The following is a 559,395-nucleotide window of genomic DNA, read 5'->3' as shown; positions in this document are numbered from 1 at the left end:
CGCGAAAATAGTCCGAATGAGTGCGAGTACATGGAAATGGTGCAGCGTCCAAATAAGTTGCTGCGTCGCAGCGACAACAAGGAGGTCCTGTCGGCCGTCAAAGTTTTGATGGAGAAGCTGAGCGATCACAGCACCGTGTCGATTCAGCAGCGCATCGAGGATTTGAGCCGGTTTGTTGGAGATCAGTTTGATGTCTGCAGGAAGGAAATCATTCCCATTCTGATCGAGTGCATCGACAAACGTCCGATGCAGAGCGCCACCTATGCAACCTTTATTGGCCTAATCAATGTGCGGCATTACGAGTTTGGTGGCGAGTGCCTCAATGGCTTGCACAGGCAGTTGCTCAAATCGCTGCAGACAGCCCAATGGAGTCGGGCACTCAGCCTGCTGCTGCTGCTGGCCGATCTGGTCAATGCGAATGTGCTAACAGCCGGCTCCATGCTGCAGCTACTCGGCACACTGGCCTCTGTCTGCGAGGAGGAGGAGTCACCACAGCAACGACGTGACTTTTATGGCTATATGGTGCTCAGAACGTTGCCGCTGATTGGACGCGAGCTCTACGAGAAGAAGGAGACGGAATTGCAGGCACTGCTCAATCGTCTCCTGCTCTCTGTGAAGAAGCAGCGCAGTGCCACAGTCGGAGTGCGGCTGCTGCTCATTTGGCGCAACAACAAAATGCCGCAGCACGAGTATCTGCAACTGTTGTGGCAACAGATCCTGCAACTGCAGCGCGACAATTGGACAGAACAGCACCTGCAGCGTCCCTATCTCACCTTTGATGAAACTCTCTGCACAGCCCTGCAACATCGTCTGCCCGATTTGGAGTTGCCTCCCGATGAGCGTGCATTGAACCTCCCTTACCCCCGTCCCTGGCTCATCTTTCGCCTCTTCAAGGTGAGCGATTGTCTGCCAAGCGAACAAATGCCGGGTGAGCTGGACATTGGTCGCCATATAATTGAGTTGCACATTTTGGAGATACTGGAACTCTGGCACTTGAATGTCAAGAATTGTGCCGATCAGCTGCTTGAATTTTGCTTGGCAAAGCCAACTGTTGCCATGGAGCATTTGATTGTCGAGGTGCTGGTCGGTGAAATGCTACGGCTTCCCTGTTCCCTCTATCTGACCATCAACTATGGCAGCATCATCATCGAGCTATGCAGACTGCGACCGAATAAGTTCCCTCGTATTGTCGCCCATGCCTCGTATATTCTCTTCAAGCACTTGGAGTTTATGAGCGTGTCCAGCATTGATTGTTTCGTCAATTGGTTCTCGCATCATCTGAGCAACTTTCGCTTTGAATGGATCTGGCAGGATTGGGAAAGCTGCACAAGATTGCCCGATATGCATCCCAGCGCAATGTTTATCCGTGAACTGCTCAAGAAGTGTTTGCGGTGCGTTAATGTTGTCATATATTATATTCAGTGATCCACATACCTGTTCCACAGTCTCAGCTATTACCAGCGCATTCTGCAGATGATGCCGAAATCCTTTCAGGCACTTATGCCTGTAATCCCAAATTCCAACTACAAATACCTGAATGAGCTGTTGCCTGGCTCCATGTTGGCCAAAGCACTGCTTGAGGTCATACGGGCAAAGTGTACGCCCGAGCAACTTGGCGGTCTGATGGAGGCCACCACGGAGCTGGACGACGAGCTGAAGGTCAATGTGCTGATGCAGACGTTTCTTCATCTGGGCTGCAAAACCTTTACACACATTAACTCCATGTTCTCCAAGTTTAATTCCGTTCTCAAAGTGAGTTGGCTTGAGGGAGAGAGCGCATATATTCTCACTCCTCACTCGTCCATCCACAGATGTTGGCCAGCAGCGATGCCAACCAGTTGTCCATGTTGCGTGCCCTCTTCGAGGTGTGGGCCAACAACGAGCAGTACAAAGTCGTTTTGGCCGATAAACTGATGAAAATGCAAGTTGTGAGCACCAAAGTCATTGTCAACTGGATCTTTGATGCCGCACTCAAGCAGGAGTTGGCCAAAATGTACATGTGGGAGCTGCTCAATCTGACCGTAAGATTCACCAAAACTCATCTGCGCACCTGCAAAGAGGATCGCGAGGCGAGCATGCAAAATCTACTCGTGCATATCGTTGTGAGCTGTGTGCGGGTCCTTTCCGAGCATCAGGCAACGGTGCAGGATGTGGACACGGATTACTGGTACAATTGGGTTCAGGGTCGCTTCCAGGCACTGCTATTCAAATACATTGATGATGTGCGCGCCATTAGCAGCAAACTACGTCAAATTGCATCGGAACTGGAACATTGCAAAAGATTGTTAAACATGATTGAAGATTATTTGGCCTATATACAATAGGAGCGAGTTAACTAATTATGCAATTTATGTGCCAAAATATTAAATACAATTTAAACTATTTTCATTTGGGTAAAATAAGCAAAGCAATCTCGAAATTATGATCCATAATAAATATAAACATGTCAATTGAGCTGCAAACGGAACAAATCGTTTAGCATTTCCTTTAAAAAAAACTTCATCAATTCTGAACTTGTGATAATATTTAGTACAAATTACCTCTGACATATATCTAAAAAGAATATTTAATTTAGATTTTGTATTTCTCAAGGAATATATATAAAAATTTCATCCTGGTATTTTGATCAGCTTGATATGAAAACAATGCAATTACATCAATCTTTATCTTTATTATATTATCAGTTATTTCATTCTATTTCATATGTGTTGCATACTCTTTTGTACACTCTCCACCGCCACCCCCTTCATTTGCCGACAAGCTCGCCCGCCCACAAGCCATTCATATGGGACCGCTTGGGTTTGACATAAATGCCATGTTGTACAGTATGTCTATTTGCTGTTCAACTGACGCCGATGGGTTGCACAAACATGTCGAGTTAGAGGTCCCCCCTTAACACTCCTTGTCCCCCTAGAACCATTTACGCCCGTACTTTCTATGTATGCCGTGTCCATATGTGACTGTGTTTGTGTGCGTTATTTCGCGCTTGTGGTGCTAAATTGGGTGATAACTCCTTTTTAATGGTTGAGCTTTTGTTGTTGTTGTTTTTGCTGCTGCTGTTGCTGTTGCTGCTGCTGCTGTTGCTGTTGCTGTTGGTATTCTAAGTTTTATTTTTATTTGCGCCGCTAAAACTCAATTTTCGAATCAAACAACCACGAGGATTTCTCGTCCACAATGTCGTCCCTGGCATTTGCCAGCCTGTCGCTTTCTCTCTGTTTGCTCTGACGCTGATGATGCCCTCAACAATGTTGTATGCTGTTCTGTTCTGTGTTGTTTCGTTGTTTTCTTTGCTATTGTTGTTGTTGTTATTGTTGTTGTTGGTATTGCCATTGGTTTTATTGTTGTTGATGGGTGCCGTTGCCGTTGCCATTGCCGTTGCCGTTGCCATTGGTCGTCGCCGTTGTCACAAATGCAAATAATGGCACAATTGTGCTTTTGCAGTTCTTAACTGCTTTTATTATTTAATTCCTCAATATAAGTGCGCTGTATGAGTGCATATGTGCCACTTACTAAACACACAAACACACAAAATATGTCCATGTAATTGTTGTAATCAGTCGCATATGGATATGTACAATATATGTGAGTGGGTGAGTTGATTGGACTTTAAATTGAAATGGACTTATTTAATATTTTAACACATTTCATTTCTCAAAGGTTTCTTATCCATTTAATAATAATAACAAAGAAATTAAACTATTGTTTGGATAACCTTTGACTATTACAATCACCAGCCAAGCAATAAACATTTTAAAAAATAAATTGAGTTTTTCCAAATTCTGGCAAATTCATACTTTATCTTTGGAGACTATGCTGTCAAGCGCAGCTAAAAGCTTTGATATATGTTTATCAATAACTGAGGATAGTTCTAAAAAATAACAATTTGAGTTTTTCGCAATTTAATTTGTCTCGAAATATTATACAAACTTCATAATTTATTTGAATTGAAATTCGCTCAAGACATTTGTTATTTTTGTAGTCTACAATTGCGGTTTAATTAATTTTTATAAAATGACAACTAAAAACTTTAAGAAATGAAATTAAATACTACAAAATAATAAATCACGCAAAAGCTATAAATATTGGAAATGTGCTTAAAAGCTATTTCCTCAGCTAGTAGAAGTGAAAAGAAAATCTTGTCGGTTGCTGGGAAAACGCTTTCACTTATTTATGACAATGTATCCCTCAGTTGCATAGTTGGCGTATCCTTCACAGGTGTCATTAATTTCAAGACGCTTGTCTTGAGCTTGACTTTGACTCGGGCACTCACCACATAAATTCCAGGATATGTGCAATTAGATGGCAATTAGTTGTTTAAACGCCTACAACGCACACGGGAGGCGTGTAAATATTTGTATGTGTAATAAGCAATTATCATGAATCACACACACACACAACACACACACACACCAGCTTCTCTCTGCTCTGCCTCTCTGCATTGTGCAGTCAGCCAAGTGTTGCCGTGCTGTTGAAAATCAGACAGCCTACTAATTAGGCATATAAAAATTGGTAACTGCTCAGTCAGAGAGAGAGAGAGAGAGAGAGAACAGAATACTCGCAATAGTTGGCTCTAAAGGCAAAGGATATTATTCGAGAAGGAAGGATGTGTATCTGTGTGTGTTTGTGCGAGTACTTGTATAAATAATTGTGCATGTGTTGCAGGCACGTTAATTGTTAAACAAACCCGCGTTTATCACTCAGAGCAACAACAACAATAGCAACCCGTAGCACCAATAGAACAGTCTGGGCCAATATTGTCCTTGTCGTTTGCTCGTTAGACGGATGAAAGCAACGCAAGCTGCGTTTCCATATCCCATATCCCATATCCCATATTCCATTTTCTATATCCATATCCATATCCAACATTCACAGTCAGATTCACATTCATATCATTGGCGGCAGCGCCAAATGCTTTGACATCCGCCTACGCACATAGATACAGATACAAATAGTGGGAGTGTGGCAAACAGAAGGAGGCATCAAGTGCACTGCACAAAATTAGTTATACAAGTTTGAATTAAAAATCGTAATAAAATCGAGTGAAATGTGTTTTCCATTACAACTTTAAATCTTGGATTTCAATGTCCATTCAAAATAAATTCCAGCAGAGACAAGAATTTTACAGGATATGTTTGGTAAAATTGATAGATTATAAAACATTGGCAAACGAAATAATCAAGTCTTGCATTCTCAACTTTCTAAACGGGAAAACTTCAACTTTTGATTTGAATTCCAATTTAATTTCCAGAGTCATTTTTCAACGTGTGAGAAACTGTGTGAGAATTGTTATGTTTTTCGTATTTAACCTCAGACATGGGCCTCGTTTGTATAAATTCCAGCAACATCAGCAGCAGCAGCAGCAGCTACAGCAGCCACAACCAACTGCTGCTGCTGCTGAGTGTTGTTGCCGTTGCTGCTGCAATTGTACTGTGAAATTATTAACAAGGACAACAATAGCGACAACGACAACGCCGACGTCGAAGCCAACGTCAACGTCGACGTCGACATCGACGCATCGTTCATCGCGCTCACATATGGCGGAAATGACACTTTTACATTTAGCATCGCGAGGCGGCAAAGATAGAGAGTGGGACAGGGAGAGAGAGAGAGAGAGGTGTGAGTGAGAGGCATAGAACGCGACACGTACGCAACACAGACGCAATAAACTTCATTTCTGACAGGCCGCAATGCCAACAGGCGGACGCGAACAAAAACAGGAACACAAAACAGAAGCGGCTGCAGGTGCGGAAAGGGATTGGTGATGGCGCTATACGGGGTTAGCTGGGAGCAGGAGCATGGACGGCAACAGGAACAGAAGCACACAGCGTGGCACGAATACGCACAGGCGCCTGTGCCAACATGTCAACGCTGTGGTGATGTTGATGCAACCGGGATGGGCACCAGGATTGGCTGCTGATGATGATGATGGCCCAATCCAGTTTTCTCTCCACCCGGCCCTTTCACAGATGGCCACAGCTAATGAATAAACTGGACTTGAAATATGACCCGGCAGGATGCGTTGCAGTCCTGGTCAGTTTTTAGACTGCTCGCGTTATTTCTTTGGCTCTGCTCAATGAACCAACCACAGAGGTTAGTTCAGTTGGAATGACTGCTCCGACTAGGTCTACATAAATCATGCACTCAATCAAAAGCTCGGCCAATGGCAAACGATGAAAGCGAATGTCCTTACAATCAACACTTACGTATCTTAAGCACTTTATATCCATAGTTAATTGTGCGAAATTTGCTTAAAATAAAATCAGAGAATGTATTAAATTTTTCAATAGTTTCATTAGGTTATTTAATCATTAAAGTATTTATTTTATTTAATAAAGAAATAGGCTTGCAATATAAACAATCCAATAGATCTTAAGTATTTTATGTCTAGGTGAAAATATCAATAATTGCACCGCGACCTGTTAGATCTATTGTGCTCCCTTCTGAGCCTATAGCTCTTCCATCAGCCCAACAGGATCGTTATTGGGTTGAGGTCTTCTATGTCTCTAAAATTCAAGACATGCATCCCTAGGAAGGTACATTTTCTTCTAGCTAGTACGACACATTCTGCTAGGATGTGTATCGAGGATTCCTCCTCTCTTTCACAGAACCTGCAGAGATCGATACTGTATATACCTAGTTAGGTGACTTCTTAGTCTTAGTTCTTTCCCATGGTTGTAACCTGCTTAAATCGTTTAAGATTATAACCACCTAGGAGACATCTGGCTTGCCGGAGTCCTGCTGCCTCCGACCAGCTCTGCTGCAGCATCTGTTTCTCTTCATTTCTGAGTACCAGTCGTATAGTGTGTCTTCCTATGCCACAATACGGTTCTGGTCCTATTAGGGGCCTTTCCGGCCCTATTCTCGCCTGATTATCAACCGCTGAATAGTAGAATACTAAGCTTGTTGAGCACACCTCAAGTTAATGCCTTACTTTTCATTCCTTACAGATAAGAGCAATGAATACCGAGTCGGCTGATCTGGAGGACACGCATTTGTGCATCAAGTGCAATGCGACAATTGTGGGTCTGAACAAGTATATTGAGCACCGTAAACGGAGTTGCCTCAGCACTGGCGGCAATGAGCACCTGTCGAAGCAGGTGGTGACTCCGGCAACGACGTCGGCTGCCACCGAACAAGTATCGCACTCAGACATGCGTCGCAGCAACTTGGACCACACCTATGATGGCTTCCACTTTACAGAGCCGGAGGCACCCAGCAGTTATCTGCGCAAAACGGCCTCCAGTCATGGCGGAAAGACATCCAAGTCCCTAACGGATTCCTATGATCCGACGTACGAGCTGGGTGCCGATCTGTTCTTCTCATCGCTGCAGCTACAAAGTGTCTCAACTGGCGGCAAGACAGGCGCACGGCCGGAGCGTGGCGCTAAGGAGGAGCAGAGCTGGCATACATCCAGCAACTGCTCCGATCCGCTACTGAAATTGGTCCGGGAACACGAAGTAACCCACTTTAAGTCACTCAAATTTGTGCACTCGCCAGAGGCAAGCGAGGAGGAAGACGACGACGAGGACTTCGAAGGCGATGATGATGAACATGAGCATGAGCATGAACAGGAACATGATCCCGATCCTGATCCTGAGCCTGATGAGGATTACGATGGGCGTCGCCATTCGCCGCCGACGGTGCCAGCCACACATACTGGTGGCAAATGGAAGCCAGAGCACCGTCCGCAAATGCAACACACTCACCTCGAACGCATCTCGCCCAGCTGGGATGAGCCGCCCGAGGAACAACACGATCATCCGCCGGCGGAGCACACGCACGGCAAATGGGTACCGGGCAGCAAGCAGCTGGAGTATCGCGAGAACATCGATCTGACCAAGTTGCAGCAGCCAGGCGCCAGCTACTGGTGCAACATCTGCTGTCGCCGCCTCAAGACGCGCCTCAACTACGAGCAGCATCTGCGCAGCGCCTACCATCAGCGACGCGCCGATGCCGAGCGTCAGCTGGAGCAGGCCAATCTCCCAAGCGCCAATCTAACACTCACCAACAAAGACTTCTCACAGATGCCGCCGACGGAGCAGCTGCCGCGGCGTCGCCGTCGCCGTGCCCACTTTCTGCGCTGCGATCTGTGCCGGCACAGCATGGCTCGTCATCTGATGGGCAAGCATCTCATCTCGCACTATCACTATCGCCGGCTGCAGCAGCAGCAACCGAACCAACTGCGCCGACAGAGCGCCCTGCATGACATCCTGGAGCACATGGGCAGCATTGTGAGACAGGCGCCATTCCAGTGTCTGCCCTGTCGCTTCTATGCCAACACTGAGCAATCTTTTCAGGTAGATACAGACTCATCTAAGAAACATATTCAGGGATATCCTTCAAAAAATCGAATATATAACATAGGGTCAACCTTTAACTGGCCATATCTTTTCAGGTAGATGCAAGCTTCCAAATTATGAGCATATTATTTATTTTAAGAAAACTGAATTTCTAAAAAATAAGAGTTCAAAAATCTATCAAAATTATAAACGATTCAATTTAAATCGATTTGAAAATGATAATTTCATCCACTTGCAGCTCCATTGGCGCTCCTCGACGCACGTGACGCTGACGGAGCGACTTGGTGGCAGCTTCTGGTGCAGCTACTGCCAGTTCGAGTGTGCCAGCAATGAGGAGATGTGGCAACATTTGCTGGGCGCCACGCACAAGGAGGTGCTCTTTGCGATCAATCGTTCGGTGCCCGTTTGCATTGCCCAGCGTCGTCCACTGAGCTGTTCCAGCTGCAGCGCCAGTTTCCTGTACAATGCGCAGCTGCGTCGTCACCTCGCCTCGGAGCATGTGGAATTGGTGGCAGCGGGCAGCGCTGCCGATGACTATCAGTGTCGCTTTCGCTGTGGCATTTGTGGCGTTGCGCAGAGATCTCGAGTGGCGCTGCAGCGGCACGAGAAGCACCAGCATCGATTGGCCAAATACTATTGTGCCGTTTGTCGGCTGGAGTTCGAGACGCCGCTGGAGGCGCGACGCCATCGCAGCCTGATGCAGCACAAGCGGCGAGCTTGCCGCCAACTGAGCCGCAAATGCAGCAGCAGCATCAGCAGTAATCAGCCGGATCGCGAGATTCAACACATGCTACACGAGGTGCTGGAGGAGCAGCAGCCAGCAGCAGCAGGTGAACAGCCATCAACCTTTAGTTCCAAGAGGCGACGCCTGACCAGCCAGTGTGTCAGCTGTCCGCTCAGCTTTGAGACGCCTCAGGCACTCGTCCAGCATCGTCGCGAATTGCATCCGGTGGACAATCATGCCTGTCTCAGCTGTGGGAGTAGCTTTCAATCCGCCCAGGCTCTGGGCAGACACACACGCTGCTGCCAACCCACAGCGTCCACCTCGACAGCTGTTGCTGCTCCTGCTTCAGCTCCAGCTCCAGCTGCAGCTGCAACAACTGAATCAAAGTCCTGGAACTGTGCGCAGTGCAGTTTCACAGCTCAATATGAATCGGATTTGCTCTACCATCGCTTCTTTCACACCCACGGCTCGGCAATTGGCAAGAATGAGCTGCTCCAGTGTCCGCTGTGCCCCAAACAGTTTCGCAAGCACTCACTGCGTCCCCATCTGCGCAATCATACGGACGAAAGGATCTTCGAGTGTGTCGAGTGCTCGGCCAAGTTTGCCCGCAGACACAACCTCAAGAATCACATCGCAACAGTGCATGTCCAAAAGGAGAAGCCATCGCCAGCCGCTGATAAGTCAACAGTCCAACAATCGAAAGTGGTTGCAAAGCAGAAATATCAATGTGGAACCTGTGGCAAAATACTGGCTAAAAAGTAAGCACTTCAATTCGAAATATTTTTATCTCAAATCTAGGATTATTTCCCGCTCTCCTTTTTGATATTACATTTACCAAACTCCTCCACTTTGTCTATATACTTCAACTACAAGCCGTAATCCATCATTTTGGATTATAAAGATATCAAAACACACACACATTTAATGGTCGCCGTTTTCAAATGCGCTAATTAAAAATACCAAAAACAATAAACTGAAATACGCCCAAGGACAAAAATGGCTCACATGCAAATGACCATATAAATAGTTCGGTTTCGGGAGTGGGGCAGTGTGGTGCAGAGTGGGGCAACAGGAAATGCAATACAAAAAGCGTGCAGGCGCGAATTTTGCATTAATTAAAAATTCCAAGCGAAAACGCGATTGCTGCGAGTGGAAAATAAGTAACCAAAAATAACTCATTAAGTGCTGGACATTCCGGCTAAATTACGCAAAAAGATAAACACACACACACAGCAACATATGCATACTTGTGGCACACATGTCCTGCGACTGCAACGCTTGCCACCCGCCACAAAGTATGCAATGCACTCGCAAATCAAGCCTGCGGCTTTCCACCAAAAAGTGCAATCGTCCTGCCCAAAAAACCAAAAAATAGAAACATATACAAAATCAACAAAAGAATTACAGAGCATTGCACACAGTATTTGGTATGGAATGTTGGGGACAGCACTTTCAGTACATATAATTTTTGTAGCTCTCCAGCCACCAAAACCATTATTAGAATAGTCTTTGCCGTAACAATTTATTGTGGTTCTCAGCATTTTCGATATGCCAACGGCATTTTGTTGCTTGTTGTTTGTTGTTAAAGCAATTCGGATATCTTAAATGCAATTCTTGGATTATGCAACAGTATTTACTTGAAATAATATAATATTTTATGGCAGAAGCATGCAAATATTAATCTTAATATAATTAAATAAATTAATAATGCTTCCCGTTTAGATTACATTGAGCGTTTAGCGGTTTAGTTAAGTTAATCAATATGTATTTGGCTGGTCAACTGTTTTTTCAAATAAAACCCAGAGAAAAGTTGCATTTTAATTAAATAAATTACAAGAAAATTATTATTCCTTTTTGCTATTCCTTGTTCGAAGTCGAGAAAATAAAACAAAGCTAATGCATTTTTTTAAATAATAATGTTCCTTTTTGCAAGGAGAAAGTGCCAGCTTTTGTATCCCTTCGTCTTTCGAATCGTACTTATTTTCGTCTGACTCAGAGGATTACTGCGGCCAATGCCATTAGCCGCGGACGAATCCAAATCTGGGCATCCAATTACGTCTCAGCCATAACTAATCATAACTTGTTCAGTTTCCGCAGTGAGGACAACACTCGCATCCACACACATATATATATATATACAGATTCCATATCCATATCCTATAGTTGATGCTTGCTGCGAAGTTGCAACTAATTCCTTAAGCAAACATTAAGTTGAATTGCAGTCGAGTCAAAGTCGTTGTCTGAATCTGAGTCTAGGGGATAACTGGATGCATAAAGTAAGCGCATGGCAACAAGAGGCAGGGACAGAGACAGGAACAGGGACAGAGACGTAGGCAAGAACGGTTGGCAGAGAGTTTTCCACTTTTCAAGTGATTATTTGAAAAATTTATTAAAATGCTCATTTGAAGTTATTGTCGTGCGCGCTTGATGTAGATACTTTGCTTTTACGACTAACGAGACCGAGTGGCCGGCAAGTCGGCAAGGAGTCGGCTCGCAGATCAACTCACACAGACAGTCTCCAAGGGGGGGGACGTGGAGTGGGTTGAGGGAGTTAAAAGAGTAGAAGGCAGCTAAAAGTTTCAGCACGCCCCTAGTCCAGGAAAGGACGCGACGTCGTCAGTCATGTCAACAGTGGAGCGCAGCGCAGCTCACTTCCGGAATTCCAGACTTGAACTAACTCAACTTTTACGGCTGCTGGCTGCTGACTGCTTGCTGCTTGCTGCTTCTGGTTAGTTCCCCGTAGCCGGGTCCTGTGCGAATACTTTGCCAGGCATCAGCATCAGTCTAAAGTTTGTGTCGTCGTCGTCGCCATCGCCAACGTTGGGCAATTCACTTTTATTGAAATGGCGTGCAATGTTCTTCTCTTCTGTTCTGTTTGGCTGGATACGGAATCCGATTCTTTTGGCTTTGGCTTCGTTTCACCATTGCCAATTCGTTGTTGCTTCGGTTTTTTTCTTGGTTTTTTTCTTGTTTTTTTTTGCTCTCTTTTATGTCTGCGCTTTTGGTTTATTTTATTTCGTATTTTAAATCATTCCAAAGCTTGCATCATTCGTTGTCCGGGAGTTGATTCTGTTGATGGCACAAAGTGCAGTGCAATTCATTTTAATGGTTGCTACATAGCTCCACACCCTCCTCTCCAGCTGCTGCTGCTGCTGTCCAGTTCAGCTATTCGTTCCATCACTTGAGAGTCAATTTCACAAAAACTTGATTTCCCATTTCCAATGCCAGCGAACGATTTAAGGGATTGCCATTGCTACTCAGCTGCGCTCGCCCAGCACATTCATTCATTTTTATGAATCTACGAAATTGAGTCGGACATTGTTCGGTTTTGCGGTCGGTTGCCAGAACAGAACAGGATAGGACAGGACAGGACAGGGTAGACCAAAACAGGCTAGAACAGAACCGACTTGAACTGAAGTGAATGGAACGTGTTGTGGCTTTTAGCTCGTCTCATTTGAAGTTCGCTGCATTCCCAATCGCGCAGCTGTTGATGGTCATCTTGGTAAGCAGCACTTCTTACTTATTGTTGCCTGTGTGTGGCTTGGGCTCATAAGCATCACTGTCAGAATGCATAACTCTGCCAAATATCCTATTGAAAACTGCCGTTTCAGGAGTTGAGCTTAGACTGAAGTCTAGTAGAGCGCCACAGGATGACTGGATGCATGTATAATATATATTGATTTATTTCCAGCTTGTGATCACTTGATAAATCATATAACTAATTTACACAATCTGAAATATATATTTATATATGATTTAATAATCTAATTCAACTGCCGCGAGAAAAATATCAGCTCAGACAGACTATCGTTTCTGGGGGATTTATGTTACACAGCCAACCGATCAAATTGAATTCATTAACTATTAAATTATCTATAAGAAACACCAAAGAATAATCAATTCCACTAAGCAGACTAAATATGAGACTTCCAAAGACAGTGAAGATAAACTTGAGTATATAAAAAGAATAGATTTGAATGCTTTTCAGCTACAGGCATTTTCATAAGATTTGTGCTGCATATATATATATATATGTATTCTTTTCAAATCTAATACTTTAAATGTGCTCAAGAGTAAACAAGATTAAAATAGATTGCGTAGATGTTGAGCGCGGAACTAATCCGAATGCTCGAGCACATTTGCACATTAAAAACTTGAAACTGGCTGCGGCATTAATAAGAATGCAATGCGGAGAATGGGTTGGCAACCTCATTAGAACCAAGAGTGCCAAAAGAGTGGGCGTGGATCATGCTATGAGGGCAAGGGTGACATTTAACGGTAATTTCCGGCGACGATTCTTGTGTAGCATCAAGTTTTTGCAGATAAGCAGCAAGAGGCAAATGAAGAAAGGTGTTGGGCACTTCCCTAATTACACATGGCATAAATGTGCAGTCATCCCCATCCCCCCCCCCCCCCACACACCTCCTTGAGAGCAACTAATTTCACATGCAGCACAGGACGAACCATCAAAATCCAGCTAATGTCGCACAAGCGAACAACAACTTGGAACTGAAAAGACGACGGCACAAGACTTACGTACCAATTACATGAAAGTTGTGTTGGACAAGGAGCTGGGTGGGATTGGGGGATTGGGGGCTATATGGCCATTGGGTTGGGCTGGGTAAAACTTGAGCACATCCTTGTGACTGACACCGGAAGCAGTCGCTGCACTGGTGACTAACACCCGCGGCACAAAACTTGAACCCAGAGACAGCGACTGAGACAGAGACTGAGACAGAGACAGAGACGACAACGAAGACAAGCTAGTGAGCTGGAGAGGCTGTCATAAGTATTTATGCGAGTTTTGGGAACAACAATGCCAGCCAACATTGACTATGACAACGGGGGTGGCTGCTGCAGCTGCATGAGTTTCGACTCCAAACATCCATTCCAAAGTACACATGCGATTGTCTAAGACATGCACACACATCTAGAAAGATAGAGACACACACAGAGAGAGACAGAGAGAGTGGGAGTGAGATAGAGAGAGAAAGGGAAAGAGAAAGAGTCACGCTGCAGATGACAATGAGCAGCAGGATACATTTGCACCTGCCTCAACATCCACATCCACATGCACCGGGCACCCACCATCCGCCACCCGCAAGTTGTGTTTGCTTAGCGTCTTGGGCTTCCGCCAGTTGTCCTTTGCTGACATCACCCACCCAATACAACCACTTACACACCTCGCCGCCTCCACCCGCATCCTAATGGATGGCGTGCAAAAGTTGACACAACACCGCCAGCCAAAGCCAAACAGCTTCTTTGCCGCGTGCAGCTGCTGCCCCGACCTGATGCCAGCCAGAGACTTTCAATTCGACTTTGAAGACAGCAGCAACACCTTCAGGCAGCCAGGCAAACAGGCAACAAGCAAACCACCCCAACCAATGCAGAACAAAAGGGCAAAGTTTTCGTCGCCAGGCGTGAAACGTTTCGTCAACTAATCGCAACGAAAGAAGCTGCATCGGAAGCACCCATCCGCATCCGCATCCACATCCACATCCACCTGCACACCTGCACCGGCATTCGCATCAGCCGTCGTATTAAAAGGCGGCGCCTCAATTTGAGGCGTGTTTCGATTTTAAATATGCTATTTCAGCACTCGTTCAAGTTTTCTTTCTTTTCCAAATTATAAGCTCATATTTAGCAAGAAGAATTGCATTTAAGAAAGGGTTCAAACTATCCACACAGCCTTAACTTGATCGGAATTGTGCAGTATCTTTTTATAGGCCAAACCCCATTAAAAATGCTTATAAAGGGTATCATAAACTTGTGCAAATGTGTGTAACAAGCACATGCTGCAAATTAGCTGAGCCCACAATTTAATTCAATTTACGCTAATGTCCTTGGATGAAAATATGTATATGATGCGGCAGCAACAGCAGCAGCAGAGACAAACAAATTTTGTGGCACAGACGAAGCGATTTAAAGCTTTAGCTGAAGAAGAACTTAGCACTGAATGGCAAAAGTGTTGGCAACTGGCAGTGGATGGAGGCGAGAGTAGAGAAAGAGAGCTGCTGCAAAATGCAGTTGAGGAAATAAAAGTTAATGTTATAACTGAAAATACAAGCAGCAACGAAACGGAGCGAAAGATAATTTTGTTTGCTGTTGTTGTCGTTGCATCTAATTCGTTTTGCTTTCTTTCAGCATTATGTTGTTGCTGGCGGCGCCATTATCCAACTGAATGGCAACAACCAACAGCAGCAGCAGCAGCAGCAGCAACAGCAACAGCAGCAGCAGCAACAACAACAATTTACGGCAAACTCCTGCAGGTGAAATGGCATCCTTTTGTCAAGTCTCAACCGGCAGCAGTGCCTTGAGCTCCACACCCCCAACCCCAACCCCCGTCATCGCCCGTCATCCTGTTTGTCGTTGTCATCGTCGTTGCTATTCAAACTCCATACAAAGTGACATTTCACATATCAACGCCGTCGTCGACGTCGACGTTGCTGTTGCTGTTGCTGTTGTTGCTTTTGGCTTTGCTGTTGCTGTTGCTGTTGCTGCTATTGCCGCCCACGCGACGGCATCATTAGAAATGCATGACAATGTCGCCAAACACCAGCAGGCCACACCCCCAAAACACCAGCACCAGCACCAACATCAACCAACCAACCCACCCACCACACAACCATTGAGCTCACTATTCCCGTAGAGTGTAGAAACCCGTATCTGGTACTGCTATTGCCTGGGCATTGTTGTTGCCGTTAGGAGGAATTTAGATTAAAGATTGAAACTTTGTTAATGTCGCGCATTATTAAGAAGAATCTTTTTCAACCAACAACGCCGCATAAATTCCAAATGAGCAAACTGAAATGAGCACCTTCAATATTTATGCGAATTAATGTTGTTCCATTAGCAAACAAAACTACGGAAATTCAAGCGAGTAATCCACGCATCCGTTACTCAATGATAATAACAATTTCGATCTAATTTCGGTCTAAATCTAATTTTCTATATTGCATTTTAATCCAGAGCAGACGCATCAATTAGTCTACCAGTCTTCTATTTTAATTTAGTAATTTAGACATTTTGAGACAGAATTTCGTAAGCTCCATTATAATTATTATATTCCGCTGATCTGCAAAAGAAGAGCCATAAGTAAAACTGCAGCTTAAGTGTCGTTTTTAAAGCAATCAAAATAAGGAGTTTAAATTTCAGCACTTTTTTTTTAAGACATAAGCAGAAAGTGAACTGTAGGTTAGATGCCCAGTTTAATGTTTATTCTGCTGCTTTTAACTAATGCAAAATACAAGCCGCAAATGCTGGACTCATTTAAAGTCAAAGGCATTGTCCGAAACGACGACGATGCTCAGCTGTTTCGATTAATTAGCATCCGTAATTGATGGGCACAAAAGTTTTGGCTACGAGTTTGCATTTGGTTTGTGGGCCGACAACGACAACGACAACTCCAACGACTACAACAAAGTGTTGTCCCTTCTCTGAGTGGACGTGGCCTAGGTCGGTCCAGGTTTGTCCCCCCCTCTCTCTCTGCTGTCCCCGCATCCGCATTGAACGTGCCGACCATCTGACCGTCTGTGACTGAGACGTGACTTTGGTGCGAATTACTTTTGCTTTGATTTAATGTAATTAAAAAATTTCTAATAAAATGCAAAACACACACAAAAAAAAATGAAGAAAGATCGAAAAAATTGAATAGATTTTCGCCAATTTTCAATTGAAAACTAAATGCTTTAATCTTTTCTGTTCTGTTTTTTTGACAGATACTCACTGAAACTACACGAAATGAGCCACGCTGAGGTGGAGCGTCAGCATCGTTGCCACATCGAGGATTGCCAGTATGCTGGTCTCACGCCGGAGGCACTCAAAATCCATCTAATCTCACATGCGAATGGAAGTCACAAATGTGAACACGACAACTGTCAATATGTGGGCAAAAGTGAGCTGCACTTGAAGAGGTGAGCTTTATCAAAACTATTACTTCAAAAAGTCATGTTAATTTTGCTTTGAAGACAGCCTCCAAAGAACATAAATAAACCAAACTAACTTTATGCGAGGTCGAGGCTAACTTGGCATGTCATGTTGGGGCGCTATTACTAATCTGAAAAATGCTAATCAGGATTTACCGATGAAGACAAATACAATTACAATGCGCTGTGCTGCAAATAAACGAGCGACATTTTCTACACGAATTTCAATTTCTTGCAAAAATAAAAATAAAACACAAAAAAAAAACAAGAAAATGGAAATGGAAATGGTCATAAAAAGGAGCAACAAGAGCAAAAATGTCATCCATAATTGCAGACTTTGAACTGCAATTGCATAAATTGATGAGAACAACAGCAACAGCAACAGCAGCAACAATAACAACTGCAGCAGCAAGGAACTGTTGACTGGGCAGTGACAATCGCTGGCAACGTTGCCCCAATGCCACAGCCGAAGCAGAGGCAGAGGCAGTGGCAGGAGCAGCCGATGCAGCGGGGCAAAAAGAGTCGCTCGAGTCGTACCACAAAATCGTGACTTATCGATCGCCTTTGATATGCGCATTGAATTCTTGTAATATTTGCAATGCTCTTTCTCTGCAGCAGCAGCAGCAGCAACTCCTCCTACTCACCTCATCCTGCTGCTGCTGCTGCTGCTGCTCCTCCTCCTCCGTCGCCTTCTCCTCGTGCGCCTCCTGCGACAGCGTCGATCTGCATCCAAATCGTCTGGCTTTGGGGCCAATTGCCGGCAATGGCAACTGTTGCCACCGTTGCCAGCCACTGCCTGCCACTGTGCAGCTGTCCGCCCCACTGCATTCTACAATACACACAGATACAGTGTTATATAAATGGACTTTCGCATTGGACATTGGAGCCTTGCAACGCATCGTTCGACGATCGTCTTTGATGCGTCTTTTGTTGCTTATTGTTGTTGCTGCCGTTGCACAAAATTTGAATATTTACTAGTGAATAGTTTGCAGTGCAATTCTATTCAATCTTTATTGTATTGCGGCTACTTATGCATACACATATAAATTGTATAGTGTATATATATATATATATATATATATATCTATAGACGAAAGCGCCTCCAATTTCCCAATCGCAAATTTCGAGTTTTTCCTTTGAAACTTTATTAACAAAAAATGCCATCATCAACATTTTTTTTTTGATCATGTGACAAATTTTGTTTCAATATTAAAAACATTCTCAGAGTGTTTATTTGCATGTGTAAATATGTCACAGCTGAGCGCTCATTAAAATTGGTTTGGGCAGCAGTAGAGAAACATCCCATAACACACACACACACATACAAGCAGAGGCACACACACACACACACACACACACACAGCTGCATTTTTGTGATGGGCTTAACTGGCAGTCGAGATCTTCAATTAGCTATCAAAACAAAAAAAAAAAAAGAGAAAAAAGCGCGGTCTGTCCAGGAATTCAAAGGCTGGCCAAAACGCGTCCAGTTTCGGCCTCATTTCGGGTAGTTCGACGCGTTGTTGTCGGCCGCTCAAAGCGACGCCTTGTGGCATGATGCGGTGCAGCTTGGCATTGGTGGGGCAGGGTGGTTGCTTAACTCCTACAACTTGCAGGCAGGCACGATGCTGCAACTGCAACTGCAACTACAACAGCAAACAGCCACGTTACTTGCCGCTAATTAAGCCTACCGACTGCGCATGAGCCGTCTGCTCCTTTCTGCTCCGTCTCCCTCACCGTCGAGCTCCCTCTTCCCCTCTGCGTCTCTCTCTCTCTCTCTCTCTGTGCTCGCTGGCTCTCTTCTGTGGTGCTGCGCCTGAGATTTCACACAGATTCCAATTCGGCGACGACCATGCAGAACATTGGCAATTAATTGTGAGCCCTCCGTTTGGACAGTAGCTGATAAGTGGAGTGGACAACACACACACACACACACAACAGAAGCAACAAATGAGCGTTGGATGGTGACGGGGGCGGGCCGGGCCGGGGCGAGGAAGCGAGGCTGCAACTCGGCTGCAGTCTGATCCGGCATTGGAGGCCGTAATTGAAGGCGCGTAACTGTGTGCACCCTACAGTCGTGTATATGCATCAATCTGGCTGAGCATGTTCATTCAACGATCATCGAGTCATCATGTTTCATCAACTATATTTTGTTTAAAATACAATTTGGCTATTTTTACTTAATAACAGTTTAAAGCCATAGTTTAGCATAAATCTACAAATTTAACTTTTGAATAAGTTTTTTTCAATCATTTCGACTAACTCTTTGATCAAGCCAATTATTTACATAAATTTCATTCAATCGTTTATAATTTGGTGACCTCTATTTATGATATAAATATGTATTTCGATAAATAATTTTTATATTATATACAACATGCTTGAACCGATTTAACCGATTATATCCGAATGCGCTGCGCCACTGTTTACAGAACTGATCTCCATCTGAGTGGATGGACGGGTGCTGCTCGGGTAGTGGTTGGTGGTGGCTACTGTGGCCACTATTTTGTGTACACCGGTACAGATCGGTGGCGTCCTTCCAGGCCGGGCCAAAGTCGTTGCCAATTGCTACTGCCAACTTGGTCGTATTTTTGTATTTTGATTTCGAGTGTGCGATTCGAATACAAAATTAGCAATTAGCTCCTGGCTGCGTTGCCTGTCGCATAGCCGCCACTGGAATTTACTGTCTAATCAATTTTGAGATTTTAAATACGGCTCTGCAGTGCGAATACTTAACAGTATTCCACAGTATCCACTTACTCGTTGTCTCTCCCGTCTCAAATTGTCTTCCACCTCTTTTTTTCATTGGCAGGCACCTCAAGTCGCATGTGCCCGAAAAGGAGCTGATCGAGGATGGCAAATGGTTGCCGTGCGATCAGTGCGAGTTCAGGGCCCGAATCAGGGGACATCTGAGGCGGCATATGCGTAGCCACACTGGCGAGAAACCCCATCAGTGTCCGCACTGTGACTTCCAGTGCAGCAGCATGGATAATCTGCGCAAGCACATCGTCAAAACGGGCAAGCATCCGGGCAAGTTCATCTACGAGTGTTCGTCCTGCGACACCTTCAAGAGCAACAGTTTCAAGGATCACCGACTACACTTGGCCACGCATAAAAATAAATTGCCCTAACGCAATTGATGAAGCTTTCTTGCTGAATCTTGAAATATAACTTCCAAAATTTATACTTGATTTTTTTGCGTGTACTACTATTTTTGACGCATTTTATATGATTTTTTATTTGCACAAGAGATGTGAAGAACTTTAAATATATTTAACTGATGAAAAAAAATATATAAATATAAAAAACAAAAAATATTGCTATTGTTTTTTATTAAAAAAAATGAAAATTAGTTCTTTTATTGTTTGGTGACTGTTTTTATAATTCAAACATATCTTTCAGCGGCGAAACTAGAATTTAAAAATATCTTTTGTAGGCCTAAGGTTAACTGATCGGCGAAAGATATATTTATATATTTATACACAAATCTAAAGCATCCTCTGAGAAAGATTGGCTGAAGCCAGAAAGTAATTTAACTTTAATTTGAATTTCTATGTTAATTTATACTAATTATCAACTTGAGCCTGTGAAAGACATGTTTAAATTAAAGTTAAATTTAATTGTAGTTTCCACCAATTTTAGATGATGCATCATAGATGATGCGGAAATATAACGTGACAAATAAAAGTCAATATTCCTGCAACACTTATACTTTTAGGCTCAACACTAAAAATCAACTGAGCAACTAGTCCTAGAAAATTAAGATTTTTAAAGCATACTTTTTGGGTGGTCAAAAGGCTAACCCAATTGCTGTTCAGAATAATAGCTCTAAATGCATTATAATCACAAGAATGAACTCCATCAAGCTGCATTAGTAAATAAATGTGTGTTCTTTTTAGAATCTAAGTGGTACCGCCGAGATAATGTAAAAAAAAATCAAGAAAAATATTTTTAAAAAAGGATTGATATGCATCGGCCGGGAATCGAACCCGGGCCGCCCGCGTGGCAGGCGAGCATTCTACCACTGAACCACCGATGCTTGTTGCGATCATTTGTTCAATTATCAAATAAGAGCATTGGCATAAGTAACAATATTTTAAATAGTAAAATAACTGTTTTGCATCGGCCGGGAATCGAACCCGGGCCGCCCGCGTGGCAGGCGAGCATTCTACCACTGAACCACCGATGCTTTGTTAGAGCTGCCAGCGAATTCTGCCAGTTTTAAGCCACTTAAATTTTTTTTTTTTTTATTTTATTGGGGATCAGTTTTGACACAGACTGGAGGAGAGTCGACAAACTAAATGTTTGAGAGAACGTCGGCGGCAGCCGAAGACGAAAGCCGAAGCCAGAAAGCATTAATAAACAAACAAATAAAATTCGAGTAAATTTATGTTATCTTAGCTGTAATTTGGGGATTAAATCTCCGAAAATAAGTAGGTAATTTGACTATTAATCATTAAGTTAATTACTTTAGAGATCCTGATAGCCACTAGCAGATCAATAAACCATAAAAGAACATTAATTTTTTCGTTTATTTCGCCATTTGTAATGAGTGAATCAATGCTTCATTATGACTAAATGACCTGATTTGCTGTTGCTGATGTCGTGGTGAATATTGTGATTAATGCTGCTGCTGCTGCTGCTGCTACTGCTCCTTCCGCTGCTTCTTCTGCTATCCAACAGTGTACATCTGCCTATAAATATATATATATTTAAATACCATAACACAGTGCGCCGGCGACTGGCAGCACTTCATTTATAGCTAAAGGTGGTGAAAATCAAATTTGCAGCACTGTCAAATTGGAACTCCTCCTCGATTGATAATAAGCGGGCCGAATTTCAGCCAAGCGTTGAATAGCGTCCATGTGACCGGAGAGGTTTACGAGGGGGGCGGGGCGGGGCGGAAGCTTATAAGGCACCGGAAATGGAGGTGCCAAATCCAAAGGTTTGCTTGATGCTATGCCAGTAGTATCGATGCCAGTTTGTTCTCATCGCATCGTATTCGGAGGCGGGAATGCCGGTCTGCTTCAGCGTCATCATCGTGCTGGATGACTGCAAATAAAATATATTTATTATTCAAAATGTTATCTATTTTGTTTTAAGAGAAAATAAATATATGTACATATGGCAAAGCACACAATGAAATAGTTTACCAACTACATTTTATTATGTATTATTTTTAATAATCTGACACCTGAAGTAAAATAGAATAAAAAAACATTCTTCTATAGCCGAGTCAGACAAAGTGATCAAATTGGGTTGCTGCGCCCAATAAAGAGAAGAATCGATCAAAATGGATAGTGCATATCGATAAATCGATATATCGTTCACAACTTCAAAGTAAAGTAAAGTATATATATATTTATATATATATTATTTAACGAAGCCTGCGTTGCTCTGCAATGGATCACGATGAAGTCTATGAATGCTGATGAATGCAGTAAAATAAACATGACTTTGTCTGTGAGTTGGACAGCGTCGCCTAATTCTAATTGTAATTCAATTCAATTCGACTTACAGTTTCCTCCAGTTCGATGGTGACATTCGAATAGTGACCAGATGACCAGTTTTTCAGACGCCAACTCTGCTGGATTCGCTTCTCCGGCACCAACTCCTCAAACTTGCCCAGCACATTGCCGCCATACAGCACAAATCTGAAAGGGATTACATATTACATAAATATATCTATATATATATATAGCATTGATAAGGATATGCTTACTCGCCGCCACGAACTGCGTCCGCTTTGGCTGGGGCACGTGTAAATGCGGTGAGCATGTCGGCCTTTGTCAGGGCATTGTAGAGATCATTGGCATTGCAATGGAACTCCTCGGTCATGGAGAGGGTGCGCACATCCAGCTTGCAGCCAACGCCAGCACCAACGCCTGCCGAGCTACTATTTGTATTTGTATTCGCTGTTGATTTTGTTGCTGCTGTTTTAATTGTTGCCTGTGCCTTTTGGGCGGCATTCTTGGCATTGTTGGCGTCCTTGGCATCGGCGGCCGCATCGCTGCCCTTCTTTGGTAGTATCAAGTTCTTGGAGTATTCCTCCTTCAGCTCCTTGATATAGACGCCCAGCTGTTTGCGCACACGTTCCCTGCCCACATTGTACATGAATTGTTTGAGTGTCTCCGACTCGTCGTTCGATTCGTCAATGGTCACCGTCAGTTCGACATCCTCGAGACTGTTCTCCTCGGACAGATTGGGTATGGTCAGCTTTCCCTTGTGGCTCAGCGCACTGTTCTTCAGCATACGCCCCGTCCACTTCAGCACCAGCTCCCATTCATAAAAGAAGATCAGTTTGCCTTTGCGATTGTTGACGGTCGCCTCGCCGTTGCACTTCTCCAGCGACTCCACAACGCACTCCATGTCGTTTTGTTCTGAAACGGAAATTGAGTTTACATTTGGTTTTTACGTAAATATTAAATATATTTATAATAAAAAGAATGATTCACTTTTACGTTTAGTCCAAGACTCGCCTGCACATTAATAGACAGACGGACAGACAAGCTATATATATATATATATATATCTGATATCTGATATCTGATATATATAAATATGTTTATATGTATATATGTATGAAATTGTTTATAGATGACATTCTAAAATTTCTGCTGCATAGGCGTCTACAAAATTAAGGTTAGAATTTTGGCAAATATAACAAATAGCAACCGATGGCTAGGCGCACCTATTTTAAAGTCCTGGAAGAGCTGCTGGAGTCGCTCCTTGGACCAGGGCGTCGCATTCTTTTCGGTCCAGTGCCAGTTGTTCACATTGGTCGCATCTGGTCGCTCCTCAACAATCCAGCGTGGATCGCCTTCTCCCCACTTGGCCATGACTCGCTAGTTGCTCCTCGTGCTCTTATTGGCTCAGATTTGCATTCACTCGTTGCGGCTGGCGCTGGCTTCTTTTATGTTTGTTGGCAGTTGATAGTTTTTACTTGAGCTATTCGAATATTCGGAATTTTCTAGAAATCCGATGGTTGTTCAGCGCTTTTACAGTCAGCCTCGGCTAGTGATGGGCGATAGTTGGCCAAGTATTTTGTCACGTGACTTCGTTCGAGTGATGATGGGTCGCAGTTACAGCCGTGGAGTGAATTCGCCGCGCTGGTGGAGCAATTCTGTTAACTTTAGTTACACTTTACTTCCATGCTGAATGTTACAACAAGAAAAAACTACTTTATGAAACGAACTGCAAACGACATGCATAGCCATAGCCTACTGAACTTCAATTAATAGTTTAAATCTTATACAACAAATTCAATTATATATGCCAGACAAAATAAAAATAGCAATAGTTGCAAAGTGTGGCAACGCCAATTGCGTTACATATCGCGTGTACCATCTCCATGCATCAGTGTTCGCTCATCCCTAGTGGGAAAGAAAAAGTCGAAAGAATTTCTTGTGTTGATTTGTTTATGATAAATTGAATAGTGTTTAATAAATGAAAACGCCAGCAATTTGGCAAAACTTACAAATTATGTTAAACTAGTGGAAAGTGTGTGTGCGTGTGTGATAACCGTGCCCGCCACAATGATAAGCGCAATGGACAATTTCGACAACAGATCGTACGGTGCGATTTCCAAGGGGCGCAGTGAATTCTCGATGCCAGGTAAACATACACACACACACTAAACACTCACACACATACACATACATACAGAGAGGACGCATTGGGAAATGAGTAAACAAGAAAACAAAGACGGCTGAGAAAAAGATTAGTTTAAGCTGCAATTGAAGTGAAATTGTTTGAATGCCAAATGCAAATGCAAATTAAGTGTTTTTGTAGTAGTTGCGCGGAGGAGGAGGAAAAGTGTTGAAGCAACAAGCGACTCTGCTTGTGGGCGATTGTGTGCGCCTGTGTGTGTGTGCGTGTCTATTAAACTGGCCTTCAATTGAATTAATCGCCTAATGCGGCATTAAACTAATAATCCTAATAAAACAGACGGCCCGTTGAGAAACCGAAAAAAAAAAACAACAACAATTGTAACAAGAGCTCAATTTTATTATTTGTATTGATTTGGCACCATCTTTTCTCCCTCTCCCTCTCTCTCTCGCTCTAGTGCGCATAGTGCAGCGTTGTGTTTTTGTGTATGTGTGAGTGTTTGCTTGTGGGTGTGTTTACGTGCGCGTATGTGTGAGTGAGTGCGTATGTGTGACTGTGTGTGAGTGGAATGTCGCTGTTCCAATTAACCAAATCAACGGCAGCAACAACAACAGCAAAGGCATCCGCTTAAGAATTATGTTTTATTCTTGCAGAATTGACGCCTGAGCAACAGAAACTGCTCATCGAGCTGCGCAGAAAGAAGCAGGAGCTTTTACTCGAGATCCAGGTAAGTCCCAAGCAGTGCTGCCAAAAATAAAAACAGTTTTTGTTAAAAACAAAAAACAAAACAGTTAATATATGGAAACATATAATTCGACGATAAAATAATTTTTATAAATGTTTATGTACATTAATAATAATAACTAATATTCTATGCAGATCTCTATGTATGTTTCTTTAATGCTGTATTTTTGTACTAAAAGCAATTTAACTCATTTTTGAAAATTTAAAAAAAAAATCGCGCTTTTTGTAATCAGAAACTCACATTTGACTTTAAAAACGTTGAAATGGCTGACCCGCTGTAAGCACGAAAACAATAACAACAGCAAGAACAATAGCAACTCATTTTGAACATTTTTATCTCTTCATCATCATCATCGACGTCTCCCTCTTTTTTGCCTTCACCTTTGGCCACTGCAAATGTCAAAACACCCAACTAGGGCAGCGCAGCAACACCTGCGTCGCCGTTGCTGTCGCCGTTGCTTCCTCTTTTTGACTCACGTTCTCGCTCCCATTTCCATTTGTGTTCGCTATGGCTAATTAGTTTGTTCACATTTTGCCACGTCTAATTTGCTAGCGATCGTTGCTTTTGTTTTGTCAAATTTATTTGATTTTTATTTTTAATGACCACCCATCTTCGTCGAGGCTTCACTTCTTTCTGCTGTCGCTGCTAACGTTTTCATTGACATTCTCGGTGAGCGCAACAATAAACAACATTTCTATGCATCCATAAAAAAAATATACCGTTGGTTTGAAGTGTGGCCAGCTTTTGAACTTGTTGCTGACATTATTAGATGATTGCTGTTGTTGTATTAACTAAAACAACGCGGGAACAACTGTATTCGGCGGCATCCAAACAGCAACTGTAAACAAAACTGCGCTTCAGGAGCGCATTCACGGATCGTTTGAAAAAATAATTGTCGATAAATTATACTCTAGTTTAATAGTTACTAAAGCTTAAAACGTAAACTGGGTAAGATTTGTGCTCAACAAATTCGTTATATTCTCAACTCTATGACAAAAATTTACTTCCTGGCTGGGCCCAAAAGTTTGATTTACCTGCGTGCCTCTCCTGTTCATTGGGATGCAAAATTTCGTCCATCACGCACAATTCGCTCACGTCGTCTCTTAGTCATCGATGACGTTTCGCGCGGCAGACACACGAACCGAGACAGACCGGACCGACAGACAGACAGACCAACCGACAGACAGATAACGAAAGAAAGAAGAGGATCGGCTGTCGATTAATTAAACGCAGTGCGTTCAAATCAGAGTCGATAAACTGTTATACTGTAATAAATATAAGAAACCGTTTGTTTTCCTTGTGCGCTTTAAACAATATTTTCATAACGAATACGTGAGTTAATTAACGGTGGTGTTGTTGTTGTTGCTGTTATTATTATTGTTGTCACCGTTGTGCTATGTACAAGTTTCTATTTCGCAAAATCGTAAACAAAACCAAGAACAAGGTGAGTGGACGTCAAACTGACTCATCCAATAATCTCTAGTTTCTTATCAAAATAATGAATGCATGAATGAATTGCTATATTTATATATACTAAATAAATATTTGTGAGTTGAACACGTAGTAATTGTTGAGCAGGTTAAGAAATATCTACACAAGTCTTATCAATGTGGTAGCAACATTTATTTGCTCAATTAAAAAAAAAAATATCGAACAATGCCTTGAAAGAATGTGAATTAAATGTATTAATACAAGGCAGAAGTGTTTAAATAACATTTATTATCTTTAAGTGTGGAATTTACTTTTTGTTTGTTTTTAAACTAATTATACATGATGAATGTATTTTATAGCAAACCAAGTGTGCTAACATTGAGTTAAGTTTTTTAATTAAAGATCATTCCCATACTGAAAATATACTATATGCAAAAAAAAGAGGATCTCAAAAGAACGAAGAAGAAGTTTACAAGTTGACATTTTCAGCCATCAGGTAGTAAACGATAAATATATTTTTTGTTGTTGCTGATCTTTATACCAGGCTTAGGATCATAATTCATTTTTCGCGCATTTTTCCAGCCAACTGCTCGAAAATTTCCATCGCTTGCTTATTACGCGTAATTTTGGTGGACTTTGTTTAGGTTGTTTTAGGTTCCTGGGTATTTATTCATTGCACTACCTGACGATGGCAATCGACACCTCGACGAACAACGAGCCTCGCTCCGCTGATCCTGTTTCTGTTTCTGTTGTTCCTTTGGCTTCCTTCTCTGTTTCGCTACCTGTGTTGGTTGCCATTTACCGCAATGCATAAATATTCATCATACTTGAATGTATATAATATATATATATATACATATGTATTTGATATATGGGGTGTATATCCCTCTTTGACTGGCGGCTCGTTGGTTTTTATTTCAATTTTTCGGCAATTAGTCGAGTTCATATTTCGGGTTAAGTTTGGGTTAAATTTTTGGCTTGTGGTCTGTTGTCTGCCTTACCCTTTTTTTCACGAATTTCTTGTCTCGTGCTCGGCTCTTTTGTTTACTTTCGAGAAGGGAGGATGGGGTAAATATATCTGCTACTTTATTTAATAACCTTAGACTTATAATTATAACACCTAATTATAGCAAGCCCAACGCAATGTTTCTTCTTTTCTATTATAAAACTATAAAAACTCATTTCTAGAATTGAAATTTAAAAATCTCTAAGCTATACTCTACATTAATAGTCTATCACGAATTAAAATGAGATCGTAGTTAATATATCTAGACTGCAGAGTATCATTATTCGTAAAAATACATTATACATTGGCAAGATTTAAAGGGGAAAAGATAAGCTTGCTGTTGGCTGTTGGATTTAAATACGCAGCCTAAAAGTATGCCCCAAAAGCCTTGAAACAAAAGAATACAAAATAAATTTTATTATTAGTTTGGCGCTAAACTGCACTTCTAAAATGTACACAAACCTTTTTATTATTTTACGGTTTTTCTGATGATTAATTGTGTAAACACATTGTTTGTTCATTTCCGTTAAACTCATCCAGAAAATCGCAACTTGCCGGTCTTCCTCATAATAATTCAATATTTGCCTTTGAATTGGCGCAGATGCTTCTCATGAATCACACTCAGAATTATCGCTTATCGCAAGCCACGCGAATATACATTCATATAAAATTATGTGTTTCTTGTTTTTGTATGTAGGGTATATAAACATATACACATATAAATATGTGTGTGCTCAGACAGCTCCTTAATCATTTAAAATTAATGTTAAATTGCGCCGACATTTGGGGGAGAGAGAGAGAGAGAAGAGATCGACATATTTCTTCCCGCTCTCTTATTGGCAGCTGATAAGCTCTCTCTTTTCCAGCTGCTCGACATTTCTTATCTGCAGCAACTTTGCTTTGTGATGGACTGTCAGAGTGAGCATTGATAAACCGTTTTGGCAAACTAAATGTTATGCAAAACTGACAATTTTCTGTAGATTTTTTTTCAATTTCTATATTTTTACCTTTTACGGTCGTCGTTTGTATTTGTGTTTTTGTGCAATGTTGTCATCACTTAATCCGGATCTTGCCAATGTCAAAGAAACAGCTCTCTCTCACTCTCTCTGCTCACTTCTCTGTTTAGCTCTCTTTGCTCTGTTACTCTTAAGTTGCTGTTGCTCTTTAGTAATTTCTTATGCACTTTGCTAAGTATTGTTTGTTCTGCATAATTAAGTTGCTGTTTTATATATACTCTGGCGTGTATTTTAAATTATTATTTATGTGAGCAGCGCCAGCAACAATAGCCAATATAAGTTTCAGCAACAATGAGTTGGAGGGCTAAACTTATTGAAAGCGCACTTAAAGTGCAAATTTGTTCTTTGATTTATGGCGTCTGCTTTGAGGTTATAAACGACAACAAAAACAACAATGACCATGACGACGAGTGCCAACAATGACCCTTTCGGTCTCTCTCTCTCCTGTCCGTTTGCCGTTTGTTGCTTACTGTTCTTCTTCTTCTGGGCAGCAGCATACACAATGGCAAACTAATCGAAGTGTGGCCAACGACAAGTAACGCAAATGTGGCCAGCAGAGTGCAGTTTATGATGTCTGCATGCAAATGGAATCGCTTATGTATGCATGTGTGTGTGCGAGTGTGAGTGTACGTGTTTCATTTCCACACATTCCGACAAAAGGGATTTTCCTGTTAGGATTTAAAATTGCTTGACGGAATTGAAGACTTGCCGAACTACAAATTTAAACTATAGCTTAAATTAAAGCAAATGCATTATGTTTTTCAATAAATTTAAAGGACATTATTTGTAAAACAAAGAAAATATCTTAAATAACTCTCTTAATGAATAGAAAAATTATGATGTATTGATTTATTTGTGCATACACTCTTTACGTTTCATTATTTAATATTATGTTATTTCTTAAAGTTGTAAAATATGTTTAAATATACTTCACTTATTTATCAATTCCTTAGTTTAAAGACCTTTACTCATCAGTCAAATGCTGATTTCTCTTAAATGTCAAAGACACTTGTTGTGAGCGTCACAACAGCTGACTGCAGAGACTTCATGCTCTCTTAGGCCATGTTTTTAAACGAAAAGAGCGTTATATTGACTGCTCACTCAAGAATAACAGCGTGTTAACAGCACACGAACAGTGCATTTTGAGTCAGACAGCGTGTAAACAGCGCTTTAACAGCAAATGAGCAATGGCATCAACTTAAGATGTTAATGCCTGTGCACTCGGAACACTTGTTGTTGTTGCCTTTGCCATTAACAGTCGAGAATCCAAACAAAATGTCAACGTAACGGACGAAACTCGTCGGCGTCGTGCGGCACTCAAAACAGAAAAAAACAAAAAATTTATTTTCGTGCGCGTTCGAAAGAGTCCCGCATTTTGTCGGAGTGCCAAATCAAAAAAACAAAAAGAAAATACAAAAACCAACAGTTCGGCGCGCGTTACTATTTATTTATAGTTTTTCTAAAACAACAACAAAAGTGTCAGCCAATTTAAAGAGAATTAGTGCAAAAAAAGAAAAAGAAAAAGTGAAACTAATTTGTATAAATATTTATAAATATATTAAATTGGCTTGACTAAAAATTGCCACAATAAATAAACTGATAAGTATCCAGCTTATCAACCAAAAATAAAATAAAAGTGTGCAGATAATACACAAAAATTTGAAGCTAAAGAGAAGTGAGAAAATTGTGCATAAGAGTAAAATTAAGTATAAAAGCGATTTAAAAAAATAATTATTCTATAAATGAACGAGCAGCTGTCCTAATCTGAATCTTCCATGTAAATATCCCCGAAACCAAATATAATAAAATATATATTTTCTTGCCAGCAATTTACAAGTACAAAAACGCGTCACTTTCAACTCTGTTAATAAATTCCATTATTTATATAAAAATTACACGATACCGAAGGCTGAAGTTCTCCCCTAGGTAGTTGGAAATGTTTATATATAATTGTGTATATATATATGTGCATTCTTGTGTTTACCTTTGTTATTAATCATAGAGCTGATTAACAAATGTGACGTCAGATTCATATTTCCGCTTTATTGACTCTTTGTTGTAGTTGTTGTTGCTATTTCTGTGGGATTTATCAATTATTGTCAGTTAGAATATGGGTTTTATACAAATTCGCATTGACGACAGCCGGTTTTTTTTTGTTGTTGTTTTATTTATATACTTTTACGTTATTTGTTTAAGTTTGCTATATGAGTAATAAACATTTATAAGCACGCTTTGCGATTTGTGCAAGGAATTTTATCTTGATCAAGCGATTCTTTTGTTGTCCACATAAATAATTAACATTAATTCTTCAAGCACGAGACTTTGCAATATATAATAAACTGAATGGAATAGAAGGGAATAGCAACGATGTCAAAGTTTTTTACTGAAAAACTTTTATTACTGCTGAACTTTAAAAGAGCTCTTTAGATAATATTTTATCTGACTCATGCTTCTGGCTTAAGCAAACAGCTACCCATATATAAAAATGTATTCAACCTTATCACTTACACCTCAAACAAAACAAAAACCAAACAAATGAATAAAACAATCAATTCTCCTTCTTATAACTATAAATAAACGAGACAGAGTTGATAGAATAATAGTAATGCAGCAGTGAATCGAATTTGATGTAAATTCACAAAACTGTTTGACAAACTGAAATGAAAAATCAAATGAAATGAAAAACAAAAAAGGGACACACGAAATCATTATGGAAAAGGTCAGGATACGGCCCAGCGAGCATACAGACGAAGGTTAGCTGGGAGAAGACCGCATGACGACCCCCAATATAAGTTACGGCCATGCTGGTGCTGGTGCTGCTGCTACTAACCCGTTAGCAGGCACCACTTTTCCCAGCAATTTTGCCAACCATTTTCCCAATAGGCCAAAAGTTTGCCAAAAAATAAATTCAAAACAAATTTACTGCGCCAAAAAGGAAAAGACAAGCGCAAATGACGCTGTGTGTCGCAGTTGTAAGTTGTACAAGTGCTTACCAGAGCTATCTATATGCTATATATAGATATATATATATATATTTGAACAATTGTACACACGAGTAGTTTAACTGACGCGCACACGATAAAAGCGGGTGGCGAACTTTATCGTTGGCTTTTAGTCCAGATCATTCCGATTTACCGAAACGTTGGAGAAACTTGGCATTTTCAAAGAGAGGAATAGAAAATATATGATATATATATTGAATGAGTAAATAAAACAGATAAAAAATGGATATGTAATACTAGAATTGTTTGTTATTGATTGATCAAAAATTGAAATACTTAAAACTTGTCAAGTTTTTTGAGCAAATTTGTTGGCTTTTCTGCAATTTGGAATGTGTATTGCCATGTTTTGTCTGTCGCTAAAGGAACTGGCCACAACAATTGCCACGAGTGGCGACCTCTAGCGTTGGCATTTGTTATCAAGTGTTGCCGCTTTGCCGCGACTCACAATAAACACCGCCACAGGCAATTGTAAAACTGGCTGTGGATGCGGCTTCTGTTCCGCCGCTCACCCAGCCCCTTAGCAATCCACCTGCTGCGCTTCTTGCTGCTTTGGCTATTTTTTGTGCATATTTTAAAAGTGCGCCTGCCAATGAAACATGCCAAAAACACCGAAAACTACAAACAGTTCGTAGGGCTTGTTGCAACGGGGCAAAGGGGAGCAGGGGCCAGAGTTTCTTGAACGTTGAGTGTTGCCAGCGATATTTTTTATTTTATTTCTTTGATTTTTTTTTTTGCTGCCAAGAATGCAAATGGCGCGCGCTGCCTGCCAACATTCGTTGTCGACATTCCCCAGTTGTTGTGGGCCACTTTTGAGTTTCGCGAAAAAAAAACATGAATTTTGTAGTAGAAGAAATCAATAGCTGCCACTTGGCTGACACTGGAATTATGCGTTTACTTCTTGTGTCTGGTCTGGCCAATTGTGGATTGCGATGGCAACGTCGTAATTTCAATTGCATTCAAACTCTCCTCTTGTGGCTGAAATGGTTTGCTATAAAATTGATGTTGTCTCTGAAGTCGACAAAACATAAAATTCAATGTAATGCATAGACTTTTATGTCCCCAGTGTGATTACTCCTTGTATTTTGCAAGGATACTAAAGATAACACTTGAAATCTACTTGCAAGTGTTGAAAAATGCCAAACTTGATTTATTTTGCCAAAGTTACTGTTGGCAACAGTTCTACGAAATATTCAACTGGCTAATGGAACAGCATTGCCAACTTTGAGAAATACATAAATATTCAACAGTTCCGCTTTGTATATCATCAACGAATGGAACACATGCGCTGTGTCTACTAAACACTGCTGTAAACCGTTATTCGCACAACAAACTGTAATGATGATTAGTCAATATATCCATAAGAGAATTCAACAGTGACGAGACTTTTCTGCATGGCCAGAGGGGCGTGTCAAAGGGCGACATAATGCAAAGCAAATGCAATAAGTAAAAATGAGTGAGAGATGCGATGCAGAAGGAGAAGATGGAGAAGAAGAAGCCCAGCATAGTTTGCGGTTTATCAAGCGAAGTATATTAACCTCTGGGCGATGCCGTTGACAGCAGAAGCCACTAAAACAACATCAAAGTGCGATCCATCTCTCTCTCTCTCTCTCTTCCTCTGTTGAGTTGAATGAATGCAGCCCAGCGAGCTGGAGAAGCTGCTCATTTGGGTTAGGTGTGGTGAGGGGTGGGTCCAGCAGTGACCACACATAAATACATACATACATTGTGTCACCCAAAGGAGTAAGAGGGTTTGACCCGGCAGCAGCAGCAGCCGCAGAAGCAGCGGATGCGTTCATTAAATTTACAGTTGCCGTGCAAGAATTTTGATGCAATTGGTCAGCTCAGCTGCATTGGTGCTGGGGTCGCCATTTAAAAACTATAGATGAAGTACAGTGGTCACTCGATTACTGCAATGTGCAAGAATATAATTCGAATTTTTAACATATTTTTATACATTTATAGGAATTAATATTGTAGAAAAAAATATTGAAAGAGAAAAAAAAAATAGTGCCATAATTAGTTATTCAGTGATCGTTTGAAATAATCAAATATATTCAGTAATTCATGTACATATATGTTTCATATAATATCTGACAGATATGCATATACATATTTCAATGTACATCTAGCTGAGTCTAACGGTTACTATCTGTATCTATATGCCACTGAATTGCGCCTCTGTTCAAGTAATGCGGAAATTAATGCATTAAGTGCAGTTTGAGCGCTGGCAACGCTTTTTGGGCGCGCCCAGCAACATTTACAATATGAACAGCAGCAGCAGCAAGAACTTTGCATTAATTGTCAACAAACATGCGCAACGCGTGCCCCGTGCCGCAACATTTGTTGGCATGTCGGTTTGTCAGTTTGTCGGGTCGTTGCATGCGCTAAAAATAAATTGCATTTGGCCATTACAATTTTGCACGAATATTGGTTGCCCCGGTGCAAAATGCATTTGCAAATGCAGCACTCACAAAACTAAGCGATCCGAGCCCATGTTTGCCACGTATTTTCATACCCCGGCGCGTGTGGTCAACTATATTTAAAGTTTGTTGCAAGGGGGAGGGGCGATTATAATCGGTTGCAGGTGCGAAAACTAGAGTCGAGCCTTCGTCAGGTAACCGCAGACATGACATTCACTGTTAGCTCTCATTAAAAAATGGGGTGCTTGTCTATAAAAATCGTTAATTATAACATGCTTCACTTGCAACCTTTCCACATAATTCTCATTCACAATTGTTGTCTCTTTTTTTATTATTAAACATTGCTTTAATGGAAACATTTCTTGTCTATAAAGTATTTATGTTTTTCTTAAAGCTGTCTTTGATATGATTTATTAATACATTTTTATTATAGTTCTCAGCGAGTTTCAATTCTCATTTGATTTTTCTTATATGTTTGTCTGTCAAGCATAAATCTGCTAGTTAATTATTTTATTATAATCATTTACGGAATACGATAAACTCTGCAACCCAATTTTTTATAATTTACAGACTCTATGAGCAGATGTTGGCATTAGCAAAATGTATACAGTTTTTGCACGAATAAGCAGCTTTTTGTCAGCATTTAATGAAATTCTATATTTTGCTCAACTCAATCTGTGTTTTGCCGGGAGCGCAACAAAACTAACACGAGCCGCGTGCAACTTAATTGTTTATTGTTGCTGTGTCTCCCTCTCCCTCTATTTCTCTCTCTTACTGCCTCTTGCAACTTGTTGGTCGTTGTGTAATGTGAGATTAGATTTCGAATTTCGGACACGAACGAACAAATGGCAACTTCTTTAGGCCAAAGTCAACAACAGGCTTTTGGGCTGTAATGCAATGCTGAACTTGACCAGCAGTTATTGTTGCTGTTTCTCATGTTAAAGTTGTTTTTGCTTTTGTGCTTATTAATAGTCTGCGAAAACTGACAGCAAAACAACAAACAATTTGCAGACAGCTGAGAGCAACAGGCGTGAAAACGCAAGCTAAGTTTTGTATAGAGACGAGAATTGAGTGAATCGTCTAATGTGGAAATCGGAGCATCTGCCCAGATCCCATTGTCGACCCACTTCCAGACCCATTTGAGATGCTGCGCACTTTTAGCATCCGTTGAATCGCAATTTGATTCATTTTATAGATTATAAATTTTGTGCACGTGCCTCATTTGAACTAATTAAAAAGTGGAAAATAAAACGCTTAAATCACATAATTAATATACCTTTTTTGCGCTGATTAATTGAATGATTTCATACTAATATAGCCACATGTGGGTATTTCTCTATTAGCATTCATTTGAAATGCAAATCTCGAGCGTATCAACATTTAATCGACTTTTATATACCCTGGCTTGTAACAGTCAGTTGCTAATAATTAACATTTATATATATTTTTAATATGAACCAGGGTACTTCCAAGTCGAATGTATTATTATTACAGAGCACAAGTCTAACAAGATTATAAAACATTTCAACCGAATTTATGACATAAGTTGTTATGGCTTAAAATTATATTTCTGATTAAGTCCAGGGTCATTTATTTACAAAAGTAAATAGCACAACAGCAAGACTAACGACTAACAAACAAAACACTGCCCGGCAGTCTATTAAAATTGCAAAGCTCTTCATGCTAAAAACATTTAAAGATAACTCACAAAACAAAGTGCCGTAAAGTGTTTTTAGAATTGTTGATGTTCTTGTTGGTTGTTGTTATTGTTGCTTGAAGTCTCCTTTTTTTATAAATCTATAAAACAGCAGCGAGTCATCACCATTAGATGCGGGCATAATTAATTTAATAGTGCCCGGACACGGTACATAGGTAAAAGTAAATAAGGCAGCCTTCTTACTCCCTAAAAGGCGCCGTGGAATATACATGTGGAAAGACACACACATGTGTGTGAGTGTGTGTGTGTGTGTGCGCGCAATTATATCTACTTGTATATGACCCTAATGTGCTTTGACTTTAGCTAGACAATGAATAGCATTTCTCGTGCTACTCACAGCAATATTTTCCAATTTCCAAGGGCAAGGCAACTGCCAGTCTGAAGCTAATTGCATTTGTCTTATATGGGAGGAGGTGTTCGAGTGGGGGTTGGGGTGCTATAAAACAGCCCTTGGCGGCAGCAATGCCTGCAACTCAATAGTAATAACCCATGTGGCACTTATTCAATAAATGGGGGTGCGCTACTCAAAATAAAATGCAACTGACAAACATAAAAAAATATGTATTATTAAGTTGTTATAATGCAATGAAAGTGCTGCAAGCACTACAACGAATTCTGAACACTCTGAATGCAGGCTACATTAACACAAAAGCTTTAAAATATTTATAATAATAATAAAAAAGCAAGAATATACCACACTTAAAGTTCTAAAAATAAATAATATATGATAATAATATGCGAATTATTTTAATTTTTTATAATTAGTAACACATTTTTGTTTAACACGTGGTTGAAAGTATGTTCTTAACGACAGCGCTTTAAATCTAAGCAGTTGTCATTAATCTCATCTCATCTAAAATCCACCGTCTGCATTCTGCACCTATATCCTGATTTAGTCAACGTACCCTCGAATTCGTTCAGTTCAGGTCATAAAGCCAATAGTTATAGAATGCATTGAGCACTAAGGTGGCAGCCAGCAATCGAAGGACCACCAAATGGCGTCTAACTCTGGTTTTATGAGTCTAACCGGGCATTTCCTTTCGGGTCTTTGTTGGCTGTGTTCTGTTTGTATCGCCTTGCCAGCTGCTGCCATGCGGCAAATGCTAATTATAACACAAAAAAAAAAAAAACAGGCGATAGCAAAATGCTATTTTATTACATTTTCAACTTCCACTCGCGTGCCAGGCAACAAACACCACACATGAAGAGAAAAACCCTTAACCCGCCCAGCCAGAAAGTAAACAAGGCAATGGACAAACCTTTGAACTGCTTCCCTCGGTTGCTCCCTATTTGTAAATTTGCATACAGATGGCGACCAGTTTAAAGGGTTCGAATTTCAAATGCGCATATTACAAAATGCACACTAAAACTAAACTACATATTACAGCGAACACTAACAATTGAAAGTGCTCCGATTGAGCGTGATTGACTAGAAGGTGTAGTAGATACATCATTTAAATGGCAGTTTTAACTTTCGACTTGGGAACATATCTTTTCACGGTAGTCAGTCAACACAATTGTTATTTTCATTGGATTTTTTTTATATTCATTATGGTTTACATACATTTCCAACAACTGGATTATGCCCTTTTTGTCATTTTATGACTGCTGGGTATATAGAAATATGGCATTATTGGTAAAAGAGGCTTTGGGCGACCTTAACCCTCAGGCAAGTCAACAAACATCATCATCATAGTAGTGAAATGGAACTGCCGGCGACCTTTCTGTCTGCCTTTGACGTTGACGTTGATGTTGATTTTGATATTTTCTAGCAAAACTTATATATATTTCTCTCTTTCTACTGCTCTTGGATTTGGACTAGTCGTTGTTGTTGCTTTCTTTGTTATGGCTGTGGTCTTTTGTCGAAGATCAATGACTTGACTGTGTGACTTGGACTTGGGTCTCAGACTTCGAGTTCGAATTCGCCTCGTCCTCGTCTAGGCTCTGGCTAGCTAACTGACTGTCTGTCTACAATTATAGAAGCAGCGGGCAGCCCTTCATTGTGCACAATTAAAATATATTTTAACAATTCGGTTCAGTTGTTGTCATTTGCTGTGTTTTTCTCTTCTATTTTTGTTTTTATTATGTTTACTTTGCTGCTGGCGCTGTTGACTTTGTTTGCCTTGCCATTATATTAATTTATTACAATTGTTTTTATTTGATCTGAAAACACACACACACACACAGTATGGGTTAAGTGTTGCTGTTGTTTTTGTGACCGCTGGCAAATTGTTATTGTTATCAGCTTGTTTAATTCATTAGTGTTAAAGTTTGTTCAATACATTTACAGATTTGCACAAATTGAATAAAGCAATAGAGAATAGCAAAAGCGCACAATAAAATATATATTTAGTTATGGGAAGCACCCATGTCTAAAGTTTTTTGTTAAACATATCAGAAAGATGGAATACAAGTGTGGGGTTTTTTTAATATAAAATATAGTCCAACACTTGTGGCATAGATTTGGGAAATTCGGATGAAAAAATAACCCCATCATACAAATTAAATACGATATTATTAAATATATGAAGTCACTCTCTTGAGTATAATTAAAAATGTAAAAGCTGTGTATGCAATCAATTAGCTTTCAACATTCCTGTTTTAATCTTTGTTTACCCATCGACGAGACTACTGTTCGAAGCAGACTTAAACTATTTGAGAATTGTAGAAAAATGCTTTTAGTTGCTGACTTGTGACTTGTGTTTGTTTGTTTGCTGTTGTTAACATGCCTCTTTTAGTATGGACACTTCGATCACAACAAGCGCTCTCTGTTCATAATTCCAATGCCCCATCTTCTTATCTACCTTTTAAACCGTGTCAACATCCGCTGCTGTCCCTGGCCCTGTAAAAAGAGAATCCACTTGGTAGCTCTTGTCACACATCAAATGCATGTCTCTGTGTATGTGTATGTGTATTTGTTGTTGTTGCATGTCTGCTCCAGTTTATGACACTTAACAAGCTCTAATATGTGTATCTTTTTTTTTATGCACTCACTTATCTAGTGCTTTGTTGCGATTTTCTTTATCTACTGCTGATTTATGCCGCACATATACTTTGGACACTGCTGCCAGGCTGTTTCTAGGCACGACTACCGTATCCAGACCCGTTCCCATTCACATTCCCGTCGCCGCTTGTGTGCAAAAATATCAACAATGATGACTCACACCAAAAAAAAAGAAAAATACTTGCATAGAAATGAATGCCTTGCATTTCAGTCGTGGCAGTCGAGGGCCTATCGAAACCCATTTCATCTAAGCTGCAATGCGACGGGGAGAATCACAATGGGCACCACTCAATGCAGTTGCAGGATGACTAATGTGTGGGGCAGGCTAGGGAATGCTGTTAATGCAACAAGTTGCAACTTTGTTGTCGTTGTTTTTGTTGTTGTTGTTGATCTAACTGCTGCTAGTCTTTGTTTGATTTGCTCATTTGGTGGCAGTTGAGCAAAGAGTTTTTGCACCATAATGTTAATTATGCTGAATGTATCTTATAGATCCTTGTCACACGTAATTAGCTTGCCACTCGTCCTCCTCTTCCGTTTGCTTTTGCGTTGTTATTTAATTCAAGTTTTTTTTCTTTTTGGTTTGTACTTTGAGTACTTTGTAATTGCATTGACCTCGTGCAGCCTGTACTCGATTATTCAAATGTACGCAATTTGCATGGGCAAAATACTCGAGTTGTGTTTTTTATCATACATTTAAGTGTCGCCTTTTTTTTGCATTTGCAAATTCGGGCCAATATATTAAAATTGAAATTGTTGTGTATGTCGCGCCTTTTTTTCTTAGCCATGTTTCTTGAGGCCTACTGACTCATAGACTTTGACGTATCGTTGACTCACTCTCCAAACTCACTAAATGTGAATATTTGTGTAATCGCCAGAGGAGCGTTAACTTTCACAATGGCATTTTTATACCCTGAGGGTAAGGATAAAATGGATATAATGAAGGTAGTAAATCCATACCTGTTCGTTCATTCATTCATCTGTACAACCAAAGGAGCGCAGAGACTGTAAGAGCTAAAGACCTCCAAGACATCCACATCTGTGCTTACATTTCAGTGTGCTTTTTAAATGGAAATTTGGCAATGCAAATACAGAAATATATTTAACAGTTGGCGTCAGAGTATCTCGAAGTTGTGCTCACTCGACTATGTCATTCTTAGTTGTTCATTGTTGCCTGGCAGGCTTTTAGCGCCGCTTCTTTCTGTGTCAAGTGGCTGCTTTGCAGCTCTGAAGAAACTGCAGGATTTCCTCACTCGCCGGAGCTTTCATCATGGGCAAAAGTGCTGTGAATGGTTTTCCCATTAGGCAAACGGTCAGAAATGCTAACATTTCAGCAATATATTGAAACATAAATCAGATACTTGGATTTGACATATAAAAACACAATATATCAAAATAAATATTTACCTAGGGTATTTATAGTTATTTCAATATATTACTGCTTAATCTGAGCTGATAGTCAAACTTTATATTTTAAATTGATAAATTCTTATTTGTATTTCAAATACCTGAGTTAATAGCATGCGAGAAACTCCATTAGAATCAACCATATATCAATATCAAAATCGTGTTAAATCTCAAACTTAACTTAAACACAGGAATGCGTTGAATGAACACAACTGTCGCTTTGATTAATAAACGGATGGGGTAGCAACAATTTGGGGCAGCTATTCAAAATAACACGGACACACTTACATTTCAATACATACAACAGGCACAATATGCATTGGGGACTAAGCAAGATATACTCAAAATGGGAAGGGGGTTTTTCCCCCAAGCAGGCAGCTTCAAACATGTATCCATGGAAGCATAAAAAAAGGCAGGAAAAAAGGAGCGAATAGCTGTTTTAAATTATATTTGATGTTTCCAAAAAGTGCAACGCGTGCCGGTTGTTGTTGTTTTTATTGGTTATTTATGTGGTTGCTGCCTCATACGTGGCAATAATCCAGTGACGCTAAAGATACACATAGAGCCGCAGGCAGATACGGATACAGATACAGATACCTTTTACACTGGTGCGATTTAGTCATGTAAAAGTCATAAATTAAACTGAGCACCAAATTTTATGGCCTGTCCAAATGTGTGGGTGCTGAACTGGGCTATATTCGCTGGCTTGATTATTTGCTTTTGCGTTGATGTTGTCGTCAACCCAACCCAACCAACCAACCCCTCCCTTTGTCCACCACCCCCAACCACAAGGTATCTTTTGTGCAAAAAATAAGGTAATTAGGTGAAACCGTTTTAAATGCACGTGGGAAACAATTGCCATTCCAGCTGCGTGCTAAACAATTTGTGTGCCACTTTTTAATAGACACACTCATGTGTACACATGTATTTATTTATTGTGCATTTAATTTCCCACATGCTGCGGTTTTTCTATGTGCAATAAATGATGTATACGATGCACCCATCTAAAACATTTCCATATCTTATTCAGATAGTCACCGTTTCAGCTATTTTAATGATCAAAAGCTACTCAAGTACGCAATGTGTGATGGCAACTTGTTGTTATTTATCGTGTTTGACTCACTCTCTACTTTATAGTAGTACGTATAGATAACATTACAAATTATCATTCCAATCAGTTTGTGACCACAATTTGTACTCACATTCAATACAAATGAAAGCCACATACACCTATATTATGTGCGCTGCCTTTGGGTAAATTAATGGGGCACATTCAGCTTGGTTAGTAAGTTGAATTTTGAAACAACACTTTTAGTCAAATTTTATTGTGTAAAAAATTTATATGAGCTATATGTGAGCTAATAGCGATGGAAATAAAAAAAATGTAGGACAATTTAGTACCTAAACAAAGTGTATCTCATTGAGTAAATTAATAAATGATTTGAGCTTGCTTAATTCAATTTTGAAACAACATTTTTAAACAATGCGTATTTCATAGTCGTTCATTTTTAGTTATTTGAGCATTAAGTAAATGTTTTCACAAAATATTACGAGTGAGCTTTTTGTATTTATATGATTCGCATGCCGCCGGGCACATTACGCATTTTGTTTACTTTCTTGGTCTGCTGAATTTCACCGCCTTCAGCTCTTTCCACACTTTTTTACTTTCAATAATAAAAAAAAAAAACGCTTGCACAAAATAAAAGCGTATATTTTGCAAATGCTTGGAAAATCAAAAGAAAATATGATTTATGTTCATTAATTAACTTAAAGTGAAAATATCCACTTGTCATGTTCTTGAAAATCAAATAACAATGTGTTTTTGTTTTGGTATTTCTTTAGCATTCGAAACTTGTCGTCTGCGGTTATTATTATTCTTAATTAAGGCAGTCGGCATTTTCTGAGTCTGCTACGACATTGGAATGTGTCTCTCTAAAGAGAAAACGATTCGCATGAGTCATTTTTCTATCTCTATCGCAAAAATGGCATTTGCATAATTGAGACTGGCCAGAGAACAATTCAATGACCTTGAGTAATTTGGCAACAGCATTGAAAATCACAAATAAAAGATAGACAAATAGATAAAAACATCACATAAATATTATTTGTGGGTGAAACAAATTGCAACTAATTGCAGCAATTCAAATTGAAGTTGACAGATTTTCATTTAGAAATAAGCTGCAGTCTATAATTTTTCCCATTTTTTTCTTCGTTGTTTTTTTTTTACCAAGAAATTGTATTTTATCTATCTAGCCTAATTGAACTCCCACATATAATGAATAAATAGTCTGCGAACTGGCAATCAATATTTTTATCAATATGATAAGCTATTTATAGATACATTGCATAAATCAGTTGATATTTTTACCTATATTGAATGGGAATTCAGCAGACAACTGGCAGCCAAATGTTATCTATGGACGACCAACCATTTGGAAAATACCCTAACAACCAGAGAATGTTTTCAAAAACAAAAATATGGAAATACGCAGAAAATGGGAAAATGTCGTTCATATCGTTTGACAGAAAATAATCATTGACACAGAAAATGAGTTTTGTAAATCCGAAACATATGTCGCAACCAAAAATAAAGACTCACCCATTCACACGTAGTGACATCAGATGCAACTGCAACAGCGCAGTCTGTCAGTTGCACAAAGAACGGGAAAAACTAGAGACTAGAGACTAGAACTGAAGGCGCTGGCATAAACAAAACTTATAGATACAAAAAGTATCTGCGGCGCAATTTGAAACAACTTAAAAATGCATTGCAGTTATTAACACGCCAACAGAGTTGAAACTGACTGTTGACAGCTATTTTCAAGGACTCTCTACAAAACGTATCCACAATTCACTTTCCACTCACAGATACAAATACACAGACACACACTTCCACATCCACACATTCACATATGTTGAGTTTTTAAAATAGGAAGAAGTCATTGGGCTGCTTGCGCGGTTCGGGATATTTGGGTTCAGTTCGCTCGCCAAAGCAGCCATAAAATTCTCAAATTTATAAACATAAGAAAAGTAAGCAAAAGATGCGCGTGTCTGACGGCCCAGCCAAAAACACATTTAGGAAATAACACACACATACATAAACACACACACACAACATACAACCACACACACATTTTACACAGACAACCATTCAGACAACAGAGCGCCAAATAAAAGAACACAGCCAAAAAAGAAAACGAAATGAAAACCAAAAAGAAAAAAGGAAAAAAAAGACAGAAAATAACTCAACTGAAAGAAAAAGTGGCGAATAGAGACAAAAACCCAGTGCGGATATCTTTTGCGCGTTCAAATCACGTCCCAGACCAGACACGAACCGTTGTCTGTCCACTTGGCAAAGAGTCGGGCGGGCCAAGACGGCATTCACAGATCCCAGACTCCGGAGACATTCGAATGTACTCATGTGCACAGCACTCGCATGGCACTATCCTGTCTGTCCTCGCAGCCTTTGCCCCGTTTCCTTTGTCATTTGACCCTCGCTCTGAACTGCAAAATGGAAAGTGTTCTAAGCGATGTACACACACAAAGGGGGTCGTTTGTCAGTTGTTGTGACTAGAATTGTGCAGAAAACTTAAAGAATTAGCATTCAGTTTTGCTTTGTTCCCTCAAAGAATGTGGTTATAAATTGAAAATATATATTTTGGGGCAATTAATTATCAAATGTTTAAGAAATATTCAACGATTTTAGATTTGTTTAACTTTAAATATGGTTGCAGTTTCATTATTTGCATATTCAATTAATTGTTGTAAGCTGAAGGTTTGCAAATTAAAATACATTAATATTTTGCCTTGTAGGTATATATTATAAATTGGCGTTTTAATTAATGTATAATATACATTGCCATGTTATTGACAAACTTGCCAAAAGATATATACAGCTGGGTTCAGGGTATATCGTAGAAGAGCTGACTTGCTTTCATTATTTGTACTTGTTTGAATTTCAATCGAAGAGCTGGTATTTAATGAACCACCCTCGTATCAAATTTTATGCCTCTATGCCACAAGCTGCGTTTGGCCTTATGCTCTCTAAAATATTTACCAGATTTGGGGCATTTATCTTATGAATTGGAATATTGTTGTATATCAACGACTTCTAAATGTCGCAGCTGCGGTTTCTGCTGCGTCTCTCATGGGAAGCCTTTACTTGGGCTGATAAGGCTGGAACTCACCAGTGTATGTCTCATAAGTATTTGTGAATCGAACAAAAAACATCCGCTTGCGTATTGCAATGCGCCTCAGCTCTTATCATATAATATTACATATTATATATTTAAGTTATATCGTAGCGCTTGAGCCTCGACTTTGAGCTATTCAATTCGAGTTATGCATGGAAAGGAAACTACGCTCTCAAAATGTTAATTTCTGTTGCCGATTCTTGGAAACAACAATCAAATCTCCAGTTTTTGTCTTCACGCTGTTCAACAGAATCTCATTTCGATTTTGTATTGAAACAGGTACCACAAGTTTACGGCTTAAAGATCAGCATTTCAACGCCATTTGGATATGTTGTTGAATATTTATTATTAGCACCCTTTTTGAGTAACTGCGCTAACCTGTTTGATCTGCTCATTTGTAAGCAAATAATAACTCCCAATTATAATGAGAATATTCAGTTCATATCTGACGTCAGGCCATACAAACTTGTTCAATGGGGTCAAGGATTTTTTTTTATTTTTATTAATTCATTATTTTTTTACCACTTCCAAAGAATAAACTTGCTTAAGTTGTGAATTTGATGTTTTCAATTAATTTTACATATTTTTTCGTCTTTTTGGAGAGCGGAGAAAGAGTTAACATTAGTTATTTGGGAAAGTTTTTAAAAGTTAACGAAATGTGTCAGGCCTTTTAAGATTTTAGTGATAAGTGTGACTGAAATCAAGCAACACATAACAACTTGGGGTGTATACATCGACAATATACCCTATTACTTTTCTTTACCGCACTTTTCAGTTATGTGATGTAATTCAACGAATTTATTCAGATCGCAATCAATTTCTCGTAGCAGCTTTCATATGCAGCGTCAATCAATCAATGCATCAATTTAGAAAATTGAATTTCAAATGCCTTCGTGATTTGCAACCTTGACCCAGAAACAAATAGCAACAACAAATTTTGTGCAAATAAATAGAACAACTGCTTAACTAATGCCATGCTCTGACCATGAATAAATGATCAGTCGTCCAAATGTGATTTTGACCTCTTTTCTTACGCTTGGTTTTCCTGAAAGCAGTTTAATTTAAAGTATGACCGTCGGTTAAATATAAAAAATTAGCGTCAAACTCAATTGGGCCAAACAATTTGGCTCAATTGATGGCGGATACTTAGATATGGAAAGCCCCAATCAATAAACGGCCATCAAAATTTCTAACTATGCACATACATATGTATTTATGTGTATTTTATAGGCAGGTGAGCTTTGAGGGCTGGAGGGTGGGGGTCAATGTTTGTTGTAGGAGTCAGTGCACCTGTTGCTGCCTCAATAACGCAGGCAAGCGCCATTAAACTGACGCATAGCACCCATGTGTTGCTATCCCACTCAGATACCTTCGATTCTGAGAGCGCTCGTTTTGTTGGTGAGTGTGTGTTTGTTTAATTGTTGTTTAGTATGCAAAACGCGTGCGACTGCCATCATTTTTGTAGTATGCAATAGAAATTCCAAAAGAAATAAATACACATTACGCTGAAGTCACTCTTTGTTCTTAGTCACAAAAAATGTGCTTTCTGTATTTACAGAATGCGAGTGCTTGTATCTATAACTCTATCTGTATTTGTGTAATTACATTTGATCGTACTAAGCCATTTGTGTATGCGATGCGGCCTCTTAAATGAGCTGTGGGAAATGCGCGCCAAAATCATTTTATTCACATTAAAATTGGTCAGCACGTTTCCCAAAGAGGTAGACAGGTAGCCAGGTATAGGTAAAATGTAGTTCTATGCCCGCATTTAGCTATTAGCTGGCAGGGGCTCTCTGTTTCACTCGGCTTTTGTCTTTCACAAATAGTTCTTGAGCCCACAACAAAAGGCATTTAATTAAAAACACATTTACATAGACATTCTTTCGGCGATTTTTTTCTGGCTTTTGTCTGTCTTTTTTTTTTGGCTATTGTTTGTTGTCGCCTGTTGTTGAATTGGGCCAACGAACTTGTGTTTTAATGGTTCAGTGAGTTGAGAAAAATTGCCATTCAGTCAAAGCACATGTGCCTGTCCATAATTAACGCAATTTTGCAAATTTTATATTTTATGTATAATTTATAAAAATGATATTTTCATAGAGAAATCAAGTAATATCAAACTTTTGTATAAATTGCCTAAATTGAAGATTAAACACAACAATAAATGTATAATGAATATAATGGTTTTGAGTTATACTTATATGATCATGGTCATGGTTTTCTTTTTTCTATTATATGACTTTACGTTCGTTAAAAGCTTTTACTTAATTTGGCCATAAAATTCTCTTTAAAGATGTAAAAACACAAAACGTGTTGTTTTTACTTTTTTTTTGGCTAATGATCAAAACTTGTCTGAATTTATTTACTTTTGCTAATCATAAAGAACTCACACACAAAAAAAGCAAAAATCACCGAAGGAGAAATCAATGATTCCAAATAAAACAAAAAAAAAAGCCGTTAACAAAGAGTGACGTTGCAGCATAAACTGGCCACATGTTGTAGATATATACATACATATACTAGCTGCTAGATATTTTATGGAAATTTTCGCTTCGATTTTCGTCTAGTTGCGTCATTTTTCTATATCAAAATAGATGCAAATTTGGCGTTGCTTTTGTTTTTGTTGTCTACCCATTTACATTCTGAGCTGGAACAAAAAAAAAAAAATGAAAGAATAACCGAAAAAAGTGCTCGCAACTGACAGCATACAAATTTCTGGCAGTTTTTGGATGTTTTCTCATCGCATAAATGGCATGCGGTCAGTCGCTCTGAAATTAGCTGACTGTCTGCCCATCCAGCAAGTTGGATAAATAAATAAATAATAATAAGCCAAGTCTTATGCAGTCATCAGCCTAATGAGCAATATCCATAATCATAGACATATAAACAGACATACACAATAAATGCGAACACAAGGTTTGATGTGGTTGGACCTCCCTTGAGGCAACAGCTGGACCCATGTATATACTATTTATGTGATGCAACCGCCTTATACCCCCAAGCACAAACCATTTGTTTATGTTAAAAAAAAAATATAATAGATATCTAGACGAAAAACTGCGAATGAGACTCAAGACTTAAGGTTTATCTTTGATATGTTAGCATGTGGTAGCTAATTTCTATAAAAATCATTTGAAAATGAATAACAATGTATGTAGCTAAATACTTTTCATTGGTGCAACTCAAGTAAGCCTTTCATAAGTACATTTCAAATACTAACTGGTTGACCCTTTTCAAGAGATATTTAGTAGTAGAAAGATCCATAAATAAGGCGCTTACAATTTATAAAAGTGATAAAAGCCCTTCTTACCTCCATTAAAGTGTTCGCATATTTTCACGCATTCAATCAATACGCTCCTCAAGCCAAAAGAAAATGCGCTACGGAAGAAAAAGGCATTTTTCACACTTTCCCGAGCAAATGCGACTTCTAGACATGCCAACAACAACGAGCAATGACCGACCCGGCGCCTCGACTGTATAGATACATACTTACAGATACACACACACACACAGAGATACTTTCAGATACATTTAGTGGCGCAGACAAAAGAGTCGCACAAAAGGAAAAACCATCGCAAATGTGCCGCGCAAAGCTTGCCTTTAATTGCATTCTGCTGACGAAAGTGAAAGTCAGTAGAAGCAAATGGCAACAGATCCAAATACGACGAACACAAATCCGAATGTGATTCCAAGCTCCAAGCTCAGTAGCAAGTCAGCGCAGTATATCTGAATTACGAGCAACTGGGAACTGTGCGTTTATTTATACCCTGTAACTATTGAATAAGTTTGTATATTTGATGGCTTTTCAACTCTGCATTTAGATAATTTTAAATTAGGATATTTCGACCAGAAGAGCACAACACTCACAGTTTTGAAATATATAATATAAATTTGCTGTTCAACTATGCTTTTAAATAATTGATACATAATTTATTAAGCCTTATGATATGTAGCAGTCGAGCACACTCGACCACAGCATTCTTGCTTGCTCGTTCCTTTTAGTGCTTTTCGGCTGGCATTGTTTATGTGTCTGTTTGTCTAATTGGATTTCCAGTGGAACGACGACGGCAGCCGAAAAAAGGGTTTTGAGAGGCGTGTGTTAACACAAAGGCGTTGCCCAAGTCATTCGGTTGCATTGGTAACACTTGGCTGTATCTGTGCATTTGCTGTAGTTTTCAGTTTTCAGCTTACAATGGACAGATTAAAATGTCAAGATAAATTGCAAGAGCGCATGCCACGCCTTTTTCTCCAATTGTTGCTATTTGTTGTTGTTGTTATTATTGTTGGGGCGCCTCCCAGCTGCCAGCTACCGTCTGACAACTTAAATTTCTTTATTTATTTTACTTACTTTGCCTTTTTGGCTATTCATCATGTTGTGGCACAAAAGTTGAACGCAGACCGGCAAAATTTAACATGCCATACTAGTTTGGCATAGCCAAAGCGCATTTCCTGCCCACAAAGGTACACATACACACACACATATATATACATACACACACACACGCACCCATGCAGAAGAACACTTGAAGTCTCGTGTTGGAATTCAGAATTGAAATTTTATTTTTCACAGGTAGCAATCGCAGCTTTGTTGTGTTTTGGCCACTTGAGGCTGTCGGGTGGGTCTTTATCTGTTACTCGTATCCATGAGAGGCTTCCATCTCACAATATCTCTTACCACATACATAAATATATATGTATATAAATTTATCTTTGCGTCTTTGTTGTTGTCTGTGTTTGTTCAGCTCATTTGTTTGATTGATAGTTTGTTTACAAATTTCATTTGACTCTTGTTAATTCCTTTGCGGCATATTCACCTGAGCAACGCGTTCTGTTTCTCATTCTTTTTCATCATCTTCTGTTCAATGCTTGCTTATGTATATATATCTATATATATATATATAGAAAGAAGAGTAATTTTGAAAGACTGAGAATGAGGAGTAGAGAAATACTAAGATTGAGATTCATTTGATTGTTGTTGCTTTTGCAATCGACTCACGTTCACGCCAAAAGGATGCAAAAGGTTGAAGGCTGTCTAGGTTCTCTATACTGCCAAGTTAATCGTAATTTAAAGTAGGTACATATATATCCATATATATATGTGGCTAATGCTGTGTGTGGGCGTGGCAGGTAAATGGTTGTTCATGTTGTCGACGTGTTGATTCCCTGTGGAATATCGTCGACTACTTAGTCACAGTCTTGAATGGGACTCTTGGGACTGCTAAACCTTTGACATTGAAGAAAATAATACACAGTTTTCATTCATTGCCATCAAGAGGCTTATGTGGGCATAATAAATTTGCCTAATATAAATAACCGTTTTATATAGTAATATTAAGCCTCAAAATATAAAAAGAAAAACGTTCTAGTAGATATATAATGTTTGCAATCTATAAATTAGCAAGGCATGATTTAAAGGAAAGGGTTTTCAAGAACGAATGAAATTGTAAATTGAATAATATAAAGTTGCATTTCAGTTTTTTCCGTTTCATTAGAATTTATATTACACGATTGTGGCAAATGCGAATGTTTCATATTCTTTATGAAAGTATGCTTAAGTAAATATTTACATATAATTTCTTCCATCTTTGATTTCTATTTGATTCCCTGTGGCAATAATCACAGGGTAAACATTGCTCTTTCTCTCTCTCTCTCTTAATGAAATCATTTATTTCAATCAAAAACTGAGTTAAAGTCATAATTTGCATATAAGTATTTGTAGGAACATGTGCAAACAGATGTACTCGCCCAATACATGTGTCATAAATTATGATAAGCTTTGTGAAAATGTCTTGCCCAAAAAAAAGGAAGGAAAATGGTTGCATGTGTATGGCTCAGTGCGTTTTGTTGGCTAACCGACTTAAACCGAGACATCATCCATTATTTGCCATGGAGATTGTTGGTGGCACATGGCTAACATGCCCCCAATTAGAGTTGCTGTCCAAAAACAATTCGCAAGCTTTATCGTACAGACTTCCTTCCGCTAAATGTAACGAAACGAAACGAAACACAAATGGAGACAGACATAGTGAGAGAGATGGAGAGGGAAAGAGGAAGAATTAAACAGAGAGAGAGAGAGAGAGAACAGGCATTAGACAGAAACGCTATAAATCAGGAAATAGGAGGGCACAATGAACACTGAATTTGTTCGTTTCAATTTGTTCCTGTTTCAACGTCTGAAAACTGCAAAGTGTTTGCTTTTATAAATCAGACTCACACACACACACATGCATATACCCATGTGAAAAATTGTCGTTATCCTTATCGTCGTGCTGTCGCTGGGATTAACAAACGCCAGCACCTACTTAACCTGTGTGCCATTAGCGTAATTTGTTTTGTGTCTACGCTGCCTTTGACTGCCGCCATGGGAAACCCGTAAAATGTTGTGTGTGTGTGTGTGCGTATGTGTGTGTGTGTGAACAGCGATGACAACAAATTCAATTCCTGAGGTTGTGTCCTGCTTGACACTTCCTGTTCATGCAAACTTTTTAGGCTTCATAATAATTAGCTAATGAATTTATGGTATACATATGTACATATATATATATATATATACAATTTCTCAACACGTCGTCGCGCCCTTTGTACTTGTAAATTGCGGCAGGTTCAGCCAATGAAAATGCCTCCAAAAAACCAACCAAAAAAAAAACTCTTCAAATTTTCAGTGTTGCTGCCATGAAGAAGCCAAAAAACAATTAAAAACAAGAATCTAAAGTTAAAATCGTAACCCGTTTCGGGTTGCACCAGCACATTAAGAGGCCATAAAAAGAAAAGACTGAACGCCAACGGAAGTGAACAATTGACGGTCAGAGATGACGACGATGTCGACAACGAAGCGTCCCAGCTTCAGCAACTGGTTTAGCTCGCTGCGCCGCCAACCGAAACCCAAGAAGAACAGCGGTGGCAGCTTTGGCAGCAAGCAGCAATTGCAGCGCAGTTGCTTCGATCTAAGCAGCAATGTCATCGTCGGAGCCACAACGCCGACGCAGGACAGCAGCCGCAGCAGCAGCACCTTCTTCATCACAGCGCAGAAGGCGGATCAGTGTCATCTGCTGGACAGCAGCGAGGGCAGCAGCAGCACCATTAGCAGCACCGTCTGTGCGGGCTGTGCCTGCAATCTGGGCAGCATAATTGCTGTCAGCAGCAACAATAAGAGGGATACTGTGACGCCCAAGGTGCAAGTGAAGACGCCCAGTGTGCCCAGTGTGCCACACACACCAAGTTCGCCCCGCTCACCGTCGCTGTCACCATTCTCCAGTGTGGCCACCTATAATGTGACCGCATTACGAGCCGATAGTCCGCCGCCAGCGAGTCCCACGCTCAGTACGGAGACCGTTAGCTGTAGCGATGTGAGTCACAAAGTGGACGTATTGCGTCTGCCCTGCGATGAGCCAAACACCCAGCTCTTCAGCCGGCGAACGCAGCAAACACACACAACAACAACAACAACGACACGCACATTGATTGTGTCGCGACCCGTCGAGCTGCTGTTGAATGAAAATGGCGAAATCATCTCAAAGCGTTTGCCACAAGTGCCACGCAAACCGCGTTCCAATTCGTTTGGCTGCATGCTGGACGTCATCGAGGATGGCATCGATAATGTTGCCCTGCAGCTGGAGTCGGAATGTAGGGATATCAATTCGAGTTTCAGTTCACCGTTGACACCTGATGCGGGTGAGTTGCGCTTCATTGATGACAGCTCCAATTCGCAGAGTGAATCTGAGCGCAACTCCATCAGTCAGGCGACAACCAACAATAACAGCGGCAACATTGCCGACAATAACAACAGCAGCAAACAGCTGAACAACAACAGCAACAACAACTCCAATAACAACAACAACAAACAACATGCGAATCTCTGCGACAGTTGTCGCATGAAATGGCGAAATCGCAACAATGCCGAGCTAAGCAAAGAGCCACCAAAGGTATGCAATCGGATATATACATGTGTATCTCAAAGATAGATAGATAGTTGTACACAGTTGATAGTTTTCATTCAGATAATAACATTGAACTCACTGAATTTATTTACCTCCCTTTCTTGGTCAATTTTTAGAGCACAATACACATAAATATAGCTAATCAATGATTCAATTTACTTTTCATATTAACTATGCTTTGCAAACAATTTAAATACACCAACTCCACGATATCAACAACGCGTGATGTAATAAATTGTGTATTTTATGCTTATGGTTAATTGCCATACAAAGTTTAAATAGTTTCTTTTGAAAAGTGTGTTATGTTCGATTTTCGCATTGATTTCATGATTGCCTTTGTTCGATATTTGTTTTTGAAATGGATTTGCATTGCATTGAAACTGGTTTCTTGATTGAATGGCACAGACCATTGGACTTCCTTGTCTCGTACGTGTTCTCACACCTTTGGTATTTGCTTACCTGTTGCCTTTATTGCGTCGTTTTGTGGCGGGTTCATTAGAAAGCTTCACGTTCATTAGCTTTGCCTCTGCCGCTGCTGCCCTGGTCGCTATCAATAACCCTTGTCCACCTGCTACTCTTTCATTAGCGATGCCGTCTCGGAACCAGTTCCCCTCTGGCTCTGCTCTCTCTCTCACTCAGTCGCTCTCGCTTTTCATGAACAGCTTTGGGTAGTTTCCTATGAAATCTGAAATATTTTCTCAAGCCCTTTTTATATTGATATGGATCCCTGTTGATCGTTGATCGTCGATCGTTATTGAAAATTCGTAAATCTACATAATTTATTTTTTAGCCCAGACTGTCTGCCCACTAATTGAAAGGTTTGTTCAATATTTTATGTGGTTTTAATGCCCAACGGAAGCAGTGTAGAATATGCTTAATTATGTTTAGGGCCTGTGAGAAAAGTCGAAGCTATAAAACTGTCAAATATGAATTGTACATGGGATGCAGCATAAAATGTGGGCATAAAACTATTATTGCTCTTTTTGACATTTCAACTATGTTGTAGCTTAATTTTACACAACTATCGATGACTTCACTTGATTTATTGAACTTCAAAAATTGCTGCCCATTCAATATGTGATTGACTTTGAAATATTTTTGGTATGATTTGGCGTCACGCTTTTAGGATTAAAATTCCGAAATGTCACCGCAGCTTGATGAGTGCAACGACCCAAAAGATATCACGCGTCAAACTGAATATAAGCACTAACCTTCCATAAGGTCTGCGAGATCCCCCCCATTTCTTAGAAACCATTGGTTTTAATATTGTTTACACATTTATTAGTTTCATTCGTTGAGACTTCTACACTTTTTTAATCCTATCACTGGAAATCAAAAAGAAGTAAATAAATAATAAATAACAATAACTTACTTAACATTGTATTGTATTTATCCGCTTTGGTTGATGAATTTTCTCTATCGAAACAATTTAAAAATTGAATCATTTCACGTATAATATACAAAATGTTTCTTAAATATTTAAGCTTCTTTTTTTCAATATTTTTATTTGTTGTACTTTACGAACGAATGTTTATTCTGTTCAATTTCTTAAAACTTTTATTGCCGTTAAGAAAAATAAATTTGTTTGTCTGAAACGGTTTTTTTGTTACACCCAGATAATTGTAAGTTGCCTATAGGCAGTCAGACAGGGCCTATAAAGAACAAAAGGCTTTGCTTGAATGTAAAAAGTAAAAACCCTATTCGCCGCTACTCCCATAAAGTTAAAACGATCTAAAATTATAGAATTCTCGGGGGTCAATATGCTGTAAAGTTCCAATGGAATGAGATCATCGTACAACTTTAAAAGTTGACAACGAATCTGAACGATCTTGGGAATGAAGCTGCTCTTGTTGTCAATTGTATTTCTCATCGCATTTAATTGGCATTCCGCTGCCGATTTGCATATATATATATATATATAGAAAATATATTCTATGTTTGGCTGAGCAAATGAGTCAGAAGGTCATGTAGGCGCAGTGCAGGGGGAATGTGTGTATTGTGTATGTATTCATGTTTGGGGGCAATTGATATGTTCCGGTCTCGTGGCTCTCTCGCCAGTCAAGCGTCAACAGGCTGACAAATAACTAGACTCTTGAGTGCAGCGACTGTATCTCAAAATGTGCTACAGATACGCAGATACATGAATATAGATATACAGATACAGATACATTTACAGGCAGTGAGCGGCCTCGTTGTCGTTGTTGTCACTTCAATTGTATGTTTGACAAATTTGTCACGCCTCTTTGAATGCATATTACACGATGACTTTACTTTGACAATAGTCGAACGAATGCTCAGTTGTCTTCTTGGTCTTCTTTCACAGAGCTCACAGTTTTGACCCCAAGAATGGACCCATGCCGTGTCAGGTACTCGTTCTCTCTCTCACTATGCATATAATTCAATTAAATCAAATGCGCTATGAATTAAATTTATACTTTGTTGTGGTTGTATCTGTATTTTTAGCACTTGAACAGATCACAAAATTATTTCAAGTGAAACGAAATTCGTTCGTCCATTTGGCGCCAGTCACCAGTCACTGGAAGCATGCAAATGATTCTCGCATGAATGTGAATGTGAATGCGAAAGTGAATACGAGTGCGAATTTGTGAATTTGTGAATGCAGCTTAACAGCCAATCTTGCTGAGTTTTGCGCATATCGTAAACAGTTTTACTTTGTATTTTTAGCAACAATTGTCGCCGCTACATTTCCGCAAATTATACGAGCATTTACAGGATGCATTTCGACAATTTCTCATATCTATTTATACTCAACTCATAATATGGCTGCAGTTCCGCCAGCTGTGCATAAAAGTCTAAATTCTCGATTTAATTTAATTTAATGAATTGGTTTTCGATTTTAGCAAATCAAAGATGAGCTGAAGGATGTCGTTGCGGGAATGGAGGCGCTCGATGTGCCTGAAGACAGGCAAACCAACAAGGATAAACAGATGTCCATCGGACGCAAGAAGTTCAACATGGATCCCAAAAAAGGTTAGTGCGTTGCAATATTGTTAGCAATAAGTAGTTATAAACTCAGCATATATAAAACAAAGGAGGGGAACAAACCAACAAACCAGCAATCATCCATAAACATAATAATGGGATTTTAAAATTGTAATTAAAAATGTGTTTATCAGCTGAATTTTAAGTGACTATATGCATAACGGTTATTCTTGTTGTACATACATACATATATCTATATGTAGTTGTTCCACTAATACTTCTTGATAATAAACATCCAAAATTTAAAGTGATTCCAATGGTCTTATTAACGTCAATTTGGATATCGCAAAAGCTATTTACAAAAATTTGAATTCTCTGAAAAACCACTCATTATAAATCGCTAAATCGTTCCAAAAGAGAAATTTATATTTATTGAACGACTGACTCATAACGGTTAAGAATCGCATGCGTAAATAGAAATTGTGGAATTCAGTGAAGAATGAATGACACAATAGAATATCGTTAAATCATTTCAAATATATTCAGCAATTCAATAGGAATTACACTATTTACAATATTTAAACACAACAGCAAATGCGTTTGTAAAGCAAAGTAATTCGTTGGACTCTATCAGAGATGAATTTGTGGCATGTAATATGTGGATGAAGCAAATGAAATTTCAATGACGACGTCAACGAACGAATTGAAATGATTTTATAATTGAGCAGCGACTGCTGATGGGCGAAAAGTGACAAGAGATCAGAGACACGAGACAAAAAGTGACGCTTCATTATAACTTTGAAGCGTGTCGGCGCCAAAGAGCTAAATTGCCATGCAAATTTACAGTGTCATAATTGGGAGATGGGCTGACGATGGGCAATGAAGGAGTGGAGGAGGAGCACGTACGCCCAATGATGATAATTCCGAAGTTAATTTAATAACGTAATGAGCCCGAAATGAGATGCAGCAAATGCCACGCGAAGCCAACTGCCAAGTGCAGAGGAAGGTGAAGCAGCAGCCAAGTCTTAATGCGCTGACAAATTTGACAGTTCGTTGACATTTGTAGTGGCTGCAGTGCAGCAGCAGGGATCCAGAATCAAGTGGAACGTTTAATTTAATGGAAATGTCAATGTCGCAATCTGCTTGAGATGTGTGAAGGGTAGCCCCTGACGGACAGCCGGCCAAGGTCAAATATGCGGGCGGCATGGATACGGGACAGTTGAAAAGTACATATGCACATACAATATTATACAAACATGTGCCATGAGCACTTTTACTAGAAGGCTGTTTTTATGCCCCAAACTCATTAAAAATAAACTCATTTAAAAGGGTAACATAAAATTGTATACATTTTGTTGAGCAGCAAGTATTTCCGAGCCCCCAACAATATTTCTATATTTCTATTCTTCATCATCGAGTGGATCTAGCCATATCTATCAGTCTGTCAGCAGACTTTTAAGTAATATTTTATTTAATGAGGCAAATCTCAAGGTATTTATCGTACTGAAACTATTAATCCAAGATAATATTGACTTTTAGCTATGTTAAAAATAAGGCGATAAAAATATAAATAAACTTTTACTTTCGCCTAACTTTCTAGATGTAATCCCTAGTGACCTATATATATATATACACCCGCACCACCCGCACACATGTACAACATACTTAGATATGTGGGCTTAAGAACTTTGCTCTAGCATTCGACCTTATTCCCTGGGTCTCTACATTTAAGAGCCAATCAAATATTTTCATCGACCATCATCTCGGCCATAAATTAACGTTGACAATTTAAAATTGGGACACGCATCACATTTGGCTGTCAGGAAACAGAGACAACGACAACAACAACTACAAGAACAACACGAACAACTACAACAATAGGTCGCATCCTGCATAAAATGCCACAATAAAAATGCTAATCCACGTTGAAGTATTTGTCGCGGGGAGTCAGCGACCGACTGCCGATAACAAAAAGAGGGAGCCGAGTCCAATTCAAAAGAAAAGAAGAAAAAAAAAATGAGGCGACGACGCGACGCTTATTAAAAACTTGCTCACGAGTCCCTAGTGGGTGGCTGGGTGGGTGGGTGATTGGGTGGTGCTGGTTGCTTTCGATGTATGAGCGGATGGTTTACAGGTTTATCGGCCGATTATCAACAACAGAGCACACATACTCACACGCACACACACACACACACACACACAAACACCACACTTAAATTAATGGCTCACAAATGTGCTATCCATAACGCACAGAAACGATGTAGGTATTCCCTATTAGAGGGAGGGATTGGGGACTGGGCAGTGGAGTGGGCAACTGCCAACTTGCTGATGCTAATCGCGTGTGACGCGCAAAAAAAAAAAAACAAAACAAAAAGGAAACTTTGTCGAACTCGGGGCGATTCCTCCAGGCCAGGACTCCTTTGTCATTATCGTTGCCATTTCGCATTAATATTGTCATCGTTGTTGTTATTGTGGTTATTGTTGCTATTGCTTTTGTTATTCTTCTTGTTGTTGTTGTTGTTGTTTATATGGATTCCCATTGACAGCAACAACAACAACTACAAAACTACAAAAGCGTCAATCTGAAAAGCCAATCTGTCTGCGCTTGAAGCAAAAGAAATGCGATGAAATAAATGCTCAACTTGTTGGGCACTGCGAGGGTTGCCCCAAATCTTGTGTTTCTGATTTACTTTGATTTCCCAAAATTGAAATCAAAACAAATTTGCAACACTTTAAAGTATTATTTTAAATAAAAATCTAAACTAATATCAAACTATTCCAGCAGATATCTATATTTTTGTAATGTCCCATTGCAACCCATCATTATAAAGCACTTAGTAAGCCACATGCCACACAGCATGTATTCGTTTTTGTGGCTCCATCTACAGTTGGATCGGGCGCAACTCACGCGATTCCCAAATTTGTTGTCTGTCGTATTTTTAGCGCAATTTTTTTTTGTCTGCTCTTAATGCGTTTTACTAAAATTCCTGGAGCTCTCTGTTGGTTTTTCTATTTTGTGTGTGTTTCTTTTTAATGTTTTTACTTGCTTTCCGGCTTTTATCGCAAATTGTTGAGCAGCTCGAGCTCTCGGCGTTTTGATTGGCAAATAATGACATCGATGTGTCTCGTCATTGTGGGCGCTCCTCTTTCTTATACTACGCCCCACCCGCACTTATTATTATTGAGATTGCTGTGGCTTATGTTGCGGGTCGTCGCCGATATATGCAAGACTTATATAAGCACATTTATATATCTAATATATATATATACATATAGGGGCAGATTACATGTTGGGCTTGTTTAGCTTGCATTCGAATCGAATCGGTTTGAATTTGCGACGACATTCTTATCAGCTCTAAGTGCAGTTGTTGCATAAACAACAACAGTGATTTTGTTTACCAGTCATACTTACAGACATATACTAATAATCGCTGGATTATTTTTACATATATATATTCTTGTTTCTTGCAGGCATTGAGTATCTCGTGGAGAATCGACTGTTACGTCACGATCCGCAGGATGTGGCGCATTTCCTCTACAAGGGCGAGGGCCTGAACAAAACGGCAATAGGTGAGTGAGCAGCACATAAATTGTCCGTCGGAGAGTGCGACGCGCCCGCATGCTGGAAATTCAATTAAAACTCATAATGCATAACATAAATTTTCATACTCATTTCTGTTCTGCGTCTTTCCAGGCGATTACCTCGGCGAGAAAAACGATTTCAACGAGGATGTGCTGAAGGCATTTGTGGCCCTGCACGATTTCACCAATCTAATACTGGTGCAAGCACTGAGGTTGGCTTTAAAACTTTAATCCTTCACATTAGATAATGTATTTAATAATTTAAACGTTTATTTACTCGTCTAGGCAATTCCTGTGGTCATTTCGGTTACCCGGCGAGGCCCAAAAGATCGATCGCATGATGGAGACATTTGCGCAACGCTATTGCCAATTAAATCCGGATATCTTCACCAATACGGATACCTGCTATGTGCTCAGCTTTGCCATTATCATGCTCAATACATCACTGCACAATCCATCGGTGAGTTATTTGGAAAACTATCTCTTGAGTAAGCGCTGCAGGGAAATTAAGGGGACAACTTGTCTTAATTAGTGCTCATTAAATGCACTTAAATATCAATTAAATACTTAGTGAAAGTGGAACAAATTATGAATTGTAATAGTGCAATTACCGTTTTTCAACAACCAATGTATAAAATGTTACCAAAAATGCAATTTATTTTCACTAAAAATAGATATTTAATAATTTTCAAGGCGAACAAAAAAGTTTAGCTTCAGTTTTTCAACTGACACTTCCAATCCATTTAAATTGAAATGTATCCATTAACTCACTTTTCCCTTCTTTTTTTAAAATCGTTTTTAAAGAATACAAAATGAGCCAATAAATGTTTGGTCTGTTTTTTTGTGTTTTTTATTGGCACCAAATTACATTTCACTGCCACGGTTTGCGAACGGAAGTGTTTGGTAACGACAGGAAGCTGTTGGCGATGGTTTGCTTCTGAAAAAAAGTGAATAGAACTCGCGAAATGCGCGACGCGTTGCCCAAAAAAAAAAAAGAATACAACCAACAACGACTAGCGCGGAATTGTATACACTGTCAACAAATTCCAACGTAGTTCCGCATTTTCTTTCCCTTTTCCGCCCCAAGTCAAACTGTGAGTTGGTGGCAATTACAAAAATTGGTGGGCATAGGGCTATAAATAGGTCAAGTCTCACACACAAGTTGCATGCGTGTGTGCTTTCAGTTCCAATTAATTGGCCTGTTGCCATCTTCAAGATTCTTTATTAATTCTTTAATAAATTGTATAGTTTGTGCAAGAATTTAAATGGTTTTCGGTTTCGTATCGTAACTTATAGGTCAAGGACAAACCCACCGTTGAGCAATTCATTTCGATGAATCGTGGCATCAACAACGGCGGTGATTTGCCACGCGGTCTGCTCGAATCGCTCTACGAGTCCATACGCACAGAACCCTTCAAAATACCCCAAGACGATGGCAACGATCTGATGCACACCTTCTTCAATCCCGACAAGGAGGGCTGGCTGTGGAAGCAGGGCGGCAGGTAAACTTCACTCAACTTGCCACATTTTCGAAACACGTAACAATTGCATATGTTCTTTAATACAGATACAAATCGTGGAAGCGACGCTGGTTCATATTGAACGATAATTGCCTGTACTATTTCGAGTATACCACGGATAAGGAACCGCGTGGCATAATACCGCTGGAGAATATATCGGTGCGCGAGATACCGGATCGCAGTAAGCCGCATTGTTTCGAACTATTTGCCAGCGGCGGCGCCGATATCATCAAGGCATGCAAGACTGACTCCGAGGGCAAGGTGAGTGCACAGAAATCGATCTTGAAACTCCGAAATTGACTTCAACTCCTCAATTTTCAGGTGGTGGAGGGTAAACATACGGTATATCGCATGTCTGCCGCAACAGAGGAGGATCAACAGGAGTGGATAAAGCGCCTGACGCAATCCATCAGCCACAATCCGTTCTACGATATTCTGGTACAAAGAAAAAAGAAGGCGCTCAGCAAGAGTTAATATTAAATCGGTGCTGGCCGAGACACGCCTACATTTTGGGGTGTGTGTTACTCCTGTATTGGATCTCAGTGGAACATTGCGGCGCGCAAGCGTGTGTCCTTGCTTATGTATGTGTGGGTGTCTGAGTGTGTGTGCGTAGCTGTATTAACAATAATCTCGCTGTATGTGTGTGTGTGTGTATGCTGTATGCTGTATGCTTGTGTATATTTATGTGTATGTACATGTGTGCTATCAAACTCCAAATGTTGTACTAAGCCCAACGTTTTGTATATAAGTATCAATAGTGTAATATGTTTAATTTAATTTTGTAGTCTGCGTGCAGCCCTCTCCTTTTGCCTTTTTGTTAATTAGTCGAGACTCAAAAGCAGCACATCACACACCCACACACTCACACAACCCACCCACACACACACATACACACTCACACACGAACTTTGTCTCTATTGTTGTGATATAATTTATTTACATTAAGCTGAAAACAAATTAAAAATACAAAACAAAAAAAAATCGAAACAAAAATGGCATCAAAAATATTATTATGTAAATTCTAAAGAAATACAATTTTCAATTAGTGCAAATTATGTTATTATAAGTCTATGCATATGTCTTCAACCTAGCATTAGCATTTGAGAGTTGCCCTCAAATCCCCTCTTCCCCGCCCGCCCTCTATATAGTTTACTATTATGGCCAGTATCCTTAGTGCTATGAAACATATCCCAGACGCCTAATTTTGCTTGGCAATTATTATACAAAAAATTACACAAAAAATTACACAAATGCCTTTCGAAAACTTTATTTCAAAACATCGAAAATTGAAGACTCTTAACAAAGTAAAAAACAAAACAACAAAAAATCAAATTATGGTGTAAGAGACTATGAAAATTAACATGGACAATACAATCATGCATTTCACCTATGGAAATGTTTCCAGCTAATAAGTTATATTGATAGAGTTTAAGCTCAGCTCCAATGTTTCATTAGATAGTGCTGAAGTCAACCAAATATCTGACAACGACTGAGTAGAGTTTCGTTCATTGAGGATACATTCATATTTCGAAATGGTTTTGTATTGTATTGTGTTTTGTTAATTTGATCAGTTAGAAACGAACCAACCGCAAAGTGTTCCTGCCAAAATGAGAAGAGTAATCGTATAATTGTAAAATTGAAAAAAAAGAGAAAAAAACAAATAAATGTTAATTAAATAATCAATTTGATTGTAAATTCCTTAAGCCAAAAAATTATATATGCTTGCAGCACCTTGTAATTTTATCGTTCATAAAACTTCATTGTATATCTGTGATATACATATATATGAAGTCTGGCCTATTTTGTTTCAACACCATCTGAGCCATCAAAATCGATTTTTTCTCCATCATTTAGTATACTTATGGATGTTTGTTAAGGCGCAGTTGTAATAGCTCAAAGAATAATGAAAGGAAAAACCAATCTAAATAAGAGTCCCAAATCTTTTTGCAATATTATTAATAAACTACACTATTATCAACTACTATATCATACTTATTTACACGAAAAAAAAACCAAAACCTTCATAAATCTACGCACCACTCATATTGTATTTGTTTAGACTTACACGCATTAAATCAATAAGCAGGCGATTGAAAGCTCTAAACTATATAAAAATATATTTAACTATAAACAAATATGTGCGTTTTAGCATTATGAGAAAAATACATATACGAGTGTGTACATATACATATATTCAAATTTTGTACATACATAATTAGTGCGAATATAAACACGTTAACTTATCTAAGTATGCCAGTAGGAGTTATATGTAACTTGTAGCTTAAACAAAAATTTTGTATTGATTTAGCTATAAACCGAAAAGATCATATATATATACTATAATAATATATGTATTCATAAAACAAACAACAAATTGCAGTTATTAACGTTTTGATTATGATATTTCTTATTTCTTTCTCAAAAATGATATATAGAAATAACACTCAATTCGGCGCAATTCTTCAAATTACTTTGGCTTCGCAAATATAAAAACTTGCAAATGTCATTAAGGCACAATCTAATGGAAAACCAGATTATTTTATTTGCATCCATTTCTAATGCTCTCAATTTTGAGCATTTTGTCTTTGCAATTGGAATAATTGTTCAATTAAATAAAATTTGTGTGTTAACCGTTTCTCTTTGAAATATCGATTAATCGATAAGAGGTGGCAGCGTTTACATTTCGTAAAACTTTGCATATACATAAGTTAACATAAAACGTGAGAAATCTTGTACAAATATCGATACATCGTATAGTTGAAGCCGAAAATGATAAATCCGACATCGATAAATCGAGTCTTCGATGTTTTTTTTACAACTAATTCGTTTGCTCAGTTCAGGTTAGTGTCATTCAGAAAGTCAGAAATATAACTCAAAGAATGTCGGAAGAAGCAAAGAAAATCGATCTCTCTGGCGATGGCGGTGTTCTCAAGGAAATACTGAAAGAGGGAAGCGGCGTCGAAACGCCAATCAATGGCTGCAAAGTGTCGCTTCACTATACCGGCAGACTTGTTGACGGCACCGAGTTCGATTCCAGCGTGGGTCGCAATGAACCATTTGAATTTTTGTTGGGCAAAGGTAAACGAGCTGCAAGCATATTAATCCCTAAACAATTGATTACTGATTGAAATATGCGATTTTCGAAGGACGCGTCATCAAGGCATTTGACATGGGTGTCGCCACCATGAAGCTAGGCGAGCGTTGTTTCCTAACATGTGCTCCAAATTACGCTTACGGCGCTGCTGGCAGCCCGCCAAGTATACCGCCAGATTCCACGCTCATATTTGAGGTATTATCGGGGATAATAAGTGTACCGTCCTAGGGGACTAAACACGTTTTATTATTACAGCTAGAAATGCTGGGCTGGAAGAGCGAGGATCTCAGTCCAAATCAGGATGGAAGCATTGAGCGGATAATTCTGGAACAGAGCGATAAGAAGCGAACACCCAGCGACGGCGCCTTCGTTAAAGGTTTGTCACCATTATCAATGTTTTGTGGTTTAAACACAAATCAAAAAGCAACTTTTTTTTGTCAAATAATTTCAGCTCACATTTCGGGAAGTTTCGATGGGCGTGTATTTGACGAACGCGATGTTGAGTTCGACTATGGCGAGGGTAGTGCCATTGGTATTGTCGAAGGCCTTGAACTGGCCATGGAAAAAATGAATATTGGCGAAACATCCAAGTACGTGATTAACACTCCCCTTCTTCCTACGTTTTAAGGAACAATTTCTATAAATGATTTTATTAGCATAAAATAGAAAAATGCCCAGCGTAGTAAATGTTAATGGATCGACCAAAATGCATAGCTAAAACGCATATATTTACATCTTATTCACAGAATCAAAATCCATGCGAAATACGCGTTCGGTGCCAAAGGGAACGAGGCATTTAAGATACCATCGAACTCTACGATTGAGTATACTGTGAAATTGATTGACTGCGGCAAGGGACTGGAAGAGTGGAAGTTGAGTGACAGCGAACGAGTTGCCGAAGCGAAAGTCTACAAGGAGAAGGGCACCAACTACTTCAAAAAGGAGAACTTTGAATTGGCCATCAAAATGTACAACAAGTGCAAGAATCTGTTGCCGAGCATTAAGGACAACACCAGCGACGAAGTAAAGTCACTCAAAATTGCCACACATAGCAACATCGCCCTGTGCCATCAGAAATCCAACGATCACTTTGAGGCCAAGCAGGAGGTAACCTAAGCCGCATCTTAATATATTTAATGTAGTATTTATTGTCAATTTAATTTTGCAGTGTAATGCTGTTCTTGAATTGGATGCTAACAATGTCAAGGCCTTATATCGACGCGGACAATGCAACCTGATTATCAATGAGTTGGAGGACGCTTTGGAAGACTTTCAGAAAGTGAGTAATCGCCTAGAAAATTATCAAATATAAGAACAGCAATAATTGAATTCACAATTGCAGGTCATACAATTGGAGCCGGGTAATAAGGCTGCTGCCAATCATGTTGTTATTTGTAAGCAAAAGATTAAGCTAAACAAGGATAAGGAGAAGAAGTTGTATGCGAATATGTTTGCCAAGTTGGCAGCTGGCGATAAAGAGGTAGACACTAATCAAATCCCATATTACATGCATATAAATCACTCTTATTTTTTGTAATTTGCACAGACGGAACCACCACGTGAAACGGACGTGCTGGATCAGTGCGGTGAGTGGTCCGAGGAAGATGCGAAACGCGAAGCTGATTTGACGTTAGAGCGCGACAATATTATCATGATTTAAATAATGTACACAATGCATGCGGCTCATTGAGCTATTCTTTCTAATACATTACCAACATTATTATTAATTACTTACAATTTCGAAATGCTTAAGTTTCCAAATCAATGAAATGAATCGTAATGAACGCACATACAAAAATATATATTTACTATAGTGAACAACCCTTAGGTGTTTAATAAATACACTTACAAATATCATTGACAAAACGAAAGGGTCACAATTTCTATTCAGTTCGAATTAAATTCTCACGCGGCAAAATTTTGAAGTTTGGATTGGGTTCCTTGTCACGCAGCCAGAGCGGAGAAGTTGGCACTTGGGACTTGATATATTCGGAGGCTTTGAAGCAATGGCCCGAACAAAACTTCTTCCGTTCGGTTATATCATACACCTTATTCTTAATGCCACAAATTTGATACTTTTTGGTCGGCACGCTGTAAAGCATTAATTAGATTAACATATAAATCAACCTTGTAAAATATTATATTTTTACTTTTCCACAGCAACATCACAAGGTGGATAACCGCATAGCTTGTTAATGTGTCGTTCCTCAACAATATCTGCGTAATTTTCTGGACCAATTTGAGCGAGCTTAAGGAAAAAAAAACATATCATTTATTTATGCAGTTGTATTAATCAGATTTATAATTTACCATGTCAAGAAAATCCTTTTCGTCTATGTGTGGTTCCATAAGTGCGACAACAATCTGATGAGCTCGTGCGAATGCTGCGCGCTTTTTAAGCACAGCCGCTATTAGTTGTTCTCTATGATCAAAGAGTACTTGCTGTTTATAATGTACCTTAATTCTATTAAAATAAAGCTTACCGCAGTTCATTATTTTTCGTTTTCGTAGTCATAATTTGTTTATTTCATATGTTGATGCTTGGATCGATACCGATAACATTTTAGGTAAATTTTTATGGTCACCTTAAACTCAAGTAGCGTATCTAACCCAACTATTATCGATAACAGCTTGTTGACAGACTTTGGCAATCCTAATCACATAAACAAAACATTAGGCAGAATTCTAATATAAGTAGAAATAAATACCATTTTGCATTTTAAAATGGTATGTGAAAAATGTGAGTCGAAGCTGTCAAAGGTCTCAGCGCCAAATCCTTGGAGGACAAGCACCGCAGCTGCCGGTGGACGTAAAATCAACGAGAACAAAGCATTATCATCAGCTAAACAACGGTACAATCCCATTGGCAACAGTTTCGCACCATGTCGGTAAGTATACATAATTAATATAACAAATTAATGAATGTGCGGAGCTAATGCATTGACTATTCCCGTACAGCATTTGCAGGCAGAAGGTGCATCAGGTGGGAGCCCACTATTGCCAGGCATGCTCATACAAGAAGGCCATTTGTGCAATGTGCGGCAAAAAGATACTAAACACAAAGAATTACAAGCAGAGCTCTACATAAGGACGAATTCAGTTAGACAATTGTGTTTTATGTAAATAAAGTTAAGCTTCAAAAAATGTCAAAATGTCTAGGTTTAGTATATAGAAGAAATACCACATATGTTAAATTAAATTAAGAAAATGAAAGGTTTTTTTATTGGTTTACATGTTGCATACTTTTAGGATGAAACGAATTTTCAGCATCAAATCATTCCAAATAAGCCGTATAAAAATGCGTAAATTGCTAAAGCTTACTTTTCGGATGCTCAAGAGATTAGCCCAATTACTTTTCAGAAAAATAGTTCCAACTCGGCCAAATCCTTAGATATTTTAAGGACACGATGTGTTAGAATGGCAATGACTTCCTCAATCGAACTGCATTCAAGGTTAACGAGTTAATTTAAGAACCAAAGACTATCAAGGACACGACTAAGATATGACCTGGTTTATATACAGAAACACATTGTTTGTCTTGGTTATTATAAAGACCTTCGCCCTTTGTGGATGTAAAAAATTTTGTCGATAAATATTAGGATAGACATTAAGATGGTACTTGATAATAAGCATTTACAAATAGTTCAACGCTTAAACTAAGTTAAATTATTTAAACATTACATTAGAATCGATGTCAGCTGCTGTCTGCTGTTGGTGATGCTTTTTCCCGTCGCCGCTTGGCACTCTGCACTGAGCTGGAGTAGCTGAGAGCATCCTTATCAAACTCCAAGGGCATGATGCCCAGGTCGCCGCTGTAGCGATTCTTCGCAACTTGCAGATACTTCTTGCCACGCACCGCTGTCAGCCGTTTATCCTGTATGATGAGCACGTTGTCCGCCTCTTGGGTGGCCTTGGCTGTGCCAAATACTGAACTCGTCGTCAACTCATCCTCCTGTCGTTCCTTGCGCGGATGCATAACCAGTGTGACGTGCACATTATGCTTGCTGGCAAAGGCTCGAAACGCCGCTATAATCGAGTCCTGTTCCCAAAACTTATCGCCACGATAGGATGAAACGCCCATCATAAACTGTAAATTGTCAATAATCACGTGGGATATATCGTGGACGTACTGAGCGTGCTCAATGGCCTCCAGCACCGGCTTGAGTGGCTGCTGCCCATGAAAGGTCATAAAGTACAGTGGTAATCGCTCAAACTCGCTGGCCCAATGCTCAAATTCATGCAGTTTATCATCCAGGGGATAGCCAACAAATTGACGCAATAGGGTCGCCGCCAGTCGCGTGTTGCGTATCTCAAAGGAGCCCCACAGTGTGTTAACCCCTTGCATGGCCAGATCCAGCGAGTATTCGCTAGTGAACGTCGTCTTACCGCTGCCCGTTGGACCCGTCAATATGGTCAGCTCACCTTTGCGATGACCCTTGAGCAGCTTGTTGAGCACCGGAAAACGTTTCCATTTGACGCCATTCACCTTCTCGATGTTCTGCAGCTCACTGAGTATATCGTTGCGCAGGGCATTGAATGTGGTTATCGCCTTGTGGCGCACCGGCGTCGCCTTGGCCAATATGTGGCGCATGTTGAGGCGACGTCGGAGTGCCACATGCGGTGCCGGCTCCGTTTCCGTGGGTCGTATCAGCAGGCAGCGCTTCTCATCCATTTTCTGAGCGAATGCGCGTGCCGCATCCCAACTGTGGGTGGCATCATAGTGCAGCCAGAAGACCAGCTCCTTGAAACGCTCCAGCCCAGGCAGACACTCCTGCGGCAACACTTGCAACGCATACGGCAAGCAGACGATGCAATCTGAAATGAACACAGGTTAAACAGATTAAGAATACCTCATCTTGATTACGTACGGGTTTCAATGTTCTGCGTGGCCAGCACTATGAAATCGAGCAGATTGCTCACAAGCACAGCTTTGCTCTTGTTGGCGGCGCCGTGAATGAGCAGGCCAGAACTTACACTGCCCTGGAATGTGAGCTCGCTGCGATCACTGAGGTTCAGCACCTTCTCGCCGACCACCGTTTGTGTCGCATTGCGCAGCGCAAAGTGCAACAGATGCTGTTCGGACTCATACTGGGCACCAATGGCGTTCAGTTGCGCTTCCTTTAAGCCCTTCAGTCCGAGCGCTTCGCAAGCCTCCGTTGTGACGCTCACGAGATTGGGGTAACGTGATTTGTAGAGTGATTTATTCATTGGTGCTCGCTGATATCCAGCGGCCGGCGGTGTCTGATAGGCTGCCAGAGCCTGCGAGAGAGTTGCCTTCACATCGCAACTAGGGCAAATAAAGGCACCTAAAAATGATGAAATTAAAATTAATATATCGCTTCACTTTGTGAAATGCGACTCTTTTCTTTCGACACTCACCAGTTCTTTTGTTTATGTAAGCAATTGGTAAATGCGATGAACGCGTTGCTGTTGTTGTTGTTGCTGCAGCCGGCAAACGTTCGCACAGCCGGCATTCAAGTTGCAGGCACGTGTGTCCATCCTTGTTGTATACGTTTTGTTGTCGCAATTGTTTCTTAAAATCTATAAACTCTTTGGTATCAAGTGCGTATTCCTCGTTCGCAACACTTGTTGCATATTGTTGTGCAGAAAGGCGGCATCTGTTTTTATTTAAGCGCAACAGCAGCGGTTTAATTAAACTAGCGAGTCTCATGGCACAGGGTGACTCCTGCACACTCTGTTGCTATACAGGGTGTATCCACAATTGACGCGCGCAAACGAATGCCTTTTGAAATACTTCGCAATTAAATGACATACGAGCAGCTGCGCTACAAATTTGTTGGGCACTACTGACCCGAACACCGAAGTGTATATTATACATAAAACAAACTTCTTTATTTATGCAACCGTTTGCATATCGATTCATCTTATAAGTATCCCAAAAGCCAGGCAACGCAAAAATACAGAGAATAATACACAAATATTTCTTTGATCAACTTTTTATTGGAGCACACAACTCCATAACCATACAATATAAATATAGTCAATAAATCAAGGAGTTATATCAGCCCGAGCATAAAATACGTCTTTCTGCAAACAAAATATGGAAAATGCATTAGTATTGTAACATAAAATTACATATGCATAAATAAATTATATATAATGTGCTTGAATCAGACACCTAAGGCCATCTTTAAGCGAATTAACGCTTTCTGGTGGAAACCGCAAAAGGTAAGTTAAGTAATCATCATATAAGCACTATATTTTTTATATTTAGCCGCCATGTTGCAGTCGCAACTGTGAGCACGTGGTGACACCGACACAGTTTTTCCCAATGGAAGTTTATAAACTTCTTACCTTAAAGTGGCGAAGAAAACGCCATAACCTCATTTTTCCATCGAGTCTGCAAAAGAAAAGTGCACATCAGTAAAATGGATGAAACTGTTTTAGTAATATTCCCTTCTTTTTTTTTTAATTTTATCAGTTTATTAAATACAAATCTACATGAGTTATCTCAGAACAGGTCTGTGTTTAATATCATCATATGCGTGTTAAAATATAAACTGATCGTTTGCTTACCATATGAGCAACTGTTTTGCCATATCTTCGAAAACGACGCTATGTTCTAGTCTCAGCACCATGTTTTTTCAAGACATCACGCCTAAAAATTGAGTAAAAAAATTTGTTAGCACAAATAAAACTAAATACATCTCTGTAAAAAGAGTTTGGGTCAGTTTACATCGAGTTCCACATGGGTTTTACTCAGTACAGGTCTGTGTATAAATTCATCACATGTGCTTTCAACAATATTGATCAATAATAATTACCTTCTTTATTTGACAAATTCTATGCGTTCCCACATCAAAAGAATCAGTGCTTTCAACCCTGAAACATTAAAAATATCGAGTTCAATAAATGATCTTAACTAAACAGATATGCACATTGTAAAACATATAAGCCATCAGATTGCCGGTTCATCTTTAAAGGAACAAATATTGTTCGAGATTGCATTGAAAGATACAGTACAAAACCGAGAAAATGTTTCTTCAGTCTCGTCATCAGTATCATCATTTGTGGTATTAGATATTTAATAATTGCTTAGCTTTAATAAAGAATATAGCACAAAACTCACCATCTTTCACAAAATTTCGGCAGCAAATGAAGCATGGAAGCACGTGGCATAACCATGAAAACTTTTCGATTTAACTTTCAATATTACCAGAGTTTCTTTTGCCCACTATCGATGAATGCAGAGTGGCATTTAATCGAAAGACATTGCAGCTCTGCAAGAACAGCTGAGAGTTAATACAACAAAAATTATCCACACGTGCAATCGTATCGCATTTCGCTGTCCAATTGTTTACATTGTATTTAAATAACTATAATAATGGTAAATTTGTTTGAGCACCCTTTCAAATGACAGCGAATAAACATATTTATCATTTACTTAACCGTAGGGCAAGCAAAAGAAGACCAAAAAGATACAGAAACAGAAAAATGCACAACTGAAGCGTTTGCTAAAACCCACCGATTCCCGGATTAAAGATAAGATGCGCCTTAAACGCAAACAGGCCCACGATCCCCATGCAATTAAAGTGCACGAAGCTACACAGCAGAGCTCGGCGCTATTCTTCCAGTACAACACGCAGCTGGGTCCACCCTATCACATCGTCCTCGACACGAACTTCATTAATTTCAGCATTAAGAACAAGCTGGACATAATGCAGTGCATGATGGACTGCCTCTACGCCAAATGCATACCGTATATATCAGATTGTGTTCGTGCCGAACTGGAGAAACTGGGCAACAAGTATAAGTTGGCCCTACGCATCATATCTGATCCCCGATTCGAGCGCTTGCCCTGCCTGCACAAGGGCACCTACGCCGACGACTGCCTGGTCGAGAGAGTGCGCCAGCACAAATGTTACATTGTGGCCACGAATGACAAGGATCTGAAGAACCGCATACGCAAAATACCGGGAGTGCCCATCATGTATGTGGCTGCACACAAGTACGCCATTGAGCGTATGCCCGAGGCGTACGGTGTCAAATCGTAATCAAAACTGTTCAGATTTAAGATTATTCACGATGTTCAAATTGTTTTAAAAAATATACGTTAAGGCTGATAACTAAGGGATGTTGAATTATCCTTGCATCCAGTATCGTCAAAACTTCTACAGAATCAATGAGATCATAGAAATCAGCTTGAATAATTGTGTTTAAAAATAAAAACAATTTAGATATTTTTAAGATGAAGATGTTTTGTTTTTATTCAAAAAATCTGGTTCGCGATGATCTTAAGCATCGGCATGCAGACGGGCCGTTGGCTTAGACAAAAAGTCAGAGTAGGCCTGGTAGGGCGTGGAGCCCAGAGGCATCTCCTTCCACAAGTCTGGCGTCAGGTAGGCGTATGTCTTTGCAATGGCAGCATAGGTTGCCTTGGCGAAGTTACCCAGAGTACCAGTGGAGCCACGGGCGGAGGTGTAGCAATCCTCAATGCCAGCCATGGTCAACAACTTCTTGGGAACGGGCGCAGACACAATGCCGGTACCGCGGGGCGCTGGGATCAGACGCACCGAGACGGAGCCGCACTTGCCGGTAACCTTGCAGGGCACGGTATGGGGCTTGCCGATCTTGTTGCCCCAGTAGCCACGACGAACGGGCACAACAGACAGCTTGGCTAGAATGATGGCGCCACGGATGGCAGTTGCCACTTCCTTGCTGCACTTGACGCCCAGGCCAATGTGACCGTTGTTGTCGCCAATGGCAACAAAGGCCTTGAAACGGGTGCGCTGACCGGCACGCGTCTGCTTCTGGACGGGCATGATCTTGAGGACCTCGTCACGCAGCGATGAGCCCAAGAAGAAATCAATGATCTCAAACTCTTTGATGGGCAGCGAATACAGGTAGATCTCCTCCAGAGACTTGATCTTGCCCTCGCGCACCAAGCGACCCAGCTTGGTGACTGGCACCCACTCCTTGGAGTCCTCCTTGCCACCACGACCGCGTGCGCCACGTCCACGACCGCGACCACGTCCACCACGACCACCGCGAGAGCCAAATCCACCACGGAATCCACCACGGGCTGGAGCTGCGTCCGCCATTCTGTAATTGAAATAAATTCAATTTTATTAGCATTTTTTGTAGGTTATGTACGATGATCGATTTACGCATCCCATTTAAAGTGCTTGAATCAGACACCTAAGGCCATCTTTAAGCGAATTAACGCTTTCTGGTGGAAACCGCAAAAGGTAAGTAAATTAATCATCATTTAAGCACTTTAATTAGTTTTCATCGCTCCGAATGCAAGTAAAGCGACGCCATTTTGTAACACGTGGTAAAATGCACACTCAAATTTCATTTTAAAAAGTATTTCTATTTTTTTCATGCCAAAAACAATCAATAGGGATACAATTTATGTTGTTCCCCAAATAATTTATTTTAAAATTACATTTTAAATACCTACATATTGATTTTAATTATAAAAACAGACTTACTTGTAGGATTTTTAACTGTATGGGGTGAAGACAAAAACGAAATGAACGAAAAATTCTAATCGTTGCTGCAGCGAACCTATTGTTGGGGTGCAAAAGTAAAAATCGATATATCGATAAGAAATATATAGACAAACTATCGATGCTTTTCTCGCTTGTCTTCGATGCAGTATAGAAGTTGATCAGCCATCTCGTTACTTTTAAATCTTTTCATTTGTAACGCATTTTTAAACTTATTTATTTTATGCTTCTATACTTCAATGTACCTTTTTACAAAAGAGAAGTGCAATTACAATATTATTTTTTGACTAGCGTAGTTTTTATTACACGTAAATAATATGGGTTCACAATAGTATAATTTGAGCCTTATATAATCAGAATCATCAATTCTACCAGATGGGGAAAGGAGGAGGCGGGTTAATTGAGCTGCTCCCCCGGGTGCGGTTGTGTTTCTCACATGGGTCTAGGATAAGTGTTGAGCTGGTAAATGTGTACAGTTAAGCCTGGGTTAGTCATCTATCTATAGTTCCAAAATAAATATTGCTTATGGACTATGGTACTGCGTGAGTACGATAAATAGTTGCGTTTTACATGAGGACTGGGCCTAAATGCAATTCGACCACAATAATAATGTTTGGTTAACTTATTGCAACAAATTGCGCTGGTGCCCGCAAAGCCCGAATCAATCAATTGCTCCTCCCGCCTAATTGTTGGTGTGGGTGTAGTAAAGCACCGTATTTCCAGGCAGTTGCCAGTGGGATGCCTTCAGTTCGATCAGCTGTAGCAGGGTGCGGCGAATAGCTGCCGCAGCATCGCCAGCATTGAGAAACGCATCGCGCACCAAGGACATGAGCAGCTCCAATTGCTGTGGCAGCTGTTGCTCCATGTCCTGTCCAATGCAGGTCAAAACGTAAAACAGGCACTCAATCTTCATATGCAAGAATTAAATAAATAAATGGAATACAAAAATAGTTTAATTAAGCTTACCTCGGATAGTGAACGCACAGGTGGACGCACACAATCCTCGCAGCATTTGGATAGCAAACTGAGCAGCACCAATGGTGGGGGTGTGCCCTCGCTGTGGGGGCGCAGCTGCAGCTGGCGGCGTTTCAGCTGGCAAAACATTTCCGTTAGAAATGCCATGAAAGCCGTGAACCTCACCCTCGATGGCGACTTCATGCCCTGAATGGCAAACAGCAACTGTTGGACAGGAAAGTTGAAGTTTAATCGATTCGTCTTGAAATTCAAATCACCGAGATTGGAAGCATACCTTTTCACGTTCTTGATACCACTGGCGGCATGTGTTGAGCAGCGCCTCCAAAAACGTCTCCTTTTGCTCCTTGGCAATGATGTTGAGGCAGAGACGTGAAATGGGCAAAGCAAAACGTCGACTCTCAACGGCACGCTTGATGAACTGAGACGTTAGCTCCATAAGACAGCGGGAATTCAGTTTATTTGGATCCTCCAGTGCCGTTTCGATCAGTGACTGTATTTCTGGCGAAAACTGGCCAATGTCGGCCACCTCGTTTCCCAGGCCCAGGCCCAAGCTGGCCAAGCCGCGTGTCAGCGCATCAGCCGACGACAGTGACTTGGATCGTTGCAATGCGGTTCCATTTAGGGTTCCATACGGATCAATGCCATTCAATTGATATTGCTGTTGTGCGTTGCTGTAGTTGTTGCCTCCAAACTGGTTGTGTTGCACTGTCTTCTGACCACGAGGATCTGGCGCAAACTTGACCCGGTTAGTCGACTGCAAGAAGAGGAAATAAATATATAAATATTTGTATAGCTATAAATAAAATTCGAAAGTACAGAACACTTACATGTAATATGTTGCCGCTGGAGGGTGAGTTCATAAGCGGAATCTGTCCGCCCATTGGGCTGATTGGATGTGTTACCAATATGGATCTATGATGCACACCCTTCAGGTTATTCAAGGAGGTTGGCATATTGCCCAGAGATAGGCCCGCCTGGCGTCTGTTGAGGATCGCAGCATTGGAGGCAGCTGTTGCATATTGCTGTTGCTGCTGCTGCTGAAGAAGAGTTGGCCCGCCAGCCATGGGGAATATGAGAGACGAACTGGAAGAATGTTGTAGATTGTGGTTTAGCTCTGCAAGAAGATCGCAAGAGGGGTAAAGTTTCGAATTAAAAATGGAATTGCCGTTACCGATTACTGTTAAGTGCCTCAGACGGTGGCGTCGCACGTGAGTTGCTCGTCATTGTGAACTCCTGGGCATTTATGTTCAGTTTGTTCGAGACACCCCCACCACAGACACCACCACCACCACCACCAACATCACCAACACCATCAGCACCATCGCCGCCAAGGGCTAAATCGCAGCCGCGTACATCTGACAACGTTCAATTGTTGTTATCATCGATCAAAAGACAATTATAGTTACACACAGGTAGAGAATATATAACAAATATATTTAAACATTTAACAATGATTTAGTTTTGGAGGGTTTTGGAATTTTGGTTGGGCGAAAAAGTTTGTGGATTGTGGATACAATAACATATATCGAGTACGATTATGAGATAGACATATATGAAAAGAAGAAGAAAGAAAACATTGACAAAATAAATACTTGGATATAGTTTATGCATTTAAATTTTGTGTAGAATTGCGGAGCTTGTGTTAAAGCAGTTGCCTCAAAAGCACATTGATAATATGAGAATATTATTATCTAGTTTAATAATATGGTTGTGGAGTTCTCTCACTGGCTGCTTAAATAGCCTGCCATAATTGATTACTTCGCTATCTTATTCTTATCAAAATTTTAATAAAACATTTGGGTGCACTACTTTCCTTAATAATATGATGATTTATAATATTTTCAGCCAGAATTATTTACTATAGTGGAAAACTATAAGATGAGCATTTAAGTCACATTTATAATCACATCGGTCTCAAACTCGTTTTGGGTAAAAATTCTCTAAATAGTTTTATTTATTAGTTTTTTTTTCTACAGATAGATATATACATAGAAAGATAGATCGATAGATAGAATAAAAAAGAGATTGAAGATGGTTTTTAAGTTCAAATGTAGACAAATTTTGTAAAGCACAAAGCTCAAAGCAAAGCTTTTAGGCAAAATTGACAATTAAATAATGTATAATATATATAGATATAATCGATACTTACTTGGTGGTCTATATATATCCATAGCGGGCTTGCCACGCATTTGTCCAGTTTGATTTCCAGGCACATTGAACGCTAGACTGCGCCTTTTGTTTATGTTCTGTAAGCAGGAATGAATTTATGGTTTATTAAAGTAAATGTAATATCTGTAATTAAATATGAGACTCACCTGTTGATTGGAGGTGCGCACAAAACTGCGTTCTCTGGATATAACGCCTGGTATAATGGGTTGATAATCGGGCGATTTGCGCACCTTTCGAGCATCGTTTTGTTGGTTATTATGATTAAATGTGGCTGGTGAGATTTCCACTTTCTCTGCCATTGTTGCTTGTGAGTGATTTTTCTTCTTCTTATCGGTTAAACTAATTAAAAACCCTAATCTTTGGTTTTTTTTTGTTTTGTTTTGAAAAACTTGGATTATTCGCGTGCCCGTCTGCTTAGGGATCGGAATACGTGGAATAAACGCCTCTATATATGTTTTTTCAATATTTGAGTAAAGTTGTACATATCACAATTCTTGTTTTTTTGTTTTGTTTTGTTTGCTTGTTTTTTTTTAATACAATCATCTAGGTTTAATTTCCTTTCGTTGTCTTATGCGTAAGACAAATGGTATTTTTTCCTTTTATAAGTATAAGCGTGGTCTGAAATAAAAAGAGAAATAAATATTTAATACGATTAACAATTAAATAATCGTAAATGAAAATAAAAATAAAGAAAGAAACTAACTGACTGTGTGACTAAGCAAAAAAGCATTAAGACTGCTCGATCTTTAAGTGGCTACAAAAAGAGAAAAGAAAAAACTATTTGCGCTCTTCAACGATCGATTATACACACACACACAGAGACATACTTGATTATGTGGATGTATGTATGTATATATGAACTTATGTACTTCATAGGTACATCCACAGTCAGTCAACCGGCTTTGCGGCTGCGCGTAGGAGTGCATCTGGTTTCAAGACCACGATTGGGGAGCGCACTTCAACTGAATGACATCAGCTTCGAGCAATTTTTACTAATTTTTCAGCGCTTAAAGTACCCATTGAAATGTTTGTGTGTGTGCGTGGTTTTAATATATTTTTAAACATATTTTCAACTCAACGCAATGGGCATATTCAAAAACCAAAACAAATCTGTACCAAAATGAAATAAGAGTTGCATTTCTAATTATACTAATGACTTTCCGCAAATACAAAACCAAGCATTGTGAGAAATATTTGTATTTATAAGAGATTATCATCGAATCATCATCGTATTCGTGATGACTGATGCTGATTGTTGTGACTAAGGGAATAAGAATTGTTAATCAATCAACTTTTTTCTGATGGCTACTGCTATAAGATATACATTGAGTTTCTTAAAATACATATTAAACATAATTTTGCTCTACAGAACTATATGGCAATTAAAGGATTATTTTAGCTTACCTTTTAATGCAAAATAAATTTTGATCCAACAATTTGTTGGGTTTCGTTGCTGCTCAGCTTTTGTTTATCTGCTTCTCTCACACTCTTTGCCTTCTAATTCTGATGCTCTTTCAAGTTCTTCAGATTAAGAATCGTCGTAGTTTCGCGCCTTTGTCGTCGTCGTAGTCTTCGTCGTCGTCGTTTTGTTGTTGTTATTCGTATATATATGTATATTCATTAACTTTAATAGATACGCTCTTCGTGTGTCGTTTAATTATGCTCGGCACATACGCTAACAATAATTCCAAAAAGAAACACAACTGTAATTATAATTCTCTGTGAGGCAATCGAATGCCACCATATAGAAACAAACTATGAGTAAGTGAATTCTTTGCTTAGTTTTTGGATCGTCGCACTCTCAGCACACATAAATATCGACACACACACACATACATACATAAGCACACAGGGTGATACAGACACTCACACATTTAGTTGATCAGATACAGCGGCGCAAAAACAATTGATGATTGTCTTGTTATTCTTTACAGTTGCTGCTGCTGCTGTTGCGGCTGCTGCTTCTGTTTTATTTTTGTTTTTTTTTTTTTGAGCAGCTGTTTACGAGAGTTGAGTGAGTCAATGAGCGGGTGACCGGCTGCGTCGACTGTTGCTGCTGCCGCTGTCAGTTGTTAAGCATACGCACCGTTGACGCTCGCGTTGACGTCGCCGCTCCTTCTGCCTGCTATTTTGTTTTTCGTTCTATTTTTGGTTTGTTGCTTTGCGCTCGCTTTATTTGCTCGTCGTTGCTTCTTCTTTTTCCTCTTTTTGGTTTGTTCGCGTAAGTTTCGTGTTTTTTTGTTATTATTTTCGTTGTGTAGATCGCTCGTTTTAGTCTCTTAGCTCTTACTCACACACACACACACATGCACACACACACACACAAGGCATGCCATGTATAAGTAGCATAGATATTAATTTATTTCTGTTTTTGTTCTTGCACGCGCTTTTTCTGCGTTATAGATACACACACACACAAACACACACATACATACATACATATATATTTTTATGGCATACAATTAATATTTCTATTCATTTGCAAACTGCTAGCATGTGCCGCATAACATGAGAATATATATATGCATATATATATATATATATATAATATTCATATGCATGCATATGATATATGTATCTATACTTGGTAGTATCTATGTGTATATGTATGTATGCAACTGACGGAGGTGCGGCTATATATTCTTCCGTTTCCGCTTGACAGCTACGAAGAGATGACGTCGTTTTATTATTTTCTGCTATTGGTTAACAAAATATTGCTATTGATATATACATATATATATATATATACATATAATATATGTATATTGGTATTATCTGATCGTATAGTGTGTGACTAAGTATTTGTATTGGTCCAATATGATTTCCGTTTAGCGAGCGCTCTATTTATAAATATATAATTCGGTTTTTGTCTGAACGCCCAAAAAACTTATGTATGTATGTATTCAATATGAATCACATAATAGCGCAAACGAGTCGCGTTTGAGCAAAATTCAATTTACAAATTTCGCTGCACATTTTTCATACAAACATATACTGTATTTATTTTACAAATTTCAAATATATTATATATTAATATGTATATTACTTTTCATTCACATAGAACTTTCGATTTTTACTGCATTTATTATTTATTATTGGCGTTTCGTTGCGCTTGATTTGTTCGTTATATTGATATTGCAAATTGTTCAAATTTATATATATGTATATATATATATATGTAAATTAGCACACACATATGTCGATATGTAAGTAAGTATGTGTAGATGTGGTAGTATAGGTAATGTGAGTATCGTTTTGTCTGCTACACTTGACGCAGTTTTCTTTCAGTGGTACAAGAATCAGCGTTTTAACTTAAAAATTAAATCATCGGCGCGAGCGATCAGTTAAAGACTAAAACTTGATGAATCGCCGCCACACCGAAAAGCTCTTGAAAATCATTTTGCGAGAGAGCCGCTCTGCAACTAATCCCACGTATATTATTGATAAAGAGAATGCGACTGCGAATCACAGAGAGAGAATAATGAGAAAGTGCTGTTCGCTCAGTTGAGGGTTGTCGAGTGCGTTTCTGATTCGTTTAACTCGATGATTCAAATGAATGTCAGTTGTACATGCTTTTTGTACAATTGTTGAATTGTTCCTATTGTCCGAATCACTTAAAACTGTTCGGTGACTCTCAATGGTAACTTGTCGTTGATACTCTTCAGAGATCTTTAAATTAGTAGTTAAATCAAGATTTATACAATGGTTTCAAAATGTTATGCTTTTATTGATGTTTTTTTTTTTTACCTATGTATCTCCTGCCATTGGGTCATTATATCCAATTCGTTTTAGATAACATTTGAAAGAATTTCGTTTGAAAAACGCAATTCGCATAGCCAAAAACAGCTTCAATGTGAATATATTATAATTTATAATTTAAATACAATATTTATTCTTATAAGTAGACGAAAATGATATGAGCAAAATGCTCTCTAATAATTTAAGTATACAAATTAATATATAAGTAAACGATACGCTGTAAATAATAAACAGTGTTGTTTGGAAAATGGAAAGTGAATTGCTTTAGTGCATTTGCTTAAATATCCTATTTTGTAGGCGTGCCTAAGGAGTTATTCAATGAGTTGTTTAGCTGCTCCTCCTCATCATGATCGAGGCCCAATGCCATGGTTAACAATTTGACTACACAGCGCTGCTCATGCACCTCTCCCTTCTCAATGGACGTGATATTCTCTTCTAGTTTTAGCTTCTCTTCGGCAGCCATCAGAATGCCCTCCTCAATGGTGCTCTCCGATATTAAACGATAAATACTCACTGGACGACTCTGACCCATGCGATGGCAGCGATCCTCGGCTTGCTTGTCATTGTATGGATTGAAGTCAATGTCGTGAATGATGCAGGTATCCGCTGCGGTTAAATTTATGCCCACACCGCCGGCTTTTGTTGACAACAGAAATACGAAGATGTTATCATCGACATTGAAGTCTGTGATCAGATCCTGACGCTCCTTAACAGCGGTGCCGCCGTCCAAACGACAAAAGCCATGTTTTCGTATCTTCAAATACTCCTCCACAACGTCCAGCATCATGGTGAACTGACTGAAGAGCAGCACACGATGGCCATCGGCCTTCAGTTTGGGCAGCAGATCATCCATAAACTGAAACTTGCCAGAATCACATATTAAATTGTTCGGTATTTTCACATCATATAGTTCCTGTACAGAAGAAATGCAATCATTAATCTGAAATCTATATTAATATGCATATAGTTTTATGTAACTTACGTATTTGTTGCATAGTTGATAGACCTGAAAATCGGACATAATCGCCAACTCCTCGAATATGTATTGCTCATTGGTTTTCTTATACGAGCTAACACGAGCCAGTCGCTTGGCGAAGCCCCGCAATTGTTCATCTGAGAAATAATGCCGCATTAGCAGCGGATGGTTGGCCATGCGACGCATTTCCATCATGATTGCAACACCGGCACGCTCGCTGCTGCCACAGATCTCGCCCTTGTTATTGGAATAATATTCAACCAGATCGTTGTAGTATTGCTTCTGTGACGCACTCATCGCAACTTTTTCCTTGAGAAAGATCATTAATTAAACATTGTTAATATATGGGGATGGCATTGTAAGCCTATATATATATTTTTTTTTTTTTGACTGCATACCACATAGCTAGTCTTCTTGGGCAAATTGTTAAGTACATCCTTCTTAAGACGCCGCAGCACAAATGGTTTCATGATGCGTTTGGCGCGATGAATTTGATTTTCTTGGAACTGAGAAAACTCTTCTTGATCGCCGTCAGTTTTACTCTTCTGCAAGGATCAGAAGAGGCATTATAATTGAGACAGAAGTGCTTTACTCACTTTACACACACCTTGGCAAACAATGTTTTGATGTCCTCAATGCTCTTGGCAAAGAATTTGGGCATCACAAAGCAGAGCAGCGAGATCAACTCGAGCAGATTGTTCTGTAGCGGTGTGCCTGTCAGTAGAATACGCATCTCGGCATTAATTGTGATCAGATTGATATAACGTTGAGTCGTCATGTTCTTCAGCATGTGAGCCTCATCGAATATGACGTAGTGCAGCTTGCAAACGCGGAACATCTTTCGCTCCTCGGGCGTCGATCCAACTATATGGTAGCTGGCAAATCAAAGATTAGGCCACTATTAAAGCAAGTCTTAACTTAATATTCCTTACGTGGTGAGCAGAACATCGAATCCGGTAAAGCCATCCTTGGCGAAGCGTACACGCATTCTTCGCCGCTCATCCTGTGAACCGTGATACTTTTCCACTACGAGACTGGGACACCATTTTTCCATTTCAGCCTCCCAGTTGTCCAGCGTTGATGATGGCACCACAATTAAGTGCGCCCCCTTGCTCAGGCCGTTCTCCTTGAGGTAAGCCAGAAATGCTATAACCTGTATGGTCTTACCCAGACCCATCTCATCAGCCAGGATGCCATTCATTTCCTGCTTGTGCATCACCGTCAGCCAATTCAGGCCAATTATTTGATAGTCGGCCAAATGCAAACTGTAACAGATGCAATAGAGGAGATTATGAAGATTACAAATATATAATGAGTGAGGGATGATATACGCACTTGGTGCCTAGAATCTGTGGCTGATCCACAATGCCGGCACCGTTGGCGATCGCTGTTTCCAGGCGCTGTACCATGCCGTTGCATTTGCTTAGGATGTTGGCAACGGTATTCTGTTTGTTGATTAGATCCTGGGCGTAGTTAAGCAGATCAGCCGATAATCGATTGGCCTCTAGTTTCTGACGCAGGTCGGACCAATCTTTGAATGGCCGTATCTCGATAAGTAACGCTGCCTTCTTCTCGGAGAGCGTCTTCACCGATTGGAGTTCAACGATGCTGCCGCTGTTCATGAACTGGAACACTTTCTTGCGCTGTCCAGTCATTTTGGTGGACATTTCGGTGTCGCTGTCGTCACTGTCGTACACTTGATCCTTGGATTGCTTCACATCGTCATCATCCGAGTTATCACAGTCCGAGTAGTTGCCACTCGACTTGCTGTGTGATTTGGCTACCCCACTGCCATTTGAGCTGTGCTTTAACTTGGGTTTCTCGTAGGGATGCTGACCTTTTGGCTTGCAGTGGTCCTTTAGATAACGTATTGCCGCTGCCACGTCCCAATTTGATCGCGCCAGCGAATCTTGAATAGCCTGCAATTAAAAGCATTTAAAATGATTATCAAAATTTTAATGTGTATTTTTCTCAGATTTCATTGAAATGCGAATTAAAATTAACAAATTTAAAATAGTTTCCATTTTAAATTTAAGCCAAGGACTTGTGCATTTATTTTTGTGGGCGAAACCCTTTTCAGCTACGTCACTGTGCCAACAGCTGTTCACAATGCCGGGCCGATGCGCCATGTTCCAAACACATGTACGCAACGAAAAAAAAAAAATTTATGTGTACATATGATCGAAGCAATCGTTCCACTTACCATCGTATCGTATAGGGGCATTATTTTAGCGGCTGCCATATAGCGTTCTTCTTTCTCCTTGACAGTCAACAGCAATTTGGGCTTCTTCGGCGTCTGACAGTCTGCACTGTCGCTGTCACTGTCCGCCATCACCTGGATGCGCTTCTTTCCGGGCACGCGCTCTGTAATTTAACATTTTTTTTTTTTTTTTTTTTAACATTTAACATTTGGCTTTATGCAGCTCACTCCACGAAAACAATCAATGCCTACCAGTTCTTCCTGGGCTAGAAACTGAGGCAGCTGCGTTTCTATTTATGCGAAATTGTCGCAAATCATTTAAACTGGACTTGGAGACAGATGGCGCTGGGCTTTCTGACATGTCTGCTGCCGTCAGTGTTGTAATCAGTTAGTGGGGCTTTTATTTAGAATATAATTATTTGCAATTCGATTACAATTAAACATGTACTGGATTGTAAAAATTTTCCAACAACTTTTGCATTCACACAAATAATCACTAGTCGCAGCAGCAAACAAAAGTATCGATATCGATACCCATAAAACAGTGGTGTCATTTAGATTTCTACCGAACAGATTTGGCCATTTATGAATTGTGTTAGGCGGCAATCTCATGCTTGGAAACCTATGCTATTTTATGTAACTTTTATTTAGTTAAAATTATTCATAACATATCGCTTAAGTGCATCAAATTTTTGTTATTAACCTGATATCTTTTGATATTGATATTGCATTGACTTGTATAAAATTACCTAAAGAAAATTATATTTTTGGTTTGTGTTTTCCCTTTTATGCCCAAATTCTTTTAGCCGATAATTGGCAGCACTGATGAACACGAAATGCGAAACATGTTTAAGCTACGGTAGCCCTGTGGGCCAATCGAAATTTTCGCGACGCTATACGTGTGCAGCCCTCGTCGAATTTTTTCCATTCGTGCGAGAGGTTAATTGAAATATTTACAATTGTTTAAACGAAGACGAAAATTTGTGTTTAGAAAACGAAGAGAATTTAGCAATCATGGCTGGCGGTAACACGCCGCGTGTTATACAGGTGACCAATATTGCGCCGCAGGCCACCAAGGATCAAATGCAAACGCTGTTCGGCAACATTGGCAAAATCGAGGAGATACGACTGTACCCCACCATCCGAGATGTCTCCTGTCCGGTGCAATCACGCATCTGCTATGTGAAGTACACGGAGACAACCAGTGTGCCGATTGCCCAGCATTTGACCAACACGGTATTCATTGACCGCGCACTTATCGTCATTCCGGTGCTGGCCATACCCGAGGAGTATCGAGCGCTGGAGATGCTCAAGAATGGCACTATTGTGCCCGGTCTGCAGAAGCCGGACTCCAAGCTGCCGCCGGAGGTGATCAATCGCATTGAGGGACAATTGCCGCAGCAGGTAATCAAGACGTACGATCCCAAACTGCTTGAATTCAATCTGCCCGAATATCCTGCGTTGCCCTCGTTCTACGATGGACGCAAAATTGAGGAAATTCGTCGCACCATCATCGTCTGCGATGTGCGCAACGAGTGGCGACTGGACGATCTGATGGAGTGCTTCCAGCGCGCTGGCGAGGTAAAATACGCTCGCTGGGCGGAGAAGGATAACAAAACCTATTGCATGATTGAGTTCTGTGAGCAGACGAGCGTCATCCATGCCCTGCGTCTACAGGGTCAGGAGTTTAAGGGTGGGCATCTGAGTGTCTATCATTCGACGTACTCCATAACGAAACCGGAGGCGAAATCCAATGAGGCTGCCCAAGCCGAAATTGAGGAGGCCATGACAATTGTGAAGGAGGCGCAGAGCATGATCTCCGCCGCCATAGATCCTGTCATCGGCATGTTGGCCAAGGACAAGCGACGACGTTCGCGTTCACATTCACGTTCGCGCGAGCGTCGCACCAGCAGCCGATCCCGTTCGCATCGCTCGACCTCGCGGCGGCGACGACGCTCCGGCACCCGGGAGCGACGCAGTGTGTCCAGGTCGCGACGCTCGCGCTCCCGTGGCAAGCACTCGTCGCGGTCGCGCAGCAAGCGCTCGCGTTCCCGCCATCGACGCAGTGGTTCACGCTCGCGCCGATCTCGTTCACGCGGCGGCAAGCATTCCCGCTCATCGAGATCGGGTGGCAAACGCTCCCGATCTCGACATCGTCGCAGCACCTCACGCAGCGCACGTCGCTCACGCTCGCATGGTGGTGGAGGAGGAGGGGGAGGAGCAGGTGCATCTGGCATCGAAAGAGGAGGAGGCGGAGGCGGCAGCAGTGGCAATGGCAATGGGAAACGCTCCCGATCCCGTGAGCGGAGTAGCAAGAAATCGCATCGCGCACGCTCGCCACGCTCGCGCAGCAAACGAAGCTCCCCCTCGCCCCCGGCTGTGCCCAGCAAGTCGAGATCGAGTCGCAGCAAAGATGTTGCCACCAGCTCCATAAAGTCATCGTCGACGTCCAGACGACGATCCCGCACTCCGGATGCACGCAAACTGAAATCCATTGTTGAAGATGCCGACGCGAAAAGCTCTCGCAAATCGGTCAGCGTTGAGAAGTCGGATAACATGGATATATCCAACTCACCATAATGATGAACGATCCGATCGATTGTAGCATATGAGCAGAGTTCCCCCTGATTTTGATAAGAAATACACACAAAGAAAAAAAACTTTACTTTTACTTTTGCTATTTATAAATTTGGATTGCAGCCAATTTGTGTACTGCATCCGCCTTTAAGATTTGTATCAATTAATCAGCTATGTTTTTGTTTCAAGTCTTAAGTTCAACTCAAAATCTTCAACATTTACAACTACATGTTTAATTAAGCACAATTATTGAATATACAACTCTAGACTAATTTAATGGGTTTGAATTTAGATACACAATTCACAAGTTATCGGTTGATCAGACTTTAATTAAGTATTCAATAATAAGATATCTAAAATTGCAATCAAAACCACGTGAATTAAAAGGCATACATATAATAAAATCACCGTAAAGGTAAAAAAAATGTTTAGAGCTGTAAGAAATGAGTACAATTATCGATTAAGATATTTCGCTCAGTGCATTTAACAGCTGGAAGCTTTGTGTTGCTTGTGGTTTTCCGCTGCTAAAAAGCTTCGCAGCGAGGTGGAGGCGGAGCTTTTATGCGCTACTCAAAATGTCTGCCGGCAGCAGTTGAGTTAACGTTCAGTTTATCGCGAACAGTTGTGCAGGGTGGAAGACGCCTGCGATCGCCAGATATAGCTGAATAAATTTTAACTATTTTTTATATATTGTTTTCACCGTACACTCGATTCCCAAATTGTGCAAAATGTCTGCAGCTACAAAAGGTAGTAAAAAGTTGTTCTTGCGTCAACAATTTGTTGCATGTGATGTTAACAACCTGATATAAAATTGTACTTTGGACTCGCTGCTGTCCTATCTGCACCCTTCCACCTCCGCTACATAACCAAAGTCATGGGAGGGGGGTTTCTCTGTACTTTGGACTTGTTGATTGAATTTTAATATTTGCGTTATGATTTGTATATTATTTTTATCTAATTAAGGTATATATATTGTTGCCGCTAAGCGAACGGCCTTTGGAACTTTCGGTGGCGCTCTTAAAAATATAAGTCAAACCCAGCTGCAGACGAGCGCGGCGAAGGCGGCATTGGATGCAGCTGGTCTCAAGGGCGATCAGGTGGACACCGTTACCATTGGCAATGTGATTGCGGTAAGCCGGGGGCAGCTGTGGAGATCTGAGATCTGAGTACAAAATTATCCAATTAACAATTGAGTTACAATTTTTGGTTGTTTGGCATTGGAATTAACTTCAATTACTTATTTGCTGTGGCATTGTTGCAGTCGTCCTCGGTGGATGGCATCTATGTGCCACGACATGTGGGTCTCAATTGTGGTGTGCCGATTGAGAAGCCAGCGCTAGGTGTTAATCGCTTGTGCGGCTCAGGCTTCCAATCGATTGTGAATGGTGCTCAGGACATTTTGGTTGGTGGTGCCAAAGTGGCGCTCACTGGCGGCGTGGAGAACATGTCACAGACGCCGTACATTGCACGCAACATGCGCTTCGGCACAACACTCGGTGCCAACTACAATCTGGAGGATTCGCTGTGGGCCGGTTTAACCGATTCGCACTGCAAGCTGCCCATGGCACTGACTGCAGAGAATCTGGCCGATCAGTACAAGATTTCCAGAGAGCGGGTTGATGAGTTCGCGTTGCGCTCGCAAAAGAACTGGGAGAAGGGACAGCAGGAGGGCGCTTTCAATGCCGAAATCACGCCCATCAAACTGAAGGTCAAGGGCAAGGAGGTGGACTTCGTTGTCGATGAGCATCCACGTCCCAAGACCACCATCGAGGGGCTGGCCAAGTTGCCGTCGCTCTTCAAAAAAAACGGCGTTGTCACCGCCGGCACAGCTTCCGGCATTTGTGATGGAGCTGCTGCCGTTATTGTTGCCTCTGAGGATGCACTCAAGGAGTACAATCTCAAGCCGCTCGCACGCCTTGTTGCCTTCTCTTCGGTGGGCGTCAAGCCCGAGATCATGGGCATTGGTCCAGTGCCGGCCATACAAAATGTTCTTCGCTTGTCGGGACTGAAACTGGAGGATATCGATCTGATTGAGGTGAGTCCGCAACTACACAATCCATGTCCACATATATAACTTGCTGACGGATGGAATTATTTACAGATTAACGAAGCCTTTGCCGCTCAGACGTTGGCTTGTGCCGATGCCTTGAAACTGGACCATTCCAAGCTGAATATGAACGGTGGTGCCATTGCCTTGGGTCATCCGCTGGGCGCCAGTGGTTCCCGCATCACGGCTCATCTCGTGCACGAGTTGCAGTAAGTAGAAACTCCTTGGAGTTGGTTACATTTTTCAACTTCCTCCTCCACTCTTTGCAGGCGCAAGAAACTCAAGTACGGCATCGGATCTGCATGCATTGGCGGCGGTCAGGGAATCGCCCTGCTGCTCGAGTCTGTTTAAATCGTCAAACTCCTGCATTTACTATTAGATTAAGCAAAGTACGTACTGATAATGACTGCTTTTTATCTGTTACAAATTGAAACAATTTTATAATTAAAATTTGAAGTTTTATATGCTTTCTACAAGAAAGACAACATTTTGTATTTGTTACGAAAAGTGTTTAAAAATGTATTTAATTCAAGACAACGAGTGGATGAATGGAATCTTTGTTTCTTGCTCGCAGTTTTCTCAAGGTGGCACCTAAAATTACGAGTATGAATCTACTACAATGGGTAATGTGTATGAAGAGTTGTTGTTCAGTTCGTTTGGGCGCTGGTGGAGAATAGCGCGAGGACACCGCTCGCCACACCAATTGAGAAGATGTAGTTCACAAATGGCGTCGCGTTCTTCAGCAGAAAGAAACTGATGAAGATGATGATGGCCAAATAGATGGCATTGTTGTAGAAAATCGAATATGTGGTTGCCTCATAGTCAGCCACCTCGTTCTTCTTCCACAGGATGCGTTCGTCCTTCTCCTTGCGTGTGATCTTCTTGTCATCGCCCATCTGGCGATTAACTTCCCGAGTGACGGCCTCCTCGCGGCGCACAGCGATCTTGTGCTTCAGCTGGAACTTGATGTTCTTGTAGGCGGTGGCCATTAAATAGGTGCTAGCCGCAGTCACCAGCACAAACAGAATCGAACTGGGCCACAGGTCCATGTTGTGAATGCGCCAGAAGAGCCCTATATAAAGTAACAAAAAAAATCAACAACGTGTCAAAAAAAACCCTGCCACTTTTGACCGACTTACATATTGGCAGCGCGGAGACGATGAAAGCGTTGCCGTAAAATATTGTCGCCGATTTTGTGCTGACGTTGCGACTGAAGTCCTGCAGGAGCAGCTCCTCCTCCTTGGTGAAACCAGATGATTGCACTTTCTGTTGCTTGCCTGAGCCCATTTTTTCGTATGTGTTTCTTTTTGTGTTATATGTTTTATGCGAAACGCGCAAGGGAAAGTTACAGCAACGCAAGCGAGGCGAACGAAGAATAACCGCAAAGCGCACACGAAGGCAATCGAATCGGCTAAGTGACAGCTGCGCCGTTGTGACGTGTTAGCTAACTGTCAAAATACATGGATGCTATACGATGTGAACATGACCCATTTACACTTTGTTCAATTTGTGGAACTGGCTCATGCACTAATCTGATTTATTTGTATTTTTTTATACAATTTAAATGATTATGTTGTTAAAATATAAGCAATAATTAAGCTTTGTGAGATAATAAAATATGTTGGCATAGAGATATTAAAGAACCTACAAATATAGTTTACTGAACTAGTTCATAATCAAATTAAGTTCTGTAAGATTAAACTGCTTGATAGTTTGAGTTTGTTTGTCAAACATTACATCTGGCCAATTTACACTACAATTTAAACTGCACAAATAATTAAAATGAAGCAGATCCGTTCATGCTGATCTGGCACAATCGATAGAAATAATCGAACGAACAAAGTAAATAGGAGTGCAACAGGTTCAGCAACAGCTGTTATAATTAAAAGTTTAAATATCGAGGTGATTTGTCTAAAGATTTATTTTTATTTACAAACAAATATGAAAAAACTTTTATTAATAAATTGCTGTTAATATAAAAAACGCTTTTTTTTAAATCTTATTGTTAAATGCAATAATCTTATTTAATATTCTTAGTAAAACGCCGCGTCCAAAGGTCATTTTGAGAGATGTTTACATGTTTTGAAAATTTTCTTTTCTCAAAACAGAATGATGCGTACAAAGTTATTAAGCTTGGTGCCGCGTGCCACAGTTGCTTGCAGGCACATGTCCAGTGCCACAAAGCTAACAACTGTGGAAGTCAATGATAAAACTGGCATTGCAACACTTACCATGAATAGGCCGCCTGTAAATGGACTCAATTTGGAATTGCTGCGCGACCTTCAGCAATCAATTGAGGAAATAGAAGGCAACAAAAGTTGCGGATTGATACTGACATCGGTAAGCTATTACCAATAATACAATGTATAATAATAATATCTATAATCTGTAATCATATCAAATGTCTAGTCAAATCCAACAATATTCTCCGCGGGTTTGGACATCCTCGAAATGTATAAGCCGGACAAGGAACGGATTCGTGCATTTTGGACTCAATTGCAGGATGTTTGGTTGGCACTTTATGGCAGCAGTGTGCCAACAGCAGCTGCCATTAATGTAAATACACGGGAAACCCCTAAAAAGAATATATCTTTAGAAATATGTGAACTTTCCACAGGGCCATTCCCCTGCCGGCGGCTGTTTGTTGGCTGCCAGCTGTGAATATCGCGTCATGCTGCCAAAATTCACAATTGGCTTGAACGAAACTCAACTTGGAATTGTGGCACCCCAATGGTTTATGTCCACTTACCTCAGTATCCTGCCGCGCCGAGAGGCTGAACGTTCCCTAAACCAGGGACGAATGTTCACCACAGAGGAAGCACTGCGTGTCGGCTTGGTCGATGAGATTGCCAGCAGCAAGGAGGAGGCCTTGGCCAAGTGTGCTGATTTTATTGCTACATTCGCCAAAGTCAATCCGTTGGCGCGCTCCTTGACCAAGCAACAGTTTAGATCGGCTGACTTGCAACAGTTGGAAAATGAACGTGTCCAAGATTTGGAGAAGTTTTTGTTCTTTATTAACCAGCCAGCTGTTCAGAAGGGTCTGGGCATCTATCTGGAAAGTCTGAAAAAGAAGTCCAAGAACTGAAATGGATATCTTATGCATTTGTAGATTCTTTTACTCACAGTTTTTATACACACATGTATATAAGAAAAAGTTAATAAATAATTCTGCATGCTTGCATTGGGTTTATGTCTTTGCTTTTGTGCTTTTTTTATTTTCACTTGTAGTTTATCGAAACAAGGGAATGGAACAAGCTTAGCTGTTTCTTGTTATCTGATCAACACAAGGTACGCAGCAGATATGAAAATACATTCGACAGTGACGTCACGCGCTTTGAATATCTAGTAATTTTGTGACGAAAGGTTAAAACTATTCGAAATGAAAACTAGTAATGACCTTTTCTGTTCGTATCATGTGATCAGCAGTGCACAAAATGCTGCGTAGCCAAACAAAACTTATGGATTTGGGCAGACGCCTCTGCCGATCCATTGGCAATAATAATGGATCCAATCTAACCATGGTTGAAGTGGATGATAAGACGGGCATTGCGACGCTAACATTGAACAAACCGCCGGTAAACTCCTGTAATTTGGAATTACTGCTGGACTTAAACGAGTCCATTAAACAGATTGAGCGCAATGGAAGTCGAGGTCTTATTCTTACATCCGTAAGTTATTTATAAACTGGATGCATTCGTTGGTTATACTCCTCCATCTATTTAAAAGTCCAACGATAAAGTGTTCTCCTCTGGCTTGGATCTCAATGAATTGCACCAGCCGAATCAAGATCGCCTGATTGCATTTTGGAGAGCATTGCAGGATATGTGGTTGTCTCTATTTCTAAGCCGTGTGCCGACAGCAGCGGCTATTAATGTAAGTACATTTTTCCATGATCTATGCTGAGTTTGTGACTGATTTGGTGTTTTTACTCCCAGGGTCATGCGATTGCTGTTGGTTGTGTGCTGGCTACAGCTTGTGAATATCGTGTGATGTTGCCCGGCTTCAGTATTGGCATCCATGCCACCAAATTTGGGTATGTGGTGCCACCGTTTATACTGATATCCTACCTGAGCGTATTGCCGCGGTACATCGCTGAGCGGGCCCTGCTACAGGGAAAGCTCTTCAGCATCGACGAAGCCTTGCACGTGAATCTCATCGATGAGGTGGCCGATGGCAAGTCGGATGCCATCATTAAATGTGCTAAGTTCATTGGTAGCTTTGCGAAAACGCAACCAGACGCCAGAGCACTGACCAAGCGTCAAACGCGAGCACAAGATGTGCAGCTTTTGATCAAAGATCCAGAGGGGCAATTGCGGGAAAGCTTAGAATACATAAATACTCCATTCTTTCAGCAGGGCTTGGAAGTTTATCTGGCCAAGCTCAAGAGCAAGAGCAAGGAGTGATATGGGAGAAAACAGAGGAATATACTGTGTTAACTGTTGCATTTAGAGGGGTTTGGGTATGTTAACTAGATAATAAAAACAAATGGTTTTGTTTTATTTACTTTAAAATTTAGACGTTTGAATATATAAACAAGCAATAAACAATTAATGAAATTCAATTCTCTATACTGGGTTCGCTCTTGTTTATAATTATTTAGTTTATTTGCTTCACGACTATGATTTTACTGCTGTTCCCCTGCTAGCAGCTCTGCGTGAATTTCCTCTGGAAGATTGGCCATGGCCTCAGTCATCATTTCCATAAACGAGTTAATTTCCAATATTTTGGCACGATGGCGTTCAACTTCCTCCCTGCAAGAATAATTGGGATCAAAAGAAGTGTATGATTGATGGATAGTACAGGTGTCACACACTTGGTTAGCTTGGCGATTAAGGTCTCAATGGATTCTTTGCTCCTGGTGGCCATACGATCTTCCCGATCCTCAATGCGTGAGGTGTGCGTGGCTTTCATATCAGCGACTATCCTCAACACGGCCTGTCGATCATCGATGCACATGCGCAGCGCCTGAGGCACTGAATCCAGATCTTGCAGCGCCAACTTATGCGATATGAAACGCGACACAGTTTCGATCATATTATCCGAGAAGTGCTCACAAACGTCGCGCAATTGGAGAAAGTAAACTTGTGCCTGCTCCACAAAGGTGGACATTGAACGCGTAATTTTGCGCTCAAAGTTCAGGGTGGACTCCTGTGGAAATGTTCTCCGATTTTCCGTTTAGTGCATAAGTAAAATGAGTGTATTTACCTCGACTGCTTCGTGCAGATGCAGTTCCTGTGCCATCAAATTGTGCCACATCTCGCTGAGCGTCTCCTCGAAATGCGCATTGAGATCGTCCATTACTTCGCATAGTTGCAAATGCTCCGGTGCATCTTCCTTACCAGCTTCCAGCTGACGCAAAATGGTGCCCGCTTCCTCAAAGGCCTTATCCCTGTACTGCAAGAACTCTTCGATATGTTTCTGGCCGAGCGACTGCAGCTCCTGTTGGCCCTCCTGCAGGCTGCTCATAAAATCCTTAACTTCTGCATCGCGTTCAGAGAAACGCTCCAGTCCCAGCTTGTAAATCTTCTGCGTTAGCTCGTGCACATCATTGCCGTACTCCTCGGCGAGCTCTTGTGCCGGTGCACCCAATAGCATGAGTACTCTGCCATTCTCATCCCCCCGCCACATGCTCTCGTACAGCTGGTCGCCATCCAGGTGCTCCACGAAGCTGGACGACAAACGCTCCGCCTCGGCCAACTCTCGTGCCTCCGTCTCCAAACCATGTATTTCCTTTTCCTGTTTTCCCTCGATTTCGCGCAGTTCTCGACTGTTGGTGATCAAAATATTGTATTTTATATATATTTAAATTAACTCTAAATTTAAATTGAAGCATCCAACTATGTAGTTATTATTTCTATTTATTATTATATTATTTATTTCTGATATCTTACCTAAATCTCTTTTGAGCCGCTTCACGCATCTCAGCCTTGATGAAAACATATTTATAGTAATTCAATTGTGGCAAAATAGCGGTTACATATTGGGTTAATGGAAAGTCGGGCAGCTTAGCAATGGGATTACCTTCCAGATTAAGAACTTTTAAGCTGTTCACAAAGCGCAAGCGATCAATCTGTGAAATATATTTATAGCTATACTCTTAGTTAAAGAGCGATTCGGAAAGTTAGATTAAACTTACGCCATCAAGAACATCAATCAAATTGTTACCAATGCTCAGAATTACCAATTTTTCCAGTGTTTCTAAGTTTTCGATTTTCGTTATGCGATTACTAAATAAAGATAACACCTCCAGATTGACCAGTGTGTCCAGATTTTCTATTTTTGTTATATAGTTAAAGCTCAGATTGAGTTCCTTGAGAGCAGTTAGCATGCCAATATGTTCAATCACTTCGATTTTGTTGCAGTTGAGACAGAGTTTGGTCAGATTAGGCAGAACCCAGAGGTGATCGATGCGTAGAATATCTTTAGGAGATCCCCAACATGGGTTCGATTAGTATGCATTATGTGGAAAACTTTAAACTATTTTCACATTTTTCAAATTTAGTTCTTTTACTGACTTTTGAATTCCAGTCGTAACATTTTAATTCGCTCCAGTACAACCGATTCCAGCTGATGCAAGCGACTCGTCTCGCCACGTTCTCCCTCTGCCAGATAGGAGGTTCTAATCATGTCCAGATTTATGATGCCCGGCTCCGGGAAATAAACGTCTTCGAGAAACGCTTTATTCGTCTCGCCATTTTCCGGTGTGTTAGTCTCTTCATCCATTCCGCCCGAAGGATATAGAACATATGCGCCGGCTAAAAGTCTCCCGTTTGAGTTGGCCAATTGTTGTCGTGGCAACGCTAACAAATTTGGTAAAAACGAAAACAGTAGTGAGTACACCATGCTTAGTTACCAGTCCCAAGTCATCTACCGGAGTCTCTCACAAGTCGTGGTCTGCCTCGGCTCGGCTCCTTAGTTGCCGAAAATAATAATAATAATAATAATAATAAAATAAACTACGTTCAACCCTGGCGCGTGTTCAATAGAACAGGTGCACTCGGGTTGGGACTGCGTGAGTGGCTCTCTCGCGGCTGGTGTTTGTTGACAACGGACTTGGGGGAGTGGTGCGTGGACTAGTTAGGGTTGCGGTTGTTGTGGATATCGGCGCTAGCTGTTGGTAGTTGTTAACGTGCACTTATCAAATAAACTTCTCGCTCGCAATAGATATTCTCGATAAAATTTCGTTTCGTTTTCGCCAATTAAATATATATTATTTTTATCCAATTTTCTTAATTCGATTCATGCAAAAAATTGCCCTGACCACAGTCGATTCAAAGTGCGCCTTAGGTAAAAACCAAAAAAACCCTGTATTCTAATGCCCAGTTCAGTTAGTGTTAACTTAAAGTTAATCGATAAAATGAGCCCCGAAATTACTTAAAGTTCGAGTTGTCTTATTTGCGAACACATTTTATAAATTTGATCCATATGAATATATAAATACTAAAATGTGCAAGGTCGATCATAATAAATAAATGTGCGTGTTATGTGAGAAATAGAAATAAATGAAATGTTAAATGTGTTTCAAGGCTGTGGCACATTATTTGAAAGAAAGCCAAAACAAAAGCCGTGCTGACTCAAGTTTGGGTTCCGGTGCCTCCTGCTCCTGTGCCTGCTCCTGCTGCCAGCTACCCCAACTTGTAGTCTTCAGTTTCAGACACACGTCGAGTGTAATGTGGACGTGGAACTTTCTTATAACCTGACATGGTGCTATAAATAAATAATATAAATTTCAACGTTTGAGGCTTCTAATTGTCTATGAAATGTGATTTCAAATGGGGACAAACTCATTTGCATATGCACACACAAATTTGTGATGTGTATTCTTACATACAGGGTGTGCCACTGGGAGTGAACTTTGATATACCAATCTATACCAATCCAGAAATAAATAATTTGGTCAAGCAACTTAAACTCGACTTTAAACTGAGTCAATTTTATAGCAAAGTTTTGCATTTGAATCCAAGCAGAATTGCTTATTCATAGTTAGAATTTGCGGCTGTGTTTTATAGTTTTGCTTAAGTTAATAGTTATTCTATTTCTTCCCCTTCAGTTAATAAGTAAAGAACCAAATTTCATGAGGATGAAACTTACCTGTATTGCACCCTGTATGAACCGTTAATGAGGGCATCGTATTTTTTCTATCAACAACACGTTGCACTTTTAAAGGTCAAGTTAGAGTTTCTATTTAAGAAAGTAAATGTCAGAGAATCAACACTTTGTTAATTTATAAACATTTCAAGGCAATTTTCTAACAGGTTTACAAAAGCCAGCTGTTGGGCAGACTTGGTTATTGTGTGATGTTAATATTAGTCTTTGTCCATGGCCTATATGCCATGCTATCCAAGTAATCAGTAAACAATTACACTTAGCACCAAAACTATGGCATGTAGCCTTGATATTTGATGTTATTGATACCTGCAATTACAATTATAAGAATTTGGTCAAGTTCCTAAATAGTTAAAGCTGTTTGTTGTCACCGCTGTCCGTTAATCAATTTATTGATTGATTTCGAATTGGTGCATTCCGAAAACAAAGACCTCAACATGTGTCCAAACACCTGGTCAATTTAGTGGCCATCAATTAGCTGATGGTGTTTTCAACTGGGTGATTTGATTCGGTTTTTGGTATTTCCCAATGGACTCTTTTACTAAACAAGAAAACACGAATTGCTAACGGACACTTAAGGTCAAATTAAAAATTTATTGGCCAACCCTTTGAAAGACATTTTTGTCCTTTTTAGCAAGTGGTATTTATTTCTACTCTAAATTGTGTTCTTGAATGTATCAATTGTAGTTCCATATAGAAAGTATGTGAAAAGCGTTCCCATGCAGATTATACCATGAATCGTTATATTACACTGACCCAACTGGGTGATGGAACGTATGGCACCGTTGTGCTGGGCCAGCGTAAGGACACCGGTGAAAAGGTGGCCATAAAGCGCATGAAACGCAAATATTATTCCTGGGAGGAGGCAATGAATTTGCGCGAAGTGAAGGTTAACATTTGAACTTAATAATAATACAAACAAAAGGATACTTAAGGATTTGGTTTTGCAGTCGCTGAAGAAGTTATCGCATCCGAATATTGTCAAGCTGAAGGAAGTCATTAGAGAGAACGATACATTATATTTTGTATTTGAATATATGAAGGAGAATCTGTATCAAATGATTAAGGATCGGGACACGCATTTACCGGAACCGGAACTCAAGAGTATTCTCTTTCAGGTGAGCCAACCAATTTAATTGAACTCAACTTACTTAATGCAAGCCAAAATGTGTTCTAGGTTTTAACGGGCTTAGCCTTTATGCATCGCCACGGCTTCTTTCATCGTGATCTGAAGCCCGAGAATCTGTTATGCTCTGGCCCAGAGTTAATAAAAATCGCCGATTTTGGCTTGGCACGTGAAATACGCTCACGCCCTCCTTTTACGGACTATGTGTCCACGCGTTGGTATCGTGCGCCGGAGGTGCTCCTGCACTCGACCAACTATGGCAGCACCATCGATCTCTGGGCCATGGGCTGCATCATGGCCGAGCTGTACACATTCCGACCGCTCTTTCCCGGCAGCAGCGAAGTGGATCAGCTCTTCAAGATTTGCTCTGTGCTGGGCACGCCTGGCAAGGTGAGTGTGGCGTATACGTAATGTGTATATTGTATTGAATAAAAGAGGCATCTACTGTCCCAAAAGACTAACTCATTTGATGTAGTTCGTCAGTCTGGTTAAAGACTAAGCTCTAGTTCAAAAATAAACATTCAATTCAATTTGAAAATAGTTCACTTTGTAATCAATTTTGTATTTTATTTTGTAGAGTGACTGGCCGGATGGTTATCGCCTGGCATCCATGATACACTTTCGATATCCGGATTGCATAAAGGTGCCGCTGAGCAGCGTGGTCAGTCGCTGCAGCCAAAATGGTTTGGATTTGCTGGAGGATATGCTGGCCTACGATCCCGAGAAGCGACCAACGGCCCAGCAGAGTCTCAAGTATCCATATTTCCATGCGCTCAAGCGCATCTCGCCAACAGCGGCGGCCAAGGCAAATGTGAGGTTGAGCTCCAAGTATGGCATTTTGGGTACTGGGCCCACCCAAATCGTATTACCTCCCACTGTGTCAAATAATGTGCTTCCGGTGCAGGAGAAACTACACGCCGCGACTGACCTCATACATCAAAGCAACCACAACAACAACAATAACAATACCAACAACAACAACAATACCAACAACAAAATCAATGGTAAAACGATCTACAGCAAGTACCAACCAAAGTTGAGTTTCTTGTCCAACAACGACATATCTGTAGTCGGACTGCCACCCACTACAAACTCATCATTGGGCTTAGGAATGGGCGTGGTTATGCAGCAGTCGCAGCAGCAGCAGCAGGCTGGCAAAGAGTCCATCAATGATATTTATCTGAATCGTAATATTTCGCAGCTGTTCGGTCTGCCTGCAGCGACAGTGGCTCAGAAACAGCAGCAGCAGCAACCACTGCAGCAGCAGCAGCAACAACAACAACAACTACAGCAGCAGCCACAACAACATCCCAATGTCTCCTTCAGCAACACATCGACTCGCAATGGTGGCTCCATTTATGTGAATGGCAGCCACTTGAGCTACGACACGGTCAACAAGAATGCCAAGAACAATGGCAGATTAGCTGCCGGCATGGGTGGCTACTATGTGCAGACACGCCCCACAATCCTCCAGCCCGAGGCGAAGGTGTACAACATATTCTCCAAAGTGAGTGCTGTACAGGCGCCGCCAAGTATCATCGTCCGCCAACACCAGCCACAGCATCCATACGAGTCAGCCTCCTCGCTCAATGGAGCCGCCATTCGGCTATCGGCACGATCGCAGGCAGCGCCAACTGAGACTAGGATGGGTGCATTCAAGGTTGATGATCTGGACCTGATACTGGGGTAAGTTGGTTACTTAGGCAGTGGTAAGGAAAAACCCTAGTAAAAGTGGTTGAAATAGTGACAAAACAAATTCCTTTACAAGGGCTTACTCAGCTTCTCATGAAAGTTGGACAGAATTGTAATTTTCTCATAAATCTTAAACAAACCACTGTGTATCTATGTACGTCCTTGATCCTTGCGAAAACGATCTTTATACTTATAATATTTTTATTACAATCAACAAATCACTTCTAGGCAGGAGTACATACTACATACATACTTCCTTTATCTAAACTAAAACTAGAGATTGACATCTAGGATAATACTTCATTGATTGTTTTTCTCTTGCTTCCCTTTCCAAATCCGACAAAGTCTGTCTTTAGTCTGTCTTGTCAACCTTCTTCTGTCATATTAAATGTCTTTTTGTACTTGTAACTTGCAATTTGTTCTTTGCAATTTGTGCTTTTTGATCTGTATGTATTTAGTACGAAAAACTTTCATAATTCATACAGCTCGAAGCTGAAAACGTCGGCGAAACTTCAGCGCAATGCCAAATCGAATATCCTGTTAGAGGATCTGTTTGGGCATCTGTCCATGGACTCGGATAGCGATGGCAAGTACCCGCACACGGTGCCGCCCACCCAACAGGCGAAAAGTGGACAGACTTCGAATAGTTCGCACAATGGACGTGACTTCTTCCATGAGAACTTCAAGCGTCCTCCAAAGAAGAGGAGTCCTTGCAGCTTGGAAGTGAACAACGGCAGTCGCACAGATTCACTGTCGACTAATGCGTAAGTAGTGTAGATGATTTCTATGGCATGATTGAATATGTATTCAAGAGTTGAATACACTCATACACTCATACTGCATTTGGTCCTTTATCATCGATATTCATATCTGTGCTTCTTTAAGTGTCTCTTTTGTGCTGTTACTTCTATTATATATATATCTATTCATCTATCAATCTGTCTATCTATCTATCTATATACATATGTACTTTGTCTCTCTTGATTTTTCCATATTGTTTTGTCTTTTCATTTGCTTGTCATTGAACACTGAACATTTTGTGCGTGCCCCAAGTGAAAACCAAAACGACTCCTCAAATGATGAAGAATGTCGTTTTTGGCCCATAAGGTAAACATCTGCATTCGTAACAAGTTCTGAATACATTTATCCACATATGTATATATATATGTATATCCCAGCATTTACTGCACGTTGTCAATAGTTTTTAGTCGTATTATCATCATTGTAATATTTGGCACATTTCACCTTAGTAAAAAATGTAGTTAAATTGTTGTACAAAATAAATATTCGTAATTTGTTCTTCATACAAATTAAATAATATTAGTAATTCCCAAGATTTTTACTATTATTTAAAGGAAATAATGAAAAGTTGCGGCAAATATTGAATTGTCAAATCTGAAACAGCTATTTGCACTACTTGGATTTTATATAAAAACCTTACCACTGAGTTGATGATTTGACAGATTTAAATAGTTAAGCAATATTGAAAACTGAGATAAATCTTGGACATTATATTAGATATTCGATTTGACTACGAATCAACTACAAAAATGTAATTAATCAAACAAATATGCATGCTATCTAGTACCAAATATATTAATCAAATAATAATAATTAATATTATAAAATACAAGTGTATTCAAAGTGAACACAATATTCTAAATCTATAACTGAATCATTTCAGAGCACAGAAAACGCTTAAGGAGAAGGCAGCATCGTTTCCCTGGGATGAGACGAACAAAACGGAGGATGAGAAATTGACCGCTTGGATGGTCGCCGAGAATGGTAACTTTAATTTGGGTAATCAGCAAGCGTAGAACTGGAATGCACACCATTAACTAGCGTACAGTAGCGTATAACTTAGCCAGCACCCGATAACAAAAATATTAAAAAAACATTGGATATATTGATTGGGTGCACTTTACGGAATTTGGAAGAAAAAAATGTACTGGAAAGTTGCAAATTATCAAGGAATCGCATGAATTAACTAATAATAATATTATTGATATTCTTTGTAACAGGATCGCTGTTGGAAAACAAATTTTGATATGGATAAGAATGATCGGATGGGATTGAATATGCATATATACGTGTACTCGTTAATGTTGTCGTACCTGAAACTCTGAAACCTTCGCGCATTAAATATGTACATCAATTAATTGTTTTCAGTGCGCACCTTTCTATGATTTCTTCGAACTGAATGAACCTATACGAAGTAGAACTAACGCCTAAACTAAATTAGATGTGTTTCTAAAATCCATTAATTTTAACGCTGTGATACAAATAAGCTAACAATAACATAAATATGTAAACAATTATAACAATGCTAGTGGTAATTGCTATTATAAGTCGAAAATAAATAATGTATAATTGAGATGTCGAAGCATTTGTGAGTGTTAAAACTTTATTTGAGAAATAACATACTAAGACTCAATGATTTGCCTTGATAAGTTCAACTAAATTCAATTCATATTTTTCTCAATTACAAAGCATTCGATTTCATTTCCCCTTTGTGTCTGCCAATGCAAAGTTGCGATTTCAGTTTGACTCAGAGATTCAGAGACACCGGCATTGCATAATTGATATTGCACTGTCGGGTATTCGGTTTCAAATTGCAGCTTCATAAGTTGGCCAATGCGACAATAGGGCATCTTGTCTAGCTATCTATATCAATATAAAAGACGGTCTCGCGATCACTCAGTCATCAGTTCAGTAGATCTTTGCCTTGAGCAAGTTTGTGTTTTTGCAAGGCCCTCTCTCTCTCTCTCCTTCTCTGTGCAATTGAAACTCAACTGGAAGCAGAATGAATACGATGGTATATTAACTAAAATTTGTATTATATAATTAATCAGTAACCGCTTTTCCTCCACAGATCATTAGCTTGTTTTTGTGCCTGATCGTTTGTGCTGCAACCATTGAGGGCGGCATCATTGCCAGCCATCCTGATGAGCTGATTTCTAGCCCCGCTCAATATGAGTTCCAGTACTCGGTGCACGACAGCCATACGGGCGATGTGAAGGATCAGTTTGAGCATCGACGTGGTGAATATGTTATTGGTCGTTATTCACTAATCGAACCCGATGGACATCGTCGCATTGTCGATTATAGCGCCGATCCTTTGCTGGGCTTCAATGCTCAGGTTCGTCGCGAACCCATTTCGATTCTACAACATCATTAAAGAGATCAAATGGCTGTTGATGATGACTGTTAAGTTTTTTATACACTATTATTAAAATGCTGCTCAAATGGAATACGTAAATCATTGTTTTATTTGTTTTTTTGTAATTAACAGAGAAACCTTAAACCATTTTCGATTATGTATCGATTTACGCTATCAAGCAAAATAACGAAACTCTTCGAATTTAATAGTTAACAGTTCCCTTAAAAAATGCTCAAATTCATTTATAAAAATGCATTTATTGCGTTTCTTTTTACACATTTGTAATCGTTATATAGTATAATACATAGGAAACACGTATTTATAGAGCATATAAATCGTGTTTAAAGACTCTTGGTGGAGGGACTGATGCGCGTAGGTGTTTGAAAGTGGTGACCGGTGAGTAAAGATATGCTGTTTGAAGTAATGGCTAGAAAATGTTACAGTTACAGTTACAGTTACATATACAGTTGCTTAGCGTTGAGTGTTCAGTTTGAGATGGGTCGTCAATGCGATGAAATCAGTGTTTGGATTATCTCTCTCTCTCCTTCTCTCTCTCTCTCTCTCTCCTCGCTCTCGTTCTCGCTCTATCGCTTGTGCTCTTGCAGCTTTCAGCATCATCAGATCTAGTGGTACAGGCCCAATGAGAGTTTGGGAGCTGCGAGAAGTTTGGGTGCCGCATATGCCAATGGCAGTGGGGCAGCCTTGATCACCTTGTGGCCAAGGGGCTCACGGCGGACGACGGCATTGAAACCGTTATGGGCATCGGATGTGTAATCCACGATGCGCTGATAGCCATCGGCATCAATCAGCGAATACTGTCCCTGGACCTGGTCGCCCTTGCGTGTCTCCGTCTGGCTCTTAATGTCGCCGGTGTGGTCATCGCGCACGGAGTAGCTGAAATCATAATGGGCTGGTGCCTCCACCTCGATGGTCTTCAGCAGTGGCTTCACCAGATGTGCCTGTGGCGCATGGTAAATGGGACTCAGCTCAATGGCGGCAGCCGCAGCCACGCCCAGAATGAACACAGACATTAGCTGCAAATTAAAATGGGAAACACTCTAAAAAATGCACTTGTTTTTTGGCAGACAAAACTCACTGAGAACATTTTGCGTTTAGTTGTTTAGTTTAGTTTGCTGTTTGCTGTTTATGCTGAATCAATTAGATCACTGCACTTGGGGCTCCTGCGTTGAACTATGTTGCCAAATGTCGCGCACGCAACTTTTATACCCAAAAATCGACAGCCCCACCTTCAAGGCGGTGCGGTGCTTGTGAATTAATCCAAACTCGAACCGGAATGCTGCCAAAATGTAAAACAGTTACTTTGTATTTTGCCATTGCGGCCATTGATTGCCAATATATTTTGTCTTAGCACCCAAATAAAAAAGATTAAAAAAAAAAACTGTTTGCCGGTTTGTTGCTCCAGTTTTGGCAGTTTTTAGTTTTTGGTTGTGTATCAAATTCACTTTTGTCTCCACATATTTAGGCTGGTCACTCAATCAAGGGATAAGCTGAGACAAAAAATTTGTTATTAATTTACCCATATCTGCGCACTCACCTGACAAACTGATCTATGGATCAAGTGCCCAGCGAGCTATTCAATAAATCGGGTGCTTTTCAAAGTCAAGTGAAAGTGAACAGATATAAAATATATGGCGACATATGCACGCATGTAATCAAAGTTATATTAATGAATGAATGGTGATTCAAGTAAAGATCTAAATTTTCAAAATCCAAAATAAAAGTTTAAGCTTAATTAATTCACTTCACTACTCTTATTATTTTGAATATACATTTGATAAAGTGAATTAACTGGAAGTAAAACTCGACTAAGTTGCTAAATCATATATCATAAGTCTAAGTTGTTACAAAAATACATAGACTGTTATTAATGATTTACCAAATGAATCTTTTCGAATTCCAGAAGATTTTAAGAGCGTAATGATGTTAAAATAATTACTTATAAATATTTTAGGCAAATTGTACAACTAGCAATCCATGATATACAATAATTTCAATAATATTACCAAAAAATAAATAAATAAGGTGGGGCAACGCATTTGCGTCGATATCTGCGTCAAATGAAACAAATTGCACATTGACATTCAGACAGCCTTCGGCGAGCTTGCAGTTTTTTCACTTAATTAATTAATCAAGTTGCAACATCCGTTCGTGTGTGCCACACAAGACACTATAACCTCTTTAATACCAAAACCGACCAGGCGGTCTTGCTGTGGTGGGGCAGGCTGCAGCTAAGGTGGTGTACACTGCCCACATGCCACAGCCTTTCACGCACATTAAAATCAACGAGACACCGCCGAGCAGTTAAGTGAAAAGCGAGCAAAATATCAAATCGAGACACTTGCAGGTAAATTCGATATGAAGTAATAAGCGGTATGGTGCATATCTTGCGCCACATTCATTTAGAACAAGATTACGATTGCGCATGATGTGGTGCCGAGTGGTGGCGCACTCCAGATCCAAGAGCTGGTACCGCGCGCCGCACACTGCACACGCACTGCAACGCAGCTCCAGTTGCCACAGCGGCACGCCCGCTGTCGTTGGCTGTCGTTGTCGCCCCACCCAATCAACGAGAGACATGCAGACATGCAGACATACATACGCAGAGCGAGTGCAAATTTAAGTAGACTCCATAAATAATAAGTTGTGTCTACTTAGCGACATGTACCCACTTTATAGATTGCACGAAAACCCAACCACACACACACACACACACATACACATCTGTGTGTACTTTGGTTTATATTTGTTGTGGCATATGTGCCACGTAAAAGTACATAATGTTTGCACACAAGTTGCATGCAACAAGTGCCCGAAGGTCATTCAAGAGAACTATTTGTTGCCCTTAATACAAAAATATTGCAATTATAACGAATTTAAATAGGAAAACTTTCAAGACACTTTAGTTAATAAATTAAAAAGAAACAAAAAACACCGAACATAAAAATGAATTGAAAGTTGTTCCTTACACGCTAAGAAAAAAATCTCAAGCAGTTTAAACTGACAAATTATAAAATTAAGTGATATAAAAAATCATTGACATATTTTCTTTACAAACTAATAGAAAAAGTAGCTTGCTGTTTAAAAGGAACAACTTTAAATACTTTCATATCAATAGGTAATACCAGCTCAAAACAAGTGCCACAGAATAGGGTGGATGTCAAGAAATACCGTTTTTTGAAGAAGGTTCCTAGTAAACCAAAGTTCCTGGGCGCATCGGCTGTGGGCGTGGTCTGACCTTTAAAGGAGGTTACCAGCAAGCTATATTCCAAGTTTGACAAGTCTATCCTTGAAATTGTGGGAAATATGCGTTTCTATCGATTTACACTTCCATAAATATCGCTTTATCGATTAAGGAGGTAGGTGTGGGCGTTGGAGCAGTTTACATTTCAAATAGGTACAACAAAAAGTGAACTTAAGTATTCAGTATGATCATTGATCGTTTGTATATTATCAAGGAGTCAACACATGATTCAAAATAAGAAGCCAATCAGAATAAATAAATAAATACATGAACAATGCGTTTACCAGACTAAATAAGTACACGTACACATACCTAGGCATAGCTATTAAACCTAAAAACAACTAATAACAATCGATGGCAATAATCACATTAGTAATCCAAGTCCCTGACGTGGTTGCCATAACCGAAATCCTTTAGATAATTATCGATAGCCAGATCGAAGGAGGAAGACGACGACGGCGGCGGCGATTGTGGTTTAATCGAATTCGATTCGGGTGACTCGTAGGATTTGTCGGGATACGACTCGGTCTGGGTGGGATATGCCTCAGTTTGTGGCATGGGTGGCAGTGGCAGCGGCTCAGGTTCCGGCTGGGCATACGATTTGGGTAGCTCTGGCGGCGCAACTGGATACGATGTGGTGCTCTCATAGATGGGCGCCGATGTTACCACCACCTCGCTGTATGGCGTCTTTGCCTTAGCTATGGCAACACCACCACCCGATGTCGAAATCGCTGCGGAAGCTGTCTTGATTATCACCCGTTCCTTGTGCTCTGCACCCGCCACTTTGCTCATCATCTGCTTGTACTCCGGCTGCAGTCGAGCCACCAGTGGCACCTGCGGGGAGTAATAAACCGATTGCTGTGTTGGCGGCAAACTGGCTGGATAACCCTTCTTGGTGCCATAGGCGTTGCTCAACAGATGCGCCAGCTCCTCCAGCGTATAGTTGGGTGCATTAATATTGGTTGACGTTGGTGCAGATGCCTCATTGTAGGCCAGTGGATACGGTTTGTAGTTCCTGTTGGGCGCCGCATATTTTGGATAGTATTTGCGCTGATGCGAATGCGTAAACTCGACCTGGCCACCGGGTGCATAGTCCCCTGTGGAGGAGATCTGTGTTATCTGCTGCTTGGGACTGGCCACGGAGACTTTGCGACAGAACTCCTTGCAGCCCAATTTACACTCACAGTAGCACTTCTTATATATCGCGGGATTGCCGACATACGGTGTCTGTGGTGTCGTATAGATCGGTGGCAATGTGGGTGGCATTGTGCTTCTCCTGGTCGTCGTCGATGTGGTCGAGCGTGGCGTTGTGGTGGTGATCGGCAGCGATGAGTCTGTCGTTGTGGACGGTGGACGTTGTGTTGTGGTGCTAAGCTCACTACATGGCACCTGCTCCCAAATCTCCTGTTCGCATTCCGCACAGTACTGGGGAAAGTGGGCTTGGCTCAGCGCCAGGCCACCCAAAGCCAGCAGGGTGAATATGAAATTGTGTCGCACAATCATCTGCAAAAAGCAACAACAACAAAAAAATTATAATAATAATAATATTTAATTATACAAAATATGGGTCGGTTTAGTAATGCGACACAATTCCCAATTGGATTGATTTTCGTTTTGATTTTTTGTACCTTTCAGCAGTATTTGGATTTTGGATAGCGCTCAGCGTTCGTCTCTCTGCTTGGTCGCGTGCAACTTCTTCAATACAATATGCTGAATAGCTCTTAAATACTTTTTAGCGCAGCTATTTGCAAATATTACAGCGCTATGCAAAATGGGTCGCGGAAGCGTTGCCCCCATCACGTTCCAAACACTACGCGGCTCGTCGGCCGGCAAGGGGTGAAGGGGGGACGCCAACGCTGACACTCAATACAGATGAATATTCATATATATATATATTGGCTATGCTTGAGCCGCTCTATATACAATATATACACCATCATTATGACAATCACACAAGCGCATTTCTTCTGCGCTTCCGTAAAAGAATTTCATACATTTCTCAGATAGCCACACGCTTTTGATTTGTTTGGAGCTTCAGCATCAGCTTCAGCTCCGAGTTCCAGTTCCATTTTCATATTAATTTCTCATATTTTCCATATGCATTTTCATATCTATGCAGCTCCGCACGCATTGACCATTTTTTTGTGTCTGAAGTTTGACCGCTGACTGCTTGGTGGATTTATAAATTTTGTCTGCCGTCTGGGTTTGGGTTTGGGGCTGACCAAGTGTCTGGAGCGCCGTGGCTCATTCATATTTCTGTTGTTTACGTTTTTGTTTTGTCTTGAATTTTAAGCAACTTTTGCTTATCAATCTGTCGATTAAGTTATCAATTGGGAAATCATTTTGTTGGTCTCGACACGTACTCTGGCGATACCAGACAAATTTCAAATGAGTGATTGACAGCTATAAGAAAAGACACGAAAAATATCTCAACAATATCTTTAGTCTAAATCGTGTATGTGAATTTTGAGTATGTTTATTATTGGTAATCACAGTAGTACTAATCTATTTTATAAAGATAAATAACTTTTGTTTTACAACTATTGAATGTGGAATATTTTAATTTTTACTTTTTTCTTGCAAAATAATTTTTGTTTTATTCTTATAAGCGAGAATGAATGCAGAATTTCCGGTCTTTGACTACTTACGACGCTTGTAATATGACAACAATTTTACCCATGAAACATATGTCAACTTCTACAAAACTGGTTAAAAATCTAACCTTTTTTAAATTTATTATTATTATATTTGTTGATACCTTTCGCAGTGCTTTATATATTGATGATAAATTTAATTTAATTATCGTTTTAAATTTCATATTCAATAATTTAAGTATTTCCCTTTCCCTCGTGCTCTAAATTTAATTTTTAATTGTGTGACTATATTTCCCAGATCAAGGATTGTTTGCCAGATTCAGGCAGGATTAACTGATTTTTAAATGTTTATCTAATTTTATTTCAAATAAATTTTTATTTCAATATACAAATGTTAACAAAGTTGTAGCTTGGTATTATATTGGTTCATCATTTCGATATAATAAATTATTACTTTCATTTATAAGTAAATAATGTTAGTAAAATCAAAAGAGAACAACAAAATAAACTTAAATTAAAAAAATCGTTATAAGAAATGGAAACTTTATATTCGAAGAATAAAGCTGCATAAAATGATGTGATGTGAGGATAAAACAAAGCTAATTGATTTTTAATAAAACAATAATCGCCACATAAACAAATTTCAGTCTAACTTAAATTAGCGTTGAGTTTTTGAAATGGTTTTGCCCCGCGATAGACATATACCCTCGGACGGCGGGTTCCTTCGTCCAGTGGTACGGCATCCACTTCATCCTGATCCTCGGCTTTGTTTAATGTTTCGTCAAAACTGCGCTTTCGCAGCTTTTCATAGTTTTCTGTTATCGGCATGGTTGGCTCAACGCTGTCGTTAGATGTGGGCATGGCCAGGTCAATGACTTCGGTGCCGTGGGGGGAGCTGGTTAAGCGTTGGAGCGTCTCGCGATAATGGGGCTGATCCTCGGTTATTATCTCTGGCTGGGCCTCTGGATTCAGTATCTGATAATTGGGTGTGCCCATCTCAAATGTGGTCACATCGCCCTGCTGCACTTTATTCTTCAGATCATTTGGATTCAAGCCATATTGCTGCTGCAGTGGCGCCATCCAATCTTCATCTTTGCCTCCAGCCGAGTCTGTGGCTGCAACAGATGCCAGCGCCATTAGCATGACCAATAGTCTAACTGTTAGAGCTTGTCGTGTAGGCACTGCGTCGCTCATTTTACTACTGATCTGGTCAAGTCAGCGGCATCAATCGTTAAATTTTGACTGAGGCCAATAGAAATTCATCTCTTCCAGCTTGCACGTGCGCCGCCCGGCAGAGATGGAGATGCGAGAGGGCTGATTCGGGCCGTGGCTGCTACGTGAGATTATCAACATCTTGTGTCTCGTCGCCATGTCTCGTCAGCAGATATCATTAGTTAATCGCAGTATCATTTTGCGGTCTTATCTAATGATGCCAGAACACATTTACAGACTGAGTAATGACTTGTATATATCTATATACACATATAGTAATTATGATACATTTGTTTTTTGGTTGATGATGATGATGAAGACTTTTTGAATGAATTTTTATGACTTACCTACTTCTTACTCATACTAATATCTATTTGAATTTCACTGAAAAGCAATTTATAATTTGCATCTAAAAAGATGCGCCAACAATAATATTTGATTATTGGTTGCATAAAAATAGTGTACAATATAAAATAGTTAATTAATAAAAATGACTTTAACTAATATAATATAAATTCCAAACAGCTTGCGACACAAAAATAATCAAATCTTTTGTGCTCTTCTACAGAACAGATTCAATAATATTTATTTGAGTATGTATGTATATACGATGCATCTTTATAATGTGTAATGATTGATGTACAATGTATGTATGTATGTATATAACTTAAATATGTCTGATGAATGCATTTGAATGCACTTGTGATTGGTTGGCATGTTTGAGATATCAGCAGGTTTCCTTGAAGGCTCTTGCATTTCATGAAGTTGAAGAAATGTAGTCGAAGTATGATCAGTTGGTTCTCTCAATCACTCTAGTATTTGTACTGAGCTGTCGGCCCCGACACCGATACATAGTTGCCATGAGCCGGCGCCGGTCCCTTGAGACTGGGCCTGGCATAGTGCACCAGGGGAGCCAGCGGCAACACTGGTGCCGCAAGCTTGGTGGCAATTAGCTTCTTGGGCTCAGGCTGTGGAATCTTGATATCTGTCGGCGTGCGATTAACAATCGCATTGAAGCCATTGTGGGCATCCGATGTATAATCCACGGTGCGCAGATAGCCATCCGAATCGATGATAGTATACTGGCCGACGACTTTGTCATCCTTGCGCTGTTCCTTCTGGCTCTTGATGTCGCCCGTGTGCTCATCGTTGACAGACCAATGAAATTCGTAGGCCACGGGTCCATAATCCGGTTCCGCTTCAATTGCCCAGACGGTGCCAATCATGGCCAGGCCAATGCACAACAAATAGCTGATCTAGTTGAACAGTCAGAAGAAGGACTTCTTTTTCTTGCATTCAGTATTTAAAGCTTAACTTACTTTTCCCATTATTTAAACAATTTGTGTTAGCTCGAGAATTGTGTATGCACACGACGCTGATCGGAATCGTTGTAATTAATCGAGGTAGTCCTCAGCGTTTTTATACTTATCCAAGCATGACAACTCCAACGTCTCAATCGAAACACTCAGGCTTGGTCTGAGTCTCAATCTCGGTCTCGGTCTCAATCTCATTCTCAGTCTGAGTCTCAGTGGATGTGGCAACGTGATAAAGTGTTTCAAAAAGCCCCCAAAATCGAGTAACAAGTAATTTGGAGCGCTTAAGTGAGCAATGCAATAAAAAATAACAAGAAACACATTTTCACAAGTGCTGACTTACACAAAAATTTAAATTTTGGTTTGCCTCAAGTCATATTACGGGGAATAAAAAAAAAAACTATGGTATGCACAATGTTTAATATATATTTTTTTTTTTTAGAAAGAAATCTATATAATTTAAATTATTTTATTTTAGCTTATCCTCATTTTTATCATATTTGCATATTTATGCAATTAGTCAAAAAATTGTCATTTATTAATTTATCTGCTATTAAACCATTTTGTATTTTCAAAAATTTATGCAATTACTGAAAATAATTGCGAAAAAATCTAAAAGACCAACCAAGTTGTGTCCATTCATTATTGTCGTGTGACATCGGCTTACTTAGATCCTCCACAGATGTGGCAAATTGATTTGGCCATAACTTGTTTGATGTCATTAACAAATATTTTAATTAATTTCAATTACTCGGCGTTTGCCTTATTTGATGGCTTTAAATTCAGGTTACGGTATCACGTTTTTCAATACTCTGCAGCTTTGTTGCGGATTTCTTGTTTGAAATGCCAATTGTGGCATGTGCACTTGTAAGGCGTGACTTGCTTAAAACTGGGTTAAATATACTTACTATCACTAAATGCTAAATTAGACTGATTTTTGCATACCTGTATGGCATTTGCAATGTTTTTAGGCAAAAGTGAAGTGTTTTCATGACAACTGAAACGTCCATGAAATTAATTGTAGTCTTCTTTTTTTATAAGCTTACTTAAAGGATTTACAACTGTCTGATATGACTAGTGACTGTTGATCGCTACCAAGATATACATGTTTAATTTGTAAATAAGATAATCATTATTGAATTCTGTCCTGGATCTTGCACTGCTTACTTTTCATATTTATCCAAAGCAGTTCAAAGGTGCGAATCTCCGCTAAAAAGCTGTTTATTAACTTTACTGCTAGGTAGTTTTACGCTACCTACCTTCTCTGGCTTATGCTAAGAAGCTCCTAGAAAGCAGTTTCTTCTATGCGCTGTGCCAAGCCGTTCTTTTCAAGTATGACTAAACTCTATCTACGGGTGAAACTTTTACCAGTGTATGGGTTCTTGTATAAGTCCAGAATCCTAGAAAAGTTCGATAGAATTGTTCTTTTGACCATATCTTTCAAAGATTTATGAACAGATGTTACCCTAAATAGCAACATGCAAGGATTTATTTTCCTGTTAAGTAAAAAAATTAAAGGAACTACAATCTTTAAATACATGAATTTAAAATCGTAAAATAATATGTAAAGTTATCAAAATAAACAGTCATTTTTTAAAAAATATATAAATGTATAATCAATAAATTGCCACAGCAATACATATTAATCCCATTATCTATGAAGATGTTGAGGTGTCTGTAAAGCCAAACATGCTAAAGAACTAAAATAGGATTTCATTAGAATTTAATAAGTATCCAGTTTTGTCTGACTCAAATTTTAATCTTTCCCCTCTTCGTCTTCCTCGTCCTCTTCCACTGGCTTCTGCAATTTGTCATGAATTTGCCGTTGGTAGCGCGAACGCAAAAGCTCTCGTCTCAGGCGATGGCTCTCCGCCTCCACAGTTTCAATGAGCTGCAATCAATACCGTTTATGTTATCGTTATCGCTATGATTATTGATACTAGTTAGATATCCCGCTTACGCTATTTGTCATGGCGGCTCGCTCCAGCGAAGCGGCATCGTCGTCATCTATCTTAAGGCAAGACATACCGCTGGATTCACAACGATCCGCCTGCGTGCGAAGAGCATCTTCTTCGGCGTATTTGGGCGGTGGATCATCGACATCGTTGGCAATTGGTGACTGCACTGCCGGCGTTGCCAGTTGTGCTTTAAGGGCTGCCACCTCGTCGCGCAAACTTTTATTCTGCATCTCAAGCAAATCTACCTGCATTCAATTTGGATGGTTATAAATTCAGATTACTGGCTTAGCATAGGATATTTACGCTTTCTAGCTCAAAGTCCATTTCATCGATAATATCATAGGACTGATCCAGAGCCTTTTGCATCTTCGCCAGCTTCGCTTGCAGTTCTCCCACTTCGTTTTCACTATTTATATTTTGCTGTGACCTGCGTTTCTCCAGTTGCATTTGTTGCTCTTTACAATAAGGAAACATATTGGAGGACATTGGGATATATTCAGGCAACGCTCCTCAACTCACCCGAATTCCGTTGATCAATTGCAGATTTCATCACCAGACCAGTCAGCGTTTTTTGCCGCTTGAACATATCCTCGAGCGCTTTGCAGCGTTTCACCTTCTCCAAATATGCATCGTGCAGTTTGTTGTATTTCTTTTTGTGCAGCTGCAGCGTATCCACGATACGATCGCGTTCCTCCTCCAGCTGGAACGTTTTGACCTTTGCCTCCACATGCAACGAGGCATTTGATTGGTAATCAGTTGAGGCACGATTTAGTCTGTGGCGCAGCAGCATAACCTCTTCCTCCAATCGTACATTCTGCGCCTTAACTATGAACACAATATCACGGCAATTAAAATTGCATATTCTCTTTCTCTCTAATCAAATGCTTACGCACCAGTTGACATTTCTGCGTAAAGCATTTGCATTGCAGATGAGGAAGGTCGTTCCATTTTGCAAGCAAATTGTTGACTGTTTCTATTAGTCAGAAGAGCATTGTCTGCAGAAAATTTGTGCTTAGTGGCACGACTCTTATCTCCCAGGTTGGAAATAGATAAGTTATCAAATTGCCATATTGTTGCCATATTGTCGAAAACAATTAAAAAGTGTTCTTTGGTAATTATACCTTATTTCAATTTGTCTAAAAACGCAGTTCAACATAAATATATTATATTTAAAGTAAATTTTCTTATGGAATTTAATCAAACTTTATTTTTGAAGTACCAAATGCTGTTCATCAAATCAAACGTGTTTTTATTTATCAGCCTAAAAGTATGACTTGCTCGCTCATTATTGAGGAGTACATTTGTTTCCTCTGAAAGTATGCAATGTCTTCATTGACATCCAGATAAATGATTTCCCTTGAAAATTTCAGTAAAATTGATTATTTAAAATTATGTTTTATTTGTTATATATTTGTATATAATTGTTTTTATATAAAATATGTCGACATTCAATTAATTTAACTAACTTCGGATCATAGGATAACTAAAAACCCCAACCCAAACGAGACTGGCACACAAAACGTTATGTATTTAACTATATGTTTGTATACATATATATTTATATACTACGAGCGACATGACCATGCCCACGCCCCTACTCTTACAGATACATGCCATTGACCAGGAAGTCGGCTTCCTGGGAATAGGGCGTTTTGCCGCCCATGCGACGTGCTCGTCGTCCCACTGTGCGCATGCGACACCCAATGAGAATGGCCAGCGCAGCGGTCACCAGCAGACCCAGGGTCAGGGACAAAACTGCGCCACCCGGTCGCTCCGAGTGGCCATCGTGATCGCGGAATTCCAGCGCCAGATTCTCGTGTATCATTTTATATTGCTCGTGCACGGGACCAACAGGCACAGGCAATGCCGGCAACTGTTGTTGCTGTTTGTTTTGCTCCAGCGCCAGTTCGATGGGGTCCTTGCTGCTCTTGGCCTTGGTTTTCTTGTGCTTGCGCTGTTTCTATCAGAGAGAGAGAGAGAGAGAGAGAGAGAGAGAGAGGAAGAGAAAGTTGGAGATTGCGTGGACTTAGATATTTGTGGAATTGAAGGAAGCTGGGCTCACTTTCTTGGGCGCCTCTGTGGACTTTTCCTCCTCGTAGTCATCGTAATCCTCATCAGCTGGCTGATTCTTGCCATGCGTTGGCGCTGCATTCAGCACGGGCAGCATGGATTGCTGCGGCGCTGCCGGGGCTGGGGCAGGGGCAGGAGCAGGTGGAACTGCTGCAGCAGTTATGTAGGCGTGACTCTGTTGTTGCTGCTGTGATTGTCGCACAGCAATTGGAGCTGGCGGCGCCGCAACTTGTGGCCAGTTTATAACAGTCGACTGTTGTGGCACGCTCACAACTTGTGGCTGCTGCTGCTGCGGTGGCGTCAGATAGATGTCTGAGCGTGGCAGCGACATGCCATACAAAGTGCCACCAGCACCACCATTATTATTGTTGTTGTTATAGGTCGGCAGTTGGCGTTGTTGTGGTTGTGCTGGTGGTGGTTGAGGTGGCGCTAATTGGCCCTGAACCTGCCCCTGGCCATTTAATGCCATCGACTGTTGCTGTTGCAGTTGCAGGCCGCCTTTATGATTGAATATGTGACTGTTCAGCTGCTCATCTGTTGAGGAAGTGTGGAGATAGTCAAACGCACAGCTAATTGAATTAATTACAAGTATAAGCTCAAACCACAACAACAACGACAGCACAAAACAAACACTCCTACTAACAACACACACACACACACACACATCCAAACACACTCTCGTAAATCAATTCAGAGTGACGTGGCTCCCATTACAACAATGAGAACTGATGGGTAATTGCCATTTTCCCAGCAATTTCTCAACTGCCCCAGCCAATTGGCCACAGACTGGTCATTGGAGCTGCAGCTGAAGATGGAGCTGGAGCATTGCGTGCTCTTTGGCTGCAATTTATGTGCTGATGTCACACGATATTAAGAAAAGTTCGTTGTGTGTAGCTACAAGTTGTACTCTATACTAAGTTATTGTTGCACTTAGTTATAAATATTTATTGCAATTGTCTTCGGTCTGGTTTACTGAAATTGGTTGAGAAGGGTTTATTTATGAAGTTTTCAATCGAAATGGAAGATAATCATAGAATCAGATTAAATTAATTCAGAAGACTTGGCATAATTTAAATATTAATTTAAAACAAAATTAGTTAGAAATTCTTCCCTATTATAAAAATTAGAACTGATTATAGGCATACTTGCGGAAACCCGAAGGCCCACGGTCAGCTGTAGAGTAGTCTGGGCTATTTTTTTTTAAGCTTTTGTAGCAGAAAGTCAGGCGACTAAAATGCCATTTACACAGTGTCCCTTAAGCAACACTTAGCTTCATTTATTTTTGTTTAGTTGCGTTTAGGGACTTGCCAATTTATTGTGGCCTAGCTTTTGAATTGTTTACAAAGCATAAGCCCAGAAATACCCAAGGGCACAACTATATTCCATGCCAGGTAAATGCCTGGTGAGTTCATCGGCTCTGCAGTTTCTATTGATGTCCAAGTGCCTTTGACTAGGTTGGGATTGTTATGGCTGAGAATTGTAGAGCATGTCTGGGTATACAGAGAAAAAAGACTCTGCTGTCTCACGCGTTTAACAATCTAGAAAATCAGTTTCCATCCTTCAAAATTTGTGAATTTCACCAAGCAAATGCCTTAGAATTTATTGTAAATGACCGCTATCACCAAGCAGATAATACATGTATTGCTATTAAATATGACGTCTAACTGTATTAGTAGTTAGACACTTTTTCTAGAAATGGTATAATATGGCCACTACTCGTATATGGAGTTGTTATTCATATTTACCCGCAATCAGAATCTCGCCTTGTGGCTGTTGTTGCAGCAACTGATGTTGTTGCTGCTGCTGTTGTTTCGATTGTGTCTCGGCAATCATTTTGCGATTAGCCCAAGCGGCGGCATCCTCTCGATTGTTGACCATGGGGGGCGGTGGTGGTGGTGGCGGCGGTGGTCCCAACACAATGACATGCTGTTGCTGCTGCTGCTGGTGTTGTTGTTGCTGCTGCGGCTGCTGCTGCTGTGCTGTCAGCAATTGTTGCTGTATGGGCGGTACTGGCTGATATTGTTCCACATTGTTAGTGTTACTGTTACCGCTGGCCTTTGTGGCCGTTGAGGCAACGGTATTGCACTAAAAACAATTGGTCCGCAATTGAATAATTGAAAATTGTTGATAATTGGGGGATTTGAACTTACTTCCGGTCCCTCGTCGCTGCCATCTTCGCACTGGGGAATGCCATCGCAGGCATTGTAAACGGCAATGCATTCGCCCGAGTGGCAGCCAAACTGAAAACGTCCACAATGGGGCAAGGGGACTACATAAATAATGGGAGCGGAAAGTGTAAAATTTGCATAATCAATATATTGTATGTATATGTTGCCAGTGCGTACCGCTCTGAGCCGAAACTGAGCCACCAGTTGCTGTTGTTGCCGTTGTTGGCATGAGCAGATTTGTGGGCTTGTCGCGCTGCACATCCGGCTTGAGTTTGAGATTGCTCAACTCCCACTCCTGCTGCGATATGTTGTTGCTGGGTATGTGCGGCAACTGTGGCCGTGGTGTGCTTGCCACCATTTCCAAATTGTTGTGCGTTTGTGGCGTCAGCACTGCACTCGTATAGTTCGCATGCCGCGTGAACTTGCAATGGAAATTCTCGGGCGGACCACACTCGAAGAGATAACAATAGCCGCCCGCTTTGCGCTCAAAGATGTACACATCGCAGGCATCCGTTTCGCAGCAGAGACGCTCGCACTCCTCGAGCGTGTCCAGCTCCAGACCCTGTAGATATTTTCCGCCAATCGCCTGCGATTCACCAGTCCGAATAATTGTGTTCTTGTGCACATCGAAGTGACCTTAATTCAGAGAGAGTATATTCGAGATGTTGCTGTATGCGATTGTGGTAGATTTTCCTACCTATGCACGATTCCAGATCCATGCGCTTGGCCAGCCGATGGGTTGGTCTCTCTTCAGCTAGCTCGGGCTGACCGTCAGCTGTCATGATCAGAGGCAGCGGCAGTAGCAGCAGCGGCAGCAATCGCAACAGCCGCAACATTTTAACTCTTAAGTTGCAGCTGGCTTGTAATCTGATTTCTTTGCCTACTGACTTGGCTAATTACTTGGACACGTCTCAGTGAATTGTACAGTTGGGGTGGAGGGGCTTGTGCGTTGACGCTTTTCGAAGGCTTGGCGTGTTTACAAAATTTACACGCTCATTGATTTTTTCTGCCCACCTGCGCAGCATGCGTATTTTCTTTCTGTTTCTGTAACTTTCGCAAAATTCACTTGCCGAATCACCAAAAAGGTTGATTTTTATAAAAGAATACTTGGTTTTATTTGTTTAATAATATGCAGGAATTCTGTTCAGCTTGCTTGTCCGAATCTATCCAAAGGAAAATGCATACAAATTTTTTTTGTATAACTTTGTAAATGCAGCAACCCTTAAAAAGAAAGCTCTCTCGAGCTTTTTACATCAGCTGTAACTGCCAAGCTTGAAAAATATTTAAATGTAATTGGAGTTTAGCTAGAGCTATAAAATATTTTAGCATATTCAATTTTGGTTTATTTTGTATTGAAATATGTTTAATATTATAACATGATTTGTTATTTTGCACAGCAAAGTAAAAGCTCCGAAAGCTTTCTCTCTGTCTCTCTCTCTCTCTGCTCATGCTTCCAGGGAACATATGTTAACCTCACGGTTTAGTTTCAACCCTAACCTTGCAGACCTTGCACATGGCAATGTAGCACAAAAACAACAACAACAACAGCAATACCAATAATAGCAAGTGTAGCGCTTCCCTGTCCTTCGTGCCCTTTGAATTGTTCCTATTCCCGTACCATCTTGAAACAGATTTTAACTGCAAGCATGAAGACGTCATGTTACAATAAAAATCAATAAAAGCTTTCCTATCTTTCTATTCGTATGTTCTTTTTTACAGGCTTTAATAATTTAGCTGTGCTAGCAGGGTGGTTGCGGGTGTGTGTGTGTGTGTGTGTGTGTGTGTGTGTGTGTGTGTCTGGGGACGTGTAGATTAGGAGCAAAACAGTCAGGTAAATTGTTGGTAAATATTGGCTGTGTGTACAAAATATATAAACCTCGGGTATACACACATTTGCGCTATCATTTCAATTGTTTGCAATTTGTTAGCTTACAGATTTGTATATGTATATGGTATTATTAAATTAAAATTAACTTTTTTTAAATGAACAAGAGAACAATTATGGCAAATGAGCAAATCAGTCAAAGCAATAAACAGGGAAAATGAACAAAACAATTAAAAATGAAATTTAATAGATGAAATTTGAAATTAGAAGAACACTTATCTATCTATTATTAGAATGCGGTCACTTCCATAGTAAACATAAATTGCTTGAAGGCATCTAATGAGTAGAAATAAATCTCTTCAGAAGTTATCTGATGAGTAGAAATAAATCTCTTCAGATAGCTTCAAGCAATTGATGTTTACAATCGTATATTTATGATATTTCGCCGAATTTGTATTGATTTTAAATGTGAGTTACCTTCTTCTCATGTGTATTTTGAATGTATTAGAATGGGCAGTTAGTAATCCATAATAAAAATAATAAAATTAATAATATTGCTGATACGCATTTTAACTCAACATGTTGCCAAGTTTCCTTTATCCCTGGTCTTTATCTAACCCAACTCCGGCACATACATACATCTGAATGTCTGTATGTACACACATACACCCATAATTTCTTAACATATAAGTGCGTATTTAGGGTTTGGGCACAGTAGAAGCCAAAAATGTCTAAAAATAGCATCAGACCAGACGCCCAAATTGCACACAGCAACAGCAGAACAGCTGTAACAGCAGCTCCAAAAGTGTGCTGTTAGCTTAACAGAGCGCGCTCTCTCTCTCCCTCTGGTAACAAAATGGCGGCGCATGCGTCGTTTTGGAGTTACAACTTTAAAATTTGAAGTTGACTCAACTTGAAAATGTTAATGAAAAAATGAAGCGATAAATGCAAAAAGGGTCGCCAACAGTCCACACTAACGCACACTTCTATATATATATATGAGTGAAATGTGCACACACACACACAACATACAGACTCACAGTGTTTATTAAAACACCCGGGCACATTGCACAAAAGCAAAGCGGAGTCAGGCAACAACAACAACAAAAGTAAAAATCCGTAGCACAACAAAAAATAAATAAACATTTGGGGGCCATAAAGTGGGCGAAATGTGAGCTTGAGAGTAGTCCCACAATAGCAGCAAAAAACATTGCATATTTCAGGGCAGGGAGCACTCCTGCTGCTAGTCAAGTGTGCAGCGTGTTAGACCCCGCTAACTTTGTGCCTGTGTGTGTGTGTGTGTGCGTGTGAGTGAGAGTGCACTCACAGTGCAAACTGCCAACAACAACAACAATAAGAAGAACAAAAACAACAGCAACGCGAACTTCTGCAAATGAGCGCCTCAAATTGCATGTTCAGTTTGGCGTTGCAAGCGATTTTAATGCTTTTAATTCACAGGATGGTCGAGGGTAGACTTGGAGTGGAGAGAGGTGCTTGGCTTGGCACAGCTTTTTGTTGCCATGTTATTTAAGTTAATCGCAGCAGCAACAACCACATTTTGTTGTACTTCAGCTTTTGTTGCTGCTGCATACTTTTGAGCTTGTTTAAAGCATTTTATCGATTTTAGTCGCTTTCAATTTTCGTGCCAGCAAATTGCATTAAGTTCAATGGCTGTGTGCCTGGGCCAAAAGGAAGGCAACTATTTCAAGTATCTGAGGGATACAAATTATTTATGCTTTTTTCTTTTTTATTGTCTGCTTTGCCTTATTCTGCGAATAGTTTATGACTGCCATGTTTGGTGGGTGGTGTTATTGTTGTTGTTGTGCTGTTCATGTTGTTTTGTTGTTTAAAGCCTAGCAGTGGAGCTAGCAAGAAAATTCCCAAATCGAAATTGTTTTTGTTTCAAAGTCATTTGGCACGACGCCGACGACGACGACGACGATAAGGACAACGCCATGGGTTCTGCTAGGGTTCAATAACACCGTCAAAAGAGTTCAAATTTTTGAATGCCCAATGCTCGTAAAGCATGAAAAGCACATCTGCACGTGCAGTGCGCGAAAACTCGTAAATTTCGTGCATTTAACTTAATGGAAATTTAGCAACCAACGAACCCACACAAACACACTGATCACCAGTGTCTGGGGTTGAATGTGGCAGCAGCTTAGAATCGACATCATCCTCCACCTGTCGAACGCATCTAATTTGTCTACAAAGCAGTGCAGGTGAACCAAAACTGGTTTTCGGACTTCACTGGTCTTCTACATTCTCTAACTAACTTTTTCGGTCGACTCGTTTATGCAAAACTTTAATAATGATGCGCACTCTGAATGAATGTTGTCTGTGGCGACATGGAAAAATCAGTAAAATAAATTGCCGCCAAGATGCTCGACTTGTTTGTGGCTATCACAGGGGCGGAGCTAAGCTAATTAAGAACGGGGGAACAAATCTACATAAATGTTAAACGAATATTTATTTATTTTGAGAATCCTCGCCACGACACTGCTTAACTTTAAGCTGTCTCATAAATAAATGTAGGCTTATTTGCGCTCCCGCTTGTTATAATTTTAATCAATCAGCCATAAAAATGTATATTAAGCCCACAACAATGGAAACTGAAAAAATGCCTCTTTAGGATTAGCTACATTTTTATGTTATGCGGTGTTTACTTTAATAGAGCTTTTGTATATAATATATAACAGATTTAACAAGCTAAACTATAAATAAGAATTAGGTAAAAAATGTAATATTTGTACTGAGTTTACAACGTTCACCTAGCAACAAAAAAACAAATATTATTAGAATAATTAATAATTATTCTATTAATCTAGAGACCAAACCAAACTCAAACACTTAAACTGTTTGAACTTGAGCTCTTGCAGTTATAGCTAAATTGAAAGTACTTAATATTAATTTTTATTTTACAAATTTATGACTTAGCCATTAGTCTGGGCAGAATGTTTTATTAAAAATAATTAGGACTTAATAATTATTCAATTCGAAAATAACTGGTTAGAAAATGAATAAAACACCCACTCTGTGACAGCTCAGCTGACACATTCGCTGCCCAATGAACTCTGCAAATATCGCATACTAAATCGGAGATAATTATGCGTAAACGCCCGTCCCCTCAGGCGCGAAACTGATGAACTGACGAACTGACCATTAATTATGCCAGAATATTCGTAAACCAAACAAGGCACAAGGAGAAAAAAAAAATATCAAAAGCTCAGACAACGTCGCGACTGTTTTACTAATTTTTTTTGACGGGATGGGAGTATTGAGGTGCTGGGCAAACACTCACAAACACACACACACAAGCAGACAAACACAGACACCATGGGGGAGCAGACGGTGTTGGTAGGTGGGTGGGCCAAATGGAATTAATGGCAGCGCCAACCGACGAAAGCATAAGGGCGACTTTTCCATTGTGTTGCAGCATTGGCGAAGTCGCGTCAAGGAACCTTCAAGTGCCCAAAACAACGGCCAGACGACATTAAGATGAGTGGGAGACGGGACTAGGGTGTTGGGAATCGTGAGTCAAGTAAGGAGGGCAGTTATATGCCACAATGGCTTAACCGCACAACAAAAGCGCAACAAGACCTCCAAACATAGCTACAACAAAATATGTTAAGCATATGAGAAATTATTTAGTTGATAAACTAAGAGATGACCTAAGAATAAATTCGAAAAAACAATAGAATAACAATAATTTATATTTCATTTTTCAAATGTGAGCAAAGCTTGAGATGGTTAAATTATTTGAATCCAGAATTTCAGAAAAATAAAATAAATGTAAGTGTATAATATGTTCGATTTGTTATGGATTTTTGTCCAAAGCATATACACATAAAATTATATATAATAATATAATAAAAAATAATGTAAATGCTTTCATTTTAATTGTTATTCTTTTACAGATTTTAAATATTCTGCAATATGCCTCATGGAGCAAGCAATCAAAGGTACATTAGAAAATATTGACTTTGGGTTAAGAACAACAACAGATGCTGTCGTTGCCTGCGATGAACTCTTGAACTTGGGCAGCAACACAAAAGTTCAATGCTTCTTGAGCACAAGCACTCAAACAAAAAATAGACGAATACGGCTCGAGAGCAAGGGCTCAGGACATGTCTGAACTGGGCTAGAAGGGTCAATGCTTTTGGGTGTGTATGTGTTTTGTTAAGTGTGTGTGCATTAAATATTTAAATTCATCAAAATTGCTCATACGCTGTGTGGGCTGTGCAAGAAAATGCCTTCTTTATCTTTATATGTAATGCTCATGCCTCGGTATAAAAAGTGAAAATGACGAAAAGACCTCGTACATTATTTAAATGCAGAGCTGAAAATACCAGTGCATAAATATTTAATTAGTTTGCGAGCCGAAGAATGAATGGCAACAACAATGGGTAAACGTTCGTCTCAAGTTAGACATAATTATCTAGAGCCAGTGCCTGAAGACAATGCCACAATGCCTAATGGCAAAGACACACAACTAACACACAAAATGAAACAAAACATAGCTCAAGTATAAAAGCATGCATATACTATAAGCGTAAGTAGATGCTAAGCATAAAAAGAAAATGGTCGAAAGAGCAAAACGGCAGCTCATTAAAACTTAATGCTAAAAAGACAAGGCACAGAGAGAGTGTGAGAGAGAGAGAGTGAGTGAGAGAGAGAGAGAGACAACAAACTGAGGAGCTGCCAGTGCTTCAATATTTCTTTATTGATTGTCTTAAATGCTTCCGCTGACAGATTTGACTGACAACTGTTACATTTGTGAAAACTCAGCCAATTCCAAACAACTATCTATCAGTTAAAGCCGATATTGACTCGTGTCCATAAACCTGCCAGCGACACTAGCCACCTCTGTTAATTAACAGCTGCTGCTCCCACTCTCTCGCTTCCTCTCTGCTGTCTCTGCTTAACCCATTCCAGTTGGTGCTGCTGCAGACTTCCCGCTGTGTCTATCACGCTGAATCCATCCATTTGGCTCTCAGCTCCAACTGTAATTTTGACCCGTTTGGTTTGCAAGTGCCTTTGTTGTTTTTGTTGCACGTCGGCGGCACCTTTTGTTGCTGGCATTCTAAGCGTGGCCATGGCCATTGCCAATGCTCAGCAGCGTGACATTTAACGCCATGGGATGCCCGCACATTGAGTTATCGACGGTGCGGTAGGGAGAAGGGGCAGTTGGGGTACGACTGGCCTAATTCCAATAGTATAAGTTACTAAGTGTGTAAGAAAGTATACGAAGAGTGAACCAAATTGTATTTTTATTTGGCTTATAGCAATCCAAAGATGGTTGCACGAAGAGTTAGGGTTTTGCTTATAAATAATTAATTATAAAAAAAAATACGGGAAAAAATGAAAGAACGGGAAAAATTCAGTAATAAAATATTTTTAAACTTAAGTGAAAGTAGATTTTTTTATTTTGCTATATTTCTTTTTTCAGTATTATTATTATTATTATTAGAGTATATTTTTATTGATTGTAAGCGGATATACATACTTAATTAATTGTTATTTTAGAGATTTTAGATTTATTTATTTGCTTGAAGAGCTTTACAAAGCTATTCATAGTATCATATAACAAAATGACGATTTAAACACGAGAAATTATAGAAGCTTAAAAATAAATCTTATTCATTCAACTAATTGTATTTTATTGATATTATACACTTTGAATACGTTTCCTAATTAAATTATTAAACCTTTTCAATGGACCATATTAAAGTTAACATCGCGATTTATAAATATGTATTTACATATATACTCTTTACAAAAGTCTTATATTGATATGATAATGAAATATGTGATGACTGTCAAGTCTTTAAATATACCGGTTGGAATACAGATTTAATGTTGCTCACTTTTGATGCATAACTAACAAATTAAATGGAGATCTCACAGTGAGAGTTCTGCGTTCCAGCGCTCTGTAATCATTGCTAATAACAACAGCAACAACAACTAAGTCAGCTCATCGAAGCTCAACAACATATTGTGCGACCATCCGCTGAGCTCTTGTCATTAATCGCTCCATGGAAAACCCACAAATCAACAGTCTATCAACACACAGCCCACAAAAAGACAGCGGACTTCTGGCTATGTGCACAGTATGTTAACATAATGTTCGCGCCTCTCTTTTGCTGTTAGCATTGTGTGCTGACACCGGCATGTTAACATTTTATGTGTATCTCTCAGCTGCAGTTGGCTCCGGGTTCGGTTTAGCTTTCAGTTCAGTTTTAGTCTTTTCATGGTGCTCAACGGTTGCGCGTTTAACTCGCATTGATTCAACGCTTAACTTTGCCGCCTAACAAAGTAATAAACAAAAACAGTTAAACAAACACTTTGTCTCGTGTCTCGTGTACGATATATCTGTGCACCCAGTGTCTAATAGCGTGTGAGTGAGTGTGTGTGTGTGTGTGCATTTTGTTTTTCTGCTTCTCCACACCACGGTGCGCCCTCATTGTGCTCTCGTGCAAATGAAAATTTCATTGAGCAGAAAGTAGCCGCAGAAAAGTGGAAAATCTTTAAACAGTTAAACCAAACGAAATAATAATTAAAAATCGCTTCAAGTGAAATTACCAAAAAAATACATAATAAATAACAACAATTAAATTTTGCAGATTCTCTGGAAAACAGCCAAATAGCAAAGTAATTTTAAATGAATTTACCATAAATATATTTTAAATGACTTATTATGCATATCACAGTATAATTTTATAAGTATTTATTGTTTAAACTAATTTGAATGTGACTTGTGGTTGGAATTAATTAAATTTGGCAGATTCTTTGGAAAACATCCAAATAGTAACTTTATTTAAAGAAAACCATTATTATAAATACTTTTTGTAAAGAATTATATATCCACGAAATGTATCATAGTATTATACTATTATTGTATGGGTATTTTTTTGCTTAAATTAAATACGACTTGCGGCTGGTGGAGTTTGTCTGCACTCTCTTCTTGCCAAGAACCGGAAAATATTCCAATACGCTAAAATAGAAGTTGTTGGCCAGTCAGTTGAGTCGGCCGCTGCTTCATCAGCCGGTCAAGCGTTCCGGCCAGACCAGACCAGACCAGCCTGGCTAGAAGCGTGCTCGCCCAGCGCAGCATATCGCAGCACCTGCCCAGACATTGCGGCACAGAAGCTGCCACAAGCTGCCACTCTCCTCTGTGCTACGGGGTGTGTGTGTGTGTGTGTGGTTGTGTGCGTGTCGAGCTGTGGAATTTTATGCAGTGGCTGCCTCGTTTATTTCGCCAGCTCCTACTTATTTACAACTTCGTATATATGAAACCTCTTTTTTATTGGCAGGGAGGGTGGTCGTCGACTCTCCCTCTCCACTGTCCCTCTCCACTATCCCCTCCGTCGCTGTCCCGCCCCTGCCTCTTGGCTATGCAGCGAAACGTAACGAAAAACGCAACTGCGCTTCACGCTTCAGGCTCAGTCGCAGCCACAGTCGCCGTTGCCGTTGCCGTCGCCGTCGCAGTCGCAGTTTCAGTTCTAGTCTCAGTTGGGGTTGGGGGCAAACTTGATTTCCAGAGCAGCATTAGATAAGCTGCAAATCAAACAGAACTCTAAAAGCGATGCCAGACAATGTTAGTCTTCGTCTACAATAAAATCGAGTAGAAAGTCCATGTAGAACTTTCAAATTAGGTTTATCAGTGAAATTTCGCATACTGTGAGTTTATTTCATGGAAAAGATACTGTTGTTGATCGTAGTTGATCATGAAAATATTTAGAGCTGCACACATTTATTATGTTATCGCGTAGATTAACAGAAGCCCAAAAAAGAAGAAGAAATACTTAGAATAAAACAGTGTTAATACCTATTTAATTATTTGTTCCTTTTAAAGTATTTTTCTGTAATTATTAGTGACATTTGGGAGGAAGAAAATCACTCGTGTGTGTCAAATATCTACAAGAAATTTGGTTAAAAATTAATTGCAGGTTTTACTTTTTTTATTTTAATTATGGTTGCAGCCATCATCAATTATTGCAAAACGACAATGACAATAGAATAACTGCTAAGAATTATTATGTTATATCGAAAATGAGTAAATATTGAGAATAAAACAGACTTCAAATGAATTTAATTTAATGTTCTTTTGAAAGTATCTAGGAAAGAAAACAAAGTTCAAATTTCTGACAGAAAGTTGGAGCAAACTAAATTTTTTTTAGATGCAACTTTTGCATAGCAGTAAATCTCAAGTTTTTTTTTCCAAGAGTTAATTAAAACCTAATCGTAAAAGTATCCTTTGAGAAATTAAAAGTTTGATTAGTACAATTTCAAATGACACATATAGAAAAGTTACAGTTACATAGAATAAGTAAATCAAAAAAAAAAAGGAGACAACTTTCTAACAAAAGAAGCTCAACAACGAGAACTCTAGAATAAATCGTTTTCATAGACTTCATCAATCGCAGACTCACTTTTTTTTTGCATCTACTGTTTTTGTTTTGTTGGCGGCCTATTCGCATTTTATTGATGTTATTTCTCTGTGCGCTTCTGTGCTGATTTTAAAGTATGTCGTTGGCGAGTTTTATGTGGTGTCTGGCTGCATTTGGTAACCTGGTTTTATTGCTGCCATAACATTTGCCACTGCCTGTTGTGTCTAATCACTCGTTGCAGAGCAAGCGAAAATCATAGAAGAGGCACAGGGGGGAAGAAGTGCAGAAGTGGAGGAGCACAGACAAGATATGGTGCAGAAGATACATTAAGTATTAGACACACGAGTTTGATTCTGACATGTTTACATATTTTTTTTTTATTTCTTGCTTTTCGCGCCTTGTGTCTGCTTAATCGATAGTTTACAGGGTGATTTGCTGTGTGCTAAATGTAAAAGATACACATATATCATTAGCCTATTACATACGTGTATCAATACATTTTCAAGGCAATGTCGGGTTGACCTCATCGCTAATAATAATAGCTCGAAGACTTTGGTCGCCCTCTATTGTTTAATAGTTTGTTAAATGTTTAAAAAAATTGATTGAAAGATACGCATCCACGTATTTACTTTTATTGTATATATATATATTTTTGCAGTTTTCAGATTGAAAGATAATCGCCATTGTCTAGCAGTTTTTAGAACAACAACAACAACAATAACCACAACAATCGACCTTCGATTTTAAAGACATGACCCCCCTCCAGAATAGATACGAGCCGAACATTAATAATGACGCTTGGCCATAAATTAATTTGAAATTAAACAACATTTGAGGAGCAGCGTTTGCAAACATCCTCAGGCCACAAAAAAGCACACAAATAAACAAACTACCAAAAAAAAATAAAGCCAACAAATCTGAGAAAACTTTGAAACGTAACGTCTGAAAATGTGAGCATGCTTCGTGAAAGATTTCATCAAATAGATTAATAAGCGACGGCGACGTGTTTGGCATATTGTAAGGCCCAAATGCTGAAGCGGCCATATCTCTCTAAGCGGAAATGTAAGACACGGCGGCAACTCGTTAAGATTGAAACACAAACACATACACTAAACCTCAAACGCGAGCAAATGTGAAATTGTAGCAAGAGCGAAGAATAGAATGGCTATTTTGAGCTCAGCGAAGTTTGAATACCCTTGCAGACCGAAGTTAAGCTGCTGGCTATATTTAATTGTTAACCATTCTATATAGTATGCCGATGCTAATGATTTTAGCTTTAATAAAACTCGAAATTAACTGAAAACTCTGATTTTTCATACGGGCAACACGATGTTGTGCCTGCAGCAAAAATATGTCCATATTCCAAGCTTTTCACGATTAAAATTTGAGGGCATATCTAATAATGCTCATCAAGAATATACATTATACAACTTTATATGCTTGGACACATCTCATTCAAAGCATGATAAATCTGACGACAAAATGATGAGATTTCTGCTAGGGTAAAAGAAAAACGAGAAGACAAATAATAACAAAGAAATCTTACAGACGATCATAATGTATAATAAAGTTCAGACAGTTTCGCTTATAATTAGAATTGTTGCAAGACATACAAATGAGAAGCAAGCCAAAGCTAAATTTGTGGTCAGTTCCAATTCATTGTGGGAGAAACGGTCATTGAAAACGCATTATGGACACAATTTATACGATTAATAAATTTTTTAAAATTTATTTCCTCGAAATGATTAATCAGATTTGTACGCCAAAGCTTTTTATACCAATAGAATTTTTCTTATTATTCTTTTGCATAAGGCGGATTTGAATATTGACTTTTTGGTTTTTTTATTTGATCAACATTTAGATGTTAAAAATAAAAATAAATATTTTTAAAGCCAAATTTCACCTATTACTTAACGCACTATAATTTGTTCATTGTATGTAAAGTAAACTAATCACAAACTTGTTCTCACGTTAGTTAAAAGTAGTTTTGAAGTTGTGAACTTGCTAATTGTCAGAATGAACATAAAATATATACGTTTACCAGCACAAATAGAAAATAATGACCTCAATCTAGCTAAATCAGACCCAGGAAATTTACGAGTCGATTTTATTTTAGAAATATCTAAAACTAAAAGATGTTTTTTTGCAAAAAAAAAACACGCAAAATATGTGTTGCTGCTGGCAAAATGTCAAATAGCGATACATATTTAAGTTGGTGACGTATCGAAACGGATCTTTAGGTAATTAAAATTAGCAAAATTGACATATTGTTGGGCGGATAGATGTAAATACAAATGAGTGATTAACCTTGGCAATGTTTGTTCTGTACATATGGTCTTCAGACATATATATATATATATAGTAAGCGCTATGGAATTGAGTATTTTAGCTGAATGCAGTCGCAAACTACTGGAATTGTTAACAGATGTTTTAATATCAGCCAGCTGCAGTCAATCACGGCATATAATAGATATGCGAAAATAAATGGAGAAACCAACGCTTATCAACAATCAAAATCCAACTAAAAGCAAAACAAGACAATATTCAACTATTCAGATATAAAGCAACAGAGTTGCAAGAGCACGTTCCATTGAACTCTAACCTAGTGCCAGACACTGGCAGACGGGGCGTATGTGTATTGTATAATTGTGCCGCAATAAAACAGTTGTTTTATATATAGACTTACTATTGATAAAGTATTGCACTGCGTCAATATTCGCAGCTCATTGCATCTTGTGCGCTAATCGTTGTGTTGAATACACTCACATGCATACACACGAGTACCCATATACACTCAGTGTTTGGCGTCTTTATGGCCTCCATCATTGCCAGGCGACCAAACAACAGCGATTGCTGCGATTGTATATAACTTATAACAACTATATAAGCTCCAATGCGCATATGTACATATATATATATGTATATATAAGTGTGTGTTCACATATTCACATACTAACTTGCCGCATTCATAAATAAATAAATAGCTAAAGCAGCGACCCCGCCGAGCGGCGCTCTTTGCGTGCATTCTGCGTGATTCTCGTGCTTTGCTGCCTGGCCGCAACTTATGATGAACAACTACCCAACTACCACCCAACCATTCCCCACCCACAGCAAAACCACTCTTTCGCCTCTGCTTTCCAATGGTGAGACCCGCACAATTTCTATTGCATTATTTATCACAAACATTGATATTTATAGATATCGCTCACATTGTGTACACATCACTTTTCATGCCCTCGCATAGGGTATTATAATTGGTCAGTATTTCTAACTTGAACGTGGCAACTTTTCAAGTCAACTTATTTGAAGTCTTGTTTTCAATAGTTTGAAGTATATTTTTTACTTAAAATATCTGCAAAGCTTTTATGCTCTACTTTGGGGTACTTAGATTGTAGATTCAAGCTGATTTAGTTAGATTATTTTATTACTTATATTACTTACATTAAAGTGCAATCGTAGTTGAAGTCTTCACAGCCAGTTTTAAGAGAATATCTAAATAGATTTATTTTCTTGAGTTCTCATAATATAAGCACATTTCATTCCAGGGTATTTGTCATGCGACTCCGGCAAATTAATATTTTTCATGTGTTCCTTTTGATTGCCTTTCGGTTCGCATTCAAAACATTCATCTGCTTGCAACACGATGTGCTCCTATCGCATTTGTTTTTGATCGGTCGGCCCCCTCAGCCCACCCAACCAGACATCGCTCCCTGAACTGCACCATTATTCATTGTACGGCTTTGACTTTGAATTGCGTTTCGATTCGAAGTTATGTTTACATTATCGATTGGCATCAAGCTCAAGAACTTTGACTTTGATAAAATACTGCTGCTGTTGCTGCTGCTGCTGCTGCTGCACAGTTCCTGATAAGTCATGTAAATAGTGATCAAAATCGGTGTTCTCCATCGTTTGTGTTGCGGCTCTTAAATAAGCATTGATATATTTCCCAGAACAGTTATCTGGTATCCAACCTTTGATGAGGGGAAAATCGAAAGCATGACCAATTTTTTTATATTTTCTTTTTGTTTTTGGTGCACTTTTCGAAAATGAGAAGTGTATGATTAAATTGAAAACTGATTTTATATTAGAAAATGTTGCTTACATTTACACTTTTGTTATTTCGTTTACTAAATAACGTATTTCCTGCTTCTTTTCTATGTCGAAATTGTACTCATAACTCAAGTTGACTGTCTCGCAATATGTCGGCCAATTCGTGACAAAATCACCATCTATTTATAAAAACAATCTGACCAATTGTGCTCCTCTCTCACATAATAATAATATCCCGTGCCCGAGAACTCTCATACACCTCTTCGAATGTTTGTTTTGCTGACGTAATCTCGCACGACACAAAAACATTTCGCAAACAGCAAATTAAGCAACAAATACGTAAAATTGCCTGGAAAAACAGTTTTTTTTTTATATTTATTTTTCCGATGTCAAGTAGGCCGACAAAATGAACTAAGTTGCTAAATAAGTTAGCTGGAAAAAGTGGAAAAACTTTTGGGTAAAAAAAAAAAAAATATAAAAAAAAATTATATACACATTGTGTAATTTTGGCATGACAATTAATTTTGGCCATTTGAATATGACTCCATTAGTTCTCGCCATAAGCATGTATGTGGCCAGGGTCAACAAACCTAACTCGCAAGCACTTCACTTGATGGACTGACTAACGGACTGACTGACTGACTGAGTGCCTAACCGGCTGACTGCTTGGTTATTGGCCTGGCTACTTGACACCACACAGATCGTGTATCTCGTAGGTGTTTTCACTTGTAATTATTTATCCATAAGCTTCGCTTTGGCGTTTTTAAGGCCCGCAGCGTAACCTCGATTTAGTTTTTTTTCTTCTCTCTTTTGTTTTTTGTTGTTTAATGCGCGAAAAAATTGATTAAAGCCATGTTGGGGGGAGCCAAAGAACTCTGCGAAGCGAATAAGCAATAAGGCAAAATAACATTTTGAATAAGACAAATATGAAGTCGGTTTACAAAAGTTCCCGAAACCCAAACACAACTGACTCACAATCGTAACGATTGCGAAACGCGAAACGAACTTGTGGAAAGAACTTGAACTTATTGTTTTTCTATATGGGTATAATATACTTACTTATATATATATATGTATATATATATATAAATTGAATGCTTTGCTGATTGTGAAATTATTTTTCCTGCAGTATTTAGACATGTTTTCTTGTTGCTTCAATTTAATTGATTGCGCTGAAGTTTTCTTATTAATTTTGTTAGTGGGCTTAATGAAAACAAAATGCCGGAAATGCGGGTTTGAGTATGTTTAAACTGCCACCAATTGTTAAACAGCCACGAAACATAAAAGTTATACACAGAAAATTAATTGTCAAAGCAAACAGTTAAGTTGTCAAGAGCAGTTTGCTTTCTGATGTTTTCTCAAAGTATTATTAACGTTTACATATTGAGTCATTTTGTTGAAAACCACTGGAATACTTTTGTAAAAATTAAATTAAAACAATACCCATAAATTTGTTAAGCTGTGTTTATTGTAAGTTAGAGACAAAACTGATCACTAAGATTGAGATGTGTTTATTGTATGTGAGAGACAAAACTTATCACTAAGATCCTGTAAACTGTATCTAATGTGAACAAATGGCATTTCTATTAGCGCCTGATTTTGATTAATTGACTCAGTTGTCAGCCAGCACTTTATTGTTGTCTCCTTTCCTTTTTTTTTTGTCTTATTTATTGATTTTTTCTTAGACTGCTGATTAATTTAAAAGTATTGAAGTTAATTTAGAACGAATAAAAGAATCTATACAAACGCGCAGGAATTGGAATTCGCGCCCAAAAATTAGCAAGCCATTTAAATTTAATAGATAAGTTAGAGAACGCGATGTTGCGGTGCAGAGTAGGGCACCGGCGTCAATCAATCATGATTGAGGTGTGAAACAGTCATCGAAAATCAATTGCCATTGAAATATGCTTAATTTGCCAAACAAAACTTTTTGCGTTGTTCGATATTTATTGTATCTGTGTTGGTATTTGTATTATTATTGAGATTTATGAGTATTTATGGAAATTTTCATCGTTTGGTTTTTTGTAGTCTGCGATTGTGGCAACTTCGGGTTATCAGCTGTTGATGCAATGCGCCACCTGCTGTAATTCAAATATAATATTCATAATTTATTGTAATGGCTATCTGATAAGCTGACGCATAAAAAAAAAAAATATCACCAGTAAGCAGTATTAATAGACCTAAGGTCTAACTAAGCCTATTCTATAATTGTTTGTGTGTATTCCTAGGGTGTTCAGGTGTTCCCACTGAAAACTCGCTTCGACTATGGCTGTTGTTTATTTAGTTTTTTGTTTTTTTTTTTTTTTTTGATCTCTCATGCCGCCGCCAATCCATAAACATTTGCATACACAAAGCCCGATATTTGTTTGCTTTTATTTGTAGATATCCCGCCTTACTGGATCTCGATTTTAGCATAACAGCGTCACATTTCACTTTTCTACAACAACAGCAACAACAATAACAACAGCAAGAAGAACCCCATATGGAAACTCGTATGAATGAATTCCAAAATTCAAAATCAGACATCGAGCATCTCGTTCACAGTGCTGTCTGACCACTGTCTCTTTCTCTTTTTCCCCCTCTCTCACTCTCTTTCTCTTTCTCTCTCTGTTTCAAAATATCCGTCGCCATGTGAGTTGTAACTGGTTTTCAATATGGGTTAATTCCACGCTCGATTTGGCCTTTTTGACTTAATGAACTCATTTTCAATGCCTTATCATATTTATTTCTCTACACCTCTACACGATATACATTTTTATGGCTCGTTCTTTCTATTCCTCTCTCATTCTCATTCTCTCTTTCTCTTTCTCTTTTCCCACTTCTCTTTCCATTTGCATTTCTTTTGTAAATTTGTATTTAGTTTATGCAAATCTATGCTCAGTTTTTTCCTCCACCTTGATAGTAAAAGTTTTCACACAAGTTTTCGGTTTTAAGGTTTGGTTTCATCTTATGGATTCCATTTCAATCAAAATAAACGCCACAAACCGCAGTCTGCAGTCATTAGCCCAATTTGGAACATTGCGCAGCAGTATAAAAGTATTATTCACATAAAGCCCATAAAACCACACAAATGCTTTAATGATGCGAAAACTTACGTCGCATTAGAACACAAAAAAAAAACCAAAAAATTATTTTGGCAGCCATTCAAAAACACTTGGAGAATATCACACGAGAGCAGCAGGCGTGGAGAATTTAGTCGAAACGCAACCAATCCAAAGATGAATTCCAAACAAAAAATTCTTAAACTAAATTCTGATTCTATTTTTAAGGTTGACAAATGTTAACTGTACTATTTGTAAATCAAAATAGTGTGTTTAGTAGATTATTTTAATGAATAATATGAATGCTTAAAATGTCTGATGATAGTTGCGAGGGGAATGTAATAAAATTTAATAATTTCATATGTACATAACTTATATCAATTATCAAAGGATCGATTACATAATAAAGCATTATTAGTAATTATATTCCATACCGGATATATTAAAGTCAATCATTATTATTTATTTCGCTCTCTTAATTAACTCTACTTTCCAAGACCAACACCATAAATGCATTAAGCTATTAATAATTAATTAATCGTCTGAGGTAATTTTCTACAAATTAGCATAACATTTTTGCTGAAAGCCTTGCCCATAAATCTAAAAACTAGGCGCCTGACCAAAAAAATAAAAATATTTGTATCAAATCTGGTCAACTCGTCGTCGTAAAAGGTCTTAACGGCAATTGCGCCACTTTTTGAGTTTGTGGCACGTTATTTGCATGTTGCCATAAATGGGCAGCGGGGGGCACAATACAGAAAAACACACGCACAAACTTATATACAATCAATGTGCCATAAAAGACCCTAAAACGCACTTCAGGGCGCCCCCTGGCGTTCAGATTTGGTGATACTTAAAAATCAATTAGATGGAAGCTGTCGTTACCGATTTGTTCATTTTTTTATTGATTTATTTTAATTTTTTTTTGAGCCACGCAGTGGAGGTTTTTGTCGGTTATTCCGCAGTACTCTTTATTTTCCACTTTTTGTTCTCGTAAACATGGATGGCTCATCAAATTTGCGTTTCGCTAATTGGCTCGTGTTTCATCTCTTTTGACAAAGTACAACCAAATTTGATTAGCCACAATTGATTCGAAATTAAATATTTTGTATACCCTTTTGATAAACTTTAATAATATGTTCCGCTGTCTGGATTCAATATATATGAATTAATGTTATGATTTAGGGAGTGCAGCTGATAATCATTTTATGGGCTTGACAACAATGGAAAAGCAAAGTTTGTTGCCAGCTGTTCAGTTTTTTCTTTTTCGAGTATGATAAAATGATTAGTAAACCTTGATATAGATATGTTCAATAAATATGGAAAACGAAAAAAAAAACGAATCAGAACACGTACAAAGCAGTATAATTATAAATGTAAAAAGTATAAGTATTTTTGCAACAATTTTAGTTTATTTTATATATATATATTTAAATATATCTTGCATTTTATTATTTGTCCAAAACCCCTTCAATAAACCTTTGCTGAAACATCACCCTCACTTCACGCTCTTGCTCAGATATTTATAAACTTTTTTAAAAGCTGACATTTTGACATGTTAAAAATATAAAATGCTCGCAGTTTGTGCAATGTTTATATATATAACTTATTAACGGCCTTGTTAGCATTTTCAACAGCCGCCAAACACAAAAAAAGGAACAGAAAAAAGAACGAAAAAAAGGGAAGCATATGGATGTCTCTATTCACCCATATTTCGTGGCCCAAAAAAATGGCAAAAAAAAAAACAAAAAACACACGCCAAAAATGTCAATGGCAACAGGGACAACCCGAACCTGGCACCAATACCCCAATTGTGGCTGCTGCCATTTGAGCCCACGCACAACTCGGTTAGGAGAATTCCATTTTCCAATATGGAGTTGAAATCGAATTGCCAAGAGTCAAATATTGAAATAGTTTCGCTTGTTGGCCAAACTGCATTTTTTGGGCCATGTGGCAAGCGAAATATTTTCAACACACACAAAAAACAACAAAATTCCCGCATCTAAAAAAAAATAAATTGTATTCCGACCATTAACTAAAAATAACAATGGTTGTTCAGTTTTGCTGAGTTATGCGTTCACTTCTCAGCTATTGCTATCTTTTTCACACCATTCAATTGGGCTCATTATGTGTGTGTGGCAGTGTGCGTGTGTGTGTCAGTGTGTTAGCTTGTGTGTGAGTTTCTGGCGAAATCTGATACCAGATTTACTTAAGAGTCATAAGCAATTATGAAACTGACGTTTAACTTGTCACTCGCATGTCGAGTCGTCAACAAAAATATAGAGAAGGATAGAGAGAGAGAGAGAGAGAGAGAGAGAGAGACTGAGACTGAGAGGGGGAAAGAGAGGCAACATGTCCCCAAGAACGGATCGCATAGTAAGTAATACGAGACAGTTGAAGCAAAATAGCTTGGACAAGGTTTTTTTTTTATTTGTATGGTGGGTTTTTCGTTTGCTTTTTCTTTTCGTGTATGCTTAATACCGGAAATTGCCTTACATCGGCCCTAATTGTGTAGATCCGTTGGCCTAGTAGTTAGGATGGTGCTAACCATTATGATGGCCCGTTGACATGATATGATAGCATTTATTCAGTTCTCAGGCGTTGCACTGATTACTGCGCGGTGTTCATGCCTCATAGATCAAATCGTCGCTTAACTTTAGCCCCATCTGGGGCAGCTGGGAAACTTACTTTGCATAGGAAAGTTATCTAAAGAATTTTCGCTTTTCCCAAAGATAAGAACGACAACAAGTTGAAAGGCATTTGAACGTTGGCTACATTTTTTTCTTTTCTTTTTTGTTATGATTACAAGTGGGTAGATTATAGTATGTGAGTGCTGCCTTTATTATTATTGCTTGCCACATCAAACATCAACAATAGCTTTGCATAAGTATGATGTTGAAATGCCCGCAACAACATCAACAACAAAAAAATAACAACAAAATTTAAACATGCAACACGTTGCATGCACACAGCAATTGCTGGGTAGCTACGAAAAATTGTAACAACATTGTAACTGTCGACAGACGCCGCAGTTTTCCCATCCGCCCACCACTATTCCCCGTATCCATCACACTGACTGCTGACTGTGCAGCGTTGCGGAAACTTCCGGGATGGGTCACCACACTGCATATTTTCACATGTATGCCTCCAGTCCACTTGCCATTTTGACAACATATCTGATTTGATTCAATTTTACCCGTGCTTACGTTCTTCTGCTTGTTGGCTAATACGTTGTGAAAGGAAATGTGACTAGCCTCAAATTAGAGAATCCGCCTTCTCCTCTCCCTCCCCCTTCCTTGAGAGCCCCAACGAACATACTAACAAACTCGGCCAATTTGGACTGGAAATTGCTTTTGAAATGCACCACGAATCAATTAACTTGATTTGACCAATTTCTATGTCCGCAACGCGTCTCAATTACAAATTAAAATTGGCATTTACCACAAGCATAAACAAATAAGATTTAAAACAACCGAGTGTTCTTGTCTAGGAGATTTTTTGAACTCATTTCTTTATATCAGATTGATATAAGGTTGATCTCGTCAGCACATTATTAATATTAATGTATGTTTAACGCAGGCAAGTTGTCAATAACGCACCAAAATCTTTGTATATAAAAATACTAAATTACCTGAAAATACTTTATTATAGTACTGAAAAACTGTAAATACTGCAAATAAAAAAATCACAAAACAACAGATTTTACCCGTTAACATTTCCCATCCAAATACTTGTCTGGCTTTTGTTTATTTTCACAGCTGAAGAATAATATTTGTAAAATACTTTTCTCACTCAGAACCTGAATTTCTGAATTGTTGAAGGCACATATATTATATTTTCCCAGAATTAGTTTAACTTAAAATTATAAGGAACTGGCAAATTTACTTGGCTGTCCGATTACTAATTTGACTTTAAACAGCGATTACTAATTTGACTTTAAACAGCGATTACTAATTTTGCTTTGCCAAGAAATAATGATTAAATATAAGAGGCATATTGATATATTATTGTTTAGTTAATCCATTCGTTTAGTACAGACTCCTGATTAAGTGTAATTATCAAAAATGTAACATATTGAGTTTTGTATACTTATTTTCAAATAAAAAGTTAAAAAGTTCGGACAGCTAGAAGCTTATAAGTTTTATGACTGCTTTCATTAATCTTCCTCACTAACAAATTATGTTGTTTTTCATATTTCCCAACCACAACTTGTAACTATGAGCACATATGTTTCTATATAAATATCTCTCGAAAGTTTTTCTGATAATCTGTCAAGTTAGACATTGAAGTGCGTGCGTGTGTGAGTGTGAGTGTGTGTGACGTGTGTGTTTGTGTGTGAATGGTAAATGTCCCGCATGTCACACAAAAAAAGTCAAATGTCATGCTGACCCCAAAGTCGAATCAGAGAAGCATTCATATTACATGCATTACACATTAATTTAATTAACTGTGAAACGTGGGCAGAGCTGCAGATAAGTGGAATGTGAGCATTTATTCGCATGCCAAATCTTGGCCATAGATAAAAGCAACAGAACAGCTGCAGCCACAACCCACAGCATGAATCACAGTCAGAGTTTATGGGCTTTGCGGCAGAGCCAGGCCAAAGCAGAGGAGTTGCTTCTCCTCCACTCTCCCTCACTTTCCCCCACACTCCCTCACTATCTACAACTCTCTTTTTCGGTATGGGGAGCTGTTGGTCTGACTCATAGGTGCGGGAATTTGAAAATGCCTTTAGGCCAAAACGCCCAATAATAACTGGAATTCGATTTGGGGCCGGGGGTATGGGTATCGAGTGGGCCTCTCGTATGACGCATCAACTACAATTACATAATATAACATTTAATTCAATTACAAAGTGAACAGGCTTCAATTGATTAATATATATATATATACACATATATATAAACATGTGTGCGTGTATGGATTTATTTCAACGACCAATTTCTGTCTGCTCTCAATTACAGCAACGCCAATTAATTGTGCTCACTGTTGCAGGTTCAATAAACGCTGCAGTGTTCACTCATACTAATAAACCGCCAATCACCAACAACAACAATAATAACAACTGCAAGATGCAGTGCGGCCTGGAACAAATGAACGATTGCGAACGCTCGCCAAATCGAACAAATCTGCGCGTCAACTTCAATGAGAAGGGCAAGGAGGTTAAAGAGCGAAGGGAGAAGTTCCTCACAGCCAAATATGGTTCACATCAGATGAGCCTGATCAGGAAGCGACTGGCCGTCGAAATGTGGCTATACGATGAGCTGCAGAAGCTCTTTGATCCACCGGTAAGTGACTAATTTATATTCTTTTATTTTTTGTGTGCTCTACAATTTGTTTTTTTATCTTGTGCAGAGCGAGGCCATCGATGTGGACATTGATGAGATTTTGGATATGGACACAGACGATATAAGAAGATCTCATCTTAGTGTGAGTTTTTCTTCTTTTTTTTCTTACTAAATAATAACTCTGAATAATAATATTTTTTCTCTTTATTCAGAGATTACTGTCAGTTTGCAAACGCCCGCCCTCGGACATATCAAAATTCATCAGTGATCTTTTGGATCGAGCAAAAACGCTGTAAATCGCTGGCTCTTTAACAAAAAAAAAAAAAAAAACAGGAAACAAAATAAAATAAAACAATAAAAGTTAAAAAAAAAAACATCATCAAACATACAAAATACATACATATTTACTAACTAAAATATGCAAGCGAAATACAATTAATATATAAGTTTAGCTGCTTTAAGATCCACACAAGAACAAAGAATAAAAGTTATACACTTGAATTATAGTTTTGAAGAATTCCTCTTTTTTTATTAGGTTTTAATTTGTATCTGCATTGCTAATTTCAAAGTTTAGTCTTAATTTAAACCCACACCGATAAAATGCATCGTTAGCCATAAGAAAATTTAAATCATAAATTCATCAATTTTGTGATGATATTTCATAAATAAATAAATATACATTATGTGTATAATTAATGGCCTGAAACTAAAATGAAATTGTTTAGTAATTATGCAAGCTGAGTTTTCCGAGAGCGTTTGTAGTTGAAACTAAAAAAAAAAAAACGGAAAACATAAATAATAATGATTAAATAGAAGAAACTCTGGTTGTTTGCTAATAATTTGTTTTGCATATGTGTGCTTAATTGTATTTATTTTAAACAAATCATTATACATTTACTATCATAATATATAAATCTATGTTCTCATCGTGTGCTTAAATATTGTAGCGACCTAAAAATGATTTGAATAAAATTGTGTACAAGATATTTAAAGGAAATGTTTGTGTAATATAAATTGATCACGAAAACGAAGAAGAAAGCTCAGGTTCACTGCCAAAACGTGGAGTAGGAATTATGCGAATGAAACTGATAATAACTAAAATAAACAGTAAAAAAAAGTATCTAAATGGAAAATACAAAATATTGTTCAAGAAAGTTACAAAATATGTATGCCTGGCAATAAAACCAATACATTTAAATAAAAGAACATCGCACACTTGAATAGTTTTAGTTTTCTGGCTTTATTTGTCTGATTATACCAAAGGAACTTTTGTTTTAGATGTTCCAGTGAGCCGAAAGTTGCAATATTACAGTAGATTCATAATTATTAAAAGCACAAAGAATTTCATGATTCATATTACAAATAAAAAACAGATGTGTGAAGAAAGTGTGCAAAATAAATGAAAACTTTAACATACATTATCATGAAGCGAACATTTAACAAATCCTAAACAAATTATTTGTAAATACCTTGAAGTTCTCCGAGTTCTTCACTCCACGATATTCTATATAGTAGATTGTAGTACTTTTCTAGCAATTGAAGTCTAACAAACAAGTATTTTAAATGTGCTCAATAAGACAAAAGCAAAACACATACATACATACCTTTTATATACCGTTTTAGCACATTAATAACTGAACTTAAGTCTCTCTTGAAAGGAACGGATAATGCACTCTTCTACGATACTCTATTGTATAATCTGAATTATGCCTACACTTAATATAAGAAATTAAAACATAAAAACACATAAATCATTTTAGGTGCTCATTTAGCCAAACACGCATAATTAATTGAACAATATATAGCTCCAAATTTAAACATTATACATTATACTTATTCATGCACTTAACTCTCATTTAATACAAAAAATTTAAGCAACCAAAAATAAAAAAGAAAATATAAAACAAAATACACACAAACACAATGGCATATTACAAAACTGTAAAGTATGCTGAAGGTATTTATAAATGGCAAAAAGTTTACAATAAAATTAAATTGCTTTAGACAAACAAAAGTGTAGTCGTTTTATTTGCAGCTGCCTCAAAAATACAAACATGATGAAAAGGCGCTTTGCGTATAACTTCTTATCGATAGTTATCGTTATTACATTTAAAATCGTAAGATGTGGTCGATATATCGATACGTTCCACGTACCATCTCGATTTGTTTATGTTTGTTTTGTATGTTTTAATCGCCGCATGCGAGCAATGAGCTTTAGAAAATATTACTCCTGGAAATATCCGGACGTACCCGAGGATGTAGCGTGAGTGGTTGTCAAATATCATAATCATAATCAACTCTCAAAAGGCATAACTTGATAGGCCACTGCTGTTGGAGCTGAAGAATTCGCTGGTTGTTGTTGGCGTTGTGGGTCGCTCGAAATGTTCGCTGGCCAACAAGATGAGCGTCTTTGGCATGCAGCCCGAGGAAACGCATGAGCCGGCGAATGGGCAAATTATGTGCTACTACAAGCCGGGTACAAGTACACTGCTGTTGCACTTTGAGAGTACCCACGATGAGGTGGTGCTGGGCCAGAAGCTGCTGGAGCAAACGTCGATTGACTTCGACCACTTCTATGGGAATATGCGTAGTCAGTTTGTGCGCATGATGCTGCTGGCGTTGCACACCTGTCACATTGTTGTCTATGTGGAGACGGGCCAGACATTTGATCCAGCACTGGTGACCATTTGCCAGCTGTTGAAGTATGTCCGCGAGCAGCATCTGCTAGAATTTCTGCCTCAATTGTTGCGCGAAACATCCGCCGGAAATTTACTTGGGGATCGAGCGCGTCTCTGCACGCCGCGTATTCTGTTTATTTTTGAGAACTATCCAGCGGATGTGGAGAAGACACGCGAATTCATCTCTACCCATGAGTTCCAAACGGAGGACAAGATTTACGAACTATTCCGCCAATATAATATAGTCATGCAGAGTGCCAGTAATTCGCTGCTGGCGCTGCCCAACAATAAACAATTTGTTTTCTACAATGCAAACGAGATTCTACGTCCCGATCGACTACTGCTTGCCATTGATGCGCTAAACGCGACCATGTACAAGCAAGATGTCAAGGAGGAGGAGGAGGATTTGGAAATCATTGCACTGGCGCCATTCGAGGGCTTTGTCAAGCCCTTTGGCGATGCGTACACTGTGCGTAAATCCGATGAACAGCTCTATAGGGAGAGTCATACCGTTTGGCATTTTCTGCAGCGGCATGTGCAGGACGCACTGGAAGGCTGCTTCGACGAGGGCTCCTTTAAGCAGCTGTCGCAGTCACCACCGTTTCAACTGTTGAACTTTAAGACCTGGCACATGTGCATGGTCAGCATACACAAATTGCTCGTGGGCAATGTTGAGGATGTCAACTATGTTTCAACGAATGCACATTATGTAAGTTATCCTTACTAAATCAAAGCTAGCATAATTGATGTCCATTTATTATCCACAGCAAGCCTATCTGCGAGACTTTACAGAGAGTCTTAACTATGAGAAAAGGTTTGTAATTAAATCACTGTTTAAGCACCACTTTTAATGGATTTTCTGTGACAGATTCTGGTACCATCTGAGTGAACTGGGCTTGAAGAAGGGCATCTCGGCGTATAAGCATTCAGCTGCAGTCACTTACGGGAGCGCAGCCCACAAGCAAATGCTAGCGAATGCCACACTAGTCTTCGAAGAGGAGGGACGTGGTCCATATGCGGAACTGGCGCTGGCCAAGCTCAACGATGTGTGCCTCAGGTATTGGCACGATGGCCGGCAGCAGTGCGAGTTTCCCAGCCTGCGTGGGAATCCCTGCATCCTGCCGAGGGATGTGTCACATGATAAGCATAGCAGCGGCGTCGTGCACATCTCCAGCTGCAATTGTGGTCGCACACTGGGGAGGCGTGAGGATCCATACACGCTGCGACAGGCCAATTATGATTACTACGAACACATGGCAGTCATGTGCAATCTGTGCGTGAAAGTCAAAAGATTTCAGTTTCCCGTTTTTACGCCATCCATCAGCGATTATCGCGCGGCGGCCTTTGAGGCAGCATTTCCACTGCTGCTGCAGGCGCACAAGAATCGTGCTGAGCCTCAAGTGGAGGAGGACAGCGATCAGGAAGCGAATGCAGCTGAGGAACCCTATTCCCAGCCAGCGACCGAAGCGGAACCGGAACCCGAGAAGGAACCGCAAGCATCGGCCAATGAGTGGTCACAACCCATGTCGGCCACCTATGGCTCCGATTTGAACATGTCCATTGCGGGTTTTGGTGTCTCCCTCAAAGAGGGCGGTGCGGAGGCGGAGGTCGAAGAAGCGGAGGTCTGTGACAAGGGTAGTCAGGACAACAGCACCAGCAGCGACACCTCCACTGAGAGTGAAATCGAACTCCAGCCAAAGGAGCGCAGCGCTCAGAAAGCAAACCAAATTGTGGCTCGAGAGAGTTTGTCCAAGGGAATAAGGAGTGTGACACATCAACCGGAGCTGATATCCACAACGGAATATCTGCCGGGACTGGTGCACATGTGCAGCGGCTTGGAATTGTTGCCGCTCTTCCCCAGCTGGTCGCTCGCGTGCGTCGGTCCCAGTTCCATTTACAGTCACAACACCGGTTTGCAGGAGCACTTTCAGAGCGGCTTTCTATCCGGCGCCAACTATCTACTGCCCTGGGATGTGCAAGTGCGTCTCGTCCAGCCGCACTACAAGCACCAGCAGCAACAGCTTATGGGCAAGAAGAATCAACGCTATCGCAAGCAGGGCGATCGGCTGGCCCTCAAGATCTTCATTGGGTTCGAATACGAGTGCTCGCGTGGTCATCGTTTCATGATGCGCAGCCCGGAGCGAGTACTCCGTGGCGGTGCGGATATTGAGCGCGACACCAGCACCAAGGTGATCAACAACAACATGCCCCTCTATTTTCCATGTCCTTGTCGGGCACAGAACACGTTTCTGGCGCAACTGATGCGCATTCATGTCGTTACGCCCAAGGCGCCAGTTAACATCATTCTCGATCCCAAGGTGCTTGTGGGCAAATACACTTTCACCTTGGGCTGCTCCATTTTGCCGATGCTGTCGCAGAGCGCCTACTGGATCCTGCGCCTCCCCTATGTCTATCAGGGCGACAATGAGATCATTGCCCCACCCGAGAAGATCGAACCCACTAATAGGTTGGCCGGCGGCTGTATCCTTGCTGGCTTGTTTGGCATTGCCGAGACGGAGTCCATGGAGCTCAAGGAGCCGCGCATCACCTCGATGACTTTTACACGACTACAGAGTCATGCATACAAATAATAATAAAAAAATCAATAAGATTGATTTCTTTTTGTGTTGAAAATTCCAGAGGACGTCTTGCGGAATTCTATGTGAATAATAAAACTACATTTATCAAGATTTACTTCCCTATAAAGTAGGGTTCCGATCCAATCGACATATTCAAATTGTGGACAAAAATAAACTATATTTTTTAGGTTCAGCACGATGAACGCTTAACTCTCTAAAGATAAGTTTCCATTAAATTATAAACAGTTTTTCTTTTTAAGGTAACGATTAATGTAATCTCTTCAGGATCCTTACAGCAAGGAACAGGAATTAATATAGGGCAAATATGAGCCCACAATTAATTGTGGGCGTCATTTGGTAAATGAGCAGCATACAGTGAGTAGCTTAATACTAAAGTAAAATACTATTTGAAGTGGTGCACATTCGAATGGGGAAAGTCTGACTCAGAACTCTAAGCGGGATTACCTAATGTGATACTAAAGAGAGATGATATGCCAGACGTGAAAGTTGAAATAGGGCAAAGCCGAAAAATATTCAAGTCTATAGAACATTTAAGCAATAGAGATCTGAGCGCTACTTGACATTAAGTGGTGGGTGTGTTTACCCTTGCAGATGGTATCACTTTTAAATAACATCGGACCTTTACAAAGTTCCCATAGGAACAATCGGTCAATTTTTGTTCATGTACCATTAAATTTAGCTGTGATCTGCAAGCGTATGTAATCTTCGGAGTGCCAAAGATAGCTGTTCGTGTTTCCTTGTTAATGAATAAGTATAAATCATAAGCGGTAATACGAACTATGGCCAAAAAACAATTCTTAAACTTTTAGATTAAGTTTGTAAATGTTTTGCACAAAATGTTCACATCAATTCCACCAAATAAAATGTGGGAGATTAATACAAATTTGAAATGCTTATGCAGAACATAATAATAACTCTGATATACACATAGAAATGTATATTATGAGGTGAGGTGGATTAGATGTCTTCGGTGTAGACCTCCTCCTCGGCAGCATAATCGTCGTTCTCAATAAAATCGGCACACACCTCCTCCTCGCAGCCCACTTCCATGTCGGCAAAATCACCGGGCATATCGTAATACATATCTGCATCCGTAACCAGCTGCTGTCCCACATCATCGTCATCGTCATTATCAACAACATCATCATCTTCATCAACAACATCGTCTTCATCAATGTCGTCGTCAACATTCTCATCATCGATCTCTTCGTCTTCGTCCTCATCTTCATCGTCGTTATTGCCATCATTTTCCAATTGCTGCACGTCAATCTGCTCGATAGGCTCCACATCATCATCCCCCTCCTCATCTTCGTCTAGCTCATCGTCGTCCAGTTCCTCTTCATCCTCGCCGGCAGAGTCCATGGCTGGCAGTTGCTGTTGCTGCTGATTCATTTGCTGCAGCATCGATTGCACCCGCTGCATATACGCCTGTTGCTGTGCCTGCCGCTCCACCGCACTGCATTTGCCCGCCGCCGACGCAATGGGAACTGCTGGCATTGTTGCCTGCTTTATGTTGTCCAGCAGCGCTGTGTGCTCCCGCGTCACATGCAACGCCAAAGCAGTGGCATCCGCATGCAGCGCACCGCACACAATGCACACGAGCGTCTCCTTCTGAGCGGCGATGATGACGGGTGTAGTAAAAGGAGGACACGGAGCAGGACGAGCAGGAGGAGGAGGAGGAGGAGCGGCTTGTCGCAGCACTGGTGGTGGTGTCGCATCCATGGCATGCGCCTGAATATGCTTATTGAGATAGGCCTGCTGGCTGTAGGCCTTGCCGCAGATGTGGCACGGGAATGGCTTCTCGCCCGCATGGATCTTCATGTGGACACTCAAACTGGACGCTTGGGTGAAGCACTTGTCGCACAGCTTGCACTGAAAGGGCTTCTCGCCCGTATGGATGCGCATATGGATGTTGAGGCTGCCGGATTGTGTGAACGAACGATCGCAGAGGGAACAGGTGAATGGTTTCTCGCCCATATGACACTTCATGTGCTGCACCAGCTCCGAGCTGGCGCGGAACGCCTGCCGACAAATGGCGCACTGATACACCAGTTCCTGGGTATGCATGCGCATGTGCTCGTCGAGCAGCGCCTCCGCCTTGAACTCCCGCTCGCACTCCGGACACACAAAACTCTCGACGGGCGCCGCATGCGATTTCTGGTGCAGCAGCAGCGAACTGTAATTAATGAAACCCTTATCGCACTGAAGACACTGGTGTGGCTTGCGCACCGCATGGGATCGCATGTGCACCATCAGGCTGCTGGACTGGGTGAAGGCCTTGGGGCAGAGTTCACATTTGTACGGCTTCTCGCCGCTGTGGATGCGTATGTGCGTATTGAGACTGCCGATGTGCGTGAAGGTCTTCTGGCAGATTGAGCACTGGAACGGCTTGTTGGAGATGTGCGAACGTACATGCTTGGACAGATCGCCGGCATTGGGAAAGGAGGCTTCACAGTGCGTGCACTGAAAACACTTCTGGCCATTTGCGCCCAACTGGGCGACAGCTGCTGCCGCCGCACCATGACTATCCGTCACCACATTCGCCTTGCTCCGACGACCACGTCGTCGTTTAATCGTCGACGGCTCCAGGTGAAGTGTGGGCAGCAGAAGTGGAGTGGTGACCGCTGCTGCTGTTGGCCGCAATGCGGATCGTTGTGCGGATGGGGGTGCTGCTGCTGCTGTCACTGGCGTTATGCTCAACGTTGGCCTCAGCAGTATAATCGATGTGGATTCATGCGGATCGGCAGTTGGCAACTGATACTCATTTGGCAGCAAAGTGCGCATGGGCTGAGTTGATGTCACCTCCACGTAGGCGCCATTCTCCAGACTCAGCTGGGTGTTTGAGTTGCTGTTGTGCCCGTTTGTGGTGGTGTTCGTGGTGCTGCTGCTGCTGGAGCTACTGCTGCTGCTGTTGCTGCTGCTGCTGCTGTCACTGTCATCGTTATCGCTATCCGCATCGGTGCCCTCCTCCGCCGCTTCATCGTCCGTATTGGAGTCGCTCTCCTCATCGCTGCGCGATGCCATTGCATCGGCAGCCACTTCCAGCTCACACACCGGCTCAAATATCCAGCTGTAATCGGTGCTATCATCCTCAGCAAATTGTTGCTCCTCGTGCTGCTGCTGCTGTTGTTGTTGTTCCTGCGGTGTCGTCTCATTGGGATGCTTGCTGTTCATGTGCTGGTAAAGCGCCAGGGGATGCACAAAGTATTCCGCACAGCACATGCAATGAAATGTTAAATCCGGCGGCTCCGCCTTCAATGGCATCGGCGTCGGCGCCGGCGTCAGCAGTGGCTGGCAAAGGATCGGAGTTATTGTCAGCGGCAGATGATGATACGCATTCTTCAGCTGTACGGCCATCTTTTCGTTGTTCTTGTCACTTATTTATTGTTTGTTGGATTTAAGGCTGTAAGTATGAAATTGAAATTAAAATGAGGCTTAAGGTAAAATATATGAATGTTGTTTGTGAGATGAAATTTCGTTACAATAATTCATAAAGGTGCTAAAGGGAATCTTCCGACTATTATCGATAGATATATCCTTCTTTTACTGTAAGTCGGCAAGGCATTCCAAATTAAAGTTTTCTCTATTCTTATATATAATATAATTATACCGATTCGAAATCCTAGCTTAGTCCGAAGTTCGAATTTTGTATACCGTTAACTTTTTAACCGGCTTCACAAAAAACAGTTCCATTACATGTACAAAATATCTTTAAAAGGTCACAATTTCAATGGGAGTCGTATCTACTAATTAGATTAGATGGAATTGCAACTGCCTAACGAAATCCTTTGTGGGGAGCTATTTTCATAGAAGAGAACATGGGAATGTAGAATATTACGATATATGTATATAGAAAATATAGACAGGCACACACACATATATTGAAAACACTAAAATAAAATATTCATAAGGAAGATTGAAATAAATTCTGCACGATTTTCACCTGCTCTTCACACGATTTCTGGCAGGTAATTGATTTTAAGTAAAAAATGTATTTTTGTTAGATACATAAAAACATACATGTATACTTAGGTATACATATGTAAATACGTATATACATAAATACATACATATATCATATTATACTTATATGTGTGTATATGTATGTGTTCATGTGCATACATAAATAATATGTGTGTATGTATGTTAAGTATGTGGGTAAAAATCAATTTCCGGTTCTTACCTTTTGTTGTATTGTTACTGGTTGTTGCTTGTTGAAATATTTATTAAATTGTGTAGTTTTGTGTATTAACAATTGTAGCTGGCTGGCATTTAAATACTCTTTGTTTGTCATATAAACTATTTATGTGATTATTTAACACTTGAACGGCTGCACTACAGTAAAAAATCAGGTTTACAGTTGTAAGACATTTATTTACAAATTGTTTCACAGTCTGTGTATTTAACAATTAGGCCTGTAATTTGCCATCGTTTTTTTTATAATTATTTTTATTTGTATTTTCGATTAATCATACAGCTGGGCATTGCCAGTGTGTTATTTTAGAACATCACATTACGGTGGAAAAAAAGTCCTTTTAATTGTTACAACAAAATAATAAAAGCGACGCTTACTTTTATTTAGAGGTGCAGACACGTTCAAGCCTAGCTGAAATACAACATTTGCATGACAGTTGGAATGATTCTTAAGGCACGTATGCTGGTCGTGTGTACAAAGTAAATTTATTCACTCATAAACATTTGAATTGTTCACTGTTAAATTATAAATAAATCACAGTTAATATGTATATTTTCTATTTAATATAATAAATGTGTCATTTATTTAAAAAATGCTATTGTTTTTGCTTGGACATATGTGCGTACTGTGTCTAGTGCTGCAAAACGAAACGAAAACAGTGTTCGATAAGCTGGTGAGGAAGACTCCCGGCATTTTTGTTGCGTGCTGAGAGCAGTCTTCGAATTTTTAAGCATAACAAATTAAGACAAAATAAATAGCTTAAGCACAATGGAGAGTCCGTTCCAACGCAGACGCGTCAGCCTGCTGCGTCCTCCGCTAAGCAGCACCCAAAACGAGCAAGCACACAATCTATCGATAACGCTGCTGCCCGAGGAACAGGAGATGCTGAGAAACACCAGCGCCGGAGCTTTGGGACTCCTGAGTCGACTCCAGAATCGCACAGCGCACAACGCCAACGAAATAAGCCGCCTGAGCGGCACAGATGGCGGCACATTTGCTGTAGCTGTGGATGACGTCAACGATGATGCGGATTATGGGCGAGGTAAAGCGGACGTTTTGTTTGCGCACTTCTACGAGATTCACCACACGCATACAAATGCCAACGATACCTTGGATGTGGTACAGCAGCTGGTGCAGGCCTGCCAGCAGATTGTCGACCAGCTGCAGATAGAAATTGAGCGCGGTGTTGGCGGCAATCAGGGCGCCAAGCAGCGCGAAGCGAGCGTCAGCTGGCTCAAGCAGGAGATCAACACGTGGCGTCTGCTCTATGGACTGTATCATGATCGCCTGCTGCTGCAGGCCGATGCGCATGCGGAGGATGAGCTGATGATGCAAGATGGCCCCATGTTGGGCGCCAGCGAAAAGGAGGTGAGTCAACATTTCAAGTTTGTACTTTGTAGTAATTAAAATTTTACTTTTATTCTGCGTTCGTCAGGTGATCCAGCAGCTATTCTCGATCAATGCCCAGCTGCGCGAGTATCAGTTGGTGATCGATTGGCTGGAGAAGTGTCATGAACAGAGCGAGCAGTCGAATGCGCTGCAAAGTCACGATCGCATGATGGCCTGGGAGAATACGCTCTTCCAGCTTGAGAATCTGCAGGGCGCCGCCTTTGGTCGGGGCCACGAGATATGCCGGCAACTGGATCCGGATGCGCCGGTCCGCGAACGCCAGCCGCTGCATGCCCTCGACATGGAGGACAATGGCCGCTTGAGTCGCGCTATTTTCGCTGCCATACGCAGCGGGCACATCGATGAGGCGCTGAAGCTTTGCAAGCATTATGGGCAGACGTGGCGAGCGGCCATATTGGAGGGTTGGCGGCTGCACGAGGATCCCAATTGTGCGCGACATGTGGGTGGCCAGGCGAACGAGAAGCTGCCCATTGAGGGTAATCCGCGTCGTGACATTTGGAAACGATGCGCCTGGCTGTTGGCCAATTCCACCAAATACGATGAATATACGCGAGCTACGGCCGGCGTTTTCTGTGGCCATTTGGATGCCTTGAAATCGCTGCTGCACAACAGTTGGCAGGATCTGCTCTGGGCGTATCTCAAGGTGCAGATCGATATACGGGTGGAGAGTGAGATAAGGGGCTGTTGTCTGAAACGGTATCAGCCCATGCCCGATGAGTACTGGAATGGCAAGATGACGCTTGAGCAGATCTTCGATGAGCTGAACGTCGCCAAGGATTTGGCGGTGCGTGACTATGCGCAGAGTCAACTCGGAGTCATTCAGCAGCATCTCATCCTTGACACGGCCGGTGAACTGTTGAAACACATGTGCCGCTGGCTCGACGCGGTGCCGAAGGAGTCGCAGTTGCCGCCGCATCAGCTGCGCTTCATGGCGCACATTGTGCTGTTTATGCGGCGGATTGGACGACTGGAGCCGCAGCCGCAGCAGCAGCAGGCGGATCGCATCATTGCCGCCTATGTGGATGCCCTAATCCAACGTGGCGATCCACAGCCCATTGCCTACTATTCCGCCGGTTTGCCCAAGAAACTGCAAGTTCAGCTCTATGCCAAGTTTCTCACCCACATTCATGAGAAGCGTCCCCGGGAGTTGGCACTGGAGGCGGCCATCCAGGCGGGTCTTGATGTGGAGCAAATAACGCTGCACACCGTGGAGAGCATATGCGTAGATGGCACACCGGTCAGCGCCATGGGTGAACCGCATACAGGTGAAATATCTGCGGGAGACAAGCGCAAGATTCAATCGCTGGAATATCTAATCCATTTGGTGGAGCAGCGCGGTGAGCTGCTGTGGCAGGCGAATGCCATGATGCGCCAGTATCTGGCCAGCAACAAGATAGAGTGTGTGCGTCGAGTGTTTTCCATGGTGCCAGACGATGTGACCGCCCAACTGATCAAGATTTACGGTGCACCCGACAATTTTCCGCCTCGAGAGGAGTGCAGTCTGCGGGAATATCTCTGCTTTCGGATATATTTGGCTGGCATCGATAGCTTCAATGACTGGACACAGTTGCAGCAGACACGGCCACAGCCACCGGAGCCGGGCGCACAGAAATCGACTATCAGTCACCACACGCAGGACAACTTCACGGAGCGCATGAATGCCCAGCACAAGGAGAAGGCCTATCTCAGCGATCTGTCTCGCTGGAAACAGAAGCTCAAGGAGCAGTCGAAGAGTAAGATATATGATATATGTATTTATATATAAATATAGGCATAGAATCTTAAGGATATCTTATAAAATTCTCCCTATTTCTTTTTTTTAAATATCCTTTAGTTACAACGGAGGCGCTGTTTAACGTGCTGCTGTTTCCGGAGAAGGGTTGGCTCAACGATCCCTTCATTGCCAAGGAACCGGAGAATGCATCGCTGCTGCACTGGGAGCATCGTCTGGTGCAGATGGAGAAACTGCGCTCCATTTGCCTGCCCGAGATTGTCCTCCTGCTGCACGAAGTGATGATGAAGTCCAACGATTTTGCCGGCTGTGTTCGGTTGGCCGATGAAATCGCCGACGAGGGTCGCCAGCTGTATAAGGTGTACACCAAGCACAAGTTGGCCGATGTGCTGTCCAAGATTGCAGACTCCTCGCTGCAGCTGCTCAACATTAAACTGGATCCCTGGGGTTATCCCATCACTGCCTAAGTCGGATTTTCCGCTCAACATATTTTTTTAAAAGTGATTTTGGAGCGCAAATTGCGATTTATTAGAATTATTTGATGTAATTTTTAAAACATTTATTAAGGACTTTTTCACTTAAAGAGCTAGACAAACGCAAGGGTGGGACAGGGACTGTATCTGGTCAGAGATGGGAAATGGGGATCTTATATCGAAGTGGTGCTGGCATCATTGGCAACCGGCTCCTCGCAGCCATTGCTATGCTTCAGCAGATACGAGGCCAGAAATTGTATGGGATCTGTGGGACGTTCCCGTGCAAGCGCTTGCAAGCCGTGCAGCAAAACGGGCGCCACCGTCTGATCTAGATATTGGCGTGTGGGCAGCGCACTAGGGTCGGATCGCGTGGCTTGCGATGGATTTGGCTTCTTTGCCGGCGGCGGCTGCTGTGTGCTGCTTGCTGCTATTGTGGATACAGTGGCTGCTCCTGTTGCTACTCCTGCATTGGAGCTGCTGGAATTATTGCTAGCTGTTGATGTCGCCTGTGCTGATGATGATGATACTGCTCCAGCGGCGGATGCTGCCGAGGTTCCCGCCGAAGTTGCCGTTGCCTGTGCAGTGTTGCTGTTGGCAGCGGCAACGGTGCCGGTGGCTTCCTTGGCAGCCTCTGCGGCTGGAGTTGGTGTTGCCGGCGAATCGGCTTTGGTCTCCATTGCTGCAAACTTTAATTGATCAGTGAGAAGTTCTTACTGGCGTCGCAGGAGGTGAATATTTGACTTGGCCATATGTTGAACCAATTATGTAAATTGAAATGGTCACACTGTATTCTGTGCGCCAGAATATGGGGTGCCGATAACAACTTCCAAGTAATTTATCGAAGTGTCATATATATTCAATTACCTCAATTAATTGTTACTAAATATTCAGTGGCAATACATGGCAGATCAATGTAATCATCATCAAACAGACGCAAACATCCAAGATTTATGATTAATGCGTTGAAGCATCGATACTATAACGATGCACAAGTCGATGGATCGATATTTATTTATCAGCTTGGTTCCTATATGTTTACGATAGTTTTGTACGGACAGCTGTAAAATCATTTAATTGTTGTCAACAAACGGATTAAACAATGAGCGCTCGAAGTTTACGCGAGCGTCCACAACGAAAAGAAACAACTGACGACAACAGTGCCACCGAAGCCGAAAAGAAGCGAAAAGGCAAAAAGAAAGGTTGCTATTACACAAAGAATAGCGCCTACGATCTGTATGGAAACATTAGATACAGCGATTTGGACGTCTGCGATTGCATGAACGATGAGTGCAGTGGATGCTGGTACGAGTGTCGCATTTGTGGCTCTACCCGATGTGGTCCACAGTGTCGCGTTAATCGAAAGTTCTTCTATGAGACCATTGTGTATGATGGTAAGGATCTGACCATATCCAATAAACATCTGCCTGGGAAAATGTAATGCATTTAATTATGTGTAAGCGAATAGTGTTTTTAAAAGTGTAAGCAATTGTCTTTTGTAATTGTAATAAAAGTAAATGATTCAACAAACCAAATTTTAGTCGCAGTTTGCTTAACACCATAAATATCGATACCAACTAATCGGATTGTAAAGCTGTTACTCTGTTCAAACAAAAGCAAGCTTTGGCTTTAATTTACAGAGTAGATCTGCATATTGATAGCCGTCAGCCAGTCATTGTTACTCAGTTTAATCGATAATACGCACATATCTCTAGCAGCAAGTCGCCTTTTCGGCTGTTCAAAGGAATTGATTGAAAGTGAAACTTGACTAAGTTAAATATGACGGAATTGCTTCTCGATCCAGATATACGCGTTTGGGTATTTCTGCCCATTGTGCTTATCACATTTCTTGTGGGCATCGTGCGCCACTACGTCTCCATTTTGATAACCACACAGAAGAAGGCAGAGATGACCCAAATCATTGACAGGTGAGTGAGTTATTCGTGTGAAACATGTATTCAAAAATATTTAAACTGTGCGCAGCCAAGCCATGATTCGTGCCCGTTTGTTGCGCGAGAATGGCAAATATCTGATTGGCCAGTCCTTCTACATGCGCAAGAACTTCTTCAACAACGAAGAGACGGGCTATTTCAAGACACAGAAACGTGCTCCAGTCGCACAAAACTCATCCGCCATGCTGACGGACATGGTTAAGGGTAATTTCATTAACGTTTTGCCCATGGTCGTTATTGGTGGCTGGATCAATTGGATGTTCTCTGGTTTCGTTACCACCAAAGTTCCATTTCCACTCACCCTGCGCTTCAAGCCGATGCTGCAGCGCGGCGTGGAACTGGCCTCGTTGGACGCCGCCTGGGTATCGTCGGCATCATGGTATTTCCTCAATGTCTTTGGCTTGCGCTCCATTTACACCCTGGTGCTGGGCGAGAACAATCATGCGGATCAGACGCAAGCCCAGGCGGATGCAATGACGGGCGCCGCGATGACAATGCCCCAGGATCCCAAGGCGGCATTCAAGGCCGAATGGGAGGCCTTGGAGATCACTGACCATCAGAATACGTTGCAGCACATCGATGCGGACATGATGAACATAGCCAGCGAAGCGAACGCATGATACCTTAGTTCTTAATCTTCAGGCACATATTTATTAAATGAACTTTTATTTTATATAAATAATGTACTTAAATTTATATAAATAACAATTGTAATTTAAATTTAATCAATCGTTTTGACCAATTTTATGTGACTTTTAAGATACCATTTTGAAAACAGTTTATTCAGAGGCTATTAAGTGTATTTTCCTTAAGATTACATTTGAAATGATTACCCCTTAAGTCAATAGCTAATAGTTTTAAATTTAATAAGCTACACATTACAATGATTATGACTAACTAATTTAGTTGTTACTTGGCCACGTCTCCTGCTCCAGTTGCATGCACACATTAAACAGAAACTCAAACATAAAACATAAAAATATATATTTTTAATAGTACGCTTCGGTTTGTGTCGCTGGCTCCTCAGAGGTGACTGGCGGTGGTTCGGTTTCAACGGTTTCGGGCATCGATTGTTTCTCATCCAGTGGTGGTGGTGGCACTTCCATTTCCGTTTCCAGCTCTTGGATCTGGATAACCTCTTCGGTTTTCACAGTGACTTCGGCACGGCCCGTATTCAATGGCGATGGTGGACGCGCCGTGGGCGGAACTTTAAATTGTTTCTCCTTCTTTATATCCTTCGGCTTGCCCAGTAGCTTATAGTCATTGGGCAGTTCGGCTTCCGTGTACAGTTTATCGGTGAAATAGATGCGACGAATGCGCACATTTGCATGCACCTGCACCGAGACAGTCTCCAAATAATTAGAGCCATAGGCGCGTCGTGTAAAATCAGCCAAATTAAATTGTATCTGATTCCAGCCAGGTGACATGCCCATAGGCATCGCCGTGCAGAAAGGTTTCACGGATGTCTTCCTCTGGAAATTGGACACGCGAAAGCGACGCATAAAACGTTGATCGTCCTGAATCTGCGACCAGTTAACCAATCCTAAAGTTAAGACACCTCTTAAAATTCACAACAGCAAAACTCACCTTGACTTCAAAGCAAAAATATTTGTGCATATTCTTGATGAGAAGCACTAGGAAGGGCAGCTTGATGCCCAGCTCGGCCTTGCAATCGCTGGGGCAGTGTATGAATGTGGTTGACACATTGGAGCCCATAATTTCTAGTACCAGTGACTTGATGTCTTCATCATAAATACGTTTTATGTAACCATTCTTAGTCTGTGCATGAGCAGAATTCTGAATAGCTGTGCTCAAAATATTCCATTTTACTTACGTATGTGGACCATTTGTCCAGCGGGGAGCTGCCCACGCTATAAAGTATGGTTAGGAATCCCTTCTGATATGAAGCACGATACATGTTAGAAAAATCTTTTGTGTATTTTATATCGGTTTATATTTATACAATACAATATCTGATACTAAATTGTCGCCGTAGAACTGAACTGAATAACGTGATTTCAAACGCACAGCATGCTATATAAAAGTCAATACTTGCAAATTTGAATGATTCGGTATCAGATCAAAAGTTAAAACATTTATGATATTCAGTTTATACACGACTTGTTTTAAATTATATACCAATTGTTTCGCATTAACAACTAAGTGTGAACAAAATTCAAGGATTTTATATTATAATTTCTAATTTAGAAGTCTAATTGTAGAACGGGTTGTAGGTAATCCAGTGAGCGCGTTCCTGTTCCTTGTCCGTTTTGTGGGTAGTAAACAAGGATTTGTACACATCACTTGCCTTGGGATCTTTGGCCACGCTGAAATCTGTTTTGAGTCGCTTCATCTCTGGATCTTGCATGGCGTTTACAGCGCCTAAACGTTTTGGATTCGCTACCATTTTCAATTTGTGGCCATTGGTGGCACCGCTGCTGGTCGAGGGCTTTTCCTCCTTGCTGAGCGTGGTTGCCACTTCATTGGTCGGCTCTGATTTAACCGAGACTTCCGTTTTCTTTGCATCCTTCTTGTCCTTTTTGGCAGACTTGCGCTTTGCAGCACGCATTTCACACTTAACCTTCATCAGCTCCAAGTCATCGTCGTTGCCATTCAGCACAATGACATCCTCCACGCTGTACGGCTGCAGGCAGAGTGGACAAGTGCTGGCCTGGTTGCCTTTGATTTGTTTTAGGGCGCGCTCCGAGAGTACGCAGCCGCAGCTCCAGAGTGCGACAAAGCGAAACTTGCCCGACATCTCCAGGCCAATCAATTTGCATATGTAGGGCGCATGGCGAGTGTCCAGCAGACCCTCTGTTTTGTCCTCTTCTGTGAATGCAGGATTTGGCGTGAGCTGCAATGTTTTAATGTCCTTCAAACTGCGCACGTGCGCTGCAGAATCAGGCATTTTCTCCTTCTCGAGCAAACGCTCGATCACGCTCTGCTTGGAGTATAGACGTCCCATCGTACACATCGCAATCGGCTCTTGCAAACGCTGCTGGGTCAGCGCACAGTGGAGCCAACGAAATTCACGTTCAGCATCTTTGTCTTTCTGCAAGTGAAGCCAGTGTAGGAATAAGACTTCAACTATTAACATTTGCGAATTAATTACCTGCTCTGGCTTTTGCTTGACGCGCACAAGCTCATCACGCCTGGGTATAGTGCCCCCATCGCATCCCATTTTGTTTCAATATTAAATTAAAAGTGATTTGATCAATATTATTGTTTTCTTAAGTTGGGTTCTTCTTCTTGCTCAGCGTATTTGCCAATGCTTTCCAACACTTTATGACTGTTCGGCAAGATAAAGATGGACTACAGTAAAATTTACTATCGATATTTCAGCGACATCGGCGAAAGCATCGATATATGAAATAATTGAAAATTATCGATGTTTCATCCAGCACTAGTGCGAGTACTCAGCCCGGCATCTGCTTCGTTTGCTGTTTGTTGCAATGAACGACTTAAATCTGCGCGTGGCGGCAATAAAGTTGTCGGCGCATCCAAAGCGTTTCACTGAGATGCGCGATTCAATTGTGAAATTGCCACTGAAATGGCAAAATGGTAAGTATACCATATGCTACCAACACTATAATTATTTTAACAACAACTCGTGTCATCGTCAACAGCACATGCTGGCTACGTGAAGCAGTTTGGGGCAGCCACAAATTCGGCCGAGCAACTGGTAATTGTGAGAGACATTTTCAATCAGACTGAATCCATCAACTTTCTGGCCGACTTGCTCTTCGCATGCCCCCTGAGGCATCCTCTGCGCAATCTACTCACCAGGTATGAAAGTCATCTCTGCTGCATTAACAAAAACAAACTCAACACAATTTCCTTTAATTTTTGCTGTTAGATTCTTTTCGGGCAATGAATCCATCAAAGGTGAACAGCAAACGCACTCAAAGGAGTTTCTAATTACGGCTCTGCGTGCTGCGCTACGTGATTTGGAATCGATTGTCATTGGTAATACGTCCAGTGACTTCCTTAACGAAGTGATCGTCACCATTTCCGGCTGCCTCCAAAATTTTCCCTATGGTCGCGATGCACTTGCTCATGAGATACACTGTTTTATACCTCTGCTGCCTAGGCTATTAGGCTTATATTGGTCGACTATTAGGTAAGTACGCTACAAGTTTTCCGATGCTGAAAATGCATAAATATATTTTTTGTTTTTTAGCGACGAGCAACTGGCGGATTTATCGCCAACGCGACGCAATGATTATTATATGTATATAAAGATTCTGTTGCGCTTCCATGTCAATTGTATGTCCGAGTACAAGCTTGAGCTGGGTGCGCAGCATTTCCAGCATTTGTGGTCCATTGATGAACTGGCTGTGGCTGTGGCCCGACACGGGGATACACCCTGGGATGTGCGCTCCATAGCTGGCTTGTCCATCGGTCACAATGCGCGCTTTTCGAAAGATTTTGCTGAATATCTGGTCAAATGTCAGCAGATGGACGAGTTTGATGAGTTGCCCATTAAGGCAGCATCGCTGTTGGTGCTCAAAAAGAGTGATTATAACATCCACGGAAAACAGGCGTTGGATATATTGAAACAAATTCTGGGTCGAGCCAACGACAATCGCAATATATCCAACTTGCTGGTGTATATGTCCAAGCATTTGCACACATATTCCAAATCGCTGGCCTCTGTACATCTTGAGGATGAGCCACTGATTCTCTACAACCAAATACTGATCGAACTGATGCGCTTCTCCATTGAGCACATCTCAAGCTGTATTGACACAATTCGCCATATGTGCGCCAATATTTTGCGGCAGGTGCTGCAGCATGCCAAGGCCATCGGAGAGAATGCGGTCATCAATGAGTTATGTGAACACTACCATCGGTCTTGCATGTCCATTCCCGCGCTCTGCCTCATGCTGCAACAGATGGTCGAGGTATATGGCACAGAAATGGTTCTCCAGAATTGCCCCAGCATACACGATAAATTGTTCTTTGAGCATCTGGGTCGGGAGGATAGTGTAAATGCCTTGTTCAAGTGTGAGTCGATGACAAATATTTATATAAGCGATGAATAACGAATGATGATAAACTTAAACTCAATAATAATTTATATTATCTATTGCAGGCATGATGACCATTGCGCACAAGGAAAATGCCTTCCAGGACTGGCACAGCGTATGGTGCATGCATCTAGTGAGTGCTGCCAACTTGTTCAGCGGTGTTTCGAAGGGCATTGAAGATGTGATAAGTGCGGCCGTTAAACTGGACAAACAGGTGCTGAGCGTGCTGCTCGAGCAGCCAAAGGTGCCGTTTAATTTCAAATTGATGGCCATGTTGGTGGCACGACGCATTGGCCAGGAGCGTGTGGTAAATGAGGCGTTGGCAAATAACTGTGAGGAAATCCGTCTGGCCGCCATGAACGAGAATGATGATTGGCGAATTCTCGCGCTCACCTTTGTGGTGGACACACCGCGTCTTAGCGAGCCGTTCACACAATTTGATATTGATCTAATCTCCGCGTTTTTAAAGCACAATGCCAACAATCCAAAAGCCCATTTTCGACAGCGTGCCTACGGCCAATTGAAAAAGATGTGCCGGCGATTGGAACTCAATCTCGCCCAGCAGATGAAAGCGCCGAATATCCTAAAAGAGGATCACATATTGAATAGATTTGTGAGCACATTGTTTGAGATGCTGTCGCTCAATTTGTTTCCCAGTGCCAATTATGGACGTATCTGGCTATCGTTGCGCCTGCTGGGCGATCTCATTGATATGATGGAACGTCTGGGTGTGTACTGGCAGCACAGAGTACATCCGCAGGTGTATGTCTACCTGGATCGTTGTCTATACGACAGCTACGAGCACAATAAGGAACGAGCTGTTCAGCTTTTGGGTAAATTGCAGAGATGCACAACCCAAAAGCCGAGGGAAATTTTGCAACGTTTGCTATCGGCTCGACCGCCGGACTCTGCGACGGGTGCGTATCAGCTGCTGGTTTATTGTCAGGCGGCGGGAGTGGAGACCCCGCTGACACTCAAGCAGCCAGCCACCGAGTTGCCCAAGAACAGTCCACGTTACTTTATGGCTTTACTTGAGTGCCTGGCACTTCTGCAAACTGGCATCAATGGTGCACTTACAGATTTAATACAGGCAGCCAAATCGAATCCATTGTATGGCCTGCTCTTTGCCAGTCGCCTATTACTGCAGCAGCTGAACCTAAAGCAACTGGCTGCGGAGCAACTATGGCGGGATTATATTAATCAGTTGCTGCAGTGCTGTCTGGATATAATTAAAATTATGTTGCCCGTGGTGGCCAGCGAATCCCCCGAAGGACATTTGCCTGTTGCGTCAACTGAAGCGGAATCGAATCAGGAAGCGAAGCCGGGTAAGGAACCGAAGCATGAGCAGGTGGTGTTGTTATGTGCGTGGCGCAGCATCAAAGAGATTTCCCTTATACTGGGCGAGTTGTCGACGCGGGCTCCGCTGGAGCCGGAGAACAAGGAGCGCTATCTGCTTAGTCGCCAGCAGCTGGCAGTCATTGGCGATCGCTTTGTGCAGATGCTGGGCGAGATCAAGCATCGCGGTGCCTTTGAGCAGGCGTATGTGGGCTTTGCAATGTACTGTCATCGTTTTTGGCATAGCGATGAGCCGGAACTGAACACACAGCCACCAATTTGGCTAGCGGACGCCATGAAAATGATCGACGGCAATGGGGATTATGTGCCGTGTGCGACACGACGCAGTGCTGGCATGCCGTACATGGTGCAGGCCCTCATCTGCACCGAACTCAAACTGGGCACCCACAAAATGTTCAGCGAGAGCATGACTCGGCTGCTCGAGGTGTGCGAACGACGTGCGCCCGGACCAGAGGCTGTCATTGCCCGCAATCATGCGTTCAACATAATGCGTGCTCTATTCCGCTGCAGCGAACTGGGCAATCTGGTGGATGAGTTTGTTGGACGGGGCATTCAGTGTGCCTTGGACAGTCTCGTTGCTGTCGATTATGCCGAATGCAATTCTGCCAGCCTAATGCTGTCCGCCTTAATGGTGCGCATCTTTGGCGTGGAGCGTGCACGCAGCGATGATGGTCGACTGCATGTGCGCAATCGGATGACGGGACGCATCTTCTTCACCTGCTATCCCAAACTATTTGATTACCTCCACGATGGACTGCAACAGGCCGCAGTACATATGGAGCAGTCAAAGGGTGGCCAAACATTGCAACTGGAGGCCATGTTACTATTGCTCAGCCGTCTCTATCCATCTGCTCTGGAGGGCGCCGAATCCAGTTTGAATGTGAGTCAATGCGTGTTTTTCTTTCTTTGCTTTCTATTGTTTAATTTACTTATATATCAATGCCATTGACAGCTCGATAAATTTGTGCCTTTCCTGGACAAAATCTGTTACGTTCACGACAAGATGTCGCGGCGGCGCGCCTGCCACGTCCTGGCCAATTTCTTAAGTCCCACCCAAGCAAAAGAACGTTTACGCAACCTTTGCATGTCCCTCTGCGCTCTGAAATATAATCTGGAGCAGGTGAGATGATTCTCATTGAATTGAGAAGACGGTTTCTATGCTGTTTTTATGATGAAACTGGCAGGTGTCGGTATTCTAGCTATAGTCAGTACACAATCAGCAAGATCGGATTACAATATCATCATAACTGGGAGGAACTTTCGGTTGAAAGATTAGTTATTTTATGTTCCTTCTCCTACTATTTTATCTCTTAAATTGTTAGCCTTAAAACCTTACTAATCATCTCCTTTCGTTGACAGAATAATTCAGCGTGGGATACAAATGCATTGCACGGTCAAATGTACCAAGTTTTGGAACTGTTTCGCATCATAGGCTGGAAGGACGCTGATTTGATTCGCAGCCTAGTTTTCCTGCTGGCCTCCATCGCTGTGAAGATATATAATATCAATGTGGATGACATATGTATATTTAGATCGATTCTTAACACGCTAGTTGCTATTACACAGGATACACAGCAGACTAAATACTTGAATACAGAGCTCTCCATAGTTCTCGTCAAGATCTATCAGCTAGATCACAAGGACATTTACAAACGTTGTGTGGATGCTGGCATATCGCCGAAATTCTATTTAGTGTTTGTGCTGCATTTGCAGCGCCTAACGCTGGAACCGGAGAACCTATTGCCGTCCATGAACAGGCTGCTGGTGCAGTCGCCGGCACAGGATGAGTTGCCCGCGGAGCTACATAAGTTTACAATCGATCTGTGGCTTTATGTGCTCATGCACCACGAAAGTGAAGCGACAAATGCGCGTAGCTTCTTTTCCAACAAAGAGTTGAAATACTTCCAGTTCGATCCAAATTTGGCGATCTATTTCGAAGCCTTGACGCCCGTTCAACGTGAAATGCTGTCGATGCAGTTAAGTCACTCGGATGTGGTGCGGAAACATGTGATGACACTGGTCAAACAGGTAGAGCGTGGCCCAAAATGGAGTCCAGAAATGCTCAGCAGCTTGTACACTCTAATGGTCTTCCTTGACAAATTGGAGCCGTCCGTCGTTGAGCTCTTGATCGACAGCGACGTTGTTGATGCAGAGCCGGGAATGTCCATTTGCATGTTGCGACAAATCCAACAGGAAAGCAAGTGGCAGGAAATTCAGCCGCTGGGTTTGCAATTACTGTGCTATGCCGGGAACATTAGTTTACCCACGCAGAGCATCTATTTGCGCTGGAAGGCGTCACATCTGGTTGATTCCCTCACCGTTCACGTGTTGCAGCTGCTGCAGTCGAACGATGCACTGATAATTGGCATTTATATACGAATTGTGCTGCAGCTGCTGGTTGACGAATCTGACATGGTGCGGAGCACTATATCCCAAATGGTATCCAAGTGCGTTGCACACATTTTAGCGGATAATGGGGGCGTTAAAGCGGTCAATCTTTTGCCCATGGCAGCTGAGGGGCTATTTTTATTGGCTGTGCTTCAGAACATGCAGATGTATAGCGAAAGTTCTGATTTCCTGATAAGCGTTTTCAAAATTATTGTGGAGCCATTCGTTGGTAACGAACTGCAGCTTGATGATGAGCCTGAGGACGACGGAGATGTCTTCGACAAACACGAGGTAAATCTCTACTGTGAGGGTTTGCGCGTTGTGTCGGAAGTTGCCAAAGCATTCAAGGCAACATTTCAAAATAATGAACAACTGATTAGCGCCGTCAATGCCCTATTTGTGTAACATATAGTTATTTTCTGACACGCTAAAATTAATTAGCTTAGCTCAATTAATTCTTAAGAAGAGACCCATAGAGGCATATGCATTTATTTCCGTGTAGCTTATCAATTGTGTTGATTTCAATTTAATAATATAAGTCATGTTTTTACTCAATAGATACACACATTACCAGATTTGTTGCTTGAAGTGTGTGCATGTATATACAGTGTCTCGCAGTTCAACTGGAACAGCGCCTAGCAAAAAAGTTAATTGCCTGCCATAAACAAATTATTCAATATTTTTCAAAAATTCCAAAGACCGATGGCAGGTACATATATTAACTACCTAAATGACTATATGACCCCCATAAACTGGGGTTTTCCCACCGGCTAGGCCGGGTTATGTAAAAAAGTACCTTAATTTGTGGTCACATATTATTTGGAACAATGTATATATATATATTTGTATTCTTCCAAGATTATTAAATAAAAATTTAGTTTGAATTTAAATTGTCAAAAATTGTTTGCTTTTATAATTTAAATACGTTTTTCGCTGGCTGCAACTCAAGCAAGAGCAGTTGACGATAGAAGTCTGATATATGGGACAGTATTAAGTTGGTATCAATACTTCTCAGCGGGTTGATAATTAATAAAACAATTAGTGTTTCTTAATTCCATTACATTTTATTATTTCTAACTAAGCTTACCAGTGATCGTAAAACTGAAATATATGACTATGTCTACTATTCCGTGAACGGACAGTTCTTAGCGTAGGGTACATCAATGCAAACGCAGCCCCGAGCTCTGAAAACAAATAAATTCAAAAAATATAGCATTTCAGTGGAACATTATTTCAAAACTTACTCGTCTGGAGCATCGTTGCCAATTTTATAGTCCCGCAGCATTGAAACAAACGTTAACGGATTCATTTTACCATTAACTGGCAAACGTTTTGGTCCTGACAAGTTGACACATCCATTTGGACAGGGTATGCCCACAAATTTGGAGAGCTTCGAGGTGGCCATGGCCAAATAACAAATGCTCAGAAAGTGCGAACAGCGATAGCGTCCTATTTAAAAAAAGATAATGGGAAAAATGAAAATATAAACGCATTTTCAAGTCTATCCTTACTAATCGGATTTCCTTTACAGTATGGCTGAATGCGACCGCCATTTACACAATAATTGAGATGGCCAGTATTATCTTCTTGGCCGAGATAGCCGGCATTTGTGTGGAGCACCTGAATGACGCTCGCATCATCCAGGGACAAACGAAATAGATTGCTCTTCTTGCGCTCGATCAAGGGACGCGCCGGATCGAGCCCAATGATGCGATACTGTTTCTTGGTCAAATGATTACTAATCATGCCACAGATATGAGCGCCCAGTGAGTGTCCAACGCAAGTGATCTTCTCCCTTGTGGCACCATAGTGCGTCAGAAAGGAATACACCTGAGCCGAACACTGAGCCGTCAAACGGGTATTGATCAACGCGTGCAGGTAGCAAGGATATCGACTCAATGGTCGCCAGTCCACAGTTATCACATTAAAGTCACGCGTCAAATATGCTAAAAAAATTATACACATATGGGAGGATTCATCTTTCTGGCATTGGATTGAGGTGGAGTTTCCTGGTGCATACTCACTAACCATCCCGCAGAAATTGTAGGTGGATGTCGATGGCAGTACCATTGAAGCCATGCACTATGAATACCGTCTCGCGCTGTTTGCTGAAACCGCCCTTGTACAGGGTCAACGGATTATGGATACTCAGTGGCAGCCCATTGCGCGGACCATTGCTGCAAGAAAGTTGAAATCGTGTTCAACTTATGTAAAACTGTGTACAATAATTGATAAGCAAAATAATGCCATTGAATTGTGTATGCATCAGTGAATCAAGCTATGCAGCAGTTGAATTTCAAATACATTTTATGCTTGTGCATATTTGATTACTAATTTTACAGCATTTATATATAATTTAAAAACTATCTAAAGCATGTGAAATCTTAAAATATTAGTGTTTAATAAAAAATATTAGCAACAAAAAAGATAATCTTAGAGTTCTGCGTACTGTTAGAAAAAAACTGTTTGGAAATGAGACATTCTTTTATAAATTTAAGATTTGATTTTGCGGTGAAAAGTATGTCAATTATCAAAAATAAAATGTAAATATTTTAATACTTTCACTATTAAAGATGTATTTGCACTCCCATTTAAATCTAGACTATACGTTTTTATTCGTTAAAAAAAATCATCTCAATGAGCTGCTAATAACAAGTTTTTTGATTTCCCCACAAGAAAGTAGAATTTCGAGTTGATTGCAAAAAAAAACTATCCGCACACAAATATTCTCTGAATGAGCAATCTTAGTTAGAGCCTTGTTCATTTTTTTTAATATAGTTTCGTTGATATTTTCTTTTATTTTGGTTAAGCCTTGTGTTCAATAAGTGCCGATTGTCCTGTAATAGATGACATCTATTACCTTGACTTTTGCTCGCGATTAAAAGTAAATAACTTCGCTGAATCTGAACCTGAAGTCTGGCTTGAACTTGATCAAGATGGGTAAGTTGACTGGTCTGACGGCTAGACAAGTTGAACGACTCGGCAAATCGGCAAACGTAAATGGTTTTATTTACAATTGCTATTTGATGTCATCTTCGACCGCTTTTATGGGCCCCGCTGAAAAGCTGCTTGCGCCACGGGACAAAATGCGTCATAGTTTTTTTTTGGTAATTGGGTCAATGTGGCTGCATTGAAAAAACAAGTTGCTCTTCTATTAATTGCATATTTTCACCACCTTCCCTTGTGGTTGCACAAGATTTAATTTTTTTTGCTGTTATTGACACACTGACCAAGTGGTATGCATCTGCCTACTTCTCACATACTTTCTTTCGGAATGGTTTGCAATTAAATAGGTTGATAAATGGATATAGGAGCAGAGCGCTCATTCACTCTTCTCCTCTTCTTATGAGGACTATCGCATAGCTTTAATTAAATGCCGTCATTTGTCCGGGATTCGAATCTGGCACACGAACTTACGGTGCATAGAGACGATGCTGAATGTAGGGACTGGGGCAGAAGTTTTTATCCCGCATAAAGCACCGCAAAACATTTAAATCCAAGGCTCCACTCTTGAGCAGATTTTTCCAATCCATTTGATTAAGCAGCAACGTTTGCGTATCTGCAAAAGTTGGTTGCGAATCGTGAGCGAAACTTTTGTCAACATTTCTAATTGGCGTTTTTTTTTGTTGTTGCTTTTTTTGTACCTTTGGGTACTAGCGTTAGCAAGCATATCGCAATTATACATTTCATTTTCACTATTGCACGAATTACTCCCAATTGCTATGAAATGTGCCAGTGGTTCACTTTTTGTTTCGTTGAATTTTCAGATTTATTTTGTACACGCAATTAATTTGTACATTGTTATTTAATTTATTTATTTTGGTTTTTATAAATTTATTTTTAATTGTTTATTTTCTCCAAAAAAATATTATATGCATTTAGGTTTTTATATTATTTTTTAAGTTGTCTTTAATTATAAGAAATGATATTACATTTTATACAAATTTATGAAATTTTGTTGATTTAAAATTTTCTTTGACTTAATTTGTGAAAATATTTATTAATTTTTCTTGAAATCGTAGCTTGAAAAAAACTTCTTGAAATTATTTTAAAGAAAATTCAGCTAATCCTTTTAAACATTTACAGATTTTGAATTTTTGAATCAAATTGAAATTTTTCATAAACGAGTTTGAATCCTTTTAGCCGTTGGAAAATCACGTCTTGTCAATTGGCCCGATGCACTTCGAATGCGTCAAGTGCAAAGAAAATGCAATCACGGCAATGTTGCCAAATAGGCGAAGAGTTTCGCTGCCACCATCGCTGCCGCTGATGATGTTGCTGCCTCAGTTGCGGCAGCCACTTGTTGCCTTGACTTTGCTTTCGGCTGACTTTGTTTGGAAACTCGTTGCAAAATAGCGCGCTCACGCAACACTGCACCGATATTGCTTAACCGTTAAGAAGTTGGGTATATAGTCAGAGTCATCTGATTTGTTTGTTTAGATTTCATAAATATAATTTAATACATTTAAAATTTGTATTTACAAAAATGTTAGAATCATTTTTTACTAAACAAAAAGTTTTTCACAATTGACAAAAAACTTAACCAATTTATTCTCCAATATATACGCACTGTAACTGTAGAGTATTGAAGTTTATCACTCTGACAAATCACTTATATTTTTTGTTTTGATTTCGATATTTTTCCATGATGTTCCACCGTTGTTGCCGCCTATCACCGCTTGTATCTTATCATTTAGAGTTGGGTAGTAATTTGTATTTCTTGGCAGTTTTTCATCTTGCTTGCGCACACTATTATGTAAATTCAAATTGCTATAGATATATTTTAATGCGAACACTCACTTTCTGGTTATTCGATTTTTTCTGCTTGACTATTATGAAAAAATCAAAACGAAAGTGTTAAACAATACGTACACGATACATTTTGAAGTTCGTTGCTTAAGTCATTTGATTCGTTAATACACGTAAATACAACAATCTATTAATTAAATCGCCTTTAATCAAAGCTATTAAATATAGTTTTACTGATAACATTTTGTATATTTTCAAAGCCATTTATTTATCAAGCCAATCTTTGAAGTCATTTCATGGTGTGCACAAAATAAATGGCTTTCCACTTTTACATTGGCCCCATTTGCTGGCTTGCCGTACTTAATGCACTTTATAAACCGAAAAACAATTTGCTTGTGACAATTTTGCCAAACCCTATTCTGAGCAACGAGGGCACAAAAAAGTGAAAGATTGGCTTATTTTAAATTGAAGTTGTAGATGACATTAGACCGTGATTTATGGGTAAAAGTAGTCAACTGCAGAAAAGGCAGCAAAAATAAAAGTGGATTAAAGTTGAAAAACTGCCTTGGATAAGTTGCATATTATCCAATGGTCGACTTGTTAGGCAAGTAAAAGACTATTGTTTTTAACCGGATAGGAGTAAGCACTAAGTGTACAAATTGACTAAGAACTGACAGCATAATAAATCTGCCTGAATCCTATGCTTTCTCGATTGCGCATACACTGTATGCTTAGAAGCACAAGATTCCTATTTTTTAAATAATTTCCTAACCAGAAAAAGGCAAAAAGCTGTTTCTATATTTAACTATTTGTAATATGTACCAATTGCTGCTTAAACCGCTTTCTACTCACCTTGTGAATAAGTGAAATCCAATATATTCCTTGGGACACGTATCCCACACCAATAGTTGGCAATTAAACGGATTGATATCGAAATTGCCATTGCGCAACAAGAACTGCAATGCCTCCCAGCTGAATTTGGCTATTAAACGAAGACATAATCATAAAAAACTAGACACATGATGATGTTATCAGTGGGAAAATCGCAGCTACAACCTTTTGAACGTTCAGCTAGTGAAAGTAAACACCAGGTCGACAACAACAATATGAAAACACTGCACATTTTTTTGAGAGTGCAAAGAATTTGCATTTTTATCACGTATTAAGCACTGCGTACGAATAGAAGCCGAGCCACTTGTAACGCGTCTGGTTAATTGAATGAGCTCTTTGCTGCTGCTGTATGCGGATAAAAGCCAAAAAACTGCCATAACTAATGCTTGGCACAAACCAACATGGCCCCCGACCCTAGTCTCCAGTCGTCTCAACCCCGGCCCGGTTGACATTGCATGCTCAGAGTGCTCAAAGCAACTCTTTATCTTTACTCAGTGTTTAGTTTTGGTTTTGTTTTTTTTTTTTTTGCTTATGCAGAGACTTTATTGCGTGTCACCGAAACCCCATTTCCAAATGGCTGCTCAGGCTACGCTGGGTTTCCCAATGCAACACAAAAAGTTAGCAAAAAAAAAAGATCATAGATACCTGCTTTGACTGTTGCCAAATTGTAAATAAATCATTTTCAGACGGAGGAGCGAGCGGACCACCTGCACCTCCTCCCTCGCTTTTCAGCCTTAGCTGCGATTAAGACACTAATCTTTAACTTTAACTAGCCACTTTCAAGCGGAAAGTTAAGCCAATGCAAATCCAATAAATTCTGACAAATATTGACGATGAATACAGATTTGCCAATTTAATGTGTTGACTTAAGGCAAATTAGACAAGTTTTGTTGTCAATTGCCTTTCGTAAAATATATATAAAATATTGAGCATGCACATAACTGAAAATGTATGCAATATTTATAAGATTTGTAATGAATATGTGAATATAATTAACATAAATGATTTTTCTTCAACATTATGAAATATCTTTGGGTGATGAAATTAGAAATCTTTTGGGATAGAAGATTAATATTTAAAATGAACGAAAATAAGGCAACGATTTTCAAAATTCATATTCATATTCATATAAAGATCTGAATTGATGAAGATATGTCAGGTAAAATTTAAACGACATTCCGGTTGTATTTATTTTTGGGATAGAACTTAAGGATAGTTGTCTGTTGATCACATTTCTCTAATAACTTGATAATTACAACTACTAATGCAACAATTATTATTATAATTGCTTACTAATTATTTAATATGAAACCAAATGATTCGATTGACAAAACTGCAACCAAATTTAAGACACACAAAATGTGTATATTTACAACTAGATACTCGACTATCTGCAAAAACTCAGCTGCAATTACTACATCTGTGCACGACAGCGAGCAACTAACAAAAGCGTGTCTCAAGACCAAGAGGCCTGAATAAAGGTTAACCCGACTACCGGCAACATAATTAGCAGCACTTTTTATTGCAATTTTTCAACTAATTGGATGAGTGCACAAGGTAAAAATATAACCTGAGGGCCCCTAATGCAGCTTGAAGATTGAAAGTAATGAGCCCCCTGTCTCTTTGCCATGGGGTTGCCCATTATACCATGAAAATAGGGTCTAAGTGAAATGGAGCTGATAAAACGCTTGAGTTTTTGATACATGCTGCGGAAATTGAAATGCAAGCGAAACTAAACATTTAGTGAGAAGAAAAGAAAATTGTCCACAATAAAAGTGCGATTTTCCGATGAATTCAAATGTTGCGGTTTCTACTCTAGATCGAAAGGAACTTTTATTTTGTCATTTGGTATGCAACGCTTAATAAACTTATTTCATTGCAAACTGGTGCCTCTTTAAAGTGATGTTGATTTTTATAATTACAATGAATATTATACACATCAATTATGTTATTTACACCTATAATAAAATGTACATAATGTGTAATTTCTCAGTTAATTAGAGTTATCATTACAGTGAGACCTCTCTATTTATAAATATGTCAGTTAAAAGTAGATTAAAAAAATCATAATTAATTTAATATTAGATTAGAGTTTTGAAGGTTACTCAGTTAGTGTACGCAAATGTTCGTCTAGTCGAGGTGTAGCTATTTTTCTGGTTTGTTTACAACTTGTTATGGTGGCAGATTGCAGCCAATCTGTTGCAGCATGACTACCTCAACATTTTCACCTGGCTTATGCATTTTGCTGTTGTTTCATTGTAATAGAAGATTGCATAAGCTTTGCTCGACACTGAGGCAAAGTTCAATGATATTAATCTTGTTTACTTGCCATCTATTTTCAAGACAATATGGTATTTTTCTTATCAAATTGGCACATTCTCTTATCCATTCACAGACAAATGTTGCAAAATTATAAATTACGATTTCGCCTATAGTTCAAAACATGCATTCTTATTTTTCCATGATTCATAAGTTTAATTAATTCAACAAATAAATTATGCAATTCCACTCGAGCTGTTTTTCCCTGTATACAGCAAAATATGCAGCAGCTAATTACGTAGTATTTTAGCAAATTAATAAACCATGACCACTTTTTAAGTATTAGCTTAATAGATGTTGTGCATCAATTTTTAGTTTAGTGTGTTTTATTTTTTGATTGCCTTGAAAAGAAAGCAAAAGTGAAGTGCAAACAGCGAACTGGTGAACAGAGCCGTTATTTTGAAAGTACTGTGTGGTTGAGCCTACATGCAACAGATGGCGCTAGCAAATCGAAATGTAAGCTAACAGCGCAGAGTAAGTTAACAGAAAGCTTTTACATCGGTAGCTGCCGCTATTTGGTTAACATTTGTTTATTTAACTAGATTAAAAATTGCTTATAATAAAGACAAATGTTTTAATAAAAAGAGCTGTACGTTATCGATTGTTTTTATTGTATACTGCTATTAAATGGTAATACTAACTTTCATATAGTTTCAAAAATTCACTTATAGCTATAAATATTTTGTAAATCTTAAGGAAATTCTTGAATTTTAGTCATCTTTAAATTGATGTCCAATCCGAAAATTGACTTTGAAAATTAATCGCCTGTTACTGAGTCATTGGAATTAGATTTAATTATTTAATTTTCTTCCATAGAACAACATTTCTTTACCACTTGAAAGACTAGAAAAAACTTCAATACAATTGATTTGAATTAAATTTCATTCGTAACAATACGCTCTGTGAAATACAAAGCAAAAATTGAAAGCAAATTGATTGGTCGACGAATCTCTTTCATTACTTATGCAATTTCCAATCAATTTTCAATTTGACGACGAGCAGTGAAAATGAACACTTCGACAAATTTCCAGGCCAAAAAGCTCAGCTACTTAGTTTGAGCAAGGACTGAACTTCTAAGACTTTTCTTCTAATCGCGTCTAATCAGAAAATGCCCATAAATTCCAGCAGCGTTGAGAATTGCGATCCGTTATTGCTGTTGTGGTCGACAGCTTTTCTTTGCGTTGTCGGCGTTGCCAACTTTACTAATTAATTGTGCACTTGAGAATTTTTGAGCGGCAGCGCGCACAAAGCAAACTTCAAACTTGCCTCGCTACGCAAAAAAAAGAACTTGGCAAAAGGGAGTGCAAAGTAAAGTCAGAGAAAATAAGAGTAGATGTGGGAGAAGGGGTGCAGCGTGTGCAATGAGAATGTGTGCATTAGGTATGGGAAACTGACAAAGTTGATGAGTAAATAAACTAACAATTTTTCCTACTTAATTAACAAAATTGTTTTAATGCGCTGCTGACGTTAACGGCGCTGCCAAGTGTGGCACCCTCAACAGTGACAGACTGACTGCCTGACAAAATGACTAAGCAAACAGCCGTAAAGTATATATAGAACAGCATCAAAATGGCGGCAGTGCAGCTCAATAATTAAACTTGTCGCCAGTAGATGGCGCAAATGTGTGGGTGAAGTGGTTGCGAGGGGCTTAGTTAAAAGTTTTATTGCACCAGAAGGAGTGGAGTGATGATTATCACATGCTCGAGAGAATGCTCGGAAATTTGCATATGACTCAATTTTCTTTGACACAGTTTCTGTGCACAAGTTGCGCAGATAGCAGTATGGAAAACTCAGATAATTGGCTACAAGCCGCTTTTCAGATTTAAAGTTGTATCTTTTAAAAAATCACATAAGCGATATGATTTTAAGAAATATAGAAAAGAAAAAATAATACTATCATATGATTAGGCAGCATATAAGTAGTTTTTACTATGATATATTTTCTACTTTCATATTGAATATTTCCTTAAATAATATGAAATCAAACATTTTACATAATGCAATTCAAATACAAATATTTTGAGCTTAAATTTAATGTAAGCTGAGAATAATTGTATTTATTATTAACTACTTTCAGCATTGCATTACATTTCATTTTGTTGTCAATGACAAATGACTGCTGATTAACATATAAAGCCGTTTTCCAGCCACCAGAAGGCAACATTCAGTTTGTCCTTTTGTGTTTGCCATTTATTTGTGAGCATTGACAACTCTGCGCCGCAATAAATTGCAACTCTGCATTGCTGCTGCTGCTGCTGCTGTTGCTGCACTCTGGGAACGTTGCGGCTTATGAATTGCATTACAAATTCGCATAAATTTCGCGCCAAAGTATGCGCAACAAATCGTTTGTGGTAAGCGCATTTATCATCAAAAAAGACGCATCCATTGCAGAAATTCAATCTAAAGGCAACCGCGAGAATTATGAGCTGAGTGTGGCAGCAACTCTTACCCCAAACTTTACTCCACCATCCTGCTAAAGGAAAAGATTTGCTGATTTTGCTCTGACGGGCTTTGGCAACGAATTGACTTTTAAATGGCTTCAGTTGCATTGATTCATTTTATTTAATGGCTATTTAAGCTGCAATATGGAAATTACTCGTGGTGGTTTGAAAATTACTATTGAATTGGCATTTGAAATGCATTTGATTTTGGTTTGAATCGCATCACAGATAAGTAGACGTATCCTAAAAATGCCTAGCAAAATTCCGAATATTAAATTATCTGACTGGTGAGATTGAGAAATTTAATTTAAAGTAGAGCAAAAACAGCTTTTGTCAGGTGTCAGCTTTTGTCAGGTGTCAAGAGTAAGTCGCTCGATTTGAGTGTCATAGCAAGCAACTGATTAACATTTTAACTTTTCCCTGACATGAGGATTAAATGTTATGGCAATTAAGATTCTTGTCAACATTTATTACTTGTAAGGTATAATGCACAGTAATATGACGGAAAAACAAAACTTTTAACAATACATAAGACCAAGATAAACAAATAGGTAATAAACCTTCTTCATATACTCGTGTTTTATTACTTAATAATACTTCAATATTAAGTTGTTGCCCAATATGTTAAGCCAATTTACCCTTATATTTTAGACTCTGCTCAGTCTATTAGCGCTTGATTTATACAAGTTAATTAACACGTTCTTTAGCCAAAAAACAATGTTGTACAACAATGAATAGCGAATGGGATGCTTCTGCATTGGGGAGAGTGGGTGAGATACATATGGACGAATGGTTGTACCTATGTCAACAGGCAGACAAAAAGCACAATTAAACCCTTTGAAAAGGCGCAGACAAAGCAGCAAATACAAACAATACCAAATACAGCATGGGTTGACTTGGGCGTTGAAAAGCCTGTGAAGGTCAAGCCATAGACACACAGAGCCACCCCCCCTTTGGCCAGAACTAAGGCCCTGGGCCAACAGTAGATTTATTGGATATTGTCGCATAAAGTCACATGGATTTTGCACAACATTTTATCGCCAGACGCCGAGATAAACGCCATAAACAATTGTCTGCTAGTAGCAGAAATTGCTGGCAATAAGGTCGAGGCCTGTGACGAGAAAGAGAAAGGGGTAGATGAAGATGGGTAACTGTGAGTGAGGGAGGTCCTGGCCAAACATATTTAGACTTTTCTTAAGTAAATTATTGCAAAAATCGACAGAGCCAGCGACGGAAGCTCAAATGGGCGCAAAAATGTCATTAAAACCTAGCCAGAACATTGGATCCTTGCTGGAGTGCGGGCAAGTTGTTGTTTCCGTTTCCGTCATGTTGAGGTCCTTTTGAAATGTTGACGACAGCCAACAAGAACAACAACAACGACGACGACAGCAGCCGTCGAGCGACGACATTTCTTCCCAGCCATTCCCATTAAACTCAACCCGAGATTTAAACGTTCCATCCACAACTTTTGTATTGGAGCCTGGCAGTTGCCGTCGTCTCATTTGTGATTTGTGATTGGGGAGCTGCAGCTGCAAATATTTGCTTAGCCCTTTTGCACCCAACCAACGATTACCAGCTAGCAGCAATGGGTTGGCTCAGCTATTTGTTTATTTTGTTTGGACTTTTGTCTAGGTATAGATATGGGGTGCTTAACCCTTTTAATGTCAGCGTCATGAGTAAGAATATACTGAAACTAAAAGGTGTGCTGAAAAAGAGGTAGAACAGTAATCTTTAATATTTGACTTTGAATTTCATCAATAATTATTGAACAAATATTGAAATGAAATGATTACTAAGTGAAGTTTAGCAGAAATAAGTGTAGTCAATTTCTTGAATGAAACGCTTTTATTCAAGTTTCAGCCAAAAATACGTACAATTTCTTAATCTTAACTTATTTTAGATCTTAACTTTCGTAGACATAACTTGTAAACCTATAACGCTGCAGAGTTAATTCCTTGGTGAAAGTATTAACTTTTCTTAAAGATTTCAAAGCGAACAAGTTTGAGTTTTTCAACTGACATTTTCATTAGGAAAATTCATTTAAATATTTACAGAAAAATGTTGTATTCAATTTGTTTAACTCTTTTGATGATTTTGCCGCTTGAGTCGTCAACTCCATTATTATCAGCGTCTATTGTATTAGAGATCACAAAGTCCAATTTTAATAGTACGGTACACTCGCATAAGTTGGTATTTATAAATTTCTATGCGGATTGGTGCCACTTCAGTAATCGGCTGACACCAATTTTTGAGGAGGCAGCTGTGCGACTGGCTGAGGATCTCCCGCCGGAAGCAAGTGTTCGTCTGGCACGTGTGGATTGCATGCGTGAAATGGAGTTGGCCAATCTCTGCAGCATTACCAAGTTTCCCACTCTACTTCTGTATTATCGTGGTCAACCGCTACGTCAGGAGTATCGTGGACAGCGTTCCGTTGAGGCACTGGTCGCCCATGTGCAGAAGCAGCTTCGATTGACGATTAAAACATTGGATAATGTGCAACAATTGAATATGATCGATGTGAAGAGGCGCACTGTGATTGGCTTCTTTGAGAGCCGCAAGAAGCCTGACGCAGGAATCTTTGAGCTGGTGGCGGAGCGTTATAAAAACGATTGTGATTTCTATGTGAGAGTCGGCGCAAAGCTGGACGACATGACGTACACGCATTATATGCCAACGATTGTCTTTCGTCCGGATGTGGAACGCACCCATGCCGCGGATGAGGTCTTTGCCGGCAATCCATCATCTCTGCCAGAGCTGGAGAAGTGGGTCTTCAAGAAGTGTGTGCCGCTAGTGCGGGAGGTGGATTTCGGTAATGTGGAGGAGATAATCGAACAACGACTGCCGCTGCTGGTGCTCTTTCACATGCCCAACGATGTGGACTCGGTGAAAGATTTCAAGTCGATTGTGGAGATGCAATTGGTGAGCTGTTCGGATTGTGGACGTTTCAATTTTGTTACCGTCGACGGTCTGAAGTTTCAGCATTCGGTACAGCACATTGGCAAAACAGTGCATGATCTACCATTCATCGCCATCGATTCGCTAAAGTATATGTTTCCCTATTCCAAATTTAAGGATATGTATATACCAGGTCATCTCAAGCAATTCCTTCAAAACTTCAGCAGTCATCAACTGCAGCACAAGTTGCACCTTACAAAGGATCAAGATAAGAACTTGCCGCCGTTATCCACCTTCAAGGAACTGGGACCCTCGAAGCATCGCTATACTCTGGTCGAACATGATGAGCTGTGAGCGATTGTTTCTATTGCTACTTGTACTAAATAGACTACTTTTTGTTGCTGGCAAACTTAATAAACTGGTTCTCTGTGCACTAGCTTAAAATAAAACACTAGGCAGCAAAGTGTTGGTTTAACAGTGCGTAGTAGAATTCGAAATAGAACTGTGCAAATAATAAAATAAAAAATATACCGCGCAGATAAAGCACATCAGCTTTAGTCCAAAGTGTATTCAGGGTATCTTGTGGTCAAGCTCAGTCCAGCAGTTTTTCTTTACTGTACTTTATTTTATCATCATTCTAATTTTTGCTAATACCACTTTCACATAACCATTTTAAAAATTTGTTTGCACTTTCTTTTTTTTATATTATCTTTTTTTTATATTATATCTGCCATTGTTTGCTTTTATATTTTTGCTCTCATTGTTAATTTTTTCTGATATGGTGTTCTTATTTAGCATTTTATTGTTGCGAAGTGTAATCAACGTAGAGTCGACTAGCGTAGCGTCTCATGCAATTTGTTGCGCCTTAAAAATGTTCGTTTCAGGTTTCTTGCTCGCCCGCGTTCTGGGGAACATGGTAAAAACAAATTGCCTGCAACTAAACATAATGGTTCAACAGACACCTGCTCAAGGTACACACTCAAGGAAAATCACTTGAGCGCCGCTGTGTTCTTATCGGATAGGACGCAACCAAGCCATTTTCTTGAACTGCATTCGTTGCCTCGGCATCCAGCTCTCAACATAATTTGCAGTGGTTTTGCATTTACTTTGCATCTCAAGCATGCTTGAGCCTTTCGCCTGCTGTACCCGGCAGCATTAGCCCGATTCCACTGTGAGACTATCCCAGCTATTCCAGCATCCTTAAGGCTTGTCTTGTTGCTGCCTGGCACTTCCGATTCCGGCAACAGCAACTACACTCCAACCCAATCCTGTGTTAAGTATTCGTCCCGTTTGTTGGTTTTAGTTTTATGCGTTACATTTTGCGCCCTGTTCGCAATCACTCCAGAGCTGTGGTCGTCCTTGCGGTGACTCAGACCCAAAGCTACTCCTACAGCAACCGAGCAGATGGAAAACAGTCGCAGCAGACGCAGCTGAAGATGCAGTTGGATTCTTCTTTATTTTTTGTGTGGTTTTGCTGCTTTAAGTGTTGCTTGTTTTTTAAGTTGTTTGCCATTGCACTAACATATGCGCATATATAATTTGCAATTGTTTTCGTGGCTACAGATTTGCATGCTCTAAATACACCGTAAGTAATCGTCATTTCAGCAATAATGTTTAGCTTTTATATCATGCTCACAAGTTAGATATATTTTTAGCATTTATTATTTTTTTCTAAGTCGTAATATTTATAAGCGAGATATTTCATAAACTATAATGTCATATTAAATACAAATGAAATAAACTCTTTAAAAATTGTTTAAAAAAGGAATTATGTAATTATCGGTCCGGTCGCGAGTACTTCCATGTAAGCATTCAATTTAGTGTGCACAGGGAAGTTTGCCAATAGGACTAGAATAAAACATTTAACAGCTGGGTACAGGGTATCTCTTAGTCAACATCTTTCAATTACAGCTTTTCCACTTGTTTATTTTTGCCAAGTAACATTGTCCAAATTCTATGAATTTCATTGAAATTCACGTGCACATTTCTGGCAGTGCACTTTGATATCATACATGCAAAAGTGTCGGGCGCACATACTTAAAGCCTGTGGCTGCAGCTCACCCAGCTCATCATCCCTTCGTCTGCCTTAAAGCGCACACGCTATTTGTACAACAAATTTGAGCTCATTTACACGCAAAGAACACAAACAGAGAGCAAAGAAACGGACGGAAGTAAAGTTGGAAGTTGCCAGGGCTGACTTTTGAGGCAAGTGCAAAACTATTTCGTTTGCTTCTTAATTTAATTAGCACCCAATTTGTATGTGTGCTTCTCTCCCTCTGTGTGTGTGTATGTGCAAGTCTGGGATGGAAAAACAATTTTCAGCTTTGGAGCTACTCATTTGTTCCAGCAACTTTTGTGCTGCTTTTTAATTAAACGCATTAAATTATTTGCATTGCCGCAAGTTGGTTAATGCTTGGATAATACTCTGCACCTATTACATTCACATTAAGGAGCACACAATTCAGGGGAAGAATAACATTATTATTATTTTGCTTATTTTTTTTAACCAAATAGAATATAAAATTAAACATAATTCGGAGTGTTACGAAAGCGATTCGAATGGAAGATACAATATTAGTTATTCTGTATTAAAGCCAAAAACTCTTTGTATTTACTTTGCCATCGCTAAGTTCTTATCTAAATAAATGTAGATAGTGTGGTTTAGGATGTCATTTACCTATCTACCAATTATCTTTTAATATTATTATTTTGTATTTAAAGAGAAAGTCAACAATCTAATTAAATTACACACTATGAAGATAAGATATTTGTTAGTCGAACAAACTTGTCGAGAGCAGTCTTGCTGGTTTATTAATATGCTGCAGAGAAATGTTTCTATTTTTATTAATTAAGCGCACTTCATTAATTGCTGTGTCGCCTCTGTGTGTGTATGTGCGAGGGGAGCGAACTCGGTGGCCTAGAAATCCCTCCCGGCGAGTAGATTTATCAAGACTTGAGCGTGCATTTAGCATTTAGATTGAAATCGGGAGCCAAGCTGCATGATTGATAGTCCTGCCTCATCCTGCCTCGTCCTGCCTGTCGCCATATTGTTCACCAAGCAACCCCCTTGGAGCACTTTGGGGCCGCTCTGGGTGGGATTGCTGTGACTGTTGACACAGGTGTTGCTTTATTTTAATTGTAATTGGTCAACGCTGGCAATTATTCTGAATGAATTTTGCATTACGTTGACAAATGAAAGAAGCGTGCCAAAATGCACACCCAGAGGAAATCGAGACAAAGCCATCAGACCATTTTCATTTTTTTTGCAGGCATGACTTTCAACAACAATTGCTATCGTTTATATATATATGTACATATGTGCAGCGTTAAAACTTTGACAAGACTCTTCTTCTATCACAAAATTTTTGAAAGGCAGCTCTGATACATATTTTAAAAATTCTTACCTATTCTACCTAATCTTTGGTGCTCACAGACCCTTTGCCGTTGACTCTGTTTTAAATGAAGACCGAGTTATTAATATTTTTGTTGGCCTTTGGCAACGTTCGTTGAAAATTCGATAAACGCCATAAATTGCCAAACATGACTTATGATATCTCTGCATTGTCTGCCTCTTTTTTCTCAATGTCAACACCATTTTTTATGGCAAAATCGGAAAAACGTTTGAGGCGTAACTTGTACAGCAGCTAAAGCGTACAAAATGAAATAATAGAATAGGCAAACACAACAAGCATGGGCAGAATTGGACTAAAAAATACCCTGCTGAAAAGGCATTAATAAATATGTAGGTATTTAAGTTCTTTACAGATACTAAAATTTAAGTTTTTTTGTGATCTAATCTCGCCGACAGCGTAAAATGAGCGAAAAACTTTGCTCACATAAAGAAAGAATAAACAATAAACTTTGTAAGACAACTGAAGTGATTAAAACCACTTTAACTTAACTTCAAACATGGAAGAGATATGTCTTTAAACTATTGTTTTTCACCTACAAGTTTTGATAAATTTATTGACCAACCAAGTAACCCTTCTACGATTCATCTACAACTCAGCAGAACTCAGTAGTTTCAATTTAAAAAATATATTTTTAACATATATATTATTTTATGTAATTTGTAATGTTTATCAATTAAATAACGTCTCGGTCAGGGTAATTATTTTTGCTCTTTTTGAATGCAAGCATTTTTTTAAGCGATCGAACTCTGAAAAGTCAGGAACAAAGGCAATTAAAAGGGAGAAAGAAATAATTGTGTTATTATACCAAACAACGTTCATTGACTTTTGTGGAACTATTGGCAAAGTTGGCACAGTTCTCAAATGCAGTAGACCACAATAAGGCATTACAAGTATAGTCCTTGACTGGCAGCCAGGAAATACAATGCCATACACACTGCAGAGCAGAACATACCATTAAAATTATTGAAATGCCAATTAAAGTACTGAAAAGCAGCTACAACCATAGCAATGGTACCATGGTGGCTATGGATAATGGCTCAATCTATTGGGCTGCAATCGTACTTAATCTGGTCAGTGTACCAGCAGTAAGGATAACATCAATCATAAAACTTTCGAGTGTGTGCAGCAGCAATAAAACTAATGGGATTACATTTTTAAAAAGTACGAGATATTTGAAATGAATTTCATTTAGCAGAAGCTGCTCATTCAATGCTCGATAAATTTAATTATATATTTGAAAGCGAGTTCAATGAATGGGCAAATGTTGCAGATTTTGAGAACAAAATCATGTGCTGCCTTAAATTATATTCGTTGACACTTCAGTAATAGTCATGGATTCTAGCATGAGCTAGAGTATACTATTCTTACTTGTTTTACTTTAAATTAAATATATTTTTAACTGCACTAGAAACTACAAACCCGTTAAACTATAAGCGTAGCGTGTTCTGAGCTCATATATTTGCCGCATGTCGATGTCATTTCTTTGGCTCTGCCTAGATTTGTATACTCGTTCTAGCACAAAAAACCCATCATAAACATGCACTACAAGTACTAACGAACCTAACATGGCCTGCTGTTGAATGATAACAGTCCGCCTCAATGAAAAACATAGTAGAATGCGAGAAAGAGTGTGGAATATAAGGGGGGAATAAGAGAAAGCAGTGGCAATTAATCTTCACAATGCCATACATGCGAAATGGAGTTCATAAATTTCAAGTGACGCTACACAAGGCAGAAATGGCGAAGAGCGAGTTTCACTCCAGCATCGCTTGTAGTCCTTCAAGTGTGGACCAACAAAGTTTAACTTAGACTCGAGTTCTGATATGTAAGGCAAACCATAATTTGCCTTACACACCCATAGGTAAACAGATGCCACAGCGATATTTACCATATGAGATAGTCTGGGATTTTCCAGCCACTCTGTGTGTGGAGCACAATTCCAATTAGCCAAGTGTTATTTGAGTTAGTGAAGTAGTAAATTAGCGTAATTTTGCTTATGAAGCACCCTTTAAAATTTTTTGAATAGCTAACTGTTATCAGAATAATAAAGAGTCACTATTAAAGATAATAATGTATTTTTATATGTCAGTAATGTTGTTTGACATAAAAAATAGCAATCATTATGTTGTACTAAATTCACATCCTAAAAATTGTAAACTTGAAAGTAACCCTTGCCATTGTGTTTTGAAATTTCTTATAAATTGATAAATGAGGACTTATACGCATACAAGAGTACAACAAATATGCTCGCAAGCTTAATGCCTTGATATATGCATATATTAGGAGTTTGGGGAGGTTGCGCACAGTGCGTATGAGTAATAATGCGAAAGTAAATTTATGGTAAATGGCACTGAGAGCAATGACTAAGCCATGGAAATGGCCGAGTATCGCTTGTTTGCGCTTATGTCTGTATAAAAATGCATATAAATTTCACATTTGTGCAATTTATTATGGGCACAACGGCGACGCTGTCAAGGACCTTATCCTTTCTGGCTGAAAATTAGCTCGTTTGTCTTGGTCTTATGCGGCCAACAAAGAATGTGGCTCTGTTCAGCTCAAAGCTTGCCGGCTTTAAAATGCTAACGAGAAGCAGATCAGAAATAACTAACATTATGTGGCCACAATCCCTTTTGAATAAATCAACAGGCGTTTTATATCTGATCCCCTAACTCCCACTTACCGCCCCCTTTGGCAACCACAAACAAAATATTTTGCCCACATTTGCTGTCTGCGCCGCTTTTCAATGGCCTGTTGAATTTATTGGGGTCAGCCCGACGATGGTGTCTGTTTCGGAGGTGTTAAAGTCGGGTCCAGAATATGGGTTGGGTTGGGATACAAAATTTCACCTAATGTTGTGCTCGGTTCAAAATCACTACTGATAATTGGCCTGGGCCAAAACGGCAGCTGAGGTTAGCGCATGAATTGAATTTAAATAGTTGATTAGTTGGTCGAATGGGAGCATTGGAGGGTCTCACAAATGTGGTGAAAATAGGAAAATATAATTGCAAATTTGATAGAAATTTCAGCATACAGAAGCCATGCATATTTGAACATGTAATAACCACATATTATTTATAAAATCAATAAGTATATTCACAAGTAATATTGTGATAAGAGTTATAAATATTGTTGTATAAAATACAAGAATATTTTTAAAGATATAATAACTATATAATTTTAATAAAACAATTATATATATTCTCTACAACATAAACACAAATATTAGTGTGAAATTAAATTTGATCCGACTTTAATTTTAATTGCATGCACTCAAGCTTAGCGAAAACATTTTAATAAAAATAATTACACACTTGAAACTTAACTTACCGATTGTTAAAAATGTTGGGCACATTGCGCTGTGCCTAGCCTCCTAGAAGAATATGCGTCTGCAGTGCAAACAACTGGAAGTTGCTACGAGAAACTTAATTTCAGGCAACTCGTCCGGCTACTCGGATTTCTTGGGCTGTCGTCCAAAAAGGCATAAAAATGTTGACGACGTCTACGAGTTTTTAGCTTTAGCTACTGCCACATCCGACCCACTCGCTCTCTCAACCACCTTCCGTTTGGGCCAAAAACTGTTGGTGTACATAGTTTTTAGCACATTTTTAGCATTTCATAGTTTACGACTTCTTAACTCGATTTGCCGTAGGATAAAGTTTACCGTTTTTTTCTACTTATTTGATTTTATTTTTTATTTTTTTGTATATTTTTACAGGATGGAACTTGTTAATTTTCCGCTGCAAATCTGTCAACTCTGTTAACTGAACAGAAAAATTCAATAACAAGTGGCAAACTTTGCGCAAAAAACTTTTCCATATGAATTTGCATACTTTTAGGCGCAGTGCCTATTCTAATTAAAAGTCTAGACTCTGCTCGAACTTGTGTCTGTGTGCGGTGTCTCACATATGGAAGCTCATTGTCGATTGTCAATTCAGATGATCTGCCCCCATTAACCGCAATTTCCAATTAATCAACTGGCGGCCATTACCCACAACAACATAATTTCCCTGAGGGACAACAACAATGCCAATGCACCTGGGCCTGGTAAATGTTATAAAGTTAATTGGCATCTGTTTTACTGTTCCTCCTGGCAATGACTGGCTCAGGATACATATATATGTATATATAAATATATCCATGCGTGGGGAACAGAAGCCTCATGAATCGAAGGGTCAACAATGTTTATTGTGTTTGAGATTTTTTAGATACTAAAAGTGTGCTTGGACTGTGTATCTGAATGAGATTTTTTATTGTCTGTTGGGGAAAGATTGCATTAAAGCTGCTCTTAAAAATGATATAACAATAAGAGGCTTTATTTTTTTTGTTGCTTATTTTGAGTACAATCCGCTAATATCTCTTTAATTATAATAATAATGTTTAGCCATGAAGCGAAGAACCAATTAAATTCTTGCAACTTAAATTTAATATTGAAAATATGTAATATTGTCCGTTTGATATGATTAATATGAAAGAAATCGATTCAGTTTTCAGTTATGAAACTTGAAAGCCATAAAATTGAATTCAAACTTTAAAGTAGGGGAGTTTTTGAATATTTTTTGTGTTTGCAAGAGTTTCCATCAGCCTCAGGGGTTGCTATGCTAAACATGCTCTTGGTTGCAATTCTGTTGATTTAACCTCTTAGTGTACTCACTCACATTCATTCGCACACTCATATCCATCGAAAGGTATTTGGCATAAAAGGCAGCAAAAGGTCCATTGGAATGGCCCTTCACGAGCTGCAAAATGATATTGAAATTTGTTAATGAAGTTAGCAAAGCTTGAGTAAGGTACCCGGCAGCAATGTCCAGCATTGATCAATGGACAGCATGAAAAACGAACAGCAGCATGCATCAAGCAATCGAGATACAGATACGGATACTGTGAGAGATTCTGCATTCGCACCAAAGTGGCAGCAACTTGAAAAATGCAACAAGAGCAGTGGCAGCAACAGTAGCAACAGCAACAACGGCACAGCCACCAAACACAAACTCAATTTTTGTACGGTAATTAAAATTTAATCATTGGACATTAGTATTCACACACACACAAGCAAACACTCACAGACAAACACACACACTCATTCAGATACCCATTCAGGTTGCAATGAATTATGAGTTTTTGTGGGTTGAGACGAAAGGGGTCATCGATATCGTTGCGAAGCTTAGTCAAATGAAAGGGCCCTTGACCGTGCCCCTAAGAGGGGAGGGTGGTAAATGAGCTCACAGGCTTTCATCTCGTTTTGCGCACTTTTGCTGAATATTTTGGGCACGGACTATACTGCCAGACAACAAGCAGTTATCTACGTGGCATGTAGACTCGTTTATTCCACTAAACATAAATGTTTGACATTTGTATTTGGGGTTTGGCCTCGCACTCTGCTTGGTTAAGCGCTTGTGGTTTTGTATATTGCGTTTCGTTTTCAACGGATTTGCGGTAATGACATGCAATTAATTGGGGTTTTTGATATCTAAAGCTGCAGAAATATAAGCGTTTAGTGATAACATATTAATTTTGTTGGTTATTTTTGCTGAAAAGAAATTCTTGGATAAATTATAATATTTAACTACTATAGGTATTGGTAAATACTATTTAGTAAACATTGGGCACATCAACTGAATGTTTAATTTACTTGGAAATAGTTAATAAATTTCCAAATACTTAACTCAATTATCTCAAGTTCAAAATTAGATGTTGTACATATAGAGTACAACATTTAAGTAATATATATATAGAGAGCTGCTATTTCAGATTGCTTCTGTTTGCGTTTAAAACTCGTTGCTCTAGTCAAAAGCAAATTCACATATGCAATGATGATTATTTCTACAAGTATCTTTACGTCTATTGCAATGAGTACTTGTAAATGTTATGTTAGCTTCGAGCAGCATTTCTATTAGCTTTTGCTGCCATGTTTTGCACAACATTAACTTCCCTTATTTATTAAACACGTGCCTCACAGCTCTTGGACACAGCTGGCCAAATTGCATACATATCCTACATTTATTAGCTCGTACTTGTTCGAATTTTGTGTCTCTGTATTACATATGCTACATAAAAGCAGAAACTCTACGTGTGCATATAAAATGGAGGGCGGGTCCTGGAGCCGATTTCTCGTGCTGGACACGACTGACTGATCCGGCTGACTCTCTGGCTGACCGGTTTGTTTGTGGCCACTATAAATCAACCGGAATTAAGTCATCAATAATGAAAGGACATAAGGCAGGCAATAGAGTGAAAGCTGGAACCCAATTGAGCTGAACCAAAAATACCAACAAAAAATAAAAAAAAGGCTGATGGGTTCAATATTCAATTCAACAATAAAGTAATAGTTTGCATATGCCATATGTATGTATTTAACAAGATACAAGCTAGAAAATAAATTATTTTTTATTCAGTTTGCTTATAAAACTTTGGTAATAGTTATAGCGGAATTAGAATTAAGTCGAAAGCAAAACTGTAATTAATATTTATTAGACGAATATGTTTTAATTTCAGAATCCACCTTTAAATTGTAAATTTTAACGATTTCTCTAAATTAGTTTCCCAATAAAACTAACAACCCACTATTTGCTAGCACAAACATTTGATTATTACTAGTATAATAACAATTTCTCTGAACTTAAATTAAATAAACAACCAAATAGGTTTTTTTTTTTTTGTGATTGGTTTCTAGTTATGAAACCCGGATTGGCAACAATAGGCAGTAATCAAAACCGGCTGTAATTAATTGTACAACTCGCTGGCGAAATATGCAAATAGGTATTTCTAGAAATGTGAGTACTTGAGTTAATTGTAAACCTGCGCTTAATATGAGCTCACATCAATTAAAGCAGCGAATAAAATATTTCATAACTGTTTTGTGGAAAAAAAATTGAAAGAATGTTATAGGGTAGAAAGAAAAGCTCATGGTGTGACAAGCCTAAATGCCACAAAATGAATTGCATATTCATTTGCAAGCTCATCACGTTTCACAAATCAAACTATCTATTATTTGCTTAAAACTCATCTCACATATCATCTGATAATGCCGAAATTCTCACCACAAATGTAATTAAAAAATGCTATACCACTCAGTTACTTATTATTATTCTTTGGGCCTTGCGTGTGGAACTTTATGGGTTTTTAATTAGAACGCCAACTGAGGAATATAATAGAATAATTTCAGCTGTAATTTCTGATTGAAGCAATCTGTGCCGTCAGCAATGATGATGACTCATCATTGTATGCATGCATTGTCACGACTTTGATCAAGATAAATTCGCCACATTCTTTTTTTGTACTGTTTTAATTATTGTTTTTATACACCTAAGGACAAAAAATTGTGCCTATTATGTAACAGTCAGTCAACATTTCAAGTATATAAATAATTTTTTTCGCATCAACATTAAACTCAACGTCTCATATATAATTTATTAAGTATTAGATTCATACATTCGAAGCTCAACTATAGGGCATCTCCTAGTCGCTTCTAGCATGTAGTTTTATTCTATATTCCGCTGAAAGACAAATTCATAAATATTTTAATTAAAATCGAGTGATTGTCGACAACATTGTTCTAAGTAAAAAGTTTTTTCCAAAGTTGCAACTTCGCTGTCATTAACAGCAATGCGGAAACTGGTCGACAACGTCATCAGAAACGCATAACATTCAAAAAAGCATCGAAATGAAAGCTGCTGTGGAAAACAGCAAAAAAAGTTTTTGGCGCAAGTTCAGCGAAAGTTTTGCAGCAAGACGAAATTTAACTAATTCCATTATGTACACAAGGAGCTGAAGAAGAAGTACAGGAATAAGGAAACAATGAAAAAAAGAAGAATTTCAAAAATGTTAAACAAAAATGTGAAAACTTTGCCCTTATTTCGGATCTAGTGAATGCTAAAAACTTAGCTTTTAAGTCTTTAACTTTGCATTAAAATTTCCGCTTATGTTTATTTAAAAGGCGCACATAATTCGATAGGACACCTCATGACCAGCACTGAGGCCATCGCTAATGCCCATTAGCACCAGAGTCAACATTTGAGGCGGCTGTTTACCATCGGCTCAAGTGATGAATGTCAAATGGCGACCTAATCGATGGTGAGAGAGTTGAGTGCTTTGTTGATGGCCTGTCTACTAAAATATGTATCATAAGGGAGGTCTTAAGTTTTATGCCAATATTAGCAGAACTTTAGTAAAATTGTAAGCTTTAGCTTGTTTAGACAGATAATTGTCATGTATATTAAATTTCAGAATACCTTCGCGAATGTTTAATATACAGAATGTTGTCCCTTATCGGAAAATGTAAAGGCAACGGTGTGTAAAAATAGTCAAGAATTTGAGAAATGTTGGGCATGCTGAAATGGGACTATAAGACTACTCTCATTAAAATGATGTTCACTGACTCTTCAAGTTTCAAAAGTGTATTCTCGTCATTATTTAATTTGCATTTATATACCATTATAAAAATAAACATATATCTTAATTATGATAATGCAAATCGGACTTGTTTTTATAATATGACATCATAGCATTAAATTTTTAATTGTCGCTATTAAAAATTCTCGTATACAGTATTAAATTTATGCCTCTGCATTAAAATTATAAAATGTGCAAATAACAACCAACCAACTACTCGTGCAATGTTTATTTTGATATTTATTGCAGACTATTCATTTCACTTAGGACAGCTGAAGAAGACAAGTGAACAAGCGCTACCGCATAACAAACCCTCAAATTCTAGCTCAACTTAGTATTATTTCCACAAAAATCCTATTTACAACAAAATGAAATCATTAAGCGGCGTTTACTGTCAACAAATGGCACGCAAACATTTCAAAAGCAATCACATCAAACCATAGGAAATAATAAAAAATCATATAGGCGAAAAACCACCCAAGAAAAAAAAGAAATACAAACCCCCAACAAGTTGTCGACTTGCCGTGCAATTGAGTTGAAAGACAAACAAAGCGAGAGCTTTGCATGCCTACCTTTGGATATTGAGGTGGGGGATTGGGTGGTTGTGGTTTTTGTCTGTTGTGAGTTTGTGTGTGGTAGGGGCTGTGTAGGGTGGCCAGAATAAACGCTGCCATTCATTCTGTCATTCAGTCAGTTCGTCAATTACATTGATTCCGTGCATTTGGTGCGCGGTTTGTTTGCATTTTTGCCAGTCAAGTACTCCATGTTATACACCATAGACTATACGTGAATGAAAAGCGCTTGATAAGGCAGGGTCAGGTGTAAAAGGGATATATAGGCATATAGTGGAATAAAAAATGATCGATTGAAGGATTTTTGTAGTGATAAAATATATTTTAACAATTAAATAATTGGTACTTTTTAAAGTTCCTAAAATAAACTGTTGACAGCAAAGACTATTGAGTCAATTAATTGGTAAGCAATTTGTTTTAATTGTTACTCTTTTACCATTACCCTTTTGTACGGCTATAAATAAAACTAAAATCGGAATGCAACCCATGTGTCATATTAATATTTTTATGTGTCTAGGGTAGGCTTGCCGTCGATCACACTCGCGTTTCCTATTTACTTGTTATTATTGTCACCCAGCTGCGGAAACGGAAACGTCGTCATCGCCATTGTCAGCAGTGACAACTTCGACAGACAACAGCTTGGAACATTTTGATTTCTCTGTCTGTCTCTTATTTAATAATACAAAGTGTATCTCTTTCTCATTTCTTTTCTTTTCACTTGATACTCCCACTCGTACTCGTCTACCTTTTTTTTTGTGTTATTATTTTCGACTGTTTCCGCCGCCTCGGCAACAATAACAACAACAAATGCCACTGATTGACTTTGCCTGTGCACAATTTCCATTATTATTTTTTATTTCGTCTGGTTTGTTGTGGTGAGTTGCTTATTTTTGTTGTTTATTCTATTCTGTTGACTTTGACGTAATGTTTTTTGCTATCAGGCGCTTAACATCGAAATTATTGTTGTTGGCACTCGTTTCACCTTTGCAGAGGTATTGACATTACGCTTGGGCTTCCAATAAATACCAAACAAAAACCGCACAGATTTGGCGAATTTTATTTTCCACATGTTTGATGAGGCGTAAAAAATGTCATTAGAGTGCACAGAGATCAGATATAGATAAAAAATGTTACATGATGTCATGTCCCAGCTTATAATAATCTAAATACTTACTGAGAATTTAAAGGCTTTGAATTATTGTTAAGCTCTAAAGCAAAAATTGGCATTGGATTTTTAAGATATTTTAATTATTTTCATTTATAAGCTGAATGGTAGAACTGTGTTCAAAATGCAATTGAATAAAGCTTAACGTGAAGCTTAAATGAAATTATCCCAAAGTCCACAAAATGCGTTTCAAAATTAATCCCTGGCCATTGGGCCTATCAGGTGGTGAGTAATACTGTTGTGATTATATAATATTCAAACCGGTTGCAGTGTTCTGAAACCCGACTAGGGAATACTCAGTAACCACCTCCGAAATGTTCGGCCACGTTTTCTCTTTTTTGCACATCGTTAATTGGTTTATTATCGAAAAAATAAGATATTCTTGTGCTGCATTCCGAATTTGCCCGCTGGCTTTTTTATTGCAGTCATTTTATCCTTTTTGAATGGATACACGTTATACAAAATAAGAGGAAAAATACCGTCTGCTGCAATGTGGAGAATTATGAATTCCAACACAAACACGAAGCACTCAGAGGCAGTCGCCAATTGCAATTGCATATTTACTTATCGCCAGGGAGATAACAATTGACTGTCAGAAAAAAATCCCAGTGAACTTTATTAAAATTATGAAAAACAAAAAAAAGAAGAGAAAATAAAAAAAATGAATGTGAAAGAAGCCAAAAGCAATCGCCAAATTAAATGGGAAACAGAAAAGTGTGTGGCTGGGTGTAGGTAAAAATGGTGGAAAGCCAACAGCCTGACTGTGGCAACAAAGGACACGCATTGGCCGCCACACAAAAAAGGGTCCTTGCTGTGGCATATGCTGGCCAAATCAGCAGGAGCAGGAGTATGTGGCTCATGTGCAGCCAACAGGATGCAAAAGTGCAGTCGATTAACGGAAGCCCCGAGAGCGACTCCTTTCTCTGTATCTGTGACTGACTCCAAATTGCAATGATGTGGGCATGTATGTAAGTGGGCGTGGCGTGTCTGCTGGCATATGCATTTTTATTAAATTTAATAAAGCTGCAATTAAACAATTTACGTTTGTTGCATTTGTCGCGCCAAACGAAATCTGAAATTAATTTCATTGTGGTTTCGGCCCAACGAGACGTGCATAAATAAAAACTGTTCAGTCTTTGTAGCAAAATGTTCTCGATGGCTAGATACTGTTTTTCATGAAATTTTCATTTCTATTCTATTTAATTCTGATACGCAGTTTTTTTTAACACTTATTGGTATATCAATTGCGTGAATACAAGTACAGTACATGACAGATTAACAGACAAGCGTATACTGCTAATTAAACTATGTTTCATTGAGAGCAGAGTATGTAAATTGCGAATTTATGAAGTGCGGTTCAGAGAAGTGTAGATGAACAGAGTTAGCAGTGCAGCAGTTTAAATGCCAACGCTTTAAAGCGAAGTCAAAAGCGGAATATCAAATTAAACAATTACACTGTGCGGTGGGTATTTTGATTTAGACTAAATCTTGGTAAAATAGCACAGTGTTTTGGGGAAAAGTGCAAGCTTAAAGTATTAATATAGAAGAAACATTGTTGAAAATATAGAAAATATGATTTGTCAGCTTAAACTCGGTAATAATTTTATTTTATTTTATTTATTGAATGAGGCCTAATAACAATCCATAGATTTTAAAAATGGATTTATTAAATATAAATTTTAAATGTAATTTTAAGTCAAAATTACAAATCAAATTATGTAAAATTAGGTGGCACAAATTATAATAACAATTCAAAATGAAAAATGTTCACAAATTGTGTAAATTTGTTGCATTTATACACTTACTGTCTGGAGTTATGTTGATGTTGATTTCGTGAACTTTGTTAGACTGTGTGTGCGGCAGCAAAGCGAAAAGATTATCAACTGGTGGGCAATTAGGCTGCGCATATGACAATAGTGTTTGCTAGTGTAAAAACAAAGCCCAGTAGTCGGCTTGGTGAAATGTGTGAATTTGGCAGGTCGACGCGCTGCATCATCGGGGCCATGGTCATTGTCATTAGCCTGACCGGTGCCCAGTCGGAGCAGCGTTACAAATGGACGACGGTAAGCTGATGGATGATGGGTTGGGGATCAAGTGGAGATTGGGCTGAGCCTTGTCTGCTTGCAGATGGATTGGCTACAACATCTCAACTACAGCCACGAGGTGCACAATGTAACCAGCGCTGATGGCTATCAACTGCAGTTGCAGCGACTGCCCCGGGTTGGGGCACGTCCCGTGCTGCTAGTGCATGGTCTGCTGGGCTCCTCATTGGGCTGGCTATGCCTGGGGCCTAGCAAAAGTTTAGGTAAGCATTAGAACCCATTGTCTTAATGTGTGCACTGTCCAAAATTCGAGTTATGATTCAATTTCACGTTATATTAGTTGAAGACAAAGTTAGTTTTTTCAATAAAATGTTATATTTCCAATTCCATTTAACGATAGTTTCAATATTGATTGATTGTTTTTTATATTCTTTAATTAATTTTTGTCCATATCATAGTACACGATTTTACTTACTGTGTTTTGATAAAGGCTTCTAGCTCCATTTGCGCAACTACGATGTGTGGCTTGCAAATTTGCGCGGCTCGTCTCCCTATGGCAGACATCACCTCGAGCTGACTGATGTCATGCCGGAGTTTTGGCGCTATAGTTTTCACGAGCATGGCGCATACGATTTGGCCGCCATAATTGACCACATTGTGGAGCTGACGAAACTGCGAGGCGCAGCACGTGGATGACGAAGAGCGCGGTGCAGAGGCAGATGCTGGGGCTGCTGCTGGGGCAGATGCAGGGACCGATGCTGAGGCCGATGCTGGGGCAGATGCTGAGGCCGATGCTGGGGTAGATGGTGGGGCCGATGCTGGAGCAGATGCTGGGGCAGATGGTGGGGCAGACGGTGAGGCAGATGGTGGGGCCGATGCTGGAGCAGATGCCGGGGCAGATGGTGGGGCCGATGCTGGAGCAGATGCCGGGGCAGATGCTGGGACCGATGCAGGGGCAGATGCTGGGGCCGATAATGGGGCAGCTGCTGGGACCGATGCTGGGGCAGATGGTGGGGCCGATGCTGGAGCAGATGCTGGGTCAGATGCCGGGGAAGATGCTGGGGCAGATGCGGCGGCACAGTTGCAGCAAGCGCATCAACTTCTGCTAATTGGACATTCGCAGGTGAGTAGAAAGGAAATCCTTGGAATGGGTCACTGTCACAAACAATGTTGCCACAAACTGATGTTGATTCATACCTTACTTTAGGCGTTTAATGCGTTTCTCGTACTCTGCGCACTGCATCCACGTTTCAATCAGCACATTCAGCTCATGCAAGCGTTGGCGCCACTGGCCCGGCTACACCGACAGGTGAGCTTCGATGCCAAACTGGTGCGAGCCATAATGAAGTTTGTCAAGGTAATTTCAATTTTCGATTAGAGGTTAATTGCTGGCTATGTGTAGTTAATTTGAGCACGGGCAAATACACTAAACTTTAGCAAAAATCAAATATACAAATATTTATACATATTACAAAGTTATTCGATATTAAGTAATTATTATAAAGTTGCACAAGGTAGAAATGTTAATAGTTATGCATACAAATCTGTTCTGCACACTCTATTCATTAAAAGGAAAGAAATGAATCTATACTCCGATTTTCCCTTACTTGCAGTCTTACAAGTAATTCCGTCATTTCTCAAATGTGCAGCGAAGATTGTTAAATTGTCGCCTTCTCACAATCAAATTACATTATTAAACTTAAAGACAAACAATTTAATTCGGATTTAACTTTTCCAACTTATTTTATTGCTTGGGTTTAGTGTAGTAGTTAGCTTTCACGAAGGGCATTTTCGTCACTTCGGCCTCGTAGAATTTGTCGCGCACTTTTAGCTCCAGTTGGGTGCCGGGCGCCTTCAGCTGCTCGGCGACGTAGCCCATGGCTATGTTGCGTCCAGTGGTGGGACTGGGGCAACCACTTGTCAGCTGACCCACCTGCTTGCCACCACTGTAGATGGTAACGCCGGCACGTGCAGGTGGCGGCTTGGCGCCCAGCATCTGTAGTCCAATGCGGCGACGCTGAACGCCCTCCTTCAATTGCTGGAGAATCAGCTGAGCACCTGGGAAGTCGCCGGTGCTGCGGCGACGCTTGGCCACCAGCCATGCAAGTGCTGCCTCCACGGGCGTTGTCTTTGCATCAATGTCGCTGCCATAAAGACACAACCCAGCCTCCAGACGAAGTGAGTCTCTCGCGCCGAGGCCAGCCAGCTTCAGTTGCCCAGCAGCGAGAAGTGCCTCAGTCAAAGACTCCACCTTTGTGGAGGGCACGGAGATTTCAAAGCCATCTTCGCCCGTATAACCGCAGCGCGTAATGCGCACATTTTTAATGCCGGCCAGCTCGAAGATGCCGGAACGCATGAAATAGAGTTGATCTAATGATTTTGGCTGTGACAGCAGTTTGGCCAATTCCTGGGCCACCTGTGGCCCTTGCACCGCAATCAAGGATTGATCGACGGGGCTTAAGAATTCAATAGAGACATCCTTGCCTTGCGATTTGAAGAAGGACTGCAGATTAAATATGATTGTTATTTATAAAATCAACATTCAACAAATTGGGATATAATTTGTAGGAGAATTTCATTGCTTTGTTTGGGAAGATCGCTTAAATGTTGTGGAAGTTATGGATGTGGAAAGTTGGATTTCCCTGAATATACTGAGTTGCAAGCTTACACAGAAAATGAGAGACGGACTCGATTTACTGCCACAATTGTTGCCAACTCTACAATAAGAGGAGGAGCACAATGAAATTTCCCTTGACTCTACTAATTTACTCACCACAGCGGAACTCATGATGTCAGCATCCTGTTGTTTCATGGCTGCATTGGAGACCACATAGAGCTCCTTGTCGCTGACTTTGTTCACAATCAGATCATCCAAAATGCCGCCTTGCTCATTGGTGAAAACTGTCAGGCTGCCGGCACCGGGCAGCATGCCGAGAATGTCAGCTGTGGATATGGATTCGAGACAGGCAGCCGCATCGCTTCCACGCACATAAGTTTGCAGCATGTGCGACACATCGAATATGGAACCCACTCGACGTGTGTAATTGTGGGAGGCAATGATGCTCTGATCCGCATACTGCACGGGCAGCGCATATCCGCCAAAGTTCACAATTTTGCCGCTCTTACGCACATGGAAGTCATAGAGTGCTGTCCGCTCACCTTCTCCGCCCGAGCTGGAGGAGGAGGCGTGCCGTAATCTCTGCCAGCCAAATGACAGTGTACGATTATGCGATTGCAGGCGGCTGCTTAGCTTGAACATCATTGCTAGACTAAAGAGCAACTAGCAAATGGACCATTTCCGACTACCAGCTGATGATAAGCCTCGTGACATCGCCTGACATCATGAGGGAGAGCCTCTGAGCAGACCTGGTGACAATGTATAGAAGAGCAGCTCTAATCACGACGAGGTTCAAAAATAGCTGATAACCCCCCACAGAGCGCACTTCGAATGTGATTAGCGTTGATCGAGAGCTGAATCAGATGGGCCCAGCCCAGAGAGCATTCTGAATAGCATTTTTGAGCGAACGAATTAAATAATGAATTTGTTTTTGTAAAAGCGCAAAGTAATTAAATAAGAGAAAGTATTAACGAATACAATCACTCTATTTAAATTACACTCAAAGATTTTATGGGGGCTTTAGAAATTTTATATAAATAAATTCTATGATTATAAAAGTTCGCAAAACATATTCACAGATCTTTAGAAATGTTTACCTGAAAATCGACCTTAAAGATAATCTGCTTATTTTAGTACAATTATTAATAATTATATTTAATTCGAATATCTTCGTATACTTTTCAAAATTAATTTCTAACAGAAACGCCACAAGGCCAAACACTTTGAAATGTTTCCACCTGGCGAGCTGCGTAAAATGTGTAACAAAAAGCGCGAAAGCTGTGAATATTATACCAAACATTTAGCAGGCAGTGCTCAAAGCAATAAAAAGGTAAATTTGTATTAAATACAAATCCAATTAACAACTAATAAGCTATTCGTTCTAGTTACTTGAGATCTTCAACTATGATTATCTTCTGCAGGGAGGCTCCACGCGGGAGCTGCGCCATCTGCAACAGATTTGGAAATCGGGTGATTTCATCTCGTACGACTATGGACCCATTGAGAATATGCAGATATATCACAGCGTGGAGGCCATCAACTATAATCTCAGTGGGATCAGTGTGCCCATCATACTGTATTTTGGGCAAACGGATGCAATTGCCACGCCCGAGGGCGTCCATGCTATCTATGCCAAAATGTTGAACTCCGTGCGCAGTGTGCGACGAATTTCATCAGCTAAATTTAATCATTTTGATTTTCTCATATCTGGCGAGGTCAAAACTCTTGTTAACGATAAACTGATCGAGCTAATGGAAAAGTTTCTCGACGGCAAATTACCCTACATAATTGAATAAGTCTTTGAGTGGTGGTGCTAAGTAATTGTCTGTCATAAAAGGCGCCACTTGAAGCTCATTAAAAGCGCGAGCCAAACGAAATGTGTTTTATTTTGTCACGGCAACCGGCCAAATAGCCAAATGGCAATTATGTAATCGGTTGGCCGTTGTCCAAGACATAAAAAATCAAAGAGAAAAAAAAAAAAAACGAAACACTAAAAAAATACAACAAAACAAAATGTGACAAATTGCCATTTGGGTTGAACACTTTTACTTTCTTTTGATTGCCCACTCAAGAGGCAAACGACAAAAATGCTATTTGTTTCTTTTTCGTGTGGTTTTGTTGTCTTTGCTTTTGGTTGTCGCCTAAGTATGTGACCCACAATAGATGACACGGCAGCGCTAACAACAACTGTGGTAACGATAGCTTAGCCAAAAAGGTTATTAAGCCATTTCGCTTGAAAGTTGGCCAAAAGCATGAGTAAACAAAAATTCAAATGGAAATATGATTGTTTGTCGCTGCTCGCTCTAACAATTTAACAAAATTCGATTGACTTCACCGTACTTTTAGAAGTACTTCTTCAAATGACTGTGTATCTTTTAATTTTAAATATTGTTGGGCATGATTTGGTAAATATGACACAAAATAATCTATTTGTATAGGTGTTGTACTGAATAAAGTATTCTCATACATTTATATACCTTCTTTTTGCAATAGTGATCAGCACATTCATGGTTATAAGCACTGAATATTTCTTCTTAAGAAAAACGGATTGATTTTGGTTCCCGAATAAATTTTGTGAGGAAAATTTTGAATGCTCTCTGATTCTGTGGACGATAAATAGATATGTAAATAAAATTATCAGATGTGGATTTTGAATACTAAATATTTAAATATGTTTTGACATATATTTCTTGGAATTTGTTGTATGCAAAAATTAAAATTCATTGATTTTGTGAAGTGAAGTTGATACAACTAAAGTTTTATACATATTTTACATATTTTTTATTATTTCGAAAGGAAAACTTGACACAATTTTTGTGCTGGTACTAACGGCAAGAAAATTACCAAATAACAAAGCTAATCAGTGCAATTTGACCTACATAAGATCTAGCACAGCTTCAATTGAAAAACACACACCTGTTCTTCAATTTCACATGTAATTCTTTATTGATAGCAATGCCCTACGCATCCAAATTTGTCTCTCTTTTTACCTTGTTTTAATCAGCCTTTCTCTCTCTGTCAATTTTATTACCTGTCCCAAAATATAGCAAGCGAAAAAAAGATAAGTTCGAGTGTGTGACTAAAAGATACCCTCTACTACTTTTATTTTAATACATTTACCAATTGATGGCCAGCTATGTATAAAGGAAAATGCATTAAAATATGTAAATATAAATAGATATATATATATTTTTATATTATGTGTGATTATATACTAAAAATTGAAAGTATTTTAACTATATTCTTATCATAAGCTGTTCAGTAAAAATGTTTAAAATGTCTTTTGTTATCGTAACACACTTTTTAGGTGTATAATTGAGTATAATTGAGCTGATACCTTAAGTTGAACAAAAGCATACTCTTTATATGAGTTATTTTGAAACATTTGAAAATTGAAAGCTAAGTTTTACAATATTAAATATATCCTTATCTAGCGCGACAACCTTATTAGGTACAGAGTATAGTCGAGGCGGATACAAGAAGTAACTCCACGCGAAACATAAACAAAAACACGTCACTACGCATATTGTTAAAATGATTGTTGTTGCTGTCGCTGTTGCTGATCGAAAGTTTTCGGCATTCTTTGTAAGCGCGGAAGTTCGAAATGCGTCGCCGGGTTTTGGTTTCAGTTTCAGTTGAGGCCGCGACGTGCAGCGTTCGAGTTGACCAACAAGTGAAGAGTCCAACAAACACAACAATAATATCAAATAAACGAAAATAAAACCGAATTTCACTTTGCATTGCATCGATTTAATTAAAGCGCAACTTGCAATTAAATAATAATGCAATGTCGTTTGCTATTAGCATTGGTTTTGTGTCTGCTCATCAGCAGGACGCAGGCACAGCTCATTGGCGGCGAGGATGATGAGGAGGAGGAGGAAGAGGAGGAGGAGGAGGAGGAGGAGAGCATCGAAGATGAGACGCTCGAGGAAAAGCTGCAACGCAAAAACATCAAGCAGGACTCCAACCTATCAGTGGTACGGAGATAAATGATCCAAATGGCAATCCATGAGTTTCCATCATCAACTGCAACCATTTATAAATTTCATCAACAGGATAAATTAATTGCCAAATATGGCTACCAAGCGGAAGTGCATCATGTGACCACAGACGATGGCTACATTCTAACAATGCATCGCATTCGTAAAAAGGGCGCCCAACCCTTTCTGCTCCAGCACGGACTCGTTGATAGCTCAGCGGGCTTCGTTGTCATGGGCCCGAATGTGAGTCTGGGTGAGTGTCTGTGTGATTAATGTGTAGCCAAGTCGGTCAAGTGATTACCATGGCATAATTTCATCTTCTCTTTGTGCAGCCTATTTGCTGGCTGACCACAACTATGACGTCTGGCTTGGTAATGCTCGGGGCAATCGCTACTCGAGAAATCACACATCGCTTGATCCGGATGAATCCAAGTTCTGGGATTTCAGTTGGCACGAAATTGGCATGTATGATCTGCCAGCTATGATCGATCATGTGCTCAAGACCACCGGCTACAAGAAACTCCACTATGGTGGTCATTCCCAAGGCTGTACGGCGTTCTTTGTGATGTGCTCAATGCGACCGGCTTACAACGAGAAGCTCATCTCCATGCAGGCCATGGCACCAGCTGTCTATGCCAAGGAAACCGAAGATCATCCCTATATACGTGCCATCAGTTTGTACTTTAATGTGAGTAAGAGAAACCTTTAAAACTGTTCAAAACTGTTAAAAATATGTTTATTGGTGAGAAGCATAATCTAAACTTAGAATAATTGAAGTTTAATTTAAATGGGAAAAACTATTGTCAGTTGTGAGAGGTTGTTATAGTAATTTAAAATGATTGTCTTGATAATTTAATAACCAACTTTTCTCTCCCATAATTAAAAATTCATTTTTTTTTTTTTTAATTCTAGACTCTGGTTGGAAGTTCGATAACTGAAATGTTTAACGGGGAATTTCGTTTTCTGTGCCGCATGACCGAAGAGACTGAGCGACTCTGCATTGAGGCTGTCTTTGGCATTGTGGGTCGCAATTGGAATGAGTTCAACAGGGTATGCCCAATTTAAAACTCATCCAAATTTTGTAAGAAAAAACTGAAAATGATTTCATTTGTAGAAAATGTTTCCCGTTGTTTTGGGCCACTATCCCGCCGGCGTTGCGGCCAAGCAGGTCAAGCACTTTATCCAGATAATCAAGAGTGGCAGATTTGCACCCTATAGCTATAGTTCGAACAAGAATATGTTGCTATACAGGGAGCATGTGCCGCCACGATATAATCTGAGTCTGGTGACTGTGCCGACCTTTGTTTATTACTCGACCAACGATCTGCTGTGTCATCCACATGATGTGGAGTCCATGTGCGATGACTTGGGCAATGTGATTGGCAAGTATCTGGTGCCGCTCAAAGATTTCAATCACATGGACTTCCTTTGGGCTGTCGATGTGCGAAAGCTGCTCTACAATCGCATGCTCCAAGTGCTGGGCAAGCAGCCACAGGCAAAGGATGCCGATGGCGAGGGCAAAGGAGGTCTACGGATACGAGGTCGAGTGATAGGACGCATGTAGTATATATTGTCTAGCTTAATAGTTAATATTTATTTATTTGTCTGCCTTTTATTTATTTTTTGCTTTAAAAATGGAATAGATATTTGCATAAAGCTGTGCGATTTTAAATATGTAGCAGCCGTGTTTTTCTTCGACCGGAAACGGAAGTCGAGACGTTGTTTCTATTTTGAGGCTAACAATGACTTGGCCCAGAAACTGTAGCAGATTTTCTTAAACACCACCAGCAGCAGCAGCAGCAACTGGCAACAACAACTACATGCATTTCTAAGCAGATTTCTTTGAGGAAAATTTCTATTTTCTTATGCACTTGCTATTTTCTCAGCAGCTGCTGCTTTTGCTGTTGCTATTGTGGTTGTTATTGTTGTGTCTGCTGGCATTGTGGTTGTTGTTTTGTGACTGACTTCCTTGAGCTGCTTATGCTTTCAGGCTACCAGGTCCTGACATTTGCATTTCAGTTTACCCGGCCAACCAACTAAGTGAAAAGCTGTGTACATGGCGTGTGATAACTGTGTTTTCATGAGCACTAAAAATACTACACCCGAAATGAACCAAGCATTAAGTTCAGAATGGAAAAAAGTTTTTTTTCCATTAGAATAAACTCAATGCACAAGACTAGTATAATAAACAATATATACAAAACGTAGTGATGGCATTTTTGTTGTTTTATAAATATATATATATATATATATATATTTATTTATATATTTATATATATATATATATATATATATTTATATTATGAAGTTGGCTAAGAAGCCGGGTGCCGGGTAAATGGAAAATGCATTGTCGTCTAATCATAAATGACAACATTCGTACTTGAGCTAAAAACGCATTTAAAATCAAACTGAAAGCTGATTTAGTCGACAAGATTAAAAGTGTTAAGATTGTTGAAATACTATATAAAACACATATGTTACCTCGAATTTCAGTATTAATTTTAATCGCTTTTTAATCTGTTCTAATAGAGTGGAATACGTTATGGGGTCACTTAGTTTCATAATCATCAAGTATTTTTAAGTACTAAGTACTGCTAAATTAAAATTCTAGTCTCGTAACGTGAAGACAAATACAATCAGCGCTGCTATTTCCGATCTAAATGATGTCGAATCGTTGATTTGTATAAACACGTTATGTGAGAAAAAAAAAAAACAAAGCAAAAGTAATCAACGAATCTTGAATGCTCTGAGCGTACCAGAATTTCAATTGAATACATAAGTGTGTTGATTTTTTTTTTGGGAATTTCACTTCTTTATTTCCATTTCTTTTTTGAAGTAAATGATGAAATCAGAACCAAGAAATACTTAGATATATATTTATATTTTTTATATATATTAATGTTCTGAAAGTTCTGGTTCTGGTTTGATTTATAATCCATAAAAATAGCGACGAACAAAATATTTATATGTATTTACTTTTCTATTCCTAAGATGTATAATTATTAGTTTTGTTGCTTTGTATTGTTATAATTGAACATATATTTCGAGTACTTCCCAAATAATAACTCGATTGCTAAATTTTTTTAATGACTCCATTTGTTATTAGGAAAACCCATTAATATATGTTCTCTCAAAGTTGGGATCTGGTTTGCATTTTATTTGTATTGTTTGTATTTATTTGTATTCAAATTTGTTGGTTAGAGTATAATTAGCCAGAATTGTAGACAATGTATAATATTTAAATGATGATAAATGCCTTATTGCTTATTGCCCGATCTGGCCATTATTGTAGTTCTCTTCTCTCTTCTTTCCATGGGTTAATTATCAAAGTATTGCTCCGACTGACCCGGCATCGATCCCGGTTTTCAGAACGTGACTAGAGTTTTGTATTTGCTTATTAGTTGTAGCCCCGGTTCCCAGTTTGTCTTGATTGTATTTTGTTTTCTAGTTACATTTTTTTTTATTCATTTTGTTTGGTTTTGTTTTTTGTTTTTAGTTTAAAGTTCTTTTAATTTTTATTTTTTTTTTTGCAATTTATTGTAATTTGTATTTTTTCGCATCGCACTTCGGCATCTTATAAAAGCTGAGCGATCTCTAGCCAGCACACTCAGTTGGTTCCAGTCAAAAGATCCGATGAGATTGTTAATTGTGCTAAGTATTTGCGTTGCGTTAGCCTCCGCTGGCTATGGTGGTGGCAGTGGTGCCGGTTCCTCGGCCGCGGCATCCGCTTCGGCCAGCTCAAGCGCCGATGCAGGCGGTAAATTGGGCGGCGGTGGATTGGGCGGCGGTGGATTGGGCGGCGGCCTAGGATTGGGACTAGGCGGCATCGGCATTGGCGGTGGCGGCGGCAAGCATGGAGGCCTAGGCCTGGGCCTGGGTCTAGGAGGTGGTGCCGGTGGCGGTGGCGGCAGCGCTAGCAGTTCAGCTGGTTCTTCGGCGACCGGAGGCGGCGGTAGCTACGGTGGAGGTGGCCCTGGATTTGGAGGCGGTGGCCATGGAGGCGGCGGCCTTGGAGGCGGTGGTCTTGGAGGCGGTGGCCATGGAGGTGGTGGCCATGGAGGTGGTGGCCATGGAGGCGGTGGTTTTGCTGGAGGATCAGCTGGCGGTGGCCATGGAGGCGGTGGCCTTGGAGGCGGTGGCCTTGGAGGCGGTGGTTTTGCTGGAGGATCAGCTGGCGGTGGTCTTGGAGGCGGTGGTCATGGAGGTGGTGGCCATGGAGGCGGTGGTTTTGCTGGAGGATCAGCTGGCGGTGGCCATGGAGGCGGTGGCCATGGAGGTGGTGGATCACTTGGAGGTGGTTACGCTGGAGGATCAGCTGGCGGCGGCCATGGAGCCGGTGGTTTTGCTGGAGGATCAGCTGGAGGTGGCCATGGAGCCGGTGGTTTTGCTGGGGGATCAGCTGGCGGTGGTCATGGAGGCGGTGGCCTTGGAGGCGGTGGCCATGGAGGCGGTGGTTTTGCTGGAGGATCAGCTGGCGGTGGCCATGGAGGCGGTGGCCATGGAGGTGGTGGATCACTTGGAGGTGGTTACGCTGGAGGATCAGCTGGCGGCGGCCATGGAGCCGGTGGTTTTGCTGGAGGATCAGCTGGAGGTGGCCATGGAGCCGGTGGTTTTGCTGGAGGATCAGCTGGAGGTGGTCATGGAGGTGGTGGCGGCGGCCATGGAGGTGGTGGCTTCGGCGGAGGACCAATTGGTGGTGGCCATGCTGGCATTGGACTCGGCGGTGGTCATTTAGGCGGTGGGGGCGGCGGACATGGACTTGGTGGCGGTATTGGAGGAGGCAGTGCAGACGCCTCAGCGAGCTCAAGTGCAACTGCAGGACATGGCGGAGGTAACATTGGTGGCGGCCACGGTGGTGGTTTCGGAATTGGAGGCCCTGGAGGCGGTATCGGGCTCGGCGGCAAGCATGGAGGCGGTGGCTACGGTGGTGGTAGGAAACATGGCGGAGGCATTGGCATTGGAGGTCATGGCGGTGGTGGTGGCTATGGCAAAGGTGGTGCCAGCTCCTCAGCTTCCGCGTCAGCCTCTTCCTCTGCAGGCAGCTATGGCCGTTAATTTTAAGTCGTAAGCTTCCCAATTTGTACCAACTAAACAGCGAAAGAGTATTTCCCAGGCGATATTGATCTATCCAATAAATTTTTTTACTAAACAAACATTCATTAGCGTTTATATATAATTAGTTGGGTTAAGCGCATTCGATGACAGGGGTCATTTAATTTATGAAACGCCTTATTGGATATGTAAAAATCGTAAGTACTTATGGTAATATAAAGTCGTGTAAGTGTATTTATTAAATTGAGAGAGGCAACGGCGCCTTTATAGATGTACACGTTATATTTATAGATCAGATCATGGTTGCTTTTTTATTAAATGCAGATAATATGGGGTATATGTATCTATTTTTGTATTAGGGGTTAGCACATTTAATTGCAGTGCTAAATCGCAGAATTAAAAGTGATGATTCTCCAACAATTAATTTTACATTTCGTTGAGTCTAAGCAACAATTTTGACTGCATTCTTCTTCTTTTTTTTTTAATTTGACTTAAGTCATTTACCAGCGCGTGTCTAATTTTTCTATTAGCTAATTATATTAATAAATAATAATAATAATTTATATTCTATTGTCCCGTGTAGTCCGTGTGGAAAGCTTCCTCATTAAGCTAAAGTATTCTTTTGTGTAAGTGGCTGTAGATTTAAAAAACAATAAAATAAATGAATAAAAAAATAATTTTTAAATAAAATCATTCAAAACTTTGTATTGAGAAATACACTTATATTATGGCTTACGAATACTTTGAAAATAAATAATAGTTAGTTACACACGACAAATGATGAAATTCAGTAGATTTCAATGAGTTTAATTGATTTTCAGCGTTGCTGCTTCTTTAATGCAACAACAAATTCGCATGCAAAGAATTTATTATTATTTTGAGCTGCCTAAAAGTATGCGTTTATTTTTAGAATGTGTGCAAGCAATATCAGAATTTTAATTAAAATTAAATAATTCAAAATTTATCGCATATCGCATATGTCATTTGAGGCTGCTTTGTTCATTAGCCGAGCGCCGCATAATTGAAAAGTTTGCGCCGTTGCCAACTAGCCGGGCAATTCAGAGAGAGTCAGAAAAAGCCAATAACAATATACGCAAATGAAATATACATTTACGTATGTATGTAAGCGAGGAATCAAAAGCACCGATTTCTAATTCCTGTTGTTGAGTTTACATAATTAACACGGTATTTAGTTGGCATTTGGGTACATGGGCCTCTCATATGGCATGGTGGTTGCCTTGGCTGGTAATGTGATAATATTACTAGTATAAATTATTTGAATTTGGCTGTAAATATTTTCCATTAAATACAATATATTAGCAGTGACCGCAGTTTCAATTTAAATTAATTCGATTTGTTTACTGCATCTAAAACAAAGTGTGTTACTAACATTTAATACTTGAACAGTTTGCCCTTCATAATAATTAATTTAGCTACGCACTTTATGTTTAAGAACTTTATTAATAGTTCTGACATATTGTCCAACACTGAAGTTTAAGTTACATAATCATTATTAAACTAATGACTAAATCACATATTAATTATGAGTATAATGCCTTTAAGATAACCAATGCTCAAGCATATTTAAACAACAGTTTGCATAAATTGCTTGTGTTTAATTTGAATTATTAATTGTAGCCTCAGTTCCCTCTTTATTTTGATTGTATTTTGTTTTCTAGTTATGTTTTATATTCATTCTGATTTCTGGTTTGGTTTAGGGGACTTTTTATTTTTGTTAGAGCCATCTTATAAAAGCCGAAAAATCTCTAGTTAGCACACTCATTTACTTCTAGTCTAAAGATCCGATGAGATTAATAATTGTGCTAAGTGTTTGCGTTGCGGCAGCCTCCGCTGGCTTTTTTGGTAGTAATGACGCGGTTACCATAGGCGGTGGAAACGGTGGCTTCGGCGGTATAGGATTGGGACTGGGCGGCAACGGCAAGCATGGAGACAGTGGTGGAAGCCTAGGCCTGGGACTGGGAGGTGGTGATGGTAGCGCTAGCATCTCAGTTGGCTCATCACCACACTTAGGGGGCGGTAATTACGTTGCCGGTGTCCCAGGATTTGGCACTGGGCAATTGTCAATTAATGGTGGATCAGTTGGCGGTAGCCATGGAGTCAATGGCCATAGCATTGGCCATGGATCAGCTAGCCATGGATCAGCTGGCGCTGGAGTTGCTTCACTATCATCTGGTGGTAGCCATGGAACAGTTGGAATTTTGGAAAAGACGGTGAAGGATTCAATTGCTACAGGATCAGCTGGCGGTGTCCATTTAAGCACCGGCCATGGAAGTGGTAGTGGATCAGCTGGCGTTGGTGGTGCTTCAGTATCATCTGGTGGCAGTCATGGAGTCAGTGGCCATACCACTGGCCATGGATCAGCTAGCCATGGATCAGCTGGCGCTGGAGTTGCTTCAGTATCATCTGGTGGCAGTTATGGAGCCAGTGGCCATACCACTGGCCATGGATCAGCTAGCCATGGATCAGCTGGCGTTGGTGGTGCTTCAATATCATCTGGTGGCAGTCATGGAGCCAGTGGCCATACTACTGGCCATGGATCAGCTAGCCATGGATCAGCTGGCGCTGGAGTTGCTTCAGTATCATCTGGTGGCAGCCATGGAGCGGTTGGAAGTTTAGAAAAGACGGTGAAAGATTCAATTGGTACAGGATCAGCTGGCGGTGTCCATTTAAGCACCGGCCATGGAGGTGGCAGTGGATCGGCTGGCGTTGGTGGTGCTTCATTATCTTCTGGTGGCAGTCATGGAGTCAGTGGCCATACCACTGGCCATGGATCAGCTAGCCATGGGTCAGCTGGCGCTGGAGTTGCTTCAGTATCATCTGGTGGCAGTCATGGAGCCAGTGGCCATACCACTGGCCATGGATCAGCTAGCCATGGATCAGCTGGCGCTGGAGTTGCTTCAGTATCATCTGGTGGCAGTCATGGAGCCAGTGGCCATACTACTGGCCATGGATCAGCTAGCCATGGATCAGCTGGCGCTGGAGTTGCTTCAGTATCATCTGGTGGCAGTAATGGAGCCAGTGGCCATACCACTGGCCATGGATCAGCTGGCGCTGGAGTTGCTTCAATATCATCTGGTGGCAGTTATGGAGCCAGTGGCCATACCACTGGCCATGGATCAGCTAGCCATGGATCAGCTGGCGCTGGAGTTGCTTCAGTATCATCTGGTGGCAGTCATGGAGCCAGTGGCCATACCACTGGCCATGGATCAGCTAGCCATGGATCAGCTGGCGCTGGAGTTGCTTCAGTATCATCTGGTGGCAGTCATGGAGCCAGTGGCCATACCACTGGCCATGGATCAGCTAGCCATGGATCAGCTGGCGCTGGAGTTGCTTCAGTATCATCTGGTGGCAGTCATGGAGCCAGTGGCCATACTACTGGCCATGGATCAGCTAGCCATGGATCAGCTGGCGCTGGAGTTGCTTCAGTATCATCTGGTGGCAGTAATGGAGCCAGTGGCCATACCACTGGCCATGGATCAGCTAGCCATGGATCAGCTGGCGCTGGAGTTGCTTCAGTATCATCTGGTGGCAGTTATGGAGCCAGTGGCCATACCACTGGCCATGGATCAGCTAGCCATGGATCAGCTGGCGTTGGTGGTGCTTCAGTATCATCTGGTGGCAGTCATGGAGCCAGTGGCCATACCACTGGCCATGGATCAGCTAGCCATGGATCAGCTGGCGCTGGAGTTGCTTCAGTATCATCTGGTGGCAGTAATGGAGCCAGTGGCCATACCACTGGCCATGGATCAGCTAGCCATGGATCAGCTGGCGCTGGAGTTGCTTCAGTATCATCTGGTGGCAGCCATGGAGCGGTTGGAAGTTTAGAAAAGACGGTGAAAGATTCAATTGGTACAGGATCAGCTGGCGGTGTCCATTTAAGCACCGGCCATGGAGGTGGCAGTGGATCGGCTGGCGTTGGTGGTGCTTCATTATCTTCTGGTGGCAGTCATGGAGTCAGTGGCCATACCACTGGCCATGGATCAGCTAGCCATGGGTCAGCTGGCGCTGGAGTTGCTTCAGTATCATCTGGTGGCAGTCATGGAGCCAGTGGCCATACCACTGGCCATGGATCAGCTAGCCATGGATCAGCTGGCGCTGGAGTTGCTTCAGTATCATCTGGTGGCAGTCATGGAGCCAGTGGCCATACTACTGGCCATGGATCAGCTAGCCATGGATCAGCTGGCGCTGGAGTTGCTTCAGTATCATCTGGTGGCAGTCATGGAGCCAGTGGCCATACCACTGGCCATGGATCAGCTAGCCATGGATCAGCTGGCGTTGGTGGTGCTTCAGTATCATCTGGTGGCAGTCATGGAGCCAGTGGCCATACTACTGGCCATGGATCAGCTAGCCATGGGTCAGCTGGCGCTGGAGTTGCTTCAGTATCATCTGGTGGCAGTCATGGAGCCAGTGGCCATACTACTGGCCATGGATCAGCTAGCCATGGATCAGCTGGCGTTGGTGGTGCTTCAGTATCATCTGGTGGCAGTCATGGAGTCAGTGGCCATACCACTGGCCATGGATCAGCTAGCCATGGATCAATTGGCGCTGGAATTGCTTCAGTATCATCAGGTGGCAGTCATGGAGTCAGTGACCATACTACTGGCCATGGATCAGCTAGCCATGGGTCAGCTGGCGCTGGAGTTGCTTCAGTATCATCTGGTGGCAGTCATGGAGTCAGTGGCCATAGCACTGGCCAAGGATCAACTGGCTCTGGAGCTGCTTCACTATTATCTGGTGGCAGTCATAGAGTTAGTGGCCATAGCACTGGCCATGGATCAACTGGCTCCGGAGCTGCTTCACTATTATCTGGTGGCAGTCATGGAGTCAGTGGCCATAGCACTGGCCATGGATCAACTGGCTCTGGTGTTGCTTCAGTATCATCTGGCGGTAGCCATGGAGCGGTTGGAATTTTGGAAAAGACGGTGAAAGATTCAATTGCTACAGGATCAGCTGGCGGTGTCCATTTAAACACTGGCCACGGAGGTGGTAGTGGATCAGCTGGCGCTGGAGTAGCTTCAGTATCAGCTGGCGGGAACCATGGAGGTGGTGCTGGAAGTCTGGGCGTGGGTCTAGGAGGCGGTAGTGCTAGCATCACAACTGGTTCTTCGCCTCATGGAGGCGGCGCTAGCTACAATTCCAATGGCCACGTCCCTGGATTTGGTACTGGTCAATTGTCAACTGCTGGAGGATCAGCTAGCGGTGGCTATGGAGTCAGCGGACCTGGAATTGGTTTAGGTATTGGAGGTACTGGATTTGGAGGTCTTGCAGGCGGCCATAGTGGCGGTCAATCAATTGGTATTAATACTGGCCTCGGTGGCGGTGGATTCGGATTTGGATAAAAAACACTCGAAATACAGAATATTTAAGATTTAAGTTAAGCGTTTGTATATCAGGTGAAGTTTATAAATTGTAGTGCAAATTAATAGCTTATGGAAGACTTTATTTCAACAATTTATAATTCTGTTTTTATAATGAAAATATTCCAATTTATTGGAAATTACCGTGCTGGAGAGTCGCACGCGTTGTTTAAAGAACTCAAGACATTGATAACATTGTTGGATATATGAACTATAAAAATGGCGCAAAGCAAAACGACTCGATTGCCGTCTGTGGCATTTAGAAAACATTTATCATTAGGAGGCAAAGTTGCCACGCTGGGGCAATTTTACTATTGCAAATTGTTGCACACAATGCGGCGGCAGCTTCCAGCAACAAATTGAAATCTTAAGCAAACTTTGAGCAGCCTCAAAGTGCAGTTTTATTGCTCCAGAACGCATCCCATTCAGCTGGAGCGACAGAGAGGCAGAGAGACAGAGAGAGAGAGAGAGAGAGAGAGATAGAGAGGGCAAGAGACAAAGAGACGGCTTGGAGCAGTTGGTGGCCGAACAACGTCTGTTGCAAACAGCCATTGGCAATAAACTCAGACCAATTTGCACAAGGACATTGAACCCCTGTGGTGCACTTTGGAGCATAAAGCGAAAGAGCACGCGCTGATTGAGGGGTCGGGAGTCAGAGGAACAACGACAGCATCAGCCATGAGCTCACCCAGGGCTTGGGCAACAACTGCGGCTCCTGCTGTTCCTGTTCCTCTTGCAGTTCCTGTTGCTGTTCCTGGCGGCTTGCCACACTGTCGACTGCTGCTGTCGCTTTGTGTTTTCGCTTGTTTCTGTTGTACTGTGATGGCAACAGTTGCTGTTGCCACTGTTGGACATTGCATCGTTGTCGAATTGACAATATTGCTATTCTCTGTTTGCCGCAATTTATGTTAGGCAATAAAATAAATGTAAATACGGACATTTGCAAAATCGGTTTTTTTTTCGGGAAAGTTTTTTTTTCCTTATTTAGTTTTTACTGTTTTGCAACTTTACTGATATATCCTGTCCAAAGTAGGTAAGAGCATGGGATAAGCTTACATAAATGTATGAGTTTGGTCTTAACGAACTTTCGGATTTAGTACATATTTAAGCTGTAATATCGTAGTCATTTAAGATCATTTGAGATTGAAGCTTTGCTTCTAGCATTAAATTAGTAAGAAATAAAAAGCGTCCAATGAGAATAAATTGAAAGATATAAATATAAATAATAATTACTCTGCATACTCTACTATTGATAGAGAAATACATTCATAATATGGATGTCGAATACTTTGAAAATAATATACATTGAATACAATATAATATATTGAGCTGCCTCAAAGTATGCACTTAATTTTAGAATGTGCGCAAGCAATATCAGAATTTTAATTAAAATTAAATAATTCAAAATTTATCGCATATCGCATATGTCATTTGAGGCTGCTTTGTTCATTAGCCGAGCGCCGCATAATTGAAAAGTTTGCGCCGTTGCCAACTAGCCGGGCAATTCAGAGAGAGTCAGAAAAAGCCAATAACAATATACGCAAATGAAATATACATTTACGTATGTATGTAAGCGAGGAATCAAAAGCACCGATTTCTAATTCCTGTTGTTGAGTTTACATAATTAACACGGTATTTAGTTGGCATTTGGGTACATGGGCCTCTCATATGGCATGGTGGTTGCCTTGGCTGTTAATGTGATAATATTACTAGTATAAATTATTTGAATTTGGCTGTAAATATTTTCCATTAAATACAATATATTAGCAGTGACCGCAGTTTCAATTTAAATTAATTCGATTTGTTTACTGCATCTATAACAAAGTGTGTCATTAATATTTAATTCGCTTCAAAATCATTTATATCTACGCACTTTATTTTAATGAACGAAGTTTAATTCTCATCTTTAATCTCATGAATCATGAGTATAAGCAATGCGTAGATACTTTAATAAATACATGAAATATTAATTTCGAAAATTAATCTCTATTTTTTTTAATAATATTTTCCCAATGTCTTCTAGATATTCATTTGATTCTATTTAAAATGACTGAACGATACTCGAGCTTATTTTAACAACGTAATTTTTGAGCCGATAATATAATTAATCATATGTGGAACTAATAAGTCAATAAAGGTAAAACGCAAAAAAATAAAAATAATTAGCGCACACTCATATAAAAAAAAAACAACAAAAAATATTTAAAAACATCATCAATTTAAGAGATACAAAAATAATGATTGGCAAACCGGTTTGTTGTATGAAACAGTTGTGCGATACTCCAACATGTGGGCTCCAGTTTTGCATAAATAAATAATGATACATTTGAAAGTAGAGAAATTAGGCAGAGTTTTGATTACATTTTGTTTGATATCTGTTTGAATAAACATTTAAATTGAGTGCATTTATCATACAGCATGTTAAGTAAAGCTTTGGAAAGGTCGACTTTATATGCTTTCCTCCGGACTTCCCCGAGACTTTAGTGCTAATTATACGTATAAATGTATATGTATGTATATTGATTTACCTAACATTTGACAAAAAAATCACAAACTTATACTATTTAAACTATTTTCGTCATATGGAAAACCCCTGCGCTTAGCTGAGTAATGACAACGTTGTAACTGGTTTAGCCAGCTGATTCTATACTAGAATCTTCTGTTGCTCGCACAGGTTGCTATTTGTTAATTAACAATTGAATATTAAATACTTTTCAAGCATGTGTTCTTTTTTTTTTAGCCCCATTATATTTACGTGTTCACAGTTCTGTAGAGAATATTAAAATGATGGTAGGCATCACGGATACCCTGTTTAATATGAGTGTAAATTCTGTATTGATGTTATGAAATAATAGAACGGATATTGATTGAAGTATGTATTCTAATGTAGCTTCGGAAGACTAATTGCTTTTGTTAATTTTTATGACATTTACAAACTGTGCAACGTATCTCAAAGTGTTTCCCCTCTACTAATAGTTGATAATCAAATCAGCGTATAAATCATAGGCTTCATATAATACGCTTTACAAAATTCACTTAAATTTTTTATTATGCATTATTACTGTATATTAACACCTTTTATTGTTGATTGGTGTAATACAAATGCTGTAATAAAAATCATTGAGAATGATAATGAAAACAATTATATTTGCATACTACAGAAAGCAATACTATATAAGGTTGATTAATATTACAACCGTTAATCGACCATGAATGAATCTAGTTTACTCACAACAGAGTAGAAACAAGTTATTAGATGTTGACTGGAAGATATGATATGAAAGAAATTATTGAAGGTAGAATATTAGGCTAGAGAAGAATTAATATTAAAATGATTAAAATAACAGAAGCTTCTACATTGTGCTAAATAATATACAAACTATTTATGGAAGCCGTAATTAAAAAATATATATATTATTTAATTATAAAATAAAATGTTAGCTTTGTAGTGCGTCATAACGCAGTGCGTCATAACACATAGTTTGCAAACATGTTCAACAATAATCGTACACATTGTTAGACTACAAACGTAGTGAACTGACTCCACTTTATCAAAACTATGTTTGCGTTTTGATTTGTCTTCTTTTTTTGCTTTGTAACGACGCCATAGAAACCGCTTTGGCAGTAAAAGGCGAATAAACTCTTCAAGATGAACTTGTCAGTTGACTAGAATTTGGCATATATTATGTACGTGTAGGAGGGGGGAATTCCGAAGACCAGGAAGATAAGCACATTGTTGACTGCAAGCAATCAATTAGCCAAGTGTAAACAAATATATCAGACATTTGCTATGCATTCACATTGATGCTAAAGTCCATGACTACACACTTTGAATATATTCAATGTTCAGACATAATTATGTATTAAAATATAATTTCGCTTCAGTTGTTGTTGCTTTGGGATTCACCTGGTCAAGTGACAGACAAACGGCGGCTCAAAAAATAAAGCCGATATGATGATGATCTTGATGCTCATGATGTAGGCAAAGTTGATAATTACAAATAAAAGCAAAGAAAACCGGTAAATGGTTGGCTGAGCTGAGCGAACTCCCAGCTCTGTGTTCCATTTAACACATACAATTTGAGTTTTACATTCACGCACGATCTGCTATAAATATTTGCGAGATTCTGCATTGGTCCATCAGTTGGACTGCTCCCTGCTTAGAGCAAACACTATTTCTTTCTAACGAATCGAGCAATATGAAGAGTCTGATTGTGTTCGCTCTGTTGATTTGTGCTGCGGCGGCACTGCCACAGTTTGGCTTTGGCGGTCCTGGCTTCGGCGGTCCTGGTTTCGGAGGCGGTGGCTTCGGCGGTCCTGGTTTTGGAGGCGGTGGCTACGGACGCCCTGGCTTTGGAGGAGGCTTTGGCGGTCGCCCTGGATTTGGCGGCGGTGGTTTTGGTGGTGGTCCTGGTTTCGGCTACGGACGTCCTGGTGGCTACTACCCCGGCGGCGGCGGCTTCCGCGGTGGCGGCGGTGGCGGTGGCGGTGGCTCCTCCTCTGCCTCAGCCTCGTCCAGTGCATCGGCAGGTGGCAATGGTGCTGCTTCAGCTTCTGCCTCTGCGTCTGCTGCGGCTTCAGGTGGCGGACGATTCCGTGGCTAAAGTGCCAGGGTCTGTGCCAAGTGCACCGACACGAGATTACAAAATGTTTCTTTAGTTATCCATAAGTTATATTAAAAAGTCTGAAAATTAAAAATAAAAAGAAAATGTAGAAGCCATAAATCAACATTTTATTTCATACGCAAATGGCTGACAGATGCACACGTCTCGTTGATTTAACAATTATTGGGTTACTTTCGAAAAGAAATATTAACGAAATATTAAATAGACATATGTATATATGTTGTCAACCAGTCAACTGATCTGTTTTGAGGTTCAGCAATACGGGTGTCGTTTCGGAGAGTTTTGCAAAGCGGTTGTTGTTAAAGATAATTCAAATCACTTTCTAATTCACTCCAATTCACCGACGAACACTTGTAATAAATGTCAAATTGATTTATGTGAATGGAAAAGACTCTCGATTAATCAATTAATCTACGCCATTTGATCAACTCTCTTGAGCTCTTCTGGGGTTAACCTACGCAAACAGTAGACGATAGACGGCGCTTAGGGTGAAGCCGGTAAGCATTTTTTATACTCTGCGAATTTTAAGATATGTTAAGTATTTGTAAATTCAGATATTGTATGCATATTATATAAAATATCGAATTAACAGAGACGTTTTCAAGCAAATAAAAAATGTTACGGAATTATTTCAAAATTAATCATCTGTACTCTTATTGTAATATACATGTATAATACCGCAGGGAATTGGCAATTCGATCATTATTAATCTAATCCAACATTCCTGCTTGTTTACGTTGATAATAATGATGATGGTGATGCATGTGAAGCTAATTCCTATAATTAAGTCATGGGAAGCAGGTGAATAACTTGAGATGTTGGAACAGGGAACACGGGTTTCTATTAATTATTAAGAATCATTTATTGGCTCGATCGTCTAACGCTCACTATATAAATAGCTGTGGAGGTACGGCAAAAATCATTCAGTTTACTTTTTACCTGTTTAGCGTCAACACAAGTTATATTTATTAATTCAAGCAAAATGAAGTTTCTTATACTGTTTATCTTGCTGATAGCTGCCGTGTCTGCAGTGCCTCAGTTTGGATTTGGACGTCCTCGCTTCGGTGGTGGATTCCGCAAGGGTGGATTCCGTAGGGGCGGTGGCGGTGGTGGTGGCTCCTCCTCTGCCTCAGCTTCGGCCAGTGCATCGGCAGCTGGCAATGGTGCATCTTCAGCTGCTGCCTCTGCGTCTGCTGCCTCAGGTGGAGGTCGTTTCCGTGGCTAAAAGGTTGAAAATACCAAAGCGTTTATTGCGTTATTCTTAAATTAAAATTTAAACAATTAAAACCAAATCCTACAAATTACAAAAATACTCAATCTTAAAGAATAAAAAGGTTTAATATGTTCGTAAAATAAGATATGCGGTGTTTTTCATTAAATTTAAAGTGCGTAACAAGATGTATCGCAACTACCATAATTAATTCTATACGCGCTTCAACATTTCGGTGCAATACTTTGTATTAATATGCATAAAATATATAGTATTTTTTAATAGGATGTAAAAGATTTCAGAACTTATCTCTAAGCTTATATTTCAGGTTTGTTTATAATGTTTTGCACAAGTAAATTTACTCATCGTATTTTATGTGTGCTGCATAAAAAGCCCGTTAATTTCAGCATATAAGTGAGAACAACAATTAAAATATTTGCACATTCGAGTTTTTGGCTTCAGTTCTGCTAATGTTCATGAAACTTTATGACAATTCTATTACACTCAGCTAAGTATAATGGAAAACAATAGATGACAAAGGCAAAACAAAAAGTGCTATCTTAGAAATGCCGAAGACTAAATACCCTTGTATTTTATTTTATCTTATTTTCTGTTTTCTTAATATTTTTTCTATTCCCCACTATTCAACGCCTATCACGATCACGCAATTTGAAACTTGTTCTTCTAATTATCATGTTTCGTCAAGACAGCTTAAAAAAAAATGAAGTTCTGTTTATATAAACAAAAAGAAATTGTACAGACCAACCAGGCTATATCGACTCAACTAGTGATGCTGATCAAGAATATATATACACTTTATGGGGTTGCAGAAGATGTCTGCATTAAGCTTGTCACAACAAAATTATAATCCTCTTTTAGCTTTGCTAATTTTAAAGTTCCCACCAAAGTATACAAATTAAAAATTATATTTTTTGCAACCTTTTTTTAGGTTCTTTAGTACCTTATGAACTTTTAAGAATTCGTTCACGTCACTTTTAGTATTATTAAAAACAGGCATATTCTGTATTTCGAATTCAAACCAGTATCGCAGAATTAAGTGTTGTATATTTTTTGGAGCATTCACTAAACATAATTTGCGGGCGACCTCAAAAGTATACTCGAAGGTTTGATTTGCCAATGACCGAATTCAATAAGTATACGTATTAAAAATTTTAATGGTTGATCTATAGTTATGAAATTGGATGTTGATTGACATTTCTAATGTAAATAAAAACCAAAAAAAGTGCCATTTAAAGCTTAATTAACAAAATCAAAATTTGCACAAAAACAACACTTTATGCTTGATGGAGCTGCGCTCTATTGTTACGTGAGCTAGTACATTTGAACATCGAAAGAAAAATAATAATAAAATTGTTATTTCATAACTATTGCTTTCATTATTTTAACAATTGATTTTAGTGAGTAGTATAAGGTGCACTTAACTTAATAACTTATCCTATATTGTAGTCAATATTTTAAGACTTTTTTATTATTTAGCATTTATTTATACATTTTAAGCTGCTGTGAGAGGTTATCCTCTGATTACGTGTATATTTTCAAAACATCTGATAATTAAAAACTTGATATGAGGCCGAATTAAGTGAGTCAGATTATTATTTGTTTTGTTTTTTAAGCTAGGTAAGCGGCTTCAGCAAAAGAGGCTCAAGAACAACAGGGAGAGCAGGGTGGATGAGGATGAAAATGATAATGAGGCGATAGATTAATACAAAGATTATAACTAACTGGTTATTATGTCTGATCAGCCGAGAGTAGGGTATATTAATGTGCTATTACCAATTCGTTCTGATAATCATTTAGTATTTCAATCTGATCTTACTGTCGAATAATGAATCGAATATCTGAAGTTGAAGTAGAACTAATAAGCTCTCAAATTCTTTGTGAGTTTTTTGTTATGTACATCCCCATACTGCGTTCATGATCTTTCAATTTTTTCTATACCTTAGCATCCCGACTCGGAGATGTATAAAAGACGCTGCGTGTCGATCACTTAGTCAAGTTTGTGAAGCCAACTTGAAGCTTCGCGATGAAACTGTTTATTGCTCTATCCGTGCTGGTGGCTGCGGCCTCAGCCCTTCCTCAATTTGGCCACGGTGGTGGCAGCGCTAACGCCAACGCCAATGCCAACGCCAACGCATACGGCGGCGGCCATGGCGGCGGATTAGGAGGTGGATACCGTCCCGGGTTCGGCGGTGGAATAGGTGGCGGCCCAGGATTTGGCCATGGTGGACATGGTGGATTTGGAGGCGGAGGATTGGGCGGATACGGCGGCGGACTTGGCGGACACGGCGGCGGATTTGGTGGACACGGCGGTGGATTGGGCGGCTACGGCGGCGGACTAGGCGGCCACGGCGGCGGATTTGGTGGCCGACCTTACGGTGGATTCCGTGGCGGTGGCGGTGGTGGTGGCGGGTCAGCCTCAGCTAGCTCGTCAGCTAGCGCCAGTGGCGGCGGCGGTGGTCATTTTGGTTAAGCCTGCCAAGAAGAAATTCAAGCTTTTGAAACAATTGAAAATACAACGAATGTGAATAAAAAAAGTCCAAGTAACAGTTATTTGAAGAAGAGTTTATATTATTTTTATATGAAAAATTCTCCGTGTAACAATGTATATTGACTTAGTGGAAACGCGATTATATTCATTCCAAAATACCCTCATCAGTGGACTGGGGTATATTTATTTAACATTGTTAATTCGCTGTGACGATTATCTAGTGTTTCAGGTTGTGGTTACTGACGAATCAAATCTGTGATATTGCATACAATTAATAAGATCTTAAAGTTATTTGTTAGTTTTTAGTTGGGTACATCCCCATACTGTGTTCATGATCTTTCTTTTTTATTTCAGAACTCTATAAAAGTCAATGTGTGTCGCGAAGCTAACTTGAAGCTTCGCGATGAGACTGACTTCTGCTCTGCCGGTGCTGGGGGCTGTGGCCTCGGGCCTTTGTTAATTTGGTGGTGGCAACTTCAACACATTAGCCAAAGGTCTCGGCCCTTACCATACAAAAGAGCCGAACATGGCTTGGGGCCACAGGGTCCTTGTTACGCAGGTAGTTACAGTCCCGGATTCGGCTTTGGACACGGTGGCCGACCAAGTTTCGGTGGTAGCCCAGCTGCGGATTCGGCGATATACACGTCGGATTCGGCAGTTGACCAACAGTACCAACGATGCTGATCGGTTTGATTAAGCTTGCAAAGATGTATTTGAAATATTTCAATATCATGGAATCTCCAAATATCTGTGGTTTCAATGAAATTTGAAATTATTTTGATTTTCTCTTTTTATTTTATTCATTCATTTTATCGCTTAGGACTTAGCACAAGATTCACGATTTAAATAGAATTAATCAAAAAAGTTGGTTTGATAACTATTTAGGAATGATCTGCGTGTATTTAATTTGATTTTTATAAGACTTAACGAAGATAAAATGAAGTCAGCCAGACAATAACAAGTCAAACGGGCGACGAAAACATCAATAACCATATGTATATATATATATATATATATATATATATATATATATATATATATATATATATATATTTGTATATATACGCCAAAGTAGTTGAGCAACTACATTATGATAAAATTAGGGGCCCGATTAATGGCACAGGCAATTGATTCAATTCAATTGACATTCTGGTGGGACTAAGGAAAGTGTGTAAATCATAAGATTTAGACCCAAGCTGAATTTCTCTTAAACTGGTTAAAGGCTACATACATATTAATACTTCGCTAATACTCTCGCTCTAATCTATACTCTTATTATTGTTTGTTTGTAATTTATTTGTTCGGTAATTGACGTCTTTCTGTCTATTAAGCTGGTACTTCACTTAGGGTATTTTTATTTCTTTATTTGTGTATTGGGAAACCTAAGAATTCTATAATAATTTGCCGTATCTGCGATTTATTCTACCATTTGTTTACTATTAGAAACGCATTCTGCATCACAATAGTAGTTTTTTTTACATAAATTAAAAATAAGTAAAAAAATATTTTTAGATATAGTGCATAATTTTTCTTTTGTTCTTTCAACTTGTTTTCTTTTTTATTTTATTAAAAAAAAAAACCAACCAGTATCACAGAATTAAGTGTTGTATATTTTTTGGAGCATTTACTAAACATAATTTTCGAGCGACCTAAAAAGTATATTCGTAGGTTTGATTTGTAAATCGGCAAATTTAGTAAGTATACGTATTATAATTCTTAAAGGTTTAATTAGGAAGATCTATAGTTTGTAATTGGATGCATATTGAAAATAAAAAACTTTATGCATGACAGATCTGCGCTTTATGGTTCAGTAAACCAGTTACGTGAGCTAGTACATATGAACATCAAAAGGAAAATAATATTTGCTGTCATTCTCTGTATACACACCTTGTGTGAGGCTATCCTATAATAACATACTGTTTATATTGCGTGTTTTTTATTTGATAATTGAACACTTGATATAAAGCCGAGTTACGTGCATACACAGGTTAAAATACTTAGTTTCGTTTTGCTTATAATGCCGAAGAAGAACAGGGAGCTGTGGGCATGTTTAACTTATGAAATTGATGATGATCAGGATGAAAATAATAAAGAAGCGATAGATTAACGCAAATGCTGATAACTAACCGGTTATTGTGCCTGACCAGAGGGGAGTAGGGTATATTTATGGGCCAACTAATTGTCATTACTAATTCGTTGTGACGATCATTTAATGTTTCAAGTTGTTGTTTGTGGTGAATATAGAATCAAATCTCAAAAGTTGCACAGAACTAATAAGCTTTCAAATCTCAAAACTGCGCTCGTGATCTCTCTTTTTATCGCGCTGTCCTCTTCTGTCTCTATCTGTTGCCTGGTGATAGACGGGGTTGGAGAGTGTCTGAGCATGCCGGCGGTGAGCTATATAAATGCCGCTGCGTGTCGATCGCTCAGTTAAGTTTGTGAAGCCAACTTGAAGCCTCGCGATGAAACTGTTTATTGCTCTATCCGTGCTGGTGGCTGTGGCCTCGGCCCTTCCTCAATTTGGCCACGGTGGTGGCAGCGCTAACGCCAACGCCAATGCCAACGCACAAGCTCAGGGTGGTGGATTCGGTGGCCGACCCGGCGGCGGATTTGGCGGTGGACCCGGAGGCGGATTCGGCGGTGGACATGGTGGCGGATTCGGTGGTAGACCCGGCGGTGGATTCGGCGGTGGTCCCGGCGGCGGATTCGGCGGTGGTCCCGGCGGCGGACATGGTGGCGGATTCGGTGGTAGACCCGGCGGCGGATTCGGCGGTGGTCCCGGCGGCGGTTTCGGCGGTGGTGGTGGTGGCGGCTCAGCGAGTGCTAGCGCGTCATCCAGCGCCACTGCCAGCGGTGGTGGTCGACGTGGTGGTGGTGGTGCTAACGCCAACGCTAACTCAAACGCGAATGCCCATTTTTCCGGCTAAGCCTGCCAAGATGAAACTTAAGATTGTGAAATAACTGAAAATAAAACGAATGTGAATAAAAATAAAAGATGCAAATATAAGTGAAATGAAGAAGAGTTTATTTTATTATTAAATGAAAAGTTTTGGGTCTTCTAGAATACAATTTAAATAAACAGATTTGAAATGGATGGAAACGCGATTATATTCATTCATAATTCATTTTAAATTAGCAATAATATATAATATGGTCACAATAAAAAAAATGTTGATTTTGTTTTCAAATGCCGTTTTTATGCCTTAAATTTAATAACAATTGCAAAATATATACAAATGGTTTCATAACACACACTTGAGAATAAAATATTAATAATGGAATATAAAACGATTATAATAATTATTTAATTGGTAACGAGTTTTTTTTCCATTAGACCTCGAACCAAACCACTTTGTGTAATTGTCGTTACTATATTATAATAATATTAATATGCGATTCAATTTAGATAGAGACTTGAAACGTTGAACATTTACTGGCTCTTTAAGAGCTACAGTTATCAAACTTGGAAGGAAGATTACTGGGAAACTTTTCCAACATTTTTTAAGCCACACCCACTCTCGCCCCCAAAATCACAAAAGCCCATGTCTGCTATAACTTTGAGGCCAAGCTTGTTGGATAGATTACTAGGAACCTCCTTCCAAGATAAGTATTTCTTGGCTACGCTCACCTTGTTCTGTAGCTCCAGTTATCAGATGGTATAAATATCAGAGAGTATTTCGCAGTCGGTAACGTCCGACTGCAGTGTTCTCTCTTGTAATTATATAAATTTACTTAAACATCCAATCCATCTCTTAGGACTCGAGGTCACAAGCTCGATTTTCACTTTATTTAATTAAAAATTCATTTGCCGAGTACTCGAAAACAAATTTTCGATAACTATTGAGGAATGAGCTGTTCATTCGATCAGATGTGACATAACTCACACCACGTATACCAATACACAAATAATAAAATATAAACGTTTTAGACATTTCCAATTTATGGATCAAGTTACAAATTTGAATATATTTTTGTGAAAAATTACGGAAGAGCTTTGGTTTCGCAAATGAACATAAAATTATTAATTTTTTATTGGTTTTGATGGGTTTCCTGTAGTGACCAAATTACAGGAAAAACCGGTGATACGGCTAATTTACTAAGCAAATAAAAAAACGCTAATCACTTTATAACATTATTGTATATAGTATAGAGAATTATGATCAAAACGCATATGCACATACATAAATATTTGATCACCTTGGTAGAATTCTTTGAACTTCTATTATGCAGAAATAAATAAATAAAAATACCCTAAGTGAAGTACCAGCTTAATGCACAGAAAGACGTCAATTACAGAACAAACAATAATACGAGTAGAGATTAGAGCGAGAGTATCGGCGAAGTATAAATATGTATATAGCCTTCAACCGGTTTAGGAGAAATTCAGCTTGGTCTAAATCGTGTGACTTACCTACTTTCCTTAGTACCACTACAAAGCCATTTGATTAGCCTGTGCTATTAATCGGGCCATTAATGTTATAATATTTTAGTGGATGAACTGTTTAGGCTGCCTTTCTGATTTTCGTCTATACATACATATACATATCGTTATAGATATCTATATGCTAATTGATGTCGTTTGACATTTTGCTGTCCGGCTAACTTCAGACATCGATTATTTCTATAAAAGACGAGATCTTTTGCTCATATCAATAAGTTTGTTAGTTGAGTTCACACAGTTCGGACAAGCAGAAGCAGAAGTCATGAAAGTCTTTGTTATACTGAGCATTTTGTTGGCTGTAGCTGTGGCAGCACCACAGTTTGGCGGTGGTGGCAATGCTAATGCGAATGCTGGTGCCAATGCCGAAGCTCAGGGTCAGCTTGGAGGAGGCAGAGGAGGTATCGGAGGCAGACCCGGTGGTAATTTCCGAGGCAACAATGGTGGATTTGGCGGTGGCGGTGGCGGCAGTGCCAGTGCCGATGCTAGTTCCAGTGCCGTAGCAAATGGTGGTGGTGGTCGTGGTGGTGGTGGTAATGCTAGTGCCAACTCTGCAGCCACTGCCAATGCTAGTGGTGGTGGTTTCGGCGGTGCCAACGCCAAGGCTTCATCCAACGCCAGCTCCGCATCACGTGGTGGTGGCATAGCTAGTGCCACATCCAATGCATCCGCATCTGCTAAGGCTGGAAAATAAGTGCAACGATTTCCGAATGATTTTCTTGAGTGATTGAGTTTGTATATTACTTTTGGATTAAAAATATAATAAAAATCGATATAGTCTAATGTTTTTCCCAATAGAGGGTATTTTTGTAGGTTTTAATGTGCAATCACTATTGCTTATAATGCAGCGGCTTTACTGTTTTGTCTCCGCTTATGATTTTCGTCTATGTCTATATATATGATCATTTATATGTTAATTGATGTCGTCATCGCTCGTTTGACTTTTTACTGTCTGGCTGTTTTCAGGCCGTCATTGAATCATATAAAATGAGAGATCTTTTTTAAACATTAATAAGTTTGTAAGCTGATTTTACACAGTTCGGACAGTCAGGGGCAGTAGTCATGAAAGTTATCGTCCTACTCAGCATTTTCTTGGCTGTCGCTGTGGCAGCACCACAATTTGGCGGTGGTGGCAGTGCAAATGCCAATGCTGGTGCCGATGCCCAATCTCATGGAGGCAATAGGAACAATGATTTCGGTGGCGGTCGTCCCGGTGGCAACGGTTTCGGTCGACCCGGCGGTTTCGGTGGCGTTTTCACTGGTAATGGTGGCTACCGCGGCGGAAATCACCTTGGCAGTGGTGGTGGCAGTTCCAGTGCCAATGCCAATTCTGCAGCCACTGCGAATTCAAATGGTGGCCGTGCCAACGCCAATGCTTCATCCAGCGCCAATTCCTCGTCACGTGGTGGTGGTTTAGCTAGTGCCACATCGAATGCATCCGCATCTGCTAAGGCTGGAAAATAAAAGACTCGATTTCCGAAAAATTCTCTTGAGTGATTTAATATGTATACTATTTGTAGATCAAATAAAAGAATTGAAAGAAAGGAAACTCGCAATAAATGTGTATTCCGCATATTTATAGGGTATTTTTTAGGCTTCAATTATTTTTGTTTAGAATTGTTTTTTCTCTACTACTGTTAAACAAACGTTGATTAGCAGCGGGATGTGAGTTTTCACATATATACACTACTGCTGTTGAATCTGCCAAATTTAATTGGAAATTCACTTAGCTGCTAGGAATATTCAAAGTTTGGAGAAATAGGTCTGAGTAAGTGTTTACTAAAAGGTTATTTTATTTTTAGTTCAATAAACAAATAAGTAAACATTTTACCAAATATAAAAATATATAAAAAATATAGGAAAAAACTGCCTGTAAAATATATAGCATCGCATTTGAATTTATTATTATATTGTTTATCTTATTATTTATAAATTAATGATCTAATTGTTCTATTGAATGTATAAAATGTCAGAAACTATATTTGGTTCTATTCTGACATAATAAGGATACGAATAGGAATATATAATATCGAAAAACAATATAATTATTTCTATCGTTTAATTAAAAATACAGGCGCTTCAGCTGCTCGTAAAACAAGTTTCAATATTAATATGTAAAGCAGGGCTTCTACACGTGTGACTTAATATGATCAAATACTAAAATATACATTTAATTCGCCCTAATTAGTTGAATGCTTTCATTTTGTATTATATTTTGTATTGACTTTTTGTTTTTCAACAGTTTTGACATTAGATATATTTTAAGATGTTAAATACATGACTGAAGCTTTGTCATATCTTGTTCTTAAAGAAATCTGCTGATGTTTGTTATTAAGATGTGAGCTAAATCTAAATATTTATTTTGATATTAATGGGGCCTATTGCTAATTAATGCTATATTCCCATTAATTATGCAAATTTGTTAAGCAAATCTAAGCCACAAATTAAAAAAAGAACAGGTTGTGAAGAAAAATTAAATTTGTTTTTGGCTACCTCACAATATTTTGACTATTGTTTATGTCTATAATCTTCAAGCACGTCAGACTCGATAAAAACCCGAAATAAATTTGATTAGCGCTCATGTTTGACAAGCTTTGCTTGTCGAATATTTTTAAGAGAATACTATAGAAAACAAAAACATATCGAAATTCTGTTCGCAATTAAGAATGCTCTACTACTACTACTCTATGCTCTACTTTCTGCAAGGATATTGCAATGTAACATATGCTTTTATATAAATCGTATGCAAATCATATTGATTTTATTTTTCTGAAAAGGTAAAAATAGGAAATAGGAAGGTATTCAATCATTAATATTCAGTCTATATAAGAAAAGATTTCATAAAAAGAGTTATCTTCAGCAACTGTATCTTAAGAGAGGCTTTACCCTTCTGGTAAAGAATATTAATATGATCGTCTTAATAATTTATTTATTCAATTTAGTTTTCGTTCATATATAAAAACACAAAGTTTGTCAAATATTAAATACAAATTTCGAGATTCTTTTGGTTTCCGACACATTTTCCATTCAAACTTCTAAAATAGTATAGTTGAATATAAGTTTATTCTTTCATATTTTTGAGTATTATTAAAGTTCCAATGGTCGATCGACTTAAAGCACTATGATTATAAGGATGCATTCACACATGCTGGCATATGATCGAATATTCGACATTTTTATTGCCAGTCACGTTTCGCTCCCACAGTGATTGCAATTCATCGCCATATTTCAATCAATGCAATAATTTGTTATGAATTAAATGTATATACATATATGTATTCAAATACAAATAATAAATTTATTATTATTTGCATAGATGCATGCAATGCCAGTGTGTGCAAAGACCTATTGCCAGACCATTGCCAGTATAAATTTAACATACAATTCGCAGCTTGGCATTAACTAAATAAATTATATGGCAACATTGCCAACGTGTGTAAACTTACCTTAATTATAAACTGGCCTTCCAACTGCAAGTCGTGCTTCAAAAAGCTCAAGCTTCTGGATTAGTTAAGTATTTTGAAGCGCTCTTTTGGGTGTAGCTGAAATTGTTGAAAATTTGCGAAAGCTACAAAAGTTTTTGAAAGCTTTGAGGCAAATATTTAATGCTTATCTTTATCTCTTTCGGAATACAAATGATCTGACAATATCTTAACACGTTTACACATGATAAATAGCAAAGCGGCATATAAGTTAGCAAACTGTTCACTTAGTCAGCGCATAGGAAAATAAAAAAAAACCCGCATCGGTAGAAAACCTTCAATCACACATTCTTCTTCTTCTGCTTCCATACAGCCCGTATTCAATATGCATTTTAGCGCCTGTCCCAAGTTCAAATGGAAATAAGAGCGTTATGTTTATTTTATTGCTCACTCTTTCGAATCGCAACGTGATAATCATTGTTAAACACAAAACCCTATATATATATATCAGTGATTATGTATTATATATTTATTACATCGACATCGATGAATGAATAAACCGCAGTCAGTCGGTTGTTGCCAAACCAGATCGGTAGCTTCAATTTCATAGACCAGTCACCATCCACGTGTCTGCAACCGAGTCTCTATCGGAATCTGCGTCTGTGTCTGAGCTTGCGTCTGTTAATGCCGGAACATATAAGCCAAAAAATGTATGCCGATTACTTTAGCTAATGCCGGTTTTCAACACAGGTGGGCAGTATACATTTTTCGCTGGTGGGTTGACGCAGAGCGATTCCTGAAGTTGTTTCGCTGAACATTTTTTAAGTACCCTTTAATATTAAAAAAATCAACTGGGTATTTATGATTCACTTAAAATATTCACAAAAATATTAATACCAAATTACCTTAAAGACATTCTAAAACCAAATGAGAGTATAATACTTTCCGGGACCGATATCTATATGTAATGTAAGTTTCATATAATATTTGAACTCTTACTTGTTCATTTTGAGATTTTTATATTGAGTGCTCTAAGTTTTGAGAGAGTTCGCGCTGAATAGCTCTAGGAAATTATAAGTAAATGTTAATTCTTTAGATTAGTATTAGTATGACCTCAAGTGGCATTCGAATGATACTCATAAATCTTAAGTGGTTCGGACTGGTTGCCACTCCTCTAAGCGGAATAGATTAACATATTTGGTTAACTTCTCTCAGCCATTGAATCTTAACTTTAAAAGCTAAACAGCGTAGCGTATTTAATCTTCCACGTTAACCGATTCTCTCTCCGATATTATGCCATTTCATATTTACAAACAGCAATGCAAACGCAACGCCGAGCCCATTTGTGGATCAACAACAAATACTTCACGTGTCTATGCATTTACTATATATGAATATATATATATATACATATATCTTTTTCTCTTTTTTCTGTTTATGCAAACTGTAAGCCATACGCGACATGGATTATTGTAATACAAGCTTTATTTATAATTTATAAAATCGTTTCTATAGCAACACAATAATTCGTGCAAGATGATTTGTGTATCATTTTGTGTGTCCGCTTTTTTTTTTTTTCTCTCTTCTTTTCGTTTATCACAATATACATATTTTAATATTTAACTCGTTTAGAATTTGGAAAATCCACGACAATGTTGCGTTGTATGGCAAGTTGACCTTGACAAGGTTATATTTGGTAATTTGCGTGTGGTGCGACTTTAAGATCGATTCGTGCGCACCACCGATGAGTAACCATAGAGCACCTCAACACCATCCGTATTTAAGATGCGCTCGATGCGTGGGGCACGCGTTGGCTGTGGTCTCACTTCGGTGGTGGGAATCGGAGTTGACTCTGTGGTGGTCCAACTGGTAGTTGGAATCAAAACTGACTCTGTAGTGGTGCTACTGGCAGTTGGAATCAAAACTGACTCTGTAGTGGTGCTACTGGTGGTTGGAATCGGAACTGATTCTGTAGTTGTGCTACTGGTTGTTGGAATCGGAACTGATTCTGTAGTTGTGCTACTGGTGGTTGGTATTGCAACTGACTCTAATGTGATGCTACTGGTGATTGGAATCGGAACTAACTCTGTAGTAATGCTGCTGATGGTTGGAATCGGAACTGACTCCGTAGTAGTCCAACTGGCAGTTGCAATCGGAACTACCTCTGTAGTGGTGCTGCTGACGGTTGGAATCAGAACTGACTCTGTAGTGGTGCTACTGGTGGTTGGTATTGGAACTGACTCTGTAGTGGTGCTACTGGTGGTTGAAATCAGAACTGATTCTGTAGTAGCGCTACTGGTGGCTGGTATTGGACCTGATTCTGAAATGGTGCTACTGATGGTTGGAATCGGAACTGACTCTGAAGTAGTGGTACTAGTTGTTGGAATCAGAACTGACTCTGTGGTGGTGCTACTGCTGATGGTTGATGGTGTCGTCATGGTTTCAGAAGCTCTTGCAGTTGTCAGCAAAATGGTTGCCAACATGGACTGTTCTCTGGGTGGGGCAATTGTTGTTTCAGGCACCGTTTCAGTAATATGGATGGTGCTACTCTCTGGTGGTGCGATGTATACTGTTGTTTCAGGCATTGCCTCTGTAGTGCTACTTTCTGGTAGAGCACTGTCAGTTGTAAACTCTAGCTTGGCCTCTTCGTTGTTGCTAAATTGAGCTTCTGGCTCCATTTTGGGCATTTCGGCAACCGCATTCGAACTCATCACGCCAAGGAAATGCAACAGTGACTTTTGAATGGGGTCGTAGTCGCTTTCAGTGGGTCTGTTTGTGACAAGCTCTGAGTCTGACTCGGTTACAGGAGATGTCTTAAAATCGTTCGTATCATTGTTTGGCATCATTGTGGTTTCCATCAGGAGGTTTGAATCGGTTGCCGTTGAGAACGATTCAAACAGAATCGGTTCGTTGGTGCTGGAATCCAGTTGCTGAGATTCTGTCTGGGTGGTTTCATCATCACCATCGATCGATTTGGCTGACTCGGCAATCATAGCTGTGTCTTCTGTGTTGAAATGGGCTTCCAGATTGTTGATGGGCTTTGCTATATCTGGCAAAATTGTTGCTGTTTCTATGTAGGCAGCAAGTTTCTCCGTTTCCATAAGTAAATCTTCCTGCATCTGCAGATAGTCGCGATATTGTGCCAATTCTGCTGATCGCTCTGTGTTTGCTGCTGATGTTTGTTCTGTTGTTGTTGTGGTCAAATTGCTTGCTACCAATTTTTCTGCAATATTTGAAAGTGGTGTTGTTGTCGTTTCTGTAGTTGGATTGCGCAGTTCCTGCTCGGCCCGCTCCTGCTCCAACTGCTGTCTCACCGATTCCGGCAATGGTTCCTCCGTGGTTGCTTGTCCATTCTCCGGCATGTGGGTGAACATCTGTATGCCCTCCTCGGTGGTTAGAATAACCTCCGAGTCCACTTCGATGGTAACTGTATTTGTTTCTAAATCGCCTGCATATGTTGTCTCCTCATCCGATGGAGTTGTCTCTGTGACACTCGTTATTCCGGCAGCTCTGCCAAAGATTTGCGTCGGCATCGTCGTCAGCAGCAGCATTAGGAGCAGAGGCGTCGCTGTGACTGCGTTCATTGGCATGCGCGTCATTTTGGCTTGGAATGCGAGGGCAGCGTTGACAATGAATTTGTTGTTGTTGTTTAATGTTATAATACCAACAACAAGAAGAATGTTATTAATAAAAAATGAAAGACCGCCAAACAAGTCGCACGTTCACTTTGCCCGCATTGGCCTTTTCGTTCGTTTTGTTGAGAAAACTTGCTCCTGTTAAAGAGCTCCGGTTCGCTCTCAACTGGTTAACTGGTTAACTGATCAACTTGTTAACTGCTTGCTGATCGACTGATTGGCTGCTTCCGCTCTGGGCCGCACTGTTGTGACTAGTTATGTTTACGGCGAGGAACTAAACCGCTTGTAGCCTCAACTCGAGCTTATAAATCGCCAAACCAACTCACAGCGAACACACACTGTGAAACGGTTAGTCTCCAGCTTGGGGCCTGACTCTGACTCTGACTCTGACTCTGAGTCGCAGTCTCAGTGTGGCTCTGGCTTTGGGTTTCTTTCTCAGTCTGGCTGTGGCTTTGGGTTTTTTTTCTGGTAACTTGGCTGCGCTCGCGTTGCCAACTGTTTTCTTGGCACTGGGCCTGCAGCTGAACTTGAATGAATTACAATCTTTTTTAATATGATTAGTTGCTGTTGTTGTTTAATTTGTTTTTATTTTTGTTTTTTGCACACTTGGCCCAGTTTGATAGTCCGACAAAAAAAAAAATTGTTTTTAATAGCGCTTCCCGGTCAGTAAATTTCACTTTCAACCTGCTATTGATTACAAGCATCTTGAAAACCGGCTTTTAATGCCAATATTTCTCTCGTTACTCATTACTTGACATTATTTACCGTTTTGCTGACTGTGATTTGCTCTTATTGATTGCCATTCGATCGCCGGCACTTGAAATACTTTTATCAAGCATTATGAAATAACATTGACTGTTTTATCATAAATAAGTGTCAGTATAGAAAAAAATATTGAAAACAAAACTAATATATATATATATATATATATATTGCAATGAAACTGTAGACAACTTATTACCAAGCAGAATTAAAAAAAAAACAATTGTGCTTAAGTAATTTAAGTTTACACTAACTTAAAAAAAAGGTATTAAGTCAAATGACATTTAGAAATTAATTATAGACACTAAATAAATACACAAATGTTTTTTAGTTGTGCAATAAATGTGAGGAAATTATTTCCGTAAGTGTCAACTCATAAGTGCATTTTTCCTTGACTGCGCGATTAATGTCGAGAATATTTTTATAATTAAATCTTTTTACGTGTTCTCTGACTCACACGTAAATACATAAACATTAAAATGACAATTCAATTTAATTGAAGTATTTTGCAAAATGCGAATGAAGTTTAATAAATGCTTTCCTTGGTATACTTATGTCTCCAATGTGACACTTGCTTTCATCCCATGTTTGTTTATTTATATTAGATTTCAGTTTGTCAGAACTTGCATTTCCATTTCCAATTCGGATACCATTTCCATTTCCATTGAAAGTAATTTGTAGCTAATGCCAATGAAGCGACGATAATCGTTAAGCAATAAAGTGCCACGCCCACTCACCAGCCCAGATGTTGGGTTGGGCGTCGGTTCAAAGCATGAGACTACGGTGCAGGGGGCTTGAGGAGAGAGTTCGCATATTGAAAATTACATTTTGAGCTAAAAACAAATTTGCATACGAAGTGCTTTGGCTCAATATTGGCCTAATGAATTTCCAAGCCATAAAACTAAGGCCAAAAGTGAGTGAATGCCTGAGTAGTTGACAGTTGGAGCCCCTCGCAATCGAAATTGCTTACCTCCACCCAAAATGTCGACCACTTCAAAAAGCCAATTGATGATGATCGCAAAAAGTGGCGCCTAAGGGCACTCGGTCTCAAAATTTGTATTTAAATTACATTTTGCTTGGGTAAATTGGAAATGTTTTCACTGATTTGGCTGCTACTTAAATGCTTCTCCACTTTCCATTTTTCACTTGTCAATTCTCACTTGCAGCGCTCATAATGAGCTTGGACTGAGTGCGGCTGGCGTGGCACGTTGCGTATGATTAATATTTTGTTTACACTTGAAGGCGCCCAACTGAAAGTCCTTTCTATCAACAATGCCAAGTTTTGCATAAATATCTCAAAAAACGCGCAAAATTTACAAATTCTAAAGGTAGTCCTTTCTGGACTCCGCTTTTGCTGCTGCTGCTGCTGGTTTCGAACAGCTCCTTCAGTTTTGACAAACTAATTTGCTTGCCAAAGTCCTCTTGGACATTTTATAAGTCATATTTATGTTGGCTGACAGCCAAGTGGTAAGTGTCCTGCCAGCTACTACTGGGTGCTCAATTTAAGTGAGCGCTCTTGGTCTTTTCCCCCCTGCAGGGCCCCTTTGTCAGTGCATTTTAATGATGTTATTGAAGTTTTTGTCGTTGGCTGAAAGGTGTTGACTGTATTTACACTGTCAGCCACCTGAGTGATGTTGCCATTGTTGCACGCTCTTACAGAACTCTTCATTAGGGGCGATTACGCGCCCAATTTTCTTCCAACTTTGCTCGTTAGTCCTTATCGCCAGCCTCGTAAAAATCAACGAGCCCCAGCAGAAAGTTCAACTCCTCTTTGTGTATTAATCATATCGCATAATGTACTCTGGCCACGCCCACTGACACACACTCACACTTATCCACACACACTCGCCAAGAAGATTTCCTGGCTTATTTTATTTTGGTTTTTCTAGCTGCAAATTTTGCGCTGACCTCAACAGAAAAAGTCAACCACAAATGTCGTTCGATAGTTCGTAGCTGTTATTACTCTTATGATTATTATAGCAATTCCCTTTGCTTTTGTTTCTGCTGGTTTTGGCTAATATTATTAGCTGTGGCAATGGTCAAACATTTTCTGCTGAGTTGACAACAAAAAATAGTTGTGTACTTTGCTGCTCAATATTATTTACGTTGTTATTCAAGTTTTAATGGCAACTGCTTTTGGTGAGTTTTGTGGCCAGATATCAGCTAATTATTGTACTTAAATAAAGTTGAAAACTTTTCTGTTAAAGATGTTGAAAAAATGCCATTTAGATAAAATATCTTTTAATCATGAATTGACAATCAAAAGTTATTTTAAATTCCAAAATATTGCACCCAAAAGTTTTACAAACTGTTGAAACTGAAACAATTTAAACAAATATAAAAAAAAGACAAAACTCAAATGGATTTTGAAGTGGTAAAATATTTCATTGCATAAATGTAAATGTTTTCTATGATTTTAGCAATAACATTTTCTTTACTGGATGAATAATCTCCTTTCTATTTAAATGAAAACAATTCAAGCAATCACCCATAACGATGTTTGGCAATCTTGTGTAATCCGATGTATGCATATTATTGTTTAATTTAGAGTTTGCATTCAGTGCCTCCAACACTCTCGTTCTGTGTAATGTGTGGTTCACATAATTGAAACTGTTATTATTTAAGAGATTAAGAGAATCACAGAAAGCTGAGAACATATTTTGGTTTAGATTTTGCAATTTAACTTTTGCAACTAACTTGCACCTTTTTTGAGTGGAATTCATTAAAAGTTCGGTATGTAAATAGCTGCAACAGCTAAGGACTGAAACATATGAGTGGCTAAGGCAAACTTTAAACAGAAAGAACATGCTACACAAATGCTCGACTGTGATACATCTGTAGGGAAAAATCGAGGTTGAGTTTTAAAAACCCGTAAAGTAATAATATCGGGTATTACCCTCAACTTAAAAAGGTTTTAACCAAGATTTTTTCGAATAAAAAGCAATATTTCAAGAACGTTGCCACTTTTGCCACTCCCTCCCATCGCAAGTCATTTCAGTGTATATAAGCTCTGAAATTATGTGTTTACCGAAAGAACACTTCAACAACATTTGTTTTTCTGCATCAGTGGAGGTTATTGAAAACCAATTAGCTGCCTCTGAAGCATTGTCCTTTTGTCATTGAAAGGCACTTTCGATACTCGTGCAACAAATTTGCAACAACCACAACTTGAAACTTGCAACTGTTCCTAAAAATACAATTCAGCTGCTACTTGTAAAGCTTTTTGTTGCATTGCAAATACAAATAAAAGCAAATGCATTTAAGGGGAATATAATTGTATTAAAAATACACTTTTTTAACGAGTTTATTAGTAATTAAATTATTAACACAAATTAACATAATGCACAAAATTAAATTGTTGATAGGGATGCGAAGATCATGTAAATAAATTAATCTGTGATTAAAAAGCTGTGCCAATAGGAATGTTGTTCGAAAAATGTAAGTGGCTTAATATTTATGGGCTTTGCATTTAATCTTTCAAGTTTAACATTCGAAAGTCACTCGCAACGAAATGTAATGTGATTAAGTGCATGTAAATTATGATGTGCAACGCTGTTGTTGCAAATGTATCCGTACCTGAGCTAAATGCACTTGTGCAACTGCAGCTAAGCCAGCAGCAAATACAGCATCAGAGGTTGCACAATAGCATTATAAGCCAAATTAAGTCAACGAGTACTGAAAGCCAGGCCAAGGACTTCCAATATGGCACGACAAGGAGCTCTAATTGACTTTAATTATTTTGTTGTAGTTAATGTCTTGTTTACACAGACTGGCAAGCGCTCGGAGGAGCAGATAGAGAGATAGAGAAAGACGGGGATGGCGTCGCAAGATGGCGTCGTGGGCGTGGCAGTGACAAATCGATGTCACTTGTGCCACTTGTGTAGAGCATATAATGTACACACAAAATGTGGGCAAAATTCAGCAACAAAAGAGGGAAGAAAGGCATAGCCGAAAAGCAAAAGAGAAGAAGAACAAATGGGGAGAGTGAGATGACTGCAAAAGTTAGTTAGAGCTAATGTGCAAACATGTGGGCTGCATTCAACGCTTGGCAACTCTGCCAACTGAACACACACTTATTAAACTTGTGTTTGTGGCAGTTTGTCACTTGCTATCCTTCTATGGTTGCATTAGTCAACAGTTGGCGATCTAGCTTAAACTTAAGCTAGTACGGCCAACTAATTCTTAAACAATAACGAACAGATTATAAATAATATAATGCTTTGAATTTATCATTCATACGATATCTTTGGGTTGGAGTATGGCTATAAAAACAGAAACTTTTCCTGAAATTGGGGCATTTTTAATTGTGCCCAATTATTTTCTCTTCCTTACTTTAAAACTCATCAGGGATTTTACAGAATTAAAGTTAAGCTAAGCTGTAAATATATATATGCTAAATGTACATTTGCAATATTTTTATTTGCGTAAAAGTGGGTCCTTTACTAAGTTTAAATGTCCTAAAATGAAATATATGCTATTTTTGTTGATTGCGGAACTTTTTTCATTTCGGTGTCGTAAGGAAGCAATTCGTGGCAAACAAACACACAGCATTGCTGTAAACCTACGCAAACTATCGCAAAAAAGCAATCAAGGGAGCGGCTGTGTCAATGTCTTTTTATTTCGCTGCAGTCAGAGATTCTAGTCCGCGAATGATGATGAAACGAATGGAGTTGAGAGTCCCATTGCAGGTGAGCAATGCTCGTTGCTTGCCTGTTTATTTAGCAACAGTGCACGAGATAAGTTAGCTTACCGTTTATACGACTTAATATAGCAACAGTCGGATCCTGAGCGGGTGCACGTCCTGTTGCTGCATTTCTTTGGCGACTCGCAAATGGCGCCCAGAGGACGACGACAAATGATGGCAATTCATTTGCCATGCGGCTTAAACTTGTCTTTTGAAGTGCGCAACTATTGCATCCAGAACAGAAAAGAAGAGCAGCAGGAATTGCTGCAGAGACTGCCTGCGGCGCCCCCAGCTGCGATGGATAAACTTTTCGCGCTGCTTGTCGCAATGAGTTGCGTTTTAAGTTGCAATTAAGTGTCGGGCTGTCTCCTTGTCATTGAATTGTCTGCGGTTTGCAATTCGCAGCAACAGCTGCCAAACGCGACTTGCTGCACGTGTTTTAAAATGCGCCAAACACTCGCATTAATTTTGTTGCCTACTTTCAGGCGGTTTCTTTTTGTTAGCCAACACATAAATTGTGATATTTGTCACATGCTATTCGGCATAAGGTTTCATAAAAAGTCATTCTGGAAATGCATTGTGGGTTATTATAATCTAAAGACGACGAAATAGTGCAACGCATAGCAAATATATTTTTAGTTCCTTTCTCATTTGCAGCAAAAATGTATTTTTTCTATTGTTCGGCAAAATTAGCTACTATCAAAAGCTTGGAAAATCATCTTAAATATATCTTTATTATTAAGAGTTACATAAATTTGTACACATACATAAATAACATAAAACATTTGAAATGTGGGTAACATGGAGAGGGGAATACTTAGTAAATAGATGTTTGTTGTTGATTTGGCTGGCTTATTGGATGAGGAGGGGTTTTGTGTGTGCACTGAGTCAAGAATATAATGATAATATTGTGTGTATTGTATGGATGCTGGGCGTGCCTGAGTTGGTGTTGTTGCATCTGCAGCCAGACGCTGGGATCAGAGCATATATTTTGTTAAAATGTCATCACAGTCAAATGAAATTACACAAGAGAGAACCTTGCCCGCTGCACATCGCTGCTGGGTGTCAGATAAGTCACGCTACGTCCAATGCTGATGTGGTTGTTGCGGTATCAACAACATCTTCCATCGTTGTTGCCGTTTCTTCTATCGACGCTGTTGTTGTTATTGTCGCTGGCATTGTTGTTGGTGTTGTTGTGGCAGCTGGTATAGGTAACTCCTCGTCCAGCATATGAGGCAAGTGAACATTGGGCGGCAGAGCTGATTGGAGCGTTGTCTGCATTTGTATTTGATTCTGGAACTGCTGGCGCTGCAGCTGCATGGCCAGGAAACTGGCCAAATTGGCTGTCAACTTGGCCCTGTGGTTCTCAACGCGTCGTATATTCCGTACCAGACGATTGTAGACCAGCGGCTTCACATCGATGGCCCACAGAAAGTCTAAGTGATTGAAGCGCTCCATCGGCACCAGATACTTATCTATCACATTAGGCAGCTCCCTCGCCAGCCGATCCACACCCGTCGTCGACACGAGCAGATCATTCACGGAGTAATACAATGCCACCGGCACCTTCACACGTGATAGATCGTAATCCGGCGGCGTCATGCGATTGTATTCCAGTTGATTCCTCAAATATCCTCGATCGAATTTACGGAAGTGTCCCGACTTCATCAGTTGACCAAAGTGCTCCAATTGCTTGATCGAGGCACCAGACGGAGTATGGCTAAGCATTACAGGTAGCATTGTCTAAAGGGTAGATAATAACAATATTATTAAATCAACTTTAATAAAATACACAATTTTCTAATGAGTTAGGAGATATTCGAGCTTAATTCATGTACAGGGATGGTTCCAAATTTTCCACAGTCATCATTTAGGATTATATTTAAGTAAAATTTTTATTTCATCGCCCAACCATGTTACGTGAATACTTGACAATGCTGACCTGCCTCTCCCATCTAACGCCCCGCAAATACATAGATGCCATGGTCAAAGGGTCATGTGGTTAAAGGGTTGAAATGTAGATAATTTGCATAGCTTGTCGCTTATTTGGCTAGTCATCGTTTTGCTGTTTGCCTGTGCCAGTCAATTATGTTAAATTCCCACCTCCTACCCTAAAACAACAAGGCGATGTGACGCCACCCAATTGCATTGTAGATAATAACATTATAGCACACACAATACACCTGCTGTTCATGTTGTGCATGTAATTTAAGCATCCACTGTACCCATTTGTGGGTCATAATTTCAAATCTGCGGGTGTTCAATTTGCAGTCACTTGTAGCCAACAAGTAACTATCATATTTGGATTAGTTAATGAAGCGCTTGGTTGGTCTAGACCAGACAAATAGAAAGAGATGCAGAGGAGAGAAAAGTAAGGTGATCAAGTATTCTGGTCACAAAATACTGTTCTGTACCGAGCTGTTTAGGAATTTCAATTTGTAAACAGAAATGAAGGCTGATATAAATTGGATCGTGCTTGAAAGTAAATTAGTTTCTTCAAATCTGAAACCCACTTTTTGGTTTTCAATTCCAACCTGGAGCCTCTTGATGCCAGTTTTGTTTTTTCCGACTTCTCTTCGGTTTTCCGGTTGTTTGACGGATTAACGAACTAAATATTTCAAATAGTTACTGTAATTAGATACAAACTGACCCCTTCAATGGCCTTTCCATCACATTCTATCAGTTCGATGGGCTAACATACTGCATCTACCGCAATGGTTACCCTAATTAAGTGCCAACTTAATGAAGATATTCGCCTGAGTCAAAAACGGAACGAAATGAAAAAAAAAAAAAATCGACAACTGTAGCAGGAACGATGGGTAATCGAATGTGAAAATGGAAAATTCAAATCGTTGTCCACAAAAATGTTGGGCAAAACACGGAAAATGCCTGAAACAGGTGCTGGAGCTGGAGGTGTTGGCCACATTACCTTGTTCAGCTGTTCGGAATTGTAGCCTGCGACCAGAAACAGGATATTCGAGCAGACATCCTGCGTCATGGCATTGTCGTGGCATACAACCTGACTGTGGTCCACAAGGAATTTTGTGTTGGGCATGAATTCCGTGATGCGCAGCATTCGCGTTGCAGCCTGCAAAATAATCCCCAACAGAAAAACGAAAACAAAAAACCCATTTAAATCGTATCAAGAGAATGCAAAATATTCACCATTTACCGTTAGGAAATCCAGGAATAAAACGAGTGTTCGAAACAGCGGACTTTTCATATCGTGAATGTAGGCAATGGGCGCTAATGCGTGCATTGATGTGATTTTCTGCGAATAGGCCGGCTGCTCGGAGCACAACACCCAAAAGATGGCGGTGCCCTGGGAGTGGCCAATATAATGCAGCTGCTCGTAGCCCGTTTTGCTCAGTATATAGTCAATATTCGCGGGTAAATCATATTTGCCCATCTCGTGGAACGTAAAGTCCCAGAACTCCTGATAGTCGCTGTTGAGGCTCGTGTGATTTTTTGAATAGCGATTTCCACGCGAATTACCCATCCACACATCATAGCCCAGATCGGAAAGCATATAACCTAAAAAGAAAAATATTTGCGTTATTATTTGCATTTAATATTTCCAATTACTTTAAATTACAGCATATGACATATCTATCAAATAAAATTCACACTTTTGAAAGTGAATTTGTTGTCAAAAGTAATTGGAATTAATATATTTAAAATGATATGCCATATTTAGTACTCTTCACTCACCCAATCCCGACTTTGGACCCATTAGCACCCATGTAGCTGAGGTATCCAGTATGCCGTGCATTAGCAGCACTGGCTGAGCTCCTTTCTTTGGTATGCGATGCATTTCCAGTATGTATCCATCCTTGGTAACCACGGTGTGCGTCTCCGATGGATACCCGTATTTGCGTATTAATTTCGGCTGTCCAAAGAGACCACCGATGAAGGAAAAAAAAAAATGAGAAAACCAAACAAGAAAAATTCCATTAGAATCGCAAGGGCAAGTCATGGCAGTGTGAAATTGAGTTGCTGCAGCTCAGCCCTTTGCATCCTTTCATTCCCTTCAGTAGCCTTTTTTCAGCTTTTCCAATTTGCATAGCTCTGCCGCGCAGGTGGCGTTGTTGTCGGTGCCAGCAGCGACATTTTGTGGGCCCAAACCACTGCAATTTGGGCTAATGAATTTTAATTTGTGGCATCAACAAGTTAAACAAGCCGATGATTCTTGCACACACTGCCTGCTGTCGTCATGCTGAATAATCAACTTATTCAACTTATATAAGACCTACTTGTTGGGAGAGTAAAAACAAATTTAATCTGCTGATTAGAATACGATTATTGAAAATAAACTGAAACAATGAAAGACATGAGTCTATAAAATCGACAAGCTTGGGGCACAAAATCCATCCAAAACAAGTTCAAATGTGAATGCGTATTTAAAGTAAAAAGTGTGTTTAAATAGCAAGCCAATTGCACTTTAAGTAAGAAAGATGAAAATGTTGAATTTCGTAGAAGTTTACAAGTGGCTCTCAAAATTTCAAGCTTCAGGTCGATGCCTTAATTTAGCAGTTAACCTGTAACGCATTTCAAAATCGGGTATTTTTCGAACGATTCCTTCAAAATTGAATCACGTTTTCTGCGGCAAAAATATTTTCTTTATTAACACCGAAAATCAAATCAAGTTCTAAAAAGTTTATCATAATAAATTTTTGGAAAACCACAAGCTGTCAAATATCATAAATATCATTGAGTATTCCGCATAAGAATTATATTCGAGGTGACGCAGCTAGCAGAAGAGTCACGTATTACGCATACGCTGAGTATGACGGCATACATGCAAACTTGTACCTCTCTTTTTCCGCCTGTACATAATGTTTATAGACTTTTAATGTTTCGTGATAAATTTGATAAGTCTGTGTAGAGTTATACAATCGTTGGTGTGTTTCAGTTTTTTTTTACTCTTTGAGGGGTGCCGAAATAATTGTTGGCTTATAAAACAATAGTTAAAAAATGTATAAAACACGCGATTACACAAAAGCAGAGAGAGAGAGAGAGAGAGACAGAGCAAGAGAGCAAACAATAGAGAAAGAGCGAGCAGGAGAATGAGAGAGTAAGAAAGCATGCATAAAATACAAACAGTTGAAGCTGTTTGGCATTTTAATTAACCTTGGCAGCGAATCGGAATAGCCACAGCTGAGCAGCAGCAGCAACAACAGCCAAACGCTCATTTAATAAGTATTAACAATTGCATTGGCCAACTGACTTTGCCGGCTGGTTGGCCAACATGAGGAAGTGGTACCACGAACTGAGCCACTGAAATATTTCTTTCCTTTTCCAAACTCTTGCTAATGTTGGGGCATATATTTTAGGTGTTTTTTTTTTATCTTTTATTTTTTTGGCAATTTCCTAGCGTCTTTGTTATGCAATTTCTTTTGTAGTTTCTTTTAAAAATATGCATACAAAGAATAAAAGGCCTGGGCTGCGTTATTTCAACAGCTGGCCACACTGTAAGCTTTTGTTTTTCTTGGCAAATAGCCGCTTTACACACTTTGCGTGCTGGCCAAAATGGCACAACCAATATTTGCTCAAGCCATAAGGCGTTGGTTGGTAAAGATGTTAAAATGACCAAATACTGCCAAGTTGCAGTCGCATCTCCCAAGTAGCTGGGAGGAGACGATGGCGATCTCTTCCCCTCACCCATTGACTAACCGCATGGTGTTGGAAAATTTGAAAAGCTGTTGAAATTTACGCAAAATGTTTAGCAATCGAAAAGCAACAAGTTGCAGTTATTCATTTTTTTTTGTTTTTCTTACAAATAAAGTTATTAAATTGCAGGTAATAAATCTTATTATATATGTTAAAAATGTTGGCAATCGTTGTAAAATGTTTTTTATTATTTTAGCTAATTTTTTCCTCTAAAAAAAAACAATTATAAGCAGCTTTGAGGCATTTGGACAACGCTTTTATTATTAAGACTAAAGTACTGAATTTTAATTTAACTTTACTGCCAACAAATATAAATTTAAATATTTTATTGGCATTTAATTGCGAGTTTCTGAAATTTTGATTGACTAACTGACAACTTCTAAAAGTAAATACAAACTTTTTATGCATGAAAAAATCGCCAGCAATTAATTCAAAAACTCACTGTGAAAAGAGCTATAAAAATATTGCACAAATATTCAAATATTTATGTTAGCTCCAATTTGAACATATTAAAAACTGTAATACAAAAAATTAAATAGTAAACAAGAGCAAAGTAAACAAATAAAAATGCAGAGTCAAAAACTATAATTAAATAAATGCGAATACATCGAAAGAGGGAGTTAAATGTACTGCGACCGATGTCAATATGAAAATTATTTCAAACTTTTGCTACTTATAATTTTTCGTTGAAATTTCATGGAATTTGCCGTGTCGCTAATTAAACTAAGTGTTTTTTTTTTTAGCGAAAATAATAAAATTGTTATCACCTAAAGTATAATCTACACCTTTCATATTTTGGTCGCATCATGACCCACATAATTTAAGTGTATTGTGGTGGTTTGTGTCCATGCTAAGTGCAAATGAGTGTGTGCTGGGCGGCTTTAAGGCGGGGCTGTTAGCTTTATGTTTATACACGCATTCGCTGTTGTTGTTATTATTATTGTTTATCCAAGCTTTTGTAGAGTCAATGCAAATTTATGATTGTATATTGTATTTGTTGAAGTGTTTTTTGGGCCGAGCTCATTTGCATAAAACACTTTTGATTTCTCGTGATGCGTTGCGGTTGTGCCGCAAGGAAATCGAGCCACTTTTGGTTTCCCTCAATATCGATCTTAGCATTGCTGATTTTGTAACTAACCTTGATATTGACTTCTCTTTTCATGTTTGTCTGTCGTGCACTTCGGCATCATCATAATAATCTTTGTCATTATAATTGCCCGGCAGCTGTTCGAAACGTCTCGACTGAGTCCCAACCAGTTTGTCTTGAGTGTATTTGTACATATATATCATATATTTCTTGTCTCGAATTTGGCACGGTTTGAATTTGCTATACTATGGTGGCCTGACATCAATATAATGGCATCAAAACACAAAGGTTAATCACATTTGAACTTTTGTCTCAAACCGCTCAATTTAGTTAAATAGCATAAGCGCAGAGCGCACTTATCACAGTTATTTTGACTAATTGGGTTTTAAATTAAATACAACTTTTAATGCCTTCAATCTTAAAAGCTATTTGGAATTTTTTTTAAAGCAATTATATTTCTTTTGCGCTGTCTAAGTAAATATAAAGTATTTGCAATATTTTCGCAATGTGTACATTACCTACAAGTGTACATTTAAAAAGATTTACTGTATAATTAAAGATGATGCATGCTAAATGCCACTTTAATCTCTGATTACTTTCCTTTATTATGGTCATAATTCCAGACACATTTAAACTGTCCATTTGTCAAACTACGTAATCAAGTTGATGACAACAATTTGCAAATTTGTTCACATTTGGCATGCGAAAACTATGCGGAAACTCTTCAAATTCAAATTAAGACACTGCCAAAACCTAAAAACAGAAAAGAAAAACAAAGGCAAATGCCCCAAAGTAAACCAAACCTAACAACAGAAAAATTATAATAGAAACGAACGAAGAAAAAAAAGAAGAAAAAAACACTGTTGCAATCGCATTTCCTTATTGTTGTGATGTGTAGAGCACAAAGTGCTGACTTTCCTAGATAATGGAGACCAGAAACATGGGTCGGAGACATTGTCCCCGAGCTGGGCACGGAAAATACGGTACGGTAAGTGTTGGGCTCGTGAAGCGAGGTCTCCTAACCCATATTTCAAAGTCAGTCAGCCAGTCGACAGGTTAGCCTAATTGCATGTTGATTATTATGAGTGTGTGTGTGTGTGAGAGAGAGTGGTGTGTGTGTGTGTGTGTTTGAGTGTGCATAGTTGACAATTTTCAATTTGTTATTGCTGCCATTAAAAGGTGTCTCTCACTCCCCACTCCAAGGCGATTATGCAATTGGCAACGTGCAGAAATTGTTGAAGAGTTTGTTGGGCTTTTGCCTTTTTAGTTCGCCAAGCTTGTTGTTCGCATTTGAAAGCCGAGCCATGACTTTGCATAAGATTCAGTTTCGGTTTCAGTTTCAGTTTAAGACTTTTATATCGTTACCCGGTTGACAATGCTCGTATATCTATCTCTCTGTCAGGTTTAAAACGCACGTAAATCGCATAATGCACGTTACATTATCACGTAACTTCACCCCTTCCACACCCTTTTACACCTTCTTGCCCTCTTCTATTTGGTAATGTCACTGGTGTTGTTGTTGTATCTACTGCTGTTTGGCATGTGGTTAATAATTTTGTATTTGACCAGTTTATTGGCTTTGTCAATTTTCGCCTGCTTGTCATTATTGAACATATTATTGAATTTGATGGCAACATGGCAACCCCACCCATAAAACTTGTTTGGTAATCCTCGGCAATATTTGCAGACTTTAAACTTTGCTCTTACCCTTGATGCTAAGCTGCCAAAATATAAAATAATAATAAAAATAGTAAATAATAAATACAGCAATTTTCTGTATTTTTAAGTGAATTTTTTAATTGACGTGAAATGCAAATTTCAGTTTAATTTCGGTGTGACCTTAAATAAAACCCAACAAAAAATAAACGCCGATTGCATTCAAAATAATGATGTGAAGGAAAACCGAACTTAAATTATCTAATTGCAGCTACATAAACTAGATGAACTAACGGCCAATAGGGCTTTAAGGTCAAGAGCCACATTAGTTTAATTAAATAATTTTCAATATATTTTAATTTTTTTCTAAGAAAGATCAAATTTTTCTCGCATTAGTCTCAAATTTGATGCATTGATGCATTTCTAGCCTCTGACTTGACTGACCTTCTTCAACAATTTATGCTTCTGATATTAAATTCTAGCAACTATTCCATAAAATACGCACGATTCAAAATGAAAAGTGGTATACTCGTATTAAAAAATGTAGAAATTGCACATAAACCAGCAGTCGTAGACAAAGTATAACTCAATAAAAAAGAACCGGCAAATGGCAATTGTCTGTGGCCAATAAATCGATTGTGAGTGCTTCACGTGCTGGCAGATGATTACAGAGACCTCTTGAGGGCAGTAGTAATAAAGTTCTGGCACTGAAACCCATGTAAAGCATGGGCGCAACAGAAGTCAACGAACTGCAGAAACTATAAATACAAAAATGAAGAAACTTTCTTTCTTGAACGAAAAGTGTGATGCGAGAAGTGAAAAAAATATATACACAAGTGTAAATTTGTTTAACATAGAAAAACTGTTGAGCCGAAATCATAACTAAAAAATCAAGTTGGTAGCTGCTGGAAAATGAGGAAAACCTCAACCGGTAACAATTAGGGTAACAGCAACAGCAACAGCAACAACAACAATAACCGTAATAACAATAACAATAACAAGTGTCAATGCTAACAACTCAAGCTTTAGTTGAGTTGCAGTTGACTCAGGTTACAACAGAGTGGTTTTTCGGGCAGATTACTTACAGTTATCAGCGAGGCATCTTCGAGCACATCGGACTTCAGGTTGCGACCGCCACCAGCCAGATTGGCATTGCTCGAGAGCAGGACGCTGTTGAGCAGATTCTTGAAGCTCAGCGAGCTGTAGCTGAAGGGCGAGAGTATTGTGAAGGCGCCGGCGCTGCCGCAAACCAACAATGCCGCAAGGCAGTGCAACAGCAGCGCCGTTGGCCATGGCCCAAACCCATACGCGCAATTCGTTCCCATCTGACAGAGTCACTGAGAGCAACAGCCAGAGATCGAGAGAGAAAGAGAGAGAGAGAGAGAATGTCTCCCTATACACTCACAAGCACGCACCACACTCACTCGGATAAAATTGGCAATGCAACAGTTGCTTGCACCTAAGCGTAACGATTACGTCGTTTTATAGCTGCTTAACAAAAAACTTCATTTGCAACACTTTTTTAATATGAATTTTTTTTAAATTAAACTGTGACAGCTGGCAACTGATTGCATTGGGGACATTCTCCGTGCAATCAAGGATATAAACGGAATCGTTATTGCAAATGATATATAAACAATATACGAGTTATCTACGCGCACGCGCTTCGAGCAAGTTTCACCTGCCAACCGATTTCCTGAAGTTTCGTTTCTCAACTGACTTGAAGCGATCGCCACGACTAACCAGACAGGCTAGGTTTGAGACAGGCAAGCGCTGCAGCAAGCTCGATGCCAACTTGTTGCAACTTGATGGCAAGTGATCAACTTTGTTGTTATTTTGTTGTTTTGTTGTTCATTTCGTTTGAGTAAGAGCTGCTATTTAAATTTGCTTACTCAAGTACAAGAAATTACAAAGATACTCGATCTGCTCTATGATTATCAGCACGCTGGAGGGGGTCCCTCAATTAGCACACTGTCAGAATGAACAGTTTTAGCAGTGGGCATTATTACAATTGACAAATAAAAGATACAATCTGTTGCATTAATATTATCTTAAGCATTTCCATTAAATGTGATATATTGTTCAATCATTTTACATTTAATTGTATCGTTTTACCTGATTCACATTTGTTTCAAATGATGTTTCATGGCCATATAAAGTCCATGATCTAGAGCTGCTGATCATCATGCGGCTGACCTGGCTCAAGGAATTGGCCCCACTTGAATGCATACAAGTAAAGTGTAAATTTCAGATCCAACATGTTCGACACCCCCATGCGACACACACAAACCGACCGAGCTAGTTTGCTTTATCTTTCAGACAACAAGACACAGATCTATTATATTATCAAGTTGTACGTTTGTTTTGTCTGCTGGCGACGCGGCGTGACGTTTGCTGTTGTTGTTATTATATTTTGTTTTGTATGCAGCGCGTGCCAAGCAAGTTTTTTGCCTAAGTCTTTCGTTTTTCGCACTCAGCCCGGTTCGTGTGGGCTTTTTCGGTTCGTGCCGTTATTCGCTGATACGGTGATTGATGTTGTTGCTGTTTTGTTGCTGTTATTGCTGTTGCTGTCTTACTGACTCGGTTTCAGTGTTTGGTGTTACGTTTACTGCTGCTGCCAAGGTAATTGCATTTGCACAAACCTCAAGCTCCTCATCCACAACACGCCCCACTGCACCCCCAAAACCAGCGTCTGTCGAAATAGGTTGAAATATCTGTCTATCTGCCCGCATCAGCTGCCAGCAGTTCGCAGTGCTTGCCTTTCTGTATTTGAGATTCAGATGGAGTTTACTTTTTGGTTACGTTTTCATTTCAAAGAAATGTGCAAGCGAAATGTCGATTTGAGTCACTGATTCGTTGATTCGCTGTGCCTCTCCCTATCCCGCCTCACTTCTGAAAACACTGAGCCGCCTATTTGTTTTGATTACAAACCATTTTATAAGTGAACTTACTTATCGGATCATCTGGGCAACGTCAATTGCAACTGTTGTCAGTAAAGGCACGTAAAGGCTTCCCCAGATTTTGCAACAATCATCATTATGATGCAGATAATGGTGATTATTATCCGGTTATGATCCGTTGCTGCTATTGCTGTTGGCCTTGGCCCGAGCCAATTTATCAGGGCTGCATTCGACTTACTCCGTGTGCTGTTCAATGACAGACAGACACTAACCCAATGATCATAAAATTCAATCACCATTATTACATGTATTCTTACAACATCCGGATTCAGAGGTAATGCAATATGCATATTTCATGTTGACAGCAGACAGACTGCTAGCAGAATGGACAATATCTTACACTTGCATTATAAAATGTCATGAAAACGGAATTTCCCCTCCCCATACGGGGACCAGGAGCAAGGCCAGCCACTGTGCGGTAAATATCGGCACGCCTATTTGGCCAACTTGGTGCTGCTTTAATTGTTTTTGATGCAATTGCACTTCATGTAATTAACTTGAGTATTTTTTTTACTGTAACTGTTTTTGATACCCTTTAACTATACAATGCATTAAATGCTTATGACTAACTGATATATTTGTTTATAATTACATGCAGATATTAAGTCGGAAAGTAACTTTTTCTTTTAGATTGAGAGACAAAAATATTATTATTAATCATATTTTAGGAATCATCCGAGATGAATGAGTGTCTAAGAGACGATAATAACTATTAGCGCTTTATGAATGTTCTTGCAACAGTTTACGCAGCAAGTTTTGGCGTCACTGTTTCCGACAACTACAAAAAAAAAAAAAAAAAAAATTGCCAGTTGTTGCGAAGTTTTTTTTTTGGGAACAGCAAAAAAAAAAAAAAAAAAAATGTTGCAATTTAATGCCACGACTCAAGGTCAGTAGGCGCAAATGGTTGTTGGTTTTGTTGTAGTTGTAACTGATTTATTGTTTGCCGCTGCTGCTGCTGTAGCAACTTTTGACTGTATTGCTTTTGTTAACGTCTGTATTTTTTTTTTGTGGCATACTCGCTGCGTGACACTGAAATTATTTGTAAGTGTCAGTGCGTGAAAGAGAAAGAGAGAGAGAGAGAGAACGAGGTGCATGTGGGGCAAGTCGTTTCTTAAGCTTGTTATATTTGTGTCTGACTCTTGACACGCAGATGCTGCCAGCAAATCGTTTCTTGGCCTTGTCAGGATGTGATTTACGCTGCAATTTTTTATTTGCCTCTTTTCAGCTGACACATTTAGTTGTTGGGTGCCTCATTTCCATATCCAGTTGCTTGAGTGTCGAAATTGACAAGCTGAACAGCAAACTGATGTTACTGACTACTCAACGCTCAACCACAAAAAGGGCAGGCAAGCTTATTATTTACAGAGCACTGCTACACTGCAACAAAACAAAAAATTAACCACACAAACCGAATAAGCTTGAAGCTCAGACAAATATAAATATTTATGTGAAATTACAATTTTTAATATTTGTGTGCAAAAATTTTCTAAGCAATATATTTAAAAACAAATATTGAGTTTTTAGAAATACCAATATTTATTGGCTTTCAACTTTAAACCATAATGATGTTGCCTCACTAAATAAACATCTTATAAGTTAAAAAACAAAGTCTGATTTGATCTCAATTTTGTATAGTTTTAATTATTGTATTAAAAAGGGTTAAAAAGTTAGATTTAATTAAAATCAGAGATATTAACATTTAAAAGCTTGAACTTTATAAAATCTCTCTTTACTTTACTCAATGAAGCCTTGTGCTACTCTTAATTTAATTCTTGCAATTCTAGCCACAAGTTAAGCAAAACTAGGCCAAAACTTTATATTTGACCAACTTTAATTTGGTTGCCAAAGTTGCGTCTGCAGCCCGCCTCTCCTTTTATATACACATATATATGCCTAGCAGAGAAAGAGGCACATCATCTGCATCTGTCTATTCAGCAATAAGCGCCATTTAATTGTGTGGCAGACACTCGCCACATGTTTCGCCTACGCCAGCTAACCAATGACTGTAATCAAGCAGCTACAACTAATATTAATAATAATAATAATTACCACAACAGCAACTGCGTACTTTTAGGTTGCGTTATGCGGTAGTTTTGGTTGTGTAGTTTTATTGTTTAGCAGCAGTGAAATGATGTTTTGATTGTTAAATGGCATGTGAGCCAACGTCAGCCTCCAGCACTCCAGTATACGCTATACTAAATGTTGATTATATAAAAAATAAATATTTCTAAAAGTGCGCTTGGAAACACAGTTGCTGTTGCACAAACTTTGTTTAATATTTGGCAAGAAATTCCATGCAATGAGCGCATGCGCCTCTCCCATCATGCATCTGCAACTGTCTCTCTGTTGATCTCTCTCTCTCTCTCTCTCTCTCTATCTCTTTACCTGAATCACAATTTTCAATACTCTCTGGCAAATATTATATAATCATCTAGCCTAGTCGGCTCCGCATTTTTCTTTTCGTGATTCAACCACAAATGTTTTTTCCAAGCCAAAAATAAGAAAAAAGAAATATCTGCTAATGGTGCAGAAGGCGACATCGAAAGTGGTTTTCGATGCCATTCGATAGGGGGTATTACAACTTGGATATACGATTTGTGCACACTATTTTAACCGCCTGTTCATGTAACTTAAGTTGTTTGTGTTTAGTAAAAGGTTATAGTTACTACACTCATATGGAGGTAATAAAGTGCAGTAGGCACAGGTATACTTTAAAAGATTTAGAAATATAATTTTAATTATGCTTAAAGGGGGAAAAATATTAAAGGTGTTTTCACCAATACCAGAAACAACATTCACTGAAATTTGGCTTAAGATTTTAGTTTAAGATTTAGTAAATTTTAATGACATATTTTCGTTCCATCTCGCTATAGAAATGGCTTAAAAATAATAAACGATAAATTATAATGAGTAATCTGCTTATATGCAAGAGTATTAAATTTTCTTCATTTTAATTTTTTTTATTTAAGAAAAAAAATTTTTTGTATTTTAACGGGGAAAAACTATAGTCGAAAAAAGTACGAGACCAGAAACAGCTCTACCGTTGGCGTTGCTTATGTATTTGGTTTTCCATGCAACAGCGACAGCAACAACAATGACAACAGCATCACGAACGGGGCTTGCCACAAGAAATTCAACAAGATTTGTCATTCAAAGCGTTGGCCAAAAGCAACAATGTTGGTAAATGTGTCATAGAGGCGTTTCGTGCTGATGTTGTTGTTGTTGTTATTATTGGTTGTTGCGATCTCTGTTCCTGTTTACATTTGTTGCAATATAAGCAAAACATTAAACACATTTCTCGAGCCAGTTTCGATATGTTTTTTCAGTTTTTGCTGCTTCATTCGGCCGATTGACATATATCCCAAAAGACTGTTTATCGGCCATTGTTTTTGTTGCTGCTGTTGCTTTTGTCATGTGCTTGTCATGTGTTGCTCCCATCGGATTTGTTGCTGGCTCTTATGTTTTTATTTGTATTTGTATTGTATTTGTGTTTGTATTTGTATTTATATTTGTTTTCGTGTTGATGTTGCGGCTGCCCCAACCGGCAAATTCTAATCAACGTCTTCAGCTCAGTTTTTCTCCATGTTTTCTTTTCACTTTTTTCTTGTGTGTTTTCTATTTGGATGATGTTGCAAAAAGATGTGGGTGAGTCCCAGATTTGGCTGAAATAAATTGTGGATGTGATTTCGTTCAGGGCCAATGACTTGGGAGTAGGTGAAAACACTGAAATTAGTCTGTAACCTACTTAATCTGGGTAAATGTTTACTTTTAATTTTTGTTTAATATTTTTTTAAGCCGTAAGCGAGAAGAGTCCTTGAAAGCCAATCAATAAATTCATAAAAAAAATAATGACTTTAGTAAAAAATTTCAAATTAAGTTCCAGAAACCCAATGGTGAATTCCATAGTTAAAATACTCATTAATTTCTTCGACATATGAATATTGGTTTCAATCTAAACGTAACTTGAATTAACATAAACCTATGCAAACTGATAAGCTTAAATGTACTTCAACCTTAGCCATAAAAGCCAGATTCTAATAGCCCAAACCGTTTCAAATCACTTGCACGAGCTACAATCCAAAATTATAAACACCTCGATGTTAAACTATGAAGGCACTTGGGTAGTCTAAACACGTTCATGTGACATACAAAATACACACAATACCGACAACAGTAACAATAAATACTCCTAAGACGTAACAATTAAAAACGCTAATAGCTTTTTATATAATATTTCGCATAGTGTGGCATAAATGCAAAACAATTCACACGCCTTAAACATTTTGGGAGCCACACACCCAAACTGGCTGCAATATAAAATATAAAGAAAGAAATTATATATACATATATATATATATATATACATGTATATACGTATGTAACTACATTATAATTACATTGTACATTCGTAAATGTCATAAGTGATATGCGAACAGTGAGAGTTAAAAAGACAAAAGACTTACAACTTTTTTTTTCGATATCTAAACAAAAATTATTTAGAAAATTAAAAAAAAAAGATAAAAACGAATTAGAAATTATTAGCATTATGTTGTAAGCAATAATAACAGCACCACAGAAAGTTGCATAATAATTATCTAAAAAAGTGATGCCTGAGTGAATTTTTTCAAAATGATGTTAATTGTTTGCTCAAGCGCTCACTGCATTTCCATCTGTGTCTGTGTCTGTGTGTAGGCTATGCAAATGGGTATTTTGAGGCAAGCGAGTGCCTGCAGGATGTATTTTGGCTTGCCACACATAAATTTTCTTCAGGCTGAGTGCGTCAAGCGATTATTTTTTGGCAAATGTTAAAAACAATTTCACTAAGCGAACTGTGCAGGTGATGGGTGTGTAGCTTGGGTGTGTGTGGAAGCACATCAGATCACATCACAGAGCTGCATAATTAATTTGTGTACACAGTTGTAAACAAACTCAGCGCCGAGCAATTAAATTTGGGTCGCTCAACGCAAGGACGAGTCGCAAAAACAAATACATGTTAATGCAAAAATTACACGTATACATATGTGCACATATTTAGCTACTGAAAAGTCGGATATAAGAATATCAGTATACCTCCGGAATTAAAACAAAGTATAATTTATAAGGGGCTTGTACAAATAATAATAGTAAAATCATGTTTTTATTTTCAAGGTAAGTCTAAAGTTGAAAATTGATTTAAATTCCCATTTCGTAATATAATGAAAATGGAAAAAAATATATATTAAGCCACCTTTAAGAATGCAGTATTATCATTTATTGCCCACATACTGGCCCCATATCATTCATATTATCATCGATAAAATGTCATTTCCCGTCAATTTATTTATTTTTCGACATTTTTCCTTCAATTTCCAGATGCATTTTTACAAAAGCTGCTCCGTTTTATTGTTATTGTTGTGGTGCTGCTGTTGCTGTTGCATGTTGGTGCTGATTGTTTATACATTTCCTGGCTACACAGCAACAATAACATCAACATCTACAGCAACTATAACAACAACAATGGCGTCAAATGTTTTACTGCAGATAAGAAGTTTAATTTATGCGAAAACATGTTTTGAGCCAGCCAGAAGCGACAGCCAGACAGTCAGATAAACAGATAGCTATATAGCAGGAGGATATGCATACGCAGTTGTATGTGTTGGCTGCAGCTGACTAGGATGACTGGCCACGCCCACAATTTCACACGCTCATCGCCCAGCTATTGACCTTCATTGGACGTGTGTGCAACATACTTTTTACTTCACACACGCCCAAATCGTGGCCATAAATTGTTCGCGTCTCTTCCGTTTCTGCGGTTTGTCGATCCGCTGACATTGTTGTTATTTTTGTTGCTGTTGTTGATGTTGCTGCTGCTGCTGCTGCGATTTATTTATTTATTTAATGCCATGTTTTGTCTAGACGTCGACTAAAATTGAGTCGGGGGGCACTTCTGATATTTACCCAACGATAACTCCGTTTTTATGGTCCTCGCAGTGTCTACGGCTGGCGACGATTCCTGTGCAGAGTTTATGCGATTCCCGTCTGGACGCCCAGGCAAATGGCAAATGGCAAATGGCTACTGGGTAATGTCAAATGGCGAATTGCAAATGGCAACGGCAGACGCTTTAGGGCAACGTGTTCCTGCATAAGCAGGCGGGCAATTAAAAGCAAGCAACACAAGAACATATTATGAACGTGTGGCATGCAACGTTTGCGGCGAGTGCCACATCATTAATGAAGCCAAAAGTGCTGCAAGTTTCCCCAATATAATGAGCGTAATTATTGTTTTAAATGTGTTTTTTACACTTGTACCTATATAGAAAATTCATAGTTAACTTTTTTGTGAGAAAAAGAATTATATTCATATTGACATGGAAAAAGTTCAGATTAGGCACATATTATTTCAAACCTGAAATCTAGACATAAACCCATTGCAACTACGATTATTTTAATAAAGTTACGAGAAAGAGTTTATGTTCTTAGATGGCATTATATTCATTAAATTCAGTTTTATAAAGTATATCCTTGCGATTAACTCACCATGTCCTTTAAGACCTTGCAGATACATGGCCGATTTACAGATATTTTGTTGATGTGCTACCGCCATTTTCTCATCTTCATTGTGGTCCCAAAAGTATTCCACATTTTTTAATTTAGTGCTGCTTAGTCAATACCGCAACCATATTTACGTGTCAACTTAAATAGCAACCTGCTAAGAAAATGATGTAGTATAACGGTATTTTCCTTTAATTTTTGGTACACAAAATGTATCATAGGCTAATTATATCGATTTTAATTCCCTACTTAAGTAACCTAACAGATACATATATACAGAAGACTTTCTTTTTCTTAATTTAAGTATATCATTTTATACACGTTGGCTTGAAACTCTGTTGTAGCTGCAGCAACGCTTCAGCACCATGAAATTATTGCAAAGCAGCATGCGTGCTTAGGAACATTGGTGCTTAGCAACATTGGTGTTTGGCAACATTGGTGCAACATGCTGAGGCACAACATTTTTGACAGCCCAAGAGCGTGCAATAGTATTTTCTCTGTATCAAAAAGGGTATATTTTTTATGTTTAAAAGATTTGCTAATACTAAATGCTCAAATAATAAATCAATTTGGATCACTTGACATACTGTGAAATGGAAATATTCTAAATTAGCTGCAGAGATACGCATTGCTTAACATTCATACAAATTTACAAATATATGTACATATACATATTTTATATTATATTACATTATATTATATTTAAGTGCTATTTCAAAACATATGAAATGTTACATAGTTCAAATATATAAATTGCAAGTAATACGGCCCGTTTGATTGCCGTGGTGGGGCTGAGATCGATCGATCGATTTGTTTATGATCGGTCAGCGTACCTGATTCAGATATTTAGATGCATACTGTTCTTGTTTCTTGTTTATTCCTCTCCAGTTTCTTACTGTGTGCCCGTCCCTCAACGTGCTGTTGCGCCGACTTCTTATGATTAAGCGTTTTGTTGCATAGCTCGCAATAATAGTTGGCATTCACGTCATCCATCATGTGAATGTCCCGCCTGTTGCGACCGGCGTACATGTAGGTGCCGAATGGATTTAGCGGCACCAGCGTACCATTCCCCGTGATCCGATGGATGAAGCTGCCATCGAACGTATCTGTCGAAGATGAGCCAAAGTTGGATCTTTCACGCTTGCGATGCCGCAGACCGGCCATGTGCAGACCTAGTTGCGACTCCGATGTGACAATCACATCGCACAGATGGCACATCAGCCATTTATCATTGGTGCGGACCCAGTTGCCTGCCTTGTCGTAGTAGCCCTCACCATTCGGCTTGCTAATCCGACGCTCCACGAGCCGATGGCGCCGTCCACAGAAGTGCTGCCAGGCATGCAACATCGAGGATAGCTTCAGATCGCACAGATCGCAGTGCAGGATGGCGGGTCCCGAGCTGCGCAGATGGCGCAACATCTCCTCGGACAGGTTTCCCATGCCAAAGCTATTCTGGATTAGCCAGGTTTCCACCCGTCGCAGATGGGTGCGCGACAAGTAATGATCCAGAGCATTACGTTTCGATGTCAGTGCCGTGTGGCACAGGCGACAGCTGTCCCATTGGAATAGTGACTGCAACTCTTGCGGCACCTGCGATATCAATTGGGAATCTGGGAATACGGCAACGAGTAGTCAAACAGTAAACACAATATGCAAATTGTTACTGGCTTGAACTCACCCTTGTGGACTCGTTGCTCGATTAGCTTCTGATGCTGGATATCCTGATCTCGTTTTCTTCTTAACTGCAGTTCTCGCTGCAGCTCGATTTGTTGGCCATAATTATCAACACGCGGCAGAAATCCATAAGATGCTTGCATCTCCGCCATCCACAACCCATGTGTTTTAGCATTGCGCAGAGACGCGCATTCCAGCATCGGATCCAATTGCTTGGCACGGTTATCCCTTAAATTGCGGCTGAGAGCCGAGTTAGGTATCGATGGGTTGTAGCCATTGGATGGGCGAATCTTTGACTGTGGTGGTGATGGTGCTACTCTTGCCACAATTGATAGTTGGTTGCAATTTCCAGCTTTCTTCTCACGATACATGTGTCTGTTATCGTTGTGATTATAATTAGGGTACCTGGTGGATTTGTACCCATTGAGCAACTTTAAGGGTTGCTGTTGCTCAGATTTTGGGCTGTTTACAGTTTTCTGGGGTTCGTTAAATTGGTGACGAATGGGTGGTCCAACTATGCTGTAGCCGTTATAGATTCCATTATTCGGGCTGATATAAGTACCTTGTGACACCTGATACAAATGTGGCTGCAACTCGTCCTCTGTGTTATGTTCCTCGCTCTGTCTATCGGAAAGCAACTTGGACGCCAGTGGCCTGGACTCGTATTGGTGGAGAGCAGCCATGAAATGATCTTGGGTCCTTTGGGAGGCTTTACAGGCAAATGGCGAGCATTGGAATGTTGAAATGGCTTCATTGATGCCTGGCTGGCTGTCGTCGTTCCGTTCACGATTGTGAACCACATGCACCGCCTCCTGCAACATAATCAGTGTATTCTGAGCACTCGAACCGTGCTCCTTGGTGTAGCCGTGCACGATACAGGGCAGTTGTAGCTGCTTGGTGAGTGCTGTCACCTCGGCGGCATTCATCTGCTGCGGCTCGGGATCAAGGCAGCTGGCAGGCAGATTGACCTGATAGCGATAAAGGACATCTTCGTCGCAGCGACGCAATTCCACCAGCACAGGAAGTTCGTCGAAACGGTTGCGCGGCTTCGGCAATGATGAAGCCAACTTGCTGATGTTCAGTGCACACTGGAGAGCGATCTTCTCGTGGACCAGCGGCATCCGTGGACTCAGTTCGTATTTGCGTGCGAGCATTTTCGATTCCCTTAATGGTGATTTCTAATTTGTATTGGTCGTTTTGGCCGGCAGAGTATTGGACAGCTTGTCGACGCCTTACATAGAAAATAGAGAGCTCGATTTGTCGTCAAATCGAAATGGTTTGCACACACTTTGGGCCGCGTAATTTTTTTGATCGAGCACTTAACACTTAACAGTACATTTGAATTTGTTGAAACTGGTGTTTAAATTGTGTTAAATATTTATCCACCAATCTAAAAATAAATAATAAAACACGACTTGTTACGCATATGTCAAAGCTAAGAGTGATTATGCTTTTTTTTATTTTTTTCATCTGACATTACTTGTTTCTGTCCCATTGCCATGCAACCCTTTTATAACTATCGATAGAAGTGGTTATTGTTGCAAAAACAGTTGCATTTTGTTTCTTGCTGGTTAGTATTTTCCACTGGAATATTAGACACAATTTTAATAAAAGTATTCAATTAATTAAATAATTTTAATTACAATTCTTATTTGTATTTCGAAGTTCCAAAGCCTTTCGTCAAGTAAATTGTGCGCTTTCAAATTTAAATTCTGATATCATTAGCTGCTCACTATTATAATGATGAAACTAGGCTGACAAATGTGAATACATTTAATAAAATGCGTCTGAACTTTTCATTCGAAAATATTTCACATCTTTTATCTGTGAATATCCTTGCTGGTGTTTCTTATTATAGGCCTGAGTCTTAACGCATCCCATCACTTATTGAGCGTGTTTATTTTTTCATTAAGCTTCAACTTTAACCATCTGCCGCCATAATTTAGCACCATTTCAATTCGGAAGGCTCCCGTCAAGGCTGCCACCCGCTGTTGGGCTGGCAATCTGAAAGCCTAAGAGCCAAGTTCAGCATTTATAAATGTCAGTGGTGGCAGCGCGAGGACCCAAGAGGGCCCACTCTTTGGGGGGTTGTCAGGAAATGCGGGGGATGATGGGAAAGAGCTTTAAATATTTTCGACAGACTGCTTTATAGAGTGTGTGGAATACAAACGTATCCATATACATATGTGAATGCCTGCCTGGAGCATTAAAATAATGTTTAGCGCGTGATTTTGTGCCAAGTTTGTTCCGCAGGCATCTTCTGGCATCAATTGTCAGCGTTTAGCTGCCGGCCAGGTTTATCGAGTCGCAAACGCACAGGTGCCACACTGCTTGGGTGGTTGGGTGGGTGGTAAGCGACGACTGCCAACATCAATAACACTAATGGGAAAAGGATAAAGATAAGCATTAAATAACACACGTACGCATGGCATTTGAGGCTTATGGCGAGGCCCATGACGTTGATAGCCCCAAGATATGGGTGGGGAATAAAGAACGTAACTGAAGACCTACATGTGTGTGTGTGTGGGTGTGTGTGTATGTGTGTGTGTGTGTGTATGTGTGTGTGTGTGTGTGTGTGTGTGTGTGTGTGTGTGTGTGTGTGTGTGTGTGTGTGTGTGTGTGTGTGTGTGTGTGTGTGTGTGTGTGTGTGTGCAGGGCGAGTTTGTTTTAGTGTGTGTGTGCTTTCCAAATTGTTTGCCCCGCGGTTCTGACGTGGGCGTGGCACTGCGTACGTGCCAGCTGTTAAGCGCCACGTTGCCTACCGACTCTGTACCTCTCTCTCTCTCTCCATCTGTCTCTATCTCCTCTCCCTCTCTGTCATTCAACTGTTTTGTTCGCTGTGCGATTTTTGTGCACATTTTTCGCTTCCGCTTCCGTCATTGTCGTTGCCTCCTTTGTCGGTTTCCTCAAATTGTGTCACACACGTGAGCAATTTAAAGTCGGCAGGCTGTTCTTGGTCCTTGGTCCTTTTGCTGCTCTTGCGCACCATTTCAATTGCAAACTTAATTTAAAGCAGAGCCTTGTGGCGTGTAAATATGCGTGTCGCATCTCAAATTTATGAATCGCCTCACATCCAAGTATGCAAATTCATATATGCATTGATTTTCATAAAGAAAATTACAAAAATGTAGAAAACAAGCTCCCAAGAAGAATTAGGGGCTGTTAGGTTGTCAGCAGGCACCACACCTGAATTATACCAATAATTGAGATTGAAACTAAATACATCAAAAAGCAGGAGCTATATTTCTATACAAACATCAAAATTATTAAAATAACTTTTAAGTCAGATTAAGAATACAGTGTTGTAATAAGCCAAAAAGCAAGAATGTCAATGAAAATCAAGTTTAGAAGTTTGTACAATCATTTATTAGTTTGAAACACCAACTAAATTTTGATATTAAGTTCACCAGCTAATTGTGGTGATTTTGAGATCCTGCTTACACAGGATATAAGCTGGAAATTAGATCTAAAGCTTGTCAGAACTAAGCTTTGCAGAATATATGGAGTGGACTCTATTTTCCCATTTTGATTTACATATTAAAATGAAATCAGACCTTCAAGCTGTGATTTGAGTTTTAAATGTGTTAAAGTAGGCTTTGGATGGACTTGCCATTGAGTTAATAGAATTTATCTTCCTTTTTTTTTGCTAATTTAGTTTTGTTTGTTTTTCCTTAGCAATATATATTTTATTTGATTTTCTTTCTCTTTAATTTGTTTGTGAGCTTGAAGCATGTTTAATTTCGATTCGCAGCCCTCACTGGAGGACCACCTGCTGCTCAAACAGTTCAGCGAAATGGAGCAACAATACGAACTCATAATGCCAATTGATGGTGAATATGATCCGACCTGGTGCCGCGACACCTTTCTACGTCAACTGTTTGCCGAACTTGAGTTAGACGAAACGAGCACAAGTTCGAGTGCAGATGCCTCGAACCAATCAGTTCTCAGCGATGATAGCCAACTATCACTAGACACCTTCCTGGAAAAGTTAAATCCGATCCGATCGCTGGATGACATCAAAGTGGATGGTGACATCAAATCTCAAACTGACACACCAAGTGTTCTAATGGGTCCAACTAAAGCACGATATGACAAGCTGCTGGAATCAATGAAGCGCTCCTCGATTTACTTTGTGTTCGCTCGAGCGATCCGGCGACTCCGCATCTTGCAGAGTATCTCTCTCGACTTTGGTGGTATAAGTCTCAGCGATTTGCCGCACAAGATATTCGAGTGGTCCATGGATGGGCTCTTCAGTCGCGCCAAGCTGGCCGACGATGTGTATATTGATGTGTTGATCCGGAAATACAGCTGGGATGAGCTGAATCAGGCCAAGTATAGCACAGATCTGCTGGAGATATTGCGAAACTATAAATACTTTTACACTGTGGCATATGAAACTAATACCAATGAGAAGATGCTGGACACAATTTGGGATCAGCAGAAGCTGTTGCAAATTGGCGAGCAGCTCGACAACAATCTGCAAATCTCAATTGAAGAGTTATACAACATCCAGGAGCGGAAGCGGCAGTTCAGCGTTGAGTGGCGTAGCCGATACGAACGGAATATGGTCAGGAATTGCAAGCGTCACACCATGGAGGCTACACTCCGTATGCCCATTGAGTGGCGATATGTGCGCGACTACTATGCCAGCCTGGTGGAGATGCAGTGTTTGAAGGACAACCAGTCCGTGCTCAAAATACAGGAGCAAATCGAGGAGCTTAAGGACATGATTGAAAAAGACAATTATGCTACGCACGTTGACCTCTTTGTGAACCACATTCTTATCGAGGTGATTAACAAGCGTTCTTCATAATATCCTTACAACATTAATCACACTTTATCTAAACAGAAATATGAAGCTCGCATCATTGAATACTCTATTAAGTTAACTAATGAATTGGATCACTGGGACGTTCAGATAGGCCTCGCCAAAAATCGCCTGAATAAGGCCCAGCAGCAACAGAGAGAGTTACAGGAGAAAATAGACTTTATGCGTCGAGGCATTGCGGAAGTTCGGGATCTGATCAAGGCAGACGCACAGGTGAAAATTTATAATATGGTCAGGTAAATCGTTCAATTCAATTCTTACAACCCATTGATTACAGGCCAAAGATCAGCAATTTGCTTACTCGAAACATCGGTGTTTTCATAAGAAAATGAAAGCCACATTATCCAGATCTCGTAGACTGAAATCACATAAGCCTCGAAATATGACATTTCCGAAAACTATTCCTAATCAGGAAGCTTTTAGAGGAGCTAGCTGATTAAAAATAGTTTTCTTTGGAAAAGTTACCAGTTACGAAGCTTTTGCCTTGCATAAATAATTGGCGACGAAGTCATTTCAAAAGTTTACTGGATATTAAGGAGATTTCAAATATCTTCCAGAACGGATAGTGGACTTAAAGTTTCTCAGAATGAATTGAAAATAGTTGTCAATAGAGCTTTGATGACTTATGCCAAACAACGAAAATAAACTTGAGCTTACAACTTAACTGAATATTTTATTATGAGTTTTACATATGGTATTTTCATTAGGTTAACGAGAGCTTGTAAAGCATTAATGAGTATTAAGAAGAAGTTCATAGCGAAGATATCCTCGGCCCTATTTGCCCTTGTGCATGTTAACTGTGCAAGTGTTCTCCTGTGCATTGTCCTGTTATCCTTTGAAAGCTTGTTGTACTCCTGTTGCTGGCGCTGCTTGTTTGCGCAAATTCGATTATCAAAATAAGCGCAAAGCGCCCGAAGTGGCAACAGAGAGCAAAGAAGCATGGAAGCATAGGATGAAAGGGAGAAGAGGATAATGCCGTGTCGCCGCATTAACGCGTTTGTCTTTGCTGTAGGAGGCAGGATACAGGGCGCAGGAAGTATAAGCCGAGTCGAGTGGACTTAAAGAGGCAGTCAACCTAACAGATCCGGCTGCGGTGGGTACTGTGTTTCCTGCGATGTGAGAAGCAAGCTGGCAAATTGGGCTGGTCTTCTTACTATTTAAAGCTGTTGGGCGTTTTCTCCTTGTTTGCCAACTTTCCCGGTGGTTCGTAACTTTTTTTCAAGCATATCATTAGGATGCAGTGCAGCCGGCATCTGAGCCATGCACAAATGGCATATTAAGCTCCGCCGACAGTCGCGTTTATTGCGCAACCCGAAACCCAGGATGCCGCCCAGCACGCAGGAGGAGTTGTCTATGCCCAAAGTCATGCCACATATTAAATTTCATTTCACTGGCTGCTGGAATAGGGCGTCTAATGAAGGTTAAGCAACTTTTAATGTCATCTCGTGCTCGCCCTTAGCCTGCCATTGGCCATTTTGCAGACCATTAAATGTTTTGCCTGGCAATATGCCATATGTTTTGACATGGACATCTCCTGCTCTGGGGTTATGCTCGGTTTATGTTAGAAAAACTTTTCTTATCGTTTGCGAGAAAGTCATAAGGACATGTGTGTGTGTGTGTGTGATGATATGACGATGACAGAAAATGGTAATGATGACGCCGGATCACATACAACACATACAAGAGCTGCCAGATACATATAAGTATATAAGCATATGCTGGGCTTAACATTACAGCGTCTAGAATCGGTCCTAAAGGGCAATTTACACACAAATGGCATATGATGTTACGCTCTTTGGTTAAATCCTCGACTGACATTGACACAAATGGTTCAATGACTGAATGATATTTGCTTGCAATTTTAATTATCATCGTATTGCTTATTGATATACAATTTGTAGCTATTGCATTTCATGCTGACATTTCATTTTCTGATAACAATATTCTAACAAATATATATATATAGAAGAAAAATCGTTTCCAGTTATTTTCTTTGATGATACCAGACCTCTATTTAGCCCAAATATACTTCTCCCACTTTCAACTGAACAAATTTGGTTCACATATTTGATAATCGCTTATTTTGAATGACCATTAATATAGATTTTATTACTCCCTCTTAACACACATTGTGTTAGATTTGATGTTTGCTTTCAAAGCGAATAGTTTTTGTCACGCTTGAATTGTGCTTTTCCCTACCACCCTCCCCCGATGGTTTCACTGGTGTCAGAACAGCATGTGAAGCGTTTCTTACAACTCTATCCGCTCTCAAGACACAGAGCAAAGATCCCTCCCTACTCGACCAAGCAGAACGGTGCGACGGAATCAAAAACTCCAACTTGAACTTTGCCTTAGACTTTTATTGTTATCAACATTTACATGTGCCTTGCCGCGCTACCTCTTCTCTGGTGTAATTTTACGGTCCATTGAGTGCGGAAATCGCCACACAATCAAATTACCCAGTTCCCAGTTCAGGGTGGGCGCACCCAAAACTGTGTCGCCTTTTTTGGTAATGCTTTAAGTTTTCCAATTAAAACAAATGCAACAAATGCGATACAACAAAAGAATTTGGTCAACAATATTGTTGGGTTATTTCTGGAATTCTGGCATTTTTTAACTCGCCAAATTTATGCGTGGAAATTTTCGAAGGAGTCGTAAATTTCAGCATTGCGACAAGGACGCAGCCGAACTCGACTTTCGATTGGACTTTGGACCGAGGCTTTTGTTTTGCCTGGTTATTTATGCAGTTGCCTTTTGCAACACTATCTGGAAGTTGTTGTTTTTGCTTCTGTTTTTAGAGCTCGCTATTGCAGTCATGGCCACTTGTTTCCGTACCACAATTTCTTAACAGGGCGAGAAGGGGTCTAGCACCATTTTCCTCTTCTTATGTTTTCATTTCTTTTTTTTTTTTTTTGTATGTCGCGATTCCCAACACGAGAAGTCCATTTCGAAATTTATGTACACACAAATTGAAAGCGCGCTGCGAATGAAAGAAAGCGCCAAACGGAGAATACTAAAAAATGAAGTAGAGAAAAAGAACATAAAAAATGACTCGGCACTCGCTGAAACCTTAGTTGCATTGCACGAATTGCAAAAACACAATATATATAAATAGAAAGAAGAAAAAATCAATCTGAAAGCAACTAACGAAAATGCACTTGACTCGTTGCTTTGTACAGCTGTCTCCTTGAAGTGGTTCTCTAACAAAACGCCTTGTCAAAGACAGCAGCGAATGCTCTGATGCCACCAAGTGTTGACTTTGAGGAGCTGAGAGGAAGGATAGGGAAAGGAGTTGAGCTAAGTCAAAGACGAACTTAACACCACAAGTAGCAAAAAAAAAAAATAAATAAAAAATGACAAGCAAAAATAACAGCGATCTAAAAGATATGATGAATTGGTTAAACAACCCGATTTTTAAAATAATTTATATGATGGCTTGGAGATAATTGATCTTGATCTGAAAAGCTTTACAAATATTTTTAGACGTTGATTGACTTTATGTAAGGGTAATTTTCAGTTAAAGCAATCGAATGTTTTTGTTAATTTGGATATACAAATCCTTTAATTTAAATTACAGCTTTAAATATGTGGACTAAATCCTTTGCTACTTATCGGAAATCCGTTCAGCTTTGGTTTGTTTTCACACGAGTTGTTATTTTAAAAATGTTAAATTGTGTTGCATCTATCAAATAATATATTTTAATATATTTCAAGTATATTTGTATTCGTTTTGTTTTCAAATAAGAAACTTTAAATTAGCTCATTTGCATAGTTTATTGCACTTTGAACTTTTGAACGCCGGCATATGCTCCTCATTGGTAAGGAGTCAAAGGCTGCAGCGAACTCAACCTCAACATTGGCATTGCCTTTGGCACTTGGCATAAATTAAATAAAAGATTCTCTACTGAAAATGGGTTGCCAGGCTGGGGCCAGTCACGGTGCATTGCATCGAGCCAATGACACAATAGGAACCATTAGCCAGGTACTCACTAGTCTGGTTTCACCTACATTACCTCGAGGAGGAGGTGCCACGATTCATTTCCATTACTATTGTTGCGACTTCTAGTTGCAGTTTCAGTTGCAGAGTCACTGACACTTCGACTAAGCTGATGATGCTGTGCAACGCTTTCTGAGTCTGAGTTGACTCCTGCAACTATACTCAATGTCAGTTGTAGCTTTAAAATCATTTCATTTAAAGTCAATTACTGCAAAATGCCCCAAGTTTGATCTTCTCGCTTTCCCTATATTTCTCTCTCTCTTTCTCTCTCTCTCTCTCTCTCTCTCTCTGTCTCTTTTTGTGTCTATGCTAATTTCATTACAATGGACTGTGCGGGCCTGTTTTCACACATTTCTACTAGTTCTATTACTAGTTGCCTCTGTGTTAGGTCCTCCCTTCCCAATGAATTATGATGGACGTTGTCGTGAAAGCGCGAACCGAGGGGTTTGAGGGTGGGAGAATGGAGTGATTTGGTTAGAATGGCTGTGCGTGTTGCCCATGTTTATCTCTGGTCAACGTGTACTTAGCACATGGTATCAATGAATGGTGAAGGGCGATTGGGGAATGGAAGAAGAGTTTATTGCTGGTTTGGCGCTTTTGCATGCCACGCCCATTGCAGTAGCTGTGGTACACACTTATACACACACACACTCGCAAACACACGATACGATAAATGGCTGGAAAACGGGTAAATGAAGTGCTTAGCGCTCGGGCATTGTGCCAGGCAGGACTTTGCTCGTGCCACTTCATTATAAACATTTCTCAATTGATTATCGTTAGTGTGTGCTGTGTGTGTATGTATGTATATGTGTGTGTTTGTGTGTGCATGTGTGTGATAATGCTATAATTATGCCTTTGCCTTTCTTGGCGTGCATGAGCTATCGTAGGTTTGGCGGGTTTGTGCCTTGCCCATTTTGCGGCTTATGGCCGGGCGCTTATTTTTGCACGCATGTCCTTAATGTGAACACATGTGTGTGTGTGTGTGTGTACACGTGTGGGTGAGTGTGTGTATGCTCCTGTCATGGGGTTTTACACCATGTTTATGGCGTCATGTGGAGTGGGTTAGTGGCAGCCACTTTTGCATGCTGCTCTCACATTTAAGCAAGTAATCCACATAAACTGCTCTTGAAATATTTCATTATCGTAATGAAAAGGGCTTAAATACATTTATTTTTTGCCAGCTGGAAGCCGATTTGATGTGTGTGTGTGTGTGTGTGTGTTGTTACTTACAGTTTCCTCATTGATAATAAAAGTAGATTCGGGCTTACAATTTGGTCATGCTTTGTTCACTTCAAGCGTAAACACTTACGATCAAGTTTAATGTAGTTGTGCCCGAAAAGGGCAGCACTGAAATTCTTAATGGATCTCAGTGAGGTAACAGGCAAGCTTGAAACAATTGAAGTGCTAAGAGTTTAATGAAAGTAACAGTTAACAAGCAAAAGTCTTAAATAAAATCACTTGAGGTTTAAGTAGAACACAATGCCGGAGAGTTTAAAAATAGTTGAATAATATTATTAACGTATTTATAAAAGAATTTTTAATATGCCAACCAACTACTTCAAATAAGTGTTACAATTCATAATAATTTATTTGAAAAATTAAAATGTGTTCATTGCAAACGAATTGTATGGCCGCTTATAAATGTTTACAAGAGCTGTGTACTTTACACATATTAAATGTTCATTACTTTGAAACTAATTAACATTGTTTCCGACAGACAGACAGACATCGATGGAATGCTGCTTAATTCAATTAATTTATTGGCCACAATGAACAGAAAGCGATATCAAATTAAATACCGATGCATCTTTTAGAAATTTCCAAGCGTTCCAATCACACGAACCTTACACTGCACATCAAAGTTCAGATTAATGGAGTGATGATACTATCAGTATAATGTAAAACTACTATTGTGGCTCCTCCTGCCTGCTGATATTTTCGATTTTAATATTTATTGCCAAAGGTTTTTTTGGTCAAATATTCAATTTGCTACTTGCTGCCATATTTTGTGGTTCAGTGAAAAGAATTGAGTATGGCTGCCACACCCAGCTGTATGTCTTCTCATGTGGCATAAATTAATCATATCAGAAATTGACGCCGCCATTGTCTTTAATCCTTTATCATTTATTTATTTTAATGATGGACAGATATAAGCGGGAGCAGCCGCAAGTATGCAGCCCGGCACAGTATCAAGAACGCGTTGCACAAATGGCATCTCTGCGTGCCACTAAAATCACAGATAATGCCTGAACAGCTACGCATTGCATCCGCGACAATACGCAAATAATGTCGTAATTATTGAAAGCGCATGATAATTTCCTTTGTTCCCCGTCGTTTTTATTTTCATCGATTGTATTCACGGTCTGTCAGCACGTCACGCGCTCGACCATGTCAATTTTTAAAAACTGCGAAGCATTTCTTATTTTCGTTTTTAAATTGCTGTTAGTTAAACGAACTTTTCGGCGGTGTGTGAAATTGAATTAAATATGTAAATTAATTAACTTAAATATTATTGTTATCGACGTATTATTATTTTAAATTGCCGTTTGTTTGTCTGCTACAGGCAATTGGCTATTGCCAAATGAAATCAATTTGTATACCCTAAATATATTCAAAATGGGTGTAATGAAGTTGTACAAACAGAATAAAGAATCTCTGATACCGCAAAGTATCTACTATCAAGTAATCAGTGAATATTACGTATTACTGGAATAATATCATCAATATCGGTTATGTGAGAAGCAAGCAGCGCGATAAGCGAAGCTCCAATAAATATGTGTATGTATTTATTATATATGATTGTATATTTTGTACATTAAAATATGTAAAAATGTTGAGCTTAGGAATAAGAATATTCACTAACTTAATTTCTAGATTGAGAAAACTTTTATCTGTATAATTGAAGCCTGCATTTAACAACTGCTTTCAGGGTATCTCCAGTTCAGCTCTGCCGAGAGAGCTTTTTTTTTAAAGCCAGGCAGATGTTTTACCCCTGACCCTGAACTTGTTCTATGCTACTTTGGCTCTACCCACACAGAATGTGCCACGTGCACACAAAGCGAGCCCAAAGTAATTACAACAAAATGCAAAAAAGGCAGGCAGCTGGGCGTGGCAGTAGAAAGTGGCAATGCGGCAAAGTGGAAGCTGAAGGTGGAGCTGTTTCCATTGAATGAGCCTGACAGCAACGGTCCGACCCGTTGCCCGAAACGCATTGTAATTGGCATTGGGCGAGCCCGTAAGCATAATAATATAACTCCAACTCCGACTCCGACTCCATGTCTTTGGCGCAGGCGACGGCCATTTGGCTCGGAGTCAAGTCCTTGCTCTGACTGTCGTCTCTCTATCTGAATCAAATGCAATATGGCTGCTACAACTGGCCGTCCAGGACGTCCAGACAGTTATAGTATAGGGGGATAACAGCAAGAACTTGAAAAGGTTAAAGCCGCGCTGGGCAGACAAAACGGCTTCAGCTGAGCAAGGCCAAAGAAGTTGAGGGATAGAAGGTGGAGGGAAGCATGGGAACATGGAACATGGGTCTTCAAAACATCAGCCAAGTCGTAAAGTTCGTCCACACCCAGCAGTTTAAGCAGCGCAAACTTTTGGATTTCTTCCAAGGCCTCCACTTCAACTTATACAACTTGGTTGGTGTTACGCACAAAAAAAAGATTTCGTTTTGACTTCCGATTAAGAAATGACAAAATGTTAATATTGAAGCCTAAATGCTCTGATAAATAACCATTTTGTCTGTGAGATTAATAATTATACAAATCTCAGAAATAAATTTATTAAAAAAGTAAAGTTTAATTTTAAAATTCAATTATCTTGCAATCACAACTAATTATTAAAGTAAATACTTTAGTTTCCTACAAAAAACGTATATCTTTAACTTCTTTAATGGCATAATCAGCTTACATCCAATACATAATGAAAAACAAAAGGACTACTATATAGAAAGCTTGCCCCGAAAATCAGATCGACTGACTAAAAAATGTATAATGAACTCTCTTTAAAGGGTATACATATATATATATATATATATATATATAATGGCTACTTGTAATGAGCTAGACAAAGTCAAAGTTGGCAAAGCTATAAACCAGTCCAGCGCCCCTATAAATTCACCAGGCGTGGTTTTCTTCGGTTACTTCGGTTTTTGCTTTATCTTCTTTTGGTGGGTTGTCTCTGATTTTGCCTGAAATTTTATGCGCGCGTGATTAAAAGTCACGTGCGTGGCTAATGTCAGTGAAGTGGAGTAAGATGCTGGCCAGATACTAATGGCCAAGTAGCAGACTAAATGCTGCAACTAAACAATGCTGATCATAATCGGGCAACTACAGATGCTCAAAGTATATTCACTCGCAGACTCTTTAACGAGCTGAACTCTGCACCAAATCGAGGGAACTAGGTCTCTAGGAGATTGGGAGAGTCACTTAAAGAGCAACTGCTGCTCCTATTAAACAACAATGGCAATGGAATGAAGGGCTGGCCAATTGATTGGTCTCGTTTTTAATACCTTAAGGACTGAACCGGTTTTTTTTTTTGGCTAGCTTGTTGCAAACACTGTGTGGTAACATTCTGTGGCAACATCGTGTAGTCAACGCTGATTGTCGTCTGATTGGCACTCGCTCTCAAAATAGAGACTAGCTAATTGTCGGGACACGCGCCACGTTTCAAAGTGTTCAACGAGTTGATGTTGATTGCCTTGCAGGGCAAAAGGGAATTACCTAATTCACCTCCTCCGCATCCATTCCCCCAACACTCTCTTCAACATCTTGCAATTTGTGCACTTACCACGATATAGGTCAAAAGTGCAATGGATAACTTGTACAACTTTGATGTTGCAGGCTTAATTCTGTTTCTCCAATGAGGAACAAAGGTGTTTAAACTGTAACTAAAATGGCTTGACAACGAATAAGCTAATCAGCAATAGAAATATATTATAAAGATGAAGAAACATTTCTTAAAAATAATAATAATATTGACGATGCAATATAAGTAGTAAAAGTTTCTTTTGTATATTTTTAATTTTGTAATTCAATAAAATTGAATGACTTTTAATAAGGAGTTCAATTAACTATCAACCCAGTTATTTGTGTATAAATAGAATTGTTGAAAACGCTTCAAAAGTTCCTCTGAATATTAACAACAATATTACGGATTCCTATAAAGAGTTTAAGTAGTTTCAACAATTAAATTAACTAGAATCTAAGTTCCTTATACATGAATATATGTTTTGAAAAAGCCTTAAAACTTCCACTTAACTGAATAACACAAACAATAATATGACTTTTAACTTTAGATAAAGTCTAAGCGTAAGTAGATGAAAGGCTTTAAAAGTTTATTCGAGTAACAACAACAATAATATGACTTTCACATGTTTTTTAAATATATTATATCTTAAACTCAATTTAATGCCGACTGTAAAATTCGCACGGGTTTATCGAGAGGGGGTCTGGCCTGCTTGGTCAGTTGCTGTCGGTGCCAACATGTGGTGACATCGTCGAATTAAGTTATTTGCCAAATGTCCAAACATTGGTCAGTCAACTCAATCTCAAACTGAAACTCAGTTCCGTCCTCTGCTTCTGCATCAGTGTCAACATAATACGAGAGGCTACGAGCCTAGTGAAAATTCGACGCCGTTTTGTGCGGCTGTCATCCAGTGACAGTGTGACAACAGTTGGCGCAAATAAAGGGATCCAAATATTTTATGCAAAAGCTGAAATCAATTTTTACCAATCAATTGTATAACACGATGACATAGGCATTGAAAAGAGCTGCCTTCCCCCCAACCCCACGTTCACCAATTGTAACGAAAGCGTTTCAAATATTTGCTGAACGGAGAGCAACCAAAAACAACTGAGAATGCCTCTTAAAAGTTACAGCCTTACTTAAAGGATACCCTTTCAAAAAGTTTACAGTATTTTTCAATATATTATGTGCTCAATTGTAAGCTAATCACATAAAAAAAATTAAGTTTACGTTCAAGTATATACAAAGATTAGTTGCTCAATTCGAATACTTTTCATTTTATTATTGCTACAGGGTACATAGAAAACGACTATTCATGGCGCCTCATGGCTGGTGTACGGGCCACAGCTGAATTAAAAATTTAATTTTTCAATCTATCCGGCAAACAGTTTGGAAGCCTGTGTGATATTTGATTAGCCGAATTTAGGTTTCAATTTTCGTTTTCAATCCCAGTCCTATTTCCATTATAATAGCATTTGGATTGCCACCGTTCTGATTGACTGACTAATGTGTTGAAAGAATGGCCCTGGCTTTAATGCGATTGCTGAACTGATCGATTGGCTTATTAACATTTAGCTAGTATTGAACTTTGCACTTGCTGTGCGATAATTATAGCAAATAATTATTATACTGTACGAAAAAGAGTTTTTCATTAAAAAAATGTCACTGCATTTAGTTGTATTAACACAATATAATATAAATAATAATAATAATACAGAAATACTGTATGTTCATTATATAAACTTATAGATACAGTAATAATTGCTCGACACGCTGATTTAAATTTAATATATTTTTAAACTGAGAGAGCATTAAACTAAATGTTGGCGTAACTAATTACTCCTACCTGAGGGAGTGATTAACATACTGAAAATCAGTTCAGTGTACTTGATCTCATACGACATGCAGCACGCAAACAGCCGATGGAGCTACTTATTCAGACTACTCTATCTGATTGGCCAACTGTGGCCAACAAGTAAAGCTAGTTATGTAGAGGACAATTATCCGGCAAGCGTGATTGAAGATGCGCATCTGACAACGGTGAATGCTACTTAAGTAGAGAAAAAAATGGAATTAAATCATATTTACTTTAAATGGCAGCTGCAATTGTTAAGCAAGTACAAGTATCCGGGGGAGTTGCATATTGTCACTACCGAGGACAAGTATCTTCTGCAAGTGCATCGTATTGCCCGACCTGGAGCTAAGCCTGTGCTGCTGGTCCATGGACTCGAGGATAGTTCCGCGTCATGGATTATAATGGGTCCGCATAGCGGACTAGGTTACTATCTCTTTGATGCCGGCTACGATGTGTGGATGGGAAATGCTCGTGGCAATCGCTACTCACGTGCTCATGTCAAACTGAATCCTGATACGGACAAGGCCTTTTGGAGCTTCTCATGGCATGAGATTGGTGTATACGATCTTCCCGCAATGATTGATACGGTGCTGAACAAAACTGGTTACAAGAAGTTGAGCTACTTCGGTCACTCTCAAGGCACCACCACCTTTTTTGTGATGGCATCCAGTCGGCCGGAGTACAATTCCAAGGTGCATGTGATGAACGCCCTCGCTCCGGCGGTTTTCATGGAACACGTGAAGACTCCACTGTCGGGCATGGCGATCAATTTGTTAAAAGTGATTGGTGATCAATATGAGTTGACGCGTCACTCGTATCTGTTCTATAACCAATGCACCCGCTCTGCAGAAGCAATGCGTCTTTGCTTGTTTTTCGCGTGGAAAGTGATTGGCAAGAATGTGGCTGAGCTGAACATGGTGTGTAGCAAAGATTATGCCAAGCAGTCTTTAAAATTTCAACTTATTTTCTGTTCTGTGCCCATTTTAGACAATGGTTCCAGTGATATTCGGTCACTTTCCTGCCGGTGCGAATAGCAAACAGGGTCAACATTATTTGCAGGTGCTGCAATCAAATCGCTTTTGTGCCTACAACTACGGTACTACTGAGAACCAACGTATCTATGGGCGTGCCACGCCTCCGGACTATCCTCTGGAGAAAATTACAGCACCGGTTGCTCTGTACTATGGCCAAAATGATTATCTGTCAACTGTCGAGGACGTTGAGCGCCTGATGAAGCGGCTGCCCAATGTTGTCCTCAAATACAAGATGAACAAGAAATCGAATCACATTGACATGATTTGGGGCATTCATGTCAGAAGCTGGATTCAGCCACAAATTCTTCAAGTGTTGCAAATTTGGGAAGCAGGCGGTCCGCAGAATGGCACAAATGTAACCACTGAATATACAGAGCAAACGTCTTACACAATTGAAACTGAGAATCCGTTCACCGATACTACGGCACAGACAGATGCCACAACTGATATATAGCAGATTGGATTATTGGAATATTCTGAATTATGTTTTTTTTTAAATTGGTGGAAAATCAAAATTTCTTGGCATATCTGTGAAAAAAGTTTTGTTTCTTAATCGTTTCGCATTTCCTAGATGAGTGCGTAAGTATTTGGGCCCTTAAGGAAAAGAAAATTGGACTGATGCAAACTCTTTCGATATGTTTAAAATAATACTTAAAAATATGTATAATCTTGAGAAAATCATTGTTCACTTTTTAATCACCACACAGATATTTGAAAATAAAAACTTAATTCGTCACATATTGAACCACATTTGTTTCTTTAATTTTTAAATCTTAACATTAAATAAAAGAATTTATATACCTACGTAATTATATGCTTACTTACGGATGTCACTTGCTTATGGTTCTTTGTTTCGACTAGCTTATAGATAAATTTTCACTTAGCTCCCACAGGAGCAATCTGTTAAATTCAGCTACTAGTTTGCGTGGAACTCGGTCAAAGTTAAGCCGGCGCTTGCTTGCTATCTTGAGATGGATTTCCTGGTGGTATTAATATGGTTATTTTATGTGGAAGTAAAGTAACAGCAGCGACAACAACGTGCCACATCCTCAACAGCGGCAACAAGAGCAAAACCGAGAATGTTTGGGGAATTCGGGAACGCAACGAGGCGCGAAAACATTTACTCAACACTTAGTGTCAGTTGGCAGCTTGGTTTGTTGCAAGTTTGAGAGTTGCAGGGTGTCAAGGGGCAGCTATACAGATTGTTAGGGCATCCTTGCAGGCGACGTGCAGCGAAAGTTTTATGATTTATGAAGCGAACGACCGATGCTGAAAAGCAGCTTCTGTTCCTGCCTCATAACACTGTCTCGCGCCCAGCTGCGCCACCTCGGACGCAACATGGCCGACGAGGCGTGGCGAGGCGAGGCGAGGCAACGCGACGGAAGTGGATGTGGCCGACACCCCAGAGCTGCTTTGAGCTTAGCTCAGCTCGTCTAGTGTAGTCTCCAGCGTCAAATCTGATGGGTATGCCAACCCGGATATAAAAATTGCACTCTGATGCGTTTTCCCCAAAGAACTTACACAAACTACAACTAAAATAGCAAACAATGCTCAGCCAAAATAATAAAAGTTGGCTCGCGGTTTTGTTGCGCTGCGCTCATTAAAATCTCGCTGAGAGGTAAAGTTTTTGTATGCACATGCAACCCACCCACACACACAGGCAAACAGAATGACGGCTTTTGCAATTGACATGTGCAACATTCTAAGCGTTATATGTTTGAATATTATTGTTGTAGTTTCTATACCCTCGCTTTTTGTTTGTTTGCTTGTTTTTTCCGTAGTTGTGGGGTAAAGTTAAGTGTGTAATTTATAAAAGTGTCTCAGCCAGTGTGCAAATGCAAAAACAACAGCAGCAATTGTTCATTGTTGACGACACATTTCTCGCATGAACCCACAACAAGGAGAACAACAGTTGAAAATTGGCACAATGAACTTTCGCTTGCGTGAAGTTTTTAGCTAATGGTTAACAATTTTGAAAACGGAGAAAGTAAAAATGCGCTGTATAGACAATTGTAAAAAGAAGGAGTGGAAAGAGTGGAATTCCAGGAACACAAAGTTATTTAAGAAATGTTAACTATGATATTTCCATGTGCATTTTTTTTTATTTCAGCGAATGAGAGCAGTTGTAGAAATGAGAGGGGCAACAATAGACTTTCGAGTGGAGAATCACACTTCATTACGAGGTGACTAACTCTTCTAGAAATAAGTATACCTAATAAACAGAGACAGATTACTCATAAAATATAATACTTTGTATTGATTCTGCTGAAATTAACTAAAAATTTAAATAAATTGTGACCCCTAATGAAAATAACACCTGAATTGAATAGAGTAAAAGTAAAATATCACAAGCTGCCAATTCACAAAATATATAGAAATTTGTAGGGACAAATTTGTATTTCAAGTCAACACTCCCATAGAGCAAATCAAAGGTGGGCTGTATTTAAATATGCATATTCAATATTTATTATTTCTTTTCCATATGACTTTATGAATAAACTCGTTTGCGTGTTTTTGTGGCTGTGGTTGATTATGCCATTCAAATACTCCAGGCTTTTTATGGTTGCATATCATAATTTGGGGTCCTTTTTATTATAATTATGTAAGTATGTTATTACAATTATAAATATTAAACATGCACAGTAATTATATATTAATTGTAGCTGTTTTCTTTCTTTTTTTTTCTTTTTTTTTGTTAACGTTGCTTTTGTGGGTAGACTTAAATTGAAATGTATAAATAATTCCGTAGATAGAGTTTTATATTTAAATATTACACATGTAAAACTAGCAAATATTTATATATAAAGTTTAATATATCTTATAAAAAAACACATTTATAGCCAATGTTTATAAAGTAACTACATTTAATGGAAATATATATGTAAAATAAGGTATGCTAATATTTACACGAAACTTAATGGTAAGTTTATGAATTAATATTATAAATATATATGTAAATGCAAATATAATTTTTAAGCAACATAGTTGGCTTTGAAATGCTTTGTTTCGTTAACATTTTTTATTTTTTTGGATTGTGTTCTTGCGATCTCAACGTGTTTTAAATATTTGAAAAATTGCACATTTTACATTGAGAATATTATGTGACTTTTTGCAGCATTTTGTTTTCTATCTCTACATCTGAAAAAACTTGCATTCAGTCTATAAACTAAATACTCAATGCGTATTTTATATTAATTGTATTTGATGTTTTTGTTTTTTGTCACGCAGAATAATCTGAATTGTTTCGGTTCCCATTTAACACGCAAAATTTTGTAAGCACTAACACACTGATACATACATATGCAATTTCAGAACTACACTAATTTCTAACAGATCTATTTCTGTGTTTATTTTGGTTTGTATGTTGTTTAAATAGATTTAAATTTTAATTGTTTTTGGTGTTTGCAGGGTGCTTGATTTTTTGGCTTTGTATGTGGAAAATACTTTTAAAAGTTGTGAATTCTTTCTTTTTATCATATTTTACACATTTTTTTTTCGTTTTGAATTATTTTTAATAATTGTTTGATTCAAGCAACGTTGTTTAAATAATTTAATTTCTTTTTTATGTATAATTTTTTTCATTTTTTTGTGCAGCGTTTTGAAAACGATGTGTAGATTTTTGATAGATAGATACGAGTAGACTGTAGATATGTCGCTAAACTTTGCCCGAAACTACATTTAGAAGCATAATTATTTAAGTAGGTAAGTGTTTATGTTGTCATAGATTATGCTATAAGCCATATAGTGCAAATAGGTATATATGTATATAGACACCGATAACTGATAAATGTCAAGCTATATGTACACAATTAGCTACTCCCCCACCCCTCAACACTCTAAAAGTAATCCATTTTGGGTGCATCCATTGCCGTGTGCATGGTTAATGTAACGCCCCGATTGATGCTCACCGCCGGATAGAAAACGCCGTAGAGATCTCGAAAGGCCACCGAACCCTGTGGCATCTCGTTCACCAGAAAACTGAGCGTATGCCGTTCCAAATCCAACAGCACACCAACTGTGCTGCCCGTGGTGATGCCGCCCTCCACACGACGCTCGTGCACAGAGTTGTGCTGGAACCACGACCGCTGTCGATCAATATACATTGCAAATGATTTCTCATCTTTGCCTGAAATTCACCAAAAAAAGAACAAAAATAACAAGGGAAAATATTTAACAATATGGTTGGATGAACGTAGCTAGTTTCCCAGGTTGGGTGTCGGATACTTCCTTGTCTCCATCTGCTTACTCGAATTTAAGTCCTTTCCTATCAACGGCTGAGCGGCGACAGAAGTGCTGGACCGATAAATATAACAATATATTTTCTATCGCACTAACTCTCATTTTCTCACTCTACTTGCACGAGTTTTATTCTCTTGGCATTTTGCTTGCACGACTTTCAATAGAATTTTAGAACAGTTTCGCATTATATTATTAGACTTTGTACTTCACTTGAAAGTTTAGTCACCAGTTTTCATTTTCTCTTTCTTTTTTCTACTCTTACTTAAAGTTTTAGTCCCTTGCCAGATGCATTTTTCTTTCGTTACCGGGCTGTCCCTCACTTTTTTAATAAGACAAGTGGAACAACAACAACTAAGCAGAACAAATCGTAAAATTACTTGGCAAAATTGCATTGCTGGTGTCAATGTCAGTCGCTTTGAGGCTGCCACCTGTGCAAAAGTTGCACATTTTCGCTCTGAGGCGTTTGGATATGAAAATTTAATTTGAATACTTGCGAGGCGAGTTGCAGTTGCCGTTGTCGAGGCGTCCGGGACGTGGCATGCGTTAAATGGCGCGTGCGAAGCTTTAAATATAAATTGCGAAAGTCTGCGAATTATTTAAGATGGAAGGCGAATCCACAAATAAACTTTTGTCACGCTCAAACTTGAAGTGTCGCACTTTTAATTACTTTTGTCTGTCTAACAATCCCACAACCCTTTCCTTCCCCCCCTTTTCGACCCACATGAATCCTCCATCCCAGACGCATTTTCAATCAATTTGCTTTCAGGCGTCTCGCTTGCTTTTGTTTGTGTTTGCTGGCACCACCTACCTACACTTGGACAGACGGCGAGGCAGATAGACAGACGGTCTCAGATACTTGGAAGCCGTCGTTTGGTAACTGAAACTTCTTGGCCAAAAGTTTCACGCACACGCAACAAGAAACGGCTAAACTTTCTTCGTCACGCCCACCAATCCACATGACGCCTCCGATTTGCCATTATATATTGGCCGGAGCGAAATGGTAAAGTTTTGTAGCAGCGACGCGTCTGCGTCCGTCTCTTTCTACATCTCTCTCTCTCTGTTTGTCCTTATCGTGGAATTTCAGTCACTTACTTATTAGCTAAAAAGTTTGGTGCATACGATTGGCCTTTTGTCAACGCTAGGTGGCGCTGCAAATCTATTTGTTGTACCGATTTCAGTTGCACTTTACCAGCTTTTTTCTTTTGGGATGGGCGCAAAGTTTTTGAAAGCTTTTCAAGTGGTTTCTGTCCCCTCGATTGGGGCAGTCGTCTTTTTAATTGAATTTCAAATGGACTCAGTAACCCACTGAGAGCATTTCCCATTTTCCTCTCACAATTTCCATCATCTCCTTTTAGTTTTGTACTTACCCAACATTTTGTTCCTGGCCACATCGATGCGGGCCACACCAAATGCCGGATCCGTGTCCGCCGTATAGTTGTCAATGGTGAATTCCCAGTAGTGGACGCCGCGCGAGAATCCCACAGAGCCGAGGGCCACTCGATGCTCCCAGCCCTCAACAGAGACTGTGGCATTATTTTTGCTAAAGATTAGTCCAGAGCCGGCTCCGCCGCTCAATACGGGATCAAACGTGAACCAGGCCACTGCAAGAGGAGAGAAACAACCACAACAATAATGACTGAGAACTCAAGTAACAAACTAGCAAAAAAATAAAATAAAAAAAAAACACAGTCTCCAATGGGGCAGCTGCAATAGAATCTGGATCAGCGAGGAGAAACCAACTGCCACAGAGTACCATACTCCACAGTGGTTCAGCGATGAGCGAGGAACAGCGACAAACTACTATGATGCACAGTGGTTCAAGCTACGTGGAAAACCATTTGCTCTGTAACTCAAACCACATCAGGCCAACTGTTTCATGCTCCGTTAAAAACTTACTAATAAATATTTGTTTACTTATTTAATTACATATTGAATCGAAATTGAAATTGTAAAACTTGCAGCAATTGCAGCTAATTAATTTTTTTAAATTAATGTTGAATAATTACAGTGTACCACTATAAGCCATCACATTCTTAGTGTTTCAGGTATGTTATCTCGGAAAAGAAATTATATTTTTATTAGCCCCATTCTAGGTCATTTCTTTATTCTTGAACCAGCGTGCAGCATGAGCCTGCAATTTTCTCTATTGTCAAAGCTCAAGTGGCCTGGGCAAGTGGCGAGTGGCAAGTGGCCAGTGGCTGGGAATTGAGAGTCTTGGTGCATAGAGTAGGTCCAGTTGCAGGCATTGGATCCATTGCAATGGCCGATGTAGTCGCCGATAGTTTGTGCTGTTATGCGCCGCAAAGTATGCCACGAGCAGAGTCCGAGTACTTTATTAAATTTACTTTTATTGTTGTGGCGCATTAAGTGGCCAAAGCCAAGTCGCCAAGGGAATGCCACTAAAGCCAACTAAGGCAACATGAGAATGTTGCTGTTGTTCATTATGACCATCATGTTGATGGTGATGATGATGCGGCTTGCAACGAGGCCTGCATTGAATAGTTAATGGTTCTTGGTAAAGCTAACCTCGTCTTTTTATGGACCACTCAAGATAATTGTGTGGTCGAAAGCTGCTAGAAGTTTACTGTTTACCTCTGCTTAGGTCGAAATATGAATTTATGATGATTAGGAATCATTTATCGATAATAAATAAGTCTTGGAAGTGGGTTTTAAATCGCTTAATTGACGCACATATATAATTTAGTCAGTTATTTTATAGTTTTATGTTTACAATCTATTAGTTATCTTATAGTACCCTTTGGACTAGTAAGTATTTTATCCATTATCTATATGTATGAAATTTGACATAGGATCGAAAATACATGTACTATTTTGAAGTGTTTGTAATTTTTTTAACGTCACTCTCTTTGTTTTTCTATCGATGTATATTATGCAGAATATATATAAAAGTATCGGAATAGATATAATGTATCCGTGTATTATCTAATAACTAACCCTTCTGAATAATTTAAAATATCTTCAATTAGGTGCCTGAAATTCCTAATTCAATTCTACCAATAATTATTTTTTTTTCAAGGTGTTTGTAGTGCTCTAACCCAGCTCAATTACCAGAACCAGAGCCATTAGCAATTTAGATGGCCCACCTCCCCATCTACCACCCACCGTAAAAAGCGTTATGCGTCATTAAGCGTCAACGGTTAACCGTTAATTATTTAGGCGTACGCGCGCCCAATGTAAACACTCTATAAAATAACAATTTGCATTAGGCAGCCCGATGTCTTAGCGTGCTCCTTGTGTACAACAGTTTCTGGTCGGTCGGGGACAACTGGCGACCCCAGCAATAATCAATTAAAAGTTTCAAATTAACGTGGAGCAACTAATAAAACGCCTGGATAAAACGGGAAACAGAACACGACCAGGAATGTGCTAGCAATTTTATAAATTAAATAACTTGAAGCGTCTGTTTCATTTGCACTGCGGTTGAAGTGGGTGAGTGTGACAGAGTCGTGGGGGAGGGGGCCAAAATGGGGAAAGAACGGAGTCGGAGAGGGGGTGTTTGTCAGGTGGCGCATGCATCAATCAAGTGAGAATTGGATTGCGAATGGAGCCGCCTCTGGTCGGCAGGCGCAAAAGGGGTCAATGGCTGTTTGACATGCAAAGCACGACAAACGACAGGGAGTAAAAAGCTGATGGAACTGATGGAGGCGGCAGGAAGAGTCGTCAAGGGGCTCGGCGCATGACCGAAAAGGATTAAATTATAAAAGAGTTGGCAAAGTAGCTCAAAACAGAAACGCCATCAGGTTCTGGAACTAAGCACCGATATAGCTTGAAGCTGAGAGAGTTTAATTGAAAAAGCTAGTACCGGATAGTGTGACGGGCAGGGATTGGGGTATAGCAAACTCACCTTCCGCTGTTTGCAGTCCAATCAGCTCAGAGTATTCACCCTCGCCGGCGCTGTTGAAGGCTTTCACGCGGGCATTGTACATGGAATTGAAGTGCAGACCGTCAACGGTGCAAATTGTTTCCTTGCCGCAGTAAACTTCCTGCAAATGCCAAATGTCGAATACATAAAGTTAAAGCTGCACTCATTGCATTCACTAAAACACTCAAGGGCCACTCACTCGAAATTCACCGCCGCTGCCATCGTCCAGCTCGAGGACATATCCTTCGACAAAGCAATGATTATTCGGTGGCTTCCACGCAACGGTCACTGAATTATTCTCCGCTGAACAATCGCTTGGTAAAATGCTGGGCGTCGAGGGGGCTGTGAGTGCGGCAGGGGAATCGAAAGATAAGTTAAACATATATCTCTATCAATACATAAGGACAACAAATTTTGGTTTCTGTGTTTGTTAGTAAAATAAATTTAATTTCAAAATAAATGTGTTCTAGAAAGATTTCGAAAGAAACGGGATAAGTACAAGCAGCCGGCCATAAAAAGTGCTGAATAACTTAACAAAAGTTAATTAAAATTTAAAATATTACCATTTAATAATTGTGAAAATGTGGTGAATATGTACGTATATTTATGCACAATATAAATAATTGAAGATACAAAAATGAATATTTGTGAAATGCAGATTCAATTCGAACTGAATCAGTTTAATTGTATGATGGAGCGAGTGAAAAGTATGGCAATAATTAAGGATTTCGAAAAAGAAAATAAAAATAATTATTAAACAAGAGTGAAAACATACAACCAAAATAAACAGGACGATACTGAAGAACTTTTCTCTTAACATAAAATGTGTCCCATTTGCACATAAAACTCAAAGCTTTATACATACATTATTTATATAGTACTTACATATACTAATTGTACCGCGCCCGATAAAATAACAAAAACAATAAAAGCAACGCCTGTCAATAAAAATTTATGGCACGAATGACACAAATGAGAGAAAAAGGCAGCAATTTGGCGTTGGGGCTTCCCGAAAGTATGCCACAAAATAAGTCTTAAAATGGCGACTGGAGCTGACGTCAAATTAAGAACGCGCCAAGCTGTCAAATGTCAGAGGCACAGGTAAAAAGTTTTGCATTCGAAATTTATTAGAAAACGTAGAACGCACGAGGCAATGGGGAGAAGTGAAAAAGATATTACCCCATGCATAAGGATAAAGCAGCAGCTATGCGCTTGCCCAAGGCGAATCAGTAGGACCCCAAAAAATGTCACAGAATACCATAGAAAAGTATATAAAATGAAAGCCAAAGCGTGAAATAATAAAGTTGCCAACGGAGCCGGCGGGGAAGTGCGGCGGGCAAAAGGCAAAAATAATAAAAATATAAAATAAATGTGCGTATAAAAAATTATGTCACTTGGAGGTCGGCCCCGTTGACAGTTTGTGGTGGAACGCAACGGAAGTGGAAATATTTTGACAGCATTTTCTTCTTTATGTTTTTATATTCTTCATACTGTGCTCCAAAAGAGAAACGAAGTATATTTGCTACTATCCTCCAAAGGGAGGTTGTAAAGCGCAGAAACCGATATCTCCCACAGATTGACAGTTTAAGCTTTATAATTGACATTAAAATGGTTATTATTTCAAATGTTTTTGCATTTTGAACAGTGTATAGTGCTGTCGGGTAATTCGGAATGCAAAATTTTTTATTTGTTTTAAATTTTGTTGTGGCTTACTCTGGTTGTGGTTGAAATGAATATGCGAAAATTATTATGCGTAGGCACAAAAGCAAAAAACATAAAGACAAAGAAAATAATAAAAAAAAATTGCCCACAAGATGGCCAACCATGAAAATTGCATTGTGTGTGAAAGTGTGTGTGTGTGTGTGTGTGATAGCTATAGCACCAAAGAAGAAGTTGTTGGTTTTAATATTTTGCTTTGTTATTAAACATTTTGTTTGATCGTAAACGAAAATAAGTGAAAAATTGTAAAACTGTTATGCTTTAAAACGAAAAACAGTTAAAAAAGTTGTGTTTTTTGTAAATTGTTGTTTAATTATTGTTGTTGTTTGTTGCTTTTAGTTGCTCACCTGCCGGACATCTTTCATCCTCATCTTTGACTGCTAATGTGATATTTTTTTAAAAGTTTTTATTTGTTTATTTATGAGAGATCAAGCAGCGCATAAAAATGTTGTGTAATGTGTGGGCAGGCGCGAGATAAAAGAGAAGCACAATAAGTTAAGACATTTAAAACAGATCTATATGCACATTATATAAGCTATATCAGGTATCATATTATTTATACTCATATTAATATTATGGTGTTCTTTATTGTATGCCTGAGTTGCGCTCATAAATTAGAGACAGACTCGCATCAAAAAATATATTGAGTTTCAACACTTTCGTTTTAATTGCTGTGATGTGTGTTATTTTTGGAGTGTGTGTGTTTCTGTGCCTGTGTGTGGGCTCTTTCCTTAGAAATTTGTCAGGCGAAGAAAGGAAACTGCGGTTCGTTTCACTTCATACTTCACACTTTGCACTTTGTCCCCTTCTTTACACCAAATATTCTATATTTAAAATACAATACAGTCTAGGTATGTTTTTCTCCTGGGAATACCCCCAAATATCTCAACAATTTTTATATGACTCTCGGGAGCGTACTTTCCAATGACACTTAATGAGTGCACTCTATTGTTTCAACACTTTCGAGTGCGTCGAGAACGGGAGTATGTGTGAATTTATATGGGTGTGTGTGTGTGAGAGTGTGAGAGTGTTGATATTTACATGTGCAAGTTTACTTTATCATGTAGCAATTAGTGACAATATTTATGATACTGTCTGGTTAAGCAATACAGTTTGAGATAAGAACTTTCAACTAAAAGGGGTTGAATATACTTTGTTATTTGAGTCTAATGAGCTTGGAGTCATTCAAATAACTTGGCGGTGCCCTACAGCTAAGACAAAAGTACCAAAAAGAGCTATTTAAAACTACAATTTGATATGGAATTTAAAAAGGAATTCTTTGTGAAAATCGTTTCAATTCTGACAAAGTTATGGCAGTCACGGAAACCACCATTAATAATACTATTCTATGAAAACTATTTATTATTTCCACAATTGATACTCGCATCTTAACTAATTAATGTTAACTTTTGGATTATTTACTTGCAACAACATTTTTTTTAGCAACTTTGATTGGTTATTCTAACTATGGAATGTCGTAGAATATTAAATTCTAGTAAGTTACTCACCTTTCATTTGAATAAAGTTCAGATTGTCAATGGCGCGTGTGATGGCAGCATCGTCTAGGGTCAAGTCGACAATGGGCGAGACACGTGGGGCAGCATTGGTGACCTCCTGGTGCCAGGTCATATCCGTATTGGCCACGCGATTTATAAGCATAGAGCCGACCTGTTCGACACAGATAATTACAATAATATATGTGATATATGTAAATATAGCTGCAATTGTAACAAACCTGTAGAAAAGCGGCGCTGTCAGTCTCTTTCAATGCCTCAATGCAGAACTGAATGAGTCCCGTTGTCTGTTGCAACTTTCCAGTGCAATTCGATTGCTGATCCTGCAAAAAATAACAAAAAGTATTTATAAATGAAAGAACGAAATATGTGAGCATTCTCAAGGTGTGAATTACCTTAAGTATTCTGATTTTGGTATCCTTGTCATTGCGTATGGCCTCCAACAGATACTCGCGTCTCTCGTGGATGGCCTGGATCAATGCGTCGCATTGAGCGTGCACCACGCGCTCGAATTCAATGCAGGATTCCTGGTAAACAATTGAGAGCAAATAAATAATTATAAATTTAAGCATTATATATATATATTTCTGCATTTCGCAGTTACTTGCAACTTACCGTTACTTTGTCGCTCATGCCTTTGAGCCGCTGTATGAACTCGGTTGTGGAACGTGCCTTCTCCGACAATTGTTGCAGATTGTGTGAGAGTTCCGTCTGCAAAATGCAAAAAAAAAATTATATATAAAGCAATGACATCAGCCAAGAACAAAAACAGAAGAGAAAAATACAATTTACAATGGAATGAGAGAGAAAGAGAGTTTTTTATGGAGTGACATGCGGCTGACTTTAGTCACGCCTGCGGGATCGCATTTTATATGCATATATATACACACATACCTATACCATGGCATTTGTGATGATATATATTTTTATAGTTTTCAGCTCGTGTCAAAGTCAAGGGCTGGCAACAGCAAATGAGTTACACGCCCTGCGGCCAACAAAAACCAATTCCAATTCCCCCCAAAAGAATGTCCCAAATGATGAAAATCCGCAATGGAAAACCTCAGTTCTATTTTACACCATATCAACACGACATTGTTGTTATTGTTGCGGTGCAACGATTGCGCCATTTGCACTTGACATTGACATGCGACGAAATTAATTTTAATTTGCATTTTCAACAATTAAATTGCTCATTCGCCGTGTATTCCACAGCCGACGCTTAACAATTTCAATTCATTAGCATTAAAATTGCCCCGACTTTAGATTCAGCTTCAGCTTCAGCTCGAGCACTCGTTTCCTGTTCCTGCTCTTGGTAATGAGGCATGTCGACTGTTTTGTTGTCCATTGCTATTGCCCCGCGGCCCACTTGGCATTGAAACGTGCCAAGGCCCTGCCTTGACAATGTCTGACGTCAACTCTCACAATTATTCTCGCTTCCTGTGACATGAACCCAAACACATTGTCCAGCTGCTTAAGTGTTTGCCAGACGACGCATAGCATAGCATAGCATCCCTTCCACATAATACCCGCCTCAGGCATTTACATGCTTTTCACTTTTCTACACAAACATCAACAAATGACGAGAGAGCAGCAGCACACTCCTTGATTACTCAACGTCGCCCCTTTGGGCAGCTGTATCTTGTTTTGTCAGACGCGGCGTATACTCATTACCTTATTTGTTGCGTCTTGTTTGTTGATTATTTTATTGTATTTGTTATTCGTCGCTCTTCCATTTGCTTTTCCCATTCTGCTCTTTTGCTGCCGGTGACATTAAGAAATGAAGCAGCAGTAAACATTTGGTTAAACGACTTTAAAAGTAAAACATTTTTATTCAGTTGTTGCCGGGACTTAAAAGATATTTTCAATATTAAATTGATTTTGATTTTATATCTACTTCATAACGATCATAAGTAAATAGCAAAGAAATACGGTAAACATAATTCCTCCATTTAATACAAAAAACATTTTATGTAAACGAGCGTAGCATCATTTTATTAACCCAAACAGAAAAGTGCTTTAAATAATAAATGAATAGTCCATGCTTTCAAAATATGTTTCCGTGGCTGTTCGCCCAAAAAAAAAACTTATTTCAGGAACCAAATTACAAGCAAATATTTTGTAGACACTCAACTCTCATTAGGAAAACTCGGAAAATACTTCGCCCCATCTAAGAGTATGAGGCAGCTTATGGCGATTACATTCATTAACTGAATGCCAGCCAGCAGATCCACTTTCAAGTCCAGAGGGGGATTGACATTTCGGGCGGGCGAGAGACAGTTTTAGCTGAGCGCTGAAAAGTCGGCAATAGAGAAGATGCAGCCACTTTACAGTTTGTGGCACGGTGGAGGGGTGGTGCAGCTCTGAATCTGGCTAAGTAGTAGACAAGAATGCGCAATACGCGGCAAAACTGTTGAAATTTAATCCCTCAAGGGTTGCTTCAACGCGCCATGAACAATGCAGCAGTGGCAAAAAGGAGCGGTTGCAAAGGGACGGGTTAGGCGGGTCGGGGTGAGGAGAGTGGTGGCAAGGGGGCGTGATTGTGTATACGAAGTGGAAAGTTGAATGCTGTACCCCGCCACCCACAGGACGCGTCGGCCGCCAGCTAATGCCAAGCGTCTGTTTTGCATTGATAAGCTGACGCCACCCACTCAACCTCATCCTCAAATTCAGAAGTCCTTTCAAATATTTGTGTACGATTCACTTTGCATTTATTTTCTCGTATTATTTTGTTTTTTTCTTCTTGCTTTCGCTGTTGCCCTTTTATGACGCATCATCATAAAAATACGAGTATCAAGTGTGCAGTATGCCAAATGCCAGGCACCGGCACCGGCACGGGCACTGGCCATGGCTGACTGGCCCGACTGGGCCATAGCTCTTATCAGGCAGTAAAAAAAATAATATGACATGTTTATGCGCAGCAGACACTGAAGCAGAAGCAGAAGCAGTCGCGACGCCACGCGGCGACACCGAAGACAGTCAGAGAGTCAGAGTTTGGGAGTTGCCACGCATGCAAATCACGTGGATGATGCATATAAATAATTTAAGAGTCTCCACCAACAGCTCCTCTCCGATTTGGTCAGCGGTGGCAGCTCAGTCACAGTCTGCCTCAAGTGACATGCCCGTGACACATGTGACAAAACCACCAAGGGGCAAATAAATTATTAAGTTGTTAACCTGGCACAAAAACCAAAACAGAAAGCAACCAACAAACAATTGCCATCATCTTAATGCAGTTAATGGCACGTTATGAGCCATCAAATAATGTTCAACCCATTTTTAGCCGAGGACAATTGTTGACAGCTTACGTGAAAATACAATAATTTATAAGTTTCAAATTGTTAAACACTGCTTGTTTAATGCTTATTAAATATGAACATGAGGCAACCTTTACAATTTTCCTCTACATTGTAGATGGTATCTTCAGAATTTGGCTAGCAAGCTACGTCTTTGCTTATTGTTAGTGAGCCATCCTTATTGGCACATTTCAGGTGACAAGCATTTTTGTAGGTGATCCCATTACTGCCACAGACTGGTAGCAGTATTAGTGGACACTTGCAAAGCAATTGAGCCGTAGTTAAGGCACCCATAGACAGCAGAGAGAGCACAAGAAAAGCAATGAATTGCATTTTAATCAAAATGGTAGATTGTTTTGAGAAAACTGTAGACTGAATTTCTGTTATATATGCATATATATATAACCTTGAATTAATGTGAAACGAATCACAAATAATTTGATTAAAAGCATAACTAAAATTATTTTCTGCTTAAAAAATCATTTTGGTTTGTCCAGAGAAAAAATATTACTTATAAATATTACTTCTTTTTTTTATATTTTGAATGAAGTCACCGATCATGAATTCAAACACGCCCCTTGCCATTTGGCTAATATATTCTACAAGATTTATGTTTTAGGCTCCGAAAACTTGTCAATTATGAAATATTTACAGTTTTTAGATATGACTAAATTGACTTAATTGTTTAAATTACACCAACCAACAAATATATTTAACAACAGCTTTTCATGATTACAAATAAGATGCAATTCTCTCAACTGTAAACAGCGCTCAGTTGGCTATGCGACTGCAAAGTGCCGCATACCATTTTGTGGCAAGTAAAATGCAAATGCAGCCAGTCGCAGTCGCAGTTGCACACGACAGCGAACAATTTGTAAGCTGAAATATGGCCAAGGAGAGCAGCAATAACAACAACAACAACCACTTTGGCAGCATAAGGAGGCAAAATACGCGATAAGTTGCCAGGTTACAGATAAAAATCGCAGACTTTGTGGCGTCGTGCAACAGCAACAGAAAATTGCCTGGCGCCAGAGCAACAGTTGCCGTTGTATATTGCTGTTGCTGCTGTTCTAAGCTGCTTCGGAGACGATTATCAACATAATATGGCGCATAATTTTTGTTGCTGCCGCTGTCTATAAATAAACCACGCGAAAATGTCGTGCCCAGTTGGCAGCTCATTAAGTGCGTGTTGTGGCCAAAACGCAAGCGACATTTCCACGAACTTAATGGCCAACAATTTTCATAGCTTCTGCAGTGCAGAGTTAACGACTTAACGATTTAAATGCACACAATTAAACATTAAATGGTTAGCCAACTACAAGCAAACAGATATGACTGTAAGCCCAGTTAATGCAAGTCAAAGTTCAGCCCACATATCTTATGAAAATGTCTGTTTTATCCAGTGAAACTGGACTCATAACCATGATAAATACATGCGTCATGTAAAACAATTCTTGTGAATTATAATTTCTCAACATTAAATTTTTATGGTATACATATTTTTAATATTTTATTGTATATAATTGAAATATATTATGCCATTTTATATAAGGTAACAGTTTGAACTGTGCACACGTATGTGGCATATGAATGCGGCCCGAATCGGAGACGTGATAACGACTTCAACGCCTGCCGAACAGGTGGCCCATAGACTCTGTGCTTGAATTATAACGCATTTGAGTAATAAAGCCACTGATATATGAGACGACTTTAAGTAGCTCGCATTTGCGGCCAGTGGCTGGCCATAAAGCGCTATTGCTGTAACTGGAGGTGTTGAACCACTCAACATAAATATTATTAACAACAATTTCGTGCCACATGCAACACGTGGCTGGCAATTGAGTTGTTTTCCTTACTGCTGATGTTGTTAGCAATCATTGTGCGAGGCAGCCTAAATGGCCAAAGATTTGGCGAGTATTAAACGGACGGCGTGCAGCTGCTTGCGTTAGGGTGACTCAAGATAATAATTATTAATAATTCATGTTAACATATATGCTTAAATACTATATACTGAGCCAATAAATTAAATCGGATCATGTTTTCGGATTGAAAACTTGCTGATAATATTTATAAATATGTTCTCAAACGGGTGAAGCTAAAAAAATTATAATTTGCTTCATTTTTAAATAAATGTAAATAAGTTAAAATCAAGAGTTTATTTATCCAAACATACTGATATATACAGAATGGTGATATTTTAAATATTTAAAGTTTATAGAGTTTGGTTATTTATTATTATTTTTACTATTTAATATTCTCTCAACCTAAACTGTTTCCTCTTCCAATGAGTAACCCTAATTTAACGGAGCGCACTAAATCAACTATCCACAATGAGGCCTAAAACTTGATAGCAGTAGCGCCACACTGTTCCCAGCTAGCTAAATGATGGGACTGGAGCCTGTGAGCCCGTTGGTAACAACCACCGCTCCCCACAGCCATGTCCCTCTTATTGGAGGCTTCATTCACTTGTTTTGCGCTTGGGCTCACACTCGGGGCATGAGTAATGCAAGGCGCGTCGCACGACAACTGCAGCCGCTCTTTTCTCTTTATTTTTTTTTTTAAGACGATAAAAAGCTTAAAATATAACTTACATTCTGACAAGATATGAATTTTAAATGAATTTCGCTGCGTGTGTTGATTTATGTCGAAGGGAAGCAAGCAAGGAAGCAGAGAAGCAACTTCAATGGTTTTTTAAATTGGATTATGGACGCGACTGTCTTTCGATCTTTCGGGTCGGATTTGCATGCCAAGTGTCGCTTAGAGTTAATGTTGTTGTTGCTGTCGGTGCGATTAACAACCAGTAGAGAGAATCGAAGGCAACCTTGGACAGTTCGACGTCTAATTAATTAGCGACTTGGCAAATATCACTTCCAGGCACAAAGACAAAGTTGTACGGATCGCATAACGATTGTTTTTGCAGCTTAGATAAACAAGGAATGAACTGGAAATGTGACTAACCGCAGACGAACAAACAAACCGAGTCGATTGATTTGGGTGTGTGGGAGACAAGGGGTAATGGCTACACCCCACACACACAACATTTCTCCGCTACGTGTTTGTCATAGACATGTCAGCAAACAGAAGGGCAAACCGCAGAATCTAATTTAGAAAACGCATGTGGAGCATGTGGCAACAAACTGTAAAGTCAAAGGCAACTGAACAACTGTTATAAAATAATAATACTATGTGTGTTTGAAAAAATGAAGGGAGGAAGTGGCAGCAGAAATTGAAGTGGAAACAAGCAACGCAACAATCAAAATATTTTCATGACAAATTTAAAATAACAGAACCATGAAGTGGAACACGTTGCAGACGTGTCCAACAAATGGTCAAAAAAATGAAAAGAAATAGGAAAACAAGAAACAAACGATGTTCATGGTGCCGAATATTAAATACCCTTACGGATATAAAGAAGACATATATGGTATAAACGTGTTTTCTCTCTTATATAAAAACTGAATTTCATTAGCAAAATAGTTCATATTACAACTTTTTATTGCTAAGTTTTGGCCAACCACTTTTTGCTATCAAAGACTCATTACAAAGCGACAATGCCCTCAGCAAGTGTATAAGAATAAAAAAGAGAACAGTTGCAAGAAATTGATTAGGGGCGCAAACCTTGTGGCAAGTTTACGGCGTGAAATGAAGTGCAATCAGCCATCCCATTTTTGGATATGGGAAACAAAAATACTTTAGGGGGAGAAAACATCTGAAAGTGTGAAGCACGAAATGTGAGCAAGTTACTTGCGGCATGGATGCGTCAGCTGAAGGAAAGTCAATTTCTTGGAGGGAAAGGGTAAGGAAAATCCACTTAACTGTATTTTGACTCATATCGTTGAGTGTATCGGTGTATCTAAAGCCACGTGGCAGCGTTTACAATTCATTATGAGCGCCTCGGAGTAAATCCAACATCAAAGCATCACAATCCACACTTAAACCTCTTGAAGACGACTTTCGCTGACCAAAGCCAATTTACGTTGAGTTCGGTTGCACGTTGTCAAACCCCCCATTGCCTGCCTGGCGTTGTCTGGAGCGCTCAAAATGCATAACGGCAACTTGGTGGCTGCAACACGCGTCGCACAATGTAAGCCACTTAATCTTAACGTCGAGCTGCGTCTGCCCAAAAGAAATGCCAAGGGCAAACTCACAAATGCATTAAGCCAAAGGGGTCCTGGTTAGTGAGAGAGAGAGAGAGGGGGGAGTTAGAGGAGAAAACAGTCTGCATCACGAACTGCTTCATCATTATTTGCGCATAAATTAGGATTAGAGCGACGCAAGGGACAAACGCAAAAGGCAAACAGACACTTCCAAGGAAATCATAACCAAGCTGCAGTTTTTCTTTATTTTTATGTACTTTTGCCTTTCCGCAATTTTGACCTTATTTGGTCGATTGAATGGAATGTTATGACCATATGGGGAGGCGCTGCAATTGTTCAGAAATTGGCATGATGCAACTGGCGAACTAAAGGGCGATCACATTAGGTATGAGGTCTGTTGTTATACTTGTTTTTAAAAATGCCAAATGCCATACGCTGAAAGTGCAAATTAAGCAAGAGAAATATTCAGATATTGAACTTACTTATTTCGTTTAGTCTACCATAAATGGATAATTAATATTTTACAGAAATAATCGAATTCGAATTCTTAAAGGACCATCTAATGTTTCTAAGGCTTTTGCAGCTCTGCTGATATCATTTCGAAGTGGAATTAAAAGACTTGCAAAATTATACATTATTAAGTAATCGAATTTATATATGTGTCTGTTTACGTGGAATTCATACACAGACAAACTGCAGTTTTTCTCAAATATGAACATGATTATGAATATTAAAAATAAAGCCAAATATTTTATTTATACACATGTTTGTATTTGTTATCAGAAATACTTTTGAATTGGGATTAAGTCATTTGGCCATGACAACTCATCGATCCAAATCTGTTTGTGACATATTTTGACTGACTACGCCGCCAGCTCCAAACATTGGGACATCATTTTTAAGCCCACATCTTGTTCTAATCTATAAAATATGCAAAAGCAAAAAACGAAATACATTTTTTGTTGTATAACGTTATCAACAGTAGCTGATGCTGATGCTCTGTTTCTCGTTGTGACAGTTGCAAACATTTGGGTTTTTGTTTCGATTCGGGTTTCGGTTTATTTCAAATATTTTTATTTTGATTGTCAGGGAAACAACAGCTTCAGCAACAGCAACAATAACACTGGTCCTCGCTGCAGAGCCAAACCAGTTCTCATTCTGTTTATTACGGTTGAGGAGGATGCTGATGCTGATGCCGTCGCCGATGCTGTTGCGCATTGTTGTTGTTGTTGCGGTAGTTCTCTGTTCAACATGTTTGACACGGACTCTCAAGGGGTTCCCCCATGCCCAAACACCAGTTCCTCTTCGGTCGCATGTTTATAAATAAGTTCGACTCAACGCGACCCGCAGTATTCTCAACAGTCTGACAAGCTGCCAAAGACAACAGCAACAAAGACAATGATACTTTATTCTCTCTCTTTCTCTCTCTCTCTCTCTATCCCTCTCTCTCTCCCTCTCTCTCTCTTTCTCTCTGTGCGACTGTTGTAAAGTTGATGAGAGGAGCTGAGCTGGGCTGAACCACTGGGCTGGCAGTGACAAGTCGCATACCATGCACACACACAGCTTTGCTTCAGTACACACACACACACACTCTCACACACACACACTCACACACACGCACACTCACACACACACACACATGCAGGCAAAGCAAACAAACAAATACGTTGACAGTCTGACAAGCCAAAAACGAACGAAGGGCTCAACAAACTGCGTTGAGCAAGGGGGAAAATCCTCGCCCCTTAAACCTTTTGGCCCGTTTTAATAATTTAATTTGTGCAAATTTACCCAATATGTCAGCTGCACTCAATCATTTTGAACCAATTTGGCACTTTGATCAAAGTCCGCAATGTTAATTAGCCAACATTTCTTCATTCCACAGTTTCTTGACAGACGTTGCTGGTGGTGGTGCCACCCAATGTTGCAACCACAATCGCATTCCAGTTCCATTTGCCATTTAAAAATTAATATTTATTATGATTTTTGCACTCTTTTTTATGACTCCATAATTTGCCTGCTCGCATTTAGAGCTAAATGCTCCACAAAGTGGCTGCTGGACAAGTCACCACTGTGCGTATGTGGGCTTAAGTGTTATTGGGAGCCGACCATTTCGAACAGACGGGTTAAGTGCTGCTGCTGCTGCTGTTGCTGTTGCTGCTGCCTCGCTCATCACCTCCACCTCCTGATGCGCGTTCGTGTTGACTAACTGCATCACTCTGAGCTGGTGGGTTTTGAATTGCTTGTTTTACATTTTGCCATACGCTCATAAACTGAGTAAACATGTTAATTGAACTCCGATTTTATGGGGCGTGGCACGATGGAGGAGGTCTACAGAGCAATAACCTTAAGTACCAAGCATGTCAACAACATGACTTATATTCAGGTCTCGATTGGGAAAGGAGAAAGGATATAGAATAGGAAACACATTTAACATATTAAGGAATATGCTGCGAGGGAATAAAATAATCAAAAGATATCAAAAGTAAAACCTTTTCTCATTCCATAAGGGTATTAAAGATAATTAAGTTATATTTTTAAAATGTATAAATTTCTATGTGTAGACAAAACGGGATTAAAATTTACAATTTTCGTAGATTAATTAATTTAATTTGCTGAGTTATTCGTTGTTGGCTGTATCGTAAAAACAAAATGCTTCCAGCCCAGTTGGCTTCAATTTCACATTGAAGACAACCAGAACTTTCCCCATGACTCAGTGGCTCACAATCTGATAAGTCCCACTCGCAAACTGAATGTGTCTGATTAAGTAACTCAGATCTGTGAATGGAGCCAGCTCTCAGGCATTTGCACCTTGATGACAAACTCTCAACTTTGGTGGCAATTCCAGCGAAATTGATGCAACACAATATTTGCGTAGCAAATTATTTTAGCACAACCAAACTATATTAAGGTCTGAATAGGTCTTGCACTGTTGCAAGATCAACAATAACAACATTTTGCCTCCTGTATGTTATCTCTTTTCTTTGTGATTGTTGTTGTTGCTGTTGTTGCCGTTGGATTGTGCGGCACTTGAACATTTTCGTCGTCGTTGGCACGAAATACGTAAAACTTTTCAAATGCCTCTTCAACATTTTGTTGGTATTTTGTTCTCGAGTGTACAATGAGCTGCAAACTGCCGCTGCTACTGCAACAGCTGTTGCTGTGGCTGGTGGCAGCCACAACGGCAGCTCTTTGCAATTGGATCCAAGCTAAGCGGCCACTTGACATTTTGGCAAATTAGTTGCGCCTCGATTTTCAATGTTTGTCGAATGTACTGTGTGTAAAAGTGTATTTGTGTGTGTTTGAGTGGAATGCGATAGACTCAATTGCATTAAGGACGAGGAAAGTGGCAAATGGGTAGCATAGTGCAACAAGGATTGTTGCATACTGAGGTTGAAGTATCCAGTATCTGTTAAAATAGGGCAAATTTATGATTGAGAATAAGCAGCAGAAATAATGAAAAATGAATTTTACGATAGCAACAAAATTTAACATGAATAGCTGATTAAAGTATGAAATCGTAATGTTCCTTCCAAGTTAACTTTACATTTAATATTGTTAGTTGTGTATATCTTTATCTAAAGAATTATTAATTTTTTAAGTTTCCTTTCTCACTATAAGTAGTTGGCCATGAACTTGGTTAGCACATGTATGCGACATTGAGTTTACTCAACTACTTAACTCTCAGGAAATCACAAAGGAGCCAACCAGCGAAATGCAACTCAAGGAGCTCTACCAAAGGTCTTTGACTGCAACTCTCTTCCCGTTGCGGCAAGGACTGACTTGAGCCGTGTAATAAATGCCACTGCATCGTTGCTGCAGCAGCTGTTTTTTTTTTTACAAGAATACCCAGAAGCGACAATAAACAGACAATAAATAAAACATATGACAATGATAATGATGGGCCGAAGTAAGAGTCGGGATCGGCGACGCGTTGCCTTTGCCACAGCTGATAATCCATTATGCCTCATCATAAATTAAAAAGTAGCGCAAATTAAAAGTAACTTTAACTCATCCCATACACAATTCCCATAGCAGCGTCCCCAAGAAGTTGAGGCAACATGCTCGTCTGCACACGTGCTACCTCCTATCTGGAGGGAGCAAGGGCCGGCCTGGCACCTATGGGAAGCTATATAAATATGTATATATATATGTATGTGACGGCATGCCAATGTCGAGTGAAGATTTTTGTGTTGATGCTGGGGCTGCAATGCAGCCAAGTAAACATTTTTTATTGCATTTAAATACGACATTTATTTGCATGTAAAATTAACGCACATGCAAATTACTTTGTGCCTCAGCGACTGCCAATATAAATATCGCTTGCTGGTCACAGGAGGCCTTACTGGTTGCCGAGTAGAACAGGGAGAGAAGAATTGCGGTGGCTCAAATGTGCTGCTGGGATGTATGTAGCTGGGATCGGTCTGCTTGGAACGATGTCTGGATTTGATGTTTTCATTGCGGCTGCGGGGGCACCACCGAAAAATGTCTGCTTCCGAAATGTCAATGAATGATCAACTAGCAAATACCCTGGTTAACTGATTAAGCTTGTGTGTTTCGAGTTCGCAAGTAAAGTCATCTCAGCCGCATTTTTCTATATTTTGTTGTATATAAACCATGATTTAAATCTTTACCTTAAGTTAGCATTTGAAATTCATTGAATTTTTAGTTCAACTTTGATTAAATTTGCGCTTATACAGAATCTTTCAGCAATGACTAAAAACAATTTTCCAACTAAATTCCATCTATCACATAAGTTTAGTAAACACTTCACTTAATTATTCATCCATCAAAGTTTGACTTTTGGCGCCCGCACGAAATGCTTGTGACTTTTTGGCTCTGTTATTTTTAATATTTTTAGCATTTTTTTTAAAGTCTACTGCGAGAAGACGTGACATTGAATTCGTTTTGGCAGGCAGCGTGGGAAAGTTGTGGCAACTAATTGAGCGCTGTCTTGGCCAAGTACGAATTGTAGATAAAGGTGAAGCTGAAGATGAACTGTTGCTGAAGCAGGTCAAAAGTGTTGAGTGACAAATGTGCAGTGTTTCGTAAATGGTTACGAAGCCTCTTGACTGATATTCATATCCATTTGTCAGCTGCACACACGAGTGCCAGGCAAATGCAATTTAATAGCCATAAATTAGCAGCCAAGCGTTGAAATGAAGACAACTCTTTGCAACTTGCTCCCCCCTTCAGCTTCCTTCAGTTTGACTGACTTTGTTGCAGAACTAGGCCAAGATGCGTACAAGTGTAGAACAAGTTTATTTTGGATGTGCGCTGGCAGGCAGTAATTAATTGAAATTTGCAATGCATCAAAATGGCATCAGACAGTTGACTGGCAATTATATAATAATTACTACTTGATGTGACAGTGACTGACAGCTGTCTCACAGCAAACGCTTGTTGCCTGCAACCGAATGTTGCACTCACTCATTATTGTTAGGTTTTGTTGATGTTGCTGCTGCGTTTGCTGAATTTTAATTAAAACTTTTGCACGCATCAGTAAACAGCCAACAAGAATCAGCTGTCAAAAGGAAAACCACGATGAAATTTGGCTTACAACAAGGAAGCACCCGCAGCTGATGAAACTGTCAAGATGTTTACTTACGATCGACCCCCTATGGCTGGAGTTCGAGCCATGTTCATGTTTATGCTTATGTTTGCATAGGCGCCTTCACCTGACATTTGTTTGGCATGTCGCAATTTTCCATGCCACATTGTTGCATGTTGTACTGTTGTTGCCTGCTGTGAAAAACTGAAGTCGTCGAACGACGCAGTCGCAAAAGGAGACGAGGGCACGTGACCCGATCGAACCATATTCAGCTGCGAAAATGGGGAACTGAATGCACAGATTTATGGACAGTAATATTTTGGAAAGGCTCAGATCAAATGGATTTCGGTTTGGATATTATTATTTTTTAAGGGGCAGATGTTGTGTAACACTTCGGGCAGTATTTTTGATTGCTTCAAATGGAAATAATAATAAAAACACATTACATATAAATTGAAAATAAGTTTACAAACATTGTTCACTTTACGTCAGATTATATATATTGCATTTTGTATAAAAACTTTATATTCTTTCTACTTCCGTTCAGCACCGACAATTTTTGACAACATAACTAATTGTGCACAAACATATTATTCATATCTCACCAAGCAATTTTTCACAATTAACTGAAACATAAAACAAAACAACAACATTCAAATTCTAAGCATACCAAAGAAATATTTACATAATGTTTTTCTTGGGCGCCATCACATAAATTTCACTAATTGAAAATTTTCACTAGCATCCAATTATATGCCGGGGACGATGTCAGGCCTCATTAAACATTTCATAACAAGACGGCCGTAAAGTATTTACCTAGACCATAAAACTATAAACTGGCATATTTGGGACACTACCAAAACCAGAAGTATATATATATATATAATAATTCGAGAAACAACCCTCGGTGGCAGAAAGTGCAGCGTAATCTAAGTGTTAATGAGACACGCAGAGAAATTATGAAGAAACTAAAATCAAGAATTGACAAGGGAACACGAGGGGTATATACCACTCACGGTGGCAGGAGGGAGAAGCGTTGAAAAATGTGTGGCAGACGTTTTGTCAGCAGCAGTAGTAGCAGCAGTAACCCTCAACACACAAACACACACAGACACGGGTAGTTGCAGGAGGGAGCGCAACACATCTGGGAATCGTCGTCGTGTGCATTACAAAACGGGATAATGTGCTGCAGCCGTCGCTGCTAACGTTGGCAGCGACGCGTGCGCGCTGCTTATCCTGATCCAGGACGCGACAGATGTTTACGAAATTGATTGGAATTGAGCGAGAAGCTGAGCAATGCCATTCAATCGAATTGACGCAGGGTTTGGGGTGTGTTCAGGAAAACCAAAAGTGCACTTCGCCCGAAAAGTCTGCTGTTAACGACATATATGAAAAGATTACGAAGATTTGCAAAGATTAATCGTAATTCATAGTTATTAAGCATCATTTTTATGGTTGGAAAAAGCAATTGCGGTTAATGCTGTCCAACCAAACCAGCCAAGCACATTAGTATCCAAGTGCATTGTATTGAGGTAGCAATGCCTTGAGAGAAGCCAAATCCTATGACAAATGTGTCTAGCCAGGTTGGCAAAAGAAATGGACAGAATACGCGCAACTCCCGAACTCGCAGCTCTCAGCTCTTAAAGTCTCAGAATTTCAGACTCGCATCTCATTTCATCAGCTACACAACATATGGCAACGCTTTAGATAAAGAAATGTTTTGCACAAGTTTTAACACAAAAAAAAGAAAGCAAAACAAAATGTATATAAGAGTTGCCCTCTTCTAGTCTATACTTATGAATTTTGAGGAGTTGCTTCCTTGGCTTTCATTTCCTGTCGGGTTTTCTGTGTGATAAAGCGCACGTGTGCTCAAGTACCTTTTCCCAACTGTCTTTGTCCCTCTCTCACTCTCTCTCTCTGTTGTTGTTTTTGCTGCCATTAAAAACGATTTATGAATTATGTGTTTTTCATAAATTTTCCGTGCATTGCCGCTTTTTCTTTTTTGTCGTGGCAAGGATATTAATTGTATTCCATTTGTTTGTTCTTTGCACACAAAGTTGTTTGGAAATCCAAAACACAAAGATAAGGCACATTTGTTGGGGATTATGTCGGAACAAAGCCTTCTTGAAGTTGGCAACGGATTAACAACAGAATAAAAAGGGGGAAAATTTGAGAGTGTGCGTTGAGATGAAAACTCAAAAGTTGTCCAGCTAATTAAAAGGATAGATGAATAATGAGTGTTTGCCACAATACTTTTAAAAAATGATATTCCTCTGCTTGTAATCAGCTACAGCATTTCAAACTATTTCTGCTGTAATTTTCTATACCTTTCTGATTACAGACTGAAGTTCAATTGTGTTTATCAAATGTCGCTTTAATAACTTCACTATATTTCAAATTTGCGTTTGTGTAGGATATCTTTCAATAGTGCCAGCTTTACTTCTCTATGAACATTCAGTTGCACACTTAAATAGATTCCCACAATTTTCGATACTATTCTGATTACCGACAAAAGTCCAATTGTGTTTATCATATCTCCTTCTAACAATCTTACTTTTGCCAAGTTGTTGAAGCTGTTAAACTCGTTTTGCTGGCACAACAAAGACCATTAAAGTGATTTAAACTTAATACACGCCAAGCACACAATATGCCGACCTCAAAAACTACGCACAACAATAGAGCACTCACACACACACACACACACACACAAGCCACACACAATTACGAGTGCATTGTTCGGTTTGTCCGCTCGCACTCATTACGCGTGAAAGAAAAGCAGAGTACAAAAAAAAAAAGAATTCTCCATCTGACACTCAAGCGCTATTCAACACTTTTTATTTGCTGCTGTTACCTCAGAGGGGGCCAGCTGTGAGGGGTGAGGTGTGCGGTTAGTGCAATTAGGCAACGGTGACAATGACACAAAAGCGCGATAAAGCGGGTCCAAATTGTAGAGTAGAGTGTTGTATTCAGAGTCCTGCCAAACGGGGAAGTCTTTAACAAGCGTCCTTTGTTATGTGCACATAGGCAATACATTCTATAGTTTAGCCTGCGATACAGACTGCAAATACTAAAGTCAGAATTGTGTGCGGAAAATCAATGGAAATTGCATTGGGAAAGTCACTGAAAATGTTTACAAATTTTATAATTTGCATATCTGGCCAGACGTTACGGCAACGAGTCAAAGGAAAAACAAAACAAAAAACTATACAAAAAGTATAGAGAAAAACCTGGCAACAAACGCTGAGGCTACAACTTTGATTGATGAACATGTGTGGCAAATTTTGTCCGTCTCTTTTTCAGCCAACATGAATTTTTAGTTGGGCGCTATGAAAAACAGAAAAAAAATTTCATTTCAGTTGACATTTTTTTTAAAGAATGGTCAGAAAAAATTGGCGAGTGAAAGGGCTAAAGCAAGCGACGATCCAGAATTTTGATTACTTTTAACTTAGAGCAGGGTGTGTGGATGTGTGGGAGTTTGTGCTTGTGTGAGTGGGCTTATGTGCTGGAAATTTCAAATAGTTGCAACGTTTAGTTGATTAATAGCCAAAAGGCCTGGGCAGGGACAGTCAGCTTTCAGCTTTCAGCTTTTAGTTTAAGCCAACTGTGAAGGCTTTTAGCAATTTAACGCACAGCTTAACAGCTTGGAAGCCCCAAAGTGGGTATTGTGGAAATGGCAAAAGGATTTTCAACGATTTGTTATATGACTTGCCTGTTTGCTTACCAGTCTACATACATATGTGTGTTAGTGTATAAATATTTGTATTGCAGGTGATTCGGATCGTGTGTCAGAGGTTAGACTGTCGGCGGGTACACAAACTGAGGTCAGACACTAGCAATGCGTGAGATGCCTGCCAAGTGACCTGGGGAAAGCGACCTTTCCTAATTTGGATAACATACCTGCAACGAAAGACCAAATTAAGATTTAAATGTAAATATTGTGTTTAAAGTTGAGGCAAATACGGATAATTAAGCAAAAAGGATATGAGAAATGTGGAAACTAGAAAAAGGATAAGAGAAATGTGGAAACTAGAAAATGGAATATAACTCTTAATTATAAAAATGTTATCATATATTTCCTGATTGCAGCAGTGTTATACCTGTAAGGCTGACTTTATTCTTTACCCGTTAAGAGGATTTTATAATTCGGTTATACGTGGAGAATTGTTACCTATTACCAAGAAAATATTGACGATGCTATTTTTCATTACTCTCATTGTTAGATCTTATTATCAAGAGTTAATTTATAATTAAAGAGAGATTTATGCAGACTGACTCCGGAGGACATCATTGCTTGGTCGAGGTATAGTTAATAAAGGATTATTAACTGATATTTTCTTAACGAAATAAATTAGTATTTGACATTATGTTCTATACTTATATAATGATGGGCAAAATAAATGCTGTCATATTAATGCTTTTTGCTTAAAAAACTTTCAAGTTTAAAATAAACATAAGTTTGTTTGGCTGTTTTTTATTCGACAAATTAATCAAATAAAGTCCTAAGTTAACAATTCCATATTCAATGGTTCTCTAATAATTAATTATGATAAGTTTATATAAATACATTTTTAATTTTCAATATTTTAAAGGATGTGGAATATATAATTCAATTAAACAGTCAAGTTTCTTATCCAACCTATTCAAATATACTGTCTCTTCGCACGGCTTCCACTCATCTAATCTCAAATCATGAAATTTTCTACACTACTCTTAGAATCACTCTCAGCTTTTCATTATGGCATAAATTGTTGGGGGGACTCATTCAATTACATCATTTGCCATGGCATGCCCAACAGGGCCATCATTTCAATTAACTTTGCCGGCGACTGTGTGTCACATCATCTGCATATCTGAGAGATTCCCCTAGTATTATTAAAAACGTTGCCCACCCACATGGCGTAACCGACGACAGCATCCAAAATAAAAAAAAGAAGTTCATTAAACTGAAAGAAGCTACCATCTGCCCAGTATGCATTTACATATATACATACACCAAGAAGCAGTCTCAGTTTGTGTGTGCCCGCATCTGTTACTCCCAGCCACACCCAGGGCGCAAATCCCGACGCAGTTAGCTTGTTAATCGCTAAACTATGACAGAAATCACGTAACCTTTCATTAATCAGCGAGAGTCATAAAAAATAGTCATCGTCTGGCCTGTTCATTTTATTAACTGGCATTTCCGCACTTGGCTGCACTATCATCCTGCCCCATCCACCCACCCAGCGTCCCTCGTTTGCGCTGTGTCTTGTAGAATCGTAAATGCAACATTAGTCAAGTCAAGTTGAGGAGTCAGACTGAGTCTGTGATAAGCGCGGAGTCGGCTCCGCTGCATTTTGTCTTGAGGCCATTTCGTTTAATTATTTTGACAGACACTTGAAGATAGCAAGCAGCTATAAGAGGCAGCGAAACTCGAATGATTTTTCATATTTTGCGCCCAGGCTACAAATATTTAAAGTGGCTGCCGGCTGCTTGCTGCTCAATATGTGTGACAAGGCGTGGCGCGTGTCTGACGCCACAGATGTGGCAGCCACTGCCGCAGCCGCCACACAGTGACAATATAAGCACACGGACCAACCAAGTGATGACGACTGCCTGGCGGTGGCAGGAAAGAGATAAAAGACTGCACTCAAAGAAAAATACGACATGAATTGAAAACATGAAACTATTTTACTTTTTTCTCCTTAATCAAACATTGCAAAAATGTCTGATTGATTTTTGCTCTTAGAAATAACTTCATTTAATTTAATTTCGACACTTCTTATAAAAAGTCAATAGCTCAAATTTATTTAAATTTATTTACACTGTCACAATAAAGTATTTCTTAAGTTTAGCATATGTATTTCTCTGAGTGTCCGGCGTCTGCAGTCGAAAATTGAAGTGTTAGTCAAGCAGCGCCAAAGCCAATTTGATCCCGCATTTTGCCTGGTTGTCCCATACTCCAAACCACTGCTCCCAACCCAACCACTGCCACCCCCTATCCATCGCTCTACCCAATCCACGCAGACGCGTAATCAAGAGAAATTAGTTTTGGACGTGCTCGATTGGCTGCTGGCGCATCTTCGTCCGGACTAAGCTCATCGTGTTGGCTAATTTTTGAAAAATGTTCAGCAAAGTGGCTGCTTCGTTTAAAGTTCTTTACCGTTTGAAGAGCTTGGCCAAGTGGCTTTGGCCAACTTTTCATTCTATTCACTGGTCTTGGTCGATTGTTGTGCCGTTTGATTAATGCCTCCGATTTTTGGCTGTTGATTTTCCGAGTGCATTTTGACATTTGATGAATTGCATTGCCACAATGTACCTTCCAATCATTCCTTCCACTACCCATCCCCATACCCGCCTCACCCATCTTTACTGTCTCCGTTTCCATCTGTTTCACATTGCTTTTCCACAACTTTTCTCTGCACCATTATAATGAGGTTTCAATAACTTCATTTGTCTCTGTCGCTGCCATATTTGCCTTATGCCCCAGAAAATTTCTGACAGGCTTTGCGAGGGTTCACGGGGCGAGGAAAAGTTTTTCTAGTTCTGCGTAGAGTGAAGCAAACGGCAACATTTGGAAAATACATGAAAAGACAAGTGCAGTTAGGGAAATGGGATAAATTGAATCACAAACTGATACAGATACTACCAGAGAGTTCTGTAATTCTCAATTCCATTTTTGCTAATTCACTGTCTCTACTCTCTGCAATTTTCTCATTATGCATTTCTAGTTAAAGGGCCTTATATATTTGTTTTATTTTTCAATACACTCCTTTATTTATATAAAAGGAAGTGCGTTCATATCCAACCTTTTATTTATATAAAACGAAATGCTTTCATTTTGTACATAATTGATTACTGCCAATGCCAAATGAATTGTTTGGGCTAAGGATAAGATTACTTTTTCCATTTTGTATCAGATTTATTTAAATATATGTTATTCATACAATTTCTCAAAGATTCCATGTTTTATTTTTGTTTTTCCCCAAATCGAATTTTTAGCAATGACTGAAATTTAATTACTATTTAATTAATAATTAATTGTTTATTGTCCCTCATTTGCTTAAACCCCACAATTGGCTGTATTAACTGTCAAATTGTGTACAGTGTAGCATGACAACAACGGACAAAACAAATTGTTATGCTTGTTCCTTCAAAACACACAAATAGCGCGCACACACACAGCAACACACACACTAACGCACACACAACTTGGTCCTTGGCCTGTGGTGCTGCGCCAAACACTTGACATTATAAATGGCAACACATTTTGTCTACAACGGAAACGGATATTAGTTGCAGCCAGTAACAACAGCAATAACAACAACAACTGCAATAGTAACAACAACAAAAACAAAGCGCGACATTTCGATATGTTAGCAGTGGGCAGATTGTTTGTTGTTGTTGCTATTGTTGTTACTGGCAGGATAACAAACGTTTGTCATTCGACGGATATGCAGGCAAGACCAACACCAACGCCATATTGCAATTTGGCAACGCCACGTCCGAGAGAGACCGCGCCACATGGCATCGCACTTTAATGGCGCATTGATAAACGAGCCCCCAAACCAAAATTTCCAATAATAAAAGCGGAGGATAAATAAGAAGAAAAACTATAAGACGACGGGCAGACTGATAAATGAAGCTTGTCCCCGAGTAGCAGCAGTTGCATATGTATATATATATTTGTAGTTTATAAGTCGGCTGGAACTGCTGACAAGTGGCCAAGAGTGCACTTAATTTATTTGGTTGGCAAATGACCAGCAGTGGGCGCCACTCGTATACAAATTTGGAGAGCCGTCCAAAATGGCAACAACATTAAGGAAATTATTTTATTGGACGTAACGTTTTTACGACCAACCCAAATGGACAAAAATGAGACACATTATGGCCTCACCCTAAACATCATTAAAGCGCTTCAAGCGCAAAATATTTACGCACATTTTTGTGGATATTTAAATACATTTTTTTTTGTTTTTTGTTTTTAGTACAATAAAAACATTTGCATAAAATTCATTTGCAAGTGACAATAAAAAAAAGCTGCCTAAAAATGCAAATGGTGATCATTTTGAGGTTTCGCCCATGCCGCTTCCTCCCTTGGCTTGCTCGTTGGCCTAATTGACATTTTGACTGCCACCAACAACATTGACACAAAATCAATTAATTGCCATGGGCTGGTGCACGCAGCATTATCTAATTTGTGTTTAGTAGCATGTGGCATGTTTGTCAATTACTTGCCACAAATGCTACGCAGCCCCTTTGCCACATGCCCCATTTCGAATGCTGCCCTTCCTTCACGCATTTGGCAAAATGTTTGGCTATAATTTTCGCACGGCTCACAGTGCGTATGTGTATTATTTCCTGTTGCTCTGCAACTGCTACGTGCCACAACTTTTTGGGCAATGCTCTTCAAGCTACGTGTGCGACATTTTCGAATAGCTATTGTAATTATATTGATTACCAGACCGATCCAACTGCTAGAAATCTTCAGCTAAAAGAGAAATTAATTTTTGTTATTTTGGGAAAGCAACGACTCAGCGTCTTAATGCAATGGCAGTTAGTTTTGTGTCTGGCATTTTAAGTGGCCCCAGTTCAACGAAATTCACCTTATCTTTGCAGAGTAATAAGAACTTACTAGTTGATTATTTGACCTGCATATCAAGGAAGTAGCTAAAGAGAAAGTATCATTGTGCACAACAGTGGTGGCTTTAAGATTTCTTACAATTAATTGATTGTTTCAGGCACTAGCTTTTTAAAGTTCACAGCTTTACACATTTTTCACATATTTTCCATGCCTTTATTTAATAGTTTTCATAAACTTAGTATTTTTCGTAGAGTAGAGTACAAAATGTGTATTAGGAGCACGTAAGGTGAATTTAATCAGCATAAATAACTTATATTTATAATATTAATGTACCCCACTTTAGGCATTAGTCAATATTCACATTTTTCTACTATTATTAGGTGATTTTAAGGCATTTAATATTAATAATATTACTACCTTTTTAAAAAACGTTCAATTGAATTCCTCTCAAATTATTGAAGATTGGAGATATCACTTATCACAGGCAATAATTTCGTTTTTACTTGCACCAGTGAGGTAGTGAGGTCCTCAGATATGTCAGACAACACCCAACCCACTCCGAAATGGCCATAAATTCGTAACAAAATCACATTTATCCAGTTGCCAAAGATGCAGACAACTGACGACATCAAGAGGCAGGCGTTTTCCTTTCTTTTTTTTTTGTGGTAGCTGGCTAATAAATTTTCCACAACATTATTTACAAACTTAAGCGACGTGATGCGATTTTTTAATATCAATATTTGATATGGGGCGTCTGCCCCCCAAAAATGTTGCTTTTCACAAAGTAGGAAAAGCAGCGAAAGTATCAAATAAGCAGGAAATAAATGTCGAACAATTTTCTGTTAAGAACTCAAGATCCCTCAGCCAATTTAGACTGTGACTGAGCCTGCTAAATGTGTGTGTGTGTTTGTGTTGTTTGTAGGCCTTTGTAGGGGGGCGAGGCTGGGCGGCATGGCTCGGCGACAACGACGCTGCTGGCATTACAAATGAAGAATGACTTGGCTCAACTCAACTCGACTCGACTAGACTCGAGTTGACTTTGACTTTGACGCTGCCGCCGAATCAAAGTCGAGGACGCCTAAAATGTATCCAAAGAAACAACAAGCACAACAACAACAGCAACTGGGAAAAGTCAACGCACATGTGGCGCTTGTTTTTCCCCGTGCCGCAGTTTTCCACTCGTCGCCGTCTGTTTGTTGTCAAATGTGTCGCGGGTTCGTTTGTATATTGCGTTTGCCTTGCACGTTTCCATTTTCATTTTCATTGATTCATTCGTTTGGCTTTTTTGTTCCGTGCGGCATTCGGTTTCGCTTTGGCTTTTGGGCCATTGCTCGATTTTCATTTTATTTTCAGTCATTCAGCGACCGTCGTCTGCTTCGTCGTCTGAACTTTGGGTCATTTATCAAATTTTCAAAGTCACATTTGGCGTTGTCACGCTTGTGTATTGTAACTGCTACGGTTCTATCCCGAAATAAAATCGAAAAGGCTTTTTAAGGCACCAGGCTTAGGCTGGGGGTAAGGAAGCCATGGCATAATGCGTTGCGTGTGGATTTCAATAAAAAGAAAAAACAGAAACAAAAAAATTGAGACGTAATGCATAGGAAAAAAATTGATTAAGGAAGTGGGCAATGGGTGGGTGGGTCACATAATGAGTTGTAATTTTCAGACAAAAAAATGTAGGGAAAAGGGCAGCTAAAAGAAGCCGTTTTATGAAGGATGGATGGAATGTGTAATAAAAGAATAAGCAATGGCTTAGAAAACTAGTTTCTTGTTATTTTTCTTGGTTTTTCTTAAGAGGCGATTAGGGGAAAATATGACAATAAGTCGGTAAATAAAATAGAGTGCACAACATAAGCAAATAGATCCCTTTTGAGCGTTTAACAAAAAAAAAGTAGAAAGAATGTTATCTATGCGATTTACCTTCGAAGTTCGTAGATCAACTAAATTTTTGCTGGTTTCGACTTTCAGTGATATCATAGAAACCTAGAGTCAACTGTAATCTACCAACAAATAGTCACTGTTTGCCTAACCCAAACCCCCCTTTGACTAATAAATGCACCTGCCTCTGCATAAATTTTAATAACCCAAAAGGCATCCTTGATGGCGCTACAATGAATAATGGAGCCCGGCAATGGCCAACTTTATCACCTGTGAGCGCAATTTACATAAAATACGAAACAGCAACAAAACGGGCATAATTTATACATATAAAATTAAGCTACACTGAACAAAAGCGGCGGTAACATTAAAAACAACAAAGTATGGCAATAATTTTTAATTTATTGCAGAATTTTCATAAAAATGACAAACAAGATGGAGCAAAAAAACCTTCAGCAAATTATGTTCGCGTGTCGTCTGCCATGGCACTTTTATGAGCCGCTCTTTCTCGCTGTCACGCATAAACGACACGCGTTAATTACCTGGCGGAGAGGGGTTGATGGGGGGAGGGAGTGGCGAGTAGGGCAGGGAATAGATAACTGCAAGGTAACGGGCGACAGGAGACAAAGCGAATCGACGGGATGTCCGCACTGCCGTTGAGTCCGGATGGACATAAGATTGTAATTAGTTGACAAGTCACGTAATTGTTTTGTGCTAATTTTTATAGGGTTTTTTTCAGGCAGATTTATGAATCTTACAATCCTTATACGCAATGGGTGGGAAGACAGGTGATTCGGCTGAAGCTTAAAGATTGAATTAAATATACAAAAACTTTCTAACTATTGCTTTCATTTAGTACCAGTTTCCATCGTAAAAATTACTTCATAGTTACATTCTTTTCTCATCTGAAACATAATCATATCTCATTTCTGTTGAGCTTATTAAACTTTTCAATCATTAATCAACTGCTGCTGCACAAAGATAATCGGGTTTCAGGCTGACTGCGCTCGGAGCTCATCAAATAACCCATTAAAGTTAGCAGCACTACCAGCTCAACAAAAATGTAAACATTTGTTGGCGCTTTGTGGAAAGTATATATCATAACATAAACATATAAAAAAGAGCTGTTGCACTCAGTCACTTGAACATGCTGAACGCAAGTGCTATTTGCCTTTCCTTTTTCGCTTGCCAACTACTAACAGTCCCCCATTCAGTCAGCCAGTCAGTCAGATATTCAGTCATGCAGTCAGCCAGTCAAAGCCTGAAGTCTTGTGTCAATATTGACGCACAAAATCCTTTTAATTTTCGAAAATATTCAGATATTTGATAAAGCTTACCACGCGTTTTCATCTAATGAAAATCTACGCAAATAGCTGAAGCAGCAAGAGTATTGGTTCCCTTTGTTGCTTTGGTTGTCTCCCTCTAAACTGATTAAGTTTTGATTGCAATTTGGAATTCGATTTTTGTAGAGGGAAACTTTGTGGGCAAACGCTGTCGTCTAGCCGTATCCTTATTGTATCCCGTCTGCTTTGTGAATGAACGCTTTTAATAATAATGTAAGATCATTAATATTTCAAAATTGCCGTCTGGCTCAGGCAGGCTAAACAGTATTGCATAATTGACTTTGTCGCTGGCTTTGGCTTTGGCTATTTGCTATTATTTCTCAGCTCTCCTTACATCAAATTTTTATACATAATTTACTAGCTTTTTATGAACATGCGAATGTCCTTTATGTGCGCAGACATTGCAGCCGAGTCAAGCAATGATTTATTATGCGGCTTTTGCGCTGCCTTTTCTTTATTTTTTCATTTTGCTATTAGCCACGTTTTATGCGGCTGCTGCAGAGCTTTTTATTTTTACCTTTTTGGCATTTTTTTTTTCGTTTCATTTCTGATTTTTTTTTGTTTTTTTTTTTGTACTCATGGACCTAAACGCTTAACTTGTCCGTTTCAATTTTGCTGGCTACGGCTTCTGCTGCCTTTTCCCTCTATTTGCAGGTTTTTTTTTCCTTAGCCAGTACGTGCAAAGCCCAACCAACAACTGTGTTCCTTGTACTTTTCCGCCCTTTTCTTCCTCACTTTATCGCGTCATAAATATTTGTTGTTATTCTTCTTGTGATTTGATGTTTTGTGCGCTCTTAGATATTGTCAATATTATTATATTTTGTTATTAAAAAAGAAAGCGAATAGGAAATGAAAAAAGGAGCGCAAAAAGAGCTGGCTTGCTGCTTGGTTCTTGTCGCCTGGTGTTATGCATTTTATGGCAAATATTGACTATCATAAATAATTCAATAAATCTTATTGGTAATGCAAAGCCTTTTTGCGCATAACGCGACTTATGAATAAATCTAATTGTTTGTGCAGTTTAACCGCAGAGTTTGCTACGAACAAATTTGTTTGCTGAAAAAGCGGTAATTGATTTTAAAATGCTCGAGTTTAACATTATACAAAATCTCAAACTTTTAACATTCTGTCTTTAAACTATCTACATAATTGAACTTTTTGTCCTATATATACTTTAATATTTTCTTGCTGAACTTTGTACTCCTAGAACTTTGTAAGCCTAACTCAACCCAATGTAAGCGATTTTGTTCTCTACGGCACTTTTGTTCTTATGAAATTTAACTTGAATTATTTATTTTTAAGTTAACTTTACTGCACTTGCAATATTAAAGTTTCAACAGCTCTCTTAAGCCATTCAACTAGTTCCAAAATCCTCAAACCATAAAACCAAAAAAGGCTTGCCACAACTTTGCAGCCATAACATGTATATGCAACTGAAACAAAAACAACAACAATTTTTTACAACTCCAAGAGATAACAGTTGCAAAAACACAAACACAAAGTGAGAGTATAAATAATTAGATGCAAATTTTCGCAACCCAATGCAAATAAAATGTAATTGCAAATAAAATGTAATTGCAAATGAATATGCTCAATTAGTAGTTGACCAAATAAATGCCGCAGTAGCCAATAAATCAGGCAGCTAGGAGAGCATATAATGAATAAATAATAAGCATGAATAACTGCACGTAAAGTAAAGAACGAAGAAAAGAACATTTTATTAAAAAAAAACTGCAACATAAACTAAAAACTGAATGATAAACGTGCTTGAAAAACTATCAAAAATGCAGCAAAGAGAGAGAGAGAGAGAGGGAGACAGAATGACAGACAGAGAGAGAGAGAGAGAGAGAGAAATTGAATATGTAATTGTACAAAAATTTCTTCTCATGGCTGGTTTTTAGTTTTTCCAGTGCTCGATGGCAAATACATTTGGCCCCATTGGTTAACTGGGCGTATGAGTGACTCGAAATGGACTTGACCAAGTAAGAGAGGAGAAAGTGAGAGAGCGGGTGTGATAAAGACAAATAGCGCCGTGCATTTTTTCGCGCTTCAATTAAATTTAATTGCATTTTGAAGGGTCATAAATCTCGTACAGCAGCCCCGAAAAAAACGCAGCCATTGGAAGCATTTTGATTGTTGTGGTTGTTGCTGGTGCTGATGTTCTTTTTATTGTTGTTGTTGTTGATGTGACTGCTCTGAGGCGCAACGAATTGCAATATGCAAAGCGAGACAAAACGGGCAACCATTGATTAATGGGGTTAAACGCACTACAAAAAAAATGAAGCCCCCCACAAAAAAAAAACACAAAAAACGAAGAGGAAAAAATCAATGAAAAGCAAAATCAATCAAGCAACAAATTACAATAGAGTTTCCATTGAGGGCAAGACAACAAATTTGGAGAAACAAATTGAAGATCATAAAGCTTATTAATGCCGCCTTATGGCAGCCATAAAATCGATTAGCTGTTAACAATTTTCATTCATCTTTTTCGTTGCATCCACACATCATCATCATCATCATTAGAATGTCTGGGTGTTAAATTGTTTATTGCGTTGACTGTGTGCCTATCACAATATCGGGTATACATTCTAAGATACATTTCGAACTCATCCATTTTGCACACACACTTGCTCACACACGCACACACACACTTGCTCACATGTGGCTAGACGACTTTAAAAAGCAATAATGGGAAATGCTTTCGGACGAAGAAAACTTTACGCAATTCATTTTAATTATTCACGCGATGCCGTTGTTAGATTTTACACACTCTACCCATATCAACAGCAGCAACAAGAATAACAACAACAACAACAGCCACAACAACAGCCACAACAACAACAAAACAACAAGTGCAAAGGGGATCTATGGCAAAGTAGGAAAGTATGGGGAGAAAGGCGCTTTCCACTTGATTTATGGCCTCGCCTTTGCAATGGGTACCGTATTATGTGATAAGAACATCGAATTGTTATTTATTGCTATGTTGGTTTAATTTCAAGATTCTTACATTGAAATTAATTGAAAGCGCAAGTCAACAAAACTTGCCAGAACTGTAATTTAAAGGTGCAATTTCAGAAAGATATATAAATATATAGTTGTAGTAGATGTATCTATTTGTGCAAATCTAATCCCACAGCTGAGTGGACGGACGCTGTGAATCTCATCTCCTACGGGATTTTCAATATATCGGAATGTATATAAAAAAATAAAAAAAAACTTTTGCCGCGTAGCCAACGAAAAACATATCTAAATTAAAGAGAGGTCATCAAATAATTAATAAGCCTTCATTATAATATTCATATTCGTATATCTACATTAAGTTTAGGAATGCTCATTCAATTTACAAAACTACCTATATTTAAGCTAAACAATGTTAAATTCCTCAAACTTTAAATAAATATTTACTCTTAAAGTACACTTCCGATTCTAGTGCATACACTAAAAGTCAATTTATGTTTCCCCTTACTTATCAAGTTACTTGGTATTTGATTATAATAATGAATAAAACTGTATAAATTTTCAATATGTGTGTTGTATTTATTTTTGCGTGCAGCAAGCTACTTGAATAAAAATATATTTATTCAACCTCTCACTGTTGAATGCCTCTATGCTCCTCTTCTTTAATTTCCCGACAATCACCCAAAATTTGCTTAACATTTGCATTTTCCTGCTCGTTTCTTGGCCTGCAGCCAGGCATGTGAGAAATGCAAACGTTTCTGTTGAATAACTGAACAATAACTGAACATATTGCAATTGCTACTGTCAATAATATGTGCATATCCATATATCAATAGAGTTCTCATTTCCACACATTAAAATTGCTCCAACTTCATTCTCATAAATCTCGCACAGCTGTTAGAGCGGTGAGGCATGGATGGGTAAAACAAATGGCAAAATGTTTTTGGCAAACTGCAATTTACTGCTTGCACATCGATGCAACTCTCATGCCCTGTTCATGTGCTCGTTGATATTTGCATATTATTCTAATCAAAAGGCAATGGAATTGGAAATGGAAATGGGAAAAACGGGTTAAGGATCAACAATACAAAAAATAAGAAAACTATTGCAAAACTACAGTTACGGCTATTTATTTAGTGATTTTTAAATAATCCATTGCGTCAAAACAATGGCCTCATGATCGTGCATTTTTTCTAATGATTGCGCAATCATGCAACTGATTCATGCTGACCCACAAAAATCATCAACTGGAACTGCAATTCGCCTATCTCGCTGAAGAAACAATGAAACTGCACTGCAAACGCAATATCGAATTTATGAGCTGCGATTACTATTTGGGCAAAGTGTTGCACAAAATGCATTTGACTGTCTGTCCGCCCGTTAGGTGTGTCCAACTCTTCAGTGTCGCTTCAGCTGGCTGCTGGCTACTGGCTGCCACTTAGGAGAGGCACGCATGACTGGCAAGTTGCCTGCCCCCACCACTGTATGCAACTGCAGCAACAGCACCCACACCCTATTCGTATTGCCTCTATTGTGTCGATACTGTGCTTGTCGGGCAAAATGTCATTAAAATTGCTCTTCATAAATCACATGGCAGTCGAAAAGAAACATGTTACTCCAAGATGCAGTGGCAGCAGAGGCAGCATAGCCATAGCCCGAGCATAACCTCATTTTATGGTCCATGAACTACGACAACAGCAGCAACAATAACATCGATCCACTCAGGGCCAACTATTGCGTCTACTGCGTTTGCATTCACTGTGCGTCGATTTTGAGGTTTTGTTCCTTAGTGCCTCAACTCAGTTGAACTGAAGTTTGATTGGGATCTGAACATTGAACACTGAACACTTAGTGCATTACGATTTCTGAACAGTCTGCACAGATTATGTGCACAGCAGCCAAACAGACAAATGTGAATGGCAATGATGCAAACTTGAGCTGAGTTCATGGCTTATATATATTGTTACATGAGATTTGAAAATGTCTAATGTACGAATACTTAGGATTAATAGGCATCATAGGAAAGAGGCAGGCAGCACTGCGAATTATTTAGTTCGTTTCAATACTAACCATATTTACTCTTTAACTAAAAATTCAATCGGAATTTAACATACAAAAATAAATAAATCACAGTTTAAGCTATGCATTTTCTTGATCAGTTTTGATTAAACTCCCCTAGAAATGTGCAAATATGTTTTTTTTTTTCATTTTTGCAAGCATGTGAACTTTAAGCCAGATAACCTATATACACATACATAATTTAATTTCACATAACCCAGCTCTGAGGCCAAAATATAAAGTGAAAAACTGCTTAACCAACTTTTGAAGAGCACGTTTTGCAGTCGCTCATAAAAAATGCAGCAGTTGGAGCACATTTGGTATACCTCTCCAACGATTTCCCCAGACACATGTGCTACATTTTCTCTATGCTTCTTGTTTTTTATGCTTTTATCGCCAGTGCAGCCGAATATTTGGCATAAATGTGCACTTTTTCTGACAGCGAGCTGCTGTTTCTACTTTGGAATTAAATTCAAATGGAAATGTTGAAGAAATGTTTTTCAAGTCACTTGAAAGAAACTTTAAACGGCCAAGACGAACGGATGTTTAGAGTGGCTTACGGGAAAAAGCATCAATCTGAGCACGTGGTAAATTAATGTAACAAATAAAAGACAAGCGGAAGAAAGAAACAGAAAAGAGCATTTGGGACACATGCTCAGGCGACGCCTTCGATTTGGCCAAATGGCATGTGTGCAAATTGTCTAATGGGCCAGCAGTGCGATCCCCCTTCCCTCCATCACACTCTCTGAACCGACGGAGACCGCTATGTTATTCATGAAGTGCAAATTGGCAAAAATGTAAGCAAAAGAAATGGCTGCGATTCGAGTCGAGTTGAGTCGAACGGAGTCAAGCTAAAGATTTGTGTAGCAAGTAAGTCTGGATACAGATACATATTGTATCTGCAGATGCACGGGAACGGAGGTGCTTGGTGTGAAACATGCGGAAATAACATGAATGTAAGTGAATTTAGTGAAAGAACACATCAGCAACAAATCACCAGTCGCAAAGAGAACGAGAACTGCCGACTGAGAGCTGAGAGCGTAGAACCGAGAAGAGAGAAGAGAACGCAAGGCGAACAAAAATAAAACAGAGCTGGCAAAAATCTTGGGCGAGACCTTCACCAAAGTTCGGGGTTAATGTTTGCACATCGATGTTGATACTGCTGTTGTTGTTGTTCTTGTTGTTCCCGATGATGTTGTTATTGTCGTTGTCGTTTTACACTACTTCCCTGCGGATGGCTTACATGTGGCAGCAGCAGCAGCAGCAGCAGCAGCGACGACTTGTGGCAGGAAATGGCAAATATAAATCTTAACGAACTGCGGCGAAATTGTGGCACCCAAAACATAGCCTCGCCAGCTGCGACCATAAACTCCTTTGACATTGGACATTGCATTTTGGGCATTGGTTTTGCACAGTAAACTTTGTTAAGCAAAGGCGCTTGCTTAAGCCAATGACAAATTACCAACTGATTAAACCCAACGAATTGGAAAGCATCTGAATTGAAGTGTTGACAAGCAATTAGCAAAGATTTGGCAACTTTGAAATAATCAAGGGAAACCAAATGAATATGCAGAGACAGGTATATATTTAAAACACAGCTTCATTTTTAATACATATTTGAATCGAACATTGGACAGAGACGCTATGCGGCATCTGTTCGATCAGATGAAGAATAATGTACAGAATTAGAAGATAAAACCTGTAAGCAAAATGATGAAATACAAAAATTAAATGCAATTATTACAGAACAAAAATTGCAATTCAAACAACATCTCATCCTGTAAGAGCAATATGCACTTTACGAAAAATTAAAAAATAATATTTGCGATCCTTGAAGGTGATCCTTGTGTTAGATATTTGGAATTATCGAATTGCACTTATTGCTGTTAACAATTTGTTATTAAATGCATCATCAGCGATATGAAAGAGTATATGTTGAATATAAGGAGTAAGAACTTAAGATGTTGAATATTTTAATTTATTTTACTCTTTAAAGAGAGATGTACTCAAGAGATGTTCAAGCATTCACTCAGTCGCATGTTACATGCCACAGAGTGTGTGCTGCAATTGGCCGCTACTTCATTAAGTGCTCGCAATGCGAATGACCCAAAGCATTTCGATTAAAATGCAATCGAGCATCAGGCTATGCACAGAATCGCAACCGATTCTGCAATGCACAGCTGGCCAAAATATGTGACCAATAATGCATTTCGGTTTGGTTTTGGCCTGAAGATGTAGTCTGCAGCAGGGGAGTCGAATACAGAATGCAGACAGGGAATTCAAGGACAGAGGAAAGGAGGGCATCTATTCAAATGGAGACAATCAAACTCAAACTACATGACAGCAATGGAATCCATGTATATTGTATGAAACAAAGCCCCTCTACTCCAGCCACCCCACTTGCTCTGTATTAGATTTCATTTGTGTAATAAACGCTTGATTATGCACAATAATTGCATTAGCAATATGTTGCTGCCGTTAAAGGTCCAAACCCAATAATTATATGTGCATAATTTAACTTATCCACAGAGCCTGCGGAGTCTGAGGAGCATCTACGCCTTGAGTTCAATTAAGTAAAAGGCGTTAAGTTGGCTAATGAATAGGCAGCAGGAATTACTGGTCAAAAATAGTCATGTGTACGTGAATATGTGATTATTATAGTTGCTCCCCAAAATATCTCTTGCTGTTTCTTTGGATCTGTATTTGTCAGTTGAGTGAATACCTTTTGAAAAAAAATACACAAGCGAATTAAAATAAAGTGAGAAATCAAAAGAGATTCAATACTTTTTGTAATCTTGTCATAAGAATATTTTTTTTAATTTGTATTATTCGCTGTTGTGAAAGTAAATAGAATCAATTGCCAAGGGAATGAGGTATGGCCATTTTATTTAATTTTTCTTTTACTTTTGTCAGTGTGTTAGTTGTTGTTATACCTTGAATCATTAATAATGGATAAAATGGTTTTGTGCAAAAGTACGTAACAGATAGGAGGGATCAACAGCCGAGGCTATATAACCATGTCCGTCTGTCTGTCTGTATGAACAGAAACTATGGGAGCTAGAGACAATACAAGTTTTTAATAACAGATTGATATAGGATACCTCATAGTTGCGCTCTTTCGACTAAAGCATTCTCACATACTTTATCATTATTGTTGTTGCTGTGTGGTTCTGTTTACACTGCTGTGTATGTGATAAGCGGCACGTACTGCACGCCAAAAAGTGTGCTACACAATACTCGTTTGCCTTGTTAAGCCATGCGGAGAAGCTTTCGCAACTGATTCCCGACTACTTTATTATCTAATACATACCTGAGAGGTAAACGCAAACGCAGTACGTAATGCATTTGTTTGCCAGTTGCACACACACACACATACACAAATACATACAAACTCATACATGGACGTGCATCAGAACAAAATGGCGGCTGCTACATACCTGCAATAGAGAAGCGAGAAAAATAGAAGAACATTACTATAAAATATCTACAAGCACACACAAAAGTGCGCTTGCTCTGGCAATTGCATTAGAATTTAAGATAAGTTTTGGAATCGAGTCGAAAAACTGTGGAATGGCTTTTGAAGCTGGGAAATTGGTATTGCGTTTCCATTTGGTACTCGCTGCTTATTGTGTGTGTGCCACTCGACTTGTTTACCAAAACTTTATTACAACTTAGCAAACAGTCATCGCCTTTGTATTCGACCAAAGAGTTAGCAGATGCAAGAGAGAGATAGAGAGAGAAAGGTAGTGGAATAGGGAAAGGTAGTGGAAGTTGTTTAGTTACAATCAGTGTGTTGTACAAAATATATTGCCAGGTGTGTTTTATCTACCTCCAGTTGCAGGCACACATGTTCCACTATGCTTTGTACATTGTACAACTTGTGCAAAGCAAATGTGAAGACTTTGTAGCTTCTGCTCAGATACATCTCAAAGTAATTGATGGAGGCAGAGCAACAACTTAGTAGGAAGTTGTTAGACTACAAAAATTACAAAGTAGGCAATAAAGTCATACAAGCTACAGTTTTCTATATTCTTGGCCAGAAATGTTGTTGAATAAATAAAACAGTTCGAAATTTAATTACTTTTAAAAAGGGTTTTTAGCATAACAAAACAAAATGTTCGATATGGAAATGTCTACAATGTTTCAAATTATTTCAAAATTTACATTTATTTTAAGAGCTAGGGCAGTTTAAGCCTAAGCCAAGCGTAAACAATAATCTCGAAAAGAAATCCTTTTTAAATCCTCTCTTTTTCCAACCTTTAAGCACTGCGCCCCGTTTTGCTTTTTTTTCAAATCATTATCTGGCCCAAAAAATTGGTGAACCATAAAAAATCAATAGATCGCAAATGTCATAAGTGATTTCCGGCTACCGGTTGTCGATGCGATTCATTCCATTCAAGCGTTAAATAATTTCTAAAAATATTTACACAGCTCGTAACGCAACAAATAAAAAAAAAATCAAAAAAAAAAAAATAGAAAAAAAGAGAGAAAAAATGAAAAAAATTCAACAGCTAATGGGCTTGACATGTTTCAGAGTCTGGTTGAATACCTCGCACCCGAAATACTTATATTTGAGACGCCCACACAGAAAATGGCGTACATCAGTGTCAGCTTAGGGGCTCGTCGGGTTCTTGGGCTGGCCTGCTTACCAAATCACAGAGATCACACACACAGAAACACACTCAGCAGACACCCAAGACGGCTGCTAAGAGGACGCATAAATTCCAAACGCCATCGCTCTGGTGATTTGTGTCTTGCATACTCGTAGACCACATCAAAGATGAGGTGAGGTGGAGTGCTGAGTGAGGGATGTGGGCGGGGGGTCTTAAGCACACTTGAAGTATGTGCACGACGCTTGGCGAAAGGTTAAGAAAAAGGATTTGCCAGCTAGATGTGTGCACTCCGTTACCATTGTCAGGGAATACAGGAGCATAGACGACAGCTGAACTGAGCAGAACTCGGTGAAAATATGAAAAGTCCGATGCCAAGTCATTTTCACATTTGAGTCGGGTTAGAGCTGAACAGATGAGGTTGTGGTTTTGTGGTTCTCTTTCGGGTGGTTGGGTGGTGTTGACGCATTTGACAGCTGCTGCTGCTGCTACAACTTGTTTTTATTTTGTGTTCTACGTGCGGTTTTTCACTTGTGACAGCTACGTGTAATGCAATTATATTGAGGCAGGTTATATGTCGCAACTTTTTCACTTTTCCCATCTCCAAGTTGGCTTTCTCCACGCATATTTTGCACTTTATGAAATTGATGGCGGACGTGAGTAGATATGATGGCCATGTGATGCCTGCATCAGCCAACTTGAGAACAGCCCCTCAACACGACTATTGATTACCCCCCAAAACTTTTGCAAAGTGTACGACAGGCGACAATCAACTGATGAAATATTACCCAACTTTAAGCTGTAATATAAAGTTTTTGTGGCACACGACATATCACTAATGTTAAGTAAGGCAAAGCAAAATCTCTTGAAGCAATGAGACAGCTAAAAATTATTTAAAAATATGTCATATAAGATTTTATACAGGTCTATAAAAAAAAACTAAATAGACTTTAAAAACAAAAAGCATGCTCATTTTTATGCCCTTAACCCATTAAAAATTGGTAAAAATGGGAATAAAAGTACATAACAGACAGAATGAATGCTTCACTCTCCGTTCCCATAAAATAAACATATATATTATTAATGAGGATCAACAGACGAGTCAATGAATAAAATATATTTTACAACTTGTTTCAGAGTACATCGTAGTCGAGCTCACTTGACTACATAGCATTCTTACTTGTTTCAAACTCCCATATTCTAAATGTTAGCATTATTTTTTATCGCATCTTGCTCAAAAACAAGAAGCAAAACATGTGATTAAATTTGTAAAAATATTGCTTATAAAAACTCAATTTTCTACACCGAGTCTCATACCGCAATTGAGTACAGCGCACAAGGAAGTTGCTTTGTCTAAAATACACTTATCTGCAGAGAACACAAACACACAGGCACAGAAATACAGTCGACTTTATAGCAACAGGCAGCTAAGATAATTGCCAAACTTTATTAACGGATACAAAACGGGGACAGGGATTGTACGGGCAGGCTGGGAGCAGGTGAGGGAGGGACTGACTGCAGCAGTCGAAAGGAGCAAAAAAGGGGAGTTTCGAATTGCGCGCCCATGAATATGAAATTATGTCGACTTTAGGATAGAAACAGTAGCACTGCGCCAGTCTGAAACCCCACTGCAGCGTCTGTGCCTCCCCTATGCTCCCCAAAGGTATTGCATGGAATGGAATGGTGGACCAGAGTGCCATAAACAACAATTTATGTGCTTTAATGAAAATTGGTTGAGAGGCGGCTCGTTTGGCGTTTTTAGACAGGGCGCACATAAATTAACTCGCCTTATTTTCCTCGTTGCCTCGTTGCCTCGTTTCCGCCTTTCATTGTGCGAGAGTATGGTCCACGCTAAATGCAAATGGAGGCTTTGGACATGTTAACACCTCACCGGCAAACTGGACAAATAGCCCCCCTCAATTCCGATCCAATAGGACAAAAAAAAAAAAGAGAAACATATTTTATGCGACTCTAGAGATTTGAAAAGGCGCAAATATTTTCAAGAGTTCATAAATTTTGCGGCGCGACGCGAGAAATTTGTCAGTCAGGCGGCATTTTTATGCAAATAGTAAAAGCGAAATATGAGCGAAAGCGAAATGAGTCAGGTGGAGTAAAACACGACTAAAAAGAGAAATAACAGCCAGCGGAACAAAAACGCATATGGAAATTTTATGCAAATTTTCATTGTAGCTGCAATTTGTAACAAATTTCAACGTGAAATTGTTTGAAAACGTCACACACACACACACACACACACACACACATACAAATATATACACACACATGCATATTTACAACACCCGTGTTTGAGTCCTTTTGACTGCGGGCAGAAAAACATAGCATACTTTTTGAGGGTAGCAAACTGAGTAAATTTAATTTGCTGTGCGGCACAAAATCAAATTGCATAAATGTCAATTTCGCTTTAGTTCAGTGTACGGTGGCTGAAATTAAAATGTTAGATGGTAAAAAGCAACTTTTTCAAGTTTTTTATGTATATTTTAGAAGTAATCAACTGCAAGGTTAATATACCATAATACAGGGTGCTTACAAGTTCTTAAATTAACAGAAAACCTTATCTCAGAAGTCGTTAAGAAACACTAAGTCTTTCGCTTTTATTAAGACTTTCCCCTTTTAAAAGAATATGATCTGATAATAGGAAATTTAATCATAATTTCTCATTTTTATTATGCTAGATAGTTTTAATGTTTTTCCATAGTCTAGTGGAGAGCGTGGAGTGCAAAGGGGCGTCTAATATTTGCAATGCCTGCGAGGCATTGCTGTATTTAAAGTGTTGCCACATTTAAGTATCGCCAGCTGTGCTGCACAACTTTCAACTCAATTTCCTTTGGCAATTTGTGCCAAAGCACTTTTAAAGCGACCACTAAAAATCAACACTTAGAACGTGAAGCATTTCAGTTCAAGTTTCTAAACTGCAGCTGAAGCTGACAAAATATTTTGATTACTTTTATACATTTGCAACACTTCAAAGTGTGCGCAACCCAAGAGATGGAGAGACAGTGAGACGCGCTCAAGCATATTTTCAAAATAAATATTATTGTAGTAAAGTTGACGGCGAATTTGTCGCAAATGATAAGGACACTCTGAGAGCCAAAGGGGGCCCTGAGACCAACACCGACAATGTCAGTACTTGTCGTTGTCCTGTCCATCGTTTTCTTGCTGCTTGCTGCTGGCTCCTTGTCGAGTGCGCCTTGACAACTGCGGAAGTGCAGCCCCGGTTGCGACGGCTGCCTGTTGATGACACTTTGATGTTTTGGTCAAAAAACTTCTTCCCAAAACGCAGCAGCTGCAACGTATTTGCCTCAGATTCTGCTTTAATTAATGTGCGCCTAAAAGCTGACTATAAACAATAGCTGTTAGATAAGTGGATGAGCTCCTAAGTCAACAACAATCCAAGTCCAACATCATTTCTGCCATAAAACTTGGCCAAAATGTGTTAGCTTCCTTATTCTCTCTCTCGCTCTCTCTATACATCTGTCTGTCTCTTTCACTCAGTTTCTCAACGTACCAAAAAATGAGCTGCTGGCATTGCGAGCTGTCTGCACTTAATGGAAAATGTCAGTTTGCCTGCAGCGTCAAACGTTTTATCGAAGTTTCCACTGTAGCGTCCAAATTGCACCTCACCCCTCCCCCCTCTGTTCACTACCTTTTGCTCTGCTCATATCCATTTCTATTTTTTTTTTACAGCGTCTCTCTGTTGTGGCCATCAGCGCGCAGCAGCATCGCCCGTTAAATTTAACGAACCGGAAGCGCTAAAAGTGAAGCAGCTCCAAATGGCTAGAGCTGGCAAGAAAAGCCAGAGAGAGAGAGGGAGAGAGAGAGAACAACTGCGACAGAGTGAGATGGCGTATCAATACAGCTACTTGCTGAAGTCTTATAATAGAGGAAATCTGATGATCTGATGACCAAAATTCACTCGCCAAACTCTTAAACAAAATATTATGTATTTTTAATGTGGTTTGCCACTCTGAATTGCAATTTTACACAGCATAATTATTCATTGACATTAGGTGAAAGTGGCAGTTGGAATTACAAATTTATAGCCCATCTGTCTTGAGCAGAAGGAAGCAGAAAATTACAGCAACACATATTCTGAAATTGCTTCAAAGAATGCAATATGAATATTTATGCTATAAATATTTTGATCTCATAGCTATCCTTGAACTGAAACTCAAGTTGTTATTCAATTCTAAAACTTTCGTTGCTAGTTCCGTAACAAATTTTAGCTTGAGAATACTTTATTTAAAAAAAAACAAAACTACATTTGTAAAAAAATTTTGAACTTTCCAAACACATATTAAACAATGAATAGCAAACTTAAAGAAAAGGAGGAAGTGAGAAGAGACCAACCATCAAAATTATCTTCTGAAACATTGAATATGGGCAAAGTGAAAAAACTCTACAGCATGATGTTTGAAATCTATGGCCGAGTGCAGGGTAAGTGCTGTATCATGCTGTATCATAAAAAAAAAGTCGGATACCTAATGCTTTTCACACAGGTGTCTATTTTCGAAAGGTAAGCTTATACCAGAACGTTGACTTTTTTAAGTGGATTTTTTTAAGTAGGATTTTATTTTTTTGCTTTTGATAGCACACTCAAATCAAGGCCAAAGAGCTGGGTCTTTATGGCTGGTGCATGAACACCAAAGATGGCACTGTCAAAGGCATTGTCGAGGGACCTGTAGACCTAATATCAGAAATGTAAGCATATTTATTTTTGAGAAATGACCAGAGCTCTCTGTATGAATATGTCTAATTACATATATACTTGCTAATTCAAATTTTATTGTAGGCGAATTTGGTTGCAGCATAAGGGTAGTCCACGTTCCATTATTGAAAAAGCCGTTTTCACAAGCAATGAGCCAATTTCTGCTTACAACTTCAGCAAGTTCACCATTAAACGTTAAAGCAAAATCGGTTTATTCCAAACATTTTTCACGTTTCGATTCATTTAATGTTTAATGTAGTTCTTAAACTCTTCTTGTGGTTAATTATAGTCATATGTCAAGAAACATCACAGGAAATATATAACTAAATCATATATATGTGCTCTGCCATGAAGGATTGCTAGAAACACATTTCGGATGAGCAATGTACGTGTTGGCACGTTCGACTGGTGGGATTGAAGCCAACAACTTTTGCTGGCCGCTCACAATTGCCATTATGTGCGAGTGTGTACAATTGTGAATTGGCCACAAATGGCCAAAGTTGGCTAACAAACAAAAAAAAAAAAAAAAAAAAGGAAATAGAAAGAATAAAAGTTTTCAGCTCGGGGAATACTGTGGACAATATTGGCACGTGTCGCAGCTCGTCTAACTCCCCATTTGTCGTCCAATTAGCCAGCTGCAGATATTCGCACTAATAAAACGATATTTTGGCAGCATTTGTTGAAAATACTACGCAACGAGAATTGTCACAACCATTTCAATTTATTTGTCGCTGCCATCAAAATATCGCTCAGCTCCAAAGTGGGCAAAAGTTCGCAGCACTTTAGCCAATTTAGCGACAAATATTGTTCAGCCGGTGAAGCCCCTTCGGCATATACAAACAAAAACCAAAAAAATAAATAACAAAAATTTGCATAAATAAATAAAAGTTACACAGTTCAAAATGTAACAGTTGGCGCTTGACGGCAATTAAAAAAGGCCGCGCAGCAATTGAAGAGAGGATGGAAGAGGATTCGGAGTTTGTTTTTGTAAGGGGCAAATACTGCGATGACTTTACTTGATGTCGTTTTTTATGTCTGGATGGCTAGCACTTTATCATGAACTGTTAAAACCGCAAAAATTGCAATAACAACATCGCCTTAAACAAGCAAACAGAGTTGGCAGACTAAATTATTGCTTATGGTAGATAATAATAACACTGCAGTTTCAAAACATGAACATATTTTCATATTTACATACAATTTGTACTTTCTAGGCAACATTTTAATGTTTTTTAGTTAAAAATTTAGACCAATATTTGAATGTTAATAGACACATTTATTAAAAATAAATAAGGATCGAAAATTTAATATCATTGAAAAACAGAATGAATATGCGTAAAAACTCCCCAAAAGTCCGAATGTGTGTCCGAAAATCAGAGACAGAAGTGAAATCAATATGATGGGTATAGTTTGGGCAATTGTTGTTGTTGCTTCCGTTTTCCGACTGTAACAATTTTCCGAGGCCTCATCTTATCCCTGCTTAGCTCCTTTTTTAGCAACTGCTTGTAGAGCAACATTTTGCGCCTAGCCTCTGGAGAGCCAACAGCCGAACTAAATTGTATGCCCGGATTTGGAAGAGATCTTGAATAAGGTAGGATTTAAATTTTAATTCAATATTGATATTTTAACACATATTCAACAGTTACAGAGAAATCTAACCTTTTTGTTTCGGCCATTTGAGAACCTCGTAACATTTTAAAAACTTTTTCAAGTTACTCCTGGGTAGAGTTTACGTATAAACAATTTTTAGATAACTGATTGATAGGCTTAGGTAAATGTTAATTGCTGAAAAGTTCACTTAACACATTTTTCAAAGGCTACTACAAAGCTATCATTAACAGCGCATGAGCTTAGCCAAAGCAATTATCTAAAATAAGCCAGCTACTGTGAACCCAATTAAATAGTATTTGACCCGATTACGTGAATTTTTCTCACATGCAGCGTGTAATTATTCCAATAGAAAAAGAAAGATCGTTTTAGTGGATATAGTTTGACTATCGGATACCTAAACTAATCAGACCTCAAGGAGCATACTTAAAATAACACATGACAAAAAGTCGGATTCTTATTATGATTTGCAGTTAAAGAAGTTCGCCTGTAGATGCTAATCAAGATGATATATTCGTTATGATTTCTTAACTATACCCTTTTTTATCAATTATTAATGGACACAGGGTATCCAGAACCCAACAATGAAGTCATTAAATTTCGTAATTTGTATTCCGAATTCAAAACAGGCAAACGGCAACGCGGCACGCAAAGAGATAAAACGCAACCGACAAACCTGAAGCTAACTGGCTTGAACTGTTGAAGTTGGGGATTAGGGGTCTATGGGAATGTGGTAATATAGTGTCGATAATCAATTCAGTTTTCCGGCTGATGCTCGAATTTTTCCGGCATTTCGTGTTGTTTATAGTTGCGTGCGTGACTCAAAATATGCATGAACATTTTTGTAAAATACATAAAATTATTATTGTAATCATATTGTGGTGCGAGGCAAATAAACCAAAATAATAGGCGCAGATTAGCTGCCACATATGGGGAAGGCGTGGGCGATGTGGGCGTGGCATGGACATGCAAGCCATGCTGTTTACCGGTCGCGTGTTCATCGCTTGCATGTGAAACTGAAAAAGTTCCATTAGCATTGATAACGAGTTCATTGACGAGTTCATTGGCACATTGATTCCTTTTGATTATCGACGCTCAAATACCGAAAAAGAGGTTAAAGTGACGTCTTGAAACTTGGCTAGAATGCTTTAATGCAGTCAGTCAGAAAATTAAATTTTTGTTAAAGTTGAGATATATTTCAAAATGTGAAGAATAAATTAACATTAAAACACACAGCTGGGCAAAGGCAAGTCTCTTTTAGGCAACTAAGGACAAGTAAACAAGTAATATCCAGGAGTCAGGAGCTTCTCAAGGTTTGGCAATTTGGTTTTAACATGAGTTACATATAAGTCCTTGTTTAGTTCAAGGATGCTTATATAATAAGAAGCAATTGCAATCTGAAATCTTAACAAACAAAATTTCAATATGTTTTCCCTTCAAAATGTTAAATATCCGGCTTTAACCCAATCAGTTTCGAACCGATTGTTTCCAGTCTGAGTAGAGAAAAGAAAACATAACCCAAGACCGCATCTAGCAGCTTATTACAAATGCAGAACGTGTTCGTCGCGCAATGCCGAGCAATACAAAGCCGTGCAGATGGTGTGCCCAAATTTTGGTCTAAGACCAGACTTTACTGGCTTAGGCCACTTGGCTGAGCCCACAGAGACAACGGCGAAGTCTAGACGCACATCCATTTGCCACAGCCGTCGAAATTGGCTTGTGCAAATGTGGCATGATGAGCTCGGCGTCATGTGGCAATCCTGAGGCTGCTAAGCATATATATTTTCTAAAAATTGTGTTTACTATTTGCAGGCGAAAGGCGGGCGCTAATATGGCATGCATGCAACAAGCGGCACGTTTGGCTGAGTGCCACGCCCAAGCCCACAGCTATGCAGTTTGCATGTTTGGTCGTCATGTTGCGTGCCAATTTGATAAATGTCGCATTTGATTAGCGGTGCTTTGCATGCGGCAATTGAGAAATTTTCACAACGCAAACTTTGGCAAACTTTGCATAATAAATGAGTGGCGATAACAATACATTCAAACGTTGAAAATCTTGTTTTGTTTAACATTTTATAGCATACCGAAAGGCGCGCGAACGGAATGCGATCCGTACAAAACTTTTGCTTTGTGTTGCGACCCCAAAAACTTGTTGTTGCCAAATACTTTTCGAATTCTATTCGCCGACTTTGATTTGCTGTTGTTAGTGCGCGGAAAGTTAACCCAAACGCCAAAGTGGCAAAGTTTGTGGCTTTGAAGCAGCTTATTAGGCCTTTGGGTTAGGATACTTCTAAAATGCCGCTTACATGCCACACTCTTTTATTAATTTCCCAGCTATTTATGATGCGCTCGTTTGAAACTTAAGAACCTCTAATTGGACGTGGGCATGCCTTTGATATTTGCCATTCTAATAACATGACAAACATGCTTTGAAATACGCACTTAACATTTCTGAACTCACGAAGCTTATTGAAATGAGAAGAAAGAAGTATACCTAATCAATTTTGTATATATTTATATAAGATAAAGATTTATCCATGAAGTACATGAAGAAAATAATGCTCTTAATATCATTATTTTTGTGGGCTTAAAAAACACAGAACATCTCATAAAAAACCAGGCCAAGTTAAGGTGTTGCCAACAGCGAACAACGGAAAAGAAAAGCACACTCAACTCTTGAACAAGTTGGTGGCAAACAGACAATGGGAAACTTGGTCAGTTAAATTAGCATGCCACAAATAAAACTCAATTAGTTATGCGCAGTTTTTAAACTCATTACAAGGTTTGTTGTGTTAGCTGCTGCTGGATCCTCATTAATATTGAGAGGATGCGCAATGCCCAAGTGCCGGCCACTTTTGTTTCATTTGAAATAAACGTACAATTGCAGGAGCAACACCATTGTCAATAATACTTAAAAAATTACACGCTCAATGCTATGCAATAGTGCTCTTTTTTAACTTTAATTTGTGCCACTTCTGTTTTGCATGTTGCCGAGCATAAAACAATACCAACGAAGCGCTCCAAAAGTGACCCAAATACCTGCTCGACTGTCCTGAATATATTTCATTGTTTCGCCATTATAATTTATGGGCAAATGCCAAATAAAGAGAAGGAGCCCAACAAAGCGGAGGCAGTGAAGTGAACGGAACAGAGCTCCACTTTATCAATTGGGCTTTTGTTGTCCTGCCTAAAGTTTAAAGTTGCATAAATTACAAGTGTTAAATTCTAATAAAATGTAAGGGAAAAAATTATATAAAATAAATTTATATAAAAAAGTCAAATTAATAAAAAAAAAAATTTAAAAAAACTATAGTGATACTCAAAACCAGTCCAAACCATTTTCCTTCAACATAATACATTTCTTTATGGAAAGAAATGAAGAAGATGAAGTAAATTTTCAATTATTTGCAGTTCTTAGTTTTGTTTTTGCTCATTTAAAGTTAAGAAGTAAATCGCTTGAGTTTGTTTTCACCTGAATTTGCTTTGTTGTCGCCAAATTCAAGCTCGATGTGATTTTAAAGTAAGCGTGATCCGATCATCATCAGGACTGGCTGCTCAGCAGGCATCTAATCCTGTTAAAGCTGCCAAAAATCCACGACAAGGCTCAACGCGTCGAGATGATGCAAGAAAAACGAACCAAAAAATAAAATTGAAAAGTATGCAAGAATCTAGAGGAGATGGGTAGGTGGGCGGTTGCTGGGCACTCGTGAAAGGCGCTTACGCCAACCGTCCGGGCAGACAGACAAAGCTACAAGCCTAAGCTGTTGCTACCCATCCTCTCCCCCTTTTCCGTATATATATATATATATATGTCCGTATTGATGCTCCCCGGGGTGATTGCAACAAAGCAAAACGGTAAATAAAGGCGCACGATGACAGCGGGCGATGAATGAAAATCAAAGCAAATCAATGCGATGCTTTTGTCCATGCGCTCGTTTGTTCCCTCACTTAAATGTGATGAAAATTGAAAATTTACTTTTGCAATTTTCGTTGCCTTTTGCCGACAATGAAATATGTCAATTTCAATTATGCTAAGCGACAGGCCACGCCCCCGCTCCCTTCTCACTCGAACAAATGCCGCAGGCAATTGAAATGTCAGAACGCGTATTGTGAAAGGCGGCCCCAAATAAAATAGGAAAAAGGGAGTTTCAGAGCACAACACTTTTGGCCCCCTTGAATTTATTGCCACATTTTGTAAGCGACAAATTGACAGTTCAACAAATGTGTCAATTTTATGTTAAATTTGGAATTTGCATCGATTACAGCATCTGATAACGGTTCTTATCTCGCCCAAAATTAAGACCTTGCCGAGAGTTTGGGACTGGTCTGGAAAGACTGTCAACCGGGCAATTATAGTTGTTTTGGGCGTGTCAATCATAAATTGTTGACAGTTGTGCCGCCTCAGGCAAAGATTGCGAAATTAGATGCTGAATCGTGTAACACAAAAGGGGAAGTCAATAATGGTAAAACGACAGGATTCAATGTAAGAGAAGTCAGTTAACAATTTAATGATATCTTTTGATTGTCAATAGAAACAAATTGCTCTTGTGTTATCTATTTTTGAGCGAATTGAATACTGACTGTTGAGCTAACTAGAAATTGTTTTAACAGTTGATTAGAAAAGATCAACGAAACACCGGCAGTAAATAAAGTTTCGAGTATGGAATCTGTAAATAGAACTGAAGACTTAATGTTGGCTGATGAGCTAAGTAAATGATAATCAACGCATGATAAGAGGTACCCAGACCAATTTTCGACTATGCAGCTTGTAAATAAATAAATAAATGAAGATTTTATTTAATAAAAAAGCCATGATTTCCTGGCTGTGATTTGACTATCAGCAAATTAATTCAAGTGCCATTAAAGTGGCACTCAACTATTTTACACAGGAAATACAGCGTCTGGGTCTTGGTCTTAAAGCGAACCGTTGTGCCAAGCTGGTCATTTAACAATGCGAATATCTTGTATTACCCATCGTCAAGACCGAATGACAGACAAAGTGACTGAATGGCTAACTGAATGATTTTCAATGAGCAACGGCTGCCAACTGGCAACTGGCAACTGCCAACTTGCAACGAGCAACGAGCAACGGGCAACTGGTAACTTGAAATTGAACTTGAAAAGTGCATGGCAGACACAACACTATCACGATAACAAAGCAAGCAACACGCAAGACAACAACAATAACAAAAGGCGACTAGGAAAAATGTCATGTCGAAGACTCTCGACGGCGTCGCCTGCCATCGATATGATCTGCTCATTGGCACAACGAACAGCACGGGAAGGGGGCCGTTGATTGAGGGTTGGGGGTCGGTGGAGTTTATGCTGCCTGCAGTTCCGGCTGTGGGCGACACTTTGATGTGAAATTGATGATGATTGAAAGTTGCATTTGTGATTGCCCCAGAGAGAGGGGGAGGTGAATAAAGTCGAGCTCCTCGTACGATGGGAGCAATTGACGTTCCCGGCAAGCAGCTCATGTCATTGTGCCTCGTTATATTTGTTCCTGTTGCTGTTGCATACAAATTAAGCAATTAAATTGAGAACAAGACATTGGTGTAATGTTAGTGCTCGACGGCGAAATACTCTATACACAGGCATAACTGTTACTCAGTTGAGTTTAACGCTTAAGTCAAAGAATTTCAAAAGATTTATATTGATAAATGAATAAAAAATAATTATTATTTGGGAAATAAATAATAATTATTAACATTCTAAAGCGTTCTATACATATATAAATCACCATGGGACTTTGCTTTTGTCAGTTCATATACTCTTTAATAATAAAAATAAAGAAAACACACGAAATATTCAATAAATTGCTAATAACGCTAGAGGTCATCTTAGAAATTATACAAAATTTGATATTCGCATTTTCGTATACCATACAACTATTTTTAATACCTTTCCCTTTTCAAGTTACTCCGGTGTAGGGTATACAAGTAAGAAAAAGTATGCCTCACAAGCCCACCCAATTGATATAGATTTGTGGAATGGATTTTATGTTGTGGCGCTCCACTATGCTGTAGCGATATATGTGTCAAAACTACTTTGGTGCCATCGTAAATTTAATTCTTAAGCGTCTGCGTCAGCAGCTGATGATTGTCATCAAGAACATGATTATGATCATCATTATTATCATCTCAAACGAATGCTCATTGCATTTTTATCACTTACGCAAAATTGGTTTTTATGTGTCGGAGCCTCATGTGCGCCTATTAAATTAAAACGCTGCGCCTTCCTTTAGGCACTCGACATCAATTCCCCACACACAACTAGCACAAACTATACACATACACGAACGGGAACTGAAGACCGCGGCCAACCCGTACAGGCAGTTAAATAAAATGCCCAGACGCCGTTTAAGCAACGACAATCAGCCAAATAGCCCAGTGATATATCTTGGTCATACTCATACGCATATAATGAAAGAGCAACTACTTACGGACTGGGTATGTGTACGAGTGTTCGAGAGTACTTCGATGTTCACTCTCTTCTTGGGCAGCATCTTCTGTCGCCTGCATTGTTTATTGATTTATAGGCCCAGACCTATAAGCACCAGACAATTGCCAGAAGCTTGGCAACTTGGCAACTTGATTACAATGTATGTATGTGCCAGCTAAGCTTATTTTGTGGGCGTCACTTAACATTACTTATACAAATTTTGATTTACGCGGCACGGGAAGTTGCGATGGAACTGTGAGAATGATAATTACCTGAAATGAATAAAAAAAAGAGCGTATTTAGTAAATATTCAATAAATTATTATACGTAATGACTTTTAAAAATCAAACAATATTAAGTAACTATGACCGGCTGCTATAATTATGTTCCTTTGGCTGACTGCATCTCTTAAGAATGTATTTCAATAAAAAATGTTACTTCTTATAAAATTTCAATAGAGCTTGAATTGCATTTAATGTCTTATCTAGCAGTAGGACATAATAGGATTTGTGGTATTAGGAAACTGTGGGCTTATGTCATACAGTAGCTTCCAGTTGTTGTATCACACACAAAGTGTTGCCCTCCTGTTGCAGAAAAACGCATCCTTGCACACTTTTGGGATAATTGGTTTAAAACCAATATCCACAAGAGCAGCCACAGTGACACCTGTTCCTTGCTGTGCTTTGTATGCATTTCAGACTATATCAAATGATATACTATTAATTCTAACTGCATATCTCTGGTCAGTGGTAAAGACCAGGAAACACACCGGCCAAGCAAACCACCGAGCACCCAAACCACCAACCCACCAACGGCCCAACCTTTGCCTCTGCCAATGAAAAATCTGTCAAGTTCAGCAAACTGACAAGTTAATGCCACAAACCAGTCGAGCAGACCATCGAGGCAATGACTTTGGAAAAATGGCCCCCAATGTAAAGCAAGCTGAGTGAGGGGAGGTGTGATAGTCAGGGAGAGAGTGAGGGAAGTGTTTGCCTGGTCTCTGTGGTAAAATTTAATTTAACATACAATTCAAATGCTGTGCGACAAATTCTTGACAGGCACACACACACACACACAAACATTTACTGTATCTAACTAAAAACCGAACTCAGACCACAAAATACACAAAACGTTGCCTGGACACAAAAGCCAAAGGAAAGGGGCAGGCAGAACGAGAGGAGTTTTGTATGGCGTATAACTTGGGCTCAAGGCTCAAGCCCTTAATTATATTGAGTGTATGAAATCCTTTAGCCACACAATGCGCTCCACACACACTCACAGCCAGACAGACAAATCCGGGGCAACAGGAAGTGAAAGTGGCCAGGACAACAGGCAACAATTCCATGTCCTTGAACAGCGCATAATCCAAGCAATTTGCAATTTTTGGTAATTTAACTTGACAAAACTTTTTAATGGCCAGCGCCAGGCGGCAGCTCGTCCTATGGATACACAACCACCCCACCTCCCACTCTCGCCCCCTCTGTGGAATAGACGCCATTTGTGGCAATGGCTTTTGAATTGGACGCGCAACTGTTGCAACTTGAGTTTCGATTTTGGTCGCGTAGGCAACCGTAATCATAAAAACCAAATTCCCAATCAAGTCGAAACCCTTTTGGTCGTCATAAAACCATAATTTTTGATTGTTATATACTTTAAGCGGATTTTGGAAAAGTGCGAAGGGTTTTTATGCAAATATTTGTTACATCTCTCGAATGTTTTCAATTTCATTTCATTTGTTTTGTTTTTGTTTTTTTGTCTGTATTTTTCATTTTCTTTTTTGTTGTCTGTTGGTCTATTATACGCAATGATTTATGGTTTTATGCGCAGCTTGGCCATTAAGTGGGCTTAGGGCGTTAATATCCTTAACGGCAGAATTCGGCAAAGAGTTGGCAATCTATGCGCTGATTTGATTTTAATCCCTTTGGGAATTGTGGACAACTTTTTGTTGCCATTGCCTTGCGAAATCTGTTAATGTGAGCAGATTTGTAGGCGAAATATTTTGGTTATGATAAGCTTAAGTCGCAGGTGGTTGTTGCAAAATTTTGAGTATTATACAAGAAGTGAAACTGAATAATTGTTCAAGCATATAAATTGTCGTTCTTTCACCTTACATTTTATATAAAAGATACTTGGATACTTTGCTTACTTTTAAGATCAATTGTTAGTTGATACACCACTTACAGTTGTATATCAAATATACAACTTACGAAGTTGCCTCCCAAAAATGTTCAACAACTTTTTCCATACCAATTGCCAAGGAGCAATATTTATAGCTCTAATTACAAACAACAATATCTCGCATTGCCAACAACAACAGCGACAACAACTTTAACAGCAGTCACGCCGCACTGGGAGTATCAGAAAGCGCAACATCAACAGCGCAGTTAAAAAAAAAAAATAAAAAGGAAAAGGTCCGTAATATTGCGACCATAAGCCGCAGTTTCAGCGTCGTCCCGAAAAACAGTTTAGCTGTCAAAAATGACAAATAGCTCGCTGAGGATTTAATTTTAAATGCAGTTGCTTCAGTTTTGCATTGCAGTGGAAATCAACTAAAACTGTGCAGGGAAAATCCGACAACTACCGTTAGATGGGAAAAATCAACCCCCAACCACTGGATGCCATGCCATGGCAACAGCAACCACCGAAAATCTTTGCAAAAGTAGCGAAACGGAAGTGGAATTAAAAACGCGGCTCATTCCAGAAGGGACACCTTGCTGCAGCAGGGTGGGTGGCCGAAGGGGGCTGTTTGGCACAGAGGGGTGCGTCTGAGTACCACAAAAAAGGGTGTAACTTACAGCATCGCATACGCTTTGTGGCCTTTAGTCACATGGCAATGCGGCCTTTCATGTTCGTACGGGAAATTAGGATTGCCCAAAAAAAAGCAAGAGGATTTTTCCCTCCATGGGCACAGTCGGATTTACCCGAATAGTAGTACGAGTGCGTAGCATTTAGAAATTAATCGTGTACTCTCTCAATGCTCACTCAGACATTTTATTGCAATTTCAAATATGTCCATCGATGTTGCCGGGCACAACGCACGTGTCCCGTGCACCACAGCATGCACATGGCTGTGGGGGTGTGGAGAAGAGAGACATACATATCCGCTTATTAAAAATATTTGTTTGTGTTTTGTGTCTGCAGACAGGCATTGGCATTGTCTTGCCTAATGATGTTTACGACTCACCCGACCATATAATTAAATTTTCAAACTGCCCATTTTTCAACCTCGACGCACATTAAACACACATGAAATGAGCTTTTTTTCGGATAGGGGCAGACTCCAATGTTGTAATACCTGCCGAACTGGATTTTGGGAAAGTTATTTCTACTGCTTCATGAGGTTGGTCATGGTCCACTGTTAGCGATCTGGACAATAGTCAGTTTGTTTTTTTTTCAGTCTGTTTTAGATATTCCCATTTCATTCGCTTCTTAATGATTCATAGCAGCAGTTTTAATTAATTTCTTACTTAATCAATACGCCATGTGTTTTCAGAAACTTTTCGAAAATCAAAATCAATCATCAATAGAAAACTTAAGATATTTTCGAAAACGGAAAAGCTTTCCTTGTCGAAAGTGGACGCTATTCAGATACCGGTTTCAAAAGTGAATATGCAGATGAACAAACAAAAATGCACTTACAATTATTTGTAATCTATGCTGTATTGTTTTAGAATTGATTTATTAAATTGAATTTTTCGTAAAAATTACACATCCAAGTTAGTTTTACTATAAATCGATGGCATTACTTCTATTTAATTTTTTTAAAACTGGTTTTTGCACTTAATCTCATAAGATCAACTTGTAATGGAAGCATGTCCGATAGCTAAAGGCTTTTAATAGCCTGTCATTAAATGCTATTCCCACCTATTGATTATTAGCCGTCTTTGCGAATTTCTGACGATTAACCGTTACGCTATGCGATTGCAACAGCAACAGCAACATCAACAGCCGTAGATTAGTGGCAACTATCTATGCGCTTCACAGACTGTTGCAGCTGTCGTTTTGTGTGGCATGTAATTGCAAATCCAATTAATTTACGAACTAGTCGCAACAAATGTGCTAGTGACTGAGACATAAATAGCACAAGACTAGACACGCGTATCCAGCAGATACTCAGATACTCGAGTCAACAGCTCTGTCTGTGTTGCCAATGCCTTTTATAGCTTGTTGGGGCTGCGTGTGTTCCACAATTTAAAGTGCCTGTGGTCTGAGAGAGACTGTCTCAGTTCAGACTGTGTTGACAACGTTTTTGGGAACACTTCGAGTGTGCCAGGTTGACAAATGTACAACAATTAAGGGATGTTGCTGCTGCTTCTGCGGCTGCTGTTTCTGCTGATGATGATGACTCTGCCTCGAGGTTGTCACGGAAATTGAAAAGTGAAACCTGCAGCTCATCAAAACTTTGGTTGGATTTATGTCACAAGTTTCACTTGGAAACTAATATAAAGACCCCCACAAAAACGACAACATTAATTTCACTTTAATGTTTCCCGTGCATGAGTAGGAAAAAAAAAAGAAGTTATATATACACTTGAAGAAGAGAAATTATGCTAATAAATCGCAGCGACACGTGTCGTTGTACTCTCCACCTAATGGACATGCGCCACGAAATATGCATTGAATATTTTTCACGTTTTTTATTTTGTATCCCTCCTCAGACTACCCCGAGTTGCCACAGTGTTGCATTCCAGACGCGGATTATGAACTGCTGCCCGCTGTTGGGCGCTGCACGTGGTGTTTACACATCATTTACATAAAACGAGCAACAACTTTTTTGCAATTCCTTGACAAAAAAAAAAAAAAACACGCCAAACGTTGGAAAGGTTGGAAAAACCTGCACAACAAACTTGTTAATTATACTTGACTGGACGAGAAAACCAACCAGGCAACGTTGTGCCCATTCAGGCGCTGATAAAAGCACCCGTCCTAAGGGTGGGACCCGGGTTCAAGGAAGGAACTGCTAGGAACCAGCCCGCTTATGACGTGCTCGCTGGAAGAAACCATTAGTCAACACAATTTGAATCTTTTGTAGTTCCCTTTCTCTTCGAGTCTCATTATTTGTTGGCTGGTCGCGTGCGTAACATTTAACAATACAATAAGAGACCAGCCAAACAATTTTCTTTTAAATACCAACAAAAAAAATTAGCTTGTATATTACATAATTGCAGTAATTAATGAGTTTAGATATCATTTTTGATGAATGCCAATTAAGTGATGGAGAGAGGAGAAAGAGGAAGTTAAATTATGCGCTGATTGATAATCTCGAATGTGTTTGCTTGAAAATTCTTTCGAAAAATGAAATATTTATCTATTTGAATTACTTGCAAAGATTCTTAAGCATTATGTAATCTATGGGAGTAACAAACATAGATTCATTGCACTTTAAATAATAAATCGATTGCAATTCAGTTCAAGTGTGCAAAAAGCAGCCATTAAACTAATTGCATACAACTCAAATTTTATAGCAGACATACCCCAATAATGCCAGTGTTTAATATGCATATGCATAAATATGGCCACAAGTCCACAATTGCCCACCCATTCAAATAAATTTGACAAAAGAGCAGCAGCATGAACAGCACCAGCTGAAGCCACACATTGAATGGCTTTTAACCTGGCCCCCAAAACATATGGAAAATCAAAAGCAGCAAAAAGCGAAAGCAAATTGCTTGGAGCTCAACCACCTGTGTGGCAGGCAGACTACAAGCACTACCGCACCAACCTCTCTAAGCGTTATGCAAAGAGCAATCAACCCCATACGCAATGGCGATGGCAATAAGCACAGCAAATTTCATACGAAATTAAATTAGAATTTTCGGTAGTGGTTTGTCCGCTTTTCTGTCTGTCTGTTTGTCTATTTCGCTCTGTGAATTTGAATGGATGGTAAAAGGAAATTGCAGCACGCACGCACACAAAATGCTCCTCAATAAAAAGGAAAATATTCGACAAAAAACCCAAAGAAAAATAAACCGAATATTCGACTAGAAAATACGCTGTACAACAAGCTAAAATATGGAATATTTGTAAGCTAAATAAATATTTTAACTTTTTTAAATGTTTATTTAAGTAATGTAAGCGTTTAGATTGATTCTTCTGAGTTAATCAGCCAACGGTTCCGATGAGAATTTTCTGCCTTTCAAACTCTCAAACTTGTAGTTCAAATTATGCTATCCAGAACCCATTTAGGATCTTATGCACAAATTATAATGTGCTTTTCCCATTAATAAGCTATGCTTCTTCTATTTCTTCTATTAAAACTGTTGTGTTAAGTCATCTATCTAGTAATTCGCGATCTTCGTACGCCCCTCGGTCGGTTCTGCAGGAGGTGGGTCGCACTTTGCCTGGGTCTGTGCGTTAACAAGCCCGTGCTTGGTATCATTGGGCCACTTAAATGTGCTGCTCGTTAGTACTTTAACGACAAAAGCAAATAACTTGATCACATTTTAATTATTTCTGATCTAGACTAGACTTTTTCCGACGTGTTCAAGCTTACACAACATATTTCAGTTTTCGTTTCTCCTTAGTTTAAGCTTGAAAGATAAAATTCTCGATGAAAGCAATGATTTAAGTAAAAGATGTATTTATAGATACATATAGATCTGCGTTATCGATAATTGAATATAAAATAGACCAAGGCATTAAAGGGTACAACAAAAATATTGTAATTATACACCGAAGCATTGAGTCCTCAAAAACTGTAGGAAGTTATGCCTGGCGCAGACAGGCGAACAGACAAGTGAACAAATGACCGCAGGCAGTAAACATTTATTTCCACTCACCGAGTGCGTGAATGACAGCGTTAGAGGAAGGATGCTCAACTGCCTACGCAAGTGTGAGCATTTTCAATTAAAATTTCTGTTTTTAATCACTTTTACAAGTCGCAGAGAAGGTTGGAAATATGTGAATAATTATATATATATTTATATAATTGTAAGCAGAATCAAGCGATGCATTTTAATTTAATGATTATACTGATGTTTTCAATCACGTTTGCTTGTGTTAATTGTTCAAAATATATTTAAAACCATCCGCTTTGATGGTCATTTCACTATCCGTGCTTTCCGCCTTGTAGTCAATGTTATGCCAGACATACTCCATGGGCAGTTCAATGCTGAAGGAGATTTCACCGACGGATGAGCTGCCAATGGACCTGGCCCCCGAGTCGGACCCCAAACCATGAAGAGAATCAGAGCTGGAACTGGCACACAGCGTATCGGAATCGTCATTTTCATAGCGTACCAGCTCCTGGCTGGAATCCTGCTCCTGGTAAGGCACCAGCGCTAGGAAGTTGTCTGTCGAACTGGTCTCATCATCGGCCTGTCTGGCTACCTCCTGTTTCTCATCGTTTGTCAGAGAGTGGGAGCTGCTGACCATATTGCTGCTGCTATCACTGGATAACGAGGTCATCGACGATTTGGGTTCGGTGTGCAACTTCAAGTTCATCTGAGGCACTTTTGTTCTTGACAGTTCTATGACATTTGGTTGATATACCGTATTGCCGCCAGCCTTGACGCGCACCGGATACTTTGGCCCCTGCTCCAGATCTTTGGGATAGTGGCGTAACAGCTGCTGTAGCGTGACAAAGGACTCCCGCATATCTATTAACTGATCCTTGCTGTACGATGACCACAGCGGTGAATCGGACAGCGACAATGAGTTGATCAAAAATTCGAGGTCCTTTTCCATTTTATATTGTAGGCTTTGGCCGAATTTTTTTTTTATTCGCCGAGTCAGAAATTTTGTTCAATTTATGTTTTAGCTGTACAAATTACAATTTGATATACCCGACAAGTTGACACAAAGCAAAAGGAATTTGTAGAATTTGTATTTGTAATTTGTAGAGTTTGTAGTGAGCAGAAATGACTTTACAAAACTGTAACTTAATCATAACTTTGTAAACTTTAAAAAATATATTAAAAAAGGCGATATACTTTCAAATATATTATAATCTTTATAAATATTGGAAGTCTGTTTCCTGTGCCCTTACAATTTTGCATAAGCATCAGTTGTGTTTAATTTTTTGCAACCTCTGCAACGTTAAGTAACCAATTCAAAGAACAAATTGAACAAATTGATACTCACAATATTTATGTGCAACTCAAAGGTAAAATGTTTTACATGAACCACCCGTTCTCTCCTCTGGCAGAAGCAGGTCTCAAGTGGTTTGACATGTGGACAGTAAAGTGCACAACAAACTTACAGCTACATCTTCAAGAAGAGCAGTTTATTTTGAACGAGTTTCTAAAATAATACAATTTTCCTCTAAATTTAGTCAGAGATTCCGCAAAAATAAACTATCAAGCAAAGGACTCAATGTCTTACACAAATGCAAATGTCCTGCCACATGGACAGATGACAAACATTGTCCTCAGACACACTGTGTGTCGCTTCTTACTTAAAGTGAGACCTAGCCATGCTCCCATTGAGTTAAGAGGGTTGTGTATATGTGTGAGTGTGAGTGTGTGTGTGTGTGGCATTAGTTGATTTAATGGTGAACTCTTGTGTTCAGTTAACAAGCAGACAACCAGAGATAACCAGCAAGAGATGTCTTCATTTCATCTCTTCCGTGACACAAACAGACACGATTAGATATGCTATAGCAAAATATGTCTTCATTTCGTCTCTTTCGTGACACGAACCGGCACGATTAGATATGATATAGCTAAGTAAAAGGAATACATATATATACATATATATTTGTGTTCCATGGCTACTACTGTATGCTGTATTATATATTGAAATATTTAAATAATTATTGTTAAATGACAACAGCTGCTATAATTATAGTGTTTCTACATCGTATTAAGTAATTGAGCAACACGCGTCCATCTCTAATGCAACGCTTGATAGCCTGAGTCAAGTGTATGTTGCTAGGATCTTTGCTACTCTAAGAGTTGTCTGTGTGAATGTTTATTTGTTTACTTTTTGCCATTTTGGTTGTATGCAAGTTTTCTTCTAGCTTTTCTTTCATGTCAGTCTATATGCGTTCATCTGCTCTTTTTATTCTCACACTGCCGCCATGAATATTTTCATATTTTCATACAAATGCATATGACTGCTTTCCGCTGCTTTGTGCTGCTTTATCCTGGCAATTGTGCGCAAAACTTTTGCCTGCCCTTTGCCTGTCGAGGACGCATGTGTAAGACCCATGTTATTTAATAGGCTTTTGTGACTGCCAGCGTTGTGTTGTTGGTCTTCAAGTGGCTCCCCAGTTTGCCCGAAATGTTTGTTGTTGTTTGTACAGTCGTCTGTGTGTCTGGTCTGGATAGCTGCCTTTGAGCCTTCTTGCCATTTGTGTGCACAGTGGCTGCTGCTGTTTTTGGTAATGCGTTTAGATTATTAAACATATTTGAAGTTTCAACTTGATGGAAGACTTTGCTTTCCGATCTCTTCCCAGCAGCAGCTTTAAGCAATTAAGCGCCAGTCAAATAAGTGACTCCAGCTCCAGTGAGTGTTTAATAAAAATGCACAGGAATTGCTTAAGTAGGTCAAACACTGAAATTGCTACTAAACACACACACACAACCCTCCCTCTAGAGAGCAGATTTATGTGTAGAGGGTGGAGGAGTTTGGTCTTATATGGGTTTTCCTGTCGTTGTTTAATCGTTAAAGGACTTGTTTTGTTGCCTTTGCTTTTAGTTAAAGTTGCTGGCAATGCGTTGACATTACAAGTAAAAAGGGGAAGTACACACACAGCAACAGCAACAACACACACGCACCCACACACCCACACCCTCACATACATCCCCACCCACATGTGAAGCCATAACAACAGAGGGCGCCACCTGCTACTTGGCAGTTGCTACTTGCTACTTGCTACTTGTGCTTTAGTTTCGCCCTCCCGCAGTTTGAACAACGCAAAAGTTGCTTGCTAAATGCTTTCTGATTGTTATTTCTCGTGTTTCTCGGTTTCGACTCCATGGCATATATTCACAGTGTTTCCACATCCAAATTACAATTATTACATGCCACTGCTTTAGCTCCATCCTTACCAGCCCACCCCCTCTTGTTGCCCCCAGCTACATTTGCAGTTTATTTATGCATCAATTGCTTTCAACAAAAAACTTTCCACTTAAAGTTTGAGACTCCTGTTTTTTGATTCTAGAAATGCAAAATTTAGCAATGTAAGCGTGTTGAATATAAACTTAAGCTGTTTATAACGACTGTGTAGCGTTTTTTGTCCAAAACTCTGGTTCCCTTGGCCGCATTCGGCTTTGCCTTAAAGCCCACAAGCGATAAAAAGAGAGTATAATGAAAAAACTTAATGTCTCAGAGATTGCGGGGACTAGAATTAAATGGTGGTCAAGGTATATAGCCAGCGAACAACTGTTAAATACAGAAAGTGGAACAACGGAAATTGCTCGAAATTCTTAAAAAAAATATATTACATATTTGAATAATATTATAATAAGGATTTTAAGCCATAAAAAATTGGATAAAAAGAAAGCAGGAAAATGCACACTGAATTAAACATAGATTTAGCGACGATTTGCTTCTGAGATTTATGTTCATGGTGAATCTCATAGAAAACCAAGATAACTTCTCAGTAAATTAAAAATGATCACAAGAATAAAGTGAATATACGGATTAAAATACTAGCAACACTTAATCCGATAAATCTTTTCGGATTTCAGGCCAAAGCTGCCTACTTACTTCATTTATTTAAATGAATCCAATTTTTTCTTAGCTCGGCTAACATTATCCCCACCTTGAATACCTATGAACACCATACAGGAACCCAAGAACATCAGTACTTGCTGTTCATTAATGATAACAACGCGAACAAGAAAAAAGTCAAATTGTATCATTAAGCGTCGAAAAAAGCGAACAGAATGAAGAATACCTTTTGTCGGATAAGCAGCTCATTACTCAAATGCAAGCCTAAGAAAATAAAGGCCAAGCAAAAAAAAAACGAAGAAAAGGGAAAATGTCAGGTCAAGAATGGCCGCTTGCAGGATATGTGTGTGTCAGTTTGTGTGTGTGTGTGTGTAAGTGAGTGTGTGTTGGTTGTGATTTGCAGGGCCTGAGGCAAGTGAGTAAATGCGTAAAAGAAATTGCTGGCCTCAGCAAACGACAGCCTTACAATAAAACATAATAATAATTTGTTATAAAAAGCAAAGCGCACAGAGATAAACAAAATAAATGACAAAAGCATGTCAGCACAAAAAATATAAAAAAGAGAATTGGAACAACAAAGAAAACAGAGTAAGCATGAAGAAAAACACACTTCGCTGAGAAAAAACAACAAACTAAAAGACAATTTTTGGGTTACCCTCTGAATGGCCTGCGACTTGTGCAACCCTCAGCATTTATATATTTTTCTTTTCTTGCTTTCTTTTTTTACGCAGCTCCTACTAGAGACATTTGCATAAATTATCATTTGTTTAACAAGGCCAGCATCCCCTTGCCGAAAAAGGGAAATAGCATGCGCATTGAGATACCTTAAAATGGTAATGGAATCAACGCGGGCTGTTGGAGTTGGCTGTGTCCCTCTGTCTAAAGGCAAATTGGTAATAAAAGCCAAATGCATAAAATAACATAAAACAAGAATTTATGTGTGCGCAGTGTACAACAAGAACAACAACAACTAGAACAACAAGCAGCATAGCAGCAACAACTGCCAGCAAATATGAAGCAAATTGCAATAAAATGCAAATTTAAATGCTTAGAACGCATAGAAATTCGCCTTAAAGTCGACTATGCCAAAAAAAAAATAAGAGAAAAAAAATTGGTTGTTAAAGTTTTAATATTTTATGCTTAATTTTGTTGAAATTTCCCAACAAATAAAATAACAAGAGAAACCACATAAAACGACGGCAACCGCAAAAGCCAAACAGAAGAGTTATTTTCCTTATGCTCGCTCTAAAATACCCTGCAAGATAACCCAAGAACTTTTCTCGTCGATATCAAATTGTGCCTTTTGGCATAATAAAGTAAGAAAGTAAGAAAATACTCATAATTCATAGGTAATTTACGACCAAAGGAATTTCAATTTGTGACGAAGACAATTATTTAGTAAATTCTTTAAGCGAAATAAATCTTTTGCATGACAAGGTTGGCGACTTAGTAAACAAAATTCGACTGAAATAACAATTTTTTTTTAATGTATAGATTGGTGTTTTTTAAATGGACTTAAAATTCTTATGTGGCCTTTTCAGATTTTGAAATCTGATAAATCCGTTTTGTAATTTTAAATAAAAACTAATTGAATTTAATTACAAAAATAAATAAATAAGAAAATAAATACTGCCTAGCCTTCAAGTAAACCCTTCTAGAATCGACAAGAAGGTCGGCTTCAATATGTGTCACATCGTATGACAAACTCATAATATACTCTGCAAGGGTATCATTAAAAAAAAGGGAGGCGCACGCCACAGGCTGTCTGTTTATTTTGATGGGCGGTGGGGCAGGATGGGGCATGTTCTGGCATTATGCCTACCCCTACTCCTAATAAAATGTCTCGTCGCTTTATGTTGCGGTTGCTGTTATTCTTGTTCTTGTTCTTGTTGGCTGCCGTTTCCAAGCAGCTGAGCACAGCTGTGTGTGGCAAACATTTCCATACTTTTAATACACTTTTTGCCTGGCACGCCCCCATTTACGGCGCCGCCAAGAGCAAAAAACAACAGCCGTCGGCAGGTAAAGTTTTTCTTTTTCATTTCTTTTGCTCGTTTTCAGCAACTTTTTCTGCACAATGAATTTTTGCGCATTTTCCACCTGTATGAGCTTCTCCCCGGCCCCCTGACTCTCTTTTATTATCCTCCGTTCTAGCTGCATCAGTGGTGGAAATCGATTCGTTGTGGTTGTCGCTCTGTGTAATGATAGAACGACTAGCGAAAAATTTCCATTTTTTTATTTTCCGCTTCTCTTATTTTATCTTTTTTTTTTGTGTAGTTGCGCCAAAAGTCACAGAAAGCTCTTTGCCGGTAACTATGCAAATACAAAGTAAATACCTGAGCTTAGTCATTGGCAAATTACTTGAGAGATCTAAACTGGGTTGTGGTGGGGCGGTGAGAGTAAAGGCAAAGTTCAGGACTGGCTGTATGTAGCCTGACTTCAGGATGTCTCTATTAGCAGCTGGGGAAAAAAAGCACAAATCTCAGCTAATTAAAGTCAACACAAAAAATAATTTGAAATTCAAATGTCAAATGCCATAATGAGTATGCATTGGGATGTGTATGTGTGTGTTGGGTGTTTGTTTGCTTCACAGGGTTAGACAAACAAAAGCTATAAGCTAATGCAACAATGCAGAGAAACCAAACATGAAATTACGAATATTTTCTGGTACTAAGATGAACCTAACAAATAAAAAACTATATTTAATTCTATTCATTTGTACTCAATTTTTAAAGGGTATTCTTTAGGCCCGCACTTTATGAAAGCCAAAAGCAGGCGATGGAAGGTTTTCCATGCTTTAAGTGAAAATTCATTAACTTGATGTGGGTAATTATTGGCAGTCTCTCTCTCTCTCTCTCTCTCTCTCACACTCCCCCTCTTATGCAAAGGGTTTCCTGAGATTTATGCACGATGTGGGCTGTTGTTCCATTCGAAAAATGGGGAAAGTTGTGGGAAGTCGAAGGCAAAGCAAAGTTAACTTCCTCTCCAGGCCACATGGCATAGAATTTCAATTAAAAATTAGCACTTGGTCGTTATTATAAAATATTGCTAATTAGATTGCTAGACGAGGAACAGTAGCGTTAACTGCCGCCTGCCGAGTCAATTTCATTGATTTTAACACGGTCATGAATATTAAATTACCGTTACCCACATATATACACATACACACACACACATCCTAACAGAATGTGAAAGACAGATGCGAGCCGAGATAAAATGTGACGTCTTTTCGCTCTCTGTATTATTTGGTCTGGTCGAGGCAGAAGTTTGTCTGTCATAAATTAAAATCCCCCAATGCCCCCAACAACACGCCCACAAATCACACACCCACCTCCCAACAACACCCATCTCCCCACAACACCCATCTCCCAACAACACCCTCTCCTCTTCTTCACCCATTCCAAGCCGCCTGCCACTCAGAACGTTGACGGTAATTAACTTTTAGGCATTTCCTATGCATATTTATATGAGGGAAACGTTGGGCGCCGTTTCTTGATTGCATAACATTAACATATATATAGAAGAAGGGAGAAGCGGAGAAGGAGCAGCCGGGGGGAGTGGGGTGGGGTTGCTAAAAGCTGTGCTGCAACGTGCTCGCACTCTGACAGTTGATGCGTACAAGGCCGAGGCCAAACATCATATTTTTTCCCATTTTCAGTTTTCTTCTTTTATTTTCACGCAATTTTAGCCTGCTATGCTATTTGCGATTTTTGGGGGCGTGGCACTTTTTTCACGTCTTTAACGCATTTGCTGTTTGTTTAAAACTTATTTTGCTTGCCATCTGCCCTTGTCATAAATATGTAATGAATTAATCATCAGTTTAGCAACGCATTATTTTCGAAGAGTTCACCCCAAGAAGGAGATTTTCAATTGTGCACTGAACTGAAAAATACCCAACAGTTCTTTTTTATATACACACTTGTATTACAAATTCAGTCACTTATAAATTATTAATGATATATTAAAATATATATTTTTTTTCTTCAAATAAATCTCCTTTCCATTTATTGGGAACTGTCAAAAACAGTTGATGGCTGTAATCAATAAGCTTTGACAGTAGATGGCAAAGCAATTAGGAGGTGGTTCTGAAGGGTTTTTTTTTTAACAAGGTGCCATTTGTATTTGTATTTGAACCACTTGCACCTGACATGCGTTAAGCTAGAAGATAAGTGCTTTTTAAATGGATAAAGATCTAAAATGAACTCTGTAAAATACATTACAAATATATATGTAAGTGAGTTTCATGATGAATAAGCTTGCCTTCACAGCTGCCTGCTATGTGCGGCGTTGAATATTTTAGAAATTTACGTCAAGTGGAGCGCAACTAGAAATGTGTAAACCACGTCAATTCTTTTTAAAATATTCGCTCCTCTTGGGAACATAATTTTAGCAGGAAAATCAAACCCGAATTGCGTTTCCAACATTATTATGTCATTATGTCATGATTTTTGAAACTCTGCCCACCTTTGAATAAGTTGATTCCCTGAAGCGTTTCACCTGTCTTCTGATCACTTATTGGAGGTATAATTTTATAATTAAAATCGAGCCAGAATCAATCGGCTGCTCTAAATAAACAAATTTAATTTGTCTTGAAATATATAAACATATGCAAGTATCAATTACTTTACATACACCTTTAACACTGCCGAACGTTTCACTTTGAATTTTAATTGGAAACAGGCCAACAAAGAAAAATGGAGCCAGAAGATTGGCATCTAACTACGCTTAAAACTCAATCAACTGTGTCTAACAATATTAAAAGTCACTATCTCTCATTAGGTAGAGAGAGAGAGAGAGGCAGATGGAAAGAGAAAAAGAGAGGGAGTAGATGAATAGACAACAAATATTACGCATACACCATGTGGTGCAGCGGCTATGTTGAAATAAAGAATGCAATCAATTTGTCGACGTCTCTTTTGCTGTCGCTGTTCGTGTTGTTGTTATGGTTTGTTGTTGTTGTTGGGTTATTTTTAATGTTGTTGTTGTTGTTGCAACCGTTACTGACTCTTGGATGTGTGACAGTCTAGCTGCATGTCCGTTGCCTTGTCATCGCACACGTTTGCAGCAATTTATTCTGTCGTTTGGTGTTTTTTTTGTTTTTTGCCAACTAGGACGACTTGTAGCAAATGTAGTAAATAAATTTAAAAAGGGCGCTTCAGTTGGGCGACTGGGCGTGGCTGCCTCAAACTGACTTGTCTTGGCTGACTCTGCCTCTGCATCTGCCTCTGCCTCAAGCAATTTGTCGTGTCGAAATGACTGGGCAACATTTTGCATGCGTTGTTCTTGTTGTTGATGTTGATGATGACATTCAAATTTACTGAGACACTAGTAAATTCAATTAAAATGCTGTGCACTGCTTTGACTACCTCAACTCACTACTTTTTGGCCTGGAATTTGTAGGGCTAGCAGCAGCTTGAATCAATTCATTTGCCAAGATACTTGCTGCTGTCGGCACTTAAGTGCCATACACCCAGGCAGCCTAATGACTGCGCGGCCTCAAGAGGCAAGAGGCAAGAGGCGCATGTGAACTGTATTTTACTTGTGCCGCAAAAATTAAATCCTTAATCACATAACGTAGACGCTCAAGTGAGACAAAACAGCAAAAGGATATGCTGTGCGTGGCTGGGCTGCTGTTCTTGCCCCCAAAGGCAAATGTGTTGTTTGCTGAGCTTATGCTATTATTGCACTTGTCGCACACACGCAGAAGGACAAAGACAGAGGGAGAGAAAGAGGTAACGCCATAAAGTATGCAAAAGTTTTATGCCAGCGCAAATGAAAACAACAAACAGCAAACGGCACACAGACAAGAGTTGCAAGGGTGCCGAGTAGCGGTAGGGGTTTGGGGGTGGGTTGAGGCAGCAGTGGCAAAGGTATGTATGCAGTGCCTACAAAGGAATGCCAATGCAGCTCAACTCGACTTAAAGCTCGCCCAATCTTTCTGTCTGTGCCTGTTGTGCTGCTGCTGATGCTGCTTTGTCTCTGTGAGAAAATATGTCAGCTGCGGCTCACATGGTGTATGCGTAATATTTGTATGCGACTTGCCTGCAAGTGAAATCAAATTTGCACATGCATTGAAATGTTAGACCCAAGTGCTATGGCATGCACACAACACACTCCCACACAACTCGAGCACCGATGAAGACACACAAGCAACCCTTAACGAATCCGAGTGCTGGCGTTTTGTCCTGTCATCGTTATTGCTTTTGGGAATATGAACGGCATGTGCCGCACCTTGCCCCGCTTCCATTTCCATTTGGATGCTCCAAACTCTCGGATCTCAGCTCTCTGGCTTTATACACATTTTAATTTGAATGAGCAACTACTCGACTAGGGGTTGCAAAACAGCCTCCGAGCACAACCGCAACTTGACTGACTAACTGACGGACGGACGTTTGTTTTCATGTGGCGCACATCTATTTTTTATAAGCAGACGCAATTGTTTCGAAAATGAAAGGTTAAATGTTAAATGTGACTTTGAAAACAATGGCTGTGCGCCGTCCCAATCCACCACCCCTTTTCATTTAGGGGCTAAGGGGCTACTGGAAGGGGATTGTATCAACAACCAGGAAATGTTGTCATTGTGTGCGACTGGCCCTCCGAGAGCTCTAGCTTGGGAAACATTGTCAATGAACTTTCTGTTGTACTTGTGTGTGTTAGTTGCTAAAGAGTTTTGGGAATATCTAGATGACAACGACTTGAATTTGGCAGAGTGGCAAGCAACGTTGATACTAAATAAGAAACGACGTTGTGTACTACGCATAAAGATGTGACTGGTAGTTGGAATACAGTTCTGATAAGTAAGTGAGCAACTTAAGTTGAAGCGATTAACTGAACTTAACTGTTTCATATGCAAATAAAATGTGTTAAGCTATCTTACTCTCATCTATTATATTTATTATATATTCATTTTGTAAACAATTTTTGTAAGTAATCTCAAGTCTTTCTGTCTTCTAGACAAAAAATAAAAAGTGATATGCTTAGTATTTAAAATGTAGATTTTTGACTGTCCTCAATTGATTATTTTAAAGTTTCTCATATTGCTCTCAGATAAAACTGGTGTCCACTTATCAAAGTTAAGTTATGCGCTCGAAAACAAACCAAATTCCTACCGAAAACATAATGCAATTTTACTCAAATGCATGAGAGTCATAAATTTCAATTGGCTGCTGGAAGTGCTCAGAAATGCATATTAAAATAGTTGCGCAGTGGAGCCAACAGGATGTATGGCTGTCTGGTCCTGTGCTGTCATTTACCTGTATTACATGTCTGGAATGTATACTCATAGTTTTGGCTATTTTTCATATAAATTTTGATTGCTGGCCATTACGAAGACGAGCCAAGACCACAAAGCATGCCAAAAGTGCTTTGCCAGCTTCTGAACGCATTTTTGTGTGTGTGCGCAATAAGAACGAGAGGCAGAATACTAATATATATATATAGATATATATTTGTTAGGGGTAGGACATTAGGGGTGCTGCTACTGTGAAGAAAAAAAAACAGGCAAAACTGGAATTAGGTCAAGTAAACAATAAAAATCATCAAGAAAATGCCGAGAGTTGATGACGAGGCTGTGAACAAGAATACAGTGCGGCTGGCAATAAATAGACAAAGAGCCATACTGACAAAAACGGCAAGAGAAAGAGGGAAAGATAGGGAGATAAAGAGAGAGAGAGAGAGAGAGAGAGAAAGAGAGGAGTAGAGAGATAGGGGAAAGTAGCCAACCCCTAATGGCATAATCTTCACTAATTTAGCGCTCATTAATTTCTAGCGCCGTCCTCCTTTTGCCAGCTAGCCAGATAACACAAAACGTAATTGAATTAAAAGTGGCCAAAACCACCACAAAGGAAAAGCACAACAAAAAATCATAAACATCAACATTGATGCTTAGCGTGTGTTGACAATTGTCCTTCTTATTCGTTTTCTGTCTTTTTTTTGGGTATCGCTGAGAAAGGCCTTTGTTTGTGCCTTTAATTAAAATTGCATAATCAAGCCAAGAACTCGACAGGATATTTGCTTGTCCTAATCAGCATGTCATTTGTGTAATTTGTTGTTATGGCCTAAGCTAAAGACAGGGCTCTTTTTTTACATTCTCTCTACTTTGCTCTCCAAGCTCAGCTCTAGTTCTATTGTTATTAGATAGAGAAACTGTTGGCAGCGACCGCAAGTGCTTTCGACCAAGTTTCACTTCTGCTTCTAATGGCTGCCACATCAGCAACACTCCACTCCACTTCACACACACATACACACACACTCACTCACACTTTGGAGGACTTTATCTTTTGTTTTGCGCATCCTGTCGAACACTGAGTCAGCAGTTTTTAATTGAATTGAATGGCACGCGGCTGGTGTTAGTTAGCACACTCCACCATCCAGCTCTTCCCCAGTCCTTGCTACATCCCTTTTCCCAGTTAAGTTAAGAGGTACTTAAATCATGATCATGTTAGTTATTCGCATTCATTTGCATATTTCCCGCCTGCCGTTTACCTCGAAAGTTTTTGGCCACAATTGTTCATCTGCAATTTGTTTGGCTAAGCAAAAGTTGCGCGAATTGCGATTCAACAAAATTGCCGGAAAATTCTACAGAAAGTTAATGGTGAAAGTTTAAAATAGACTACCAAAAATCACTTGATGTAGAAAACATATATAAGTAGATAATATTTTGTATATTAAAACTTTTGTCGTTTAAAATAATCTACGAAAAATGATTGGAATTTCTTTTTTAGCTTATACACTGAAATAACATCGGGAAATGTAAGATTGTAACTCTCAATTAAGTTTTTAAAATATTGCTACGAATTATTGTGAGAAAGCAGAGAGTATTTATTTAAAAAATATATTTATAAAGATATTTTATCTTTCACCATTACTTTTGTTGTCCTTTGTGTTTGCCCTGTTTTTATTTATTCAAGCCGAAATCCCCGTCGAATACAAAACTTTCGCACAATTCGTCGGTCAGTTTATGGGCCAAAGATAAGCAATAAGTAGCCAGACGATAAACAGTCGAGTCGAAGGAGGAAAAATGTGAAATAATTTAATACAGCCAATGTGCCCAAAAAGTCAGCGACCCAGTGACCTTTTTTTTCTTGTTTTTTGTGTGGCTTTGGCAAATGGATAGCATAAATAAAAAATGTTACTACATTTTAGCACATTACACAAAATAAACGATGAAAGCCAAGAAGGAACAAAAAGAACAACAAGAAAAGAACAACAACTACAACTGGGAGGGGTTGATTTCGTTGACAGAATAGGACAGGACTTTGGACTTTCGACTACTCGTAAGCGCCTGGCCAGACTCTGATAAAAAAAAAAAACAAATAAAAAAAAAGAAACTGTGAAAAACTGTCAAAGTGTTTGGGCAATTTTCGAGCACGGACCGAGGGTGGGTGGAAATGTCATACGAAACGGCGCTGGTAATCAATTCTGGCCGAAAACGTTTATAGCCGCACATTTTTTAAGCCAAGAACTGGCCGGCTTAATTAGTTGCCATGTACGGGGCATTACTTCAAAAGGGTAGCCCATTAATCTAAATTATTTCGTTAGCCGAGCAAACAAATTAAAATAAATGTTGACCCTGAAGTCAGCTTAAAAGTCAACAATTTCAAAAATTGTTTGACTTTCAAAGTGCGGGTGGAATGGGGATATAGGGTCGAAGATTCGACAGGTGTCACGAAAGGTTCGGTGACCTGACACAAGTCAACCCGAATCAATGGCTTCATTAAGTGCACAGAACCTGACATGACCAAAAATGGATTTTAGCTTGCCGCATCCCCAAACGCACATAAAAATGAAAAAATGAAATGATATAAATTCATATCTGTTTTGCGGAGGGCACCGTCACAATATTTATCAACAATGCCCCTTGGGCGTTTATTGATTAAAAAATTTCACAAGTTGCCGTCTGGGGAGGAGGCCGGGGGCCGGGGAGTGAGACTGAGAGAGATTAATGGTGGGGGTTTGAGCGGTGTTGGGATGCTGGGAAACTGGGCTCGTACACTTGTTGACAGCCTCATGCCTTAGGCGGTCACAATTTCAGTTAAGAGGTCGCCATTTTGTGGCCGACAAACTTTTTATTTTGGTGCAAAATGTGATTTTAAGCTGCTTTCAGCGCAACAAGAATTTAATTAATAAAAATTAATTTACATTTTGTTTCTTGTTTGGCAGCTTACATTTTTCATTTTCTTTTCTTTTTTGTTTTGTTTTTAAAACGCGAGGTGTAAATCTGATTATGATACATTTTCAGATTTTCGTTGGCAAACAAACTAAAGTGCCACAGGCAAAACGGACTTACGCTACGTGCCCGCAATCAAGGATCAAGCAATAAAGGACATCGCCAATGTACATACCTGAAATCATAAAAGAGGAAGATACGAAATGAATATATAGGTATTTACTACAATCCAATTAAAATTGCCTTACGCAGGATTTATTTTCATTGAGTAATTGTATTTTTATTTATTTATTAAATGTGGTCTGAGATCAGCTCAAAAGCTTCAAACAAGGCTTTAAAAAATACAAATTTCAAATTGAAGTTACGAAAGAACTTTGCCGTTTCCTAAAAGAGAGAGTTTCGCGAATTTCATGAAAAAATGTATTTTTTATTTTAAAGATGGATTTATTTGTTATTAAACATAAATATATATACAACTGGCAACTAATCGTTTATTGTTTCCACACTGCAGCTCTTATGTATATCAGATAATGTATATAAGCTTATTGTTATCACCCCAAGTAGTAAAAGAGTAACTACTTTACCATATTAAAATAACGTATAAAGATTTATGAATTTGTACCTAATCCCCTTTGTGCATAGTATAACCAAGCACCCAATGCCCAAACCCCTTCCATGTTGGGCACCCAGTAGCTATTATCATATCGCTCACAGTCGAAAGACCCTTTCAGCTACTTCAAAATGCACAGCGCAATTACATGCAGCACGTAGCACATAGAAACATAAAATGCAGCTTAACGATGTGTTGTTGTCTTTCAATCTATACGCTCCTTTGCACTGATTGACGAGTTGAGCGACTGACTGAGTGATGGGCTGACAGATGTTTATCAGCAACAAGCATTTTATTGCATTTCAACAGAAATCACACTATAAAATTGATAAAGCGTCATGGAACATGCCACATGCCATAGTTGCATTACGGTTCAGTTCAATTTCGTTGCATTGGGTGAGCTAGCAGTGATGTCACCCTGTCCACAAGAACCTATAACAAACGAGTTGACTCTGATTAAACGTCACGTAGAAATCTATTTCAAAACTTTAATGATATTGAACAACGAACAGCATTTACCAATTAACTCATATGAAAATTAAAGAGCTCAGACTTAATTATCTGAAAACGTAGATGATATTTCAATAATTAATTCAAATCACGTCTGAAACAAAGGGTTTCTTTTTCACGGCCTGTGAACTTTTCCAACTCTCTGGACTGTACATCAAGGCGCCTATCCATATCTGTCGCATATGGAGAGCAAGTAGAAGGAGAGGTGACGGGACACTAGGCACACAATTGCCCATCTAGAGACTGGCTCCAATAACACCAACAACAACAACAGCAACAGCAACCAAAGCAACCACTACAACTAAGTGACAACTTCATGAACTATTCAAAGTGCCTGGCAAGCAGATCCGGGCACTATAACCCCGACTCCAACAACGGTGTACTAGCCATCCTGTTCATGGTCCTGGCATGTGTTGTGGTCAGCGCTTCAAGTGCTCCATTTACGGCTATGGCTTTCGCTACGGCTTTGGCTACGGCTTTGGCTTTAGCTTTGGTTAGCTGCTCTGTTGCTGTGTACCTCTGGCGTCTGTTTTGCGGCCTGTCAGCTGTCAGCGTTTTGTTGACAATCCCCGATGATAAGCATTGAGGCTGACCAGAACAAGCATAGTTTGGCTCCGGTTGAGACTCGACTGCGCTCGCTGAAACCAGTGTGTTAATAATTGAGTGCTTTGATTCACAATGCAATAACAATTTGATTTACTTTGAGATAATTTCAAACAGGAATAACAATTTGATGGTCTGACTAAGAGCATGGCTTTTATGCGTATAGACTATAGAAGCACACATTGGATGTGCGACAGTTTATAGGTAGATATATATATTTTTAATTGGCAGTGACAAGCAGTTTTTGAGTATACAACGTTATTAAGAAATTTAAAAATTGATATTTAAGGTATTATCTTCAAAGTAATCGAAAAATATTCATTTAGATAAGATATACAAATTATTTGTTTATAATAACCAACTCATTGATTTTTAAAGCTAATTAAGCTTATTTATCACTAAGCAGTAAATAAATAAAAGTTGTGAATGGGCATAAAGTTAATTTGAGAATTGCGAGAAAAATATATCTTTATATCTATCGAGCGAACAAAAATTCAAAATATAAATTATAAACTATCTAAAAAAGTGATTTAGCTGCTTATTGATAGCATTTTAATTATTCAAACTTTTTATTTTCCATTTTTTACAGCTTAAGCAGACATTTTGCATTTAATAGCTGCATTTACGGTGCTCAATTCAAAATTAGTCGAAGTCAATTTCAGTTGTGGCATTAAATTAGTGACTCAAATGCGTTTGCCACATCATAAACGCATTCAGGCATAAAGTCTGGCTGTCATGCGTAAAAAAATCAAAAAACATTAACAAATTTACAACTGATTTAACAATAAAATGGCGCAACTCTTGTGCTTTTATTTTAATTCAGTATTGCAAATTAATGGAAATAATTTAAATAAGCAGCAAAATTAAATTGTTTTTAATTATGCATATAAGTAAAGTGTGCGAAATCAACGTTTCAAAAAATTACACATACATAATTGTGTATATACTATCTGTACACACATATATATGCAATATTTGACAAGCCTACAGGTGCATTTATATGATTTTTCGTTGGTGGGCGTCAAAAACATTTAACGGCAGTTTTTCATTTACATGAATATGCAAATTTTTGTCGACTAAATGAACTGAACGGAACGAATCCCTGAAAAACCCGCACATGTTTAATAATAATGCAGTAAAACTTTAATGAAAATTCAAAGGAAAATTGTGCAGTGAAAAATTGTTAATAAAATTTATGCGCACTTATCGGCGCCTTCTTTAGATGCATTTAATGACTTTTGGCATTTTAATTCGAGAGCATGTTAATAATAAGGGTTGGGGTGCCAAATTATTATGGCTGTTAAACGTTTGACGCGCACGAGGCGCCCTCAGTGACTTTCATGTGCGTGCCGCACAATAAAAAGCCATTCTTTTGTTCTGTACTTTTTTTGTTCATTTTTTAATTAGCCACCACAAAAAGTCACCCCACACTGCGGTTGGGCGAGGAGCATGGAGCAGGGGTAAGTAGCCAGCAGCCACCATGTCACATGTGGCAACACCAACAAACAGCGTGGCACGAGGCAACAAAATTCATTGCAGCTGCCGTTGTCGATGTCGTTGTCGCAGTTGTAAGGTGTCGTTCAACTAAAACATGCAAGAATTTTTTCAGCAGTTTTTTTTTTTTTTTTGTGGCACGTACTACATTGCATATTCCCATATCATCATCAAAGAGCAACGGCGTGTTTTTTATTTTTATGTCCTGCACTGGGCCAACTGTCAACGGGCTTGTTGACGTTTTAAATTCCTTCGCTTGCCACGTGAGACACTGTGGCACAGATGTCTATCGCTGGATTATGGCCTTAACGGCACAAATGGTCAATGGTTATTGTGTGGACAGGGATTTACATGGGGTTCATACGCTGGGCTAGTTGCGAGCACTTTAGAAATGGGCAGCTGTAAGTAATGATAGTTGATAGCCAAAATATTGTGAGAAGGGAAAACTCTACTTTCGGGCAAAAACCTTTAATACATACTTTGGCTGAAAAAGTTCAGTGATATGAAGTCAAGTTGAATATAAATATAATATAAAATATACATATAAAATAAAGTTTTAACAAATTAAATATAAATTCCCAATTATCAATTATCAACAGTTCAACGGCACCTCAAGGAGTCATTCCGTAATTATCAATGGTAAATGGTAAAAGCAAAAGAAACGCAATAATTGCATTTTAAGATATTTAAGCTGGCAAATGAGCATTTGCTTCAATGTCTATCAAATCAATCAACAAATGACAGCCAGCACAAGAAACATGTTAAGCGCAAAGCAAACAGCAAACAACAGCAAAACAGAAACAACGGACAATCAACAGCAGACATCGAATAGAGACAGGCTACACGAGTGTTGAGCAGCAGCCGACATTGAGAACCCCTTGAGCTTATCAGCAAAAAAAAAAAAAAAAAGAAGAAAAAACTAGACTGATAAGAGAATATTGTGTGGAGACGCCTAATTGCTGCTTGATAATATTTGACTTGCAAAAGCTAGGCGGTAATTATCAAAAGATTGGAATACTTTCTGTGTATTATTCCAAGTAAAATAGGTCAAAAGGCCATTAAAAAGTTTCTGATTTCTAGTTTACTAACAATACACGACCATGAAAAAACAGCAACAATCAAATCGATTGTCTATTTGAAGCCATCGAAACGCAGAAACTTTAAAATCTATTTGGTATGAGCTTGCTTTTAAAAATCAAATATATAGAGTATATTTTAGAAATGTACATAAGTTTGTTATTTATAGTGTATCCTGCACTGAAGTACTCTCGACCATAAATCGGCTACTTGTTTATGTTATTTTCATGTTTTAATGACACTCTCATTAATTGTGCACATATTTTGCATATAATTTTCTATATCTCTCCAATAAAACAACAAACTGGCATCATATTGCCAATCTGCCATAGATAAAGTGGATACAAATAAAGAAAAAAAGCACTTGAATAAAATGCAGCTGCATTTAATTTATGTAAATATCATGTGAGTTCTACTAAATGCTATTTAATGCATACAACAAAAAAATAAATAAAATAAAATAAATAAATTCAAGCAAATTGCAAAGCGTTCAGTTTGCATGCCTGCATTTAATTTTAGTTTGCAATGCTTATATTAATAACAATTAAATAAATAATGCAGCCATCGCACAAACAGTGTTGGCATTGCGTTGTTTGTACCATGTGTTCTATTTATTTGACATATGTATGGACACCTGACACGGTCATCCATACAAAATGCATGAGCTAAATAAATTATTGAATGCCACTATGTAGCAGTACCTGCATGACAATACATTATTGCAAAAAAAGAAACACTATTTGCATAAAATGTTTGAATTAAAATTTAATTTTGTGATTTGTCAGGCAAAAAGTGACAAATTACTCATTCAAGTGCAAACAAAATAAAAAAAACGTTTATCAAATTAACATAATTAACTTAAAAAACCATTGAATTATAAGCAATTTTCTTCAAAATAAAAAACTTTTGTTTAGTTTCATTCAATTTGCAGTTGATATTCATAAACTGCTCAACTTTAATTAATTTCAGTATATTACAAACAAAAATAAATAAATCCGAATACAAGCTTATCTGATTCAAGAATATTTAACATAATTTAAGGTTTAATAGCATTTAATATTCAACAAGTTTGTGCATAATTTAAAAAACTTTAAAATCAAATGTGACCCCATAAAAAGTCAAGTTAAGTTAAATACATTTTAAGGCAGTAAATTTCAATTAATGCCAATTAAAGTGGCAACAAAAATACGAATAATGTTTTAAGCACATAGATTTACTCATGGCTGTCTCTCAAAAAGTACACGATAAATGCATTTTAAAAATTCCCCACATCCACACGCCACACACAGAAAAAAAAAAAAAAAAAACAGACAAGAAAGAAAAACAATAAAAACGGTTTTTAAAATTTCACACACACTACAAGTGGCAATAAAAATTTAATAACTTTTGTTTGGTTCACTGGGCAGGGTCAGTGGGCAGCGCCCACATTGTTTGCTCTGGAAAAAATAGTGTCGTAAAATTGTCGACACAAATCAAAACACAAAGCTGGAAATTATAAACTAAAACGCAGACAGCAAACATTAATGGACAATCAATGAATTGTTGGTCAGCAGCGGGCATTTGGGTACTGGTCACTGAAAACTAATTAAATTAAATCAATAATAGGGGCTCCGATAGACAGAATAGTTCGGGTCCGGGATTCGGGGACAGCTGGCAACCGCTTATACAATTAAAACTTATGCCGCATTTAAAACACCCGGTAAACAATTGCCAAACAAAAACGCAACTTTGCCAACTCTTATAACAGAACAGCAAATGGCCAATTTTTGGCGCAATTTGCATTGCCTACTTTTTTGGAGGTCAAAGTTTGGGCGCTCACCGAAAAAAGTAATTATAACACAAAACATTTATAATTTTCATTACCCCCGGGTGTAAAAAACCATGACAATTACCGCGAAGCATGCAAAACGCGCATAAATTAAAACAACTGTGGAGTTAAGAAAATAAAGAAGGAAAGCGCGAAAGAAAAAAGCACAAAATTAAAATCACTCTTAGCCGACAAAATATATTTTTGCATTTAGCGCTGAAAAAGGTACACAAAAAGTAATCCGCAGATAAGCTGGCGAAAAGTTAACAACAAAAAAAGAAAACAATTTGCCACGCCCACAGCGCCCACCCGCAGCTGATTTGACATTTATGGTGGAAATAATTAGAAGCTTTCTCAACAAGCGTGAAAGTGAAGTGGAAATGGAAATGATAATGGAAATTACAGAGAGGCGTACATTAAATGAGTGAAAACAAAACAGAAATTACAGATAGGAAAATACCAAAAATGTGGTAAGTAAATTTCCTTTTGTTAAAGCTCGCTGATAGCAATGTACTTATTATAGAGGAGAGATAATGATACCAATTAGGAAAAACGATTCAAGTTTTCTATAGTCTAAGATACTTTAATGAACAAGCAAGTATTTAATGAAAGCTCACTGTTGGTATTGTACTTATCAGAGAGTTATGCTAATTATACTTATTAGGAATAATAATTAAAGTTATCTGTAGTTTAAGAAACTATAGAAAATATTCAAGTATTTATAGAAAATTATTTCCAAACAAATGAAACTATTTTTGTTTTAACTGTGCTATTTTAGAAATTTATTCATCCCACAACTATTTTTCATATCTTAAGTTCCTACAATTATTCTTTCGCATGACCAAAGCTCTTCATTTTCCTTTTTATTTATTTTTAATATACTTCTAGGCACCTGACTTTAAGAACTTCCGTTGCGTATTTAGACTTCCCGTACTTTGTGCCAACACTTGGCTAATTACTGCCCAATTACACTGTGTGTATTCACTTTTATGTTTGGCAGCAGGTCCCAATATAATTACGCAGAAAAATGAATTACATAATTAATAAATAAATTCAGCGCAGTGCTAATTAACTGCCTAGAAGCAGACGCAGAAGAGCCAACTACGGAGGCAAAAGTGGGAATTAAAGCACCAAAAGCCCAAAGTCAATGCCCAAAATGAAAGGCGCTTCAAAACACACCCACAGGTACACACACATACACACACACGACAACCACGCATATATACAGTTAAATACACACAAGCACGACAGGATAACGCATGTAAGCAAATGGCAAATGGAAGAAGGCAAAAAGCGTATCGACTTAATTGCTGACAGCAGAGCATTAGGCTGGTCTGTAAACCAGTGTGGCAACAGAAGGGCGAAAAAAGAGAGGTAGTTAAAGAGAGAGTGAGATAGAGATAGAGATAGAATTAGAGTTGGAGTTAGAGTTAGAGTTATAGAGAGAGTACCATTTGGGTTGGGTAGCTTTGAGTTTGTTTGCCGCTGTTTGTGGATAAGCGCAAAGCAAGCACAACAAGGCAATGCTTAACTTAGAGTTATCCTGTACTTAAATTCTCAACAATCAAGAATGTATATTTAATTATTTATCAAATATTAAATATAAAATTCATATATCAAAATAATATACTCTAAATTCACTTTATCGCAAAATTATCTTTTTTTTTCAGATAGCAAAAAACCATAGAGAAATACCTGGTACATGTTCTGCAGCTTATTAAATAATTTAATAATGACATCAATATATACCCTGTAATTAATTTTAGAACATTGGAGTGCCACATAAGAACGAATAATTAAAAGTCAATAAAAAGATACAATTGGGCAAAATTCTCTCTTCAGTGCAGATAAACAGAAACAAAGCAGAAATACCTTTATATTTAATGAGAAGTTCCCAACATTTTTAATTGTTCATGGAAGTGACTTATACCCGTTTTTAGTTAGGGCATTCATAGCAAGAACTGTGCAAGCAATAAAAAGAAAATTAAACAAAAGGCAGCAAACAAAAAACGGCGTCATAATGAAAATCCATTTCAAAGAGCGTCACATAAAAACACCATTCGCCACCTTAAAATGAATTTAAGGATATGCTCATAGACCATACGCAAAGGACGAAGGAGTCGGGGAGCGTTTGTGTTTATGCTGTGCTTAATTCAAATAAAATTGCTCGCTTTTTGCCATTTGTACTGCTGCCATTGTGTGTCACGAGAAATACCAACATTTGCTTGTTCACAAATAATAATAAAGTCAGGACCCAACCCAGGCCGACCCAAGTAACCCCAAAAACAGCCTAACAAAGTGCTATAATTTACCTGGCTTTGCATTGTTTTCTTGCTGGTTAAAGCCTTCTCCCAGGTGCATAATTTACAGGCAGTTTTTCCAAGCGACAACTTTTATTTGGTGGGCGTCAACTTGGCCAGAAACTGTTCCAAATATTCTTCATATGTTTGATGTGAAAGTGCAAAGGGAAAGTTGTACAAAAACAACCCAAGTGGCAGTTTTTGTTGCCAAAATATCCAGACATATGCATTATCTACTTGGCGACACGTATTTGTGTGTGTGTGTATTAATGTGTGTATATGTCAGTCTCTAATGACCAGATCCCAACAACTGACCAGTCAACAGTCAGCAGACCCTTTTCCCTAAAGCATTTCTCTGTAGCATTCCCCAGGGCCTCATGTTTGTCCAGTTTGCCCAGCTCGATGTAGTTTGACGACTGACACTGATGCATACTCGTAATCATTTTAATTGGTCCGTATTCGACGTATATTCTGAGATCTGACCAGATAAGGTAATGGTAATTGATTAGACCATAACATAAGTCCTAAGCATGCACAGACTAATTAAACTCTACAACCGACATAGATTTAAGATAGGAAATGATTCCAATTACCATAAACATTCTAAGTAACATTAAGATATTTGAATACTCTCTTGTAACATTCATAAAAAGTTGGTTATTAATAATAATCAGAAAAGTAACATTAACATTAACATAAATATAATATTCAATTTAGAAAAAGAAAACAATGTAAATTTACTTTATAGTAAAAATCAATTTTTAAACTCATATAATATGTAATATAAATTTGTTGAATAATGAAGTCTGATCCTAGAAAGCGGTTATGAAAAATTACATAAAAGTATAATATACATTGCCAACCTAAACGTAACTAAAGACAAACTTGGCAGCAGTTTTTAATTATTGTGAAACCTTAGGAAATTCGATCGAAGCAATGAACATAACTTACTTATACAACAGATCCTGATGTGTGTATAACACATACATACACATATATTTATATGAAATAAAAGTATTTACTGTTCGAAATGCCAACATGAACATTGCCTCAGGGTTGGTGGAGGTAACAGAAAATAAATACACCCATGTTAAATGGAACAAATGCAGTGAAATCATTCGTCAGGCCAGACACCGAAGGGGGGTGGGCCAGACTGCCAGAGGACACTGTGCCACATTGAGTCGAGGTGGGACAGCTGCGGGGCCTGATGGTGGTGGTTAATAACACAAAACATGTTGCGAAATGTTTGAGAAATGTTGGCGAACCGAGAACTGCACTTTGATGGCGTCATAAACTTAGCAAAACAAAAATGAGAGCAGCCAGCGACAGGAGGCACTAACAAGGATAACCAAGGATAACAAGTACACACGTATCGCGTACATAATAAACTCAACATTAATGATTTGTTAGCGAGAAAAATGAAAACATGTTGGGAAAGTACGCGATGACAGTGCAAACAAACAAAAAGAACATATATATATATACTGAAAACTGTGCTTACCTGCAGCTAGCAGGTAGATAAATAACCCAGCAAAGGCTTTGGGTGTGAAAAATAGAACAGGGCAACACCAAAAAAACATTGGCCAAAAATGAAGTGATGATTTCGAAAGAAAGAGAGAGGCACTGTGAGAGTGAAAAAGAGGGAAAGAGAAAGCCGGCTAATGAGTATCGAGCTGGTTGTGATTCAGCTCGTGCTGTCGCTAATCTTATCAGCACGTTCGTTGTCACTTAACGTATGTCTGTGTGTGTGTGTGCGGGCCAGGCCTAAAAGTTGATTGAGGCATGCGTTGTTCGCGTTGCGTTTGCGTGCCTCACACGGAGTCATCAACTGTGCTGCAGCGGGGCATAGGGGCTGCTGTAGGGACGAAGACAACACCTTGACAGTAACATGATCAGCTGCCTTTTTGGATTCAGCTGCCAGGAGCCACAGATTTAACGAGATTTTTGATTTTGGCCATTGTTCCGCGTGAAATTTGGCCAGACCATCAGCTGCTTGCAGGCTGCGGCTGAGTCAGTTAATAGCAGCAAACGGAAATGCTTTGTTATTCGTCATTTGATCAAGATATACGAGCTCTTATAGCTGTTAAAGTGGCCCATTATACTCAATGAAATTATTTTCATTTAGTAACTAAACATTTCTTGCTATTATCAAAATTTTATGACGATTTTGTTATTGGTTAAATGACATACTCTACTTTTTTTTAGATAGTGATCATGTGATCTACTTTTCCGATTTTTGATCATATTTCTAAATTCAGAAATAGTTTTGTTTATGTTGTTTGATTCGTTTTTAGTTACATTTAATTTATTAAGCTGTGCAGTTTACCCTATTATCATAATGATATCGTATTAGTGTGAAGGAATTCTATGACGATTCTTTTTTTTTTTTTTTTTGCAAAAATGACATACTCAACTTGTTTGCGATAGTAGTAGATAGCAATCTAATTGTACTACTTTTTCGATCAATAATCACATGTCTAAATGTACTTTTTTTATGTTACCATTTTCATTGTATTTTTAATCGTTTATTTATTAAAAAGTGACCCAATATACAAAGCAAAAGATTTAAGTTAAAAGTTGTCTCTATTTCAATTAAAGTATTGAATAGAAAGCAGCGACTTCTACTCTAATTATTCGGTTCGTATACAAAACGACCTTTTCAGTTCTTCTATAAGCAACTTCTACAGTGACCAAGAAGCTGTGAATTATTTCACCATTTTTCGCTTTCATTTCAATGGCGAATTGTTCTTGTTGTTTGAATGCTGAGCTACCTGCTGTCTGTCTACTACCCTCTTGACCTGTCTCTGCAACCGTTTTTTTTTCTTGTTTTTCAATTTCTAGCTGCTTTTGTTTTCATCTACTGCAATTTGTCACTTTTCGCACTTAGCTTGTCCTTTTACTGTTGTCCTGTACGTCCTGTTTGTGAGTTTCGCGACAGTTGAAACCAATGACATATTAAAAATGTTTGCCGTTGACATCGCAGTGGAATTTTGTGTAATTGTGCACCTACGGCTGCAGGTGAGAAATGGCCAAAACATTCGAAATTAAATTCCAAACGAGCAGACACAGAACTTTAAGAATGGGTATTGGGTTTTGAGTTTTTAGGCAACGCAAGCAAAACCCAACTCACAAAACTTATCGCTAAATTAGCGTGCCAAAGTTCTTAGATTGCGACACTCCAAAAACAAACAAGTCTAAGAAAACAGATAGAGAAGAGTTGCGCGGGTGTGGGTTGCAGGTTCTGGGTTTTGGACTTTGGGTGGGGGGTGTGGCAAAACATGAGAAATGCTTTAGGGGAAAAAACAATTTTGCATGAAAAATGTGCGAGGCGCACAGACAAACAAACGAACGGCAATAAATTTTCGTGTGCCAGACAGGAAAAAGGAAGAAAACGGCAAGGAGAATAACGAGAAGCGAGAAACAGTCAAAAAGGGCTTTTTCTCTCTGTTGCTGGCCAGGATGTGGTTATTTCTTTGGTGTTTACGTATTTATTTTGGTTTAGTGCACCGCTTTTACTTTTACCCAAAACCACAGAAATCAAATAATTAGCGAGATAAGTTTGAAACAAAAGATATATACATGATATATTACTTTTCTAGACGTTTTTTTCTTGCGAACCTCACTTGGAGTATGATTAATTGAATTATTTGATTATTATTATTATCACAGTTGACAAAGTCGATCAAATTATACAAATGTGTACAAATTGTATACAAAAGATACTCAATAACAGCCCACAACCAAAGATTGTAGAGATATATCTCTATAGTATCTATAAACAACATAACAATTTCTATTTACTTATTAATAATTCCGATAACTGCAATAATATTTGTACTTTTTTGTGATATGAATCAGATCTTATATATCATAAGATAACTGTGCGAGTGTTGAATGTTGAAGTGGGAAACTTTATGGATGCACTTCTTGCACCACACTTCAAGTATTTACATTATTAATTGGTAATGAAATGAAAGCCAACAAAACATTCGACTGCATTCAACTTAAGTCATTTATTATAACTTAAAAATGTATAATATAAGCATTCATTATAGTCAAATAATCTAACGATTCCGATAAAGTGGGCTTCAAAGTTTTCTCAACAACTTTTATTACTTTTTTAATTAATAAAAAAAGCTTCAATCACATTTGTTTTAAATAAAAATTGTGAACTGTTTAAACTGGAAGCAGTATAAAATATTCAGAAAACAAGGAAAATCACAAAAAAGGTCTAAAAAAATGGACAAAAAATATACAAATAAAAAAAAGACAAAAATAAAAAGAAAAGAAGGCCAAAAGTTTACAAATACATTTAAGTCTCTTCAATATTTTTAAATTCTAATTAAGTCAATGTAAGCTAACATTAAACATAAGAAAAACTGGAAACTAGAAAAAAGAGAGAGAAAAAAACAAACAAACTTCAAGACTATCTACAAATCCCATCAATCTCAATCAAAATTCCTTAGCCAAGAACATATTCATCGATTTTTTATTTCAAAATCCAATAACCTTGAATCAAGTTTGCTGTTTTTCTTCCACTCATTTTAATGATATATATTTAATTAAGGACTAAAATTGTTAATTTGTTCATTTGCAATTTTGAGTAAATTTTTCTCAGTGTATGTGTTTTCTTTGATAGAAATATAAGATTTGATTGATGATTGTGTGCTCACCTTTTGTGCCTTGCAAGTGACATTGATGGACTGGACGTCGTGCTGCTGGTGTCGTTGTTCCACGATGCACTGGCCGCAGGCGGGCATCTTGCAGTTGAGGCAGTACTGGGAGAGGGTCTCCTCGTGCTCCCCGCACACCGATTCGCGCAGATGGGCGGCGCCACGTGGCTTCACCAGGGTGTGCTTGGCCAGGGGTCCGCGTGCCGGATGACAAAGCTCACGGCACTGATCGCAATAGCGAATCTCACACTGTTCACAGATCAGCGACGCGACTTTGGGATCCGTTTCGCACATCTGGCAGCGGAGTGCTTCGCGGGCACAGAACCGATCCACGATGGCCTCCATGGCGCGATAGGTGGGCAAATTGCGTACGCCGCCATCGTCAAAGAAGACCAGCTTGCGGCACAGCGGACACGTGAGACAATAAGCGGCGCCAGGTGGCGCCACCACGGCGCCCACAGCATGCATGCCAGGCAACTGTCCGGTGCCGGCATAGGAAACGGGTCGCGATGTATTCGAGCAGCAAACAACGCCCGAATCCGCCTCACTGAAGATGCTGACCTTGTCGGACTGATCCTGATCGGAGGTGACGCTCTCGCTGCCCGTTGCCGAGCTGGCCGTGCTTGCCGCCGAGCTGTGCGAGCTGTGACGTGTGCTCGGATGACCAGGACCAGGTCCAGATCCGGATCCTCTAGCAGCTGCCTCCACCGCCTGGCCACCATTCACAGGGGCGGAGGCGACTCCGCCATTGGCACCACCGTTAGCCGTACCATTGGTGGCATTTGTGGCTCCATTCAAGGCAGCAGCCCCTGGTGTGTATGGCGTCTGTATGTCGAGGGCACAGCCCAGGCACAGCGCATGGAAGCAAGGCAGCAGCACAGGATTCGCGTACAACTGCTTGCAGGTGGGACAACGTAATTCGTCCTCCATTATTATTAATCAGTAATTAATAATAATAATTATTACTTATTTTAGTATTTGTTCCTTTCACTTGGTTTTTCCCCTTTGTTCCAACTGGAAACTGCCTCTAAGATTTCAAATTTTAATTTGGGCACTCATTTTGCAACACTGTTTTTTTTTTTGTTATTTCTATGCACTTTCATTTGGCAAACAATTAACGTTATTTAACACTTGTCATTTGTTTGTCTTCGTTGTTTCTTGATCACAATTCGTAAATGTAAACTCGCGTTTGATTTTACGTTTCACGTCACTTCGTCAACCGCTCAATACGTCCGCTTGCTGTTTACGTTTGTCAAAGACTAAACTGGCAAACTTCCGTTAAATACGAATACATGCCATGCCACAGCATGTTGAACTGCCGCAGCTGTTGTAAAGACTTGTTCGTTCATCGCTTGCAACCGCAACTCTTAACGAAACTTAACGAAACGACTGCAGCGCAACAACAGCAACCACAAAAATTTCTTATCACTGCTGTGAATGTTTGTTAAATAGTTGTGGAAAGTATTGATAAAGAATAGTAAAAAAAAGTTATATATATTAAAATGTCTTCAGAAATAAGAACTAATAAAAAAGAAAGTAGTTATGTACATATTCATAAAAAAATATATGTATTTTTTCAAATAATTTAAAATTAAGAACAAGTTTTGATACTCATTGCGTTGTGCAGAATATAAATAAACTACTAATTATTTGTATTTATTATAATTATCACTGTTGCAATGAATTCTGTTAAGTTTAACATGTTCGTGTTCGATGATGTTGTGTGCTGCCTGCGAACGTGTTGCATGCGCAATGTTTACATTCCGTTATTGTTGTTGCTGCTGTTCTCATTGGTTGTTGATCGGGTTGCAAGCCAAATAAAATTAGAAATTCGTTTGAAATTTGAAATGTGCAATGTGATCGTGCCGGCTGGAAATGTTAACGCTGCATTTCTTTTTGTGTGCCACAGTCGACACTTGTATTGTGGGCCAAACTGCCCAGTGCCAGATAAAAGTGCGGCGCATTTATCACTCTCAAATGAGCGACGATAAGCAGCAAAAACAAAAAAAAACAAAGTCAATCAACGCGATAGATATCGATACGAATACAACAAATAAACATGTATGCGCTGCAGGTATGCAGTAAGTCCACAGGTAAACTGATAACGACTCAACGACCATATGGCAAACCAGAAGAGCCAAAGGTGTCACAAAACATCAACAACAACCGCAACAACAACAACAACAATAACATATATGATTAGAGCAAGCGCAACATTTGCTTGCCATCGCCTGCCGCGTTTATTTTGACAATAGCCTGCAAATGGCCAATGGACATCAAATGCCAGTGAAATACACTCAAAGCCCAAACACACACTGAGAGAAAACTGCCGACTAGTTTCCTAGGTTTTTCTTATCAATTGACAATTGTCGGCCAAGTTGCTCTTGAAATTATTTTCTTTCTTTCTTGTAATTTGATTTTTAAATGTAATTTTTTTTTCTCTTAGTCGACATTCAAAATAGTCTACATATTAATTTTGTTTGTAAATGGGAACTTGAGCCAAGTTTATTTTCAGCTCACATTAAAACTCAGACTTCAAAGAGGCTGAAAGTAAGTATTCAGTTTTTGAAAGGGACTTTCGCTCAACAAGACAACTATTTTAGTTTACGCTGCTTATTTTGCTCAGTGCACAGACAAACGAAACACAAGCCACGGCGACCTGCTCCAAATGAGAATCGATAGACTCGACAACAACAACAAAAACACATCAACGAAAAAAAAAAACGTGCGTAATCCGTTTGACTTAATAAGCCACGTTCTCAATTTGGGTTTCCTATTCAGATAGCTAGATACACAAATGGTGCTAGGGGAATTGACCAAGTGTTTTGACAGCTCACTCTATGCTGTGGCAAGAGCCAATGGACAAGGGGCAACGGCATCTACTGCCTCCATTTTCAGGTATATACGTGCTACCCCGTCCCCTTCGTTGCCTATGCAAATATTGACATGCAACGCATTCGTATGCGTAATTTGCCTCAATTTATTGTTCAGCAAATGTTTGCTTCAGTTTTTCCCCCATTTTCCACACACCTCGCATATAATAAATCATCGAATCGTATTATCAGCAGCGGCGCCTAATTTCTTGTATTTGTTCACGTATTGATTTTAACGGATTTTTATAAGGTATGCTATTATCTCTAAGCATAGACACAACATATGTATGTATTTGTCGTTTACTCATGCCACATACGGTTACAGGTAGAAACGTTGAGCCTAAGCCGAACAAATAGATACAAGTACATGATACATGACAAAGTGAAAAGAATACTTTCCTAAAATTCATAGAAGCAATACACTTAATCCAAAAATTCACGATCGAAATTCATCGGTAATTTTTTTCATTTATGAGCGAGTTTTTAAAGATTATAATTAATTTTGAGAATGGTAAAAAGCCTGGAAATTGTATAATTGAAAAATGTTTGTAAACAAAAATAGAGTGTATATATAAAAGTAAATATAACATATATGAATAAATAAATATGTGTTTAAATTGTATTTATATTACATTTTTGGTTATAATAATAATAAATCTGTGCAATATCAATGATATTTATTAATTTTAAATTTAAGCTTATTGATAACAATAGTTTTCTCAGACAATTTGACTTAATAAAATAATAAAAATTATTTATATCTTGTGTACCCGAATTTCTTACAATTCTGAACCTGTTGCAGCACTTTGTTGTCCATGCAATGCTTGTTTATGAAATATAATAAAATGAAACAAAATATTTCGCAAAGCAATTTCTCATTTTTTGAATACACTTAACGTGCTTTGTTGCACAAGGGTTAACCGAGGCAATAACTCACTTTTATATAGTTGAAAAATATTTTAAAAACTTTGAAGCCACTGTAAGACCACCAAAATCGGAGTAACACTTTCGCCACCATTCTACACGCATCTTCCCCCTTGACTTTGCCAGTTGAGTTTTGGCCCGCTTTAAGACCATATATCATGTCGTGTTACCAGTTGCCATGGCCAAGGACATTCACAATATGCGCGCATGCATAAAAACGCAATAATAACAGCCGAAATTCACACAACCACACACAGACACACAGACGGCCACCCCTTCATCTTGTAGAGCAATTCCAAAATGGCAGAAATACTTTGGTCACCGCGGGTGTGAAACGTTTCTCTTCTCTTTTTTACCCTTGCCTTCACTTTTTCAAAAGCAATAAAAAAAAAGGGAAACAAGTTTTTTTCGCCGTGCTTTTGGTTGTGGTTGTGTTAGAGAGTGTGTCTGTGTGTATGTGTAACTGACATGGACCCGTGCTCAGCAGCCAGCGGCAGTTTCATGCGTTTTGTCGTGTTGCATGTGGCAACTGTGGCTGCAGCGGACGCGACGTCCGCAAAATCCACCAACAAACAAAAGCATAAAAGCTCAACTATAATAACTAGACAGAGTATTACCAAAGATAAATGCATGACTAGCATAATACCCTTTAAGAAAATGAAGCTTAAAAAAAAAATAAAAAAATATTTAAAGCTCTAAATTTGAAATCTTAATCATCGTCTTTTAATTGTTGTTTATATTATATTTTTGATTTTTGTATTATGGCCAGTCAGATATCGATGTTGTGCAGAATTTAGATGGAATACTCAAAATATTAATTTGAAATATGCTAAAAAAAAAACAGGTTTTTTGCGTTTAATAAAATACAATTTTTAAAAATATATCTTAGAACAACATTAATTTTTTAAAAACATAAATCAACTATTTAAATTTTCGTTTCAAAATGCAGAATTAAGTCAGACTTTTGCACACTTCCAAAATGTATTTTAAGAAACATTTTTGATCCTTTTCTGAGTGTGTGAATTATTTTTCTAAATAAAAAAACATTTGCGATAAACTGATAGTTGTCAAAATGACAATTGTCCTGCAGCTATTTTATTATCAAAGCCTTGGTGCTTTTGCGAGCACACATGCCCCAAAGAAGCAGGGTATAATAGACGTGGCATGTGGGAGTTGGCTGTGTAAAAAGTTCAACAAAAAAAAATTTTTAAATGGAGTTGGCTTGTTTTTGTATACGAAAAGAAGCGCATTTAATAAAAAATACTCCTTTTTGGGCTCCAGGCGATGATGATGCTGCTGATGATGTTGATGTTGTTGTTGTGTGCTTGGCGAGCAGGATAACATCGCCAAATGAGATTAGGAAGGACATTCGCGTGTTTAACACACACACACACACACACACTCATACACACAGCTGCTGGAGCAGCGAGCAGTAGGATATCCTGACTGCCTGTTATGTCGAGTACAACCACAGGCGGTCCAATTGGGAAGCTGGCGCCAACTCTGGTCGTTCCCCTGGTCTGCGCTTCACTAGCTTCACTGTGGCTATGCTGTGCTCGTAAAGCAGCGGACGGGTGGAGGGGTGTAGATGTATAGGCGGACATCTGCTAATATTGGGCTGCAAGTTTAGCGCCTCTGTTGTCATTGCAGGAAGTTGCAACAGTTTGAGGCACTGTAATTGCTTTTTTGTTTGCTGCCGCGAGCCTTGGATTTTGGGTGGTTATGGGGGTAGGGGGAGGGTAAGCGGATGTTTTACCATGCAGCAAATTTTTAATTAGATTTTTTTTTTTTTGGTTTTTTGTAATTTTGTGAAGATTTTTTTGTTTGTAACTTCAGCCCGAGGTTTATTTTGTATTTGAGCAAATGACACTCGCGCTAAATTGGCATTTTTTTGTTGTTGTTGTTGTCAGTGGTTTTGGGCATTTTGATGGGTTTTTTAACGAGTTAAAATGGGCCTAAAGTCGATGTTATGAGCCATGACAAATTGCTGGGTGTTTATTTGGCTTGTAACTAAAACCAAAGCGAATATTTTCTTTTGTTGGCCTTGATTAGCTATAAAGTTGGAAAATAAAGCCAGAATAAATGTGCATTGAATGTAAAATTGACTAACTAAGAAAATTGATTGTGCAGTAAAAGTCTCAATCCAATATTTTTAAAAAGTCTAGTATCAAGCAAGACTACATTTCAGGTCAACAGATGTCAGCTATAAATTCTCAGATGTCAATTACTAATTGAAAATTTGTAGCATATTTTGCTGCTGTTTCTTTTTCTGTCTGAAGTATTCTCGATTTAATAAAAACAAAAAGCCAGAAAGCAAGAAGAGGAAGAGTGGTCAACATACAAGAACAGCATCATTTATAAATGCACTCGATAAATTATTTTCAAGAATTAACTCGGATTTCAGCCACATCAACAGCAGTCAGAAGCACAACCACGATGCACAGGTAAAATTCTACACACACACATTCCCACACACACACACACACACGTATCGCACATACTTCAGTAGTTGTCTGTGTGGTATTTATACAAAATTATTTTCGTTTACTTAGCCAAGCGAGTTTGCCATAGAAACTATTCGTAAGCATTCTGGCCAAGTTCTTTTTGTTGTAGTTTTTTTTTGCCACGCTTTTGTTTTCATTTTACCGTTATTATACTGTGTGTATTGGTATTGGTGTTAAGCACTTCCGCTTGACTGCCTGGCTGACATGCGTTGCACGTTGCACGTTGCCCCAACTATGCGTCCCAGCTGCAGCTTTCCTGCACCTTTTGGCTTCCGACATAATTCACACTCACCCACATACACACACACACACATATATATACATATATAAATATACATATATAGTATATATGTATATACAAACACAGCACAGCAGATGAGTTTGATTTTTCATTAAGTTTTTCAGCTGAAGCGCTCCCCATTTTTATACACTAGAACAATGATTATATTGATTTCTTCGTGATGTTTGTGATGCTTTCTTGATGAAACTTGAAATATATGTGTCATTTTACTGAACACAGTGAGTTTGTTGTATCGAATCACTATATCGTAAATCATCCATAAAAATCATAGGTCGAAAGATGAGTTCTGGTAGTAATTTATTTAGACATTCGCAACAAGCTCAACTGTGGTCGACAAGGGTATGTAATCTTCGTCGTGAATAAGATAACCGATTCTTCCATGTTTTTCTTATTTCGTTAGTTAAAATTATTTTCAATTAGCAGCCAACATCGACGTTTATGTACAGCATCCAAGCGCTGATACAGAGCAAGGCAGTCGATATATCTTCTCGCCATTCCCCACTGAGAGTTGAGAACTAATTCGATTTAATGGGGCTGCCTTAAATTTTGATCCTTCATTGTTTTTCCTTGTGTTTCGGTGGCGTGTATGTGTAGCATCTCATAATACTTACAAAGTATTTTTTGTGTATTTTTAAAATGAAATGTTAATGCACATCACACACTTTTTTTTTCAAATATCTTGACAAATATTTAAATATTAGTTGAATGGTATCAACTACCTGGTACCATAAGTAAACAGAATTGAAAACAGTGTGTGTTCTGAATATTACTTAAAAAAAGGTCTCAGATATTGTAATAAAACGAACCGCAAACTAGCAAAACTCGGGTTGTGAATGTCAGCCACATCCTCGAAATAATTGTGTTTTCAAGTACAAACAACTGCGAGGGTTAGGGAGAAACAAAGAAAAAACCAACGTAATTAAATGTTTTGCGGTCTGGCCATATGAGATGCGGGGTATTTGGTTGCATCCACTGCTGAGGCACAAACAAACAAAACATGTGCCACGCACTTTGGGGAGAGACCACAGAATGAAACCAGTTGCAATTATGAAATTTTAGATATTTCCGATGTACTCAAGCCGCATGTAAAACTCTGTGAAGCCTGCAGATGCTGCCACCCACAACTGCTACTCCCCGTCTCCTTCTACTCCTCCTCCTATCATATCCTTCTGCTCGAAGAGTCGGTTGGGCCAGCAAAACATGAGAGCAGTGTGCTTGATATGGGAATAGGGGAAATAAAGGACTCGACATGCTGGAGTGGTGGGAGGGGGAAGTGGAGCTTTTGTTTAGAGGGTGTTCGGTAGTCGAGCTGTAATTAAATTGTGTGCAAATCAAATTGCTCTTCTGATTATGAAATCAAATACTTTACTCGAACCACTCAAACAACAACTTTTTGGGTGATTTGTAGTTTGATTGAATACCGCTTACAAACAAAAAAATATGAATAGACAAAGAATGTGAGGGGATTTTTGATAAACTTAAGGGTGACTCATACAGTTAAGAATATTATTTGGCTCCTCACAATGTTGGTATTTATGAATATTTATAGATTAAATACTTTATTAATTTAATTCATTTTTATTGCAATCTAAAGAACTGGATTTATAAATTTAATGTGAAAAATTAATGCATCAAATATTTTTATAATTATCTGATTTATAAATATAGCCTATTTTATGGCGCAGGTTCAAAAATTAACAAAATAAATATTGAGCCACTTTTCAACCAAATACAGTACAGATGATGTTAAATAAATAAATAAATAATATATTAATAAAGTTATATACATAAATATAATTTATTCTATATCTCAGCACTAATTAATTCAGCACTTGTCCCGATATCGGCACAAAGCTCACACTCTTTATAAAACTGTTTTTGTACTTATAATCGGAACACTATCGAACAAAGAAAATTCCAAATTTTCTATTGTTTGCTGATGATATGACAAAAATGTTGTAGTTCTTGCTGTGCTCGCAAGCAAGCAAGTGGAAAACAATGTGAGATCGACAAAGCCTTAACCCTATTCGAAGCGAGCATGTCAGCACTTCAGCAAAGTCACAACAACAAAGAAAACCAGTGAGATTGGTACCGATGGAGGGTTATTGACTCGGCGATACCCCGTACTCAGACGGCAAACACCCCAAAATATAAGTAAGACTTGCAAAGAAAGCCTAAATATATTTAAGAAGGTGCACAAAGTATACACATATTTAGTGATATGCCAATGCAAATAGTTTTGGATTCGTATAGTTCCTTCTGTTACAAGCCACTGATCAATTGCCATACAACCCGTTGAATCATTTTCTTGGGTGTTTTGGTATAACAGAAAAAACTCAACTCAAACTTGCCCCATTCAAATGCAAATCCGAACGCAAATCTTCAAATGACTTCGATTGGTTGTTCCTAATTCTGGCTTCTGGTTGGGAAGCCGCCTTTGTTTGAGCACCGAATGTTGGTTAGTTGCCCGGGTGTCGCTTTTATCACTTGCTGTGCAGCAGGACATATCACCCGGCACTGCACCTCGCTCACTTCCACCACAGTCGAGAGCATCGAGAGCAGACACAGTCCATGCAAAAGGGCTCAAACAATGGTGACCAAAGGATTTTAACGAAGTTATTGCACAACAGATGTGTGGCATGCTTAAGTTGCTGTCAAAAGTTGCTGATGGACAGAAACTTATGAGAAAGTTGCTGCGAAACAAAACTCGATTTCCGCTTGGTCAAGTGACATGATTGATATGTCAGGGCCTACTGTTGTCTCTTGTCTAATTCCGCTTTTGGCCTTAATCCAATCCAAGTCCCTACACCACAATCTACACCAAACAAAAAACAACAAAAACAAAATACATAAGCAGCAATTTGAAAAGTTGGACAACGACATCAAGTAGCCGACACGTTGCAGCTTACCGCTGCTCGGAAAAGTGCACTTTTGTTACGAATGAAAAACTTGAAATTATTGTGAAACCGTTACAAAACGTTGCACATTGCCAAAAATATAAGAAAATTTTTCGACGTTAGAAATAGAATACTGATGAAAAATTACCAAGGTGGAAACGACGAAAAACATGTGTGTTGTTATAATTAAAGTTTTACTAAATTATAAATATCCACATGTGACAAAAAAAGATCTGAAAAGTAATTTTCATTACGCTTGTCTCTCTTAAGTGTAATAAAAATGTTGAAGTGTAAATGTCAAACACATTTTTCTCATTCTATGCCTAATTATCCATCCATTCATCCATTTTATTCATGATTTCACCTCAACATTAATCCGACATCTAAAATGAATACACAAAATGTTTGAAGCTTGAAATTGCCATAATTAAATAATTTCTTTAATTTATTGTGACAACCTGTTCTTCACCAGCGCAAGCATAAACCATAAAAATCCACCTGCAAATATATAAAAATTTAAAACAATGTGTTTTATTCCTTAATTTAAAGTTAGTACCAACAATTAAGAGTTTGGGGCAAATGAAAATAGCTTTGTTTAGTAGTATGGTCGAGCTGCAGACTGCAAGTGATTACGTTTGCATTTCTAAACTGACACTTTTATTTTCTTGTGGTTGCCCAGAAAACACAAGAGCACACAGAATACCAATGCAGTCTTGGAGTGTGAAATTTGTTGGCAGCTTTTGCATTTGTCAGTGGACGTTCTTTGCCTCAACACATCTCCATTTTGGCTCGGCGTCTGTCAGTGCCAGTATGAAAGCATTTTAATAAAATGTACTTTCAATAAATATGCCAAAGTTATAAAGACACTTTCCCCGAACACATACACACACTCACATTAGAGCACATACTCGTAATTCTGGGTAGCCGCAGGCTCTTGTCCATTTTAAATATTTAATCTGATTTTCCATTTCAATGCCTCGCTACCATTGAAAATTACAATAATTTTCTACAATGCACAATATATTTAGAAATAAGTTATATAAGTGCAGCCACAAACACATATATATTTGTTCACCCAAAATTTATTTGTTAAGTTAAGTGTCTGTTTTAAGTGGCTGCCTAATCACTTTAACTGGCGCTGTGCAAATATTTGCATTTATGCCACATTTAATTGCCCTCAGCCACTTGGACATGTTGTTAACGTATTTCCAAGTTATGGCAACTGAATTTGCAACGCTTTGAACATATTATAAGACCGAATAATTTAATTATTTAAGTTGCTTAATTTATGGTAGTTAACATCAAGATTTTGTATACCCTTAATGTTGTTTTCAAATTTGCAATGCATTGGAGGTAAAATAGTATATATTAAAGAATATTTATTCATGATCAGTCAGTAATCAGTTTAATTGCCATCTTGCAGAAACTTTGGGTTTGCTGACGGTATTAAAATTTGTATGCCAGCAGCTTAGTTCCACTCTAAAAGGGTATGTATTCTGCAAGATGCCTAAGATATTATATTTTTATATATTTTTGATTTGTCTAACATACAATTAAGTTAAATTTTGCAGTTGCTTCTATGTCGTATTATATATTGTCCAAAAACTTGTACAGCAGAGTTACATAATTTCATCATTTTACGGACTGAGATGTCTTCCAATAATGTACTTATTTTTAACAGTAACTTAAGAATTTAAAACAATCTTACAATTATTATTATTTTTTATTTATTTATTTATGTACATCTTCTAATTGAAATACTATTTCCAATTTTGTTTTCATTAAAGCTCTCCGTTTTCGACCCTTTTCATCACACTGAACATGCTGTCATAAAGCAATTTTCTCACATCAATCGCAACTAGAAAATCAATATGATTGAATTTTCTGTAGGTCAATAGCTCATCATGCACCACATTTGGCAACTCGTTGCGCAAGTGCTGCACATCCTTGACAGCGGCCAGCAGATCGTTTTTGCCATAATATAGAGCCACTTTGCAGTCGACGTTGCCCAACTTGTAGGCGGGTGGTTTAGCCGAGCCGTAAGCTCTCCGATTCTTAGCCACACTACGATAATTATACTTGAAGAAGCCGCCGCTGTTAATCTGCTGAGCATAGTGATCAAACGATTTGACAGAGCCACCAGCTGGAAAATGGCCAATATATATTTGAATAGTTGTGCTATTCAGCTGCCTGTAATCCACACCAGCAAGCTTCATTATAAGGAACGTACAGGATTTGTGAAGAATAACAGTACAGAGCTTATAAAACACTTTTTTCAACACTTTACTCTGCGGCGGAAACTCATAGATGCAAGAACGATAAGCCAGTCGCTGCAACAATTAGATAAATTAGTCGTTTATATATAATATGCAGTCAGTTTTTTTTTTTTTTTTTTGCCTTAAATTTTTAAAATTTTCACGAAAGAATATGTATATTTTAATAACTTTATAGTTACAATATTTATCGTAAAGAATATTGGTAGACTTTTTGATTTAATTTCATTTTTTTTCGAAGTGGACGACCCCTTCAATAATTTAAATAATATACTCCATTTATTTGCCTTACTTGTTGCTTGTTTAGAAAATTCAGTTAAATGAATAGATTTTAATGTATTTTTTTCTGCTAATCAAGAATAATTTACAAAGTTCAAATTACCACAATCTCTCCCATGTAAGGCGCAAAATATTTTCCCAATGACTGCTTCATATACGCAAAATAGGCAACTGGGGCAAGTCCTTGAAATAGTTTGATCTTCTTCATATACGCTGGTCGCTCGGAGCCCATCACAAAGAACGAGGTGGTGCCTTGGGAGTGACCGACGTAGTGCAGATTCCTATAGCCCCCACTTCGATTCAATATATAGTCAATGGTGGCGGGCAGATCATAAATGCCAATCTCATGGAACGAAAAGTCCCAGAACTGACGTTGACGAGGCTTATAATTGATATGCCTTCGCGAATAACGATTGCCACGTACGTTAAGCATCCAGACATCGTAGCCCCGATTACTGAGCAGATAGGCCAGTGCCTTATCTGGACCATTTACCAGCCAAGCCGCAGAGCTATCCTGCAATCCATGCACCAGTAGCACAGGCGGTCCCCCTCGTTTGGGTATACGATGAGCCGTCAGTAGAAAGCCATCGTTGGTTTCGATTTTATGCTCTTCAAATGGGTAACCATACTTTCTGATGAGACCAGGCTTTAAAAAAGTTACACACATCTCATTGTATTATATATTTTCTAGCCTCAACTGTATTTTAATTTGTTCTAATATTCAAGGGATTATTATATAAAACTCATTTGTAATTTCACTTACAGATGGTAGATGTGCATCTTCTAAAAAAGCCGCATCGCCGCATCTAGCAAGCACTAGATTGCCATGCAGGCATAGCCAGATCAGGCAGTAATAGAATCTAACCATGTTATAAGCTTAATGTTAAAAGCTCAATTTTACAAGCTAGAAGCAATAAGGTAGATCGTATTTTAACAAAAACAAATGAAAAATGTTGCGAATTTTACACAACTAAAAATTTCTAAGATTGTAATGAAATAACTTCCTGATTAACAATTCTCGTCTGCTCCAAGGTGCACTTAGAACTCATTTAAACAAGTCCATGGAATCAATTTCACTAAAATCCTTATGTTAAGTATGGCACACTAAGCCACATTAAATACATTTTACTATCAATTCATATCATAATTAGTCAATGTTTTACGAACCGTTAAATCACATTGGTTGCACATATAATTAATATATTTCGATTCTCTACTTTATCAAAGTGATTTTGTAGTTTCAGTTTGGTTTTATATCTTAAAATTTTCACTTTGAAAAATATGGTGCTCTTTGTATAACCGATTTATTTCTTTAGAATAAATAAAATCCGAGTTTTCTAATTCGAACTTAGCTCGACACGCAATCCGCACTCACTGATCTGTTAAGCAACTAAACAGCTTGACATAAGTAGCTATTTGTTGAATCCGACACAGCTTATTAACTGATCGATCCCAAAGCCAGTTGGGAACTAACTCGAATGCAATTTAGATGCATAAATCATACAATACGAATATTTTATATATATTTTTATGAATTTTATACAGATATAAACTTCAAAGATTATAATGAAAAAACTTCACGATTAACAATTCTGGTCTGCTCCAAGACGCAAGTAGAACTTATTTAACTAAAGTCTTACATTAACTAAGACGCACTTAACAATTCACTTCAAACTGTTAAGCCAGATTAAATACATATTAGTATCATTTAATGTCATAATTAGTCAACGTTTTACGAAGCGTTAAATCACATTCGTTACACATAAATTATACAGTTCGCTTCGGTACTTTATCAACTTGATTTTTTAGTTAATGTTTGGTTATATCTCTTAAAATATATGTTCCAAGTTCCAAGTCTCCATACAAAATGCGTTAAAGTTCACATAATCATCAATCATATCTTATTCTTATCCTGTTAATAAATCGAATTTTCATTTTGATCCTCGGTTACTTAAACTCACTTATATTTATATATTGCTCTTTCGTCATATTTTTGAACTGGTCTGTATTATTGAGTATCTTGTAAATGGTCTCCCAAAATTAAGGATTCAAATTGAAAATATAGTTTTTTGTAATACGAACTACGCTAACCCCTCACCCATAATCTTAGTTATTATTATTTTTAGTTTTATTTATTTATTTACATAAATATGTACATCTTCTAATTGAAATACTATTTCCAATTTTGATTTCATTAAAGCTCTCCCTCTTCGACCCTTTTCATCACACTGAACATGCTGTCATAAAGCAATTTTCTCACATCAATCGCAACTAGAAAATCAATATGATTGAATTTTTTGTAGGTCAATAGCTCATCATACACTACATTTGGCAACTCGTTGCGCAAGTGCTGCACATCCTTGACAGCGGCTAGTGGATCGTTTTTGCCATAATATAGAGCCACTTTGCAGTCGACGTTGCCCAACTTGTAGGCGGGTGGTTTAGCCGAGCCGTAAGCTCTCCGATTCTTAGCGACACTACGATAATTATACTTGAAGAAGCCTCCGCTGTTAATCTGCTGAGCATAGTGATCAAACGATTTGACAGAGGTACCAGCTGGAAAATGGCCAAGCAATTTGGGCAGCGCTATTCCACTCCACTGTTCATCATCCACACCAGCAATCTGCATTATAAAGTAAGTGCAGGTGTTGCGAAAAATAAAAGTGCAGTACTTATAAAGCAATTCTCTCCACACTTCATTCTCCGGCGGGAACTCATAGATGCCAACGAGATTAGCAAGTCGCTGCAAGAATTATATAAATAAATTATATGTAACTGCCATTTCTTATTGTATTATATATTTTCACAAGTTGAGGTAAGGTTTTTTTTCTAAATCAAGAATAAGTTACATAGTTCTAATTACCACAATGTCTCCTATGTGAGGCGCAAGAAATGTTCCCAATGACTGCTTCGTATACGCAAAATAGACGACTGGGGCAAGTCCTTGAAATAGTTTGATCTTCTTCATATACGCTGGTCGCTCGGCGCCCATCACAAAGAACGCGGTGGTGCCTTGGGAGTGACCGACGTAATGCAGCTTCCTATAGCCCCCACTTCGATTCAATATATAGTCAATGGTGGCGGGCAGATCATAAATGCCAATCTCATGGAACGAAAAGTCCCAGAACTGACGTTGCAACGGATGATATATGATATGCTTTCGCGAATAACGATTGCCACGTACGTTAAGCATCCAAACATCGTAGCCCCGATCACTGAGCAGATAGGCCAATGCCTTGCCTGGACCACTTAGCACCCAAGACGCAGAGCTATCCTGCAGTCCATGGACCAGTAGCACAGGCTGTGCTCCCCGTTTGGGTATCCGATGTGCCGTCAGTCTAAAACCATCCTTGGTATCGATTTTATGCTCTTCAAATGGGTAACCATATTTTTTTATGAGACCAGGCTTTAAAGAATTTTCACACAACGCATTGTATTATATATTTTAGAGCTGAATTATTATTTTTGATAATATTCAAAGTAATATTATATACAGCTCAAATATAATTTCACTTACAGTTCGTAGATGTGCATCTTCTAGAACAGCCGGATCGTTCTTGACAATATTAGCAAACACTAGATTGGCATAGAGGCATAGCCAGATCAGGCAGTAATTGAATCTAAACATTGCGTAAACTTAATGATGCTAATAAATTGCTAACAACTATCGTTGGCGTTTCTATGCATATATTTCCACCTATTTCCACATAACCTGGCCTGACTAGCCCAATGAAAAACAAGCTAGAAGCAAAAAATTAGATCGTATTTTAATTACCATGTTAGATATCAAGTTGAAGTGAACTTGACAATGAATCAAAATTGCCCTGTTTTTAATAATTTAATTGAGTGTTCAATACTGTTTACCAAGGCAATACTCATGAATTTTTATTTATGTACTAATACAAATGAATTGATAAAAAATATAGGAACTTAAGTAAAATGTAAACAAAACATATATTCAAAGAAAGTCGTTCACAAAAATATACTAAAACAAATGAAAAATGTTGTGAATTTTACACAGCTAAGAATTTCTAAGATTGTAATGAAAGAACTTCCGAAGGAAAAAACTCCGAGGTGCAATTAGAACTCATTTAAACAAGTCCATGGAATCATTTTCACTAAAATCATTACGAAGACACACTTAATGATTTACTTAAAACTGTTAAGCCACATTAAATAGATATTACTATCAATTAATATCATAATTAGTCAATGTTTTACGAACCGTTAAATCACATTCGTTGCACATAAAATTAATATATTTCGATTCTCTACTTTATCAAAGTGATTTTGTAGTTTCAGTTTGGTTTTATATCTTAAAATTTGAAAAATATGATGCTCTTTATATAACCGATTTATTTCTTTAGAATAAATAATATCCGAGTTTTCTAATTCGAACTTAGCTCGACACGCAATCCGCACTCACTGATCTGTTAAGCAACTAAACAGCTTGACATAAGTAGCTATTTGTTGAATCCGACACAGCTTATTAACTGATCGATCCCAATGCCAGTTGGGAACTAACTCGAATGCAATTTTGATTTTAATTAAATCATGCAACACGAGAGAACATTGAGAGAAAACGGGCGAGAACCGACTGCGGAATACTTTGATAATAGTGTAATTGGTGTCAAACATCTTCCTATATAATCAATTGCATCTTTATTTTTGGAATTATCAGCTTAGACGATAGATGAAAGTTTTCGTTACCAAAATTCGGAAGAGACGATTGAAATCCATCTACCAAATTTGGTGTTCGTCAATTTTTTCCGCTCTGCACCGATTATAAACATATCAAATTTTGCTCAAAAACTTAAAAAATATACGCACTCCAATTTTTGAGTCAGTTTTTTACCGAAGGGTGTAAACAGCAATGATTCTTTTTGAACGGATAAATGGCTTTATCGGAGTATATATAAAAGTAGCTGGGTTTCCAAGATTTTATAAAACCAAATTAATGCTGGAATCTCATTTCAAACACAGCAAATCTAGACAGGGTCAAATAAGCTATGCCTTTGTAGTTAATAAACTGTCAATGTAAAAAAACACGATTTTGTATCCAATAGTATGCACATTGTTTTATAAATACGTAATAATATTTTATAAATGCAAATGCATAAGCAACTCACTCATAGTAGTATTGCACTTAAGCTAACAATTATTATTCAAGACGAAAGTATACAGTACTCAAAGTTATTCTTCTTTTCAAATTTCCGTTTCAATGTTTTCGACTCTCCAATCCCCGTGAACCTTGGATCCAGTGGAACACCTATTGTATCCAGAGATCGGTGTTCAGCTTATTTAGCAGAAAACCTAAAAAGAGGGATACCGACACTCAACACACCTAAACTCTTATCGGGAAAATGTTTACTAAATGCTTTTTCTGTTAACATAACTTTCGAACGAAATATCATTATTAAACATTGGTCTAAAACTTATCAGATTTAGTCCTGTATACAAGGGTAATTGAACGCCGACTTATCCAAGATAAGCATTTTTCTTTTTATCAACTACAAATTTTGTAGTACAATTTTTAAGTAATAAGCACTCTGATTTATTATTCTATGTATAGTAATTAATAAACATTTAGCATAAATACTTGACAAAGCGATTACAACTTAAAAAAAAACGTATATTAATCAGTTTGAAGTATCAATAGTATTATCAGTATCATGCAAGCGCATATTCTCAATCATGCGATCCCAGACCAGCTCCCGAGCATCCATACCCCAAATGAAGTCCACATGATTAAACTCCGGATAGTCAACCAGGTAATGCGAGACGACATTGGGCAGTCTGTGGCGCAACGCTTCCACATCTGTCGGCTGTGCTAGCCAATCGTTTTGGCTATAATACATGGCGACCTTGGCCTCAACATTCTCCAGCTTATACTCGGGAGGGCTGAAACTGTTGTAACGCCAATAATTCCTCAGACTGCCATAGTCGAACTGACGAAAGTCGCCCGATTTGCGCACCTGGCCATAGTGTTGCATCTGCTTGGTGGCAGCACCAGCTGGGACATGCCCCACCACAACGGGCAGCATAGTCTCATTCAGCTGCGATTTATCAAAGCCTGCAGTCTGGAAAATCACATTCGAGCAGACCTCTTTTGTTGTGGTCGACTCGTCGCAAATCAGCTGATTGAACATCACTATGAACTTATTTTTGGGCAAAAATTCATTAGCGCCTATCAGCTTGAGCACAATCTGTAAGTGAGTCAAGGGTCAACTATGTAACTCAGTAACATATATGAAAATCGCATAGAAGTACTTACACTAACCGACCGTTGAAAATTAGCCAGGAAATTGACGACAGGACTCTTGCAGTACTTTAAATAGGCAACCGGGGCCAGAGCCTGCATGAATATGATCTTATCCATATACTCGGGTCGCTCACTGCCCATTATCCAGAAGACAACGGTGCCCTGTGAGTGCCCAACATAATGCAGCTGTTGGAAATCCGTTTTGTTGAGTATATAATCGATTGTTTTCGGTATATCGTATATGCCCATTTCGTGAAACGTGAAATCCCAGAACTTGGCATTGTTATGCGTATACTTGATGTGCTTCCTGGAATACGTATTTCCACGCACATTGGCCATCCACACATCGTAGCCCTGCTCATAGAGCAAGTATCCTTTACAAAGAGGTAAACTTTTAAATGAGCCTTATCTGATTTTGCAATGAAATTGTAGTACATACCTAGACCCTTGTTGGGACCCATCATTACCCACGTGGCTGAGCTATCCAATAGACCGTGGACTAGCAGAACGGGAGTTGCTCCAGTTCGCGCAATCCTGTGAAGGGTGAGTATATAACCATCGTCTGTTGTCACCGTATGATTCTCCGCTGGATAACCGTATTTATGAATTAGATTATACTGTAGGTGGAACAAAATGGGTTTTGCAAATGAGAAAGAAGAGCAATTATATTATAGAAATACATTATAGTAATTTAAAAATAACCAATTAAATGTATCAAATGAGGACATATTTTTGTGTATTCATTCAACGCATATTTGACAGGAATAAATATGTTTAACTCTAACCTTAGATAAGTAAACAATTAAATGAAATATATTTTATTAAAGGTTCATCGTCAATACGTTTCTGAATTATGACTTCATTATATGAGAATCAATTTTCCCCATCACGCAAATTTATTTCACAAGAAAAAAAATACAGCTTTAAGCTTTGGCATACTGAGTCATTAAAAAAGACATTAAAAAATATATATTTGTGTATATTTTCACTGATAAGAAATTATAAATGTGGATAATGTTTGTAATCTAACGAATTTTTCAAATAATGCATTACAAAAAATGTCTAAATTTTAGTTTTTAAAAAAATTAAACAGATAAATAAAGGATAAGGCATAAATTGCAAAAATTTGGACCTTCTGTTTCGAATTTTTAAAACAAAAGGTACCTTAATCTGCATCCATATATTTTTAAAAAATTTGCTGAAGGCCACAGTTGCCATGGTAGAGCCCCCTTAAGATAAATTCAGTTTCTAACTGAAACTTTGTTGTAATTTTAATTTATATTTTAATATTTTAGTAACAATATTACTAATGTAAGATTTTTGAGGAATAAATAACATTTTTTTTTTTCATTTTAATTGTATACGAATGTCATATAAAAATATATTTTTTAATATTTCTCACTTACTGTACTCATGTGTGAGTCCTCATGAACATTGGGTTCAACCTCAGAATCAATACGCAAATTGCTCTGCAGAGATATGGAGCGACCAAGCCACTTGGGAGACTTTAAGTTCACATTGAAAAGCGAAATATTTCCAAACGGAAATGATAAATCCGCATTGCTTTCCAGTGGAACAAGACAAAGGCACAGAGTAAAAAGCAGTAGCTGCCTCAAGCGAAAATTTAATGACATTTTTAGTACTAGTATAGGGTGTACTGGAGTTTACTGGGAGTGTATGATTTCTGTATATTAATTGTGATCGCTGCGACGGACAAATGCTGACTGGCGATGCGTTGATTGGGCTGCGAGAATGTATATGGCAGTATGCTGATTACGACTTGCTTTCGTTGTCGTCTGTGTGTAGTTTAGTTCATTCAATTCACTTTAATTAATAAAAAAAAAACCGATGACCGAATGGTAGACTCAGATTACGCATCGCTGATCAATTTTGAATTCCTTCAAATTACTTATAGTTCACATAATCACCAATAGGTGTGTCTTATCCTTATCGATTACATTACTAAAATGTTCTTGAGTAGGTTTGTGTTATTGAGTATCTTATATATGGTCTCCTAAAACTAATCAGTCATACTAATTTTCCAGTTCCCATGTTCTAATTTTGCTCTTCAAAGTCGTAACACGAACTATACTAACCATAACCCATTCGAATCATATATTTCAGCAATAATGATCATTTTCCCTCAATAAGTAGAGCCACTTCCATTAAGACTGTAAGTCTTTTATATAATTATTAATTATTAGATAAGTATTTTCAAATTAAAATGTAGTATGGATATTACAAATTACAAATTTCATAGCGAAATTATAAAGCCCTTTGCGGGGGATACATCAATTATTATCACATGGACTTAAGAATATTCTAAGATTTTAGTAAATAATAAATATTTTATCCATAAATGGCCTATCGATTACACCGAGCTTATACTGTAAGTATAGAACTTAAGCCTATAACAAATACTTATATTATTCAGTTGGAAGTATCAATAGTATTATCAGTATCATGCAAGCGCATATTCTCAATCATGCGATCCCAGAGCAGCTCCCGAGCATCCACACCCCAAATGAAGTCCAGATGATTGAACTCCGGATAGTCAACCAAGTAATGCGATACCACATTGGGCAGTCTGCGGCGCAGCGCTTCCACATCTGTCGGCTGTGCTAGCCAATCGTTTTGGCTATAATACATGGCGACCTTGGCCTTAACATTCTCCAGCTTATACTCCGGGGGGGTGAGACTGTTGTAACGCCAGTGATTCCTCAGCCAGCCATAGTCAAACTGACGAAAGTCTCCCGATCTGCGCACCTGGGCAAAGTGTTGCATCTGCTTGGTGGAAGCCCCAGCTGGGGCATGCCCCACCACAACGGGCAGCATTGTCTCATTCAGCTGCAACTTATCAAAGCCAGTAGTCAGGAAAATCACATTCGAGCAGACCTCTTTTGTTGTGGTCGACTCGTCGCAAATCAGCTGATTGAACATCACTATGAACTCATTTTTGGGCAAAAATTCATGAACGCCTATCAGCTTGAGCACAATCTGTAAGTGAGTCAAGGGTCAACCAAGTAACATTTATGAGAATCGCATAGAAGTACTCACACTAACCGGCAGTTGAAACTCGGCCAGGAAATTGACGACAGGACTCTTGCAGTGCTTTAAATAGGCAACCGGGGCCAGAGCCTGCATGAATATGATCTTATCCATATACTCGGGTCGCTCACTGCCCATTATCCAGAAGACAACGGTGCCCTGTGAGTGCCCAACATAATGCAGCTGTTGGAAATCCGTTTTGTTGAGTATATAATCGATTGTTTTCGGTATATCGTATACGCCCATTTCGTGAAACGTGAAATCCCAGAACTTGGCATGGTTATGCGTATACTTGATGTGCTTCCTGGAATACGTATTTCCACGCACATTGGCCATCCACACATCGTAGCCCTGCTCATAGAGCAAGTATCCTTTACAAAGTGAGAAACTTAAAATAAACTATATCTGATTTTGTAATGAATTTGTGTACATACCTAGACCCTTGTTGGGACCCATCATTACCCACGTGGCTGAGCTATCCAATAGACCGTGTACTAGCAGAACAGGAGTTGCTCCAGGTCGCGCAATCCTGTGAAGGGTGAGTATATAACCATCGTCTGTTGTCACCGTATGATTCTCCGCTGGATAACCGTATTTATGAATTAGAGAATACTGTAGGTGGAACAAAATGGGTTTAGTAAATGATAAATAAGAGCAATTAAATTATATAAATAATTTACACTTTATCTTAATTAAACAATAGTAATAATTTTGCAAACAATACGTTAAATATACTAAAAATTATTAATGTATCAAAAATGGAACCTCTTTTTTATTGATTTAACACATATATTAAGCAGAAATAAATTTACTAAAATCAATCTGATTCTTAATGCATATATATATTGTTACATTCATTTAAGCCCTAAGTAAATTACAAATTAAATAAAATATATTATATTTAAGTTTCATTGTCAACACGAACTATTCAACAACAATTGCTTTTTATTTATCACATAATTATATGACAATCAATTTTTCACATACCGCATATGAAAACAAATGAAGCTTTAAGCTTTTGCATTCTACTCAGTAAATAATATTTTAATATATATGTTTGTGAATTTACAAGCAAAAAATAATATGTGCATTGATAATTATTCATAAATGGGAATAATGTCAACCAGAATTGAAAACTTTAATTTTTCTAAGTGTTCTAGTTTTTCTAATAATGTATTACAAAAATGCAAATATAATATTTAAAAACTGTTTAACATGAACTTTTATTTTAAATTTCTTACTGTGTTTAAGTGTGAATCCTCCTGAATATTGGGATCGACTTCAGTGTCAATACGCAAATTGCTCTGCACAGATATGGAGCGACCAAGCCACTTGGGAGACTTGAAGTTCACATTGAAAAGCGTAATATTTCCAAGCAGAAATGATAAATCCGCATTGCTCTCCAGTGGAACAAGACAAAGGCATAGAGTAAAAAGCAGTAGCTGCCTCAAGCGCAAATTTAATGACATTTTTAGTAGTAGTATAGGTTATATAGTACTGGGAGAGTATTTCTGTCTATTAATTGTGATCGCTGCGACGGGCAAACGCTGACTGGCGATGCGTTGATTGGGCTGCGAGAATGAAACTTTGTCACGTTATTTGAAACTGTGGAACATATTCGAGTATGCTGATTACGGCTTGTTTTCGTTGTCGTATATGTATGTTATACATTCAGTGCAATTGAATCACCGAAACGCTCAACAAAAACGAAAACTACCAATATTGGTCAAGTGCAATGATAACCCCCGGCAATGCCTTCGTCATCGACTGATAAGCAATTGGGTCCGGCATTAGATTATGCTCTTGAGCTGCTTATGGAAATACTATTTGTAGTCTTGACTTTGAATTGGTTTACGCACGAGACAATTTAGGCGGTTTATCTACAAACGGAGCTCCGGGTCCTGAACTCCGAGCTCTTCAATCAATGGAACCCAATTCGCAACTGCGTCATTCAAACAGAGGCCTACAATTTACCCAGCAACTTGTCCAATGTTGCCAGGCCAATTGACAAGCGTGTAGCCATAATAAATAAACAGATTTAACTAGCTACCTCTGTTTGCACTCTCGCCTATAATTTTATATAAAAATCCACAAATAGTTTGTTTATTTGTTTTACTACGAATTGGTTGCCAGTGTGATTCGCTCCGACGACAATTGCTGACTGAACTCGCAGTTTCTGTATTCGTGCCTCGAATTGAACTTTGCCTGGGCACTAATATAACCATTAATTACTTGTTTCCTATCACAATCGCACACAAACAACCAGTCCCAAAAAAAAAAAAATCATCTATAAGATATATTAACTTGAAACTCGAATCTATCGTAGCGACTGATGATTGTTGTCTTTTTTATTTTTTTTATTTCATATAGCTATCATTATCCATTAGCATATTGAGCTCGACGTCATAGTTATGACGTTGGCCCTGCGGCTATCAGTGCTCTCAAGACTGGTTTCCAAAACCTGACCTAATAATCGTTTTATGTGTTTTGGAATCTTCATTTTTAGGTTTGTTTGAATGGCGATAAGGCATTGAATTATTTTCTCGTCTCTATTTTAGTTTGTTGTGAACACAAAGTCCACATTTAACACAATTCATATGTGCTCAAATAATTGCAAAAACAAAGAGAAATTCAATATTTATAAAGTAAGTTCTTGTTGATCTCTGAATGCACTACAATGTCAATGTAAATTCTAAATAAATATTATTAATCAACGTTTATTAATCTTAATCAACTTAAATAAATTTGAACTCAATTAGGTATAGTCAAATTCAATAATAAATTTAAAGTTAGGTTTATCATCTTAATAATATGAAAATAATAAGGTGCTCTTTTAATTATAAGTGCTCATTTTTCATACATAAATTATAAACCTTAGGCAAACTGCTCACAGTAGTAAAGAGTAAGTTCCTGATAATGGAATTATGTGATGTTTTATTTTTAGAATACGATCAACTGAACTAGTACTTAAGAAGTCACGATATATAATTGATGATTAATTATGAATCATAGTTATATAACCTTAAATACATAAAGTTACTTTTTGCTTAATAAACACAAAAAAAAAACACAACTCAATCTAAATAAATTGCGAGTGAATCACAAAAAAAAAAAAAGATGAAAAACCTGATTAACTTTATAATGTCAAAGTACAATTAAGTCTAGTCATAATGCTTATGCGATTATTGTTTTTCAATTGATCACAAATTGATGATAATTTAGTAACAAACTATCAGAGAATTTGATTTGAGAGCTTTCAATGAACCACACTAAATTTAAATTTGTCTATTTACAGCACTCAACTGAATATTAATTTACGCTCAACATATTCGATGAGAGCGAGGGAATTAAATGAGACTCCCAAAACATTGCTGAGTGTCTGCTTATCGAAGTGAATACACACACACACTCACGCATACATAGTTGGGTGTTATTCAATTATGAAATGTAGCTGATTTTGAATTTATGCAGCACACAGCTACTCAGCTGCCCCAATACTAGCCGAGTATCCCACAGATACACAGCAATAAAATGCAAATATCTGACAAGACAATGTGCAGTTCATTAACTCAAGCAGCACATAAATTTATGCTTATTGTTGGTTGTTATTGTTATGCTTCCACTCGGGTTCTGTTTCCAGTCCACCATGCAATGTCAGACCTATTTTATATGCATACATATATAAATGTATATACAAATTTAAATACCCATTATAAATTCTCAAACATTTTCGATTTGCAATTCAAAATCAAAATGTTGCCAAGTCAAAATGTGGCATATCTTGACGAACTTTAAATATGTTTCTAAATTGAAGGTTTAATATTAGTGATATTTATTCCATTCAATTCTTTGCAACACTCGGCTTATTTATCTCATATCATTTTCGATATCATTTTCAATTTAGACGTTGTCAGCATCGAAATGTGGGAAACAAATATATTTATTGCTATGGCAACATGTTGCTGAATTCAAATGTTATTAAGGCAAATTTGCCACTAATTTTGAACACAATTTTAGAGCGAAATTTACTTTGTTTTACCACATTTTAAATTGGTGTCCCTTTCGCGCTATTTACAGTGTGGTTGGACATATGAATTTTCAAAAACTGGCGAACAAATCAAAGCGCAGGGAAAGCCACTTGAAATCATGACATTTTGCATTTTTAAATTGGCTCATGGGATTGACGGGCAGCAGTTTGCCGCGAACCACAAACAATTGTTGGCAAATAGAGTTCATTGGAATGTTGTAATGTTAAGTCCGACAAACAAATGCAACTAGAAATACTTAAGAGGAATTGACTTAGTTACAAAGTTTTTGTTTTTGTTGACAAACTGCAAGTTGAGTTGAGAGTAACAGTGGAAGATTATATCACCGATATTTGACTTCGAAAAAGTATTGTCTTTGGCATTTTATTTGTCAATAAAAGTTTAAGAAATGGATTCAAAACTTGCCCAGTTTATCAAATAGTTCAAACGGCTTTTTGACCTGGTTTAACAAAAGTTCAACTAGCTTATTTATTTAAGTTGCCAAACTTTTCGCTCCTTTCGGCAACAGATATCTGCAAAATGCAGTTGATGGGATTTTCAAATTTAACCAAAAATATACATTTGCGAAAATTTTGTGTTTTCTATAAATTGTTTGTTAATTCTTCAACTGGAGATTGGCTGCATAGATGCTTGAGGGACTTAAGGTAGATTGAGTGCTTTGAAAGAGGTATGGGGTGGAGTAACATCTGCCTGTTTATTAACCTTTTTTTTAGTTACATTTATTGCCCTTAAACATTTCATTTCAGTTTTGAGTGTATTTTTCTTTTTGTCCTGCATATGGACTGAAATATAGAAAGTTCTCATTGAAAAGTGAAGTCAAAAAATCTATAACAACATCGAAATCGTTACATTAAAACTCCACAATAGCTGATATGCCGCAGCTGTCAGATAATCGGTTGAACCCTTCAACAATGCAACATCTGCGCCTATTTACACAAATAATTAACTGTCAACTGCAGAAGCTGAGCAGAAAAAATTGAATTTGCCTCCTGCCCACCAAGCGACGCACCTCAAGTCCTCAAAACGATCACAACACACAAATAATACATTTTCCCTACCAACACACATACACACACGCACACACAATTATAGGCAATTTTTACAGGCACTACAAGAAATGTGAAAAATGAAAAATATAAATAAAAATGTTTTTGAAGAGGGGCTGTAAAAAATGTGCGAGAAAAATGATTTTTGCACGCCTCGGCGACGTTGACACCGGGTGGACAAGGACAGGGGAAGGCCACATGGTGAACGGTGACGGAATAGCGGAGTGACGACTACAGCTGCCAGTGTCATTAACTCGACAAACCGCTCGACAGCATCGCAATGCGAGTTATGCGTGTAAGTGGAGCGGAAGAGGACGACGGAGAACAGCGCGCAAAAAAAAAAAGCAACAACAACTTAATGTTAAGGCATTCGTTATGTCAACAAGCAACAATGAGCGACAGCCAAATCGAGAGGAGAGCGGCAAGCAGTCGGCGGGAATCCCGTTATGCGCATTACATCACCCGTTTTGAGATGTATTTTTTTGTGTGTTGTGTTTGTATTTGTAATTGCAGGAGTCATAAGTCGCCTAACGACAAAGTTACCGCTTCAGAGCTCAACTGGCGCTCTCTCTCTCTCTCTCTCTCCATTTTTAATGAAGTGCAGCTTCTGCAGAGCTCTCACTCTCTCTCGTTCTGGAGTGGAACGACAAATGTTTATTGTCGCTAAGCACTTTGAGCCGCGGGTGTGAAAGGGAGCGCATAGTTCTGCATGCTTTTGTGCTTTGTGGCACGTTTCGGCTTTGGCTTGCTGCACGTCTGGCTCCCTCGCGCTCTCTAAAAGGTATTCAAATTGTATGCTCGGCTGAATTTGAAGTGGCAAATACGTTAATTGGGCATCAAATGTAACAACGGGTATTTTTTTTATATTCTTTCATTTTTTGCTTTGAGTTAAGCAATATAATTTTTTTTATTAGAACGCTTTTTGCATTTAATGTCACAGTGGTTTTTTCTTCTTTTTGCATGAGTACCCAAAATTTTATATTTATTTTCTTGTAGTTAAAAAAAAAATATTTTACTGACTTTTTTATTTACGAATACATTATTTGGGCATTAAATGTAAAAGCTGTATTTCTGTATCCTTTTTCGCAGTTCGATAGAATGTTCGCATTGTGTCAATGTATCAACGTGCTGCATGATTCTTGTAACCTGAACCCTCTTTATACAGTAACCACACATATATATATACACACACACACACAACACACACACACACACGTACGAGTATCAATTTCAAGAGATTTATGCGCTCAGCAAAGAGGCTATAAAATATTTATTGTTTTATGTTGCTTGCTGGCAATGATAAGCAGCCGATAAGACCAAGGGGCAATAGAAGGCAGAATCAACAGCTGCTCACAGGATACGCGGCGCACACAGGATATACACCAGGTACTGCGGTATACGGATATGCGAAAAGGATATCACGGCACAGGGGAACATAAATGTTACATGAAATATATTATCTCGAACTAAGAATTTATTTTCATGGCAAATTTAAATACTACATTGGAAACGTTGCTAAGAACATACCAACATTTTTCAACTGGAACAAAATGAAACTACATTTTCTGCTCTTAGGTCATCCATTCAGATACGCAATTGATTCTTGCTGTGTGCTCTGTGAAAAATTCAATTGGCATCACCTGCTGATGCTCATAAACTTGGGGCTGCTGCAGAGTTTGGCATTTGCTTGAATGTGATTATTGATTTAATTACACATCAAAGTGATGGCAAAGGAAAACAAAGACAAAGATATTGCAGGAGTCTAAAGAAAGCGGAGGAGGCTGTAGGGGGTGAGTAGGAGGAGAGTTGAGTCTCTGACAGTGGCTGCTGCGTCAACGTAATAAAATGCTAATGAATTAATTCTCGCCAAGAACTTTGTAATAAAGTGAAAATTCCAGCTGGCAGAAAAGGCAGTCTTCAGTTGCTACACATGCCACATTGGCGACTCGACGTATCGCAGGTGGTGTGCTGCATTAAATTTAATGAAGTGTTATTAAATTTAAACATGCAAATGAATTGGGCCTAATATGATTATTAAGCTCGCCTGTCAATGCATCAAAGTAAATTACAAAGGACTGCGATGCTTAAATACATGCGCACATTTGTCATAATTTGAATAAGTCTTTAGATTTTAAAAAAGTATTTCTTATAAGTGTTATTTATATGACGAACATAGTTCAACTTATTGAAAGGCTATTGAACATTCATTTTCTTCGACTTTGAACACAAATGTATCTCACATTAATCAAAACAAAAACAGTTTTAACAAATAAAACATAATCGCAAAATAAGTATAAAAAAAGAATGTGTTTGTATATATAATAAAAACATTTCTCATCATTAAATTTTGATTTTTTCCGCAAGCATCAAGATTGCGAGATGGCTGCGTGTATCTCAAAGATACATTTATTTTTGGCTAATGCTAATGAAATGCTTGCACTCGACTGCTAAGCAAACAATCGGCGGGGCTTTTTCTGGAGTAGAGGGTGGGTGGTGTAGTCTCAACAATGGCACACAGCTCGTAAAAAACTCGGCAAGGCAATAAAAATCAAAGAACCCGGTAAAAAGAGCCAACAATTCAATATACATCATCACAGTCAAAAAGAGAAACAAAATTCGCCATTCCACTGACCGCAAAGCAAGGTTTTTTTCTCCTGCCAGGTTTGTGGGGCAATATTTTGCTTTGAAATCATCGACATCCAGCTCCACCATAATCTGCCTGCTGCCTGTTCAGCCAATCTGCCCCGGAGTAACGCACAACCTGTAGGATTTTCATTGGGTTTTTGGGTAAACTTTCATTTCTACTATTTACATTTTGCGCATCAGCGAACTTTTTATCTTTAGCTTGAGCAAATATGCTGTGGTTGGGGAATGGGGCACACGGGCGTGGCATCTAAATTTTAAATTGAAAATTGATTTCTGTCAATTTATTCACATTCACATTTCCTTTTTCACATTTCTGTTTGATTTGCTGCTGCTGCTTGGCTTTTCGGTCAAAATCTTTGCAATTGAGTACGCCTTTTGGCCGCAGGGCAGATTGAAGATAGATTTCGGAAAGGGAAAAGACATAATACTGAAGCACAAAATGCGCCTCACTAAATTTCTGTTTACTTAGAAAACGCACTCATTTCATATTTTCTAAGGCATGCTTTTCGAACAAATGAGAGTGACCCAATCAAGCTTTTAAGTTTAATGTTTTACAAAGGACATTTGCGTATTTCAAAATAATATTTTCTTTGAGGGATGGTTGAATGTATGAAATATTGATTATACTATTCTGCATATTGTTGGCCAATGCAAAATATATTACAAAAATACAATGAGTAAAAGATATATATTATTTTTATGGAAAATATAAATATAGAAACGTCCATTTAAAATGTTATCAACTCAGCAGGGAAAATAATACAAAAAACGCTTGTCAAAACCCTTTCCTGATAGCCCAAACAATGGATACTTTTGATTTTCAGAATTACTTTAGTAATGAATATTGTAAATTTGTTTCGCAATTGGCATCATTTGAACTTGTTTTGTGATTTGAACGGTGGTGTTGCTCAGTTACCAAGAATATTTCATATAACGTATATCATTTTGATCTTTTTGATAATTCCAAAAAATAATAAGTGCAAATTTCTAACCCCATTCCTCAATTTTTGCACAAACTGTTCAAATACTCCGATTAGCAGAAGTTCTATTCTTTGTAATTAACTTGTGGCATCTTTAACCCTTAAAGTCAGATATTTCTTTATTGATTTTCTGCCTGCTGAGACACCAATTCTTATCACAAATTGGTGGAACTGTTAGCGAGTGAATTTGAAATAATATCAGAACAGAGTCTCCTGGTGATTCTAGCTGGTGTGCCAACATAGAAAAAAAAGAAGCAAAAGAAAACCCGGTCATAAGCCTATCAAAACGTTTTATTGCATTCGCGCACGCGGCCAAGCCCCCAAAAAGGAAAACTGAGTGGTTGGGTGGGTTGGGGGCGGAGGGTGGTTGGGTAACTATAGGCCTGAAAGCTGAAAGCCGAAAGTCGACGACAGTTTCGCGTGTGTTTGCACTTTTCCGGTCGTTTTTCTAGCTTTGGAACGCTTGTGTCTTGGCCCGGCTGGAGAAAAAAGAGGGTTGGTTTTCTTGGTCAAAATGCTTTGAAATTGATAGCGGCGACAAATCATACGCGTACCTTGTCTAAGCTTAGCGTAGTCAACTGCATTCATTTTTTTCGTTTTGTGGGGGAGATGGCTCATAACTTGTGGCAAGAGCGTTTGCCACCACTGAAGTTATTTGTCGTCTTGCAACAATTTGCTGGCCGACTAATAAAATTTGATAAGCCAAGTGGAGCGCCAGACGCCACCCAGCCGAGCATAAAATGTTGCCCCGCTGCACGCAAATTGGGGATAAATTTAATGCCACTGCGACTGCGACTGGCGTGTTATGTGCGGGGAGGAGTGACAATGGCAATGCCACCCCCAATCCGAATGCCCCCCTTCCCCATCCCCATTCCCATCCCCATCAATTGGAAAGTTAATTTGTGCCCGGGGCTTGCATAAAATTTGTGTGGCCTGGCCACACGAGGCAATCTCTAGCGATTCTTCTTCATCCTGGCTGCTGCGTTCATTAGCCATAAAAATGTGTGTGTTTCGACGGGTTTTTTTTTCTCTCTCTCTCTCTCTCTCTATCTCACTCTGTCTCTGTTACATACTCTCTCGCTCTTTGATTTATTCGATGTGTTTTGATTTGCGCCATTTCATTCTATTCTATTTGATGGTTTCCCCCTCGCTAACTTGGCTTTGCTCTCTTGGCCATTCGCTGCATGCGAAATGCATTTTTGATGACAGTTAATGGAGTTTTTACTGCCTTTGAAGCGCGCTTTATGGGAGACAAAACAGAACAGAACAGAACAATCCCCCCGCCACCAGTCCCCTCTTAGCTGACGTGGCATCTTTTTGTTTTACGTGTTGCAGAGAGTCTATTGAAGTTGTGTTGTGCAAATGATGGAGGGTTGGCTTATTTTATTTAAAGGCAGTCAGCCCAGTCAGTCTTTGGTTACTTTTGGGGTTTTGCGGAGGGGGAAGAAAGAGAGTGGGAGGTACTCAGAGTCCATAAAGTGATTTGTGATGACCCTTACTTTACTGATTTTTAATAAATAAAAATGGCATTTTTTTTTGAAGATGGTGTTTTTTTTTTATGTAATATATATCTTTTTTTTGGCATTCTCATATTTGTTAAATATTTAAATGTGTTAAACTTGTAGCAAGTAAACTTGTTGAGCAATGTTATTCGCAAAAAAATCGTTGTCGTCTTTTAGGCGCACATTGAAAAACGTTCAGCAAGTCTGTAGAGCAAACTTAAATTCAAGGCAAATATTTGCGAACCACACACACAACACAGACACACACACACATACACACAGACACACACACACACACAGACACACACACTCACAGAAGCACGCATGCAAAAATTGCAAAGTCACGGCCAGGACAGCTACCCGTAGAAAAAAATGGAACTTTATAAGTTTGGCGCTAGACAAACCTTTGCGCTTTTAAAAACAATAGATAAAAAAACACACACAGATATTTTATGCATTAATATATTACTTGTATTTTAAATCCATTAATGCGGTAAATCTTTCTGAGTTTGCTGTTTTATATTTAAATATATTTTTTATTCACAGTTGTCGTCTTTCACAATTTGTTTTTATTTTATTGAAGACAAGGCGAATATATATTTTTGTATTTGTCTAAGCACAGCCTAAAAAGCACTTATCCTGGCATCAAGTAATATTATACCTGTCGTCTTATTGTGAAATTATCGATGTTGCCTGTAAATGCGTAACTGGCTCAGCAGGCTTATTATTTATTTAAAATGTATAAAAATAGAAATCTAACGCCCACATCTACAATTATAACGAGTTTAGGCATATCGATATTGGATTTACGCTTTCTTCTTGAAAAATCCCAAAGAATTTTTTTACATTTAACACACACTTGTCGCATTACAAAGTTAGTAACAATGGAATGCATTTGTTTGTTATCCTGTTTAGATATATGTATATTTTATCCTAAGACAATGACTGTGTGTTTTCTATGTGTAAGCAAAATTAAGTAGATTTTGATGGGGACCACGTTACAAAAAGTTGTACCGGGAAACCTTAAGCAAACACACACACGCACAAACCCCAATGTATGTGTGTGTATCTGCATAGCAAACAAAAGCGGAAACCAACTTTCTTGTTTTTTTTTTGTTTTTTTTTTGTAGGGGTTGAGGGTGTTGTCACAGGAAGTAGCACAGACGCTGGCAGGACACTTAAATGCTGCTCAAAATTGGATTTGTGCTGCTTAAGCAGCAGCGATTGGGGCAGACCCCCCCACTCCCTCTCTCTCTCTCTCTCTCTTTCTCTCTCTCTCTCTCTGTCTATCTCTTGGCCCAACTGCCCAGTTTCCCTTTCGCTCGCATGCCGATAAACATTTTTATAGTTAGGCCTGTGCTGGCCTCTGTTTGCCACAAGTCATGGCTCATCCTCCTGCCAATTTCTGTCTACTTTCTTTGCCATCCTATTCCCCAGCTGCACATTAAGTATTTTTTTTCTTTCCTTTTTTTTACGTTGCGTTGCGAGACTGAAGTCTGTCCCAGTGTTTATGCTTATTTAAAAAAGTGGCAGCGCTTCGAGAGTTTTGATTTGATAAAGCTTGAAAAGAAAATGCCAAGAAAATGATAGCACCAAGCACTTTCCCTGTGTGTGTGTGTGTGTGTATATGTGTGTTTTGCTGTGTTTAGGTGTCAGTTTAAGGCTGATAAAAACTCACTCTCATGCTTAGAGCATTTATGCAAGTCACATACGCACGATGCTTTTAATAATAAAAACAACGAGCGACTGTTATATGAAAACAAAGTAAGCGTTCTGCCGGGGGGAAAACACATGGAAGGAGGGAGGAGAGCGTAGGGAGTGGGGCCATGTTGTGCGTGTAAATGTCTTCATTCGACCCGAGCAACAGCAGCAGAAGTGAAATTGAGAGTCCTTTTCACAGCTGCTTTCACTGCAGCCACAAAGTACGCTTAACACACACCCAAAATACAAGATTCAACTTTAACCAAGACTTTTTTGTTATCATCAAAATGAGATCATACAAAATATTATCCAAATGCCTGACGAAATGTGGAGTTATCATTGTACAAAAATACTTAGACCTGTTTTCTTGCTTCTTGGCCATAAAAAGATATACTCTTCCTTGAGGTAACATCATTTTTTGGCTAGCTCTAAATTTCTATTTCTAGGCATAATTATTATTCATCTAAGAAGCAGGCACTTTTGGTTCTTCATTTTTTTCTACAATATAAGTTAAAGTTTGTATTTTTATTATTAATTGTATTGTTTAAGAATTTCATTCTTTTATATATTAATTTTCTAATTAAATTCGATTTTATTGATTGCTTAACTTAACAGGTGTTTAAACTAAAACGTTGCATAAATATGTATAAATGAAATATTCAGTCATGTGCTGAATTTGAGAACTGAAATAACAAAACATGATTGGAATGAGATTTCTTATAAAACATTTCGAGAAAAAGTAAAATACTTAAAGTTTAAACGATGGGCAACAAAACAAATGAAAAGCAAATCGATGAATTCCCTTTAGATCTCAAGGAAACATTATATTACTAAGCAGCTTCATCTGTTGAAAGACACAACAATCGGCACCACAGATAATAACATCCAAGTAGATCTGATGCTCGCGACTATAGGTTAAATTCTTAATATTCGTAAACATGGGCTGTGTCACCCGCTTCAGGACATCGCCTGAATTCAGTGCAAAGCACAGTTTACCGCAATGGCATTTGGGTGCCTCCGATATCAGTTCAATGAGGATGGCGGGCAATGTGCTTGCCGTATACGGCAACTTCTGGTTGGCGACAACGCGTGCCGCCTGCAGCCAGAGTGGTGTGGGTGCGTTGTTTGGGGCTGCAGGTCGTCGAACTTGCGTTTGTGCCACTTCCACATTGAAACCCTTAAAGCAATTGCCCCACACATCAAGTAGATCAATGTGTAGATCCTCAATGGCAGCGGGCAGTGATTCCAGCTTATTGCTGGACACATGCAGAGCACGTAGCTTCTGTAGCCGACGTATGCCAAAGGGCAGATATTGCAGTCTATTGTGATTCAAATTAAGCGTCACCAGACGCTCAAAACGCACCAGTGGCTTCGGGAAGTGGCTTAATCCATTCGCAGACAAGTCAAGCTCACAGAGGGACTTGCTCAATTTGCTGCCACGCAGCCAGCACCAATCGTTGAGTTCGCCCAGCGAATTCCCACTCAATCGGAGCGTAGTCAAAGGCAGTCGGCCCAATTCCTTGGGAATCTGTGCGAAGTAAATTAATTATTTGTATTTAACATTGTAAATCGGTCATTGTCGAAGACTTTTTACCTTTGTCAGCTTATTGCCGCTAACATCCAGTGTGGTTAGATTGCGCAGCGTGCAAATCTCAAAGCTGAGCTTCATCAACTGTATATTGTTGATGCTCAGAGATTTGAGAGTTCGCGGAAAACCTTTAATGGGGTATTCGCTGCGCTTGTTGATTGACATACGCTGCTGCGGCTGCGCCTTCTGTGCAATGGCTGTCGCTGCTGATATGTTCAGTCTCAAATTGATGGCATCCTTGCCCTCCATGCCCAGTTTCATAGTTTGAAGGAAACCCTTCAGCTGTATGGGATCACATTTGATGAGCAGATTCTCTGCCGGCTGCTTAAAGCCGATGGTCACCTTGCCATCCAGCACAAACTTGGTGTGCACACAATGTATATTCTCGCGCACCTTGTACCGTGTGCCGCTCTTCACTTGCGGCGTAAATAAAACCATTTCCAGCTCCTTTTTGTTGGTCGCATTTCCATTGGAGTCGCGCGCGCTTTGCTTGTAGCCAATGGCCAAGGTGGATTTTACGGGGCGTGGCGTACGATTTGCCTGCGTTATACGATTCACCACTTGCACCTCGCATAGTATTTTCATTGCGAGGCTGCTTTAATTGAGGAAACCACTTAATATTATTAATAACAATTCGATTATGCCTAACGTTTTTAATGCCGCTTTTATTTGCTGCCAATGTTACCATCTAGTTAAACCAGCGAACAGCTGACGCCAGCCGATAGTCGTCAGTCGATAGTTGTCGTGATGCGCAAGTCAAATTGTTGAGCGGTTTTAAATCACCCTAGAGAGAGTTATATAAACAAAATAAATAATATGTACGGCTTTTCTTTTTTATTATTATATTTTTAATAGTACCGTGTCGTGTCCTTAATGAACTTCACTTCTATATTGGTTGCAGCACACAAGTCACGCAATGAACCAGTTCAATTGAAAGCTCAACAGCTGCAGCCGAAAAGCTTTGAATTTGCGACTGTAGCTAAAATAGTTATAAAACACAACAAAACAGTTAAATTTCTGCGTAATATTTTACAAAGAGTCACGGGTTTGCCTACACAGCACCATAAGTGTAGGAAAATGCTATTTCGTAAAGTTGTGCGCTTTCGTCGACAATTTCTACCGTTTTACATGTTCAATGGATTCTTGTGACAACGCAACGAGACGCGTTATGAACGCTTGCGTTACAACAATTGCAACAGTCAACAAAGGCGCGAACTAACGGTTAGTAAACTCCATTTGTTTACTTTGAGAAACAGCAAAGCAAGTCAAAACAATATTAGTAGAGGAGCTTTTGAATGCTACCAAATGCTAATAAGACAATAAACAATTGAATTGATATTTTTACATGACTATATTATCAACAGCACAACAGCTTACTGGACAACAATGTGAGCAACAACGTTATTATAAATATCGAAAACAGTGCGCTTTACAGCACCAATGTAAGTAAAATTTCTATAAATTCAAAATATATTATATTAATTTCGAAATTTTCTTCAATCTGGCAACGTGAATGGTCATCGGTTAACAGTTGCGCAGTGCGGTCACAACAGCTGATCAACAACAACAATATCGGCAATCGTTATCGCTTAGCTATCGATCGCTGCAGCAACGCAAGCGCCAACGGCGAAACCGCTTTTTAGTCATATTTCGTTATTTTTGCGCGACGGTCGCATTTGCATTGACTGTCGCCTGCGTCAACTACACACTGCACACAATGGGTTGGTTTTTTGCGGTAATCGTTGCGCTCATCGCACTGCTCCTAACAAGGTCTTGGCGCTGGTTCTACATCGCGGGAGCAACAGCCAAACGAGATTTTACGTGAGTTACGCTCGCTTGTGTGTGATCTGTATGAGGCCGTGTGTGTGTGTGTGTTTTTGGTGTGGTGTGTTTGGTTTGCGCCACAATGTTGATTAGTTTACAATACCTCAAGTGGTGTGCATTTCAATACAATTTACATTTTCCTTAATAAAATCATTTGACGACCCCAACAATACACACCTCCGCCTCCCTCCACGCTACTCCCTTGTGTCTACTTGTCAACCGCAAAAAGATATACTTTGCTCATTGTACCCCAAGCGTATAGCGACTAAAAAAAAAAAAGAAAAAATAATTATAAAAACTCGTTTCTTTGCTTCTATTTGGGTCGCTTGTCCGCAGCCGCAGCTATCTTTAGACTTGAGGGAAAAGCTACAGCTGAAGTTTTCTCTTTTGCCAGACTTCGCTAGATAGTAATTTTTGCCAATGTAAATAAAGCATATACCTGAAAATGTGTCATCCATTTTGGGGCCGGCTTATTTATCAGTTACGCATATGTCGCTCTTTTTATCGTAGTTATTTTTAATGGCAGTCATTGACTTGTTCAGGTTCAAGGTCGCTAGCAAACGATGCCAGTAGGTGGTTGACAAGACCAAAAAAAAAAAATAACAAAACAAACCACAACAAAAATTGAAAAAACAAATTCACTTTTCATACACCATTGATTGGCTTAAAAAAAACCATGCGGTAATGCGTGGAGAAGAAGAGCTTCTGCAATGCATACTAATTTCATGTATTTCTCTCTGTCTGTCAGTGTGTGTGTGTGACAGGCGGAAGAAGAAGCAGAGTTGTAGCCACTGCTGGTTGGCACAGTTAGTTGTCGATCGGCGCACGAACTGTTCTTGAAAAACATCGTCAGGGGGTTTCGTAACTGCTTTTGTCTTCGTATTCGTATTCAATTTAAAATTGCGGAAGCAACACATATTGCTGTCGGTCTGCTTAGCTAGGGTTGCCACACAGAGCAGAGCTCAAACAACATAAATTCTCAATGGACAATTATAAGCGGTCTTTGTAAGAAGCCTACGTTGATCTATGGAATATTCCATTTGACACAAATTCCAAACTAATCGACGAGTGTTTAACACTCTAATTGACTTTTGGTTTAAATAAATATTAGTTATCTCCATTTTTCGCTCTTCAAAGTTGATTTAAAGCATTTCACATATAGCTCGAACAAAAACGAAAATTTAAGTAAATAATTTTTTAAAGAAAGATAGATTTATGTAGATAAATACAGTTAACATATATTTAGGAGTACATATTTAATCTTTTACACTCTCAACTAGTTTGTCCCCAAGCAATCCCTTTCAATTATAACATTTTTATATAATTAAGAGATCAATGCCATAATATGTTAATGGCTATTCGCCATTGAGACTGAGTCAAAAATATACTCTGACTAAAATTGCATGGAATCAGCTAAATACATTTTTATGGCAGCAAAAAACAGCAAAAACACGCAAGCAACAAGGCCAATCGTATTTTTTGTTAGCCATGCGAACAAGATTCTTAAGATCGGTCGTTTTACTGCAAGTTGTTTCTTGACGGCCTTGCGAAAGAAACTCGGCTCTGTAAACTTGATACAAAGTGCAAGACTCTAGATACTTCTACGAGATGCTTATAAACATGGCTATATTTTTATTTACTTAATTGTTTTTAATTATAGCTTATACAGCAATGTATGCATGTCGCCCTTAAAATTATAATCCCCCAATGCTTAAGCTGGCTATCTTATCAGCTATGCTACACTTTCCGTTGGGTACAAAGTGCTTTCAAGCACCAAACAAATAAAGTGCTGTTCAAAAGTTCTACAGATTGGAATTTGTACAAAATTCGATTATAGACTCAACCACTCAAAAAAAAAATAAAATAAACAATATATGGAGCATAATATACTTACATACATATATATAAACATTAGCTTTCTTTTGAAATAATTAAACCTGAAAAAACTCGTTTTTTTTCAAATTACTACAAAATAACCTTTCATATGAACTCATTTAAATTAATAATAAAAAAAAACACATATTTATATTATAATAATTTAGTGATAAGTAGCTTTGTTTCAGTTGTAATTGGATTGGCGTTTGTTTAATCTGCATTTAATTATCTTTTGATATTTGTATAATGTTTTGTTTTTGCTTTCCATTGTTTTTCAAGCATTATAAAAATTTTCAGCTCTAAGCTTGCATTTTGAGATATATAAATCTTTATTTTATTACATTGGATCGATAGATGGATAAATAGATCGAATTGTAATAAGCGACTTATGATCGAATTGTAATAAGCGACTTATGATCTAACATTATATATATATAAATTGAACTACATTTCATATAACAATTACCAAGCCCAATTAAGACTGTTAAACACTTTCGCTGTCAATTGCACATAATTTATATAATGCAGTTATCGATGCTTGAAAGCACTTCAAGCTACTTTCCCAGGCACATTTAATTGCCTTTGAAATGGATTATCTGGAACACGGTTGTACCGTGTGTGCTGCGCTTGTCCAAAGCTAACGCTTCAGTTATTTTTGGATCGTTTTCACAATCAATCGGCTCATAAACCACACGTAACGCCAGCAGCGGATTGACTGATAATAAAATTTTATATATACTATATAAATACTAGCTTATCACTAATCGATAATCGCTCTCCTTATTCTACCTTCACTGCAGCGCCTTGTTTGCCTATGCTAAGCTGCTGCGCTATACGAAGCGACATGAACGCCTCAACAATACGGTTGCCGATGTCTTCGAGGAGAATGTGCGGGCGCATCCTGACAAGGTGGCCGTCATGAGCGACACCCAGAGATGGACATTCCGGCAGATGAACGAGCATGCTAATCGCATTGCCAACGTCTTCCAGGCGCAGGGCTACAAAAAAGGTGATGTTGTCGGTCTGCTGCTGGAAAATCGGGCGGAATACATGGCTACCTGGTTGGGTCTGTCGAAAATTGGCGTCATTACGCCGCTGATCAATACAAATCTGCGTGGACCGTCGCTGTTGCACAGCATAACGGTGGCCCACTGTGTTGCGCTCATCTATGGCGAGGATTTCGTTGAGGCCATCGGCGATATTAGCAAAGAACTGCCCACAGATCTCACGCTCTTCCAGTTCAACAACGAGAACAACAACAGCCAATCGGAAGCAGTTAAAAATATGCGCAATTTGAATACGCTGCTATCAGCGGCTAGCGTTGAGAAACCCGGCAAAACTCAGGTGGCCCATCATGACAAGCTTGTCTATATCTATACATCTGGCACAACAGGGCTGCCTAAAGCAGCTGTTATCTCCCATTCACGGTGAGTCATTGCCACTATGTGTAACTTTTTATTTATCAATATAATAATAATGTATTTAAAGCTTTGAAAGACTTGTTGCTAGCTATTTTGTACATATAGATTTATAATTTATTGGTTAACTAGTCTAACTAGTAACAAGTATGTTTTCGTAATCTGCTGATTTGATTTGCAAACCCGATAGGCTTGCAACTCATGTAAATTATATATAGCTCATATCTATTCAATCATTGTGTAACTATATATATATATATCTATATGTTTAAGTATTCAATGCCTTTAATACCTTTTTTCTTTGTATGTGCTCTCTATTAGCATTTTTCCAGTTTCTCGCAACTCATTTTTTTCCTTAGTTTCTATTTAAAGATTACTATTTAGTTCAAGTGCTTTCTTTTTGCAATTGATTTTGTTTTCGAAGTTGGTTGAGCTTAGTAAATGTATATATATTACATACCATTTTTAATTAAAAAAATAAATGATAATTGAATTCATACAATGCAATTCATACATATGCATATATAAAATTGAAAATACTTACTCTGTTGATCCTATTAACAATAATCAAATGAATATTTATAAAATAGTTCAAGTAATTATTCACTCGTCCAAAGATTAATTGGTTTTTTTCTATAATTACTTGAATTGCTTCTTTCAGCTATTTGTTTATTGCCGCCGGCATCCACTATACCATGGGCTTCAACGATGACGATGTGTTCTATACACCGTTGCCGCTGTACCACACCGCTGGTGGCGTCATGTGCATGGGCCAAGCGGTGCTTTTTGGCTCCACTGTCTCCATACGCAAGAAGTTTTCGGCTTCCAACTATTTCGTGGATTGTGCCAAATTTAATGCAACTGTAAGTTGTACTTGCCCTCAGTTGAAACAAGCTAACAACCTTTAAACACTTTACAGATCGGTCAATACATTGGCGAAATGGCTCGCTATATTCTGGCCACGAAACCCTCGGAACATGATCGGGCACATCGCGTCCGTTTGATGTACGGCAACGGATTGCGTCCACAGATTTGGCCGCAGTTTGTTAAACGTTTCAACATTGCCAAAGTGGGTGAATTCTATGGCGCCACCGAGGGCAATGCGAATATTATGAATCATGACAATACTGTTGGCGCCATTGGCTTTGTGTCCCGCATATTGCCCAAGATCTATCCGATATCGATAATACGCGCCGATCAGGACACCGGAGAGCCCATCCGCAACAAAGATGGCCTCTGTGAGCTGTGCGAGCCAAATGAGCCGGGCGTCTTCATTGGTAAGATCGTCAAGGGCAATCCATCGCGTGAATTTCTGGGCTATGTCGATTCCAAGGCATCGGCCAAGAAGATTGTCAGGGATGTGTTCAAGCATGGCGATATGGCCTTCCTTTCCGGCGATCTGCTCGTTGCCGATGAGAAGGGCTATTTGTACTTTAAGGATCGCACCGGCGATACATTCCGCTGGAAGGGTGAAAATGTGTCCACCAGCGAGGTTGAGGCACAGGTCAGCAATGTCGCTGGCTACAAGGATACCGTGGTGTACGGTGTAACCATACCGCACACCGAAGGACGTGCCGGCATGGCCGCCATCTACGATCCAGATCGAGAACTCGATCTGGATTTGTTTGCCACCAATCTTGCCAAAGTGCTGCCTGCCTATGCGCGTCCACAGATACTGCGACTGCTCACCAAGGTGGATCTGACGGGCACATTCAAGCTACGCAAAGTGGATCTGCAAAAGGAGGGCTACGATCCGAACGTGGTGCACGATGCGCTCTACTATCAAACGGCCAAGGGGCGCTACGAAGAGCTTACGCCCAAGGCCTATGAGCAGCTGCAGCGCAACGAGATTCGATTTTAAGGACTCTTAACGGAGATGATGCTCCCCTTTTAGTAATTGGTGTTTTGTGTAGTTTTCTTCACCTCTATTCCTCTCCTGTTAATTAATTTGTAAGCGCCTCCCCACTTTGCACACATTCGAGCTATGCACTTTGTTATGATATTCAAATATTTTTGTATTTAGCATATATAGTTAATTAGTGCATTTTCTTTTTGTTGCTTTTAATCGCATTTTGAATAGTTTTGTAAGAGACTCAAAACATTTGTTAAGTGCAATTTGTACGTCTGAGCTTTATGTGTGTTTTTTATGCGTGTCTGTGTCTGTGTGTGTGAGTGAGTGTGTGAGTGTTTATGTGTGTGTGCATCTTATTGTTAGTCATTTAGTAGCAACTATATTTTTTGTATACAATTTTTTATGTATGACCTGCATTATTTTATTATTATTAGCCTGTATATATATATAAATGAGCAGCCATTTGGTTTCTGTCAATCCTATCAAGTCCCCCACTCGCCGCTTATCTATCCAATAAAGTTCTATATCGATTATTTGAATTATTATTGAAAACAATGCGTTCTGTGCGTCACGCTGACATTTTGGCATCTGCTGATGCATACAAATGAACCCAGTCGCACCAACCCCGGACTTGCCATATATACCGGACGCGAGCACGTAATCGCGTGTGTGTTTGGAACACTCGTCTACAGGTTGCCTGTGTAGCGATTTCGAACTGCAGTAGTGAACTTGAACCCCAATACCATAAGTTGTACTTGAAAAAATTTGCATTGATAATAATACAAACATGATTTAATGATCAGTAGTTAAATCTACAATGTATTGTTAAATATCCATACAGGCTATAACAAGCATATTATAAACGTGTTAAAGATTTTGGCAAGACTATATAGACATTTTTGATTCCATTAAAAATAGATGATATTACACTAAAACTAGCTTAAAGTTTTCACTTTAAGCGCCTGTCTAGCGACAACAATAATAAATAGTACTTTATTGCACATATGCTAACACAATTTGTTAATTATATAATGGACAACTTATCTCTTGAATTAACGTTAACCTTTCGCTGAGAATATAAATGCACATAAATATACATTTTACAAACATCAAATGAAAAACGACCTGAGTTCTGAATATGTTAAACATTTAATGTGCTTACTTCACATTGATTTCAAATATAAATTATAAATGGAGAGGACTTTTTGAAATTCAAAAATAAATATTTTATTGGAGTATGGAATGTGATAAAAGAAGTGTGTCGATTTAGGATTAGGAATACAATTTTATTGGCGCTTAAGTAGATGAATTAAGAAAAGACATATATTTTTGTAATTTTCACTGCATGAACAAATATGAATTTAAAATTTGAATAAAGTTAACAATATTTATGTATGACAATCTTATATTTCTTGAGCCGAGCTGAGCAACTTTCAATACATCGTTTAAGCAATTATATATTCAAATATTTATTGAACTTTAGCTGAGTGCACTTTTTGACATATTCATGTACCTAATTTTAAATTCTTTCTGTAATTAAATAAATACTGGTTAGAGTACAGAAACAATTTGTGAGTGAATTGTTTATTAGTATATTATTTTATTTGTTTGTAAATTGATCTCACTCGTAACAGCCTCTTTTAGGAATACGGACGCAAAACGGTTGGAAAATAATCATTTAAAAGCATATTCTAATTTTATTTATAAACTAGTTAGGCTATTCCACTATCAAATTACTATTTAATTGCCAAATTACTATAATAATTGCGTCAGTTATAACGCTCAATTCGATTCATTCAATAACTTTCAAATCCCCCCAATTAAGATACACTTCACTGAATCCACTTCATTTGTATCAGGTATATATTATGCAATATCATTAAACAATTTGTCGATAACAAACAAGTTTTATTTTCCATTGAATTAGTTTTAAGCAATTGCTAAAAAAAATAACCAAAACTGCATTTCATATAGGTATGTCAATATCTTAAATATATGTATATATATACATATATATCATATACATAACTGCATTTCTCATGGGAGGGAGAGCTACTTGTCGATGCGTTGCTGTTAGCTTAAGTAAACGAGCCTGGCAATTTGGAGGCGGGTCTGAATCCAAAGAAGGAACACATAATAAGACTATATATATATACTATATGTATACATATATATATACATATAGTATAAATTGTAATTAGAGAGATTTGTGCGTTGTTTTTGTGTGTTGACAAAAAAAACGAGTACATGTTTGTCGCTACTAAACTAAACCATAATTATACAATTAAGTCTTTTATAAAAATCACAAAAATCAACACGATAGCTAAAATGGGGATCCCATGGGGATCACAGCTTGCACAGGCAAAACAGCAGCGGTATAAATGCACAGATGGCAACAAATACGGGCATCAGGATCGATGAATCATCCATGGAATACGGATTTGGTTGACGTGGTCCGCTTCGAATACGCTTCGAGTTCTGCGTGGCCGATTGTTGTTGTTGATGCTGCTGTTGTTGCTGTTGAGCTTGGCGTTGCTGCTGCTGTGAATTTTGTTGTGGTTGGGTTTGCTCCTCCCCATCGTAGTCATCTTCATCCTCGTCCGCATCATCGTCATAGCCTCGTTGCGTCTGTTTCTCGTTGTAGCGCACAATGCGCTCTTGAAGCAACTGACGCGGCTTCTCCTCCTCCTCGGCCTCCACCCGACGATCACTGGCCTCAGTGCTGTGCATACGCGGCAACTGCGACACATCGCCCTTGAGCAGTGCAAATGCATTAATCTTCGGATTATCCAACGCACCCTTGATAAAGTCCAAGCGTAGCTGCCCATTGCGTACATCCGATGTCTCAATCTCACCCTCAGCCTCATAGTGCAGCCGGCCATTGATGATCTTAAAGTAGACGATCTCATCGTGCGCCGAGCCGCGTCCCACCTGATTGTAGATGTCCAGCTGCTTGACCACAGTATGCCTTCGATTCAGGAGCACATCGAACACCTTGCGATTGGGTGCATCGAAATACACTTCACAGAATTTCATGATGAGCGCATAGTCACCATCGCCATCGGCGGGAAAATCATAGCCAAAAGTTGTGGTGTGATAGCGTTCGGTGCGATAGAGAAGCTCGTCCTGCTCCTGCACCCGGCCAATCATCAGCAAATGCTTGCCATAGTCGGAAGCGATTCCCACTTTCAACGTGTCCGCCGTATAATGTATGCCATTTTGATCCGTATGCCTATCGCCGCCGGCATTCACTGCGTAGATCACCTTAAGCGGCTCCGTCGCAGCCACATGCGTCAGTAGGCAAGACAATGGAAGGATAATGGCCAGGAAGCGCAATGAACAACTTGCCTGCAAGTTGTTTACATTGCTTTTGCGTGAAACGTTGCACATGTCGTTTGTTGTTCTTCTTGTTGGTGTCGCTGCTGCTGGTGTTCTTTTTCTTGTTGTTGGTGCTATTTGGCATGTGTACATTATTGCCATCTCGAAATCTATCCGGACACGTGGCAGCGTTTGAACCAGTGCCGCCTACTTTTTGCTGACCATTAGTTTATCCATTTATTGAACAATATTTTATTCTAATATGGGCTGCTTTGCGATATTGATTAAATACCAAAAAACTATCGCTTATCGCTTGCACAAGTGCCGTGTACAGCATTTTGCAGCACTGGCTGCTGGAGCGACATATTTGAATTGCGTGAGTTGGATACGGAAAATAATATTAAGTGAAATGTTTTAAGGGTTTTGTTTCTAGAATATAGCCAAAGCGAATTCAAAGAACATAAACTTTAATAGCAAGCTTAAGGAAATTCTTTTTTTATTGGTTTATTAAGTTCTTGTTCCCCTACTTATGCACCTAACACTTGCAACTAGTATTCTAAAGCTATAACGGAAAACAATTTTCTACTATAAATTATTTCTTTTAAATAATTGAAAACAATAATAAGTTTGATTAATTTTCAAGCACCTGCTATTTTGCCGCTCAACTGTTGCCATCAAAGTAAAGCTGGCTGCGCCACAAGTACAATCAAGTTGACGTTTAGCAACACTGTGTTTGGCAGGCAATTCGTTGAGCAACACCACAGAAAGCAGCTACACGTGCGGTTTATAATTTTGTATGAGAGAAATACGTGCATAAAATAAGTTGTTATTGATTAAATTAGAAGGACTTGCAGTGTACAGGCAGTCGAGAGTGCACCGCAAAGCTGTACGAAAGGGACAGCCATGAATTTCAACGATGATGACGGACTGGAGCTGCAGCATTTGGCGGGCGGCAACATTGTGAAACATGCGCCTGTTTTCTCAGCTCAAGGAAGGTTAGTTATAACCATATTTGATTAGTTATTTTTGGCATAAATTAAATATTTAATGCCCCTGCATAGATTCATCTTTGTGCGATGTGGGCTAAAGGTGCAGGTGTTTGTTACCAGCACCGGAGAACTGACACGTGAACTAAACGATGCACAATCGCCGCTAATCAGTTTGGAGCTGGATGTCCAACAGCCGGAGTTGCTACTGGGCTGCACTAGTACGGGCCAACTGCTCCGTTGGCATTGGCGAACCGGTGTACTGCAAAAGAACATCAGCCTGAAACTGGGTGAACAGGGCTTGCAAATCCTCACGTGCAATCTGCTCAATCTGTACAAAGAGGGCGACACCGCGTGCGCCTTTGTCACAGCTAAACGGAAAAGTGGCGAACAGATACTCTGGTTTGTGGTCAATACCAGCACCGGCAACGTCATCCCCATTAAATGTGGCCTCAAACTAAAGTGAGTAATCGTTGATATTCAAAACTATTACTGAAATATGTTTTGTTTTTATTTATGTGAACAACTCAGCACAATATTTCTTAATTTAAATATTGTCATTAATATGATATGAGATTAAAACACATTTTATTCATTTTGTATAACATTTGTAACCCCTTTCGAATCAGTTAAAACATTTACTTGTAAATACTTGTTAAGAAATGACTAAATCCACTTTTGAATTGATTCTTATACATATTTAATTTACCTTTCTTTACTGCACTACGTTTTACAACAAATTTTAAATAGTAATCCAAACTATTTTGGAACTGTTTCACACTTTCTCTTATTTATCTGCATGTTTCTAACATCAAATCTTTGAAAGAACTCCAACTGATTTGACAACCTGTTGCTCTTTTCATTTGCAGAGTTCGGGTCCCCTTGGTGGATGTGGGCAAGGGCACTTTCAAGTTTGTAATAATAGCACAGGGTTATTATGTTTACTTTCTCAACTATGAGACATGGAAATTCTGTCGATATAAAAACACACACACAGCGCTCGTAACGTGTGTGCGGATGAGTCCCTGCGAGGAAATGGCCGCGACTGGCGATGAGAAGGGCCGGGTTATCATCTGGCGACAGTTTGACAATCAGGAGCGAGTGCTGTGCGCAGAACATCACTGGCATAATACGGGTGTGACGAGTATTGCCTTCACGCCGTCGGGCGTAAGTTTCTATAGTGCTGGCCATGAGGCTGTGCTGGTCAAATGGTCGCTGGCCAATTCGAACGAGCGAAATTTTGTGCCGCGCATGTCGAGCATTATCCGGCACATCTTGATCAGCGATGGCAATGAGCATGTGCTCGCCTGCACCGACGACAATGCCCTGCATTTTATCAGCCCCAGCGAAATGATGCTGAAATCGGCGCTTCAACATTTCACCTATGCTTTGCCGGACAAGACGGGCAAAACTTTGTTCCCCATCGGATTGAGTCTTAATCCACGCACAAACACACTTGTGCTCAACGGACGCATCGGACATTTGCAGTTCTACTCGGCCTATACGAAGAGTTTGCTTTATAATGTAAATTATCGCCTTCCTACTTCAATTTGTATTTGGTCTAATTGTGTTACTCTCTGCAGCTGCGTGTGGTGGAGAGCAATGTGAACTCTCAGGAAGCGAAACGGATTATTTATAATACGTGCGTCACACGGGCAGCCTTCAACATTGACTGGATGGCAACGGGTGAGGTGTACAACGATCACCGCAACTTTGCCGAGTTGCGTCTCAAATTTTGGCAATATCAGGAGCGATTACAAAGGTGTGTGTTGAAACATGATAATTGAAAAGCAACCCTCTCAATAATTCCATTTTTCAATTTTCCCCTTGCAGTTACAAGCTCAACACAAACATTGAGCTGCCGCATGAGCATGGCTTCCAGGCCATCATCTTCTCCAATCAGTTTCAGGTGAACAATTTGCGCTGTGCAACGGCCGGCAAGGATAATGTGATCAAACTGTGGACAGTTGGCGATTCGGAGAACATTTACAAGCGCGGCACAATGTGGAGCTGTGCAGCGCAGGCGAGCTACAAGCGACAGTCTCTGGGCTCTATTTGCTTCTCGCAAGACGGATCACTGCTGGCCGCTGGCTATGGCAGCACACTGGTGTTGTACGATGCACGCACGTTGCGGCTGCTGCATGCGTTGAGCTCATCGGCTGGCTATGATGGTGTTGTGGCCAAGGCTCAGTTGCGTCTAGCCCAGATGCCGGTGAATGGTACGCGCACGGAACTGCAGCAGCAGCGCCAACAGCTGTACGGACTGCTGCAAACGCTGCTCGACAGCAACGATCAGAAGCTGGTGAAGCAGGCTCGCCAACTGATTGCCAGTGCGCCGAGCAGTCAATGCAAATCAAGCAATGAGCAGACGCCGAAGGATGCGATCAAGGAGAATGTGTACAAGCATATTATGCAAATGTCCGAGTTGGGTTTGCATCAGAAGCTGCAGCTATTGCGTCGCTTTGGCATTGAGTGCACCGTTCATGAGGCCTGTCACCGACGACTGCGGATGCATCTGCAGAACTGTGTGGTGGATCCAATGGCGGTGCAGCGTCGCCTGAAAACGCTTGAGGCGCGTCTGCATCGGTTGCAGCCGCGACAACGCTTCAAGGCGAAACAGCGTCTGGCACGTCTCAGCAGTCGGCGGAAAAACTACGAGCAACTGGTCAGACAGGAGCTGCTGCCGCTGTTCAGTGTACTCCATCTGGATGAGACGACCAAACCGACAGCAGCAACAGCTGCAGCAACGAAACGCAAACGCTGGGAAACGAAACCGGCGAAAGCGCCGCAAATGGAGTCAGCACCTCTGCAGAGCTGTGCGCAAATTTCACACGTGCAATTTGGTGCCGGGGCGCAGGCGCATCTGGTGGCCGTCTGCACCGAGACGCGTGTGCTCATCTGGAATCTGATGACGTTGCGTTTGCAGGCGGGTCTCAAGCTCTCCGTGCGACAATTGGCCTTTGATCCGCTCACCAATCTGATAGCTGCCATTACGCGCAACGATGAACGTGAGTAACTGCATCCGTATCCCGTGAACGATTCCATTTTCATATTTGTTTCCCTGTTGCAGTGCATGTCTTCCAGCCAAATGTACCACTGCCTGTCTATCAGCGCTGCAATTTGCCCAAGTTGCACGGCCTGGTGTGGTTGCCACGACGCCAGCCCAAACAGAGCTCCATCAATGTGGATTGGCAGGCGCAGTCGACGCTGCACATGCTCACCCACGACAAGGAGATTGTCTATCTGGCCCAGCCCGGTCACAGCACAATGGATGATGCGCTCGCGCCCATTTCCTTTGCCCAGCCACCAGTCGCGGAACAGCTGCTGCAATATGCAACATTTGGCAGTTTTGTGGCCAAACAGAAGTCGGGCGAGAAAATAGAGATTGCCAAGACCAGCGGACCACTGATTGTGGGGCGTGGAGTGCATAGCTCAGTGAATGCGGTAAGTATCTATTTAACATATATCAATACGATATCTGTAACGATCTTATGTACAATATTTTTAAACAAGAGTATTTGCCGTGAGCGTTATAAATATGTCGACTCGAAAGCCAACTACATTCATCGAATGAAGTTTAAAGAATTGAAATTCAGGTTGATTTTTGCTTAAACTTCAATATTTGCTTATGTCAACTATTTGAAAGATTTATTAAGTGATTTCCTTATAGGGATATCATAAATTATCTACCATTTAATAATTGTATTGTAGAATTCTCTGTCGACTGTTACAAAATCTGATTTACTGATAATTTAAGGATTTCTTCAGTTTTCCAAGTATCCTTTCGGTCTTTCACTAGTTATTAGAACACTTAACAGAACGCACTCGCAAATTGCAACAATAAAGCTTAATTAATCACGCTTCATTTACGATAAAGAAAACACATTATTATAATATATATAAAACGAAAATTACTTGCCTACTGGATTTGATATGTTTATCTTCTTAGTTTTTGTAATTTTATTGAAACCTTAAATGCTATGAAGTACAAGTGGTTAGGCTTAAGATTAACTTAAATTATACATATAGTAAATAATTGATTAATTATTTTTTTTTTGGTTAAACTTTGGTCTTGTTATAAATCCTGTTGAAATTCTATTTGCAATTGTAATTCGTTTTGTTGCTCAGTCATGTGCTGTTGTTGTTGTTGATTTGGTTGTTGTTGTTGTTGCTGTGTCGACTTGTCGCCCGATTGGCCCCATTTCTATTTCTTCCTCTTGCGTATGAGAACATCCCCAAGACGTGGCGCCGTTGGAACACGCAAGTGACGACAGCGGCGCATCATCAGAACATCGTGCTTAAAGTAACGCAAGCAATGCCATTGGGGCACCTTGGGCATCAGCTGCTGGTGCTGTTGTAGGCGAAAAAAATATGAAAACAATTTAAATATAATTGATATATATGTGTATATAAATCAAAATAATTGTTTGACTCCTACATGATTAATTATATATATGTATGTATAGTTATTCACGCAGCAGAGTCAAAATATTTTGTAAAAAGTGATATTTGCAGTACACAACAACTATTTATATTTGTGTAGTTTCTAGACTCCGTTTCCACCTTCACTTTTTCTAATCTTGCAATCTTTTTGTTCAGTTTTGTTTCGTCACGCTTTCTTCTCGTTGTATTCAGACAACATTTGAATAATTTCAATTCATATTAATAATGCCATTCCCTTAAAGCACAATTGTGTTGCTTATTTTTGGATGCCTTTCAATTGGGCGTTACATGGATTTAGACGGGGAAATTGCACTTCTAGTATTATATATAGATAAATCAGCATAGCAACTGTGCTTTCTTCATTTTGTCGTAGGTCTAAGTTGAATAGTTGTGGGAAGAGTTTATTGACATTTTAGTTGATATCCTTGAGCTGCGTTCAAAGATCATTAAAGGCTACGAAATAATCGCCTTGTTATTTTCGAAATTTGTGAAAACGCCTCGAGTTCTTCGCAGTAAAGTTGATAAGGAAACACTCACTTCAAATATTATATAAGCAAATGGAATATTCTGATCATCATCATACACAAATATGTGTATATATATAATTATATATAAACCGTTAAGGCCTATAAATAGTCGTGCTGATTAACAGCCGCTCAAGTCGTGTTCACGGCCTTATTATTGCTGTCAATTCGAAAGTAATCTTTTAATTAACAATTGCACTTTGTTGCAGTCCAATTTAATTTAAATTTCACAAAATATCATACCCTTATAATACGGAAATGTCATTCTATACAAAGAAAGAAAGGAAAAATAAAACAACGCAATTGCCTCAGCTCATAACTTCTTGCACACTTCCGTGTTTCTTCACTCCACACTCCGTCCCCGAAACTCACCTCATTCACAATTGGCACGGGTCCAGCTTGGGCCCAGGCACAGAACAGTGCCAGGCACATCAGCGAAATGACAGCAATAAAGTTGGGCCACATTTCGGTATTTTATTTGTTCCAATTCGGTTAAACTGCACTTCTTATTCTTTGCTTTTTGCTTTCATCAATAGTTAAATAACAATTGTATGTTTTGTTGTCTGTTGTTGGGGTTCAAGTAGCACTTATGTGCCGTGAACTTTTTGTGCTTGTTATTTTATTTCCGTAAACTTTTGCGGCACGCGCTTCCGTTTGCCTTCCTTCTCTGCTTCTCTGCTCAGTGCTCAGTCACGCTCTCTCCGGCACTGTCTGCGCTGCTGCTGCTGCTGTTGCGGTTGTTGTTTGTGCAAAATACAAAGGCAGAATGTTGAGCGGCTGTTGTCGTTCAATGCAATTTATATGCCGCCGCACTACTGTAACAGCGGCGCCAACGGCAGTCGCAGCAGCAGAAGCAGCAGCTGCTTCGTGCGTGACTCGCTCTCATTATTCTAATACACGAAGCCTTTGCTCGTTAAGTTCGGTTTGTTATTGTCGCGTACGCGCTCGCTCTCTCTCTCTCTCTGCCTAGCGCTGTCTTGGTCGTACTCCCCCACATGCATGCATTTCAAATGCGGCCGCTGCACTTGCTGCACTAATGGTGGAGATTATGCTCTCAAATTCACTCTCTCAAATTTGCTCTCTCTTGAAATGCGACACTCGGCATTTGCTCTTTGACTCTGTTGTTGTTGTTCAATTAAGCTTTGTTTATGCGTATAGTTGCGACGGTGTAGTCGTGCGCCTTTCAGCTCATTATGCTGTTCAATAAATAAATAGAAACGGACATTTGTTGTGGCTACTTTATGTTGAGTTGAGTTCTTCTCACCATTGTAAATTTCCCCAGAGAGCCAGCCGCTTGGCGTGGGTTGCCAATAAATTGGATGGCAGCACTTGTCGCTTATTGGCTTACTCATTTAATAAAATTACAACTATACTATATAATTACAGTTAGTTTTACTTAACTGCAATTTACTGTTGTAAATTGTGTTTATATTCGCTTATTCATGTTGGATTCTGGCGCGACTTCTGCCAGTTAAGTTGTTAATCTTAATTAATGTTGCATCAGAAAAGCGCAACGAATGACTGACGAATCTCTTGAAACATTTTTGAATATGTGTCGAAAAATGCGCAAAAATGAAATATTACTGTACATAGACGCATGCGCGAAGGTTAACTGTTTCTAAAAGACACTTCAAATTCTGTTTGACACCAATGACAAACTCATAAAAATGACGACAACAACTCAAAGAAATCCGTGAAATTCATATTCACATATGAATTTCAAGCGTGAACTTGAACCATAATCTCAACTAGCGCCCCGCAAAAAAAAAATGAACAAGTTCCATACCCAATAAAAATGACAAAAATGGGTATTATAATGTTTAATGTAGAGCAAGTTTATGTTATTGGTGTCTGTCTTAAAATAGACGGATAAGTATCGATCTCTCAAACTCGAAATATATATTTTTTCACAAAGAAAAAAGTACAAATGTTGATTATGGAAGTTCAGAATTGATTACAGGGTATATACCAAGTCGGCTATTTTTGACTTGAGCACTTTGGCTTGCCTTTTTTTTTGTGTGAACTTTGTCAAGGTCATTGCCAATTAATGTTCTCGAATTCATTTCACAATTACAGTTGGTCAATTTGTCCGCCCATACGATGCCTGCGATGAGCCTGATCTGCGGCGAATTCGTCAAATCGCTCTTAACGCCAGCTGAGAGCACAATCAGACACAACGCAGCTATTGAAGAGACGCTCAGCAATGGTAGATTAAATGGCAATGGGATCGCTCACGAGGACAGCGACTTGGAGCAAGACGAGGAGCACAAAGAGGATGGGGTCGTGTATGATAAGGTGGCAAGCGAAGATGTGCGCAAAACATTGCTGGAGCAGAACACAGTACTGGAACAGCAGAGCAACAGCCAGGAGGATGAGCATCTATCGCTGGACGCTCGATTGAAGAGTGTCACTCAACTCGATGTACACCTGGAGTTTTAAATGTAGAATTATTACAGACTTACAGACTATTTTAGATGATGAGAGAAAACAATCGAGCATTCAGACAGTTCAGCTATCGTAATTACTTACATAATATATTGACCATAGTTGTTGAAGTACATTTTATGCGAAAAGCTCTATTAAATATAAACTAAATGCACTTATTTTTTACAAACAAATGTATTTTTATATCAACAAGATAATTGCGTATTGTCAGCTGTTTGAAATTGAAAGTTATTAAGTAAAATTGAAACACTGTTTATTTCTTTTAAACTTAAATTAATGACTGTAGTTTTAATGTTTTCTCTGATATTTTATACAAAATGTAAGAAATGCAATTGCAAATAATTCGATTAGATTAAAAATACTTGCGACGCGGTATGAGACCAGCATGCGACAGCACATTATAGATTTCCATGCGGGGTATTTTCTCCGCCTGGCGCTCAAGGACCTACAAACGGACATAAAGGTAACGCATTTGATTTAAAGTAATATCAAGGACAAACTTACCACCTGCTCGCCGGGACCAAACCAACTGGATCTGGCCAATGCATCCCTTACACGCGGCGTCTTATAAAAGGGATTCTGTAATTGTTGCGGCAATGTTTGCTCCCAGGCAGCATTCTCCAAGACGGCAACATGCTGCAAATTGCGCTGCGGACGTGCCTGGACGCAAGTAATGCACATAATCGCTAAGATCATATAGCGATAGTCCCGACACCTGACGAATAAATTAATTTAAATTGTGTGTAAGATGCAATGCAATTTAAGCGAAGAGTGTAAAATGAAAAGTTGTATTTCCTTCAATTTACCTATTATTTTTTTGTACTTTGTGGTACTAAATGTAAATAATAAACGCATTTAATTACACTGATGATATAAAATGTTTAAGGATGGGTGCGTAACAAGATCGCGACGCAAAATGAAAAACTTTACTTGCATGGCATTATTATTATGATCATTACATAATTGTGGCGTGCATATGATACGACAAGTTTCCGCCTGTCACGCATATGCACGCATGTGTTTAAACACACACTTACACACAGACCCCGTCAACCCAAAAAACATACCACTAACCCATCCCGACCGACCGCGTGCTTAGCCAGGCCTGGTAAAGGCCTAAAAACCAAAATGACCGCTTTTCACTGCAGAGAGACACAGTGGACAACTTACTCGTCAGCTGACTTGGTTGTTGCCACAATACGAGTATTTATATGTGCACCATACACTATTTTTGCCTGGCTGGCTACAAAAGTTGTCGTCATGTCGACTAGCAGACGGCTCTCATTTCCTAGATGTCGCGTGCGTGAAAATAACACAAAATAAAATAAAATAAAAATCCCCGTCTGCAGCTGTGAACGGCCCACTTTCGTTGAAGCCAAACTATCCCTGATCTTTGGTTTTAATTGGATAACCGGCAGTGCAGTGCAGTGCAGTGCAGTGTGGAGCCTCGACTTGTCTTGATGCACCACACTGTTGTATGGTGATGTAAGTTTTAAACTTGATATTGCCTCTTGAGGCATATGTTGCAGATTGCATTTTGCACAAGCCTTCTTGGGTGCCCTTTATTCAGCAATTCATCAACCATGCAGAGGGCAATGATGTGGTGATTACGTGATCAGGGCTGCAACATCGCATACCCACTTGAGATTTATAGTTTATAGTTTATATTTATAGCTTATACCAGTTGTACAAAATGGAATTTTCCAATAATTTTAATTAATATTTAATTGGTCAAGTAATCATTTAATAAAAAGCATCAAGTTCATTTTCTAAAAATTCAATTTAAGTTTGAATTCCTTCTGAAAAAATGAATTTTACTTAACGCAAGTTTCGCCTTGGTAATAAGTTAAATGTGCTTTTGTTTATTTAGCCTCTGTCTTTATCAAGTAATTTAATAAGTTGTCAATACGAAAACAGTCAACGAAGAATTTTAAAAATAAATATTTAAGTTGTATTTGCAAGCTGTATTTTTGTTTGGCTTAAATAGTGTGAGATAAAATAATAAAAAAAAGTTACAATTAGCATTAAATCAGGCAGTGTGGTGGCAGTTGCCACGTTGCAATGTTTGTCATTCATATTTTTATAGACACACATCAAGATACGCAATAAATATTTACATTTGAATGTAGAAATGTAATTAATTGAAGTCATTACTAGATCATACTTTTATGCAAAAATCACGTTAAGCAATTGTTAATCAACGACTAATTAAAACAACAACAATTATTAAAAAAAATAAGCAAAAACATCCGCATAACGGAGAGCTGCAACAAAAGTTTACACTGTTTAAAGGTTTACGAGCTAAGTAATTGCCAAAAAAACAAAAACAAAAAAACAAATGTGTAATGAGCCGTTGATGAGTCTGCCCTTAAGCCATAGTTAAAATCAAGGTCTACCACTTGCGACCATTCACTCGCGGATGCTCCCCTCTAAGTAGGTGGCGCAAATTGCAGATGCATTTTGAGTTCCAGTTATTTTCCAGTTGTATTTCCTCATTGTATGCAAAATTCAAGTGAGTAGTGTAAACAAATTTGTGGGCACGTCGTATAACAATACGTCAATCTTTGTCAATTAACCAACATGACCCAAATTTTTCGGAATGAACGTAAAATCTAAACTGCAACGGACGAGTACGCCAATTGGATTCCATTGACCCAATCAAAAAAAATAACAACAGCAACAGCAACTCGCGTTGTTTTCACATGTAAGTAAGTCGCAGACAGTAAGAGAGTCCGTATCCAAGTCGGAGACTGAGTCTAAGTATGATTCCGATTCCGACTCTGACGCAGAGTCACAGTCATAGTCACAATCACAGTCACAGTCACAGTCTGAGGCACATCACATGACACACAAAAAAAAGTACACTTCCAAAACCGAAAAAACTGCCAGCACATTTGGGGGCACTGAGAGTTTGCCAAGTTGAGTTGCATAATGCAAAAGCACCAACAACAACAACAACAACAACAACACGTGTATGTGTATGCAACGAGGAGGAGAAGCAAGTAATGTCAGTGACAACAATCATGAAGTACAAGCAAAGATTAACATAGCTTCAGTAGCGACTTGGATAAATAGTTTTGTGAATGGGTTGTGAATGAAGCACTGAAGAACTAGTAAATAATGTACAGACAAATATGAAGTAATATGCACTTAAATAATACCGGTGAATTTTATCAATCTATATTGGCTTAAGGTAAACCAATTCTACAAATACAGGATAAATCAGTTATCTATGCCTTGTAGAGCACTTTCTTTAGAAATGCACATTTAAGCCAAATGCGGATTGGAAACGAACAATTTTTGATAGAAGGTTTCACAGAAAAAATGTAATAATAATATTATTTTATTTATTTTGGTTTATCACATTTTATATAACACCATTACTAAATGCTTAAGCAAACTATGCTGACCTACAAAATTAATTAATAAAATCACGAATTATTGCCCAAAAATAAAAGCGATTACATCATGGACAAAACTGTCGTCAATTTATGGTCAATATTAATATTCACTTCTGGTAATGCCACTTAGACATGACAATATAAGCAATACATCCATTATAACTTACCAGGCTGTTAAACGTTTTCTTTTTATACCCAGTACAATAAACATTATAACGGAAATGATGGTTAGAGTTTATAATCGATAGATTTAAAGATAAACCCTTCATTGGTATACTTATACTTTCAGAACTAATTTTCTATTTTTCAAAAGCTCATAAAAAGAGTTTAACTTTTCTTAAAATGAATTTTTTGTTAGTCAGCAGTTTGAAGATTTTTCTTAAGAGGGTATTTATTAGTCAATCAATGTTCTGATTGGTTTCAATTACATTGATGCTTTCTTTCTTGCTGTTGATTTAAAATAGGCGATAAATATAGTCAACAATAATAATAGCCATGCCCACAAATAAAACAGTACTCTAATTAAAGTGGTATAGTTTTTTTTTTGTTTTTTGTTTTGTTTTTTGAACATTTTGTGCAATTGTTATGAAAAAAACCTGACCGTTAAATTGAATTATTTGCCGTGAGCAACTGTCAACTGTGATTGTTTGTCTGTTTTTCAGACTTGGCCAATGTTTGTGTTGTTGTTGTTGTTTATATTGTGGTAGGTCAAATTGTTTATGGTTATTTGCATTGCGCCTTCAGCTGCTCTATGTTTGTTGTTGTTTTTGTTTCAGTTGCTTGCAACTGCTTTGCTTTTGGCGGACAAACGCAAATATTTTGAATTTTATTAAGTGTTGGCAAACTTTTTGGTGAATGGGTCACAAAAATTTATGTGGGGGAATTTGGCAAGGTTCCATTGTGTGGACGCTAGATGAGATTTAAAAAATCAACAGTTAATTTATGTACTTCCCATAATGTCAGTTAGTGCTTTACAATTAAAAAAGAGAATTAATTAATTTTTTATGCTCACATATAATTTCAATTTCACTTATTAATAGCATGCAAAACTCACATTTTCGTTTTATTGTTATTAATTATTTTTTGATTTGATAATTTCACGCGTATTTCTCCGTATGATTAGTATTATTATTATTTTTAATTTAATTTTTTTTTTTGCAGCGTAATCCTGTCGAGCACAAAAGCCGTTAGGTTTCTCGATTAATTAGCGTTGACTTAAAGCCGCAATATGTTGTTGAAATAAACGCGGCCAGTTGGCAACTGAATTGTACGCTACGAGCTAACAGCGACATCACCAAAGAGCCGGTTGAAGGCAGCTTTAAAGTTTTTGAATCACTAAACCAAAACCGAAAAACTCAACGAAACCTTAACGAAGCCTCGAAAGCTATGTCAAACAGCAGCAGATTACATTAAATGGTAGACTTGAAATTTTTTGGTTTTATTTTTAGTATATTTTTTTATTTACGATGATTGTAATATAAAATGATCGATAAAGTCCTCTAGCATGTCCTGCATGCGACTCCTGTATATTTCATCGGTGTTGAAGGCTTTCAGGCAGATGTCAATGCGTTTGCGACTGAAGAAATCGCTGAAGCCATCAGCAGTGCCTGTTAGATCCTGGGTGCATGTAGTTGGCATGATGACGAGATGACAGAAAAGGCAGCTCTCTATGAGCCCAACAATGCGATACTCTTCCACTGAGTCATAGTATTCAGCCTCAGTCATGAAATCAGATATATTTAAGCCGGCACGTTTCAGAAACTCGGTCATAAAGCGATAATATTCCGCCAGTAATTCACTGAGATGAGCTTCCCGAAATTGGCTTGTTGTGGGTATGGTGAGCACTGTGATCAGATCTATGACAGGCGCGGCATACCTGGCCAACTGGAAGTCTACGAAGCGACATTGGAGCGGATTTTCGCCATACTTGCCATACTGGAAGAGTATATTGTTAGCCCAGAGATCACCATGCAGAAGTACATTCAGTCGAGTCTTCGAAGTTTTGACCAGCTCAAAGATGCTTGACATGCGTTGGGTAAAGTTGGCCAATATGTAATCCAGCTGGCTCTGATATTTGGGCATCATCTTTATAAACTCCTTGAGCACCTCACAGGCTTGATTAAAGTTGACCAGACGCAGATTCTCGGGCGGCACATTCGATGGATATGCGTTCTCCTCCAAAGGGATTTGCGGTTTTTTTTTGTGATCTTTTATAATAGATCCTGCGTGCATAGCGGCCAACGTCTTCAGACAGCAGTGCAGCTGCTCATAATTTAAAAGACCATCACGATCAGCGCCCATGCGATAACCCTGATCTATGAGATTCTCAAAGACCAACAGATTCTTATCCGCATAGTAGCATTTGGGTGCGATCTCTGTGCAGGCTGCCTGCACGTCCGGCAGCACATGCTGATAGACGGAAATCTCCTTTTGAAACACGGAAAAATCCTCGACATATTCCATATGGGATACATTCCCCACCGGCGCCGATTTGCAGAATAAGCGCAATTGTTTCAACTCTCCCGTTTCCTGTAGACGCAATATAACCTGCAGATAGAAGTGACTGCCTAGAAATCCGGCTGGCGCCTCTGACACCGGCTGCAACTGATAGCTGATAATTTCAAAGTTGGCAGTCAGATCATTCTGATGCAGATAACTCTGGCACATGCCACGTATCTCGGTGTTGCTCAACTCTAATGCCGTTGCCATTCTGATTCCAACTGATTCGTCTCGTTGGGGGTGGCTCTTACTTTATATCTTAGCGCCAGAATATTATGTAAATATACCTGAAAGCCATCCTATAATAATTTAGACAAAAGTGGGAATCTTCTTTAGGGCTGTCGAATATTGAATACTCTTCAGTATGAATGATCGATGTGTAATGAATGCGATGGTGACAATTTCAAACTGAGCCGATCAAGATACCCCTGAAAATATCAATAATCAATCGCAATGCAAATAATTTGCGCCAATCCCAATACATATATCATGAAGTATTCATGCAGATAATGAGTATTTTAGTAATTTTAGTGTTGAGAAATAAGCATCTGTAAGCACATTTGGTGGATCTTATAATGGCTTCATTTATGATTTAAATTTATTTTATTTTATTTTACTTTTATTTATCAACAACAATATTAAGCGTAAGAAAGGGTATAGTCATGCAATGACCGCTACTTCATTCATGGCAAGATAAATGTGTTTTGTTTTAATAAAACAGAACAACTCAGAAAACCTGCTTACACGATACAATTTACGATTTAGTCTTTAGTTTAATAACCGGAAAAATACCTTTTGCTTTTTAAGTAAATCAAAGCAAGCGAGCAACGAATGCTTCATTCATGCGACGGTCAACGAATTTTTAATCCATAGATAACATTTTATAAAGAGTCCTTATAAAATACTATTTACGTTTCAGTCGTGAGTTAATGTTTAATCAAACAGAATTTAAACAGAAAAATGTTTTTTTATATTTATAAAAAGCAAACCACTGTACGATATTCAGGCAAAGAAATTAATATAATAAATTGTCATAAGTATTTATATTTATTGTAAGTAGTTATTATTATTGTCATCTTTTTATTGTACTTATGAAATAGCGGTTGTCATGTGAACATTGTTACTACTACTACTTAATACTTAATACAACGTAACCGTCTAGTTAAATATTGTCGTGTGGATTAGAGGGGCTCTCGTAAAACACATGCCCGTTTTATTATGTGGTATAGTAAACTAGTTATATTGTTGACTTGTGGCAAATACAACTAATTCATCAGATAATTATGACCACAGACAATTTAGTTGGCAATTTAGTTGATCTCTTGATAAATTTTGTCTAACAGCTGCGAAGTGCGCTTGCCGCGTGTCTGAATTACTGGGAAAATTAACAGCTGTACCACAACATTATCGAGATGGTTTGGTAAAAATCATGAACTATTTAACTATTGGTTATTATGACATACAATTCAGTTACTGAATGGAGCTTAAGCAAATAATAACATTATGCGCTTGCGAGGAAGCGTTGAGGAATATTTGAAGAATTCCACGTTGCATGGGGCACGCTTTATAGTAGATGAAGATGCCAGCTGGTTGGAGCGCATATTTTGGATCATTTGTTTGATCGTCTCATGGTATGCCTCCTGGTTGCTTATCAAAGCATCGTTGGGTAAGTTTAAGAATTCAAGAATGGAGTATCGTTTTTTTGTTTGTTTGGAGGACTGCTCATTTGTTATCTAAATTGACAAGCTGCTTTTGAGAACAACGCGATTAGCTTTGTGGTGGAGAGTTCTTATCGTGATTGGGATTCCAATTTCCCGGCCATTATAGTTTGTGAATCGAAGAATATGGATCGCATACAGGAAGTAGCCGAACAGTAAGTATGCATTTACATATGTATCATCTTATCGCTATCTGATTTTGATATATTTTAGGCTCTGGGGAGCCGATCATGATTTTACCTTGGAGGAAGTACTCAGCGAGATTGCCTTCTTTCGTGGCGAGTCCTATCACACTGTGCACGAGTGCAGCGGGGAGGAATCCACAGCTTCATGTTTCTACTCGAATTTCTCGTATTACGCCCAGCTGGTTAGGAGCAGCTGTGTGGACTCCATTAAGAGCTGTCAGTGGAATAAATCACCCTTTGACTGCTGCAGATATTTTCAACGCATGGAAACGGAACTGGGAATATGCTATGCCATCAACTCAATGCAGGCGGGGTTAGTTAAGCAATCAGAATTAACATTAATCATTGGTGTTTTAAATATTTTCAATTTATACAGAAAGCACAAAGGTCCAAAATTGAATATGTACTCCAATCGCTATACGGGTCCTGGATCTTTGACAATGGAGCTACACACAGAGGCAACGGTAAGTGAGCTAAATTTCAATATACATATAAAGTAGGATAGCTACTTAATATTCACGCTGGAAAGGTTTTCATTCTGGGTACTGAGGAGGTGCCCACTTTGGTAACACCAAAAACTGATTTTTTCGTTGTGGGTCCCTACATATCGTTTGTGTAAGTACTTTTAGTTCCATGATACCCGATATACTTGTTATAGTTGTACATTTATCGATCAGTCGATTTGTATCCAAGCGTGATATTGAGAACGATGAGGAGATCCGGCAGACGAGCGTCCAACAGCGCAACTGTCGTTTTCCGGATGAGAATATTCTGGATGTGCATCACTATTATAGTTACAGCGCCTGTACGGTGCAGTGCCGCAAGGATAGGCAAATGGAGTTGTGCAATTGCTCTAGCCATCTGACACCTAACTCACCCGACTGGCAGCTATGTAACATGGATGGATTGGAGTGTCTAAATCGCAATTACGAGGATCTCTCCGTGATCATTGCCAAATGGTCACGTCGACGTGGCCGCAAAGGACTCGTCTGCGATTGCCTGCCCTCCTGTACGGAGGTGGACATCACAACCGTCTTTGACAGCAAGGATAACATTTATGGACACCAGAATCCAATCTCTAAAATAGAAGTGGCACTCATTGATCTGCCAACGGAACGTTACAAGCGTAACTTGGTAAGAGGCAAATTGGATCTCGTAGGTAAGTGGGACTTGAAAATGTATATTTGTCAACCGTGTAACTAGATAATCAAGTACATTTGCTTTATAGTATCCATTGGTGGCACAACGGTTCTGTTTGTGGGCGCCAGCTTGCTGAGTTTTGTGGAGATCATATACTACATGACCATACGACCCTATACCACCTACATGCACGAGAAACAACGCCTGAAGAGACTCAGTCAGCTTAAAATCGAAAACTAAAATCGATGTTTTATTAACACAAACTAATTGAAAAAATTATTATTTTTTAATTTCGCTAAATTAACAAATTTTTTAATTCGTGTATCAAAAAAAAAATAATAAAATTATAATAAATAAATTTTATTGCTTCGCTTTCGAAAAATAAAAGTAGAATTTAGTTTTCAGGATAAATTATTTGCACAGTTCGCACAATCGCAAATAATTTTGACTTAATCTTAATTGCTACCTATAAATCGTCTGTGAAATACTGAAATACTGAAATCAACAGTTTTTAGGTTTAATGGTCTTATCCTATATACCATGCTATATTTGGCACACTCCCAACGACAGTCAGCTGTATGCCACGAACCAACCGAACAATTCTCAGAGTCTCGGAAATTTTAATTTTGGCTCAGTTTAATCGCGTTCGGCAGCGCTAACGCACTGAAAAATTGTAGTGAGAAAAACGTACGAAGAAAATTCTAAAAAGAGAAAGAGACAAAGACGGAATACGATAAAGTCACTCACAGTGCGTATACGTCATACAGAGTATACGAAATATGCTCTTAACGCGCGGGGAATGTTTGCAAATCCTAAGTAAGTTATTAAATGTCGAAAACGAAAGATTGCATCTCGTAGATTATGAACTGGAGAGGGACAAAGAAGCCGTTGGTTATCTGGGCGAATATTATACGTTGACTTTAATTTACTGCACTGTAAGTTTAACTAGATTATTTTCGCAGTGACAGATCGAACTGAATGATCATGAAATGATAAATTAAATGTCTTATGGCCTTTGCCATATTATTATAATTAGTTATCTGTGTATGTGTACATATTGTTCAACAAAATATAAATTGTTCAGCTTTAAATGTTCGTTACTTTCCTTTAGACAATAAACTAAGTAATTATTATTATTAAACCTTTGAAAGAAAATAAACTCTTTAGGATAACGTCATACAAAGTATTTGAAAATCCAAAGAAGTATTTATAAATATTAATAATTTGGGTAATTTCATTATCTTATCATATTTATTGAACCGTTGTAAGATTATTTTACTTTATCGCATTTATCTAAAAATATAATCAAAAAATATGCTTGCATACTTTCAGACAGCTTCAAAAACTCAAGTTGAACGAGTTTTTGTCAAGGCGCTGCAACAGCAAAGCGATGAGGCTGAAAAAGAGTCTATTTTTCGGAAGGAGGCATTGTTGTACGAGACACTACTAAATGAGATGCAAAAATATTGTGTGTAATATCAAAAACATATGCAAAATTTAAGCTGCTAATAGTTTTAATGCCATTTCACAGCAAGGATCACATGGAGCCCCAAATCATTTTATACGCGCTCCGACCTGATTGTGCTCGAGAACATGAAACTCATTGGCTATTGTGGGGCAGGAAATACGATGTTAAGCATGAATCAGATGCATCAATTGTTGCGAGCCCTGGCGGCTTTCCATGCAGCCAGTTTGGTCTATGAGCAGCGAGAGGGTATAAATATTGGAAAACAATTTGGTGAATACTTGTATGAGATAACAGTGGCTCCAAATATAGACTGGTATACAACAGGAATCTCAGCTATCTTGGCCGTAATAAAAACACTGCCTCAGTACCAACCAAGCATGGACTCTCAGCTGGCTGATGCCGTGCAGAGGGTTTATGAGCAGATTTCACCCTCCAGCAAATATAGGAATGTTGTCTGCCATCGTGATCTATGGGCGGCCAATGTTTTCTTTCCTGCTGATCACAAAGATGCGGCGTTACTGATTGATTTCCAGACCTGTCGCTACTCGCCACCAGCTGTCGACTTATGTTTCAGCCTCTATTTGAATCTGACAAGTGCAGAGCGACGACGAGTGGAAGTTAATTGCATTGATTTATATTATAAATGTCTGCAAAAGGACTTACAGGACTTTGGCTTGGAGTCCGCTGAACTGATACCCAAATCGGAACTGTTGCAATCCTACGAAGAATTTCGGCTTTTTGGAGCTCTATACAATGCCTTGGTAGCTACCGTTATCAAAGTTCCCAGAGAATTTGTTACGAACGCATTCAAATATGTGGATCGGAGTGCTGTCATTCTCGATTATATGAGAGAGAATCAAGAGTTTAGAGACGTCATGGAAAAGTGCTGCTTGGAAGTCATAGAAATTGCTCTTGTCAAGTGACATTACCCTCACTCTCTCCCACACACCGATAAGATAGAATTCACTACTCTGTAAAGCAATGCGAGCGATAAGCTGTGCACATAAATCATATATATGAAATAAATAGCGCACCGACATTTTAATGCACTACATTGAATAACTATAATTTGCTTAAATTAATGAAAGTTTGTATTGAAAACCAAACGAAATACATATGTATATGGTTTAAAATAAAACGTAAGATAGCCAAATGATCGCATGCCAAATAGGTTGTTTTGATATTAAAAATTAAAATTAAATACGATAAACAACAAATACTTTTTTTATAGAATCTGGTTTATTAACAACGCATTCAATTCAATAACTATTGAAACTATTTGCCATCTAACTAGACAACAAGTTGTGTATACTTTTTTTAAGTAAGGGTAGAGCGAACAACGAGTTCTTATAAGAAAAGGCTCGAAATTGTAAATACAATAGTTTGATATTGTCTCTCGCAGAGTACGTTTGTTATTTTTTCGCTGCGGGCGGTGCACATAAGTCATTTAATAAGATTTACTATTGAATCGTTAATATCATGAGTAAACAAGATTATAAACCGGTGTTGACGCGAACCAATCGTTTCGAACTGTTTTCAATTGATGAATGCGAGCAGATATTAAAAGCTGTGCTCAAAGATCACAATCAAATGGGAATCCTTAACAAGTTCCAAATTTTGCCGGCCATTGAGCATGTGGGTTTTCTAGGTGAATATTATCACCTCGTGCTCAGCTATCGATTGGAAAATGAAACAGAGGAACGCACAACACGTCTCTTTGTCAAATCGATGGTATACGAGAATGCGGACATGTCCTACTACGACGAAAAGTCGGGCATTATTAAAAAGGAGGCCAGACTGTATGAATTGCTGCTCAATGAGCTGAAAAAGTTCTGTAAGTGAGGGTAAACTAAAGAGAGAACTGGCATTGTTATAATTAGTACACAAATCTTGATAACAAAGATGAAGCTATATATTTTTATTTTCATTCATTCATTCATTCATTTTATATACTTGAATATATTAATGTTAAATAGCTGCTCATGTGTGGTGTGCCAAGTGCTATTTCACCCGGGACGATCTGTTCGTAATGCAAAATATTGAAGATTTGGGCTACAGATCACTGCCCTCAGAAACGAAATTTCTAAGCGAGGAACAGCTACGACCGATGCTGAGGGCACTGGCTACCCTGCATGCCAGCAGCGTGGCTTATGAGCGAAAGCATCGGGTGACAATCGGAGTGGAATTTAGACAGTGGCTGCTGGAGAAGTCAATTGATCCCGATATCGAATGGTGGACGACGGGCATAAAGGTTCGTTTTCGATTTGGCTGCCTGAAATTGTTGTTGATTGAAGAGAATTTTTGTGCTTTTCAGGCTATTCTGGCTGTGACTGCTACACATCCTCGAGTGATCAATGATGCAGCTGCTCAGGCGTATATAGCAAATGAGCTGCCACGTTGCCTAGATCGGGTCTACTATATGGCAAATCCATCACCTGTGCATCGCAACGTATTTCTACATCGTGACGCGTGGGGTGGCAATGTCTTCTATCCCAAGGAACAGTCCGAGAATGTGGGCTGTGTGCTGGTTGACTTTCAGCTGTGTCGCTATGCGCCGCCAGCTGTGGACTTCCTAATGGCCAGCTATCTGAATGTGGAGCCAGCGCAACGCAAAGAAATGATGGAGCGGATTACATCTGACTACTATGAGCACCTGGTGTCGGAGCTGGTGGCCATGGGAGTTGATGCAGAACGCGAGCAGCTTAGTCGCTCTGATTTTGAGCAATCGTTGAAGGACTTTTCGCTTTTTGGTGCCACATATAATTGCATTGCAGCCACCATACTCAGATTGCCCGATAACTATCTGAAGAAACTGAAGGATGAACAGGCGGGAGAGTTTCATAGTTTCTGCAATGTGGATCGCACCAAAAGTGTTTTAAGTTTAATGGACGAACATGGGGACTTCCGACGTTATTTATATGCCTGTGTAGATGATTTATTGGAACTGACATACTATAAACAAGCCGAATAAAACGGCCTTATCTTTGAACTGAAATGAAATGTCTTTGTATTAAGATTCAGCATTTGTACTTTTTTAATGAGACTAATTTTTTTTTAATATGATGAAATATTTATAGAGATTTATGCTTAGCCAAATATTCTCTCAAATTTAAAATATTTTATATGTGAAAGCATACAGTCTAAAAACATATATAGAGAACTGAAATACAACATTTAACATAAAATGTAATAGTGACTTTGTTTTTCTGTGTAATCTCAATGCTACCTAGTAACAGAAGCTTATCACTTTTAGTTATTTTACTCAAAGATTATCTTATCGCAAAAATTGTATATAAAAGAGCTGAGATTGTTGGGATTGTACATAGATAAAACGTTTTTTTTATGATTACTTTGCGAATTCTTTGATTGTATCTGATATCTTTTGCGAGCTACAAGATCGTGTTACTTAGTTCTCTTCAGTATACATCTAACTGTCAGCATCAATGGAACTGCTTAGCTCTGAGGAATGTCATCTGATAGCGTTACGTACGCTACAGCCGCAAATTGAAAAGGAAAATTTGGTTATAATAAATCGGCAACTCGATGCGGGCTCCAATGATTTACAGGGCTACATGGGTGAATACTACAAGCTGCTTTTGGACGTCGAAAATACAGAGACAAAAACGAAGCATCATTTGCAATACTTTGTTAAAAGTTTACCCTATAAAAATGCGCCGCAGAGAGCTGAATGCGAACGCAAAGGAGTTTTTCTCAAGGAATCAACCATCTATAGTCAAATATTGCCCAATGTGCAGAGATATGGTAGGTACATTTTATAATGATATTATATTGAATTACTTCCATACTTTATAGATATATTTGTATTCGTAAGTACTCTGAAATAACCTAATTTATCTTCTTTAGGAAGCCGCAAGCTCTTTCCGCAATGCTACTACAGTCGAGATGATGTAATTGTGCTGGAGGATCTTACGCTTAGTTATCGCCACCTTAAACCAATGGAGGGTTATACCCTAGAGCATTACAAGTTGGTGTTGGAGCATTTGGCTGCTCTACATGCGGCGAGCATTGCATGGGAGCATGCTGATCAATTTAATATTGGCGATCGCTACAAGGCGGTCAACATCGAACTAATGCTGGACACGCAAAATGAGTGGTTTACCACAGGCTTAAAGGTTCGAACACCCAGAAAAAATGCTATATAAATATACTTTTCCTTAACTATACATCGTCAACAGGGTATCGTTTTCTTGGCGGCACGACATGACAAATACCAAACGGAATCCGCTCAAGCTTTCATTAAGGATAAACTTTATCAGCTCCTGATCAAAACGAAAGAGATGGTTAAGCCCTCGAAGACCATAAAGAATGTGCTGTGTCATCGCGACAGTTGGGATCGCAATATACTTTTTGGTTTCCCTAGTCAGAGTGCCAAAGTACCCAACTCGTGCTGTATTGTGGACTTCCAGTTGACTAAGTATTGCTCACCGACATTAGATGTTCTATTTGTGCTCTATATAGTAGCGTCATCAAGTGATAGACTTGCTATTTATGAACAATGCCTGGAGCATTATTACGATTGTCTTCAATCGGAATTTGTTCGACTTCAGGTGCCGACAAATCTGATTACAAAAGAGAATTTTTTGGAGGACTGTCAACGCACTCGCTTAGCCGCATTGGTAATGAAGGCCATAACCGAACCACAGACAAAAATGTCAGCAAGTTTGGCCAATAAGATGCGTGCCGAGGAGCCCGAGAAATTTGACTATTATCTAAATGTTGACCGAACTGAAATGTATCTGAGGGTCATCGAATTGCAGCCTAATTATGAGAAAAAAATAATGGCGCCAATTGAGGAACTAGTTGATTATCTCATGGATCACAATAATATATACACGCCTCAATAAAATCCTCTGATATACATCAAGAAATTAAAATAATAATTGTATTTTTTGGGACATACAATATTTATTAAATGACCTAATAGTTGGAACTAACAGCAAATAGATTTCGTCATAGGTATAAACTAACTAGTTTTGATGGCATACATATTGTTATATAAATATATATAGTTGTATAATACTAACTTCAAGCTGGACTCTTTGGGCTAAGATCCGCATTGCAATTGTTAAAAGGCTAGCTACATTTAAAAGACCTCACACATTGACTGCTAGCTAATCAGTCCAGCAATCCTCATTAGCATCGTCGTCATCAAAGTCGCGCACATTGAAGTCCTCATGAAAGAGTTCCTCGCCCTCCTCCTCGGAGGACTCCGACTGTCATCTAATGCCGCTGACCCGATGCGGCAGACTAATCACACCCTTCGGGGGCCGGGGCATCCTAATGCTTGTGGATGCACCCATTGTCGCTGACGTTGAGCTTGATGCCTTGCCGGAAACACTGGGAATCAGCTGGGCATTCAATATGGTTGTCTGATCGAAGCAGCTGCAGCAATATTTATCACATCGTATCAGCAAAGCGAGGCCACCCAGCAGCCAGAGGAGCACACCCGGCCACGAGTAGACCGCACAGGCTGAGAAGAGGACAACGCTGAGCAGCAGGCACATTCCGCACAGCACGGGACTCACATTGATGACGCTGCCGGTGTACTGCGGTATAACGCCCATCATCATGGCCACAATCAAGACTCCAATGGCGCCAGTGAACGCAGCGGGTGCCCAACGCAACACCAGACCAGCCACACACAGCGCTATCCCCAATCCGATGACGACAATTGAAAATATTGTCACCCTCCATGAGCTGAGTGTCGGCACTCGCACACTGCGCTCCAGCGGACCAGCTGTGGTGACCTGAATCAAAGCAGAGTCTTACTGAGTTTTATGAAATGGGAAAGCAAATATTTATAGTCCAGTTACCTTTATCTTCTGACGATACTCATCGACTATGGCATCAATGTCCGTTGAGGTATCCGAATCGCTTTTGTCAAACTTATCGGGATACTCAAAATCAGATGGCTACAGTAATCAAACAACAAGATTGACATTAATTAAAAATGAAATGCAGATGCAAAAGGCTTCGAATGCCATCTGCAGAAATCAAAAATATAAGTTTTTGGGGTTTCTGTTCCCTAGAACACTCACCGGTGGCTCGCTGTCTGACAGAATGGTGGACTCGACATCTCTGCCTTCGCGTTGCGCCAGTGGAGATGTGGGTTCGCCTAGCAGGAGCCATTCCTTTTCCACCTCGGGCTTAGTTCTTGATTTGTTCTTCGGCTTTTTCTTTAGGCCACTCTGCTTGGACAAGCCAATGTGCCAGAGAGTGCGCTTCATGCGACTGGATGTAGATGTGGCAGCGCTGCAGCTGCTGCTGCTCTTGGCAATGGGCGCTGTGGAGAGGCGACTGTAGGACAACGATGACTCACTGCTGCTGGGCTGCATGAATTTGGGACGGTATGGCACATATAGCAAGTAGAAGGCACGCAGAAGGGCGCCAGTTATGTGACTAGCTGCCAGACAGTAGCTGAGATGCTGCAGCGGACACGCAAAGGCCAACATGGCACACAGGCTGCCCGCAATGAAGACGGCAAGAACGGGATTGCCACTGTCGGAGCTCTCATAGCTGATTTGTTTGCTTAGAATGCGCCACTCGGAGGTGGCCAGACGCACCACAATGCCATACAGCTCGGGAAAGATTTCCAGAAACGCTGCCGAGCTGGTCAACAGCAACATACAAGCGGAGGCAGGCACCAACTTATGAAATCCACTCTCATCCAGTATATTGAAAAGTGGTACGGCCACATATTCTTCCCGTGATCTATTTGATTAGAGCTGTTCGATTATCGTGTTTAATTAGTTACTGTTGAGGCTACCCACTTGAAATGCACCACTGTCGAGAGACAGATGGAGGTGAGCAGGAGTGAGATCATCACCAGTGCAATCACAAGTACCGCCGTGATTCTACCACTGCGATGCTGCTGAGACCAGACACTGGGAAAGGCATAGGTAAGCAATGCGGTCGTCAAAAGGAACTGTAACGATAGACAAACAAGAAATTATAAATTTGCCACAGATAGTGGTATATCTTATATCTTATATCCTATCTTTCAAAGAGTAACTGACTACAACTTCTTCTCGAAATATCTTAATAAACCTCATCAATGATAGCATTAGAAACACGATGCAGATAACTTTAAGACCTTGTTCAGTTCGAATAGCAACTCAGTTTTCTACACAGTACATCTGTTATTTCTACAAAACAAAACTGAGTTAATAAATTTCAAACCAAAATGCAAAAATAGAAGGCAATTTTATAGCAGAAGTCGGCATGGGAAGAGTTGTCTAGCGAAACGCAACCAATGCGTTACATTGGAAACAGAAATCAACGCTGTGGCACATAGAATCCATAACAAAAAAGTTGGCTCCACGTGTCATAATCAAAAGCTCACATCCTGTGGCTTCAATTGTCGGTAGTCACGACAGCCGTTGCCAGTAATGCGCCAAAAAATCGATAAAAAAAAGACAAAAAAATGAAAGAAAAAGCGCATAGTGCACTGACCTAAAACCACGCCCATCAGCACACTAACTGAAAGGGGTAAAGAGGGAATGAGTGGGGGAAAGCGGATGAACCACTTACGCTGCTAATGCCATTTGGCTGAAAGTAGTTGTCCGACCAGGCCACAAAGTCGCCACGCCACCAACCAACTGCGCTGAGAATTGCATTTAGCCCGAACATGCCAAGTGTCATGATGAAACTGAAAGCCTTCGAGTGCTGCAAAAAAGATCAGATTTAATTTGAACATTTTTATTTCTATTGTTTAAAGAGAACTGCCACAAATATAAGGATATACATGATTCGCATATAATTAAAAATGTTCAACATAACATTTACCTGTGTGCTTAAATACAAATGAAAACATTAAATGCATAAAACTATTCACAAGAACTTTGAATTAAGTGTGAATCTGAATAAAAGTGCAAAGTACGAACCTCGAGACCTAACATAAACATTCCAGTTACCAAGAAGACAACGGCAACACCAAGCACATCCGGCCAGGGCTCATTTGCCGGTGAATTGCGGCCTAAAAGTGAGCAACAAATATAATTAAAATCAGTACAGTCGTGGCAGCAATATTGGTCACGCACCCAGTATAAGAATACGGGCCAGGCCACCAGTCATGGCATCCAGACAGGCGCTCAGGGTGCGAGAGAGTGCGGCACAGGCGCACATGGCTGCCAGTGCATCCATCCAGGTGGCCAAGAAGAGGCAGCCAAAGTCAAATTTATTTGTGGCACGCACATAAGGCATTTGCAGGCTACGCAGACTCGACTTGCAGCGAGCTGTAAGTGCATTAAAATTATAAGTAATTATTACTTTTATTTAATTTTTAACACAATATTAAAAAAAATTAAGATAATGAACTATTCTACTGGATAAACCATGTCCAAAATGTTATTAACGTAATTAGTTATACGTAGATAAAGGATTGTTTAATTATCCATTAATACTTATTAACAAATTTAAAAAAGATTTATCTGTTTTTTGCCTGTGTGGTTTTTCACACCTCCTTTTAAGGACTCGTTAAGGAAAGCATTGCATATCAGGTAATATCTACTCACCTGCTATGGCGCCATAGATTGTGGCAAGTAGTGTGGCAAATATTAGACCCGGTGCGGCAGCCTCATTGAAAGCTATCAAGTAGGCAATCACTGAGGTGCCCAACGCCAGGCGAGCGCCGCTGCCGCAGCAGAGCGCGTCAAGCAAGCTGTAAGAATATAAAACACAAATCTGGTCATAAATCAGGTCGTCTGGCAAATATAATATATAATTAAAGCTTAATTAAATGTTGGGTTACCAGCCCACACACAATTAAGTTCAAACCGGACATTTATTGGCGCCAACCGGAAGAGCTGTCTACTCTGTGGTTTTCAATCGGTTTCTGTTCTGTTTGCTTCTCGTGACTCATGTAAAATTCGCTCGTTTAGCTGTGTGTCCTTACTGCACTGTATCCTGTTTTGTAATTCAAATCCACAAGAAATGTTTGCCTTGCGCCTTTTGGCCAATTTGCTGCTTATTGTAATTGTATGCACGATTCCTGCATATTTTAGACGCTCAATTATCCTTAATTACATGGCAATTGTCTTTCCAGCCTGAGGCAGCTTGTTAACTTTTTGATGGCGTCAGAGCTAAGTGGCCCAATTATTTGAGTTTGCTAACCGACTGAATTAACAATAGTTCTATTCTATGTTTAGCTTATGTAGTGCTTTATATTCACCAACATCCTTGATATTCATAAGAATGTTTTTATGCACATTTATAATTCTCTCTTCACTCTTTCACAGCAGGTTGATATTCTACCTCAAACACAAAAATATAATATTAATATGTAAATAGAACACATCCTTCCTCTCTGTTTTTTCATAAATATCAGAGTCTTGTCTGTCTGCTGTTGGTTTAGCTGTTTAGATTCGCAAAGTGCGTGACTTGCCACCGACATAACAAATCGCCAAAAATAAGCTTCAAGCTCAACGACTATATGTTACCTACAAACGCTAGCTTGTAATATAATAATTATTATTAATTTTTGTTTTCCTTTTGGTAAAAGTAAACTCAATTTACTACACTTACATTTTTTATACTTAGGAGTATGTGTTTTTTAATGAACTTAAGGAGAGAGGCTCTTATGTTAAAGTTAATAATTGAGTCAAATCTGAGCTTTATTATAATTTTAGATTTCGAATAAAACACAAAAAATGATAAAGATACAAATTGAAAATCGGAATTCAATAATTATGTGTAGTCAAAAATTATATAAAATTCATCAGCATCCTCAAAAATTCCTATCTAAATATAAATATATAAAAATTTATAAATATTTAAAAATATTTTTTTCTTCAGAATGCATATTAAGTTAGTTACTGGACATTACACATACGCACTGCTGGTCGCAACTAAATGTGTAGAGCATACAAAAGTTAAATAAATGAGTGGCGAAAACAACAAAACACAAGAGCACAACGAGACAGAAGCAGCGCCAGTCAGTGCGACGCCGACACATGAAAAATGGCAACAACAAAAAAAGAAGAAAAAATATAGAAAATAGTAAAATAGATAAAAACAAAGGCTGCACAGTCAGCAAGTGGGCAAGTGGGTGGGAATATGGGTTGTTTGGGGAAAATCCAGTTCAGCAATCCAACAATCAAAAATCAATTTATTGATTACACGACAAATACACATATATCATGTGGCATGTGGCCAGATCATAATATCAACGTTATATGCATGCTGGCTAAGAGGTTTGACCATGAATGCATTGCATATAAACTGTTGGCTACAACATGAGCAATCTGTTTGGGTTTGGTGGGTGGTTGGTTGTTGTCGTTGGTTGGTAGGCTTACCTGGCGCTCGACATTGTTCGGCTCTTCTGGGCTGTTTTTTGGCAGACTTTTGTTAGCTTTTGGCTAAGTTTTCTGGCTTCCTGCCAACAACCAGCAGTCTATGTTTTGAATTTTATTTCTTCTTGGCATTTAATGTTAATTGCATATTTTTATTTCGGTCATTGCATTGTAGGCTTTTATTTAGTGCTTAGAATAATTATTGTGTTTGCTTTTGTATCACTTGTGGCTTGGCATTGCCTTTAATTAGCCACGTCGACGTGGCATGTAACGCCTTGAAGCGTAACAGCTCGTACAATAGACAAACTATTTCGTTAGGTTACGCACTCAATTGCGTATAAATATCAGACGTAATTTTCCAAGTACGTAGCGCTCACTCAAATTGGCCGCAATTGACTGAATGCTCATTTAAAGCTTTCCAACATACATTTTGGGAACAGCGAAAAAAGCGAAAGCTTTTCTATAACGCTTTCCGAGAGCCCAGTGCAGGTCCTGCGCACTGGCGATTGTTTACGTTTATGTTTGCAGTTGATTGCACCGCTTTTTGCTTTCTGCCTCTTAATTAAAGTCAGAAAGGGAGAGTGTAGGCAAGGGGAAAGGGAAAAACAGGTAATATGATTCGTTACCCTTCATGTGGCTCGAGTGCTGTATGTAAGTGTCATTCATTTTAGCCCTTATTTACGCGCCATTTTTTTTTTTAAATACTTGATAGATTTGAGTTATATCTAAGTCTTTTTAAATGACTTTAATTAAAAAATGTTTAGTGCTCTATTTATAATCGTTCAATCTGCTCGAACAGGTCACAAAGAATTGACAAAGTATTGCATTAAAATGATTTATTTGTATACAAAGTGGCAGCTTCATGCTCATGTGTTCTAAATAGAATACATCTTTTTATGCTTTGTGTGGAAATATCAAAAGCAAATGCTTAACAATATTTATGATAAGGAAGGTATAATGGCATAAATTAAAAAAAAAAAGCTTTAGCCAACATAAATCAAGAATTCTTTAGTAATTGCGGAAGCATGCGGAAGAAATGTATAACTTAAAAATCGCAACTCACATAGTTAAAGCTAAGATAATTAGATCTATGGAGAGATGTTACCTCAAAATAGTAAGCATCATTTATATCATTCGTATATTATTAAGCGTGACATCAATATGTTGGAATGAACAAATAATGATAATAATAATATCACTTGTGAATCAACTGATGTGCTAATCAACGGCATGATAAGTATGCGAAGTTCTACTTAAAGTGTTTTACGATTTCAGTCAGTGCAGATAAACTGGTTGAGCTGACCGGTCCATATCGAAACGAGTTCCAGGTGAATGCCAGACATGTCTCGACAAAAAATTTCGGATCAAACATTTTGATAATTTTATCTAATAGACAAAATCCCCGCTTCGTTGATAACTTTGGACTTGAGCATTTGTTTCTATCAACTTATACACTTCTAGCTAAATTGAACTTTGAATTTTAGAGGCTGCGGTCACTTAGCACTCATCAGCTTTCGACCTTCCATCCAACTTTTAAGTCATTTTTATTTTTGGTACAACTAGTTACCTGTCATATATATGTGATATGTGGGCAATATATGGTTTATTGCTCAACCAGCCATTTGCTATATATAGTTTTTATATCTTTTGGTAACTCAACCTCAATTGCTGTTTGGCCTTTTTACTTATGATTTGCCCAGTAATTTAATTAAAAGCACATTTAATGGCCTGATTTCTTAAGTTACGCTGAGTTATTGTTATGGAGATTAAAGTGGACTTAAAATCGAGCTGAAACCATTTGCTGCGCTCAATAAATAACACTCGGGGCACTTCATTAATATTTACCAACGTGCTTAACATGTCCATCGAATTGATGCATTCTTTTGCATAATTTACGTATTTATCTTACACATAATAACACCAAATTCATTAATGCTGCTCAATCATTTTCTTAAGTATTCACACGTATATCTCAATTTGAAAATTAAGTATCTAATTTGTTATTTCATAGCACTGATCTATTAAATATTTATTTTTTATCATTTCCATACATATTGTTTTTACGTGTCAAAAGCATTTACATCTATTTAATTTACATATTTATCGACGGAAAAATTATGCCTTTTGATGTCTTAAGCTTCTTGTTTGCAGTTAGCCAGCCTCAACTTAGGTCATTTCAGTTCAGTGACTCATATTTGAAGTTGATGTTACAAGCCACTGGGTGTGTTAAAGCTAATCAATATCACCTTAAAGAAAAGCCATAATTATAATCAAAATCAATCAATGACGCCTGCATCACGTTTTAGAGCTATATCAAATAAACTAGGTCAATTTCGACGGAAGTTAGGCGAGCCGCGACCGGAAAGTATTCGTAGACTATTTAACCATATAAATCTCAGCTGAAGCAGATAAATTTGTTAAAAGACTTTATCTTTGTGCCACGCACTTATCAAAAAAAGAAGTATTTTTTCATTATATCATTATTATCATTATAGTATTATTTTTCTACATATTTCTTATTATTCTATTATATTTTATGCTATTTATATTTACTTATATGCTTAACGAATCACCACCATAAATAATCTGAAAAATTTCGAAGCTTGAAATATTTTGGGGTTTGTATGTATATTATTTTTATTGTATATATATTTGTATATATATATATATATCTTTATTTTATTTTAACTTAAAACGCAATATGAAAACGGGTTCTTTTTTGAAAAGTTCACCCAAAATAATTGGTATATTGCAAATTGGATCTAAGAATTGCAGAATTAAATTTATGGCCAACACTTAAAAGCGAATATGATAAATATCTATCATCTGTCCAGCATTGAAATGGCCTTGATGATTTTAAGAAAAAGCGCTAAGAAATTATATAATAGTACGGCAACAATTAGCGAGCTTATAATTATTGGCATGCCATATTGGAATATTTATGAATTGTGATTAACAACACCAAGGCTAAGTAGTTCTAATTAAATGGGCCATCGCCAGGCAATTAAAAAGTGACGACATTAAAAATTTTACACATTTATACAGAGTCTGAGACGAGTTCCAAGTCATCAAGAAATCAAACAATTGATGGCGACGCACATGGCAGAAAACACGATCTATGGAACCTTTGCCGGAAGTTTTTGCAAACCTCACGTATCGAGAAACGAGAATTCTTAGATCTAGAGATGCATACATATGAATGTACGAATATGTTTATTGGTATTGTGTCTCTGTGTGTGTGCGTGTGCGTGTGAGGAAGTGAAATAGGTTAAAGTTCTTCGATTGGCGCCACTGCTTCAAACTTTGACAAATGGATGTGTTCAGCAATTTACGCTAATTTCGATCTGAGGTTCTAACGGGTTTTTGCGCGCCCGTCAAGGTCAACCAAAATGTTTGAGTGTGTTTATTTTTTTATTATTATCATGGATTAACATATTTTTAGCGCGCGGTCAACAGGGCACGAGGTTAAATTTATTTAAGCAATATTTAGAAAAAGGAAATAAATTTTTGAATATAGAGAATGTTGTTTTGTTTCTATAGCTAATTAGGCGGAAATTATTAAATAACATGATTAAAGTAGTTAGTCAGGTGACTGGGCTTTAAATGTTTGTAAGTTGAATGTGATTTGATGCGCAATTATTCGAAACAACAACGTTTCGCTTGATTATTCAATATTTGACTGATTCGCAACACTGTCAACAGCTGTTTTGTGCTCCCACTTGCCATGCCGCTCTCCCAGTTAACCGACCACCACACAAATTAAACCAAATCACAGCTGACCTTTTCCCATTGCCTGCTCTCTCCCGGCTTTCATATGCTGCTCTCTCGCACTCTCTCTCTCTCTCTCTGTTTGTTTTACTCTTGCCTTCTGCGCGTGCGTCGCGAATGTCACTCTCGATATAAAGTGGCAAGAAGAAGACGTTGAAAGTAATATTAAAATAAAATTAGTCAAAAGCAGATAAAGTGAATATTTAATTTGTAAATCGCAGCAATTATTCTAAAGTCGGTTATCAGCATTAACTTCGTAGTTTGAATTGTACATTTGAGGAATTGTGGCTGTGCTCTGTGAAAATTGTGAAATTGCCAGTCAAATGCCGATATGTAAATTAAGTTCATAATATTGCGCAAAACAAAAGTTGAAGTTGAAGTTTAGAAGTGCCCTCAGCAGTCTGAAGAAACTATCGACATTAAAACCTCTTCACATTTATGCAATTCACTATGCGGCTTACATTCGCCCACCCGTCAACTTCTTGTCATCTTATATGCAGTTGTCCAAAAACTAGACGGCCTTTAAATTTTTGAGGGTTTTTGACCCCAGAGCAGACACTGCAAATTCTTGTTTGAAATGCAAATGAATATAGAATAATGGACCTAAATAAAGCACATCAAATAAAATTCAAATTCAAAAACAAAACATGTGACGAAATCGACAAGAATTGCAGAAATACTCACGATTTGCATAACTTGTTTCGACTTGATGAAATTCGTAATATGTTTACAAGAACAACGTAGTTAAAAGTGATCGACTTGAATATATCCTCTAGTTAGCTCCGAAAAGAAAAAAAATGTGGGTATACAACTAAAGAGAGAGCCGTTTTTGAAGTAACTCAACTAAAAGATACCCTTTAGCCAGCATTCTTTAGAGATATATATTAAATACTTCAGACATACATATATATGTATATATTAAATACTAAAAAGCATGCTCCTGAATGCGTTCAGTTTTATTTAGTGGACTCTTCAATATTTTGTTTAAAGCAGATAAAAAATCGATTTGAGAATTTTCGCATTAGATGAGGAACAAACTTCCCTGTCGTGAGCAGACCAGAGGGAATCAGCACTCAAATGAATACATTCTAAATGCAGATGAGAACTTGATGCTAACAGTCCGCGAGGAAGAAGCACCACAAAAGAGAAGGCGAACAAGATGCCAATAACAAAGAGAATTAACACTTGTTTGTCATTTTACTTTCATTTGGGATCTGTTTTGATTCGCTTGAGTGACGCAAAACGCGATATTAAACATAATTCAGAATTGTATTGAAGGAAAGTAAAGTCATATACAGTTTGGCATCTCAATTTTGAAATAAGTAAGTTGCGAAAGTAACTTGTTGATTAACATATCCATTACTAATCCATAAGTAATGAGAAACCGAAACTTTGCACAGGCTCTTAATAACTGTTAAGAAATGGAAGTATGCAAGAGCTAAGTGGAAAGTGAACTCATTTGGGGAGAGTTAAATATGTATGTAAATGTTATTTTGCGGAAACCATAATTGATTACCTTGTGGTGCAACATTAATATAAACATAATGAGAGAGAGAGAGAGATTTTAAGGATTAAACATAACTGTATATTTAGCTTGCAAGTGCTTTTAATGCAATTGTTTGTAATTAGGCTTTTCTTTGTCATAAAATATAATTCATTTGCAGCAATTAGGAAAGGCAACAGGAAATGCATTAAAGTTAATGCATTTATTAACTTAGACGGGCGAACATAAAATATGCAATTAGTGTAAAATTACAAAAGAAATAAAGACAAAGTGCTTATTATGCAAAAGCCATTATTGAGGCTTACAAAAAAATTGCATCTCTTAGAAAATACTTTATAGGCATGCCAATGTTGCTTGTTTTTACGATCTTATAACTACATTTTAAGATCATGCATAATATCATGTGCAACATTACTTAATAAACCTAATGAAAGGCGTTGAGCCCTGAACATATAATTGTTTATAGTTAATAGTAGTTAATTTGCTTGCATAAATGAAGCACCTTATGGCGTGCTTCTAATGCAGTTGGCTATAAAATTAATAAAGCTTTTATTTGACAGCAAATGCAATCAATTTGCATTTACAATGGGCAGCAATCAGGCAAAACAACAGCAGCAGCAACAACAACAACAGCATTATTAAAGTTAAAGCTTTTATTGAGTTACACAGGCGAACACGAAATAAGCAATTAGCGTAAACCGACAAAAGAACGTAGTCGTCACTGCTGTGTTCAACTTTTGCTTTTTGTTGCCATCGCGCGTGTCGCGTTCAAAACAAAAATAAAAACAAAAACAAAAACAAACAGTTGAAAGTCGCAGCAACAGCGCTAGCAGAAGCTTCGTGACGTCACAGCGGCGCCAAGTTTCAGTCAGCGCTGAGCGAACGACAACGTCGACGTCGACGTCGTCAGCGACAGCGACGTTAGCAGCAGTATCCAATAGCGCCCCAAAATAAGAAGTCGAATTTCATTCCTTTCGTTCAAATTCGTTTGCTACGCTCACGAGAGCGGACGTGTGCACGCGAAAAAATCAGATACAAAAGCCAAAAGCCAAAAGCGCAAAAAAACAAAACAAAATAAACGCAAACTGTAAAACAAACAGCAACAAAATATTCAAAAATTTCGTTGTCTTGCCTGTTTTGTTATTATTACAATTGTTATTGTTGTAGTTGCTTGTGTTTCGTTTGCATCGAAGAATTACAGCTTAACAAATTACACGAAAATTACTCAATGTGGCCGGACTTGAACAAGTTAAATAAATAACTAAAATATTCAAATTGTAACAATCTAAAGTGCATAATTACGAGTGTCCAAAATGGTGAAAAACAATAACAATCTGGAGGCAGATGTGAAAACGATTGCCAACGGACACCCGCTCCAAAATGGCAATGGTACCGCTGTTGGAGTGGCAGCGACCACACCACAAGCTGCCCCAAACGGTTGGCGTGAAGCCATTTGGAATACTTGGGATGCATTCGCTGATGTCGCGTGGTTCATCATCTGCTGCTTAGGTTATATATTTCAGGTAAGATATAACATTTGAACTATTCAATGTCAAATATAGAGCTTAGAAAATTAACATCTATATAATATTATTTGCACACCAAAGCAGGGCCTTTGTTTACAACTATTTAACATATTCGAATTGTTTTATTGTTTGCATTTATATATTTCCGTATGCCTAACGAGTTAATTGTTTGATTAGTTGACCCAAAATCTTCGATTTGAAAATGCGTATAACCAAAAAAGAAATAATACTTAAAGGCTTTGTGTAAGGCCATTTTCAAAGACCAATTTTTCGTAAATCAATAATAATTGAAGTTAGATATTACTGCATTTCTATATAGATTACAATCATATTTTCATATATTCCCTTCCTATTTCCTAAATTAAAACTCTTTTTTATTAAAAAGATAATTATAAATATTTAGTTTGTGTTAGTAAAATGAGTTTACAGAGAATTGAAATTATAAGTGTTCTAAATTCACATTAAGCGAGTCAGAAGAGACTCCTGGTTACTTCATAATTTATTAATGCTTTAAGTAGTTTATGGAATAATTCTAAATTTACAGTATTTTTCTTGTCCTGCAGTGGAAAAAGAAACTGCAATATTTAATCAAGCTTTTTTTTGATGGAATTGATAAAAATATTTGTTGAAAAAGTTAAGGAGACGTATTTTCGGGAAAAGGACAATTACATTAAGCTGCTATGCAAGAGATTCACTTGATAAATGTAATAAAATCATTTGCAAAACTCGTTTCGATCAACTTATTTTAACTCCCTGTTGTCGTAAGTAGTGCCCTTGCTCTTGGCTGCTCTTGGCTGCTCTTGTCAATACAACTCTTCGCAGTTTATCACTATGTCTGCAATTTCATCTACGTTTTGTGGTTACCATCGTCGTGCATATACAATTAAAGACACGCGCACTTTCGATCTTCATCCATTATTCGTTATACATACTTATCGGCATCTGCAGATTGGCCAATTATACAGTTTAGTTTTATTAATTTTAACGATTCGCTTATATGATTAAGTAGACTGTTTTATTTCTTATAAGAAAACAAATTCTTAGCTAAGCAAATCTGTGATTTGATATGACTACACTTAATTTGCATGAAATTTTATTGTAGAATCAACTTAATGCCGCCAAAGTTATTTTATTAACAGTGCTTTATCACAAAAAAAAAACATTAATCATCACAAGCATTGTCAATTCGGTTTTTTGTACAAATTAAAAAAATCCCCCATTGTAGATTGGACTACGAACAGACATTTAGACATTTACGGACTCTAAACGCTTTTAAGATTATAAAAATAAGAGACGTCAAAATGGCTGTAAAGAAAAAAGTTGCTTAATTGATGTAAAGTGCCCGATTGAAATTTATGGCTAGTTAACAAAGAATTTCGATATAAGGCTTTAAGGGAAATATTTGCTATTTACTTTTTTTTTCTGTGGTCAGCGAAATTAACATGCTTTGCTTTATAAACAAATTGCGCAGCATTACATAAAAGGCAACAATTTTGTATGTTTTTTTGTTGTTGTTGTTATTGTTGTTGGGCCACATAATTATATTAATTTCACTTTGGCAACCAAGATAAAATTAAAAACCTTTTTAGTTTGCGGCATTGCTCGGCTTTGTTATGTGTATGTGTTTGCTTGTGTGTATGTGTGTGTGTGTGGAGATATAAGCATTAAGTATAGCATGTGTATCATGTATTTGCCTGGGTCTTATTACGCATGAGTGCCATTAAATTGCCGAGGTAACTCTCTTTGCCTGAATGCTTAACTAGCGGCAATGATGCCAACTGCATAGAGTCAGACAGATAGATAGGGGGAGGGGAGTTGCGTGGGTCGCTTGGAGGCGTTGCCCATTGAAAAATGTTGACATTTGCATGCTGAATGCAATATCAACGAGTCATGCGCGATCCAAAACCAATTTGCATATATATTTGCTTGCTAGATTCATGCGAGACGCGCCACCGATGACTGGCAAGTTGTTGTTGTTGTTGTTATTGTTGGTGTTGAATGATGTTGTCTGCTGCACTTGCATATTGATTGATAGTGCTAGTTATGGACTTTGGCTGCATCTCAATCCGACCCGATATTAACCTGAATTATGTCGTTGAATTTCCAATTCTGATTTGTTGGCAATGCAAAACAAAAGACTTAGGCAACAAACTTGAGAGCGTAGCCGCTTGCCGCTCCTAGAATTGTCGCTCAGGCTCATGTAATACAACATTGGGAAGCAATAACAACAAAAAAAAAAGATTGAATAAATACCAAACAAACATAGGCCCAACCACAACACGTTGACAGTAACGCTTGCCTCGCTGTCGGCGTCGCTGCTGCGTTTTGGCTTGTTGACCCAGTTCAACTTTTGCATTTTGCCGGCTTTGCAGCCGCGCTTTGAAGCCTGTTTTTATTAGCTTGGCTAGTTGTGGGTTCGGCTGTTGCTGTTGTTGCTGTTGTTGCCACTGCGGCTGCCGCTGTGGCAACAAACAAAACATCAACAATACCAACAAGACACACATATTTTTCGCGGGCAACCTGCCCGTTTGGACGCCAGTATATGAGTATGTGTGAAACAGAAGAAAAATAAAAGAAGTAAACGCAATTGAAATCGAAAGTGTTGGTCAAACAACAACCACAAAAGTCGTATAACTACTGCTTGGTATTGCATATGTGCGCTTTTGTTTGAAGTCGTCGATGGTGGATGGTGGATGGAGGTTATTTGAAGCGCAGGCTCACTACCCATAACGGCCTTGGCTCACTTGTTTGGATTATCTTTCATGCAAAGTGGTTTAGGACAGCGTGTCACTCAAGGGTTGTAAATGGGTTGTAAATTTTAGATGAAGTGATTTATATGTCTTACGCATTAGGCTCAATTTTACAACAAAATAAGATAAAAATATAATAAATAAAATGTCGAAATCTGCTTAGTTAAAATTGTATAAATATATTCTATTCCAATCCAATTTCGAAATATGGAAATATGAAGCATTAAATCTGGTTCAATATCATAACTGGTTCAACAGATATATTATGAATATATACTTAAATATTTTATTTTTATTTTATGAGCAATTCCGTAATTATTAGATTTCTTGAGTTAGCTTGTTGAACGAATTTTGAATAATATTGCGATACAAAAACTATACAAACGTATAAGCATAAGTATAAAAACATATTCGTTATCATATGCAGTGTGTCATTAGTCTTTATATCAATTTCAAACATCACATCATATCCGCTCAGTGATCGCCTCCATTTGCAAAACAATCTGCAGCAAATATCGGCATTGCAACTATGACGCAGCACAGAATTTGATTGCCAGATTTATGAGCGCGTCTAGCCATACATCACATGCGGTGGGTACACTGGAAAAAAGTAATTACAATTGTGTAAGTGTTAATTTTTGCATGGTTATAAATGAAATTAGATTTTGAAGGCCGCTTACCAAGCGGCCGACCAACAACAATAACAAGAAAAATGAAGACGAACTCATTGACCAGTTCTGCCAGAGAGTTAAGATTTTGAAACAGACATGGCATTTTCTATGATGAGGCCTCAAAGTGCAACGAAACTACAAAGCAAAGCAAACTAAATACGTGTCGTGTCTAGAGCGACGCATGCGTTGTTAAACTTATAAATCTGGTTTAAATAAAACACGAGTTATTCAAATTTAATGTCATTGAAATTGAACAAATATTTCTTCTTTTTTTTAAATTTTAATAAGTGAGTTAATCTTTCTGTCAAAGTGTTTGGCACTAATTTAATCAGATTGAAATGAATAGCATTGAAAACTATAAAGATTTTATCATTGCGAACTATGATAAATTGGTGATTATTATTTGAGAATCTAACGATTTAAATGGGGTCTGCAAAATATATAAGTCTAAATATTAGTACACTGGGCTTACATCAACTTTAAGACTTTTATTCTTATTCATTTTGTTCTTCAGCTCGCAGCTCACTTATTTTATCAGGTTCAATTATTTTTCATTGTGCATAGCTTTTCATATATTTATATATGTACATATATATTTAATCATTTTGTAAAGAAGGTCATCATAGTTGTGAGTAGAGTAAGAAAAGACGAGTGTAGCAGCAAATTGAAAATTGCAACAGTTCAACGCATTGCAAGTTCGTGCCTTAAGTCTTTCGTATACAAGCAACTCAATGAAAAGCGCTCAACACTTCACACTCAAATTATGCTTCTTATAGACAAGTTAAAACCGTGCCAATTACGGCTAGCTATCGATTCGAGTGGCTTAATGTTGAGTCGAGTCGAGTCGAGTTGTGGCGTCAAGCTTGGAGCTAAACGATCGCTGCAACGTCGTTTGTATAGTGTTGTTGGGCAAGACACTTGTATTGGCGTTGGTTTGCTATCTGGCCGGCTTGGTGGCTTGCCCCGCCGGCTGGCAGTTTCACTTTCAGCTAGCTGGCTTAGAATTCACCTGGTCCGACGTTGCCGTATTCATTTAGATTTTAAATTTTCGCAATTCTCCTGAATGGACGGAGCAAACAAGTTTTGGCTTTGCCGCCGTCTACCACTAGCTTTGCTCAAGCACAACAGCAACAACAACAACACACATTTGACCACTCGCCTCCTGCACTGCAGCAAATGTCGCCTTTAGAAGTTAACATTTAGAAAAACTTCCATGATTCAAATTTGTTTGCGGTTTTAATGCAGTGTTTACTTCGTTTCCATCTTCCTTTTGAATTTGCATAATTACGCAAGATTCGTAGCTCCATATGCTGATTGCCAGCAATTTCAAGCGATTTAAAACAATCATAATGCACAGTTAGAAAGATTGACTAATTTGTAAAGTTGTGTTTAAATGTTGATCCAAGACGACACTACCGTAATTAACAGCTAATGTTAATGAGAAGTTGTTGGATCTGCGTTGACTGTCTTGTAAGTGGTAAAGTGGTTATTCATATGTAAAATCAAACAAAGTTCCCTTAGCAAGAAATACACTGGGAAAATATAATCAGTTAAGGAAACTTAAACATGCTAAATACAAAAACAAAAAAACAAGTCTTAAATGTTAATAAAACAAGTCTTGTTCATTTCTTGCTTTCATTTTCTAAAGTTACACAGTCTTATATGATTTTACAAAAGTTCCGCCTACCTTTAAATTCGACCTTCCAAGAAAATTAATGTTGATGTGTGAAAATCATAACGCTCTACTTACCAGTCACATCTGTATCATATCTCAGCATTGTTTGGAACTAGCTTGATGCATTTAAGCCTTTGGAATTTTTTTGGTTTACAAAGGTCACTGCGTTCACCTTGACAATCAAACGAACAATCTATCAAACCATTAACCACCCATAAAAATCCCAAAACCCTAGACAAGTTCCATGCTGACGAAGCAGGTTTTTCGCTTTTACAAACGATACATTGTGAAAAACGAATATTTTTTCCTGTTTGTTTATTTTTTTGTCAAATGACAAGGCATATATAACCCCACTATATTAGACTTAGATAGATGCCACTTAAATATGGCCAGTCATGATCGAAGTTTATTACCTATTGAACTGACAGAATAAGCAACCGATTTGCTTTGTAGAATTGACTTCCGTGGTATTGAAGTTTATTCAGAAGTTTTTTTTTTTTTGGCATAAGCTTGAAAACTGAAATACAAAATACTCGAGTTAAAATGGATTGGGTTTTGGCATTTGGCATACATTTAATGTGATGAGTCATAACAGGAGTCTTGTAAATATGAAGAACAAGACAATCTTATGACGTAATGCGCATCAGTCAAATATTTAATTTATTCTCAGGTAATTCATTAATTATAATAATTCACTTCCTGTCCTTGTTAATGTAACAGAGAAGGGAGAGGTGATTAACACAAAAATTGCATGTTCAATTATGTGACACAATGTCTGTCAACAAGGCAACAAGTGAAAGAAGCAACTCATCATTATTAATATCATTATCATCTTCAGGCACCTGCAGACATGTTATCTTTTCAAAAGTTTCCGTATTATTTATGAGTTTTTCTTGGGCTAACTTCGTAGCATAGCAAGTTAAAATGCTTTGCTCGAAATGTATGGACGTGAAAGATACCCTTTACCAAGCTTTAATGAAAATTGCTATGGTTACATAGGAAATTAAGCTTAATGCATCAAGCAAAAATAATATCGCTGACGTAAGTTTGCAATATATATACAAACTACTTTAAAATTTTTCGATAGCCTTTGCACCCACTATTTTTTGAATACAGGGCAGAACAGTCAGGTTTGTGCCACATTCATTGTTAATGTCAAAATAATTGGACACGCTTGCCAGTGTTGGGCCTAAAGCAGAAGCTGATGTTGCACCCCAACACACAGATCCAAATTCCACCGGCTTCAAGCCGAAGCGTCGCGTGTGGCACGAAAATTTATGAGCCGCCTCCGGTGGCAAGCGAAATGAAAAGTGCTACTATGTTATGCTGAGTTTTTTTTTTTTAATTTTGTTTTTGGGATACTGCAGTTGCCGTTGTTTTTGTTGTTGGCATTGTTATATTTGTTCCCTCCCGAAGAATGTTAAATGTTATGTTAATGTTGTTGCCCACGCCTTTTGTTTTCTTTGTGTGTGACTTGGCCGACGTGCGAGCCATAAATGTTGACAGCTTATTGACGCTAAATCAACAAGCGACCAAAGAGTTGAAATACTTAACAGAGTCACACATATTTCAAGTATTTGCACGGGCAGAGGCGTCAAAATCGACGTTTATTGACACACTACCGTCAATTTGCATTATCTCCGCTTTGTTTGCCCATTTATGTTGTAGTTTGTCGGCATTTGTTTTATTTCTTTGGAAAATAACAAATTTGCATATGCCACATATATTTGTATATGCAGTAATATTGTTTGCCTGTGTTGGCAAACACTCGCTGGAAAAATGCAAAGAATGTATCGATTGAAAACAAAAGACTTAGGCAACGAACTTGAAGTAATTGAGATTTGACAAAGGTTCAACAGATTTCTATAAGGAAATCATGAAAATGTATTATGAGAGATTGAGAGCTATTAACTAAGTTATATATAAAAAACTAAACTAAATCCTTTAGCACTTTCACACCGCCTTAATGCCAGTTCTAAGACAATCAATAAGATATCAATAATGTAAATGAATGTTTTCAAGAGATATAAAATTTATAGTTATAATTAGTTTACCGCATTTCCTGTATAATTATCAACACGTTTTCCACTCTCGTTTCTTTCTCTTCCTGCAGGACCTTTATTACATTACCTTTGGCTATCCCGAAAAGGAACTCAGCACTGACATTGCACTAATCACTGGCGGCGGCAATGGATTGGGTCGTCTGCTGGCCGAAAGACTCGGCAAAATGGGCACCAAAGTCGTCATCTGGGACATTAACAAACAGGGTAAGACAATTGAAAGAGAAAGAGAGACAGCAACAGCCACTAATGTATGTAATTTTCTCAATCAATCAGGCATTGCGGAAACCATTGAGATCGTGGAAGCGGCGGGTGGCTATTGCAAGGGCTATGTTGTGGATATATCAAAGAAAGAAGAGGTCTACAAAGCGGCCGATGTCATCAGAGACGAAGTCGGTGATGTAAGTAAATAAAAAAAAGTGTAAATAGAAAAGGGAAATTCACTTGTGGAGTTTCGTGCATCAATTGAAGCATTAAACTGTACTAATTGCTGTTCACAGTTGAGCGCCTAAAATAGTCGTCTATGTTTAGCTACGTAATTATTTGTTGAGGGGCGATTTAATGGCCAGAACCCTTTATCAGAACACATGTAGGCCCAACACTCTCATCCAGATACGCCCCTAAGCTACACTTTTATACATATACTTATGTCATAAATTTTGTCCGCCGGCACGTCGAGTCTCACATTAATATGCATGAGCGCATCTTCAGCCTTGAGAAACGATAAAAAGAGAGACATCAACAGAAAGATAGAAAGAGAGAGGACGGGTCTTCAAACTGGTTGCCACTTGCAGTGCATCTGGTGATTAATTTTAATGTGGAGCGAAGCAACTGCTACCATATAGACGAACTTTTACCTGTTTCCTGCCCCGTCTCTCTCTGGCTGGCTGCCGCATTCAAATTAGTCGCACGAAGCACGAGGTGTTGCAGTGCCAGCTTGTTGCACACGCATTAAAAGTGCATAAAAATCGCAGGCACTAATTTTGACTGCCTCGAACGCTTCTTGTCCCACACATGCATACATAAATCTTACAATTCTCGCATGCTGGCCAAGGCGATAAGGTTGCAGCATTCCGCCACAAATCGTGTCATGGCATTCATTATCACACAGCAAATGCAACTGTGAATACTGACCGCCAACAGTTAACGGCTGACTGCTGCCAACTGAGTGCAGTTGCTAATGTGATTAGCACAGTTTTGCCAAAGTGTCGAAAGTCCGGCAAGCGCATCAAATAAAGTCATTCACAATACTTTTCGTCACCCTTTACTTGATTTTGACACACAATGTGTTATGCAATGTTGAATATCTATTGTATCACTAATGATGTAAAGCTGCGATTCTTTTGATTTGTCTGTCTCAATTTATATACCCAAAATATATCTTATAGCTGACTTTGTTAACCCTCTACTGTGCATGATCATCTTTTGACTACTTGTGCTCTTCTATATATATGAAGATAATATATAAGCACTTAATATCAAACAAATCTTTAATATCTTGGAACAATTTAACTTTTAAATATGTGATTATTTTTTGATACTTGCTATTATTATTTTGTCAGACACTTGAACTTTGTATGAACTTATTAATATTCTAATTATAATGGGTTCAAAGCCAAACTATAATTATACAAAATGAAATTTATTGTTCTATACAAATTCATACCCGAAAATTATCCACAATTTTGGTCAGTTAAGTGTTCCAAAGTTGATATAAACTAGTATTTAATAGGGGGCCAAAAATATTTTACGCTTGGCCAGCGGCTATTTCGAAATGAAATATTAACGCTCTGACAAGTTCAACAACAACACAAAAAAAAATATATATATATAGTATTTCCCATTGTTTAAAGCTAAATGAAAATGCAAAAAAAAAAAATATATATATATATACGACAAGCAAAATACAATCTTTAGAGCCAGCTGTTTGACTATTAAAGAAAAAATAGAAAAAAAACAATAATGGGAGAAAAAATAAACGCGAACAGTTTGAACGAATTATATAATGACACAGCTGAACACAAAGCGAACGGTCAGAGAACAGCAAACAAAATGAAAACAAAGGGAAAACATATTTGGAATAAAGTGGAATGCTGTTTTTATTGGATGTATTGCAGGGTAACATACCCTGCTATTAGAATATAATAATACTCTAAATAATATTTGAATTATTAACTGAAATACACAAGTTTCCATAAACCATTTTAAGTCGCATAAGATTGAATAATATAGGCACATAATACCCGTATTTGGCAACATTTTTATGTTAATAGGGTAGGAGGAGGGAGTAAGAGATGAGACTAAAACATTTATGTTTGTGATACGTTATGTAAATGCCGCTATTGTTGTTATTGTTTATATAGTAATATTTACTACTCTTTTTGTTGTTGTTGTTGTCACCGTCTGCTCTCTGAAATATTACGATTAATATTTTTAATAGCTGCTTTGCCAGTAGCCGTGTTTATTTTTGTTATTATTGTTGTTGTTTATTTAATGCACGCCTCGTTAAATGTTTTGTTTGTTTTTTTGCTCGCTAGTAGAAATCGCGCATACGCAATGTGTGACCCGCCATCCGACCGCTTGCCCCCGTCAGCGTTGCACTTGAACTCATTGTGGCCTGAATTTGTTGTACGTACTTGTTGTGGCTGTTGTTGTTGTGGCTATGATAGCTACTTCATGTTGCTTTTAATTTATTTTTGTAATGAAATGTTGCACTTGTTGTTAACTTGGTTAACTAGCAACAGCAGACACAGCTCAAGCGACGCTTACAATTGTTGAAATCACATTTTTAACTTTCAAGCATTTTACATTATTTGCAATTAGACCTTGACTTGCCACACTCTTTTTACTGATTTAAAGCTATTTAACAACAAAAGCAATTCATCTTTTCTGGGCTACCTGGATGTGTTTAAGACTCTCGAGTTAAAAATATATGCATCGCAAAAGAGCTAAAGTCGAGGCACCGCCCGGCTGCTGTAGTCAATCGATTAGTCAAAACGAGTTAAGAATATAATTTTGATGTTAGTAGAACGCCAGTTATGCAATTTCCTCAACATGTAAATTTGCGCAAAATCCAATAAATTGCTGCAATTCTGTGGCAGCTGTTCTCAAAAAAGAAAAAAAAAACAGAAGCCAAAAAACTGCTTATGGTTTCTCGTAAAATAAAAACTTGATTTTTGGTTATTTATTTTTGTTGTTGTTTGTTTTGTGCTTATCTTTTGCAGGTTACGTTGCTGATCAATAATGCTGGTGTTGTGTCTGGGCTGCACCTGTTGGAAACGCCAGACCATCTCATCGAGCGCTCATTCCATGTGAATGTTATGGCACACTTTTGGGTTAGTTGAACTTGCACACACACACAAATAAATATATATATATGTATATATATATATCTAAATACATTTGCTAAAATTACCTGTTTTCATTGCACAGACCGCAAAAGCGTTTCTGCCCAAAATGATTGAGAAAGAACGAGGACACATCGCAACGATAGCCTCACTGGCTGGCCATGTTGGCATTAGCAAATTGGTTGATTACTGCGCCAGCAAATTTGCAGCGGTTAGTATTTTGCAGCGGGGCATTGCACCTCCCTCTGTCTTGCACGCTCTACCCTTTCTGTTACACACTGTATGCAAATAACAGTGGCAGAGTAAATGTATCTTACTTACATGCAACATACTTGCATACTATAATAATTACAGGTTGGCTTTGACGAGGCACTGCGTCTGGAGCTGGAAGTCCTCGGACACACGAACATTCATACCACCTGCATTTGTCCGTTCTTCATTCAGGCGACGGGCATGTTTGACGATGTGAATGCCAGGTGAGTTGAGCAGCGCCACTGAGAGCGATTAGGGGCGTTACCCATGTGGTAATATACTGACAGTTTAACTGTTCACACAGATGGGTGCCCACATTGAATCCCAACGATGTGGCCGATCGCGTCATCTCATCCATTAGGAAGAACGAGAAACTTGCAGTCATTCCCGGTTTCATTAAGTTCCTGCTGTCCTTCAAGTGGTGAGTAAACCCTTCTAAATATCTTTATAATTGCCCACAAATTAGCTAAATGACCACATTCTCTCCTGAGACTCGCTTGTTGGGCAGTGATTGGGATTGGTACTGCATGCAAAATCTGCCCGATTGACTACAAATTTTCTTAAACAGCAAATGCTGCTGTTGTCTGCCCAGTGCTATAAGGTATTGATATTCATAATCGATTAGGTTTTGACAGAATTATGGCTGGAATGCTTGAAAGCGTCCACAAGTGGTTTTCTTATGGTAGTATTTTTACCTGCATGCCAATAAAAAATCATGTTTACAGAGTTAAAGCTGAGGAACATTTTGCCTTTTATTTTGACTAATACTTGCTGTGGAAACTATATAATATACTCATCCGACCCGGTCGGCTTAGATACATGTGCCGCCTGCAGCAAACTGGAATATTTATGACAAGTATTCATCTTCATAGATGAAACAAGTAAGAATACTGTAGTCGAGTGAGCTCGACACGACTTACCCTGAACCCAGGCAGTGTAAAGAAAACGTGACAAACATTTATACTAATACAGTCCAAGTATTTAGTTATTATTTCTTGCACACTCTCAAATAATATATATATTTAACTAGAAGAATAGAAGCAACCCCAAAAATGCAAATTAAAACTTATTGCCAAATAAATTATATATGGCAATGACAATAGCATTTCCCTCACTCGCTCGGATTGTGAATTATTAACCATTTGGTAATCACAGCCGCATGGAAGATTCTCTTTCAATGCTCATGCCTAATGGTCTTGCTTTAATGTGTTTCACGTTAATAATGCATAACATTTACCTTTAACGCTTACCTATTTGATTTTTTTTTCTTTTCGCAGGACTTTCCCTTGGGGTTGTGTGGGCGGTTTGTTGCGTCGCCTGGTGCCCGATGCCTCGCCCCATAGTCTGCCCAGTAGCAGTGTCAGCTGCAACGCCAAACACAAGACCAGCAACAATAACAACAACAACGAGATGAAGGTAAACAGCAGCATCATTCCCAACACCACCACCACCACCGTTGCGAATATTGCCGAACTGGATGCTCAGTTGAACAGCGCCAGCATTACGGCCATGCCGGCCAAATCACCCTCGATGCTCATCCAGCGGACACCCTCATTGGGGGAACGGGTGCTATGAGGAGTGCCGCTACTCCTGCTCCACCTCCTTTTTGGAGTTTTACGAGTGAAGTGTGTGTAATTGAATTTGTGTTTTTGGCATTCGTTTACATTAAATTTATGTTTGTTTTTTTTTGTTTCAAAATATTTTTGGGTCAGGCAACCATCAGCGATAGCCTTTTTCTGTTGTTTTGGTTGTATTCGTTGTCACAAAAAAAAAAAGAAGCAATTTAATAATTTTAAGCTACGAGTCTAGTGATATTACATTTAGTTATGTTGTGCCCAGAGCGGCCCTCGAATACGATTAGTTCTTTAAATGCTGATTCGTACTTTTGTACACAAAGAGAGAGAGACAGAGAGAGAGAGGGAGAAGAGAGGGAGAGCGTGAGAGATGGAGAGTCAGGCGCAGTCAGGTCTTGAATGCATTTGTTTTTGGTTATAGTTTTTAAAGAAGAAAAAATAACCCCTCTGTTAATTGTAATTGTAAAATTAGTTAATGATTTATCGTTATGTAGGGCATTGTTGCCTATTTTCTATTTTAGCATAGGCCGCGTGATTTCTCCAATCGACTTTTGCCGTAGTTAAACTTTATGCATAACAACAATAATAATCTTTTCATACAAGAAATCTATATATATTTTTTCTTAAATACTACTAGCTAGCATTATTTTAATATTAACTCAACTAATACTAAGTTAGCCGGCGAACAAAAACACGTTCAAAAGTTACCACATTTCTTAGCTAATACCATTTTGTGCACATCGAGTATTTAGTAAATGCGATTATGCAATTTATTTATAAAATACATTTATAAAAAATAATAATAATAATAATAATATATAAACATTTAACAAATGCGTTTTATTTGTAATTCTACTCCATGCTTAATGTTACTATTCAAAGCTTTGGGGTCTTAGCAACCTATTCAACTAAATTATAATTATGTAGAATAATATGTTTTTTACAACAAACAAACGAAATGCTATTAGAAGTAAAAGTAAATTACAATAAAAAGTAGTTTCCCAGTTTAGAATTAAAAAACATATGTAGAACTGTATGCTTATCCAAGTTTAGTGACATTTCAAAGACTGTCTTAGCTTTGGTACATGCTGACCCTCCAGTTTTTCCCAAACAACACTAGCTAATGGAATATTTATCGATTTAAGTGGAAAATGGATTCTCATCGGGTTTTACGCTCAATGACCGGGGCACTTCAAAATGACTGATGGGATTTCGATAGATGGGATTCTCTTGTCGAACACTGTTCGCCTGCTCCTCTTTGAAACGCGCATATTCGCGTGCATCCTTCATGCGGAGGCACCACCAGAACAGCCCAATGATGAACAGTCCAAGCAGGACGGTTGCCAGTGAGATGACACCAAAGATCGCATATAGATTCGCTGGCTCGCATTCGACAGCCTGTATGTTCAAATAGTTGACACGATCGATGACGTTATAGCCAAAGAAGCTATCACACTGAATGCCATGACTGTTGACAATGCGCACCAGGCAAACCACATCCGCCTCCAGTTCATCGACAAAGGAATAGATGAAGCGCTCGTGCGACTCGGCACTCGAACAGATCTCACTAATATTCTTACAGTCATTGCGCCCCTGCTTCTGGTCGATGAGACAGGTGACGCATGGCTCGTAGAATTGGCACAATTTGTTCTTCTCCGCATCGATCTCACAGAACTTGCCCAAATACGGCTCCTGGCAGCTGCAGAGGCCACAATCACAATTTCCACGCTTCGAGCAGATGTCGCCCGTTGGCCCAATGCACTCCTCCACAGACTCCTTGCAGTTGCAACGTGTGCCCGACCAGCCGTACTTGCAGACACACTGGCCACAATGGCATTCGGCGCGATTCTCATCGCAATCGTAGCACTCCAGGCACTCACAATAGGTGCCCGTGTAGCCCGGGTCACAGTTGCAACTGCCACAATCGCATTCGCCATGATTGGAGCACACCAAATCGGAGTCGGTATTGGCCACGTGATTCAATGGCTGGCGGCAGGTGCGCAGTAGTGCCTCATTGGTTGTTGCATTCGCTGGATCGGTGGGGCAGTTGCAGAATGTGCCCGTCCAGCCCTCATCGCACACACACATCCCACAATTCAAATAGCCCTGATTATCGCACTGGAAGCGTCGATATTCATCCATCGGATCGGATTCCTCCACACAGGGACATGGTTGCTGCAGCTCCACATCGATGTCCATGTACTCGTTCAGCGAAGCCTCCTCCACGCGGATTTTATGGTTCTTCGAAAATATTTCGATTTTAAGTTCAAGAATTCAACAACATCAAGTTTCAATACTCACCAACACACCGTTCTTCGGATAATCTATTAAAGTGACATCCACAAAGAACTCAATCTCTTTGCCAAGATCGACATTGTTGCAATAGTTTCGCTGGCGCAGATTTGGAAATTGTCCAGCACAATCCGTAAAGTATTCCATTTTAATAAAATCCGGACTGTTGTCACCGAATTGTGTGCGCTTAATGAAGCTCTCATAGCTGTATATAAAAAGATTAACTTACTTTAAGGTTACTTCGAAGATTCCAAGAAGCTCACCTCTTTTTAATCAATTCCAAAATATTTGAAGAATCTGCACTCAAAATTTCCACATTGCTGATCTCCTGCATGAGTGCACTTAGCTCCTTGTAGGTGTCAAACACCTCCTCGGTGACCGCAAATATGACATTGATCTTGCGTCTCAGCAGCTCCCGATAGATCTCCTCCAGCGATGGATAGTCATAGACCAAGGAGCCCGTATACTCACCGGCTTGGTTCAAGTGGCACTGGCGATCGTTGCGCTGCACAATGCCAGCAAGGAGGCCATCGCCAGCGAAGTGCATGAAGCCATCGGTGACCAGGATGACCACCTTGCGCGCCTGCTTCTTCCAGCCAATCTCCTTCGGACAGACAATCACCTGCATCAGAGCATCGAGGCCACCCTCCAGATTATCCAGATTGGCAGTTATCTTGCTGCCCGCAACTGCCGCACTAAATGCCTTAATATCATCGGTTAGTTCCAGCTGATGACGATAGCCATAGGTGGGTTCACAGCGTTCCCGTTCAGCGGCACAGGGATTCTCACGCAACTGAGGCATTATCATTGGCATTGCCGGCTTATCGGCAAACGAGCCAAAGCCCAGACGATAATTATCGGTTAGATTGTGCAACGTTTGGGTCAATCTGGCGCCCAGCTGCTCCAATGTATCCTTGTCATCGCGCATCGTCCATGTCAGATCCATCAGCACGTACAGGTCGAGTGGATTGTTGCGTGCCACCCGATAGCCCAGCTTGACGCGTTGCGTGTTGCCTGCGATTTAAGGATATACACAATGGTAAGTAAAAAAAAAAAAACAACAGACAAGAATGCTTTAGTGGATAGAACTCGACTGCGAGATACCCTGTACACAAGTCTCTCTTGCCATTCACACACTTTCTATCCATTCTGCATATGCAACACACACCTGTGGAAACAATAGTTTTCACATAATATTTGCTTGCAACAAACCAATTGATGATTCTAATCATGAGAATATTTCTTCAAAACTGCAGCTTGCTATCGGTAATCGATAACATTCAAAAGTGGCTCTTCAAGACCGACTTGTTAATGCAGGCCAAATAGACTTGTCTGATCAAGAATATATATATTTTAGGCAACCTTCTGTCGGTTACATGCTTTGACACAACTTCATCATACCCCCATTTAAGACATTTCCATTTGGGTTTAGGGTATGAAAACGGGGTTTACAACATGGCCGTAAAGTCGAAGTGCGGCATTTACGAGCTGTTTTATAGGCTGCAATGCTATTGAAAGACAGCCAAGCAGTTGTTAACTATTGACTGCTCGACATTTCACCATTCATTGCCTGATGCCACCAACCCACATTCCACATTTCTCATTTCCAGCTCCAACTCCAACTTCCACTATTGGCAACCCTTTAAAACCATTTGAAGTTGTTCGCACCCATTTCAAATCGTTGGCCTTCTTTTTTTGCCTGCAATTTTCCTCAACACATAATTGCATTTTCTCTCTCTCTCTCCCTCTCTCCCTCTCTCCCCATCACTCTTTCATGTTCTTAATGGCAATTCGACATTAAAGTTAAGCTCACTGAACAATCCCAACTAATGACAAGTTGCACATCAGCTCGGACTGCATTTTATGGCAGCTCTTTTCAGAATTGCATTTTCACATTTCCCATTTTATCTGTTATTATATGTAGATCAGCATATGAGTTTCCACCTGCTTTTCTTTCCCTGCTTCTTTCTCTCTTCGTCTTTTTTGTTGAGGATGTTCATTTAAGTTGTGTTGAAGTAATTCTCTGCATTCTTTGAGGTTATTCTTCTAATGATTTATACTATTTCTTTTGCTTGAACTTGTTTAATTTATGTTTTTAAGAAAAGTAATTTGAAGAAAATATTTAAATACAAAATTCGAAAATTCGACAATTTCTTAATTCTTTTTTGCATTTAATCTAAAAAATCTTTGATAAAAATGTATTAAATGCAATTTCCTGTACTTCTCTTGCCTTTCTCCCCTCTCTCAGTCTCTCTCTCTCCCTCTCTCTCTCTCTCTCTCACTCTCTCTCTCTCTCTCTCAGTCTCCCACTCTCTCTCTCTCTGTCTCTTATCTAAGTGCATTCAGAATTGGCAGTTTAATCTAAGAGTTCTGCGATTCGTTTTTAGTTAACACTTGAGTCGAAGTCGAGGGTTCAATGAACGTTTCAGAATAGAAGTATTCAAGATACTCCAACGTGACACACTAATTGTTGATAAGCGACACACACTCACTCACACACTCACACCAGCAAAAAGAAAAAAACGAGTGTATAAAGTAATGTGTGACAAATCAGCAAAGCAAACAACACAACATTGACATAAAAACAGAAAATTCCACTGCGGGACTATGCTCCACATGGGAGGGGGGACAAAGATAAGATAAACGCACCTTTGACCAGTTTGAGGAAAACACGTTGTGGGGTCACCTGCACCGCCTGTTCGTCCCTCGTCTCATAGTCCTTGAGCGGTCGCTCCTGCAATCGTTCTTGCTTCGGCTGATTCTCATAAATGTCCGCCTCGCTGCAATTGAAGCTCAGCAGCGTCGTGCGAGAGAAGCAACGACCGCGCACCTGATACGTCTTCGGCGAGACGGTCAATCATAGAAATAGAAAGCGAAAATTAGGTAGAGGAGTGGGGAGGGGGTGGGGGTGGGTGTTGGCTGTTTACACTCACCTTGTCCGTGCACCAGGCGCAGTTGAGATGAGTGTTTAGGCAGCGATCGCAGCTATCGATTGAGTGCATGCATTGCTCATCTATGCGAAGAGTGGGGAAGAGAGGAAAAGTAGAGCGATAATTAGAATACGCTGAGTTAAACTAATGTTATTACTACGTGTCGTACAACAAATACATATGTATTGTAAACGGTAAATACACACACGCACAAACCTATTGTTATTGCCCTCGTTACACTTAGGCACAATAAGAAGAAGAAGAGGAAGAAGTAGAACAACAACAACAACAGCCGGCTGTTAAATGACTGCATATTTTGCACGCTCTCTTTTCAGCTCTCTTATCCAAAAAGTGAATTGTGCAATTTGCTCTTCGCTTGCTTTAATTTTTTTCACACACCATTTGGCCGGTAGAACTTGCTTGCGTCAAAAGCGAACGGCAACTAATCTATTTTTTTCACATATTGTACAAATTTGAGCGTATTTTTTAATATTTCTATGTACATATGTGTGTGTGTGTATGTGTTATCTTATCAATTCGGTAAATTATAATACATAGTATGTAATAGTTAGTCCGATAAAAAAACAAATACCAATTTACAGTTATGAGGGATCTGAATGAGAGCTATAGAGAGGGAGATAGAGAGTGAGAGAGAGAGCGAATGAGAGAACAAATTTCAAATTTGTTGACGATTTTTATTCTTAAACAGAATTATTGTTATCAGCAATCAAAGGCGTACTCAAGTTTTTGCAAAGAGGCGATTTTTTACACACTCATCTGTGAGTATTTTTTTTAGATTTATTATTGCGAATTAAAATGTATGATAAAATTTCACTTCTGTGTTGAAGTTCAATTTTATATGTTCTATTTTTAAAGCCACCAATCGAATGTATAAATTTTCAATGTATGTAATGTGGATGTAGAAAATACTACCACAACTATTGTATATATTTTTAGAAATATACTTTTTTTTATATATATTCCTCTACAAAAAGTATTTTAATAAATATAGCCGTTATTTAATTGCATGCGTATGTCAAGCAGCTTTTTGTCAGATGGAACAAACTCAAATTGGCACTGCTGTGCGACTGTGTGCAACCATGCGCAACTAGTATTTTAGTATTAAAAAAATACAAGAGGTTGTGGTGTATGGTCACACCTAGAGAGCGTTAATCTGTTAAGTTAACAGACGCTCAGAGAGCAAGGCATCCGCTAACAGAAAAAGCTGGATTTCAATTCAGCATCTGAATAAAACAATTAAAAAGACATATAAATAATAATATATTTTATTGGTGTAATTTTAGTATAATTTTAAACGACAATGTTCATCATTTCTGTCCCTATGAAATAATCAAAATATATTTGGCCTGCTAAGCGCCACAAGTTTACATCTAAATTGTGCTGCATTTAACAGCGCAATGCACTTGCCCATTTTGAGTACAACAGTTGCCTTTTAACATTTATCTAACAGTCTGGAATTGACGGCGATTTCGAACGGATGCGTGCGCGCGTGTAGCGGTCGCTCCATACAAATTTTGTTGTGTTTTTGCGGAAAATCGAATAAAAAAAAGAAGCCAATTCAAATGTTTATCAAATGATCGTCGTATCGTTTGCAACAATTACTCCTTAAGAGGTGTGTGCAAAGTGAGAGTGTCTCTATTCAAATCGTAAGCTGTAAATTTTACGGTGAGTGTCGTCAAGCAAAGAGCGCAATAAAAAAAATCAAAATTTACGCGGCGACTGGTGAAAAAGGTGAAAAAGTCATTAATAAAAGAAAGAAATAGAAGCAGACGTCAAATACATAACAACAACAACTAAAGATATATACAAATAAAAGGAGGTGAAAACAGCGACGGCGACGGCGAAAAAGGAATTCAATTCGGTTATTTTTTTTGTGTATTACTGCGAAATTTTTGTTGTCGCCGACGCTGCTGCTGAGCTGCCTACTTACTGCTATTGTTGTTGTTGTTATTGTTTAGCTAGGATGAGACTTGCTTGCTGCTTGTAGCGACGATGGCGTCGGCATCGCTTTGTTTATTGCTGAGTGTGTGTGTGTGTGCGTTGATATAATTGTATTTGTATTGAGAATTGGGGAAAACCCAAAAGGAAAGCAACAAAAGCAAATTGCCCATTTTCCATTTTCTACTTGGTGTGTGTGTGTGGCCAAATTGCAAAAAGTGAAAAGTTTAATTTACTAAATAAGCGTCAGCCACACATACAGACAAACACACACACAGTCGCACGAATAGCGTAGGAAGAAAAAGAAACAAGAGCCAAAGTGTTGCTGTAGTAGTTATTGTTGTTGTTGTGGTCTGTGTCTATTTTTTGCAATTGCATGCACACGCTCATTCGTGTTGGATTATTGGATTATACTCCGACATCAGCAGCGGCAGCGCAGCGTCGCCAATAACGGCACATCGGACACAAACACACAGACACACACACACAAGCAGGCAGACGACGCGTCGGATTATTGTCCTTCTAAAGGAACGTGCTTTTAAGAGGCACATCACACAGCCCCCAACACACCCCACACCAGCATCAAAAAGCGCGACAGGCGGGACAGCAGACAGTTGAAGACAGAAACAGAGAGCCAGAGAGAGTGAGAGAGAGCGCGAGTGAGAGCGAGAGCGACAGGAGCAACGTCAACTGAAGAAAGGTAAGTAAAAAAAAAATAACAGCAAGAAATGTGTAATTACTGTAAATGTGCCCATTATTTTATTGGGGCGGTTTTTCCACTGGTTTATCGTCACCACCCTCCCCTCCCCAACTTGATTGACAACACCAATTTACGCTAATAATGCCGATAATTATTATTCTAAAGAGCTAAAACTCGATACCTTAATGACTGAACCATTAAGAGGAAGCGACCAAAGTCAGCTAAATAGTGGCAGAGCCAAAGAAACTAGTGAAAAGTATTTAAATCTATAAGATGATAATGATAAATGATAAATTCTTAATTTATTTGTCTTTAGTAAAAACATGTTGAAACATTTTAAATGAGAAGGTTTTTTGTAATCGAGTGTTTTGACAATCAAAATGCTTTGTATTTTAAAATTTTTAAAATTCAATCCAATCTGCATTTACCTATTTATATGAAAACAAATGACTTGGAAAAATATAAAGAATAACTGATTAAATTTTCCTGGCAGTGTAAAATAAATTTAAAAATAAAAATTGAGTTGCTTTTCATTTGCATGCGTAATATCATTGAAATCATATTTTTATTTATTTATCTCCTTAAAATCTAAAAATGGAGAATACGTCAAAAAATGGTTGCCATAAATATTTGAAAATGCCATCCTAATTATTCAAAAATTAGTGTAGCCCTCATAAAAGTCAAATCCCTGTTTATGTCAGAAACAAAAAGCAGACACCAAACAATTTCTAAAAATATATATTTCAATTTGTGATAGCCGGCTAATGCGCTCAACGACTTTTTAAAGTCCTTAATCAACAAATCAGTGCGGAAAATATGGGGAAAAAACACTTAAATATGGCCATTCTCCATATCTCCATTCAAATAATCCTCCAGTAAGCCATCGACCTTTGCCGTCGCCGCTGCTCCTTGTTGCAGTTAGGTGACCCTCATCAAAGTGATAGATCCCCATCGAGCTGGAGACGAGTTAAGTTGAGTTGAGTTGCCTTCAGTTGAGTAGTTCTAAGCGCTTAGCCGCCGGAAGCGTCTGCACCTCCAAGCGGCGGCCGCAACATTAGCATACAAATGTGTCAGAACAAACAGCCAAATAAACGAGCGACAAAATGTGAAGAAAAAAAATACACATCAAGTTGAAAGAATGAAAAACTGAAGTATGGTAAAGGCAGCGTGATTTCTTGACTAATTTTTATGACACTTTTCACTTTATGACGCCGTACGCTGATGCAAATGCATAGAAAACGACTAAAACATCGTAGCTAACCACAAATTGTACTCAGTACAAATATTTTTAATTGAAATTTACAGTTTCGATTTGTCATTTTTCATGAATTTCAAAAAAGTTGATATCCAAAAATATTAAATGTTGGATTTTTAATTTGTGTGCAGAGCAGCTCAGCACAGCTAATTTCAAAATTGCTTCTTTTTTCCACATTTCTTTTCTATTTGTGTTATTTACGAGTATTTACCTTTAAAAGCAACTCGTCGATCTCGACTGCTACATCAAGATTTTTATAGTTACGCGGGGAGGAAAACGGAAGGAGAAAGAGAGAGAGAGAGAGAGGTGGAGCTCTGTCATAAAAATTGTTTAGGCCTTACACTATTAAAAACAATAAATGTCAAAAATGCTGCTGCTCCACAGTTTTCCTCCAATATTAGAGGTGGAAAAACTGGACATTTCACCTTTTTTTTTTCGTTAGTCATGCAAATCACGTAAATTATGGCCACGGCCGTATAATTTCTTATCGCCCGAACATGATTTCAAATGATAGACGGCAACTGTTGGGGCAGACGATATGTGGGAGGAATGGGGGGATGGACAGATTGGATGGGATGGATGCATGGCCAAGATTTAGTGGGCGCGACAAGTTTGAGTTTATATTTGCGTGAGCTGAGTTAGGGGGGAAAGTAACGCTTGCAATTGCCAATTGGCAACTGGGCAACACGCATAAATTGAGAGCGCCGTCGTTTTTATCTAATCCGCGGCATCTGTGCGACGGACGACGCGTACATTAGTTGCAGGCAGTCAGCCAGGCAGACAGGCCTCTATTTCGCTGGGATCTGTGCTCCGTCCCGGTCGCGACGACGACAATCGACAGGCAATAAATCACCCAAAGTTGCCACAGAACATTTTACGCGAGTTGAGCACACACACACACACTCAAATTTATGTGCAGCCGATAAAAATCGGAATCGAACATTAGAATAAATTGTCAGTCGAGTCTCGACTCGTTTCATTTTTACTGCTAAAAAAACAAAATAGCGCCCAAAAAAAAAAGAACTCACAAACTTTATGCAGACAATTTACAGCAAAAGCCTCATTAAAATTAGATAAGAAAAAATTAGTTTATAAATTATTAGCAATGTGAATTTGAAAACAGTTTATGAAAAATGCTCATACTGTAAATTACCCAAGGCACAAATTAAAAGGAACTATAAAAACAAATATATGCGATAAGAAATAAAAACCAAATTAAATCAAAAATCTCGTGTTGCACTCTCAATTTCTATCTAAAAAACATTCCAAAGCGCATTTCACCCTACTCAAGGCTTGTTTTCTTTTTTATGTAGCCCCCTTTCTGATTTGAATGCAGTTCAAAATGCAGCAAAGCATTTAGCTATAAATAGTTTAGACTGCTTATCGTTGACTTCCTGTGCCCGAAACATATCTCACAAGAACCTAAACAAACACGGAACCCCGCGCTGCCTGCCAACCATTGACTTTCAGTGCAGCTACTTATCCGCAATCGCCTTGGCTAATAACAAAGATATCAACGACTGGAGGGCATACAACCTTGAACCCGCCGCCACTGCCGATGCCGCCCGGGGGCGCACAGGGCGAAGCTCATTTCCGGCTGAATGTGGCTCAATGGAGAAATACCACAAGGCGAACAAAAAAAATACAAAAAATATATAATAAAATCCACAATGCCACAATGCCACAAAGTCAATAAATACGCCAAAAAAATTATCACTTGCTCGTTAGCACACACACACACACAGAAAATAAAGTGACAAATGTGTGTGTATAGAGAGAGAAAGAAAAAACGAAATCCAAACAAAGGCAAAAACTATTTGAAATGCTCAAAAGAAAAAGGAAATCCAACAAAAAATCATTGAACGCTGATGGACACTTAACATCCCTATCAACTACCCTACCTGCCTGCCAGCCCGCCCGCCAGACCAACTGCCTGACCAATACTCACTCAATCTCTCTCTCTCTGTCACTTTCCCTCTCTTTCTCTTTTCGTTTCTCGCACATTTCCCAGCAATTATGCGCTGGCAAAACAAAAGTCATTAAATTGCGGAAATCGGGTCACCAAGCGACAAACCGAAGCGACAAACTCAAAAGAGCTGACCAGTAAAACCAAAAAAAAATAAACGAAAATAGGAAAATAAAGATGGGAAATAAACTAAACGGTAACTGAAATTTAAGCAGCCAAAAATTACAACTAAATTGTGAATTTATTTACATTTAATTGCGTCTAAATTACAAAACCCAAAGCAAAAAAAGAACGAAAAAAACTGCGTCAAGCAGAGATCCGTTAACAGAAATTCGACTTTAATGTTTGTTCTCTCCCACTGCCTGCCTCCCCTCTCTCTCTCTCCCTCTCTGAGATGCGCGCTGTCGCGGCTTCATTTTGATGATGATAATGATGCCCCTCTGTGTCGCCTTTTTGTGTCCCGCTCCCCTCCTTCTTTTGTGTGCTTCACAACGATAATGATAATGATAATGCTGATGATGATATGACTCATTAACCTCAACGCATGACCCAGGCAAATTAGAACTCTCTGTGTACACAAGCATAAGAAGAAAATATAAAACTGTCGTCTCAAGTTGAAGTCCATTCTTAACACTGTGCTACAAACAGAATGCCTTTGGCGCAAGCATTGAAGTTGTACAAAGTAAAAAAAATTCCTAAAATGTTGCCAACCAAGAAAAAATGATAAAATAAAAAATATCTTACAAATTATTTTAGATTTTTACCAATATTACATTCTTTAAATTAGAGCAAGAGCTGTGATATTGACTCAAGTTGAGCAGCTGTCAGAATTGAACATTTCTGTTATCTCAAAAATTACAGCAATCCAAATATATAAATTTAAATTGGTGGAATGCACTTAAAGTGAAAAGCTTAAACTTAATCCAAGGCATAAACTCTATCAGTGGCCAAACCTTCAGCAGCAATCTATACATGTGTTGTCCAGTGTAATTTCCTCAAGCGCATATGCAAGATACATATATTAACAAATGTGTGTGTGTGTGTGTGTGTGTTGCTTGATGAGTGTGTGGCTTTGTGGCGGAGTATCTTTGAGGCCGTGTTTTATTGCTGTTTTGTTTGCTTGTTGACTTTTTCTTCCCCTTTCTTCGTCTTTTCTTTTTTTGCTGAGTCAGCTACGTTGCGGTTCGGCGTTAGATGTGATACGGATCCAAAGCACTTAGCTGACATATTTGCTGCACATAAAAATTTCATTGTAAAACTTAATGGTCTAGATAAAGTTGTAAGTTTCTACAAAAAAAAAAAAAAAACAAAAAACACCAAAGCCAAGCTCTTGAAATTTAAATAAACTCTGACAAGGTTTCGAAAAAAAAGTAAACATAAATATGATGCGGCTCAATGATGATTCAATTTCCTGGGCAAAATGTTTTCGTAATACGTATTTCGTTTCAGTTTTGAAGTTTGCAGTTTGCAATTTGAACTGTGAGCAATTGGAAACAAACACACACACCTTGAATAATTGTCGTGCTTGTCACTTTTGTCGTCGCTTTATTTAACTTTGACGTGCCGTAATCTGAGGCGTCTCCGTTTCCCACGTTTGCTGCAAACTTCAGCTTGACTACGTGGCAAGCGTTTTTTTTTTTTTTTTTTTTTTTTATCAACCGCATTGAGCAATCCGTCGAAATCAAGTATAGCGGCCAATTAACGTCTTTTGTTTATAAACCAGAACCACGAGTACATCTGTTTAACTGGTGACTCTCCTATCCACACCTCTGCTTGCCTCAAATATGCCTCGAGGTGGGGCCTAATTTCAACTGTTTATTGCAAACATCTTAAACGTTTCTGCTTTATGTCTCTCGTCGAGCTTCGATTGCTTTTGTTGCAGCTGCAGCTGCAACTGCAACGGCATCGTGTTGCCATGTTTATGTTACATTTTTGTTATTGTGTTGATTTGTTTACACTGCAAACATAAACCAAACAAGCGCCGCTGCTGGTGGCAAAAAACAATGCATAGCAGATGAGATGAAGTCGACTCTACTCAAACTTGTTTGCCATTGGAATGCGCCGCTCTTTAAGGTTGACTCTAAATATGTACATGACATAATCCGGATATTTTTAAAAAGTACTCCTAATCTAAGATCCTTAAGCATTTGGCATTAAATAAAATTCCTGTTGACTTTGTCGCATTGTCCCATACTTAACAAACTTAATCCACTACAAGCTACAAATCACAGAAGAACCTCTTTTTGATTCATCAATTTTGGTTTTATTTAAGTGTAGCTGCAGCGACTACCTCACCTGGAACACAGTTAGTTCATCTACTTGCTGTTGTTTTTTATTTGTGTATGAATTTATCATATTAAAGATTCTTCCAGGGTGTTAGTAAAAGTTTCCGCAGATTTTTCATTTTCCACTGTGGCGCCACATAAATAATGCGGCTTAATTGCTGTGGCTTTACAGATGAGACTCGAATATTATCGAAGGGGAGCAAACAAGACAGAGTGAGTCAATCGTGTGTGATTGACTTCGAGATACCCTTTTCTCATTCAGGTTACATGGGCAACTTTTAAAGCGTTCAAATGAAGTCCAAGAATAAATTGTATGTCATCAAAGGATATTGCTTGGGGAATGCATTACCACAACGAAAAAAGTAATATTAATGATATACGAGAATGTAAATATCTGTTGATAATCAACTGAGCAAGAATATTAATCGGAAATCTTTCTTAATGCACAATTTTATGCCACCCTTTCAAATATTTTCTGTTTCACAGGCTTAAAAAACAATCAACCCAAAGAATTGCATTCTGTGGGGTAAACCGAGTGCATTAACTGTAAATGTCCAAGTAAATCGTGTTAAAAGAACTTATCATTTGCATTATGGCCCCTTACGCCATTTCCCCCTTTACCTCTTGCCTTGACTATTAGTATTTAATTGCTGCAGGCTTAATTATTGATTAATTGGCAAAGCCAACGGACACGCAAGGAACGGCTCCCAATTATAAATGAGGAAAGAAATATAAAAAGACAAAGAGGGAGAAGGAAAGGGAGAGGGAAAAGGAAACGGAGAAAATAAAACATGCAAAATCCGAGAAAAATCAGCAATTTCCGAGTGAAGCCAGCAAATTACATGCCAAAAACACACAGACTAAACCTTCTAAGACAGAGAGAGAGGGGGAGACACATAGAGTGAAAGAGCGTTGAGCAACTGAAACTAAATTAAGCGCCTTTGACACTGGAAAATGCAGTTTGCAAAATAAAAAAGCGATTCTTTTTCTTTTTGTTGTACCCATAAAAAGAAAATTTAAACGAAAGTTGAACATGGAAGAAAGCGAAATTGCAGCTGCCCGAAAAATAACAGGCACAGTTTTGGTTTAGTTTATCACACAAATTGTGTTTGTAAAATGCGTAGTTTGGCTGACAGCCAGAACTATGTGTAGGATGAGGCTGAGTTTGAGACAGAGGCAGAGGCAGATATAGATGCATCAATTGAAAAAGAATGCTAAAGAAAATGGCACAAAAAATCGGCTACGATGCCGACGGAGATGGCAAACGTTGACAGACAAGCGTAAAAGGCGCCCGAGCAGAGAAAAGCGTTATGGGGGCATGCCACATAGAAAGAAAACAGGCAGACACACACATACATATGTCTATGACGGCTTCAGGGTATACACGTGTGTGCCTGTGTATTTGTGTGTGTGTGTGTGTGCGTAAAATCCTTTAAAAAGGCAATTTTGGGTAGCACTTAAATGCAGACACTGACGCACATATGTAAAGCTGCAGAATGAGCGCCTGCGCGGGGTTAGCGGCGGGGAAAAGTGATTGACAGTGGCAGCGGGTAGGAGTTACAGAAGAGTACACTTGGAAAAAATGATGTTCTTACTTACGCTAGAAAAGTGTTAGTTTTATTTAAATTTCCGAAATGCATGAGAGAGTTCAAAACCAAGCAGAAAAACTGTGAAATTTTCCACAAAGCTACTGCAAAACTTAATTTTTTGTGAAATGGTAGATTCTGAATAATTTCTTAACTATTTTGACGCGTAATGATCGCTTCTAGTCTGGATAATAATGAGAAATTCAAATATTTTCATTAGTTTATAAATATTTAGCTGGATTTGTGGATTTTCTCCAAGTGTATGCGGTTCTGTGCACGCAAAACTAGTTGCCATGTGAGAGTGAGGAAATGGTATTGGTAGCGGGGAACCTTTTATGCCAGTGCCTTGGCATGTAGCATGTGGCATAACTTGCCAATATACGAACGCTGCCGTTGACAGGATGAGGAAGCCAATGCTGATGCTGCCTCTGCTGATGCTGCCTCTGCTGCTGCTGCTGATGCTGCTGCTGCTGATGCTGCCTCTGCTGCCGCTATTGCTAACAGGATGCTCGCGTTGGCGTATCCTGCAACGCATAAAATTGTGTCACAATAATATTGCACGCCTCAGTGGCGTAGTCGTCGTCGGCAGCGGCGTTGAAACTTGCCGACATCAATGCAACTGACAGGATGCAATGTGGCCCGAATGCGGCGTGCATCGCATAATTGCAATTAACACGCTGCGAGGATGCTAAAAACACAGTTACTTAATGTAAAGCACAACATCCTTGATGATGGGGATGAGCACTGTGCTGAATATTATACACATGAGTCTAAGCCTCTGAGACTGGGCGTGTGAACGGGACGCCACCCTGCCTCGATTGTGTGCACTCAAGTGTGCGGCGCAACACTCAAATACAACAAGAGACAGAGGGCGATAGAGCGAGAGAGAGAGAGACAGAGACAATGTACAAAACAGTACAAAAGGCGCATTTGGAAAATTCACACGAATTCCGAAGCGCACAAGGACCAAGCAGTGACGACAGGCAACAATATACAGCAACACAACACGGCCATAATCGAAGTAGTTCAGCAAGCAAGCAACAAAGAGAAATATCGAAGAAATATATAAATATACATAGCTGAAACTGAACAGCAAAATCAAAGCAGACTGCGCTGCAATGGTGTGTGTGTGTGTGTGTGTCTGGATTTGTGCTCTTTTCTCCGTCATTTTTTTAATTTTGCAGAAATGGTTGAGTGTTGCAAAGTAAAAATTGACTTTGATGCAACATGGAAGCAAGGCAGTATACTTAGCGGATTAAAAAGAGATTAAGTTATAATTGTCATAAAGTCTGGTTTTAATTTTTCTTTGTAAACTGGTTCTTACTTGAGCATGTTTCTCTTGATGAACACGATTCTAGGCCATTAAGTGAGCTCGAATATTAATTGCGCATGTACGAATCACAAATTGCTTTGCTTTTAATGTACATTTCTCTGCTGACATGACCAACTTCAAGTGCCAAGAATATAATATACACTTATAGTGCTGATATTCTGCACAGATTTTACAGAGAAAATGGAGAACTTGATTTGTTATTTATTTTAATTAATATTGAAGTGTGCAAGTTAAATGTCTATGTTAGGTTGTATTTATTAAAGAAACGAAGATTTAGAATATAAATTCTTTCTAAAAAAAATTACAAATACAACAATATTAAATCAATTTTTGTATACCTCGGCTGAAACTTATTGACAGACGGTTTAATTGTGTTAAATGTGACCTTTTTGCAGCAGTTACAACAACCGTCAATGGATTCCAGACACAATTCACTGTAGACAGCCGAATAAGTTGCCTGCTACATTGTACAATTTGCTCAATAACACGACAGGCAAATCAAGCAGGCAACAACTAACCAGGCGACCAGCCAGGGCAACTAGGGTGCCATTTCGAGCTACAACATATACTTACCCTCTCTATCCTCTTCCATTTTTAACCCCCGCCCCCCGGTGCAACCCCTGCGCGTGCGTGTGAATCGTGTCCGGGGCTCTTGTAGCTGTGGCAGCAGTTACTTTACTGGTGGCAAAAACACAAAAGCGGCAAAAACTGCACACCAAAAAAAAAAATAAATAAAAAAAAAGTAAGAATATTATATTTGTATAATGGCACATGAACACGAAATGAGCAACTCAAGAGTGCGACAAAGACAGCGATAGAGCGAGAGAGGGAACAGGAGTGCGGGTAACAAGTGGGGGAATTGGAGGCATTTGCTTTCAACGGTGTGATATATTTTATTTTTATTGATTATTTGCTATTCGTTGCCGCCTCCTTCAACATATACAAATTTCCCATAATATTTTTACTTTTAGCAGTAAAAACTGCAGCTGGTTGTTGTCGTTCTCGTTGTTGCTGTTGTTGTTGTTGGTGTTGTAGTTAGCGCTTGGCAAGGATCTCACATGCTATGAACACTTAAATCATTCTCATATTTTATGCACATGTGGGTGGAGTTCTACTATATATAGACAGTCCTTTTAAGGGGTATATTTGATGTCAGTGAATGGAGGCGTATGGCATACGATTTACTCCAGCTAATACATATTTATCAATAGCATTTAGTTTCAAGTAGTGCGGTTTTCTGCGGATCATTTGTGCATTTATAATTTATGCGGAGATTTAACTACAATTTAGTACTTTCAAGGAAAGGATGTTTGATGAGTATCTCTTCAATTCAAAAAGAATAAGCAGAATACTACGCAATCAAGGGAGTTGAATAGTTCTTAGTAAAACACTCATTTCGCGGGCATGTTGCAGTGTAAATCATAGTCGCCTAAACCCAAATAATTCGCATCCAATTGTTTCAAGTTGTTCCCGATACACACAACTTTTCGTTTCGCATAATGACAACTACAATAACAAGAACCGAAACAACAACTGCAATTTTCATAATAAACCAAAGCCAGGCGACATGAATAACAACTAACAAACAAACAACACCAAACACCTTGACCCAAATGAGCGTTGCTAACGCAGCAAATTTAGCACCACACTCTGCACACGCTCCACCTCCGCTCAGCAGTAACGGTAACTTCCCCTTGGGCCCTTCAAGCCCTCATTTATCTTTTTGGTTACTCTTATTTTTAATTTGTCTAAACATTTTTTAGATGCCATTGCAACAACTACATGTAGAACATGTTGCAAAACAAAAAGGGCTTTGTTTGCGCTTTCAGCCCTCTCGTTTCTTTGGGCGCCTTCTGCATAAACAACACACAAAAGTCCTTAGACAAAAACAAAAAACAAATCTGAAAAAATAAAAAACGCATACGCAAATTTATACACAAGACAACCCAACAGCACAGATACATGTGCACAGTTATAGAAATGAAAATACATAGATATATTTGTGTGGGTGTGCATGTTTATGTGTATGTAAATTTGTTGTATAAAGCATATATTTTATGCACTGTAGTTTTGGTTGGCATATGCAAAAAAAAAAACTTTTTTTTTCAACCAAATGCATGTGGTGAAAATGTTGCACACACTATGAATGTATTTTAAGATCTCGTTAGATGCTCTAGTTAAATAGGTATACCTATTACTATATATTCCTCGAATCTTAGGTAACAAGATATCTTTAAAGAATTGGAAGAGACCGAGATTAATAAAAGCAACCGAAGATTTCTTTCAACTTATTGACTGTTTTTCAGATACAAATTTTACTTGCATCAAATGTACATTTTTGACTAAACTATAACTGATTGCTCTTCAAATGGGTTGTTTGTAAATCTATATAAAATATCGCAATAGTCTTAGAGGCTTAGAGCATTTAGGTTTCAGCTTAGAATATTTCCACTTTTTGATCCGTTATACTAAAAATGTATGCGTTAGGGGTCCCTGCTGTTTTTTTTCATCCTGATGTGGTTTTATATTTGGTATGAGGCCTCCTTAACTACATTTGCTTAGCAGAATCTTTTGGCAATTCCTTTTTGTGTGGCTCGTTGGGTTGTCTCGTCTGCAGTTGCATATTTTACGCATATTTCGCTGCCTGTGTTTCGGTCGGGAGAAAACTCTTTTGTAAGTTTTTAATTAAGGCGAAAGTGTCGAAAAGGCACGCTACGAAACACGAAAGGACAACGTAGCCTTCAGTCCTGTGAAGCCATCCAGCATTCATATTTTTTGTAAATTGTTGTAGTTAAAGTTTTTTTTCCTTCGGTTTTTAGTTTTTCCTCTTTTGATCGATAAACTTGGAAATTTTTGGCTGAACGCCCGTTTGCATCATCGCCAGCTAACTAGAAAACTTTGCTAAAGTCTTTATGAAAACTGGAGTAAAAAGAAAATCGTATGGTATTTGAAACAGTTTTGATCAGATTATTAATTCAACTAGTTATCAAATCTTTAAGAAAATGCCTCAACCTGTATAAAGTGACACAAATATCTGAGTAAGTGTGAAATGGTATAAACCGAGTTTTTCGTATATAGTATAAAAAGCAAGAAACAAGATTTTACTTGCATAACAAAGTGTATAAAATGAAATTTCAATTAATAACAACATGTTCTTTACTGTTATAACCTTTCATGGCGAAGATTCTTTGAACATTTATGTAAATTCCAAACCTTTATTTATTTGCATAATTTGTTTTTAATCATAATTTAGTAATTTTAGATCTTGAACTTTTGACATCTACATCAATCTCATCAGACATAATGAAAAATAAAATCCATTACCATTTGCATTCGTTGTTCGATTTGTTTAAATCAACTGTCAATCCGTTAAGTTGGCTGCCATCCTTATGCCTAATCTCTAACCGAAATGGAAACCAGCAATTTGTATAACACGCTGCCCACGCGACAAATTTGCGTTTAAGCCAGACTTCCAGCTCGAAACATTTCACAAAAATGTGTGGCTAATATTAAAAACTTGTCATTTCGATTAGCTTCTTGAAAAATAAATGAAAACAACTTTGAGAAACCGGTTTCATTGAACATTAGTGGGAATTCTGGGCGGTAACGAAAGTTGCCGCTGGGTTTTTTTTTTAAATCACACGCAACAGAAATGAAATAAATGAAGCGAAGAGCCTTTAAAGCAAAAGGGTCGCGACGACAGTTGCCAAAGGATTTGAAGTGGAGTCCGCAAGGTGCCTCACAGTTCAGCACGAATAAAACAAAAGGCTGCAGAAAAGAAATGAAAAGAAAAATACGGAAAAAAGGGCAATTAATAATAATTAATGTTTTTATCTTTTTGTTCTGCGCGCTCTCGCGTCTGTCGTATATTTTCTTTCATATATATACTTCATTTTTTGCTGCTGCCTTCATGCTGAGAGCGGCAGCCGGCAACAGGAAACTATCCAGCATCAAAACCCGAAACTGTATATACCAAAAGCAAACTCATCTGCAGGTTATCCCATTTTTATACCCTGTTACAAATAGCTGCGTAGAAAAAAGTTCTGTAAACTCTACATACAAACATTTATAGCCAGACAGAGTATATTCCTCAGAGTATAAAAACCATAGTTGAATATATAAGTATATGATTAATAAACGTACAAGTTTCGAGACTTGTTTTGAAACTTATTCAGTGTAAAAAAAAAAAATTAAAGAATATTTTTCCATACTAGAACGATAGTTATATTTTAGACTACTCGACGAGTTGTTAAAGGATATCTAATAGTCGAGCTTTCTTGGCTCTTATTCTTAATTGTTGTTTTCTGGCATTGTCGCCGCAGTGTATTTTATTACATTTGAAGCCTGCGTTTGGCTGACTTAATTGATAATTGGTATTTTTTTTTTTTGCAGTTTTAAATATTTCAACATAATTTCATTTCTTATTGTTGTTGCTGCTGCTGCAGTGACTTTAAGCAAAAGCAATGAAAGAATACAAAGGCCGCACACAAAAGTCTGACCGAAAAATAATTGTTGAAAAGAATCTGCAAACGCACAAGAAAAGAAAAAAAATAAATAAAACGAGATACAAAACGAAAATCAACAACAAGCAATAAAAAACCGCAGCGGCATCAAAAAAATACACAAAAGAAAAATTAAATTTGTTTTTGGTATGCTGTTCTTTTTTTTTTACCATTTTGTGGAAAGTGTTGTGAAGAGGCGTTCTAGCGTTTAAAAAAAAAAAACTTGTGGCCGTCTCCAATCGACAGCCGTCGTCCGAAAATGTATCTTAAAGTTGTATAGTGGCTGGTCTTGTTGTTGGTGTTTTTTGTGGTTGTGCTGCTGCGGCCGATTTCTTGATACCCTTGCAGAGGGTTCTATTCTTTTATTACAAAACAACTGTAATAAGACTTTTTAAGTGGGTCGGGATGTTAATTTACGAGTGCTTATATAACTGAAATAAACTTGTTGTGCTGTAATCTTGATTTTTAAATTTAATTCTTGACATCTGGAAACTGAAGAGTTTAAATAACTAAATTAATTACGATATTATTATCGATATTATCGATTAAAAATGTATTTTATGTATGCATACTAATAATTCTTTGGCCTACTATTATATTGTTTTTCTGTCAAATATTAGCAAGGGTATTTAAGCTGCTACACAACGAATAAATTTCTCTTCTTTTTTTATAAACATTTTTGTTGTTGTTTTTAAAGCTGCGCCTTCAACAACACGCGCAGCTAACGACGCCCCAGCGAATGTATCTGCAAACTGCGCGTCTGTCTGTCTGCCCATCTGATTGTCTGTGGATTTTTGTATCTCACGTATGTGTGGCTTCGGTTTTTGGTTGCTGACTTTTGCTGCTTCTGCTGCTGCTGCTGCTGCTGTTGTTATTGTTATTGCCTTTGTACAACATTTAAATGTTTAGCTGCCGTTTTGGTTTCATTTCCAGTTGGCTTTGGGTTCTTGTTTTCTTTTCACTCATTCGTAGGCGTCACTTTTATTTCAGCGAATTAAGCTAATTTAAAGGCGATTCGAAATTAACTTTAATGTGTGTATATATAAATGTATGTGTGTGTGTGTGTCGCCTTCTGCAGAGTTCTATTAAAGCCTATCCTGCACACTTTTGCCCCATAGAAAAGTCGTGGGTGTTGCTTGGCGTATTTTTTAAGTGGCTTCCGTTAGTTAGTGCACAGAGAATGAGGCTCTAAACACATACGTACAAACCACCTATGGACATATACTGCATGTATCTATTGAAATTGTTGTGGGTTAACTCTTCGGCTGATTGTTGCTGTTGTTGTTGTTGTTGTTGTTGTGCTTCTTCTTGTTGGGTACTGACCCAATTGAAGTCGTCGTCGTAAAAATAGAAGAAAAAATATATTCTACAGTAAAGAAGAAGTGCAGCACTAGTAAACTGCAAATGGTTCGATTCGATACACATAGACGCACTCACACACACACACACCCACACACACACACACACACACACACCCACACACACACACACACAGTATAAGTTTAAATGTGTGTCTGTGTATCTAAATTGTAGGTAGCACAGGCATGTATCTTAATGAAGGCAATTTGCTTGTCGAGTTTAGGCAAGTTAGTTTACCGAAAATTGGCATATGGCCAGTAGCAACAAAAGCCCCACACACCCACACACACAGACACACACACACAGACACACACACACAGACACACACACACACACACACACACACACACACACACATTCAGTTACACACATCGATTGCCTTGTAGAGGAGCTGTAAGCGGACAACAGGACCATTGAGCGTGCTGCACTCTGGGGGGCAATGTTGAATGTGAAATTCGTCGACGTCTTCGTCGAATCCAACGAACCATTGCTCCTTGCCAGTTGTCCTGCTGACTGCCCTACTCCACCTTCCCTTTCTCATCGTATTCACGTACACATAACGAAAGAAGAGTTGTGCAATAGTTTGTGCAACATAGCTGCAGACACATAATACATATACATATGTATACATTTTCGGCATTATGATATATACGGTGTATATGTATGTGTATCTATTAGTTTGCAGTTGCCAGGATATTGCCATAGAGAAGCAGCAAACGATGGATTATGTATGATTTACTGGGTTCGAGCTAGGCAGTATGAAAGCTCAGCAATAGATATCAGAGAATTTTGTATTGAGTTGAAAAATATGACAAAACCAATAAAGTACAGTAAAATACGGAATAGAATACACTCTAAATGTGAAACCATAAGATTATTTATTTGAATGATAATGAAAATGATTGAAAGTGTTTATCTTCTAAGTAGATAATGTTTCTCAATATGTATAATAATATCAACAATTTAACTTTAAACTCAATAACTTTGTAACAGTGTACCAAGTTAATGCGAGCACTGTGCTCAGCGCCATCTCTGTCCCTCTCTACCTGTCTCTCTCTCTTTCTTGCTTTATAGAAGATTTTAAATTTGTCCGCTGCTGGCAAGCAGCCTCAAAATGCCAAACCAAATTTTGCCTAAATTGCAAAATTTAACAATCTAATAAGCCAAATTTTAACAAACTATTTAATGGCAAAAATGTTTAGTTGCCAACACCGAAGAGTTTAAGCTCAGGCAAAAGCCAAAGCCGCAGCCGTGTCTAAATATAGCCACCGGCAAAAACGTTTAGCTTAAAACTGAGTCTTGGCTAGCGAGTGGATGGGGGAAGGGGAGTGGGAGCGTGATCCAGGGGGCTGAGATTGTTGTTGGCAAGTGGAAGCAAGTGGAGTGTAGCCGAGTTGAGTAGCAGCAGCAACAGCAGCAGTCGAGTTTAATGCCTGTGAAATTGAAAAATTTGCTATTTAATATGCGAACCGGGAACGGGTTAGTGCGGTTCAGTTCAAGTCTCTCAGTCACCCAGTCAAATCATCGGCTGCCGGAAAGACTTTGACGTTGGACATGCTGACAGTGGCCGAAGAGTCGGACAAGTTGGACCAGCGGACAGTCGAACAGAGTGTCGAGTCAACTGGCAAATGATGTGGAAGCTGCTGCTGATGCTGATGATGCTTGCTGCTTGCTGTTGATGCCCCAAGTGCAGTTAGAGCAATTTCACAACTCACTAACAATCATTAATGCGTCGACGTCAAACGGCATTCGCCTCAGAAGTTTGGCGCTTTCAAGGAAGTCCACAGGCCAAGCAGCCAACTAATAAGCAGCTCCAACTCCAGCTTCATCAGCAGCCAGCAGTGGGTTGTGGCCGGGACGGGCCAGCGAAATGCTGCAAGCCTAAATCATGCACTGCCGGCTCGATGGCTGTTTTATGAAATGGAAAATGAGCCACAAAAACAACAACAACAAAAACCTATATATATATGTCAAAAGGGGGATGTGAGGAAAAAAAAAGAGCAATACGGTGTTGAGCAGGGCGGCAACGCAGCGCTTTAAATTGGAGAGGGCGCAGCTGTGATGCCTAGGGTCGAATAAATATTAAAAAAAAGATTTCAGCTAAATCGACATTTAAAAAAGAAACACACAGAAAAAACTGGTTGCATTTTTCTCTCATAACGGAAAAAGAAATTAAGGAAAACAGCTAACCAGTAAAGTTGTCCACATAATGAACATTCAGGTTAATCATAAAGAGTGTTTTAATATGTTTATTTTAAGTATTCTAGCCAAGAAATTTTCTGAAATATCTAATGGGGAAACTTTAAAAAAGAAATTGCAATCATAATTTATTCGAATAATCATACTAATAATAAACACTTCTTCATTAGCTTCCGTAATTAAAAAACTTGAATAGAATAAATCAGAATTTCAGTAGCTCAAGTGCGTGCATAGCCCGGCCCATCATCAGCATACATACATGCTCGTAGTATAATCCGCAGATAGGCCTGGGTCTGCTTAGGTTAACGATGCTTTAAGGTCTCGAATGGGTTTTCCTTTTTTGACTACAAATCGTTGGCTGGTTCACGTGGGGACGGGGAAAACTCCCTTTATGTGTATGTAAGTATGCATATATGTATGACTGCGTTGTTAACTTTTATTGGCGAGCTTTAAAGTAAATTTGTCTTGGCCAATGGCTTTTGCTAATGTTGTTCTTGTTGTAGTTGTTGTTGTTGTTGTTGCCTTGGCCTCATCATCTTCCATTGTTGCTGAAGCTTTTGTTGCTGCTGCTGATGCAGCAGTAACGCAAAGATTTATGACGCCGCGTACACGTCGCATTCAAAAATTGTTAAAAACAATTAGAATATTTTAGCAACGAACGACGGCGACTATAAAAGTTATGCGATGCGGGTTACAGGCTAGCAGTATGATATTAAAAGGGAGGGTAGGTAGGCGAGGTTGGCATCTTGGGCCTCAGACAGCTGTAAAAATTATGCGCCAAATGACTTTGACAGCAGTCGTTGGTCGGCAAAAAGTTGTTGTCTTTACTGTTCCAGAGCGTTGCTTTGTGGCTGGGCTTGCCTCTTTTATGGTCATAACTAAGTACTTATACGACTTATAATTTGGAATGTTTACGAGCACCGAGCTTGTGCTTAAGCTCAGACTCAAATCTAGATGCTAGATCTATGCAAGTGTATTATAATACGATTTCTACGATTGTTAAAAAAAACAATGTTAAAAAATATTCGTTATTCTCAGCTTTACCAATTTATTGACAGCGATTATAAATATTTTTTCCACTTATATAACTTGTGAGGCTAATATCCTAAATTTGGCTTAGTTGATAGGCTGGAAATGGCCGAAACTTTTGATAGCTCGTAAATAGCTTCCCACAACTAGCTGTATGGCTACTACTTGATTACTTGATTACTTGAGTACTTGTCTATTTGGCTTGGTTCAATCATTCATTTGGGATGTGTAGATCTATCTACTTGCTGTTCACAATTGTACACGGCATCGTTTAAGTCCATAACTTAGCACTTATCAACGATTCCAGATACTGGCCAAACAACTTGTATAGATACTTATCCTATAGCTTAAGCACATCTGCTACCTCAGCATACACTGTCTGTCTTGTGACTCTCTGGCGATTTTCCCATTCGGTTCATTGGCCAGCAAGGCGCATGCAACAAATGCTTTGCCAGCAGCAAGCAGCTAGCAGCCAGGAACAGCAGCAGCAGCAGTCGACATCGATTTTAGTTCATGCCTCGGCTACTTTATATCATTTTAATAATGTTGCTCAAGGTATGTGTGTGTACGTATAAGTATCTATCTCTCTATCCCCAGTCGATGCTTGGCAACAACAGTAACAACAAAGAAGTTGAAATAGTTTGCACTCAATTTCAATATTTTACACACCAACTAAGAGCCAAAAAAAAAAAAATGAAAAGAAATATATATGTAAATAATAAAAAAATATATCCGAATTTTCGTGCAGCTGTGAGACTTGGCAAGACTTCATCTCTAAGTTTGTCCGGGCGATAGCACAAAATATCTCATAGATACATATGTTTTATATATTGCTTATTATGTATTACCTCGTGTTTGTGTCTGGTATTTTTTTGTTGGCCCCTCCGGGACTCGGAAAGTTGGAGTTGCCGCAGCCTTCGAGACTTGTACGCTTGCATGGTAACTAATATGAATAACTAATAAATCACATTCGGACGGTGATTTATGTGACAGGTGCGTATTGCGATTTGAAATTGGCAACAGTTTCGGTTTCGGTTTCGACTTCCATTTAGAGTCCGCAAATTGGACATCTACTTATGACGCTGGCCCAGCACAATCCATTTGATTTGCTATGCTAATCTGTTCTTTTTTTTTACCAATGGTAATTTGCTTTAAAACTTGTCAAATTAGTGTTGCCAAAAAAAAAAGGTGTCGTTTCGTTTGTTGGTAGAGTGCACGATCTTTGAACCGTCACTAGAATTATGTAAAAATAACAGACGAAAGTAATTTATGCATTTTGGGCAAGTAAAAAGTCACTTAGGTCTCTTTATTTAAATTAGCTGAAATCTGTGATGTTTGTTACTTAATGAAGTGCGTTTGTAAAGCTAAAATATTTCTCTAAATCTACTCAATTCGAATTTAATAAATACATTTTGCTAGTGAAATCTAAAATGTATAAACTCAATAGTATTTATGGGATTGATATTCAATTAAGCTCGAGTACGACTAAGGTAAATGTACATTGAACTCAAGTCATTCAAATTCAAATGTATACTATAAATATCTTAACTGAATATGTGAATATCTGTTGTATATGAATGCACTCATATATGTAATGCTATAATGTGTATATGTAGCTACATCAAACCTTCGTATTCGTGTTAATTTAGCTTAAGAGTTTGTCAAATTAGTATTGGAGGAGGACGTGATGGACGCCTCGGTTGCCCTTGGCATAACCCCAATCCTAACTAATGCGCTCAATTACGCATTTCTTTGGAAACTTTGTTAATTTGTTGACTACAACAATGGACAGGGCTCGGTTCTGTTCAACTGTTCAACTGTCCACTGACCACACGGTAACACCCCCGCAGCGTTATTAGCCTGCATCAGACAAGCACACACCGAGACACATACACAACTACAAAGGTGGGCATTATCTGCCATCTCTATAGAGCTCAGAGAAGAACATACAGAGAACATAGAGACCAGACGCTGCTCATTATGTAACCTCTCATAATTCTTTCATTAATGAAATTCCCACACGATGACGCTGACGACGACGACGACATTTGTTGGACGTTTCCACACATTATGTAAATCTTTACACAGCACGCAGTCCACCCATTTTCCATTTTATTTGCCTGTTGTTGTTGTTGTTTGCGTTTTTATTTGTTGTAATTCCATTCCTGTGCCTTCATTTCCATCCTTGTCAACTAATTTCAGGGTTGCGCTCGCTGCGCTGTCATGTTTTTAAAGCCTGTTTTAATTTTTTTTCCAGAGTGCAAGAGAGAGAGAGAGAGAGATAGAGCACAAAAAATATATACAAAACTCTGGCTTTTACTTTCCTGCTGCTCTTTGCTCAGCGTGTTTCTTAAATGTTGGCCAAAAACAAAGAAGAAAAAGAAGAAGAACAACAACAACAACAAAAAAACTACCTGTTTCAAAACCCACACACACTGCAGCACCAGCGGTGACTGTCGAACGACCAAAACAACAACAACAAAAACAACGTTGTTTGTCTGTTTGACTCGCCTGCCTGCTGCCTGCTGTCTGTTGACTGCCTGCCTGCCTGCCTGCTTGCCTTTTGAGCCTGGTTGGTGTGCCTTTCTGGCTGCTTTTAAATACCCTTTACCTTGGCCATATTAATGTGGCTCCCACTGTTACTTTAGTATTGTTGTTGTTGTTGCTGTTGTTGTTGTTATTGCTGTTTTTGCTGTTGATGTTGTTGTAGCTGCTGTTGCTGTTGTACTTCACATGTAGTTTGGTTGTCATTTGGCAGCGCCCGCTGTTTAGTGTCCAACATGAGGGCCGTTGGTGTCAGGCGCTGCTGTTGCTGTTTCTGCTGCCGCTGTTGCTGCTGCTGCTGTTGCTTCTGCTGCTGCATTGGGGCACCTCAGACTGTGGGGGAGATGTCACGGGAATGTTGTAGTTGGAGCTGATGCTGAGTGTGTGTGTGTGTGTTTGCTGATATTGGTATTTCACTGTGATGTTGTTGGTAGCCCCAGCGAGCGACAGTTGTTGAAATTAAATGCTCACATGTGGGTTTTGCTTTCTTGTCTGCAACAAAGAACAACAACAAAAGGAGCAACAGCAGCAGCAACATAAGCAAAAGGTGAAGGGAGCGAAGCGAACAAAAAAGGGCTGCCCAAAAAGCACAGTAGCAACAAGCAACAACAATGCTTAAGTTGTCTAGCATGGTCAAAAACAAAGAAAAAAATCGAATACTTAAAAATATGCTTTTGTGTTCTGCATTGCAATAAAGTTGTGTATATCCACACATTTATTGACCAAGAGGTCCATGCAAGGAGTAACTGATTCATTATGACTTAAAATGAAATTCAGGAATGTCGAGCAATGTGAAGCGTAACAGCCAAGAAACTTTTGAGCGGATTTCAACATTAAGATTTTAAAGGCTGCTCAGATTTTGTGCTCGCTGGCCAGCAAATATTGAAGTCGTAGATGCTAAAAATATACAAACATAATAGGTCTAATTGGATACTAAGAGTTTATCGCACATTAAGTGTAATTTCTGAAAAAGTCTTATCAGCAAATGTAATTTTCTTTTTCGTTTGCAAACTGAAACTATTTCGTTTTATTCAAGTGTACCTCTATCCCCATGCCTATGAAAGGCGTCCTTAATTGGATATAAGTTTGGACAGCCCTCGCATTTATTAATGCCTTTTGCCTTCGCCTGCTTTTGCGACCGCAAATCAAAATCAACTGTTAATGCTGGAGATGGGTTGCTACTCTCCCCACGACAAATAAACAACAACAACTACAACTACAACAACAGCAGAAAGAACAACAGTCAGCAAGCAGTCAGCAGCAGTTGGAGGCACTTCATTTGTCCGCTGGATACACTCGAATCGATTCGCATCGACTCGATTCGACTCAACTGAACTGAACTCAACTCAACTTAACTGAACTCTTGAAGTTTTGAGCTTGGGCAATGGCTGCATTTATGGCTGCATTTACTTTTTAATTTAATTTGTGGTTGCTGTTGCACTCCTTTTTCGATTTTCAAGTGGAGTCAATTTCTTATGTCATGACAAGATACACAACGAATACCAATGCGAAAGCCGAATACAAATACAATGTACAATGTTGCTCTAAAGCCCTGAGTTAAACAACGCCAAAGCATCGCAGGCTATCAAAACTGCCAGACAGGCAGCACTTTTGGAATGATTTCAGTTCTTTGGGTATCTTTATACCATATCTCATGCTTTTTCCTCAATTTCGATTTCGGCTTTTGTTTTTGTTTTTGTTTGTAGCATCTGTCGCCTGCAGAATTTCTGGTTGTGTGTGCTTAAATACCTCTTTACTTATTTTTGGACATACTTGATTGAAGTATTTATGAGATTTCAGGCATTTGTGTAATTTCGCTTTGAGCTTTAAGTTCCCTGGCCCAAAGACATTGGTTCTCTAAAAAAAAAATAATAATAACAAAAATGTGAAAAAGAGTTAAATTTAAATGTAGACAGCAATAACAAGAAATACAAAAATGTACAGCAGCCAAAAAGACACAAATAAAGATATATATTTATATATATAGTATGTATATTTACATATACATGGGTCCCAGCCATGTTTGTGAGATAAAAAGCTATGTCTTTACATGTTTTAATTTTCTTGGAAATTGTTGTTCAACTTGAGCCGTCGTCAGCCACCGCCACCACCAGAGGCCCAAATCCGTTTTTACACATATCTTTTGTGTGTGGTTGTGTGTTTGGGAGCCTTGTCTACTCTACGAGAGTGAGACGGAGAAAGAGAGAGAGAGAGAGATCTCTAAAAGCAGACAGACAAACAAACGTACTTAAATATCTTTCATTGCTTCGTGTGCTGTTTTTAAGTGAAATGTTAAACCTTTTGACAGCTGTAGTTTCTTATTTAATTTATTTTATTTGCGGTATTTACTCGTCGCTTTGCTTCTTCGGTTTCTCTTGACGCTCTCAGAATTGAATTTTCGGCTTTTTGTTTTAGTTGTCTGCGTATTTTAATGTCATACAATTGACATGGTTAGGCTTCGTCTTCTTCCGCCACATCTACTGCCACTTCATCTTGGACTCGGACTACCTACCAGTGTGAGAGAGAGAGAGAGACTCGTTGGTAGTGCTCGTCTTCAGTGTTTGTGACCCTTAATTAAACTTGACAAAATAAGTTCCATAGTCGGTTAGCATTTTAAATGGAATTATTTTTTCAATTTGTTGAATTGCTTGAGTTAGTCGGAAGCAATAATTTGGTTAAACTTAAAATAAAACAAAATATATTATAAATTGAGAAATTGCATAATATTTTCAAGACTAATTGCAATTTGCTTCTGGGTAATCGTTTACATAATTGTTGCCATTAAGTTATTATACTACTTTTCCCAAAGAATTAATATGATGCATGTTGAGTCATTTATAAGACTATGCCCCATCTGCCTGCCTTGGCAATTATCCATATTGGATGTCATACTTATGGAAAACTTTAGCCTCTTAAAATCATTAAACAAAGCTAACCCATTCAACACAGCCTTACTCCAACCCTCTCCGTCCCAGCCGCTCTTTATTCGTCTCTGCTCACTTGCCCCATTCTGCCTGCCTACCGTCACATCTTCGCTCGTGTCGCGCTCTAACCATTTATCTTGTCTCGAGTTTTTCAACTATTTAAACTTTAGATTACGACAATTTCTCCATTTCTCGTAACTCAAAACGCTGGGGATCCACCATTTACAACAAGAATAACAACAACATCACTAAACAGACAGTCATCTAGAAAATTACAAATACTTTTGCCATTGCACATGGCCCCAGTTGTTGATGCTGCTGCTTTTGGGAATGCTATAGAATTCCAATCAATGCCGCTACTTCTACAGTAGTTTATACTGCCTCAGCCTCAGCTTCAACTTCTTGTTCTTTCTGAGCGTCATTTCTCAAGCTCAAAACGACAAAACGTGCACAACTTTGGATTATTAATTACATCAGCAGCAGCAGCAGCAAGCAAAACGATTGTTGAGATTTATATGTGGCCCAAGCGAATCGAAATCGAATACTGTGAAAATATCCCACACACCTTCCAAAGAAAATAAAGATATGATGAAAACTAAGAAGTGTATATGACGAAGATTAAATACCCTTGCAGACTTAAATCTATATACCTATTCCACTAGCATTACTTACGCCTTACACAGTTCAAAATCTTAAGGATAAGCTTACATAAATTTCACATATGTAATATATATCTGATACATTGAAACAATTTCCAACTTGCTTAAAAAAACATTTGTATCGGGCTACATTCAAGCAGCTCCATCGGGAGATAAGTTCTCCTTTATCGATCCCGTAGATGTCACATTCAATGAGCATATATCACCCACTGCAAGCGTATAAAAATGTATAAGAAAAAAAGGAGCACGAATATCCTGCTGCCCTATACTCGATCTCTGTCTCCATTCTATATGTACTTGCTTACCTGTGTGTGAGTGTGACAATTTTGACTTTTATAAATATTTTGACTTGCTTTTTGTTATTGTGTGTGTGTGCGTGTGTGTGTGTTGGTGGATGCTGACTGCCTTCATGCCGTCGGCGTATCTGTGACAAAACATCATTCAACGTGTGCAATGATTGATGATGCAACTCACAGGCAACTTGTACTCAATTTTCAGTGTAGAGCCGCCACGCCGTTACCCGCTGCGCCTCTCCGACTCAATCCACACACATAAACACATACACATAACTTTGCCCAAGCCCCATGACAAAATGTCACAAATATTCTACAAGCAATTTGTTTAAATATCGCATAAAAAGCGAGTGGCTCCAGTCAAACGGCCCATGGGGCGCACCAGTCAGAGGATTGCGTGCCAACCAAAGATGATGCCCAAGAAGTGGAGTTTGTGTTGCCGAGATGGCCAGGTAGTAGAGGGGAGTGGTGGAATAGGATGAGGAGGATGTGTTTGCCACAAAAGGCGCGCGCAGCCGTGCGGCAATTAATATGTGAGCAGGCTGAACATTGGCCATTACCATGTGCCTTCAACTTGAACACAAAATAGTTAACTAAAAGGCGGCCGAGCCGAGTAGAATCGCCGTAGCAGTCGCAGGCTGTTACCAACAGCAACGAGCAACCAGCAACGAGCAACCGGCAACAGCTACATGATGTGCAATTACAAGGCGCATTGCAACAGCTACATAAGTGCAATCGCTGCCTGCCCCGCCTGCCTGCCTGCAAAACATGCAACAGAATCACACTGTGTTGCCTGAGCGAGGGGCTAAGAAATAAAGCAAAGCAAAAGCAAAAAGAAAGAAAATATTGCATCTTCTCAAGCATTTAATCTTCTTTGCGCCTTTTTTAACCTTTTATTATTATGCCTTCAACGTGCAAACGTTTTGCTACGCTTTTGCCAGTACCCCAACCCATTTGCACTCCCCTGTCTGTGCCGCCAGTCTTCTGCCATTCATGCGTCTCGCTCTGCGCCTTCCGTTTTGGGCGCACTTACTCACACGCCACATCCAGAAAGAGTCAAGAGTCGACAGTCAGTCCACAGAAGGAGTCCCGGCAACTGAGCCAAGTCGAATTAAAGCTTCTGGCTTTTTTTTTTGTTGTTGCTGCAACCAAAGCTTTTGTTACTAATAATTTCTTTTCTCTTTGGCCTGGCTCTTTGCAATTAGAATGCGTGTTAAGTGCAGATACATACTGCAGATACAAAAGATACATTGCCAAGTTTGAGCTAGACTGGAATGCGCTGCACCCTTTACACAAAAATTTATACATATATATATATATATATATATTTATATTTTTATATGTATCTGCTTTCGTCTACTTATATAACCATAAAAGTTACATAAATTTCAACACAATCAAATTTAATTAATTTTTTTCTAACCCTTCGTGCAACCCCCACGAACAATGTTTCACATTGTCGCGGTTTTCAACAGGGTTCTTTTATTCTTCTTTTTTTCCTAAGCCGCTGATTGGAATGTTTTCTCTCTTATCGTCCATTCCGTCCATCTATAAAGCCGATTTCACGCTCTTATGTAGGTGGTTGAAACTGAGTGCGCAGCAAAGCTATAGCAGAGAGGGTTCTTCTATTAACAAAAGGACTGAACTGGTACAACAAATCGCTTGAACGTGAGGATTTTCAATTAGATGGGTCGCTTGTTAGTTCGATGGCTGACCGACTGACGGACTGGGTTGTTTTTTGAATGCAGTTTGCTAAGCTTGCTGTTTATAGAGTGTAATTTGCGTAAGTGAAATTTGCATTAATCCAAAACAGATTTATAATGCTATTATTGTGCAGCTATGCAGAAGTAATTGACAACTGAGATAACAAACAAACTGTTTTCGTTTGTTTGATTAGATTACGAAATTAGCAAGAGGAAATTTGCATTTCAATTGGGTTTAAGATCGTAGATTTGGTGGTTTATTGAGAGAGCTTAAGAACCATCATCTATGTAGTATCTATTAACTTAAATATATATGAAGATTTCTTTTTATCAAACGAGCTTTTACACAACTCGTCCAACTTATGAAAATATAAAAATAAATAGTATTTTTTTAGTTTATTAATTAGAGTAATTTAAGTTCAAGCTTATTGGCTTACTGAAATAGCAAGCTTTAAAAGTTCACTAGCACCATCGCACAGAGCAATTACATTTTATTGCTGCACACACACACACGCACACACCCAGAAACTTACGCGCACACTCAAGTTGTAAAATGGCCAAGAAAAGTATCTGACATTCGCAACTGCATCTTATAAATACGATTACCTGGCTCACACTTGCAAGTGGGGCGTCCAAGTACAGCGCACATGGGCAAGTCGTTGCGAACAGAATGTATTGCACGTTATAATTTTACGAAATATTTTCATGAAAAAAGCATCTACTGAAAAATGCATTAAGTGCAACAGCGGCAGCAGCAGCAGCAACAACAACAACAACAACAAGGAATCCGTTGTAGAAGCCTGGCGACGTATGTATGCTTGAAAACAAAACTGGCTTCAGCTTTATGGCAGTGGCAAACAAACAAACACATACGCATGCAGATACACACACACACACACAAATTCACATGAAAGAGCGACAAGCGCACAGAGAAACTTTTTGTATCTTTTTTGGTGGCAGATTCTTTTGCAGCAACTTTTCTTTTTTATGTGTCCGAAGACGGACGAGGTGAGTGCAACTGCAGCGGCAACTGCAACTGCAACTGCGACTGCGCCTTAATACTGTCCAGAATACTAGGCGCATATAACATATACATAACATATAGAAAAATGCACTAAATCTCTGATATCCGAAAATGTTCGCTTCTGCATCTGTGAGATACATAGTACATGAGCATGCCATGGCAAATATTAGAGCTATGTTCCTTGTTGTTGATGTTGTTGCTGTTATTGCTGTTTGGCTGTTTGTTATTGCGACTCCTTGCGGCTAAAAGATTTCATGATTTGCACTTTTATGGAAATAATTTTTCGCATTCGTTTTGCTGCCGACATTTTGTGCAAGACAGCAATTAAAAATATTTAATTATCATGGAAAAAAGTTGTTGGGTAACATGCACAACATTTCTCACATGACTAGAGATACTATACCTCATCGACACAGACAGCAGCAAGGAGTTCAAGAGAGAGACAGAGACAGAGAAGGTTGCCATTAGAATCTACCGAAAAAATAAAATAAAAAAATGTTTGGAGTCTGCCAAACATTTCCTGTTGTAGCTAAAGATATGTAAGTAAGAAGTTGAAATAGAAGCTTTGCTTTCAGATCGTTTTCTTGGGAAACCATTTGGCAGCATGTAGAACTAACACGTTCAGTTTCGCTTTGATATGAACCGACGGTGTGTGAGCTACTAAAGGCAAAAGGGAATTTTGGAATACCATATTTATTTTTTTCCATTCATATATTTGTATATATACATATATGTATATATGAACTGTGCATATTAAGCTTGGATAATAAAGTAAATAATTTATTGGTCATTTATGGCTTAAGCGTGTGCTTGTGTGTGTGTGTGGTGTAGATAAAAGTGAATAAAAAAAATGTTATTATGGTTCTGGAATTACTTCAATATTCAACTGAAAGCTGCTTCGAATAAGCCGATGAATCGATCGTTATAACTGAACAAAAATCACTTATGCACAAGAATGCGAACCGGTTCTAAAACTTATGATAAGGTGCCGAAAGGAGCTGATGTGTAGCGGATGAGATTTTCTTAACAGATCATAAGTGTCATGTGCTATAAGACTCTCCACTGAACTCCACTCATGTGCTGTAAGACTTCGCTCATTACGGAGATCGGATCGAATTTTATTACTTAAGAGCTTCAGCTGTTAATACTGATATCATACTAAAATTGGTTACATCAGTTAAGAGCAAACTCTTCACTATCCAAATGATATTGGGAAAGTAAATTTTCACATATTCGAAATGGTTAATAAAATTATTAATAATTTACGTGATGGCTAATAAATATTTGTAAAATTAAAAGCTACTTGCATTTCGGTTGGCCGCCCTTATAAGTTGTTTGCCTATAGTCTTTTAATTGAGAATTACTTCAAATACTTAATTTGAAAAACACAGAGGAAATGGGGAGAGAGAAGAACTGATAACTTAAAAGACATTTATTGAATTTCAACAATCATTACTCATAAGAAAAGATTTTTTTTTCTTGTTCAACCGTATCAAATCGAAACAGAAACTATTTCAGTTATTAAATGCACTAATTCAGGCTTCTTGACAGGTGTCGATTCTGCTCAGTTGGCGTTCTATCTGGGTAATTACTCATATAATGACTGCAATTAGTTGAAGGAATGAGCGCTTAAAATTTCTTTGTTCTATACTCAAACTAGAAGTCCATAAACTAATTAAGTTAAAGTTAAGGTGCAATGAATGAATGAATGAATGTTTATTACCTAATGCTGCCAACAGAAATGTCAAATGCATTCATTGTCTAATTGTTTGAAAGATATCTCAAAGCTGACTGGTATTTTATGCTGTGCCAAGATCTTGGCGCCCTATGCCACCACAGTATCTACTATCCACCTGTACGGAGACATAGAGCTATGCAGTAGTTAAGTGCAATTTGTAATTGTGTCAGTGCTGGACGCTCTTCCAATTTAATTAGCCATTAAAACGTGTGTGTGACGTCACATGCCAAGGCAACGCCAACTACGTGACGGCAGCTCAGGTTCACTTCTTCGCCAGCTGTCCTTCTTTCCCCACTCCGGGTTTCCCACTCCCTCTCCATCTCTTTGCAACCCTCTTTCTGGAATTTCCTAGAGGCATGCTAGTTGCAAGCGCTGGCTTTGAGTTTATTATACTATCTACGAGTTGAGGTTCTTCTTCTTGCATCCGAATCTTACCTTATCAGCTATACATATCTTCAGGCTATTGCACATAAGTTCTTATTCAGCTGAATGCACTTTTATTTGTTTGTTTTCTCTTACTTATTGATCAACATCGCTACCAGTTGGTTGATTGGCTTGAACTAATTAAGTTTTCTTCTCTTTCTATTTGCAGATGTAAGTGTTTCCATCGACCATTGAAACTTAATGCCGCAGGCATATGTACTTGCAAAGCGTATGTATGAATGAATTAAGTATTAATGTGAATATTAAAGCAGTGGGAGAGTCCAAACCTTGGAACCTTACGGAGAACTGGCAAGAATTATAAATACATTCTTCAGAATCAATACAACAAAAGGCATATACACTAAATTTATAGATTACACGAATTAAAATGATGCATAATTAATAACTATCTTACGGTTCATACATATATCACATTAATTAATTTAAAGTTAAGTTTAGCCAAGTATTCTGTGGTATACACTGCCATCTCTGAAGTGCTTTTCACTTTTTTTGAAATAGAAATCTCAACATAATTTGTATCATTCTCCTTTACATCCCTTCTTGAGAACACACACAGAGAATACATCCCCACATGAATATGAATGTGTATCCATAACTCATGAGGTGCACTCATCTTTTTCCCATTTGCCATTAATAGTAATGATTGCAGTTGGCTTTTAATTGACTGATTGCCAGTCTTGTTGGCGCTGAGGTGAGAGGCGCAGGTGTCAATCGACTGCCCCCCTATATCATTAACCAATGTGTTCGAAGCACTCTCGGCACATTTGCTGCGCTCCAAATCACACAAATTTCATTAAAATCGCATCTAGGGACCTGAGCCTGACTGACTGCCTAACTGGCATATGAGAAATGCCCGCCAGTGTTTACCATATATATACATGGATGCATGGTGCATACATATATGTTGAATTGATTTCCTTTGATATTCATTTTGTTTGTTTTTTAACATTTTCATTTGACATCTCCATTATAAAAGGCTCGAACTAACACATCCATGTTTAAAATTGTATTCATTTTATTCAGTCATTCATATAATTACACTGATTTATTCATGACCAAAGTGTTGAGCTTAATACGCAAAAATCAAAAAAAAAAGGTGTATATTAACTTAATGTTAGTGCTTCTACTATGAAATAGCCCTTTATGGGCTAATGGGCTCACTGTACACATATATTAACTAAAACAAAAAGAAAAATCCGATGATTTATATTCGAAAAGTCAATCCAAGTGCCTGGCACAGTTTGTGTGTGGCTCTAGTTAGATATATTAGCAACAACAAATACAAGAGCACATATAAGTTTATATATTTATTAGTCACACCAGAGTTGGAGCAAAGGCTGCACTTGAGCCGCCCGTATACCTAGCGACTGCAATCATAATAAATGTTCATTGAAACCTTTTAAAATCGCGCAAAATGCGGCGCACCTCAATGAAGGCACTAACCAACAATAAATTTCAACGCCGGCACGACCAGTCAAGACAGCCAGCACCACCACGGAGGTGAATTCAAGCCACATAAACATTAATAAACTTGTTGCAATCCAAAAGATAATTAGCCGCAGCCTAGGCTGCAACAACTTGTGGCACACACATACAAACACACTCACACACACACACCAATATACATCAATAAAAGCCAATGTCTTTGGCAACAATTTGCTATTTTGTATAAAGTTTCATTAAAAAACCACTAGACCCAGGCAGCAGTGAGGCTCTTTTGTGTATCTTACAGATACACATTGATACGCACACACACACAGACACACGCACACAGGCATTCTTGCCGCCTGCCTGCTGTCGATCATAATTTAACATAAAAATGATTTGATTACTATAATTTCTTTTGTGTTTTGGTATCACCTGGTAAGCTCATTTACTACAACGGCAACGCCGCCTATTACTCACACTGGGCCCCCAGTCCCGGTCCCACTGTAGTCTCGCGTCAACGAAAGACCGCACCGCATGCAGCGTGTGTCGTTTTGTACGAAATACGTAAAAGAAGAATACAAAAAGATGTACAATAACTGCGGGAAGGCTGTGCAGAGCCCCATCCATCCCCCCATCCCAATTCCATACGAAGCGCACGAAAACTTGCAGCGCCCCAGAGTCAAAGTCGAAGCTGACAAAAAACCCGTCTGGGCAGCGGCAATTCAGATAGCGGGGTAGGCGGTGGCAATAATAACGATGAGACCATTGCCAAGAGTATATTCTTTGCTGGATACTGTAAAAATATCTTGTTTCATGTGTGCGCTGGACGTTAATAGCAGGCCGCCGTCTTTGTATACCACTGTCCCAACTAAAAAGGTCCCAACGTGCTTGCATCTTCTTCCTTCTGCTGAGCGCCGGCAAAAGGCAGCGAGTCTTTCAGGCCTGGCCTCGTCTGGCCAGGCAGTCATTTCTGGCAGTCAACTTTAGCTGCATTTCATCATTCATGCACATTATTTTAGCTCGCATCGCCTTTCTATACGTATCGAAATACCCTAGATGAAAATGACCCTACTACAAAATAGCATCAGTTTCAAATTCAAACAATACAAATCTTGTCTCTTATTTTACAAATTGAACAGATATCAACAAACTGCAGACAAATTCTAAAGTTTGACGTTTGTCTGGTGCTTCCTTTCAGATGATGTTTGTAGTGAGTATAGGATACATATGTTAGAACTTGTATGTTTATATATATTATATTAATTTTACATACTTTAATCTGATATAAAGCCATTCCTTAAACACTTAAACAAGATTTAATTTAATATTTTACTGTCAACTCTAAATATAAACAAACAAACTCCACATTATCTTAAATTTCACATCCTAAAAATATATGCTATAGATTTCTCAGAAAAAAAGTGTATTTAGCCTGCTGCACCAGCTGAACACATGCCGATTCGTTCTTGTTTCATTTCAAAGTCTGTGTCCTGGTTGCGTATCGCATTGGCCAGGCTTAGAAGCAGATTGAGTTACATTGCTGTGGATTATTATCAACTGTATTATCTTTGGCCCGTACAACCGACGTCTTCGCGTCTTGGCGTTGATGGCGGCAGAGGTTTTGCGAAAAAGCCAAATAAAATTTCGATACGCTGCCGTTGTTGCGTTTCTTTCTCGACTCCGCAAGACTGAATTCAAGCTTCGCGAGACTCTTAGTCGTGGGTTGGGTTCAGGTTACTTTGAGGTTTCTGCGTTTTTTAATGATACCTAAGCAAGGTTTCGTTTCGTTTTTTTTTTATTGTTTTCTTTTTTTTTGGTATATTGTTTCTGTTGCTGTTTCTCTGCTTTTGGCTGGCATAATTTCATTGCTGGACATGTATCATCATCAGTTCGGGGCAACAACTGTGTAAATTATGAGCTGCGCATACTTACCAATTGGCATCGCTCCAAAAAAATAAAAAAAAACCGAGGCTCGCCTTTGTTTTGAAGTAGGTGTCGTCGTAAAGTTTGATGTGGCACATTAAACTAGACGCGACTTTTGACTGCTTCGCGTTGCTACCCCGTTGGGCACTTTGTGGTTGCGGCCTAAAATGTGGAAGCCCACGTGAATTGACGAGAGCCATGTAAAAACTTTGGTTTAGGTCTATATAATATTTTTTATTGATTTTCCGTTTGATTTTTGAACACATCATATTTCTGAATGAATGACTCGCAGTCCCCTTGGTACTATAATTTTATAATAGCGAATAGAACATAAAAATATGTTTTATTAATACACAGCTTTTGTTATATGCCGAATGAATGAGTTGTTTCATATTCTGCAATTGATTTATGCGTTTTAGTCTCGTTTGGAAAGTTTTCGAAGGTGTAAGTTTAATATGGACAATATATAAAGTTGTAGATTTATGATATACTATGAATTATTAATACATTTTTTGTCTTTGCATTGATTTATTGTCGATCTTTTGAATTAGTCTTAAGCATCTTTATAATAGTTTTATTAATTTTTTATTCAGGCATTTAACACTTTTTAATCAATTGTTGGGCAGAGAAACAACGTTCCATTAAAAAGTAAACACTACCGATTAAATATTAGTTACTATGATCCGTTTTTTTAAAACTGAATAGAATATATATTTATGATATTGCACTCCCTAAACACTTCAATAATATCATGACCTATATAAATTTAAAAGGAAAATCTCTTATAAATTCGTAGTAATTTTCAATTTTTTTTTTTTTAAGTATTATAAGCTGCAGTTGTCTGCTTAGTAGCCGTGCTGGCAGCAACAAAATTTAAAAGCTTCCTGACGCCAAATGCTATTACATTTAATATATTGTCTGCAGTGAATCCATTGAGCAGCCCAGCAGTCGACCCCAATGCCCAGGCCATCTAAATGTGGGTCACATGCCAGACGAAAGTTTTAAATCATATTTAAAGCGGACTTCACTGAATCCAATGATGGAGAGTGAGAGACCGAGACCATTGAGAACAGAGTTAGAGCGAGAATGTGGTGCAAAAGTGGGTGTTTTTGAAATGTATGGGGAAAAACCACAAAAAACACTTGTGTATTGCACCACACGAAATGGTGGCAAAAGCGTTCCAGGAAACTATAAAAGACAATAGCCAGCAATATGCCAGCTCAGGTTTTGTGGTTTTCATTTAAGCATCGACCGAAGCCAAGACCAAGACCAAGACCAAGTCTCAAAACCAAGAGCCAGAAGCCCTATCCGCCACCACTGGCGTGGGCCTAAGTCAACAAACAAAAGCGGCAGTCTATTGTTATACATATATAAGTATATATATACCATAGATACGTATATGTATATGTGTACATGCATGTGTGTGTGTATTAGTGTGTAAAGAAAAACCTTTCCAATGCTTTCTTTACAAATATATAGAGGGATTGAAGTTGAGTTGGAGCTGGCCGCTTAGACGGACGGTAGCCTTCGGTGTGTATGCTGACGCATTAATATACTTCTGGGTTCTATCAGCATCAGAATACACAAACAAAACATATATACGTATATATGCTGGATATAGATGTGTGTAAAACTAGTTTATGACAGGCCCATAAGCGGGGCTGTAGGGGTCAAATAATGTTGTTTATGTGCACAGGCAAAACCGTAAATATGACGCACTAGTCCTGAGCGTACACTCAGAAAATAGTCCTAGTAGCCAATTTCAGCTGGTCCCAATTTTATATATAATATATATATTTGATTTTGGAGTTAATGGACTGTTTTTAGTGAATTATAGAAAGTTTTAGAATTTAAAAATGCGCTTAAAAGAAATATATCTTAAAAGAAGAAAGTTAAAATTATAAACAAATGTATCAATTTTATAAATATATTTTTAGAGTGTAGGTAAACTAAAAGGCAGCAAGCACTTGGAGCTGGGATATAATGGGGACAAGTGCAAAGTACGTGGACGTGAGTAGCCCATGCCAAAACTTGCCACTTTGCCACAATTGCAATGCAATGCTCCCATTGTGGTGTCTGCATTGGTCAAGTATGAGCTGCTTCCTGCCTGCGGCTGCCGCTGCTCGGTTGCTGCTGCTGCTGATGCCGTCCAGGCATTGCCATGACACTCACCTGGCTGGTCGACAATATCTGGTCTCTGTCGTTCAATGGCCAATTCTCCACGCAGGCGTCGCTTCTTCCCATGACACTGGCCAGCTTTGCGCTTATTTGGTTACTTTATGCCTTTTCCCTGCTGCAACATTGCCGTATTCCTCGTTTTCCCTTTTGCGCCAGTTGTTGTTGCTGCCGCTGCTGCTGCCGTCGCTGTCTGATAATAAAGATGACAAAATATCTAGAAAAAATCATAAACTTTGTGTGTATGTTTGGAAAAATAATATCTTGCAGATATAAAGTACCATTTATGTCGTGCTTATATCTTCTTTCGCCAAGTCGTGAGCATGCGAATACGTTGTTGTTGCTCCATTGCCCATTGCCCATTGCCATTGCCTGGCTGCGTTTAGGTATGGCTTCGAGTTTAAGTTTGGTCGCTATGCGCCATTCGATGTGCTTTGCCGCCTTGCCACCTTGTCGCCCCGCCGCATCTGTTGAGTTAAGTTCAGTTGAGTCGAATTGAGTCGGTGCCTGCTGCGTGGCATTCCACAGTGGTCCAGCTATCATGTAATTGTGAAAATATTTTGACAAAGAAGTCTTGCTGAGAATATTAACTTAACTACTTAGCTACAGTTACCGAATATATTATTGTTTTCAATAATACAATTTCCTTATACATGTGCATTTTCAACTACTTAAAAGTTTTCATCTCTCCCGCTCTAATATCCAGAATTTCATTAACTGATTAAAAAGTTGTAAATTTGTACTCATCCATTTTAGAGTGCATTACATATCCTTGGTTTTTATTTTTACTGTTCATTATTCCGTTGCGCATATTACTGTTGTGGTGCCACTGTGCATACTGACTGCACTGCACCACTTCTTCATATGATGGCGGCGGCCAATTGTCCAATGCACCGCCAACGTCGGCCACGTTGCCGCTGAAGACGTCTAGGGGCAATGCTAGCAGAAAGTGGAGAATAGGAGATTGAGGCGGTTGGAAGGGAGCAACTGGCAGAGCAGCTCTGCAGATATTGCGTTGAATCGTCTATTGAAGTCTTTGTACTTGGCTCGACTTTGGCCATGGACGCTGGACTGGGATAACTTGGCTGTCTGACTGTTTGGCTGTTTGACTGGTTGGGATCTGGTCGCCTAGTATATATGCTTTCATTACGAGCTTAGTTCCCGTCACAATCAGTTGTTGGCATCGTTTATGCCGCATTGCCTCACACACTGGCCACAGCCAGAAGAGAGCCAAGAGTGGGGAGAACGAACGAGTTGCCTGCTGCTGCTCTGTCAGCTTCTTCAGCAACGTCTTTCAACTTATCGCACACAACACACAGGACAGCGCGTTACAGATGCCGAGCAGCAATTTGCATGCGATGGAACCCTGTACCCTGTAGAAAAACACCCTGTTGCAGCAGTGTCCTCTGCTCGGGCGCCTCAAACATCGTCACCCACTTCCTTTGCGGCCGTTAATGCTGCTGATGCGGCTGCTGCTGCTGCCAGCATTGTACGTGCATGTAATTTATGCGTTTAGATAACACTTTGCTAATTTTGAATGGCATACATTTTTTTCTCCTCTTTTTTTTTTTATTAGACGCGCTGCCTGCCTTTGCATGCCTGTAATTGTGTGTGCGTGTGTGTACTGAGTTATTTTGGTTTTTTTTATTTTTATTTTACAACTCCTCTCTTTACTCTTCGCATTGTTTTTTTGTTGTTGTTTTTTTGCATGCCGTGCTTATGATGACGTATTGATTGTCCGAGGTGTCAGATTTGTTTTCTCAACCTACGATCCAAACGAGCTTCCCATCCAGTCATCCTCCTTATCCCACATGCACATGGTCTTTGCCTGTCGCCTTGCACTTTTTTGTGTAATTAAAGAAAATATTTGAGATATGCCGCAGATAATAGTGCTGGAATGTTGTTGGATTAATTAATTGAAAATGAGTAGTGGACCAGACAACGTCGACAACGTTGTCCACTAGGCTTATTTGGCATGAGTTTGCTCCTTACCTTCTCGTATTGGGCAAGTTGGGACCATGTCGCCCGTTTGCTTATCAGCGGCAGCGTTTGGCTTTTTATGGCCAACACAGCAACTCACATGAGACAGCAGCGCTTGACTGGAAACTGCGAACTGGGCAACAGCACCGGACACTGCCCGGTCCATTGTGATTAATAAGGATTTTCAAGTCGTTAGCTGCGAACGTTCGTCGCGTTTTTTTATTTTTCTTATTTATTTTTATGGACACGTCTGCGGGCAAAGGCAAGTCAAGGCAAGGCGAACGAAGGCAAATTACCGATTTCTACAATGTCGCTCAAGTAGCTTAACTTTAACTTTGACAAAGGCAAAAAAGAAGAAGAAAAAAGTGTACAAGAAAAGAAAAACCAGCAGCAGCAGCCCAGTTGCGCAAAATGTTGATGCTTGAATAATGATGTGATAACCGTAGGCATAAACCCGCCACTGAAACGGAGGACAAGGGGATTGGAAGACTCGTTGGCCATCTCAACTTTTAGCTAGATACAATTTACCCGTGGACAGTTGTGTGGGACACTGGGTCTATCTTTATTCGCGTCGCAGCTGCATTTACTCTATACAACAGACATAAGGAAAAAACAAAAGTGTAGACAAAAAGTTGGTTGCTTAAAGTTTTCAAATTATTCTAAGTAGGCCAGTGACGGCACAAGATTAGTCTTTTGGGGAGAAATGCTTCCCTTGGCCATGCTCTGGATTAAACGCGAATTAAATTCAAATTAAATTTTGCTTAAGGCGCGTCAGAGTGAACTGATACGTAAGCTTAGTCAATTGAAGTTACAGTTAAAGACGATGCAAAACGTGGCAATTGAATTGTGTGGCTGAGTATGAAAATTTTCAATAATTTCGCAAATGGTTTGCAAAAATTTAATCAGTTGGAAAACAGATCAGGGAAGTGAACCACAAAAAATTGTGATTTAAAGTTAGATTTAAAAATGTTTTACTCACTAATAGAAAATATGTTGACATCCATAACCAAAAATAATTATGAAATATTCTTTAAAATTAATCCCAAACTATGCAAATAAACAGAAATGCCTCCGGTATGTGTAAATAAGCAAATAATACTGCAAATGACAGCCGACATATGGCTTGTGGCTTTCAGCTGTCACTATCCCTGCGGGATGATTCCCCATACTTTAAAAACTGCATTGCTAATTAGAATATGCAACGCACCATCAAAACTGTGCAAGAAACAAAAAATGCATAGTTCAGTTAGGTGAGGGAAAAAACAGGACGGCAGCTTGAAGGCTTTCTTTTCTCACCGGTTGCTCACAGAGAGAACGAGGTTTCGGTAGCTCGGTTGCATTTTGAAGCCCACATTTTGTTAATCATATGCAGCACTAAAACTCAATCAAATTTCATTGCCGCGTCGTGCACAACTTACAACGAAATCAACTTTAAAAGCGAGCGGCAATGCACACCGGGAGAAATGTTAATTGGCATATAAAAAAAAAAATCTGAATGAGGTAGAGAAAAATCAAGATCTAACAGTTAAACTCAGTGTGCCGCAACGCAAATACCCTCGAGCTTATGGTTACTGAATGCTGTTAATCTTTCTTCTACCGATTTCTGTAATGTATATTACTGTATAGTAATTCGATTCTTAGAAAGATGTTCTATACTGATATTAAAAAAAGATATATTTGTGGGTACAGTTTATCCTAAACTTACCTTACACATGTTAATATTAATCGGCTGTTAGAGTATACGAAAAAAGTATTGTTATAAATGTGTATGTTACTGTGTGTACTTGAGAGAAGCCAAGTCAGAGCTCACGTTTGTCTTAATTACATATCAAATATATCGTAATGCTGATTGATCCAGGCAGCAACTAACTTGGGCAATAAAACCAACATAAATTTTGAGTTATAAAAACGCATGTTATGCTGCACTTAATTAGCGGGCGACCTCTGCGATACATAAAATCCATGGGCATAGAGAAGATGCCGATGAGTATCCCATATGCCCATATGTGCATAGACATAGACAGACATAGGCACGCAGTCATTTGCCATAAATACCAGAGTCATGCCACAGACATACAGATACATTTACAGATGGTAGCCTCTATAATTCACACAATTTGCCGCTGCGTGTGCCGTCGAATCGTGCGACGATGTTGAGCTGAAAATGTCAACAATATAACACTCTCGTCGTACCGAAAATTAAATGGTGTGAATGAAATTTTATGCCGAATCATGCGTTGAAAATGATGAAGATGCCGACAAGAAAGAAGGACGACACACAGGAACCCCATGTCTTTGAAGCCGACACTGCCCAAGTGCGTAGCACGCTTACTTAAATTTATATTGCTAGCCTCATTTCATTTGTTTATGTTGCGAGCGACAGTCCCATCAACCAGCCAGGCAGCCAACCAGCCAGCCAGTTGGCCAGTTGTCACTTAGAAGTTGCCTGCCAAGTCTTTCCACATAAATGCGAGTGCTTATAATGAAGATGCGTATACGCAAATCGGCCCTGGAATTGAGTTGAAAACAATTTGAAATTCTGTGTTGTGCCAAACTGCTGCCAAAATGAAAATGTGGGAAAAAGAATAAAAACAACAATTACAAGATGAGTGAAGAAACAGAGAGACCCCAACACGCTTTCAACTAACAACAACAAGAAGAACTTCTAAGTGGAGTGGTACAGCATTGTTGACGCCAACGATGATGACAACTTCCACAACGACGATGACGATACTTGAAGTTCTTTTTGAGTAATTTCATCTTGTGCGAGTAGTTTTGATGTTGCTGCGACGCGTCTGGGCAGCATGGGAAAATAGGTTTCTGTTCGTTGAGGTCTGCCAAAGGGGTTTCAATTTTTTTTTTATACATTTTGAAAACTACTTTTGGGAATTGGTGAAGTATAGCAAAAGTTTGAAGTGTAAGCTCTAAAGAATTGAGTGAATAACTAATGAAGATGCTTGTAAATAGAATTGAATTTCAATCTGTAAAAGATATTGGGGTACTTGTAGAATTTTTGGGAGACAAAAAACTATTGAAATATAAATGACATGGAATTCAAATTAGGGAATCTCAACTACAATAGATAGAGAAAACATTTAGACTTTACGTAGTTCGTAAAGAAAAAGTAAAAGACAAAATAAAATTAAATAAAACATCATATAAATATAAATATAAATATGAGGTTAATAAACTCAATCTTTTAGTTGAGCTCAATTACCTTCTTTTTTTTCCTTCATCAAAACCAAAGATCATAATAATTTGATATTGTTAGAACTGAATTCTTTTAAACAATGAATTTCTATTTCTTTTTCATACTCCCCTAAAACAATGAGCCAAGCCAGGTCATTGGATGATCGTTCGAAACGAAAACGATTCGAATTACTTGACTCCATCTCCGTCATTGAAGGCGGCATTTAAGAACTCTCCGTTCAACAACGACAATTAAGTGATTCATTTAAAATGACAGAGCATGAATTGAATTGAGAGTTTCTTGCTAGAGAGTTAGAGCTCGGATAGAGTTGAGTTGGAGGTTTCAATGGGACCAAAAATAGTGGTTGCAATAAAAGGAGGAAGGCGTCGTCTGTCCGACTGCGTGCAGGCAGCGTTTCATTTCGAAAGAAATAGAAATGAAAGTAGTTGTCGTTATCCATATCCGTGCCAGCGCCCGGTTCCGTTTGTTGCCGTACGTGCACAAGTATTTTGAAAAACTCATTTAAATCGGACGCTGCCGCCGACTCGTTGCCACTTGAGAGAAGTCTCTCCCTCTCTCTCTCTTTTAGTGACTCTGCCTCTATCTCTGTCTACTCTAAAAAGAAAATAAACCATAGTGAGAATCGAGCGCAAATGGCATGCAAACGACAAACGCTGGCTGACGCTGACATTTGATGCCAAATTTTCAAGTGGAGCGGACGACCAGCAGGCCAAACACTTGAGGAATTGCCGCCGCCATCGTTTAAGAGATGATGGCATGAGATATACTACAGTCGAGACGACTCGACTCGGACCGATGACAGACGGAGCAGACATTCAGAGTCGTAAATATGAAGCACAAACAAAAGGCAGGAGGTAGCAGGCAGATCCCAAACTCACAGACTGTCAGACTCTTTGGCAGGAGCACTGAGTCAAGAAGTGAAGCTGGCGAGGACGAGAACGTGGTCGTCACATTAGTATACGGAAGCTCAAATGAAAATAAAATAAAATAAATAAATGAAGAAAGAACGGCAAGCCGAAGACTTGAATCCACTTCAATACTTAAAAAAAAAAATATTTTAAAAGGAAAAAAATATTTCTTGATGATATTGTGGTCCTATATCTAGATGTTTTTGCCTCAATTTTAAAAATCATTAATATCAAAATTGGTCTCCAAATTTCCTAATCAAAAAGTTTTTTCATACATTAACTTAACTTCTGATAACGTTATATAGTTATTCGACCATCCCCGGCATATGTACTGACTATACTAAAAAAAATTTCATATAGATAGCTTTAAAACTGACTGAATGGCATAGAATCAGACAAACAGGAATATATATATATTTTATGAAGTCAAAGATGTTTGCTTCAGTATGTTACAAGCTGAACGACAAAATTATAATACACTCTGCAAGAGTGTGGAAATAACGCAAACCAATCTCAACAGACGATGACAGCGAGCAGTTTGTTGGCACAGAGAGGAATGAGGCATCTGGCAGCAGATAGTAGCCGCAGCAACCACAGCAGCAGGCCGTAAACTGGCGACTATGAAGATATATTAGGCAAATAGATGGATGGATAGCTGCATGGCTAGATGCGATCACCCTCTCTGTTGCGCTCTCTATCGCAGTGCGTTGAAAAACCATTTTAAGAAAAACTTTTTGCAAATGCAAATGGAGTTTGACAGGCGGCCGACAGACCTGAAAGATAATCATAAAAAAAAAATGTTATCAACCTTATAAACATAATGCTGATGACGACCATTAGGTGAGACCAAGACGTGCAGTTCTATTTCGAAGTTCTTTCTACCTGTGCTCCAAAATCTCAAATTACATGAAAAATAAAACACACGCACACAACAAACGTTAAATTTATTACAATGGAAACAGAACAAAAGATGCGAATAAAATATTTGCTCTCGACAACATACGGCTGCGATGTGGGAAACATGGCAAATGTTGTGTGTATAGTGCTGCAAAAAAGTTAACGTACCCTCCAACTAGAAATGTTTGCTAGCTCAGCCGCATAAATACTCTCTGGGGAGTTGTTATGTGTGAATGTTGGAAAACGTAATGTTGCATCGCACCGATCCCCTCCCTCATCTCCTTACAAAATATGCGCGTATTCGCGTTGCGTTTGGTTGGGTTTTCGATATGCGGCGACGACGACGATGACGACGAGTCGGTGGCGACTCCTGAGGGGGCAACGAGCCTTTCGTGCTGGTTACATTTTGCACCTAGGGCGAATCTTTTTTCGGGTGAGGTGGGGCGTATCGGGGTGTGTGTGTGTGTGTATGTAATGGGGCGCCAGTAGCAGCAACATCACTACCACCACCCAGGCAGCTGTTTATGAAATACTCCTCGTACTTGTGCATGTACAGCAACATGTATTTATGTATGAAGCGAATGAAAACATAAACAACAAATACAACAACTACAACAACAGTCGCATCAGCAAGAATTACAGTGGCTGCTACAAGAAAAGCGTGGCACTTGCCACTGCTGCAGCTGTTCCAGTTGTTGTTGTTGTTGTTGTTGTTACTGTAACAAAGGCATGCACTGAAATATGCTGGAAAACGGGCGAAAACGCACTGTGTGCAACAATTTATGGGCAACATTTAAAAAATACATGCTGAATTGTTTGCGGCAGCATAAAAAGTAGCCAAACGCAAAGGAAGGAGTAAAAAGAAGCGAAGTAGCACAGTGAGGAGACGGGACTGGTTACCAATTGCAATGGTCGCTGCTTGCATTTCTTTGCATAAAATTGCAAAATTTCAATGTTCCTGTTGTTGTTGTTGACGGCTGCAAGTGGCAAGTTGAAGCTACGTTTAGGCAATTTGTCATAGGTGGATATGTTGCTGCTAGCTTCAACAATTGCCATGGATATTGAAATACAAATGCATCTGCAGATTGTTAGAAAACCACTTAACTGATTTAAGAGTTTTTTTTTTATTTATAAAAAGGAATATACATTTTAAATATGGGTGCCAGAAAAGGGATATCAGAAGAGATTTATTGTATACAAGAACTGATCTGGTAGAATGTGGGAATTGCGCATAGCCTAGACTGCTCCTTGCTCTGATGTCTATATGGTTCTCACCCGACTGATTTATCTAGTATTTTGTATGTTATATAATGCAAACCGGGACAGCTGCATGTGAACTGTTTAAAAGATTAACTAAAGTATACTTCCATTTTTTGAAATGGAGAAAGACATAAGAAAAAACTCAAATAATATAAAATTAATTCAATAATTGCCTTCGAAACAATCGATCAGGTTACAATACTATTGTAAAAACTATGCAAACTACAAAATGCAAATCAAAATAAATTGCAATGAAATGTATAACTATATAAATTAACAGATAAAGCTTGAAATCACCAGTCCATAAATAAACGTCTGAAAAAAACGGTCATAGCGAAACAAAAAGAAACCTAAATACTTTCGAAAACAATCTCGGCGCGCTAGTAAATGTTGAAGTGATCTCCATCTCCGACTCTTTCTATCGCGTTGACTATGCCCTGTCAAGTTTGAAGTGCACACGCCCAAACAATTTTCAACACACAACTGTTCCAACTCTGTGCTGGTCTCGTTTTCTGCTGCAGCTGCATTGAGGACGTGGTGGGGAACACAAATCTGCCAGTCTGAGATTACCCCGTAGCCCCAAAATGTATTTACGCCAACTCAAGTGATGCAAATCTAATACGAGTACTCGGTGCTGCATTGCAATGGCAAAATATAAACCTCTCAAGTGCAAAAACCATTCAAAAACTAAGCTAAATTTATTTAAGGAACCCACACACACATACAATGTCGAGCAGCTACCGACGGTTTTTCGTATTCAGTCTCTGGACGTCGTTGTTGTTGCCGTTCCTGTTCCTATTGCTATGCACATTTCACTTAACTGAAATAAAAACTGAAAAGAAAAGCCAACGCAAATGCGAGCAAAGCTCAACCAAAATACAGCAGAGCCATTGCCATTGCCATTGCAATGAAGAGTGCAGAAACCAAAAAATACGGTATGAAGAAACCAGAGGCAGGTAACCCCAACAAATGTCGCCAGCAAAAGTTGGGGAGTCGGAAGTCGGGAGGCGAGAGACGCGTTGCTGTGCAGGAGTGAAATTCACGTTGCGGCAGATGAAGAAAAAAATGTGAGAGCGAACAGGTGCCGAGTATTAAATACCCTTGCTATCATCAATCACAGATTTGCGATACAGCATTTCCTGATCTTAGCTTTGCTCGTTTTGCTGAGTTTTTCCCTTCGACTCTTTTTCCCTTAAACTATGATATGGTGTTCGCAGGATAACACCAGAACAAACAGTTTGCTATGGTGTTCATACCAAAAACAAAAAATTGTAAAACATTGTTAAACTATATTAATATTGAAAGACAAATAAATGTGGCATACAGAAAGACAATGTTCGACCTAATTAAGAACATATATATATAAAAGTATGCGACCCATGCATAGCACACATTTCGTGATAAAATTCGAATACCTTCTGCAAGGGCATAAAAAGCACACTCGGGAAGAGGCGCTGGGAGCTACGTGGTGTAGTACGGCAGTACGAGCAGGTTCGTTCTCTCTGTTGGCTGGCTAGTTTGCTGTGACGTGTGCATGCAAGGTGCTCGTATAATGCGTTGTGCGTGTTAAAAGATAGTTTCACTGGGCTCAAAGCGAGTGCCAGGCGGGGCCAGTCAGCCAGGCGGACTGCCTGCGAGGCGAGCAGTAGCAGTTGGAGTTTTAGTAGCAACAACAGCGACAGGTAGTTTTACACATTGAAAAATCCCAAACACCATGACACGGTGTTGTTGTTTTTACTGCTGTGCAGGGTAGGGTTGCTAGTGGAATTCAGCGCTGGGGCAGCTACTGTGTGCAAGGCACACTAATGGGTCTAGGGATCAAGGCAAACGCGAGACAAATACAAACAGACTTGGCCCGAAACGTTTTTTCCGGTTACACTGAGCAAAATGTTAAGGCTAACATAAATTGTATATGTACAATGTGTTTGGATATCAGACTGAGGATTTTTTTTCTTTACAATTTTCTTTAGATACAAATTCTGACTAGCTTCAACGTGTTTGATAAGCGATTGCACCTCAAGTAAATAAATTATAAATACATATTTTGTCACAAAATGTCTATTGAGTATGAGAATTCTGCAAGTGTATTAGGGAAGGATTGCACTTAAACAACGTGGCAGCTACTGCGGCTGTTGTTGTACGTATATTTCAATTGTTAAACAAACGTTTGGGGGCGACCCTGCACCAAGGGCCTAGGTCGGCCATATCGAACAACACCAATAACAACAATGGCAACAACAAATAGAGCTAAAAGAACAGTCGTTTTCATGCGCGTGCTTCTCACAACTCAACTCGCACCTCGCCAGCAATTCGTCCCCTCCTCATCCTCTTTGTATTGCGCCCTTTCGGGTTCCATTTTTTTTTTTGTTTTTTTATTTTTCGTTCCGCTCCTAGACAAATATTATTGTTCCCAACATGCCGTTATTGCATATTTGCCTTAAATATTTTTTGAAATGCTGCCCGAAGTGTGAATGAAATTAATGCGTTGCCAACGCTTGGGAACGAAAAAAAAAAATGGGTAAATTTTCATATGTGCGTGTGTTTTCCCATATCATTTTGAATGCTGAAATGTTTGGTTTTCTTCTTGCTGTATTTACCATGTGGAATTCTGTTTTCCATTTTTCACACAGATGCAGATATTTAGATACACTTACACTGAGGCACAAACTAAACATTATTAAATGCAGCCTCTCTAGCCCATGCCATTTGTTGTTGTCCTGTTTGAATGTGCAGTGGCATAAATAGCCGCAAAAGAGCTGTTAGAATCCTTTCTTTTTATTTTGTTTTTTGTGTGTTTCTTTGAGTGCTTATATATATATATTTTTATTTTTTTGCCTACACTTGGGCCGGGTTGTGGTGGCTTTCAAAGTTGGCCAGGACACGGCCACAGTGGTGGAAATATTTTCAATAGAACTATTGAAATATTTTTAATGCACTTTATATTAGCTAGTGAGGCAAGCTAATTAACTTCAAATGAATTCACTTAAGCTTTGATTACACAGAAACTTTTAAGGCCAAACGTACATTGATCTTAAGGGAGAGTACGAGAGATAATCAAACATGTAATTATATTTAGGTGACATTAAGCTTCAAGGAATAATAGTAGTAGATACATAGCATATTGTACGAAGCTCATAAATAAAACATGTGGTATTTAGATAAATATTTATTCCAGCGATTAACAATAGCAAGTTTGTTAAGCATAAACTTTGCATACAAATTTTCTGCTTGTTAACTAAACTTAAAGCTTAAAACTAAAACCAACCAAAAATGATTTCACATCAATGGAAATTTTTGTTTTTTATGTGTGCTCTCGGCTAATTTATGTATGTTTTCCCCGACTATAAATCTATTATCACTCCCATGTCCAATAATCCCCATATTGTAGAGCCAAAACACCTGCTCATTTCATGCATCACTTGGCCAGGCCCATTGAGCTAAGCTACTGCCACTTCTGACTAATGTAATGGGCCCAGTTTTCAACACCTGTTCGCAGCTGCTCGCACCACTGTGCGTTGGCCTAATGCTAAGTAGCTTTAACGCTGCGGCGTTGGTTTTCGGTTGGGGCGTGGTATTTTTTTATTTTATTCTTTTTTCTTTTTTTTTTTTGAGCGCTTGGCACAACACAAAATGCTGCCTTAAATGCTACTAATTAATGAGGATTTAGTGAAAACTAAACAGTTGTACGAGTAGAATATGAAATGCATATTGCATAACCGCACCCGGGACATATTTCAATGTATTTTTTTGTTGTCCTCTAGTTTCTTTTTTTAGTACCATAAAGTATTAACATATAAATAGCATTTTAAATAGTTTAAGTTACACACACACACACACACAGAGCACATAATTCTAGGTATTCGGGTGTATGCACATGTACCCTAAATAACCCCGGTCGCATTTATTTGAGCGGCGCTGAAATACATTACGTCGCGTGCGGCTTCAGGTTAAAGAGCTGTACACATGCATACACACACAGGACGCGACGCCTGTGTAAACAGGAAACGAGCCTAGGCACACCCACACATACACACACACACACACATTAGAGGCCAGGACTTGTGAGCGGGGCATTTAACGCACAAACAAATGTAATCAATGAAATTTTATGTGCAACAGCAACGCACTTTGTGGCTCTTTTAGGGCAGGAGAGTAGTGGGGGCAGCAGGTCGGAGTTGCTGCTATGGTTGGTTTTTTTTGCGTCTCTACTTATGTTGATACTTGGAAATGATTTTGAATTTTGTTGCCTTGGCGTGCTGCTTTTATTTACACTCGTATTTTATGCCTTTATAACTTTATTTGGCTGCCGCAAATAGCAGTCGCTGTCGCTGCTGTCAGTTCTCAGATACAAATTACAATTGGGGCTCGCCAAATGAAAAAAGGATTTCCCTTCTCTGTGCTACACCCTTACATCGGATGCTTAAATATTTCAATGAAGAATGCAACTATGACCAGCTTACATACATTTTTCCTTTAGATCTTTAAAAAATATATACAAAATCCAATAATAATAGAAAGTTAAAACCAAAATTTATATGGTAAAAGATAGAGCGTGTGAACATTTGAGGTAATTAATAATCAATGAAAAGATTTATGTTGATAAATAAATTTACCCGATTCACTAATGGCATTTGTTCAACACATTTTCGTTTAAAAAACCTATACTATTATGGATTATTAAGGAATATATTCGATGCCATAGATATAGTTATTAAAGCGTATTTAATCTTCAGCAAACTGAATATATCTGTTTGCACGACTTTATTTTTGTTATTTTTTTTCCCTGTCAGAGGTGATTTAGCCTTAGAGCCCGTTATATGCCGTATTATATTTATATTGTATTTTTATGTACATATTTGCTACACCTTTTGCGCCCGGCTCAACTAATGCAAATATTATACCTTTTGCTCTCTTTTTTCTTCTATGTTTTTTTCCAGACATTCGTTCGTGCGTTCATTTCGGCTAATTGCTTTGTGTTTTTTGCTTAGCCGTTGTCTTGTTTTTGCTACTCTGGTATTTGAGTTAAGCATAGCTAAGGATATCTGCTGTTCAACAAGGTTGGTATTCATTCTAATATGTATTCTATTTATTTGTGTTTGATATTAGCAACAACCACTGCAACAACAACAAGGGATTACGTTCTCTTATTGTTTTCGCTTTTGCTGTGTTTTTCGGGTTGAATTGGAATCTCGATGGCCTCTTTAATTATTTAGGATTTAGTTTCGGAAGCTCTTGTGAGTTGCACAGCATAAGCTCGGAAAGCGAGTAAACAAATCACTTATTGTTAATCAAAACGCAGCTTCAATTTCAAATCAAATAACAACGAAATTTATCTGGCAAAAGTAATTTAATTTTAACCTGAAACGCAATAAATTTGCCTTCAAATTACTTAATTGATCTCCGACAAAAGAAGGTGATGATTAAAAAGGCAACGGGTATGCTTTAAGGACAATGTCGATTTGTAGAAATTGTAAATAAAATGTAGCATGCTTCCCAATAAACATTCATTTAGTAAACTGAATAGAAGTATTCTTACATAACTATCAACTACTAAGTGGTACAGTCCAAATAGAAAACGCAATTTTAAAATTGTTCTGCCTAATGCTTAAACTTAAGGAATTTTTTGTCGAATTTATCTAACAGCAAAAGAAAACCGAAAATCAAGTGGAACGAAGCAATCTGAACCGAAGCACTCACATTACAATTGCAACAATACGCATCTTCAATCTTGAACTTTTACTGGCCTTATCTGGGCACAACTAAACTGCCAACTAAACAACCATTAAAACCACTGCCAAGTTACCCAAAAGGAAAACAACTTTCAAGTACTCGAAAGCATCACAAATCACTTTAAACAGCAAGGACAAACTTGAAGCAGACACACTCACAAACACACACGGGCACACAGGGAGGGAACTTCTCCATTGTCTCTTCTTACAACTCTCCGGATCAAGCTACTCACCTGGCACGCCCACTTAGTAGCTTAGCCGAAGCTATTAAATCTCGGCACTTGCTTTTTTTCTTTTCTTTTCTTTTTTGTTTTTTTTTTTTTTGGCTAAAGCGGTCGACTAAATCGTATATCTGTAAGATATACAATCACTTAAATCGCTGAGCGGCTAATCCGCTGCTTGGGTTTATCATACATCAAAGGAGAGACGCGTTGTCTAAAAACTGGGACATCCCCTTTGTGTCCGGGAAAATGTTGGTGGTGCTGCTCGCATTTCAAATGCCAAATATCAGTTTACAGACAGACGGGGAAACAAATCAATAAACCTCAACTCATATACGAAAACACAACAAAATGTGGAAAGGCATTACTACAACGACCTAGAAGGCATATCAAATTTTTCTCAATTCTTTATTTTTTTTTCGCCTCTTTTTGGATTCGTGATTGTGATTGACGTCTTTTTGCAGCTCTATAGAACCGCCCGCGGGGCGGAGTTCAACTTCGAATTGGAAGTTCTTTAGAGACGTTCTCTCTTTTTATTTTCCTTTCTATTTTATTTTTTTATTTATTTTTTTTTTGTATGCTCTGATTTGCTTTTACTTTCGATTTGGCTTTTGTATTTTGGCATTTGTGCTGATTAGCCCAGTCGTCTGTCTGCCGATGGTTGGGTGTGTGTTTGGACTGTGTGTGGTTGGGTGGGTTGTTGGTTGTTTGGTTGGTTGGTTGGTTGGTTGGTTGGTTCGTTGTTGTCTTGTGTAAACGAAAAAGAAATCAAATGTTGTACTTGCCGGCAACGTCTAATCTCTGGAGCATGCTAATAAACCAAGGACCTAAACGGAAGACATTCTCCCTTATTTTGCACCCCCCCTCTCTTCAAGTAATTTCATGCAAATAACGTATTATACGACGACGGCAATGCAGACTGTACGTGTTGTGGGTATAGAAAACTGCCTTTCACAATGCCTGAGACAATAATCATAACAACGGCAATGAGCAGATGACACTGCCTGCGGGGCATTGTGGGTTGGATGAGCTAGCAGGGGGGTGTAATATTTGTCAATAGCCCGGCAACAATTGACAGCAGAATACAAAAGGCACAGAGCAAAAAAAAAAAAAAAAAAAAAACAGAAAAATACATAAAAATACATAAATAAATATACCAATGAAAAAAGAAGTAGAAATACTTTGGAAAGGAAAATGCGTGCAAGCAGCACATAAATAAATAAGGAAATAAATGTAATACTAAGTGAAAATGTTGAAAATACTCGGACCCTGCACTTACTGTGAATGTGAAAAGGGGGGTTGACAGGCGAAACCAATCGGAAGTGCAAGCTGTATAAGTGTTGTTAGGGTTTGTTAAAACCCTTCGATGCTAACAAGCAATGCCAGATTGAGAGCTGGGTAATTAAGATCTGATTAGGATAGACATGCGCATTTGGTTCACTTAAGTGTGTTATCTAAATGATTTGCACTGACAACTGATTTTTAAATCTTTAATAAACTTGCAACTGTACTGGGATCTGCTTTAGATTGGCAGTCATGGATGTTTAATGGGTATTCTGGGTAATAACACTCAGAATATCGATTAGTGCATGTTTAACATATGACACTTATCGATAGTAAAAGAGGAAACATTTTAATTTCAGAAGTTATAGATAAGAATAAAGTAATGAATATCAATGAAGAATTTTGTTCTATTACAATGAAAAAAGATAAATATATTCAATATCTGCATTCACTATTGACATGTAGTAGACATGATACAAGCTCCGATTTCTGTTTATAACAAAACAGAATTAAAAATAATCTCGGAATTATTGCCGTCCTAATAATAAGCTAATGAAAAGAGCTTTGTTAGCAGTACAATAATTCCTCAACCTATATGTAGTATTTGCAACATGTTTTGCAATTCTTTGATTGCTGCTCGGACCACCTATTCTAAATACTGTTTAGGCGCGCTGCTTTAGCATAATATATGAGCTGGACTTAAAGTCAGCTAGTTAGCCACGCTTTTAGTGCTTACCACAACCACTTAACCAACACCCTACTCCCACACCCACTACTTATCGCCACAGCTGCAGCAAAGGCGACAGCAACGCCGCCCTTCCCTGCCGCGATGCATTTCTTGATATGTCTGTGTGTCTGCGAGTGTGCATGTGTGCGTGCCATGTGTTATCTGCAGAGCGCCACGCTTGCAGCTAAACAATGAAGACCTAATCCACAGAGCATACAAAAGAATAGCTATAAAACTTGTGGGCTGGCAGTCAGTCGGTTGGGTGGAGTTGCAGAGAGGGGGGTGTCGAGCATAAGGCCACTTTATTGCTGCCCCTTGCAACAATTGTGCAGCGTTGCATTCAATCAGCAAACTTTTTAAAGCGTACTTACAAAACTCGCAATAGCAGCAGCTGTGCTCAGCAACGACAGCAAAAACTACAACACCAGCAACAGCGAAGAAAGTACGTGCATCACCAAAGAGGACAGCAGGAACAGCGTTTAATTATGACAATCAATACTCAAATACACACACTCGTACACCAATGAAACTTTATTGCCTTATGTGGCACACACACTGGGTGTGTATTTGTGCCCTGCTCATTGCTCATCCTTAGCCCCAACTAGTGCAAATAAAACTTGATTAAATTCCATTGGCGGACGCCAATTTCGCCAATTCCAGGCCATTGACCAAAGTGTGAGAGAGGGACACAGTGGGATACATATATATATATGAGTGTGTATATAAATATATATATGTATATATATAAATATATATATGTATATATATATATGTAAATATGTACATAGAGAGGCGACACAGAAAGCCTAGATTCCGGTTGCATATTACGACAATCAAACATAACCTAATTAGAAGACGGTCTGATGTTTCCTACGCTGTGCGAAATATTCTAGTGTTGGCCGCTTGAAATAAGCATATCTGATTTTATACTCTATATAAAGATTTTATAAAGGCATAAAAATAATTGAATGCAATATTATTTCAAGCTGTTATTGTTATTATGTTTTTTGTTTTTTATTTCAGGACTGGATTCTCTTATAAAGCAATGTCCGCAATTTTTTCAAATAAGACTTTGTAATTCGCTTAATCTTAAGCTTGAAATTTTCGAATCTTATAATAAATATTTGTTTTATTATAAAGTCAAGTAGATATAAACCGACGTTGCTTCATAGAAAATACACATTTCAAGAATTACTCTTCTACAAAAATAATCATACGTTGTCTTCATTTTTTGTTCAGTGTAATTATGTTGTTGTAGGTACTGTACTGCATTGTTGGCTTGACTCGGTGCTGTACGTAATTGCAAGGATTCCATTCTGCCACCGTCTATTTGCCCAGGCCTTCAATTAACATGTACGTCGCGCAGTTTCTTTAGCCCTGTCCACAACCTCAGCCTCATAATGGTCTCACCAAAAGTGTATATTTGCACAGCATTATTATGGGTTGTACTCTGTCCCTGTCCATGTCTCTGTCTCTATCGCGGTCTCTGTCTGTCTCTGTGAAGTGCCGACAATCAAACACACACTCAATGATTAATCCTGACACTCACTTGCAAACTAATTACATGGCTCTTAGGTCAGCGCAATAGGCAAAATGTCGGGCACTAACTGTACAGTGAACCATTCAACTTGCTGTGCAAATGTGGCCCTGCAGGCAGCAAAATCAAATAAGCTGCAGTCAAACGAACGTTGGCCATAATCAGGTTGCTCCATAATCTCCTCTACCCGCCACACAACCACCCCTCTGTTTTCCTGCGTGGTGCATGTAAACATCAATTGAATGCAACATTTGATTGGCAATAATTGAAAATAGTTGTTGTACATTAAGAGTTGCTGGGGTGGGGTGCGAAGTAGCTGCTGCTCCTTTGTATTGACTGTTGTCATGGCTGCCTTTGAGTGGGTGTACGTTTGTGTGTAAGTAAGTGTCTCTGAGTGTGTATTTTATTAAATTCACACCCACCCAGGCAACGACATCATCATCGGGATGATCATCATCACAACTTGTGCGAGCTTGACCAATGCCGGGCAACAATGGGACAGCCACAGCAACACTACAATAAACGTGTAATGATAGCCACTACAAATGCGAGCAACCTACTGACTGCCTGCCACATTACATCGCCCTCCCTCCCCTCCTCTCTTTCCGCCACCATTGCCCTTATACATGCAATTTCATTTAACTGCTGCGAAAACAAATGAAACGCAAGCAACGCTCACAGCGTCCAGTTCTCAATTCTCAGCTCTCACAGGCACAGGAGCTGCTGCAAATTGCTTATGCGTATTGCCTCGCACGCAGCTTTCCCAATGGACACACTCCTAAACCCCCTGCCCCCATGGGCTCCCTGTGCTGCAGCGCCTTTATTTGCATTACTGTGTGTTTTTGTTTGTGCTTTTGCTCGCCCCCCGTGTTCCCTCTGGTCCTTTGTTTATTTTATTCCATCTTTTGTAAACTGTCATTACTTTGTCATGGTCAATCCGTTGTGCTGTCTGCGTTCCATGGCTGGGGGTGTTATGGCGTTATGCCCCCATTTCTGAAGTAGCAGCTTGGGCCAATTGCCAGCCACTCATAATTGGACTGTCAAAATGCTTAACGCCGCTTCACAACTGCAGCTCACTAGATTTCCTTTTTATATCCGTATTGTTTTTTGTGAATGTGTGTGTGTGTGTATTCTCCCGGCTTAAATATGATAAATTGACAGCTCTTATCAGGTATTATGTTTTGGAGCTCAGAGAAAAATACTTGCTGAATGCTTGCGCTTACACTTTTTTCTGCCATTAGCCATTGTTTGCATTCAATTATGAGCATTGAGTGGGCAGTGGGCGTTCCGCCTTTGCAAATACAAAACATGTTTAAAATGGCAGTGCTATTCAATATCGGTTTAGTTTTGATAAAGTTACAGCTGTAATAGATAATAATAATATTTTACAATACATTAAATGAAATTAATCTATATAAACGAAATTTCTTCATTGATATTTAGTTATCTCTAGAACTTATTCTTTTAAAATATTTAATTCTAATACAAACTTTTGCAATAAGTTTATAATAATGACAATTCCCTGAGTCAAGCGAATTTTAAAGGTATTTTGTGAGCAACAACTCAATCCGCATTTGAATGCCAAATGAATCATATTAATCTCTGCGCTATACACATTTTTCCGGCTCCTTCTATTCTATAATTCGAGTGGCATGTGCAAATACTGACTGTCTGTCTCTATGACAACACGGCTTCAGCTTCATCAATAATAATCCGTAATCAGTCAAACATTCCATTATATCAATTGGCCGCATACACAGATAAATTCGCAGAACACACAGCACAGCACGTCATAAATTCAAAAGTTAAACACATAATTAAAAGCACTTCAAATGCGACGTCAAAGTAACAACATCAACAACAGCAACAACAACAACAAATGTGCAGACTTGTATCGCATTTGTAGCAAATGTATCAGTATCTGTATGTCAATGTATATCTGCAATGTGGCATATCATTAAGCGTATGCTGTTATTGCGGCTTGCTGTTTGCGCATATTGTGGCCATTAATCGCATTACTTATTAAATCAATTAAAAACTTTATCAAGCGCATAAATAACAACATTTGTTGCCAACCAACACAATCGGAGGGCAACACCACTGATTCCGATTCGGATTCAAAACTAGATTCCAGATCCCAGATACCAGATTCATAGAGCGCATAATCTTCTATTATTATTTTATTTTTTTTTTATGGTTCATTGTAGGCTGCTGTTGATTTTGATGTAATTATTCTCGCTGCAGTTATGCGAATCATGATAATCTTTTGCGCTGCTGCTTTTGCTTTATGCTGGCTGTCATTTAATATGGTGCTTCTCATATCCTTGGGATTTTTGTTGCTGCTACTGTTTATAATATTCAATGAAAACATGAACAAACACAGGGGACACACATACACACACACACACACACTCTACTGACACGCTTGCACGAGCACATTATTATGTAAAATCATATCAAAGGATTGCCATGAACAACATCAACAAACTCACATTGCATAATATCATGAAAATGGACGAGTCGAGAGTCGAGAGTCGAGATGATACAGATGGTGTCTCATTCTCAATGGTTCTCTGTTTCTGCATTCAGTACTACCATATTCATCCATATGAACCAGCAGATGCTTGCTTCGATTTCCACTTCCCCTCTACGTCAAACTCTTCATCAAATGTATCTATGAGCGAGCAAATGTATCTGCATTGCCCTTCCGTTCCTCATCTTTGATACAAGTAGAATTAAACATAGAAATGCAATTTTTGTTTTGTGACAATGTGAAAATTCGAGTACACTTTATATGAGAGACAGACATTAAGTGCTCCAGATTAATTGACAACTCACAGAGTTCATAATAAATCGATTCAGTTATTAAATAATTGATATTAAATATAAATAATTTAATATAATAATGAATAATAATGAACCACTATTATAGCGCATAAATAACTTATTCGTCTACATGAATATTAAACTATAAATAATATCAAATTATTAATATGATACCGTTTAATAATTAACACATTAAACTACCTATAATTCATTCAAATGTATCGATTCGTTAGCCAATTATTTATTATTATTATTATAATCGTGTGTCAAGTTAAAAATCATATGATTTTAATAAAATAAGTAATTCACTTATGGATCTGACATGCATTAGGATACTTAGCAGTACTCAAAAGGTTTAAAATACAAATAAGCATGACTTAAATTTAGACACTACTTAACAAATATCTTTATTATGTTAAGTACTTTCGAGATGCGTTACAAAGTTGCTAACAAAATTAAGTATACACAATAATGCTCGACGAGTGTATAATGAAATGGAATCAAAAGTAGCAAAAGCGCCAGACAAACTCCCAGGCCCAACAATCTCAAGTCTCACAACTCAGCATCATCTATCTGCTGTCTCGCTTGCACGCTGGCAACAGTGCCACTGTCACTGTCTCTAACATTGTCGCCGCTGATGATGCAATGAGAGGAAGCGTTTAATTAAAAACATTTTGTATACGCATTTGCTCCCTTTTGGCCCGTTGTTGATGTTGTTGGTGCTGTTGTTTCTGCTGTTTCTGTTGTGTTATTGCGATTCCGTTTGCAATTGCTTTGCCTTTGGTTTACTTGTTAATGATATCAGCAACGTGTTGTTGTTGCTACTGCTGCTGCTGCTTTTGCTGCTTCTGTTGGTGCTGCTCGCTCTCTTGTTTTCCTTGGTACTGTTGTTGTGGTTGTTATCTCTGTTTTTGGCTGTTTGGCTGCCAGTTGCGCTGCTTGTTCGTTGCTGTGTTAATGATATTTAATGATGCTGCTGCTGCTGCTGCTGCTGTTGTTGATGCTTTTGCTACTGCCACGCCTCTAGCCATCCCCCATTATTCGTCTAGTGCTATCTACCTCCCTCCCTCTCTATCTGCCATTCGCTGCATATGCACATGGAAATTTGTTTGTCTATGGCGGGCGACAGCGTTTGATTTTGGCCTGGTCTGGCTTTTAATATGCACATGAAATCTAAAATCTCTAAAACCACGCCCTCTCTCTTTCACTCTGTTCTGTATTGGCATTTCCCGTTGCGCTTGGATATCTGGCAATCCCACCAAAAACTCATATATTGGTTAGCAGACGCCAGTTATTGCCATGGCTTTTGGTTCGTTGGCCCCGCAGGCCACAATCATTATCAGTTTTTGGTTGTCGGTTTTTGGTGGCCGCTGCGATGGGTTCTTCACATTGATACATACAACCGTATTATACAAACACATTCACATAATCATGCAACACACACACACACACATGCATCGAATATACACTGTGCATTATGAGCATGCATTTTGTGAATCGCTTCCATGGTTTACTTGTTGCTGGATATTCTGCGTAAGTCTCTAATTGGTTTTGGTCGACCAAAAGTGGGATAATCAAGCTTTCAATGTACACTAGACGGTAGAAATCAGAGTTGCCCAGATTGGTAAACCTGCAGAGGAGTATTCAAAGCAAAATGATTGTGGAAATACTATGAAATCGTATTAAATTCGGTCAATAAAATACTTTGCATACTTTTGGGCAACCAATTTTGGGATTGGGACCACCGGATATGTCTTCGCTTAAAATCAATTAGTAACAGAAAATATTTAAAATAATAATTATTTGCTCTTGAAATTAAGGTACTCCAAATCTACCACAATTAAATTTCAAATGTCGTGAGTCTAATTTTGTAATTTCAAAGAGTTTGCCCAAAGTAAGACCCACAAATTTGATAACGAACTAAATACAGACATTTTTATTTCGTATTATTTAGATTCGATGGATTTTACTGTAAATTAAAGACTTCGTAATGAAAAACCACAAGCTTCTGTTGATTTGTGCGTCAAATGTGTTTTGATTCTGGTAAATTTAGATTTTCCAACCTGCACGGATAGACTAACTGATGATTTGCTTGTATTTTGCTATATAAATCTATATTTATTGCTAAACCCATCAGCGTTTTAATGATGACATTAACAGCCGTTTTCACTAGCATTTTGCACTTAATTTCTGGCGACTAAGACCACTCCCCTAAATCCCTTGATGAACACAACGACACAACTTTGCTCTTAATTACAAACCCGGGGCTGTAGTGAATAAACCGACACACCGAATTCTCCAGCACTTTTGCATTTTCAATCTATGGCAGAATTTTGAACAACACCAGCGCTCAACTAATTTATGCATTTACCCGCAGCGAGGCGAGCCGAGTCAAATTGAAGTATCTGTGAGATGCTTGATGATCTGGTCGCTGCTTTCGCCCTGTCTATTGTTGTATAAGTGTATCGAATACTCAAATCTGTCGCTGTATCTATCTATCTGTTGCCTCGCATTGCCTGGCCAAAGTTTATTTAATATGCGTGCGGCGTCAAAGATGCTGATGATTATTTCGGCAGGCCTGACAGACACGCCCACAATTCGTGCATACAAAAATAACCAATATTGATTTGTCGTCGACTACTCCAGAGCTGAGCGAGGGATGCGGGAGTGCAAAAGGAGGAGCCTTTACGGGTGGATTGTCAACGCTGTTGACTTCATTTTGGCAAATGCTTTTAATCATTTTGGTTGCAGCTTGACAACATACATGTATGCAAAAAGGCTGTCATATACCGCCCACATTTCCACCCCAGTCTCTCAATCGGTGTGTTTGGCCTGGCCTTTACACTGAGAGACACAAGAAATAAGTTTTCGATATAAAACCTGCATTACAAGGAAATTTGAATTTCTAAATACCTTTCAAGAGTTTTGGCATTTAGGTTAGAAATTGAAAAGTTTTTGCATATTTTGTGATAACTTTATGAATATAAGAGATCATTTTTGTGAACTGTTAAAAAAACTTTGCTGAGACTTTTTAAAATATGATTTAATGAATTCTCTTTTTATTTCGTTTGAATTTCATTTAATTTATTCCGAAAAATGTGCCTGTATTCTGTTTTACGTTCAACATTTAACACTATAAAAAGAAATATATATATATATATATATATAATTAATTTGTATGCCAGACATTTTTTGATTGGTCTAAAAAAGTTTTAAATATTAACAATGAAAATCAATTCAATGAACTTAGTTCCACTTAAAATCCCAGCCTGCTTAAAATTGTAGATTTGAATTAGAAAGGTAAAATTTTCTCTGTGCAATGTGAAGCTTATTAAATTTGTTTCGCGTGGCAACTCTTTCGCACATCACTGGACACTTTTGCAAGTTTTTTATAGCTTATACACTTTTATATATATATATTTTGCTGCCGACAGACAACCAGTCGCTCTTTCTGAGTGTAAGTGCATTATTATGTTGATTATTACCATGCTGATAATCATCTCTCATTTATATTCTTCCATGATTCATAGTTCCCTGCTATATGCGATATGCTTCAATATCTAAGCGGCTTTTGCACGCTTAATAGGCTCCATTAAGCGCACCTCACCCCGCCTATTTTTCCCTTATTTCATACAATTCCAATAAGAGCTTCTTCTCTTTCTCTCTGTGTTTTTGGATTTTGTGTAATAAAGCGCAGTCTGTGCACAATTGAAATTTATAATTAGTAGCCAGAAACAGACACACACACACACACACACACACACACACGTTGTTGTATCTCTACTCATACACAAGCACACAAATACAGACACGTATGGAATATGATTAATACTTCCGAAGTTATTTGTTATTAGATTACAAACAGCCTGGCCTCTGATGTGGGAGGGGCACTACAATGTTCTCTCATGTCTACGGCGCTCAGTCTACTCTACTCCCAACTCATCTATTGAGCTCAGCTCTATGCTATATGCTGTGCATTGTGCGTTTCTATTGTTTGGCAGTTCTTCTGCATTGTTTCCTCTGCTTTGTTTTCGACTGTGGCTGCGCTCTCTGATAACAGTTTTTGGGGGCTGGCGGAGCCAAACTTCAAATTGAAAACTTTAATTAGAATTATTGTTGTTCTTGTTGTTGTTGTTGTTGCCGTTGCCGTCTGGCGTGCATTGTCAATGATGGGCGGAAAGCGCGCCGCTAAACTGCTTCACAGAATGCGTCCAAACACTTCCAATGAACTCTGAGCTCACCTTTGCCGTCTGGCGGTGGGAAACGGGGACTTGGCTGAGTGTCTTGACTGGGGTTAGGTGGCTTATACCAAAAGTTGACGCAAAACTTTGCCTCAGGAACTTGACGCGTGTTCAACATACTTGAGCGCCTCTGTTGAAATGTGTTGGTGAGTGGAGAATGTGGTGGTGTGTGGCAATGGCTGGTGGCAAGTGCAGTTTTAATAAGTAAAAACTTTTGCCTTGGAAAATCAGTTAGCCGCTTAGTTTTCTCCTATTTTTTCCTTCGTTTTATTATTTTTTATGCATTGCAGAAGTTCTGGAATGTCTGGGCACTCCCTCAGCCCCACCGTTAGTATGGACAGCAAATGGCTTTTATCAATCAATTCAATTTAGCTTGTTGTTGTAACCAAACTATTTCCTGCTTAATTGTCAATTAGTGGGCACAATTTGTGCACACTGTTTTCGGGTCCAAACAGCCACAACGAATTGGACACACTACTCGCTTTTCAATACAAGTTCTACTCCCAACAACAAACACAATGTAAAGAGAGAAAGAGAGAAAAAAAATATATAAATAATGATAGAAGTCCAATCAATTTATTTATTAAAAATGGTTATAAACCATGTGTATAGAATAACGCTACAAAATTGTCGGTTTGCGTTATTTGCACAACGGCCACTGACCAACAAAACCCATTAATTAGTTAGACCGCAAATTAGTGGAACATTTTCTGGCCCATTTGATTTGGTAAGCGACCCAAAAATTATGAATACACTTGCCAATGAGTTTCACACAAATATTTACAGTGCATCAGATATTATTTTACTCTGACATATTCTCTATACATAGCAAGCATAAATTATACTTTCTCGATTGATTTCGATATGACCACAATTAAAGATTTCTTGAGCCGAGAGGGAAATCAATAAATCTACACTTTCATTCATTGTTTAATCATACAGCCAATTCAGAGGAATTTAGGAAGAGTATATAGTCTCCAATGCGCCGAAAATTACTTCAATACATTTTTTTTGCGCCAATGCGCCGAAAATTACTTCAATACATTTTTTTTTCACTTTAATTCTCTAGAGTTTCATTAATATGGCACATATTTACCAGCTTTTAGACATGAAATATTATTTGTAATCAAATTTTTAATAATATACGCTTGCCATCTAATTTAAATTGCTGCTGTTGTAGTTTTGCATTGTGGTTAGATCATTTGTAAATTTTTTATTTAAGTCAAATCATATTTAATGAGCGATTCCTTATTTAACAGTATTATGCGTGTGAGTTTTGTGACCAATTGTAGAAAATACTAGGCTGTCTTAAACTCTACAGCTAGTCTTAAACTCTAAACTAGTTTTGAGTTGCGCTTGATTTTGAAAAGGTTACCGACAGAGTAAATTCACTCTGAGTATGTTTTTCGTAACGGCTTTAGCAATTCGAATTTTATTTTTTTCTAGAGAAAATAAGGATGCCCACACACTTCTTAACTCAATAAAAATGAACCTCGATAATCCTCATTTTCTGCGTAATACAAATAAATGAGTGACATAGTAATATAATTACGTACAATTGATTACTCGTAGGCACAGTGAATATCACATAAATATGTCACAGATCAATTGTCAGACAATTGCAACACAACACAAATTTAATGATATTAGGGGGAATGAGTTGTATCCGTGGGTCGCCAGCTCTTTAACATTGATCATTTATCAATATCACCGAATTGTTCGCTTCCCATTTGCTCGGCCCTCGTGCCAGTCACACATCCGTTGAGTGCTTAAGCTCAGAGCGTTATTCAATTTGACCACACATAAATTGGAAAGCGTTGAAATTGGAGTATTGCCGCATTGCCATATTGTTCTAATTGCTGCCATTTGTTACGAACAAAATCAACTGAAATGCGTGTCGTTATTTTGAAATCATCTGGCACATTCATGAGGGGGCCCCTAATTGATATTAAATAATAACACAGCAACAACAACAACAACATACACACACACACACACGACAACCTGTTACTCAAAATGGTTTTATCCCTGTTCTCTGTATATGTATATATATATATATTTGTATATTCATTCATATATAAATATTTTTTTAATAAATGCAAAGCCATAAATAAACTGCCGACCAGGTATAAAAATGGAACGAGTGAAGTGAAAAAAAAAAAAATATATAAAACACGCAAATTAATAAAGAACTCGAAAACAAAGACGAAAAAACCAAAGAGACCAAAACAAAAAAAATCTTTTGTAATTTCTCAAATTTCTCAAACGTTTATCATACGATTTGTTTTGTATTTTTTATTATTATTTTTTTTTTGCCACATATTTTATATATTATTTACGCATATTACAGCCCCAATGGGCAGCGTGACTAATTAAGCAATTTTTGAGCCAATCTGAACGTGGTTTAATTCTTCCCTCCTTCCCCCAACTCTCTTCTTCCGTTTTGCGGCTACATATTTTTCTTAACGCACAGCTCCACTAATTATTTATGGCTTTCCTGATTATATATTTTTTTTCTTTTCGTTCAGTCTTTCTGGGTGTGCTGCTGTTAATTTATTTTTTATTTTTATCGCCATACAAACTTTAATTTTATTGTCTGCTCCATTTGGAAATCCGTGCAGCAGCTTGTATGTTATTAAACATGCCCTATGGGGTCTGTAAACTTTGGCTTGAAGTTTATAGTTGCTACGAAGCAAGTTTTTAAACCCAGTGAGCATATTGAACATAATACATTTTATGTGCATAGATTGTGTTAGTTTTTAATTCTCTCATATATGTTTTCTCTTTTAATATATAGATTTTTGGTAAATATTTACAAATGCAATATTTTAATCATAGCTATTCATCTTGTCTAGTTTCAAACCTTTTTTTAACTTCACCAGTCAATTTTTCATTTTCAAAGTATTTGAACTTTAGCCAAGTTCAATGCGTCGCAAAACTCTTCGGTTCTTCATTTTTATTGAATTTTCAAATGAAGTTTAGAGCTTCATTAAGTAATTCTAAAACGACTCTCAACTTTTGTTTTAGCATCGTTCTGGGTTCGTTTTTTCAGCATTGTTGTTTTTATTATCGTCGCCTTTGTTCTTTTCATTTTCATAAGCGCGTAATTTACTTAAGCTGCTTTTGGCTTAATATGCGCATTTTAATTGATTTGTTCCACTATCGTCAAGGTAATAAATTATAAAAGTCTTCTTCAGCACAAAGTCTCCTCTGCCCCACAATCTCTTTGGACCTTACCTCTGCGCATGCACTTGCCTTAGTATAATGCTACCTGCCAGTTTCTGAAAGCTATTGAAAGCGGCTGAGTGCCTCTAAGATGCACCTAGTGATAACGACAGAGCCACAGTTGAGTTGAGTTGTGCTGCATTTGGATGGGACGAAGAGGAGTGGATAGAGCAGTGCGATTAAGCTGCTTACCTGTGGGGCGTAGCATTTTGGGTGTAACTGCCGCATCAGCGACCTCCACACACACAGACACACACACACACAAAGTCTGACAGCTCAATGCTCCCCCTTATGGGTGTGTGTGGGTTGAGTGTGTTTTGTGTTGATTTACAGTTGGCTCCATTCATAATTATCTGCGTCAGGTCAGCGCAGGCAGTGACGTCGACAGCGACAGCGACAGAGGCGTCGGCATCGTTGCGCTTTTCACGCTTTGGCGGCTCATTAAAAGCAGCTTCCTCTTGCGGCATTCTCGTTTGCCACACCCCTCTCTGCCAGTGGTGGGTGTCTGTGTGTGTTTGTGTGTGTGTGTGAGTGTGTTTGACATTAGAGTTTGGCACCACAGTTATAAATTATGTTTGGCTATGCACAAGATTGATAGCACTCTGGAGGCTTCGCCAAGAGCAAATGCCGTTAGTTGTTAGGCCTTGCCTCGTGTCATCGGCGCCTACATTTTGCTGGTGTCCGCGTAGTTCGTCTTCTGACCCAGTTAGGAGCCATAATTAGCATATGCAACAAACGCTGCAGCGATGCTGAGCATAGGCGAGCGCGTTCCGCTAATTTTCGTATGTCACCAGCTCTCTCTCTCTCTCTCTCTCTCTCTCTCTCTCTGTCCTCATCCTCATCAACGGTATTTCTCTTCACATACAGTCACCATATCGTCGCAGCGCATTTCTCAGCACAGTAACTAGGAATTTGAAATTAGCGGTCGTTCTTTCAAATGCATGCGTAACGCCCAACTAGTGTTGGCAAACGTGAGAGCGAGACAGAATAAAAGAGAAAGAGAGGATTGAAATTTTCGTGTTCGTGTAACCTCTTTGATTGCACAAAGAGCATGCCAAATACTTCAAAGGAAGCTTTAAAATTACGATGCTCAATTTACGGGACTTAAAATGTTTGGAAATATTAAAATTAATTTTAATTTACGGCAGACTTAAACGTTTGAAATATAACAAAATGCTTTAGACCAACAAATTTTAGATTGTACAAAGTAGTTATCTGTCTTATAGGCAATTTACAGGGATAAATTGACTGAGACATGTCAATTTAATGTATTTCTTTCAAAGTATTAAGAATTTCGTTAAATTGCCTAAAAAATACATTTAATCAATTATAACCGCAGCCATTTTTGCACCCCAAAAGAAGGGGGTGACAGGGACAAATTCTTCTATTTAAGCAACAGCTGTTTTAGATGTATGCTTATTTAGCAAACAACACTTTTCATTCGCTCGTTAATTTTCACGCTGTTTTTCTCAGTTTTTCCCACTCGTTCTCTCTGCGGCCCTTGAGCATTCCTTGCATGCACTGAGCCCTAATCCCAGGCCCATCCATCAACTCTGCTGGCTACAAAGCAAATCCAATTCGCTTGAGGTTTCTTTTTTCGCTGTTTGTTGTTGCTGTTGCTGTTGCCGTTACTGTTGTTTGCGGCAACATACAAGAATGGCCTCAGGTCATGCAACAGGGCCACAACAAGCCAAACCCAACGAAACCAGCTAAATAAAGCGCTACAGCAAACCACTTCAATTTCATGTAATCTCTTTAAATGTGAAACAACGCACAAAACCAAAAACACAATAACAGCAGTAACAAAATCAAAATGAATCCAACACACGTCAAGCTCTGCACTTCAATCGAATTCTCTCAAAAGCTGTTACAAACAAATTCTTTGCGAGTGAAAATAAGAAACTTAAATGAGTTTCAATTTCGTGAGTGTTGGTTGTTGTTGTGTGTCCAGTGCTTCAAAATGTCATTTCATGTACAGTTAAAAATTGTATAAATAAATCTATTAGATGCTGTTTGCTGCTGCTGCTGTTATTGTTGTTTCTGCTGCAATGTCACAGTCGGCAACACTTTATTTGATTTCATTACTAACATTTTTTAGCTTTTTGTTGACATAACGCTCCAAAAAGAGATGAAGCGAAAGCGAAATGAATACCACTCTGGTTAGAGTGAGATGGCGATATGTTCCTTTTATTGCTTTTCATACAGATGCAATTGTCTGTATGGGTGTGTGTATATATATATATATATGGTACAATCAAACATTGATGTCAGAATTTAATATGCTGTATAAATCGTTTTGAGCCATTGACACATTCATGCGTTCGTTTTGTATTCGTAGAAAACAGCCATGGATACACAGTTACAGTTACAGTTACAGTTACAAACAAGTGGGATTGCTCCAGCATGAGAATGCTCGACTACATGATACCCTTAAGAGCATTATTCTGCATTCGAATGCATTGTATTAAATATCAATCCCACGTTTTATTATCGCATCTTTCATTCAATTTTTTAAATATATCAGATTAATAATTTTTAAATTGAATGAAAAATTTCAATATTGATATTGATGATATCGATTATTCAAGGAACTCCTTTTAAACTTTCTAAAGTTATTATCTATACCAGTTTTTAAAATTAATAACTGGGTATAAAAAGGCAACGAGTTCCCTGCTCTTATATGAAAAAAGATGTATATTTACACGCAGCTCACACACACATACAAACAAACACACACATACACACACGCACACAGAGATCAGCGAGTTCTTGTTTTCATAAATTTTTTGTATTTCTTTGTTTTGTATAAAAATGTTCACTCTTATTGCTTTTCGAAGCTTTTCCATTGGTTCACATTTCATTTATTTTCACTTGCAGTCAACTCAACTGGGAGCGTGTTTGTGTATGTGTGTGTGTGTACATGCATACACATATATCTGTGTGCACTTCACAACTTAATACACTTTATTATTGAAAATATTTTTTATTACCAAGTGGGCTGTTTGAAGCGATTTCCCAGAATTTGGCCCTGACACGCGGATCGTGGTTTACCCCACTGTTTGTCGTTGTTGCTGCTGTTGCTTGCCGCATTGATTTGCTGCACTGGATACACCATGAACAAAAAATATACATATATAAAAACAACGAGTACAAAGCACTTCTCTCAACAAAATCGAACTCTGCCCCTTTATAAGCGCACAATTCACTGTCGTGTTTTTTACATACTCTAATTTGTACTTCGAAACTTGTAACACATTATAGGAGACATATATTTCGTAATTCCAACAAAATGAAGTAATAACGCTAAATTAGTCCACAACCAGCCAGATTTATGCATTGATTTTGATACTCTCTTTGTAATATTGTAAGAAGAGAATGAATTTATCGTGCATCGGTCATAGATCTGAAGGGTATTTAATCTTCGGCACACCAAAAATAACTCGTCTTCCTTGTTTCGCTTTTTGTACTGTTTGATTTTGATATTCATGTTGCATGTTGCTGACTTTTGAAGTTTTGGCAAGTGGAAACTTTTTTCAATTATTTTTTATTTTTGGGGCGTTTTTATTCTATTTTTTTTATATATATTTTTTTTTTGTGTTTTCGTGGAGGGTTCAATTTGTTTATTTTAATTTACATTCTTTTTGTAATGATTCGAGGATATACCAATTTTATCTGTACTGATTATTGTTCAAAGTTTTTGTAGGTTAAGTTTTTGTTTTTGATTTCCTTTCCTTTTCTGTGTTTTTTGTGCTTTATGCAAATGCCCTTTTGAGCCACACTAATGAACTACTTTTTTGTGGCCTCCCCCAGCCCATCTTTCTTGTTGCTTGTTTCATTCAATTGAATTGTGCGTGTGCCACGCCTCTGGGCTGCTACCACGCCCACCCCACCCCCTTTTCTCCCATGCGCATAATTTATATGTCTAAATAAATACGCTCAAGATTCGCTCGATTCGTCGTTGCTGTGAGCGTCAGTTTGATAAATTATATCAATTTCTTATGAACTCTCCAGAATATACATACGTATGTATATCGGTAGTATTTTATGTAGGCGTCAAAGTTTGTTTTTAGAATGTATATATATATATATATTTTATTTTTTGCTTGTGTGTATTTTGTTATGTTGTCAGACTTGCTCAACTGTCGTCGTTTTACCAATTTGACACTTTTAACGGCTGCGCACTTCAAAATTCAAATGCTCCACGGCGCTTGACAGTTGCACATATGAATTTTTAATGGGCTTGTGGAAGGCTTTTAGAGGCAAGCGAAATCTGCATATGGTTAAGCTTATCAATATGGTAATCGTTCCGTTGTGTGTCTGTCTCCCTGTCTGTGTCTGTGTCTGTGTATGGCTTAATGGGGATGCTAAGTAAAGTACTCAGGTGGATTTGGGTTATTAGATGATATGCGCTCGGCAATATATACTTGGTTAACTTTGTCTTTATCCGTCAGGAAGGGTTCCGCTACTTTAAAAAGTTGATAAAAAAAAACCGATTGGTTTTGTTCAAATTTTTTCATTTAACTTTTTAGCTTTCTCTGTGCACATTTTTGTGTGGGCAATCTTTGGTAATAGGAATATTTTAATTGTTTCGAAATTCTTTCGGCTTAAGCCCAATCAAACAAGCCAATTTCTCATAAACTAATATTTCTAACGAGCCAAAAATTAAGAAGACACAATAACAAAAAAGCCAACATTTTGATGTGTGGCCAGTTGGCTTCCAGGCCGTTGGCTATTAGCCCAGAAAAACACACATAAAGAGCTGCAACACATTAGCCAGCAACGAGACGAGACGACGAAACAAGAGAACCAGACCCAGACCCAGACCCACCAAGTAGCCAGACGACAGACGACAAAAACGAACTAACAAATTGCCGCCGGCTAAAACTGTTCCCAGACAACTATGGAAAACAGACGATGGCACAGCAGCGCAGGGCACCGAACTAGAAAAAGTTTTTTGGACGCTAATCTATAATGCTGTCAGCCATTAAACATTAAACAACTGAAAAACCAAATTTGTAACTCATTAAAAAAACAGAAAAACGATGGAAACGAAAAGAAACGAAACTAGCTGGAAGTGAATCGAAATGACTGATAAATGCCACTCGGCTGCTGCTCTCTCGACTGTCTCATTTGGGCTGCCAAATAATATTTAATTATAAACAAATAAACGCAAGTCGTACAACTCTTAAGACCCCAGGCTAACTCAATGGGGTCGTATCTGTATCTGCTGCTGCTGCTGTTGCTGTTGTTGTTGTTGTTGTCTTTGCTCTTTGGGACTGCTGCTCGTAAAAGGTGCAGAGTGATTAATTATATGTCAGAGGAATTAAATCAAATATTTGAGTTGACACACACACACACACACACAGATACATATACATATACATAACAAAACTCATCCACGTACCGAAACGAATCTTGTTTCGGTGCTCTCTGCGGCTTATCTGTCTATACGAAATCACGAAATGCAAATAAAAATGACTTAAAAATGCCATAATAATTTCCCGAGCACGAATGAAAAATTGAAAAACAAACGAACAAGCGCAGCACAAAGATAACACAAATTTTCAACCTTTTCCTAGCTTAGATCGCGCACTAAGCAAGACAGAGAGAGAGAGAGAGAGAGAGAGAGAGAGAGAGAGAGAGAGAGAGAGAGAGAGAGAGAGAGAGAGAGAGGGAGAGAGATCGAGAGGTAGGCAGCCGACAGGCAGACAGTCTGTCATGACCAAAAAGAAAAACAGAACAAACAAAAAAAATAAGAAAACATTAGCATATATCAATGCCAAATGCAAATAAATCATCAATAACATTTCTTTTCCACTTATGCACCACTTACAGATACTTAACCGCAAAGACAAAGACGACTGTCTGCCTGCCTGACTGCCTGAGGAACTGCGTCTGCGACTGCGACTGCGACTGCGACTGCAGCTGCATTTATTTCCAACTTCCAACTGCTTCTTCTTCGCCATCGGATCAGTAGCCAGCGTTTTGTCATATGCCTGGAAGCATTTGGAACGGCTATGTTTGCATAAATTGACGCCAATCGGAGGGGGATAAACCAAAAAAAAAGAAAAGAGAGGAGCAAGAAAAGCCGAAATGGAAAGGCAAACATAAACCAATTTTATGCGTTTTTAAAATGCGTCAATTGACTGAAACAACAAGAGCGCGCTGCTAAATTCAAGAGGACCGCATGTGAGCACGTTTGCCACACCAGCCAGCACAAAAGGGAGTCACACAAATCAAATACAGCCCATCCGTATAAGCATATCGGAAAAGGAACCGCAGGACGACGTCGTCGACGTTGCTGTGCTGATAAGAAGTGTAGGGGCCAAGGCGAAACGCTTGATGGTTTGTTGACGACCAACAAAAAGTTGTTCAGTGTGTAAACATTGGCAGCATAAAAACGACAAAACGGCAGAAAGGGAAAAATGGAAAATGGAAGAGGGCAAAGGGCAAAGGGAAAACGGCAAAGGGAAAAGCGAAGCTGAAAGGAACAAGCAGCCGTATTTATAAATGCGCTACAGTTACAAATTGTAGCCACAGCTGTGCGTGTGTTTGTAGCATATGTTGTGTAAACCATTTATAAATGTAACAAAAAGCAGACAACAGCCAGTTGTTGGGCGCAAGTGCAATGCATTAATATCAACAAAGATACACACATAAGCTTAATAAGAAAAAGCAGATATAACAACAACAACAGCAGCAAAAGCACTGAGCTCTATAAACAAAACGCAACAACAACAACAAAAAAAGAAAATCAATAATTTAAAGCGCCAGCGAGTTAAATTTGTATCAGCGCAAAACAATTTAAAACGCGACGTGAAATCCAGTTTGAAGAACAACAACAAAAACAAGAAAAAATCCACAAGAAATACCTTTGCAATTTCAGCAATTGTATCTGCAAGATACATTAGCTTCGAGGGTGTGTCGCGATTGTTAAATGACAAGAAGCAGCGTGCAGTGCATAAAATACGCGAATTTACGTGCCAAAAGTGCAATTTGAAGGAGACAAGATATATTTGTATCTGCACGATGTATTTGTGACAAGTGCAGCTTAAGGCAATCGAAACACCAACGAAATCAGTATATATGCAACATAAATTGAACACACAAACTGCCATGCAGCAATATATATATATATATTTTGATTCAAGATATATACAATCGATTTAGGGAGTATATAAAGCAAAAAAGGAATAAGTTATACAAAGTCTATATATATATATATATATATAAAAGTTACTTTGATACGCTGCAAAAAGTGCATTCAAACATTATTCGCATTCTCAAAGAGCGAACGACATTATTCAAAGACAGATTTGTACAGTGACAATTGATCATGTAATCTGTAAGATACTTTTAAGTTTGTAGAGTCACCAGGGCAAATTTAGTGACATTTAAGCAGTGAGTTACTTTCGTAACTGTGTTTTGTAAACAAAATTCAATTCAATAACAAACAAAAATTAAGTAAATACTTTTTCACCACACCTAAGCCAAAAATCGGACGGAAATCAAAATGCAAAAATATCCAATGCAAAATTCACCTCAATTATTTTATGGTTTTTTTTTCTCCTATTTGCAGAGAAATCACAATTGGCGCCAACGAAGCCGCACATTCAAGCAACAACAAATGGAACATGTTGATGCCGCTGATGGATTACAACAAACACATTGCCAAAATGCCAAATTGCAAAATGAGGTCGCTTAGAGCGTGGATGATGCAGCCACTACTGCTATTGCTGCTGCTCGGCCACAGCGACGTGACACGGGCGCTCGAGAATGGAGCAGGCGCTGGCGGCGGTGGCAACAATGTTGGTTCAGGCTCTGGTGGTGGTGCGGGCGGCAGTGGTGGTGGCGGTGGCGCCACATCATTGAGCGGACCGCCGGGAGCACTGAATGCCAATCTAACGGATCTGGGCAGTCCCGGTGTGTATAATTCGACAAATGGTTTAATGCTAATTACATGTAGACCTGTTTAACTATGAACTCCTCTCTCCTCTATCCAACCAAATTTGAGGCGACGCCGCCATTTTGCCAATTTTCATGTTGTGTATGTGTGTGTGTGTGTGTGTATTTTCTTGTGCACATTTCCGGCTTCCGTTTCCGTTGCTGGCCGATTGCCCTGGCGCAAAAAAAAAAAAAAAACTATTAGCCACTTTTAGCTAAATAACCACGCCCAGCCACCCCAACTCTTCTATACTTGAGCGGGCAATGCTCGCCACACACACACACACACACTGGCAACACACTAAGCATCAATTAACCCAATTTTCAGAATCCATTTTCACCTGACTCGGGCGCTGTTCTTTGAGCTTTAGTTTTTCCTTTTGGAGCAATGCTTCTTTCATGTTTTCTTTTATTTTTCCCATGTTTTCGTGCGCTTTTACCATCCGTAGCATTATTTTTTAGGATTCTTTCGTATACCCTTTAACAGAAATACAGATTGAGCTTACTTGAGACACAGTTTCATTCAGTGTCTTAATAAAAATCTTCAATTAGATAATGATTATACTAAAATGCATAACATAAGCGAATGCAACATTTTAGTAGAATCACATTAAATGTTTGACAATGTTTTATAATATTATGCTACTGGGTATAATTTGGTTGACCATTATCAACGCCTTTACTCTGTGCTGCACCACTAACAAATCCCAAGAGGCGTCGTCCTCGTTTGCTAAACTTTAATCCCGAAAACAGCTTCCACACATAGTACATAAAGTTGCTAGCCTTTTCCCCTGGTAGCTTCTTTTGTATTTTCCTTGGTTCTCTCTCTTTTTTCCTTTCTTCCTCTCTCTCTCTCTCTCTCTTTCTTTTACAGGCGCTGACGTGTTTTGTTGTAGTTTGGTTTTGGTTTGGTCTGGAGGACTGGATTGGATCGCCGTTTTTGGAAGCCGCCAACAATGATAATAATTAGTCTATTGATTTTAATTTGCAGCTTATTGAATATTACACATTCATTTTTTTTTTTCAGGCATTGCATATTAAAATAACTGTTAACGATTTATAACTTTTTTCATTAAAAGTACGTTTATTTTTTCCCCCCTCAACAGACAATGGAGCTCATTACTCATTGATGAGTTCGTAATCAGCAACAAATATGTTTAATAAATTGCATATCAACATGAATTTAAATAACATTTTTCACAGTTTTTGATTTGCATTTGAAAAATAATTACATTTTACACACTTTACAGGTTTTCTCTTTCAATTAAACTAATTATTCAATTTGCCATAGTAGTTTTTCGCCCTGCTGAGTTTTAGGGTCTCGCTTTCAACATGCGGGTGACATTGACCCACGGACAGATGGAACAGACGCGTTCTGCTCCACAGCCACATGATTGATTTGCTGGCCAGCATTTATGACTCTATGCAGTTTGAGAACCAGCTGCAACCAGATACTATCGGCACAATGAAATTGCCAAATTGTAAGTTTTATTGTGTGCGCAATCCAGCAACGTTGTTCTTCAATTTTCCATCTTTTTTCCTACTTTTATTTTCTTAGGCGACGGCAATTTTTCAAAGCGGAACTTAACTTAACATTTGTAAGAGAGAAAAGCGACATCGATTGCCTGCTGTTTCAAATGCACATCTAACGCATATTTTTAATGTAATAAGTTGATATATGAATTAAGTTTTTAATGAATTATTTTAGCCTAAGTACTATTAATTAAAAAATATTCTTCAATTTTCATTGTTCAAAATCAAATTTAACAAAATAAATGTTAATAAGTGTACAATTACATTAAATCAAGCTAAAATCAAAATATATTTTAATAAATTTATTGTTACTTAATGAAAAATTGCGAATTATTTCTTTGGGAAATGGAAATATTGATAGATTGCCAAGACTTGAAAACAGAGTAACAGAATAAACACAGATATTCCAATTATCGACTCCATTTGTATTCGACTTTGAAAAATTCAAGTATTTCAGAAATTAAATCTGCTAACACTTTTTGTTATATTTGCTGATAAATATAGAAATTCGAAGTTCTTACTTTATGATCAATCATCTGAAGATCACTCTCTTCTTCCTTAACTTATTCCAATTATGCTTAACAGTTTGTTGTTACGCTTAACCCGACTGGCGGGGTGGGCAGGAAGTTGATTGCAGGCAAATGCCTTTATAAAGATAACTCTCAGCCTACGCGAAAGCAGTTAAAAACAAAAAAAAAAAACGTGTTTAATGCCAACTTTTAGTCAACCTTTCTGCTTGTCTTGTTGCCTAAGATACAGATGTTATGCGGCCGCTGTAACTTGAAAGCCAAACATGGCACTAAAGATCGAGTGGAACGAGAGTGTTGATAAGATAAGACGTAAAGATAAAGTCAATCAATCAGTTGCCACAGCGCCTTTTTAAATTGACTTAATTGTCTAAACTAAAGACTAAAAATCGCAGTTTACAAATCAAATTGGTAACTTAATATGCCAATTGCCAGCGAACAAAGCAATGAGCTGACTTATTAACATATTTAGACTTTGAATGGGTTTTATTAACAAATTATTCACAATGTTTGGACAACTATGTGGATGGCTACAAAAGATTAAATTATTATCAAATGGGCATTCAATAAAAAACTGGTTCACGACATTTCCTTGCCGTTGCCGCAGATGTTCGTATTCTTTTTGTTATTATTGTTATTGTTTATTTATTGTTAAATTAGCTTGAAAATTGTCTGATCAATTTTCTAAGCCAAAACTTGGAGAGTTCCAGAAACTGCAAATACACGTAAACTTTTGCACTACGTCCTTTCAGCTGCTACACAGGAAAGTTGCACCAAAACAAATAGCAGGCCATAAGAAGTTGTTCAAATATTTATTTACTTTTTCAAGTTGTTGTTTCTTTCTTTATTTTTCGTCCTTTTTTTTTTTGTTGAATAAGTTCTTGGCGAAAAGTTGGGCCTTTACTTTTTGCACCTACTTTAAGTTGCGTTGCTGCAAAACTAATAACAAATCTTTTCATTAGTTGCGTTAGACAAGTTATTTAAAAAAAAAAACAAGTGTTCTTTAGGCAAACAAATGGCAGGCTATATGCGAGTACTTCTGCTACCATACTGAAAACAATAGAGTTGAACACAACAAAAATGTGTCTAAGCCAATAACCGGCAGCAGAATAGAATAGCACAGCTGGAGCTAGAAACTGACTGCAAGTTGGCTAAAAGTTACAGCTACCCTAAGCATAATGAAAACATAACATTTAGTTAGCACCTGTATTTATATAAGGCTGACTGAGGGTGCAAGCGAGATAGCCAGCACTTTTCCATTAATAACTCAAAAATGTTTTGGCTTATACAAGTTTAGCACACCTTTGAAAATGGCTTGAACATGGTCTGAGGACGGTTGCCAGCTGGGGTCTTTTAAAAAAGTTTATGCTGTTTCTTCTTGTTGTTTTTTTTCTGTCGTAGCTTTGTTGTGCAAAACAAATCAAAGGAGTTGGAAAGTTGCTTTGCTATTCTATCCACTTGATGGAGGTGGCCGGGCAGTGCAATGACTGTGGCAATAACAAAGACAATTCTTGACAATGGCAATTAAAGCAACAACGTTGCCAACAGACAAACTTTGTCAATAAAAAAACATTAAAAGCAAAAGGAACAGTTTCAAAACAACGACTATGACAAAATGGGTAAAACTCTTGTAATAAACGAAAATTATGATGATTTTCTATTTGCCATCGCGTTTTGCAAAATCATTTTCAAAACCCAAGCGCGACAACAAAGCACCACAAAAGCAGCTTGACAAAGGCATCAAAAGGAAAAACTAGGTGAGAGAGAGAGAGAAAGATTGAGACGGAAAACCCGAATAAGAAGAAATTATATGACAGGAAAATATATATTTGTTTATTGTCCCTATTGAGTTAAGTGAAATAATTTACAGCTGGCTAAGCTCAAATTTAAATACTCAGTTATATTTCTACTTTATAAAAATAGTAATTGGATGAAAAAATAGTAAAGTAGTCAGAAAAGTGGAATTGGTGTTTCCAAATTAACATTTACTTTTAATATTGGTGCTGGGTCATGATTAAAAAATGAACTGCTCTTGAAATCGATAGTATTCAGAACTATATTTACTTTATTAAAATACTAGTTGAGGAAACTTAATAAATTAATTATTACATTAAATTATTATTATAAAAATCTCTTAAATTTTAACAAAGTAGAGAATGCTGTGCTACCCCTATATTATAGTGTTACTATAAATCAAGCAGCATTTGCTATGAGCGTCAATTGTTAATTGTTACTAGAACTTAAAATAAAACTTTTGCAAACGTAAATAAAACAAAATATCAAAAAAATGAACGAGGAACCCAAACAAAAAGGAACATTTTTTAATAGACTTTTGCAACATTTGTGGGGCTTTGTAGATCGAAAGAAAAAAATTCGATACAGCTCGATAAGGGAAACACGGAGAGCGTTATTCGATTTCCTTGTATACATAATATTCCTGTTGCTGGCCTCACTGGGTAAGCGATCCTAATTGGGGCTAAAAAAAACAAAAACAATTCTAATCTCGATCAAATGTGCAGTGACAAATAGAACGAGCAATAATACTATGCACTATTATAACTATGCTATGGAACGCCAACTTGTACGGCGTCCTACGGTTATGGAGCCGGGATTAGCAATCACTTTCAAGGGAATCAATACAATAAACAAGTTTTGGGATTGGATATTTTTCAGGTTTATACCTTTACTTAACAAAGGTGACTTTAAATCGAACGACATCCTGTCCGTCTACCAGTTCCGCAACGAGACATCGGAGTTTCATGAGCTCGACAGCTGTATCCCGAATCGTACCCTGTTGCATGGAAATGTTCTGCTCGGACCTCCGCGTCTGAGACAGGTGCGGGTCCAAAAAGATCACTGCGAATATAATCCAATCTTCTCGAAATACATGGCCTCCTGTTATGCGTCCTACGATTGGTTTAGTGAACATAAAAGTGGCTATGCTGGAGATCGATTTGTCGGCTTGTGGGAGGCTGGCGCAATGCCAGTTTTTGGCGAAATTAAAACGTATTTGGGCGCCGGCTATATAAAGAGCTTCAGTTACGATAACGATGAGAACATAGAAATGGCTGAAAGCATAAAATATATCGACTGGATTGATCGCGGCACACGCATGGTTATGCTCGAGTTCAATATGTATCATGTCAATACATATCTGTTCCAGAGCACAAGGTCAGTGGTATCCAAAATGTAACATTATATTATTATTTATTGCACACTAATTGAATCTTCGGAACTTTGAACCCTTTATGTTTTATCTAATGGAGTAAAATACTTTAGATTATTTGTGGAGCAGCCTCCCACTGGTGGACTCGTGCCCAGCTATCAATTACATACGATGCGACGGGACACATTCTTCGGCGATAGCTGGCAGAATGTCATTATAGTGTTCAGTTTTTACTTTATGGTCGCTATTTTTACTGCCAGAGATATCCTAATCGTTGTGAGAATTGGTTTCTGTAAATATATCGGCCAAATTGACAATTTAGCGGACTTTGTGTGCTATTTGGTGAGTGAAGACTATCTCTAATAATAGTAAAGTGGTCGCTTAGAGCCCAAATTCAAATTGATATATTTAAGTATTTATTGTGATATATGCGTTAGGGTTGCTACATTATGCTGTTCATCAATGTGGTACAAGTTTACTACTTTCGGGGCATATTGATCGCAGCTCGCAGTTGTGATACGTTCGTTAACCTGGATGTGGTTTCTTTTATATCAATTATGTATAATAATATAGTTGGACTTGTCATATTTCTGGTCTGGATTCGAATGCTCGCCTTTTTTGTTTTTAATCGTACAATGGTAATATTTGTCAAAGTGGTCAAAGAGGTGCGTATTTTGTATTCTTTCTTTTAATTTAAGTTTTACCTTTATTTTTATTTACATTCTTTGCTTGTGATGTTATCAATGTTTTTTGTTCTTAGGTCACCTACGAAATGGGTGGTTTTCTTTTAATGTTCTTTGCCATCATCGTGGCATACGCACAGTGTGGCATGGCATTCTTTGAGGGGCACGACAAACAGTTTCGCGATCTGACAACCTCAATGCTAACCATGGTGCGCATGTTGATGTGTGACTTTAGTTACGAGGACTTGTTTAATATGAATCACTTTGTAACCCGGATTTATTACTTATCATTCGTGGTTGTGGTGTACGCGATGCTCGTTTTTGCCATGCTGGCCATCGTCAACTCCACATACGATGAGGTCAGGAGCTTTGCACAGACACGTCCCACTAAATTGGGCCTTGTCATCGGATTGTTCTTCCGAAGCGTCTACGATCGGCTCTATAGGCTAGTCAGGCGCAAGCGAAAGGAACGGGTTGAGTATGACCAAGATGTCAAGGGTGAACTGGAATTCGATCAGCGCATCGGTCCCCAAATGGCAGCCGAAAAGGATGTCCTTCGCCGGAGAGCACTTCAGTTAGTCAGCGTAACGTTTCCCATATTAATAAATTAATTTAACATATTTTCACCTCAGACATCCAGTAACTCTATCGCAGGCCGAATATCTGCCAGATCGCATGGAACGGTGGGTTTACCGTTAATAACTAAACACAGATAAATTTAATTCATTTAACTGCAATATTTTTCTTGCAGTGCGGGCAAATGTATCACGTCTTTGGAGGAGGTAACCGGTCCAGTCCTGAAACGTCTTCTTAAATATTTAAATATTCTGCGCAGAGAGCAAGGCCTCGACGAGATCGACATTGATGTCGTAATTCCAGAATCTAATGTGTGAGCATAACTAAGACTTGTAATAAATGCATGATTAATCTCATGTAGATAAAACATTTTTTAGATAACTTCTCAGCTCCTCCTCATTCCCCTTAAATTAGAAATCACTTGGCTTTTAGGGGCAAGCCTTGTGATTTTAATCATACGTTATTTGACAAAAACTATTCCTTTTTGCTGTGGAAAGTATTGGAAAGCTATGCATAACTAAGGCAAGGCGACCAGTTGGCATTCAGCAGAGCTGGAGCTCAATGCAAACATCCTTTTTTAATTGCAATAGACTCATAAACTGTAGATTTATCAGTTGCAAGTTGTCAACCGATGGAATACGTTCACGCCTGCCCCAAGCACTGTTCTGCTCATTATGCGCTTTGTAATGTCTGTTTATGTGCAATAATGCTTATAAGTAAAAAAATTAAATAAAGAGGAAAGGAAAAGGACGTTAAGGGAAAGGAAATGCCACACAAACTGAAATATGAAAGCGCAAATAATGCTTAAGCAATTTGTTGTCGTTTCGTTTCATTAAATGTCCAGTCATCAAGAGAAGCGAATCTCTGCCACCCACCACCCACCAACCAATTCAATTCACCCTTCAACCCCCCACATCCGACAGCTTACCTAGTTCCAATTGGACACCCGCTTCCCCATCTGGGCTCGACTGACTCCGGTTGTCGTTATAATTTGCAAAACTCTGCTCAAAAGAATGAATAAACAAGAGCAAAAAAAAAAAAAAAAAGAAGCAAACCCACACACAGACAAAAGGGAAAGAAATTAGTAATAAAATGGAAAGCAAAGTGAAATGGCCGTAGGAGTCTGGATGGACCACGAGCAACTTGTTGCTCGGGAGCAGGATGCCAGTCCTCGCTGTCAGGCATGCTTGTGATTTCCTGTGAAGCGTCGGCGGCATCGGTTCTGGCCTTAGCTGTTGCTTTGCTTTGGCATAGCCAACATGCAACTGGCGACAGACGTTTCCTGCAACATCCTCATCACATCCACATCCACATAGCGCGATATTATTATTGCTTTGACCCATCTATCTATACACTTGCTGGGGCTATTTTATTAATCTGACAAATTTTGTCATGCATCGGAAATTGAGCTGGTTTGAACTAATTCTCGAGCTGGAAGTTTTGAAATTTTCAATATATTTTAGCTCAGCTAACTAATTTTATCATGTAGCAATTAACAGCAGCTACATTGACAAATGATGGATTCTTTATTATTTTGAGGGTTTTAAATTTATTTTTTGCTGTTTGATAATGAAACTCTTTTATTAATTAGTTGGTTAGTTAATCAATTTCTAATATATTTTGATTTGGCAACGAAAAGTATGTAGATGTTAGCAAGAGTAACAAGTCTTCGGTGCACTGAATATGCTTCGTTTTTTCTTTCTTTTTTTGTTGTTGTGTTGCTTGCTGCTCTGTAAAAATGATTATATTTATGCTAGTAGCTTGTGTGGCAAGTGGCGAGTGCTGCCTGCTGGCCGCTGCCTGCTGCCCGCATTCTTTTTGCCACTTGAATGACTCATTAAAACTGATTTCATTTCTGAAAAAAAAAAAACAAAAAAAACATTTTTCTCGCTGCGGTTGCTGACGGCATCGTCGGCCTTAGCGCCTTATCAGCGGTCTGCGTCCAGTTCACTCTCTCATTCTCTGCCCAACTGCTCACCCCTGCCGTCTGGTCTCCATCTCACAGACTGTTGCTGTCTTTTATTTAATTTACTTGGAGTTTACTTTTTTAATTCGCTTGGCTACTTTTGGTTCCACTTTCGGGCTTGACTTGTCGTATCGCTTCCTTTGTGCGTAAATCCTTCACAAAAAAAAGGAACATTTGCCTGCGAGATAAGCGATCTGAGTCACTCAGAGTTATATTTGTTGTTGTTGTTTTTGTTGTTGCTCGTCGAGCTGCCTAAGCGACTTGACAGTTACTTTACGTAATAGGATACAAAATTGCATTGCTGCTGCTGCGGTTGATGTTGCTGTTGCTGTTGATGTTGCTGTTGCTGTTGCAAGTGGGAGCATCAGCAAAAGGCCACTTCAATGTCGCTTGTTTGCCTTTTGTCAGCTTTTTTTTTACCTAATTCCCCAGATTAACTGCATTATGCGCCACACTGGGCGCATAATAACAAGCAGCCCCAGTCATAGGCCTAACGCCAAAGCCAACGCCCACCCATGTTGTCAGCGTTGTCGACTCGTTGTCGTTGTCGCTGTCGCTGTCGCTGTCGCAGTTGCTGTTGCATATGTGAGTGGCCACTTGAGCAGCAACTGCAACAGCAGCACCAGATGTGATAAGTGATGACAAAACGACAAAGCGGACTAACGCACAACACGCACCGCGACCTGCCCTTTTGAGGTTGTGCATATGTTGCTAGTAAGCCTTGCCAGACGCACTGAGCAAAAGCGCTTTAAAACTGTTGCAAGTGCTTCAAATGTTAAATTCATTTAAATAGCTAATATAAACTTAAGCAAATTTAAACGTTATGATGCATATTAGGGGTTTATTTGCGATCCTTCCTATTGCAGCAATTTGACCTAGATTCAAATGTTGGTTTGTAATAATAATTTAAATTACTTAATTAGTATAATCGCTATATCGACTCCGAATAGACATATAGCCTCTACTCTCTGTCTGTCAGCGTTTTAGATGGTATATAACTTATGGTTTGATCAAACGTAGAGCCTTTGCCAACTACTCCCTTCTAATGCCTAAAATATAAATTTCCTTATGAAAATAAACAGTTTTCGTTAGCTAGTTAACAATGGCTAACATATATTCAAGAGAGACTTCATTAATGGCTAAGCAGTTAAGTTAATTTTCTCTCAGTGCATGCACACACAAATTACCATTCGCTGCAGCGGGCTTTTGCCAGTGGCCAATAAATTTCTATTTAAGCATGGAGAGCGAATAAAATAGGGGCATTTCTAGTTACAACGGAGGAGTAGGAGAAGGGCCTGGGTTAGCTAGGTACTAACTGCTAGCTACTGTGAGGCCGCGGAGCTGAACTGAGCTGAGCTGAGCTGAGCTCCAATGAAGCGGCACGTGGAAATGCTTATAATTGCATCCGCAACTCCCTCAGATGCCGGCAGGGTCTGAAGTTGGCACGGGGCACATGCAGCAATAATTTTGACGGTTGATTGATCAAAGCAGCAGCCGGCTATGAAGTTGTTGATGATGTTGTTGTTGTTGTTTTTGCTGTTATTGTTGTCTTTTATTATTAGTGAGCAACAAAAACAGCAAGAGCAGATAGCTGCTTATTTACATAGCTTGGCAACAGCATAGCTATTTTATATGCCATTTATATATGAGGTCCGAGCTATAGTATGGTTTTGAGGGTTGTTACAAGATACAATGTGCAAGATATGAATACGGATATATACGGATATGTATCGGCAAATAGCTGACAGAACAGCTGACTTGTTTAACTGGCCCTCGGTTGCTGCTGCACTTGGACAGCGGCGCTCAGCTGCAATAAATCAAATTTTAAATCGCCTTTGAGCCAAGTTAAATTGCCAGCCGGAAGCTCGAGATGGGCGAGTGTAACAATCCAGTATTGATTGCATTCAGTCTATCAATTGTAGTTTATTTTAGCGCACACTATTCAAATACAATGTATTAACGATGTTGTAGAACAATTAGACTATGAATAAAGTGTTATCAGCGAAAAGATTTATATGGCCTTAAAGCCAAACTAATCTTTTGCCATCCAACTTTGATATGAATACCATTAACTTCATTGAAGCCAAATAAATATATTCAAAGACGAAGAAGAAACCAATTCTTAAAATGCAGCTTCAGATGAAGAAATTCTATGACAAATTCGAGACATTGTTGCATGGCAATCAAAGCAAATATTGCTTTGCTTGTTTCTCGGAGCTTAACAAAACTGCAATGTGCCCAATGTTTTGTTGCCTCTGACCTGATCTACTCTTTATGCAAGGCACACACACACACACACACATACACACAAGGCAACTGTGTGGGTTAAAAACAAAGCAAAGCCAACTGGCTGTGAGTGAGCACGTTCGTGTATCTGAAAGATACACAAAACACTGAGTGCGAGTTGTGGGCACGGATTTTAGATTAGGCAAATGCAGCAAATGTAGCTAATAAAACAATTATGCCATGGAACAGCAGAAGCAGCAAGAAGAGCAACATCAACAGCAATAGCAACAGCAACAGCAACAGCAACAACAGCAATAGCAACAACAGCAACAGTTCAGTTTAGTTCAGTTCGATGCTTTGTGATGGCCTTTCACTGCCAACAACAGCATCAACATCATCATCATCATCTTCATCATTCTCATCAGTGGCAACAACATTGTTGCAGTTGTTGCTTTTGTATGCCATTGTCTGCCTGGCGGCCAGTAACTGTAACTATGCAAAATCTAGGCGCAACTACATGTGTGTGTGTGTGCGTGTGTGTGTGTGTGTGTGTGCTCTATGAAAAAGTATGCCAAACAATGGCGCCTCCAATGCCTGGCCACAAGAGCTGCTTCGCGCCCAACCTCACCGACAAATGAATGCGAAATGAAATGCAGGCGGCTCGTAGCCATCAGCTTTTGGCTGCAGCATAAGTTACAGTTCGGACACAAGCCGAGTGTGCGAGATGCCGCAGACAATAGCGTCGAAACAAAACAAAAGATACAAGCAATATGGGTAATATACTTAGTTGCAAGTGTTGCAAGACCGGCGAATACCTTGTAACCCACTTCAAATGTTATTAAGCCCATTACACACTTTCTGCTATACATTTTATACATTTTGAAGTCAGGCTTAAATCAAAACTAAAAGAGTTCTTTATAAGATATTGAAATATAGAAACTATAGAAAAAGTTGTTAACAAATTCTAGCAGAGGTATATCAATTATGTTATACTCATTGTGATCAATGGATTAATGTCAAAGAATCTCCATTGATCGTTTGAGATTTATTTTTTCAAGAATTAAATGTTTTGAGTTTTCAAAATTCCGTTTCTTGCTATAAAATATGATATTCTTGCTATAAGCAGAAATATTCTTAAATGAAAACAATTTATTTGAATGAGAGCTGAAGTTTCTGAGACAAGCTCATAAAGTCTCTGATTAGATTACAATGCAAACCCTTTCAAGATCATCAAGTGATTTTTCTATTATAAACATTGACTGGGTTAATTTCAATTATTTAAAATTGCTTTCCGCTATTCCCGGCGAGGGGAAGAGAAACTCATGCCTCTCATCGAACCAATTGAGTCGTGATAATCTTTTTGTGATACCCCCTTCACATTATCTCTTAACTAATTAGCAGGCGCTGTGTTCTCTGAAGAAACGAAGGAGAAAACTCAATTCAATTTGCTCAATATAGTTGCACAAACTTAAACACATTTTAAGTATAGGGTATAGAATTGTTCGCCGTAATGAAACTTGCTTGCCGCGTTCGTCGTCCAGCGTCTGTCGTCTGTCGGTCGTCGTCTGTCGTTCGTCGTCTGTCGTTCGTCGTCTGTCGTTCGTCGTCTGTCGTTCGTCGTCTGTCGTTGGTCGTCGCATGTATCTTTTAGATAATCTTCATTTCTCGTTTGTGGCTAATGGCCAGGCACTGGCGGTGGTAGTGGCACTGGCAGTGTGGAACTGGAACTGGCCCAGGCACTCAAGGATATCGCCTGGCGTTGCTGCTTGCTGGTTGCTTTATGACCATTGGGGTACGCAGCACTCCACTATCTTTTTACTCTTGGCTCTCTTAAATGGGACACGTTGCGGTTTCCCTCTGCGTTGATGACTAAGTGAGCCGTGAGGCCAGCCAGTGTTGAGTTTTCAAGCCAGTTTCAATGCATTCGGGTACTTGCCTTCTTTTGCGGTTTCACATGCTCACACACACACACACATACACACACACAGACACACACACACACACACACACAGATAAACAGTCATCTCATACTCTTTTACACATACGTGCATATTTAGAGATACTCAAAATGAGATACAAAGATACATTTGGACTTCCTACCATTTTAGCTGTTTGGTTTGATGGGCGGCACACACGACGACGACGACGACGGCGACAATGTTGCGCTCAACAGGACGGACAACCCTTCACACTAGCTGAGAACCTTCTCAGACTATAGTCAATTCCAAACGCCGCCATGGCTCTGATTCCAGACCAGACCAGGCCGGGCCAGTCGAAGCCAGTCGAAGCCGGGCAGCTTCCTGGGCTGGGCTGGGCTGGGCTCAAATGAAATGTGTGCCAGCAGGCCGGTCGAGATGGTTTTTATTTTTTATTATTTTTTACTTTTTTTTTTTAAATTTTTCATTGCTTTGTTTTCATCTTCGCAAAATGTGCATTGAAATTTGAGATATTTGCCTTGGATATTACTACAAAAGGCTGGGCCTAAGGAGCGGCATAACCCGAACCGAACCATCATCTTACTGTTAAACGCATCTTTCTCCCAACTTTGTCTTCGTTTGGGGCTTTCGTTTCGGGCTTTTTGTCGCGTGGGCGTCTTTTAAGATTGGCTTTTATTTTGACATGCCATGAGATCTTTGGCGACGACAACGGCAACAACGATAGCAACATTGGAATGTTGCTGTGCGGCGGCTTTCATAATTTTCATAAATTGGCTTTGTCTCAAAAGTGTGCGGCGACAATGCTAACAAAACACTGGTAGCTGGTAACTTTTATGTGGGCTCCAAGATAACCCCGATATTATTGTACACTTTTCGTAGAATTTTTTACTTTGATGGGATTCCGAAGAAAGTTGGACATTGTTTTGATAATTAATAAATGCTTAATGCTTAATGTTATCAATCTTCCACAAAATGTATATACATATTTTAAGCTAATGATTTTATAATAATAATTACTTTCAGACTGAAATTAAAGACTTTTTGATGTGGAAACGGTCTTTACTAAATTCAAAATGTTGTATTTTCAAAAATAAATAATATTTCAATGCATTTCTTGTGAAATATTTGATATAACCAATGTGTAAATATTGCTTTTCAATATATACGTATCTATCTCCACAAATCATGTGATATTCATTAAAATGTTGGTGCGCACGTATGAAATAAAATTAATATATATTTAATTAAAATGAAAACGCAAAACAGCCACGAATTAAATAAACAATGTTAATTGAGCCCAACAAAAAGTAAGCAAACATAACACAACTACATATTTATGTATATATATGGGTATATACGAAGACCTACTTAGTTTTATATATCGTGTATTCACTATGCATTTTAAATATGGCTCAACTTTTGAGTGTGCGTCAATAAACCAACTACAACTACAATAGTGGCAAAAGTATTAACATACAACACAAAAAAAAAAAAATAAAACAAACAAAAAATGGAAAACAATGATATTAACTGAGAACGACACATGGCAAGGAAATGCAATTAAAAAATATACCTTTTAATTGGCCACGGTCGTGATCCCAGCTCCTTTTTCACCTTTCACTCACCTGCCGTGGTATTAATTTGTGTTAGCTTCAAACAATTGCAATGCGAACATTTCCGAATGCGAGAAAAGTGCACTTATTATTATCATACATAATATATAAATATCGGGATGTTGAATTAAGTCGATATATTGAATTTTGTCAACTGCAACTTTGGCAAAAATTACCTTTCCTTTTATCAAATGGAATAAAATCGGATTGATATAAAATTTTGTATACATTAAACAAGTTCAATAATAATATAAAACTGTACAAAAAGGATATTAATACCTTGCAATAAGAGTATTTAATCTGCGTTTAAGAAATCCAATTTCTGTCAGATGCTTTATTTTATTTTATTTCATTTTCTTGTGCAGCGAAAGTTTTGCCAATCGTAATTTGAGACAATTATTTTTCAAGCGGATCCTCTTAAATCAAAAATCCGAAAGCAGCATGCGGTGAATAAAATTGATGGTTTTTGTTGGCATTGGTTGAGTATTGTTTTACCAAAAAGTTCGTCACTAATTTGTAAGCATATGCAAGAAGGAAATTACAAATTCGGCGAATCTGAAGCTTAATGTTCGAACAGAGGGTTGAATAATGTAAGCGGGCATCAGGGAAATTGGCTTGACATATTTCAAAGGAAATTATTGATTATAATCTAAGTGGAAACTACGCCCAGGAAGACAAAGCACGCTTGCCCTTGTTCAAAAAAAAAATCAGGGATTACTCTTTCTAGTGCAAAAGAAATTCAAAATCTAGAAGAACTCAGAAGCTATAGTGCTTAAGATCTGAATAAAAGAGGAAACCATCTGAATAAAACTCACAAACATTTTCGAAACTTTAAGTTTAAATAACTTTGACAAAACTGAGCCGATTTTCCAATACTAGTTATACATTTTAACAACTCAAATGTGTTCTTATTATCCATATCTGAATAGTCAATTCTGTTAGCATTTCGTGGTCGAATACAAAATAAGCTGCAAATGTTCGAGTGCTCATCTCGACTTTTACCAACGAAATAGCCACTCTGCAAGCCACATATGCAGTGGAATATGAACCCAACCCAAGCCTATTAAAAGTTGCCTCTGCCGCACTATCGACGCCGCCCCTCCCCCTTTACCAACTTGGACGCCACATTTTACCATTTGACCCTTTTGGCCTCTTTCCCACATCCTCTGGCCATATGCACAACCACTTTGAGCTGTGGCAAAGCTCACATCCCATAAAAAAAAAGAGAAAAAAAAAAGAAAGAGCATTACCCAAACATTACATGGTCTCCCAATCACCCCCCAATGCTCAGCCCATCCACCTTTTTGGCCGTCCTTCAGTTGGCATGCAAATGCGCAGATCGAACTGATAACATCAAGCCAAAATGTGAGAGAAGCATGCGCAGGGTGGAGGCATTGGTTGGTGTTGGTAGCGGTTGGCGGGTGTTGCATAGTTTTTGTTGTAGTTTTTGTTGTAGTTTTTGGTGTGCAAATAACACAATGCCGCCAACAAGCGAGAAAGCCCAGCCAGAGAGCAGACAAGAGCAGCAGCAACAGCAGCAACAGCAGCAGCAGCAGCAATCCCAACAAAGTGGCAGACAAACTTTGGCAGAACTTTAGCAGATAGTTGCGCAAATTAAATTGCGCAAACAGTGTGCATACTGAATTGGGTCATCATCATCATGATGAAAGCAAAAAAATAAATAAAAATACGAGAAAATCATACATAATAAAAGCCAATAGGCCAAAAAAGTGTGAATGTGCAACTGTCAAAGGCCCCGCTGCAGCAGCAACAATAATGTGATGGCAACTGCAACACTTTCGCTAACAAGCCACCGCAACCTGTACAAGTTGATGCCACGTGGTGATGTCTGTCTGCCTGTTTGTCTGTTGGTTCTAAATGTGGCTCGAGGTCGCCAACGGTGGCGGCGCGACTCTAACAGCAACTTTGACTTTTGGGTAATGTGCAAGTTGCAACGTGCAACGTGCAACGTGCAACGTGCGTGCATAAGACATCATGTGGCATGAGCCAACCCAAAGCGCACCCACTCAAAATAACCCCACATCCAAATAGAGCGCAACGCGTAAAGTTTGGTTATAAAAATGTTAACAACGCTGTCAACGACATGTCGACGAGCGCAACGTGCAACAGCAGCAACGGCAGCAACAACAACAACAATGATCACTGGGCCAAGTAATAAACTCTCAAGTTAGTTGCTGCTGATGGCAACGCTGGCAGCGCTGCATCAGCTATGCAGAGCGAAATACACACACACACACACACACACACATGCATAAAACTGCCATTTTTATGGCAAGTTTTCAAAAATGAATTTTTGATCAACTGCAGCAAAGTTCAAACTCACCAACACACACACACAGAGTGGACACATATGTGCCACACACACACACACAGACACAGGCGCAGCTCCCTCTGCGTATTTCTTTGAAACGTGCAACGCAAAACGCGCCACATGCCACTTAAACTTGGACACCGCCTCCTCTTAAATAGCCAAAGAGAAAAGTTCGCAATGAAAACTTAAGAGGCACTTTTGCAATTTTTTTATTTTTTATGTTTTTGGTATCAAATACCAAGAATCACCATTCAAATAACATTTATTTTTTCAATCTGGACAAATTTGAGGGAAACATATTAATGACAGAAAAGTTGAATTCTTGAATACTTTTTGGGGGCGGTTTATTGCCATGTTTTTGTAATAAATCTTCAATTTGTATTTCAAAATGCAACTTTAGTTTTACGAATTGAATTCAGTTTTTGAAGTACTGATATTTTCTACTAATTAATATGTTATTTTCGACATTTCCATTCAATGTTCCATGCACCACAAATCCTTACAACTCATGTCTTCTGTGCACAAGTCCTTTGGCCCATTCGAACTAATCGACTTTATCCAGCTGTCTGATGTTCTATGGTCATTAAGCTGTGAGTACTTTGGCACTTCATAAACTTTTTATTGGCACACAATACATAAAACACACACAGAACACCCGCCATTGTCACTTTAATTCATGTATCCCTCTAAAAAGTTAACAACCTCATCTGTATATTGAAGTTCATATCAATCAAATTGCGAATATTCGATATGATTGCCACGAATATTTTTTGCTCATTGGCTTGCTAGCGCAATTGTGCACACACACACACACACACACACACACTCACACTCGTATATTCCCTTACATTTAGAGAGAAGCCACTGACAGCAAGACCCCAAAAACCCATTGGGCCATTATCAAAGCAAAAGGCGTTTTGCCCAAGCTACTCTTACACCTCAAACTCCTTTGGTTGGTCGGTGGTTAATTTTACCATTCGCCTTACGGCTACTGCTGCTGCTGCTGCTGTTGCTGCTGCCTGCTGTGGTTTTGTTGCAGCTTCCCTTGATGGCAGCACCAAGGCAAGACGAGTCGAGTGAGTTGGCAAACCATCAGCTTTGCTTTCTATTACACTTACATGACACATGCGACACACACAGTCAGACAATTGTCGCCCCGCAGTGACCCCGAAAACCAAAAAAAAAAACTGTATAGCATAGCTCGGAGGTTGGGCTCTTGGGGGCCGGAGTGAATGGAGGGGTGGACCAAAAACCGAAACGTTGTAAATTCATAAAATTTGCTGTTTGATGCGTTTTCAAGTAAATTGAGTTCCAACCCTCAACGAAGTGAAATGAAATAAAAACCGCACCACACAGCGACCCAAAAGACGAACCCCAAGCATAAGAAGCGGCAGAGGAGTGGCAAAGGAGAGGAGAGGCGAGAAAAATTGCGACGGAAGACGAGAGACGTTTTCTTGGAGATGAGACGAGACTCGTCGGCGACGCACGCCGCATGTTAAATGTCATTTTTATAGCGCTTTGATTATATTTTCTATTATCGAAGACATTTTGGCAATACACACTCATACACACACACACACACACACACACACACACACACACACTCACATACTACCCCCAAAAATGTTTGGTGTGGCAAATAACGCCCCAAAAAAACCACTTGGCAGAGTCACTCAGCGCAGCTTAGCACATAAGCCACTGCCACCAGGAGAGGCATAGGGGGGAGAGAGACAGAAAGAGAGAGAGAAAGAGAGAGAATTGATGGCTGGGGATTGAAATGTGAAATCAAATTAAATTAAATAACATAATCATAATAATATGTAATAATAAATGCTAAATTATGTGAGTGAATCCAACACGGCGTATGCATAATTTTCCCTTCGAAATGTAATCGCATTGAGTGATGCGATACATACAGACATACTGACACACACACACACACACTTACACACACACACACACTCACACAGAAGCATGTCATATTTTTGCATAACAAATCAATGCTGAAATATTAAAATGCATTTGCCACAAACGACACAACCAGTAAAAGCAGCAGCAACAGCAACAGCAACAGCAGCAAAAACAACAATAAACAACAAAACAATAAATAACTAAAATTCATGTTTAAATTTCATAGAATCGATAGAGAGGGAAAATAGAGATAACGGAAAATATTTGCATTTCCTAACAGATATTGAGACATTGGACACTTGAAGCAAATGTAAATTGTTGCTTGGCATAATCACGTCATATATATATATATATATGCCACAAGCTATATATATATATATGTGTGTGTGCATAAATATGTACATTTGTGCATCAGCTATAGGCAGGCTGGCATTAATTATCCAAAAGAGAGAGAGCAAGATGGAGATAAAGTATGAGCGACAGAAACAAAGGCTTATCAATGTTCCAGCTTGACTCAATTTTCCAGCTTAATTTGTCAAACTTTTAAATCGAGCTGGGTTTGTGATTATTGTGTGTCACCTCCCCGAGGCACTCTCTGTACTGGCACTGAAAATGCATTCTGAAAGCATAATAAAATAACAAAGTGTTTGTGGCCAAAACGTTGAGCTTTAGAAACGATTATTGATTTTTTTAAACTGTACTAAAAAGCTATCATTTTGTTAAATTCACTGACAACTAACAGACTAACTACTTTTAACAGAAAATACATATTAAATTTCGCCAACTTATAAAGCAAAGCGCTGAAATGACTTTTAATAAATTAATAAATAATTAAATTTATTTAATTAAAAACATTTTACAATTTTGTATTGTGAGTCTTTTTATTGTATATTGACTGTATTGTGTATTGTATTATATGAAAACATCTAATAATATTTAGCAAAGAAAAGTATACTTTGAAATCAATTGCATTAAGCCAAAATGCACTTCAAAGCGTTTGCCTGGGCCACTTGACCTATAAATACGAAAGAAATAACTGAAATATTAATATAAGTTTCTTATACTCTAAACTTAATTTTATTTTCACATCACATCATAATTTATTGCGTTCAATTACAGTGTAAATATAAATATACAATTTTTAAGTTGATGCTAAGTAAAATATTTAAATTTGAATGGATGGAAATTCAAATTACTTAGGTGAAACTGACTGGTTAGGAGAAGGTTTTAAGGGTAGACAAACTTTCAATATTTGTCATACTTTCACTGTATACAACAATTAGATCAATACACATATTTTTGTATTTGTTGAATAATACCAATTCCTTCAAGCCACAATACACAATGTGGGCACACTAAGCAATGAAATCTATTTTGCTTATGTCTCTGTGAATGTTTTCCCATTTTTTTTTTGGTTGGTTCAATATTGCAAGAAGCTCAAGAATAATCCGCTTGGCGCTGGCCGCTTAAATGCAAACAAGTGTAGTTTTATGTAAATACTAATAGATGATTATGTAGTTGAGCAAACAGCAGCAACAATAACAACAATAACAACAATAACAATCGGTCACACATTGTTACATGTAGACAAAGTGCACTCAACCAAGAGCCAAAGCTCGTTTGTAGCGAGCATTTCCATTGTATTTGTTGTTGCCTCGAGGTCATTATATATCGAGAACAGCAGTTGCCAAAATGTTCCCAAATGCTTTTGTGTGACAAGTTCAGAGGGAGAGAGAGCAATTTTGGTACGTACAAGATATTGCACAGTGTGCAGGCCAAGGGGGACGGGGTCGCTTGCATTACATGCTTCAATTACAACAGCAGCAACAACAGCAACAACAACAACAACAACAAGAACAACAAAAAGAACAACAACAACAACAGTAATGACAATGGACAGCAGCAGTGGGTATTGTCGCATTGTGGAAACAAAACATGAAAAAAAATGTAAGCAACAAAAAATATCCCTATTTGTCATGCTTGTTAAGCATCAATTTGCATGATAAACAGATACTCTGTAAACAAAAGCTAAGCTATATAAATATATAAATAAATACATATCTGAATAAAATAAACATTAAATTGTAATAAATATAAAAACCTATTTAAATCAAATAAATACATAAATATACAGAAAAGTTTTAGGTCCTCGTTTGGTGATTTTTTTACAATTTAAATTTGTCTTTATATTTATTATTTGTATATTTAAGAAAAAACAACATTTAAATCAATTATTAAATATATAAATAATGACATACAAATATAAGATTTTTGTTGTTTATATTTATATATTTTTTTATTTATTCACTCATATTTTTGACCGATTTTCTGTATTCACTTTGCCACCTCTTTTGTCATTTACTCTGCTCACAGGGTATTAAAAAAGTAACAAAAAAAAACTTGTAAAGGACATGAAAATAAATGTCATTGACTAAATGACAAATATCTTGACAATTTTTTTTTTGTTTTTGTTATTGTTGTTAACTGCACAAAATCCACATACTGACATATAAATAAAATTTGTAGATATGCAAATATATGTAAGTTGTGTGCATGTGGCTAACTGTACTTGAGTTCATCTCTGTGTGTGTGTGTATGTGTGTATGTGTGTATCTGTGTGTGGGAGAGGACAAACAATCGTGTAAAACAATCATAAAGCTAAATAAAAAAAAAACGCTTAACAGACAAAGGCAAAAATGTTTCAATATTTTTCGAATGTTTGCAAGCATATTTACTCATCAGCATGTGTGTGCTTAGATGAGTGTGTGTGTGTGTCTGTGCGTAATTGAGTGTGTGTGTGTGTTTCTATGCGTTCTATTGTAGTTGTCAAATTAGTGACAAAAACACAAAAACGTCGGGGATTTGGTGGATTCGACTTGAATGCTATTCAAGAATCCTAGACACAAAAGCTGTTTCAGCAGTCAAAGGCAATATTACAAATGCGGCCAAAAAACCAAAGTCGAACCAAAACTCAAAAGCAGACATAATGACTTTCACTAAACAATGCCAGCCACAATAGACAACTACAGCTAAAAAGGGTTCTTGACTGGTGATTGACCTATCCGAACAAAAAAAAAAAAAAGAGAGAAAAAATAATAATAATAGGAATAAACTTTGCAGAAATCAACGCGTTTTTGTGTGCGGGTGCACAAATTCCTAATTGTAAGGATAATTGAAATTGAAACTCAAATCCTTGGGGAATATTTTGCTTTTAATGTGGTGACTTTTAATGACTTAGGTTCTTAAGTAGTCCCCTGAGCTTAACAGCATTTGTGTTTATTGAATTATCGGCAACAAAAAAGTAGCTGATTACATTTTAAAAAAATAATACAAATAATTCTAAAGTTGAAATTTAATCGATTTAATAAAAATCAAACAGATTCAATTTTAGTACCACTGAGGTATTTTTATTTTATTTATTGAATATTGACTAAAAACCGTTTACAATTTAAAAACAAAATATAAATTTAAAGTGAAAGTTACAGATTTCATTAAAAAAAAAATAAATAAGAGAATGTAAATACATTTGAAATGTAAAAGCAGAAAGTTAAATAAAATAAAATAAATTATATAATAAGTCTGTGGATATTAAAATAGTTCAAAATATATATTGCAAGGTTTTAGGAATGCCCAGAAAAAACTCAATCAAATCAATTAATATTTTTGATTAATTATATTATAATATTAATTGGTATTATGCCACAAATTGTGTTGTTTTATGAATAACTTATTTGATTAAAATCTAATAACATTTCACGTAGAATTCGATTACAATATCTCTCTATTTTGCAACCCAAAGTAATCCTGTTGTACGACTAAGTTTGAAGGCCCCTCAACTGTTCTGCTTATAAGTTATGCAAATAATTAATGCATACTTACAGGCAAACAGCCAGGCCAATAACATTAACCAAAATTACACGAAATGGCCTGCTGGCCTTCAACGTCCTCCAGGAGTGAGTACAATAGCCGGTTCGCTTAAGTATATGGCGGATTAGCATGTACAACATCATTTACCCAGCAAAAAGGGGGCGTTGTAAGTTAGTGTTTGACTGAATGGGTGGAGAGAGAGCGAGAGAGAGAGAGAGAGAGGCGGAGGAGGAGTAAGACCGGTTCAAAGTTCAGCAGCAGTAGTAAAATGCTACACGCCCCTCACGCCAAATCAGTGATAAAACACAAAGCCAAACAAATGCGACAAACAAATGCGATTAGGATGGGTAAAATTCATTTTTTACGAGACGCACGAAACGAGCAGCAACAGCAGCAACAGCAGCAACAACAGCAGCAGCAGCAGCAACAGCAACAGCAGCAGCAACAGCAGCAGCCAAAGGTCAAAGTGTAGCTACGTTTACGATTACCAGGCGCATTTATTATTCATTTGATGTATACGAAAACATGCAAACTACACTTCACACTCATCACAAGCACACACACACACTCGCACACACACTCGCACACACACTCAACAATAATAAATATAGTAATGGCTCGTCGAACAAATATAAATTGACACATAGATAAAGTTTCTGGGCGTTGGGAGTCGCCTCCCTGGCAGGCACAATGATGATAATGATGATGTTGTGTTGTTGTTGCTGTTGTTGTTGTTATCAGCTATTGAAATGATATTTCAATATCATGTGTGTATTTTGTTTTGTGAGCCGAGCTGAGCTGAGCTGTGCTGTGCCTAGCTGAGGTCAGCCGTCTGCCCTTGTTGCGTCTCAATTTAATTTCTTCACTGTGACCTTTTCATAGCCTTCAAAAAAATGTATTTTTCCAAATTTGCTGTCAACTTCGTCCAGCTCTGCATTAAGTTGGACAGTTTTAGAGACCCTCACGTCTATTTTAAGTAGTTTTTATTAGTGCATCTTAATATCTTTCAAACATCCTCTTTGCAGATTTAGGTAGCTCTTGGAGCTTTGACCTGTGACGATTGTGGACCGTGGAAAAATCGTCTTCTTTTGTATCGATTGCTTATTTGAATCAGACTTGAGGCACAATTTATTATCACAACTGTCGAAATGCATAACATTAATCTGAACTGAAGGTGAATTTCAAATGAGACTTTGCAGGATTGATTTTATTTTACAATCTTATTATTTAAGGTTCTTTAAGATGTGCTTTTAATTTTATTTATTTTCTTTGGTTCAAAGTTTTCTTGACACTAAGAAGCCTTTTGTTATCGATGACTTCATTAATAAAGAATGAAATTAAAAAAATTACTTTAATCATATATATCTAAAACTGCACAATTTGAACTCATTTTGAATATTTATCGCTGCTGAAGATTATTCATTTCTGGCCCTGAACAACTTAACTGAAAGTGCTAGAATAAATGAGCGAGTGAGAGTAAAATGCAGAAGACATTTACAACAAGTTTACCTAATAAATGTTAAGAATTCTTGCAGGCTGTATTATTTAAAATAATGATGTACTCATATTATTTTATATGTAATTAAAAATTGCATTTAAATTATATTTCCAAAGAAATAATATAAATTTCTAGAGACTATTTTAGAAAGCGCAATTAGTAAATTTCTTTAGTTAGGGTATCTTATCGTTGAGCACAATGGACTCGAGCAATTTTGTCTTTAACTTCTTCTTTGAGTGGTTGGGCTTATTGACCTGCCATTTGGAGCCATTGTAAATGACCTAGGATGGTCTTCAATTGCCAGCTAGATTTCACTGCCATCAATGCTGCTATTATACACAAGCTTCACATTCATTCCATACCTGCGCACGACCTCGAGCACAAACAATGCCAAGTTGCCTTCAGTTGCAAGAGTCCAAGTCCGATTCCGATTACCAACTTTGCCATTGCCATTGCAATGGCAGCGGGAACTGCGGCAACATGGAACAGCAGCAAATTCAGCTCCATAGACTATATTAATGATGCACAATTGTCAAGAACTTTCACTTGGGCCTAGGCCACTTGAAATGTGGCCCGGGCAGGTCTGCTCTACGCCCCCTCGCCCTAACGCCCACAACCATTAAGCCATTACTGCATTGACCCACTGTGCACTGCTAACCGCAATGACACGCGTCGTTTGTGTATTTGTAACTGTTGTTGTTGTTGTTGCTGTTGCTGTTGCTGCTGGAAAAACGCAACTGTGGAAAGCTCTGCTTCAGCTCAATTGAGACGCACTCTAATGGCAATAATTATGTGGCTGGCAGCCAAAGTGACGCCGAACTCAACAAAATAAATGAAAGACACAGATAGAGAGAGGGGGTGGGGGAGGGGGGAGTGGGGAGTGGTGTAGCAGCAACATTAAAAAGACAAAAACGATGATTGAGTGTGCGTATTTTGGCTTTCAGTGCAGCCACAGCAATGTGGATGAGGGGGAGTGGAGAGTGGGGAGTGGATAGTGGCAAGAATGCGGCTTTCACCACAAAAGATGCTTCCATGGAGAACGTCAAGAACGACGATAATGCACTTGAAGAGGCTGCGGCAGCGGCTCATTGTGTCTGTGGCAGTGCCCCACAGCAGCCATAGCCGCCATGGCACCCACTTCCTGCCCCCCTTAACTAGACTAAGTTCCAATTATTTGTGCGGTCGATGCTCAGTGGGCGGACAGGAAGCGGGCGTTAGCTTTAAAGCGCCGTTAAAAAGCTGCTGCTGCGTTGCTCGATTGATGGGCGTTTGGGTTTGAGGGCGTGGCTGTCGACGGCAGTTGTGTTTTGCAGGAAATGGCTTTTTTTCGCTACTATATGCGACGAGCATTTGCGACTGCCCCCAAACCCCACCCACACCCACACCCGCACACACACACACACACCCAATCCCTCATTATACCCTGTACTCGTTAAATGGCCCATATGTCTGATTAGAATGCATGCATGCAACAGGCGGCATGCCATATGCCACAAAACGGTTTAGTTAAACAGTATTCATTGTGGAAAGACCAAATCAGATGATCTGTAT

General features: G+C 38.8%; 76 protein-coding genes, 2 long non-coding RNA genes and 3 other non-coding genes across 103 annotated transcripts in view; 39 read left to right on the top strand and 42 right to left on the bottom strand.

The window, feature by feature from the left end:
• The window catches only part of LOC6562089 (nuclear cap-binding protein subunit 1), a 2,525-nt gene extending 121 nt beyond the window's left edge, over positions 1 to 2,404 (top strand). Inside the window, exons 1-3 of the mRNA XM_001988643.2 lie at positions 1 to 1,391; positions 1,446 to 1,752; positions 1,812 to 2,404. The exon at positions 1 to 1,391 is cut by the window's left edge and continues 121 nt beyond it. Coding sequence (XP_001988679.1) covers positions 1 to 1,391; positions 1,446 to 1,752; positions 1,812 to 2,324 — 2,211 coding nt within the window. The 3' untranslated portion in view covers positions 2,325 to 2,404. The remainder of the gene's footprint in view (positions 1,392 to 1,445; positions 1,753 to 1,811) is intronic.
• Positions 2,405 to 6,956: 4,552 nt separating this feature from the next.
• LOC6562090 (zinc finger protein 814) lies at positions 6,957 to 20,161 on the top strand. The gene is made up of 4 exons (XM_001988644.3): positions 6,957 to 8,297; positions 8,539 to 9,782; positions 16,743 to 16,937; positions 19,759 to 20,161. Exons 1-4 carry the CDS (start codon positions 6,957 to 6,959, stop codon positions 20,075 to 20,077), a joined length of 3,099 nt encoding a protein of 1,032 aa, XP_001988680.1. The 3' UTR covers positions 20,078 to 20,161.
• Positions 20,162 to 20,914: 753 nt separating this feature from the next.
• Trnag-gcc lies at positions 20,915 to 20,985 on the bottom strand. The gene has a single exon. It is a non-coding gene; the product is annotated as a tRNA-Gly (tRNA).
• A 79-nt stretch (positions 20,986 to 21,064) lies between these two features.
• On the bottom strand, positions 21,065 to 21,135 carry Trnag-gcc. The gene has a single exon. It is a non-coding gene; the product is annotated as a tRNA-Gly (tRNA).
• A 325-nt stretch (positions 21,136 to 21,460) lies between these two features.
• Positions 21,461 to 24,028, bottom strand: LOC6562093 (activator of 90 kDa heat shock protein ATPase homolog 1). 2 transcript variants are annotated; one of them, XR_004365099.2, is made up of 5 exons: positions 23,638 to 24,028; positions 22,669 to 23,326; positions 22,465 to 22,600; positions 21,698 to 21,998; positions 21,461 to 21,640 (listed from the first exon to the last, which is right to left on the bottom strand). XR_004365099.2 is itself a non-coding variant. In XM_001988645.3 (4 exons), exons 1-4 carry the CDS (start codon positions 23,783 to 23,785, stop codon positions 21,855 to 21,857), a joined length of 1,086 nt encoding a protein of 361 aa, XP_001988681.1. In that variant the 5' UTR covers positions 23,786 to 24,028; the 3' UTR covers positions 21,461 to 21,854. The 2 variants fall into 2 exon arrangements, 1 of the variants encoding a protein (XP_001988681.1); XM_001988645.3 differs by having other exon boundaries at positions 21,461 to 21,998.
• Positions 24,029 to 24,389: 361 nt separating this feature from the next.
• LOC6562094 (cytohesin-1) lies at positions 24,390 to 62,449 on the top strand. 3 transcript variants are annotated; one of them, XM_001988646.3, is made up of 9 exons: positions 24,390 to 24,560; positions 25,208 to 25,281; positions 55,288 to 55,417; positions 58,841 to 58,939; positions 59,064 to 59,163; positions 59,237 to 59,411; positions 60,248 to 60,453; positions 60,519 to 60,732; positions 60,793 to 61,446. In XM_001988646.3, exons 1-9 carry the CDS (start codon positions 24,482 to 24,484, stop codon positions 60,943 to 60,945), a joined length of 1,230 nt encoding a protein of 409 aa, XP_001988682.1. In that variant the 5' UTR covers positions 24,390 to 24,481; the 3' UTR covers positions 60,946 to 61,446. The 3 variants fall into 3 exon arrangements, with proteins under 3 accessions (XP_001988682.1, XP_032591962.1, XP_032591961.1); XM_032736071.1 differs by lacking the exons at positions 24,390 to 24,560; positions 25,208 to 25,281 and adding an exon at positions 26,412 to 26,743 and having other exon boundaries at positions 60,793 to 62,449; XM_032736070.1 differs by lacking the exons at positions 24,390 to 24,560; positions 25,208 to 25,281 and adding an exon at positions 51,152 to 52,411.
• Positions 62,450 to 63,270: 821 nt separating this feature from the next.
• Positions 63,271 to 65,386, top strand: LOC6562095 (FK506-binding protein 59). Its single transcript, XM_001988647.2, has 8 exons — positions 63,271 to 63,549; positions 63,618 to 63,760; positions 63,821 to 63,941; positions 64,017 to 64,155; positions 64,312 to 64,672; positions 64,734 to 64,844; positions 64,908 to 65,045; positions 65,112 to 65,386. The coding sequence occupies exons 1-8, from the start codon at positions 63,351 to 63,353 to the stop codon at positions 65,223 to 65,225; spliced, it is 1,326 nt and encodes a 441-aa protein (XP_001988683.1). The 5' UTR covers positions 63,271 to 63,350; the 3' UTR covers positions 65,226 to 65,386.
• On the bottom strand, positions 65,343 to 66,078 carry LOC116805329 (putative RNA polymerase II subunit B1 CTD phosphatase RPAP2 homolog). Its single transcript, XM_032736564.2, has 3 exons — positions 65,876 to 66,078; positions 65,716 to 65,813; positions 65,343 to 65,656 (listed from the first exon to the last, which is right to left on the bottom strand). The coding sequence occupies exons 1-3, from the start codon at positions 66,056 to 66,058 to the stop codon at positions 65,449 to 65,451; spliced, it is 489 nt and encodes a 162-aa protein (XP_032592455.1). The 5' UTR covers positions 66,059 to 66,078; the 3' UTR covers positions 65,343 to 65,448.
• Positions 66,079 to 66,246: 168 nt separating this feature from the next.
• Positions 66,247 to 66,743, top strand: LOC6562329 (cysteine-rich PDZ-binding protein). The gene is made up of 2 exons (XM_001988648.3): positions 66,247 to 66,453; positions 66,524 to 66,743. Exons 1-2 carry the CDS (start codon positions 66,290 to 66,292, stop codon positions 66,651 to 66,653), a joined length of 294 nt encoding a protein of 97 aa, XP_001988684.1. The 5' UTR covers positions 66,247 to 66,289; the 3' UTR covers positions 66,654 to 66,743.
• Positions 66,744 to 66,941: 198 nt separating this feature from the next.
• Positions 66,942 to 69,256, bottom strand: LOC6562330 (twinkle protein, mitochondrial). Its single transcript, XM_001988649.3, has 3 exons — positions 68,945 to 69,256; positions 68,434 to 68,871; positions 66,942 to 68,380 (listed from the first exon to the last, which is right to left on the bottom strand). Exons 1-3 carry the CDS (start codon positions 69,234 to 69,236, stop codon positions 67,260 to 67,262), a joined length of 1,851 nt encoding a protein of 616 aa, XP_001988685.1. The 5' UTR covers positions 69,237 to 69,256; the 3' UTR covers positions 66,942 to 67,259.
• Positions 69,257 to 69,506: 250 nt separating this feature from the next.
• Positions 69,507 to 70,674, bottom strand: LOC116805330. The gene is made up of 5 exons (XR_004365133.1): positions 70,656 to 70,674; positions 70,351 to 70,408; positions 70,103 to 70,184; positions 69,881 to 69,926; positions 69,507 to 69,613 (listed from the first exon to the last, which is right to left on the bottom strand). It is a non-coding gene; the product is annotated as an uncharacterized LOC116805330 (long non-coding RNA).
• Positions 70,483 to 70,599, bottom strand: LOC6562333. Its single transcript, XR_047156.1, has one exon. It is a non-coding gene; the product is annotated as a small nucleolar RNA Z5 (small nucleolar RNA).
• Positions 70,675 to 70,832: 158 nt separating the features above from the next.
• Positions 70,833 to 71,652, top strand: LOC6562331 (rRNA-processing protein FCF1 homolog). Its single transcript, XM_032736563.2, has 2 exons — positions 70,833 to 70,913; positions 70,981 to 71,652. The coding sequence occupies exons 1-2, from the start codon at positions 70,911 to 70,913 to the stop codon at positions 71,578 to 71,580; spliced, it is 603 nt and encodes a 200-aa protein (XP_032592454.1). The 5' UTR covers positions 70,833 to 70,910; the 3' UTR covers positions 71,581 to 71,652.
• Positions 71,653 to 71,764: 112 nt separating this feature from the next.
• On the bottom strand, positions 71,765 to 73,084 carry LOC6562334 (40S ribosomal protein S2). Its single transcript, XM_001988651.2, has 2 exons — positions 73,021 to 73,084; positions 71,765 to 72,628 (listed from the first exon to the last, which is right to left on the bottom strand). Exon 2 carries the CDS (start codon positions 72,625 to 72,627, stop codon positions 71,821 to 71,823), a length of 807 nt encoding a protein of 268 aa, XP_001988687.1. The 5' UTR covers position 72,628; positions 73,021 to 73,084; the 3' UTR covers positions 71,765 to 71,820.
• A 230-nt stretch (positions 73,085 to 73,314) lies between these two features.
• LOC6562425 lies at positions 73,315 to 79,499 on the bottom strand. 2 transcript variants are annotated; one of them, XM_032736569.2, is made up of 8 exons: positions 79,449 to 79,499; positions 77,587 to 77,857; positions 76,329 to 76,800; positions 76,163 to 76,259; positions 74,841 to 75,127; positions 74,288 to 74,767; positions 74,005 to 74,217; positions 73,315 to 73,945 (listed from the first exon to the last, which is right to left on the bottom strand). In XM_032736569.2, the coding sequence occupies exons 3-8, from the start codon at positions 76,479 to 76,481 to the stop codon at positions 73,721 to 73,723; spliced, it is 1,455 nt and encodes a 484-aa protein (XP_032592460.1). In that variant the 5' UTR covers positions 76,482 to 76,800; positions 77,587 to 77,857; positions 79,449 to 79,499; the 3' UTR covers positions 73,315 to 73,720. The 2 variants fall into 2 exon arrangements, with proteins under 2 accessions (XP_032592460.1, XP_032592457.1); XM_032736566.2 differs by lacking the exon at positions 79,449 to 79,499 and adding an exon at positions 75,185 to 75,368 and having other exon boundaries at positions 74,841 to 75,096; positions 77,587 to 77,800.
• On the bottom strand, positions 79,229 to 83,557 carry LOC6562426 (SWI/SNF-related matrix-associated actin-dependent regulator of chromatin subfamily A containing DEAD/H box 1 homolog). Its single transcript, XM_001988653.3, has 8 exons — positions 83,370 to 83,557; positions 83,121 to 83,281; positions 82,253 to 82,836; positions 81,850 to 82,182; positions 81,525 to 81,792; positions 81,316 to 81,462; positions 80,924 to 81,226; positions 79,229 to 80,854 (listed from the first exon to the last, which is right to left on the bottom strand). Exons 1-8 carry the CDS (start codon positions 83,476 to 83,478, stop codon positions 80,228 to 80,230), a joined length of 2,532 nt encoding a protein of 843 aa, XP_001988689.1. The 5' UTR covers positions 83,479 to 83,557; the 3' UTR covers positions 79,229 to 80,227.
• Positions 83,558 to 84,014: 457 nt separating this feature from the next.
• On the top strand, positions 84,015 to 86,095 carry LOC6562427 (probable splicing factor, arginine/serine-rich 7). The gene has a single exon (XM_001988654.3). The coding sequence runs from the start codon at positions 84,132 to 84,134 to the stop codon at positions 85,695 to 85,697; it is 1,566 nt and encodes a 521-aa protein (XP_001988690.1). The 5' UTR covers positions 84,015 to 84,131; the 3' UTR covers positions 85,698 to 86,095.
• Positions 86,096 to 86,304: 209 nt separating this feature from the next.
• Positions 86,305 to 88,226, top strand: LOC6562428 (3-ketoacyl-CoA thiolase, mitochondrial). Its single transcript, XM_001988655.2, has 5 exons — positions 86,305 to 86,441; positions 86,658 to 86,824; positions 86,956 to 87,729; positions 87,796 to 87,950; positions 88,011 to 88,226. The coding sequence occupies exons 1-5, from the start codon at positions 86,423 to 86,425 to the stop codon at positions 88,090 to 88,092; spliced, it is 1,197 nt and encodes a 398-aa protein (XP_001988691.1). The 5' UTR covers positions 86,305 to 86,422; the 3' UTR covers positions 88,093 to 88,226.
• On the bottom strand, positions 88,186 to 89,176 carry LOC6562429 (translocon-associated protein subunit gamma). The gene is made up of 2 exons (XM_001988656.3): positions 88,881 to 89,176; positions 88,186 to 88,813 (listed from the first exon to the last, which is right to left on the bottom strand). The coding sequence occupies exons 1-2, from the start codon at positions 89,026 to 89,028 to the stop codon at positions 88,389 to 88,391; spliced, it is 573 nt and encodes a 190-aa protein (XP_001988692.1). The 5' UTR covers positions 89,029 to 89,176; the 3' UTR covers positions 88,186 to 88,388.
• Positions 89,177 to 89,567: 391 nt separating this feature from the next.
• On the top strand, positions 89,568 to 90,931 carry LOC6562430 (enoyl-CoA delta isomerase 1, mitochondrial). 2 transcript variants are annotated; one of them, XM_032736572.1, is made up of 4 exons: positions 89,568 to 89,643; positions 89,850 to 90,081; positions 90,151 to 90,297; positions 90,359 to 90,931. In XM_032736572.1, the coding sequence occupies exons 2-4, from the start codon at positions 89,851 to 89,853 to the stop codon at positions 90,824 to 90,826; spliced, it is 846 nt and encodes a 281-aa protein (XP_032592463.1). In that variant the 5' UTR covers positions 89,568 to 89,643; position 89,850; the 3' UTR covers positions 90,827 to 90,931. The 2 variants fall into 2 exon arrangements, with proteins under 2 accessions (XP_032592463.1, XP_001988693.1); XM_001988657.3 differs by lacking the exon at positions 89,568 to 89,643 and having other exon boundaries at positions 89,816 to 90,081.
• A 219-nt stretch (positions 90,932 to 91,150) lies between these two features.
• On the top strand, positions 91,151 to 92,311 carry LOC6562643 (enoyl-CoA delta isomerase 1, mitochondrial). Its single transcript, XM_001988658.2, has 3 exons — positions 91,151 to 91,409; positions 91,468 to 91,614; positions 91,677 to 92,311. The coding sequence occupies exons 1-3, from the start codon at positions 91,176 to 91,178 to the stop codon at positions 92,142 to 92,144; spliced, it is 849 nt and encodes a 282-aa protein (XP_001988694.1). The 5' UTR covers positions 91,151 to 91,175; the 3' UTR covers positions 92,145 to 92,311.
• On the bottom strand, positions 92,263 to 95,913 carry LOC6562644 (dynein regulatory complex subunit 3). The gene is made up of 7 exons (XM_001988659.3): positions 95,833 to 95,913; positions 94,257 to 94,541; positions 93,878 to 94,161; positions 93,633 to 93,811; positions 92,947 to 93,508; positions 92,555 to 92,889; positions 92,263 to 92,492 (listed from the first exon to the last, which is right to left on the bottom strand). The coding sequence occupies exons 1-7, from the start codon at positions 95,867 to 95,869 to the stop codon at positions 92,366 to 92,368; spliced, it is 1,809 nt and encodes a 602-aa protein (XP_001988695.2). The 5' UTR covers positions 95,870 to 95,913; the 3' UTR covers positions 92,263 to 92,365.
• LOC6562645 (probable serine/threonine-protein kinase DDB_G0268078) lies at positions 94,941 to 100,824 on the top strand. Its single transcript, XM_043214660.1, has 9 exons — positions 94,941 to 95,028; positions 96,535 to 96,736; positions 96,798 to 96,965; positions 97,025 to 97,363; positions 97,551 to 98,198; positions 98,238 to 98,659; positions 99,151 to 99,429; positions 100,350 to 100,450; positions 100,687 to 100,824. Exons 2-9 carry the CDS (start codon positions 96,581 to 96,583, stop codon positions 100,710 to 100,712), a joined length of 2,139 nt encoding a protein of 712 aa, XP_043070595.1. The 5' UTR covers positions 94,941 to 95,028; positions 96,535 to 96,580; the 3' UTR covers positions 100,713 to 100,824.
• Positions 100,825 to 101,417: 593 nt separating this feature from the next.
• LOC6562646 (pupal cuticle protein Edg-84A) lies at positions 101,418 to 101,908 on the top strand. The gene is made up of 2 exons (XM_001988661.2): positions 101,418 to 101,480; positions 101,538 to 101,908. The coding sequence occupies exons 1-2, from the start codon at positions 101,469 to 101,471 to the stop codon at positions 101,841 to 101,843; spliced, it is 318 nt and encodes a 105-aa protein (XP_001988697.1). The 5' UTR covers positions 101,418 to 101,468; the 3' UTR covers positions 101,844 to 101,908.
• A 540-nt stretch (positions 101,909 to 102,448) lies between these two features.
• Positions 102,449 to 102,927, bottom strand: LOC6562647 (larval cuticle protein A2B). The gene is made up of 2 exons (XM_001988662.2): positions 102,922 to 102,927; positions 102,449 to 102,859 (listed from the first exon to the last, which is right to left on the bottom strand). The coding sequence occupies exon 2, from the start codon at positions 102,854 to 102,856 to the stop codon at positions 102,449 to 102,451; it is 408 nt and encodes a 135-aa protein (XP_001988698.2). The 5' UTR covers positions 102,857 to 102,859; positions 102,922 to 102,927.
• Positions 102,928 to 105,265: 2,338 nt separating this feature from the next.
• LOC6562648 (extensin) lies at positions 105,266 to 106,775 on the bottom strand. Of its 2 annotated transcripts, XM_032736573.1 has the most exons (3): positions 106,716 to 106,775; positions 106,272 to 106,590; positions 105,266 to 106,184 (listed from the first exon to the last, which is right to left on the bottom strand). In XM_032736573.1, exons 2-3 carry the CDS (start codon positions 106,588 to 106,590, stop codon positions 105,457 to 105,459), a joined length of 1,047 nt encoding a protein of 348 aa, XP_032592464.1. In that variant the 5' UTR covers positions 106,716 to 106,775; the 3' UTR covers positions 105,266 to 105,456. The 2 variants fall into 2 exon arrangements, with proteins under 2 accessions (XP_032592464.1, XP_001988699.1); XM_001988663.2 differs by having other exon boundaries at positions 105,266 to 106,590.
• Positions 106,776 to 108,259: 1,484 nt separating this feature from the next.
• Positions 108,260 to 108,890, bottom strand: LOC6562113. The gene has a single exon (XM_001988664.2). The coding sequence runs from the start codon at positions 108,873 to 108,875 to the stop codon at positions 108,330 to 108,332; it is 546 nt and encodes a 181-aa protein (XP_001988700.1). The 5' UTR covers positions 108,876 to 108,890; the 3' UTR covers positions 108,260 to 108,329.
• A 664-nt stretch (positions 108,891 to 109,554) lies between these two features.
• Positions 109,555 to 110,240, bottom strand: LOC6562114 (cuticle protein 7). The gene is made up of 2 exons (XM_001988665.2): positions 110,213 to 110,240; positions 109,555 to 110,149 (listed from the first exon to the last, which is right to left on the bottom strand). The coding sequence occupies exons 1-2, from the start codon at positions 110,219 to 110,221 to the stop codon at positions 109,706 to 109,708; spliced, it is 453 nt and encodes a 150-aa protein (XP_001988701.1). The 5' UTR covers positions 110,222 to 110,240; the 3' UTR covers positions 109,555 to 109,705.
• Positions 110,241 to 111,653: 1,413 nt separating this feature from the next.
• Positions 111,654 to 113,168, bottom strand: LOC6562115 (ERC protein 2). The gene is made up of 5 exons (XM_001988666.2): positions 113,058 to 113,168; positions 112,684 to 112,989; positions 112,468 to 112,619; positions 112,167 to 112,409; positions 111,654 to 112,097 (listed from the first exon to the last, which is right to left on the bottom strand). The coding sequence occupies exons 1-5, from the start codon at positions 113,110 to 113,112 to the stop codon at positions 111,963 to 111,965; spliced, it is 891 nt and encodes a 296-aa protein (XP_001988702.1). The 5' UTR covers positions 113,113 to 113,168; the 3' UTR covers positions 111,654 to 111,962.
• A 503-nt stretch (positions 113,169 to 113,671) lies between these two features.
• On the bottom strand, positions 113,672 to 117,530 carry LOC6562116 (low-density lipoprotein receptor-related protein 11). Of its 2 annotated transcripts, none has more exons than XM_032736520.2 (6): positions 117,100 to 117,530; positions 116,580 to 117,038; positions 116,385 to 116,503; positions 115,980 to 116,319; positions 114,227 to 114,768; positions 113,672 to 114,118 (listed from the first exon to the last, which is right to left on the bottom strand). In XM_032736520.2, exons 1-6 carry the CDS (start codon positions 117,236 to 117,238, stop codon positions 113,765 to 113,767), a joined length of 1,953 nt encoding a protein of 650 aa, XP_032592411.1. In that variant the 5' UTR covers positions 117,239 to 117,530; the 3' UTR covers positions 113,672 to 113,764. The 2 variants fall into 2 exon arrangements, with proteins under 2 accessions (XP_032592411.1, XP_001988703.1); XM_001988667.3 differs by having other exon boundaries at positions 113,672 to 114,124; positions 117,100 to 117,529.
• A 6,985-nt stretch (positions 117,531 to 124,515) lies between these two features.
• LOC6562117 (protein phosphatase 1 regulatory subunit 14B) lies at positions 124,516 to 139,328 on the top strand. Its single transcript, XM_032736061.1, has 5 exons — positions 124,516 to 124,624; positions 124,851 to 124,878; positions 138,673 to 138,996; positions 139,064 to 139,138; positions 139,209 to 139,328. Exons 3-5 carry the CDS (start codon positions 138,781 to 138,783, stop codon positions 139,290 to 139,292), a joined length of 375 nt encoding a protein of 124 aa, XP_032591952.1. The 5' UTR covers positions 124,516 to 124,624; positions 124,851 to 124,878; positions 138,673 to 138,780; the 3' UTR covers positions 139,293 to 139,328.
• Positions 139,329 to 141,168: 1,840 nt separating this feature from the next.
• Positions 141,169 to 144,391, top strand: LOC6562118 (protein SMG8). The gene is made up of 4 exons (XM_032736110.2): positions 141,169 to 141,259; positions 141,318 to 142,383; positions 142,442 to 142,488; positions 142,543 to 144,391. Exons 1-4 carry the CDS (start codon positions 141,195 to 141,197, stop codon positions 144,263 to 144,265), a joined length of 2,901 nt encoding a protein of 966 aa, XP_032592001.1. The 5' UTR covers positions 141,169 to 141,194; the 3' UTR covers positions 144,266 to 144,391.
• A 20-nt stretch (positions 144,392 to 144,411) lies between these two features.
• Positions 144,412 to 148,784, bottom strand: LOC6562360 (zinc finger protein 319). Its single transcript, XM_001988670.3, has 2 exons — positions 148,458 to 148,784; positions 144,412 to 147,677 (listed from the first exon to the last, which is right to left on the bottom strand). Exon 2 carries the CDS (start codon positions 147,629 to 147,631, stop codon positions 145,232 to 145,234), a length of 2,400 nt encoding a protein of 799 aa, XP_001988706.1. The 5' UTR covers positions 147,632 to 147,677; positions 148,458 to 148,784; the 3' UTR covers positions 144,412 to 145,231.
• Positions 148,785 to 149,131: 347 nt separating this feature from the next.
• Positions 149,132 to 152,173, top strand: LOC6562361 (nuclear pore complex protein Nup107). The gene is made up of 3 exons (XM_001988671.3): positions 149,132 to 149,837; positions 149,905 to 151,612; positions 151,714 to 152,173. The coding sequence occupies exons 1-3, from the start codon at positions 149,238 to 149,240 to the stop codon at positions 152,076 to 152,078; spliced, it is 2,673 nt and encodes an 890-aa protein (XP_001988707.1). The 5' UTR covers positions 149,132 to 149,237; the 3' UTR covers positions 152,079 to 152,173.
• On the bottom strand, positions 152,156 to 152,818 carry LOC6562362 (protein dpy-30 homolog). Its single transcript, XM_001988672.3, has one exon. It carries the CDS (start codon positions 152,759 to 152,761, stop codon positions 152,258 to 152,260), a length of 504 nt encoding a protein of 167 aa, XP_001988708.1. The 5' UTR covers positions 152,762 to 152,818; the 3' UTR covers positions 152,156 to 152,257.
• A 331-nt stretch (positions 152,819 to 153,149) lies between these two features.
• Positions 153,150 to 153,611, top strand: LOC6562363 (ARL14 effector protein). The gene has a single exon (XM_001988673.2). The coding sequence runs from the start codon at positions 153,184 to 153,186 to the stop codon at positions 153,520 to 153,522; it is 339 nt and encodes a 112-aa protein (XP_001988709.1). The 5' UTR covers positions 153,150 to 153,183; the 3' UTR covers positions 153,523 to 153,611.
• A 166-nt stretch (positions 153,612 to 153,777) lies between these two features.
• On the top strand, positions 153,778 to 154,714 carry LOC6562364 (ER membrane protein complex subunit 3). Its single transcript, XM_001988674.3, has 2 exons — positions 153,778 to 154,009; positions 154,065 to 154,714. Exons 1-2 carry the CDS (start codon positions 153,861 to 153,863, stop codon positions 154,651 to 154,653), a joined length of 738 nt encoding a protein of 245 aa, XP_001988710.1. The 5' UTR covers positions 153,778 to 153,860; the 3' UTR covers positions 154,654 to 154,714.
• An 82-nt stretch (positions 154,715 to 154,796) lies between these two features.
• On the bottom strand, positions 154,797 to 156,011 carry LOC6562365 (cilia- and flagella-associated protein 20). Its single transcript, XM_001988675.3, has 3 exons — positions 155,868 to 156,011; positions 155,621 to 155,812; positions 154,797 to 155,556 (listed from the first exon to the last, which is right to left on the bottom strand). The coding sequence occupies exons 1-3, from the start codon at positions 155,949 to 155,951 to the stop codon at positions 155,023 to 155,025; spliced, it is 810 nt and encodes a 269-aa protein (XP_001988711.1). The 5' UTR covers positions 155,952 to 156,011; the 3' UTR covers positions 154,797 to 155,022.
• A 77-nt stretch (positions 156,012 to 156,088) lies between these two features.
• On the bottom strand, positions 156,089 to 157,347 carry LOC6562366 (replication termination factor 2). Its single transcript, XM_001988676.2, has 2 exons — positions 157,146 to 157,347; positions 156,089 to 157,085 (listed from the first exon to the last, which is right to left on the bottom strand). Exons 1-2 carry the CDS (start codon positions 157,212 to 157,214, stop codon positions 156,246 to 156,248), a joined length of 909 nt encoding a protein of 302 aa, XP_001988712.1. The 5' UTR covers positions 157,215 to 157,347; the 3' UTR covers positions 156,089 to 156,245.
• A 108-nt stretch (positions 157,348 to 157,455) lies between these two features.
• On the top strand, positions 157,456 to 163,441 carry LOC6562220 (thyroid adenoma-associated protein homolog). The gene is made up of 7 exons (XM_001988677.3): positions 157,456 to 157,594; positions 157,660 to 157,819; positions 157,890 to 158,153; positions 158,214 to 159,040; positions 159,129 to 161,299; positions 161,372 to 161,539; positions 161,779 to 163,441. The coding sequence occupies exons 1-7, from the start codon at positions 157,486 to 157,488 to the stop codon at positions 163,210 to 163,212; spliced, it is 5,133 nt and encodes a 1,710-aa protein (XP_001988713.2). The 5' UTR covers positions 157,456 to 157,485; the 3' UTR covers positions 163,213 to 163,441.
• Positions 163,442 to 163,930: 489 nt separating this feature from the next.
• On the bottom strand, positions 163,931 to 166,497 carry LOC6562221 (lipase member H-A). The gene is made up of 6 exons (XM_001988678.3): positions 166,452 to 166,497; positions 166,225 to 166,366; positions 164,836 to 164,984; positions 164,319 to 164,753; positions 164,052 to 164,256; positions 163,931 to 163,991 (listed from the first exon to the last, which is right to left on the bottom strand). Exons 1-6 carry the CDS (start codon positions 166,495 to 166,497, stop codon positions 163,931 to 163,933), a joined length of 1,038 nt encoding a protein of 345 aa, XP_001988714.2.
• Positions 166,498 to 174,879: 8,382 nt separating this feature from the next.
• Positions 174,880 to 176,456, top strand: LOC6562222 (endoplasmic reticulum resident protein 44). The gene is made up of 2 exons (XM_001988679.3): positions 174,880 to 174,923; positions 175,436 to 176,456. Exons 1-2 carry the CDS (start codon positions 174,880 to 174,882, stop codon positions 176,454 to 176,456), a joined length of 1,065 nt encoding a protein of 354 aa, XP_001988715.3.
• Positions 176,457 to 191,565: 15,109 nt separating this feature from the next.
• LOC6562223 (lipase 1) lies at positions 191,566 to 196,260 on the top strand. The gene is given in 7 exon segments (XM_032736502.1): positions 191,566 to 191,703; positions 191,768 to 191,945; positions 192,173 to 192,370; positions 192,738 to 192,805; positions 192,890 to 193,039; positions 195,501 to 195,629; positions 195,685 to 196,260. Coding segments are annotated over 7 exon segments (1,236 nt in total). The 5' UTR covers positions 191,566 to 191,601; the 3' UTR covers positions 196,096 to 196,260.
• On the bottom strand, positions 193,401 to 195,024 carry LOC6561598 (aminomethyltransferase, mitochondrial). Its single transcript, XM_001988682.3, has 2 exons — positions 194,456 to 195,024; positions 193,401 to 194,185 (listed from the first exon to the last, which is right to left on the bottom strand). The coding sequence occupies exons 1-2, from the start codon at positions 194,942 to 194,944 to the stop codon at positions 193,427 to 193,429; spliced, it is 1,248 nt and encodes a 415-aa protein (XP_001988718.1). The 5' UTR covers positions 194,945 to 195,024; the 3' UTR covers positions 193,401 to 193,426.
• A 1,821-nt stretch (positions 196,261 to 198,081) lies between the features above and the next one.
• On the top strand, positions 198,082 to 199,843 carry LOC6561599 (lipase 1). Its single transcript, XM_001988683.1, has 5 exons — positions 198,082 to 198,276; positions 198,355 to 198,532; positions 198,612 to 198,967; positions 199,192 to 199,329; positions 199,394 to 199,843. The coding sequence occupies exons 1-5, from the start codon at positions 198,082 to 198,084 to the stop codon at positions 199,841 to 199,843; spliced, it is 1,317 nt and encodes a 438-aa protein (XP_001988719.1).
• Positions 199,844 to 201,888: 2,045 nt separating this feature from the next.
• LOC6561600 (glycine-rich cell wall structural protein) lies at positions 201,889 to 203,434 on the top strand. 9 transcript variants are annotated; one of them, XM_032735979.2, is made up of 2 exons: positions 201,900 to 202,339; positions 202,427 to 203,434. In XM_032735979.2, exons 1-2 carry the CDS (start codon positions 201,913 to 201,915, stop codon positions 203,332 to 203,334), a joined length of 1,335 nt encoding a protein of 444 aa, XP_032591870.2. In that variant the 5' UTR covers positions 201,900 to 201,912; the 3' UTR covers positions 203,335 to 203,434. The 9 variants fall into 9 exon arrangements, with proteins under 9 accessions (XP_043070393.1, XP_032591870.2, XP_043070398.1 ...); XM_043214463.1 differs by having other exon boundaries at positions 201,900 to 202,381; positions 202,541 to 203,434; XM_043214461.1 differs by having other exon boundaries at positions 201,900 to 202,381; positions 202,499 to 203,434.
• Positions 203,435 to 212,875: 9,441 nt separating this feature from the next.
• On the top strand, positions 212,876 to 222,274 carry LOC6562225 (glycine-rich cell wall structural protein). Its single transcript, XM_001988689.3, has 5 exons — positions 212,876 to 213,305; positions 214,351 to 214,536; positions 216,635 to 216,974; positions 219,509 to 219,930; positions 221,719 to 222,274. The coding sequence occupies exons 1-5, from the start codon at positions 212,909 to 212,911 to the stop codon at positions 222,183 to 222,185; spliced, it is 1,812 nt and encodes a 603-aa protein (XP_001988725.2). The 5' UTR covers positions 212,876 to 212,908; the 3' UTR covers positions 222,186 to 222,274.
• LOC6562226 (glycine, alanine and asparagine-rich protein-like) lies at positions 214,261 to 214,755 on the top strand. Its single transcript, XM_001988690.3, has one exon. The coding sequence runs from the start codon at positions 214,317 to 214,319 to the stop codon at positions 214,557 to 214,559; it is 243 nt and encodes an 80-aa protein (XP_001988726.1). The 5' UTR covers positions 214,261 to 214,316; the 3' UTR covers positions 214,560 to 214,755.
• Positions 216,562 to 217,100, top strand: LOC6562227 (holotricin-3-like). Its single transcript, XM_001988691.3, has one exon. The coding sequence runs from the start codon at positions 216,589 to 216,591 to the stop codon at positions 217,033 to 217,035; it is 447 nt and encodes a 148-aa protein (XP_001988727.1). The 5' UTR covers positions 216,562 to 216,588; the 3' UTR covers positions 217,036 to 217,100.
• LOC6562228 (holotricin-3-like) lies at positions 219,381 to 220,060 on the top strand. Its single transcript, XM_001988692.3, has one exon. The coding sequence runs from the start codon at positions 219,516 to 219,518 to the stop codon at positions 219,978 to 219,980; it is 465 nt and encodes a 154-aa protein (XP_001988728.1). The 5' UTR covers positions 219,381 to 219,515; the 3' UTR covers positions 219,981 to 220,060.
• Positions 222,275 to 222,553: 279 nt separating the features above from the next.
• On the top strand, positions 222,554 to 222,955 carry LOC6562230 (circumsporozoite protein). The gene has a single exon (XM_043214733.1). The coding sequence runs from the start codon at positions 222,554 to 222,556 to the stop codon at positions 222,953 to 222,955; it is 402 nt and encodes a 133-aa protein (XP_043070668.1).
• A 3,425-nt stretch (positions 222,956 to 226,380) lies between these two features.
• LOC6562231 (flocculation protein FLO11) lies at positions 226,381 to 228,821 on the bottom strand. Its single transcript, XM_001988695.2, has one exon. The coding sequence runs from the start codon at positions 228,510 to 228,512 to the stop codon at positions 226,632 to 226,634; it is 1,881 nt and encodes a 626-aa protein (XP_001988731.2). The 5' UTR covers positions 228,513 to 228,821; the 3' UTR covers positions 226,381 to 226,631.
• A 5,901-nt stretch (positions 228,822 to 234,722) lies between these two features.
• Positions 234,723 to 244,124, bottom strand: LOC6562232 (lipase 3). Its single transcript, XM_001988696.2, has 5 exons — positions 243,493 to 244,124; positions 237,706 to 237,883; positions 237,167 to 237,528; positions 236,924 to 237,082; positions 234,723 to 235,737 (listed from the first exon to the last, which is right to left on the bottom strand). The coding sequence occupies exons 1-5, from the start codon at positions 243,730 to 243,732 to the stop codon at positions 235,069 to 235,071; spliced, it is 1,608 nt and encodes a 535-aa protein (XP_001988732.1). The 5' UTR covers positions 243,733 to 244,124; the 3' UTR covers positions 234,723 to 235,068.
• Positions 244,125 to 252,572: 8,448 nt separating this feature from the next.
• On the bottom strand, positions 252,573 to 255,021 carry LOC6561656. The gene is made up of 2 exons (XM_001988697.3): positions 253,577 to 255,021; positions 252,573 to 253,508 (listed from the first exon to the last, which is right to left on the bottom strand). The coding sequence occupies exons 1-2, from the start codon at positions 254,724 to 254,726 to the stop codon at positions 252,745 to 252,747; spliced, it is 1,914 nt and encodes a 637-aa protein (XP_001988733.1). The 5' UTR covers positions 254,727 to 255,021; the 3' UTR covers positions 252,573 to 252,744.
• Positions 255,022 to 257,225: 2,204 nt separating this feature from the next.
• Positions 257,226 to 259,064, top strand: LOC6561657. Its single transcript, XM_001988698.2, has 3 exons — positions 257,226 to 258,361; positions 258,422 to 258,613; positions 258,678 to 259,064. Exons 1-3 carry the CDS (start codon positions 257,303 to 257,305, stop codon positions 258,834 to 258,836), a joined length of 1,410 nt encoding a protein of 469 aa, XP_001988734.2. The 5' UTR covers positions 257,226 to 257,302; the 3' UTR covers positions 258,837 to 259,064.
• Positions 259,065 to 269,048: 9,984 nt separating this feature from the next.
• LOC6561658 (lipase 1) lies at positions 269,049 to 270,764 on the top strand. Its single transcript, XM_001988699.3, has 3 exons — positions 269,049 to 269,186; positions 269,247 to 269,918; positions 269,989 to 270,764. Exons 1-3 carry the CDS (start codon positions 269,049 to 269,051, stop codon positions 270,487 to 270,489), a joined length of 1,311 nt encoding a protein of 436 aa, XP_001988735.2. The 3' UTR covers positions 270,490 to 270,764.
• Positions 270,765 to 273,577: 2,813 nt separating this feature from the next.
• On the bottom strand, positions 273,578 to 363,622 carry LOC6561659 (E3 ubiquitin-protein ligase TRIM9). Of its 3 annotated transcripts, none has more exons than XM_032736258.2 (10): positions 362,367 to 363,604; positions 282,006 to 282,101; positions 281,786 to 281,917; positions 281,612 to 281,713; positions 281,385 to 281,544; positions 280,224 to 280,256; positions 278,357 to 278,499; positions 278,140 to 278,278; positions 275,642 to 275,875; positions 273,578 to 274,161 (listed from the first exon to the last, which is right to left on the bottom strand). In XM_032736258.2, exons 1-10 carry the CDS (start codon positions 363,294 to 363,296, stop codon positions 273,872 to 273,874), a joined length of 2,259 nt encoding a protein of 752 aa, XP_032592149.1. In that variant the 5' UTR covers positions 363,297 to 363,604; the 3' UTR covers positions 273,578 to 273,871. The 3 variants fall into 3 exon arrangements, with proteins under 3 accessions (XP_032592149.1, XP_032592150.1, XP_001988736.2); XM_032736259.2 differs by having other exon boundaries at positions 280,224 to 280,253; XM_001988700.3 differs by lacking the exon at positions 280,224 to 280,256 and having other exon boundaries at positions 362,367 to 363,622.
• On the top strand, positions 320,010 to 320,794 carry LOC6561661 (acylphosphatase-2). The gene is made up of 4 exons (XM_001988702.3): positions 320,010 to 320,190; positions 320,253 to 320,269; positions 320,345 to 320,454; positions 320,546 to 320,794. Exons 1-4 carry the CDS (start codon positions 320,058 to 320,060, stop codon positions 320,658 to 320,660), a joined length of 375 nt encoding a protein of 124 aa, XP_001988738.2. The 5' UTR covers positions 320,010 to 320,057; the 3' UTR covers positions 320,661 to 320,794.
• LOC116805270 lies at positions 321,717 to 322,201 on the bottom strand. Its single transcript, XM_032736260.2, has 2 exons — positions 322,121 to 322,201; positions 321,717 to 322,042 (listed from the first exon to the last, which is right to left on the bottom strand). Exons 1-2 carry the CDS (start codon positions 322,153 to 322,155, stop codon positions 321,853 to 321,855), a joined length of 225 nt encoding a protein of 74 aa, XP_032592151.1. The 5' UTR covers positions 322,156 to 322,201; the 3' UTR covers positions 321,717 to 321,852.
• On the bottom strand, positions 335,439 to 336,217 carry LOC6561837. The gene has a single exon (XM_001988703.2). It carries the CDS (start codon positions 336,194 to 336,196, stop codon positions 335,510 to 335,512), a length of 687 nt encoding a protein of 228 aa, XP_001988739.1. The 5' UTR covers positions 336,197 to 336,217; the 3' UTR covers positions 335,439 to 335,509.
• Positions 363,623 to 372,188: 8,566 nt separating the features above from the next.
• On the bottom strand, positions 372,189 to 372,844 carry LOC116805314. Its single transcript, XR_004365123.2, has 3 exons — positions 372,760 to 372,844; positions 372,324 to 372,363; positions 372,189 to 372,248 (listed from the first exon to the last, which is right to left on the bottom strand). It is a non-coding gene; the product is annotated as an uncharacterized LOC116805314 (long non-coding RNA).
• A 743-nt stretch (positions 372,845 to 373,587) lies between these two features.
• LOC6561839 (lipase 1) lies at positions 373,588 to 376,055 on the bottom strand. The gene is made up of 4 exons (XM_001988705.3): positions 375,793 to 376,055; positions 375,181 to 375,321; positions 374,521 to 375,063; positions 373,588 to 374,195 (listed from the first exon to the last, which is right to left on the bottom strand). The coding sequence occupies exons 2-4, from the start codon at positions 375,283 to 375,285 to the stop codon at positions 373,647 to 373,649; spliced, it is 1,197 nt and encodes a 398-aa protein (XP_001988741.2). The 5' UTR covers positions 375,286 to 375,321; positions 375,793 to 376,055; the 3' UTR covers positions 373,588 to 373,646.
• Positions 376,056 to 376,542: 487 nt separating this feature from the next.
• LOC6561840 (lipase 1) lies at positions 376,543 to 378,918 on the bottom strand. 2 transcript variants are annotated; one of them, XM_001988706.3, is made up of 4 exons: positions 378,643 to 378,918; positions 377,935 to 378,158; positions 377,281 to 377,823; positions 376,543 to 377,160 (listed from the first exon to the last, which is right to left on the bottom strand). In XM_001988706.3, exons 2-4 carry the CDS (start codon positions 378,043 to 378,045, stop codon positions 376,612 to 376,614), a joined length of 1,203 nt encoding a protein of 400 aa, XP_001988742.2. In that variant the 5' UTR covers positions 378,046 to 378,158; positions 378,643 to 378,918; the 3' UTR covers positions 376,543 to 376,611. The 2 variants fall into 2 exon arrangements, with proteins under 2 accessions (XP_001988742.2, XP_043070550.1); XM_043214615.1 differs by having other exon boundaries at positions 378,844 to 378,918.
• A 1,058-nt stretch (positions 378,919 to 379,976) lies between these two features.
• LOC6561841 (lipase 3) lies at positions 379,977 to 382,400 on the bottom strand. The gene is made up of 4 exons (XM_001988707.3): positions 382,086 to 382,400; positions 381,119 to 381,296; positions 380,692 to 381,053; positions 379,977 to 380,623 (listed from the first exon to the last, which is right to left on the bottom strand). Exons 1-4 carry the CDS (start codon positions 382,311 to 382,313, stop codon positions 380,057 to 380,059), a joined length of 1,335 nt encoding a protein of 444 aa, XP_001988743.1. The 5' UTR covers positions 382,314 to 382,400; the 3' UTR covers positions 379,977 to 380,056.
• Positions 382,401 to 382,839: 439 nt separating this feature from the next.
• On the bottom strand, positions 382,840 to 385,890 carry LOC6561842 (lipase 3). 4 transcript variants are annotated; one of them, XM_032736469.2, is made up of 5 exons: positions 385,778 to 385,890; positions 384,969 to 385,298; positions 384,162 to 384,339; positions 383,737 to 384,098; positions 382,840 to 383,676 (listed from the first exon to the last, which is right to left on the bottom strand). In XM_032736469.2, exons 2-5 carry the CDS (start codon positions 385,194 to 385,196, stop codon positions 383,110 to 383,112), a joined length of 1,335 nt encoding a protein of 444 aa, XP_032592360.1. In that variant the 5' UTR covers positions 385,197 to 385,298; positions 385,778 to 385,890; the 3' UTR covers positions 382,840 to 383,109. The 4 variants fall into 4 exon arrangements, with proteins under 4 accessions (XP_032592360.1, XP_032592361.1, XP_032592362.1 ...); XM_032736470.2 differs by having other exon boundaries at positions 384,969 to 385,312; positions 385,778 to 385,872; XM_032736471.2 differs by lacking the exon at positions 385,778 to 385,890 and adding an exon at positions 385,587 to 385,724.
• Positions 385,891 to 396,234: 10,344 nt separating this feature from the next.
• On the bottom strand, positions 396,235 to 397,924 carry LOC6562164 (leucine-rich repeat protein 1). Its single transcript, XM_001988709.3, has 2 exons — positions 397,243 to 397,924; positions 396,235 to 397,176 (listed from the first exon to the last, which is right to left on the bottom strand). Exons 1-2 carry the CDS (start codon positions 397,819 to 397,821, stop codon positions 396,460 to 396,462), a joined length of 1,296 nt encoding a protein of 431 aa, XP_001988745.1. The 5' UTR covers positions 397,822 to 397,924; the 3' UTR covers positions 396,235 to 396,459.
• Positions 397,925 to 398,882: 958 nt separating this feature from the next.
• On the top strand, positions 398,883 to 404,744 carry LOC6562165 (long-chain fatty acid transport protein 4). The gene is made up of 4 exons (XM_001988710.3): positions 398,883 to 399,057; positions 401,736 to 402,362; positions 403,015 to 403,216; positions 403,273 to 404,744. The coding sequence occupies exons 1-4, from the start codon at positions 398,954 to 398,956 to the stop codon at positions 404,212 to 404,214; spliced, it is 1,875 nt and encodes a 624-aa protein (XP_001988746.1). The 5' UTR covers positions 398,883 to 398,953; the 3' UTR covers positions 404,215 to 404,744.
• A 1,259-nt stretch (positions 404,745 to 406,003) lies between these two features.
• Positions 406,004 to 407,763, bottom strand: LOC6562166 (malectin). The gene has a single exon (XM_001988711.3). It carries the CDS (start codon positions 407,683 to 407,685, stop codon positions 406,552 to 406,554), a length of 1,134 nt encoding a protein of 377 aa, XP_001988747.2. The 5' UTR covers positions 407,686 to 407,763; the 3' UTR covers positions 406,004 to 406,551.
• Positions 407,764 to 408,300: 537 nt separating this feature from the next.
• Positions 408,301 to 416,079, top strand: LOC6562167 (WD repeat-containing protein 75). The gene is made up of 7 exons (XM_001988712.3): positions 408,301 to 408,518; positions 408,585 to 408,971; positions 409,379 to 410,033; positions 410,093 to 410,271; positions 410,343 to 411,517; positions 411,580 to 411,953; positions 415,553 to 416,079. The coding sequence occupies exons 1-7, from the start codon at positions 408,427 to 408,429 to the stop codon at positions 415,913 to 415,915; spliced, it is 3,225 nt and encodes a 1,074-aa protein (XP_001988748.1). The 5' UTR covers positions 408,301 to 408,426; the 3' UTR covers positions 415,916 to 416,079.
• LOC6562168 lies at positions 412,437 to 414,242 on the bottom strand. Its single transcript, XM_001988713.2, has 2 exons — positions 413,849 to 414,242; positions 412,437 to 412,860 (listed from the first exon to the last, which is right to left on the bottom strand). Exons 1-2 carry the CDS (start codon positions 413,939 to 413,941, stop codon positions 412,714 to 412,716), a joined length of 240 nt encoding a protein of 79 aa, XP_001988749.1. The 5' UTR covers positions 413,942 to 414,242; the 3' UTR covers positions 412,437 to 412,713.
• Positions 416,080 to 416,179: 100 nt separating the features above from the next.
• On the bottom strand, positions 416,180 to 416,651 carry LOC6562169. Its single transcript, XM_032736001.2, has 2 exons — positions 416,426 to 416,651; positions 416,180 to 416,366 (listed from the first exon to the last, which is right to left on the bottom strand). Exons 1-2 carry the CDS (start codon positions 416,615 to 416,617, stop codon positions 416,274 to 416,276), a joined length of 285 nt encoding a protein of 94 aa, XP_032591892.1. The 5' UTR covers positions 416,618 to 416,651; the 3' UTR covers positions 416,180 to 416,273.
• Positions 416,652 to 420,739: 4,088 nt separating this feature from the next.
• Positions 420,740 to 422,043, bottom strand: LOC6562174. The gene has a single exon (XM_001988715.2). It carries the CDS (start codon positions 422,029 to 422,031, stop codon positions 420,784 to 420,786), a length of 1,248 nt encoding a protein of 415 aa, XP_001988751.1. The 5' UTR covers positions 422,032 to 422,043; the 3' UTR covers positions 420,740 to 420,783.
• A 1,281-nt stretch (positions 422,044 to 423,324) lies between these two features.
• LOC6562175 (pickpocket protein 28) lies at positions 423,325 to 425,122 on the top strand. The gene is made up of 7 exons (XM_001988716.2): positions 423,325 to 423,487; positions 423,568 to 423,694; positions 423,753 to 424,037; positions 424,101 to 424,188; positions 424,254 to 424,339; positions 424,402 to 424,883; positions 424,953 to 425,122. The coding sequence occupies exons 1-7, from the start codon at positions 423,325 to 423,327 to the stop codon at positions 425,102 to 425,104; spliced, it is 1,383 nt and encodes a 460-aa protein (XP_001988752.1). The 3' UTR covers positions 425,105 to 425,122.
• A 438-nt stretch (positions 425,123 to 425,560) lies between these two features.
• LOC6562176 lies at positions 425,561 to 427,472 on the top strand. Its single transcript, XM_001988717.3, has 3 exons — positions 425,561 to 425,799; positions 426,197 to 426,332; positions 426,396 to 427,472. The coding sequence occupies exons 1-3, from the start codon at positions 425,644 to 425,646 to the stop codon at positions 427,253 to 427,255; spliced, it is 1,152 nt and encodes a 383-aa protein (XP_001988753.1). The 5' UTR covers positions 425,561 to 425,643; the 3' UTR covers positions 427,256 to 427,472.
• A 271-nt stretch (positions 427,473 to 427,743) lies between these two features.
• On the top strand, positions 427,744 to 429,327 carry LOC6562177. The gene is made up of 3 exons (XM_001988718.2): positions 427,744 to 428,166; positions 428,309 to 428,583; positions 428,647 to 429,327. Exons 1-3 carry the CDS (start codon positions 427,812 to 427,814, stop codon positions 429,301 to 429,303), a joined length of 1,287 nt encoding a protein of 428 aa, XP_001988754.1. The 5' UTR covers positions 427,744 to 427,811; the 3' UTR covers positions 429,304 to 429,327.
• A 448-nt stretch (positions 429,328 to 429,775) lies between these two features.
• Positions 429,776 to 431,212, top strand: LOC6562178. Its single transcript, XM_032736330.1, has 3 exons — positions 429,776 to 430,094; positions 430,197 to 430,465; positions 430,529 to 431,212. Exons 1-3 carry the CDS (start codon positions 429,776 to 429,778, stop codon positions 431,195 to 431,197), a joined length of 1,257 nt encoding a protein of 418 aa, XP_032592221.1. The 3' UTR covers positions 431,198 to 431,212.
• Positions 431,213 to 431,238: 26 nt separating this feature from the next.
• On the bottom strand, positions 431,239 to 437,040 carry LOC6562179. Its single transcript, XM_001988720.2, has 9 exons — positions 436,646 to 437,040; positions 434,867 to 435,012; positions 434,393 to 434,587; positions 434,237 to 434,328; positions 433,884 to 434,018; positions 433,124 to 433,278; positions 432,392 to 433,064; positions 432,167 to 432,265; positions 431,239 to 432,100 (listed from the first exon to the last, which is right to left on the bottom strand). The coding sequence occupies exons 1-9, from the start codon at positions 436,657 to 436,659 to the stop codon at positions 431,570 to 431,572; spliced, it is 2,040 nt and encodes a 679-aa protein (XP_001988756.1). The 5' UTR covers positions 436,660 to 437,040; the 3' UTR covers positions 431,239 to 431,569.
• Positions 437,041 to 442,924: 5,884 nt separating this feature from the next.
• LOC6562764 (estradiol 17-beta-dehydrogenase 11) lies at positions 442,925 to 456,529 on the top strand. Its single transcript, XM_001988721.3, has 8 exons — positions 442,925 to 443,437; positions 450,650 to 450,803; positions 450,873 to 450,997; positions 453,821 to 453,931; positions 454,029 to 454,154; positions 454,298 to 454,419; positions 454,500 to 454,616; positions 455,473 to 456,529. Exons 1-8 carry the CDS (start codon positions 443,228 to 443,230, stop codon positions 455,768 to 455,770), a joined length of 1,263 nt encoding a protein of 420 aa, XP_001988757.1. The 5' UTR covers positions 442,925 to 443,227; the 3' UTR covers positions 455,771 to 456,529.
• A 55-nt stretch (positions 456,530 to 456,584) lies between these two features.
• On the bottom strand, positions 456,585 to 461,435 carry LOC6562765 (integrin beta-nu). The gene is made up of 6 exons (XM_032736002.1): positions 461,208 to 461,435; positions 460,995 to 461,074; positions 460,711 to 460,900; positions 458,325 to 459,075; positions 458,071 to 458,266; positions 456,585 to 458,010 (listed from the first exon to the last, which is right to left on the bottom strand). Exons 1-6 carry the CDS (start codon positions 461,302 to 461,304, stop codon positions 456,910 to 456,912), a joined length of 2,415 nt encoding a protein of 804 aa, XP_032591893.1. The 5' UTR covers positions 461,305 to 461,435; the 3' UTR covers positions 456,585 to 456,909.
• A 1,034-nt stretch (positions 461,436 to 462,469) lies between these two features.
• LOC116805319 (uncharacterized PE-PGRS family protein PE_PGRS20) lies at positions 462,470 to 534,156 on the top strand. 2 transcript variants are annotated; one of them, XM_032736524.2, is made up of 2 exons: positions 462,470 to 462,677; positions 533,645 to 534,156. In XM_032736524.2, exon 2 carries the CDS (start codon positions 533,700 to 533,702, stop codon positions 534,039 to 534,041), a length of 342 nt encoding a protein of 113 aa, XP_032592415.1. In that variant the 5' UTR covers positions 462,470 to 462,677; positions 533,645 to 533,699; the 3' UTR covers positions 534,042 to 534,156. The 2 variants fall into 2 exon arrangements, with proteins under 2 accessions (XP_032592415.1, XP_032592416.1); XM_032736525.2 differs by lacking the exon at positions 462,470 to 462,677 and adding an exon at positions 532,147 to 532,410.
• A 4,221-nt stretch (positions 534,157 to 538,377) lies between these two features.
• Positions 538,378 to 541,493, top strand: LOC6562766 (polycystic kidney disease 2-like 1 protein). Its single transcript, XM_032736274.2, has 8 exons — positions 538,378 to 538,525; positions 538,589 to 539,240; positions 539,349 to 539,577; positions 539,673 to 539,900; positions 539,996 to 540,492; positions 540,551 to 540,601; positions 540,670 to 540,807; positions 540,872 to 541,493. Exons 2-8 carry the CDS (start codon positions 538,615 to 538,617, stop codon positions 540,873 to 540,875), a joined length of 1,773 nt encoding a protein of 590 aa, XP_032592165.1. The 5' UTR covers positions 538,378 to 538,525; positions 538,589 to 538,614; the 3' UTR covers positions 540,876 to 541,493.
• Positions 541,494 to 559,395: the final 17,902 nt, after the last annotated feature.

This window comes from Drosophila grimshawi, unplaced genomic scaffold (genome assembly GCF_018153295.1).
Source record: "Drosophila grimshawi isolate 15287-2541.00 unplaced genomic scaffold, ASM1815329v1 contig_1377, whole genome shotgun sequence".
NCBI classification, from domain to species: Eukaryota; Metazoa; Arthropoda; class Insecta; order Diptera; family Drosophilidae; genus Drosophila; species Drosophila grimshawi.
The sequence above is the reverse complement of the archived record's forward strand: the minus strand, read 5'-3'. Positions and strand labels throughout refer to the sequence as shown.

Excerpts from the sequence above, each read along its gene's own strand:
- LOC6562090 (XM_001988644.3), top strand. The coding sequence starts at position 6,957 with ATGAATACCGAGTCGGCTGATCTGGAGGACACGCATTTGTGCATCAAG. Across the intron at positions 9,783-16,742 it reads GGCAAAATACTGGCTAAAAA|ATACTCACTGAAACTACACG; the intron begins GTAAGCACTTCA and ends TTTTTTTGACAG. Across the intron at positions 16,938-19,758 it reads AGTGAGCTGCACTTGAAGAG|GCACCTCAAGTCGCATGTGC; the intron begins GTGAGCTTTATC and ends TTTCATTGGCAG.
- LOC6562093 (XM_001988645.3), bottom strand. The coding sequence starts at position 23,785 with ATGGCCAAGTGGGGAGAAGGCGATCCACGCTGGATTGTTGAGGAGCGA. Across the intron at positions 23,327-23,637 it reads CTTCCAGGACTTTAAAATAG|AACAAAACGACATGGAGTGC; the intron begins GTGCGCCTAGCC and ends TTTCCGTTTCAG. Across the intron at positions 21,999-22,464 it reads CCATCGAACTGGAGGAAACT|TCATCCAGCACGATGATGAC; the intron begins GTAAGTCGAATT and ends TTTTATTTGCAG.
- LOC6562094 (XM_032736070.1), top strand. The coding sequence starts at position 51,299 with ATGACGACGATGTCGACAACGAAGCGTCCCAGCTTCAGCAACTGGTTT. Across the intron at positions 55,418-58,840 it reads CAACATGGATCCCAAAAAAG|GCATTGAGTATCTCGTGGAG; the intron begins GTTAGTGCGTTG and ends TGTTTCTTGCAG. Across the intron at positions 59,164-59,236 it reads ATACTGGTGCAAGCACTGAG|GCAATTCCTGTGGTCATTTC; the intron begins GTTGGCTTTAAA and ends TTACTCGTCTAG.
- LOC6562095 (XM_001988647.2), top strand. The coding sequence starts at position 63,351 with ATGTCGGAAGAAGCAAAGAAAATCGATCTCTCTGGCGATGGCGGTGTT. Across the intron at positions 64,673-64,733 it reads ACTTTGAGGCCAAGCAGGAG|TGTAATGCTGTTCTTGAATT; the intron begins GTAACCTAAGCC and ends TTAATTTTGCAG. Across the intron at positions 64,845-64,907 it reads CTTTGGAAGACTTTCAGAAA|GTCATACAATTGGAGCCGGG; the intron begins GTGAGTAATCGC and ends TCACAATTGCAG.
- LOC116805329 (XM_032736564.2), bottom strand. The coding sequence starts at position 66,058 with ATGAACTGCGGTAAGCTTTATTTTAATAGAATTAAGGTACATTATAAA. Across the intron at positions 65,814-65,875 it reads AAAAGGATTTTCTTGACATG|CTCGCTCAAATTGGTCCAGA; the intron begins GTAAATTATAAA and ends TTTTTCCTTAAG. Across the intron at positions 65,657-65,715 it reads TGTGATGTTGCTGTGGAAAA|CGTGCCGACCAAAAAGTATC; the intron begins GTAAAAATATAA and ends AATGCTTTACAG.
- LOC6562329 (XM_001988648.3), top strand. The coding sequence starts at position 66,290 with ATGGTATGTGAAAAATGTGAGTCGAAGCTGTCAAAGGTCTCAGCGCCA. Across the intron at positions 66,454-66,523 it reads AACAGTTTCGCACCATGTCG|CATTTGCAGGCAGAAGGTGC; the intron begins GTAAGTATACAT and ends ATTCCCGTACAG.
- LOC6562330 (XM_001988649.3), bottom strand. The coding sequence starts at position 69,236 with ATGAGACTCGCTAGTTTAATTAAACCGCTGCTGTTGCGCTTAAATAAA. Across the intron at positions 68,872-68,944 it reads TTACATAAACAAAAGAACTG|GTGCCTTTATTTGCCCTAGT; the intron begins GTGAGTGTCGAA and ends CATCATTTTTAG. Across the intron at positions 68,381-68,433 it reads CACGCAGAACATTGAAACCC|ATTGCATCGTCTGCTTGCCG; the intron begins GTACGTAATCAA and ends TGTTCATTTCAG.
- LOC6562334 (XM_001988651.2), bottom strand. The coding sequence starts at position 72,627 with ATGGCGGACGCAGCTCCAGCCCGTGGTGGATTCCGTGGTGGATTTGGC.
- LOC6562425 (XM_032736566.2), bottom strand. The coding sequence starts at position 76,481 with ATGGCAGAGAAAGTGGAAATCTCACCAGCCACATTTAATCATAATAAC. Across the intron at positions 75,097-75,184 it reads GAGGCACTTAACAGTAATCG|TTCGTCTCTCATATTCCCCA; the intron begins GTAACGGCAATT and ends ACATTCTTCCAG. Across the intron at positions 73,946-74,004 it reads CTGTGCGTTCACTATCCGAG|ATTGAGTGCCTGTTTTACGT; the intron begins GTAAGCTTAATT and ends TTGCATATGAAG.
- LOC6562426 (XM_001988653.3), bottom strand. The coding sequence starts at position 83,478 with ATGTCAGAAAGCCCAGCGCCATCTGTCTCCAAGTCCAGTTTAAATGAT. Across the intron at positions 81,463-81,524 it reads TCAAAACATTGTTTGCCAAG|AAGAGTAAAACTGACGGCGA; the intron begins GTGTGTGTAAAG and ends TGATCCTTGCAG. Across the intron at positions 81,227-81,315 it reads CCAAGAAGACTAGCTATGTG|GAAAAAGTTGCGATGAGTGC; the intron begins GTATGCAGTCAA and ends ATCTTTCTCAAG.
- LOC6562427 (XM_001988654.3), top strand. The coding sequence starts at position 84,132 with ATGGCTGGCGGTAACACGCCGCGTGTTATACAGGTGACCAATATTGCG.
- LOC6562428 (XM_001988655.2), top strand. Across the intron at positions 86,825-86,955 it reads CCATTGGCAATGTGATTGCG|TCGTCCTCGGTGGATGGCAT; the intron begins GTAAGCCGGGGG and ends GCATTGTTGCAG. Across the intron at positions 87,951-88,010 it reads CATCTCGTGCACGAGTTGCA|GCGCAAGAAACTCAAGTACG; the intron begins GTAAGTAGAAAC and ends CACTCTTTGCAG.
- LOC6562429 (XM_001988656.3), bottom strand. The coding sequence starts at position 89,028 with ATGGGCTCAGGCAAGCAACAGAAAGTGCAATCATCTGGTTTCACCAAG. Across the intron at positions 88,814-88,880 it reads CGTCTCCGCGCTGCCAATAT|GGCTCTTCTGGCGCATTCAC; the intron begins GTAAGTCGGTCA and ends TACTTTATATAG.
- LOC6562430 (XM_032736572.1), top strand. The coding sequence starts at position 89,851 with ATGATGCGTACAAAGTTATTAAGCTTGGTGCCGCGTGCCACAGTTGCT. Across the intron at positions 90,082-90,150 it reads GCGGATTGATACTGACATCG|TCAAATCCAACAATATTCTC; the intron begins GTAAGCTATTAC and ends TCAAATGTCTAG. Across the intron at positions 90,298-90,358 it reads CAACAGCAGCTGCCATTAAT|GGCCATTCCCCTGCCGGCGG; the intron begins GTAAATACACGG and ends AACTTTCCACAG.
- LOC6562643 (XM_001988658.2), top strand. The coding sequence starts at position 91,176 with ATGCTGCGTAGCCAAACAAAACTTATGGATTTGGGCAGACGCCTCTGC. Across the intron at positions 91,410-91,467 it reads GAGGTCTTATTCTTACATCC|TCCAACGATAAAGTGTTCTC; the intron begins GTAAGTTATTTA and ends TCTATTTAAAAG. Across the intron at positions 91,615-91,676 it reads CGACAGCAGCGGCTATTAAT|GGTCATGCGATTGCTGTTGG; the intron begins GTAAGTACATTT and ends TTTTACTCCCAG.
- LOC6562644 (XM_001988659.3), bottom strand. The coding sequence starts at position 95,869 with ATGCCCTCATTAACGGTTCATACAGGGTGCAATACAG. Across the intron at positions 94,162-94,256 it reads GTTACGACTGGAATTCAAAA|ATATTCTACGCATCGATCAC; the intron begins GTCAGTAAAAGA and ends GATCTCCTAAAG. Across the intron at positions 92,890-92,946 it reads ATCTGCACGAAGCAGTCGAG|GAGTCCACCCTGAACTTTGA; the intron begins GTAAATACACTC and ends ACATTTCCACAG.
- LOC6562645 (XM_043214660.1), top strand. The coding sequence starts at position 96,581 with ATGAATCGTTATATTACACTGACCCAACTGGGTGATGGAACGTATGGC. Across the intron at positions 96,966-97,024 it reads TCAAGAGTATTCTCTTTCAG|GTTTTAACGGGCTTAGCCTT; the intron begins GTGAGCCAACCA and ends AATGTGTTCTAG. Across the intron at positions 100,451-100,686 it reads TTGGATGGTCGCCGAGAATG|GATCGCTGTTGGAAAACAAA; the intron begins GTAACTTTAATT and ends TCTTTGTAACAG.
- LOC6562647 (XM_001988662.2), bottom strand. The coding sequence starts at position 102,856 with ATGTCTGTGTTCATTCTGGGCGTGGCTGCGGCTGCCGCCATTGAGCTG.
- LOC6562648 (XM_001988663.2), bottom strand. The coding sequence starts at position 106,590 with ATGATTGTGCGACACAATTTCATATTCACCCTGCTGGCTTTGGGTGGC.
- LOC6562113 (XM_001988664.2), bottom strand. The coding sequence starts at position 108,875 with ATGAGCGACGCAGTGCCTACACGACAAGCTCTAACAGTTAGACTATTG.
- LOC6562115 (XM_001988666.2), bottom strand. The coding sequence starts at position 113,112 with ATGGAACGACCTTCCTCATCTGCAATGCAAATGCTTTACGCAGAAATG. Across the intron at positions 112,990-113,057 it reads TTACGCAGAAATGTCAACTG|TTAAGGCGCAGAATGTACGA; the intron begins GTGCGTAAGCAT and ends TTGTGTTCATAG. Across the intron at positions 112,410-112,467 it reads TGGACTTTGAGCTAGAAAGC|GTAGATTTGCTTGAGATGCA; the intron begins GTAAATATCCTA and ends AATTGAATGCAG.
- LOC6562116 (XM_001988667.3), bottom strand. The coding sequence starts at position 117,238 with ATGTTGCGGCTGTTGCGATTGCTGCCGCTGCTGCTACTGCCGCTGCCT. Across the intron at positions 116,504-116,579 it reads CTCAGTTTCGGCTCAGAGCG|TCCCCTTGCCCCATTGTGGA; the intron begins GTACGCACTGGC and ends TTATTTATGTAG. Across the intron at positions 116,320-116,384 it reads GCAGCGACGAGGGACCGGAA|TGCAATACCGTTGCCTCAAC; the intron begins GTAAGTTCAAAT and ends AATTGTTTTTAG.
- LOC6562117 (XM_032736061.1), top strand. The coding sequence starts at position 138,781 with ATGCAGTGCGGCCTGGAACAAATGAACGATTGCGAACGCTCGCCAAAT. Across the intron at positions 138,997-139,063 it reads AGAAGCTCTTTGATCCACCG|AGCGAGGCCATCGATGTGGA; the intron begins GTAAGTGACTAA and ends TATCTTGTGCAG. Across the intron at positions 139,139-139,208 it reads TAAGAAGATCTCATCTTAGT|AGATTACTGTCAGTTTGCAA; the intron begins GTGAGTTTTTCT and ends CTCTTTATTCAG.
- LOC6562118 (XM_032736110.2), top strand. The coding sequence starts at position 141,195 with ATGCGAGCAATGAGCTTTAGAAAATATTACTCCTGGAAATATCCGGAC. Across the intron at positions 141,260-141,317 it reads GACGTACCCGAGGATGTAGC|GCCACTGCTGTTGGAGCTGA; the intron begins GTGAGTGGTTGT and ends ATAACTTGATAG. Across the intron at positions 142,489-142,542 it reads AGTCTTAACTATGAGAAAAG|ATTCTGGTACCATCTGAGTG; the intron begins GTTTGTAATTAA and ends TTTCTGTGACAG.
- LOC6562360 (XM_001988670.3), bottom strand. The coding sequence starts at position 147,631 with ATGGCCGTACAGCTGAAGAATGCGTATCATCATCTGCCGCTGACAATA.
- LOC6562361 (XM_001988671.3), top strand. The coding sequence starts at position 149,238 with ATGGAGAGTCCGTTCCAACGCAGACGCGTCAGCCTGCTGCGTCCTCCG. Across the intron at positions 149,838-149,904 it reads TGGGCGCCAGCGAAAAGGAG|GTGATCCAGCAGCTATTCTC; the intron begins GTGAGTCAACAT and ends TGCGTTCGTCAG. Across the intron at positions 151,613-151,713 it reads GCTCAAGGAGCAGTCGAAGA|TTACAACGGAGGCGCTGTTT; the intron begins GTAAGATATATG and ends AATATCCTTTAG.
- LOC6562362 (XM_001988672.3), bottom strand. The coding sequence starts at position 152,761 with ATGGAGACCAAAGCCGATTCGCCGGCAACACCAACTCCAGCCGCAGAG.
- LOC6562363 (XM_001988673.2), top strand. The coding sequence starts at position 153,184 with ATGAGCGCTCGAAGTTTACGCGAGCGTCCACAACGAAAAGAAACAACT.
- LOC6562364 (XM_001988674.3), top strand. The coding sequence starts at position 153,861 with ATGACGGAATTGCTTCTCGATCCAGATATACGCGTTTGGGTATTTCTG. Across the intron at positions 154,010-154,064 it reads ATGACCCAAATCATTGACAG|CCAAGCCATGATTCGTGCCC; the intron begins GTGAGTGAGTTA and ends AACTGTGCGCAG.
- LOC6562365 (XM_001988675.3), bottom strand. The coding sequence starts at position 155,951 with ATGTATCGTGCTTCATATCAGAAGGGATTCCTAACCATACTTTATAGC. Across the intron at positions 155,813-155,867 it reads TGGACAAATGGTCCACATAC|ACTAAGAATGGTTACATAAA; the intron begins GTAAGTAAAATG and ends GCTCATGCACAG. Across the intron at positions 155,557-155,620 it reads ATTTTTGCTTTGAAGTCAAG|ATTCAGGACGATCAACGTTT; the intron begins GTGAGTTTTGCT and ends AACTGGTCGCAG.
- LOC6562366 (XM_001988676.2), bottom strand. The coding sequence starts at position 157,214 with ATGGGATGCGATGGGGGCACTATACCCAGGCGTGATGAGCTTGTGCGC. Across the intron at positions 157,086-157,145 it reads TCAAGCAAAAGCCAGAGCAG|AAAGACAAAGATGCTGAACG; the intron begins GTAATTAATTCG and ends CTTCACTTGCAG.
- LOC6562220 (XM_001988677.3), top strand. The coding sequence starts at position 157,486 with ATGAACGACTTAAATCTGCGCGTGGCGGCAATAAAGTTGTCGGCGCAT. Across the intron at positions 157,820-157,889 it reads CTGCGCAATCTACTCACCAG|ATTCTTTTCGGGCAATGAAT; the intron begins GTATGAAAGTCA and ends TTTTGCTGTTAG. Across the intron at positions 159,041-159,128 it reads TGTAAATGCCTTGTTCAAGT|GCATGATGACCATTGCGCAC; the intron begins GTGAGTCGATGA and ends TATCTATTGCAG.
- LOC6562221 (XM_001988678.3), bottom strand. The coding sequence starts at position 166,497 with ATGAAATGTATAATTGCGATATGCTTGCTAACGCTAGTACCCAAAG. Across the intron at positions 166,367-166,451 it reads GCTAACGCTAGTACCCAAAG|ATACGCAAACGTTGCTGCTT; the intron begins GTACAAAAAAAG and ends CAACTTTTGCAG. Across the intron at positions 164,257-164,318 it reads CTGTAAAGGAAATCCGATTA|GACGCTATCGCTGTTCGCAC; the intron begins GTAAGGATAGAC and ends TTTTTTAAATAG.
- LOC6562222 (XM_001988679.3), top strand. The coding sequence starts at position 174,880 with ATGAGTAAGAATATACTGAAACTAAAAGGTGTGCTGAAAAAGAG. Across the intron at positions 174,924-175,435 it reads AAAGGTGTGCTGAAAAAGAG|TAATCGGCTGACACCAATTT; the intron begins GTAGAACAGTAA and ends GTGCCACTTCAG.
- LOC6561598 (XM_001988682.3), bottom strand. The coding sequence starts at position 194,944 with ATGATGTTCAAGCTAAGCAGCCGCCTGCAATCGCATAATCGTACACTG. Across the intron at positions 194,186-194,455 it reads ACATCATGAGTTCCGCTGTG|TCCTTCTTCAAATCGCAAGG; the intron begins GTGAGTAAATTA and ends TTTAATCTGCAG.
- LOC6561599 (XM_001988683.1), top strand. The coding sequence starts at position 198,082 with ATGCAATGTCGTTTGCTATTAGCATTGGTTTTGTGTCTGCTCATCAGC. Across the intron at positions 198,277-198,354 it reads AGGACTCCAACCTATCAGTG|GATAAATTAATTGCCAAATA; the intron begins GTACGGAGATAA and ends TTTCATCAACAG. Across the intron at positions 199,330-199,393 it reads ATTGGAATGAGTTCAACAGG|AAAATGTTTCCCGTTGTTTT; the intron begins GTATGCCCAATT and ends TTTCATTTGTAG.
- LOC6561600 (XM_043214458.1), top strand. The coding sequence starts at position 201,913 with ATGAGATTGTTAATTGTGCTAAGTATTTGCGTTGCGTTAGCCTCCGCT.
- LOC6562225 (XM_001988689.3), top strand. The coding sequence starts at position 212,909 with ATGAAGAGTCTGATTGTGTTCGCTCTGTTGATTTGTGCTGCGGCGGCA. Across the intron at positions 213,306-214,350 it reads TTCAGGTGGCGGACGATTCC|CTGCCGTGTCTGCAGTGCCT; the intron begins GTGGCTAAAGTG and ends TCTTGCTGATAG. Across the intron at positions 219,931-221,718 it reads TGGTCGACGTGGTGGTGGTG|TTGAGTTCACACAGTTCGGA; the intron begins GTGCTAACGCCA and ends TAAGTTTGTTAG.
- LOC6562226 (XM_001988690.3), top strand. The coding sequence starts at position 214,317 with ATGAAGTTTCTTATACTGTTTATCTTGCTGATAGCTGCCGTGTCTGCA.
- LOC6562227 (XM_001988691.3), top strand. The coding sequence starts at position 216,589 with ATGAAACTGTTTATTGCTCTATCCGTGCTGGTGGCTGCGGCCTCAGCC.
- LOC6562228 (XM_001988692.3), top strand. The coding sequence starts at position 219,516 with ATGAAACTGTTTATTGCTCTATCCGTGCTGGTGGCTGTGGCCTCGGCC.
- LOC6562230 (XM_043214733.1), top strand. The coding sequence starts at position 222,554 with ATGAAAGTTATCGTCCTACTCAGCATTTTCTTGGCTGTCGCTGTGGCA.
- LOC6562231 (XM_001988695.2), bottom strand. The coding sequence starts at position 228,512 with ATGACGCGCATGCCAATGAACGCAGTCACAGCGACGCCTCTGCTCCTA.
- LOC6562232 (XM_001988696.2), bottom strand. The coding sequence starts at position 243,732 with ATGGGAACGAATTGCGCGTATGGGTTTGGGCCATGGCCAACGGCGCTG. Across the intron at positions 237,529-237,705 it reads GGGTCCAAAGTCGGGATTGG|GTTATATGCTTTCCGATCTG; the intron begins GTGAGTGAAGAG and ends TTTTCTTTTTAG. Across the intron at positions 235,738-236,923 it reads ATTCCGAACAGCTGAACAAG|ACAATGCTACCTGTAATGCT; the intron begins GTAATGTGGCCA and ends TCTACCCTTTAG.
- LOC6561656 (XM_001988697.3), bottom strand. The coding sequence starts at position 254,726 with ATGCTCGCACGCAAATACGAACTGAGTCCACGGATGCCGCTGGTCCAC. Across the intron at positions 253,509-253,576 it reads CGAGCAACGAGTCCACAAGG|ATTCCCAATTGATATCGCAG; the intron begins GTGAGTTCAAGC and ends CCGTATTCCCAG.
- LOC6561657 (XM_001988698.2), top strand. The coding sequence starts at position 257,303 with ATGTTTAATTTCGATTCGCAGCCCTCACTGGAGGACCACCTGCTGCTC. Across the intron at positions 258,362-258,421 it reads TGAACCACATTCTTATCGAG|AAATATGAAGCTCGCATCAT; the intron begins GTGATTAACAAG and ends TTATCTAAACAG. Across the intron at positions 258,614-258,677 it reads TGATCAAGGCAGACGCACAG|GCCAAAGATCAGCAATTTGC; the intron begins GTGAAAATTTAT and ends CATTGATTACAG.
- LOC6561658 (XM_001988699.3), top strand. The coding sequence starts at position 269,049 with ATGCAGCACGCAAACAGCCGATGGAGCTACTTATTCAGACTACTCTAT. Across the intron at positions 269,187-269,246 it reads AAGATGCGCATCTGACAACG|CTGCAATTGTTAAGCAAGTA; the intron begins GTGAATGCTACT and ends TTTAAATGGCAG. Across the intron at positions 269,919-269,988 it reads ATGTGGCTGAGCTGAACATG|ACAATGGTTCCAGTGATATT; the intron begins GTGTGTAGCAAA and ends TGCCCATTTTAG.
- LOC6561661 (XM_001988702.3), top strand. The coding sequence starts at position 320,058 with ATGAATAGCAAACTTAAAGAAAAGGAGGAAGTGAGAAGAGACCAACCA. Across the intron at positions 320,455-320,545 it reads GTAGACCTAATATCAGAAAT|GCGAATTTGGTTGCAGCATA; the intron begins GTAAGCATATTT and ends ATTTTATTGTAG.
- LOC116805270 (XM_032736260.2), bottom strand. The coding sequence starts at position 322,155 with ATGTTACGAGGTTCTCAAATGGCCGAAACAAAAAG. Across the intron at positions 322,043-322,120 it reads CAAATGGCCGAAACAAAAAG|ATCTCTTCCAAATCCGGGCA; the intron begins GTTAGATTTCTC and ends ACCTTATTCAAG.
- LOC6561837 (XM_001988703.2), bottom strand. The coding sequence starts at position 336,196 with ATGGAAAAGGACCTCGAATTTTTGATCAACTCATTGTCGCTGTCCGAT.
- LOC6561659 (XM_032736258.2), bottom strand. The coding sequence starts at position 363,296 with ATGGAGGACGAATTACGTTGTCCCACCTGCAAGCAGTTGTACGCGAAT. Across the intron at positions 280,257-281,384 it reads GAACTTTATTCAAATGAAAG|CAGTCAAAGATGAGGATGAA; the intron begins GTGAGTAACTTA and ends ATATCACATTAG. Across the intron at positions 275,876-278,139 it reads TGGACTGCAAACAGCGGAAG|TGGCCTGGTTCACGTTTGAT; the intron begins GTGAGTTTGCTA and ends CTCCTCTTGCAG.
- LOC6561839 (XM_001988705.3), bottom strand. The coding sequence starts at position 375,285 with ATGGTTAGATTCTATTACTGCCTGATCTGGCTATGCCTGCATGGCAAT. Across the intron at positions 375,064-375,180 it reads AAGATGCACATCTACCATCT|CCTGGTCTCATCAGAAAGTA; the intron begins GTAAGTGAAATT and ends ACTTTTTTAAAG. Across the intron at positions 374,196-374,520 it reads CTTACATGGGAGAGATTGTG|CGACTGGCTTATCGTTCTTG; the intron begins GTAATTTGAACT and ends TAATTGTTGCAG.
- LOC6561840 (XM_001988706.3), bottom strand. The coding sequence starts at position 378,045 with ATGTTTAGATTCAATTACTGCCTGATCTGGCTATGCCTCTATGCCAAT. Across the intron at positions 377,824-377,934 it reads AAGATGCACATCTACGAACT|CCTGGTCTCATAAAAAAATA; the intron begins GTAAGTGAAATT and ends AATTCTTTAAAG. Across the intron at positions 377,161-377,280 it reads CTCACATAGGAGACATTGTG|CGACTTGCTAATCTCGTTGG; the intron begins GTAATTAGAACT and ends TAATTCTTGCAG.
- LOC6561841 (XM_001988707.3), bottom strand. The coding sequence starts at position 382,313 with ATGTCATTAAATTTTCGCTTGAGGCAGCTACTGCTTTTTACTCTGTGC. Across the intron at positions 381,297-382,085 it reads AGGACTCACACATGAGTACA|TATAATCTAATTCATAAATA; the intron begins GTAAGTGAGAAA and ends TTCCACCTACAG. Across the intron at positions 381,054-381,118 it reads GGGTCCCAACAAGGGTCTAG|GATACTTGCTCTATGAGCAG; the intron begins GTATGTACTACA and ends CTCTTTGTAAAG.
- LOC6561842 (XM_032736469.2), bottom strand. The coding sequence starts at position 385,196 with ATGTCATTAAATTTGCGCTTGAGGCAGCTACTGCTTTTTACTCTATGC. Across the intron at positions 384,340-384,968 it reads AGGATTCACACTTAAACACA|TATTCTCTAATTCATAAATA; the intron begins GTAAGAAATTTA and ends TTCCACCTACAG. Across the intron at positions 384,099-384,161 it reads GGGTCCCAACAAGGGTCTAG|GATACTTGCTCTATGAGCAG; the intron begins GTATGTACACAA and ends CACTTTGTAAAG.
- LOC6562164 (XM_001988709.3), bottom strand. The coding sequence starts at position 397,821 with ATGAAAATACTATGCGAGGTGCAAGTGGTGAATCGTATAACGCAGGCA. Across the intron at positions 397,177-397,242 it reads GCGGCAATAAGCTGACAAAG|ATTCCCAAGGAATTGGGCCG; the intron begins GTAAAAAGTCTT and ends TACTTCGCACAG.
- LOC6562165 (XM_001988710.3), top strand. The coding sequence starts at position 398,954 with ATGGGTTGGTTTTTTGCGGTAATCGTTGCGCTCATCGCACTGCTCCTA. Across the intron at positions 399,058-401,735 it reads ACAGCCAAACGAGATTTTAC|CGCCTTGTTTGCCTATGCTA; the intron begins GTGAGTTACGCT and ends CCTTCACTGCAG. Across the intron at positions 402,363-403,014 it reads GCTGTTATCTCCCATTCACG|CTATTTGTTTATTGCCGCCG; the intron begins GTGAGTCATTGC and ends TGCTTCTTTCAG.
- LOC6562166 (XM_001988711.3), bottom strand. The coding sequence starts at position 407,685 with ATGGCAATAATGTACACATGCCAAATAGCACCAACAACAAGAAAAAGA.
- LOC6562167 (XM_001988712.3), top strand. The coding sequence starts at position 408,427 with ATGAATTTCAACGATGATGACGGACTGGAGCTGCAGCATTTGGCGGGC. Across the intron at positions 408,519-408,584 it reads GTTTTCTCAGCTCAAGGAAG|ATTCATCTTTGTGCGATGTG; the intron begins GTTAGTTATAAC and ends GCCCCTGCATAG. Across the intron at positions 410,272-410,342 it reads TATCAGGAGCGATTACAAAG|TTACAAGCTCAACACAAACA; the intron begins GTGTGTGTTGAA and ends TTCCCCTTGCAG.
- LOC6562168 (XM_001988713.2), bottom strand. The coding sequence starts at position 413,941 with ATGTGGCCCAACTTTATTGCTGTCATTTCGCTGATGTGCCTGGCACTG. Across the intron at positions 412,861-413,848 it reads CCGTGCCAATTGTGAATGAG|CACCAGCAGCTGATGCCCAA; the intron begins GTGAGTTTCGGG and ends CGCCTACAACAG.
- LOC6562169 (XM_032736001.2), bottom strand. The coding sequence starts at position 416,617 with ATGATCTTAGCGATTATGTGCATTACTTGCGTCCAGGCACGTCCGCAG. Across the intron at positions 416,367-416,425 it reads TTGGTCCCGGCGAGCAGGTG|GTCCTTGAGCGCCAGGCGGA; the intron begins GTAAGTTTGTCC and ends GTCCGTTTGTAG.
- LOC6562174 (XM_001988715.2), bottom strand. The coding sequence starts at position 422,031 with ATGGCAACGGCATTAGAGTTGAGCAACACCGAGATACGTGGCATGTGC.
- LOC6562175 (XM_001988716.2), top strand. The coding sequence starts at position 423,325 with ATGCGCTTGCGAGGAAGCGTTGAGGAATATTTGAAGAATTCCACGTTG. Across the intron at positions 423,695-423,752 it reads ATACAGGAAGTAGCCGAACA|GCTCTGGGGAGCCGATCATG; the intron begins GTAAGTATGCAT and ends GATATATTTTAG. Across the intron at positions 424,038-424,100 it reads ATCAACTCAATGCAGGCGGG|AAAGCACAAAGGTCCAAAAT; the intron begins GTTAGTTAAGCA and ends CAATTTATACAG.
- LOC6562176 (XM_001988717.3), top strand. The coding sequence starts at position 425,644 with ATGCTCTTAACGCGCGGGGAATGTTTGCAAATCCTAAGTAAGTTATTA. Across the intron at positions 425,800-426,196 it reads TGACTTTAATTTACTGCACT|ACAGCTTCAAAAACTCAAGT; the intron begins GTAAGTTTAACT and ends GCATACTTTCAG. Across the intron at positions 426,333-426,395 it reads AAATGAGATGCAAAAATATT|CAAGGATCACATGGAGCCCC; the intron begins GTGTGTAATATC and ends GCCATTTCACAG.
- LOC6562177 (XM_001988718.2), top strand. The coding sequence starts at position 427,812 with ATGAGTAAACAAGATTATAAACCGGTGTTGACGCGAACCAATCGTTTC. Across the intron at positions 428,167-428,308 it reads CAATGAGCTGAAAAAGTTCT|CTGCTCATGTGTGGTGTGCC; the intron begins GTAAGTGAGGGT and ends AATGTTAAATAG. Across the intron at positions 428,584-428,646 it reads GGTGGACGACGGGCATAAAG|GCTATTCTGGCTGTGACTGC; the intron begins GTTCGTTTTCGA and ends TGTGCTTTTCAG.
- LOC6562178 (XM_032736330.1), top strand. The coding sequence starts at position 429,776 with ATGGAACTGCTTAGCTCTGAGGAATGTCATCTGATAGCGTTACGTACG. Across the intron at positions 430,095-430,196 it reads GCCCAATGTGCAGAGATATG|GAAGCCGCAAGCTCTTTCCG; the intron begins GTAGGTACATTT and ends TATCTTCTTTAG. Across the intron at positions 430,466-430,528 it reads GGTTTACCACAGGCTTAAAG|GGTATCGTTTTCTTGGCGGC; the intron begins GTTCGAACACCC and ends CATCGTCAACAG.
- LOC6562179 (XM_001988720.2), bottom strand. Across the intron at positions 434,329-434,392 it reads GGCCCGTATTCTTATACTGG|GCCGCAATTCACCGGCAAAT; the intron begins GTGCGTGACCAA and ends GCTCACTTTTAG. Across the intron at positions 433,279-433,883 it reads AGCCAAATGGCATTAGCAGC|TTCCTTTTGACGACCGCATT; the intron begins GTAAGTGGTTCA and ends CTATCGTTACAG.
- LOC6562764 (XM_001988721.3), top strand. The coding sequence starts at position 443,228 with ATGGTGAAAAACAATAACAATCTGGAGGCAGATGTGAAAACGATTGCC. Across the intron at positions 443,438-450,649 it reads GCTTAGGTTATATATTTCAG|GACCTTTATTACATTACCTT; the intron begins GTAAGATATAAC and ends CTCTTCCTGCAG. Across the intron at positions 453,932-454,028 it reads ATGTTATGGCACACTTTTGG|ACCGCAAAAGCGTTTCTGCC; the intron begins GTTAGTTGAACT and ends TTCATTGCACAG.
- LOC6562765 (XM_032736002.1), bottom strand. The coding sequence starts at position 461,304 with ATGCAGTCATTTAACAGCCGGCTGTTGTTGTTGTTGTTCTACTTCTTC. Across the intron at positions 461,075-461,207 it reads AACGAGGGCAATAACAATAG|ATGAGCAATGCATGCACTCA; the intron begins GTTTGTGCGTGT and ends CTCTTCGCATAG. Across the intron at positions 458,011-458,070 it reads ATCCGAAGAACGGTGTGTTG|AACCATAAAATCCGCGTGGA; the intron begins GTGAGTATTGAA and ends ATATTTTCGAAG.
- LOC116805319 (XM_032736524.2), top strand. The coding sequence starts at position 533,700 with ATGTTGATGCCGCTGATGGATTACAACAAACACATTGCCAAAATGCCA.
- LOC6562766 (XM_032736274.2), top strand. The coding sequence starts at position 538,615 with ATGCACTATTATAACTATGCTATGGAACGCCAACTTGTACGGCGTCCT. Across the intron at positions 539,578-539,672 it reads CGGACTTTGTGTGCTATTTG|GGTTGCTACATTATGCTGTT; the intron begins GTGAGTGAAGAC and ends TATATGCGTTAG. Across the intron at positions 540,602-540,669 it reads CTGCCAGATCGCATGGAACG|TGCGGGCAAATGTATCACGT; the intron begins GTGGGTTTACCG and ends TTTTTCTTGCAG.